Raw genomic sequence first — 503,841 nt, 5'->3', positions numbered from 1 at the left:
ACATGTGAGATTGCAGAGAAGCTTCATGTATCACATACATGCATTGGAAATCACTTAAAACAACTTGGCTATGTTCAAAAACTCGATACATGGGTTCCTCACGAACTGAAAGAATCACAGTTAACACAACGCATTAGCAGCTGCGATTTGCTAAAGAAACGTAATGAAAATGATCCATTTTTAAAACGACTGATAACTGGCGATGAAAAATGGGTTGTTTACAACAATATCAAGCGGAAAAGATCGTGGAGCAGGCCAGGTGAACCAACTCAAACAACATCAAAAGCTGATATTCATCAAAAGAAGGTTTTGTTATCAGTTTGGTGGGATTACAAAGGAATTGTCTACTTTGAACTCTTACCACCCAACCGAACGATCAATTCTGATGTCTACATTGAACAACTAACGAAATTAAACAATGCAGTTGAAGAAAAGCGGCCCGAATTGACAAATCGAAAAGGTGTTGTATTCCATCATGACAATGCAAGGCCACACACATCTTTGGTCACTCGGCAAAAATTAATGGAGCTTGGTTGGGATGTTTTGCCACATCCACCATATAGTCCTGACCTTGCACCATCTGATTACTTTTTGTTTCGATCTTTACAAAACTCCTTGAATGGTAAAAATTTCAATAATGATGATGATGTCAAATCGTACCTGATTCAGTTTTTTGCTAATAAAAACCAGAAGTTTTTTGAACGTGGGATTATGATGCTGCCTGAAAGATGGCAGAAGGTCATTGATCAAAATGGGCAATACATTACAGAATAAAGTTATTTAGTTCCATGAAAAAATTGTCTTTGATTTTCTTTTAAAAATCCGCAATTACTTAGTTGTGCTATTTCATGTGTTCATGTCTTTGTTCACAACTCCCTGAAGTGTACCTCTTCCCGCTCCTGGTTAATACAACTTGAGCCTTTGCCTTTGAAACTTCCAAATATCTATTCCCAAGTAAAACGAACCATTCTTTACATTGGTGACTCAGCCCAATTTGTACATGCTTTTTTAAAGGTTGATAACACTTTTTTATTAGACAATACAGTATAAAATACTTTCATTTAAAAAAAACACACACATTTTGACCGCTAAAATTTGGAGAAGAGATGAAAGGTTAGGATTGCTTTGAAGCAAGATTTTATCCTCTTATAAAATGGGTGGGGAAACGGGTCCAGCTGATGGGACAGACGGTTCTGTGCCACCCCTCCTCCCCCCAAAAAAATGGAAAGAAAAAAACTGGCCTTCCCCTGACCAGTTTGGCTCAGTGGATAGAGCATCAGCCTGCGGCTTCGATTCCAGTCAAGGGCAGGTACATTGGTTGCGGGCACATCCCCGGTGGCGGGTGTGCAGGAGGCAGCTGATGGATGTTTCTCTCTCATCAATGTTTCTAACTCTCTATCCCTGTTCCTTCCTCTCTGTATAAAAATCAATAAAATATATTTTTAAAAAACAACAAAAACTGGCCTTGAGCTTCTTGGCCTTTTGATTGAGATCGCGTAGTATCTGTTCTTATCTGTTTAATATCTGATATGTCCTCTGAGGACAATATATTAAATGTATTTTTGGAGCAGGGATATGGAATGAGTTTGCTTCATCCACTCGATGCATTGACCTGGTATTGCAGTACTTCTGGGTGCACTCAAAAACCCCCACAAAACTGGCATTAGTTTTAGTCAGTATCCTTATTTCTCAAATCAAGAGGATATTTTAACCTATAAACTTCCAACAGTATATAAAACCAGTGATCATTTGAGTTTATAATTATTTGATGTGTTCAGGGTTTATCAAGCTTGCTCTGATACTGGAGGACCCAATTTGTTGTGCCCTTGAGTTTAATTATTTTTGTCCCTTGCTGTCAATTTTAAGTGCCATGTGCCAGCCTTTAGTAGCTATATGTATTTTATATGTCATGAGATTGGCATTCCAATAACAAGGCTTATAAAAATTGTTATGTGAAATGAAATTTTGCAAATATGAGCTTTATAGCATAAACATTGATGATCCTTTTGTCTGTTCTTAACGCTTTGGGGGTTATTTTTCAGTAGTCATCGTCTATTTTCACATTTGTTGAAACTCAAGTTTAAAGTAAGAAAATATTCTGAATTACCTGTGACTTTAACTGGATTTTGTTTTTATACGAAACTAGAGTCCTTGTGCACAAAATTCGTGCAAGGCCCTCACAGCCCCAGCTTTGACCAGAAGGTCTTCTGAAAGGTCTTCCGGCTGTCTGGTCCAATTAGCATATTTCACTTTTATTATTACATATTTTCTTCTGTCCCACCCTACCCCTGACTTTAGTGTCCTCTAAGTGCTAAATGAAAATATTTATATCTGAAAATTGTTTGAACTTTATACCTTAAAATACTAGGGTAAAACAACATACAAGCCTGATAAATTTAACTTTCTGAAAAATGAGTGCAATGCTATCGCTACAGCAGAAAGGGGTTACTCATGTTAACACTAAATCTGCAATTCATATTTACAAATAGTAGTAAAAAAAAAACTGTTAAAGGCTGTGGATACCTTGAATCAACTTGAATTATTATTAAGAAAAAGCCCTCGCCCAAGCATGTCAAGCTCATGGACTGCATGCCTCAATAGGCCTGGGTTAACCTTTGAGTTTGACATGCTTGCCCTAGCCGATTTGGCTCTGTATTGAGTGTTGGCCCACAGATTGAAGGGTTCCAAGTTCAATTTTGGTCAAGGCCATGTATTTCTAGGTTCAATCCCCAGCCCTGATCGGTTGGGGTGGAAAGAAAAAGGAAGAAATTCCCTTGGGTGAGGATTAACAACAACAACAAAAAACACACACAAAGAAAATGGACGTGCACATTTTAGACCTAGGAAAAGGACTGGTTTGTTCCCTTTATTGTTGTTTGTTTTGTTTTGTTTTTTCAGATAGCTAAATTATATGCTGGTACATACTTAACTGAGTCTGATTAGCCATAGTAAGATGAGTAATATTGTTTTGTTTTTTTAGTAATATTTTATTCATAACTATTCTAAGGAATACTTTGTACTAGATTATTCTCTAGTGCACAAAAATGAAAGGTAGCATCAGTCCTTTTTTAAAATTATTAAATGATTCTCTTCTTAGAAAGTAAATCAGTGTAATCAATTCCAAAAATTATGGAAACCATGCACTTGTTTAACTCTCTCAAACCAGATTGCTTCTATCACCAATAACTTGATTTCCTAAAGGGGCAAAGTAACACAAATGCTTTGTGAGTACTTGAGGTGGTTTAACTCTGAATTCGGGAAAATTTCTACTAATATGTTAAATACTTGAATAATTATAGCATGGTTAGATCTTAGCAACTAAACACCTAGTAGGAATTTATAAACCTCTCCATTACATATTTTGCACACATTATGCCCAATGCCTGGCTCCTAATGTCTTTCTGATAAACTTTAATGTTGTTAGGTAAAGAGAGAGAGAACCTGTTCCTTCAGTTTAGTCTAATCTTCTTAAGTTTTTAATGAAAAAAGGCTATGCTAAGGTAACAGCTCATTCTAGAAGAAAACTTATTTTGGATAAGCAAGAAATGCCAAATTATTTTTTCTCATTCTGTTAATATACAATAGTAGAAACCTGAAAAGTTAGCAAAAAATATTCACTCTTAGGTTTGTGTGATAACAATGGTATAGTATTATCTAGGCATCTCTCCTTGTGTCCTAAACACAACTTATCTAACCACATCTCTGCAAGACTTTCTGTAGCTACTTTCTATTTTTATTCCCATGCTCTCTTTATGGCCAGTTAAAGGGCAAATGGGAGTAAAAGGATAAGAGGATATATCAAATGATTGATTGAAAAAATACTTTAGATAATGAAATGGCTGTGAGAAAAGATATTCTACCAATAACATCTGAGGTCAAGGGAAGTTAACTAGCTCCCCTTTTCCACAAACTCAGTGTTTTGTGTCAATGTTGGTATTCCTGGAAAATAAGACTATATGCAATTATTTCCCTTTATAACATTTTATCAAAGTTGTGTATTTTTATGTGTTCCAGATGGGATGGTCTTATATAACCTATAACATTTGATTATTTAGAATATTCCTTCTTAAAACTCCTTGGTTTATATGCTAAATACCTTTTGCTGATTTCCTCCTGTTTTCATTAATTGCTTTCTTATGCTTTTAGTTTGGTAGTTCTCAGTGTTATGTCCCCAGCCACTTTTTCACCAATTGTATTAATCATTCCCACCCCTTTACCTATTGATGAATTTATAACCTCTGAACTCAAATAGAACTATTAAATATGGATACTTCAAAATAAATTGAAAACAATTTTTCTCTAAACTTTTCTCCTTGTATTTCCTTTTTTGGTTAATGGTTTTAACCTTCTAGCTTATTCATGTGATCAAACATCTTTTCAAACAATCTTTTATGCTTAAAAGACTTAATTCACCAGAGATTTGAAGGTAAAGTCCAAACACTATAACATGCTAGGTTTTTCTTCTAGCTCCTCCTTATGAACCTCATGGAAACCACTGAAATTAAAATGACCTGAGTTTGAATATTTGCTCTTTCATTTCAAGTAAGACCTTAAGAAGCTTGCTTTCTGGGCCTTAGTTTCATAACTCATAGAACAGATAAAATATTGACTGTTTCATCATTGTGATTAGGGATTAAATGAGAAATAAAAGCTAAAAAAAGTTGGTATGGCTTTAGAGCTAATCAAATCCATTGGTTCCCAGACTTTGGGAGGTCTTGTATGAATTAAATTATAAGAAATAGGGAAACCAATATAGTTGGTAGTTTTAGTTCTCTAAATAGCAACATTATACTAACACTTGGTTTTTTAAATGGTTAACAGCAAATAAGGACATAGTCAAGTCTATAAATACAGTACTTAAATTATTTTCAAATAATTATTTCAAAATATATTACAAAGAAATGGTAAAAATATGAAAGTATTTTTGAAAATATTACAATTTTGTGGGACTTTTGTACAGTGTATTTCTATAGAAATTGATCAAAGAAATAAAATAGAATGCTTTCCCTGGTTCTCTCTGGGTTTGCATATAGGTTTACAAAAAGATTTTTGTATGTATTTCCAGAGATCAGTCCCCACCCAAGATGTTCTAGTTTGCAGTGATATGGGGAAAATGCTTGTAAATTAACTAAAAGTGGAATACAAACTATCTTTTAACACCAAGGACAATTATGTTCCTAAGTAATGTTTATTCTAACTTTGTTTCGTGGTCTACTTCCCCTCCTGTTCATCACTACTGCCTCTACTTTAGTTCAGGCAGTTGCCTGAAAAATTTTATATATATATATATAGTGATATCCTGGCTTATTCTAGCTTTAATTTTACTCCTAGTCCATCGGTCTTCCTTAAATGTGATGTATGTTTATTGACAATGTGAATCTTACCTTGAAATTCTTTAATGGAGTGCATGCTCCTTAAGATGGCATACAAGGCCTTCTGTAATCTGGTTCCTGTCTTTTTCCAATGAAAGATTCAGATAGTCCTCCTTGCTTCTACCCATAATACTATTACTGCTTTCAGTTCCTTCAACTCACAATGTGATCTCTGACCTTTCTTTTGTAAAATTGTCTCTACATGGAATACCTCCCCTTCTCCCCCTTGAGAAGGCATATCCTTCAGTTCAAGTGTTTTCCTCTGAAGTTTTCCCTGATGCTCTTCTAAGAAGTCCATTGTTCTTTATAGTTCCATAAACCTTTTCCTGAGCTCTATTATAGCACTTAACTGCAGTTTGTTTATAACTATATAGAATCTCACCCTGCTGGACTTTGAGCTCCTAAAGGCCAGTGTTTAACTTGCATTGTCTCCCTCAGATGAATGCATAGGTCTTACATTAACACTTAGAACAGCTTGGCCAGTGTGTGTCATCCATGTACCTAAAGCAGTGTTTTTCAACCTTTTTTGGGCAAAGGCACACTTGTTTCATGAAAAAAATCACGAGGCACACCACCACTAGAAAATGTTAAAAAATTTAACTCTGTGCCTATATTGACTATATATAAAGTAATTCTCTTGAATAGGAATCAAACACAAAGAAAGTATTTTATAATTACTTTATTATGAAATATTAAGTAAACAAAATAGTGAAAAATTATAAAATTCTTGTCTGCACCTACGGCACACCAGGCAACATCTCGTGTGCCACGGAACAGCGGTTGAAAAACGCTGACCTAAAGGATGCTAGTTCGATTCCTGGACAGAGTATGTGCCCGGGTTTTGGGCTTGATCTCCGGTAGGGTGTGTGCAGGAGGCAGTTGATCACATTGATGTTTCTCTCCCTCTTAAAGTCAATTTTAAATTAAAAAAAAACAAACACACCTACAACATAATGCTCAAGTAAATGTTTAAGTAGGTCTCTTCACTCTTTGGTGTAAGTATAAATCTGCAAAATAGCTACTAAAATTGTGAACAGGGTTAGAGATGTATTTTTGTAGTTAAAAGTTAGGAAACCTAAAGTTACTAATGAGGTGTGCAGAAGAGCAAAACCATCCTTATTCTAGAAAAAAATAATACGAAGAAAATACTTGGACATCTGTTCTCAGGTTTCATCCCTCACAATTGTCTTGAAAGACTTAAAATGCCCAGTGAAACATATCCTGGTACTTTGTCCATTGCAAATGAAAGCTTCCCTTCAAAAGGTGTTAAATTGTTTTGAACAAAGTGAAAAGTCCTATCCATCTTCTGATGTTTGTTTATCGATTCTTATTTTTCAGGTTTAACCTGCCTTTTCAATGTATAATAGTAATTTTTATTACTATTATTATGTATTTTATTTCAATGTATAATAGTAAAAGCATAACTATAAACATAATGACCAGAGAGGACTTTCCCATAGCTAATTTTTCTAAACAGTTGAACAACCCTATTAATAGAAGTTCAGGGCTAGGTACTTATATCTGTACAGAAAATTATTTAGCTTCAATTTTGAATTGTTTATTATCAACAGATTATTTTAATATCCATTTTTATAAAATTGAATCCATTAATGTGCTAACTAATTCACATGGACAAGACAAGCAATTACATATTCTTTGGGAAGGTTTGTCACACTAAGTTAAAAGTCACTTAAGATTTGCAACATTAAATGAGTTGATATATTTTATTATACAGATACTAACAAATGTCTTTTTCTAAGTATTAGTTGAAGGTACTTATATAAAAAATAGAAATATAATGTTTGTTTATCAAGCCAGAACTTGGTTGGTCATTCATTTCTAACAACTTAAATTTTAATTTTTTATTTTTTTACAACTTAAATTTTAATTGAAGGCAAATTTCTTAGGCCTAGAGTCATAGCTACCAAGTTGGGTTTTTTTGTTTTTGTTTTTATCCACTTTAAAAAAATTAGTTTCTCTGTTATAGGCATGTGGTTCAAAGTCAGTGGTTCCCAAGCCAGTTTGATCACCATAATTATCTGGGAAGCTCATTAAACTAGACATTCCTAGCCTCCACACCCAGAGTTCCCCAAAACAAGATGTAGCTATCATCATTATTTTCTAAGAATGTAGCAATTCCTGAAGACCCATATGCTGAACTACTTAGTGTGGCCCAGGAATCTGCATTTTGACAAGCCTCTCATACTCGGGTACTTTTCATGAATACTACTTTAAAAACATGGTATCAGGCATTTCACTAAAATGTAATAGAGCCACAGTGCAAAGACAGTACTTTTTCATTTCTTTTTTTGGGCAATGTTACTGTAATAATCATCTCTTCAACCTTAGAGGCTTGGAGGTACTATTGCCATGAAGCATTTCTTCTTGAAGATTTCATCAGAACAGTAAAATGGTTTTCTAGAAATTTGGGATATTCTGGAGTTGTCTAAATTTGTTGTGAAAAAAGAAGCCTTATTTCTAAACTCATTCCCACTCAATATTAAACAACAGTGACATTTCAGCCTAATTTTTAAAATATATTTTTATTTCAGAGAGGAAGGAAAAGGGAGAGAGGGATAGAAATATCAATGAAGAGAAAATCATTGATCAGCTGCCTCTTTCACAGTCCCCACCTCCCACCCTCAGGGATTGAGCCCACAACCCGGGTATGTGCCCTGACCAGGAATTGAACCATGGCCAGGCCATCCTACTGATTTTACAACTGATTATTCTAAGATGTTTAGACAATGTGGTCTTCTATAAGGTTACTATTTTCTCTTAAAGGTGAAACCAGTAACTTGAAACCCTAGAAGTGCAACTCAGGAGTAGAAAGAAGCATCACTTCATTAAGAATTAGTAATTTAAGAGTAGATCTTAAGAAATTTAGATGTCATGAGCTAGGACTTGAAAGATACACTTCAATATAAAATATTCTAATCCTAATGCCAGAAAATATAGTATTCTATGGATTCCACATACATATTTTGGTTTCATGTTCACCAGGCAATTTTATTAATGTAATTAAACTTACTATAGTCAACCTCCTTGGAGGTAATGTACTACTGGCCAAAGAGAAATGTCTTTTCATAATGGGATGATTTTTTTTTTTAACACACCTGTGTCTCAACTTGGTTACTGTGCCTTTAACTTGAGAGACATCTACTTGCTTATTTTTGCCTTTAACCTTGAGAGACATCTACTTGCTTATTTTTTTTAAATATATTTTTTTGATTTTTGTACAGAGAGGAAAGGAGAGAGAGAGTTAGAAACATCTATGAGAGAGAGTCATCGATCAGCTGCCTCTTGCACACCCCCTACTGGGGATATGCGCGCAACCAAGGTACATGCCCTTGACCGGAATCAAACCCAGGGCCCTTCAGTCCCCAAGCCAACCCTCTATCCATTGAGCCAAACTGGTCCCGGCTCTATTTGCTTATTAATAACAAAGTTAGGTGTCTTATTGGGAGATCACCTCATAAGTTGTATTAATTGTCTAGCCACAATGCTATACAACTGAAACTAATATAATATTGAATGGCAACAGTAATTTTAAAAATTTCTAAAAACAAAAATACATCATTCAGCAAAACATTTTTTTAAAAGTCAGGTGTCGATCCTTATGTTTGAAATCCCCACCTTTGATTTGTAAGTATGCATTCTTTAGATTTTTTAAAATTATTTATGAAAGCTAAACATAAAGAACAAATTAGTTCAGCAAGTCAATAATAACCAAAGTATGTGGATATACATGGGAAATTCAGTACAAAAGACTCACTTTCATCAAGCTGGTAATAAACTGATTTTGTGGGTGAGCATGATTGTTTCTGAGAATACTGACACATCTTTTAGTCTTGAATAACTCCCACAATGGTCACTATATTATCTAGAAGATATTAACTAGGAATAGAAAATATACAATTTAATTTCCCCTAGATCAAGGTTACATCCCTCCGGGTCTTTCCCTGCTGGTACTGCTTAACTAGTGGCCTTGGCTGTGTTTTACTCGTTACTAGGTACAGACAGTGGGAATCTCCTTCACTCATAGGAAACCAAAGTAGTGCATTAGCATAGCCATTAGCTATGGTGTTTTATAACCTGAAAGGCACAAATACAACACAATTGCATTTAAGATCATACAGGAGTTGGCAAAAGTAAGTTTATAGTTGTGAGCACATAAAACAGTTTATCCTTGTATTTACTTGTTTTATTATTGTTATTTTGTATCCTTACTTAAGATTTCTCTTTTTAGGTAAGTAATGATGGCTGGTAATTTAACCAATGACCAACGAAAATGGATACTTAAACAGTACTGGAAGACGGAGAATGCCGAAAAGGTTCGACAGAAATGGGCTGAAGAATTTGATACACCTTCTCCAAGTAGACAGACAATTTATAGAATACGTGATAAATTTGATGAAACTGGGTCCATCTGTAATGCTCCAAAAAGTGGTCGACCAGTCAGTATTACCACCCAAGAAAATGAAATATTAGTAAGTCAGGCATTTACAGAGAGCCCAAAAAAATCAAAACAACGTGCTTCTGTTGAATTGGGCATTTCTTGTAGATCTTTGAGTCGTATTATGCAACGTTTAGGTTTGAAAACATATCGGCCAAGATTGCTTCATGGGTTACTAGAGGATGATCCAGATCGTCGTTTACAATTCTGTGAAGTGGTTCTGAATGAAGAAAGACAAGGCAATGGCATCATTGATAAAATTACGTGGTCCGATGAAGCTCATTTCAAACTTTCAGGTGCTGTAAATCGGCACAACTGTGTCTACTATTCAAGAGAAAATCCCCATGTAATGATAGAAGGACAGTTGAATCAGCCAGGGATTACAGTTTGGGCAGGTCTTTCCTGTAAAGGGGTACTTGGACCTATTTTTTTCCATACAACTGTTACACACGACCTGTATCTCAACATGCTAAGGGGCACTGTTTTGCCACAATTACAGAGACAGCATGATAATGATGATTTCTTCTTTCAGCAAGACGAAGCTCTTCCACACTGTGCTGTAACAGTACGTGAATTTCTTGATGAACAATTACCCAACAGGTGGATAGGTCGACGAGGGCCAGTGGAATGGCCACCACGATCACCAGACCTCAGTCCAATGGACTTCTTCTTTTGGGGTGTTGTCAAAGATAAAGTCTTTTCACGAAAACCACGTACTGTGGATGATATGATACGTTGCATAAGAGAAGCATGTCAAGAAATTGATGACAATAAAGAACTCTGTGTCAAAGTGTGCTCAAATATAGCAAGTCGACTACAAGAATGTGTAAATAATGAAGGCCGGCAATTTGAGCACTTACGAGATTATACCTAAGTGCATTGTGACATTCTTTTGAGTTAATAAAGCTATTGTAATAACCCTTCATGTCCTACATATGAACAACTGTAAACCTACTTTTGCCTACCCTGTATGGATAAGAATTGTGAGATGGGAAGAAATTTTATTCATGGTGGTAGGAAAAAATGAGGTGTGGCATTTAGTCCCACATTCCATTGTGTTAATCATTCTTACTACTCAAAGAGGCACTGGGGAGTAATTTACAAGTGACTGCAGTTATAAATAAGACGGTATATAAGCATCCAACAGCAGAGAGAAGGATGGAATTACAGCCTTCATTTTTATTTGTCAATCATTTTGTTTCTGTTACCCCTGGAGACTCAATAATCACTATTCCTAGGACCAGAGTTTACCCAAAGGTAAATCTTGAAACTATAATAGATGTTATCTGTAGGCTATCACAGAGGTCAGTCTTGCTCCATTCAGCATAAGTTTAACAAACAGTGAGGACTGACAATTTAGGATCAGCCAAAAAGCCAAGGTTTTTCCCTCTAAATGCACACATTAGTTTGCCCAACAAGTAACTGGCCTCTGTTTAAATATTATAGCCAACATTATTGAGGTAGTTGGTTTGCATTTTTAGACAGCCTTTTTTTTTCCTCCTCAGTCTCTAGAACAGAATACAATATCCTAAACTTATTCTGTCCCACAAAACATGAAGGATTGGGTGGATAGGTGACAAATAGCATTTGGAATTGCTCATTCCATAAGCAAACTAAACAAAAAGCTGTTTAAGAAACAAATGGCAACTAGTAAGAGTGATCCATTAGTATATAGAAAAGCCAGTTTAACCAGGGGGTCAAAAATACAAATATTACAAACTGGCTAATGAACAGGCAGATAATTAAATACAATTAGTATAGGTCTTTATAACCTATATCTTCATAACATATATATAGGAAGAAAATGTAATTAAAGAAGATACATGATAAGAACTAAGTTTTATTTAGTACATCTCTAGTATGTGTTTTAATATCACTCTTACCTACTGAGTACTAGGGAAGTTGGTTGTACAACATTCTCTGAAATATGTCGGCAATATTTTTATTGAATAGTAGCTTCAATTGTGAGCTAAAGCCTCTGTCATACTCAGTATTCAAAAGGAATAAAATAATAGGATAAATGACATTAATAAAATGTCATTTTATTAATAATAAAAAAAAGATTATTTGCCTCCTCACTGGGAAACAACCCTCAAAGATGGCCCTAAGTCAAAGGTTTTAATAACAATAGGATCACAAATTATGAATACTTTTTATTACTTGACTAATAAAGTTGATCACACAAATAAGATTTTCAAGATGATGGACTCTTCAATAAGGTGTTAGTTAGCATTTTACAAATGATCAAACCTTGTAAAAATGGGTCATTGACGCATGTACATCCCATGAGCAAAACTCGGGAAAATTTAAAACAAGGCTGTATACTTAGGTTCCCCCAAAATAATTTATTTTGTGGGACAGTAAGTAAATGTATTTTACTGACAGCTTCACAGGAGAGAAGGCATAGGGAGTTTACATTGCAAAAATACCTTTTGTTTACAAATCCCATGCATTTATCTTTAAAGATTTTTTTTTTAAAGAAACACATGAGATCAATCCTCTCAAGTTTTAAAGTTTACAGTATATACTGTTCCTCCTAAAGTTATGTTTTTCACTTTCAGCTGGTGAGTCTAAAACTTCCTCCTTTAAATTTTTTTTTTTCTTATACAGAATCATTTGTGGGCAATGTACAAATACAACATGCATATAGATTTTAGGGAGTGAGAAACGATCTATTTGTTGTGCCACTTATACATTCATTGGTTGCTTCCTGGTGCCCTGATCAGGGACCAAACCCGAAACCGTGGTGTATTAGGATGACTAACCAACTGAGCTATCCAGCCAGGACCTAGACAAGTATATTTTCATACTTGTTAGGGAGTGGCAAATAATCGGATTCTATGTTCTACCATATGGCACTGGTTTTTGGTGCATAGTCCCACTAAGTCTTATATAACACTAAGTCTTATATAAGAACTCTATATTTGTCACAGAGGCACATAGCCTCTGTCTAACATCTTTAGGAAACATCTATTTAGCCAACAAATTTGCCAAAGTGACTGCAGTACAGTTTGTTGTTGTTTTTTTAATAACTTGATTCAGGTTCTGACTCTGCAAAGGTTCTATTTGCTAACTACCAACACTTTTACCTCTGCCTAGGCCTTTAGGCAACATTAACCAAGACAACAGAATTTTAAGTTTTAATCATAAAAAAGCATTTGCGAAACATTTTTCTCCATCCTACACATTTCATTTGGTTGTGATGCTTTTTTATAACACAACAGGACTTAAAGAATTTCAAAGCAAATGTATGATTTTGCACAAATTATTCAATTTGGTCTCTTGTTATATCTCCATAGTTATTTTCCCATCTGATTCTACAAAATCTTTTAAGTTGCAAAGGATAACCTAGGACCAACCAAAGAAAGCTTCATGTATTTGTCTCTAAGCCAATGGTTCTTAAAATGTGGGTCTTGGGTCAAACTACAAAGTCAAAATCAACTCAATCCTATCTGTGTTTTTGAAAAAGATAACTATTATCAAATAATGTTCCTTTTTTGAAATACTGAAACAGCAATGAAGAGACTGTCTCTGCTTTTAAAATATAAGAAATTATACCATAACATTAGATTCCTCATTTATGGGATATTTTATGAAAACCAATATTTTAACAAGCCTTTAGGAATGCAAATTTTGTAGGGCATAGTATGAACAACTGTGAGGAGGAGATAATTTGAACAATCACGGATTTTTTTTTATTTATTTTTTTTAAGGAGCTATGACTTTTACAGGTCAGTCCTACAGAGAAAGGAAGGGGAGAGAACTATTTTGAGCTGCACACAATAACTGCATCACACCTGAGATTTGTTAGTCCCTTTATTCCTATTGACTAGGAAAACTAACTGCATGCTTAAAGGCAACCATATAAGATATATCCATTGCAGGATATCAGAGAATAGCACTTTCAAAGATTCGTTTTGAGGGGAGGGGACTTATCTGGTCAAATGAATTAAAGGGGATTAACAAACTTTTTTTTTAATCTAAAAAGGAAGTTACCTATCTGTATAATGGGTTTAACAAAAAAACTAATACTGTTAGCCCTGGATGGTGTGGCTCTATTTAGCATTGTCCCAAGCACCAAATAATCACCAGATTCCCATTCAGCACATAAAGAGATTTCCACTTAAATTCTTGGTTAGGGCGCACGTGTGGGAGGTAACCAATCAGTCTCTCTCCCTCTCTCTAAAAATCAAAATATATTTTTTAAAAACTAACACTGCTATTCAAATAACAATTTGTTGATAGCCTTTAACAATTTCTTTTAGCAAGTTACATTAGTATCCTGTGAACCCTGTCACAACTGGAAACTAGTTAAGGGGGTTCTTTGTACATAAGGAACACAGCTTTAAAAAACACCAAGTGTGGACTAAGATAGTGATTTACAGAATCCCTCCTATTCTGATGGTTAATGGAACAAAATTATTTGAAATAAAGAGCCAACATCTGATTCCAAAAAAGAAGATGGAAAATAATGGACAGGCAACATGACAGCTTAATTTCTGGAGTAGACCTTTGAAGTAGGACTTCGAATGAGTTGTACTTTTTCCTAGGACACACTTGACTAGCCAAAACAAATTTTGGTTGTTTCAAGCTCCCAGAAAATAAGCATAAATGACCAACCAAAGAAAGCTTTATATATTTGTCTCTAAGCAAGTGGTTTGCTTCCAGAGATGCTTTCCTCACCCCCAAATAACGCAGGGATTCTAAACTACTTTCTGTGCCACGGGCCTTTGGACAGCCCCATAAACCTATTTGTCAAGGTTTGGACGTGTATTTTATAGTTGCATACACAAGTCAATTCTACCTATGGACTCCTTGTTAGGAATCACTAGACAAGTGTTCAAGTTTCTAGTATAGAAGATTCAGTAATAAGGCCTGTGACGAATGCGTATGTTGTGTTGTTCTGGCTTCCAGCTACCACCCCTACTCTCAGCTGACCTTGAAGAAACCTGCTCACTTCCAAGGGCGGCGAGAAGCCAGCACCGAGGCATCTCCAGCAAGAAGCACTGAGAGAACAGAAGCCCTCTTCCAACCGTCTGACCAACGAAGGAGGGCGTTTTACACTTTTACATAGGCCCTTTTATTGTCTACGATAAGTCAAAACTATGGACACAACCAGGATCCCACTGAGGGCCCACCGGCCACTTGATACTTAGAGAAAGCTCCTCGTCGCGACCTCCCTCGCGCCCTCGGGGCGGTGGCATTTTGCCCCCGTGGACTCGGCCCAGCGGGCTCGGAAGAAACGCCGCAGGGGCTGCGCGGCTGGGCCGCCAAGGGCGTCACCCGGGCCGCTTCCTGCGTCACAAGGGGAGACGCCCGCCCTCCCGCGGGGTGGGGCCGGCGCGCCCGTTCCGCCGCGGCCCACGCCTGAGAGCGGCCCCCGCGCCGGCGGCCCGGAGAGCCGCGGGTTAGCGGAGGGCAAAGACGGCCCCGGGAGGGATGCGCCGCGGGAGCTGCCGACCTGGCTGCTTAGGCTCCGGAGGAACCCCGAAAGAAACGCACTTCCTCCGCGGCGGGGCGCTGGGGCGGCCAGGGGACGCTCGGCCCGCCCACTTCCGCCCCGGGCTTCTCGAGGGGCCCAGGGCCCAGGGCGTTAGCTTTTCGTTGTTTATGTTTAGGGCCTGACTCATTCACCTCACCCGCTCCTCGTTTTCTCCCCAAATAGCAGAATGCCACTCCCAACTGCCTCCGGCCGCGAGGCGCTCGGCTCGTACTCGGAGCCTGGCGTGGCCGCCATCTTCCGGAAACGCCGGCAACGCCCGGAAGTCCATTGTCCCGCACGGCGGGAGGAGGAAATGACTGCGCAGGGCTGGGGTTACTCTGCTAGGGGCCTACCTTGGCACCGGCCTGTATTTGAATTATAACTCCCCAGCCTCTCAGCAGCTGTGTCCAAATTGAAAACGTTAATCTCTCTTGAGCCTCTTTGTTAATGGATCAAATGAGGTAAGCCTTGCAAAGCCCTTAAAAAATGCCTGGCACAGCATAGTATCTAGCATAAAGGTTAATCAAGAATAAACAAAAAGCTATGTGGACTTATTGAGCACCTGTCTGCTCACTGCCATGTTGTGTTGGGTTAGAAAAGTGTTTTTGAGTCTCCAGTCCCATGGGACTGGCCTTCCCCCACCTAAATGAGCTGGTGTTTGTCTGATGTCTCTTGGGCATGTTTTCCATCTCCCAGGCTCCCAGTTTCTAGGAATGTTATGCTTTTATTGAACTTTACACCCCCCCCCCTTTTTTTTTTTTTGCAGAACTTTGTACAGGATGAGTATTCTGTTGGGGTGATGGGCAAGCCCAAGTTATGTGCTGTTTTATTTCACAGGGAATGAAGAGGTAGACTAGCCTCTTCCCAGGTTCATTTTAGGTTGCCATAATGACAGGAGGCCATAATGCTTCCCCAAAACTTGCCCCCTACAGTTTGGAATCAGGCAAAGGAGCAGAGACAGGTCTTATAATTTTGATTTTTTAGTCTGTACTTCTTGTGATAATGTATAAGGGAATGAAAAAGAAACATACCACTAAAGAGATTATCTTCCACTGAAAAATGGACAAGCTCATCACTTATAAATCTTATAAACTCATGACTGACTCATTCATGCTCCACTGAGTCTTGAGATGTTGAGGAATAATTAGAACTTTTTCTTTCCAGACTGAGTACTTAACCTATGTTTCAGTTGATCGCTACAATCCCTGCAGGACTCTTAAGTTTTTGCCCCTTCAGACACAGTTTAACTGATATTGGATGATACCAGCAAACACAATCCCCACCTTGCAGTGAAATTACTGGATTCCCAATCCAGTTGAAGATCTGGAGTCCCTTATACTTTACAACAGTTACCTTTTATGTAAGTACTAGATGTCCAATGCACAAAATTCCTGTATGGATAGGGTTCCTAGGCGTGGCTGGCCAGGGCTGTTCTTCATTCCACGCTGCCTCCTGGTGGTCAGTGAATGTCATAGTGAATGATCAAACTCCTGATAAAACTCCCGAGGGGACAATTTGCATAGTAGTCTTTTATATATATAGAAGATACTACAATAAAAAAAAGGGGGGGGGGGAATGGGAGGATATTTAAAGACATAAAAGGATGAGCATTTAATATATAATGTAAGAAATGTGTAAGGATATGAATCAAAGTGTTAATTTCCTCTTTATTTTTAAAATGTTCTACAATAATGAAATAGTAGTAGGAAAAATAAAAACTATTTTGTAAACTGTCATTGTGACTGATTTCCACAAAATATCAAAGAGATGGATATTCTGTTTGCTAAGTCCTCAGTTTTCATAAAGGAAAAAAAAAGTAATGTCAGTTTGATAAATCAAGAAATAGAATCAAACATTGTTTAGAAATCTAGAGTTACCTATAAAAGTGTTTTCTCTTGAATTTAAGGTGGAGGATAAGGTCTTGTTTCTATTCATTTTAAACTCTTGGGTATGAGTTTTTCCTTTTAAAAATTTATGCATAGCCCTAGCTGGTTTGGTTCAGTGCATAGGGCGTTGGCCTGCGGACTAAAAGGTCTTGGGTTTTGATACCTGTCGGGGCACATGCCTGGGTTGTGGGCTCAGTCCCCAGTAGGGGGCGTGCAGGAAGCAGCCAATTAATGATTCCCTGTCATCATTGATGTTTCTATCTCTTCCTTTCTAAAATCAATAAAAATATATGTATATGTTTTATTTTACTAAACAAATTTTAAAGAATAAAATAAACCTCAGAGCAATTTTTAAAAATGTATTTTATCCAGGTTACCCTACTCTGACCAGATTACCCTCCCTTTCCCTTTGCCACTCAGCAGGAAGAGCAAAGAGAAATTAAACACCTATCTGAAAGGCTCTTTGAATAACACTAAGTATAAAGTAGAGACTAATTAGGAATTACTCAGTATAAAGCATGATTTTCTTTTTTTTTTAATTGAGAGAATAGAAATGTAGCCTTTTAATTATAAACTGCGTCATACACTTTTTGGGAGGGCCTTTTGGCTTGAATCCATTACTAATTATATGTCTTGTATCACTGGGAACTGCATTATTGTTTTTTTCTTTTTAAGTCACAGGTTGTGTATTTGGCACCCTCTAGTGTATCATTTTTTAAATGACAAAAGCATAATTTCACAGAGCTGTCACTAGAAGAGGAGAAAATGTAAAATTCAATCCACCTTCCCAGTGCTTCTTTACTTGACATCCAAAGAGTCTCCTCTCTGCACTGCCCATGCCACTAGGCTGTGACCTTGCACTAGTTCCTTAATCTCTAAGCTTCTATTTCCTCATCTGTAAAATGAGGATGATGAATATGTGAACTGTAGTGTGTTCCTCTTAGGATTAAGTGAGCTAATTAATACATACAATGTAGATACCCTGCACACACTAGGAGCTCAATAATTGATAGCTGTTTTCTGTTTGTGTGTGTGTGTGTGTGTGTGTGTGTGTGTGTATATATATATATATATATATATATATATATATATATATATATATAAAATCTCCTGTCAATTACCATTTATCAAGCTTCTAGTATATGCTTGGACAGTGCTAGGTATTTTACAAGCATTATCTGTCACAATCCAGTAAGGCAGAGGGTTATTATCCCCATGTTCCAGAGGAGAAAATTGCACTAGGTAACCCAGATTAAGTGTCAGAGCCAGACCTCCAACCTGAGTTAGCCTCAGCACTGTGTCAAAAACATTTGCCAAAGAGAATTTTAAATTATGCAGCCTTCAGAAGTGCAAAGAGAATCTTGCAATTCCCTTCAGGAGCTAAGCCAGCAGTTCTGAGGTTTCCTCCTTTGCAAGAAAGCCCACCTATCTAGCCCTCTTCCCATTAGCCTGGCACCTTGCAGTTTTTAAAGGTTGGCCTGCAGAGCATCTCATTTTCTCTTCCAGAAAAACTTGCACTCATCATCTACTGAACCTCCAAGCTGGGGCATGGAGTTCTTTTCTGGCAGCCGATATTTACTCCTCAGGGGATATACTGTAAAGCCCAAGCCTTATATCTGGGAACACTGAGATCTGGCAGTGCAAGCACATAAAAGAAATCTTGATGGGGAGGGTGTTCACAGCTGGCTACCCTAGTCACAGTGCACTGGGCAGTGAGCTCTCCCACTGGAAGCTGTACCACAAAACCAAAGGCACTGTCTTGGCCTCCAAAACCACACTCAGCAGGCCTTCCATCTGGTGGGCCTTTCCAACACATGCTCCTTCACTATGCCAACCATGGGGTCTCCTAATTACTTTTCCTTTCTTTCAATCTTTCTCCCCTATCCGCAACTCAACTCTGTCCTTAAAAGCTTCCTTCAGGTTCACACCTTAACCTCATTGTAGAATCCCAGAGCATGAGCATGACAAGGCTTGGGTGGGTAGAAGATTATAAATCGAAGCTGAAGACACAGGCAATAGGGCAGGGCCACCTAGAGGATGGAAGGGCCACAACTCGAAAACAAATGAATCTCTTTCATCACAGTGGGATTTTTCTTGTTTTTCTAAAGCCTGCTGCTCCAGAAGCTCTGATTTCTGGGATTTTTTTTTTTTTTTTTTTTTTTTTTAGAAAGATTAAGCACTAACAACAGAGTTGCCCATATGTGTGTCCTCTTCAAGAATTTCAACAAAACTTGGGGACCTGGAGAAGTTCTGTTATTTCAGTGAGCCTCAGTTTCTCCCCTTAGCAAAATAGGTTTCACTTTTTTCTTAGGAGAAATTAACTTTTATTTTATACTAGAGGCTCAGTGCATGAAATTTGTACACTGGGGGAGGGAGGGGGTGGTGTTCCTTCAGCCCGGCCATTGATTTTTTTTATTTTTTATTTTTTTTTTCTTAAAGAGAGTGGAAGGGATGGAGTCAGGGGAGAAACATCGATGTGATTGGTTGCCTCCCACATGCACCATGACTGGGGCTGGGGGTCGAACCTGCAACCCAGATATGTGCCTTTGACCAGGAATAGAACATGTAACTCTTCAGTGCTCAGGCCAATGTACCATTCACTGAGCCATCCAGCCAGGGGAAATGATGGTAGGATTTTGATGTCTTTCCTGATAGACTTGTCTGATACAAATGTAGACATGAATAACACAGAATTACAGGGTGGTAATTTATATTACAGCATGGTGGTGATAATAAATGATCTATATTATTGGGTGGGGTGAGGTGGGGAGAGGACTTGAAGTCTAACCTGTCCTACAGTTGAAAGAAAATAGAAATTGGTAGATTTGGATTTTATTTATTTATTTATTTTTTTAATATATTTTATTGATTTTATACAGAGAGGAAGGGAGAGAGATAGAGAGTTAGAAACATCGATGAGAGAGAGACATCGATCAGCTGCCTCTTGCACACCCCCTACTGGGGATATGCCCGCAACCAAGGTACGTGCCCTTGACCGGAATCGAACCCGGGTCCCTTCAGTCCCCAAGCCAACGCTCTATCCATTGAGCCAAACCGGTTTCGGCTATTTTTTATTTTATTTTTTAAAAAAATTCTTTATTGATTAAGGTATTACATATTTGTCCTCAACCCCCTATTCCAATCCCCCACTCCTCCCCACTCCTGCCCCCACCCCCCTATTGTCCTTGACCACTGGTTAGGCTCATGTATGCACATAAGGGAGATTTGAATTTTAGTTCCACTTCTTAATTGACCCTTGTGTGACCCCAGTAAATAACAAATACTTTAGTGTTTCCATTTGTCCACCACAAAATGGAAATTAATTACATTTCATTTTTTCAATCCTCATCAAATAGTTTTAAAAATCAAGAATTCCTTCCAGTATCCCTTCAAATACTCTTGGGTGCCCTTTATGTCGCAAGCATGAAGAACACAGACACGTTCCCTGCTCCCATGGGGTAGAATCTAATGGGGGATTCATATCAACATGTTTTGAGGCATACTAGCTGGGATACATGTGTCAAGGATTACTATCACAATGTTCTTTGGCCCTTCATACCTCTTGCCAAGGCCAGAGTGGGAGAGGAGATAGGGGATAAAATGACCAGATGGGAGGGTGTGGTCTGCCATTTTACTCTCCCCTCTTCCCTCTAAACTGAATCAGCCCTAACTCTACTACTGTGCTAATCAGCAGTTTCTGGTTTTATCTAGTCTCTTCTACTTGCCCCACCCTGTGACAGGGAAGTGGGAAAATAGAGGTTTGCAGAAGTTGGTAAAAACTAATGTCAGAAGGCAGAGTTCCATTTCTAGATCCAAGAAAAACTTCCTGTTTTGTTAAGAACCTTCTTAGGAGCCGAAACTAGTTTATTCAAATGAAAACCACAGTGAATAATTTCACTAATTTGAACCATATGTTTAGCAAGCTTAAAACCCCAAGAGAAGGTTGGTGAATAAGAAGAGAAACCATCGGAAGGGAACTGTCACATATCAAACCCCAACTGTCCTGGGCTCTTTGTCACTCCCTCAATTGCCACACCCTGCAGGAACTGTGGCAACTGATGAAGTGAATGGAATAATTTTGGGGGCACACGAGGCAAAGGCAACCTGGCAAAGCCTCTGTGGCTTGTTCAAGGACTGCATAACTCAGATTGCTCATCCTTTTTCCAGATGGGCTTTCCTTTTGTACAAAAACATCTCGAAAAGCAGTTGTATTCGCCTAGGCTATTCTGCAGTAACAAATTAAACCCAGAATCTTGGCTTAACAGAATAAAAGTTTATTCTTGCTTTCATTTTGTGACTGATGCAGGTTGATGGTGGAGTGGGAGGTGGAGATGAGGGAATCCTTCTTAAGAACCCTGGTTGTTAGGTTGTTTGGCTCTGACATCCTGACATCTTAGGGCTCCACCATCCTGGCAGTAAAGGAAGAGAATGCATGGAGAATCCACACCTGCACATCTATGCTTCAGCTTGGAAGTGACACATGTTCACTTCTGCTCATTGGTCAGACAGAACAAACTACAGAGGACTGGGATTGATGGGGAAATAAATAGGTATTTGGTGAGCAATAAATGCCTCTGCCAAACAACACTTTAATGTTAAGTGCATGCTACAACTTGTAAGAGCAGCTCAGAATCCCAGACCATGAAAAGATAATTTGAATTCAGATCTGCTGGGCTGTCCCCTCTAAGGGTCTTTATTTATTTATTTATTTATTATTATTATTTTTAAATCAATTTCCTGAGTGTCTTAACAGGCAGCTCTCAAGTCAAAAATGACCCACCCACTTAAGGTGGTTTCTACATAAGTGTTTTACCAACCTCATTATTTATTTATGTACCTAATTAGCTAGTTCACAGAAACTAGCCTCTCCACATGCCCTCACAATATTTTGCTGGGGAACTGACATTACTGGGTGTTCCGGACAGACTTGCCTCATACAAATGTAGACATAAATAACACAGACGTTCAGGGAGGTAACTTACGTTACATCATGGTAAATCAGTCGTTAAACCAAAGCTCAGTTTTTTAAAAACCATGGAATTTTTAAGCAGTTCACGTTTAATTCTACATAAATGACAGCATAAAACTGGAGGATTGTTCTCTGAAGGATTGTTGACCAAAAGTGTTCAAAATGGGATTCCCACCTCCTCCTGCAGATGACTCATTGTCTGACTCCTGTCCGGTGTTTCATGCTAAGGGAGCACGGTGAATGGTCTGTACTCACCATCACTAATAAACACACATACAAGGAAGATGGAGTTCTCTGACGTGAACTTGTAAACCCTTGCCAGGAGGTGAGAGAGGGGTCACTCTCAAAGCGATAGTTTTTTAGGACTTGAGATTCACTGCCTTTCCTCTTGCTCCTTCCTCAGGGACATTCTGCCATCCCCAAAAAGGCAGGAGAGGAGCAAGGGAACTACAGCTCCGTTCAGGCAGACTGACTTCACAGGGCGGTTCTCGGTCATTTTGTTTTGCTTGGCCTGCTTTGGAGCCGTTGGGGGACATATGAAGTTCTCCAACTACTAGTCCCTTTCCAGACCTGATTTCCCCTTGGAATGACACATTATCCTCCCTTCTCTTGTGGTCATTGTAAATTCCTGCCTGGGGAGCAGCAATTGCTTTGAATTGCACACTATTTGAATAAACCAGTATGAGATTAACAAGGCCTTATTGTTCTGCAATCCTTTCCTGAAACTGGCTATAGTGATTCTTGTTGACATTATATTTCCCTGCCTAGCATTTGACTATGCAAAATAATACTTTTTCCATGCTTTAATTGGTCATTGTTAGTTGTATGTAATAAAACTTTTTTTTTTTTTTTTTTTTTTTTTTTTTTTTTTTACCATTTTACCAACACTGACTAGAAAGAAATACTATCAGGTTTGAAAAAACTGAAAAGCTTACTTTTTTCCCCTTTCCCTCTTTTTGATATCTCTACAATAATTCTACATCTTAAAAATGTGCCCCAAATATTAGTTCATGATTGCTGGATACACATGCAAGTATACACACAATTTAGGATTTTCTCTTTTATAATATTTATATATTCTGTTTTAAAAATATTTAGAACTCAGGAGCCCTGGCTGGCTTAGCTTGGTGATTGGAGCATTAACCTGAGGACCAAAGGGTTACAGGTTTGATTCCTAGTCAAGGGCATGTACCTTCGTTGCAGGTTCCCCAGCCTTGTTAAGGATATAAGCAAGAGGCAACCAATCAATGTGTCTCTCACATAAATGTTTCTCTCTCTCTCTCTCTCTCTCTCTCTCTCTCTCTCTCTCTCTCTCTCTTCCACTCTCTATGGAAATCAATAGAAAAAATATACTCGGGTGAGGATTAAAAAAATAAAATAGACGTCAGGAACACAGAATAAAATCAGTTATCATCTTTGGGTGTGCCACTACTCTCATCATTGGTCTGGAAATGCTATGTTCTCTGACCGAGGATTAAATCCAAAACCTTGGTTTATCCAGATGATGTTCCAACTGAATTACCCATCCAGAGCTCCCATTCACTTTTTAATCATCTGCAAGTAAAACTCCATAACCAAGAATATATCTACCAATATTTATTTCCTAACCAAAATTATATCTAGTCAAATCAAGAGGGAATTTTTTTTTATTTTATTTATTTATTTTTTTTTTAGAGGAATGGAAAGGGAGAGAAAGATAGAAACATCAATGATGAGCAAGAGTCATTGATCAGCGGTCTCCTGCACACTCCATACTGGGGACTGAGCCTGCAACCTAGGCATGTGCCCTTGACCATGTACAAGAAAACTCAATAAGCTCAACAAAGTTAAGGCCAAAAACATGTGACTTGTAGAGGAGCAGTAGATATTTTAAAACTGTACCATAGGAGATGTTAAAGTAAATTAAGACATCAAAATTACAACAAAACTACAAAATAACCATCACTCAGAACCACCTGAAATCTGGCTGAATGGAGGTCCTACAACTAGGAAGTTAAAGAAGCCACATTGAGACTGGTAGGAGAAGTGGGAGATTCAGAACAGGCTGGTTCCATACCCATGTGTGGCAGATAAAGACTGGGAGGAATATCTTGGTTGAAGAGATGCCCCTTTGAAGAGCAAGGAGTCCCAACCCCACACCAGGTTCTCCATCCCTCGGTTCCAGTGCCAGAAAGAGGGAGACAGAGGCTGCTGGAGTCCCAGGCAGTTCCTCTTAAAGGACCTGCATATGAACTAACTCTGACTCCCCTCCCCCTCTGAGCTCCAGTACTGGGAAGCAGTTAAAAAGGCATCAGAGTCATATGAGGAGGAATTGAATTATCTGGCTTCAGGGCAGGGGCTGAAGGAGCAGCTTTCTCCCTGACAGAAGTGTTGGCAGAGGCCATTGTTCCTTTGATGAACCCTCCCACCAAAGAGCCACCAGGTGGCTGTATCTAAGACTCCATCAACCTGGCTCACACCCTTCACCTGGTGATTTCTTGAGGCCCCACCCCACCCAACTTTCAGGCCCATCCAAACTGTTTCCATATCAATGGCCTGTCAGGGCTCATGCTTCAGACTTTCCTAAAATATTTTAAACAAGCCACATCTGGCCTTAGCATGTACTTCTCACTAAGTGGCCCCAGTCCCAGCAATAGCAACAGCTGGCCTTGTATCACAGCTTAGTCTGGCCTAGGCACCTCCAAGCCCAACATAATTAGCAGCCATCTGCAGTTGCTTTTAGGGCAGGACAGAGGCAGCAGCTGACCTTGGCCTGCACCTCCCAGGAGGCCCCAGAGCCAGCATTCCAGTAGATAGCTTCAGATCATTTTGCAGTATCACCACCAAACCACCTACACAAGCAGCAGACTCAGCAAGCACCAAAACCTTGCTCAAGTAAATCCTGCTCTTTAAAAAGTGAAGTAAAACGATGGTTATATTTTTAGGTTAGTGGTAATTTTGGGATAGGGCCTGTACCAATAGCAATTGACACAACTATAAACCCTGGCTGGTGCTTCTCAGTGGTTACAGCATTAGCTTCCATATCAAAGGGTCATTGGTTCGATGTACCTTGGTTGTAGGCTTGATCGTCAGCCCCTGTCAGGGATATGTGGGAGACAACCAATTGATGCGTCATTTTCACAATATTTCTCTCTCTCTCTCTCTCTCTCTCTCTCTCTCTCTCTCTCTCTCTCTCTCCCTCCCTCCCTCCCTCCCTCCCTCCCTCTCTCTCTCCCCCTTTCTCTCTCTCTCTCTCAACTCTCCCTCCTTCCCTTCCACTCTCTCTAAAAATCAATGTAAAAAATATCCTTGGGTGAGGATTAACAACTACAAAAGACTCATCTACAAGAGGTGAATATACATAGCCCACACTGGGAGGAAGGGTATACCTTGCTTGAGTTAGGGTGATTGGGGAGGCTGTGGCACTGGACCCTATAAAACACCTACTATATTAGACAACTCTACCAAGCCTGAGAGATGTAGCAGCCCTACCTAATACATAGAAACAAACATAGGGAGGTTGCCAAAATGAGACAAAGAAACAAGACCCAAATGAAAGAATAGAACAAAACTCCAGAACAAAATGGAAACAAGCAATCTACTAAATGCAGAGTTTAAAACACTCAGTGAACTTAGTAGAACCTCAATAGCATTAAAAAATGAAGTCAGAAATGAAGGATACACTAACTGAAATGAAGAATAATTTATAGGAAATCAACAGTAGAGTAGATGAAGCAAAGAATGAAATCAGCAATTTGGAATATAAGGAAGCAAAAAACAGTCAAGACAGTAAAAAGAAAAACAGAATTCAGCCAAAACTGGTTTGGCTCAGCAGATAAAGCGTCAGCCTGCAGATGGGAAAATCGAATCGCAGGTTTGATTCCAGTCAAGGGCAAGTACCTTGGTTGCCGGCACATCCCCAGTAGGGGGTGTGCAAGAGGCAGCTGATCGATGTTTCTAACTCTCTTTTCCTCTTTGTAAAAAATCAATAAAATACAAATTTTTTTAAATAAAAAAGAAAAACAGAATTCAAATAAATGAGGATAGAGAAAGGAACCTCAGGAACTACTTTAAGTGAAACAATATTCACATCATGGGGTTGCTGGAAGGAGAAGAAAGACATCAAGAAATTGAAAACCTATTTGAAAAAAAAAAATTAAGAAAACTTTCCTCCCTTCGTGAAGGAAATAGACATACTAGTCCAGGAAGCTCAGAGTCCCAAAGCAAGATGAACCCAAAGAGGCCCACACCAAGACATATCATAATTAAAATGCAAAAGCTTAAAGAGAGAATCTTCAAAGCAGCAAGAGAAAAGCAGTTATCTACAAGGGAGCTCCCAAAAGACTCTCAGCTGGTGACTCAATAAAAACATTTTAGGCCAGCAGGGATAGGCAAGAAATATTCAATAAAGAAAAGCAAGGCTCTATAACCAAGATTACTCTACCAGCAAAGCTACCAATTAGAACTGAAGGACAGAAAAGAGTTTCTTAGCCAACAAAAAGCTAAAGGAGTTCATCACCACTAAACCAGTATTACATGAAAAGCTAAAGGGTCTTCTTGAAAAAGAAGGGGGGAAAAAAGATAAAAAATATGAACAACAAAATAGCAATAAACACATATCTATCAACAATTGAATCTTAAAAAAAACAAAAAAACAAACAAAAAAAACAAGCATATAGAACAGATACAGACCCATAGATACAGATAACATTGTGATGGTTGACAGATGGGAGATGGGTAAAAAAGGTGAAGAGATTAAAATGTACAAATTGGTTGTTACAGAATAGTCATGGGGATGTAAAGTACAGCATAGGTAATATAGTCAAAAATAGTTTAATAACTAGGTATGATGTCAGATGGGTGCAAGATTCATGGGATGGTCACTTAATAAGTTATGCAATGTCTAATCACTGGGGTGTACACCTGAAACTAATATAATAATGTATGTCAACTGTAATTGGAAAATATAAATGATTTTAAAATGGGAAAATATAAATAACAAAGTAAATTAAAATATTATGAGCAGGTAAAAGCATTAAGAAATTTAGAAAAACTTCCATTTGTCCCAGATGTTTAACCGCCTCCCACCCTGTTATGTTAGTAGTGCATGACTACAAACAAATGAGCAAGAAAAAAAAAAATGACAGGAAATTTGAAGTATAAACTTCCAGACTTCTGGTAACACAGTTCATAACGGTTTAAGTGTATTCAGGGTTGCTTCTAAATTAAAAAGGGGGGGGAGGGGAAACTTCCCAACTTGAGCCTAAAATATTTCATATTTGGTAAACTATTTGGGGAAATTCCACTGAGTCTGCAGGCCAAGTAATTTTATTTATTCTTATTCTCCAACCTTTCCATTTTGTTTTGCTTCAGCAGTTGTTAAAAAACTGTTTAGAGCAGAGAACTGGGATAGACCCAAGAACTCGAGTTCCCAAGCACAAACTACATGTAAATACTAGGCAGGTAAGAAGAGTCTTTCTCCTCCAAGGTCAGACCTTTATCATGAGCAATGTTCTCCTTACTCCTGTCTCCCTCAAATTGCCATGTAGTAACCACTCGCCTTCCTGGACACCAGATAATTATATTGCTGGGAGCTCGGTTCTGAGTTCTGGAGTCACTGGTGGCTATGATTGGTGGGGTCCATAGGACTCTCTTTCACGGCCTGCGTAGAAAGAGTTCCAATTCAGGGTTCAGCTTCTGGAGAAGGGCCGCACACAAATGAAAAGAGACTTGAAGAAATTCAATTTGGCGATTTGGGGAGCCAGGCGGTAGTCCAACTCTAGTGGGAGAACTACTCCTGCTCTGGCCCTGCCATCCCCTTTTATTAAGACATCTTAAGCAACATAAACAGAAATTTACATGTAGCCCTTAGTCAGGAAATAACAGAAACTTGTAGATTCTGCTTCAGCTAACAAAATCTCAACTAAAGGTTAGGGCAATTAAGGTTTTTGACCAGCCTTCCTGGCTTCCTGTCAATATCTCTTTTTCAGTGAAACTGATTTGGTTTCCAGCAGGGTCAGTAATAATATACTGGTTTACAATAGAGCTCTGAGAGCCCTTGAGGTCTCCTACTTCACAGTTTTCCTCTCCTTCCTTTCTCTGTTTCATATCCAATCTGCAGTGACCTAGATCATTATACTGCCCTTGTGCCTCAGCTTCCCTCATTAGAACTGAAGAGCAGTCCCTTAGTTATCTGAGGTTCAGTTACCCTGTCTTGCTCTTTGCTAGCTATTTGCCTTCCTATTCACTCTTCCAAAGCCCATACTGGCTGAGACTCTACTAGGAATACGTCAATTGTTTAAGAGTAATGACTCCTTCATGACTTAATTCCACTATCTAGACACAATCATTCCCCAGCTTACTTTGCTCCCTGAAGATATGAATAATTGCCTGAATCAAATCCAAGCTTGCCTTATGTACTGAGCCCCCACCTCCACTGATTACCTTTTCTAGAGCCAGCCTAGTTGGCCAAGTTAGTCCCCTTGTCTCCATCTTCCTATCAGCTGACACTGCTAAAATGTTGATGATGGTAAGAGTAAGTTAACAGCTTAGTCTAGTTTCAACTAGTCTATCTTTTTTAAAAATATATATATATTTTATTGATTTTTTTTTTTTTTTACAGAGAGGAAGGTAGAGGGATAGAGAGCTAGAAACATCGATGAGAGAAAAGCATCGACCATCTGCCTCCTGCAAACCCCCCACCAGGGATGTGCCCGCAACCAGTGTACATGCCCTTGACTGGAATCGAACCCGGGACCCTTCAGTCCTTAGGCCGACGCTCTATCCTCTGAGCCAAACCAGTTTTGGCAACAACAAGTCTATCTTCAACATCGTTCTGAGTGTGTTTGTTGTCCTACAACTCAATTCAATTTTGATACTATCTACCTGCACGTAGCATGAGATCCCATAGGTTAAGGCTTCAGTCCTATAAGAATGCCCTCCCTCACCTTCCACAAACATACAACTTCAGGTGCCATCTTAGGTACAGGTTGTTACCTGTGATTCTGAGCACCTGGCTACAGATTGGAGGTTTCAACAACTATACTCCTTGGGTTCCATTCATTTGCTAGAGTGGCTCACAGAATTCAGAGAAACACTTTACTTACTAGATTATGTAACTCAGAAACAGCCAGATGCATAGGGCAAGGTAACAGAAAAGGTGTGAAGCTTTCACACCCTCTCTGAGGATACCACTCTCCACTAATCTCCACCTGTTTACCAATCTGGAAGCTCTATAAAACATGCCCTTTTTTTTCTTTCTTTCTTTCTTTTTTTAAAAATATATTTTATTGATTTTTTACAGAGAGGAAAGGAGAGGGATAGAGAGTTAGAAACATCGATGAGAGAGAATCATCTATCAGTTGCCTCTTGCACACCTCCTACTGGGGATGTGCCCGCAACCCAGGTACATGCCCTTGACCGGAATCGAACCTGGGACTTTTCAGTCCACAGGCCGACGCTCTATCCACTGAGCCAAACCGGTTTTGGCAAACATGTCCTTTTGATACAGGCTTCAGTACTTAAGCAAGATTGACTAAATCATTGGCCATTGGTGATGGAACTCAATCTCCAGTGGCTTTTCCATTCCCTTGAGTCAAGGGGTTGAGACTGAAATTGGATCCCTTTAACTACAGGGTTGGTTCTCCTGGCAATCAGCCCCCATCCTTCAGATAGGGTTCAAAAGTCACGTCACTAACTTAACAAAAATCACCTGTATCAATCTCATAATTCATCGCTTAGGGGGTACCAAGGTTTTGGGAACTCTGTGTAAGGATCAGGGACAAAGACAGAATATATATTTCTTATTATAAATCATAATATCACACCAGGTAAAATACTCTTAACCACAGGCCTAGGGTTCTCAAAATTCACTTTGCCTCTACATTGTTCTGAGCGTGTTTGTTGTGCGGAGTACCTTCTGGATGTACAGAATCTTAACTATGCTGTTTCCCAGTAGCCGTTGGACACCATCCTTTGAAAATGACCTCTGGTTTTTCAAATGCACTAATTCAGTTTGGAAGGCAAAAAAAATGTTCATAGGTGTAGTCTCTTATCATAATCTAATTTATACCACAAGGCAAGAGCAACTTCATGTTAAGAATAGCAACCTTAGCTCTGGCCGGTTTTGCTCAGTGGATGGAGTGTCGGCCTGCGGACTGAAGGGTCCAAGGTTTGATTCCGGTCAAGGGCATGTACCTTGGTTGCGGGCACATCTCCAGTTGGGGGATGTGCAGGAGGCAGCTGATTGATGTTTCTAACTATCTCTCTCCCTTTCTCTCTGTAAAAAAATCAATAAAATATATATTTTTAAAAAAAGAATAGCAACTTTAATTGAATATTTACTACACACCAAAGCCTACTCTAAGTAAGCACTTCAAATGTATTAACTTAATCCACACAATAACCCTCTGCAGTAGGTGCTTTATCGTCCTCATTTTATAAATTAGGAAACTGTAATTTGCCCAACATGCCACAGTTAGGAGGCAGAACCAGGATCTGGATGAGGCTATCTACTTCTAGCATCCATACTCCTAACCCCTGCACCAGACTGGCTTTCATGGGAAATGGGGAACGGACATTTATGAGGACACCTAGAAAGACACAAGAATATAAAATGTTTGTTTCATAAGGAGAGCAAGGTTCGGTTATCATAGATATCGGTACTGCCAGGTTCAAGGCTTACCTACCCACTGACCTTCATAGCCTGCAATTAGCTTTTCAGAGCTGTTCACTTTGCCCGGAGACTGTTATCCAGCAATTCTGGGCTATTCTCAGAGAGCTTTATTGTCCCTGAGTTTAAAGTTCAAAGCAGATAAAGGTGCGCAGAAACATAGAAAAAGAACCAAATAAAACTACCAATAAAATAAAAGATTGGTAACTTCCAAATCTTGTTGTGTAACTCCTTGCTTGAGAATAAATGCTTAAAAGTCAACGAAAGGAGGAAAAAAACAGGATGTTTAAAAGCACTGTTATTATGTTTTTAGACGTTTACTGCCAGAATAAGATTATTTCTGCCAAAAGCAACATACCTCATCCATATAATCTACATGATTTTGGGTTTGCTGGAAATTTTGTGGGATTTTTGGGGGTGAAACTGTAATTCCCACCAAGTTCATTTTCAGAAAGAATGTCCCAGAAATGAACACATACACATAGAGAGAGCCTCCCGGGGGGCAACAATGGCCCTGCAAACCCTACAGGGGTGAGGCATCCCGTAAAAATTTGGCCCACAGACTGGCATCTACCCTGGGTCTCTTTAGTGTACTCAGTGTTGTGGGTTGGAGAGGGCCCCCTGGGAATGCACATGGATGACCTTTATTTATTTTTATTTTTTAATATATTTTATTGATTTTTTTACAGAGAGGAAGAGAGAGGGATAGAGAGTTAGAAACATTGATGAGAGAGACTCATCGATCAGCTGCCTCTTGCACCCCGCCCCCACTGGAGATGTGCCCGCAAAACCAAGGTACATGCCCTTGACCAGAATCAAACCTGGGACCTTTCAGTCCGCAGGCCGACGCTCTATCCACTGAGCCAAACTGGTTCCGGCATGGATGACCTTTAATTAGCATCAGCTGAACTCAAAGGGGTAGGCAGAGCCATGCCCTGGGAACGTGTTTTCATAAAATGTGGAAGACTGTATAAGTTCTGATTTCTTATCTTTATCCATGTGTTCGGAATGAGGAATGAATAGGACCTTGACTTACCCAGGTCTTGATATGCTAAATCCCAGAAATGAGGAATGAATAGGACCTGGACACACCAAAAATTCCTTTGACCGTAACCCCCCCTTTTGGAAATAAATGTGCTGTGTAGTCTGTGGTGAGTGTTGACTGTCTCTCCATCAGAGTGACAGCCCCCGACCCAGATCCCAGCTTGAATCTATTTCTGCCTCTTGGTCTCTTTTTTTCTCCTTTAATTTCTTAATCCCCAGCTCCTCTACTCAGGAACCTGTCATTTTCCAATCTGGTCACGGAAAACAGAGAAACAGCCTCTTACAGTGGGTCTCCTTCTGAAGGTCTCTGTCCCATGGGCTTGGGATGCAAAATGACACAAGATCATGAAGTTGTGGAAGGACTTGTTCTCTTCTATACTCCAAGATATATTTGGTAGGAGCAGATAGAAGATTCAAGAAGAAAGGGAAACATCATTTTGCACTATCCAATAGAAAGCTTTTTCAAGTACTTAAGCACCACTCTTCCGAATTAAAAGCATTACAAAGAGGTTGCATTATTACTGAAAAACTTCCATTTATTGAGTGGTGGGCTTTTTTTTTTTTTTTTTTAATGTTTTGAAAGCATTGATTTATTTTTGTAAATAATTTGATTTCTTTTAAATTTGTAAAAATAATAAAAAAAAATTCTTTTTTCCCCCTTTGCCGAATCTCCCCATTTGAACAGATAAGTCATTCTTTGCTCATACCTAAGGATGGGACTTGAGAGCAAAAAGCACAGAATTTTGGAGTTTCAAAAGCCTGGCCAGTGGTTCTCAAAGTGCACCCCTCAGATTAGCAACATCAGCATCACCTGGGCATCACCTGGGTGCTTGTTAGAAAGACAAATTCTTGGGTCCCACCCCAAATCTACTACATCAGTAATTCTGAGGAGGAAGCCCAGCAGTCTGGGTCTTAACAAGCTCTGCAGGTGATTGAAATACAGGCAACACTTGAAAACCATTGGTGTAGGGCAGTGGTTGGCAAACTCATTAGTCAACAGAGCCAAATATTAACAGTATGATTGAAATTTCTTTTGAGAGCTGAAAACCGACTTTTGTGAAGTTTCAATTGCACCTGCACATGGTATTTTGTGAAAGAGCCACACTCCAGGGGTCAAAGAGCCACATGTGGCTTGCGAGCCCAAGTTTGTTGACCACTGGCCTGGGAAATAATCTGAGATTTACATAAATGTGCAGGAAGGGAAGGGAGACGCATGGTGTCTGTCACTGAAACTGTTGCTCAAAGCTCAAGCATCACCGGAGCACTTATGGAGGACCTGGGCGTTATCCTTTCCCTGTCTCAGGGGTAATCCCGTTCAGCCCCACCCAAGAGCAAGTCCTTTCCCTTCCCTATTCCCCATACCACCCCCAGGGCCCCACCTACCTTAAAGGCTGAGGAGCATTTCAGGATGTTGCAAGAAAGGACTGTCCATATGAATAGAGAGTACAGAGAATAAACAATTTCTCCTGCCTGTCAAGTGTAAGTCCTCACGAGAGACCTGCCAAAAGGGAACTAGCATAGTCCTTGGCAAAGGCAAAATGTAGGGCTCACTTCGATGCAAGCTGGCACTCAAACCCCATTTTCCCTTCTGGCCCCACCATCTCTCTCTCTCATCACTTCCCTTCTATTGCCCTGACCCCTCAGACTGGGAAATACTTTCTCAGTCTGGAAAGCTTTGCTGTTACCGTTAATGTTTCCTCTGAAAACTGTTGCCTATCTTCTCCAGTCCACTAAAGGCCCTACACCTGTGGTCGGCAAACTGCGGGGCTCTTTGGCCCCTTGAGTGTGGCTCTTCCACAAAATACCATGGCCTAGGCGAGTCTATTTTGAAGAAGTGGTATTAGAAGAAGTTTAAGTTTAAAAAACTTGGCTCTCAAAAGAAATTTTAATTGTTGTACTGTTGGTATTTGGCTCTGTTGACGAATGAGTTTGCCGACCACTGTCCTAGGCCCCTGAGAATACGCCAGCTTGCCTTCTCTGATAGCCCACACCTGGCCAAAGAGGAATGAAGAAAACAAATCACTCAGTTTAATCAATTAACCTGTCAGAACAAAAGTTCAAATAAAGGAAAAACTTGGGACATGGTCATTACTGTATATACAAAAACTTGGAATATGCTAAAAACTTACAATGTTTTATAATCTTGTGTTTCCCCATCTGCATTTTAATTCTGGATGTAGAGGATGTGTATTTTCCTTTTGTGCTGTCATTCACTGTGCCTGGGGACAGGCACTTAGTCATTGAGGCTGGTGGTTTGAAGTAAGAAAGGCACGCAGTGATATAAGGGGCAAGAGGCAAAATTTCAGCAAATTAAAAAATCAGCTTGCAAGAAATCAATAGTTAATTATAGCACCTTTGAAATCTACTCCAAGACTCAGAAGTGTTTTATAAATTAATCCCATGAAATGCACATTTTAGCGAATTAAAGCAAAGCCACAATTTATGAGGAATTTATATTCTAATAAACATTTCTCTTGGATGGGTGCAAAGCTGTTAAATAAAGTTAAAAGACCAGGGAAGAAAATCCAAAAGTCCTGTGTTGAAGAAGAGTTTTCTCATTCTGGGAAGAAAAAAAAAAAAAAGTTAAAACACCAAAAATTCATGCTGCTTTCTAAGATACTTCAGCCAAAGAAAATAATTCAGGTCTGGGCTGGGTTAACTCAGATGTCTACAAAATAATGAATGTGTTCAGATGTGGGAGATTATGAGAAGTGGAAGAACGAGTATCTGCTGAAGGAGAGAAGGTTTGGTGCCATGATCCAGAATGAAGAGGTTTGTCACCAATCAGTCTTTGAATTAAAAGAAAAATGCAAGATAAATTCAAAACCGAAAGAAGAAATTGGGGATTGGAAATACTGACCTTATAAATGTAATGTTTAAGTTGACCCTCCCACTAGGCGTGGCCACCTCTAATGGACTGGCCATTTCTCAGTCAGTGATTCTCATCTGGAATGCTTCAGAGAATGACCAGGAGCATTTTAAAAGTCAGAAGCTCGGGGGCTGAAGTGGGTCAATGGGGGAGAAAAGGGGACAATCCACATTAAAGATATTTTTTAAAAAGTCAGAAGCTAGGGCAAGGTTTTTGATTTGGAATTATTGTTTTAAAGTTCAACCTTTGATTCTGATGCACTTGGGTCTGTGGCCCATACCTTGAAGATTCACTGAAGTAGACCATTGCTTTGGATTGTGCCCTCCTGAAATGCATATGTTAAAGCCCTAATCCATAATGTGATGATATTTGGAGATAGGCCCCTTAAGAGATGATTGGGTTTAGGTGATATCATGAGGATGGGGCCCTCAAATGGGGATTAGAAAAAGACACCAAGGTACTCTCTCCCCATGTGAGGACACAGCCAGAAGTTTGCTATCTAGGAGCAAGGAAGAGAGCTGTCATCAGCAATTGAATCAGCTGATACCTTGATCTTGGACTTCCCAGACCAGTAGTGGGAGGCCTGCCCTAGCTTTCGTAGTTACCCAATTTAATTCTGGAGTTCACTTACCCACAAATATAAACCACTGACTCCAATAAAAAAATTATTTAATGATAAAGTTGATATTCTGATCCCATTTGTTGTCCATCCCTTAATCACTCAGAACTCTATGAGGGCAAGTGGATCCAACTTTCCTGCTGGCATGAGAGGCTTGGAGTGTCACGATGTCTGAGAAAAAGCAGCCGGTAGACTTGGGTCTCCTGGAGGAGGAGTTCGAGGAGTTCCCTGTGAAGACGGGACTGCTTTAGATGAAGATTAAGATGCATATGTCTGGGAGGATAATTGGGATGATGACAATGTAGAGGATGACTTCTCCAATCAGTTAACAGCTGAACTAGAGAAACATGGTTATGAGATGGAGACTTCAGAGTATGCAGAGGAAGTGTTGAAGCAACGTAAAGTTGAACTATTTACTAAATTGTAGGGCACAGAATCCAGGATGGATAAACATAAAATGTTTATTAGAAAAAAAATCATAAAACTTGCCCTAGATGGTTTGGCTCTGTGGATAGAGCTGAAAGGTCACAGGTTTAATTCTGGTCAAGGGCACATGCTCGGGTTGCTGGCCAGGTCCCCAGTAGGGGGCATACAGGAGGCAGCCAATTAATGGTTCTCTCTCATCGATGTTTCTATCTCTATCTCCCTCTCCCCTCCTCTCTGAAATAAAAATACATATATTAAAAATACAATAAAAACCTCTATGAGGGTTGAGGGGTACCTTTTATTATATCCACTTGAATCCCAAAACTATTAACTCATTGAAGCCTAATACGAATTACATTAGAAAAGTATTCTCCTCCTCCCAGATGAGAAAACTGGTAGTTCTCACGTGGCCATGTTGAAGGATAAATATTTGCTCCGGGTTCAGGGTCAGATGAAATTAAAGCACTAAGGGTGTTTGCAAACTTAAAGCCGTACAAACAAAAGGCCATAGGGTGGTGGTTCCGGCTTTGACATTCACTGGCAGCAGAGCCTCGATCAAGTACCTTCTGACTTCTGGTTCCTTTCTCAGTAAAGTGAGAATTGGCTGTTTATTCCTGTTCTAAGATCCTGAACTGTCAATCCATGATGACTAGCCATTGACTGTTTCCCCTGGCTTCCCTTTCCTCATTGAGGGCTTTTGATGCTGACTTTTCCTCTGATTGACCAAGGCCCAGTCCCTGGGGTACCCTGGGTGTTTGAAACTCCTTGTTGTTTGATGGGCTCTGCCTTCTGAAGTTTGCCGCTCTGTTGCCTTTGGTTGCCACAGCAACATAACATGCCCACACTTCCCTTTCTGAGAGTGATAACTGCTGATCGGCTGTCAGACTGTTATCCACTGGGTTCCACCCAGGCCCAGCTTCTCTGCAGCTTTTCCTTGCTTCCCCACAAGGGCCAGCTGACAGGGGAAGAAGCCCCCAGTTATTCCTAGGGAGCTGCGGGGGCTCAAGTAAAATCATGCAGATACTTTCCTGGGAAAAGTGCACAGGTCAGCATTAGGAAGAAAAATCTCAAGAGATCCAGGCTCAGTAGTGAGAGCCTGATACAGAACAGTGAGTACAGCCATTGCAAAGCCTGTCCTTTGACTGATACCATGGAATTGAGTTTAGTCACCAGGTTATGGGGTTGATGGAGACCTTGTGGCAGGCCTTCATTAGAAGTTTCATCTGATTCTGAAACCAGAACAAAGCAAAATAGCAAAGAACAGGAAATGGAAAAAAACAGTTTGTATAGTGGAAACTCCCTTTTGTTCACCTGCATTCTTCCAAAATAGCAGTCAAAGGAGCCCAGATACCTACCCTTCTGGGGGGTATCCCCAGATGGTGCACCTCCTAGAAGGAGATTGTCAATACACTTGATACCCCAGTTTTTTTTGTTTGTTTGTTTGTTTTAATTCTTTATTGTTGAAAGGATTACATATGTCTCCTTTTTCCCCCTATTGACCTCTACCCACCAGCTCCCGCCCCCAGCACAGGTCCTCACCCCCCTACGGTCTGGGTCCATTGGTTATGTTTATATGCATTCATACAAGTCTTTTGGTTGATCTCTTTACCCACCATCCTCCCACCCTTCTCTGGATACCCCAGTTCTTTTGAAGAATTTTCTCAAGGTATCATTTAGGGAAGGAAGTTGAGGTTGTGTTTTCCCCCCTCCAAGACAAGACAGCTCACTCTCTTTTGCATTTTCTGAAAAAGGAAACTGCAGTGGAACCAGGAAGTAAGGACAGAGCAGGACCGGGATCTGAACCCATGCCAGAGACCTCTGCGCATACTAGTGGTGGGACAGCTCCTCCGTAAGGAGGAACAGAGATGGGTGTTGGCTTTGCCCGAGGAGGACAAGGGGGCTAAAACAAGTACAGGTTTTGAAAGTGATGAAGGATGGGCATGTCGGTGTGTACCAGAGAGAAAAGGGCCCACAGCCAGGATAAGAAAGACTCCTGTCCTTCTGACCCTTGCCCTCACAAGACTGGCTATCACTCCCACCCAGCAGACATTTCCTCGCTTAGGTGGGGGAGGGTGCTTGCGGCCCTTGGTGGCATTGTTCCCAGAATGAGAAATGTGGGTGTTGGCAACCATTTCAAAGACCTTGAATTGTTCAGAAACCTTTTCCCTCTGATCAGCAGACCAGAGTCCAAAGGCCTTTCAAGGCCCCTGGAAACTTTGGAACAATAGACTTGGCCCCCGGCCTATCTGTTCGCATGGCTTTCTGAAAAATGTAAGTGGGCCCCCAGTTAGCTGTGCTCCAAACCAACCACCATCCTACCAACTTCCTTCAAGGTTAAAGTTGGTGCTAAAGTGAGCACCAGTTAGGGCATTCCAGCACAAAATGAAAGGGGTTGCCAAAAAAACTCAGTAAACACAATAAATAATGTTTTAATGCAATCTTCAACTTTTTTTTTGATATTTTGTTTACCGTGGATTATTTTGCATTAATTTTCATTTATGAAACAATGATATGAAAATATTGTTTATCTTGACTACTGAATTTCTGGTGCCTCCTTAAAGTCTGCGTCCGACATGAGTGCCTCACTTGAGAAATGGTGTTGTTCACAAACATTCCGAAATAGGAGACATGGAAAAGGCCCCTGAGGTTTAACCAGGAGGCGAGGGTCCTCCAGAAGGTGGGGAAAGGACAGCCCAGATAACTCAGGCCATGTTTCGTCTACATATTGAAATTTTGGGTGGAGATGTGAGAAAAGTCAGGTTTGCCACAGGCTCCAGATACCCAACAATCCCACCAGGCAATACAGCTGAAAAGCTACCTCCAACAGCCCCAGTCTGCCCACCTGAAATCTTGCACAGGGAGGCTGGGGAGTGCGCTAGCAGTAAGCTATTGCCCACTTGGTGTTCTCTTAAAAGGATTAGAAAGGCTCCTTTCCCCCAAGGGTCACATCAACAGAGTGGTCAATCCTTTGGCTCATCATTCTGTTTCTAAAGAATCGTTCATTAAAATACAACCATATGCCAAAACCGGTTTGGCTCAGTGGTAGAGCGTCAGTCTGCGGACTGAAAGGTCCCGGGTTTGATTCCGGTCAAGGGCATGTACCTGAGTTGCAGGCACATCCCCAGTAGGGGGTGTGCAAGAGGCAGCTGGTCTATGTTTCTCTCTCATCAACGTTTTTAGTTCTCTATATCTCTCCCTTCCTCTCTGTAAAAAATCAATAAAATATATATATATATATATATATATATATATATATATATATATAAAATAAAATAAAATAAAATAAAATAAAATACGACCATCTCTGTGGGAAACCATTATCAGCAGAGATCTTACATAGCAGAGGCCTACTCATTAATTAATTAGTTAGTTAGCTAATTAATTCAGCAAACATTTAGTGAGTACCCCACACTAGATAAGAGTAGGAGCAACCCTGCCTAGTTTAATGGGAATGAAAGATAGAATCGTCAGCTTGGTGGACCAAGATCCGGATAAAGAACGAGGCAGAATGTTGGAAGGGCCCCTCGTTCAATTTAGATTTCCTTCCAAGTAGATTTGCAACTGAGGAAGAGCAAGACTCGGGGTAGACTCCTGCTTGGGATTACTAGAAAGAGAGGAAGAAAGAGAACTCTCAAAACACTCCTCACCCGTGTCTCAGATTTGCCGGGGCCAATGCAGGACTGGAGAAGGAAGCCAGCTATCTGCTTTATTCAAGGACGTCCTGTTGCACAACCCCAGGGGTGCCGTTCTCAAGGAATACAATGCAGGCCCAGTGCCACCGGACAGGATTTGGACGGCTCTGTCCTGGCACCGTGAAGACCATCTCTAAGATGTCTGTGGCTATATGCATCTTGGGGGTCGGTGCACACGGAATCCTAACCATAGTGGAGTAGGGTGGGAAGAGGAGCCCAGGTGGGGGCCACACCTCTGGGATTTCTGCTCAGGGCTGGCCTTACACTGTGGAGTCTGTCTGGCTTGGTGGCTCTGCCCAGCTCCTCCTGTGAGAAAGGGGAAGTGACCCCAAGGGGTAGCCTCCCTGGGAGAGCAAAACCACGTGGGCTGTCTTTGATGGGCTTCCCAGGTGGTTCAAGGGCAACCTGGGAAATGAAAAAAAAGGGGGAGGAGAGAAATGTTCCCGGATCCTGAACCCTCTCACTCTCTTTATAAATGATTAACATAGAGACATTTATTCGGTGCTTTTAAACACATCATTCTATTTGTTTTTCATGACAACTCTGTTATTACCATTTTCCAGCTGAGGACATTGAATCCTGAGAGGTGACATAACTTCCGTACAACAGTGAGTAAAATGGAAAAGTTAGGGCCTTGTCCATGACATCGGTTCCTCTTTCCCTGTGCTGAAATGAGAATAGCAGCACCCAAAGGGTTGTGCTAAGGATGAGGTCTGATGCTGTGTTCAGAGCAGTTCTGAGAGCAGTGCTAGCCAAGAGAAATACAAATGGGAGACTCATGTGTAATTGAAACTAGTCACCCCATTAAGAACAATAAAAGAAAGTGAAATTGACCTTAGTAGTATAATCTATTCCACACGATGTATACAAAGAATATCCATTTATTATATAATCAATATTTTAAAATAGTTTTTAAAAATATATATTTTGTTGACTTTTTTACAGAGAGGAAGGGAGAGGGATAGAGAGTTAGAAACATCAATCAGCTGCCTCCTGCACACCTCCTGCCAGGGATGTGCCTGCAACCAAGGTACATGCCCTTGACCAGAATCGAACCTGGGACCCTTCAGTCCGCAGGCCAACGCTCCATCCACTGAGCCAAACCGGTTTTGGCTTAAAATAGTTTTCGTATTTTTAAAATATTAATGAGATATTTTATATTCTTTTTTTTATACTAAGTCTTCAAAGTCCTATTTTGTACTTACTTCATAGCTCAGTTTGGATTAGTACCTTCCAGGTGTCCAGTAACCCCAGTGGCTGGCCAGTGGCTGCTGTACGGGCTGTGTAGGTTTAGAGTGCTTAGGCACAGGCCCCGGCAGGAGGGATCACTATTACAGTGGTGGTGGTTCTGTGGTCCTGGGTCCCAGGCAGGTGGCTCCTCCTGATCTCATTGCTCCTTCACACTCTCATGCTTTCCCTTATTTCCCCCTGCCTACCGCCTTCACCACGGGAGGTTATGGGGCTGACTGCAAGGAGGCAGAGCTCTGGCTTGCTTCCACAGCCTTAATGTGATGCTCCTTAGTTTTTCTGTCTGCTAATGGTGAGCGCTTATACCTCGCCAACCTAATTATATGGACTCAATCTTAATGTAATTAGCATGTCTGTTGGGGCTCCCCAGAGGTGGGAGGATGTACTTTGGGTAAGGAAGGTTCAGAAAACACCCCTCTGAGTCAGGGGGAAAGGCATTGCCACATCCTGGCTCCCCTCCTGAAGAGGAGAGAGGCGCCTGGAGCCACAATGGAAGGTGGTAATTAGGGAGGAGTCTCCAGGACCCCAGCAAGGAGTCTCTGACAAGCTCATGAGGTTTCCCCCCCACAATTTTTTTTTTTTCTCAATTTCAAGAGTTTAGTTGGGAGCACCTGGAGCCTAGAAGGAGGGTCTGCCCTTCAATGGGAATTGCCTGTGCCTTCCCATCTCCCTACCCCCAACCCAAACTCCACTCCCACCCCTACTGTCACCCTCCCCTGCCCAAATGCAGAAGCAAAACACTCTCTTCAAAGAGCTCTGTCAGAAGGGCTAACCAGTCATTTCTGCTCAGCTGCTGGCTCAGGCTCATTGCTGCCAGGCAATGCTACTTCCCCGCCCAGAGCTTCTCTCACCCTCCACATGTTTCTCAGGAACCTGGCTGTATTGCTGGAGCTGCCCAACAAAGCACCACGACTGCATGGCCTAGAACAACAGAAATGTATTGTCTCCCAGTCTGGGGGCTGGAAGTCAGAAATCCAGGTGTGAGCAGGATTGATTTCTTCTAAGATCTGCGAGGGAAAGATCTATTCCAGGCCTTTCTCCTAGCTTCTGGTAGCATCTGGAGTTCCTTGGCTTGTAAATCACGTACTTTCTGTGCCTGTGCATCATTTTCACTTTGTATAATATTTCTGTCTCTGGGTCCACAAGTCCCTTTTTAATAAGGACTTCAGGCAAGTTGGATTATTTAACTTGATTACCTTGCTAAAGACCCTATCCTATCTAATAAAAGAGTAATAATATGCAAATTGTCTAAATAGCAGAATGACTGGTCTCTATGATGCGCACTAACCACCAGGATGCAGATGCTCAACACAGAAGCTGCCCCTGGTGGTCAGTGCACTCCCACAAGCCAGGCTGATAGCTGAGGAGTGCAGTGGCATTAAGGATGTCTGACTGGGCCTAAGCCATCAGTCGGACATCCCTCAAGGGCTACCAGACTGTGAAAGGGGGCAGGCTGGGCTGAGAGACCCCTCCCCCACAGTGCACGAATGTCATGCACCTGACCTCGAGTGTTCAAGTAAGGTCATATGCTGAGGAACAGGGTGTTAGGATTCAAGTGTGGGAACTTTGGTGAGACACAATTCAACCCATCACAGCCTAAGCTCCCTTGACAGGTTTTAGGTATTTGCTCTCCTGCCTGATAATAATCCAGGAGGTGGTTAAGACTCAGCCTTCCAGGGCCAGTGACCACGTCTTCAAGTGTACAGTGTATCCGATGGAGCTGCCAGCGTAATTACCGGTGATTACCAAGCCGGCTCACATAAACTCAGAATTTCCTGGGGCTGAAGGCAATACAATCACCAGCAAAAGTCAGCCCCCACCGTTCAGGAAATGTAGCCCAACAGGAGAGATAAAACATTAACCAGATAATAAAATACTGGGCCTGAAAGGTACAAATAATAAAGCTGTAGAAGAGGGAATGCTTTCTTGTGGTTGAGAGACTAAGTGAAAGATTCATGCAGATTTGCTTTGAATGGTCCTTCCGATCCCAGAGGTAAAGATGAGAGAGGCTAGGCATTTCCAGGGGTTAGGGTCAGGGTTAGGGTAAGGGAAAGGTGAGCATTCCAGGGAAGACTAGGTCGCTTGGCTAGTTCAGGAGATGGCAGGAGGCAGTATAATGAGAAAAAAGTGGGCAAGCAGGAAAAAGCCTAATTGTGATGGGCTTCCCCCACCATGCCATGGGACACATGGAGAATTTTCTAGCAGGAGAACAACATAAGCAAATCATTAGGAGTACTAATTTGTTGGTGAGAATGAGCTGAGCAGCGTTAAGGTGGTGAGTGGGGAAGATGATGACAAATGAGAGGCTTTGGTGGTTGCTCAAAGGTGAGGGAAAGACCTGAGGTAGGGCAGCTGCTACTAAAATGGAAAGGAAGGGGGAGTGGGAAAGTATCTGGGAAGCAAGAGCCCACAGAAGTGATAACAGCCTAAAGAGAAGACAAACATGGTGTCTGTTTTTCAAGTCTGGGCAGTTGGGAGGGTGGGTGTTATTAAAAGCAGGGAACAGGGAAGTGTAGGGTGTGGCTGTGCAGTCCTGGCACTCCCAGCCGAGAGGAGAGGCTGGGCCCTCCCCTTCCTCCCACCTCCCTTTGCCGGCCAAGAGAGGTGTGGCCTCCCTGACTCCTACCTCGTTTCTCTTCCCTCAGAAGCTGTATCTTGATCATTTAAGTCACCTACCTTTCAAGGTTATTCTTTATATATATATATGTATATATATATTATATATATATATATATATATATATATTTATTTATTTTTTTAATTGATTTTTTACAGAGAGGAAGAGAGAGGGATAGAGAGTTAGAAACATCGATGAGAGAGAAACATCAATCAGCTGCCTCCATCACACCCCCTACTGTGGATATGCCTGCAACCAAGGTACATGCCCTTGAACCTGGGACCTTGCAGTCTGCAGTCCGAAGCTCTATCCACTGAGCCAAGCCGTTTTGGCTCAAGGGTATTCTTGATATTACAATGAAGAAATAAGAAAAGCGAGAGGCCTGAAAGCAGTGTCACGGAGACCAGCAAAAATGAAGCAATTGTAATGGTATAAAATATATTTCTGAAAACGTAATCTCAGACAAAGCTGAGATTTATATCCCAGACACCTCTGACCATAGCATCCCTCCTTTTGGGGCAAAAGAGATACCTATATTTAGTCCTTCGTTCCCTCACTCTGACATGCATAAGACACAACTTCTGTCTCCTGTGAAAGCCTCTCCGCTCCTGCGTGTGAAGGCTCGGCATGTGAGCGTTGTGTTGTCTGATTGGCAACTCTTCCTCCCTATCCTGTCCCAGGCCTCTCTCACGGCAGGAGCTTTGTAACCCTCTGAGAGCCAGTTCCAGGGCCTGTTGTCTAATCAGGCAGAAACTCTGATGTGGGCGAGGTGATTTCACCAATATATTAACCCTTTGCACTCCGAACCATTCTGGACATTGGCTACCAGCTACTCGACACTACTTTGCGGCGGAAACGTGCGTTGAATTAACTCAATTCCCCGTAATCACTAATAAACTGCAATGTCCCCCGAGAGGGGACATCCGAGTGATATGTTAGAATTCCGATGTCCCCTGAGAGGGGACAGCGGAGTGCAAAGGGCTGATATTTAGGAAGTGACCATCACTAGTAAAGCACAAGATGCCAGAAACAAAATTTAGCTGAAGCTATCTTCTTTGTGATCTGTTATCTCCGAGGGCTAAGAGGAGGCAATCCGAGTAAGAGAGAATGCTTTGATCCCTCCAACACATGTTTCTAGACAAGGCTCACACAGGCAAACCTCTGGAAATGGCCTGAGGTCTAGTGTGAGGGAACACAATGCAGAAATGCAGAGAGTCAGGTTGGAGTGGGATGGTGAGTCATGGGAGGCTGTGATATCGCCTCCTCTAGTCTCGTCATCTGCCACTTTATGAAATAATTTAAATTCCACCAGAAACAACCCAAATGCACAACACTGGGTCATTGGCTTAAACCCTTATCTTTTATTCATACACTGAAACACATTGCAACTATCAAAAGGCAGTGGTAGCCGGGAACGGTTTGGCTCAGTGGATAGAGCGTCAGCTTGGGGACTGAAGGGCCCCGGGTTCGATTCCGGTCAAGGGCATGTACCTTGGTTGCAGGCATATCCCCAGTAGGGGGTGTGCAAAAGGCAGCTGATCGATGACTCTCTCTCATTGATGTTTCTAGCTCTCTATCTCTCTCCCTTCCTCTCTGTACAAAAATCAATAAAATATATTAAAAAAAAAAAAAAGGCAGTGGTAGAAGTGGCTCTTGATGTGGACAGATGTTTGTGATCTATTGTTGATATCTAGGTTTTTTGTGTGTGTTTGAAAAGCACACACATTAAAGATTGAAAATGTTATGTCCTAGTTGTATTATAGATAACTTTTCTCTCTTCTTTTTATTTTCTTCAATAAAAATATATGACTTGTGAATATTTAAATTTAATAATTTCCCCCCCTAATAATTTTTTTTTAAATTGAGGTGACATTGGTGAATAACGTTATATAAGTTCCAGCTATACAGCATTGTAATTTGATGTCTATACACACTATATAGCATGCTCAGCACTAAAAGTCTAGTTTCTACCCATGACCATATACTATTTAGGGAAATGCACATCAAAACCACAATGAGATATCACCTTAAGCCTGTTACAATGGCTATTATAAAAAAAATACACCAAACTAATAGAATATTGAATGTCAACTGTTAATTGAAAAAAAATTTTGAAGATAAAAAATAACAAGTGAGTAAAATTATTTAACAATAACATAGGCCCTCAGAAATATTTCCTTGGTGTTTGGTTGGAGAGTGGTGTGAGATGACTGCCAAAGTCTGCTGCGGTCCTCCCCCCGCATACCCCCCCTTCACTGATTTCCACCACAAAGCTGCTGTCAGCTCTCCTGAGCCCTGCTGGGGAGGATGGGGCTGTGATGAGCATCACTGCCTTCATTAGGGGCGGGCAGGGACCTTAGGCAGGTCTGAAATCCCCAGTTAATGGAATCCTGTAGGAGGTAGAAATTGGCCTTCCTTTTTCTCTCCTCCTGTTTCCAGCTGCCAGCTGCTTCCTCTCATGAATAGGTTTTCTTCTGGTTCCAGTCCCATGACTTTGCTTTCCAACTGCTATTGTACCCAGGCCAGCTGGTTGGCAGGGCTGGTTTTTAGGGGTATAGAGTCTTTCGGGCACACAGGGGTTAAGCATCAAAAACAAAGTAGAAGGTCGCCAGGAAATCAGGGGGCAGGGGCAAGGGTGATGGAGGTTGGCCTCCTTGTATTGCTGGTCAGTCTGCTGGTCAGTCGCACCACACTGGGGTCCTGTAAGTGGGCAGTGCGTTGTTCAGAACTTGAGTGCAATATTCCTGCAGCAAAGCTCTCAGGGCCAAAAGAATGTCCATCCATCCCACTGCTCAGGATTAAAATGGGTCATATGCACTTGCTCAGCCCTGCATTGCCCCCTGAGGGGTGTCACGGATGCAGGGGAGCGGCCTCCTGAGGCAGTTTCCACAGTGAGGAGAGCCCAGAACTACTGTGCAGCCTTAGAAAGCTGTCTGGCGGCAGGACTGCTTTGTGAGCGGTGCTTTCACAAGGGGAGATGGGAAAGGGGAGCCTGGAGAACACCCAGGCTCCCCAGAACCAGGGCTGCCACCTCTGACTTATTCTTGGCTCCTCTGCTTTCACCTCTGCTAGGGATAAGAGCATACTGACATGCCTAATCCAGGGGTACAGCCAGGAAATAGGGAGCAGTGGTTACAAACTCTGCCCAGGACCTTGAGCTAATTGCTTACTAGTAATTTCTCTGAGCTTCAGTTTCTTCCGACGTAGCAGGAAATACTCACTGTATATGCTTTGAAGTTGTGAAATAACAGAAAGAATGTAGAGGATGGTGCTGGGAACATACTTAGCAAGCATGCAACAACTCGTATGGGCAGGACAGCATCCTTCAGGCAGCCTGTGCTGGAGCTTGTTCTGGAGGCCCTTTGGGTGCCAGGCATTCCCTTGTTAGCTTCTGGATGAGGGAGAGTTTCCAGAGAGGGCTGGGTGGTAACGAGGGTAATGCTATGTACCAACAAGGATGAAGTTACTTGAATATTTAACAATCAAGTATGGCAGCATACCAGCTGAATATAAATTGCAATGTTAAATGTTAAATATGAATTCTCATTGGTATAAAGGAGTGTTCGCTACAGGGCTTTTGTGGCTAGATTTTATCTTCCCTGACACATACACATGTATACACGAGTGTGCACATGCACACACCCCTTCTTATTTTTTTTTTAAGAGGAAAACCAGAAAGCACTCAGGACAGGGAAAGCACCAGCAGGTGTCAGACTGGATTGCAGCTGTGTGGATGCGCATTCCCTTGGACCTGGCGGTGTGTGTGCCCACAGCCTGCTCAGGACAGTGGCTTTCTGACGAGTCACAGCTCTGTTTGCTGGGTTGACGGGGCCTCACTGTTGAGCTCTGCCCAGTATGGATCCTGCAGTTCCCAGATTGCAGTGGCAGGGGCACAGGGCTGGGGTGGGGATATGGGAAAAGACCTCTGGGCTTGGTGGCAAATCAATGAGTTCCGTATTGGTTTGTGAAGGCTGCCTTAACAATGTACTGCAGACCGGGTGGTCTAAGCCACAGACATTAATTTCCTCAGTTTACTCTGGAGACCAGAAGTTCGAGATCAAGGCATTAGCAACGTTAGTTCCTTCTGAGGGCCTCTCTTTTTAATGGCTGTCCTATCCCTGTGTCTTCATAACTTCCCTGTTATGAAGACTTCCCAAATTCCTCTTCTTATAAGGACACCAGTCAGATTGGATTAGGGCCCATCCTAGTGACCTCATTTTAGACCTCATCTCCAAATACGGTTAAATTGTGAGGAACAGGGGGGAGGGAGTGTTAAGGACTTCATCATATGAATTTTGGGGCACACATAAATTCAGTCCATATCCATAACAAGCTCGTTCCTCCCAGCCTGGTGTGCTCCGTGTTGTCTGCAGGCTTTTCTCTCTGGCATATGTAGGGTACATGCTCCTCGAGATTTCCCGGTGTCTTCCTTTTTTTCACTTCTTATTGTGAAAATATTCAAACACATGGTAGGATATATACCAACCCGTCTATCCCTCACCTAAGTCCAATACCGGTTAGCACTTTGTCAAATGTCATTTATTTACGTGTGTGTGTGTGTGTGTGTGTGTGTGTGTGGTGTGTGTGTGTGTGTGTGTGTGTGTGTTTGGCACCATTTCAAAGTTACCTCTAAATATTTCAGGAAACATCTTCAAATATAAATGAATAAACAAAAGGACCCTTTTAAAAAACCTAGCCATAATACCATTATCATACCTAACAATAATCGCTCCATGTTCAAATTTCTTAGTCTATAACCACAATGGTTTCTTTCACTAAGATCCACGCATTGAAAATGGCTATGTCACCAAAACCGGTTTGGCTCAGTGGTAGAGCGTCGGTCTGCGGACTGAAAGGTCTCAGGTTCAATTCCGGTCAGGGGGATGTACATTGGTTGCAGGCACATCCCCAGTAGGGGGTGTGCAAGAGGCAGCTGGTCGATGTTTCTCTCATCGATGTTTCTAGCTCTCTAACCTTCTCTCCTCCTCTCTGTAAAAAAATCAATAAAATAAAAAAGAAAAGAAAAAGGCTATGTCGCTTCAGCATCTTGTATTTTTAATTTTAAAAACTCCCTCGACTTTAATTTTTCATGATATTGACTAAAAACAAAACAAAACATTTTTATTGATTTCAAAGGGGTAGGGAGAGGGAGAGAGAGAGAGAGAGAAACATCAACGAGGAGAGAGAATCATTGATTGGCTGCCTCCTGCACGGCCCCTATTGGGGATTGAGCCCGCAACTGGAATTGAACCAGCAACTTTTTGGTGTGGGATGATGCCCAACCAACTGAGCCACACTGGCCAGAGCAGGAAAGGGACTTTTTGATTTTGTTTTTCTCCCCCTCCTTTTACAGGTAAGATGATTTATTCTGAGTATAAAGTGTAGACACTGTAGAAGAACAGGTTTTTAGTTCTCAATTTGCTGAGTGTCTTATGGATTTCCAATCCTTGCTGGGGGTTAGAGCCACAGCTGTTTCCGGATCTGGCTTTTCATTTGCCTCACTGGTTCATTTCACCTGTATCTCAGTGTTAATCAAGAGGCATCGAAGTTGTTCTACCCACAAATGAAAATTTTGAATCATGTGCTCTTTTCTGATATTTCCCTTCTTTGAAAACATAACCTTGGCTTACCAGGCCTAGATGGCCACAGAAGAAAAGAAGGGCCTAGGTTGGAGTTAAAGAGCCATTGTCATGCAAGCCCTGGTATCTTTCCAGGATTGTCTCTTTGTCCTTCCTCCAAGTGTCAGAAGGTAACAAAAAGATGCCTGTGTGTGTGTTTATAGGGGTGGAAGACTCAGAGGCTGTGAGGACTCTTTTATTTTAATTAATTAATTAATTAATCTATTTATTTATTTTTGTGGGGCCTCTTTTAAGTCCTTGTGCAACCTGCATAGGATTCTGTCCCTGCGATGCCCAGGGCTGCTCAGTCAGCATTTGTGAATCATGGGGAGGGGGAGCGTGTGGCCAGGGCTCAGGCCCTACCTGCCATCGTCTTCTTCTTCTTCTTCTTCTTCTTCTTCTTCTTCTTCTTCTTCTTCTTCTTTTAAATATATTTTATTGACTTTTTATAGAGATGAATGGAGAGGGATAGAGAGCTAGAAACATCGACCAGCTACACACCCTCTACTGGGGATGCGCCCACAACTAAGGTACATGCCCTTGACCGGAATCGAACCTGGGACTTTTCAGTCCGCAGGCTGACGCTCTATCCACTGAGCCAAACCGGTTTCGGCCCTACCTGTCTTCTTTTATTGTGGTAAAGTACACATAACAAACACTTTACCATTTTAAGTGTATGATTCAGAGGCATTAAGTATTTCACATTGTTGCATAATCATCAGCACTATTTCATATCCAGCACTTTTTCATCATCCCTAACTGAAGGAGACCCTAGGCTGGGCTGCTTTGGCTCACTGGGAAGTCAGAGAAAATGGAACCTTGGGGACAAGTTCAGGGGGTTAGCCCAGGTCAGTCTGCCACTGCCCAGTTCTCCCCTGGTTGCATGTCTCATGGGGTCCCTTAAAGGTTAGGGAATATGTACCTGAAGGGGGAGGAAAGGGAGAAGAGAACGGTACAGGACATGCTCCCTGGAGGGAGAGCACCATATTCTACAATTTTTAAAAAAATGTTTTTATTGATTTTAGAGAGAGAGGAAAAGAGAGGGGGAGAGAGAGAGAAAAAACATCGCTCGGCTACCTCCTGCATGCCCCCTACTGGGGACCAAACCCAAAACCTGGGCATGTGCCCTGGCTGGGAATCGAACTGGTGACCTTTTGGTGCATGGGACAACGCTCAACCAACTGAACCACACTGGCCAGGGCTACAACGTTTTTAAGGATAACCCCGTGGACCTACAGAAATTGTAGATTGCTGAAACTTGCAATAAAATGTACCACTAGATGGCAGTATAAATAACGTTTTAAAAATCTAACAGCTTTCTAAATTTGTATGGAGGCATCTCCTGCTTTAACAAAGTTCGCATTAGGGCACCTTGGTTTTACAGAAGACCTACCTTAGTACCTGTTTTCGCTAACTGAAAGAAAGAAATCCGAAGAGGATCTTTGCTTTAACGTAAAAGGTGAAAAGGGAAAATTGGGTCCAGCATTTGTTTTGCAGCGAGTCCTGCACATCCCGAGCAGCAGGAGTAGCCCAGCCATGCTCCTCCCCAGGGACTACACTCAGCATTTCAGCACCAAGCCCCATAGCTTTGAATTGTGTCTGTGAGCATCTGTACTTAAACATATATATATATATATATATATATATATATATATATATATATATATATATATATATACACACACACACACACACACACACACACCAAAAAACACACACATTTTTATTGATTTTTTACAGAGAGGAAGGGAGAAGAATAGAAAGTTAGAAACATACACCAGCTGCCTCCTGCACACCTCCTACTGGGGATGTGTCTGAAACCAGGGTACATGCCCTTGACTGGAATTGAACCTGGGATCTTTCAGTCCATATACCGACATTCTATCCACTGAGCCAAACCAGTTAGGGCTTAACTTTTCTTTTTAAAATGTATTTATTGATGAGAGAGAGAGAGAGAGAGAGAGAGAGAGAGAGAGATCAATTTGTTGTTCCACTTATTTATGCATTCATTGGTTGATTCATGTATGTGCCCTGGCCAAGGATCCAACCCAAAACCTTGGCATATCAGGAGGGCTTTCTAACCAACTGAGCCACCTGGCCAGTGCCAACATGCGCACTTTATCTTGACTTATTTTGTGCGTTGTTGGCAAGACGTGTCCTAAGGTAACTGCTTTGTTTTATGCCATTTCAAAGGTTTTATAGGAAGGATCTACTTTTGTATAGCGGGAGCAAATTTGTAGTAAATTAAGCTCTAGGAAAGCACCTTTGCCATTTTTTCATCACTTCTTCATATGATCAGGGCCACTGTTACTTAACTCAAAATGGGTTTCAATCACCTAGAAGAGACCTGAAAAGTATAAAGATTTTTTTTTTTTAAAGGAAAAGCTGCTTCAAACATTTTAGAAATTCCACCTTAGGAGGAAACCAAAGATTTAAGTAAATGTTGAAACTTGGGAAGCTGCAGCAGCAAGATAACATCACACCCTCTTACTTCCAGGATTCTTTCAATTCATGATCTTGGTTTGGCTAAGAAACAGCTTTTAGTCCACAAGTGCAAATATAGCTGCCAATTTAGTCCTTGGGGAAGTTTCTTTCAGTTAATGTCAGAGAAAAAGCCAGTAGTTAAGTGAATTGGGAAGCTGGGATTAGCCCACAGGTTGGTTTGACAGCTGAGACCTATGAACTTGTGGTTGAGATAATAAAAATAGCTTTCCCCCATTGGAAGGGAATTCCCAGCTTTTTCTTTGAGAGAGTGAGTGGCAGGCAGTCAGAGGTGAGGGTAATGCATGTCCTCATCTTAGTTCACCAAGATTTGGCTCTCACAGGATGAATTTTAATGATCAAACTGGTATCCTGCCCAGGAGAGAGAATTAATGTTTTATTTTGGAGAAGGCTGTGCATGTGTACCTGGATGCTAAATGTTCTCAAAATAGAAAACTGACTTAGAAATAGATTCTTTCTTTTACTTTAGTTATCATATGCAAATTATTAGTCTCTTCTAGAAGGATCACTGGAAACCAGCCAGCATCAATATAGATATTTATCACTAAACACTAGTTTAGTTTTGCTTGCTTTTTAGATTTACAAATGAATCAACAGTGAATCTGCTGCAACACCCCCCCCCCCCGCCCCAACATTATATCTATAACATAATCATTTTATGTTGGTGTTTGTAACTTAGGTTTATTCATTTTCATGCTTATAGTACTATTAAATTAACTAAAAATAAATTGTGTATAATCTATTATCTATTAGTGAAGTTGAGTTTCTTTTCATGTTTGTCATTTGTGTTTCCTTTTCTGTTAAATTCTGTACATAACTTTTGCCAGTTTTTCCCTTTTTGGCTCTAAAGAAATTGTTTTTTTAAGAGTTTATTATATTACTTTGTATTGTTATCTTTTATCAGTAATATATTTAGCATATACCTTTCTCCCAATTTGTGGCTTTTAGGTTTTTTTTTTAATAGAATATTTTGATGAACAGAATTTTTTTTTATTTGAGTCTAGCTGAATTGATCAATTATTTCCTTTATTGTTTTGCTCAATAAGTCCTTTCCTTTTCTGAGATTATCTATATTTTCTTCTAAAATTAAAAATTCTGCCTTTCACAGTTAAGTCTTTAATTCATTTGGAGTAGGTTTTTGTGTACAATGTGAGTTAGATATTTAATTTCCCTTTTTTCCCCCCAAGTAGATAACCAAGAAGAACTGTGAAGAGTCTGAGAATTTATGTTACTTGGATGCTGGCAGAATAAGAGACTCCCAGGTCAGCACAGCGAGCAGCCAGCTGCTGTAGGTTCCCTTGCCAAATTCTCAGAGACCTATGAGAAGAGGGCTGCCAGGAGAGGAGCACCGAGCTAAGGGATCCTAAGGCTTTTATAGTGAGCAATGAGGCAGTCTGATCTTTGCCCCAGGGGGACACATTATCTTTATTACAGAACAATGAACAAACCTACTCTTGGCTCTGGAGGGAGAGCTTGTCTCTCTTTTCCCAGACTGCTTGCTACCTAAAGAGTCTTGAAAACAGCCTGGAGTAGAGGCAGTCAGTGTTTCTGCTTGTAAGATGTTCAGAAACAGAAGAGGCTTAGACTTTGTTGACCTTATTTGGCGAGATCTATGTTAGAGATGCTTCCTCCTGACAAGATGTGTGGTTGTGCTGCCAGCAACCGGGCTCTAGCAAGCTCTTTAAATTTTTTTAAAAAAATATGTAAATTTGTTTGACCATATGGAACATATAAGATTGAATTCCAGACTTTAGGAGACCAGATCCATGGGTTAAAAATTTCAGGGGTGACTATTCCTCTTTTTTTTTATCCCCCCCCAACTAGAGCCAGCATGGAGGTAAGAGTTCTTGATACACTTCTTTTAAAAATATATATATATTTTATTGATTTTTTACAGAGAGGAAGGGAGAGAGATAGAGAGCTAGAAATGTCGATGAGAGAGAAACACCGACCAGCTGCCTCCTGCACACCCCCCACTGGGGATGTGCCCGCAACCAATGTACACGCCCTTGACCGGAATCGAACCCGGGACCTCTCAGTCTGCAGACCGACGCTCTACCGCTGAGCCAAACCGGTTTCGGCATTGATACACTTCTTTTGTTGCTAGCATGAATATTTTTCCTGGTTCACTGTCTGAGGTTATGGCTCTCTTCGAGCGTCCAGGTTGAGGGTGGGATTCTCAAATGTAGCTCATCCAGTTCCAATGGCCCAAGGCTTAGTCTCCCATTCCCTACTCTATATGGATACACCTTCAGGCACTCCCAGTTTTTGTATTTGCTTACACTTCACACTCAGTTTTCAGTTTACTCTTCTTTTTCTTTATGCCTTTGGGGTTTCTCTGATTTTGCTGCAAGCTAAGTTGTGAATTAAAAAAACAAGCTCACTGTAATTATCCAAGACCTAGTATAGTATTGTATAAAAGAAGGCTTTTTAGAATATCTAGTTCATACTGCTACAGGCAGAAGCCAAGAGTAATCTTTTAAAAATGTAAAATAATTTACATGGCTCTTCTCTTACGACTCTCAAATGGCTTCTTCTCACACTTAAAAAATGTACCAACCGTCTTGGCCTCCAAAGCACAGAGCTTGTTCACATCCCCTGCCTCTGTGCCGGGCTGCTCCTCAAGTATGGTGACCTTATTCCTGCGTTGGAGCCTTTACACTGGTGCTCTGTGTGTGGCATGCTCGTCCCCGCTTCTTCACCTGGCTGGCTCATTCTTCTCACTCTCATTTATGCCACCTTTGCATAGCAGCCTTCCTTGATTAGCTTTCTCTCTCTCTCTTTTTTTTTTTTCCTCCATTATCACCATTTTAATTCTGTCCAAGGTACTTAGTGTATTAGCTGACACCTGTTCATTGTCTCTTTTCCTACTAGAATCCAAGACCTTTTTTAGGTTCAAGGGACCTTGCTTATGTGGTTTACCACTATCTTCTCAGGGTTTGGGACAGTACCTGGCACACAGTAGGGACTCAATACTTGTTTGCTGAGTGACCAGAACTGAACATTGATTCCTTAGCCTCTTTAGACAGGGCCTAGGTTCTCCAGTGTCCACTACTTCCTATTATGTCCTCAACCCAGTTATTTACCAATCTGGCCCCATAGGCATTTAAAATTTTAATCCCTGATCATAAATGTCACTCTAATTATCTTCAGCATTTTGGTAGCAGATGTCGTGTTTTATGTCTTTTTTTTTTTTCTTTTTTTCTGACTTCAATGCTTTGCATAAGGTAGGAGGGGAAGGAATTAACAGTCATTGAATATCTCCTACCTGTCAAGCACACCACCACTATAATTTATATCCTTAAAATACCACTATGGGGCCAGGTATTATTATTTTTGTTGTTGTTAAATTTAATAAATCTTTATTGCTCCGATTATTACAATTGTTTCTCCTTTTTCCTCCCATAACTCCCTTCCACTCGGTTTCAGTCAACTCATCACTTGTGGGTGATCACTTTGTAAATTATATAAATGTCTAATCAGAGGATTGTACACCTGTAATTGTATATCAACTGTAATTGAAAAAAAAATGACAAATTCAGTAAAAAAAATCATCACCTCCCCCTGGATTACAGGACAAAGACAGACACTGAATGCACTGAATGTGTGCCATGCAGCCAAACAATCTTTAAAATAACAAAATCGTATTTTTATTTTTATTTTATTTTTTTTACAGAAATTCAGGTATTCCAACAAATTTCTTTACATTTCCTGGACCTTAAAAAATTACACACAACTTTTGGACGCAATATAACAGAACAGAATGAGAAAGGGAGTCACTTTATTATTTTTTTTAAAAGATAAAAACATACTTCTTATACGTAACATTTAGTGACTTACACAGTATTACCTATGTACAAATGGTACATCATCAATGACTGATCTTCAGAGCACTGTGGTATGTATGCTAAATTACACTTAGGTTTTATGGAAGAAAAAAACTTTAAAAAATTTCATATGGATAGAAAACACTTTTTCAATTTTGTAAACACCACTATTGGTGATGTGAAACTCCCAACGGAATCTGTAATTTACATGGGTTAGAGAGAACCAATACCTTTATTTTATTGCAGATAATGTAGAGAGGTACTTCCCTTTAAATAAAAGATGAATTCTTGAAAAGTTGTGTGTAATTAAGTTTATTAAGTAGGGTGTTTTGAATGCACCGGGGGAGCTAATAGTTAAAAGTAACTCCAAGAATGGCTACTTTACAGATTAAAAAGTATTCCCTAAATTTAGTTCTTTAGAAAATCCATATCTTTGTGAATTGGGTTTCACTGATTTGAGCATACTTGTAACATACTCTTAGCCATTTGAAACCTAATATTGTTTATGGTGAAAAGATGTCTACTGCCAGAAATATTTGTCAGAAATACGGGTGTGGCCCTAATAGAGAGTAGAGAAATCAATTGTGATTTGTATCACTTCTTGTATTATCTTCTGTCGCTACTTCAGTGACATATGGCAATTTTATCTTAATTTTGAGTCTAAAAATGAGGGCCTGTTTTCTGCTCAGGTACAGAACATGGTTTGGTTTACCCTGATTGCCCCTGGATGTACATTTTAGCTTGTGATCATTCTCAAGCAATTGACTACTTCATTATTAACTAGTTTTCTGTTGTTGCATATTGGCAGGCTACATGGTGAGGGTGCTGGTGGGGGAAAACCCGGGAGCAAGAGATGGTTGAAGACAACTGGTCAGTTGTAACTACCTTCCGATGCCAACCAATTAAGTGAAAAACTTGAGATTTTTGAAACCAACGTTAGTAAACAAAAAGGCAATTTACTCCTACCAACTTTCTTTGATCTGTATAAGTATATACTCACTTATTTCTAAGGCTATTACATTATTATTTATTTATTTAGTACCACTTACTATCATTTAGACATAGGTTTAATGGAATGATCTGTTTGTTTTTAAAACAAAAAATGAGTGTGCCAGTAAGGGAAAGAAAGGAGATGGGGTTCTCATGATATGTGTGGTAAAGAAATAGAAGAAGAAAAAAAAAGAGGAGATATTTCATATGTCTATTTAGAAAGTATGTTAAATTCCTATGGCTATACTAGGGAGAATTAGAAAAAGTCTTTATCTGATAGCAGCCTCTATAAGTATATGTGAGCATTGAAGGTGAACATGAGCTTTCTACATTTTTTTTTTCAGAGTTCCTTGATGCTGTTTCCTGAAAGGTGGGAAATTTATTTGTCTTGGGAACTTGTGATGTGGATGTACTTCCTATAATATACAGCTTGATGGAGTCAGAGTATCATCAGAAACACTTCCTCAGTAATAACTCGTACAGACGTTGAACTGAACAGACTCAGTAAAAACTCTGAAGCATTACACCTCTGAACAGAGTGACTGGACCTAATTACACAGTGGAATAAATGAACAGCGGAGAAGGGGGAGGCAAAGGTCATGGCCTCTGTGACGATATCAGAGGCATTTTCTAAGACACTTCCTCAATAAATGATTAGTCTCTAGTCTACTGAGATAGAAATACTTTAGGATTGACTGCCTTTTTAAGTATAATGTTAAAAGAGTAAAGCTTTTTTGTTTTCAGTTGGATTAAAAAAGGACAGTTTACAAACCTCAGTACATATATATTTTACATGTTAATTCTAGCACGTTTATATTCCTCTTTCTTGAAATATTTCCTGAATATGATTTTTATGAATGTAATTTCTTGTGAATGTTATCTGATCTTATACGATGATAGTTTCCTATGAGCTGGTGTTTAATCCATAATCACTCCCATCTCTGATCTGATTTGACAAAGTGGGTGTTTCACTCTTGTTCATATCCATCTCCATATCCACTCTCTCCCAAGTGTCTTCTTTCTTGATGTTGATGTACAAAAGCTGTTATTCGATTTGTTTAGCTTGTGCTCATTCTAGAGAATATTGGCTTAGCAGAACTGCAGGTGGGAGGTGGGGAAGAGAAAGAGAAAAGAGAAAAAGAGCATCATTTTTTTTTTTTTAAGCAAGATCTTTGTGCATATTTATCACAGAAAAAGCACGCTAACAAATGGTTCAAATGCATTTGTCATCAAAGAAGACTGAAGAAGTTTCTGTTCATTAAACAAACAGTATCGTCTTCTAGCAAGCACCTCCCTCTTCCTTCTATAGCTCAGACACGTGCATTCCCTACATTTGGGTGAACATTACAGGCTGCTTTGAAGGAGCAAGGAAAAACAGGAAATGATCTCAAGCATCACCAATTTTTTTTTTTGACTGACATAAAAAAATGTCTCAATTGAGTGTTTTCCTTTTTCCTCCAGGTTTCACTTATTTATCACACAATCAACATGATAACATTGAGAAAAGAAATTATTATAAAGATAAATCATTTACAATCCAATCACACTGAGATACTAATGATTTTATTTCCATTCCTTATTTATATATAGCTGGAATCGTAGTATAGATGACACTGTTAACATTATATTTAAATCAATTTTCTACATTTCCACTCTCTGCATCATCAGCATCAATTTTTAATGGCTGCATAATATTCTATTCCATTCTCATTTCTTTTCATTGCATGATCAATCTTCCATCCTCACTATTTCACCATTGTCAGATACGTAGGTAGTTTCATTTTTCAAAAAATTATTGTCAACAACGAATATCTTTGCATATAAAGTTCTATTTTTTGTTCTTTTCATTCTTTCAATTTTTAAAATGTTTAATCCTCATGTGAGGGTATATTTTTTATTTTATTTTAGAGAGGGAGGAATAGGTAGCTAGCTAGCTAGCGAGTTAGAAACATTGATCAGTTGCTTTCCATAAGTGGCCTGACTAGGGTATGCGCCCTGGGTATGCGCCCTGACCAGAATTGAACCTACCACCTTTTGGCATTGGGATAACACTCCAACCAAGTGGGACAAAGGGAAATGGGACCTTGGAAGCTCGGGGTTTGATTCCAAAGAAATAAAGCTTTCTATAATACCTCATTCTCCCATGTGATTCTCAGAAAATTCTTTTTCTTGTGACATTGCAAGAAGACCACTCCCACCAGCAACTGGTGAGGACAAAGAGGGCTCCCAACCGATAACACTACCAGTCTCAATGCGGTTTCTTCTTTAAATCCCTAGTTGTAGGGCTTCTATTCAGCTAGATTTCAGGCGGTTCTCAGTGATGGTTGTTCTGTAGTTTAGTTGTAATTTTGATATGTTTGTGGCAGGATGCAAGTACTGAGTTTACCTACACTACCATCTTGACTGGAAGTCCTTAACCTTTCCTTCTTCTTCTTTTCTTTTTAATATTTTCATTGATTTCAGAGAGGAAGGGAGAGGGAGAGCAAGAAACATCAATGACGAGAGAGAATTATTGATAGGCTGCCTCCTGCACACACCTGGGGATTAAGTCCGAAACCCCGGCATGTACCCTTGACCAGAATCAAACCCGGGACCCTTTAGTCTGCAGGCTAATGTTCTATCCACTGAACCAGACCAGCAAGGGCAACTCTTCCTTCTTAAAGCTCTCTTCATTGTTCGATTGCTAACATTGGAACTATACTGCCCACACATCATGCAGGGAGCTGAGGAGTGAATGGAAAAATAAGAGTGAAGTCAGTGAACCAGGCCTGGATTGGGGGAGGTCAGTGAGGCTCCAGGATACAAGATTTAAGAGGGAGTTCACTCCCAGGGTTGTGCAAATGTAGGGTGAGTGCCTTCTTAGGAATATCAGGGGAAACACTTTGTCTAGGTACCTCATTGGCCTTATCCTAGTCCCAGTCCTGCTGGTGCACACAGGCTGCTCATCACAAAGCCTCCTAGGATTGTCTGATTGAGCTTGAGTTACTTAGACACTGCTACCACTGGGGCGTTTTTGTTTCCTAGTGCATAACATCACTATGCAATAGGAGCGCCAAGGTATGCGAGAATCCTGCACACCAAGCCGGCCTAAAAATAACCAGCATATTTGTTCCAGCAGTGATCAGAACACAAACACTCCCCACACAATCTCAGGAAAACACTTTGCCGTGGACAGTAAAATTAGAATGCTACTGCAATTACTTAAATCACATGCACAATGAAGAATTCTCCACCCGAAGGCTTAGAAAAGACTAGCCCTTTAAGTGAAACCAAGAGGACAAAAGACAGGGTTTTCCTCTGCAGATGTTACCATTACTCCTCTGGTCTAATGACTATGAGACACAAAGGCAGTTTGAGAATCAAGTGGGAGCATTAGTGTGGTTACACTGCGATATTCACTTTGTAAAGCATTCTGCTTTTCCTCCCTCTGCCCGCCCCCCGCCCCCCGCCCCCATCCCAATTTTTAGCTTAACATTTCCCATGCACCATGGATATTGCATAGCTCAGGGGAGGCAATTTAAAAGATGTCATATTCTTCCATGTTTGTACAGAGCAGGATGGAATAAAAAGTCATTTGGTGATGCTTTAGACCTTTGTTCAATCAAGTTTGTCCTTGTAACACGTCATGGGCTCCGACTTGCTTATGTTCCAATTCCATGGGGATCTTTGCAAATCCTTTTGAAGCTGTCATTTGAACCACTGTGCATGAGAGCAGCATTTACAATGGCCACATTGTCTTGACTATGCAAATGGTTTGTTGTTGAACTTTCTATGTGTTTGTAGACTTTGAAAGGTCTCCTGGGTCAGCTTCTGCTGGTTGTTTCTATCTGGCCTATTCAGTTAGGGCCTGGAGAGCCCAGTGTCATGATAGCTGGAGGCAGGTACGGTCTCAGTGAAAAAAAATATTTAGTGGGAATATCAGGCTTTTAGCAGAATGGCTTACAAGATCTTTGTTATGGAAGTAAAATAAATAAGTCAGAGAAAGACAAATACCACATGATTTCACTTATTTGTGTGATTTAGAGAATAATATAAATGAACAAATAAAACAGAAACAGACCCATAGATACAGAGAATAGACTGATAGTTGTCATTGGGGAGAGGGCTGGAGAGACTGGGTGAAAAATGTGAAGAAATTGAGAAGTACATATTAGCATACACAAAATAGCCAATATGGTCAATGATAGAAAATATGGTCAATAATATTATATTAACTATGTATAGTGTCAGGTGGGTACTGGCAATTTTGAGGGCCACCCTTCCACTCAGTCGTGACAGCACACTCTCGGCCCGACTACGTGCTGCACGAGGACAGCTGGCTAGGAAGCTACTCCTGTCCCCAGCCCATCTATAGTCCCTCATGCCTTCTTACCCTAACCAGAGTGGCAACACCAGCACTTCCTTATGGGTATTATAAATTAGTTTGTATCCAAATTCTTATCTGGATGTAATGGGTGTGACTGTGTCTACTGGTGGCATCTATAATTTCAGTGCTGGCTGCTGAGGCAGAGGGATGAGGAGTAAAGAGAAAGAAGGACCAACTGTTATAATAAAAGGCTCTTTTCAGGTAAAACCAGTGACCGGGATTACATTTTTAGAACCGAAAGCAAGATACAAAATAGAAATAAATTACTTCCAAAGACTTCCACCACCCTGTCACAGTTCATTTTGGCTTCTTCCTATCACGTTGCGGTTTATCTGCCTCTTAACACTACTTACGATCTGTAATTACAATATCTCATGTGTTTTCTTGTTTTCTGTTCCTCTCCCCCATCAGAATGTGAGCTCCAGGCCGCTAGGATGTCCTCTGCTTCACTCACAGAGCACCCTCCAGCTCGTAGATCTATGACAGGCGATCGGAAAGAGAAGCTCTCCTTTTCCCAGTACTCCACTAGACCCGTGGTCGGCAAACTGCGGCTCGAGAGCCACATGCGGCTCTTTGGCCCCTTGAGTGTGGCTTTCCCACAAAATACCACGTGCGGACGCAAACGTACAATGTGACTGAAACTTCGTGGCCCATGCGCAGAAGCCGGTTTTCAGCTCTCAAAAGAAATGTCAATCGTTGTACTGTTGATATTTGGCTCTGTTGACTAATGAGTTTGCCGGGCACTGTCCTAAACAAAGGCATTTGCTCTCTTGGCCTGGTTGGTTGCTCTTGGTTTGCCCTTGCTCTCTTGAGGCTCTTGTTGCAGGGGGCTCAATCTCTTGGCTCCCCGTATTCTCCCACATGGCCCACAGCCATGTGGACCACACACACAATGGACTAATGGATTGCAACTAGCTTAGTACTGTGCTGGAGCCAGCTCCACCATGGAGTGGAAACTTTGGACACTAGCTGTGCTAGCTCGGCTGAATCCCCAGCTATACCTCTCCCAGGACTGGATTAAAGGAAAAGAGAATTTGGTAAATGCAGAGATGCAATTCCACACAAATAAAAATCACTCATCCTCCTGTGTGAGTCTCAGAAAATTCTTTTTTTCTAGATATCATAAGGATCCTAGTATGTGCCGCACCAGCACGGCCAAAGGGTGAACCTGAGTGGGGACGGCTGAAAGGCTTAGAAAAGACAGACGGAGAATGAAAGCGGGGTCTCGGAGGGATGGTGCTTCTCTGAGAGACAGTGACCACGCCCACAAGCCGCGTCTTTATTTTATAGCAGATGCCATGAGGCAAAGTAAGGGCATGGTCAAGATGTTTACAACATTCTCCTGTGTTTCGATCCTACTCAGTTACATGCACCTGATCAAGCTTTGTTTACTACGGTAGCAGCCTATATCACTTAGGCACGTGGGGCCACCTGTCCGGACCATAAGTTCAAGCTTATAACTACAGCTGTTGGCTATAATTGTGCTGGGAGGGCTCGGCCCTCCAAGCTGGGACTTGCGTGTGGTCATGAAAGGACTGTGCCCTCTCATCAGTACAAGGACTGAACCTGTCTAAACACTGTAGCTGCTCTCCACACCAGTACATATTATTAGGATTAATACATCAACGCTAACATTCTGTTTATCGGAGAAATGTGTGGATGGTCTGTCTTCGTTGCTAGAGCGAGTGGTCCATGTGACTACCCACTATGTGGTTTACTATGAAACCCCTATAAAAGAAGACCCTACCCTGGGAAGTGGGGTAGATCTCTTCTCAGCCAGTCACTTTTGGGAGTAAGCAGTTGCTTTGCCCGTTCATGTAAGTTTCATTAAAGCTCTTAGGAATTTGGATAGAGATGTGTCAATTCTTCAGAATCAATCCTGAATTTAGATTTTTTGGGGCTTTCCCCAAACAGCATTTAAGACTCATTCTCCCTGAGGAGAGACACAGAGGAGATGAAATAGAGTAGATTCAAGAAAAGCAGTTTCTGAAATCTCCTTGTTAAATTTTTCCTATTTTGACAAAATAAGAAATCCATATTGTGCCCTAGCTGGTTTGGCTCAATGGATAGAGCACTGGCCTGTGGACTAAAAGGTCCCAGGTTTGATTACAGTAAGGGGCAAATGCCCGGACTGTGGGCTCCATCCCCAATAGGAGGCGTGCAGGAGGCAGCCAATCAATGATTTCCTTTCATTGTTGATGTTTCTCTCTCTCTCTCTCTCTCTCTCTCTCTCTCTCTCTCTCTCTCTCTCTCTCTCTCCCTCCCTCCCTCCCTCCCTCCCTCCCTCTCCCTTCCTCTCTGAAATCAATAAAAATATATTTAAAAAAAGAGAAATCCAAATCGTTTCTTATTGCAATACACATTTCAAATAACTCTCCAGGGTTTTATAGGCACCAATGATGATATCCAAGTGCTGGAAATACAATTTCGTTTGAGAAAAGCCTTTGGCTGGAAGGAGAAGGTAAGGTGCCAACAAACTTAACCCTGGGGGAAGATTGTTGTTTTATGGATGTGGTCATACATCAGTCAAATCAGGTCCCCAGTAAGGACATTTCCGGAAAGCTTAGAAATCAGCTGTGGTCCTAGTTCCCTGTAAACCTATTGGCTGGGATTTTAAGGTTTTTCTGTGATGTTAATAGCAACCTTTCCTGAGCACTAACTGTGAGCCAGACATTGTGCTAAGTACTTTATATACATCATGCTGTGCAACCCCCACAATGGATCCTAAAATCAAAGCAGAGCAGGGAAGGGGCTAAGTCACTGTGAGCAAAGTCCCCCAAAGGTGTTTCCCGTCAGCTTGTCTACATCAAAGCTCTCTTCTTCACCATCATTGCCTTTGGTGGCTGTCACAGATAGGAGAGCTGAATGATGCTTGCCCAGAACACACACCATTGCTTTTTTTTGTCCATTGTTTGTTCTCTGTAATAGGACATTCTTCCACAGATACAGAACAGATTCCTGGTCCTTAGGTTTCCCAGCTCCAACCTGCCTTTGATGACTTTAACCATGATTTAGGGGAATTGCTCTTGTTAAGGTGACCAGACATACTTAAAAAAAAAAAAAAAAAAAAAAATATATATATATATATATATATATATATATATTATTGATTTTTTACAGAGAGGAATAAAGAGGGATAGAGAGTTAGAAACATCGATGAGAGAGAATCATTGATCAGCTGCCTCTTGCACACTCCATCATGGAGATGTGCCCGCAACCAAGGTACATGCCCTTGACTGGAATCGAACCTGGGACCTTTCAGTCTGCAGGCCAATGCTCTATCCACTGAGCCAAACTGGTTTCGGCCAGACGTACTTTTTTAAAATGCTGCGGGAAGCGGGACAAATTGTTAAAAATTGGGATTGTTCTGCCAAAGCGGGACGTCTGGTCACCTTACTCTTGGTCAATACAAGACAACCAATTCAGGGACCATTTAAAACAGACCGTTAACTTAGCAATTGGATGTCTCTGATACGAGAGGAAAGTTGGGATGCAAGTAGGCAAGGCACCCAGATTAGCAGGAAGGCTGAACAGATTTGTCCTGACAGCTGTAATATGCGCCTCAATAGCCATGTGACAAATAGAAATGATCTAGCATTGGACATTAAAAGAAAATTAAACATTCAGTGACCACCTACTCTGGTCCTCAGCAGGCAGGGTGTGAGGCAAACAGGGGCACCACAGCCTATCTGTTCTCATCCCCCTGAGAGGCAGAGAAGCACCAGCAGCACCCCCATAGGCCTTCTTGGGAGCCACATTCAACTTCGGTGTCTGGTAAACAAACAAAGAACGAAACACAAAGGCGGCTCTCAACCTAAATCTGGTTGGCTGCTGAAGGTGTTTTGGCAGAGCCTGGCTTCCCTGTTATTCCTTCTGTAACCCCTGGTCTGAATTCCTTTCCTTCCTGCTAGTCACTTACTCCAGCTCTGGCACAAAGGCTTTACCGGGCAAATGTTTAGATCCCATGGAGGGGGAGGGACTGACTGTCCATTCTAAAGGGACAAACACAGTCAATTTAGGGGCTTAATTTCAGCCCCTACATGTGAACATCAAGCCAGGAGCTTTGGAACAAGGCTTTCTTTTGGACAATACCCCCCCCCCCCCCCCAAATCCATAGGAAGCTGAAATGGGGGGAAGAGAGGGATGGAGAACAAATGGCCTGGTGACTACTTAGCCTGTTCCTTAGAGTTTTGGTCTGCTCTTAGATGTTTCCCTATCCCAAAGACTGAGAGAAGAGAGAAGGAAAGAACCCCTCTAGGATATATAATTAGAATTGCTCCTTAGTAGAAAAACTGATTAAACTCAAAACAAAATTTTGAGATGGGTACAATATACCATGTAGAGTGCAGCAACTTGAGTTTTAATTTTTTATTTTACCAAGGCAACATGTACATATTGTTAAAAAAAAATTAAACTATAGTCTTGGCCAGGTAGCTCTAAAGTTTGTTAGAGTGTCATCCTAACATGCCATACCTGGTCAGAATCAACTGATGAATGCATGACTAGGTGGAACAACAAATTGATGTCCTTCTACAGACAGCTTATACAACTAAATAAAAGGAAGATGAATGATCCAATTAAAAAATGGGCAATGGACCTAAATAGAATATTTTCAAAAGAAGACAGAAGGAAGGCCAAAAGGCACATGAAAACATGCTCTAAGTCACTAATTATCCGAGAGATGCAAATCAGAACAACAATGCGGTACCATCTCACACCTGTCAGAATGGCCAACATCAACAAATCAACAAACGACAAGTGTTAGCGAGGTTGCAGAGAAAAAGGAACCTTCGTGCACTGCTGGTGGGAATGCAGACTGGTGCAACCACTGTGGAAAACAGTGTGGAGTTTCCTCAAAAAACTGAAAATGGAACTCCCATTTGACCCAGTAATCCCACTCCTAGGAATATATCCCAAGAAACCAGAAACACCAATCAGAAAGGATATATGCACCCCTATGTTCACAGCAGCACAATCTACAATAGCTAGAATTTGGAAACAGCCTAGGTGCCCGTCAGCAGATGATTGGATCCAAAAACTATGGTACATCTACACAATGGAATACTATGCTGCCATAAAAAAGAAGGAATTCTCATCATTTGCAGCAACCTGGATGAGTGAAATAAGCCAATCAATGAAAGAGAAACACCACATGACCTCACTCATTTATGGATAATAAAGAACATTATAAACTGATGAACCAAAAGATAGATATGGAGACAGTAAAGCAACTAGCAGACTGTCAAATTACAGCAGGTAGGGTAGGGAGATCTGGGGGAGATAATATTGTAGATCAACTGAAGGACTTGTATACATGCATGTAAGTACAACCAATGGACATAAAACTCTGAGGAGGGAGGGTATGTATGGGAGGGGGGAGCAATGTTAAAATATGTACACAGATAATAATTTAATAAATAAATAAATAAATAAATAAACCCAAAAAGCCAAATTGATGTCTTTCTCTTTCTCTCTCTTCCTCTTCCCTCTCTAAAACAAATAAACAAACAAAACTCCAAACCATATAAGTGATCTTGTGATGAAAAGAGCTGCCTCACTTCATTTCTTCTCATACCCACCCAGTCTTACTCCCTGGAGACAATTTTTTAATAGTGTCCCGTTTTATTACAGTAGCTACTTCAATAGTCAAAGTAATATGTTATATTCTCTTATTTAATAATTCATAGGTTTTAGACATTATCTCTTGCATCTCCTCTAGAAAAGTAAGGATTTGCCTCTTTTACTTATCTTTCTTTTCCAGCTTTATGGATGCCATTTATGGAGAAATGGCTGTCAGCACAACAAGCTTTGTCATGGAAACAGAAAATACTATGGGTTTCTCTCATTTAAAACGCAGAAAGTGACAAACAGATTTTCCCATTCATAGGTACTTGTTGAGAGCAGCAAGCTGACTTTGTTTGTTTGATTTGTTATCCTCACCTGAGGATATTTTTTTCTGTTGTTTTTCAGAGGGTGGAAGGGAGAAAGGGGAAGAAAAAAAGAGAGAGAGAGAGACAAATCATCAACTGGTTGCCTCTCCCCAGTCAGGGGCATGGAGGGAACCTGCAACCCGGGTGCATGCCCTCGACCGGAAATGGAACCGGAACCTCTGAGCAACACCAGGCAGGGTGTAAGCTGCTTTGTGAAGCTACACACCAGGCTTTCCTTCCCTGGACCTCTGAGTCCCAGGGAGGCCGGACAGGGTTTTAATGTGATTTTTGGAATGTGTTTAACTTTCAGAGAGAAACCAGCTTAGCCCCTGGGAGAGTGCCATGAATATAATTTCACAATAGAAAGCTTCCTATTGCCTAATCTCATTTGCTCTGTTTTATGTACAGTAAGTGGGCAAAAGCAGAGTTTGTGATTTGGTAATTGTGAATATGTAATTTTTGAGGGCTTAGACTGTGGAATAAAGAAAATATTTTCTATGTGTGCAAAGAGGAGGTACAGAACTCCAGAAATGACTTCTTATTGAAATAGGGAATGAAATGGGAACATGCCTTATCTTGGAATAGCCACCATGAAATACCACACGGGAGGGGGGAAAAAAGAGGAACCAGTGATTCCATTCTATGTTATAATTCTCCAAGTAAATAAGAGTTACTTATTTAATTTTTATATATGTTTTTATTGATTTCAGAGAGGAAGGTAAAGGGAGAGAGAGAGAAATAGAAACATCAGTGATGAGAGAGAATCATTGATTGGCTGCCTCCTGCACATCCCACACTGGGGATTGAGCCTGCAACCATGGTACATGTCCTTGACCAGAATCAAACCTGGGACCTTTCAGTCTGAAGGCCAATGCTCTATCCACTGAGCCAAACCAGTTAGGGCTCATTGATGTTTCTATCTCTCCCTACCTCTCCCTTCCTCTGTGAAATAAAAAAAAAATATTAAAAACAAACAAACAACTAAAACTGTGCAACCAGAGGAATTCACTAAGGGCTGTAAAAGGGAAGGGGAAGGCCAAGAGCTGGGCCTGCGCCATACTTAGTCTCAGTAGAGGAAGAAGTGGACTGTCTGGCAGCAACAAAGAGAGTTAAGGGGCTATTCTCCCTTGCACCCGCATATTAAAAAATGAAACTGCCTAACAAATAAAATAGAAGTCGCCATTGTGACGGTCTTTGGGATAGGGTGGAAGGAGAGCAGTTGGGCCGTTTTCCCATCAGTCCATTCTGCACTTGGACAAGCTAGGAGCACGGAACGTTATGGGGGTGGGGATATTTGAGAGGCTTTTCCTTCCTTCCCATCCTCCTTTGTTAACCTTTCCTAAACTTCCCCTTCTTCCTCCTCTGCCTTCTACTTCTCTCCTCTTCCCCAGGCAGCAGGCTTGGGCTGAATTTCAGGTGGTGGGGGCAGGAGGAATGATCTGCTAAGTCACAGGCTCTTCCTCTGATGGGTATATAAAGGCTTCCCCTGAGGCACTGGTCACAGGGAAGGTCTCTTTCTTTAAACGTCTACCCCACACATTTCACTAATTGGAAATTCATCAAGCTTTGCAAAGTGTCAGAATGTAAATTCTCCTAAAAGGGGAGTTTATTTGTTCTTCACAGTTCAGTATGAATTACTTTAACCAGATAATCAGCTAATTTCCCTCCTTTCAGCTGGTTGAATCAATTTCTCTCTCCACTAAAAACAAGACAAAACAAAACAAAAAACCAACTCACTAAAACTCAAGCTTTATCATGCATAAACTCACATGGGAAACTCATCAAAATGCAGATCCCCAGGTTCCCTTTCCAGAACTTCCAACTTCGTAAGTCCGGATGGTTCTGAGGCAGGTGCTTGTGAACCACACTGGGAAAATACTGGGATAGAGAGGACTGGCCAGAACTTGGGGAGTCACAGGGTATTTCTGTGGAGAACATGAGAACATGCATGGTACACGACCAGAAGAAAGGCCTTTGGCTGACAGTGAATGAAGGAGACCTCACAGAGCTTCTGAGAAAGGAGAGAGGGAGCGGGAAGAGATTGCAGAGCAGAAGGGAACGGAAGGAAGCTAATGCCTTCTCTGTTATTCTCTGTACTGTTGTTAGCAACTGAACCCACACAACCGCTTCCAGGGTGTGCTGAGAAACCGAGCACCAGACATTGTCTCATTTAATTCTTAAAAACACATTTTTATTGATTTCAGAGAGAGGAAAGGGGAGGGAAAGAGATTAGAGAGAAGCATTGATCGGCTGCCTACTGCACCCCCACCCCCCACCCCCACTGCGGGCGGATCTAGCCGGCAACCTGGCATGTGCACTGACCAGGTGACCTCCTGGTTCATAGGTTGATGCTCACCCACTGAGCCAGGCTGGCCGGGCTCATTTAATTCTTACCACCTGCCTCTGATAGAAGCAATTTATTATAATCCCTGTTTTCAGGTTAAAGTGGGAGCTCCAGATCCGGAACCCTTGTCTGGGTGACTCCAAATCCACGTGCTCAACCACTGGGTTGCATTGTTGAATAGAAGCTCAGAGGTGGGACAGGCGGATTCAGTGCCCCCTGGTGGCTGCTAGCCTGATGCGCTTGAGAAACCACAGGCAGAACAATCTGTAAAAGGTCAGCTTCTGATGACAGATACTACCTACTCAAAGGATTCTTAAAACACCTCGCCTCTGACCTGATAAAACACACAAGTCCTTTACTCCCAGGATCTATCTCCAGGGGACGCGCGTTTGAGCTATGCCCCTCATCTTCTGCCTCAGCGACACATGACACACCAATTTCCAAAGTACAAACCACAGCTTTCAAACCTGCTAGATCGCAGCTGCACCCACCTTCCCTCCAATCCTTTAGGCTCGGAGAACCGGCTTCATTGTCAGTAATCAGCAAGGAAAAGCTCTCGGATTCTTTACTCTACAGTACTAGGTCGGTTTCTATTTTTAACAGCCTGTCTGCAAAAGCTCTAGTGGGCTAAAAATAGACTTACTTGTAATACAATTCATCATGCACTCAGCTACCAGGGGGAAGCTTAATCTAAGCTTCATCCAAGATGAAATGTCTTTGAGAAAACACACTATCTAGTGTCGCCATGTATTGATATCATTTTTTAAGAGTCCCGGAAATGAATCATTTGCTATAGACCAGGGGAATGAGAGAACTTGAGTCAGAAGGTTGCAAAAAGAGGTTTCCGGAAAACCATCCATCAGCTGCCTCTTGCACACCCCCTACTGGGGATGTGCCCACAACCCAGGTACATGCCCTTGACTGGAATCTAACCCGGGACCTTTCAATCCGCAGGCCTATGCTCTATCCACTAAGCCAAACCGGTTTCGGCTGCTTTTCAATCTTAATTCTCTGCTTCAACTTGATTTAGGTGAACTGGGTCATCTTGTACAATTGGAGTTGCCATATTCAGCAAGTAGAAATATAGGATGCCTCGTTAAAGTTGAGATAAACATTGAATGGTTTATTCGTATAAGTATGTTCCCAATATTGCATGGATTGCCTAGGATTTTCCTGGTTTTACCCCTGAGAGTTGTGTGTTTAGGAATGCCTCCAGTCCCAGGAAATGAAATCAGCTAGTTACTTTAAATACAACATAAACCATACCCCCCATCTTGAAGATTTACGACGCAATAACCTATGGGAGAGAAATGTTTAAATAAAACAATAGTATTATTGAGATGTAATGTGCACACTATAAAATAGTGTAAAATTCGTGGATTTTTAGCATATTACTAGAGTTGTGCTACCGGAATATTTTCATCACCACAAAAACCCAAACTTTTCTATTCTCCCCCCTGGAAATAATTAATTTACATTCTGTCTCTCTGGATTTGCCTATTCACAACATTTCATATACACTGAGTGGCCAGATTATTATGATCTCTGAACGCATAATATAATATTATATAATATATAGGCTAATATGCAAATTGTTCCCTTGACCAGCAGGCAAGCAGGCCAACTGCCCATGTCCCCTCCCCCTGGCCAGGCTGGCCGGACCCCACCCATGCATGAATTCATGCACCAGGCCACTACTATATATATACTGAGTGGCCAGATCATTATATGTTCAGAGATAATAATAACCTGGCCACTCAGTATAAATGAAGCCTTGCAAGATGTGGCCCTTTGTGACTAGCATCTTTTAGTTGGCACAATGTTTTCAAGGTTCTTCCATGTTGTAACATGAATCAGCGCTTCATTCCTTTTTTATTGCCTTTGTACTATGGGTATACCACATTTTAAGAATTTATTCTCTAGCTGATAGTTATTTGAGTTGTTTCCATCCTTTGGCTATTATGAATAACGCTGCTCTAAACATTGCTGTGTAAGTTTTTGCGTGAAGATATATTTTCATTTCTCTTGAGAATATACCTAGGGGTAGAATTGCGGGGTTATATGGTAACTCTATCTTTTTGAGAGAGAAATATTGATGTGAGAGAGACACATCAATTGGTTGCCTCCCACATGCGCCCCGACAGGGACTCAGGGGTCTCACCTGCAACCCAGGTAGGTGCCATTGTCCTGGACCATGACCCTTTGATGCTCCAACTCGTGCCTTAACCACTGAGCAACAGCAGCAAGGGCAAAAATGATTATTATTAACAACCCTCTTTACATTTTTTTTGGAGATGACATTTCTGACTTTCAGAAATTAATGTAAAATCAAGAAACAAATTCCTATATGAACTCTGAACAGCTGATCAGCTCTGCCTATGGTGCTTTGTCTTTAAAAAGTGTGTCAGTACAGTATTTCAGACACATATGTAAGACTGTTTCCTAAACATTAAGATGTATGAAAGAAACATAAATAATTTTTCTAATTAAAAAACAACTTTTTTTTTGCCTATTTTTAAATTGGGTCACTTGTCTTTTTATTGTTGAATTTTAAGAGTTCTTTATATATTTTGGAAATAACTCCCTTATCAGGTATATAATTTGCAAATATTTTTCCCATTCTGTGGATTGTCTAAGAAAGCTCTTTTGAATCCAGTGTTCCCCAAATGTTAAAACAAACAATTCTAGGGAGAATGGGAAGGGAAAAGTTTTGTAAATACAGAGGGTGTTCCTCTGTCTCTAGCCTTTGGTGCCTGTGGGACACACAGTGATGACTAGTAAATATTTGAAATAAAGATTGGCCGAAACATCAATCAGAAAGAATGTATTCACCCCTATGTTTATAGTAACACAGTTTACAATAGCTAAGATCTGGAAACAGCCCAAGTGCCCACCAGTAGATGAGTGGATAGAAAAGCTGTGGTACATTTATACCATGGAATACTATGCACAATAAAAAAGAAGACTATCTTACCCTTTGAGACTGCATGGAGGGACCAGGAGATTATCAAGTTAAGTGAAATAAGTCAGTCAGAGAAAGACAAGTATCACATAATTTCAATCATATGTGGAATCTAATTAACAAAATAAACTAATGAATAGAGTGGATCCAGAGACATGGAACCATGGAACAGAGTGCAACATCTCAGAGGGAAGGTGAGGGAGGGAGGGTGAGTGGGTGTGAAGTAATCAACCATAGACCTTGTATGCATATAGGCATAACCCATGGATGCAGACAGAGGGAGGTGAGGGCCTGGGGCAGGGACTGGGGGTGGGCTGGAGGGGATCAATGGAGGAAAAGAGGGGACACATTAATACTTTAAAAAAATATATATATTTTATTGAGTTTTTACAGAGAGGTAGGGAGAGGGATAGAGAGTTAGAAACATCAATGCCCTTGACAGGAATCGAAACTGGGACCCTTCAGTCCACAGGCCGACACTCTATCACTGAGCCAAACCAGCTAGGGTCACATTTATACTTTCAATAATAAAAATTAAAAGAAAAAAGATTGAATCAGTAGCTGACTAAACTGGGGATCCTTCCTGCCTCTCTTTATTGTGAGTATGGAGTTGTGATGTTTTTATTTAACATGTAATTTAAAGAACTCTTTTTAAAAAATATATTTTATTGATTTTTTTACAGAGAGGAAAGGAAAGAGATAGAGACCTAGGAACTTCGATGAGAGAGAGACATCGACCAGCTGCCTCTCGCACACCCCCTACTGGGGATGTGCCTGCAACCGATGTACATGCCCTTGACCGGAATCGAACCTGGGACCTTTCAGTCCGCAGACCAATGCTCTACCACTGAGCCAAACCGGTTTCGGCTAATATAAAGAATTCTTAAAGGTTTTTTGAGGTCTGCAAAAAATCTCCATCTGCTACCTACAGGCAACATTTCCATCACCATTAAACATGCATAAGGCTTGGAAGGTCTAGGTTAAAATGAGCTATGATATCTGGGATAATCTAAGGGTTATTATCAGTCAGGTGATATTTTACCATGAGTCAATTCCCCCAGATGGGTTCTCATGACTTGCCAGGACTCAGGATTAGTCAGATTTGAAGGACTCAGGCCAGGGAATGCAGAGCTGGCTTAGGTCTGGTGGGCTGGAGGGAGGGTGACCAATGGTATGATGACCTGGGTGTGCATTTGCAGGAGGCACTGACAAGGGAGTCAAAGAAAGGACCATGGAAGAGCATCAGAGACAAATTTTGATTGCACAATTGTGCCTGGGCCTGCCCTGCATATGGGTGATGAGCATATCACCTTATAAACAGAGGTGAGCATTCATGTAAAATTATTCTCTGCAAGAACCATTAAACTACAGGGTTTTAATGTGGGATTAGGGGAAACGAATGGCCCCAAATTAACATGTTTGTATCATGACCCTGAGAACCTCTTGAAACCCAACTCATTTGAACTTAAGAATTACCTTAGCGTAAAAAGGCTTCCTCTTAGGCACTAAAATGTTGTCAGCAGAAAGACATTCTTAAGTTATTGTTTTTAACTATATTTTCATTGATTTTAGAGAGGAAGGGAGAGGGAGAGAGAGAGAGAAACACCAATGAGAGAGAATCATTGATGGGCTGCCTCCTGCACACCCTCTACTGGGGATGGAGCCCACAACCTGGGCATGTGCCTTGACTGGGAATCAACCGTGACCTCCTGGTTCATAGGCTGATACTCAACCACTGAGTCATACAGGCTGGGCAGCAGGAAGACACCCTTGAAAAATTTCTCCCATCTCTTTTTATATAAGGCAAATGTTAATTAAAGCAAACAAATTAGATTGAATTATGCGCAATTGTGAATTGTGGTATTAAGAGGAAATGCTCTTCAGAACAGTTAATTGGCATCAATTGTGATTTGTCCAAAATAATTTAATATCCAGAGTGAGGTTAATATTTTGAATATTCTAATAATAAAGAGAATTAGAGCAATGAGATTAGAGCAGCTGCCAGCTACATCTGGATGGCATTTCTATGGGGTCCTATCACATTTTCTGGCTCACTTCCTGCTTCTCAACATCAGTGTTCATTTCATGTTAGTGAGGGAACAACCTAGGCCAGTTTCCATTAGAATTCTCCAAATGCTGGCTTAACTGCTCACCCATCCTCCTCCCCTCCCATTGTCCCCCCAAAAGCACTTAGATTTACATTCTGAGGACAATCAGGACTAGGTTTGTAAAAACCGGTGTAACTAAGCGTCTTGCCAGGGGCCTTGTATCCCATTCTGAGATCCTGCTCTGTGAAGGCAAGGAGTGTGCAAAGGCAGTTTGCTGTTAGTATCTGAAAACCCTTTGGAAACACAGAGAAAAGTAAGTAAAATGTATGTGTGAGAGTGTATGAGCACATTCATATATTGTTAAAAATCAGGATTTGAAAAGTTGACATATGGTTTCATTTTTTTCCTTATTAGGATTATCTGCCACTGTTTTTCTTTTAAAGTAATCTTAATAACAACATATTTGACACATTCCCTTGAGGAAGATAAGTTGAAAACAAAACAAAACAAAACAAGTGACAATTACACAAACACACACACACACACACACACACTTTTTTTGTCTTCTTTTGAAAAGGTTAAGCAGTCCACTGCTGCAACCTGCGCTGGCTAATAAAGGGATCAAAACCTTCTTGTCAAGTATTTGGGGCTGATTAGGCCGACACTCAGTCAAGTGCTGTCATCTGCTCCGGTTCCACATTGAACTGGAGATCTGGGACCTTTCAGGACTGATACATCCACTTTGTGTGTAGAGTGCCTGCCTCTTCCTCACTGAGGTGAGGAAAAGAATCACAGTTGAGATCCTATCTTCTCTTTGGAACGTGTTTGAGGATGCTATACCTTATTCGCACAGGTAGACTTTGGGTTCTCCAGACACGCAGGTCCTAAACGGCAGTTTGTTTGGATCTGCCTCGGCTGGGCATCTGGAGGAGTCAGATTCCACGAGAAAACTGCCCAGAGCATCTTTCCTCAATACATAAACTGAAAACTGAAAGCTCCACTGAGTGTTTCTTGGACTTGTGACAGTAGCGGCAATAACATCAGCTTTACAACATATCTGCCCTTGCCACACATGAGACAGGCTCTGTGCCAAGAGCCTTCTATTATTTCCATTATGAGACAGGTATCACTATTCTCATTTTACAAGGGCAAGTGGGCTTGGAGAGCACAGGTAACTTGCTTGTGGTCACAAGGTTGGCAAGTGTCAGAGGTGGGATTTGCACTGGACACCAAACTCCATGCTCTTAGCTACTGGACTATGTTGCTTCTTGGTATTCAATGCCGTCTCCTGCATGGATCTTTTACACAGAAGGGGCTCCACAAAAGTTTGTTACTAAGAGAAGAAGAATGAGGAGGAGGAGGAGCAGGAGGAGGAGGAGCAGGAGGAGGAGGAGCAGGAGGAGGAGGAGGAGGAGAAGAGCTAACAGTTATATGCTGCTAACTTTGTGCCAGGCAATGATCTAGGTACTTTATGAACATATACAACATATACATCCAAGAGGTAGGCACTATTATCATCCCCATTTCATGGAGGGAGAAGGGGCAGTGTGGTGAGGATACATAACCTGTCCAAGGCCCTCTAGTTAGCAGGTGGTGGACCTGGGATTTTACCATAAGCAGTTTGGCAGCTCCAGAGTCTGTGATCTTGAACACTGCCCACACTACCTCTCTTGAATAAACATAAGCACATTCGAAGAGTGATGGTGAGACTTGTTTTTTAAAACTGATTTGAGAGAGAGAGAGAGAGAGAGAGAGAGAGAGAGAGAGAGAGAGAGAGAGAGAGAGAGAGGAAGGGAGAGAAATGCCGATATGAGTGACACATTGATTGAGGACTACAATGGATCCTGCAACCCAGGCAGTGTGCTGAGGAATCAGTGCACACCCAACCAACTGAACCACACTGGCCAGTTGTTTTGTTTGTAAAGGATTCTGTTGGTGTCAGGGTGGTTATCCTGGGTGAGGAAATAATTCTTGGAATCTTTCCTGACCCCTGGGAGCCTGCTCAACTTCTTCTTCCTCTGTGTTCCAGGAGCAACCAGCACTTCATCATTGCTTTTCTTATTTATCTCTCTTTGGCATGTAGTAGGTGATTCAATACATGTCAGGTGAATAATTAGCTAAACGACACCCTACCCACCACTTCTTGACTGGGCAAGAAATCAGCTGAGAGGGAAAAGAGGAAGTTGAGAAATGGAGGTGAGAAGGAGAATGATAAAGGCTGGGAAGAATGATGAAGATGGAACTGTGGGAAAAAGAATCAGGCTAAAACTAAGCATAACCCTAAGTTAAAAAAGGAGATATTTTTCCCTTCCAAGAAATTCTTATGTCTGCATCAGGATGATACCCGCTCAGCAAAATACGAGAGTCTTCCTCTGTAGGCTTCTTGCCTATCATGAATGACTGATCCCAATGTTATGGAGTTCAGTGCCTGATTCTCCCAGGGATGAAATGGAGTGAGGAACGTGGCAGAAAGAGGAGAAAATGGGCTTTGTAATCAGAGAGAAATGGGTTTAAATCCTGACCCCGCCAGTGGCTTGCTCCGTGAGTAGTCTGTGCTGTCACCTCTCCAATGAGGACAATGAATCCTACCCTCAGTGTTGTGGTAGAGCTAAATGATGGTAATCAAAGGAAAGTGCCAGGCATGCAGAGAGCATTCAGTAAATGTCAGTTGCCTTGCTGGCTGTACCCTGCCACAAGCTACCCTCAGGCAACTCAGGACTTTTGCCAAGCAGATCCCAACAGAAGAGGGGCTAATATAAGACCCTAACAACCAGCATTTGCATTACAGATAGTCTTAGATTTCACTGAAACAAACAGAGGTTTTTAACTATGCTGCTTTAACTGCTCTTTACAAATGGAGGCAGGAGAGTCCATTCTGTTTGGCCAGAATGAAATTCAATACACCCATAAGAAGAAATCGAAATGTTTCCAACCAGAAGATCAACCTCTACCCATCATTTCTGCATTGTTCACTTTATAGGATTTTGAGATGAAAGAGAGATAAGTCAAATGGAGGTCAAGGAAAACAACACAAAATATAACCTGGAATCAATAACACAGGATCATTTCTATCACTAATTTCTTTTTGGGGTTGGGATGATGGGGGTGGGAGGGATTGGTCAGGGGCTCTAATTAGAAAAAACCCCACTAAGCCAGATATGCAGGACACTTAACAAAGCATCACTTCAGCTCTGTGTAATTGGGCTACACTGTCTACATCTGAGAGAGCATATGGTTGACAGACACCCAATTTCTCAGCTACATAGCATCTTCCCACACATGTTCTCCTGGGACTGGGCACTCTATGCAGCTGGGCTCTTGTCCCAGCTCTGATCCAGGCCAGAGGTGTGTGTGTGTGTGTGTGTGTGTGTGTGTGTGTGTGTGTGTGAGTGACAGGTTTACTGCTTTGACTCTCCTCTAGTGAGTTTTAGCTATCAGGTTGTTGTGAGGGCCAATGAGAGGTGTGGATAAAACTCCTTGAAAAGCTGGCCCCAGGGTGTGGCAGGTCCACATCTGTTCCGTTTTGGGCTCTGCAGTGGCTCTGGGCAATTGCATCTGGTACCCAGTTAGGGCCATGGGACTCAGGCAAGACCAGCAGTTCCTACATAGGCAGCCAGGGAGCCATGACCTGCCCTTCTCCAAATCACAGAGGCCAAAGCATCAAGCCTTCTGCTGCCCTGAGCACCCCGTGAGCCCTGCAGGAGTCAGAGAAAGCCAGGATCAAATGCAGCTCTATCAATGTGTGACCGTAGCTAATTGCTTATCATCTCAGAACCTCATTTTCTAATCTGAGCAATAAAATGGAGATTATCACCTGCCTGAATGGCAAACAGGGAAGACAGAGGTCGTGTTTTAACGTGCCTGGCACCTGGAGGTGGCAATAGGTGGTAGTTCCTGCATTAGTTCAAGTTCACCCCTGAAGTCCATTTTCAGCTCATTTCACCTGCATTAAGGTTCAAGGATAGGGGATTCCAAACGGTCCTGGTCTGCAACTCTCAGAAAAGGTGAGGGCAGGTTCTTCTGGCTGGCAGACTGTATGGGATTTTGGAGAAGTTGTATTTGAGGTTTAAGCTCAAAGGAGTGAAACTGGGAGAGTATTTTCTATCCCAGTTCACGTGCTTTTACTCCTTGATAGTTGAAAACAAATCGCTGGAAGACGGCAGGAGAGGCAGCGCTTAGTCATGTGCCTGAATGAGTTCTATCCAGCTGCCTGTCAGGAACTGGCGGCACCAAGAATGTAAGTCACAGTGCTGTCAAGACCGACTGTCAGCCCTGCCCTACTGCCTGCTGATCTAGTCCTCCAAGTCCAAGAATTCCCTTTCCTCAGTCAGCAGCGTCCAGCCCTAGCACTCACTGCGGGCCTTGATGGAGAGAACCACCTCCAGATACCTGCCAATCAGAAGCCTGCCTGACAGAAATGCTACTCAGGGAGGTGGTCTCAAAGGGAAGGACTCTCTTCTTCCCTCAGGTTCTCTCAGGTCCACCTGTGACACTGTTAGAACACCAGGGACTTTATGCCTGGACCTTTATCTTAGCTCTTCCTAGAATGACCTTCATGGAGATGTATTCCAATGTTATGCCCACATTTCAAGAAACAACCATGGAGGACTCTCATTTTTATTAGTTATAAAACTGTTGTCATAATAGAATCAGAGGTATGGAAGGGGAGTGGACTGATGATTCTCAGGGAAAAGAGGAGTGGGGGGTGCAAGAAGAGAATGAACATAAACTGTGCACCTATGGATGAGGACAAGCGGGGTTGGGGAAAGGGCAGAGGGTGGGGTAGGAACCTGGTGGAGGGGGAAAAAATGAGGAACTTTTGTAATAATATGAATAAAGGTTTATTAAAAAAAACAAAAAACTGTTGTCAAGGACACTGTCCATTATGTCACTCAGTGTCTTACCTACAAGGAAGCTTCCTCCACAAGAAACCTATCATAGAGTGTTTGTTTCTCCCCTAGGAACATTTCCCTTTTTTCCTCTGAGAAAATAGTATGTTGCTTCTTTCCCAATAATGAGAAATGTGTAACTTCTGCCAAGAAGCTCAGAATCCAATTCAATGCTCAGCCACGGCCACTTGAGTACCTTTTCTAATTAGCATATTTGAATTGAGCTCCATTCACTGCTTCTGATTTTCTCTTTCTTTTTTACTAAGAATACAGGTATTTTTGAATATATGTCCTTTTTTATTTTTTTTATATGTCCTTTTTATAAATTACATATGTGCATATATACTATACATACTTTATATATTCTTTATTACAAGTGGAATCAAATCATTTTTTTGGAGATGCAACTTTCTGCCTGGATGATGACAATGCTTGCAATCCATTAGTTTATTCAAAAGGCTCATCTTCAAATAACCTTTTTTTCATTGCTGTATCTGGGATATCTCACAAATCTAGTGAGTCAGGGTAATAGCCTTGGACCCTCTGTGATCTTCGAAGTCATTTAATCTCTTAAGCCGCAGTATAATGCTACTAGCCCAGTTTACCTAATACAGTGCTATGGGGATGAAATAAAACAATGAATGCCCTATGAATTGAAGCTCTTTGAAAAGGTAAAAGAATGGCTAAAAAATTTCCAATTTACAGCTCAGCATTGCTTCTTGAGAAAAACGCAACTGGGAGGGCTGAGGAAAAAGACTAAAGTTTATGAAGCACTTTGGCTGATGTATTCCGATTGTCCTTCCAGATCCAGTCTTCAACCTTCTCCACTCACTTCTATGCCCCAAGGAGCTGACCTTCAGACTGCATCAATGGGGCTATTTGCCCTATGGTTTCAGCTGATCACAGATAGGCAGGAGACGAGACTGATGGGGAATTTTCTCTCTCAGCAGGCTACAGGTCCAATGGCAGTAGTCTACCGAAGGCCACAGGCCCTGTGATGTGGCCAGTTACAGAGACAGCTACACCTACACCTACATTTCTCGCCAGCTTTTGGTAATCACTCCCTTATGTTGCTAACCTGGGCGGTTTCATCATCCCTACTGGTTCTCCTTAGTCCTGCCCACACCTTTGTCAACAGTTGCTTCATTAAACTCTCTTAAATTACCCTAGTTGAGGGCACAACCTGTTTGCTCTTGGGGTTTGGTTGTGCCCCCAAAGGCACAACCCTCACAAAAACTCCTTGAGGTAGATGAGATTGCTCATTTTGTAGATGAGTGTAGGTCACCCGTATGAGAAAAAAGAAATGGTTAAATAATTTCCCAAGGTCATATACATTGTAAGTTATACAGCTAGGTAACAAACCCAGATCAGTCTCATGCCCTTTCTATCTGTCTTACCTTCTCTTAGACAGGTGAAGTATTTAAAATATATACATATATTTTATTGATTTTTTACAGAGAGGAAGGGAGAGGGACAGAGAGCCAGAAACATCGATGAGAGAGAAACATTTATCAGCCGCCCCCTGCACACACACACACACACACACACCCCTCCCCACTGGGGACGTGCCCGCAACCAAGGCACATGCCCCGACTGGAATTGAACCCAGGACCCCTCAGTCCGCAGACCGACCCTCTATCCACTGAGCCAAACCGGTTTCGGCCAGGTGAAGTATTTTTGATAATACATTAGGACCTCCAGCAAAATGCTGATAGGTCCTTCTTCTGTTCCCGACTGTAAAGGGAGGACTTTCCATGTTTCATAGTCTCCCCCCACTCCCCGCCCCGCCCCATGGCTATACTAGTAAGAATGAACATTAGCTTTTTAACTTTAATATGTTATGTAGTGAGTTCTAGGCACATAATTAAGGACCTGGTGGTGACAGAGATTTGAAGAGAGGAAGCTGGAATTTCCATCTCCATCTCCACTGAATTTGGAAATCTCCCCTCGTTATACTATTTCCCCAAAAGTCCTTTCCCTGATCTGCAGCTCAGAGTTGGATAGTTATTCATTGGTCTGGATTAAACATTGTCTTCTAGTGCCTCCTACTGGTGCTGTATTATATGGAGCTACAAAGAGCCTGTCTAGTTTCTCTTCTTCTGGATAGACCTAGGACATGACCATATGACCCATTTTAGCTACATTCATGGTCCCAATTGCTCTTTTTTCAATGCCCACCAAGTTTCCTATAGCTTTGCTTTGAATGTGGTTCCAAGAGCTAAAATCAGCACCGTACACCTCAATCAAACACCGGTAAATTGAGTAACTCCTTCTTTTTACTCTAGATATTTTATCTTTGACAGCCTAAGATTCCATTAGCTTTTTTCACAATATTTCTGACCAATAACCTTGCCACTTAATTAAATTCCTTGTGTTTTTCCTCTCAACATCTCCCTATTTACGAATTCTCTGATTGTGTGGTTGAGTGTTTAGAACCATGGTCAGTTTTTTGCATTGACCTTTGTTAAATTTCATTCTGCTATAGTTAACCTGCAAAAGTCTTTGGGATTCATTTGTTTTCCAACTATACATGCATCACAAATTTGATAAAGTTTAATTCCCCCATATGAGTCATTGTCGAGAATGTCAAACAGGACAGGGTTGAGGATAAAGCCCTGAGGTCTGCCAATTTGAGGTGCTAATAAGGCAGTCACATCTATCATGCAAACAGAAATTTGGAAATGGAGCTTGGGTGAAAAATATAGACTGAAGACTTAGATTTGAAAATTATGGACATCTGAAAGAGGTGAGAGGTAAAATAATTGAAATGGATAATGTAGGGAAAAGAGGTATTAGCGAGAGGAGAGATGACAAAGGTCAGAAATTTGGAAGGGGAAGAGCAGCTACAGAACGCAGTGAAGGGGGATCAAAGATATAGGATGGGAACCAAGAAAGTCTGGGGTCATGGTAGCCAAGGGAGATAGTGCCAAGGAGAAAGGTTGAGTATGGTGGCAGAGAAGGAGTAAGAAAAAGGTCATTGTGTGTGTGTGTGTGTGTGTGTGTGTGTGTGTCTAGGGGATGGTGGTGGAAGGATTAGAAACAAGATTAAGTCCCAATCTAGCTCTGAATGGTGATACTGATAACTTATTTTACTTAACCCATGTGGTGAGTAAACATCATTATTTATATGTTTTTGAATGCAGGAAATACTCACTCCCCCCACCCCCCCCACCCCAAAGTGAATAGATAGTGTGGAAGTAGAAGTATGGGGAATAGATTATTTTAAAAAGTGAAATTATAGTAGTAAAAAGGCAAGGGTAAGAGTAAAGCTTAAGATGTAAAGGATGGAGTTCATGATCCTTAATATGTGTATAGGATAAGGGGAAAACATTAATGGAGAGGACGCTCTTCAATATTGGAAAAAGAAAGTAATTGATAGACTATAGATTCTGGAGAGGGTATTAAGAACTCAGGAGGCACAATAGCAACTCAAGTGCCCACTGATGGAAAAATGGATAAACAAAATGTATATACCAACAATGGATTATTACTGAGCCTTAAAAAAGGACATTCTGACACATGCTCCAACATGGATGAATTTTGAGGGGAATATGGTAAGTGAAATAAATCAGTTATAAAAAGACAAATACTGTATGATTCCACTTATATGAGGTATATAGAGTAGTCAAACTCATAGAGACAGAAAGTACAATGGCAGTTTCCAGGGTTTGGGGGACAGGAGGCTGGGGAGTTATTAAAAAAAAAATTCAGGAGGAAAAGTAGGTTCCCGGACAGAAGCAGAAATGAGGTGAAGGAATAAAAATAAGTGAAAATAAAGGAAAGACTTGAGGTGGACAAAAAGGAACCTGAATTTGTCATTGGATGAGCTTTATCTCAGCAGAGGGTCTGGTGGGGTCCGCTGCGGTTAGAGGGTTGTTGCAGGCTTGAGCAAAGAGAACAAGGTTTGGAGCCATTTCTGGAAGGAATATGTGTGGGACCAACAAGAAATGAATAAAGAAGGTGCCGCATGGCAAGGTATGCTCAGGGCAGGTTACCCGTATCAGGGTGTAGTAGATGCATCTCCATGTTTGAGTCTTTCTCCAGCTATGTACAAATAGAAATGGAGAAAGCATAATAAGGGTGTTGGTGGTGATCCTGGACTCAGGGTTCTCAAGGTGGGTTGGGGAGAAGCAGCTTGAGGTGTTGACAAAGTCTGGGCAGGGCAGGATATACTACTCTCTGTCTATATGTTTGGGAGGGGTGTCTCTGGAGATAGCTCTGCTTTTGAGGACCAAATTGTGAGGGGACAAGGAGGCCAGTGGTTGTCATTTGCTGTAATATCCGAGCCTGCCCCAGGTCCCACAGCTTGAAACTGAGCCCTTAGGGCTGGCTTGTCCCTAGGAACACCTGTCTAGTAAGAAAGGCTGAAGAAAATTCTTACAGATTGATTGGTTGGGGTGAAGGAAATCTGCAATGCTAGCTTTCAGGGCAAGTCTAAAGGGTCTTCAAGACATGTTTACACAATTTTTGTATTGACAGTGAGATATTCTAGTTTGTATTCAGCCTTCATAGCAGGAAGTAGCCTAGGCAACTTATTTTTAACGAGACTTTAACCACCACAGAAACTTCTATGTAGTAATGATTGCAAACCACATGTCCCATTTCTCTCCTGTAGAACCTTCAGCTACAACCCCCCTGGTAGCTCTTATGCATAGCTTTGTTCTTTACTGTTAGGGATTACATTGAGGAGGCCAGTTTTGAGATCTCAGGACGTTTTACCAGCATTTGGGAAAAAGGAAAAAGGCTGACGTTAACACACTGAAAGGTGTTACAAATTATAATTCTCCAGACTGTATGACAAAGAGGGCTCAGTTCCAAACTTACTGCCCCCTGGAATGGCTGTGCTTGAAAAGAACAAATAAACTGGAGTTGTTTGGACATCCACATAATGCAAGGCAGTTGGAAACTATTTCTCCAGGGGGAATTTCAGAAAGGCAGGCCAGGCAGTCTAAAGGCTTCAAGATTACTCAAGGAAGTTGGGGGTTCTCTGTTTAATTCTGACTTTCTATATATAAAAATCCTCACTCAAGAATATTTTTTCCCCATTGATTTATTTATTTATTTATTTATTTATTTTTTAGAGAGAGAGAGTGGAGGGAAGGAAGGACAGGAGAATGTGAGAGAGACACATTGATCCACATGTGTCCCAACCAGAGCCAGGGATCGAGCCTGTAACCTACGTATGTGCCCCTGACCGGGAATCAAACCTGCAACCCTTCGGTCTGTGGGCTGACACTCCAACCACTGAGCCAAACTGACCAAGGCTAATTGTGGACATTCTATATGACTGAATGTCTTAGTAATTGGGAGCTTCTTTTTTTTTTTTTTTTTTTTTTTTAAATGAAATTTATTGACTTGAGAAAGAGAGAGGGAGAAGCATTGATTTATTGTTCCACTTATTTGTGCATTTACTGGTTGCTTCTTGTATGTGCCCTGACTGGGGATGAACCAGAAAACTTGGCATACTGGGAGGACGGATGCTCGAACCAACTGAGCTACCAGGCCAGGGTAGTAATTGGGAGCTTCTTAAGGCAGACATTTACTGTGTATCCCCACAGACTGGCATATATGTGTGTTTCATGGATTTATAGAAAACAAATCATCATTGGAATAGAAATTAGGTGGTGACAAGAGAGTACAATTATTCACAGTTAATAGCCTCACCTTCTGGTAAAGGAATCGACTGTGCTGGTTGGAATAGTGTTGAATAAGAGCCTGCAGAGAGTGGGAGTGAATCCCTACACTACTGCTCACAAGCCAAATAGCTCTCTGAGCTAGAGTCCTCAGCTGTAAAATGGTGACAATATACTAGTATTGTATGGATGAAATAAGATAACACAGGCAAAGTCCCAGCATATAGAAAAATTACAATAATGCAAGGAAGTGGGGAGTCTTTTAGCTATTATTACCTTTCTGCTAATTCTTTCAAAGATTCACTTCTCAGCCTTCTCTTGCAGGCCCAGTCTTTCCTAAGTATAGCAAACCTGCAGGTGTTTACTGTGCATAGAGAAGCTGTGAAGATCTGCTAACTTACAAAAGCGAGCACAGCGCCCTGGACACACTTACTGAAAGAATGAATGCTGAAAGAAATTTGCTCTCAACCTCTGGGAATTACAAAACATACCAATGTCTTACCAAGCAAGTGACCTAAAGATTCTCACATGTGCAATAAAATTGTTGGATTTTGAAAACATGAGTCACCAACATTAATGAAAGTGTCTAGAAGTTAGTAGTTCCCAACTTTTACTAGGTAAGAGCCTCCTAATTAACTAAAAAATCCCCAAAGACTCAGAATTGGTAGATATGAAAAGAGTACAGGTGACAGAATTTTAAGCTCATCTCCCAGAGAGTTCTCATGCAACACTTCAGAGTAGCCTGAAGGCCTCTGTTGAGAAAACTCAGGGGTTACTTAAAAATGTGATGGGTGCCCATCTAAACCCAAGAATCTTTTCGTTCTTTTACTCTTAGGTTTCCTTCTTTTCCCTCCAGTGGGTAAAATAATAGGATTGATATTACTGTCAGTCACAGACTGAGCTGGGAGAATCTGGGCTCAAGTAAGTTCTGGTGTCGTACCACATGGACATGCTTAAAGGATTTGCCATAAAGCTCTAGTTATTTGGGCACACTATATGCCTGCAAATCATCCATTGTTAATCTAGTAAGTAGTTTATTTCTCAGTCTGATATTTCAGGAGGATTGTATTTTCTCCTTTAGCATTAAAGGAAGGAATATTCCTTCAGCAGTGCCACTAGAAATAATTCAAAATCTAAAAAGCTTTAATGCAAACTACAAGAATATGATTTGCAGTCACACTCCACGTACAAGAGGAACGCATTTAGACCAGCACCTAAAGTATGTGAATGGGAAATAAATGGTAGGTCTTTGTGTCTGCAGGGGAGAAGTTTCTGTGTAGTTCTATGATTTTTCTCAGAAATTAAACTCCCCCAGAATCTGGCCTCTGCACTTAACCTCCAGTTGAGGTCATCAGTCTGTTCCACCACCACATGGTGCTTCGTAGCATCACGCTCCCTTCCCCACTAATCTGTTGTTGTAAATGTTGCCTTGAAAGGGTCTTAAGATCCAATTATTAATCAGAACCAATTTAACAGGCTGTTGATGCCAGGAATGAATTTTTCTCAATTTGCAAAGCTGGGATAAGCTGATCAAGAGAATAGTATAATTTCATAGGAAGTAGATTAAGCTTTAAGCCACGCCTGCCTAAAGAGCTTACTGAGGCTCACAAAGGTGAAGGAAAAGGTGTGTTTGGTTGGCTACATCATGAGCCCAAGAAGATTAATTTTGAGGAATTTATGAACAATAGCAATCTCAGTTTACATAAAGTTTCCTTAACCTGGAAGGGTCAAATTGCTATCTTTTTTAAAAATCTCATTTAAAGTGTAGTCCAGACACACTTTATGTAGAAAAATGATGCTACAGAAATGATAATTTTTGCACTCACCCCCTACCCCCCCTGTTTTTAAACTAGAGCTATGAGGAACTACAAGCTTATTTTCTTTCAAGGTACAAGACTTCAAACAGGAGGGTGATAAATGACCTAAGTTATTTGTAATATTTGGGAAATATAGACAATCTATGTTGAGTGTAAGAAGCTGTGCCCTTTTAAAAAGAATTTATGGGGGTGACATTGGTTAATAAAATTATATAGGTTTTAGGTGTACAAGTCTATAATACTTCATATAAATATTATATTGTGTGTTTACCACCTCAAATCAAGTCTCCTTCCATCACCATTTATTTTTACCTTTCCCTTCTACTACCTCCCCAACCCCCTTTCCCTCTAGTAATAACCATAATGTTGTCTGTGTCTAGTAGTTTTTCCCTCTTTGATTAATCCCTTCAACTTTTTCAGCCAGCCTCCAACACACCTCTCCTCTGCCAGCTGTTAGTCTGTTGTCTGTATCTATGAGCATGGTTTCTATTTAGTTTGTAAGTTTATTTTATTCATTAGATTCCACATATAAGTGAAATCATGTGGTACCTTTCTTTCTCTAACTGGCTTATTTCACTGAGCATAATACTCTCCAGGTTCATCCATTCTGTTGCAAAATGTAAGGCTTCCTTAAATATATATATTTTAAAGCTGAGTAGTATTCCACTGTGTAAATGTACCCCCCCCCCCTTTTTTTTTAAATTCATTCATCCAATAGTCAAAATTTGGAAGCAGCACTTGGGGATGCTTCCAAATCTTAGCTATTAGAAATAACATTGTAATGAACATATATTCCTTCAAATTAATGTTTTGGGTTTCTTTGGATATATTCCTAGAAATGGAATTTCTGGGTCATAAGGGAATTCTATTTAAAAGTTTTAAAAAAATCCTCACCCAAGGACATGTTGTTATTGATTTTTAGAGAGAGATGAAGGGAGGAGGAGGAGAGAGAAAAAAATTGATGTGAAAGAGAAACATCAATTGATTGTCTCCTATGACCAGGAATCAAACCTGCAATCTGGGTATGTGCTCTGGGAATAAAACCCGTGACTTTTTGGTGCATGAATGATATGCCAATCAACTGAGCCACACTGGCCAGGGTTACCCTATGTCTTTTGATTGAAGCATATAAGCCATTTACATTTAAAATGATTTTTGATAGGTACATATTTATTGCAATTTTACTCTTTTAATCATGTTTTTCTTCTTTTTTCTTAAAGAAGTCACTTTAACATTTCTTGTAACACTGGTTTGATGATAACAAACTCCTTTAGCTTTTTCTTTTCTGGGAAACTCTTTATTTCTACTTCAAGTTTAAATGCTAGCTTTTCTGGTCATAGGTTCTTGCTTTTCATCACTTTGAATATTTCATGCCAATTCCTTCTGACTTGAAATGTTTCTATTGAGAAATCAGCTGACAGCATTATGTCCCTTTTAATTCTCTCCTCAAAGCCACAGACCTCAGTCTCTCCTCACACAGCCCCACCCTCCCTCTGCTGGAGCCCAAGGTGAGTGGCTGTGGCTGAGATTTTGTGCACTGGCCATTTAAGAGGCCAATGTATCTCTAGCAGTCTGCTGTCCCTCTCTGGTGGACAGAATTCCTGCTGATTTTCATAGTCAGATGTTAGATGGGCACCTCTCCCCAGCTCTTGTGCTATGGGCTGGGGATCTCAGCGTGGTATTGAGACCCCACACTTCTCAGGGGGAACCCCACACACAGCTGAGATATCCCTCTGGAATCTTAGCCACCACCTGTGGGAGTGGAGCCAGCCCTTTTCATGTCTCCATCCTTTCTACTAATCTCCATGTGGCTTCTTCTGTAAATCCTTGGTTATAAGACTTCTCTGCAGCTAGTCTTCAGTTGATCATTCAGGTTGACTGTTCTATAATTTAGTTGTGATTTCACTTTGGTCCCGGGAGGAGGTGAGTGTACCTTCAACCTACTCCACTGCCATCTTGTCTCTCTCTGAGAAGCTGTGATCTTGAAGAGAGAGAGTCTCATAATCAATGAACTGACCATATCACAGAACTCTCACTCTACCCTGTGCATATTCGAGGTCACCTAGCAATGAGATGGGTGCTCATATAAATGCATGAATCTCCTTGCCTTTTCATTCCTTAGGTGTTTTTCCCTCCCCTCCTGTGGATGAATAGGTACTAAGATTGAAAGTAGCCTCAGCCATACCCTAGCCAGTTTGGCTCAGTGGATAGAGCACCAGCCAGTGAACTGAAGGGTCCTGGGTTTGATTACTGGTCACATGCCTAGGTTGTGGGTTCGATCCTTAGTGGGGGATTTGCAGGAGGCAGCTGACCAATGATTCTCTTATCATTGATGTTTCTATCTCTCTCTCCCTTCCTCTCTGAAATCAATTAAAACATTTTTTTTTTTTTTTTTTTTTTTACAACCAATGGATACAAAACTCTGGGGAGGGAGGGAAAGTATGGGAGGGGGTGGGCAATGGTATATGTACAAAGATAATAATTTAATAAAAAAATAAAAAATAAAACAAAAAAACATTTAAAAAAAAAGTAGCCTCAGCCATCGATTGGGAATATCCCATCACAAGATTAGACTTTCACCCCCACCATCAGGGGAGACTGTGTGGTGCGGGCAGAATCAGCTGCATAATATGCAGGCCCAGTACTAGCTGAAAATTATCCAAAAAGCAGGAAAAAGTGCCGTTAAAGCTACTAAAATACAAAGCTTTCCTCTTTTTCCTGGTGATCTCTCTCTTGCTTTGCATTGGCATTTGTTTTTATTCTTTTTTTGTTATTGTGGTAAAATACACATAACATAAAATTGCCATCTTAACCATTTTACATTACACATTACAAGTGCATCTTGCACATTTTTAAGTGTGCAGTTCAGCTATATTAAATATATTCATATTTAAAGATACCAGTCAGTGTGTCTTTTATTGGATATTTAATGCCATTTAAGTAAAGTAAATTAAAAATGTAAATTATTAGCACAAATTTTACCGTTCATTTGTGCCATGCTAGTTTTAAAATGCAAAGGTCAGAGCATTTAACTCATTTGTGCAATCATCGAAATCATGATTCATATTTTGTCCCTAGAGGATGCCTCAAGCTGGCTAGAAAAGGCAAACACGGGCAGCCTCAGAAAGGTTAAAAGAAGGACAAGGAAGTTCCGCAGGCACAGACTGGGCTCCAGGGAGTTGGTTGGAGCATTCCATCTGGCACAGGTATAATCAGGACCGTCACAGGTGCTAAGGAGACCCACCTTGTGTGCCTACGCAGGCCTGCTGGCTGCTGGGATCTCCTCACCTCCAGGCCCTGGACTGACATGTTGTTCCCTGGCCTGGGATAGGCCCTGGGGAATCTCCCTTCCCCTGGGGTTTCCCCAAATGCAAGGAGGACAGATGACACTCCCCACTGAGTACTGCAACATCTGTATCTGGATCCAGAATGAGTGGTCAGTTCGTCCCTCATTGAAGCTTCCTGACATCCACCAGGCTCCCTGCCAGTCCTGGGTGGGATAGCAACTGCTATGCTGCATCCCAAGAGGCAGCAGGATAGGTGCAGCTAACGGTGACCTTTCCCACCTACACCCAGGCCTCTGAGGGCAGTAGTCACTGGATGGGCACAGGGAGGGGAGGCCAGGCAGGGCTCAGGGGACGTGGGATGGGGTTGGGAGAGGGAGGATGGAAGTGGAGGCAGCAGGAAGCAGGACATCCTGTGCTGTCTCCAAGCTTCCCCAGCACACTGCACGCTGCACTGCTCCACCGGTCTTCCTGCGTAAGACACAGTGTTGAGTCTGGGGCTGCAGAACATTAAGCTCCAACCATAAGGGCTCTGCTGAGCTCAGATCCCCTATGGGAATACATGGGCCTTGGTGCTGGAGCCAAGAACAAGTAGGGGAGGGGAGAGGAGAGCCCGTGCGCTTCCGGGAAGCAAGGCCAGCCCTGCCTTGGCTCCTCAATAGGGTTTTTGACGTTTTGATGCGAGAGGCAATTGTTCTCCTTTCAGGATTGCCCTCCTCTCTCTCCTGTCCACTCAGGGTTTTCAGCAATGTGGAGCTTCCTCTGATGTTCTCCCCTTTCTCGTTTCCCTCTGTCTGAGTGCGAGGAGATGGGAGCTCTGTCTTTTCGTTGTGCTTCACGGTAAATTAAGGTGGTGTCCCCTGCCTAGCTGGATGCATGTGGCTGCAGCTGTGAATGCTTGTGGGTCTCTTTGTGCTCCTGGGTGGGGGTGCCTGCTTTTCAGGATCGTGTGAGGCCCAAAAGGAAGAAAGGACAGGGAGGGAGGAAAGCTGGAGAAAAGTCACAGAAGCTTAGGGACCGTCGGAAAAAAAGCATGGGAAAATGGGTAAGGGAAAGAAGGTGGAAGGCAGGGGGGTAAACAAGGGAGAAGGGAAGGAAGGGAGGAAGCCAGTTTTTTGCTTGCTCTATCCACATGATTTGAAAGAATAGAGGCTTCACCTGATAAAACTGTTGTCCCAAGCAGATAGTGTCTGTGCAAGCTGGTGCCTGAACAATGACTGAGGATCCCAGGTAACAATAAGAAGTGTCAGTGCCAAGTTTCTTGCTCTGTTTCGGTCCAATCTTTGGAAACGTGACAGCCTTTTAGTCTTCTCAGAGCACACCCCAATGAACCCGAGCCCAACAGAGGCGTGGGTGCTCTGAAGAGAACTGGAGGGGTGGGGTGTGTGTGTGTGTGGGGGGGTAGGCGGGGAAGTTAAATGGGCCGGAAGAGCAATGGAAAATCCCTTCTGGAGCTCCCAGGAGGACCCAGAGTTGCACTGAGGAGAGTTAGGACTTTTCATTCACAAAAATGAACTCTGTTGTTTCAGGGGTAAAAGCAGAGGGTATATGAATCAAGTGTATGTGCCATCTGCTGGACTCGCACACAGCTGCGCGCCCGGGCCTGGCTCAGCACCCCAGACACCAGCCTCACAAGAAGCTCCAGCTTCCCTGCACTCTGTCCTCTCAGACATTATCTTTCAGAAGAGAATTTCAGTTTGGATTATGACGCAGACTCCACTGTGATTTTCCTCACCGTGGCAGCAAGCACCCCTTAAAGACCCGGAGTGTCCTGACACACGTCCTGAAACCTCTTTCATGACTGGAGAGAAATGAGAACAATACTTACATCTAATTCAAGAGAGGAAACTGAACTGTGCTTGCAAAGATGGCCCTGCTCTTTCTAGAGCCAGATTTCTCAAAGTGGTGATGGGTGGGACTCCCCCATCAAAATAACATGGAACGATGGGTTAAAAGTCAGATTTCTGCACCCCCCCTGCAGAACTACTAAATCTCTGTGGGTGAGGGGTCAGTACCTACATTTTAAAGAAGCTGAGAGTCCGTGCCTCTGTGCACACTGACAGTTGTGAATCCACACCCAGGGCGGTGGTTTTTAAGCTTGACTGAGCCTTGAAAGCACCGGTAGGGGTTGTAGAAGGCTGGGCCCCACTTTGAGAGCTTCTGATTCAGTGGGTCTGTGGCAGGGCCTAAGGATCTGCATTTCTAATAGGTTCCTGGGCGATGATCATGCTGCTGGTCTGGGGACCACACTTTGAGAACCACTGGGTTAAAGCAATGACAACAATCCAGCCTTGTGTCCATCAGATGTAAGCTGTTTACTGAGGGTCAGAGTGTGGGAGACGATGTTGGAGGGCTTATTTCCTCCCTCGCCAGGAGGCAAATGTCTGAAAGAGCAGTGCAGGCCACTGGGCCCCAGAGCCAGGCCCCTAGGCAGGGCCCTAAGAGAGCAAATGGTGTGTGCGTGTTTGCCAAGTAACCAGGTTTCTGCTGGCTGGAGCTTTGGACTCCCAGGAGCTCAGTTTGGTTTCAGATAAAAATGGGGTTATAGGTCTATTCTATAACCTAGACAAGGATTGGCTAAATCTAGAACTTCCAGTAGATCCCTGAACTAAGCAGGGATAACTGAAAGCACAAAAGAAGGCAGAGTTCTCATTACCATGAATAACCATGGATAACCCAGCAGAAATCTACCTAATAAAAGAGTAACATGCTAATTAACCTTACCTTTGCAATGCCCATCAGCCAATCAGGAGTGATTATGCAAATTAACCAATCAAAGAGAGATATCCACTGGCCAATCAGGAGTATGCAAATGAACCCAACAAAGATGGTGGGTTAATTTGCATACAAAGGTGCTGACCAGCTGGGGGCAGGTGTTCCACACCACCCCAGCTGCTCCGGGCCTCTAGGCAGCATGGGAAGGTGGAAAGGCAGCTCTGGGCCTGAGCAGAAAGGCCAGAGTGAAGGCAGTGCTGGCAGCCAAGGGAATCTTCGTGCATCGGGCCTCTAGTAATCTATGATAAGCCAGGCATTTTTTTGGGATGTGGCACTATATTCACATACTTCAGGCCACCAATCCTCTGGGGGATATTTCAGGGGTCTCAGGACACAGATACTTCCTTTCTTCTATCTAGAAAGTATTTCAGGCTGAGGCCTCCATAGACCTGTGGCGAGCTTGGCTGTGTGGTTTGAAGGCTGCCCACAACAGGTATCTTTGGTTCCTCCCCCATCCTCAGATGCCTGCAGTTTCCAATATGGCCACTAGAGGTCTCAAGAGGACAATGATTATCCTAGGAAAGGGACGGGAAGGACTTGGAAGAAGCTGAAAAAGCACCCCCCCTCTCTTTTAAAATTATTATTATTATTATTATTATTATTATTATTATTATTTGTGATTTCAGAGAGGAAGGGTGACGGAGAAATAGAAACATCAATGATGAGAGAGAATCATTGATGGGCTGCCTCCTGCATGACCCCTACTGGGGATCTAGCCAGCAACCTGGGCAAGAGCCCTGACCAGGAATCCAACCAAGACCTCCTGGTTCATAGGTCGCTGCTCAACCACTGAGACACACCAACCCCGGGCGAGAAGTCCTCTTTCTGTTTGATTTGTTGTTAGGGTCATCCCTATTTGCACAGCCTGACTATAACTTTTTTCATAATCCTATAATGGGGAATGAATGCTGCTGGGAGGAAATGGTGTGAAAAACAGACCGAGGTTGGAAGCAAACTGAGCATTGTGTACTTTTTGAAATCAGCTGTTCTCAAATACATATCACACACGAAGAGCCTGGGGTCCAGAGAGGCACAGTAACTTTCCCAAGATCACCAAGATACTTTGTGACAGAGCCAGGAATGGGACCCGGGTCCTTTCTTGAATGTAGGCTCCTTAACTTAAACAAACAAACAAACAAACAAACAAACCTCTCCTGGTTGTGTATGTGGGTTTTCAACCAGAGATAAAGGAGCTGGGTTAACACACTGATAAGATGCTGTGATGGGAAGAGGAGGACTGAGTTTTAATCCACTTTCTGCCCCATTTTGGACAGGTTAATTTCCCTCTCGTGACCGCAGTGATTCTGCATGAACCAAGGGGTTTGGAGTGAAGGATCCATCTCTCCAGCTCCGGAATTCTGTGCTTGTTCAGGGTTGGGGGCTCCACACCACAGGGGGCTGAGCAGTGCTCCATTACATCTTGTGAGAGCCCCTTCAATTTTAAATTCTTATAATTTCTGACAATTTCGTCGCAACAAATTCCCATTCAACACACACCTGAAACCTTGAGATTGAAAATAAGAAGCAGTTACCACCCTGAAATCACAGTCAGGTGGGGGAGGCATAGTAAAGCAGGATCTTATTTTAAAGGTTACAGGTTTACTCTTTTTCAGGCTCAGATTTCTCCTCCTCAAGTTATTTATCTATAAATCTAGTTTTCACAGATTGATTCACTCAAAGTAGAAATAGAGTTCATATAGATTTAAGGAATACCAAAAAAGAATGTGGCTGTGTGTGTGTGTGTATGTGTGTGTACAATGAAGGGCCACTAGGACCCATATCTGATTTAATAATACTTCATAATCTTAGGTTTGTTCAATATATGTGTGTTTACCATATGTATACTTACAGAGAAAAATAATAAATGTAAGCCCTGTTTCTTGGCACCATGGTTTTCACATGACATCCACTCCTACTGAGACTCACAGAGCAGTGACCTGTGGAGGCTGGTGGCCCAGGAGAGCACCGCATGGCTGAGGCTCCCTATGGGTGACTGTGGCCTAGACAGAGAGGCCTCCTCAGGCTTCTGCACGGTGGAGTAGTATGTTGCAGCGAGAACATAGGCACGTGACCAGAATCCTAAAAGCTGGCAATCTGAGGGCTCATTGTCAGAGAACAATACCCAAATGCATCCCCAGGGTCCCCCAGCTCCTTCCTGGGGAGGTGCCAGGCTGACAGCTGCAGGTGCTCTGGCTCCTGCCCATGTGCGGGGCAGTGTAGGGAGAGAAGCACAAATATAAACTCAGGGACAAAGATATCAGATCTAGGGCTTAAAAGCGGCGGTTCATGCGGCCCAAGCACCAAGCGGCGGAAGCAGGAATCCAAGCACACGGAGCGGACATGCGGGAACGTAGGCAGAAGCACACAGAACACAGGTGGGCCCACGGGAGCCATGCTCACACTTACATGGTGTGGTCTCACACTACCTTAGTTTGCTTTAAGCATTTCCATCATCTGAGAGTTTGGGAGGGAAAAACAGAACAGTTAAAGGTAAAACACATTAGGAGCTCGCACTTTACTCTTAAAAGTTAAAAATAATGTCATTCCTGGCCATGCCGTTTACAGCGAGATAATTCACAGTGATGAAGAAAAAGCACAGTTTCGACAGTCAGACTATGGTGTCACATCTTTGCTCTGCCACTTGCTAGTTGTGGGACTCCAGGCAAGTATCTTTCTGTGCTTCAGTTTCCTCATCTGTTAAATGTGTCTGATAGTATTGCTCCACTCACAAGTTGCAATGAGGATGGAATGAATTAATACCACATGAACTACTTGGAATAGTCCTATTCAATACCAAACATTATCTTATCTCGTTGTTATTGCTACTTTATCCTTGGCTTCCTCAGGCAATACCATCCACAATAAAAACATTTTCTATAGAAAGCCAAGGCTCAGAGAGAATTGTAGATGCTCAATAAGAAAAATAACAGAAGAAATCAAAAGGTTCAGGAGAAAAGTACAAAGTTAAAACTGCATGGGGCGAGCAATAATTCCATGTGTTGTTTGAGCCAAACCGGTTTCGGCTGTTGTTATAATTCTTGAGGGGATCATTTCAAATACCAAAGCAATTCAAAGTAGCTTTAAAATAAATCTTCACCTGAGGGTATGTTTATTGATTTGAGAGAGAGAGAGAGAGAGAGAGAGAGAGAGAGAGACTAATGAAGGAGAGAAACATTGACTTGTTGCTGCCTGTATGTGCCCTGACCAGGGATCAAACCTGCAACCTTGGCATATTAGGATGACATTTCAACCAGTTGAGCTGGGCTGAAGTAGCTTTTTAAGAAAAAATGAATACAGATTGCTCTCCATATCCTCAGTTTTGCATCTATAGATTCAACCAATTGTGGATCAAAAATATTTTTTTGGAGAAAAAAAATTAATTCCATAAAGTTCAAATAAAATAAAATAAAATAAAATAAAATAAAATAAAATCAATAGCTTAAATACAGATCAATGAGACCCCAAGGCCTGGTTCACGTTAGATAGGTCAAGGCTGTGTACACATCATCAACCCTTCGGATTGATAGCATCTTCATTTGCTAACTGGCTTCCATCCAGTGCCTCAGACAGATAACTGCTAACAGGTTCCTGTGCAAGGTTGGGGTGGGTCTTGATTACCAAGTGGTTGACGAAGTCATGCAGGAGGATGGACTTCTCTCCCCCATTCTTTCTTTGAGCCATTCTGTCAGCTTTGACCTCATGTGGTAGGATATTGCAGAGCCTGGAGATCTAAGCCTAAAAGAACCTGCAAGTAAAGATGACCAGGGCTGAGCCTGCCTTTCCTAATCGCTCCATGTCCCTGGCTGGCCAGCGCCCAGACAATTTTCCTTCCCTTTCCCTTTCCCTTTCCCTTTCCCTTTCCCTTCCTTTCCTTTCCCTTCCTTTCCTTTCCTTTCCTTTCCTTTCCTTTCCTTTCCTTTCCTTTCCTTTCCTTTCCTTTCCTTCCCCTTCCCCTTCCCCTTCCCCTTCCCCTTCCCCTTCCCCTTCCCCTTCCCCTTCCCTTTCCTTTCCTTTCCTTTCCTTTCCTTTCCACCAGCTGCCTCCTGCACATCAATGTACAAGGGACCAGAATAGAACTTGGGACCTTTCAGTCTGCAGACCGACGCTCTATCCACTGAGCCAAACCGGTTTCGGCCAATTCTTCACTTTCTCTCAGAGTGAATCTGCCCCTCACCTTGTAGTAGTGCATTTACACATGTAGATGGGCCAGTGGAGACAGGCCTTGTTGAAACACATGTGGCTTTCCAGAAAACTCAGGTTAATGGGCTGTCCTCTCTTCTGACCAGGGACACCCAGTTCCTTCCCTCAGATCTGATTTTATGGCCTCTTACTTCTCTCCCTTGGTTGTTACCTGACTGTGGCATTTCTTATTCATTGCTGGCCCCAGAAAGTTCCAGGATAGAAGCTCAAGACCTCTCCTCTGTCACTCTGTCTCCTTATGCCCTTTCTCAGTTTCTCAAGGGCATGGGGGATAGTGTTGGCCCTCTTTGAGATGTGAACGTTTGGATGAAGCAATTTGCTTATTCAAGTTGGAAAGTCAGGTACTAAAAGCATCATTTCACATGAAAAATATAAGCAATATTGAAATATAGAAGGAAGGATGACAAGGAACATCAGCATTGGTTTAGTAGCCTAGCCTAACTGACCTTTGCCAGAAAATGTGCGTCGGCTGCCTCCCAAGGTAGGCACTCATCCCTGCAGTGGCCCTTAACTTCCTGCTCTTTGCATCCTCCCACTAGGCAGGGCATGTGTTTGTACATCTGTGGTGCCCAAGCCCCGGTTGCTGTGCTCTGAGAAGGCCTCTGCTTTAGAGCAGAGCTTAGATCTGGGTATTATTCTCAGGTGTAAATGTACCCTACAGTTGAATTCTTTTGCTGCCAGCTGGGCTGCAGAGTCCTAAAGGCTGGGCGTGGGTTTTTCTTTCTTGGGCAGCCTCTTACTATGTCACATACAGCAGGAGGGGGTCAGGGCTGCCAGTGGTTGCAGATTCATTTGTCTGGCAGGAAAGCTGGCTTTTTAAAGACACAGGCTTGTATCTTAGATCCCAATCACAGGAGCTATTTCAAGGACATAGATCATGGTGCTTGGGCTCTGGAACACAGAGACACCTTGATCTGTTCAACATTTTTTTTTTTTTTAAAGGGATGCTATTTATGGCATCAGAATGTTGCTCCAGCAAGAGTGCAAATGGGAGAGGATAGCTGGAGAAGCAAAGGGATTTCCAACCAGAAAAAGTACTGTAATGAAGTGATGTTTGCAGAAGAGAAGACATTTAAACAGAATTATTAAGCAATTAGCCAAATTAGAACTAGGATGGGAAACACAAGGTGATTTCAAAGGGCATCATTTTAAATAAGTAATTCTCTTGCTTTGGAGGGCTTTCATTCTACAATTGTGAAGAAGGTGATTAGTTTCACAGAAGTGATGAAGGCAGTCACACTTTTCTTGCTGATGGGACAAGCAATGCCATGTCTCCTGGAGGGTCAATGAGTCCTTCAGGCCAGAGGACCACATTTGGAGGGCTGAGCCCTTGACGCAGTGAAGGCAGCCATGGCATTCTCACCCTGTACAGTGTGAGTTTTATTAAAGAGTTCAATGGCAGTAGCTTCTAAGTTCTGTTCTGGGTCCCAGGGCCCAATTCTCTCACAAGCTGCACAGATATCCCTAGGTTTAAGTTGTCAGTGGGTAGCCCATGTAGGAAAAAGGGCAATCCACAGCAACCATTTGAGTATTTTGGTGTTCTGTGCTCTGTTTTAGTGACATAGTCAGGTTTTAAGGCAAACCTCTCCTGGATTCCTCTGACCACAGGTATCACATTTTAATCAAGCCTGAGGCAATGCTTTATGTGCAACTTTCCATAGATTGGGAGAGGACTCAGATAAAAGGAATAGCTTATCCCACTTGCTGGTTCTATACACATGTGTGTGTAGAATGTTTTTCTCTTTGTTATAGATGCAGACAGGTCTTGTACCATTGCTGTGCATGCTGGCCGCTTTGTTCAGAGGGTTCACTAAGTATGAGTCACTTTTAGTGGTAGATCAACTAACAGGCTGAGAGTTTACTCATTAAACCATTTCATCAATACTGAAAGCATAAAAACAGACCTAGCCTTTATGTTTCCGTTGAACAGCTGTCTTATTTACTCAAAACTTTATAAAAGCACCCAAATGTCCCATGGAGGAAGTATTTCTTTTACTGAGTGATCTTCACTAAGCCATGGGAGTTTGGGTTCTATGGCTTAATTTCCCACTTCCTTGTGGTAGTAGGATAATAGGTAGAATGCTAAGTGTTGACTGATTTTTCCTTCAAAATGCATCACCTCCTGGGCCTTCAGAGTTCCATGGCAAAGATTAAGCAATGAAAGAACATAAGTGAAAGTTATTATTAGTTGAGAGGCTTTTCAAAGAAGAAATATAGGTTGGTACTGTAATTTATTGTTAGAGTCAAATAAATCTAGACTGAAGGTGATCTTGGCAATTAATTACCCAGCCCACTGCTTCATTTTATGGATCAGGACACAAGGATCTGAGAAGACAAGAGACACAGCCTGATGGAAGCAGTCAGGGTTAGTGGTAGGTCTCCTGACTCCTGATCCAGTACTACCCCACCACACTGTTTCCATTTTAAATACAGGAATGAGGAGTTCTAAGCAATGACTCCCAATAGGAATATGAGTAACGTGCTCAGCCTGTCACCTGAGTGAGAAAGGTTTAATATCCTTATAAGCAAGCAGAGGGCAATGTTAGCAATCGGCTTGAACTTCTTCAATAAGATAAAGATCAAAGGATGTGTGTTGTCTACCTTTAGGCCACTGATTCCAAAATTTGAATAAATTACAGAACTCTTTATAAATAAAATGGTCATCTCAGACCTATGATAAATTTTATTAACCAGCATTTGAGAAACATTTACTTCAAAAAGCTAAAATCTCATCAATTGAACATGATTTTCAATTGAGAAATCTCACTGAAAACAAAAACAAGTTTTATCTTTAGAATTGGCAAAATGAAAGCACAAATCTTAAATGTTCTTATTAAACCCAAGACCCCCATTACCCCACAAGAATATGCCCTTAAAATCCAATTTGAAAAACACTGTCCTAGCTCAGATGGAGTCTCTGCCCTCGTCTCTGGGCCCATCAAAGAACTTCTTCAGTTTATATATCCCCTCCTGCCTTTGCTCTTTCAGTAGCTATGTCTTTTGTGTTGAATGGATGGTTGTTGTTTTTTTTTTAGTTCATTCACATTTTTATAGTGAAGACTGTGTGTCCTATATTCCCATTACCTTATCACTCTAGTTGTTTCTGAATCCTGAGTCACTGTGATTTCCCCAATATTTGCTTCAGATGAGAAATTTCAGCACAATCCTGCCCTAGTGGTATGATACTTTTAATAAAAACACTAGTTTTCTAGAACAGAAGAAATAGAGGTTTCCAATCTGTCATCTTGGTAGCCTCAGCTGCTGTCTAGACTTCAGGAATGAAGTTCCATCAGTTCAAATGCACTTTGTACACCTCAGCTGGCCTTGTACGGTAGTTAAGTTCCCTGTTTTACAATCTTACGAATTTAACATTGCCATCCTGTCCTTCTGGGTGGCAGGTAGCTAAAACCACATTTAGATTCTCCTCTGAGGGGGAGTCCTCTCTCCCTGACAGGCTCACAGACCGTGAAAAATTGGCCAGGGCGCTCCCTTGGGAATGTCTCTTTCCTGCCTACCTGCTCTCTACTACTCTTGGGTCAGAGTTCTCTTTTTTGTGAAGAATTCTTTCCCCAGTGGAAATATAAGTGGGCTAGAATTTCTTCTTGGCTCTTACAGTGTTATCTTTGTTTTGGATTTTATGGAAAGTGTTTTTTTTTTTTTTTTTTGTTTTGTTTTTAAGATTGCAATGGGTCCTACTTCTACATTATTTTGGTTAAAAAAAAAAAGAAGAAGAAAGGATGCTTCTCTATACTTGCACGTTGCAATATGGTAGGTACTTGCTACACATGACTTTAAATTTAAATCAATTAAAATGAAATACAATAAAATTTTTAGTTCTCTAGTCTCATTAGCCACATTGTGCTCAAAAGCCACGTGTGTCTGGGACACTGTATTGGGCAGAGCAGATGTAGAATATTTCTGTCATCATTCTGTGGGCAGTGTTGCTCTAGGACATTTATTCTGCTTTAATAAAATTCTAAAGCATGCTGTGCATTATGCTTTAGAAGTTAGATTTGGATAAAAGATACAATGAAACATAAATATGCAAGTCATCTTCAGTTAAAAGCCATCTGGAAAGTGCTGAGAACAATTATTTGATAAATAATACTGTTGGAAGTTGGGTGTCTTTATGTTAAAGCCAGAAACACATCAACACCTCATCAAATAATTTAGATTATAAGAAGATCAGCCTTTATTTAACGGCAAGATAGAATGGGCTTTCATTAAAGCGGCGATTCTTCTCAATGGAGCTGTGTATGTGGGGTTGGGAGTGGTTGAAATGCCTGGGGAACCATATCAGAAACACCTGGGAACTTGCATCCATTTCCTCCCCTACCCAGGGAGGATTAGAATGCACTGGGGGAGGGGAAGTGCTGCAGGTGGAACTCCTGTGATTTGAAAAAGCTCCTCATGAGATTCTCGTGTGTCTTCTCCACCTCCATCCCTCTCACATGTGTCAAACACAAGGTCCACGGGCCAAATCCGTCCCGCCAGGCCTTGCAATGTGGCCCGCACCGCGCTGTCATCACTGCACTCCACTGCGTTTCCATCACAATGACAGTTTATGACTGTTCAGTAAACCATTCGGCCCGCGATTTAGGCTGGATTTTAGATTTTGGCCCCTTCTCTGATTGAGTTCGACACCCCTACGTGGAAACCATTGCTCAAAAACAAACAAACAAACAAACAAACAAACACGGCTGAACTAATTGGGAGACATGCCTAGTTTCAGAATGTCAAGGACCATTTATGTAAGTTAAGTGCTTAATAGTTTATATAGGTTGTATTAGTCAGGGGTCTCTAGAAAGGCAGAGTCAATAGGATATATAGATATAAAATGTACTAACTACTACATACATATGATTTATTATAAGAATTGGCCCATGTAATTATGGAGGCTGAGAAGTCTCATGATCTGCTACCTGTAAGCTAGAGAACCAGGAAAGTCAGTAGTGTAATTCAGTCCAAGGCCAAAAGCCTGAGAACCAGGGGAGCTGATGCCATTAAGTTCCAGTCTAAGTCCAAATACCCTAGAATCTGGGGACTGATGGTGTAAGTCCCAGTCTGGGTCCTAAGGCCTGAGAGCCAGGAACTCTGATGGCCAAAGGAAGGAGGAAATGGATGTCTCAACTCAAGCAAGATAGCTAATTGATCCTTTCTCCAACTTTGTATTCTATTCAAACCCTCACAGATTGGATGACATCCACCTGCATTAGTAAGGGTGATTTATTTTTACCGATTCAAATGCTAATCTCTTCCATAAATGCCCTCAAGACACACTCAGAAATGATGTTTTACCAGCTATCTGGGCATCTCTGAGCCCAGTCAAGTTGATTCATAAAGTTAACCATCTCAAAGGTTAAGTTCTGCTTACTGGGGCTGGTCTCATTCCACACAAAGTCTAAGTAGAATGAGCACGCCTTCTGGTTAACAAGGTTATATTGCTTCTCATAAACAGCATGACTAAGTATTGAAGGCAAGTTAGCAGAGCATAAAACATTGATTCATTCAAGAATCACTTATGGAGCATCTAATGTCTATCTGTCAAATACCTGATATATATATTGTAGAATATGGTGAAATAAGTAAGTGATGGCATTGGAGTGTGGCAGCTGAATTTCTGCATGGTCCCTGCAGTCAACCTGGGTTTAAATCTTGTATGCTCTCGCTGTTCTCAAATTACTTAACTTCTCGAAGCTTCAGTTTCTTATATTAATTTTTTAAAACTATAACATAATAATTATTATTAGTTGGTAATCCTTACCTGAGGATATTTTTCCATTAATTTTTTAGAGAGAATGGGAGAGGGGAGAGAAATATAGATGTATTCTCATATCATTTGGTTGCCTCTCATACGTGCCCCAAGGAAGGTGGGGAATTGAGCCTGAAAGGTATGTGCTCTTGACTGGGATCAAACCTGGGACTCTTCATTCTCCAGGCCAACGCTCTATCTACTAAGCCAAACCAGCTAGGGCTAACCACAGCATTATTAAAGATTATATAGTTTAGTGAGGAAGAAAACTCACTTCATCTCTAAGCCTCCTCACTGTAGAGATGGCTGGTTCAACTGATAATGACATGATGGTAAAGAAGTCAAAAGCATAGGTTTAACCCCTCTATGGTTCAATCAACTGTTGGGTCGACCAGATGCCCCTGCATTAGCCCTGCTGTCTCACAACTGTGGGCTACTAAGAAATCCGGATGATGGTATCTGTACAATCAAATGTGAGAGTTGAGAATGATCCAAGATGGAATCAGTCCAATTTCCTTTCTTCAGAGATGGGCAGACTTTAGAGTCAAAACAGTTTGCCAAACTTTAAACAACAACACATTGGTGGCAGAGGTGAGGTCAGAACCTGGGGTTCCGGATTCCAGGCCCAGTGTTTGTTGCATACACATTGATAGTTTCTTAATGGAATAAAAATCTTCATCAGCATGAAATATTAGGAAAGATGTTTATGCCAAAACCGGTTTGGCTCAGTGGATAGAGCGTCGGCCTGCGGACAGAAAGGTCCCAGGTTTGATTCTGGTCAAGGGCATGTACCTTGGTTGTGGGCACATCCCCAGTAGGGGGTGTGCAAGAGGCAGCTGATCAATAATTCTCTCTCATTGATGTTTCTAACTCTCTATCCCTCTCTCTTCCTCTTTGTAAAAAAATCAATAAAAAAATATATTTTTGTTTTACAAAAAAGGAAAGATGTTTATTTTACTCTCATTGGGATTACTTCCAAATATATTTGCATGAGTTCCAGAACCCAGGCACCACACTGGGTGCGATTTCCATTTGTTCTCAGAGGTAAATTGACATTCTATGAGACATTAGCTCCTAGAAGAGACTCTATGTGGACTCACAATCTGTAACAGTCACGTGTTCTTGGGATCTAGTTTATGGTACATCTCAAAAATTAACCTGACTCATCTCTGCTCAGCAGGGGCAGGTCACACATTATCTGGCATCTGGGCTTGCATCTTGCTCATTCTTGCCCAGAACACTGATGTCTAATTGGTATAAACAGGTGATTTCTGGAAACAAATGATGCTACAAAATATTTAAGGTCAAGAGGCAAAAGCACTGGTGATAGCCAAGGGCATTCAGGACACACACACACACACACACACACACACACACTCACTCACTCACACTCAGATGGAGTTTCAGAAGGAGCTTGAGACTGGACCCTGATGAAATCCAGAGATAAGAAAGTCCTCCTGAGGATTTAGTTATTCAAGTCTGACCTTTGCATCAAGCAGAAATACTGAACAGAAAGATCCTAAGACAAGGTGATGATCCATGACAGGGAAAGAGCTTTCTGAGACAGATGAAAGATACTCTAAATGAGAAATAACAGAGTAAAAGAAATTTTTTAGGACTCAATTTGCTAGGTTAAATATGTCTTACAGGAATATTACTCCGTGACACATTGTACAGAGTGAACACTGGTTATGAAGACAATCCTCTTTTCAGATGTATGAAGTCAAGCCCTATGATGAGTCACTGAATGTGTAGCTGGGAGAAAACTTTGGTCCTTTATAGTTACCCATTTTCTTTGTCTTCTATGAGGGAATGTAATGCCATGTGTATTGATATTGCCAATACAATGATGGCCAACACAATCAACTTTAGATTTTCCACCAGAAAGGACCAATGACAACGGTCTGCATGAAAAGCACAAGATATTCAAGTCTATCTTCTGTGCCAAGCTCTTTTACTGGAGCGGAAAATAACAAAGAACAATGCTGATTTCTGTAAGTTTCATTCCATTTCCAAGTTTTCTCACTGTTCCAACTTGACCTTCATCCGTACCCATGGAAATGCCAAAGACAGAACAACAGAAGAGGAAGGGGGCTGAAAATTTTTATACAGTACACATGTAATTAGTTCCCAAATAATTGAAGGGCTAATCAGGGAGAGGGATGAGAGTGTCTACTGTATTGACATGCATTTCCTATGCCTCTTAGTCCACTTCCATGTCATCCTTTAAGGCAGGTACTCCTAATCCTCCTTTTACAGAGCAGAGCAGTGAGTACAAGCGAGTCTCTTCCCCAAAGTCACCTCATTGGACAGCATTAGTGCGGATTCATCTGGAACTCAAATTCAGGTCTAGCTGCTCTGAGCACTACACTCTCCCTAGCATCCCACTAACTACTAGCTACAATATTATTTATCGAGTCCCTTCCATCTGCCAGATGCTTTACACAATATGAGAGAGACTACTAATTAATCACCAACCATCCACCCTCCCCCTTTGCTTTAATCCTCTATATACACAATATAGGAAGGAAAAACCAAGCATGCATTATTTCACTTAATAGGCCTTATCACACCCAGTTTTTGGTAGAAAAATGGAGTCTAACTTGTCTAAAGACACACGGGTACAAAGTGGTAGAGCTAAGATGTAATCCTGGGTCAATCTGACCCCAAGTCCATCATATTTGCATGTTGCTGCTCTTCTCACAGAGCAGCTAATGTGTGACAGCAAATTCTATACCCATCGGCTGCATGGACATCTCTAAATACGCGCCAGCTCATTAGGTTAACTGATTCTATGCTTGATTCAGGCTGACTCATGAATGGGGAAGTGAAGCGATCATTTGTATCCTTCTAGTTCCTTCTAAAACCCTTGCATGTTAACCCATTTCCCACTTCTCTCTCCCTCTCCCCCAGTCACACATACCAGCTTGAATGGATAATCAAGGTTAAGTGCTGTTCTGTCTTGAGTTATTGGACCCACTCTTTCCACTGGCCACTCTGTGTGTCTACACAACCTGAACCACATGAGCATGAGTAATTCAAAGAAGGCAAGTCACAAGCTGGAGCCCTGTGTGTTTCAAGCCTTTAAATCTTGTTTGAATAGTTTATTAGCCATATTTCTTTTTCTTTCTCTCCCAGCTTAGTGGCCACATCAGCAAATGTGGAGGATGATTTACAGCTTGTACTTTGTACACTCCCTGAAGTGAAGCGAAAAATTGAAAGGCTTATGCAAGCTCATTCCTTCACAGACACATGTGAGATCAAATTAATTTTGAAGCACTTATGGGCTATTTAATGTTTCCGAATTTTGCTTTACAAATCTATAGTGATCTTTATGGCGTAATATATATATATTTCAAGCTAAAGCAGGCTTGAAAAGACAATTTTTCATCTAAAACATTCTGGGATGAAATATGTCACAGGATGAGAAATTAATCTCAGAAACCCAAAACTGCTCAATAAATATAATGACCTGGGCATAATCAATAAACAGGGCTCAGAGTCAAAGAATGTTGTAGCTGGAATGGCTGAGAGATCATCCAGTCCAGTCATCTCATTTCAGAGACGGAAAAACTGAGAATTAGAGCAGTTAAGTGGTTGTCATGGGCCAAACAGCTGGTTAGAGTAGGACGAGGCCTAGAACTTCCAAACTTTTAATTAAGATGAAGGATGCTTACACAATTAAAATGTTTTGCAATAGAAACTTCTTGAATGAACTCATCTTCTTTCTCTGAATTTACTTATTAGTCTGGGGAACTGTTGATAACAGTCTCCACATCCTGGAGAACTCTCCCATGTCCTATAGCCTCATTATTTTTATTATTTATTTATTTATGCCTCATTATTTTTGTGCATTGCATATTGTTATGGACTGCAATCTTACTGTTGGATTTCTTTCTGATCATTTCCTCATGTAGATTGTGAAGTTCTGGAGGCCTGGGATTCCGTGTTCCTTTGGTTTTGTGTCCCTTGCAGGATGTATGCCCAAACAAGTCATATAGTAGACACTCAACAAGCACTTTTTGGTAGAATGAACAATGAAAACAGCAATCTATGGGTATCAGTCCATCATCCTTTAAAATTCTATCTTTACTTTTATCCTCCCATCCATGTCCTTTCTCTCTGAAGGTCACAGCTATTTTGAACTTCTATTCCATCTGGGATTCCCTGATACTGATATAGCTTACCTGGTCTTAGGGGTGGACACAGAGGCTAATGGTCATTGCCAGCCCATATCGTGCCTTTATGTGAATTAGAAATACTCTTTCTACTCTAGGCAAATGGTTATCAACTAGGAGAAATTTTGAATCCTGGGGAATATTTGGCAATAACTGGAGACCTAGGACCCTTCAGTTTACAATCCAATGCTTTATCCACTGAGCCAAACCAAGTAAGGCTGTTGCTTTTTTTGAAGGTTTCTTTTGCTATATAGAAGCTTTTTATTTCGATGTAATGAATTTAGTATTTCTTGCATCAAATATTATATCTACTTGGACTGACTAACTCCTTTTACACATTTGTATTTAGAAACATCGCTATACTAGAGCTGTGTTTAGGCTCCATGTTTTCCTCCACTGAGATAGACCCTTCGGATAAAGATCACTTCCGGAACACAATGTGAACCTTGGGCTACTGCAGCCCTTCAGTCTCATGGACACCTCCTTAAAGGGATAAGGCCCCATTTATGGTCCTGGGATGTGAATCATTGAAAGATTCTCCCCCCTTTCTCCTCTTGGTGATATTGTCACCAGACTCTAAGTTACAGCCCCCCCCCCCCCCCCCCCCCCCCCCCCCCCCCCCCCCCTGTGCTTCACCAAAGAGGCCCTTTCTCCTCCTGGTGAGGATGTCTTCTTTATGTATGCAGGCTGCTATCATCTCCACCCTGTAATTCAGGGGAGCTAAGTAGTTCTCTAAAACCCTTGGCAAATTTACCAACCTTTGATTACAGTACTTAATCTGTGTTTGCAAAGTGCTTCACCTATATTCTTATTTGTGCAGTTTATTGTATCTAAAATGAGATTTCACTTGGAGCTGGGAGACTTGATTATTTGACTCATTTTTCTGTGAACTCTTGCTTTTTCAACCCTAGAAGCTCTGTTACATTAGGCCTTGGAAGATGGCAGAAACAAGGCTATACAGCAGCATAGGGAGGTGGTCACACTGTAGGGCAAATCAGATTTCCTGATTTCAGTGCCCCACCCCATTCACATCACATGGCTTTAAATGGGTCCAGTCTTTGTCTTCCAGAACCTTTGACTGTCATGATTATATTTCCTGGAACACAAAGGTTTGGCTCTATTTGAGGAGCAGGGACAGGTAAATGTACTTAGGGGACAATTCAGGGTTTCATTTAATTTCTTCACACCCCTGCCTCTTCTCATACAGTGGCAGCCCTGCCACACTACAAGGCTAATGCTCTTAGCAGAGAGCCCATGCTGCTCAGGAGTGGTCCATGAGCTTTGGAGAAGGAGACACGGGGAAGTCTGCCCAACTTCCCTTTCCCTGTGTCCTCATTACTATGGACACTTGTTAAACCCACGAAATGGGAAATTTTCTCTGACAGGCACATTTATAAAACATTCAACACACATAATGGTAAGTTTTCAAAGGTAGGAAACATGCAATAAGGATTACTCAGCATATGCAGGAAGAGAGATATTGTCAAGATGGCTGAATAAGATGTCCAGTGTTAGTGCCTCCCCCTCAACAATAACTTGGCATCCACCTACAAACAAAAGTGCTCTTGTGGGAGCTATGGGACCCAGGAAGGGGGCTGTGAAGCCCTGGTGCAGCTTAAGAATGAGGAAAGCGGTTTCAGAAGACAGATCTGCACCCAGGCAGCTGACTGGCTGACTATGGTCCTGACTATAGACTCAGAAACAACTCTGTACCCTTGAGAACTAGGCTTGATATCCATTTGGTGTTGGTTCTGTAATCAGCACCATGGACCAAGGGCTCAGGGCGGGGAATTGCTACCCATGTATTGAGTAGACCTTGGTACTGGTTGTGGACCCTGAAGTGCCCAAGAACCTGCTCTAGCCACTCCTAGTGTGGTCCAGGAGTGGCTAGACAATCACCCCTGGATGAGAAAGCCTTTGTGGAAGTCCAGGAATGCAGCACAAAAGTTCCAGCACACCAATGGAGCAAACGATTTGATATTGGACATACTGGAGAGGGTAAGAAAAACAGTGACATTACCCATATCACCCTTTCTCTAAGATGGCACAGCTCAGTGAAAAGAGAGTCATTATTAGCCTAGGATTTCTTCATGGAGGGAAGTGAGAGTGTGTGAATTAAGTGCCCAGCTTCCCCAGCGGTGTGGGATGCTTCTCTCTCGTCAGTCATGAACTGCATGAAGGGAGGGCTGGAATGTATGAAGGGGGCGCAGGTCCTACTAACTCCATGGGGAGGCTTGCCCATGCACCACTGGGGACGCCTCATCCGCAGATCTCTCCAGCGGCCCACAGGCACCTCTAATACCTCATGTGCCTCACTCACACACCCCTGCCTGACTCAGCGTCTGTGTTTGTGATGACAGCAAGAGCGAGCTTTTGCAGGTAGCTAATGAGACTGAATCTGTGGACCTGGGAGAGACCACAGCTTAGCACCACTCTCAAGGATGCAGAGGGGAAGTTGTCAGCGCATGGCCTAGCTCTGCAGGATCCAGAGAAGGCAGACAAGCTTAAGAATTCTGTCACAAGAGGGAGCAAGAAGCATGGAGCATGTATAATCATAATGGGTCTGAGAAGGCCTCAGATCCCTAGCAAGACTGACAGAAGATGATTCTCTCCTGAAGTCAGTTAGCAAAGATGGGGGAGCTACTTCAAATGCTAAGACTTCAAGGGACATTACAAATCAAGGACACCTGATACCACCAGAGGAACACGAGTCATTTTCCAGTTACTAATCCCAGAGAAACGAAGATCTGTGATTACTTGACAAAGAAGTCAACATAACCGTTTTAAGGAAGCTTGATGAGCTCTAAAGAAAACATGAGAAGTTAATTTAGTAAAATCAGGAAAATTATACAAGAAAAATGGAGTTTAATAAAGTCCCCAGGGGAAGGGGAAATGCAATCTGAGTTTAAGTGGGGCGCCTCTGAGGGTATTTCGCTAGAGCAGTGGTCGGCAAACTCATTAGTCAACAGAGCACATTATCAACAGTACAACGATTAAAATTTCTTTTGAGAGCCGAAAACAGATTTCTGCGCATGGGCCATGAAGTTTCAATCCCACTGTACGTGCATGCCACACGTGGTATTTTGTGGAAGAGTCACACTCAAGGGGCCAAAGAGCCTCATGTGGCTCGTGAGGCGCAGTTTGCAGCTCTAGACTCTTGTCTGGGATCATGTCATAAAAATGCAGGAAACCAAGGTCAGGATAAACTGATTGAGAAACTAATGGTTTTCCTTTCCTTGGTAATGGGCTCATTGCAGAGGAAGGAGAGGCATTTCCCTCTTCCTCAGGCCCTCGTAGCATCGGGGTGTCTCCCACGTTGGTGCTCACTGAGGCAGAGAAGGTCAGACTGATGAGAGTGAGGAGAGCTGCTGACTGAGGGAGAAATGGGTTCTGTGTGATGCCGGGAGGACACTGGTGTTACAAGTTCTACACCTGCCCTGCTAGTAAACTGAAGAGAGCTGGGCACAAGGTGGGCTGCTTGGGCACCTTGGCAGAGACCCCTGGAAGCAACAATTCATCTGCCTCCTGACTTTGCCAATGGCTCAGCCTGGCCAGCAACCCCTGCCAGCATCCTCTCTGTTGCTGGTTTGGCAAGGTGTGGTTGGCTTCTGAAACTGTCTTCTGGGCATGTAGCTCACATCTCTTTAAGTATCTTCCCTTTCTTAATAAAAAACCAGAGGAGCATTTCGGCTGCTCAGATGCTGAGCAGAAGCCCTGACACTTTAATCTGGATCCGCGGCACATTATTAGCACTCCGCTCACCCTTTCATTCATTTGCTTCTCTGGCGGGAGAAGCCGCCTCCGCAATTTCACTGAGAATTGATAAACGAGCTTGGCGTTTCCCACTCTCATTTTTGGCATGGTCTGTGGAGGCACTTGCATTTTCCAATTTGCAGACATAACATGTCCAGGCATGTGTGAGAGAGAAGGCGCGAACGTCCCAATGAGCCCAATTTTCCTGGAGAGAATTCTGCAATCATACAAATATGAAGCCCGAGTTGTTAAACACACAAGGAAGTAGCATAGAGAGAGCGAGCTTTCTCTCTCATTAAAAAAAAAAAAAAAAAAAAAAAGTCCCAAGCCTCATTCTGTGCATTGCTTCGATCCTCATTCCCCTTCCACCAGAGGCCTGGTGACACTGGGGACTGCCGTGGAGCTGACACTTCTCTGTAGCCATGTTTATCTCTTTGCAATTTTTTAAAACTCGTTGTTCCTTGCCAAGCTACCCACCTGCTTTCGAAAAAACAGTCTGCAGTGGTGGATTTGTTAAAGATGGCGTGGAATCCTTAATAAGGTATGCAAATATCAATGAGCTTTAATATTAAGCAGCTGAATTCCTGAATGGCCATGGTGACTTCTGAGCAAAGGGCTTCCCTGCCAACAGCATTTAAAGTGATTTGCATGGCTGCTAGGAAATGGGGTATTAGTACTGAAGGACATATACTTTATATTACAGGAATAATACAACGGCTGCTTTTTATGAAAGGAGGGGGGAAAAAAAGCACAGGTTCACTATGGCAAGAAATGTTCTGCTGGGATATTGAGAAATCATTCAGGAGCAAGGGTCAGAGTTTTTGTGTGTGTATAATCAACATGGAGGCTCCATGCAAGTCTAAATGTAAGCAGCCGAGAGAGCAGCCCCTATGCCCCCCATCCCAACAGACAAGATAAATATATTCTTTTGGAGACAGATGAAAGGCGGCAGAAGATGTTTGCATAAAACTGAGTTGTGGTGAGCCATGTTGTGATATGTTGAGTCTTAGTGGTGATATGTTCATTGTAATGGTTGTAAACAGACCAGCTGTTTTGGAATTATTATTAGAAAGGCAAGCACATTCCCCATCATTCAAGTGATTTACCACTTTCTTAGCAGGGTCAAGATGAAACATTTTCAGTTGCTATTACAGGGATCAAATTAAGCTGATATTAAATTCATTTAGTAATGCTTGGAATGGTTTGGGTCTTTGTCTCATGCTTAAAGGCATGTAAAACAAACACTGCAAATACAAACAGGGGCCACAATATAGCTTCTCATAAAGTTTTATGTAACTATGAATTGTATAGGCAGTTTCTTCTATGTAGTAGACACATGATGAGACAGGAGAATCTCAATGTCAGTGATGGTATTATCAGAGATTAAAAAAAAAGAGTAAGCAGCATAAAAATGAGCACTGAAGGATGAAATCTCAAAGATTCTAAGTTTGTACAGGAATTGCTACTGCTTCTTTCCTTTTTATTTATTTTTAAAATGCATTTGAGTGAGTGTGAGAAAAAGAGAAAGCGAGGTGGAGAGAGATATAGAGATATACAGATAGAGATATAGAGATAGAGATAGAGAGAGAGAGAGAGAGAGAGAGAGAGAGAGAGAGAGAGAGAGAGAGAGAGAGAAAGAAACTAGAATAAGCCAACAAATTCCCAAACCCAACCCATATAAATAACCACAGTATAAGGAAAGGTGAAATCTCTTGTCTGTGTTTCTGGCTCTCCTTCAGTTTCCCCTCCTCAAGTCCTTTTGAAATGTAGTTTATTTAGTTATTTTACGTATAAAGTCGAGTCCATAATGATATGCTCACCCCAGGGTCAAGTAAAAAAAAGAATCTCAGTGGAGTGAAGCATAACATTGAAAATGCAATGCCTGGCATTAACAAAAATCAAGACAATAGATACTGAAAGATGCACATACTGTCTTTTGGGCTGCCCAAGTCAGCTGCTTTACGCAGGCAAGGGATACCTTGAATAAGATTAGACTTCTGGGAGAACTTCCTGCCTGTTGATTGTGACTAGCTTAATAGATTACCCAGAGGGTTGCGAAAAGACTCTCCTCAGAACTGGTAGAAAATAAAACAGAATGGGAAAATAAACTACCATATTTCTCAGACACACTGGTCCCCAAGAGCTCTCAAATGAACTAGATGACCCCTGCTGGGGTCATTCCTTTTCTTCCTGCTCTCTCATTACTTCTCTTGCTTGCTCTAAGTGCACTGTCCAACAGAACTTTCTGGGATGTTGGAAACATTCTGTATCTGTGCTGTCCAATATAGGAGCCACTACCCACGTGTGGCTATTGAGTAATGTAGCTTGTGTGATTGAAGGAATACGTTGTTTTTAGTTGCCATGAAGTTGAAATAGCCAGGATAGATGTAAGTGCTTGGTATTAGAATAATGTTTTGACTAAAGACTTTCTGATGAGTCAGCAATGGGAGGATTTCATAGGACCATTGATGATGTGGTGTGAAGGAGGACTGTATGCAGCAGGAGGGTGTAATGGTGTGACTAAGGGGTGTCCGAGGGAGAAGGCTTCTGTGAATCTAAACCTAAATCTGTCCATCAACAAAACAGGAAAGACCTATGAGATCCTCTGGATGTGCAGCCCTTGGGACTATATATTCAAGCACTGGCATAGTTTTTGTCCTCAGGATTCTCCTAGGCTAATGGAGAGAGATGAAAAAAGAGTAAAAATTATGCTATTGACCCAACCACAAACAAATATGTATAGCAAGAGATTAGGAAAGGGATGGATTCCAGAGCTTGTGTGGGAAAGGAAAGTTGTTTAAAAAGGTGGCATTTACATGAGAAAACTTCTAGGGAACAAGAAAACCATGCTCTTTTCTGATCTGGACTTGGGGCAGATCAAGGCAGTGGTTAGAGAAGATGAATCGTGTGGGCTGAATGAAGATTAAGGGGTGAAGTTAAAAAAAAAAATCCGAGACTTGAGTGAACTCTCAGCATGGTATAGATATCATTTGTGCACACAAAGGGTTCTCTACTCTCAGAGAAATGATAACAGGGACTGGCAAACCAGCTCCGTTTAAACACAGATCAACAGCAACAGAAAGCAACACTTCAATGAAGTTGTCAGAGAAGCAGAGACAGGGAACTCCCAGCTTCAGGGCAGGGAGAGACCCCTGTGGATTGAGATGGTCAGGGGTTTGGGTTGGGCCCTGAAGGGAATGACTCAGGAAAGACAGAAGACAGAGTTCAAAAGGCTTGGAAAGTGAATTTTCTTGACCAGTGTTTGTTAAAAACAGTGGTGTTAAAAACAGCCTGAGGCTGGGAGACCCAGGGGAGGCAGTAACTGGAGCAAGATGAGATGTTTTCAGACCAGGATGAAAGTTGTTTAGGCCTGAGCCCACTACCACATAGAGTGGACCCAAAAGGAAACTGCTCAGCCACTGCCTGCCTTGGAAAGCAGGGTCTGAAGTTCATTTTATAAGCGAATTGCCACTCAGACCAGTGCAGAAATTTCAGATGGGGCTTAAGAGATTAAACCCAGTATCTCCTTTATGCAACTGCTCACAGTAATTGAAAGGAGGATTCTGAAACCATGGTTACCATAGAAAACTAAAATTAAGATCAAAGGTGATGATTTCAAAGCCAAGAAAGCAGAATACGATCGAGCTAGAGCTCACATTTATGCTTTATACAGACTATCTGATTATCTTTGGCAAATGCATCCTTTTATGAAGCAACTTTAGGGGACAGTGTAGTGGTTCATGCAGCCCTGAAGCTTAGTGCAGACCCCCAAGTCCTGGGTAGCAAGATGGAATCCTGTTGGGCTAAAAGGAAACTAGGTTTGTAACAGGCATGAGCTTTCTAGTCACGATTCTCACCACACTGCTGATTCTTGTCGACTCAGGTGGGTCGAGTTGGAAAAAAGCTCTAAGAATAAAGATTGTCCTGTAGGGCTCTGCTTTTCAAACTGTTCTTTCAGGCAGGAGTCTTTGTCTCATAATCATAATGAGGGTCAAGGCTGTTGGAGAATGTCCTTGAGCAGGTGACAGGAAGAACACTGTGGTGCTAATTCTCCTCATGGTTAAAGGGAGTGCTGGCCTACATGGAAAGTTGGGGTCAGCTGGGAGGAGGAGTTTGGCCTCTTCATTCTGAATGAGCAAAGCAGTTCCATGCTTAAATCCCTCATTTTTCAAAGGGGGCTGGTGGAATACCGTTAATTCTGTAAGTAGGGCCGGAGGCCATTCTCACTGCTGAGCCTCTTCCCAGGGACTGCTGTGAGCACGGAGGCAGCTTTCCTGTGTTCCCCGATAGCCACACCCAGTGGTGACCTCTTGTTGTGTCAGAAACCAAGAGAGGTCCAGGATGTGAGACTCTATTGTGGGTGGGGCTAGAGGTAGGGGAGACTGGGATTAAAATAAAGGGAGGTGGCACTGGGAAAGAGCTCTGAGTGGAAGGAAGAAAAGACGAAACTGGAAGAATTCATGTTCCCTTTGAATAATTCATTGTAATTAGAATTTTAAAACATACAGATTTAGGTCCCTCCATATTACTGCTCTAGTAGTCTCATCTTACATGTTTTTCTCTTTGTGAAGTAGAGCACATATTCAGGCAAATGCAGAAAATACAAACGCTCAGTTTAACAAACAACTGTAAAGTGAACACCCATGCAACCAGCAGCCAGATCACCTTTCAGATCAAGAAAATACAATAGGATACTGCCAGCGTCCTGGCAACCCCATGCATCCCTCCCCCGCCAGCTGCCCTTCTCTTTTCCTGGGGTAAACACTGCCTTGACTTTCATAACAATCACTTCCTTGCTTTTCTTTATGGAGTTATCAGCTATGTACATATCTCATATTTTAGGTCCAATTTTTGATCCTAGGATAATACTATAGGTATTCTTTTGTGTTTTCGTCTTTCACTCAACATTGTACATTTTAAGGTTCATCCATGTTGATGTGGTAGCTGTGGTTCTTTCATTCCCATTGCTGTATAGTATTCCATTGCAAGAATATGCCAATTTATTCACACATTCTACTAAATGGCCACTTGGGCCATTTCCCTTGTCTTTTTTGAGATAATTTTCTCAGCAGCTGTTGGCTCTCTGTCAGCAGTGGCTGTGCCAAAGAAATAATGAGTTGGAGTTCTGATGGAGACTTGTCTAGATTGCCCTGCAGATCAGTCAGTGAGAAGATGTTATCGATCACTTTGCAAGTAAGACAGAACATGCAACAAACAGAGGTCATGGTGGCGTGGACACTGACAGAAGACCGTGCAACTCACCGCCATTTTGTCAGCATTGGAGAAGTAATTCTCCACCTGGCAACTCACCGCCATTTTGTCAGCATTGGAGAAGTAATTCTCCATGTTATTAAATAATTATCAAATGATAATTTAAACCTTCGATGTTTGTGGGATATTAATTCTGCAGATGTGCTTTACAAATCCTTCATTGTTGAGCGCACTCTCTAAAATAGCTTTCTCTTATGATGATATAATCAGCTAGTAGGTGACAGCAATAAATGTCTTCATGTCATTTCAGGTTTAGCCTTCAAAAGGAGAAAGAACTAAAAGTGGAAAGAACTTTAATATATGTATTCATTTATGCTGGCATTGACAAAGACTGATGGTTAGCATTAGCATGGCATCTGTCATAATAATAATGATAATTGCTAATGATTATAACAACCACAGCAACAACATGCTGTCATCCAGATATAAAATGGTGCCACTAATCCAGAGTTAGTAGATAAGCTTTCTTTCCCCCACCAGGATTGGGGGTGTAATGTGTGTTCATACATCCTTGTTGTCTTTGATCACCTTTCATCCTGACTCTAACTTCAAGCTGGAGACAGTTCTCCTGGGCACGTCCAGGGACATTCCTGGACCACCTGGTATACCGTATACTATAAGGAAAGGACAACAATCCTTAGCTGCCAGTTTATTTTGGCAGCTACCGTGACAACAGTCATAAAATGTGTCTTAATTAAATATCATAAAGCAATTGGAAAGAAACAGCTTCTTTAATTGTTTTCTTGGTAGAAAACTCTTTAGCCAAGAATTTCACCTCAAGCTCAGACACTTATACCTGCCACCTACTTGACATCTTCACTTGATATCTTATTGGCACCTCCAATCTCAGTATGTTCCCAAACTAGTGTGATCATATGTCTGGTTTGCCAGATGCAGACTCAGTTTATGTTGTTGTTGCAATAGCACCAATAGAGCCTCCTTTTATTTTCAAATGTGTGCCAGTTTAGACAATAAATGACACAGTCATTCTACCCAAAAAGAACTCATGCCCTTCCTTCTCCAACCTCCTTCTGTATCTCCAGCTCACTACTCCGCTGATGCCCTCTTCCTCTGCTGCTGGCAGCAGAAGAATGGCCCTGTTCACAGAGGATTCTACCTCTGAAATCTGTCTCCAACAAAGCACTTCTCTTTCCCTGCCTCTGTACTTCTGCACATACCACCGTCTTTTGCTTGGGGTTTACTGTGAAAACTCACTGATCCCCTGTCCCTAGACTTGCTCCCTTGCAACTTGATTTCCACCCTTCAAATAAGCAATCAGATCATGTAACCCCTGTTTAAATCCCTGCAATGGCTTCTCCTTGCCCTTGGATGAAGTCCATGGTTACAGGGCCCATCACAGCTAGGCCTCTGGTTGTTCCACTGGGAATTCCTCATGTTATCTTTTACCTTCCAGGCATCCAAGGCTTCAGGTGCTAGCAAGCAGTGTGCCCACTTTCTCTGTGAGTTTCTGCACACACACACACCATTCTACAGTTGGGCATACTCCTCCCCTTGGCCTTGTTTGCTTCTTGAGATTTCAGTTTAGCTCTTAGTTGTTGCTTCCTCCAGTTGTTGATCTTCAAACCCTTCTAGACTAGATTTGGCACTTTTGCCAGATGCACCCTGCACTTTATTCTAATTGCCTAACCTTATCTAATAGACCACATGCTCTGAGTGGCCAGGAACTATGTTCATTTTGCTCATCATTGCATCCCTAGGACCTGGCTCCATGCACAGCACATCACTGGTGGTCAGAAAAGATTCATCAATGAAACGACAACATTCAAATCCAGGGTATCTGAACTGCAGTAGAATGAGCTTCCTCTGTGCTAGCTGGGTCAGACTCTTCTCTTGCCTTTCATAATAATCCTTTAAAGCTATTCATTTGGCACTACGTACATAATGGAATTTATATATTACATCATATAAGGTTTTATATATAAGAAATACTATTTGTCAGTAGTTCAAAAGTATTGTTTTTGTGAGAGCACTGGTAATGAAGAAAGAAAAGGTGCCAAGAACTAGTAAACACAGTTGACTTTGGATCAAGGGCTTTGGGATTTTTCCCAATAGAAAACCTATCCTGTGCCCAGGCCGAGCTCCTGAAAGGCAGGTGTGTACAGCCTGTACCATTCACTAATCTGCTCTCCTAAGTAGAAATTGGAAAGAGCTCATCACATTTTGTTCAGTCTCTTCGACACATGTACTAGGAAAGGAATCTGAAGGAACCTCATCTACCTATCTCGGGAAGCTGACATTTAGGAAAAAGATGTTAAATGATTTATAAACTTCTGGAAAGATATAGGCTGAAAGTCCAGCACCTAATTAAAAAGTGTCATCAGCTTTATTGAGATATAATTGACATATGACACATATAACACTGTGTAAGTTTAAGGTGTGCAACATGTTTATTTGGCACTCTTATATATTATAAAATGATTGCCACCATAGTGATAGGTCATGCCTTCGTCAACCTCACATAATGATCATTTATTTTTTTTGTGGTTAGAACTTTTAAGGTCTACTCTCATAGCAACTTCCAAGTATATGATGCAGCATTATTAACTATAGTCACCTTGGTGCACATTAGATCCCCACATGTACTTATAACTGGAAGTCTGTACCCTTTACCACCATCTCCCCAACCCTTTACCCTCCGACAACCACCACTGTACACTTTCTATGATTAGATTTTTTTTTTTAAAGATCCCACACATAAGTGATAGAATGCAATCTCTGACTTTCTCTGAGTTGCATTTTAAGATGTTTTCCTCAAGTCCTGGCCAGATGATTCGAGGTATGTGGGGTTTGTGTGAGAGGACAGCAAACAGTAATTGTTTAAATAAGTGTTTTGTGAGGGATTATCTTAAAGTCCAGAGATATTCTAAATGATAAGTAATCTTTTGTTGTTATTTACTTGTGTTTAAGAATCACTGGCCTTATGTATCTAATAAATATTGCCTTGTAGTGTGTATAATTACTACAAGTTGGTGGAAAGTAATTACTTATCTTCCAATATCCAGACCTCAGAGCTTTGGTCTAGAGTTTCTATCTTCTTCATCCCCTTCTCTTCCTATTCTAGAGGATTTCTACCATGTTGTGAAAAGAGTGCAGGTTTTGAAGTCCTTCAGGCCACAAAACATTTGAGCATCTGCAATGCACCAGACACCATTCCAGGGACTGGATCCTAAGCAGGCCAGTCACAGAGGAATAGGTTCAAATCCCAGTTCTGCCACTTTCTAAGCCACCTGTGAAATGGGTAGTTCTTTTTGAAATGAGAATAGTAACTCCTCCATTGTGGAAGTGGAATACTGGAATACTGAACGTGAAGTAAGTCTGACAGTGTTTTGAATGTCTCAGCAGATGGTTGAGAAATGGTACCATTTGAAATAACATGGGCACTCTGGTTCCTGCAGGAGGTGGGCGTAGTTTACTGTTTTATGCCTCTTCATCCTATCAGAGGAAGAGTCTAGTTGAAGGTGAGAAGAACAGGTTGAGAGTCAGATTGCTACTAAGTCACAGGCACAGCCTTCATTTGAAACATATCACATTACCTTTTCCTCTTTACTTGGATGAAGTATAGTGCTGGCTACGGGGGCAGAGCTCCAGACCATGTGACCATAAAGAAATACTTTTGTTGATTGCACAAAGGAGCCAGGAACTATGATTTCCTCTCAAGGTTGCCTACTCATGATTAAATACAAGTGTTCAGCCGTGCATTCAGTAAAGACAAACATTCAGAAGATTCAACAATGAGTCTGTTTTATACCCTTTGGTTGGGTGGGAAAAGTACAAAGATAGAAAAAAATGTTCTCATGCTGAGACTGTTTACATCTTTTGTATTTCACAGAGAGCAGCTAGATTCCATGAATTCGCTCTCTTCTTTCTCCTGATGCTGCTTCTCCTTTTCCTTCTGACACTTCCTCAGCATCATCATAAAATCATCATCCATTATGGTCCAGTAATTGGGCTAAATAAGCCCTTTACATAACTTTGAGAAACCTGTGTATCCCTTGTCTAACAGGCAATTTAGAAGAAGGGTTTAAGCTGCAGATATTACAAGGCTCTGTATTAGTTTTTTGGCCTACCATATCAAAGTATCAAAGTGGCAGAAATTTATTGTCTAACAGTTCTGGCGGCCAGATATCTAGAATCAAGGTGTTAGCAGGTTGGTTCCTACTGAGGGGTGTGCAGAAGAATCTGTTTCAGGTCTCTCTCCCTGGCTTCTGGTGGCTTGCTGGCAATCTTTGGCGTTCCTTGGCATCAGCAAGGAACCATCATCACATCTCTGCCTTCATGCTCACATAGCATTCTCCCTGTGTGTGTTTGTTGGTGTTTCCAAACTTCCCTTTCATAACAACACCAATCATATTGGATCTGGGCCCACTCTATGGCTGCACTTTAAATTTCTGCCTCTGTAAAGACCCTATTTCCAAATAAGGTCACAGGCTAAGGTCCTGGGAGCTAGGATTCAACACATCTTTTTTGAGGAGGACACTGCTCAACCCATAACAGAGACATAGGAATAAATGAAATAATTAGGAAGAACATTTGGAAGGAAGAGAGGATTGGGAAAAAAAAAAGGGAGAATTTACAAAAGTTGTATTTAATGCTTGAGAGGTATTGGGGGTAAAATGAGGCTCTGCTAATTGAGAGAGTGAAGGCAGGTGCCCGATATCAGGCATGGCCCACAGCAGGACTGCTGGGTGCCCTTTGCTGACTCCAGGGCCCAGCCCTACTATGCTTGAAAAATATTCTGTTTGCACTTTAATGAAAGCAAAAGGAGCTCTTTGTATTAACAAGTAATCTTCATTCTAGGAGTGCTAATGGAACTGAATCAATTTGATATTTTTCATGTTGAAATATTCTGATGTTCAGTTCGAAGAACATAATGGACAAACATCCTAAAAGGACTCTTAAGTGCTCTTCATTTTAGTTCACAGTCGCCAAGAGCGCAGGCATCATTCCTGGAGAAGAATTTGACACTTCGGTTCCCAGAATCTACAACGTGTATTTGTATCAAAAACAACGTTGAGGTCATTGTAACCTCTTGATTAGTTTGGGTCTCTGCAGAGATCAAGGGTGTTTGAGGATTCTTGGAATAAGCTATCAAAGAAAAACTTCCCTTAACAGAATGCATTTTATCTTGAATTAATAATTCAAAAGATGAGATGCATTTGTAAACAGTCTATCAATAGCTCCACCCTGAACTAATTGAAATTTAAGTATTAGGGAATCATTGTTTTGTAGCATACAGCATCAGAACTCTGAAAAAACACCTCCCTAAAACACCCAAAGCAAAACACTCAGAACACCCAATTGGTTATGACCCAAACGACCTAAATGTCAATTAGAAAAAAAAAAAAAATTAGTGAGCTTTTTCTTCCTAATCCTGTTGTCTGAAAGCTTGCATGAAGCAACAGCCACGTGACTGACAGAGCTGTTTCTTCACCAAGGATTGCGGAAATTTCTGCACTGTCAGCCTCATGCGTTGTAGCACAGCCTGCGGCAGGCTTTAATTACCCATAAATGTACCACCTGTCGCCTTTCCAGTGCTTAATCACGAAACACATCATGGTTTACTGTGAAATGTGACTGAAATGCTGCGTTGACTTGCAGCATCACAGAATCACAGAATCCACAGAAGGTATACCCGATAAGTGCTATTCCCAGAGGGGTGAGGGGATTGTCTAACAACCATGGATCAGATTGGGTGGAATGGCAGGGTCAGCATAAAGGAAATGTAGGGTCAGCCTAGAAATTCCCACAGGAAAGAGGGAATCTGACTCTCCATGCAGAATTATGGTTCTCCTAAGAGCTGGGAGACCCTGGAACCTGACTGAAGGAAAGGCTTTGTGTGCTGGTGGCTGGCAGCTTTTGTGCAGCCCTGTGAATCCTCCTTCAGTGCAACTGCAGTCTGGGCTCTATGGCGTTGCAGCTGTGCATCCCAGGAAAGGGAGAAAGAGGCAGGGGCAGAGGAAGGAACTGAAGACAGAAAGAAGGCTGGTGTGGGACGATAGAGGTCAGCTCTGGCTATTCATGGTGACTCCAGACGGGAGAGGACTCAAACAGTAGCCAGTGACAACTGTGCACATCACCTCTCTCTCAAAGAACAGGTTTTTTTTTTTTTTTTTTTTTTTTTTTTTTTTTTGTGTGTGTGTGTGTGTGTGTGTGTGTGTGTGTGTGTGTGTGTGTGTTGTGTGTGGTCTGAAGTGCTTCCATACCCTTGGGGCACTGGGTGAAAGAGATGAAGGGATTAAGAAGCACAAACTAGTAGTCATGAGGAAGTAAGTGCAGTAATGGGAATATAGTCAATAACATTGTGATAACCATGTATGGTGCCAGGTGGGGTACTGATCTATCAAGGGAACACTATGTCTAGGCTGTATACCTGAAACCAATACATAATCAAATTAGAAAAAAAAGTACAAACTGGTAGTTACAAAATAGTCATCGAGATGTAAAGTATAGCTTAGGGAAGGAACAAAGTCAACAATCTATACATATAAAAGCCAAGTGACCAGAATGCCGGAACAACTGGAATCACCAGTTGCTTTGATGTGCACTTCAGCCCCAATCAGCATCCCCACCCTTGCCCTGCCCAGGGGCAGGCCGGCTGGCCAATTTCCCATGGTCCCTCTCACCAGATGGCCTGGCCCCAATGGGCCCCAATCAGGGTGTGCTGGCCGGACCCCACTTGTGCATGAATTCATGCACTGGGCCTCTAGTATTGTAATAAGTGAATACTGGAGTTATTGGGGTAATCACTTCATAAATTCTACAAATGTCTAAACACTATACTGTATACTTAAAACTAATATAAATCGAATGTAATTGTAATTGAAAAATAAAAATAATTTTTAAAGAAGAGAAAACAAAGAAAAACCCAAAAGTATTTGAACTTAAGGGATGCCAGAGAGGGCTTAGTATCATCAACAAAAAATGTCACTAAATGTCCTTTCCTTTGGGTTAAGACCTGAGGAATCTGTCATAACTGGCCCAATCAGATGCTTTCTCTATAGAGTAAACTGAGGTCAGCACATAGATTAGTGAGGGAAAGGCATGGGGTTGCTCAAGCCTGGCACTGGTTTCTGGGTGGGGAGGCCGCAGAAGATCAGGGAGAGATTCTGAAGGGATGTAGGAGGGAAAAGAGAGTGCATTAGCAATTGTTATCAATTGCTGCATAACAATATTGCCTCAAACCTTGTGGCTTAAAAAAACCACTCATTTGTTGTCTAGCTTTTCTGTGTCTTCTGTCTCAGTATCTCTCACAAAACTGCAGTCAAGGTGTTGGCCCTCGATGGAATAGCATCAGAATGCTCAGCTAGGGAAGGATGCACTTCCAAGCTCATCTGGTTATAAGTGACAACCACAGCAAAATTCGGCACTTTGAGAACTGTTGGACCGAGGGCCAAATGTTTCTATCTAGATGCTATCTTCAGTTCGTTGCTACATGGGCTTCTCAGCACGGCAGCTTGCTTCATCAAAGAATGCAAGCCAAGAAGGCTATAGAAAGAATCTGCTAGCAAGATGAAAGTCACAATTTTATATATTTTATTTTATTTTTATTTTTTTAAAATATATTTTATTGATTTTTTACAGAGAGGAAGGGAAAGAGATAGAGAGCTAGAAATGTCGATGAGAGAGAAACATTGACCAGCTGCCTCTTGCACACCCCCTACCGGGGATGTGCCCGCAACCAAGGTACATGCCCTTGACCAGAATCGAACCTGGGACCTTTCGATCCGCAGACCGACGCTCTACCACTGAGCCAAACCGGTTTCGGCGCAATTTTATGTATTTTAATCATGGAAGTGACATTCCATCACTATTGCCATATTCTATTGATTAGAAACAGGTCAAAGGTCCCATCCACATTCAAGGAGAGGGTATTACAAAAGGGAAGAATACCAGGAGTTGGGGATCACTGGGGGCCATGTGGGGCTGCTTACCACAGGGAACAAAAAGGGAGAGTAGACATCTATTTTTTTTAATTCTGCTTTATGCCCGTTCATTTTTCTTCTAGTAATTATACCAAGAATTTCCTTTGGGGAAATTCCCAAAGGAATTCTGGCAGTCCCAGCTTCAGAGGTAGACATGTGACTCAAGTCTGGCCAATCGGAATTATCACACGTCTGGTTGATAGTGACTGGCTTAGAGTTAGACACATGACTCAAGAAGAGCTCATGGAAGACATCGAAACTTCCTTGGGAATCCTGCAAAGATATGCTCCATTTTTCAGACTGACTTAAAACTAGAAAGGACCTATGGCCTGAAGCTGCTGCCTCCACCTACTGTGATATAAAACCCAAGACTGAAGGTAACATAGCAGAAGGAGAACCAGGAAGAGATAATGAGCCCTGATGCTATTTCTGAACAAGACTTTAATACGGCTGTGCCTTAAGTGAATTATTCCTAATACGCTCAATCCAGTTTGTCTGTAATCTGCAACTGAAAGGGTCCTAACTAACTTAGAAGAAGAAATTAACATTTATTTGACACATTTTAGGGTCGTGAAGATACCATATCTCATCTGAAGGCAACTTTTGAATCCTCCACAGTTTTACTTAAAGTTGAAAAATTATTTTACCCATAATAATAAATATTTTACCTACAATATTTAGCCCATAGTGAATTATCCTACTTTGGGACCAAGGTTTGGGATAAAAGGTTCCATAATTGTAATTCTCTTTCATCTTTGATTTTGTTGTATCTGTAGGAGCCCAGAGAACAACAAGGGTCCCTCTTAGAAATTTATAGCTTCTTCTAGAGCAGATTTATGGCTAATATACTTTATTAAAAAAAAAATCAAGGTGTGCTATATAGCACAATGCCTTTATTGTCATACATGTGTCTTTTGTAGATTCTAAAATTCTATAGTCCCTTTCTTACTCTTATCCAGAAATGAAGGGGCATATGCTAACATTTCAATTTACCTCAATTTGCACCAGAGTCTTTTGTTGGCTTTTTTTCTGGGCTCTAAGCTTGAAGGCTGATTGTGTGAATAGGCTGTGTGGGATGTGTGGGGCACACATTAACTGACTGGGTGTTAGAGATGTTAGCAAGAAACAAACATATCCATCTTTTAATAAGCCACCAATATTTTACTAATGTTCAGGTTGCTGTTATATTTATGATATATGTAGTTAATTGGCACATAAAATATATTCTCAGAATACAGTTTGCTTACTTTAAGACACAAGGGGGATAATAGTTATACTGCAACTATTAAAGGAATTGCAACACAATTCCCAAATGTTAATGTCAGTTTTATTTAATAGTATATATTGAGTACCTATGCTGAGTACTTTACAAAGTGCTGATAATTTTTCAATGATGTTGCAAAAATCATAGGATAAGATTCTGTGGCTAAACCTGACATTGGTTTATCAATGGCACACTGAGAAATATTTGATTAGTTGATATAATGTGATAACAAAACTATGTAAATGACAGGCACACAGTTAATATAATACAAGAGGGACAAAGGTAGGGGATATTTTTTTTAGATAAGCTCATTCATCAACAGAGATTTATTTTGTGTATATTATATCTTAGGCCAAGGGGCTGTGGCATGTAGCTAGGCATTTTGTGCATTGTACAAAAGCACCTAATCAAAGGGGTGAGTGAGAAGTGAAACAGAATCTTCTTTATATATATAAAATAAAAGATGGTGAAAAGCCAGGAATACCTGGTGAACATATTAATGATCTCGTCACCCATGGAGTGTACATCTCTTTTTCCTTCCTAGAAGAATGCTGACTCTGATTAGCTGTTTGTCTCCTATGCTGCCCATTAAGTTAGGTAAATCTGACCTTACTTATTGTTCCAAGGATAAGCCTTGATGCATTTAAGTCAACCAAAATAATCTAAACTTGGGAATTGATTCAGGAAGAAAAATGAGATATAATTCAGGCCAGTGAGATGCTAGGAGAGGTTTGTGGAGGTTTCAGTGAAAGTTTTTTTTCTCATTCTTCTAGGACAGCTTTTAGGAGTAACTCCCCTGCTTTCCCTGGGTGTGAGGAGAAAGCATGGACGCCCAAATGCTGGTCACAGCCATTCTGTAATCAGGAGGAAGAGTGTTCAGGATGGAGCTGATAACATGGATGTTAGACCAGAGATAGAAAAAATTAGGGTCTCTGATGAAATGATTGGCTGTTAGATCAGCCAAACCTATAGCCTATTCAACCTTTGGGCTTCTGGTTCTCCTTGCCAAAAATGTCCTTGTTGTTTAAGCTGGATTAAAACAAACTTGTGTGTTTGAGTTGGATTTAGTAGCCAAACTACCGGTAATATATCTGAAAAAACAACAACAACAACAAAAAAAACCCCCACACAAATCAACAAAAATAAAAAACACACACACAAAACTAATATATCTGCTCACTTAGGTTTCCTGTTATATCCTTTTTGCTTTATTGTAGCCCCTGACTCACACCCTATTGGCTGCCTCTCCCTCTTGTCATATTTCCCTTAGGTGTAGGCTCTAGATTTGCTTCAAATTTGCAGTATCATATGAATGCTTCCCTTTGCTTACTGACTTCATGGCCTTCAAATATGGCCTGCGGATCTGCCTCTGACTCCTTGGTTCATTTTTGGCCTATCTTAAAAAAATATATATAATTTTATTGATTTTTTACAGAGAGGAAGAGAGAGGGATAGAGAGTTAGAAACATTGAAGAGAGAGAATCATCGATCAGCTGCCTCTTGCACAACTCCCACTGGGGATGTGCCTGCAACCATGGTACGTGCCCGCAACCATGGTACATGCCTTTGACCGGAATCAAACCTGGGACCTTTCAGTCTGCAGGCCGATGCTCTATCCACTGAGCCAAACCAGTTTCAGCGGCCTATCTTGATTGGCAGTCCCCACACCAATGCTAAGAAAGAGACGGACTTCTCAAGGACATTTTTGCTTCCTGAAAACACTTCCTTTGTATCAGTAAATTGTATCTTGCCTACACACTGGTTGAAACTGAAGCAGCCCACGTGGTCAAATGTTATAAAATACAAAAGGTCAATGGAGTGGTCTCTCCATCCACTCTGTCAGCTGCACATACTATCAGAGCGATGTGAACTCTGATATTTACTGACTTGCTTACTTGAGTCCTAAATTGGGCTGCACTCCTGAAGCCTCAGCAAGCTGGTTTAAAGCCGCCCCTGAAACATCCCCTCACATCCAATACGTGAGGGTGACAGTACAGCCCGTTCCTATGGCACTTGTCATAACAGAAGGCAGAAGCCCCAGCACTAATGTGGGCAGAGGTGTGCTATTTAGGTCCAGATTTTAATGGGCATATTTTAGGTGAATTTTAATAGGCAGGAAGTTAACACATTTCGTATGTCTCCCATCCTGCCTCATTTGCCATCATAAATATAAAAAGCTATGTCAAGTTAACTTACCTCAAATAGTTTGGGAGGAGTCAGGGAGAAGGAAAAACTGTGAGTAATCTAAGAAATAGAATTATCCTAGGAGCTGTGTGTGAGTGGAGGGCACTGCGTTACTGATGTGACCGACAGGTGGAGTCTGAATTGGCCCTTTTCTGAATTATTCCTATTTTCTAAAAATTTTCCCATGGAAGATCTGGACATTTAGATGTGCTGCCCTTGTATTGAACAAGGATGATAACAGAGAGATTTCTGGCAGGTTCTAGGAAAATATTCTGAGACTGACAGTTGCTTTGGGGAATAAAGAGACAGCATGTGTCTGCTTTCCTCCCTCCTCTTTCTTTCCTTAGCTCATTCTATCAAGTCATGCAAAGCTTTCACTAATACAATTGAGGCTTATAAACTGTTAGAAGAATCGCTGTCTGAATGAACATCATTTAAGGAAGAGAGGAAGAATGAAAGGAGGCAAGGGATGGGGAGAGAGAACAGAAGGCTCTTATCTAACTGGTTTGGCTCCCTGTCACCCAGAAGGTTGACTTTCCGGCAGTGAGAATGAGGACGAGTCAAATTATGGTAATTAGGATCTTATGTGGCAGCATTTCTTTCATTTCCTTGTCTCCCTCCATGTTTGCTGGAAGACTAAATAATACACTTCTATGCCTGCACCAAAGAGTTATTCTTGGGATTCAGAAGGGGAATGGCCATCAGAGAGCATGTCTGGCCTGGTTTTCCAGAATGGTTGTTAGGAGGACAAAGGCAGGTGACTTAATATTATCAGGTGACCCATCTCTAGGTAACTTCAGAGACTTGGAAAAGGCTTATAAGATTTTAAGACATTTCCCTGTGGTGAAATTATCCAGGTGCTGATTACCTAGTCTGATTGTGCAGTGATTATCAAAATCATTTATTTTTTCCCCTTCTGCATTCTACTAAACATATTAAGAGACTCAAGTGGTAGAAAAAGACCACAGGGAGTGAGGCATAGCTCATTTTCTCAGCAAATGGAGGTCACAGTAATTTCTCCTATCTATCCAGCGTGTACCCTGTTGCCAAGGTCCAGGACTTTGCCCAGCCATCATGAGATATGATTGGTAAATTCTCACTGATGGTAGAGATGCTGATTCTCCTTAGCTGCCAACCAGTTACTGTACAGGTCACTTTTCAATTCACTTTATACTAAACAAGAAAGGAACTATTTGAAACTCCCCAACTGCAGGATTGGTGAGAAGTTCCTGTAGTGTGTTTTAACAGACTCATAATTTCCAGCAGCTACTTTTGAGAAGAAACTATTAGTGAAACATTGGCTCTCGAATTTAATGTGATCATGCATATCACTAGGTATGTGATTAACATCTGCTTTTAAAGTAAGGGCCCACACTGACAGCCACCCTAATTCTACTTCTTTGCTATCAACATATGCCCTGTAGTTCCAATTATTCTACATCATTCCCTGCGTGACACATTTACACAGCCTCTTATTCTTTGCCTTTTCTGGGAAGGCCTGTGGCAACTTTGCCCAGGTTCTGATTATTATTCAAGTCACTGAGAGCAAGAATATCAATGCTACGCATTCACTATGTGCCAATAATGACAGCACTGGGAATCTTCAGGGTTGGTTTCATCTGGTCTACCTTCTCATTTTGTTGAAGAAACGAGGGCTCAAGGGGACCTACTCCAAATCTGCTATTTAGAGCAGATCTGGAAAGAGAGTACAAAGACTTTTTATTTATTTTAATTTTAATTTTAAAATATATTTTATTGATTTTTTACAGAGAGGAAGAGAGAGGGATGATAGGAACATTGATGAGAGAGAATCATTGATCAGCTGCCTCCTGCACACCCTCTACTGGGGATGTGCCCGCAACCAAGGTACATGCCCTTGACCGGAATCGAACCTTGGACCTTTCAGTCCACAGGCGCTCTACCACTGAGCCAAATCGGTTTTGGCTATAAAAATGTTTTAATGTTATATTGAAATATAATGTGTACAACACTTCCGTTGTATATAGAGAAAAATAAACATATCATATGTCTAAGTTCAGTGAATTCACAAAGTGGGAACATTTATTTAGATAGTACCCTATGCAAGAAATAATCAATACCTTTACACTTCCTTCCCAACTGTACCATGCCCCTCTCAGAATGACCCCATCTTGACTCTGGATAACTTTATCTAATTTTGCCTGCATCCAGACTTTATATTAATGGACCCAAAATCCTTTACTTAAATCAGCCACCTTTCAACCACAGTTTCTTTCCATGCACATTTTTCTAAGGGAGATAACATAAGAGAGTTCAGCCATTTCAAAAATGAGGCTGGAAGGAGAATCAAATTCTATTTCAATGTCATAGTTCCATCATATTCAAATTGGCAGCTCTATAATCTTTCATAGATAGGGACAAGGGCACTTCATTGGAGCCAAGTTGCTAAAAAACCAAAGCAAAACAAACCCATTTCCTATCTGGTCAGCTATAAGTATGGGCCACCTCGTTTTGATACTGTTGTAATTAGCTAGTTATTAATAACAGGAAAGGAGCAAAGGGAAGGCCAGACATTATAGGCATTATATTTGGGCAGCTTCACCAGGAAGATGCAGCTTTTCACTCCCCAGGAAACCACTGGCCCATTATCTGCAAAACACTGGTGGGAAGGGGTCCAAACCAAGGGGAGACAGATGCATGCGTAGTGAAGTTGGGGTGACGAAGGAAGTGTTTGTCAGTCATACCTGGGAACAAAGATCGTTGGCCAGAGTGGTCATGGCCACTGGAAGTTCACAAAATTTGGGGAATACATAATTCCCTAAACAAAGCAGTTTGCACTTTTGCGGCTCTCAGTGCTCTTGGTCTTTGTGGTCTTGTCTCTCTTGCATTCTCCCTTATGGCCCATGGCTGTATGGATACCATAGAACACAAGCTAAGCTAGCCTGATGCTGGACTGGACACTGCTCCAATATGGAAAAGAAGCTCTGGACACTGTCTTTGATTCTAACCCTACTGAAGCCACAGCTACATTTTTTTTCTTGACAGGACAAAGGAAAACGAGACTTGGAAATTCAGGGATTTAATAATAAAATGATACACAAATAAAAATCACTCATTCTCCCATGGGAGCCTCAGAAAATTCTTTTCTCAGGATACTACAAGAAATTCACTCCCATGAGCAACAAGTGGGGACAAGGACCTCTTCCCACTGGTAACAGCTTCTTCTTGGCCACTTTGATGACAGTTACAATCCGATAAGTGTGAGTCCCAATCATTCCTTAGAAAAATGTATTACCTTTCTGTGACCACTATTGATTTCCAGCCTGATATATTACTATCCTTGACAATGTTGCTTTTTCATCATTGATATTCTAAATTCAGAGACAAAAATAACACTGGAGTACTTCCTAAATTTCTTCACAATGAACAATCAACTTTCTACCTGTCATTTCCTAGAATTATAATGCTAATCTTTCTGTTTGTGTGTTTTCATTTTGATTTACACACTTAGTTTTCTATGACAGACATTTTCCATCTCTCCTCTGTTTTCTCTCCTTTCTACAGGAGGAAATCTACATGCTTCATTTACTATCCAGTCGTGCAGCTGACTGCATCTTATAAATGGTAGCAAATAGAAGGACTTGATACAGACTAATGGTGAGCTCACGGAAGATCTGTGAAATATGCATCTTTTGGTCACACATATCTCTTTGCAGAGTCAGATACTTTCCAAAGCAGTTTTTTATGCACTGAAATATGTGACTGCCAAATTGGGTGTACTAGCTGTCCAAACTCTTTCAGCATCTTATTTTTCTGCTCTATAAGTTACTGAATATGGAAAAAACAGAGTAGATCTTCGTTGACTAGTAAATGAAGTTACAGAGGTTTTTACCAGGTACAGGAACAAAGCACTTGGGTTTGCTCTCAAAGGGGCATTTTATCCAGCCAAATGCCTTCTTCCCAAGAGGCAGCAGAATTCTTTTGACATTTGAATATTGAAGAATGGTGAGAGCCAATAGTAAAAAAGCTATTCATGGTTAGGAATAGCACCATGTCAAAGTGAACTGAAATAAGTAGCCTCGGCAGAGGTGATAAATTCATCTGTAATAGTTTGGATTCACATGAATTCTAGCAGTTTTTGGATTCAAATAAGAAAGAAACATGTTGTGACCTTCAGGGAAGAAGTTTGCCATAAAGAAATGATCTCTCAGATAAAAAAGTTATGCTGGTGGGAATGCAGACTGGAGCAGCCACTGTGGAGAACAGTATGATGTTTCCTAAAAAAATTAAAAATGGAACTCCCATTTGACCCAGTCATACCACTTTTAGGAATATATCCCAAGAAAACAGAAACATCAATCAGAAAGGATATATACTCCTCTATGTTCATAGCAGCACAATTTAAATAGCTAAGATTTGGAAACAGCCTAAGTGCCCTTCAGCTGATGGGTGGATAAGAAAACTGTAGTACATCTATACAATGGAATACTACACTGCTGTAAAAAAGAAGAGATTCTTACCAGTTGCAACAGCATGGATGGAACTGGAGAGCATTATGCTAAGCAAAATAAATCAGTCAGAGAAAGATAAGTATTACATGATCTCACTCATTTGTGGAATATAATGAACAACATAAACTGATGAGCAAAATAGAACCAGAGTCATAGAAACATCGAACAAATTGTCCAACCTATGAGGGAAGGCAGGGGTTGAGAGGGTAAGAGATCAACCAAAGGACTTGTATGTATGCATATGAGCATAACCAATGGATACAGTTGCGGGGGGGGGGGGGCATATGCAGGGGGGGGGGGGCGGCTGGGGAGTGGTCAATGTGGGAAAAAGGAGACTATGTAATACTTTAAACAATAAAGAATTTAAATAAAAAAAATAAAAAAAATGTTATGTGAAGAGAATGAGATAAGTTAATGGAAGAGTCAGTCTGAGAAGTTGTAGCCAGGATTTGGGATGGAGCACCATGGATGCCTTCTGGAAAACACAGTCTTGAATAGCCCAGTGGTATCCCCAATAGCTAGGATGATGTCTGTACTGTTTATTAAATTATAAATTAGTTGACCTACATCATATGTCAAAGATTATAAAAGCAGTACTAGGAAATCTACTGAGAACACCCTTCATAAAGGAATTAACATTTTTCTCCCAGGTGTGAACAGAAAGAAATGGTTTCTACTCCTCCTATGGTGCTACACACAATTTGTAAAAGGACCCCAAGGTATAGTCTGCATTGCACAGGGATTAAAACTTCAGTGAGAAAGAATGAAGAAAGATTGTTCTTTTGTTCTCATGTGTTATATTGTTTTAGAACATGTGACTACATTGGGAATAAGTTAACATTAAATTTTGGCCTCACAGCTGCTGTGTTACAACAAGTCACTCAAATGATACTTAAAGCAATTGTAAGACTTCCCTATACGTGAGAGGCAGAGAATTAAATAACATGAGGTGATGTTAAAAGTGTTTCTGGGTGGTACCCCATGCAACTGTGAGAATAAATTCATTTTGGAAGATGAAGAATATCTGCCACCATGTCCAATGATGAGAACATTTAAAAGAAAACAAAACAAAGCATAAAGGTAAATGGCTTGCAATACCCAAAGATCTACCTCAATAATTACAAATTGTAAGCCTAGTCATACACAGGGCACAATAAGAGAATTTTTTTTTAGAACTATCTTGTTGGTTGTGAACAATCCTGAGCCTTTAGTAAATACATCATATTGTTTCTTTAAAAGTTATTTTCTAGTAATACAAATACATTCATGTGAATGATCTGGGCAATTAAACGTAATTGTGTAATTAGAACAAATGAACCAAATTAAATTACACTAATCATATGTAATACATTATTAGGTATACAAATCTTTTAAGTTTTATATAGAAAACACACACACACAGTACAGTCTTACCCAACAGGACCACATGGAATTAGAGTGATGCTAGAGATGTTAATGAGGTCTGTTGGTGAGAATGCATGCGTAAGTAGCAAATTGAGAAAGTTTATTCTATGATGATAATAATAGCTACAATTTATTAAGCATTACATTACACCAGGTATTGAGTTAATCACTTTATATATAATCTCATCCAAAATTTGAGAACTATGTGAGGTCAGTGTTATTCTTATCCTTATTTGACAGATGAGGAGGCTGAGCAAATTGCAAGCCAGCTACAAATAATTCCACAGCTTGGCTCTTAACCATGATGCTACTCTGACTTTAATAAAATTGACTATTTTAATTCTAAATACGCCAGTCAAAGCCTCCACTCTCTGCCCTTACATTTTCCCTGTGGATAGCTGAATGTTGTCTAAGCATTTCAGTCTGCAACCAATAGCTAAACTGGTTGAAGCAGTGAGCTGAGGTAAGAAATTTTTCAAGGTGAAATGATTTCCATCATAGCTATATTTCTCCTTGCTGAGCGTACACTTAATACCCAAGAAGAGCGAGTTGTTTCCAGGAGAAGTTGGAGGTGGTAAAGAGTCTGTCTACCCAGGTCTGCTGTGGAGCTATCGAAGAGTCTGGTGCATCAAGGAAAGTGTCTCTGCAAATTGGTGGATTTGGGGTCAGGGAGCAAGGACTGGCAGGACAGGTGGGGGCCAGAATACAGGGGCATTGTTGGTTCGACCTGTGCTAATGAAATTAACTCTATAGAGAGGGGAGCCCATGGAAGAGCTAGTGGGGTTAAAGCTTGAGCAGTGCGACAACATAATGAGAGCTGCCCTTTAGAAAGAAAATCTAGCATTAGTGTAGAGAATGAACTTCTTGGAGGAGCAAATGGAGAGAGAAAGAAAGCGACTGCAGTAGTCCGGCTGTAAGAAGCTGAGACCCTGGGGAAGGAGAGAAGTGGCCAAGTTCTTAAGATATTTCTAGTCGAAGGCCAATAGGGTTTGTATATTCAGTGAATTCAGGCTGAAAGAATAAAAAACAATATTAACTAAGATCATGAGGATGAAATTTTTTTTTTTTTTTTTTTTTTTATCTCCCCTAGTAGGGGTTAAATAAATTAACTTTTGGATATGCTGAATTGATGAGTCCTATGGGGACAGTCAACTAACTATTCAGAGAGTAGGTGGAAAATACAGTTTTGGAGCTTTGATTTGGGTAGGGGCTAGAGATGTAGATATTTATTCGCTTAAAATATTTATTGAGTACCTCCTAAGTTCCAAGTCCTATTAAGTTCCAAGTCCTAGTTAAGTGACTTGGGCTAGAGCAGGGAACAGTCATCAACACATAAGTGGTTGGTTGGCAGAGCTGGAGGAGTGGGTGGCAGAAATCCTTGGGAGAGTGAGAGCAAGAAGAGTACCAAGGACAGAACCCTGAGGAACCTTGTCCACTGAAGGGAAGAAGGAGAGGAGGGGGAGGGAGCAAAGGGGGCTTAGAATGAGTGGTGAGAAGGGCAGCAGCACGTAGTATTAGAGGGAACAAGGGGATAGAAACGGATCCACTATTTCTTTAAATTAAAAAACTATTTGAATGTGGTAAAAAAATAATTGCCTAAGCCTAAAATTTGCCCTTGTACCCATATTTCAAAAAAATATATTTTATTGATTTTGTACAGAGAGGAAGGAAGAGGGATGGAGTTAGAAACATTGATGTGAGAGAAAATTGATCAGCTGCCTCCTGCACACCCCCTACTGGGGATGTGCCCAAAACCAACGTACATGCCCTTGACTGGAATTGAACCTGGGACCCTTCAGTCTGCAGGCCGATGCTCTATCCATTGAGCCAAACCTGTTAGGGCAATCTTACCCATGTTTAAATGTGCAGTTTAATAGTATAAGGTATATTTATATTGTTATGCAACAAATTTCCGTAACTCTTCCATCAAAACTGAAACTCTATACTCTTTAAACAACAACTCCCAATTTCTCCCTCCCCAAACCCTGGTAACCAACATTTGCTTTCTGCTTCTATGAGTTTCACTACTTTATATACTTCCTGTAAGTAGGATTACACATCATTTTTCTTTTTATGTGACTGGCTTATGTTCATAACATAATGTTCTCAAGGTATATATCCATGTTGTAGCATATGACAGGAGTTCCTTCCTTTTTTAAGACTGAATAATACCTCATTGCATGGATATACTGCATTTTGTTTACCATCAATAGACATTTGTGTTAATTCCACATTTTGGCTATCGCGAATAATGCTGCTTTGACACCGGTGTCCAAAAAGCTTTGAGACATTTTTAATTCTTTTGGATATGTTCCCAGAAGTAGAGTTTTTGGACCACAGGTTTTTTCTTTTCAGTTTTTGAGGAACTATTTAATACAATACTGTTTTCTATATTCTACTTGTTTTTTAATATCACTGTCTAATTCTGACTAGGAAGAATAGAAATAATAGCTATTTTGCATATTAGCTTTGTGTTCAGCAGAATATTTGCATTATCTTATTTATTCCTCAAAACAACATTTTGAAGAGGTATTATTACCTCATTTTACTGGTGAGGCACAGAAATGTTAAGTGGGCCTCAGGGCTAATTAGGACTTGGAACTTGAATTCAGGTCTCTCCTGATTTTCAGATGTAGCCATTTTGTTGTTTTATTTCTCATGAGAAGGGCTCACTTTCCCACGTTCCCTAGTGATTCATGAAGTGTTTTTCATAATTTGCAGAGCATTTTGCTAGTCATAAGGTTACATTTAAAACGATTGAGTCAGTAATTATCCTGCCACGCTTTGATAATTCAGTCCCAAATCTTAAATAGTCATAACTTTCCATGCAGAAAATAGAAGTAGTTCATTCCTACACATCACCAACAACTCTGGTGAGCACTACACTGAACCCTCTGCTTAAGCTTGGTGTCTGCATTGTACCCAGTTGCTGTTATTGTATAGAATTAATGAGTAGTTTGCAAACTAGTGTCATTTCTGTGAAAGTTGATGGACATATTAATTATACCTTATTTAGATTTCACAGTTGCATGACCCAGATTCTTCTTTTCTGCCAAATTTCCGAAGATTCAATGGCATTTTAAAAAATCTAGCAAACACAGTTAGGCAGTGCATAATAAAATGCAAGCAATGACGGAAGTGGCCATGTGGAAATGGCAAGATGATGTACTTGGTTCATCTGACTTCAGGGCTGAAGTAAAGTGGTCCATTTTCAGGGTTTTAGGTTGATTCAACAGTGCATATCTTTCCTCTCTGGGGTTTAATTAAAATCTTTCATAGGCACTATATCTACTCAACGTCTCCTTACTATTATGCAAGAATAGAAACATTATTTGAAGCTTGATCCCAGCTGATTACCAATATTCTCAGTGCATTAAATCCCTTGTTTTTGGAGTTTGTAATCTACCTTTCTAGAAAACTGGGATATGAAGACAGTGAGATGGCCTCCCTGGTTTTCTGCGGAGTAATGACTGTAAATAAGACAAGCTGTGTTCTGTGAAGTGCTGGGTTGGCAGATTCACATCACCTGGGAGCTTGTGAGAAATACACTCTTGTTTGGGCCCCAACCCAGACCTCTTTGATCAGAAACACTGAGGGGTGGGGCCCAGTGGGGTAGAGGCTTGGATGTGGTTCGGAGGCACCTCCAAGGTGCGAACACTGGCTTAGATTCGGAGAAAAAGGAACAGTCAGGGGGCTCTTGAACCTGGATTTGAACTTTGGGTGTTTCAGATGCAGGATGTCTTGGCCAGAGTTTGGGAGGAAGGCCTGAGGAAGGGCAGGGGGGATGGAGAAACTCACAGTCACTTTGGTCACATCTAGATTTTAGGTCTGATTAAAAAAAAACAAAAAACAAAAACAATAACCAAAAACTTGTATTTGGCATTGTAATCATGGCAATAGGCCAACATGTCATATTTCTGAATGCATCTTCTCATCAGTGTGGGCATATAGTTTCTGTCACAGCCTGAGTGACTTTGGACACTAGTCCTTTATATCTATGATGTCTGCCACATGAAGCTTCACTGTTGTTAGGAATACACTTAGTTTGGACTCACTGGATCTATACTCTTCGTTGGCTTTGGTCTGGTACCATCCACTTTATTCCTTAAACCCCAACTAGAACTTATGGGCAGAGTAGATTTTTGGAATCACACTCTCCTTTTCTTCTAAACAATGTGATCCAAGATTCTGATGCAAATTGAATGTATTTTAGAGTACACGTGCAAATCCAAGATGTAAGAAGAAAGTGAGCACACATTTTTTATATTCTGATAAGCTAAGAAAAAGAGATGGAAAAGAAAGTTGGAGCATCTAGAAGAAAAATAAGCCTTGTAGAGAGGAAGGAGGATTGTTAGTTTTGGGCTATATTGAGAAGATGTGCATTTTTAAAGTTAATGAGTAATGTAATAAAAGGTTCCAGTTACATTATTACAGCGGCTGTTTGCTTCAGGGCAAGCAAAAAGTCTTTGAGGTTTTAAATCACATTTTTCAGTCTGGTAGAAGATGGTATTTTAAATTCTTGCAAACTATTTCTTTAATCTCTTAACTTTTTTTCTTTTTTTTTTTTTTCTAGCTGGCAACCATTTCTCACATTCCTGGCAGGAAAATGAAAAAAAAAATTTGTTTTTGTATGTGTTCAAAGAAGGGCTGGTATTTGGGCACAAATGGGCCATATTAAGAGAGTTGAGGTTTGCTGGGAAATATTGTTTGGTTAGTAACCTATGAAAATTAGTATCTCTACTTAATTGCCTGAAATGCATCATATTATGGTTATCCTATTTTGAGCCTTGGTGTAATTCAACCTTTGATCTGTGTGTTGACAATGGGGCAGGACCTTGAAATCGAACCTGCCCCAGAAAAGCCAGCAATTTGCTGTGACTGTAACACCAGAGCTGATGGCTCAGCATTCCCCTTGCATCAGAGAGAACAGGCGAGGGGGAATTTCACAGTGTGGTTTTGCTCTATTGTAGAAAGATGCTAAGACTCATATATTCTGCCCCCTGAATGAGGTCTTTAATCCAGCATGCTCCTTGTACTGCAAACAGAGATCCTCAGCGCAACGCTCGGTACAAGGAACACGATCAGGAAGAACTGACTATACAAAAGTACTTGAATAAAATGAACCATATCTTGATGCTCAGAATATAAATAGTCAAAGCTCTCTTTTCTTGCAAAGCCCAAGTTCTGGAAAAACACTGGGATGCAGTGACAAGCATTTAGAGGCTTCACTGGGGTTTAAGCACTGGAAAAACGAAAGGCTTTGTTGACCTTTGGTTGTAAAGACCCACCTTGTCTGAGGGAAGGCACAGAAGTGTACAGCACAGAGGTAAGAATTGGGTCCTGGACACATGCTGCCTGGTACCAAATCCTGGTCCTGTTTCCCATTAGCAGAATGACATTGGACAAGTATTATATCTAAAAATCTTTTGGTTTAGGTTTTTTTTTTTTTTTACCTCTACCATGGGAAAATAGACAATCTAACTCATTGTTAGGGTTCGGCAATCCTTTCTAATAAAAGGCTAATATGCAAATCGACCCAACAGCAGAATGATCAGTTGCTGTGATTATTATGATTATGATATTACTTAGAACCATGCCTGGCACATTACAAGAGCTCAAGAAATTTAGCTATTTCTGCCAATATCATTTTAATTTTATTAATGAGCACCCTGTATAAAGAGGAAGAGAAGTAGAAGCAACACTTTCTTCCTGTCTTTTCTCCTTTCCCTTTCCTTCTTTCCCTTCCTATTTCCATTTCTTTGCCTCATTCCAAAAGGAATCTGAAGCTGAGGAATAAATGTTGAGCATGTTTAGTGTTATGTGGTGGACAGAAAAGGGCTGGATAAGGGGCCCACCCTATTCCAGTGACTTCACCTAACTAATATCTGCAGTGACTATTTCCAGATAAGGTATTGGGGGTTAGGACTTCAATATATACATTGGAGGTAGGGCATGATACAACCCACAACACCGGGGACATTTCTCAACATCTTCTCAATGTTGCTGTCTTCTACGATTTTCCAAGAGGGGCATAAAGTCTGCATGGAATTTCTGTAACTTCTCTAATGTAAGAGCACATTTGTTCTGCTGTGGAGCATCATGATGGCTCTGTGCTATGACTGTGGTCTTTTGGGCAACATGAATGAAGACAATCAAGGTTGATTATAGTGAGGCACAGGAATTCCCCCCTCCATTTCAGCTAAACACCATTCTGGCTCTCCCCAAGGGGCACCCTGCCTGTCCTTGATTACCTCACTGGGATGACGGGTGAAGCCAGCGCCCCTCTTTGCCCTGTCAGTTCCCAGGTGGGCAAGAAACCCCCAGGGGGACTTGTCTGGCTCAGAGGCAGCTGGTGTGGATGCCAAGAAGGCTGGGCAGCTGCATGTACATCCAAGCAGCTGTGGTCCCATGCAAACTAGAAAGAAAAGCCCACAAAAGAGAAAATGACTTACTGTATTTTCCGGCGTATAAGACGACCCCCCTAATTTTACAGTTAAAACAGGTTTAGACCTATATTCGCTGTATAAGACTACCCCCCACTTCAAAGAAAAGACTTACTTTGCTGTCAAGATCTGCAGGAAATTTTTGTGCAATTTTGATCTGCAGGAAATTTTTGTGCAATTTTGGTCTTTTGCCCCCGATTTTCGGTTGACTTTTTTTCGTTTCAAAAGTTGTCTTATATGCCGGAAAATACGGTAAGATTTTAATAAACAGGTTACAAGAAAATTCTGCTTTAGCTTCTCTTTGTGTTGCTGTCACAAGCACCCCTCCCTTTGAAAGCTGACATTCATTTTTTAAAATTTTATATTTTATAGATTTTTTTTTTTTTTTATAGAGAGGAAGGGAGAGGGATAGAGAGTTAGAAACATCGATGAGAGAGAATCATCGATCAGGTGCCTCTTGCACACCCCCTACCGGGAATGTGCCCACAACTAAGGTACATGCCCTTGACCAGAATTGAACCTAGGACCTTTCAGTCTGCAGGCTGATGCTCTATCTACCAAGCCAAACGGGTTTCGGCGAAAGCTGACATTCTTGTTGACATTGTTAACAGTACTCTCAAAAAGTAATTACCCAATAAAGTTAATGTTAGCCAGATTGCACAGAACTGGAATTAAGACTGTATCTGATTGCAGGATTGAAGCCCGAGTCATGTGTCTTGCCCGTTGAACCTGTGGCTTGTCTGCCTTGAGAGCAGGAAATATCCTGGGAAGGAGGCTGCTATTTATATTCTGAAGGTGAACCCTCACTCTCGAAGGAGGAGCCCCGAGGACGCTTTCTTCTCTACCCGAGGCAGCAAGGGAATGAGATTTCTGCTTTCTGCTGTATCTCTGCAAAGTGATGTTGCTGTTCACTTTGCAGGGCAGCAGTTGAGTGCAGCTGCCCTTTCCAGGTGAAGATTGTGAGCTGAGGTGACATCAGAACAGAAGAGGGCGCTGCTGTGCGAGTTCCAGTGTTCTTGAGGGGCTGGTTGAAAAGGCAGTTTGAGTTCCTTGTCTCAGCTCTCCCCTCTGCATGCCCTGGGAGCATGTGGCTGTGAGACAGCTCACCAAAGGCCATTAGATTTGAGCAGAAAGAGTGTAGGCCCTGGGGTTAAAAGAATTGGGTTCCAATAGTCACTATGTCATTAGCTGATTGAATGATTTTGGGCAAGTCACTTCCGTCCTTTACACCTCATTTTTTAATCTGTCAAGTTTGGGTCAAAAATTCACACTATTCCTCTAGAGTGAGTGAATAAAAGGAATAATAGACATGGAAGTATCATGAATGGGAGCAGTTATTATTAGCCTTAAATGATTGGCCAGCAGGGAAGTTGTCATTTTAGGATATTAAAAATAATAAAAACAAAACTAAGGAGATTAAATAATAAAAACAAAACTAAGGGAAAAAAAATCCAAAGTGTCTTATTTTCTTCAGAGAGGGCTGTAGGGTAAGCAAATCACTCAGGGATGAGGGTTCTGAATAGTATGAGCAGTACTAATTAGTAACTACAAAATAGAGCCAAAATATCAATATTCATTGGGCTTAAAAAACTATTTTCTTTTAAAAACATTTACTGAAATACTCAAACCATAACTACAATATATAACTAGTTTATATTTCCAAAACATATAGAATTGGAGAATATGAATATATTCTCAACTGAAACAAATGATCTAGAAGCAAGAGCACTGAGTAGACAGATGCTACCTCCAACAGGAACAAATCATGGGAATCCCACTTCTGTGCCTTTGTTCTCGCTGGTAAAATGAAGACAATTTCTGTTCTATTCAGTGTATAGAAATGACATGAAGTAAAATATATATCCAAAGAAGTGAAAGCGCCACACACCTGGGAGGTGTATTATTTTTATCACTTAGTCAAGTCTCTTCTTATTCTAACTTAATTCAACAAACATTGATTGAGGGTCTATAGGAGATATAAGTTTGGTATATAAAGAGTTTTCATACTGTGTGGCTATATGAAGTGAGAGGAGAAATTGGGGGCTTCAGGCTGGAAGGACTGGGGAGGGTTCAATACTATTCTAGAATTTTGGGAGCTTAACAGTGAAGAGAAGAAAGATATTGTACCTGCATTTAAGGAATTCACATTCCATGTGAGATGGCAGATGATGTTGGGTGGGAGGGGAGTAAGGGCTGGGCGAGGCTGAAAAAGTTGCGAGGGGAGGAGAAATCATCTAGGAGGAGAGAGCAGAGTTAACAAAGGCAGAGAAGGGGGACCCACAGTGGCTATGGAAAATAGGCTTCATTTTTTGAGGCAGGATTTTCTTGTAACCTGTTTCTTATTATTTGGTAGAAGCTTCCTGAAATCTATTTTGAGGAAGATATTGAGATTTCCTTCAGGGTCATGTGGAAGAGCGCCAGGATCAATTAATGAGGTCTGCAATGGCTGTGGGAGGGGAGAATTGGATTGTGTGTGCCAGACGATTGCCATTCCTAGAGAGGTCCCATCTGAATAGATTATACCTGTGTCATTATGGTCTGTGCTCTTCCAGTTTCCTGAGAATGTTATGAAGCTCAATAAGCAAGTATTATTAAGTCCAGCATTTATGTGCACATGAACAGTTACTTGGATATTCTCAGAGAAAGACTGTTCTACATAAATGCAAGGATTACTGGTTACTTCTCCAATCTCTAACCTCCTCTACATTGAGTCCTCAAGTAGCTGCACAACTCAGCTGTGTTTCATAGACTCTCTTTTTGTTCATAGCTCCACTTTTTTCAATCTCTGGATCCCAATTCAAAGTTAACATCAGCCTCTTAGATTCTTAGAACTTTTTGTTGCTTATTTGCTATTCTTGTCTTCTGTTTGGAGACATCTAATTTATCTCTCTCACAACATTTTAGAAAACAGTGATCTACCTCTTTCCTTTAAGTCTCCTGAGAAAACTATATAGCTCTTCTTGCTGACTCACCTTCTTTGCCTCATATCTCTTACAGTGTATTGAGATTCTAGAATTCCCCATAGTAGACTGACTCCAGGTTTTTGTAGATCAGGGTTTGAGAGAAAATCCTATTTCTTAACCTTTGATATGTCAAATAGATACATTTAAAAATTCCTTTCTCTGCTGAGACTGTATTATTTCCAAGCCATTGTCTTGGTGCAAACGTCTACTTTGTATGTAAAAAGCAAATTGTTAATTTTTTGGTATTAGAGTAACTGTAAGAAATTGCTATTTTTTTTATAGGTAAAAAGGTCAACTGTTGGCAATTTCCTAGGGCTCAACCTAATATTTGTATACCTTCTTTAACAATCCCAGTCTTGAGAATTTGAACTTTAAGCTGTTCAGGGAGAATGTTTTGTACTTAGAAAGGCAAAAGAAAAGTGAACATTAATATTGTTTAGACATGTCTCTCTGTCCTCAAAGCCCATTCTTTCTGTTTCCTCTTTAGTGACAGAAAGAAAAGCTGCTCACAGGCCTCTCTCCCCATACCTGAAGACTTGGACATCCCTCAACTCAGCTTTGATAGATTACATAAAACCAGAAGGCAGCTTGTCCCTTCTAAAATTGGATGGAAATACTGGTTGGATGGAAAAAGAATGTATTTAATGAAGAATGCCTGGGATATCTGAAATGATATCCACACCTCTATTTGTTTCCCAAGTGACTGAGGGCAATCTGGTTATTTCATTAACTACTGAATAGCATCTGCACTTAATAGCTGATGGAACTTGTAGGAAGACCAGGCTGGTATTCAGACTCGTTTTATCCAGGCATCCCATTTCATTTCACTCGTAGAATCCAACGGTTGTGTGTGCATGTGGTTATGGAACCTGAGTGTTCTGACTGACATTTGTATGAAGTATTGCAGTGCAACAGAATAGGCCAACTGGAGAGAAGGCTGTTTTCGTTTGATAAAAGGTGGTAACAAACTTGTCTTCTTAAAAGGAGATGCCGAAAGTAGTGTCTTGCACTGGGAAATAAGTCAAACAAGCCTCTTAGTGATGGGGACCTTGACTGCTGGTCCTGTTTCTCATCATCTGAAAATTGTCAGTCATAGAAATGATGTAACCAGCTGGCTAATTGGCAAGGATTCTGTTGCCAGGAAGGGGATCATCTGTAAAGACAAAGGGATACTAAGAGACTCTAGGAGTTCCCTGCATGGTCATTTCATACAGTTTAGTCACATAGTACCTCTAGCTGTGTGGGCAAAGGAACAGGCTCAAGCCCAACTTCACTAATAATATGGCAACACAGAGAGTGTTTTCGCTCCCCAGGGACAGGCGTGTGAAGTCAGTTCACAGAAGGCCTATGAAATGTTACCCTCTGGTGTTAACTTCTTTTTGCTGAGCAAAGAAAAGTGTTTTCAGTAAATTCTCAGACTTCCTCTACCAACTGACCAGGTCACTGCACTTAAAAACAATACTACAGAACATGAAGATTGTGAGGAGGGAGAGTCAGAAGCCACTGAACTCTGGGTTTTATTCCCAAGCTAACCTGTGGATTTGGTGATATGCTTTGGCCAATCCATTTAACTTTTATGGTTTCTTTTCCCCCACCAACAATATCATTTCCACCTCATGTGCAAGTTGTAAGGTTGGTTTAAAAGGCTTTGTACTTTGAGACACTCAATGAAAGAGGCTTAAAAGCACAAGGTAGTATAACAAAGAAAGCTGAGGATACTTTTTTTTTTTTTTTTAATAAAAAACATACACAGCATACTAAAACTCATTTTGGAAAAGCCTAAATGCAATTTTTTCCCCCAGAAACCACAAGAATACCAGCTGGAGAGAATCAAACCAGATTCCTGGGCCTCATAATATCAGAGATGAGGTGATTCTGGTGATCCTGTCACTCTGTGTGTTACCTGAATTTTCAGATGATCTTTCTGGGTCCTCTCCATCTGCCAGAATCACCTCTGGATTTACAGATCCTCCAGCAATCACACTTCATCCTCTAGAGCTCATTCCCTGATTGCAGGGTCAAATGACCTCTCTCAGCTCAATCTGACAGCCAGCTGCTCTGGACCTGACAGTTTCTACTTGATCACTACTCGTCTCCTCACTGACAGCATTAATCATTAATGAGAAGACTGCAGAGCATTTTCATGATGGTCACTCTAACAAATGCCATTTTCAGAAAGCCCAAGCTTGTTGTGTTTGATCATAACTTTAACCTTTACTTATTGGTTTGGATTATGGCCGCATCATTTAAAATTTAGAGATGGTCAGTGACTTTTTTTTTTTTTTAGCTTTATGGAAAGAAAATCCAAGTTTCTTAGGATAAAGACAGGCAATTACAATGCTTCTCATTGTAAGCACTGCTAAATGCAAATAATAATGGAAATATAATGTATATGATTGGTATGAAAACCAAGATTGAGCTACTTTAGATTTGGTGCCATTCAGAGGTATTGACTAAAAACACCTGAATCATCTTTCCCAAAACATCATTTTTTTTTTTTTTTGGTGTGTGTTTTGAGTATGACTTAAAAAAAAAAATGTTTTATTGATTTTTTGCAGAGAGGAAGGGAGAGAGATAGAGAGCTAAAAACGTCCATGAGAGAGAAACATCGACCAGCTGCCTCTTACACACCCCCCACCGGGGATGGGCCCGCAACCAACGTACATGCCCCTGACCGGAATCGAACCTGGGACCTTTCAGTCCGCAGACCGACGTTCTACCACTGAGCCAAACCGGTTTCGGCTTGAGTATGACTTTTATGGGACACCTGGTATAGTTCACCAAACTCATAGTTTGAACTTTTTCATACCTTGATAAAGTGATAGAGGAGAAAAATTGAGGAAATAAGAAAATTAGAACAGGGACAAAATGGGGAATGATAGGTGGTGAGAGGAGAATAAAAGAAGAAAGTCATTTTTCTCTCTTTCTCACCCTCTGCTATCAAACTTCGGTTACTCATCCACAGGCCACAGAATCACAGAATCATGCACAAAGCTACAAGAATGACAGTGGTTTTCCAACTGTGTGCCAAGGAACACCAGAGGTTCTTTTTAGGGGCTGCCTCATAGATGTAGAGGAAAAGACCTGTTGTAATGGACTTGGCAGTAAAATGGAATCCTAAAAAGAGAGCCAATTATAGTTTTCCAGGTGAAATGAACCCATTTAGTGTTTTAGCTTTGAAATTATGATCATAAAATGAACAAGATGAAGAAAATCAGCAAAGATCGTAAAAGATCCAAGTGAAAGATTGTTATTGATTCATGCCTCCCACTGCTGCACTTTCTAAGCTCAGGGCCTTAACAGAGAGGATGCTTCTCCCATTGGCCTCTGCCAAAGCCTTGGTCTTTGGCACTAGGACTCTAAGAAAATACAGTTTTGCTTTTGATCAACCCACTTCTTGCTTTCCAGAATGTCTCCTAAGTTTCTTTTGTTTCCTTTAAAAAGCCAAGATGACAACAAATCTCAGCTTCACCTTTCACAGAAATTATTGTAGGGTCATTCCAGGCAATCATTATGGACTTCTGTGTCAACTTAGGAACAAAGATTTTATTATATGATGATGACATAGCAGAAAAAATATTGAAACAAGCCATACAGTGAGGTCTAGAGAGTGAAAAGAACTAGCTATAAAATAGCAAAGAACATACTGGAGTTTTAAAAACAGTTCTTAAGTAGTGGTCAGAAGTGCGGTGGGCTGGACTGAGCCTAACGCTGACAAGGGAGGAGCTGCCGGAACTTTTCCAGGAGGGCAAGGTTTCTGCATGAGTGCAGCCTGGACTTCCATCACTCCCACAAGAAATCAGAGATCTGCATTGCACACAGACCTTGGGGAATGGAAATGCCTGATGGAAGCTCTGCGGAGAGAGAATTACAATAATTGAGCCTTCTATCATGGGGTTCTGCCCCACCGCCACAAGGTCAGCATGGGAGAAATAATGGAGCTGCTCACAAAAACCCAGAAACACTTGGTCCATTGCCTGCCCTGCATTGTGCTTTGTACATGACAGCAGCTCAATAACTATTAGTTCAAGACAGTGAAGAAAATGCCTTTGTAATTTCTCTTGGGAAATGCCTTTCTTTGCAAAAGTTAGATGGAAAGGAAAACATAACTACTTCTAAAAGTGATGACGAGAAGCAAGGATGTGTCTTTCATGCTAATGCTGTCCCTCCCCAATAGAAATAATTTCCAAAATGTATTAACGTTGGAAGGTCATCTAGATTTATCTTCAAAGTACAGATTAGCAAGACACTTTAGCAAGGTATTTGGCCAAATACTGAGCTCAACAGCATTCTGCAGTCCTTGATGATCTTTAAATTCCTATTTCAGGTGTGTTTTATTAGTTTCTTAGTAACCTGCTAGTGTTATAACCTTTCCTATTTTCTTTAGAAGGGAGTGGAGAGAATCTTCCTTGTAGCCAGGCTGTGGTCCTTTCCTTAAAACTGTCATTTATTTAGATTTGTTTTAGGGCCCAACAGATTTCTCTCCATCACTTCATCAAAAACAAAACAACAAAACAAACAGCATCATAATTTTGCTGCTTCTCTTAGAATCCATTATAAGAAATGGTTTTGAGATATCAGATTTGACATCATATTAAATTTAGTTACATACACATTTTAGCTTCTCCCATCCCACCCCAACATAAATTCCTATAACAACCAGAAGATGGAGGTTTGAACATTGGTATCATCTATTATGAAATGTCTGACCTTGAACAAATCACATTAACTTCTGTGAGCATCGATTATCTTGTCTGTAAAATAGGAATAGCAATGATAATGGGACTATTGGAATGATTAAATGAGAGGATATAAAAACACACTGCAAGTTGTAAAACATTGCACAGATATAATTATATATGCTGAAGAGGCAGGGATGGTATAGTGGAATGAACATTAAAATTGAGGTCAGGAGACATAGTGTAAATCCTGAATCTTCTACTTAACAATAGTGTGATTTGGGGCAAGTCTTGTAAACTGCCCAAGACTCAGCTTCTTTAATTGTAAATGTGGATTATTAAACAATTAAAAACTTAAGAGGGTTTTGTAACTGAAATAATAACCAACTGAACTGGGGGTAGGCATCTAGCCTAAACTATGCCAAGAAGATTCTGTCCCTTAGGAATTTTGGATTAGGATTCAAGGACTGTCCATCATTTCTGAGCAAGTATATCAGGGAGAGAATTCACAGCATTGAGTAAAGAAAGGAGATTTACTGAGAAGGAAGAATAAAGTAGGTGAGAGAGATAGAGATATACACATCCACAGAAAGTAAGGGAAAAAAGTACTCTGATTTCTTAATACTCTATTTCTAGATGACATCCTCAGTATCCTCAGTATAAATTCCCTTCTGGATTAGTCAAGGTTCAGTTGCCAAGAAGAGAATCCATTCTAACTAGTTTAAGCAGAAAGGGATTTAATTCAGGAATTTGGTACTTACAAAGTAGTTGGTAGAGAGACGAGTAGGCTCTAGAGCAGTGGTCGGCAAACTCATTAGTCAACAGAGCCAAATATCAACAGTTCAACGACTGAAATTTCTTTTGAGAGCCGAATTTTTTAAAACTTAAACTTCTTTTAACGTTACTTGTTCAAAATAGACTCGCCCAGGCTGTGGTATTTTGTGGGAGAGCCACACTCAAGGGGCCAAAGAGCCGCATGTGGCTCGAGAGCCGCAGTTTGCCGACCACGGCTCTAAGGCAAGCTTTCGGGACTACTCCCCGAACGAGCCCACAGAATAGCCCACTGAGGGAGGTACTGCCCCTCCCAGAAAGCTGAGAAGCACAGAGCTGCTCCCACAGCCACTGGCTTTAGAACTGCACTGTTTTTGCTAGAATCTACAGCAGGGAGATTCTCTATTCCGTAAAGCCAAGAACTGACCATGGTGATATCTGCTAGCACTAGCAGCCACCACCCCATGAATATCCCCTCATCAACTGTGGGATGTGGCCTCCAGTTTTTGAGGTGACTTCTGCTCATTGCTGCAGCGTGCAGCAAACTGTGCATGGGATATAGTGGGGTTCAGTGAGGTAACCTGCATATGCCCACTATATCCACCTTGACTTCTTTCCCCTCAAACTAGGTCCAGTCAGCTTATGCTCATTTCAATCAAAGAGTACTCATCAACACCCCCACGTGACTGACGAGCTCTTGCACATGCTGCAGTGGAGCCGTTAGGCTTTTTTCAATGAGAGGTCCAGAGACAGCCACTTCAGAGACAGATAGAAAAACAAGGACAAGGTTTGGCTAAAGCTGGGACAGTGTGGTATTTACAATGTCTCTCCTGTCCTTTTTCAAACAATTACTTTCTGACCTGCCCAGAACTTAAGAGATGGATGCTTCCTATATGAATGGAGATAACTGCGGAAGAGTTAACAAAGAGATTGGATTATTTCTTGTGTCATCATAATTCCAAATTGTAGTATTGAGCAACAGCAGGTCTTTACTATGTCATGAAATACCTGGCACCCTACCCTTTCCTCCCTCTTTCATCTTCAGTTCGGGCCACCTGCCCCACTGAAGGCCCGCCTCCTCCTTGGATCTGGGGGAAGATGTCAGTATCCCTGAATTAGCATTAGGTTACCTCATCAGTGTGTTGACAGGCTGTGTGGGCTCATGGAAAGAGGAGCACTGAATGTGAATCCTTTGCCACTTATTAGTGAGGGAACTCAAGCAAAAGTGGGATCCCTCTGAACTTCGGATGCTTGTCCAAAATGGAATAATAATGCCTGTATAGATATTGGTGAGAATTATTGTGACATAGTAAATACAAAGCCCTTTGCAACAGTGCCTGGGACATGGACCATACCTATTAAATATTAGCTTCTTTAGGCCCGAGTTTTCATATCTGCGGGCTCAATCATGTTTCTGAAGCTCTGTTTTGGGTAAATCGATCCTTATCTTATTGTCCATGGTATAGCTCTGTGTCTCAGTTTCCCACCATCTTCCTGTTCTCGCCAGGGCCCAAATCTCCCTTTCCCCCCTCTCCCTCTCCCCTTCATCTCCAATTCTGTATTTGATTCTATGACTATATATCTGCTACTCAGCTGCCTGCCTGCAGAGATATGTGACGTTTTTGAGATTCCCCCATTGCACACATCACTATGACATCAGAGTTTGCTACTGCTTGCCTGAGCTACCACATGCTATTTGTCATATTACTCTCTGGATACCAAGTTCCACCTGCCTTTTTCCTGTCACTTATAGTTGGGCTTCATTTTTCCCTCTTGCTACTTTCCATCTCCCCAGTGTACCCCTCACCCCTTGCTCTGGTGAATAGAGCTACTCTCACATCCTGGATATTATCCCTCTCATATGTTTTCAGATATGAAACAGATACTTATAGGTCCTTGTTGCTCAAAGTGTGATGCACTGACACCACCTGAAACTTACTCACAATAAGAATCTGCATTTTTACGCAATGGAGATTCCTTGGTGATTCATGGGAACATGAAAGTTTGAGAAGCACTGTGTGCAAGGCAATATGGCTAGGTTAGAAAATCTGTTGGTATGTCAGGCAAAGTCTATTAACCTTCCTCCTTGTGATATTCTAGAGACAAATGGCTGTTTCCTAATATGGCTTGCTGACAGTTCTATCAGAAGGACTGCATAATAGCATTCTGTGTCTTTTCATCCAGGGCATGGGCTTTGTGTTTTAAGGAGGGAACCTAGGCTTGTCTCAAGATGCAATCAAATAAAAATTCTGGTAGGCTATGTTTTGAAGAAATTCACTGCAAGACAGTTCTACTTGCTTCTGAGTCAAATAAAATGAAAGGGTTCTGCATTTAGGCACTGCCCTATAACAAGAACTCTTCAAGTCTGACTTTTAATCTTATGGCTTTTCCCTCTTTCCACTCCAGACTTCCCCAAGCCTTCTTTTCACCAGTTCTCTGAAACTAGTTCCTAGGTACGGAGCAGGTCACAGTGATCCTGGAAGAAACGCATGGTGGGGGAAAGCTTTGAGAAATGGCAGGTATTTTTGGCAACGTGATGGAACTGGTGGTCTTTTCTCCTAATGTTTTTGTTCAAAACATGTCTTTGTGTTATTGGGGTATTACAATTCTTATTCGTTTTCATTTATACAGATACACCAGACTCCACCAGTTAGCATTAGGTTACCTCATCAATGTAACCTAATGCTCACCAGTTTAAGAACCATCCTTTCCCTTAAGTGCTACAAGGATGAATTATTCTAAAATTAAAAACAAACACTCACATCAATGAATCCATATTTAGATAAGGAAACAGGTTTAATGCATTTGTTATGAAAGGTGGGAGTGAAATTGAGAGACCCAGTGGTCTCTCTAGCCGATTGGCCCCACCCCACCTTACTTCCACTTATACTGTCATTAGACTGAAAACACCCGCAAGCCTGCCTCTCTTGTCTGTTTCAAACACCCAGATGTTACCCACATTCCTGATGAAGCCTCTAATGAAGATGACTTCCATTCTCGGCACCAGTATCAGTTTGACCTGTTCCTACCCAATCAGCACAGCTGGGTCTGCTGTCATCTCATGAAAATGATGGGCTCTGTGATGTACATCAGGTAATCTATTGTTTTTCTTCAGATGTGACAGGGTTTGGGAGAAGGGAGGGCTTAAAAGTCATTAAATATAAATAAGAGGAATGAAAAGAACCCCCTCTCGCAAGAATGAAAAGCGCTACAGGTCAATGGCGAGAAAATTGAAAGTGCCCTCACGTCACTTAATAAAACTTACAATTAGGTAAATCATTTCTTGCTTCTTGAGCACAGCAGTGATGGTTAAGATATAGTAAGTTAAAATTCAGACTCGGATCAGAGTTTTCTAAGCTGTGATGAATACACAGTGACTGTCACTTGCCTTTAAAAAATGCCACCAAGAAAACATTTGATAATGTAGCTGCATCTTAAATAAAAGATACTGCATACATTTTTCAAAAGCAAGTAGTGATGACTTAGAAGTGTGTGTGTTTTAGAAAGGACTACTGAATGTTTTCATGATATAAGACATTCACTGCAGGAACTGAGTGAAGAGGTGTATACCTCCCTACTTATAAAAAAAAGTACTTACGTTCAATGATTTATTATAAATGACTAAAAAGGTTCATAATAAGTGGACCTATCCCTGTCCATATATGTGGTAGCCAACTTTAGCTAAGAGAACAACAATGGGAAAATTTATAAGTCAAAGTTTGGTGTTTGGCCCAACAGGTGTGGCTTAGTGGTTAAGGGTTGACATATAAGCCAGGAGGTCACGGTTCAATTCCCGGTCAGGGCTCATGCCAGGGCTGTGGGGATGAGGAGGCAGCCGATCAATAATTCATTCTCATCATTGATGTCTCTCTCTCTCTTCCTCTCTGAAATAAATACAAAAGATATTAAAAAATCATTTGGTTTCTGGCAGCCCAGGGAATCATCACTATTAGCTTAAGACAAATAGATCCTTATTAAAGGAATTAAATCTAGTATATACAGCAGAGGTTCTGAAAGTGTGGTCTCTGGACTAGCAACATCAGTATGTCCTGGGAATTTGTTAAAATGTAAATTCCCAGGCCCTACCTTAATTTGCTGAATCAAAAACTCTGTGGGAAGGCCCATCAACCAGTGTGTTAACAAGACCTCCAGGGGATTTGGATGCTCACCAGTTTGAGAACTGTTGCTACCCAGAGATGCCTAAGTGTAAAACACGACACACTGGAAAGCGCCAGGACTCTGGAGCCAAGCTCGAGTTCTTTCCCCACTTTGCCAAGACCAGCTGTGTGACCTTGGCAAGTCTTTGGTCTTCCTAAATATTCCCCTGCAAAATGAGAACCATGTCCTCTCCTGCGGTACGGCACATGAGAGGACCCAAGTCTTTGCTCATATAGTAGCTCAGAAAGCTTTCCCTCTTCCCTTCCCTAGAGCTGGGTGGTCCAGCAAGTGAGATTCATCAGTATTCGTGCAAAATGAAGAGCATGTTCCCATATTCATGGACACCACTCAGTGAAAGTTCGACATCTTGTATTAGGTGGGCCGCCCACTGTGTAGGCCTGTGCTGCCCTAGCCAGGAGCCACTGGCCATGTGTGGTGGCCAATGAGCACCTGAAACATGCATCTGAATTTGAGGCGAACTACATGCATAAAATACACACTGGATTTTTAAGGCTTCGTATGAAAAAAGTAAAGTGTTTAATTTACATTTTAATATTGAATACATGTTGAATTGGAAGTTTGGATATATTGGGTTAAATAAATATATTCTTAAAATTAATTCTATCTTTTTAAAAGCTTTAAAAGAAGTGTGGCTCTAAGGAGACATGAAAGTATATATGTGGCTCATAGGATATCTCTGGTGGACAGTGCTGGTCTAAACCAGTGTTTCCCAACCTTCTCTCATGATGAGAATCACCTGGTGGAGTTAAACACAGATTCCTGAATCCCAACTAAGAAGTGCTAAACTAGAATTTTTGAGAACATATAGGTAAAATTGCATACCTAACTTAGTGCTCTGTATATAAAATCTGTCTTAGAGCACTAGTTAAGTATACAATTTTACCTATATGTTCCCAAAAATTCTAGTTTAGCACTTCTTAGTTGGGATTCAGGAATCTGTGTTTTAACAACTCCACCAGGTGATTCTCATCATGAGAGAAGGTTGGGAAACACTGGTCTAAACACCGTATTGTCCTCATTCCCAGGGGACAAGCGAAGAGTCTTTTGCTAAAAATTGCTTATTACCTTCTTTGCTACAAAATTTACAATTTCTGTGGGATGAATTATTCTGCATGATCATTTCTGCATCATTCTGTAGCTGCAAAGAAGTCCACCATCTTTTCATCGGTTATTCCTCACAAAATAGTCTGGGAGGCAGGATCCTGATAAACCGAGACACATTAACATGATCACCGTTCAAAGGCCAGTGGAAGTCTTCACAGACACACAGCCACGCATGGCGGTGAAGTGAGACTGCAAAGGGATGATAACAAGAACAACACACCAGAAGGTGGGGTGGGGAGCCGAGGCAAGCGCGGGGCTAACGTGGAATCACTTGGGCTTGTTAATAATGTTCACACCTAAGCACAGTTCATGGAGGGGCCCCGGCCCATCCAACATCACCCTCTCCTCCTTCCCACCATGCTTTCTTTCAGGCAGAATCTGAGACGTGATGAACCCTTCAGACATTTTTAAAAGTCGGTTTCCATAAATGAGAGCTCCTTAAGCATCAGCTCACTCTATCTTCTCCTGCTGCCAAAAGACAGCAAAAAGCAGCTTCCTCAGATGTGTATTTGTCTCCAGTTCCACTTAAAACAGCTCAGGAAATCATCTTTCCATTATCTATATTAGAGAGGAACATTCATAGAATTACTCAAGTTGAGATGTTTTAAATGACCATTTTTGTATTTGCATCTCTTAAATTATTCAACACAAGCCTGCTGTAATTGCTAAAAAGATTTTAGGGTTAAGGAAACTTGGCACTCTGTACTTTAAATATTTAGTCTCATTTAAAAAAACCCAACTCTTCCAGGAGACACAGAGCACATTCTAAGAACAGAAAGAAACCCTCAATGTGAGCATCCAGGAAGATTATGTACACGTCTGATGCCTTTTTTGGGGTGATGTTTCCCCATTAAAAGCAACCAGTGACCCAAGGAAGGGATCAGGGGGTAAAAATAGATGAATCAATGCCTGTCAAATTGCTCTTGTAATATGTGTAATACCTGATCGTACTTTCTTTGCAGGTTTTTTTTTTTTTTTTTTTTTTTTTTTTTTGTGTGTGTGTGTGTGTGTGTGTGTGTGTGTGTGTGTGTTTTGTTTTGTTTTATTTTGTTTCAGTGGGGTGCAGAAAGTTCCAGTTAGTTAAGTTCCAGTAAATATTAAGCACCTGCCGATGCCAGGCACTATGCCAGGCACTGAGGGTGCAGAACTGAAAGAGACACAGTCCTAGTTCTAGCATGGACTGAAACAGAAATAAATGACAACCTCCTCAATTTTGTATTTAAATTTTATAGATGCCAGGCTGTAGCTGTTGATATTAGTATGGACATCAACATTAGGCTAGTAAGTCTATCAAAGGTTCAGGGTAAGGTATGGTTACTTAAAGGTTAGGGACAAATTTTGTAAAAACTTGTGATTTCATTTCAGTCCTTAGTTAACTTCTCCACATTTGCTCTGGATTCAATGAAGTTTATTATTATTATTATTATTATTATTATTATTATATCCCAAAACAGCACTATCTTGACCAGAATCGAACCTGGGACCCTTCAGTCCGCAGGCCGATGCTGTATCCACTGAGCCAAGCCGGTTTCGGCTAAAGTTTTCTACTTTAAGGACAGATAGATACCCGCCACCCATACCTCCCATGCCCAGAGTCCACAGTAGAAGATCTGTCTATCCTTTGTTATCAACTGTATTATAAAGCTCATGCTCATCGAGGCTTCTGCCATGGTGTGTGTGGGTATTTCTCTCTGAGAGAGTGGGGGTTTCCTGGGTGGGCCCGCTGGTGCATCCTCTGGCATTCAAGAAGTTTTCCTGCTTTTCCAGGTAGGCTGTGTTCCCTCTTTCCTGTCATCCACAAGTACGTGGCCCACGTTGACTATATGAATGGTCCTAATTCTTCGTCTTTCCTTTCCTTTGGCATGTAATTTTGCAGTGCCTTCTTCCCGTGGGTGGGGTATGATTTCTCAAGGCCACAGGACTCACTTTGACTAATGAGACTTCAGCAGATGTGACACCGTGGAGGCTTGTGTTACTGAGGTTGAATTTTCTGTGCCATCATCACCACAGGAAGGACATTCTAGCCTAGTCACTCCAGGAAGAAGAGGAAAGACACCTGGAGCAGAAACACCCCAGACAGATCTGACCCAGATGCTCTAGACTTGTAGGAATGATCAATAATTGTCTCCTTAAGCCACTGAGTGTTGGGATGGTTTGTACACAGCAATAACTGGCTGAGATACCCCCTATTCCCTCATCACCACAGGTCCAAGATTCTTCCTTTTCTATTCCATAGGCTTCTTTCTTACAGAACATCAACATTACTCTGTCCTAGCACCTGATGGCAAAAGTGGGACCTTGTGTGGTACTGAGAAAATGGAGGAGAATGTAAGGGGAAGAAACAAGGGCCGAGAGAAGACTGGAACCAACTGTGAGATTTTCATGGGAAAGATGGAAAACTTAATTGTCATGATGCTCAGCCTGCTCCTATATCAACTCCCTCATCTCCTTTTTCTCCCCTAGGCCTTATTTCCTACCCTTAATTCTTTTAAAAATATATTTTATTGATTTTTACAGAGAAGAAGGGAGAGGGATAGAGTTAGAAACATCGATGAGAGAGAAATGTCAATCAGCTGCTTCCTGCACGCCTCCCATTAAGGATGTGCCCGCAACCAAGGTATATGCCCTTGACCAGAATTGAACCTGGGACCCTAGAGTCCACAGGCTGACACTATCTACTGAGCCAAACCAGTTAGGGCCCAACCCTTAATTCTTTATGTCCTACAATCAATCTTCACGAAGAGGCCAGAGATTTATTATAATTATTGCTAACATTTATTGAATGCTAAGCTAGACACTGAGCTAATTGTTTTACTTTGATTCTATCCTTTAAACCTCACTTTGGTGCTATAAGATACATAACATGATCTACCTTTCACACTTGTGGAAGTTTAAGAGACATCATGTGATTTGCCACAAATCCATAGCTAGTAAGTGGGGCAGGCTGAGGTGCAAATCTGGGCAACCAGATGTCAGAGGCATGCTCTCACCCCTATACCACACCTCCTCTTCTTGTTGAATCCCCTTTATCTCCATTTCTCAGTGTTATCCTTCCCTAGCTAGAAGCATACCATTCAGATATGTTTTTATTTGACTATATTTTTGCACAATGTGGATGGTTGTTGGGGGTGCATTATATTTAATTTACATATGATATTTTATTATCTATCTTATTATTTCCTTTTCCTCCCCTAAGTATCCATTTTTAAGATCTATCTACGTTGCTATGTGCTCATTTAATTTGTCATTCTTGACCTGGTACATAATAGTCTATGATTTCTACTCACCTGGAATGGTTGCTCCCATCCACACCACACTCGCACAAACTGAGCATGGAGGCAAATCCCTGCCTGCCACACTATCTGAAATCTGCCGGCCTGGAAGGCGTATATTATGCTGTTTTGCTTTATGTTTCTCTCATTAGCAATGATTTGGGGCATTTCTTCCTACACTGTTGCAGTTTTTTAGTTTCCTTTGCCACAAGCTGTCTGTTCATAATCTTAGCTCATTTTGTAACTGGGTCATTTTCTCTTATTAATCCAGAGGAATTCCTTGATTATTCTAGATACTTGTTGGTTTATAACATTCCAAATAACCTCTCCTAATCTTTCACTTTGGGTTTGCCCTAATTATTCTTTATAAACAGAAGCTCTATTTTTTTTAAATCACTTTATCTAACTGCATATATATGATTCAGCCACCTTTTGGGTAAAGGACTGAGGAAGTGAGCAAAGCAGTGGGAGAGTCAATAATACAATAGGTACCTGAGAATATAGGCTGCCTGAGGATCAGGACACATTATCCCTGTGAAAAGCAACTGCTAAAATCTACCATTAAGCTCTAATGTCAAGCAACTGATTATCCTCACCCCAAACTGAACTTTCCTCCATTATCACCCCTCTCCCAATGACAAAGCCAGCTGGAATATAACCAAGCAAACAGATGGTGGCTTTTTTAAACATCAAGGACCTCTCAGAGGCAGAAATAAGCAACCTAAAGGCATCTGAAACACCCCACAAAATATATAAAAAGTGACTCCCTCACTCACTCAATTGTTGGCAACATGGCATGGAAACCACTTCCCTTTTGTTCACCACCCTGTGCCCTGTGCCCCCAACAGGTACTCCATAAATATTTGTTGGATAAAATGCCTTTGTTAATAGTTTTTGTAATGCCTTGAATCAGTCAGCTGCCCAGACAAAAGCTCATAATATCAAAATAGGAACACCAGAATTCAGGGCCTGTCACTAGCTCAATGCACAGAGCAGGCTAGTGATAGGAACTTGCCAACTAAAACTCACATTCCAGTAGGGATGAGAAGCAGGTGTCTCTGTATAGAGTATCTCCACCGCCCCAAAGTGTAAATATCTCCCTCCCCCCATTGTCTTTCAAAATGCTTTCTTGAAAAAAGTGCTTCCTTTCCATTACCAAAATTTGTTTAAAAAAAAAAAAAAAGTGAATTGGACATAAATCAAAAACATAATTGAGAATAGTCTGCCTTGCTCAATCCTTGAAGATTCTCATTTATTTAGTAGGTCGCTTAGATAAGTAAAAGGATGATTATCTATGATTTTTGTGCAAATACATTTCCTTCTTGAAGGGTAGAGATTTTGAATTCCTGTGAAGACCCTGCACACCCACACACTCATTAATAAGCCCATGGTTCTCCTCTCTTCCGTCAATAAGTGAGTTGTTTTTTGTTTGTTTGTGTGGTTTTTTCTGCCCAAAAACTCTGCAGTCAGGAATCCATCAGGGTAAAATGAAACAAAAAGGATTTGGGAAGATTTTGTTTTCATTTATATGGTTGAACACATTGGCTTTAACGGAGTTGGCCAAGTTCATTGAGCAGTACCCCACTCTGGTCTCAACTCTCCCCTAAGAGAAGGGTTGAGAGATGTGGCCCCAGGACTATCTGGCCCGGAGTCCAAAGCCCTGGAGGTTCTGGTGATGGTGGTGATGGTGGTAACCAAAGTCTCCAGAGAACAGAAGTCCTAGTTTGATGTAATTCAATTTAGATATATAATTTCCTTTTGCCTTCTGGTTTATGTCTTTAAAGTTTTGTTTAAAAATTCTACCATACTTCAGTTGTCAACGTTTTAAAAAAACATTTTTTTGGGTCTTATTGACTCCATCGGTTTACATTACCATTGCTTCCTTAAAAAAAAAATCTTTTTTTTCCCTCCAATGATTTATAATATTACCATAAATAGACGAAACAAGAGATTTCTTGAACATTTTCAGTGTTACAAAACCCTTGAAGTGAAATTCTCCATTACTGCTATAGTTGTAAAGTCAGTATTTTAAAATTCACTGGACATTCAGTTCTTAGAATTTCTGCTTAAAACCGGAACACAGTACAGTTTCAAAACAGGTAAAATAGATGTTGTCAAATATCCCCAGGCAAATCTCTGAATTTAGTTGGAATGTTAAAGTCAAAATTGTATACCAATATAAAAGTACCTAAAACAGAGGTCCCGAGGTGGAGCACATGCCCCATAGGGGGGCAATTTTATTTTTAAGGGGGGCAATTCAGGAATGAGTTATTTACAGTGGAATTTTTTGCATTTCTTATGGTTCTAGGAACCTCATATACAGTATATAAATATATATTGTGACATATATTGTGCATTTCAGTTCCTATTATGTTTTGAAACTTTAGTTGCTATTTTTTATTTTTTAAAATTTCGTTTTATTGTTTAAAGTATTACAAATAGTAGTACATATGTCTCCTTTTTTTTCTCCATTGACCTTCCCTCGCCTATCCTCCCCCCTCTCCCCACATGTCCTCACCACCCCCTCCTGTGTCTTGCGTCCATTGGTTATGCTTATATGCATGCATACAAGTCCTTTCATTGCCTTTTAAAATTTTTATTGATTTCGGAGAGGAAGGAATGAAGGGAGGGAGAGGGAGAGGGAGGGGAGGGAGAGGGAGAGGGAGAGGGAGAGGGAGAGGGAGAGAGAGAGGGAGAGGGAGAGGGAGAGGGAGAGGGAAGGGATGGAGAGGAAACGGAGAGGGCGAGGGGAAGCAGAGGGAAGCAAAAGACCAAAGCACCAGAAGCCTACGATCCGACCCGCCGTCCTAAGAAGAAGAAGAAGCCTCTCCTCTCCAGCGAGAGAGAGAGAGATCAGGACCTCTAGAGCAGCATCCTTAATGATGACATAGAATCATTGATCAGCTGCCTCCTGCATGCCACTTACTGGGGATTGAATTTGCAACCCTTCAGTCTGCAGGTTGACACTCTATCCATGGAGCCAAACCAGTTAGGGCTCTATTGCTTCCTTTTAAAATGCATTGCTGAAACAACATTGTTTCTATAACATTGAGAGTGAAATGTGCTTTGATGGACAGATCCAAGAATTTTGTTGTATACATCAACTGTTTCTATGAAAAATATGTGATGTGAGTTCTGAAAGGATAACCTACAAGTGAACTTTTGGAATAGAGTCTATTTATGCACTGAAGATTGCCAGGTTATTTAGATACAAAAAGAAATTCTGAAGTAATAGTTCTGGTCTGTCTATGACCATTGGCCTCAGTCTCATTACACCAGAATCATAGTGTAACTCTGATTATAAATGACCTAGAGAAGTGTTGCTTCAAGTATGATCCTCAAATTAATTGCATCACATTTTCCTGAATGTGCTTATTAAAGCTCATAGAATGTACAGCACCAAGAGCGAACCTTAATGTATACTATGGACTTCAGCTGATAATAATGGATCAGTGTTGGTTCATTGATTGTAACATATGAGCCACATTGATGTGGTATGTTGATAGTGGGGAACACTATGTACTGTATATGGGGGAGGGGACCTGTGGGAACTCTGTACTTTCTGCTTAATTTTGCTGTTAACCTGAAACTTCTCTAAAAAAAAAAAATGAAGTTTATTAATTAAATAAACACCAGAGCTATTCCTTCGAACTTCATTTCATTTAAAATAAGCATCCAAGGTAAGTACTATGCTCACAGAAATTTGATAGCTATCACCTGACAATTATTATTTAAATAAAAAAAATAAGATGCTGTAGGTGTTACCTAGTGGGTATGGATAAGTTAATAGAGAAGGTATCAGTTCAGAGTGCATCAGGAGAGAAAAGGGTTTTGAACTATGGGAAGAGTTCTCTGTGATTTAACTTTTAATAATTGCATTACTAATGTTTGTTTGACATCTGAATTTTATTTGTCATGTTTATGGTGAGAAAAATAGAGATGTGTTCTAACCAAAACTCGACAACCTAGCGGCACTAAATTTTTATCTCCGTACAGAATTAAAGTGACCATATTTATTGCCTCCTCTGCCTGGGTGGAGCCCCTTCCCTCCGTCCCTTTTGAAGGACACCTCTCAGAGACATGTTTTAAGGCTCAGGCTTGTCCCTCATTTGTCCAGCGGTGCAGTGACAGAATTCTTAGCTGGACTGAAAATAGCAACTTTGTAAGGAGCAAGTCACATGCCCATCAAAGGATCATGGGCTCTCCTTGGTGTCTCACTGAATTTATAGAGCCAGCTACACAGTTTGAGCTCTCTGAATGGAATTCTACCCCCCGACCCTGCTCCTAATCCCAAGATATATGCATTCGTAGGAATATTGCTAACAACAAAAACAAACCCTCAACCAATAAACAAAACCTTATCAGTCTTATTAAAAATAATTGTAAAGGTGCCAGAAGAAAAAAATCATATTTAATCATGTAGAGGGAGCAATCTCTAGATCTCCATGAGGCCTCCATTGTGATGCAGAGTTGCAGGAACAAAGGGAGACTACAGGGCCACGTTGTTGGGGCATGGGCTCTGTGTCTTCTAAAGCATGACATGTAAACAACACTATACGTGTCTGCCAAGTAAAATTAAAGCTCTAAAAACAGCAACAGCTGCCCTAGCCAGATTAGATCAGTGGATAGAGCATCAGCCTGTGGACTGGAGTCCTAGGTTCAATTCTGGCCAAGGGCACATGCCTGGGTTGCTGGCTCAATCCCCAGGGGGCGTGCAGGAGACAGCGGATCAATGATTCTCATTGTTAATGTTTCTATCTCTCTCTCTCCCTCTTCCTTCCTCTCTGAAATCAGTACAAATATATTTAAAAAAAACAAAATAGCGACAGCTGATACGTGCCAGAAATCGTGACAGACAGTTTACATGTGTTGTTTTCACAAAATCTCTATGAGGCAGGTTCTATTAATGTGCATACAGACAAGAATGCTGTGGCTTAGAGAGGTTTGCCCAAGTTCACAGAGCTAGCAGGTGGCAACAATCAATTTCCAGGGCTGGCAGCAAGCACTGCTTCTGTAAAGGGCAGCAATGGAACTATTTCAGAAAGATGACTATTTAGTCTATTATTGAGTGAAACTTGACTGTGTGTCAAGTTTCTCATTATAAAAATTCAGACTGAGGTGTTCTTTACTTCTCTCTGTGCCTCAGCTTCCTCATTGGCGCTGGGTGAACCCACACGAATGAGTCCTCAACCCTGGCTGCACATTAGAACCTCCTGGGGAGTTTTCCTACCTGGATCCACCTCACGCTGACTGAACTAGACTCTCTGGGTGGTGATCAAGCACTGGAATCCTTTCTTTAAAAGCTCCCTAGGCAACTGTGAAGAACAAAATGATTTCTGGCTCTAAATGTCATCCCTCTGTGATTGTACTTCAACTTTCCTTTCGCCTGAATCTCAGTGGAGATGAGAGGAGGGAGTTGGTCATTACCACCCCAACATCTGAAGAGTAATTAAGCTCACCACTAAAATTTTTCTCTAGGCTGACCCTTCCCTAAAAACAACAACAACAACACAGTTGTTCATGCTTTTAGAAGATTTTCCTGAAAAAGGAACTTCAAGAAGCTTCATCGGCTACCATGTACTGACCTATACAGCATCTTTGGGCCCCACATACCAAGGTCAGGACAGACTTTTTTCTTTTGAGATGGATGAACTTGAAACAGACCAACTGCATTTCTCTCACCTGGACAGTCACAGGCTGTCTGGCTCGGTTTGCACTTTGGCACAAAAGGCCAGGCTCTGGTGGAGAACTATCAGGCCAGCAGATGGAGTCTGCGCTGTGACTACTGGGCTTCCCGTCTTCTCTGGGACAAGGAACAGCTGTTTCCAATTTTCTTTGGAAGCCGCCCCCTAAAGAGGGCCCTGCGTCAGTTCCTGCTTCAGGGAGTGCTGCTGCCTCCCCTGCCGCATGATGGGCTCTATCCACCTCCTGCCTGGGCTTCTCTCCGGTGACCTGTCTGTATATGGCTTTCTCAGAACATATGTTGGGGTGACAGACATTCATACCACCACTGCTTTTCTCCCTGGTTGAATTCTGCCCTCCAGATCTCTTGACAACATCGTCACTCTCACTTTTGTGGGTTTTGACAGCACATCGACTTGCAGACAGCATCGAGTGGTAGCTGCCAGGATTCACATTTAAATTCCTGGTTATTCCAGGCACATCATCAAAGATGACATGCTGAAGTTGAGTTACAGAGATGGTATCTACTCAGGCCAAACGGACTGTTCTCCCCAGATTCAAGGCCCAGATAATCCTGGGCAGTAAAGCAGGAAGAAAAAATAATCTTGGAAATGAATAAATACAGTGCTTGCTGCATATGACCTGGCCAACTGACTGTGAAGACATGGTTCAAGGGTGATAATGCCGGAATGACAGCGACTTTTCCCCCAGTTTCTCGAGTTTAAATTTTAAATAGGCTACTTTAAAATGAATGCCTTAGCAATAAGAGAATCTCCTCTCTCCTATCAGTTTTCCTTGTCCCTATGCCACACATACTTACTGTGTATTTCATTTCTTCATAGTTTTGTTCTCCTTTGTTTAATATTAATACTGTTTTCCCCCACAAGCTGACTTTTTAAGACCTTCCTGCAGATGAAACCTTCTATGTCAAATTGTCCTTGGGATGCAGTCTTTGCTTATTACAGCATCATCTTTCACTGGTGCTGGAATAGGTCAGCTGCCAGGGAATGGCATTCACTCATTTTACACAGAGGTGACACCAACAAGTGCCCTCATGAAGCCACAGATGTCAGAACAGGATTGGATCTCAGAAATATGACCTAGTACCTATAACACTAAATATCTTTCCCAAAGGGACTTGGGGCAAACCCTGGGTCACTCATTTTTGAATCCCCGCTGCCTACCACTAGGCTTGGCATACTTGAAGCACACAAAAAATGTTTTGTGAGTTGGATGCCATCGTTTTACCCATTATCACACAGTAAAGTGCACAGAACTTTTTTGTGGCTGTTGAAATAAGGCCTATAGAGGTGCAGTAGATATGATTTGCCTAAAATGTCAGTGATAGTATATTGTTCTAATATACCTCTTCTTGATTCTTTAAAAATATGGGTATCTATGTGTAATGTGCAGGCAAATTTATTTCCTTAGCCATCAATGAAGGGACAAATTGCTTCATGTGCAGAAGACACTGAGTGGGGACATGAATTAGATATTCACATATTTTTTCATGAAACAGATTCAATAAAAACAGTAACAAGTGCTCAACTATATTAAGCGCTTACTAGTATATCCTAGGAACTACCACACTAGAGATAACAGGTAAGATGTACTCCTTAGAGAAAAAAAAAACTTGTAGGATTTTAGGGGGTCATATTTTTTGAAGCTCTCGTAGAGACAACACATATTTCTGCAAACTTAACCTCCACACATTCATCTCAGCTGTATTTTGCTGGGCACTGTGTTCTTACCAGCCTACCAGGAGTTTAGAGCATGTTTTTACATTGCGAGAGGTAAGTGAAGTGACAGGTGACATTTTCATTGTGTTCTTTGACATCACAATGGCATCAGTGAACATGTAGCAAGAATGTAAAGACCCACTCTGCCAAAAAAGTTTTATGTAGATAAAAAACAAATCTAGAGGGAAGCTGACGCCTAAGAAGATTTAACTAGAATTAAAATAAAGAAGACTAAGATTTCACATAGAAGGTGTTCTCTTAATAGGGCACATGGGCCGAGACCGGTTTGGCTCAATGGATAGAGCGTTGGCTTGGGGACTGAAGGGCCTGGGTTCGATTCCGGTCAAGGGCATGTGCCTTGGTTGCGGGCATATCCCCGGTGGGGGGTGTGCAAGAGGAAGCTGATCGATGACTTTCTCTCATCGATGTTTCTAACTCTCTATCTCTCTCCCTTCCTCTCTGTACAAAATCAATAAAAAAATATATTAAAAAAAAATAGGGCACATGGACAAAACTAGAGACTCTATGATAAGTAGGAAAGAAGCTAGAGGGGTTCATTGTTGGGACACTAACCAGATGCATGAAAAAAAATAAACTACTTTGGAGTACTGATGGGGGAGAACATTTTTTTTAATAGGTTTATGTGGTGACTAGAAGCTTAAATGTGTAGATGAAAAAACAAAAACAAAAACTAGAAATGACAGATTTGCCCTGAAATCAAAAGCAATTTACTTTAACAAGCAAGTCTGTATTGCCTATTAAAATAAAAACTATAATTTTCAAAGGCATAACTGATCAGTAACTAACTTCAAATACTGAGGTGTGTACCAATGCTATCCAGAATGTGGAGATATGAAATTAGACTCAATCTTACAAGAAAAAAGAATTGGCCATAGAGTAACTTAGTAAGAAATATATAAACCCGCCGAAACCGGTTTGGCTCAGTGGATAGAGCGTCAGCCTGAGGACTGAAGGGTCCCAGGTTCGATTCCGGTTAAGGGCATGTACCTTGGTTGCAGGCACATCCCCAGTAGGGGCCGTGCAAGAGGCAGCTGATTGATGACTCTCTCTCATCAATGTTTTTAACTCTCTATCTCTCTCCCTTCCTCTCTGTAAAAAATCAATAAAAACTATATTAAAAAAAAAAAAAGAAAGAAATATGTAAACCCCGGCTGTGTCTTATGAAGGTCATGATACTCCCTGCTTTCAGTTCTCATGATGATTCTGTTAAAAGGGAGAAGGCAAGAGATGGAAGAGGTGAGAGATGAACCTGATAGGTTTTAACCAAATCACAAGGCTTCATAAAGCTATGCTGAAAGGCTGACTGAAAATTTACTGGTAGGGCTAAATCTTGAACATCATGACTTGGTTGTATAAGGTTTTTAATTTTTTAAATTTTATTTGATTCCTTCCTCCTTGCTTTCTTCTAGCTGGTTTGATATTTACCCAGAGATCCCTTTTCAGGGACTGAAAAGATCAATCCTCATCTCAAGGACTGAAAAGATCATTGAAATGTCAAAACGACTTTGGCCATTGAAGTAGAGTGGATAATAGAGCATGTGACAGCCATTCAAATCAGCATTGACTTTGGCCTCAGATTCCTAAACCACATTTGACTTTAACTCCACTAATTGGGGAAAGCTGAGAGGAAGGAACTGACTTTGAGGATATCATTTGAGGTTGGGTACAGGTTAAAGAGAGAGCTCCTCTTTGAGTGCACCTGGTGCATTCATGATCTCAGTGTGTATTTGTTGAATGGACCATAGTCAGTCTCAGAAGTCCAGATGTTCTCCAAGTTACTTCTAGGCCTGGGTAAATTGAAGAAAACAATCTCCAGTAACACATCCATGAGTGACTCTTGTAAAGTTCTCTTCTTTCCACCACTCCTTTGTCCTCTCTCTCTGCCTCTTCACCACCAGGGATGACTCTACCCTGGTTCTTTGAGTGAGTAGTACACAATACTGAAAACATGGGGGACCTCAGATGACCAGCAAGACATGGAAACGACGCCATTTGATAAATGTGTAACTAACCATGATAGATACAATATCTGTTTCTAAAGAAGCCAATAGCTTAAGGTAGAAGAGGGAGTAGCAATGAGTAGACATTAAAAGCAGGCATATCTCAACTTAAAGGAAACAAGAACTTTCTAAGATCTGTGCAACAATTAAATGACCACATGAGAAAAACATTAGAATAGACTCATTCATTCATTCATTCATTCAATAATTCACTCATTCAGCACATCATTATTGAGCTCCCATACATGCTAGACATTATTCTAGGCCAGTGGTTTTCAGCTGGTGTGCTGCAAAAAAAATTTTAAACATGCAATACCTGACTATTTAGTTAGGGCACTAAGGATCTTTCCCCTTAGAAAGTCAAATAAAAAAATGACAACATTCAGCACAACAATAGCCATCAGCTGTGAATGAATCAAACTCATACCTTTTTGGGTCAGATTGCCAAAAATATATTATACTTTCCACAGGATTTTAGTAATTAGTTTATGTGTGCCATGAGATGAAAGAGGTTGAAAATCACTGTTCTAGCAGTAGTGAACAAAAGAGGCAAACATTCCTGCCCTTATGAAACTTTGCTGGGGTAAGATAGACAACAAGAAAAAGGAGCAAAATATATCGTGGGTTAGATGAAATAAATGGAAAGCCTATATATGGTACATATTGACTATATTGCTCCCACACACATGCTTTTGTTGGATTCTTCCAACCCTATGGATGAGGCAAGACTAGGTATTATTATTATTATTCTCATTTTAAAGATGGTGAAGAGGCTCTGAGATATTAAGGCACTTGCTCAAAGTCATGTGACTCATGTGCTAGAGTTGAGATCAGAAACAAAGTTTTTATTTCTAATCTGGGGCTCCATTCATTGTCAAGGTGTCTGCATGGACACCACCTGGTATGGGAATCTAGTGAGGCAAGGAGGCTCCTCTGCTGTGGGCCAGGGTTTCTAAATTTGACTAATTTTACTCTCCCCCCATATATATTTTTTTAAAAATATATTTTTTATTGATTTTAGAGAGGAAGAGAGAGGGAGAGAGAGAGAAAAATATCAGCGATGAGAGAGAATCACTGGTTGGCTGCCTCCTGCATGCCCCCTACTTGGGATGAAGCCTGCAACCCAGACATCGAACCCATGGCCTTTCAGTCTACAGGCTGATGCTCTTATCCACTGAGACAAACCAGCCAGGGCCCAATATATATTTTTATTGATTTCAGAGAGGGAGAGGGAATGGGAGAGATAGTAACATCAATGATGAGAGAGAATCATTGACAGGCTGCCTCCTGCATGGTCCCCATTGGGGATCAAGCCCATTATCGAGGCATGTACCCTGACCGGAAATCTAACTGTGACCTTCTGGTTCATAGGTTAATGCTCAACCACTGAGCCACTGCAGCGGGCTCATTTTACTCTTGGTGATGTGAATGAATGGGGCTGTGACAGCATGGTTCTGTGGGTAGGTATATGGTGGAGGGAGAAACCCTAGACAGACTTCTGCATGAACTTTATCCTTCCCTTCCCTAGTTACCCATGCATTGCTAACAAGTCCCTAAAAAAGCCTTTATTGTGTTCACTGCTCTGAGGGCAGAGCTTTTCCCACCCTCAGAGTGTACTCAAAGGACACCTTTGAAGGTATTCCCCGAATCGAAATATTTTACTGCTGGGAGAAACCTCAGATGCCATTTAGACAGTCTGCATTGAGGGAGCTTAATTCTGGGCTATTAAGATGTGGGTGAAAGGTTCCTCAAGTCTGTCAAAGAGAGCACTAGCTTCTGGGTGGTGCAAGCTCTTTCCACTACACCATGCTGCCGCTCACCGGGGGCCCTGGCCTGGCCTGGCACACATTCCAAAGCCTTTCTCAATTAGTTAAGTAAAATAAATTTATTCTCACTCCCTTTATTAGACCATTAAAAAGAGCTTAAGCCACTTACTAAATAAACGGTAGCTGGAGTCACCTCTTGATGGATAATCATGTTTTCTCATTTGCAGTGTGAGTACAAGAAGACAAAGTGACTTTAAAATGGCTGGGAGAGACCCAATTATCTGATAACAATTCCAGAGACCACACACACAAGTGAAGAACAGACCTCTTTAAAAGCGGTGTCTGACAAGGTAAAGAGATACTTGTGGCACAAAAGCCATGGAGAATGTAATTATTTATAACTAATGCAAGAAGTTGAAAATAAAGCTTTCATTTCAGATCCTTTGTATCTGGATGAAACTTTAATTTTACATAATTAAATTGACTTCACAGTTCAGTGTGTTAAAATGTGCAATTAAGCAGCATTCCAAGGTGAAATGCCTACTACTGTTGGCTCATTTAGGAATCACGCTGCCGAACTCCCAAACAAGAATGAACAGCCTGCCTGTCCGCTGTCCAGAGCCAGGGACAGCCCCCAGCCCCAGGGGGACTCCCCAAAATCAGAGTTGGCAGTTGAGTTTGCATGCATCAGCTCCTACATAAAGTTAGTTGAATATTTATAGAGTTTTCATTTCTCTTTGTTTTTCAGTGTTTTTTTTTTAATTTTTTTTTATGCGAAAATATTCTGGGACTTTAGGAGCATCATAGATTATTAGCTTTATCTTTTACAGAAGTTCCTTCTAAAACAACACTGCATCATCAGAATTGTTGCTTTCTATTGTTGTGTCTTCAAACTCATTCCAATTTTGCCATTTCACATGTTAGCTAAAGACCTCTTTTAATTTAACTTTGCACTCCTGGAAAAGGAGGGCTTAGAGAATGTTGTGGGAGGTGTTGAAGGGAGACACTGAAATGGTATTGGGGTGAGTTCACTGGGAATTGATCTGAAGGAGCAGTGGTCTATACAGACGGAGTCATTCACCGTGTATCTCCCCTTCATTTTCCCTTTGAATAGCATCTCTGTGACAGTTAATTTATGGCTCAGCAGTATCCTATATACCCTCTCATTTTAAGACTCTGAGTGGAAAATTGCTCAATTAGAACTCAGTTCTCTTCCCTTCTTTAGTATATTCTAGAATTGCTCAATTAGAAAATTGCTCAATTAGAACTGAGTTCTCTTCCCTTCTTTAGTATATTCTAGAATTCATGTAGTGGTAATTCTTGTTTTGTCCATTGGGTGGTTGTCAGGTAGGACTCATCAACTTAAGCAATATCCTTGTAATGACACATGGAAAACCTGAACCCATTTGGTGGCTTCATCAGATAAATGGGGAAGAGTGTTGTTGCTACATTAATTTCAAAAACCACAAAAAGAATATATATATGATCATGACATGAAACCACTTAGGACATGAGACCACTTAAGACAAACTTCTTTGAATCAGGGGCCAGCCACTCACCAGGCAGCACCATCCCCTGATTGGCCCGCCCAGTAGCCCATCAGCCCAGTAGCCCAGTAGCCCAGTGGCCCAGTGGCCCAGTAGCCCAGTAGCCCAGTGGCCCACCCAATCACCCATCCACCTTCACTGGTTGCCACTGTCCCCCACCCCCATTGCCATCTCCTCTCTCTGCCCTCTGGCACACGCCTTGGCTGGCCTGGTGCTGCCTGATCGCTGGCCCCACCCCCCATGGGCTGGTCATTTGGCTGTTCGGTCTATTTGCATATTACACTTCTATTATATAGGATAAGTTAGGATGATCAATAGACCATAAAACTGGAAGACTATAAAAGATATAGTGTATATGGTGATATCCTATGTAATAAAAGAGAAACATGTAAATTGACCATACCTCTGATACGCTCACCAGCCAATCAGGAGTATGCAAATTAACCAGACAAAGATGGTGGGTTAATTTGCATACACAGGAACTGGGCAGAGAGCAGAGCGGGAGAGCCAGCGGAGAGTGAAGCATCTTGGGGAACTTGGCTCCCCAAGCTGCCAGATGGAGAGCAGAGAGGGAGAGCTGGCATCTTGGAGGACTTGGCAGAGCAGGAGGCTGTGGGTGGAGACAGAGAAGGAAGGGAGCACCAAGAGCATGGGGAGCACTAGGAATTCTGGGAGTAGTAGTTCTGGTTGAAGCCCCAGGACTGGAAGCAGGAGCCCAGAGCCACCGGAGCACCAGGAATGCTGGGAATCGTAGTTCTGGTGGCAGATGGATCTCCTAGACACTAGAGCAAAGTGAGCCTGGTGCAAGTTACTGTTGTGCTGGGGGATGGAGGGAAAGCAAAGGTGAGAGACATAAGTAAAGTCAGAGTGCCTAGGAAAAATTAAAGGGAAGATATCCTAAACTTCCAGGAAATCTCTACCAAAGAAGCAAAGAAAAACAAAAGCCTCTATTATTCTGTGAGCAACAAACAAAACAGGGTTGGGGTCTCAGACAATTCGCTCATATGATTGCAAAGACAGTCAGAAACTCCCGGATTGAAGAGGGCTCTTGTGAGGGCTTCCAAATTGGAGAGGGTGCAGGTAGGGCTGAGGGACCCCCTGCCCCCGTGTATGAATTTTCATGCACCGGGTCCCTAGTAATGTATATAAGAATGCATGATGTATTACTCTTCTGCATCAAGGCTTGAGATATGGTGTTATTTGCTTCCATGATACCAGAAGGCATGATGGAGTTACAAAACTCTTCTAAAATTTTGTGAGTTTGTTTTACCTCTGTCTCATTGAATTGCCTTAGAACACAAAAGAGGCCTTGATGACCAAGAGATATCTTTATAGTTTTATCAGAAAAAATTAATAGTGAAAAATAATGTCTTAATAAGTTACAAGTTATATTACTATATCCATGCAAATCGTAAACACACCCATTTATAATCAATTTCATAATTACAAATTAATCTTATCTTACAGCTATTTCTTCCCTTATAATCTATAGAATATTAATGATATTTAGTTTGGGTTATTGCATGCACTTGAAAGCCATAAAATTACTGTTTAGTGAAACTATGTTCATGCACAAACATACAAGCAATTGGTCTTCCCTCAAGCAATCTAACTTTGGAAGCTTTACATAGAACAAATGTTTAAATAATACCAAATAATAAATGCTACTTTGAACAGCAACTATAAACCTTTCATCATTTTTCAGAATCATGCACGTTTGATTTTCTATAAGGCTTACGATTCCGATCTCACTGTATACAGAGCCTATTGTACAAGGATCTGAGCTGCCTGCAGAGTAGAGCAGCTGTTATCTTCACAGAGTTCCAGGTAAAGGAATTCTAGTTGTGAAATAAAAGTGTGGTACAATTGAATGCTTCACCAGTGTGGCCGGATACTCTTTGCTAGTTTATTAAATCTGTCTTGATACCATTACTGATTTCAGTCCTTCAGAACCAAATGGAATAAACTACGGATACATGCAAATGTAATACACACAATGGAGAAGATCATGAATACAGAAAAATGATACACTGTCCCTAAACCTTATATTGGCCTCTTAACTTTCTTTTCCATCAACCCTTTTACTAAAGTGTTTCCAATATATCATTGAATGAGACAAGATGCTTTCTTTGACCAAAACCGGAACAGAAAGGATTAGTAATCAACATTTAACTGAGTCAATCGGAAGAAAAGACCCTTTTTGAAAACTGCAGAGTGTTATCCTATCAAGCTAGATGTTCCTTTCTAAAGCATGAATTCAGAATTATTGTTACTTGTACATGTGGACAGGAGTTAGAATTTCCATTCACCAAGTAAAAATCTTCCTGTTTCTCTCTCTCTCTCCCTCTCTCTCCCTCTCTCTCCTCTCTCTTTCTCTCTCTCTCTCTCTCTCTCTTTTAATTTTCTTCTAATTTGTGGTCAAAGGATGTCTGGAAAGTTAAAGGTTCTCAGTATAACTTTGAGTTGTGCAGTGAATAAAGAACATTCTGGTACATTACTGGATCGTGGAGGTCAAGAGTTTGTGGAACAAAGTGGTGTTTTCTTGAACTCATTTTCTAGGGCAAGGTAACTTATTTGGATATTGAGCTGTCCTTATGAACTTTGAAGTGACATTACTGGACAGAGACTCGTGTACATCCAACAAGTCCAGAGGTAACAGAGAAAGTCCCCAAATTAATGAGCACACATGAGAGCACTTTAAATTTATTACATGCTTTATAAAGTATAATAACTAACTTCACATTATCATTTTTTATTTTGAAAGTAGTTGCATTTTTAAGAAGTAGCTTGCCTGTGTAAAGGTTATTTTTTGTGTTTAGGATGTTTTTGACAGAGTCAAGTAAACTAATATGTGTTCTGTCTATAAATCATGGAGAGAAAGCATTTGTGGATGAACCTTGCTGCTTTCCCAGACTTCTCAATTTTCTCTCCTCATAGTTCATAGTTTATAAGCATAAACAGTGATGGCCTACGTGCTACACTATCACTATTTGAGATATTCATATAGACACTAATCTATGCTTGAGGCTTGTTGAAGCAGTGAAGAGTCTCTGATGTTAGCAACTACTTGAAATAAGCTAAATTTCATAATTCAAGGATGGATTTAGTTCCCAATGAGAAATAAAAGCCAGAAGAAGGAAGCACTCAATTGAAGGTAATATAAGTTTAAAGTGTTAAAGTTAAAGATAATATAAATAGAAAACAGTTAAATGAATCTAAGTCTGTACCGAGACAGTAAATTCTATCCCAAGAAATTGGTTTAGAAATCTAAGAAAGAAAGTTAAAAGATTCATCTTGAATAATGACTTGATACCTTATTAGCCTACTATAATATTTCTGTACCATCCACTAGTCAATGTCCTGTTTTGTAACCTAGTTTCTTTGTGTTTCAGAAGGTATTTTATTTTTGAGAAAAGTCTGAGGACTTTTGATTATCCAGATAACACATTGAAAATTCAGCTAATTGGGTAACGACTTAAATACCTAACTGTAACTTTGGGGCCAGTATTATTACTTTTCTCTGAGAGAATGAGTCTGAATTCAAATAAAGTGATTGTGAACAGTTTAGTCAAATAGACAAAACAAAGTTCTATTCATAGCCATTAACTCAAGGAAGAGAAGAAACTGGAAAAATGTATTTAAATAATAATAGTGGACTCAGAGAGCTTCAGAAAGGTAAATGTAAAAATGAAATATTTTAATTGTGGAAACTTCTGTAGTTGAGTCTGGGGGAAACTAGATAGCATTTAAAAGATGTAGCAAATTTGACCCACAGGGGAAGCACTGATACTTGATCGGAAATAATAGAAAGTATTGTTTTTGTGTTTAGACGTCCAGGTAAGAGTTCTCCAAAGAAATCTTACCTTTGTTTTCAGCCTTCAGTTCCTCAGCCATCAAGCTGTCTTGTCGGTTACCAAGCACAAATGCCAGAAACGAGAGGATCAGGGCATCCAGAATCCCAATAATAGCCAGGATGTACGCCCAGCGGACGGAGCAAGCCCCGAGGGTGTACTTGTCTGTCTTTTCTCCACACATCCGTTTTACTTCTTCTGAATCCCAGCCATCAGGAAAGATCATACAGCCAAGCACAAGGCAGGCCGCTGAGAGAGAGGGCAAAAACAAAAAGAAAACAAAAGGAGTTAACATAAATTAAAAAACACACACACATTTTAAATGTGCCCTGACCAAAATCGAACTCCTTGACCAAAATGGAAAATATGAATGCTTATATAATAGGGTACTGAAAAATAAAATAATTGCATTAAAAAGTGTTCAAAACGTAAGTGAAATCTCTGATTAAAATCCAATTTTAAAATAAGTCCTATCCTTTTTAAAACTGTCTCTAGGTAACTGTTGTGTAACACATTTTATTTTCTGACAATGTATTATCAAAATATACACTTTCTTCTTTGCCATATCCAAACTTCTACTTAGCAGTTTTATTTTTGAAAGGCTGGGGCCCCCGAAAGTTATAGTGTGTTTAAGATTAATTTAAGCCATTAAAATAGCTTAGGCTCTGTTGGTTTCTTTGGAAAGGTATTATTATGCTCTGCCTTAATGCTTGAATGCTATAATAAATTCTGTTTTCTGGCATTTCGATTAGCCAGAACCTTATTAACCTGCACGATTTGCACAGCCACTGAAAACAAACAGCTGTTCCTAATCCTGACTAAGAAGTACCTGCAAGATCCTAGGCTAATGTCTCTGTCAATAAAAAATTAAATACTATTCCTCTTGGCTTTATAATTAATTGCTTCTAATTCTTTACAAATTATTCATCCTATGAGATGTAACACCATAGTTACACTAAATAGTAGACTATACAAAGCCCTGGAACTTTTGATGAATTTGGACATGCTATTTTCTGACCATGAGGGATAATGGAGAATTAGTTCCAATTCCGCTATTACCCAAAAATGGGTTTCTTATTAGAATGTCACCTAGGAAATGACTACCTTACATGCAGCTATATATATTCCTTCATTTTGGCAGCAGGTTTTCTGCAAGTATATCAGAGGGACATTCTTGAATCTTAAAGAGAAACGAGAGCCAAGTTGGAAGTGAGCAGAGAAGGATGAAAAACAAATAGTGTCCTTACTGTATGATTTCATGATGTCTTCTAATCTAAAATACATAATAAAGGAATCCTTGTGAGGGCATGATTGTGATTGAAATTTTAAGCATATTCCAAATGATTAGGAAGCATCTGCATGCTGAAGGGAACCTCTGTGTAGAGATGGATGTCCACAATGGGCTCTTACCAAATAGGACACAAACAGCTAGTGGTTCCCCAGAGCCACTAATTGCTCAGGGATTTGTTTTTTAATTCCCCACCCCCACCCCCCGCCCCCCAAAGAGCTGAATATAAGCTCTGTGAAGAAAACATCCTTAGAAGAACCCACAAATGTTTTTAATTGGGTCTTTTTCAAAAGGAAAATGAAGTGAGATGAAAAAAGCAACAGGAGGCCGGCCTATGATTTGGGTCACTTGGGTCTCCTGATTTTGCTGGTCCAACTGTCCTCAACAAGACTGTTAACATCAGGAGCCTGAGAACTGCTTATTTTTTGGACAGGAAGAGGAATTCTAAATTCATTCTTTAAAAAGTCTATGCCCTGTTGCACAAAAAGCATGATAAACTGCCTCATGCTGTTGAAACACTCAAAGGGAACTTGGTGAACAATGCCCTAACCGGTTTGGCTCAGTGGATAGAGCATCGGCCTGTGGACTGAAGGGTCCGGGGTTTGATTTCAGTCAAGGGCATGTACCTTGGTTGCTGGCACATCCCCAGGGGGTGTGTGCAGGAGACAGTTAATCGATGTTTCTCTCTCATTGATGTTTCTAACTCTCTATCCCTCTCCTTTCCTCTCTGTAAAACACACACACACACACACACACACACACACACACACACACACACACACACACACATATACCATCTCATTTTATTCTCAAACAAAGCAAAGGGCAGCACGAGAACACTTCTTCCTGGCTCCTCTAGTTTTTACAAAGAGGGTTTTCCCTGAAATACCATTGACCCTTTATCTCATTCCTTGTTCATCTCTGTGGAGATGGGGTGAGTTCCCCAAGGAATATCTTGTGGAGAGGAAGTGGAGTACCAGCTGAGCCCCTTCCTCCCTTTAGCTCAGGAGCTGTTTGTTTGTGGGAACCTATGTTCCCCTCCCCCGGGAGGCAGATTTGATACAGCCTGGGCTTAGCTTTCCAGTGCTGCCAGCAAGTAGGAAGATAAGTATGCCAACCTTTGGGGGTGCAGATTAGAAAGCGCTTTTGGCTAAGAAACCCAGGTCCATATTCTTCAGCCTTTCTCCTAATAAAGGCGATATTTTGGTCTGCATCTTCCAGCTCTTCTCTCTCTCATCTGGTTGAGAGCTCGGGAGGGAGCTCGGGAGGGTTCCACAGTTCTGGAGGCTGGAAGTCTGAGATCAGAGTATCAGCATTGTCCATTCCGATGGGGCAACTCTTCTAGGATGTATATAGAAGATTGATTCTTGTCCTAACTTCACGTGGTGGAAAGAAGTTAGCTGGCTCTCTGCCTCTTTGTATAAAGACACCAATCTCGTTCATGAGGGCTCCACACTCATTATCTAATTACCACCCAAAGGCTCTAGCTCCTACTACTGGGATTAGTGTTTCAACCTACTAATTTTGGGGGAACATAAATATTTGGGCCATTGCATAGGGGGAACAGAGGGCTGTCATTCATTGCTTTCCACCAACCGCAACATTATTATTATTATTTTTTTGTACAGATGAGGAGCCCCAAAACAATATAACTAGGATTTGAATTCAGCCAGTATAGCTTTGGAACCTATGGTTTTAACACCATCGATGCTATCATCCTTTACTTATCAATAGTAATGATGCTTGCTATAATCACTTTAGAGTATTAGTTTTAGTTCTACAGACATGTTCAGTCTTGGCAGTGCTTAACATATTGTTTATAAGTTAGACATTTATTTTTTTGAGTATAAGAGCTACTAGTTAGATAACACTTAGAAGCTGTTAGCTTTTGTATGTATAAATATTTCTTTTGTTTATACTAGTATTTCACCAACACATAATTTCATCTTATATGTAGCGCCAAGAACATTAGAGTACTTATAAATTCTAAGTGTGTGGGAATTAATTAAGTTTACTGCATAAATATATGTAACTTAGTTTTAAACATGTCACAAGAAAATTATCCCTATCTTTTTTTTTCTTTTTCTTTTTAAAAAAATATTTATTTATTCATCCCTATCTTTTGGATTGACATTTTAAGTTGGCTACAAAGGTCCCTTCCCCTGACTGGCCCTGCCCCTGATTGGCCCCCCTACCCCGACATGGGTGGGGCCAGCCAGCCAACCACCTGTGGCCCCTCCCCCTGGCCAGCCAGGCCTGATTGGCCCAATCAGGGAGGGCCAGCCAGACCCTACTTGTGCATGAATTCGTGTACTGGTCCTCTAGTATGTAGAATAATTCCTGCTTAAGGTAAACATTCATGTTATTCATGAATTACTTAGGTTCAATTTAACTTTTGTGAAGATTTCTTTCTTTCAAAAGATAGTGTTTTAATGAACATCTCAATAAACATACAACTGAAAGTCCTGGCAGGTCACAAACATGTCTGAAATTTTCAGGTGAGCCCTGACTTCGGCAGCATTTTCACTTGCTCTCCACTCTGACTCACCAAGGGACTCTAGCACAGTTGGCTAGAGTTAGATAAGGTCGGAACCTCAAGCCAATTTATCAGCATTTAATTTCTCAGTTGAAGGGGCCTTAGGAGCCACTGAATTCCTTCTCAGATGATTGAGTCATCTGACTATGGGACTGAGTCACCAGGAATAGAGTGCCCATTGCAGACTCTTTCCTGAAACAGAATTTGGCACCAATCATGGCAGCACAGTTTTCTTTTACACAAGTTGATCACTTTTAATTTTATGCCTTTGAAATAACATTTATTGCTTTAGAAACTTCAAATGGCAAAAACTGTCCAAAGAAAACATATGGAAAAAGAAATATAGTACACTAAAAATATTAGAGTGGAACTAAGTTCAAGAAAAGAGTGCTTCTCCAATCACCCTTACTTTCAAGGGGGCATCAGATACCATATTTGCACATGTTTAATAGACTCTCAGGTTACATTTTCTCACAATTAGTCTGATTATCTATAATCTATCTATCTATCTATCTATCTATCTATCTATCTATCATCTTTCATCATCTATCTATCTGACATCCATCCATCCATCCATCCATCCATCCATCCATCCATCCATCCATTTATCCATCCCTCTACCCAGACCTGGTCCTTATTTAGTTTAGAGAAAAGTTACATAAGGGATGGAGTGCTGTCAATCTCTTGCAGGGAAAGCATATGATATCATTCAGGACAGACATGATCTGGATGAGACACTGAATTATTTTTCACTGCAATGAAAAGAGCAGCACACACTGTGGGGCTCTGGATAACAAATCTTTGGGGTTGACTGCTCCTTATGCCTAATGTGCTCCTCTTCAGAGTTATTTTCTCCATCTGAACACCTCGTCCGTTGGATACATAAGATCAAGGTTACATGAACTCCAGGGAACTGATTTATTACATTTAAAACAAAAACTACTAAAGTAAAAGACCATTATTTGAGTTTTTAAATTTTTTTATCCCTGCCCTCATCGGATTTCCCTTAAATGTTAGTTTTTTGTTTTTTTTCCCCCCAGACTTCTATTCTCTTTGCTGCTCCTTTGAAAAAAATTATTTATTCAGACTTGGGAAAATAATTTGAGATATATTAGGCTATGACTACTCTATCGTAAAATTTTCCAGTAATTTATATTTTTTATTGAGAATGCTGCTGCTTTAGAACAAGAATGTGTTCTCAGAGAAACCAAATTGGAACTGTCAGTAGTTATCAAAAAAAGGTATAGGACAAAATCCAGTTCAAAAGATGGTGAGAGAAGTCAGCGTGTTAAACATTCTATCAAAAGATTTTCACACATCTTTCAACTTCAAATTCTAAAAGCAGTAGCCAAAATGTTATAGATAAAACCTTGATCGATATGACATTTGAAGAAAAATGCCTGAAGAACAATGCCTTCTCTTGGCTAACATAAAACTTAACCCAGTCTTAACTTGCCAGTGAAATTCCCACAAGGTATCTTAGCTTTAACATGGGCACTAGAGTAGCTGTGAGGAAGGTTCTAGAAACTGAGCAGGGAGCTTGGGCTTTTGCTCTTTGCCTTAGGGATCTTTCCTCCCCTCAAGGCCCTGTACTTTCATCCTTTAACCATGGCCCCAGGTTCCTCCTTGGTATTAAAAAAATCTATTGTAATTTATTTACCACTCTTATATCTGAGGCTGAGGTATTCTGATGGAAATATAGTATTTTGCTGATTTAAAGCATTTTAAATTCTGGGGTGATGCTCATATAAATTACTGATAAACTGCTTAGTTAGAAACATTTGATACAGTGATAGGACAGTACACTTGTTCAAACATTTCACTAAAGAATTCCTTTGCTTCTTTCAGGTTTGTCTGTTTGTTTTGTTTTATCGCTATTTGAATCCAGAATACCAGTTGCATGTTCACCCAGAGTAGGGGATATTAATTCTTATTGGAGACCAATATATGACCATGAGTACTTAAAAATTCTGAATGGAAATTAAGAACAGTCTAGATTCTGGTGGTCCATGAGATCCACAATTTGAGGTCTGGAGCAGCTATGCTCTGGGTCTTGGTCCTGGTCCCTATTTTTATATGAGCCCAGCTTGAAGGGGATAAAAAGATGAACACACATTACCCAGCCTACAATACTGTGTGTTCTCTCTTGTCAAGTTATTGTTTGTAGTTTTCAAAGAGAAGCTGATTTTTATATATAAAAGAAATACCATTTGGGACAAATTGTAATTTTGTTGATTCGAGAGTCAAACACAATCTAGATTAGACATTTCCTTATTTGTATTGTGTATTCATTTTCTATTGGTACTCTAATGAATCACTACAAACTTAGTGGCTTAAAACAACACAAACTTATTATCTTATTGTTCTAAGATCAGAATGCTGAAATGGGGCTTACTGGGCTAAAATCAAGGTGTTGGTAGGATTGCTGCATTCCTTCATGGAAGCACTAGGGTTAATTCATTTCTTTGCCTTTTCCAGTTTCTAGAGCAGTGATTCTCAACCTTTCTAATGCCTCAACCCTTTAATACAGTTCCTCATGTTGTGGTGACCCCAACCATAAAATTATTTTCATTGCTACTTCATAACTGTATTGCTATTATTAGAATTTTAATGTAAATATCTGTGTTTTCCCATGGTCTTAGGCTCTTCTCAACCTGTGTGTGGGGGGTGGGGTGGGGAGGAGAGAGAGACACTGGGGTTTGAACCAGTGACCCTTAGGTGCACAGCATAGAATAGTGCTCAACCAACTGAGCCACACTGGCCAGAATTGGACCAACATTTGATATTATTTTTAACCTGTTTGTCTGGAGCCTGCTATCTTTCCTGGCCTTGACTGTGTAACATTTTTTTTCCTTAAACCCTTAAAGGCAAGCTTGAATCATATGCTCAGGTTAGATCACCTTGACCAAAGCAAGCAATGTTCATAAAGGCCATGACTTGGGGGCCTTCTTCCTGCAGGACCCAATTCACTGCTTGCTCACCTCTCTGACCTGAATAATGCCTCCAGCTTGTTTCTAGCCTAACTTTGGAATCCTTTGGGACTGAATACTGGCTATTCCCATTAGTGACTCTGTGTAAGATCAATCTTGCTAGTCCAAACTTTCTCCCTTTCAGCATTGCTACCAAACAGCATGCTATTTGCCTGAACCCATCTAAACCATTGCAAACAAGGCCATCTCAACAACCCCAGTCCTATAGAGGCTGTTACCAAAGACTATACTGTTTTCATTCCTCAAAATGTGGGTGACCAATGTGAATCTCTCTGCTATCTGCAGAATGATGGTGTTAGTAAAGTTTCCTAGTACTTTTGCCATTTGTTACACTTGGAAATTTGAATAAGATTGCATTTGGGTTGTGCCCCTTACATCTAGGTACTGATGCACTCAATCTGTGGGCTCAACCTTCAGATCTAACTTCACAAAGATAGGCAACACACTCAAAGGTCCAGGTGTAGTTGCATGTAGGTGGAGTTTGTTATGGGCTTAATGTGTAGGAGGAGTTCAATACCTCAATTCTTTTTTTAAAAAAATATATATTTTATTGATTTTTTTTACAGAGAGGAAGAGAGAGGGATAGAGAGCCAGAAACATTGATGAGAGAGAAACATCGACCAGCTGCCTCCTGCACACCCCCTACCGGGGATGTGCCCGCAAACAAAGTATATGCCCTTGACTGGAATTGAACCTGGGACCCTTCAGTCCGCAGACCGACGATCCATCCACTGAGCCAAACCGGTTTCAGCACAATACCTCAATTCTTATCCATTATTCCCATGTTATCAGTGCTGATCCATGAACACTAATGGTATTATTTTTATATAAAGCCAGAGTCATCAATTAGGTGTCTGAGAGCCCAGAATCCCCAATGAGATTTGTACAATAGTTTGAGCAAATGTTAAAGGAAATAAGAATTTATCAGGGAGCCAAAACCGGTTTGGCTCAGTGGTAGAGCGTCGGTCTGCGGACTGAAAGGTCCTGGGTTCGATTCCGGTCAAGGGCATGTATAATACCTTGGTTACGGGCACATCCCCAGTGGGGGGTGTGTAAGAGGCAGATGGTCGATGTTTCTCTCTCATTGACGTTTCTAGCTCTCTATCTCTCTCCCTTCCTCTCTGTAAAAAAATCAATAAAATATACTTAAAAAAAAAGAATTTGTCAGGAAAATTGTAGTAATAACTAGCAGTGCCTTTATTTTTAAAAATATTTTGATTATATAAAAATAATAACTAACATTATTGAGCACTCGTACCAGGCACTCTCTTATAGGAATCAACTCCTTTAAACCTCATTCCAACTCTATGAAGTAGGGGCTAATATTACTCCTATTTTTATACAAGTTGAAATAACAATAGAGAACTTAAGAAACTTGAAGAATGTCACTGGTAGTAAATTAGGTACCAGGATTGACAGCTTGGATTGTATGACTGTAGTTATATCCCTTAGCCATTTTAAAATGATTGAGTTTAACTTTTACTATTTCAGGAAAATAGATACCTTTCCTCTCATAGTAAAATTAAAACGCCAATAAAGACACACTCACCTAACAACTGGCAAGACTGAGGTAGATAATCTGATAAAAGACCAGTCTTAACCTAATTAAATAGAGTCAATAATTAAGGTTAAAGCAGATTGGAAAAAATATAAAAATACTTGTGTTGCAGTAAATGGCTAGAAGGCCATTATTGAGAAATGTTCTTGTGGTGGAACAATATAAGGGCTCCCGTGAACTTTAAGATATGGGCCAACTTATCTCAAAGTATTGGCATTCTGAGATGTCAAACTGGCATCTCTAGAAATAACTGGTAACAAAATCTCAGTAAGCTAAAATGCAAAAACTTAATTGATTTTGGTTGTTTAACTTTAGAGTACTATATTCCTAGTTAAGGGAGTTGCTGTCAGCATCTGATGAGTCTTAAGAGAAGCCATTTTCTGGATGGCCAGAAATAAAGCCATTTTACATATCCAATAGCCTTTTCAGTCAGGCAACTCTTATTCATGCCCCAGGTCTGGAGATAGTGGTAATCAAGTCAAGTCTAATTCCTTCTCCCAATGGACTTATAACCTAAAAAGTACCCAGCTTACCTGATGTAATGAGTAACCAAGTGAGAAACAAAACAAAAACGCAAACATAGACTACTGAGTGTGATGCTTTGGAATTGCAAAAAAATTTACTGAAAGGGAACACTGAAGATTTTTAGTCCTGAACCATTATTCTTTCAACCAGATCCAAGAGTTGCAAGAGGACTGGGGCACAGAGGACTGAGAATTGGAGGAGAGAGGTAAAACAGTATGTGTAGGCATGATTTTTAAATTATATCATATAAATATTAAAATCTAGATATACATATAACTATTAAGAATAGGAAGGTAATCAGTATCAAAATACTTAAAATTACCAGGAGGGCAAGAGGATTTTTCAAAAGGTAATAATTCCAGCAAAAGGATGGTAAAGTTGGCCTATAGTCTCTAGCTGAGGGGATTGGGAATGTCTCTTTTATATTCCAATAAGATTAAAACTTATGCTCCTTCTATTGTCAATGCTGTAGTATATTATTCATCTCTTTTACTGGAAGCATAGTAAATATCAGCACTTGATATTTCCAGAATGAAAGTTATGTTTCCTTGAAAAAGTCCAAATAACAAGAAAAATGATTTATCATTACCGTATTTGGCATAAGAATACTTCATATCTTTTTTCAGTATCAGATTTTAGAATGGCGCCTAGAAACCTCAGTAATCTATGGACTGTAAAAGCTGACAAGAACCTCGCTCTTGGGTCTTTCTACATGATGATGGGTGTTTGATTGTTTCTACCTGCCCTCCATGCTGGCCCTTGGAAGTGAGGGGAAGAGGTCTAGGCACTTAGACTCCTTTTATTTATTTCTGAACTACAGGTTTTTGATGTGTTCTCTGATGTACCTCTGGACTTCCCTATCATTATTTTGGGAATTAAGTAACATTTAATGATTTTAGATTACTCTTGCTTGGTTTGGCTAGTAGTATCTTGACTGAATATGCCCTCTCAAATCTCATCTTTTCTTCTTTTATGCATCTTCCTTCCTGCCTTGGGTAGGTAGCGGGGGTGGGGGCACATTGGCTCTTTAAATCCTGCAGGAAGTGTTTTCAGTCATACTGATGCAACCAGTGGAGAACTCACCATAATGAAACCAGTATTCAGAAAGATATTTAAAAACCCCACACTAGAGCCCTAACCTGTTTGGCTCAGTGGATAGAGCATCAATCTGGGGATTGAAGAGTCCTGGGTTCTATTCCAGTCAAGGGCACATGACTGGGTTGCGGGCTCGATCCCCAATTGGGGTTATAGAGAAGGCAGCTGATCAATGATTCTCTCTTATCATTGATGTTTCTGTCTCTTCCTCTCTGAAATCAGTAAAAAGATATTTAAAAAAAACTACTAGAGAAAATAGAAAAGACACAGCTCTGTATCTCAAATTCCTCATGGGTCAGAGGAGGAGAAGAAACATCCTCCTTGTGGAGCCTGGAGGACCTCTTTCAGGGATGGTTAAATCCTTAAGTTAACTGGGGTTCCCTGAGGTTCCAGTTACATGTGACTCTTGCAGACTGGTATTCCCATATATCAATTACTGCAATATTATAGATTATTCTCATTTTATTTTTGGCCAGTGTATCCTACAAGGTCCAAATTGTATAGGTCAACTTAATCATGAAGTTTCCTCACCTGGGGGACAGGGGCTGGGGATATTTATTTTATTTATCTCAGGCTGACACAATTCTAAATTTGACAGAATATATTTTTCAGTGAACTGGTTAGAAACTCTAAGCTTCTCGTGCTTCCTTGACTGAGCACTATGTCTCCTGGGAAAATGGTGAGCTCTGGAGTGGATTAAGTCTAATGGAGCATGAACTTGGGTCTCCATTCATCTGTTATTCAAGCACATTCATATACTGGGTTTGACTGAAGTGGTGCTTTAGATGTGGTTGAGTGATAATGGAACTTCTCCTCTGGTGCACCTGAGATGTTGAATGTTGGGTGTTAAATTTAGAATAAAGATATAAGGCTTCTTTTTGTTTTCCCATCAGCATGCACTGAGGGGTCAGTATATTGGTCAGCATCGTATATTAGTCTACATGGGCATCAGATCTTGTAGTTATCACCCCCTTTATCCTCTGGAGCACATGTGTCAAACACAAGGCCCGCAGGCCAAATCCGTCCCACCAGGCCTTGCAATGTGGCCCGCACTGCGCTGTCATCACTGCACTCTGCTGCGTTTCCATCACAATGACAGTTTATGACTGTTCAGTAAACCATTCGGCCCGCGATTTAGGCTGGATTTTAGATTTTGGCCCCTTCTCTGATTGAGTTCGACACCCCTACCTGGAGTCTCACAATTGAAGCTACTCAAGTTAGCCAATTGTTTTCTAAAGATGTTGCTAAGAATGAGAATTGTGGTTTGGCCATATAACCTAAAACAATATTAAAATCAGTGATGACCATTGATATTTCATCACTGAGACAAACACCATCCATATAATTGAAGGTTAATAAATGAGGAGGCCGTCATAGAGTGTTTTGCAAGATATGCTCTACCAACCTGAATACTGACTTCCATTGAATGGTTAATCCTTATAACTTTTGCTACCCTAATGCACATACCCTAAGTTCATACTGCCTCCAACAATGGGGTTCTGGGATGCACTCTTTACTTACCCTACATTTAGACTCTACCTCAACCTGGAGCAAGAGCTAACTAGTGGATGCCAACTGTCTTACATGTGAGACCTTGACAGTCAGGAAATTGAGAACACTGTTCCTCTGGCCCAACTGGTCTAGCTCTGACAATGTTCGGAGGTGCTGTGCTGGTGATCCTCTTACCAGTGGTCTTTGGGATGCTGAGTCACCTTGGCACTATGTAGCAGTGCCCTTGTTGATGTCTGTCTATGACTGACAACCTGGTCTGGTTCATCTACCAGTGGTTCTTACTGGCTGGTAGCAGTTGATATCCTGGATTTTCTGAGGTAATGACCAGTATCTTTGGTCTGATAATATTCAGTTACTAGGACCATGAAACATATAGTTAGATTGTAGGTTTGTACCAGTGGTTCTCAACCTTTCTAATGCCACGACCCTTTAATACAGTTCCTCATGCTGTGGTGACCCCCAACCATAAAATACTTTCGTTGCTACTTCATAACTGTAATTTTGCTACTGTTAATGAATCGAAATGTAAATACTTGTGTTTTCCCATGGTCTTAGGCTCTACAGCAGCGGTTCTCAGCCGTTGTCCCACAGGTTGAGAACTGCTAGCAGTGTCACCTAAGACCACTTAAGGTGGGGGAAAACTGAGAGGCACTTAGGAAAAAAAAATAAGAAGAGGGGAAAAAAAACCATGAAGTATGTTAAATATTGAACAAAATAAATTGAAGGAATAACAAAGAATATCAGTCATCATAATAAATGTGAAAAGTCTGCATCTCTCTATCAAATTCAATTAAAAAAATTCAACAATATACTAACAACAATCACAGCTAAAATAAAGTGACAAATCAAGATTAAAATAAAGGTATGTGCAAAGATAAACCTAGTTAATGTGAACAAAGAAAACAGGAGTAGTAGAATTCAAAGTCAAAAGCATTTAATGAGACAAAGAGGATAATATAGTGCTGAAGACAATACCCAGAGAAACATAGCCACAGACCTTTGCATACAAGGTTATGTACAAACATAACAGACACACACATAAGGCAAAAGTTGCTAAAAATTTGAGGAGAAAATGATAAACCACAGTGGAAGATTTTAAGCTTCTTTTGGAGCTTGAGAGATAAAAGTCTAAAAATAAAACAAACTAAAGAGTTTGAATAACATAATCAACAAGGTCACGTTAATTGACATTTGTACAATTTTTACTCTGCAAACCGAACAGATAATTTGGAACCTATAGAACATTTACAAACATCAATTTGGTGATGAAGAGCCTAAATAAATTCATCCAAGTTGGGATTTAGAAGCTACATCTTGATTTGAAAAGACTACAAACCAACCGTAAAAAGATGACCAGAAAAACTGCTTGGAAATTAAATAAATATTACAAGTTAAATAAAAAGATCTGAAAAGGAGGGTTCTTTATATCAAAATCTTTAGAACAAAATCTTTCAAGATAGCAGATTGATCACGATTGTTTCACTGTTCTGAGATTCTAATTAAATTGACTATATAGGAATAAGATGGATTCCTACAATAAACAGGAGAGTAAATGGGAGAGGAGGGTTGATGTTGGTAGCTGAAACCTACCAGAATTATATTGAAGCATGAAAGCAGACGAAGGAGTAGTAAATGATCAAACAAGTTGGAAGAGGCCAAGCTTAGAATATGAGATGAAGAAGCAGGGCAGAGAGACCATACCTCTGGACACTAGATAAGCCAGGTAGAATTGAGGATGAAACATGAAGTAGAAAACAGCGTTTAATTGAAGGTGTCTCTATGGAATAGTGCCCTATTCTATTCCCAGGTGCATAATGCTCAACAGTTAGGAGTTTAAGTCAAAGGCAAAATGGAGAATTTCCTCTAAAAAAATTAACTGTTTGGGAAGAATGAGTCAGCCAATTTTCAAACTAGTTTTCAAGAGAAGAAAGCTTCCTGTTTAGATATTTTTGTTACTTAGTTTGAAGGCAACTTACTATCTGCTCATCCTAAAGTGAAGTCTAGCAGTTAGTAAGCCTTAGATATGCAATTTCATAATGAGCTTGTTTTGACCTCATTCTGAATTGTGAATGGAAAATCAAGGATTAGTAGATATTTCAGGAAAGCCTATGGCATGAGAAAAGACTAAAAAAATGACACTGAAGGTATAAGAAATAATGTAAGGGGAAAAAAAACAGATTTAGAAAAGAAACAAAACACAGTCCTATAACACCCCTTTGATATATACAGAATTTTTTTTATTAATATCCTCTAAAGAGTAAGAACAGAATGCCACAAAGAGTCAGAACAAAAGGAAAATATCAGAAATAGAGAATTTTCCAAAGCTGAAAGATGTGATTTGTGGATTGAGAAAACTCACTAAATGCTGAGCAGGATGAGTAAAACTAGACAGCACATCACTGTAAAATTGTAGAATGTCAAAGATAAGAAAGTAATGCTAACAGCTTCTAGAGAAAAAAAGTCATGTAAAAAAGTCATGTAAAAAAGACAAGCACAAGACTGACACCAGGATTATCAGCAACACTGGATGCTTGAAAACAATATAGCAGTTCCTTAAAAATTCTAAGGCAAAAGAATTTGCAGTCCATAATACTATATATATTTTTCATCAAGTGGGAGAACAGAGTAAAGACACAGACCATATGACTCAAATTTTACCACCCACACATCTATTCTTAGGAGATACTTGAGGACATACTCCAGCAAAGTGAGAGTGTAAACAAAGAAAGAAGAAGGCATGGGATACTGAAACAGAAGATCCAAACCAGGAGAGCAGTAACGGGAGATTCCCAATTACTGAATGTTCAGCAGATCTGGAGAGAAATTAGTACAGACTGTATAATGGGAGGGAGGGTTCCAGAAAAGAAGAATTGGACAGAATAGAAAATATTATATATGGGGGAAAATAGAGGAGAAAGTTAAATAATACAAGGCAAGAAGTCAGTTAAAACTAGGAAATTCACAACTGTAAACTAAAATATGGTATGAATTTAAACAACTGATAAAATATAATACAAGTGAATCCATGAACCTCAATGCTAAAAATACTCTTTAAGTCACTCTTAGAGGAAGGTAATATAATCAAACACACTTCGTCACACAAGACAAACACACATTTGCGGGTCATATTCATGTAAAGGATGTTCAGATATTTTCAACTTTTACAGTCAACCAATGGACAAACAAGTGCTGGTGAGGATGTGGAGAAAAGGGAACCCTCATGCACTGCTGGTGGGAACGCAGACTGGTGCAGCCACTGTGGAAAAAAGTATGGAGTTTCCTCAAAAAGTTAAAAATGGAACTCCCATTTGACCCAGTAACCCCACTGCTAAGAATATATCCCAAGAAATCAGAAACACCAATCGGAAAGGACATATGCACCTCTATGTTCGTAGAAGCACAATTTACAATAGCTAAGATTTGGAAACAGCCTAAGTGCTCATCAACAGATGAGTGGATTAAAAACCTGTAGTACAGCCGAAACCGGTTTGGCTCAATGGATAGAGCGTCGGCTTGGGGACTGAAAGGTCCCGGGTTCGATTCCGGTCAAGGGCATGTACCTTGGTTGCGGGCATATCCCCAGTAGGGGGTGTGCAAGAGGCAGCTGATCGATGACTCTCTCTCATCGATGTTTCTAACTCTGTATCTCTCTCCCTTCCTCTCTGTACAAAATCAATAAAATATATTTAAAAAACAAACAAACAAAAAACAAAAAAAACAAAAACAACCTGTAGTACATCTACACAATGGAATACTACTCTGCTGCAACAGAGAAGTAACTCTTACTGTTTGCAACAGCATGGATGGAACTGGAGAGCATGATGCTAAGCAAAACAAGCCAGTCAGAGTAAGATAAATTCCATGATCTTATTCATTTGTGGAATATAAAGAACAACATAAACTGATGAACAGAAATAGATTCAGAGACAGAGAAGCATTGAACAGACCGTCAAACTTCAGAGAAAAGGCTTGTGTATAAGCATAACCAATGGACACAGACATTAGGGGGGTGAGGGTGGAACGGAGAGAGGTCAACGGGTGAAAAAGGAGACACATGTAATACTATATGTAATACTTTAACCAATAAAGAATTAAAAAAACATACAGGTTTCAAGTGCATAACTCAATAAAACTTTATCTGCACACTATATCCTGCACTCATCTCCCCAAGCAAAATCTCTTTGTGTCCCCATTTCACATCCTCCCTTTACCCTCCTCCATTTACTCTCAACCCTCTTTCTCTCTGGTCATCACCACATTGTTGTCTGTGTCTATAAGTTATGTAGATATATTTTTTGGTTAACCCTTCACTTTCTTTTATCCAGTTCCCCTAATCCTCTTCCTCTCTGATAGCTGTCAGTCTGTTCCATGTCTCCACCTTCAATCATTTTTAAATTGGTTTTCATTTTTTAATTTGTAGGAGTTTTTTTTTTTTATATTTGGGGTACTGATTCCTTTTGATATCTGATATGCAGATATTTTCTCCCATTTATTGGATTGCTTTTTCACTTTGTTGATAGTGTCCTTTGATGCATAAAAATTTTGAATTTTGATGAAGCTCAACTTACCTATTTTTTTCCTTTGGTTGCTTGTGCTTTTAGGTCTTTTGGTTTTACATTCTAAATTACTAAGACCCAAAAGAGTCTAAATCAAAGCTTAATGGACATAGAGAGAAATTGTTAACTTTAATTGATAAGTTTATGACTTATTGTTTTTATTTTTTTCTATGAAGAGCTCTAAAGCAAGATAAAACTTCATGAACTCACAGAAAGAGAAACAATATTTGCATATCAGATCATTTATAGAATACAAACCTTAATTTTTTATTTTTCTTGTATATCTGAATTTTAGTGCACTTTGCTCGGTACTGGAGTTATACACCAAGGCCCTGTGATTTGGATGAAGAGTTGGAACTTATTTAGGTTAGTTTGTTTTTCCTTCTGAAGAACATGAAAACCATCAAACAAGGAAAAAAGAAACCTGTACAAACCACGGTAAAGACGGGAATTTAAGTAGAAAGCCATTAAAAGCAAACCAGAGTTTCAGAAGGAATCAATGTGCTATCACACTCATTGCCTTTTGCCAGGTTCCAAGGACACAAATTCATTAACTGGGTGTTCCCCCTGTTGATGATACTCCATGGGCCCAAGTTTAAAGAACAAGCTTACTTTTGTCCCTTTATATGTAAGAACATAAATATTATATCAGCACCAGGACAAAACTCAATTATAAAGACAAGTTAGAGAAAAGCTCGAAATAAAAGTTGTGCTCTGTAGTTTTGTTGTACTTCTGAAATCAGATATGGAGAAACTGTTCCAGTTTTCAGAGTACATTACTTATTACTTTTGAAAAGGCAAATGAATTACTATACTTGGACTGTATTCTTTGACCTAATATGCAGTGAATCTAATTTCTGTTCTATTAGTGTTTCAAAGAAGGCTATAAACCTCCTTTTGGCAGGAAACATCACTCTATAGTTTATAGATTTTTTTTATTCATGTGCTATTAATTCTTGTAGGCAGTATATTTCCTCAATCCTTGTTTATGGATTCTTATGGATCAACATATAAATTATGTGACCCTCCTCATATATCTGCCAATTTAAAACAAATTGCAGGTTCTCAAAGAACTTGAACTGTTTGCTAAGCCCTTTCTCTGAGCATCTCTTACTAGTAGTTAATGCTTGCCTTTAATTTTGAAGATGGTGCTTTCTTATTGTATCAAAGGTCTCTCTGACATGGAACAGAGAAATCCTACCCAGAGTGACTAATTTGTTTTCTTCCATGACCTGTTGATGGAAATAGTTTCTAACAAACAGATGAAATGATGAGCAATTTTATTTTATTGTCAATAGCTGATATGGCTTAGACCACATTGATCTTCATTTTCTGACTAGAGGCCTGAAATGCATGCACTGGAGGGGGGCCCTCAGCTCAGCCTGCCCCCTCTCATAGTCCAGGAGCCCTCATGGGGAAGGTGATGCCCTATAACACCTCTGCTACTGCCACTGCCGGCAGTGCAAGCCTCAGCCTGGCCCTGGATTCCTGTGCCTCGGGCTGGCCCTAGGCGGCCTGGCAGCCGCCATTCAAGGCTTGCTTGTGCCTTGTGCCAGCCCTGGGCGGCTGAGGGGCTGATGGGACTGGAGGACTCCAGAGGCAAGTGTGCAGAGCGGCCGGACCCCGTCAGAGGGCAGATCTGGCCATGCTGTGTGCCTGCCGCCCTGGCAGGGTTGAGGGGACTGGGCTGCCATCTTGTGGCTGTGGGCACTGCCATCTTTGAGGGTGTGACAGTCAATTAGCATATTTCCTCTTTATTAGATAGGATGGTTCATATTCACCCTTTCCTAAGAATTTTGCAAGTTCATTTTTTGTGCAATGAACCACCTTTCCAATGTTTCTGTAAGCTGCTATACATTTTTTTTTTTTTATAAAGCAGCTCAAATGCCAACTCCCAAGCAAATTCCTGGTGTAGAACTGCAGGGAGTTATAAAAAATCCTCAGAGCTATCATCTTCTTATCTTTTGTGGCATGACCTTGAATTTTTCAGTTTTGCTGCGAGCAGTCCTCTTCTCTCGTGATGACAAGGCAGGGACTTACACTTGTTTATATCTTCCCTTCTATTTAAGACATTTCCTTCCCACTCCTTCAGCTAAGATAACCCACATTCTCAGTACCCTTTATGAGGTGAACTTTGATACATTTTACAAACGGAACACACACACAGCTTAGTGACATTTTATCTTTTTTTCCTTTCACCCTTTTATACTTTCACTCACCTCTTTATTTAAACTCCCATTGGCTGAGCACTCTTATCAGACACTGGTGCTGTGCAGTTCATGCATTCTCAGTTAATCCTCAAAACATTCTTGCAAGTAGGAATTAATCTTGGTTTACAAATGAGAGGTTTGAAGCTCAGAATTGAAACCACCTGACAAAGGTCATTCACATTTAGAAAGGATGTGAGCCAAATCTGTTTTCTCTTTCTGCTAGAGCCTACTGCTTTGTCCCTGGTTTTCTGCACAATTCCCAGGCCTTTTACTTATTGCTTATTGCAGTTGTCCATCTAAGTTAGGTGCATGCTAGACATATGTATTGCTACTGCTTCTAGCCCCTTGGGGAGGTGGTAAGCTTCCTCTGGACACCTTCCATTCCTCCTGTCACTTAACATCATCCACATGGACTTTACCCAGCACAAACAATGTGTAAATCTTCTAGATCTGAAATACCCAGATGCAAAGTTCTTGATTTTCCTAGTCTTAGTAGCTTCTTTGGCATTATTTACAAATTAGGATATTTGCTCCTGTTCATATGGCACTTCTTGCCAGCTAATGGTTTTTACTATAACACCGAGGATTCAAAAAGCTCAGAGACCCAACCTATAAGGTTGTGCCCCTTTGATAAGGGTCTCATCTGTCTTCTTGCTTCCTTGTTGCTTTTATTATAGCTTTTATTATAGCACTTTTAGATCTGGTTAAATAGAGATGGCTCATCTATGGCCATTATATTGAATCAATATAGTGAATTCATTTACATTCAGTTGGAAACCTGACAAAATAGTCCCTTTTTCCTTTTTTGGGTGGAATGGTAGTGTAAGCATCATAGAATTCTGAGTTTTTCACTCTAAATTGATGTAATGTGCACAAAGCTTTAGATAGATTTCTATCACCAACACTTCCACTTCTGTCTGAAGGACTAGTTCTTAACTTTTCTGCCTATATGATTTCCATGCTTAACATGTTTTTATCAGTAAACCCTATTTGAACAGGGCAAGACATGCCCCACCCATTTGAGAGTTAAGTATTCAATGAGTGTAGTTAATGTATGCCTATTTATATCTTAAATGCATAAGCCACCTAAGAATCCTTCCCTTTCCTCCTTCCCTTCCTCCCCTTTCCCTCCCTTCTCCTTCCCTCCTCTCCTTCCCCCTTCCTTCCCCCTCTCTGCCATTCCTTCTTTCCTTCCTTCCTTCCTTCCTTCCTTCCTTCCTTCCTTCCTTCCTCCCTTCCTTCCTTCCTTCCTTCCTTCCTTCTTTTCTTCTTTCCTTCCTTCCATCCTAGAACCTGTGGTGCTACTATTTGGACTTTTAACTTATACTTAGAATCTAGGCCTTGGAAGCACAGGCCCCTCAGACCGGGGCCTAAGATGATGGTGAAGGACCGACTTGATTCCATTTGCACCTGGTCATTCTTAGAAATTTGGAGGGCAACCCAGGAAGAAACAGACCTTCTGTGGGTCAAGCAATTGGGGAGCTTGGAATATCAAAATTGAGGCTAAGAGCATAATTATGACCATTCCCATTCAGAACCTGGTTTAAGTCTTCAGAGACGATTAAATGACTAGTCTCAAAGAGCAGCTGATCTTCATGTGGGAACATGCCTACACCCTCCCTAGACAGGTCTGAGAAGTGACCATCCTATATAATAAAAGCCCAGTGATCGAAAGGTGGAATGACCAGAATGACTGCTTGACCAGTAGCTATGACTTGCACTGACCACCAGGGTGCAGATGCTCAATGCAGGAGCTGCCCCTTAGTGGTCAGTGGGAGCAGCCGCAAGGAGGGCAGGTCCACAGCCACTCGGCTGACCAGGATGAGCAGTGGTCCCACAGCAGGCTGATCCACACAGGCCACACCCTTCACCAGTGCACAAATCCCATGCACTGGACCTCAAGTTATTAATAAGTGTATCATGGACTCTGTGACACAATACTATGTAGAGTCTCTGGTTGAAAACACAGACTCTCAAAGGTGAGAGTCCTGCAGTTTTGATGCTTGGCCTCTTCTGACTACAGGTTCCTGGTTACACTTTCTGAAGGCTTCCCATGATGAGCACCTGTAGGAATATCTCAAGCATCCCATGAAGGCAGGATATTGTGAGATGATTAATTCATATTTTGATTTTACTGATGTCAAAGAAATAGAGTGAGTCTAATTTCCCCCTCTTACCCAAAAGAGGGAAATGGGGCCTTGAGTACTGGTGACCAAAAGTATCCTAAATTCGGACTTTTCAAAAAAGGATAAAAATTATCTAAGAAGTAGGAGCCTGACAGATCTGGGCTGGATGTACTCCCCCTCTGTAGAGTGGAGTGTCTGGCAGTGGGTGCTGGGCAGTGGGTGCCTGGGATCCAGACTCACCAGCTGCCTTTTTTTCTGTTCACCAGGTGGGTTTTGCCCTGAGCCTATCAGAGGCATCCAGTGTGAAAAGAAGATCAGAGTGGGAGTCAGAACACCATATAGCCTGATGCCTAGTTCTCATTCGTTTATGTATGTATACTCTATAGTTGGTTTATACAATGTTAGAATCGAATAGTTGCAATAGTGACCAGTTTGGCCAGCAAAACCTAAGATATAGAATTTACTATCTGGCCTGTTGCAAAATATGCTGACCCCTTGACTAGATAGCCCTTGGAGAAACTTCTGGGCCTTGTAAGAATCTCTGGGACATCCCTCTCATAATCCAGGACTGCTGGCTCCCAACTGTTTGCCTGTCTGACTTCCTGATTACTCCTAACTACTTCTGCCTGCCAGCCTGATTACCCCCTAATCACTCCCCTGCCAGCCTGTTTGCCACTAAATGCCCTCCCCTGCAGGCCTGGTCACCCCTAACTGACCTTCCCTGCAGGCCTGGTCATCCCTTTCTCCCTCCTTCCCTTTATTCCTTCATCTTTTTTCTAGTTTATTAATATATAATTGATATATTATATAAGCTTCAAGTGATGATGATTTGATACACATATAAAAGGAGAAATGATTACGATAGTAAGCTTAGTTAACATATTCTTCACCTCACATTTTACCATCTTTTTGTTGTTTTGCTGCCAGAGAACTGGGACACAATTCCTCCCATCCTCAGCATAAGGAACAGCACCAGCTATGGGGGAGGCAGGGCATTGAGGCTTAGAGAGATTAAGTATCTTGCCTAAACCACACAGTTAACAATGCATATCACAATCACAACCTCATGGACAGAAACAGCCAATTTTCAGGGGAAGCAACTAGAGCTTAGTGTTCTGCATGCTTATCTCGCTGGTTTTTCCTTTCCTGTGACTCTAAAGGAACTTTTCTGCGTTGGACATGGTAGGTTTGAGGACCCAATTAATCATTCCAGCAGAGATGTTGTGTAGGTAGCTGGGTATACAAGTCTGAGGATCAGGGAGAGGTCTGGGCTGGCGATAAAAATTTGAGCCTCATTGAATTGCATGAAGTCACCCAGGGGAAGAAAGCAGATGGGGAAAAGCAAGGAGTTATTTCAAACGGAATGTCTCCCATCTGTGGGAGCAAAGCTGCATTGCACCTACTATTATACTTTCCACCTTCCTCCTTCAGAGTTGAGAGACCACCCGAGTTTTCTCTGAGCTCTTCGTTCATAACAAGCCTAGCAGAAATCTAGGAAAGAAGGGTAGTATGCATTTTATGACTTTTGATCTCCCAAGGAGAGATCAAAAGTCTTAGTGGGGAAAATGGATCAGCCATCAAATAACAATCACTGCACAACAGAACTCCAAGAAACACAGGGAGAAAACGTGTATTGTAAATCTGACATTTGACTATGAACTTCTGCATCTAAGTTCTACTCAGGCTCTAACTATGGCTTTGCTTTCTCCAATTTGACTCTAGTAAAATAAAATAAACATACACCAATCAAGAAATTCACAGTCTAAAGCATTCCATGTATTTGAGCTTAAAGGAAGCACACACACACACATGCCTTGATACTGTCCTACAGTTTTCAAGAGCGGAGTCTCATTGCCTACCTCTCCAACAAGGGTTGGACTTAGTGACCTTCTTCTAATGAACAGAATAAGCAGAAGGATTGCTCTGTGAGTTCCAGGTGGGCCACCAAAGACACGGAGGCTTCAGCCTTTCTTTTTCAGATTACTAATTCTGGAAGAAGTCAACTGGTTTGTAGTGAGGACACTCAAGCAGCTCTATGAGAGGGCCATGTGCTGAGGCCTCTGTTTCTGTCAACACTCAGGAAGGACAGAGACTTCTTTCCAACAGCCACAGTGAAGGTGGACCCTCCACCCGGAGCTCAGGTTAAAGCCTCAGACAACTGCAGCCCTGGCAGACAGCTTGACTGCAATCTCATGAGAGACCCTGAGCCAGAACCACCTGGCTAAGCTGCTGTAGAATTCCTCACCCGCAGAAACTGTGACTAACACACCTTTTAAGCTGCAACGTTTTTATTTAATTTATCACACAGAAATAAATAATGAATGCATCTGAATGTACGATTATGAATAATAACTTGAAGTATATTTTATTTTACTTTTAGAAAATTCATTTAAATTTTGATTACATTTTCCAGGAGTCTTCTCATGTGAAAAAATGAAAAAAAATTTTGATGGTATTTTTAAAAAGCAAGAAACAAGTGAAATGGATGGCCACACTAATGTGAGTGTTCAAATGCAGAGTTAATTGCAATGTAATGAAAGCCTAATTGAAATTTTTATTATGGCTATATAATTACATCTAAATGCTTCTGCCATAATTTCATTATTTTTAAAACATCATTCCTCCATCAGAGTCCAGCACTTACATTACCTTAAGTGCTATTAATTTAGTAATCCTGGTTAAGAAAAATTAAAAATTATGCCTTTATCTTCTAGTTAAAAACAGTTGATTTTTTTGAGGAAACTTTTATACACATAAAGCAGAAAGAAAGAAAAAAAAAGCTCTTAAAGCATCAACCACAAAACAAAATATCAGGAAGGATAGGGTTTTATGTAATTCTAACATGCAGACAAAAAAAAAAGCCCATTTACTTATTAAATATGTGTTTATTTTTATTTTTATTTGTTTTGAGAGAGAGAGAGGGAGAGAGAGAGAAATATCAATGTAAGAAACATCAATTGCATGGTAGCAGAGAAAGGGCTCAGTGATAATGTTGCTGTTTGGTGTTACGTGATGGGGCTTTTCTTCTTGGTTGGGGTAATTTGTAAGCCCTTTTGTGCATGATCTGCCCCTCCCTGTTCACATCCTACATTCTCAGAGGCAAACAGCCATCCTCTGCCTCAGTTCTGAAGGGTTCCGTCTGTCACATCTTGGCCCTGGCCGACTCTCTTATTCAATTTTTATTTTTTATTTTTTTATTAAAAAGATACCAATACGAGATGAAATCTTAAAAAAGAAAGAAAGAAAGAAAGAAAGAAAGAAAGAAAGAAAGAAAGAAAGAAAGAAACATCAATTGACTGCTTCCTGCATGCAACTTGAGTATGTGCACTGACTGGGATTCCACCAGTAACCTTTTAGTGCACCAGACATTGCTCAACCAATTGAGCCACACCAGCCAGAGCAAAAGGCATTTGCTCAGTTAGTTGAGCAATGTCCTGTGCACTGAAAGGTGCCAGCAGCTGGTAGAAGGAAGGACTGCTCTTGCATGAATTTTATGCATTGGGCCTATAATAATATAATATAATATAATATAATATAATATAATATAATATAATATAATATAATATAATAAATATATATAAATAATATGTTAACTGTAATTGAAAAATTTAAAAAATTACAGAAAACTGCCCAAGCATCCCTATACTGAGGACTCCCAATGTCTTTCTCTAGTCCCATTCTTTCCTCTGAACTCCAGACTCACATATCCACCAGCTCTGGAGGGACACCTCCAAAATAACATGTCTAAAAGGGATCCTCTGAGTTCTCCTAAACCAGTTGTCCCCACTGTCTCCCCATGCTGCAAATCACTGACCCATTCTTCTAGCTGCTCAGGTAAAAAAACCAGTTGTCATTTGAGACCCCTCTCTTACATCTCACATTGGATCGTGCAGCAACACCAGCTGACTGCCTTCAAAATATGCCCAAACTTCGTTATCACCTAGTCCAAACTACCTTCATTTCCTACCTGGATTGTTGCAATTGCCTCTTAACTGCTTTCTCTGCTTTACCATTTGTTCTCTCCACCCTTTTCCCACACAGCAACCAAGCTTAAGCCACATTCGTCACTGTTCTGATAGAAACTTCTAAGGACTTTGCATTTCACTCAGAGCAAAGGCAGGGAGTAGCAGGGAAGAGTCTGCACAACCTGCTCCAAATTGCTGGGTTTCTGACCTCCTTGTGTATTGCTTCCTTTCTGCTCACTTTGGTCAGCCATACTGGTGGCTCCTATTTTGAAGAGACTAAGGATTCTCTACCTCAGGGCATTTGCATCTGCTATTCCCTCTACCCGGAAAGCTCTTCTCTTATTTTTTTTTTTTAAGTTTTTGAATAAGTCTTTATTGTTCAGATTATTACAGTTATTCCTCATTCCCCCACCCTTTGCTCCCCTGCAACCCATTCTCTTAACCCGCCCCCCCACCTGTCCTCAAAGCTCTTCTCTTAGATAGCTAATTGGTAAGTGCCCTCATTTCCTTCTGCTCAAATGTCACCTTCTTAGGTACACAGCTTTCCAACCTCTGAAGTTTTTTTATTGCTCTATTTTACTTTATTTTTCTGCAAAGTATTTATCACTCAGACATAGTATATATTTACTTAATTTCAAAATTTGCCTATTGCCTGTCTTTTCACATAAAAAACTTTTTCCCCCCATGAAGGTGGAAACTCAGTCTTTTCTACATATTTTATTACCTAGAAGAGTATCTTGCCAACACAGTTGGTGTTTTTTTAATGAATACATTTGTATTTCTTCCCCTGTGAATCGTTCAGATCTTTGATTCCTTTTTCTTCAAGTTTTTAGTGTTTCTCTTATTGGTTTACAAGGCTGATTTATACTTGAGATTATTTACCCTTTGCTGTTAAACATTTTCTCCTAGTTTTGATTTTCATTAAAATTTTATTGAAATTTTAATATACTCTGAAGTATAGATATATTAAAATTTTATATTGTCCTGTGTGTCAGTCTTTTCCCCCATAGTTTATCCCATTGCTTTAATGCCTTATAAAGTCCTTTTCCTATTTCAAATTTAATAAAGTAACCACACATACTTATTGTAGAATGTCTTTAAATTTTTAAAATTTTCAGTCTCTCTGGGATCTTTTTGCTATATGATGTGATTGACAGTAACAATTGAAGTGTGTGAGAACTGAGTTGGATAAAGAAATCAGAGATTCTAGAACACAAGGTTTTGAAATAGTCATGCACCACATAATGATGTTTTGGTCAAGGATACACCTTGTATACCAAGGTGATACCCTAGATTAGAACTGAACTGAAAAATTCTCATTGCCTAGTGATGTACCCATCGTCACATCGTAGTGCAACATGTTACTCACATGTGTGTGGTGATGCTGGTGTAAAGAAACCTGTGCTGCCAGTCGTAGAAAAGCACAGCTCATACAACTATGTACAATACATAATACTTGGTAACAAATGACCACATTACTGGCTTATGTCTTTACTATGCTATATTTTTTATGTTTTATAGTGTACTCTTTTTACTGATAAAATCTTGTGTTTACCGTGTCTCTTGATTGCATCATTTTCTCTTGTGCTTGATTTAATATCATGTTATTTTGTCCAGTAACTTGCTATACAGGTTTTTGGTAAAGGCACAAGAGGCTATACCATAAACCATACTTGTGTAGTAGGCTATACCACCCAGGTTTGTATAAGTGTCCTCTATGCTGTCCATAAAATGATGAAGTCACCTAATGACATTTCTCAGAATGTGTCTCTATTGTTAAGTGGTGCATGACTATATTTCAAAAAGCATGTATTCTGAGTTTTTTCTAATCATGGACAAAGCAGAACATTCCAGAATCCCTGTTACGGGGACTCTCCTCTCTTGAAGTTGATTCTAAATTTTATTGAAATTTTAATATACTCTGAAGTAGAGATATATTACAATTTTATATTGTCCTGTGTGTCAGTCTTTTCCCCCATAGTTTATCCCATTGCTTTATTGCCTTATAAAGTCCTTTTTCTATTTCAAATTTAGGAAATTTAGATTTAAAAGCCTCCATGTGGTCAGACAGGGCTTGATGAAGAGCTGAGCATGTCTAGCTAGTCTCTTCTCACCAGGGATCTGCATAGTCCTGCAGAAGTCCTCTTCGGAAACCCAGTTTCTTTCTTCTTAAACAGGCTGAGCAATACTGTTTGATGAAATATGCAGATGGGCAAACAAGTATCACATAGATAAAGCTCCAACATAGAGCCGTTAAAAGGGCTGTGCTTTCATTGCACTCCCAGGTGTAATTGAAGCTCCACCTTCCACACAAATAAACATCTGTCTTGATTGTTCTCATTCAGTTCTGAGCTCTTGCCACTAAATGAGGATGGTTTGACTTCAAGCCATGAGATGCACAGCTTATTATGAGCAATGCCTATAAACCCACATGGTACTCGTGGTCTCTAGCAGGCAATGTTGCCTTCCATCATATTCTCTCTTCTATACTGTCTTCTTATGTTCTATCCCTGTCATGTCTTATTTCCCCAAAGTATAATTTTTCAACCTAATGCACATTGCTTTTGAAAGACATCAGAAGGCATTGCATCTGGCTGAGATTTTACAAAGTACACGTGGCAAAGGTGCAAAGATGAGGATTAGGGTCCCTGTATGTCGCCTTTGATTACCAAGATCTCTGATTATGCATCAGTCATTTTAATCATAAGATTACATAAAATCAGTGGCCAAAAAGTGTTAGATGAGAAGACATAACACAGATAATGGCAAATAATTTTATATTTAATATTCTATTTTGAAAATTATTAAGGCAAATCAACAAAATAATCCTAATTTACTATTTCCTAAGAACTTCATACTATGTGTGGCCAAGTCACTTTGAACCTGTGTATGAATCATTTTTATATTTTGCTCAAGTGTTTAAAAAATTAAATTCTGATTTAGTTCAGATTTCAAGTCATTCCCAGCCTTTAAAGATATGGAGCCTACATAGAAGCCAGGCTGTGAACTTGCGGGGGCTCTGCAGGATGTCATAATGGATTTGTACATAAATGTAAATTAATCAGTAAGTGAGCTATCACTGCAAAGGATAAACATCCAGGGTTAAGTGAAAGGGGGGAACATTATTGCATCCAGATCAGCAATAAAAATAATCTTAAGACAGTCACGCAGGGAAATGACCATATTTTTTCCTTTACTGATAGGGTAGAGAAAAAAGATGCAGGAACCCTGAGGGCTCAGTTGCTGTAAAGAGGAGAGCAATATGAAGCCATTCCCAGGATCAACTAAAATGATGGGAGAGGAAGACAGGTAAAGGAACTCCACAGGAACTCCACAAGGATTCAGGGTGAACTAAAAGGTATGCTTCCTTGACTAGCTCAGACTAGATTAAGTTGTGATTTGAAAATGAACATTTAAGACTGTGATACCTAACAATAGTTAAGTAGAGAAGGGGATGATTATTCATTTCTATGTGCCTTGGTTTCATGTCTCTCATTCTTTAGTCACTTATTCATTCATCCAAACATGTATTGCCACTATGCCAACTGCTGTGTTTGGGACCAGGAACACATAGATGAGTTAGGGTATGGACTTTGGCCCCAAGAACTGTTTGTCTAAAAGTGGGACACATGTTTGTCAGATAGATTACAAAACAAGATGGTTAGTTCAACTAGAAGAGAGGGGGTGTTATCTAAAATAACAGCTTTGAGCAGAGATCATTTATCATGGGTTAAAATTCAGAATACTTAACATTTCAGCTAACATGGTCCTGGTCAGAAAGGATGTAACCATAATAAACCACCAAATTGATCTACTAGTTCAACCCTGCCTGTGCCAATTGGTTAAAAGTTAGGAAGTTTGCATGAGTAATTATTGCAGCAGCAGCAGCAACAACAAAAAGTACACTAAGAAATAAAAGTGAATTTTCTAAGAAGGGAAATGATGCTGGGGTTCTTTACCCAGCCTTACAAAGGGTTCAGCATTCTGGAGAAAGGGGCTGATGCGTAGATTAAGAAGGAGTCCAAAGATGAGAGATAATTTTGAAAGGCATTGGGGGTCAGAGGATCTTCAGCTAAAGGAACTAAAGACTCACCTCATCTAAGAACCCCATGCTATTTATTCAACACAATTTGTCCTAAGGCAAGGTGGAGATAATACACTTCAAAGGGTAGGGTTTCAAAGGGTAAGAAGCATTGTCAGTTTGGGGAATAGCTTACAGCTGTTCAGATGTTTGGCCAACAGGAGGTAATAAAATGCCCTGATCAGTCTGGCAGTTTATCCTATTCAGGTTTGGGGGAAGTGCATTTAGCTGTTCCCAAAAGGTAAATTACATATGTGGTTCACCCTTGTTGAACCGCCCAAGCTTCACCAATCTTTTGGTGAAACTCTTGTAACTATTACATGCAGGAATTGGTTCCTGGCAAAACAATATTAGAGAAAAATTAAACACTACCCCTCTTGCTTGTATCAATAGCTCTTTAGTACTAGCATAATAATCTACATAAGTAATAAAAGGAAATAATAATTCTTTCAAAAGAAATAGGGATGTTGAAAGTAGTAGAGAAAAAAACCCTCTAGAACACCATTTTTTTTCAACTAAATTATAAAATGGGAATGATAACATTCCTTGCTGGCTTGTTATTAGGAATTAATTGAATAACAGATGTAGAGCAGCTATTTTTGTGCTTAAGCGCCTAGAGTAGGGGTGTAGAACTCAATCAGAGAAGGGGCCAAAATCTAAAATCCAGCCTAAATCGCGGGCCGAATGGTTTACTGAACAGTCATAAACTGTCATTGTGATGAAAACGCAGCGGAGTGCAGTGATGACAGCACGGTGCGGGCCACATTGCAAGGCCTGGCGGGACGGATTTGGCCCGAGGGCCTTGTGTTTGACACATGTGGCCTAGAGAGTCTTGAATAAATGGGGACTGTTAATGTCTTTGCCACAATGTGGAAATGGAGACTGAAAGAGGTTAAGTAATTTGCTAGTTAATTATTACTTTACATAACTAGTTAACGTTGAAGCCAGAAGTTGATATCCCTGTATGACCATATAGTGAAAAGTCTATAATTTTTCCTTGTGTTTCTTTAATTACTCCTCTAAGTTGTAAGTTGCAAATATAATAGAATGTTAGCCTTAGTTATTATTTTTCTTTAGCTGTTTTGACAAGTTCAACGTTGTATACTAAATGAATAACTAATACTAGTTATGCTAACATGTGATCCAATTACAAGGCTTTATGGGAAGACTGGCTAAGCGGACCACAAGTTTATCACCCAGATGACACTGATCCTGCTAGGGCAGCTAATTTAAATTACAGGCAGAGGCACCCAGTGGGACGGAAGCAGGGCTGTGAGCCTTGAAAAGTCAAATCTATAAAGTGACAGCAATGAACACAGGCTGGGAGCATGAAAGTGAGCTGTGATTATAAGAATGTGAGCATAGCCACCATAAAACACCTTTATGCTTTCATTTGTACCAGGTGCTATACAAGTCAATTAAGAATTTTTCCCCCCACAAAAAATGGATAGTATATTATAGGAGGGGGTGTTTGCATTAGGAATTTGCACTTTTTAAAGATTTCGCAAAAAAAAACCACAACAACTCCACACCATTTAAGAGCTGTAATGGAATATCTTAAATAGGATTTGTAAAGGCAAAGCAAGATTATGCCGAGAGAGAGAGAGAGGGGGGGGGGGAGAGGGAGAGAGAGAGAACACTGAGTAGGAGGTGGGTTAGGAAGTCCTCTCTAATAGTTCAGAGATTTTTGAAGACACCTGTAAGTTAAAGACAAAGCAGAAGATCAATTCTCTCCTCATCCACAAGTCCATTAGAGATAGGTTATTCTTTCCTCATGCATCTAAAATAACAGCTTTGAGCAGAGATAAAACATGTAAAGCTTCATGAAAAAAAGTGGTATTTTCTTTCAGACAAGTTATAAACAGGGGATATATGTGCATTAGGGTGTACATAATCATAGCTCTTGCTACCTTAAACACAACTGACTCTTGTTATAATCGCTATGTACAAAGAAGGGTTTATAAACACAGAAGAATCAAAGTTACTGTGGAAACTACAGCTCAGAAATTCCTATAATCTTTTTTTTTACAATTAAAAAATTCAATATGGTTTTCTTTTTTAATTGAATGAATTATTATAATTAGAACTTGGCTTTTAAATCTGAACAATGTTTTCCCCATCTTCTAAAGAAAGCACTTCAACTATAGAAACAATTCAAATCTGGTCTTCATGGATGGTCGCATCTGCTGAGTGTTCTTATGAAAAGCCACCACTTCCCAGCAGATGTTATACTTGCAGATAACAATGTTCCAATAAAAACATGACATATGATTTCTAACATAGAATGAATGATCTCTTTCAAAAGCTAGTTTAATAATAGCAGTCTGGATCAAGAAATTCATAACCAGTATGTTAGTGAGTAAGTACTAAAATTCATTTCCACGAATAGTACTGCTATTAAGAAATGTGAAATTCAACACACGTGCCTCCATTTAGCGGAATTGTTGCTAAATGTCTACCAAGGGCTCATGTTTCTGTTCCATAATGTAGAGATGTTACTGGGAAGTGGCTTCCAAGCCAAGGACGACATTTCTCAGGCACCTCTGCATCTAGGTGAAGCCGCCGCAAGTCTAGTTTTCACCAATGGAAGTGACGTGAGACACTTTTAGTGCGAGGTGACTTAGTAAAGAGTTTTGTATCCTCAACCTCTTCTGAGAAGACTGTGAGACCCAAGGTCAGAGGTCAGTAAAAGATAGCCTGTGGGCCAAATCTAGCCTGCCACCTGTTCGTGTGAATAAAATCTCATGGAAGACAGCCATGCTTAGTTGTCTTTGGCTGCTTTCTGCATTGCAGCTATGGGATTGAGAAAGTGCCAGGACTATGTAGCCTGAAAAGCTTTACATATTGACTTTCTGGCCCTTTAAAGACAATGTCTTCCAGCTCTTGCCATGGGGGATATTGGAGATAGGGCATTTAATGGGTTCTTAAATCATTATGATGTGGCAAAGTGCCTGATTAGGAGCACCCTGTTGGGATCTGAAGGAATGGGAAAGAAATAAACTGCATTTGAGGCATCTTAATTGCCTTTTTTTTTTTTTGTTTAAAAAGGTTGTATTGCTTTAGTGTATATTCAAAGAGAATCAGAGAGCCAAAGTTTTATATGGCTGAAAGAATGCTTGAATAAAATTTAATTTGCTACAAAACTGGCTAATGTCCCAGGGCAATAAAAATGTAGCCTTTGATTTATCTTTTCTATGGGGCAGAAATTATTTCTATCACCACTGGACAAAATTCACTGGACTACTATCAGACAAGAATAATTTCCATCACTACCAGTTGTTTTTGGAAGTCATTATCTAGCTATTAAGCAACAGTAAATACCTCAGCAATTCAAACAAAAGAACACACCCCTAATGCATCCCAGCTAGCATGTCATCCAACACTAAAATACATGCAGCAATATCTTCTAGCTATTCCAAAGTTTTAATGGTCTCTTAGGCAAGGTGAAGAAATATGGCCTGAGTGACTGCATTTACATGGATTCAATTTTAGAATCATGGGATTCTGTGGCAGTAAGTACACATTTATCTTTGTAATACACAATAAAGTCCTGGTTCTTTTAGCTTTTCCGTATTTATCTTTCAGCATAAAATACATAGTTTCCCAAACTTGCTCTCCCACACAGTAACCTGAAAAATTTTGTCAAGTACCCTAACTCTTCTTGGTTTACCCACGACGGTAAGGCTGCTAGCAGTGGGGAGTGGAGTCTTCACAGCTCTGCACTGTGTGTGTGAATTTTGTAACCAGATGGAAAATGTTCTGTTTGTAATCAGCAGCTCGGTGAAGGAGGAGTGAACCTTGGCTCCTCCTGCAGACTGAGTTCCAGCCAGAACCAATGCATAACTTTCTTTAGCTGATTCCCTTCAGATAAAAGGTCAACTCTTTGATTGAAATGCTCCACAGGCTGCCCAAAGATGAGGAAAAGGGAGAAACCCACAATATTCTTTTTATGTGCCCCTATGTGTTACTGCTAGTGTGTTTCTCCCTCAGTGTATGAGTTGGTTTTCTAGCATGTAGTTGAAAAATCCATAAAGCATTTCATATTAATATTCATATGCACTGTAAACAAGTTAGACAATAAATTCAAGAGGCTGAACTAGAAAACCTTCAAGTTCTTGAGTTTGTAATCAAAGTTATTATTTTATATATGAAAGTTAACACTGGCAGAATAGGCATTCAAATAAATATATATCTATATAAAAAAAAAGCCAAGTCTGGTCAGATTTGAGAGGAAAGGCTACATGAGAATTTGGGATGTAAATAAATTGTGGCGAAGAGGAAAGTATTTTTTAAACTCAGATAAGCATGGCATGAGATAAGTATGAGAGAATCAGTTTAAAATGTCTAAATTAAAAAACAAAAACAAATAAAAAACACAACAAAATGCCTAAATAGTGTTTCTGGAAAATCATACATTTTGACTTAAAACGGTAAAAACTGACAATCCAATGTAATCTAAAGAGCTATTGTTTTTATTAAATTATCTTAATCAAATATTTGGGAGTACATTTCCATCAACAGTACTAGTAATTACCCATAATTCTCTGTTTACTTTTTGGAAAGCTTGCTAAATATTCATTTGTTTGTTCACTCATTCGTCCAACAAATGTATTAAGTGCCAAAAAGCATCCTCATTACTGTGGGATGAGGTATTGCCTTGGTATTGCCTCTCACACCCCATAGGGCACATCACTATTAGGGAGAGTTGGCTCTGAGGCCAAGGTGCCTGACTCGGACTCTAGGCGCCTCCACATGTTAGCTGTGTAATGTAATCTTGAGCAAGTTATTAAAGGTGGTCATGCTCAGCGTCTTCGTCTGCAAAATGGAAATTAGTAAAAATTCCTACATCACTGGGTCTTTGGGAGTATTAAATGAAATTCTCTATGAAAAATCCTGAAACAGTGAAGGCAAATAGTGAGTAATAATATACTGCTATAATAAGTATCTGTATAATGGTTCTGCTCAAACATAACATATCACAAGCTGTGTATTATAAAGGAAACACATTTTGCATTTACCAAATATTTCTCCTTGTAACCATCTCTAAATAACATAAAAAATATCTTTTTTTTCCCTCCTCTCAACCAAGTAAACTAAGACAAAAGAGTCTAGACAAAGGCATTCTTGCTTCCTGATTTAATTGCCTGTTCAGAGAAGGGCAGTGCAGGTGGCTGGCTTTCTCAAATGGTAGTCTACATGAGTCAGCTCAGTTAGTTAGTGATATTGCCACAGGCATTGTAACTGTTTGGGGAAATGACTCCAGGAAGAGGATGCATGGGTAGAATGGACAGGACAGCCACTTTCCCACTCCTCAGCCAGCAGAGCAATGCTTCCAGAGGCCAAGGAGAGTCTATGCATAGGTTGCATCTTTATATCCAGCTGTCATTACTGCCTCATGAGAACTTGCATTTCTTTCCATGCCATCTTACTTAAGCTCACTGTGCTCTGACACCAGAAACCTCATGGACAATTGCTGCACCACCCCTAAGCCTGTTATAGTGCTCACATGATCTCAATACAGAGGCAACCATCTCATCAAGAAAGTTGTACCACTAGCAATAATGTGGCGTCTCCATACCACCTTGCCAGCCAGCAGCACCCAGTTTTAAGATTCAAGTGCATTCAAACTTATATTTTATGTTTAATACGAGGATGTGTGGCATCTATTTTTAGGGGATATGCTTTATTGTAATGAGCAGAAGACCAGACACAATAGTATACAACAGAGCATGTAACCTTGGGAAAACAATTTGATATCTGTATGTTATTCAAGATGAGATGAATATTGATGCCTGAAAGGCGGTTGTTAAGCCAAATGTGGAAATGTTTGAAAAAGCAAAGAGCTATGCAAATGTGGCTAATAATATAACCTTCAAAACAAAGATGAAAGTCTTCAAGGGTGATTTAGTTGACAATGACTAGAGAGTCATCTGTTTCCTTATGCCTCCTCATACAACAGAAGGTGACTAGGAAGTTCACAATGGGTTGTTTATTACAGCAACTTTCTAACCTACTGTGACATGCAAATTATGTACCTTCTGCTAAGTTTGTATCCAATTGACAGAAATAGACAACTTGGCAGAATCCAAAGGGTAGCGCTATTGACTAACATTCTTGCCCACAATGACTGAGAGACACCCCCGCACTCCCCCCTTTTTTTGTTTTGTCCAAGCCACAATTGATTGGAAAGAGATCTCAGCCTGGAATTGGAGATGAGCAGATTTGAGCTGGTTGTGCTAACAAGGCAAATGATAAACTGATCACTTGCTTTACATCAGGTTGCTGTGGGAAACTTGAGGGCCACAAAGAAATAATTTGGAACACCTCATTCATGATAGGAAAGAAGTGACAATGAGCCCTTCTCCGGGGGCAGAGGGCCAGCAGGGCATACCAGAGGCCACTTCTAATGGATGTTTTTAATATTAGTGCTAGTTGCCTCAGAAAGAGGGTCTGTGCCTAAACCCTACCAAAGCAAGACAGCTTATGTGGTAGCAGCCCAGCTTCTTCCTGGATTTCACTGGTTGTGCAGTTTGGGGAAGCAGAAAATGATGCAAAGGCCTTCCACCATTCGGTTCAGTTTCTTATTTAGAACACTGCACTAAGATACCAAATTAATCATTTTAATTTTTATATAGAAAAACAGTCTCTTTAGTCTATTTCAGGTTCTCAAATCATTCCCCTAATCCTGCTAAGATTTCACCTTAAGAATTAGGTTCCTGAGCATCTGGAGAAGCATGTGGCTATGCTGTGTATGATAGACACTTCTGGAAGGCAGGTAAGAGTGCATGAACTGCTGGGGCAGCTGGACTTCCCTGTGAGGAGGTCCAAGCCTGGCTCTGCAATCTGGGTGCCATGTTTAGGAGGCATCTCCAAAGTTCCAGGCGCCAGGGGAAGCATTGGGTACCTGAGATGAAGCACGTGATGGAGGAGGTGACAGTCTGGCGGGACACAGACAGGTGTAGAATCAGCCATCTTCAACGTCGTAACTATCAAAAGGTCAGAGCAAATCGGAGGCTCTGTGAACAAGGTCGGGATGATGTGCTCTGTCCACCAGACCTGAGCTCTGAGGACCAGTGAGGTTTCATCGGCCAGTGAGAAAAGGAAGAGGGCTCAAGAAACGGGAAAGTCATGTGCAAAGGTACATGGGGTAGTTAGGGAACCAGATGGTGGAGGTGGTAGGACCTCACTGAACCTCAGATTTTCCACTGTAAATTTATGCCACACAGGTCTGTCCTAAGAATTCAATAAGGTGACACTATGCTAGTTCCTTTATCTCAAAGTAGGGTTTGGGAATCACCTGTGTCAGAGTCATCTGAGGAGCTTGTCAAAAATCCATATTACTGCACCCCAACTCTGACATCCCGAATTTATTCTGGGGTGCAGCCCAAGGAGGCGACTTTTAAATAAGTACTTAGGTACTAAAGATGGAGAACCACTGGTGACGTTTATAGAGATTCTGAGCAATTCAGAGGTGAACTGAACTGATTTCACAGTCCTGCTGTGTAGTAAAAGGACTAGGTCAGCATGTTTTCAAAGTTGGACTGAAGTGGAAAAAAAGAAAAAAAGAACGATGTATGTGTACACATACTGGGAAGAGATATTTCCCCTGAGTCTTTTGTCTTGATCTATATAGAAATGCATTTAAAGAAGTCTGAACTGAGAACTTGAAGAATATATATATATATATATATATATATATATATATATATACAGAATCTGCATTTAATGGTGCATATAGTACTATATACATATTATTTCACCAAGTCAGCATTAAATATGAAGCAATTCTAACTGTAGTGCAGCAAGAAACTTGAAATCTCTCCATAATTTTACTTGAAATCATATATTATTTTCCTTCAATGAGTACTTTATGATTTAACATTATGACCCAATTTTTTTCTGCCAAAGCCTTTTTTCAAAGGCTTAGCACTGAAAACAACTGTGCTAGTATCTATGAAAAAATACTTGGTTAAGTGGGCCTACATATCACTGTAATTGCTTTCTACTAGCAAGTTAGTAGCCAAATAAAATGGCATATTATTCAATTATTGACTCTGTATTTACTATCATTTAGTATAGTTCAAAGTTGAATGTGATTGTGGAAATGTCCAATATAGTGCAAAATAAGGGAGTTTAAAGCTGTGACTTCTGAGCTGGGAAGAAGCAGTCTGAAGTAGGCCAGGAAGGAAGTTCCAGGGAAGGGAGATGGCAGGAAAGGGGGAGAGTGGGAATGAAATATACGTTGAGAGAGCCAGTGCTACTGAAAAGGGAGTAAGATTTGGAAACAGACTTGTATTCACATCCAGGCATCTTCATGTACTTCACAAATTAATTAGTAATATAATTCTCGATTTCTTTAGTAAAGTGGGAATTTTATTGTCTATCTCATAGGGCTGCTATGAGGATTCAATCTCAGTAGATACTGGACATTAAGCAAGAGATAACTATTAAAACTAAACACAGGTGCATCATAGCAACTTTAAAACACACACAGGCATGCACGTGCACACACACACACGCAGATTTTCTTTTTAATCCTCAGAATGAATTTCAGCCACTTATTTCGTGTCTGAAGAATTGAACATAAACTCTGCCTTTCCAATGTCATTAGCCACACAGGCTGAGAAAGTTGAACCTTTGATGGGCAGGCTTATCAGATAGTGCCTTTGGGAAGCAGGGTTTCTTTCCACAGCAGCTCATTTGCTCTGAATTAGTCAAAGATGAGATTGTATAAACAGCTGCTGATTTTATAAACACAGTCGGAATGCATGTTGGCTCTAGAATACTTTGATGCTTATAAACCAGTTGGAGAGGGATTCATAACATCAACTGGTACGTACACAGAGTGCTCAGGTTACACATGGTTAAAAAAATAAAAAAGGGAAGGTGGAGAAATTGAGTCAGGCCAAGCTCCTAGTCATCGTGCCTTTTAAACAAAAGAAAATGAGAGTCCATGGCTTTATCTCCAGCAACAGGTTCAGAAAATGTAAATAACAAGGGCTCCAAAGAAAAATGGTAGACACCCATGACCTTTCTTTAAAAGGGCAGTAGAATGTGAAGATGCTCACCTGGGGAATTAGAATTTCTATGTGATGTCTTAAAAGGAAAATAAAGTATGATTGCAAATGGTCTTTGAAACAGCAGGTTTCCAGCCAGCCAGGGCCCACGGCCCCTCAGCCCATGGAGTCCTGGAAAGGTGTGGGGAGAAGACTGTGAGGATGGTGATCTGAGTCATTTTGTGGTGCATGGGCTATGGATTTCCTCTGGGCAGGGCCTTCTCTGGGTAAGCAATGTCCTTAAAATCCACCCTCTTCAGAAAGCCAGAAAGGGGAGGCTGCCTAAGTATGTTGTCTCCTCAACTCAGATCGTATAAATATCAGCCTGTGCCAGGAGATCTGGGCACTAGGTTCTAGGCATCGTGGAGGGAAACTGAGAAGCAGGGGTGTGAGCAACAAGTCAGCAGGGTCAGATCCTTGAAAGCAGCACCCAAGTTGCACAGGCACTTATTTCCTAGCAAAACCCACCACAGCTCATGTTTGCCTCCTCCATGGCCTGCATCAGATGAGCATACCTCCTCCATGGCCTGAATCAAATGAACTTAACCTAAGTGAATGCACTAGACTACATGAGAATGTCAAATATTGATCTGTCTTAAATATTTGATCATGTTTCCAGGACCAGAGGATTGAGGTAGGCTACCTGTAGACTACATGTCTAATCTCCAATTAGACATGTTGTCTAGTGGATTTACTTAAGTTAAGCTCATTAATTCACTGTTACTGAGAATCATACTTAGTAATCATGCAAAAAATACTTTTTTTTTAAAAAAACAGGCTTTTCACCTGCACCCCCTAATTTCCATCTCACCTACTTATCCCTAGAATAGTCTAAAACACATATAGCCAATTCAGGGATGTTGGAGGGAAATGAAAAAAAAAAAAATTGGCAGCAGTAATTTTGTTTAATTTATTTAAGTGGAAAGCTCAAAAGTATTTTTTTTTCCTATAACCAGAATGATTATATAGAGTTTTAAATCAAATGTCAAAATTCTGAAATCTGTGACAACAGAAATAAATCCCCCAGTGAAGAAAACCTCCATGAGTTATTTTCAATTCTTTTGTTGTTGTAGTCATTTTATTGGGAAAACAAAATACAATGCTTTCTCTGGAGACAAAAGCACAATCCCTAGTTCTAAACCTCTGTCAATGCAGCACAAAAGCACAGAGATGTTTTGTTTAACACCAGAAACCTGCAAATGAAAAACTGAAAGTCATTGGTAACCAAGGAAACTAACAATGAACAGTTGGGTGTCACTGGGACTCTTTCAAAGGAAGATAAGAAGGGGCAGGGGAAAGATAATGCGACATAGGTTAAATCCCAGTGTGAGGAAAGATGCACTATGCCAAAGCATCCTGTAAATACCATCTCTATTTGCACTTTGCTGATTTTTTTTTTGTAACAAAATTTCCTGCTACCAACAATTCAGCACAAATAGCACATGTTTTTGGTCTTAGTCCATAGAGTTGTGTTAAAAGACAGTTAATAAACATTATTAACCTCTACCTGTGACCCCTTTGGATTTCCCCAATTTTGCCTTCAAGGGTTGTCACCCCAAAGTACATACCAGACATTTCCTGACAAAATATTTATTTGCTGTTGTGATTGCCAAGCTATCCTTCCTGAGATACAACATTGTCAACTCTACCTATCATGATGTGTACCCAAATATCTGCCTACACAATCATCTCTCTCCATTTTAAGTCTCCAGACAAACCCATAGGATGGCAGCCCTGGACCCAGAGGAAAGATAGAGGAAACAAGATGCAGAACCCTGGGGTGAGAAATAGACAACCAAGGAGACAGAACAAATATACAGAATGAAAAAACGAAAGACACCCAACTGGAAAAATAGCAAGAGAAAACACAGGAATAGTACTTTGCCAAAGTTAGCTGCACAGCGCTATATGTGGGAAAGAGGGAGTGAGTGGAATGTAAGTTGTCATCACTCAGGGCTGGCTTTCTAGACCAGCTGGACCAAGAGGCAGAGAAGGAAGGAGCCAGAGGACGCTCCTGAGATAGGGAATGTGGCAGGCGTGACTGTTTGAAGGTAGGAGAGAACGGTTCCTTCTTGGTGTAAGCAAGTGACTGTGTGAGTGCCTGTGTGTAACAGGGCTTGCTTAGTTAGAACACGGAGTATAACCTGCAATGTAAGAAGGGGCTGGTGGGGTAAAGATGCACATGACCAGGAATCTGGAGCTTATAGAATTAGAACTGAAAGAGACTTTGAAAGAAAAAGTTACACTGCTCAGCCATTCATCTTCAGGCAGATGAATACCCACACCATTGGTATATAATATGGTACCTTTATTTTTATATTTTCTCAAAGGAGACTCTATGACCTTACAAATATTATTATAACCATTTCCTAAGTGCTTTCTGGGCACCAGATGGCTCAGTTGGAAGTTTATAAGTATTATGTCCAATCCTCATGATAATCCTGTAAGGTATGCATGATTATCCTCATTTAACTGGTGAGAAATCAGTGGTTAGAGAAGTTAGGTAACCTGCTCAAGATCACACAGTTATTTGAATCTGGGATTCAGATCTAAGTCTGATTCCCAAATCAGAACATTCCCACTATCACTGTTGCTTTTCTCAGAGGTGCACTTCCGAGGGCACACAAGTCAGGGAATCATTTCTGCATGTAGCCCACCTCAATCTCAGGTCCTGGAAACGTGATCAAATATTTAAGACAGATAAATATTTGACATTATCATGAACTGAAAGGAGCAAATTCCTTTGGCCATCTTTTGGATTTTCTACCAGTGATATGGGAAAGAAGCATGATACCATGGACAGTTTTCACATCTGCTTTCTTATTTCTGTTCTTGGGTAATGCAACTACTAAGAAACCTATAAATTAAACTGCTTGTAGACTGTAGTCCAAGGGGACCTAAAGCTGTCTACTTATGGTTTCTCCTTGGAAGCAAGCCAGGAATTTCTTGGCAGGGAGTGAATGGTCAGACCTTGGGTACCATCCTACGATATTTTTACTGTGAGCTTTGTCATGCAGGAAGTTGCTCCCAATTAGGTTTAAGTAGTGAGCAAAAAAGTGCTATCTCCAGGGAGGCACCATCACCTGGCTCTGAATGGAGGCTGCTTGATGGAATGAATCAGGCTTCAGGACTTGGGGGAAATGCCAAGCAATAATTAGTTCTGCATCTAGTAGATGGGGTTGTAATTTCTTTTTTGTTGGCTGGGAGGAGGGGCTGAAATTTTGCACGTGAATGTTCTGAGGAAGTCCCCAGAGGCAGGTGGAATGCCAACGTACTCTATATTAAATTTGAGGGGTGAAAAGGATGACCTCAACACATACAGGGGGTCAAACCAGAGCTTGAAAAGGAGTTGGAAAGTGTGGCTGGTTAAATCAGGCTTACGGTCTGTTTTGTTATGAACAGAATGATTTTTTGCATTTTAAAGGGTTAAAAAGGAAAAAATATTTAACAGAGACCATATCTGGCCTGCTAAGCCTAAAATATTTACTATCTAGCTTTTTTTCCCCCTTCTCTCTTTTTCCCCCCTGACCTTGGTTTGAACATTGCCACATGGGATTTTAGGGCCCCTCCATGCTGCATGGTTCCACTCTGGGTGCTTGACCACTTGTGCTTTTTACCTTGTACTCAATTTCTGGTTCAAGCTTTCCTCTCTTGATCCTTCCACTCAGCTTAAAAATATCTTTGTGTTTCCTCAGATAAGGACTTTCTCCTTGACCAAATGCAGGCTCATCTGCGCCCTCTTCTAGCCTCAACCTTGGCCTACAAGGACTGTGCCTCTGCCACTCTACTAAAAGCCTTAACAAACTCTAGCACAGTCTTTAACAGCTCAGAGCTATGTGTCTGCATTGACCTCCCTGCCCCCTCTTAAGTTCATGCCTGAGAAAGCTCAAGGCCGCTAAAAGAATTTACTTTGTTCCAGCTAACACCTGAAGATAGGACCCCTATCTCTCAGTCTCTGTGGGACCATAGGAGCCTAATTTTGATAAGGGTCAAATTTAAAAATCCCAGAGGGCCTAATCCACTTCCCTAATGCTACCTGAACCTTCCTCCTCCAACATCCCTCCTGTATCATTATCTCTTTTAAAGTACCCAGTCACCTCTGCACAGATCCAAATTGAGTTGTTTGTATGGACTCTTCCATAGAGATTACTCAATAAAATCAGCCTTTAACTAGTGCCACTTTCTTCTGTTTCTGACACCTCCCACATCTCCCACATTTGGAGTGGCCTTCATTCACCACTTCTGAACTCTTCTCTCCCCTCCCACCCACTCCTCAATCCCAGCCATCAGGGTGCTGCCTCCACCCAATCCCCACTGACCTCCTAGGGGCCTCCTTCCATCTCATCATCCATGGCCTTGGCAGCTCTTCTTTCTGAAACTGCCCAAGAGACCAGAGCACTGCCATCAGCTGGTTCTACTCCTTTTCTGATAAACCTGGCTTTCCTCCAATCCACCTTCAATGTTGGTGCTCCCTCAGGTTTTTCCTGGCCGTGTCCACACTCTACGCACCACACCCTTGTTAATGGCTTCAACCAGCACAATCTACTGTCCCAAGGTGAGTATCTTTTGAGTCTCTGGATATCTCCTCTCAAACTCTGAATGTGCCAAAGCAAACATCTCACACCCATACTTCCTCCTCCTCCTCTTGTATTTCTTTTCTCAGTTAAAGCAACTCTATTTGACTAGCTGCGGAGCTTAGAAACACAGAGACACCTCTCTCCTGCTGCTTCTCACTTTTTATCTCAAAAACTACTACCTCCTATGGAGAACATGGAGAAGATAACTAACATTTACTGAGTATCTATTATCAGAAAACCATGCTAGACAACGCACATAGGTGACACGAAGTCCTCACAGCCACCTGTGAGACTGGAATTATCATAACCACTGACAAATCAGGAAATGGAAAGCCAGAGAGTTGGGACCTTCCCTCAGGCCTCACTGCTAGTGAGAGGCAGGCGATTCCAGAGCGCATGCTCCAATGTGCTACTTGGGCAAATTAAAGTGGTGATATACACTGGAGGCAAAGAAGGTGACACCAGACATGTATCTTTGGATCCGGGCTTGGAAGCAGAAGGAAGAGTACATGGCTCAAGTCGCTTTTATTTCTTGTAGACATCTATGAAAAAGTCATGACGCTGGACCTCCTGTATCCAAACTAGCCATGCCTGTGTGAGAAACAGACACCCCGCCTCCCCTCTCTTCACGAACTGCCCTGTTGAGGGCCTGTGCCAAGGTGGGCATTTGAACTGGAGCAGGTGCCAAGGCCCCGAGGCCCAGGGCTGCACACAGGCATGTTTCCCCAGAAATCCTTATTGCACCTCGGGCTCACACAGCTCGGTGCATTCTGGCCAGCTAGCCTATGATTTGGAACCTTTATTTCAGAAGAATGGCAATAAGGAGCCCAGAGGATCTCCCGGGCCCCCCTATCCCCCCCACCCCATGTTTGTATTGAAATGAGAAAAAGGGTAATCAGCAGCTTGTAGCATCAAGTGCGCTTTTACTTTGGGCTGTAAAAGCTTTCTGCAGGTTACAAACTCTTGGAGCACTCAGGTGCGAAGAAAACAGTGCTTTCAGCAAGGAATTCACTAATCTGAATGGAATAATTTATTTTTTGATTATGTATAGGTATGCATTGTCATTACCAGTCTTGTATGAGAAATGTTTGTCTAATATTCCAGGTTCATTAAATCTTATGAACATTTAACTAGCTAACTCTTGCTAGAAGGAGCTGTTTGCTAAAGAGGAAGAAGCAGTGGGATTTTATCCTTATCATCTGGGAGACGTGTGACAAAGTGCCTCTCCTTGCTGCCCCTTGTGGGCTCTCCATTCTCTTCTGAAGCTGCTGGGGATGTGTGCAGCCCCTGCCCACGCAGAGGATGGTGCAGTCAGTCCCTGGAGAAGCCAGAGCTCCACAGGATGGCAGCCTGTAACTACTGGTATAAACAACTTCCCCAGTTCACTGAGCCCAAGCACGCTTTGGGCTCCTCGTTCACTCTCACTTGGACAATAACTATCTTCCCTCATGTAAAGACCTTCTATTGGGACCCACTGTTGGATGGGATTTAAAACAGGCCCTTTGATAAAGATCTCTTTTTCCCTTTGTACCAGAGCCTAGAGCCTTGCTTCTCCAACTTCAATGGGCACGAGTCCCCTGAGGATCTTATAAAAAATGCCGATCAAGTCAGCAGATCTCAGGTGAGGCCTGAGATTCTGCATTTCTAACAAGCTCCCAGGCACTGTCAGTGTGACCCACTGACCACACTTCTGAGGATAAGGTACTAGATAGATTTAGTGATGCTGTGATAGCATTGCCCTCCCGAAAGATCTTCCTCTAATACAAAGTCAAGCTTCTTTAATACAGTCAATCTATCTACATACACAGAGGTGAGAAAACCACCCAGCTGCTTCTGTTGGAATAAATAGTGTTGAGAGCAATGGCAGATCTGCTCTGGTATAAAGAGAAAAAAATCACTTGCCCGGGGGATGGAGGAGACTGTCCTTTCTGCTTTTGCCCCCAAACTGCCCCATAGTCCCAGAGGGAAAGGCTCCCTGAATCTGGGCACACACTGTCTCCAAAGAGATGGAATCTCCTATTTTGTTCGTTCTTCCTCCTTGGGGGTGAGTGATAGGAGCTCAGGTGGCAGGAGAGGATGGTTGCTGCCATCTTGGGTGGCAGTGCCCTCCCTTTTACTGCCCCACCTCAGAGCTGCCCTTGATATGCCTGAGAATTTAATCTTAAAAAGAAAGAAGAAAAAAAAAAAAGGAAAAAAGAAACCAAGAGCAAAAGGATGTTCTACTCTCTTTTTGCTGTTGTTGCTGATTCTTACCCGAGGATATTTTTTCCAATGAGTTTTAGAGAAAGTGGAAAGGGGGCCGGGCGGGGGGAGAGAAACATCCATGTGAGAGAGATTGGTTGCCTCTGCACACACCCTGATCAGCGTTGGGAATTGGACCTGCAACCCAGGTACAACCCTTGACCAGAATGGAACCCGAGACTCACTGGTGCTTGGGCCAGTGGTCTAACCACTGAGAACACTGGCTAGGGAGGATGTCTTATTGAGTGAGGCGTGGTTTCTGGTGGTACAAAAAAGAAAAAAGCCAGCCACGGGGACAGCTGTCTGAGTGCACGCTTGTGGACAGAGCAATCACACATGCATGTGTGATACCATCTTAGGGAGATCCCTCCCCAAAGCCCGTGTTCTAATTAGGGATGAGCAGGCACTTTTCCTGCCCCTGCTGCCCCATCAGTTCACACATCTGTACTAACACTAGTTGCATAAAAACCCATCCTTCTGCCTGGACTTCAATGCCTTTGGGGGTCTTGTGTCCTCTCAACAGGAGCTTGCATTTAGTTTGTTAAAATCCAAAATCTAGCAAACATCATGGTTTAACCCCTGTCTATCTTCCTGGGCTGGTCTCCTGCCCCTTCCCTCACCGTAATCACCTTCCAAATTACCAATATGGCTGAGAGGTTGCTGTAGGCCAGACTCTGTCCCGTGGACCCTACAAACTCTCCATGTCCTTTCATTCTTTAGGGCTCTTAATATCACTGCTCCATTACCAACAGCTGCCCAATGACTATTGGGACTAGTGAGTACTAGTCCTATCAAGAAGCCAGGTCCTGAAAGCCAAGTTGGTTGCTCAGAGTACACCCAGGTGGTCTGATAACAGACAACATGCTCTTCATCACATGAGAAACTGCCTCTCAGAGTAACCCGTGGAAATGATTAATTTTGTTGTATTTGATGTGATGTGTCTACTCTCCAACCCAAACCACAGGGAGCTCTATGGACACATTCTGGCCTTCAGACTTTGTAAATACTGCCCTCCTCCCTATTTCTTCACTCCTTGTGTTCCAGGATAGTGATCCATGGACAGCATCACTTTGATCTAGGGGCTGAGAGAGGGTTTGACTGTTCTGAAGAGCAAATATGTTAGCTAGCAGAATTTGCTTTATTGCACTAACTTGAAAGGCAATGAAAGGCACTGGGGTTGATGGTTGGAATGACAAGACACTTTTCAGGGCCCTAAAGAACTCATTGTCTGGTGGGTGTGTCTGGGGGGATAGTGACTGGGAAATGAGTAAAACAGATCTGTCTGGAAGCTGTGGGAGCACAGAGAAGGGTGTAAGCAACCTTGCCTGGGGAAATCCCAGAGGAGGTGGCACGGCCTTGTACTTGTTTTCTTGGAGGCTGAATGAATACTTTCCTCGGGCAAGAATCACTTGCACTAGCCAAATTAAGCTTCCAGAGTTACCCTGGCTTGAAAACACACCAATCTGACTTAGTTCAGATCATTTTACTTGGGGTGCTGGGTGACATGAGACTTTATGAACCCAAGAAGAAAGGTTTTCAGAGTTGGTTCAAAGAGAGAAGTCCTCTCTTTCTGAAACATTCATATACTTTAGCAACCATGTCACAAATAGTAAAACGCAGGGAGACATCCCCTGAGACTTCCCTGTTTCTTAAAGGCATTTCTGATATCTTTCACTGGGCATAGGATGTGACTGAGATAATCAATGCCTGTTTCTAATGGGTGCCATGGTACTGAACAGACTGAATGGAGATGCCAGCTCCATAGAGGCTCCTGGGGGTGGGGGGTGGGGGGTGGGGCAGACACTGTGCTTATTTATCTTGGTATTCCAGCACTTGGCACAGAATATAATATTCAATAGAAATTTTGGTAAATACTGAATAAACAATTTCTATTAGCAGTGAGTTGGTAATTCAGATCTCATTGCTGTATTCTAAGTGTATTGCACTTGTAGAAATCAACTTAGTGACTAATGATTTAGGTTATATAAGCAGTATCCTATAATTATGTTTATGCTTGTTAGGACAAGTACAATTTGTATCTGCCCATTTAATCTGCTTTAGTACAAACACACATTAGAAATAAACTTGGAGAGACTTTCTAGTTAAAACAATTTTCTTACTGAGTTTTAGAATCTATTTTCCCAATGGAAACCAGATAATGCAGCCAAAAAGGTTTCAGATCTCTTGTATCTCTGTTTGCCAATTTTTATATTCTATTTGACAGAATTAAACTCTGAATCATGACTCCTCATTGCACACACATCTAGGACGATTTTTCTTTGCTTACAGTGTTGATAATCATTTAAAGAATGTAATGGCACACAGCATGTGTTACAGAAAATAAAATTTAGTTCCTAATGAACAACCAGCAACCCACATAGAAGTGAACCAATATTTTAAAATACACATTTGCAAATTGAACAACAAATTTATTGACCGCTTACAATGCACCTAGCATTGGAGTCGTTGCTATACATAATTTACTTAAGCCTCCTATTGGCATTGAAGATCAGGATATGCCACCCCAAAATAGGCCTTTTGACATAAGGATCATTTTGAACTAAAGGCAATGAAGAATCAGCAGAGTCACAGAAGCATGGAACAGACCCTCAAACCTCGGAGGGAAGGCAAGAGAGGGTGTGGGAGGAGGGGTAAGAAGAGTTCAACCAAAGGACTTGTATGCATGCATATAAGCATAACCAATGGACACAGGCTATAGTGGGGGGTGAGGGCAGGTGCTGGAGGGTGGGAGTGGCCAGGGAGAGGTCAGTGGGGGAAAAAGGAGACCTATGTAATACTTAAAACCATAAAGAATTTAAATTAAAAAAAAAAAAAAGAATCAGCAGATACAGGAAGAGTTCTCTGCCTTCCCCTTCACTGCCTAAAAGCAGGGCACAAATCCTCCCCCAACCCCGGTTCCGTACTGGCATGAGGAAAGTGAGCCTTATCACCAGAAACAGAGATGAGTCTGCATAAACAAATCTTACCAAGGCGACCCTTACCTTCCACGATTTCCCCCTTTTACAGGGATGGGCAAAAGTAGGTTGACAGCTGTGAGTAGGCAAAACAGTTTCTTCAATTACTATTTATTAATTATTGTATTATTAACTTATTTACCTACTTTTGTACACCGCAGTGTTTTCTAGTCACTTCTCTACATCTTATCTCTTAAAGCTCAAATCTTTCCTTTGTTAAGTGCAGAGGGTCACCTGGGAGGGCACATGGGCAATTTTCCTTAATTATCGTCAGCTGAACTCAGGGTGTAGGCAGAGCCATGCCTTGGGAACATGTTTCCTCAAGATGGTAGACATGTTGTCAGCTTAGCCTTCATATTAGTCCAGGTGTCAGCAGGGGGTGGGACTAGATATATACATCCAGGCATGCTAGGGCCTACTTAGGAATGCAAATAAGTTGGTGTTACTTCCTGGTATTGGGGGTATACAATAAATGCACTGGGAGGGGCCATAGTCATCTTCTTCCTGCCCCTCGAGCAGACAGGATGGCGGCCCTCCCAGCTCCCAGCTTAAAGTCTATCTCTGTGTCTTCTCTCTTTATTTCTATTTCTTCTCAATCCCTGGCCACCTCCACTTGGAACCGGTTCGTTCATCTCTCTTTTCGTGCGGGAAGCAGAAAAGGGAGATCCCTGGTGCGTCAGGCCCCCACAGATAAGAAGGGTTTATATAAGCTCCCGAGTCTGTTTTCTTTGAATTTCACTTCTTTTCTGTGAACTCCCGTGTACATAAAAATATCAACACATTTTATTCTTTTTCTCCTGTTAATATGTCTGTTGCAGGTTACATTCATGATCCCTATTCACTGAACCCAAGAGGATATAGGAAAAGTGTTTATTCCCCAAGCGGCAGTATTAGCCCTCTGTTCTGTAACCGGGAAAATGAGGCTCAGGCCAAACCCAGGCCTGTCTGGGGTAAAGCCTCGTGTCCTCCTAGGCCACAGTGCCCAGAGGGGGCACAGGAAACACTCCCTGAGTCACAGCTCTGCTTTCTGACCACGCAATCTGCCCCGAAGAGCAGCGGTGTGGAAAACCTCCCCCACAGGGCAGCAGTGTCAGGAGAGTGTCTCAGCAGTCAGACATGATTCCTCTAGAAACATTTTGCTATACTTATGCATGATTTCTCTCACAGAATTACCTCACATTCTCTTTTTGTCAGGAACAAAATGAAATATCTTGAAGAAACACAGCATTTCACCAAGGATTTTTATTTTTTATTTTTGAATCCTCACCCAAGGATATGTTTTACTGAATTTAGAGAGAGTGGAAGAGCAAGAGCGAGAGAGAGAAACATTAGTGTAGGAGAGACTCATTGATCAGTTGCATTTTCCTTCCTCCTCCAAGTATTGAACCCACAACCAAGGTATGTGCCTTGATCAGAAATCAGGGAATCAAACCAGTAACACATTGGTGCACAAGACAATGCTGCAACCTACTGAGCCACAATGGCCAGGGCTCACCAAGGAATTATTTTTAAATTCTTTTCACTGGGCAATTGTATTTCATGTGGCTAGATGTTATTCAGTCTAGTTTCTTATTTCTAAACTAGAGGCCCAGTGCGTGAAATTCATGCATAGGGAAGGTAGGGGGGATAGGTGGTGGTCTTCTCAGCCCAGCCTGCAACCTCTCCAATCTGGGACCCCTCGGGGGATATCCGACTGTTGGTTTAGGTCATATCTCAGGGATCGGGCCTAAACCAGCAGTCGAACATCCCTCTCACAATCCAGGACTGCTGGCTCCTAATCCCTCACCTGTTCCCCTCACCCCCAGTCACCCCTAACTGTTTCCCACTGCTGTCCAGGTTATCCAACTGCCCCCTCCCTGCCAACCAGGTCAATCCTAACTTCCCCCTCCACTGGCCTGATCACCCCTAACTGTCCTCCCTGCTGGCCTGGTTGCCTCCACTGCACCCCCTCCTGGCCTGGTTGCCCCTCACAACCCTCTTCCCCCTCCCCCGCTGGCCTGTGCTCCCCACACAGCCTGCTCTTCAGTCATTTGGTCATCCCTCACTAACCTCCACCCCCTCTCCCCTGTAGCCTGATCTCCTGATGCAGCCTGTTGTTCAGTCATTTGGTTATCCCTCACTAACCCCCCTGCCGCCGTGTTCATAGGCAGCCATCTTGTGAGGGCGTGAGGGTTAATTTTCACATTACCTCTTTATTATAGATTATTATAGAGGATATGACCAAATGAAGGATGTACTGATTTGTAAGGATTCCAAGATTGAGAACTGAGGTTGAGAGGTTTTAGGCTATACAAAGGGATTGAGGCAACTATTAAATAATAAAAAAGAATTCCTGTTTTATATTTAAATTTTAGGCAAATTTTGTATTTTAGCCTAACATGTTTATTTAAAAAAATATATATTGAAAGTTTTGACCAGATTATAATACATTCATGTGGGTCATAAATAAAAAATAAAAATAAAAAAGTCTAAACAGGTTAACATGAAATCTCTATGCCTCACCACTTTCCTCATCTCTCCACTTGCTAGCCTCCTGCTAAATAGGTCACAGAAAGTGGTAGTTACTGACTATCCTTTCAGGAACGTTTAGAACGAGTAAATACAGTGCACATGCACGCGCGTATGCACACACACACACCCCTCACACATTCTTTAACCCCCTTCACAATATGTTTTATATTTTATTCTGCATCTTGCATTGCCCCTCCATAGTTGTTTTGTATTCTGTTGTATATATACATACCCAAATTTATTGAACTGTTCCTCACTGACGGACATTTAGTTCCTAATTTTTTTTGTTGGAAAGAATAACCTTGTACATACATTTTGTACACTTCCAAGCATTTTGTAAGATAAATTCCCAGAACTTCAACTGCTAGGTCAAAGTGATATGTATGCATTTACAATCTGACAGATATTGCCATCTTTCATTCATTGGAAATGAGCCAATTTTCTCCTTATAAGCTACATATGAAATTCTATTTCTCCATGGCCTCACCAACACAATGGGTTACCCACATTTTGAACTTGTGTTAATTTGATGGGTGAAAAATGATATTTAAGTGCAATCTGAATTCTCATTTCTCTTATTCTGAATAAGACTGAACATCTTTTCATTTAAGTCTTTTATAATTCCTTTTGTGTGACCTATTTTTTTAAATATCCTTTGCCTATTTTCATTCTGTTTCTATTTTTTCTTTATTGATTTCTAGAAGCTTTTTACATAATTATGTTTAGCTCTTTGTCTGTGAGGAAGAAATATTTTCCTAGTTTGCTTGATTTTTCATTTTGCTTAAAGTGGGGCTTTTTTTTTTTTTGCCCCTTAGAAACTTTTTGACCTCTATATGTTTGAAGATATCAATTTTTAATTATATTGCTCTTTGATTTTACGTTATCATTGGAAAGGCTTTTTTCACTCTGATATTATATAACATTTCTTTCCATATTTTCTTATATATTCATAGTTTCATTCCTCAATTTGTAATCATGCAGGGTGTAACATATGAGTCAAATTTTGTTTTCCCCCCAATTGCATTCAGTGATTCCATTACCATTTATTGACTAGTTCCGTGGTTGGCAAACTGTGTAACATATGAGTCAAATTTTGTTTTCCCCTCAATTGCATTCAGTGATTCCATTACCATTTATTGACTAGTTCCGTGGTTGGCAAACTGTGGCCCACAAGCCACATGTGACACTTTGGCCCCTTGAGTGTGACTCTTCCACAAAATACCATGGACTGGGCAAGTCTATTTTGAAGAAGTGGTGTTAGAAGAAGTTTTTTTTTTTGTTGTTGTTGTTTTTTTAAATTGGCTTTCAAAAGAAATTTCAATTGTTGTACTGTTGATATTTGGCTCTGTTGACTAATGAGTTTGCCGACCACTGGACTAGTCCTTCCATTCTGATATGCAATAGTACCTTGGTCATATATAAAATTGTATCTATATCAAGGTCTATATCTGAACTTTCTACTCAGTTCAGGGACCTGAGTAGTTGATCTGATAGTTTATTCAGGGACAAGTGCCACACCATTCTACTTAAGGCTTTATAATGTTATAAAATCTAGTGGGGGCTAGTACCCCATTATTGTTCATTCTCAGAGTTTCCCAGACTATTCTTGCTTGTCTATTTCTCTATGTCAACCTAATTACTTGTCTAGTTAAAAAATGGAGAGAGGGAAAGAGAGAGTGAGAGGGACTGCTCTCAAAACCTTTATTGATAGGGCTATATTTGAAAACAGACTTAACGTTGACATCTTTATGATGTTTGAGTATTCCCATCTACATACAACATGGTGTGCTTGGTCATCCGTATAAATAACTATGTCTATTCTAATATTACATAAAATTATTTCCCACCTCCAATCATTTAGCAAAATTGTGCTTCTAGGGGAGACACATTTCTGAATCATTCCTGAGGGTATGCAAACCTTCATCAGAAAAGTTCAAGTTCTAAGGGGTTGCATTTGATTAAAATGGGAAATATTTTCTCCTTACCATATAGTTCGTTCATAACATGAACCATCATCATTGAAACTACATTATCTTCCAAGTTGCTTAATGACCCTCCTCAACTATTCCTTTGTGGCTCTTCACATGGCCTCACCCATACACAGTGGTAGGTGCTCAATTATCATTTTATAAAACATTGCTTCACCCTGGCCTCAGTGACTGGACTTTAGAAAATCTGACACATATACCTAGAAGTTTAGAGTTGGGATTGAGAGAACAAATTTGTTTCTTTTGGTGGCTGTACCTGTTGGCAGCTAAGTTCGGCTCTATGATTGAGGAGGAGACAAAGCTGGCTTAGAAAGAGAAGATGGAAGCAGGTGCACAGAGAATGAAATGAGAGCATAGACAGGGATCGATCGCAGAGAGGTCCCTGGCTTTAGCCCTTTCCAGGCTGTGTTCCTACCTGTGGATTCTATTAAACATACTTGTATCTTGTAATAATTCAAATTGCTTAAGAGAGCCGGAGTTGATTTTTGTTCATAGCAACCAAAAGTAAATTAATACAGCCAGTCAATGCCTCCATATAAAGTGATCCATCTTAATTCTATAATAATATGAAAAAAAACTTTAAAACCTTCCAAACTGATAAATGCTCTTAAATACCTAACAATAGCTATAACGAACATTTTTTACATGCTAACCAAGTATTGAATTTAAGCACTTAAAACTCTGTCAATCCCCACAACTAGCCCATCCTATTTTATAATGTGGATGCTGAGGCACAAGTATGCCAAGAAAACTGCCTGCTCACAGTTTTGAGAAAGTCAAGATTTAAACCCAGAAGCTGAGGCATCTCCTGTGAGCCACCCTGCCTCAAACACTGATGCTGCCTCACAAGAAACAGTGGGAAAGTTTAAGCAACTCAGTCAAAACCGGCCCAAACTTTCCCAGCCGGGCCTGCCATGCTTACCTGGGCAGTTCTCTGATGGGAGAGTTGAGGGCAGAAGAGTAGGCCCGAGAATGAGAATTACCATATACTTCCTGCAGAGTCAGTGCCCCGCCGACCCTTGGCTAGGTGAGAAGGCCCACATTACAATCTGGACACCAGATACTGTGCTCTGCTGGAGAACTGCTTGTAAGGAATTGGTTTATGCCTTGAGAAATAGGGACAAATGAAATAGAAAGCGATTTCAAATGCCTGAACTTTAAATACAGAAATTATGCCATGGGCGTAACTGTTTACTATTAGTAAAAGAGCTTTTCGGTTCTATTTTTTCTTTCAAACAAATACGTGATTCTGTTTCTCAGGGTGCACACCGAATTTACCTTGAAATATAATGGAGTTCATTGACCAAATATGTTAGAAAGAAATTTTGAAAAACAAGCCTTTGGTGTACCTTTGGGACTTCTCATCCTCCGAGCACCGCGGGCCGAGGGGTGTTTCTGCGCTGCAGCTCTTGTTTCAAACACGAATTCCGTTCACTAAGGTCTGGATTATATGCACTCCATGCACCATGTCCCAGTTTTGCTCATAATTCATTTTTTGGGCCCTGCTTTCCTTTGCGAAAAGAAGAGTAACTGGGGTTGCTCTTGCAGGTATGGAAGCAGCAAAGCACAGGCTGTGTCCTCATGGGCAAGGCAATAGGGGGAATCTAGATCCAATGGAAAAAACCTGGTGACTGCCTCATTGTTATGGTGCAAACCTTACAGAGATCAGAGCTGAGACAAGGTCTTGTGAAGGGAAGGTGGGTAGGCAGCGAGATGGAGAAGAGTGGGTAATGGACAAGAGACCCAGCTCAGTGGTTCCCAACACTCACTACATATCAAAACCTTGTGGGAGCTTTTAAAAAACATCAGTACCTTTGTTTCATGTTATTGATCTGCCATGAAGCGTGGGCCTCTATAATTTAAAAGCTCCTCCAGGTGATTCTTATGCAGCCAGGGCTGGGAAACCACTGTGATAGATGACAGACATGAGGGAGGTAGGGAAGGGGGAGAGGGAATGCCCAAGAGGGAGCAGCAGGCACTGATAGGAGTGGGGAGGCTTCCCCCAGGCCTCTCTCACAGCTCTGACCTGGACTGAAACAGCGAAGGATAAAGCCATTACTTCTGCTGGAAGTCACACACTATCAGATATCGAGGACCCTTTCTACCGAAATAATTCAGTCTTGGTCACCATAAAGTGCCCAGGGTGGCAAAAGAAGAAAATGCTACTAATCCAGTTTTATCACAACTGATTCTAGATGTGGCTTTCCCAAGAGTGGGCATAAGCGCTGGGAATTAATCCATGCTTTTTCTTGTGTGTCAGCTTTCTTATAACCACCCGATACTATTTTATGCAGTTGTTACAGGCAGTGTGTAAAAAAAAAAAAGAGGTCCCTTGGAAAATGATGGGTGAAGGGAAGTCAGTAAAGAACTCTCTGAGTGCTGGCAAGTTGAGCTTGGGTTGGTGTTTCAACAAGAGTTCTTCTGGAGGAGAGGATGTGGAAAGTGTCTGAAGTTTGCACCCACCATCACAGAACTGACCGTTCTATAGACAGGGCTCCGAGTCTCTCAGAACAGCTGAGAAACTGCAATTGTGCTTTATGACTGCAGCAGTGAAACATTTCTCTGGTGAGAAAGGAGGACCGTGGTAATTAGTGTTTTTGATTATTCTGTAAAATCAATATGTTATTTTGACTACTACTAATTAAAAACTGGGAAATGTTTTAGCAGTGGCTACAGTCTCCAAGTAGAGAACCAGTAGCTGACACCCACTCATGACCTTGGGATTTGAACTATGTTCACGTATAGGAGCTCATTAATAGACTTCTCAGAATTTCTCAAGGATAAGATGATAGTTCCATTGCCAGGTCCTCTCACCCCCCCCCCAAAAAAAAAAAAATCCTGCAATTGTTTCCACAAAAGGAAGCTGTACACTGAAGATAAAACCCCGAGTCCCAGCCCCTGTCCAATAGATTTTGCTCAGGTAGTTTAAATTTAAACAAAAACAGTAGTGTTTTAGCCTTGGTTGCCCATGAGAATCATCTGGGGAGCTTTTCAAAGGCCCAGGCTGTGTCCCAGACCCAATAATTTAATAGCTCTGGAGATGGGGTCCCGCAACCAATAGTTTGTAAAGCTCTCCAGGTGATTCCAATGTGCAACCAAGATTAAGCACTATTTACCTACAGCTCTCCACGGGGCACTTAATTTCGCCTCCTGCTCTAGCTTTACCCTGGAGACTGCAAAATGCTACACGTAAACTTACCTAGGAACATTTCAAGAAAATCTATACAAAAGAATCTTAATTCCTAGGATAATAATGTATACAGAATGTACATGATCCTACATATAACAGACCCTGTAGTAGTGGTAGAAGTAGTTAAGCGTATAACAACAATCACTAATATTATGGATTGTCTCAATCAGAAGAGAAACTATACGAAGTAAAATGTTACAAATAAGAAAACGGAGGCCATGGAGGCTGCAGGAGTCTACAGAGAGGCTAAGAGAAGTTATCCTGTATGTTCCTTTTTTATTTCCTCCACAGGAACAGAGAAGAGTGTCAGAAAGAAATGAGGCCAGGGGCGCTGCCCACTGGCTGAGAGAGCCAGATGAAGTCAAGGCTCTACCACAGAAGAGATTTGTGGGTAAATGCTTCCCTGATGAGCCAATATTATCTGAAGTTCAGACTTCAGATCCTGCGACATTCGTGGCCCTTCTGCAAGCTGAATTTTTTGGGGAACATATCCGAGACAAAAGAGCTAATAAGTCATGAGCTAAACACTCTCTTAGCTAAATATCACTGAAGTTAGGTTAAAAAGGGGGTAAGCTTTTAACTTCATAAAATTGGAGAAAAATAAGGAGGAAAATCACTGTGTGTTATAAGATTTTAAAAACAAAAAGAGCTCAAGAGGCAGGTGCCAGGTTATAATTGGGCAATCCTTAGTCATTCAGAATGCCAGCTGGTAAAGGGGAAACCATCAGCCCACCAGATGTCACAATCAGGACTGGCAGCAGATGGGAACATGCTGCTCTCCAATCCTCTCCTGCCACGCCCCACATGGGAGCGCTGGGGGCTCAGGTTACGGGAAAGACAGTGAGAGGGGGTTAAAAATTGTCTTTTCTTTCCCCATGGAGGGAAACAAACCCTCTACCTATGACTAACAAGGAGAAAGAAGAGAGAAATTTCATAAGTGAGAGGCTTTCTTTTGTGAAGATGAGATGTCTAGGCTCTGGAAATTAAAGGGGGAAGTAAAACAAAACTTTGCAGTTGGAAACATCCTTACTCATGTTTGTTCTATGGCATATTTTGTCTACCGTATGTTCTATACCATATTTTATACTATGGTCTCTATCCTAGATTACGCTAGGGGAGGAATAGAAAATCAATTTGTAAAATTAAAGTTATGGGCCATAAGAAAATCTCCGTGTGAAGTAATTTAAATATTGCTTCCAAGGAACCTTTAAGAGCAATAACCAAAAGATTTACTATTCTTAGAGTCTATGTTGTTATGTCTGGTTATAAAATTTTGATTGTTTCTCATTATTTATGTATTACTTTAAAAACACTGGTTAATGTAATAAGGCACAAATAAACTGATACCTAGCATGTTCATGAGGAAGCCTTTATAAAAATTTTATTAATTTTTAAAGAGAGAAACATCGATGTGAGAGGAAGCATCAATTGGCTGCCTCCTGCATGCTCCCCCCTCTTCCCTCCCTCCCCCCCACCTCAGGGAACTAGCCCAAAACCTGTGCCCTGACTGGAATTGAACCAATAACCTTTAGGTGCACTGGATGATACCCAACTAACTGAGCCACACCCATCAGGACCCAGGAAAGTCTTTTTTTTTTTTTTATGTAAATAATAGAAAAGCTCTGATAATCACAGTATTGCATGTTAGTTATATCTCAATAATAAAAAAAGAAGTGCATCATTAAAAATAAGAGAAAGTTCTGTTAGAACCTAATCTTCTGAAGATATGAATGAATAGTTGTAAATATTTTAACATTGGAATTTTATAATTCCTCCCATTTATTTCTCCTTTACTATAAAGCTTTCCCCACACAATTTAAGGTATTTGTTACTAAAACCATAGGCACATCAGCAAAAAGGAGTGATTTAGCCACCAGAGAAACCATCTCATACTTGGATCCTACCTGCTTTCCAGAATAAACCAACTCTGACTCCTAAGTTTACCCTGTGAAAGAAATAGAGCAAAATAAAGTTGGTATTATCAAGAGAGAAATCTAAAGTGGAAGTAGGAGGCCTCTGAGAAGTTGAGCCAATGCCCTCCCTTCATGAAAAACTAAAATTTTGAAATGGGCTACACCAAATGACTACATCCTAATACAGATCCTGGAACTGGCTCTGCATCACTGAACACAGTATTAAAAAAATAATAACATCTTCACCTAGCAATAGAAATAAGCAATTAATCATGTCTAGCATAGTTAAGTCTGCTCACCAGTACTAATCACAGTTCTCTGAAAGCAACTTGTGTTATCTCCTTGGAAGCTCCCCTTTTTCTTTTTCTTCTTCAAAATTTTATTTTTATTGTTTCAACTATTGATATTACAAATAGTAGTACATATGTCTCTTTTTCCCCTCAATGACCTCCCCCAGGCCTCCCCAACTCCCTGACACATGCCTTCCTCCTCTTACCCCATGTCTGTGTCCATTCATTATGCTTATACACATACATACAAGTCCTTTGGCTGATATCCTTAGCTCCCCTTTTCCTGTCTTTATAAACTCTGTCTCTTTTCCCCCCAGAGTCGGAATTTCTACTCAAATCTGTGCCTCCAAAATTGCAATTCCTAAAAGACCCTCAAATAAAGCTTTTGTTTGCCTTGCAGTTCTCAGTCAAAATTGATTGACAACCCCTAATGAAAATGGAACTCATGAATGCTACTTACTGAGAGATAATTATTCCATGAGCGATCAGCCAGATCCTCTTTAATAACAAAATTATCCTCTCTATATAATTTATTTAGCATGTTATATTTTCCACGGTGCTTTAACCGAAGGAGTAGCATGGTCCCATTCAGGTGAAGCTAATTTAACTCATTGGTTGATGATGTAAAGTCTGATAGTGCCACCTTTCAGTTATCATGTGCATTCAGGGTGACCAAAAGTAACACGTGGTTTATTCTGACATTCAAACTTTTACTACTTTCGATTCTGCTCAAGTTACTTGGCATCCTACTTGGGAATAAGATAGACTGATTCGGACATAATGTGGTACCAAAACACAGTTGACATACTCTTACTGATTTCCTGTCCTACTTTCAACCTAGCCTGCCTTACTTATTCTTGCTTCCCCACCCACAGGATATGTTCTCTTGGGAAAAGTAATCAGGTCTTTTATATGAGTCTACATTAGAAAGCATCATATAAGGGGTAAATAAATATGCATATAAAATCATATACTATGGTCCAAAACCAAACGTACATATTTTTTCATTCAATGTTTTAGATTACTTGGGCAACTGCTTCCCCCATTTGCAGGATTAATCAAGAGTTAACTATCAAGGGCCTAAGGTAATTGTTCAAATTTTCATTATTTAGGATACACTTTCCTTTGGAATTCATATGTACATTGCTCCTAAATATGTACAATTCTCAAGAACTCTGGTTCTACACAAGGCCCCATGTCATTTATAAATGGCTGGTTCTCCAAGTATGTTGGAGAGGAGAGACGAGAGACTATAATCTAAAATATTTCCCCCAACACCTTAAAACTGCAAAAAGATCATAGAATAAGGATTTCTGACATATGGAAAATTCAAGTACATTTCCAAATGTACAGTTTTGAGTAATTATTTTATGTCAGTAGTTTTATATATGTTAATTCAAATGACAACCCACATGAACTTGAAATATAGATAAATATAAGTAAATTTTAATCACTGATGTGTGTGGTTCTTGGTCTCCTTCCAAGAGCCATATGATAGTTTCCATCACACTGCTTAAAAAACATTCTATTCCACCCCTCAATAATGCCCTGTATATGAAATGAGAATTTTATACAATTTTCAAAAAATAAAATATTACTTTAATAAATATATTACATGTTCAAATACTTAAAAAAGTCAAACAGAACTACAAGTCTTATAATAAAAAATAGCAGTCTTTTGTATCCTGCCTTATCTTTTCCCTACACCTCAGAGGTTGGAGCTGGGTTTTTTGGCATTAACTTCTATATTTCTAAGTAATATACATCTTCTGCTACTTCAATGCATTTGCTTCAGACACTCATCAGTAAAAAGGTTTAATTTTCTTTATGACAAGTGAATATTCTTCCCTTCCTCCTAATATAATTATACTTCCAATTTAGTTAGGCCCATACATATTCAGTGTTTTCATTACAATGAATATATAAGGATAATTCATTGCTGAGTTAGAAAGTTGATATGATGCCATTTCCCTTCTTGAACTACATTTTATTGTTCCTAGAGTTAATAATTGACTTTTTAATGCACTACTTTTTTTTTTTTGAACATCTGATTCTTTCCCACAACCTCCAACAGCTCTATGCAATGCCTCTCATATAAATGACAAATATATGGTGAAGGAAGATAATTTGATGTAGGCTGATGGGCACACAATGCAACGTATAGATGCTGTATCATAGAAATGTACACATGAAACCTATGTGGCCCTATTCATCAATGTCACCCTAATAAATTTGATAAAATAGATAAATTAAATAAAATGTCTCTCAGTATGATTTTCTACAGGGTCACATTTGTCCTTTAATGTATTGGTTTGTTTGTCTCCTGGAGGCATACATCCTAGGTCCCCTAGTTTTCTGCTCCAGTCTTGACTGGCTGTGCTGGCCTGGAGCAGAGCTGCCAGGCGGAGACTTCTTTTCACTCTCATATTGGAGGCTCCCTTCATCTCTTTTCTGTATTAGACCTCCATTTGTCTCCCCCTCTTGGTTCACTCCTTTGGTTTTGTGACTTCCTGAGTAATGGTGAACAGGAGTCAATTTTTTTCTGTGCTTGCATGATTGAAAAGGCACTTTTCTACCTTCTTCTTCATGTTAGTCTGACTGGATATAGAATTATCACTTAAAGACAATGTATTTTATTTTAGTATTTTGAAGTCATTGCTTTATTGTCTTCCAGGTTCCAACGTTTCTATTGAGAACTCCAATACTCTTTAAGGAAAACAATTTCCCCCCCTCATTTCAGAGAGGAAGGAAGAGGGAGATAGAAACATAAATGAGAGAGAATCATTAATCAGCTGTCTCCTGCATGCACCACATGGGGGATTGAGCCTGCAACCCAATTGGAAAGGGAGCAGGCTGGGCTGAGGGACACCTTGGAACTAAATTATGGTTCCAAAAAACTAGAATTTCGTGCACCAGGCCTCTAGTTTTTTATATATTGTTATATAAGTTTAGGACGATCATGGTGCTTAACCAGTGCAGTATTAGACTCACTGAACTATGTTAGTAGCATGGGTGGTGGACACTACCAAAGTAGTCTTTATATCCAACACCAGCTGTTGGGTGTCGCAAGTGGGCTGGACCTACAAGGTTGATGCCAGAGAAATTGGTGGAGAGTAGGTAGAGAGATAGATACCCCATATTGAAATAAGTTAGCTTAATGTTGACAACTTTAGCAATAACTTTAATAAAGATGAATATGTACAGATGGCAAATTCTTCCCAAGTGAGAAGTTTTACATTTAGGCAAAATTAAAAAGATAAATAGCCTCCACTAATGCAATTATGTAACATAATAACAAATTATTCATATTTAAAAATGATCCCTCATTACTGTATTATAATGAACATGTGGTTACTCATAATATCAAGCTTTATGAAGAAAGCTCTAAAAGATAGTAATCTTAGACACATTGATTGGTTGCCTCCCACCTCCCTCCTGACCAGGGCTGGTGATGGAGCCCACAACTGAGGTACATGCCCTTGACCAGAATTGAACCCAGAACCCTTCAGTCAATGGGTTGACACGCTATCTACTGAGCCAAACCAGGTATGGCTGTTTCCCATCTCTTCATTGAAGTTCTCACTAAAATCATTGACTATAACCTGTGTTTTGAGCTCTGCATTAGGTAGATTGCTTGTTTCCATGTTGTTTAGTTATTTTCCTGGAGTTTTCTTCTGTTCTTTGATTTGGGACACATTTCTTTGTCTCCTCATTTTGGCTGCCTCCTTATGTTTGTGTATTAGGTAGATTGCATTATGTAGGAGGTGTCCTTTAGGGCCTAGTGATACAGCTGAGTGCTCCAAGTGGACCCTACCCCTTTGTGTGGACTGTGTGCACTCTCCTATTGTAGCTTAGCATTAGTTGCTTTCATATGTCAACTGGAGGGATTTCATCCCAGGACAATAATCCACTGTGGAGGATCTGCTGTGCCAGGGCCAACCACATGCAGCAGGACTCTTTTCAGTGGGGATCTGGTGCCCACTGAGTCCACCCCTTGAGTATGTCATGCATGGAGATGGTTGCGTGGTTCTCTAGTATGGTATGAAACTGTTCACCAGATGTGCTGTCTCTGATGCCTCTCAGGATGTGCAGGCCAAGGTCAGCCTCCACCTGGGCCCTGCCCAGGGTCACCCAGAATGAGCTACAAAGAGATCTTCATGTGGCTGCTACTTGTGCTGTGCTTAGATGTGCCAGGGAGAGTCCAACCTGTGAACCAAGGCTGGATGCTGCTAGTGCTGAGCCTGGGGCCACTTAGCAGGAGGCATGGGGTATGCAGAGGCCTGATGCTGCTTGTTAGATTTTAGGAAAGTCTGCAGGATGAACCAAGACAGCCATTTGTATAGAAAGTCATTGGAACAGTTTGGGTAGGTCTAAACTTGGGGTGAGGTGGGGTCTCAGGCAATCACAAGATTGGGGCTAACAGTGTTAGGTTGATGGAGACTCAGGTCTGGTGACAATCTATAGGCTCTGTGATGGGAGGGCTCAGCAAAGATACAATGGCCTCTGCCAGCAGTTCTGTTGGAGAAGAAACTACTTCTTCAGCCCTCACCACAATGCCAGACAATTCAGTTGCTCCCTGTATGTCTCTGACACCTTGTGTGGTGCTGCCCCAGTGCTACAACTCAGAATGACTGAGGCCTAGTAAATCAGCATGTTGGTTCTTTAAAAGGACGCCCTGGGACCCCAGAAGCCCTCAGTGTTACTCAGCCACAATGCCCACCGGTTTTTACAACCAGAGGTATGGGGGCTTCTTTTTTTTTTTTGATACTGGATCCGTTGGCTTGGGGCCCTAGTGTGGGAATGAGCCAACTCTTTCCTCAGGGGGACCTCCGTAGCTGAGATATCCCTTCCAATTTTTAGCCAGCAGTTATGGGTGTGGGGCCAACTTGTTTTGTTTCTCTATACCTCTTACCTGTCTCAGTGTGGCTTCTGCTTTATATCCTTAGTTGTAAGATTGCAGGTGGTTCTGAATGATGGTTGGTCCCTAGTTTAGTTGCAATGTGAATGTTGTTGTTGGAGTATGCAAGTACAGCATTTACCTATGTAGCCATCTTGACCAGACACCACAAGTGGACTCATTTATTTCCAAATTATGGTTGGTTTTAGAAACAAGAAATATGCCTGTCATAAGATAGGTGCTCATTTATCATTTGTAGACCGGAATGAGAAACTGAATAATGTTCAAGAGACCAAAATAGAAGCACTAGCATGGGTTAGGAAGGTTTCAAAAGCCTCTCACAGCACTAAGTATTGGCTATAGACATCATCATCATCATAATCATCATCATCCTTTGTACTTACTGAGAAACACTTATCAGAGATGCTCAAAGCATTATTGAGACTATCCAATTAGTTGTATAATATTCATAGTTTCCATATCTATATCCCTATCATTTAACATCTTTGTTGGTGTCCTGCATTGTACATAACACTAACTTACTTTAAGAAGTTTATCTGTATGGAAAACTAGAAGGATCGAATCGAATTTCTGAGATAACATTGATAAAATAGTCATTGTTCACCTTGTAAAATGCAATTAAGTTATTTCATAATAGTTACATATTAGAAATTACTTCACATTATAGGACTGTAATAATCTTTATGCTAAGAATTCATATAACAGTTTAAAATGAATCATCAAGTCCTTTCCTTTTGTTATAATAATACTGTCTATCCCTTGAAAAGCATATTAAAGCAGTGGTATTAGGAATGGTACAATGCAAGTTAATTATGTTCAGGAATTTAATTACTATTTGGGTCTCTAGTACTGGGATGTTATTGTTTTCTTCCTAAAGAGATGTTGGTCATCAGGCACAAATAACTTAGAGGATGAGTTAAATATGAAGTTTGAGCCTGTCTCTTTGAAGGAATATTAGGATAAGCAGGAGTACTGTGACCTGTTCATAGAAGTTTATAAAGAACCAGAAAAAGGAGGAAAGTCCTTCTTAGTTTGGATCTCAGGTTCTGTCCCATCACTTAGTACTCATGGTCCCTCTTCTGCCTTCTGGGATGGTCATGACTAAGTTTAAATTATCTTCCAATATGAAAGCACTTATAAAGGTTGTAACCAGGTCTTGCCTATGCCTTCCTTTTTTAGGCTAACATCCTCAAGTCCTTCCATCATTCTGTCTCTTCATCACACTATTTTGGAAGTGTGGGAGTACCTCACTGTCTTTCTTTAAAAGGAGGTACCTGGAACTGAAAACAATATTTAGCCATAACAAAAACTGAGCAGATAAAAACTAGGTCAATATATTTCTTGTTCTTAACTAATGCATTCTAAGATTGCATTTATGCTTTTTTAGGGGATCACATGAAATTATGGTCATTGTGTATTTACAGCAAACGAACCCTTTCTTTCCCACAACTTTTTCACAAAAAATGACAAATTCGCCGGAACCGGTTTGGCTCAGTGGATAGAGCATTGGTCTGCGGACTGAAAGGTCCCAGGTTCGATTCCGGTCAAGGGCATGTACCTTGGTTGCGGGCACACCCCCAGTAGGGGGTGTGCAAGAGGCAGCTGATTGATGTTTTTCTCTCTCATCGATGTTTCTAGCTCTCTATCCCTCTCCTTTCCTCTCTGTAAAAAAAAAAAATCAAAAAAAAAAATAAAAAAAAATCAATAAAACATGTTTAAAAAATGACAAAATCATTCTTTCTCCATTCTTTGTACATAAAGATAATCGATAGTCTTAAGCATGTTAGTTTAGACCACTGATTCTCAATGATGGGTCAAGCTACTTCTAAGGATCAATCAAGATCTCTGGAAAAGTGAAGTTAGGTGGGTGGGTAGGACATTGGCGACTAGTTTAAAAAACATGTTCAATATGATTTAAAAGAGCACATTGGTAAACTCAAGAAACGAGAAGTCAAGGTGTCCCAGTCGTTCATTAATTTATTACCTCAGTTACAAATCATACTTCATGACCTGCTCTGCAAAAATTGAGACAGATCCTTTGTCAGCTGGTATGCTGTTAAGCTTTGTCAGCTAAGGGTGCTGCAGAGATGTTGTAGGAGATGAGATGCCTCCTGTAAACAGCTTTTTCTGGCACCAAAGGCAGATTTCTACCAAGTTCAGCCACTGCGGCACCACAATGACTTTCTGCCATTCAGTGAGTCATTGTTCTTCCTACTCAGTCCCCAGGTTGGGATCAGGAGCCTCTTCCCTTGGACATCCCAAGCTCTAAAGATGTAGCTATTCCTTATATATGATTTTCTTTTCTTCTCTCCAGCTCTTTACTTTTTTCATTAGCCAGTCTCTTATTGTTTTAATCCCCCTGTTATAATTAGTAATTCTTTATATTTAACTCTCTCTGTTCAAGTTACTATGTGGTTTTTCTCTCCTAGCTATACCTTGACTGTCCACAAGGGCCATGAGAAAGAACTGGCTCCAACTGTTAAAAACCAGGTAAGCAACTAACTCCACAGGCAAATGTAAAGCAAAACAGTGGAGCAACTCTTGCATCATCTGGTGCTACATTACTAGAGTCAGCTCTTGTGCAAGTGTTCCTGGCCTCCCATTGATGCTCTCCATCTTGCTCTACCATCTTAGAAATCGTAGTTTCTAGCTTCCTCCTGCCAGCATGCGTTACCCAGACAAATCTGCATGCTGCCTTCCACAAGGGGACCTATATTCTCACAATCACCCATGCTTGTTCTACAATGTGATTACCTCTTTCTTGAATGCTTGTTTTCCTCTTCTGAACGAGTCCTACCCTCTGGCTTAATATTCCTTTAAAAAAATCTTTCTAGATGAGCCGTATCACATACTATTTGCTCATTTGTCTTGTATCTGCCCTTGGCACTTCTGTGGCCTTGGTGTACGCATGCAATATTAAAACATGCATTTTGAATGTTAGAAAATCCTTTGATAAGTCTGTTGTGACTCTGAGAGTAAATCACTAACTCCTCAAAAGCAGGAACCCTGTCTTTCATTTCTCGCGTATGTCGTCCTTGAGGGATCCAGTACTATGTCCATAGGAGGCTTCTTCCTCAGAGGGAGCTAGCTGAATCACTGGGGACAGCTAAGCTTCAGTTCTCTGCCAGTCATCTGACAAATGATGTGCTGACAACTGCTGCAGGAGAATACAAATTCACGAAGACATATCAATACCCTTGAGGCATAAGTGACATTAAAAAATGCCCATGGTATGGTTTATACATTTTCTACTTAACAGTAGTGGACAGAGTGAACCCTGCCAAGGTGGTATCAACACTGTGTCAAGGTGAAGAATTAGCTAAAGGTTGCAGAGTAGTGACCATGTTTAAGTATCAATATGGCTGGGACACAGGCTGGCTGTAGTTACTATAGGTAACTTCTTTTAAAATTTATTATTATTTTTAATCCGCACTTGAGGACATTTTTTAATGATATTTTAGAAGGGAGGGAGGAAGAGGGAAATAGAGAGAGAGAGAGAAAAAAAAGATAGATAGAAATATTGATGTGAGAGCTGGAGATTAAACTTGCAACCCAGATACATGCTCTTGACCAGGAATCAAACCTGTGACCCTTTGGCCCACGGACTGATGCTCTGACCACTGAGCAATGCTGGCCAGGGCAAGTAGCTTCTTAATCAGTTTTCTCAACACCTCTCATGCATCATCTGGCAAGGCTGGGTCATGAGCAGTGAGCTGGAACATAGCCACTGCATCAGCACTGAAGCCATGCTTCGAGCAGCATTAGCTCTGCAGGGTTGGAAATAGACAATGACAGATAACAGAAGGCCTGCTAACCAGCTTCCAGGTGGCGATGGAAAAGGCAGGCAAAGAAATGTGGTGAAGACTTCTTAGGGAAGACCCAAGGTGTTGCTACCTACACTATAAATACTGCAGAAGGAGCAAGCTAACCAACCTGGCTTGTGGCCTTGAGAGGCAAAAATGAATCATTTTGATCTGCGGGACCACAAAATTCTGGAGAGTAAAGAAGCAAAAGTGTGAACAGTGACCAGGAGCAGCTAACTTTCCAGAAGATTCATAGTGAGAGGGGAGCTTCTGACCCCTCATCACTCTTTATCACCATAGGAAAGCACATGAGCATCAGTGATATCAACAGCATCTTTCTAGGAATACAGAGGGCAGCAAGTGAGACAGGCCTATACTTCAGAAGAAATAAGGGAGAACAATGAGACTGTAAAGGAGAGAAGGACTTTTCTGGTCATCAGCTGGTACCACATGTAAAACATATTTGGTGTAGTATTACAATTAAAGGAAAAGAATAAAACCCAAACAAAATTTGACAGAAGAAAAGATGGTATTTCAAATAGCGGACACTATCCTCAGACACTTTTGCAAAGAACATTTCCAAGCTATCTTAAAGTTAATGGTTGACATGACTTCTGCCGAGGACAGTCCTTGATCCCCTAGATTTGAGACATTTGCTTCATACCCGACACCAAAAAACTTCCCCACTTGAGGTGTAGCCTCCCAAAATTATGGCCCAAATGTCCAAAGGCATCATTATTAATCAATAAGGTGGGAATTGGGGAAAGTATTTAAAAATAACTTTTAATTAAAATTACATAGGAAAATCCTATGGAAGTAGTACACTTAATTTTAACTGAAAAATCCCCCCACTAAATTTAGCTCTAAGGAATCTTAGTAATATCTGTCAATAAATCTTGTTTTCTCTCCCTACACACACGCACGCACACACACACACACACACACACCACACTGCCACTTATTTCCAGTGGTCAAAAAATTCCGTTACTGGTTGTAATAATTTATCAATTCTGCACATGCAGTAAGATCCTTGACAGTTTTCACCTGATAGGACAACTAGGGAAATTTTATTACCAAATTTAGTATTCCCACAACACAAGCAGGTTCAAAGTAAATATTATTAATGTCATAACTGATACCTCCCCAAGATATATTTTGTAAATATAAAAGAATCATTGGTAAATCATCAGATTAAAAAAATCACTGAGCATTTTATTTTTGTTGCTTGTCAAATTCTACAGCTTTATTTGCCAGTATCTGAGGATTATGTATGCCAGGCAAGTGCTGTGTTTTGATTTCTGGTGCTTTATCTTAGCTGAATATGGCAGTGGTTCAGGGAAGGCTTAGTGTAGGGTAATAGCTGCAGCAATAAAGTACTGTTCCATTTAAGGCTTGCTTGGTAATATACCTAATACATTACCTCCGATGATATTCCATATCCATGCACAATTATCAGGATTGATGTAAAACAGGAGTGGGCCACATGTATCTGATTGTCAGTGGACAAAGGACAGCTGTTATTGTCATACACCTTAGACTTGTGCTTCCCTCTGTCTGTTCTCCAAGCCTTTCCATCAAAGGCTCTCAAGAGTTGTCTGTGGGCATAGCTTCCCTGACCCCAGAGGAATGTTAGAGACCCTGCTCACCTTGACGATTCAGGATGAAAAGGGTCATAATTTACTACTTTTAATGGAAGACAGACATCTGGTTTGATTAATTCAGGGTTACGGTTATTTCCTGATACCCTTTATCGCAAGAGCAGCAGTCAATGGCAGAGGAGAATGTTATAATTTTCAATAACTCTCTCCCTATAATACCACATAATAAGTCAAAAGTGCTTTATTTGGATTCTGCCTTAGGGGCAGAATAGTTGGGCAGCTTGATCATGGATCAAAATTTAGAAATTCAGAGTTCTAGTCTCATATTCTCAGCACAGAGCAGCTATACTTTGCAGAGAACTGTCTTAGGTGCTGAACTCTTCCTCCTTCGTTATTCAGGTCATTCAGTACAAATAATGAAAGGGATCTTAACTTCATAAGTACCTAACAAAAGTAGGAGGGTTTTTGCATTGGAAGAATGATCAGGAGGAGACCTAATTTTGTGGATAAGCCTAATCACCCCAAATCTGACTGCTATTGCAGAATCTTCTAGTTCCTCCTGAAAATGTTGCATCACCAGAACAGCCTACACTACATACTTTGGTTACAAAAGCAATGGGAGCCATGTTCCATCCTATCTAATAAAATAGTAATATGCAAATTAACCATCACTCCACTGCACCCACAAACCATGCTCACTAGCCAGTCAGAGCAAGTTTGCAAACTAACCATAACCAAGATGGCTACAGAAAGAAGGAGGGAGGCTTGGGTTTCCCTAGCAATGGAGGAAGCCAAGCTTTCCACACACCCTGGCAGGCCAATGCCTCCACTCATGGGCACAAAGTTTCAATTATAGAAGAAAAATAAATTCTAACAGAAATGGCTGCTGCCATGGAGCGAGCAGGAGACTTGGCTCCACTCCAGGCTACAAAGTTTCAATTGTAGAAGATAAATAAATTCCAGATATCAGGCCTTCTGCTTGGGTCACCAGGGGGCGTGGCTGGCCTGCAAACCACCACAGGCCCCTCACCAAGGCTGCCCCATGCCCCAAGGAAACCCCCACCTTGATCCAGGACACCCTTCAGGGCAAATCAGCTGGCCCCTACCCATGCACCAGGCCTCTATCCTATCTAATAAATGAGTACTATGCGGACTGACCATCACTCCAACACACGATATGGCTACTCTCATGTGGTCAAAGATCCTGCCCCCATGTGGACACAAGATGGCCACCACAAAATGGCCACCTGGGGAGGACATTTGGGAGGGACCAGGCCTGCAAGGGAGGGCAGTTGGGGGTTCAGGGCTGGCAAAGGAGGGAAGTTGGGGGGCAAACAGGTTGGCAGCGGAGCAGTTAGAAATCAATCAGGCTGGCATGGGAGTGGTTAGGGGGTGATCAGGCTGGCAGGCAGAAGTGGTTAGAAGTAATCAGGAGGCAGGCAGGCAAGCAGTTGGGAGCCAGTAGTCCTAGATTGTGAGAGGGATTGTCCACCAGGATTGGGCCTAAATGGGTAGTTGGACATCCCTCAAGGGGTCCCAGATTGGAGATGATGTAGGATGGGCTGAGGGACACACACACACCTGCCGTGCATGAATTTCATGGCCTCTAGTCAATTAAATAACTTAGTTTCTATGTATTCTCAACCAAGACTTCATAATAATTAAAATTCTTTTGTATCCTCACAATGTCCAGTATCCATATGTCAAAATTCCTAAATTACATAGATCTGTATATTAGATTCAGGACATGAGGTCACTACAAAGGGGGCCATAAAAGTGTTTAGTATTAATGTAAGTATTAAAGTTTTTAAATAAAAGGACAAAGGAAGGACATTATGCAAATCAGAGCAATTCAGCTTATTGTAGATTCCTATTTGGGAAACTAAAAGAATAAAAAGGAAAAGAAAAGAAGCAAGTTGAAAACCTTCTGCCTCTTATATTAACACCTGTAACTGTGAAGAGCTGGATTTTTGAGACAAGAAGTCTGATGTTCAAAAACTACCGTAAATGTCTTTGGAGTTGATAATAAGTCATACACACCAACTTCTCTAGAAAACAATCTTGGAAAGAATAGGCACTCATGTCCAAAATGTTAGGCCCTGAAGCTGTGTGTATTTTGATTAAAGTGAAAAAATTACATGGGTTTGGAGAGGTCCTCCCCATAATGTTAATCTTATTTATAGAAAATAAATGACTACAGTGCATTGTGTTATTTATTCTTTTTTTTTTTTTAAATGTGTGTGTGTTTTGTTGATTTCAGAGAGAAAGGGAGAAGGAGAGAGAGTGATAGAAACATCAATGATGAGAGAGAATCATTGATTGGCTGCTTCCTGCATGCCCCCTACTGGGGATCAAGCCTACAACCCAGGCATGTGCCCTTGGCCAGAATCGAACCTGGGACCCTTCAGTCCACAGGCCGATGCTCTATCTACTGAGCCAAACTAGCTAGGGCAAGTGTATGTTGTTTATTCTTATTGAGTATATGTCAAGTGTGAGGCTGGAGATTATTAAGGCCTGCCAGGCAAATAGGCTCTGACATAGAAATGGGAGGAAAGATGACAGCTGGCTAGATGGGTTTTATTTTAGAAACTTTGATGAGTTTCATAATGTGAGTACCACATAAACATTTTAAACATTGCCATCTTTTCGAGGTTAACCATGATTATATTTGGTAGGTAAACTCACATTTAGTATTTGAAAGCCTCCAGGGTGGAGTTCACAAATCAGTAAAATTTTCTCTTGAAGTTTAGGTGGGCCATTGACCACTTAGGGACTGAAAGTTGTTTGTATTTTGGAAGTGAAGGACAGCCAATGAGCAAAGGATTGGTGGTATTAGTCTCAACAGAAAGACCAATGATTAAAAGGATGCTATGGCCTTAATCTTTCCTTTACAGATAAGATATAGATGTAAGGAATTAAGGGGGATGTGGTAGACACCTTGAAGACAGACAATGCCATGTGTTACTTCTCTCTGCTGGAATGCCATGTTTATTACTGCAGCCTGGTTTTTGCTCATTAATGGGAGAATTTGGGTCTCACATACTGTGGAAATGAGATGAGCCACATTTTGCTTGCAGAACAAAAAGGCTAATTTGTAAGTTTGTTGTTTAAGCTGTCTGTGTTTTGTGATAGGTTCCAAAATGCCAAATGCAATTACAGTAATTGTTTTCAAATAAATGTCATAATTAATACAAAATGGCCACCTTCTTTTCACACTTTTTGTTTGGTGCAGGACAACAACGTTATCCAATTTAATTGGTATCTTTTAAATAATTGCAAAATACTTTAAACTATTCAGGTGCAGACTTAGTGCAAAAACTTTCTCAGTGAAGAGTTCATTTGACTATATGATTTGCAGAGATGTTTTTAAAAATTAGCAGTACAGCCAAAACCTTTCTGGCTCAGTGGATAGAGCATTGGTCTGCACACTGAGGGGTCCCAGGTTCAATTCCAGTCAAGGGCATGTACATTGGTTGCGGGCACATCCCCAGCAGGGGGTGTGCGGGAGGCAGCTAGTCGATGTTTCTCTCTCATTGACGTTTCTAGCTCTCTATCCCTCTTCTTTCCTCTCTGTGGAAAATCAATAAATATATATATATATATATTAAAAAATTAGCAGTACAAAGGACTCTCTACAAATCACAGGCAGGTGTCACTTAAATAATTGTGAGAAGAATATAGCTGAATGTTTAATTCTTCATAGTCTTTAAGGAGATAAAAGCATGATGCTTATAATCTATAAACCATCTCAATGCTTAACATCCCAGATTTAAACATGATCAGAAAGTACTTTTTATACCTAAACCCAGATTTATTCTTCTTTGCTTTATAATGAATTCTCTGAAAATAAGGTCTCTCCAATTCAATAAACCAAAGACAAATCAGCTTATACCACAAGGGAAAGAAGAAAAGCATGCCCTTAGCAAAACCCAATCTGTTATTTTTTATAATGCTTCAGGGTTGTTTTTTTGTTTTGTTTTTTTTGTTTGTTTTTTTTTGAGTTGGAGGGACACCACCACTAAATCATCTCTCAAAGAAAATTATCATCCATCCATCCATCCATCCATCCATCCATCCATCCTTTTCTCTCTGGGAGCTCAGGTAGAACTGTTGGCCAGGGGCCTCAGTCTCCTTCCTGTGGATTTCTCACATGGCTGTATGGGCTTCCTCACATCATGGCAGTTAGATTCCAAGAAAATTCAATTTTCTAAATTTGAAGGCATAATCTGAAGACCTCTTAAGATACAGATTCAGAAGTTACTCAGAGTCACTTTGGCAACATAGTCTTGATCAAATAGACCAAAAGGTCAGCCCAGATTGAAAGGGAAATGCCAAAATCACATTGCAAAAGAGCAAGATGGAGGAGAAAATATTTGCTAGGCATATATTTGATTCATATCTAGAAAATATAAAGTACTCTTACAACTTAATAATAAAAAAAACTATTAAAATCGGCAAATAATTTAAATAGGCATGTCTCTAAAGAAGGTATAGAAATGGTCAATAAATGCATGGAAAGAAGCTCAGCATTATTAGTCATCAAGGAAATGCAAATAAAAGCCGTAGTGAGAGAACACCTCATGCCAACTAAGATGGCTGTAATAATAAAAAGACAGATCATAATAAGTGTTGGTGAGTATGTGGAAAAATCGGAACCCTCATTCACTGCTGGTGGGAAGGTAAAATGATACAGCCACTCCTAAGCAATTCCACTCCTAAGTACCTACCAAAGAGAAATGGAAACATATTTGCATAAAACCTTGTGAATGAAAGTTCAGAGTAGCATTATTTATAATAGCAAAAAAATGAAAGCAACCCCAAATATCCATTAATTGATGAATGGATAAATAAAATGTGATATATCCATACAATTGTTTGGCATTAAAAAGGAATAAAGTACTGATGCATGCAATACCATGGATGAACCATTGTGTTACATTGAAAGGAATCACTCATTAAAGAACATATATTATACAATTCCATTAATATGAAATGGCCAGATTAGGGAAATGTAGAGAGACAAAAAGTAGGTTAGTGGTTGCCTAGGGTTATGGGGCAGAGAGAGTAGATGGAATAGGGAAAGTGATGCTTTGATGTTTTGGGAAAAAGTAATGAAAATTTTATAAAATCATTTGTGGTTGATTTGTGAATCAACTTGTGAATATACTAAAAACCATTGGATTGTATTCTTAGGTGAATTTTGTATTTTGTGGATTATATCTCAATAAAGCTGTTGGGAAAATTTGGGATATTATTGTAGTCATCTTTGGAAACACAACCTACCACACTCAGAGGATTCATTGTTTATGCCACAATAAACATAAATCAAGGACTTTTAATTGATCGTAAATACATATGTTTTATCTTCTAAGATGAGAAGAATATTTTTTTTGATGGGTGGACCATTATTGTGTTTTTTCTTTTCTTTCTTCTGCATCAATATGCATTAATAAAAGTCTAGTCACGGAGAGGCCTATTTGTTTGTTGAATTCTTTGGAGACCTAAAAGTTTATGGATCAAAGTTGCCAACAAGTTAAAGTTTTGTAACCTCTATTTATCAGTGGAGAAGTCCTCCCTTCCTGCCCTCCTTCCTTCCAATAATTCTATGATACAAGGAGAGAACTCAAGTCCAAGAGCACATGCTGCAGCTCCCTGGTTACAGGTGCAATTAAAAAGCCAATTACAATCCCCTTTCGAAAGAGATAGCAATTCCCTGGTTTGTCATTATCTTCACAGATGGTAAGAAGATTAAGTGATCTGCCAGTAGCAAGGTGTCAATGTCAGCACCTCTGTTTGGAAGTTCTGGGCCCCCCCTCTTGCTCACTCCTTAGAGGTTTTTGTCATTCATTCCAGTTGCAGCTGCTTTTTTTAAATTTTTTTTTTCAGTATGAGTCTGCTGGAGTGGGCAGTAATTCAGTTTGCAAATGCGTGCAGTCTGGGAAATCACATATTAGCATTCTTCTTTTAGGAAAGACCATACACAAAAATATATGTATACTTATTTCTAGAGTGGAAAGCTATCTCAGTGAAACCTCTCATAGAACATGGAGTTTTCTACTAATCCATCAAGCGGGAAAGCCCAACTGAAGTAAACCTCAAAAGCCAACAAAAATTTCAGGTCCAAATCTCCTTCAAAGTTTGAATGGGTAGCAGAGGTGTCATGGGCTTATGGGTAGGTTTGGAGACTGAAAATGGGGAGGTCTGGGGATGGGTCCACAGATTTGGGAGGTAAAGAAATGTGAAAATCTGAGTCTTTGTTTTGCCCCATGGATTGCATAAGACAAATGCCTGAACAGAGCCAACTCCTAGGAACAGGGGATGGAGGTTTTCCTAAGGGGGCCGAGATTTACACTGTAAAAGGTTGAGGAAAAGGCCTTCTCTGCAAGGAAGGAAATGAGACAGTTCCCTAGCCTCAAGTCATTGAAGGCCAGCCTCAGCATGGCCTCAGGACATCTTTATCGGCAGTGGTACTGTGGTTATAAAAAAGGTAGTTGGGTAGTTCATTGAACCTTCTTATTCATCATAACCACCCTAACTAGGCTCCTAGTCACAGGAATTATTGCCATTTCAAAATCTTCAACGCTGAGTTAGAGAGCTCTGGGCCATTTATGTGCCTAGAGTGAAAAATCACTGGAGGGAAAAAAGTGCTGCACTAAAGATAGAAAGTATTTCCATTTGGCTAGAGTTGTTGTGTGGAACAAAGGACCACCCTAGAAGCTTAGACAGGATTAACACTGATAAAGAGTGCTTGTAGGAATGAAATGGATGTTGATTTATGAAAGTATTCAAAGAATTACAGCTTTTGAGGAAGAAAGCAGAGACTGTCATGCAGTGATAAATGAAAAGCAAAAGCTGTACAATTTGACAATGAGGCAAAGGTGAGGTAGAAGCAACAAAATATGAAGCCCAGATGCTGTGACTTGGTGGTTGAGCACAGACCTATGAACCTGGAGGTCATGGTTTGATTCCTGGTTGGGTAACAAGCAGGGTTGCTGGCTTGGTCACCAATGTCTGGCATAGGGGAGGCAGCTAATCAATGAATCTTTCTCATCACCGATGTTTCTATCTTTCCTTCTCCCTGCCTGTCTGAAATCAGTAAAAATATACATTTTAAAATATTCTATATAATAAAGAGGTAATATGAAAATTGACCTTCATGCCCTTGCACAAGATGGCCACTCCATGTGGTCAAAGATGGCCACCACAAGGTGACTGGCAAGGGAGAGTAGTTGTGGGAAATCAGGCCAGCAGGGGAGGGCAGTTGGGATTAACCAGGCCTGCAGGGAAGGGCTGTTGGGGGGGGACCAAGTCTGTAGAGGAGGGCAGTTTGGGGTTACTGGGCCAGCAGGGGAGGGCAGTTGGGTGTTATCAGGCTGGCAGGGAAGGGAAGTGAGGGCAATCAGGCCAGCAGGGAAGGAGTTAGGTGTTGATCAGGCTGGCAGGGGAGTGGTTAGGGGGTGATCAGGGAGGTAGGCAGGTGAGCAGTTGGAAGCCAGCAGTCCTGGACTGTGAGAGGGATGTCCCAGATTGTACAGGGTTCAAATTGGGCTGAGGGACATCCCTATACACACAGTGCACACATTTTGTGCACCTAGCCTTTTGTGTAATGTAATCTCTATAGGTAAAAGGATTTGTTCATCATCATTCCACCTAAAATTCTTGACGAATACCTTTATAAATCTATAGTAGAGTAATAATTGTTTCCAATAACAAATCTAAAGCACCCCAAAGTGTTCTCTGAATTGTTCAAAATCAAATTAAGGTGAATAAGATTCACTGCTTCTCTGATTTCCCAAGGCTGGTGCCAGGTTTGTGTAAATGTCCCCTACATGCTGTGTTTTTTCCTCATCATGAGACTTGAGTGATACTTGTCTTGCTCTCCAAGTGCACCACAAACTCCTTGGGAGTTTGACATTGTTATTTTCCCAGTATTAAAATTATGACATCGTTATTTTCCCAGCATCTAGAATATTGCTTGATCCAAAGAGTAAATGTTTTCTGATTTAAAGAATAAATTAATGAGCATTAACTGGTTAAGTATATTTAATTTGAGTGATGTGAAAATTTGTATGTCAGACATTGATTGAATAACTACGTAATATTCTACTAATTATAACAATATATATTATTCTATTATCCAAATATATCTCACCCAAATAATTCTAAATTAATAAAAAATTTAATTGAATTATATAAAAGAGATATGATGAACACTGGCAAGAAAATTCTGAAACGAGAAAAAGGGACTATGCCCAGCCAATGTAGCTCAGTAGTTAAGCACCAGTCAGGGTACATCACCCGTTTACAGGCTAAATCCCCAGTGGGCACATGGAAGAGGCAGGCAATCAATAACTTTCTCTCATTATTGAAGTATCTATCTCTCTCCTTCTGAAATCAGTAAAATATATATTTAAAAAAAAGAAAAAGGGACTATAACTATAAGCTTGTATATAACCTTAAAATGCCAGTGTCATTATATTAGATATTTAAGAATAAATCACAAAAAAAGTCACAGTAAAAGGAAAATGTGAAAAATAATGGAAATACGGTCAAAACTGGTTTGGCTCAGTGGATAGAGCGTCAGCCTGAGGACTGAAAGGTCCCAGGTTCGATTCTGGTCAAGGGCATGTACCTTGGTTGCGGGCACATTCCCATTACGGGGTGTGCACGAGGCAGCTGATGGATGATTCTCTCTCATTGATGTTTCTAACTATCCCTCTCTCTTCCTCTCTGTAAAAAAAAAAATCAATAAAGTATATTAAAAAAGAAAAGAAAAATAATGGAAATACGGAGAAGGGATAAAGAAAAGCAATGGAATTAATGACATTTTCCACACCGTTGTCTAAAAATAGTATCAGAAATAAGCATTATGAGAAAATATATGAGAAATTGTATATCATTCTTACTGAAGTCATTTATATCTAAAGAAATCAATTTGTACAGTTTTAAAAAGGTTTCCCAGTTTCCCACTTGTCACAGTGAACAAGGCATGCTGTCTCATTTCTCATGGAGTCCAAAGAGACGGTGTCAAGCCTGAGCAATGTTCCTGATACAATCACAACTAATGGTTCTGTTTGATCACTGAGTGAAAAATTACTAGGTGGGAGATGAATTGAGAAGCTATAAAGGGGCCTGCCCTGCATTCCAGTGAGCAACTCCGTTAGTGCAAAGGGCATTACATGTCATCTTGAACTTAAAGTATCATCTCCAAACTCAGCTAAGCAGCTGGCAAGACGTAGTTCCAGCTCTATCATTAAGTGATAGAGCTGTAACTAATATACATGACTTTGGCTAAGTCATGTGACCTTTCTGGATCTTCTAGTTTCCAATTTCAACCAAATAATCTGAATCTAGTGATTTTTACACTATTCTTCCCTTTCAAAACATTACATATACTGTTTTTTTCATATACATAACTAGAGGCCCAGGGCACAGATTCATGCACCAGTAGGGTCCCATGGCCTGGCATGTGCCCTCTCACAATCCAGGACCTCTTAGAGGGATGTCGGAGAGTCAGTTTTGGCCCAATCCCTGCAGGCCAGGCTGATGGACCAGGCCTCTAGTATGCATATAAGGCCTTTGGTTAATCTTTCCCCACCCACCTCCTCCTTCCTTCCCTCTGAGATTCATCAGTCCATTCCATGTTTCCATGCCTGTGGTTTCTGCTCCTGCATTGAGCATTTGCCTCCTGGTGATCAGTGCACATCATAGCTACCAAACAGTTGGCCTGGTCAGCCGGTGGGCTGGTCGCTTAGGCTTTTGTATGTAGAGATAGCTATTCATTTAAAGGAGGTACTTTATGGCATATCCAAAGTCTCTACTCTTATATTTAGGGGCTATCATTAAGTAAAATAAAGGTTACTTGAATACAAGCACTGTGATACCATGACATGTGATCTGATTACTCAGATACCTAAGTGAGTAACGTGTGGGGATTGAATACAGTATGCATATACTGGCAGGACAGAGCAAGATGGCATGAGATTTCATCATGCTCAGCAGAATGGCACACAATTTAAAATTCATGCATTGTTTATTTCTGAACTTTTCCATTTAATATTTTTAGACCACAGTTGGCCATGGAAGAGGTAGGGCCTTTAAAATTGGGTGAATTGAGGCAGCAGAGATTGGCCACTAAGAACATCAATTTCAGCCTGGCCAGCATGGCTCAGTGAATGAGTACAGACCTATGAAACAGGAGGTCACAGTTCTATTCTAGGTCGGGGCACATGCTCAGGTTGTGGGCTCGATCCCCAGTGTGGAATGTGCAAAAGGCGGCTGATCAATGATTCTCTCTCATCATTGATGATTCTATCTTTTGCTCTCCCCTTTCCTCTGATATCAATAAAAATGTATTTTTAAAAAAGAGAAAAGAACGTGAACTCCAGAGCCAGACTACCTGGGTTTGAATCTTGGTTGTGGCATTTACCAGCCATGAAACTTGAGGCAAGACACCTACCCTTTTATGCCTTAATCTTCTCATTTGTAAAACAGGGGCAAAAATAATAGTACCTTCCAACAAGGCTCTGGTAAGGACTATATGAATAGGTGCTATGAAGTCTGTAGTAAGCACCATGTAAGTTTGTGGTGGTTGTTAATCAAGCACCAGTTTACAGAAGCCCTGATGATAATATTTTCTTCGTAAGAAAATTTCTCTATCTTTACTTTTTTTTTTATGGTTATAAAACACACAATCAAAGCAGAGTAATAAGTATTATATATTGCAATAAGCAGCCAGAGTGAAAAAGTCTCTGGCTATATTAAAAAAAGGAGCAGCTGTTTTAGGGAGTGAGTGTGGAAAGAGATTATAAGAAAAACATTAAAAACCAAGGGCTGAACATAATCCTTTTTATAGTCATACCTGGGAATCCTGTTGTGAAATACCCATGTATTCAATCAGTAAATATCTATTGAAGTCCTACTTTGTGCTAGACACTCTTCTAGGTACTAGGATACAATGGTGAATTAAATGGGTAGCTATAAGAAAATAATGAATTTTGGAATTTTTCATGATGTTGGGGAAAATGGAATACCTGTCAAAACAACAACTACCAACATTACCAAATTAGATGTCCATTTCCATCATTCTACAAAAAAACAAAACAAAAAAAAAACCCCCACCTCTTCTCATTGTCAAGGTCACCAATGACCTACGTGTTGCTAAATCCAGTGGTCAGTACAAACCTGTTTCTACTCTTGAGACTGATCCCCAGTCCATCTTCCTCATCTCAGTTAATGGTGAATCTGCCCTTCTGGTTGCATAGCCCAAAGCCTCTGGAGTCATCTTGCATTTTATTTCTCTCACACCATGTCCAATCCTCCATCGGCAGATCCAGTTTGCTCTATATAAAAAAATATACCACCATTTCTCACCCCCTCCACTAATATGTGGGCCAGGCCTCCGTCATCTCACACCTGGAATATGACAATGGCATTTCTGTGTACCTAGAGTCCCTTTGGTTCTTACCCACATTTTCTAAAAATGTAAGTCAGATCACATCACTCCTCTGTTCAAATTATCCAATGTCTTCTCATTTTACTCAGAATTACATACCAAGACTCTATTCAAATAATACCTTATCAGTGATATCTTCCCCAATTGCCCCATGTAATATAGTAATATCCTCTACCCCTTATACTCGATACAGGCATATATACACTCTGCCCTCCGAACCACCTTCCATGGTACTTATCTCTTTGTTTGCTTTTTGTTTCTGGTTTTATTTTTAAATATTTTCGGTCTCTAGACTGTAGCTTAATGTGGGTAGGGCTTAGATGGTTGTGCTCACTGCTCTATCATTAGGGTCTAAAGTAGGAACTCAGAACATAGTTGCATATGAGTAAATGATTGGATGAGCTGTAGGGACGTCAGAATATACTAGTGGTTACCTTCCCAAAGGCATTCCCTCCTTCCTTGGCTTGTAGAACCTGGCTTCAGTTGGGCATCTGACTAGGGAAATCCTGATTATTCCGTCTTTCATGATAGTCTCATTCTTGTTGCAAATGACTGGTTTAGGCCATATGAGTAAATAGTATGGTTCAATAGAAAGATTGCTGGGAAAGGTTCCTTGGCTGATAAAAACAAACCTGTAGTAAGGTGTCCCTTCTCTTCAACACACAATACCTGGAACTGAGGCAGTTACCTTTTGGTTTTGAGGAAAAGAAGACACCTGGAAGACTTCAGAGCAGAAACAGTGAACAGTGATGATACTGTCAAGCTGCCGATTCCACTAGTCTGGAGGTGCCCCACCAGGGAGTTCTCAGGGAGATAAATCGATTTCTTATTGTTGAAGCTAAACGCCCGTTTTCTGTTACTTGTCAGCTGCAAGCACTGTAACCGATACAGCATGCACAGATTGCCAATTTCCTCTAGATACCAGACACGGACTCCGATTTTGTCCTCAACAAACTATGGAATTACTATTGTCACGAATATGTTAAAGAAAACCCCATAAATCCAAAGTCTCATCTTGAAGTCATTATTGAGCTATTGAGCAGTGAGCTTTGGGTCTACTTTTACATGAGGACATTTGGATGACGTTTGAACATTCATTTAAAACTATTTGTTCACAACTATGAGTCTTTATGATCAGGGCATCTGGAAATAGCTGGACATTACATATCATCTAGAAAAAAAACAAAAGTCCATTAATTAGAATTTCTTTTTGTATCTGGATGATTTATATAATGTGAACATGAATTCTATCTAGGAAAAATAAAAGAAATGTAAGATGCCATTATTAAAATTCTCCCAACTCTGAAACTTTGGAAGGGACCAATGAAATACATAAAGGAATAAAGTAGCTCTTGTTGTCTTTGTCCTAACAGTGCCACCACAGGGTGGTCCTGTCGGAAATGAAAGCCTTTAGTTTGTGTTATGACTTAAGGGTGCTCCTGTTCCAGGTCATGCATGAAAAGCCAAGGGGTTCTTGGTAGCTGAAAAAAATTTGAAATTCTAGATTCATTGTTAATAAAGTCTGTTTTTATGGAGCTTAACATTCAGTGAATAATCATTGTCATTTTATTTAAAAGGCAGCTCCTGCATTGAGTGTCTGCCTGGTGGTGAGTGTGCATCATAGTTGTAATGGTCACTTAGACTTTTATATATATTAGTCACCATGTTGTACATTGTCTCCAGAACTTATTCATCTTATAACTAAAAGTCTGTATCCTTTGACCAACATCTCCATTTACCCATTCCCCAAGCCCTTGGCAACTACCATTCTACTTTGTTATAAGTCTGACAATTGTAGATTCTACATATAAGTGAGAAACCTTCATTACAAGGGCTGTGATTATTAAATACACTTCTTTGCATATTTGTTTCCAAGTGAATTACTTCAATTCCACCTCTCAGTCATAAGCACTGAGTGTAGCATGGAGAAACACTGATATGAAAAATTCAGGAACAAGGAAGCTATGATTAATGCCATAGCTTAATTCATAACATTTGGATTTTCAGATAGTCTGTGGAGTAGAAGGAAGAGAATCATTTGGAAAGGCAGTTAGGAAAATGAAATGTCAATCTCTCCAAGCAAAGCAGTGCCATCATCTTTCAGAGCACTCCACCTCCCTGTATCTGCTCACAATTGCAGTTAATCAGTTGAGAGGTGTGAAGGTTAAAGCTCAGCACAGGACCTTGTGGAGCTTTCCTGAAGAGCTCTTTGTAAGACTTTTAATTCATAGTCAAATTTTAGAAGCACAAAGAATTCATGTGGGCATTCAAATACTTCTAAAACTACTAGCAGCTATTCCAGAGGTGGTGGTACCCTCTTAAAATCAATAGGGCTTTTCTATTCCAAATCTTCGGTATTCATAAGTGCACTCATTCCTTTTTGAAGCATTCACTGTTTTGTTTTGTTTTGTTTCTTGGCCATCCATCTATATCACTATTTATTGAGGTATTAGGATAATACTGGACACATTGTATTAAATCTTCCACAACCTGAAAGATGGCTTTAATCAGCATGAGTTTATAAATGTGGAAACAGAAACTCAGGTGGATTAGATAACATGTTTAAACTTCTAGATCTAGTAGGTGGAGGACCTGGGATTGAAAACTGGGTATTCACAAAGTCTCTATTCTTAATCTCTGGTCTTGAAATTCTAAAAGGAATTGATGTTTCCTACCCACATAACTCCAAAAGAAAATACACACAAAATGGAACCATTTCCTAATAATAGAAAAGTAGTTTTTGTGATATTCATCCAAGTCAATGTGGGAGAGCTTACTGCATGCAAATTGCTGTGTCAGAAATGGATGACATGTTACCTAAGAGCCTACACACCAGCCTGAAGTGTACAAGGCAGGCCAGGATCGTATTACCTATTATACAAAGCACAACACCTGTATAGTATCTTCTTTCTTTCAATGACCTAACTTGGGATGTAACTTGTTACTACTCTTATTCAATTGTTATTCCTATGTAGAAACACATCTGAATTTCTTTTATGCTACTATTTTCTGACTTTTAATCAACTGTCTTATTTTTGACCCAATGTTTCTTATTCTCCTCTATAATTAATTTTAACCTGGGAATGGGAAGTTTGAGCAAAGATGATTCTATTGCTTTCCCCCCCTCCCTTTTCTTCATTTGCTGCATCAACTATCCTTATTGCCATCTTCTCTGATTTGAGCTAAGCATCCAACTCATCTCCCTTGTTTGCCCTTTGATTCAGACACTTTCAAATGTTCTAACAAGCACATCCTTCCTCTAATTACCAAGGAAAAACTAAGTATACTAAGTGCATGATATACTTAGCACCTAGCAGAAAGCCCACATTGACTTCCTAACTTGTAAAATGAGGACTGTGATGGTGGAAAAGACCAAGTGAAAGGCAAGAGTAGTGCTACTACTTAGGAAAATCTATAATAATAAAAGGGTAATATGCAAATCAACTGAACAGCAAAACAATCATCCAGACGACCACGCTTATGACACCCACTGGCAACAGGCCAGCCAAGGCAGATGTGATGCAATTGGTCAGGGGGCCCACCATCGTCCATGATTGCCCCGTAGAGGGAGGCCAGGCCACCGGCCAGTGGGCTGCAATGGGTGGGTGGGACCTCCCTCTGCTGGCGATGGATCGCAGGGCTCTAGGACTGCAAGAGGTCTCAGACCGGGCTGAGAGACCCCCCCTCCTCCCCCCAAAAATCCTACAAAAACAAACAAACATACAAACAAGCAAAAAAAACAAAACAAACCACAACAACAATATGCATTCTTGGAGGCACTGGAGGATTAGTGCCATCAACAAAAATTTGAAAGATGCAAGTGGTGGTGATTCCCATCACATCTGCCTGTGCAGAAGACAGATGGGTCTTGGAGAATGACACTGGGTATTGTAAGCTCAACTAGGTGGTGGCTCCAGCTGCAGGGACAATACTTCATTGCTTGAGAAATTAATGCATTCCTTGAGAACTGGTATGCAGCTATTGATTTGGTAATGCTTTTCCCCCTCCCTCCTTGATATCTATTAGTAGAGACCACCAAAAGCAGTTTGCTTTCAACTGGACAAGCCAACAATATACTTTCACTGTCCATTTCAGATGTATATCAATTCTGCAGCCTTAGGTTAGCTTGCACGGATCTAATTGCCTTTTTCTCCCATAAGGTATTACATTGGTCCATTACACTGATGAAATATGTTGCACAGATGTAGTGAGCAAGAAGTACAAACCATTGTAGACTTATTACCAAGACCTTTGTGTAACAGAAGGTGAGAAACAAATCTGGAAAAATGTAGAGGCCTCCCACCTTAATGAAAAATGCAGGGGTCCAGTAGTGAGAGGCATGTTGGGGTACCCCTTCACCTTCTCAGGTGCAGAATAAGTTGTTGCATCTGGCCTCTTCTACAACCAATGCAACCTATTCCTCATTTGGGTGTATTACTCTGGCCCATTCACTGAGTGACCTCAAAAGCTGCTGTTTTGAATGGGGCAGAGAACAAGAGAAGGCTCTGCAATAGGTTAAGGCTGCTATGCAAGCTGCTCTCCTGCTTGGGCTGTGTGATCCAGCAGGTCCAATGGTGCCTGAAGAGTCTGTGGCAGAAAGAGAAGCTGTTTGGAGCTGTTGGCAGGCCTCTATAGGTGAATTACAGCACAGGCCTTTAGGATTTTGACATAAAGCTCTATCATTCTCTGCAGGTAACTGTTTTCCTTTTGAGGGCAGTTCTAGCCTGGATATGCAGGCCAGACCTTACAGTGGGGACTTGTAATAGGGGCTGAACCATGCGCCACCTGGTTAGCACATGGTTTGAGCTTCTATCATGACTGGGTGTTATGTGCACTGTCAGGCGATACAATTGGGCAGCACAACATCACTCCACCATCAAATGGAAGTGGCACATGTGTGATTGGGCTTGAGCAGGCTCTGAAAGTACGAGTTACATGAAAAAGTGGTCCAAATGTCTATGGCCCCCACACCCACTACACTGCCTCCTCTCTCCCAGCCTGCCCCTCTGGTGTCATGAGGGGTGCCACAGGAGCAGCAGCGTTAAACTGGGTTTGGAGACGGCTCTTCACTGATACGAAGGCATCATCTGGAAGTTAATAACCACAGCACTATAGCTCCTTTCTGGGACATCCCTGAAGGGCAGTCATGAATTCCTTACAGTAAATATCTTAACTCTATCTCTTTCTCTACATCCATATCTATATCTATATCTATATCTATATCTAATCTCTCCCTACTATTGGTTCTTCTTTTTGGAGAACTCAAACTAATACAGACCCCATAGAATTGAGTTGTGAGTAGAATCCATTGATCAATAGGGGAATTGGCAAGTTGATGAGGAAAATATTAAGTGGAATCTCTAACAAGCTTTAAATTATACCACCTAATGTTGAGGATTGACCTTGTTTTAATTTATTAAAAAAACACACACAAAAACCTGACTAATTCAATCAGAGATGCCCAGATATTTAGTTAATCTCTTAGAAGATTGAGGGTATAGAGAGGATTTTTAATTTATGATTCAGAATCCAATGTTTACTCCCAAGTTTTAGTTTACTGTGTTGCATCTATACTCACAGGAAATAGTAACATAGCCTACAGGAATCAAAACTAGAATGGGGACCAGCTAATACAATAATTGGATATAATTTTGGTTTTAGCAATAACTAGGTGATGGAACCAAGGCAATATATTGATGTCTAGCTAAAGTTAGTGGTAAAAAAAAAAGGTGTCTTCTATTATTTTTTGGTACTTGTATTAGTTTGAGTAGTTTCATAATGAAAAATTAAAGGAGAAATAATTATGCTCCCTTCATAAGCCCCAAGTGTCTCTCTACTTGCAATGTCTGAAAATGCAATACTGTGCCTTCCCAGAATAGTCACTTCCTTGTATCCCCTCAGAATTGCATTATTTAATTACTGTACTTTTTAACTAAAAGATTTAAAAACTAATTAGACACTGTTTTGTTTTAACTATTTTTTCCAGATGTCTTCCTTGTTCACCAGCCAAATGTAGGAAATGATGGCAAACAAGCTTGGCAAGAACTGCATGTTTAGCTGTTTTATGGGCACTGTGTAATACAAATATTGTCACTTTAAATGTACTTTACTGTTCTACTGGGGTTTTATAGTCACTGCATCATTTTCATTACCGGTGATTCTGTACCTCTTCCCGCACATTTAAGCTGAGACCCCTTTTTGTGTCCAACTTCTTAAACCAAAAAAAAAAAAAAAAAAAAAAAAAAATATATATATATATATATATATATATATATATATATATTTCTTTTGAAATTTATTTACTTCAAAATAAAAATATCTATGCATATATCTCAAGACTTATCCCAATTATAGAAAAAGATTCTCTACATCTATAGGATGGATCATTGCTTATATTTATACTAGAGGCCTGGCAAATAAATTTGTGCACTGGTGGGGTATGGCTGACATGCCCCCAATGGGACTTATTGTGCCAGGCCGGTGGGGGGAGGGGGCATGGGCAGTTGGCTGGCCAAACCCTGCCCTCAATGGGGGGGGGGGGGGGGAGACAAAATGGGGGTGGGGCCATCCAGGGGGCGTGGTCACAGGCAGTTGGGCAGAACCAATGTGAACCCGCCCACCCCCCAATTGGGCTGGTTGGCCACCACAGTGTGCATCATAGCAATTGATAATTCTGGTCACTTGGCTTTAATATAGAAAGATTATAGATGGACAAATAATAGTTTAAATCTCAATTAAGACAATGAAAAATAAAACTAATTGCATCTAATTTCTATCAACAGATTACTATGTTTCAGGCACTGTTGTGTTTTATTTCCTCATATAATCCTTTAAACAACCCCACTAGATGTGGACTGTTACTATCTCCATTTTACAAATCATAAGACCAAGGCACAGAGAGGGTGTGTAACTTGACCACACGAGTGAATCAAGCAGAATTCACTTTTTAAACTCTGTACTGGACTGACTTAATCACTATGTCAAGATGTGAACCCACTTGTTTAACAGATTTTTGCCAGAGTTATCCTAATAAGGCCTACGGTACTGACACAATGTCTAGAACAGCATCAGTATTTTTTTCTCCTCATTCTCACCTCAAGAAAATGAGGACGTACAAAGGCATAGTGCCCTTGGTATCAGGCATATCACCCTGTGGGTGCTGACTTTCTGCAATGAGCCCGGAATTTTCAGTCTTGCTGGACCTGGACATGGTGATGGTTGACATAGGGAACATCACACAGGGAGTTTTGCAAAGCCTTTGGCAGACTTACCAGCCACTCTGATCTGAACACATTGTTCTACACATGGTTAACCATAAAATGCTGCACATACATTTGTGCAGCACTTTATGGTTTTCAAAGCCCCTTATCGGATAGATCTCCTCCAGCTTCCTCCCAACCCTTTGAGGCAGCAGGAGCGGTATAATCATTATCTCCCCTTTTTACATTTTTTTTACAGAAACCTGAGGTTCAAGGAAGATAAATGATTACCCAGGCTCACAAAAGTTGGAGCATTTCAAATACAGAGTCAAAGCAAATCAGCCCTGGATACCTGTCAAGCTGTTTAAAACAACAAAGCTAGTTGTCTATGGACATGGCCAAATGATGAAATTGAAACACACACACACACACACACACACACAAAACAAAAACCAAAAAACAATAGTTTTTCTGATATCTCTATTTTTTCTGCTTCTAAATCTCACTCACTACTATCTGGCCAAGAGCCCACCATACTGAAGTGATACAATCAATAAGATGGATAAAGATGATAGGAGTGTGGTTGATATTGCAAGTTTCTAGTTTCATCAGCTTTCAAGTTTTACAATTTAAATGTGTCTTCTTGGTTGGCTCTAACCAACACCTCTATATTTAAAAATAAGAGCCTGTCAAAATCTGCAGTAACTTTTCACTATTTTTAAAGTTGGTTCTTTTTTAGAAACTATCATTTTGGTTCTGACCAGCCTCACAAAGGACTTACTATGGGAATAAGTTCGGTGTGTTTATTGTAGTAGTGTCAACAGTGGTAAACAATGCTGTATGCAACAGGGGTGTTCTTGAAAGTTATCTGTAAACTGAGTCACCAAAAAAGTGAAGATTGCTTTTATAAGAAACTAGAGTCCTGGTGTATGAAATTCCTGCATGGGTAGGGACCCTAGGCCTGGCCAGCAATCAGGGCCGATTGGGGCTTTCTGGCTGTCAGCCAGGGCTTCCTTCCCCAGCTACCAGATGGGGCCTTCTTTCATTCTGTGCTGCCCCCTGGTGGTCATTGCATGTCATAGCAAGTGTTAGAACTCCCGGTCTCCCGGTCAAACTTCTGAGGGAACACTTTGCATACTATATATATATATATATATATATATATATATATATATATATATATATATATATATATATGAAACAATGATGTTTGTGAGTTTATAATCTCACTGTTGGCATGTACAAATCAGAGTACTCCTTGGAATTTCTGAGTGTGTATGTGCATGTTTGTGTGTGTAATTTATAATTACATATTGATAAAGTATTTTCATCCATTATTAGTCTTAAGTTATAAATTTGTACTACTGCAGAAGTAATGAGTGAGAATAATTTTGAAAGATTTAATCAAAGACAATAAGATAGTCATTAAGAAAAATTAAAATAAATACCAACTGATGTCACTGAAAATGAGAAGAACTGAACATATTACTCAATGCTTTAATAGGAAAAAACTTCATTTCTTTTATTCCATTAGTAAGAAAGTAATTCTTCAGAAATTCAGATTATTAGAAAAGAGAGGGAGGTTAAGGGATTGTTCTTGTGAAATAAGAAAAACTCATTGTTTTGGTTGAGAATTATCAAAGTCTAAAAAACCTTATTTTAAAGTGAAGAAGTTTAATTATGGATTTAAAAAAACTAGATGTTTTTACACTACCCAAACCGAAGTTAGTTGAATATTTAGTTACAAATATCGTCTATTTACACTGAAAAGGACAGAACTGTATTTATTGAGAGTCATTTCAGAACCTTGAAGGATGAAAAAGATGGTGGTAACTTCTAGTAGGAAAATATCTATTTCCCCAATAAAATACATTAAGTTCTGATGGTCCTTTGTGGCCATTTTGAAACAATTCCCAGGCTCCCCAAAGACTGACAACCCTGATAGCTTCATCTGGCAGTGGAGTGGTTTTAAAACCAGTTCCACATGGCCCAGCAGCTTCGACAGCTGAATAATTGAGTGGAAAAATCCATTATTGCAGGAATTTGATATCCTTGCTATTTGCTTTCTCTAAAAGTAAAAAAAAAAAAAAATTTAAATCATACTACAGTGACAGACATAGTTCATTCTATTATCCTGAAAAGCTTATTTCAGAGTTTCTGCCAACTCAGGTAGATTCAAATTAGATATTTAAGCACTTGAAGTTACAGAGATCTCAAAATTAAATCATCAGGACTTATACAGATTTCAAAAGTGGTAAATGTTATTTTTAAGTATGTATTTGAAAATCTCTGAGAGGTAAGCTGATCAGCGAAGCACATGAGAATGAATGCCTGCTGAAAGAATGAATAAATGGGTTTATAGTCCAAGTCCAACTCTTACTTGAGAAGCTTATTTTAGAAATTCAGAATTTTGACCAAACGCATTAACACAAAAAAAATTAGGAAATGTCTCATTCAGGGTCTGAATATAAATTTTATATTCAACAAATCTTCAGCATCGTTGTACATGGCACTGTGAGCCTATAAAGGTGAAAGACATCTGTCTGTCTTCACACTGAGATGGGAGCGACAGCATGAATTACAGGTAAGTGCAGCATAACACAGAGGTGCCACTGTAAACATACCAAGTGTGTGGGAGTGTGGGAGTGTGTTAATTCTAACTTGGGGTCATCAGCACAGGCTGTGCAAATTCCAAGCCCGAACTGATAGCTTCCACAAGTTAAAATTTATTTAAAGGTTTGCTTTGTAGAAACTCTCTTCTGGTAGGTTCCAGAACTTTCTTCCAACACAGACCATGAGTAGCAGAGTATAACAATTGTCAAAGGATTGATATCTCCAGGGTCTGTACCATCATTTTTGACATGGAGAGAAAGACATGCTAAAAAAAAAAAAAAAAAAATCTCCAGGAGTCCTATGCCTTTTTATCCCTGTCACTGATCTTTAAGGTTAGGGTTTTTTTTTTGTGTGTGTTTTTTTTTAAATATATTTTATTGATTTTGTACAGAGACGAAGGGAGAGAGATAGAGAGTTAGAAACATCGATGAGAGAGAGTCATGGATCGGCTGCCTCTTGCACACCCCCTACTGGGGATATGCCCGCAACCAAGATACATGCCCTTGATTGGAATCGAACCCGGGACCTTTCAGTCCCCAAGCCGAAGCTCTTTCCATTGAGTCAAACTGGTATCGGAGGTTTTTTGTTTGTTTGTTTGTTTTGTTTTTAATATATATATCTTTATTGATCTTTTACAGAGAAGAAGGGAGAGGGATAGATAGTTAGAAACATCAATGAGAGAGAAAAATCAATCAGCGGCCTCCTGCACACCTCCCACTGGTGATGTGCCCGCCACCAAGGTACATGCCCTTGACCGGAATCAAACCTGGGGCTCCTCATTCTCCGGGCCGAAGCTCAATCCACCGAGCCAAAAAACGTTTAGGGCAAGGTTAGATTTTAAAGGCTATTCTTCACTTTTATACAAACATAAACTTGATTCCCATTCAGTGTAAGTCCTAGACCTATCAATTTCAGTGATTGGTTTGTATGAAACACTCCTACTAACATAATACCATTGATTCTGTGTCTTTGAGGTTTAATTATGAGAACTTCACTATAATTACCCACAGCCAGCCTCCCTCTGTAATCAATATTGAATAGAAATCTAGTTGCCAGTCGCTTTTATTTCTAAAATTTACAGAACATGGGATATAGTCATGTAAAGCAAGGAATCGTGAGCTAAATTGCTTTCCAGAATCTTCCAGGACTCATTTCTCTTCTAGTTGCCTTGTCTCTTAATTGTATGGTAAGTTTCTCATATAGAGCAGGGAAAGGAAAGAATGTGGGTCCTTAAAAAAGACACTGTTTATATAAAAAAATAAAATGCTTATATAAATGTTTTTCAGTTTTGAAAGGACTGACATTTTTAAAAATATATATTTTATTGATTTTATACAGAGAGGAAGGGAGAGAAAGGGATAAAGAGTTAGAAACATCAATGAGAGAGTCATCGATCAGCTGCCTCTTGCACACCCCCTACCGGGGATATGCCCGCAACCAAGGCATATGCCCTTAACCGGAATCAAACCCGGGACCCTTCAGTCCCCAAGCCGACGCTCTATCCATTGAGCCAAACCAGTCCCAGCAGGACTGACATTTTGAAAGCCAACTCTCATGTGAGTCAGGGGCTCTCTCTGTGTAGGACCTTACCCTTGCTGAAGATGGAATAAAAACTCCTATGACTTGGGTAACTAGGGGACAAAGCACAGGGCAGGCAATGATTCTAGGTCATGTGGACCAGAGCCAGCTCCAGAATTTGGCATAGAGAGACACTGGTGGGGATCAGGCCCCGATTGGTGCTTTTGGCATTCTGGCTCAAGCTAGGAGTCAGGTAGGCTGAATTTGTGCTTGGTACTTTTGTGTGATAACGGAAAGCAGTGTCTGTGCCCACTGTGGGCAAGAAAAATGTCCAAGGCCTGATTCCAGTTCTTTGCATAGCTGGCTGCTTTTTGATAGTCAGGTCTTGACCGAAATGCTATCTCTCAGGGAGGACTTCCCTGATTATGCTATCCAGCAGCCACTCGCTCATATGTGTGTCTCTTCATCCTTCTTACTTTCATTCAGAAAAATTATTACTGTCTGGAATGTATGCATCATGAGTATGGAAACTTCATTGATTTTGTTCATTGCTATATCTTCAATACCTAGAATACACCTGGCACATGTAGGTACTAAGTAAATTTTTGTTAAAAGGATAAAACAGAGATAAAGTTGGATTTTAAAAAAATACATCTATAAGGGTTAAGAGATATAGTTTAGTTACTAATTGGAGAGAAGAAGAGTTCTCAATTAAATTATCCTCTCTCCTGAATGGCCCTCTTCTCTCCCCCTTCTCCCAGCAGAATATGATATATCTTCTTGAGAAACATAAAAATTTTTAAATGAAAAACCTTTGTTGTTTAAGAATAGATATTATCAAAGAACAAGTGGCTCTGCTTGTAAATGGATTAGAGAGAGGAAAAAGGCTCAGAATCTCTGGCTTAATGGAAAGAACATTAGAAAGAAGTTTAAGAATGGACTCTACTACCAGTAAATGGAGACCTGGGATGATTAATGGTTGACTGTTCCATCAAATATGGGTAATGGTAAGCTACCTCACAGATTGTTAGCAGATAAGACATTGCATATGCATACACTCAACATAGTGCCTGTTCCAAAATAGCCCCTAATACCTCTTAGCTGAATGTGAATATGCATGCCCATGGGTAGCTATATCACCTCTATGTGCCTCAGCTTCCTTATCTGTTAAAGAATGGTGACTCCAACTCTTTGGGACACTGAAGGACAAATGAAATAACATTGTATAGCCACTCATGAATTAATGAGTATCATTCAAGCATGGGGCTTTCTGTTGCTGGTGTTACCCCCCAGCTAAGTGACTAAGTCAGTCTTGGGTGCCTGTAATTCTTTATTGGCAAAAAGAGGATTTTATTATTATTATTTACTTCTTCACTGTGGGGATAGAATGTGTAGTAGTTTGGAAATGTTTTGTGAAAGTGGAAAGCATCACGAATCATAAACTTTTAATCATCACCATCATCAACATCAAAATGATGGCTCCAACAGCTATGGCGACAGCTCCAATAAATAGTAAAGCCTGCATGGCAATTATCTTTCATTCGTAGATCTGCTTGGTGACATGGAAAGTATATGCTAGTTCTTTATACTCCTGAGGGTTTGTTTTCTCCATGGAACAGGGCTTACTAGATCTCAATAAATATTTGTTGAATGAAAAAAAAAAAATGAAAGAAAAGAAAAGAAAAAAAAAAGGATTAATTCTCAAAAAGTAGCCAGCTCAGAAAGTATACAATAGTGAAGTGTGTTATGATGATAAAACCTACTTAAGGATTCTTCTATTCTGAGTTCAGATACTTCCCCTGTCCCCCCATTGCACAATATTTCCTGTGAATCAGTGATCCAGGAGTATCCCAAGTTAAGTTCTAAGGATTAAACACAAAATAAGAGTGGTGAGGATGACCAGGTGCACTACTACCATACACAGACATCTGGTCAAGAGGCCTCGGTCCTTATCTTAGGCTCCTGGCCTAGAACTGGAGTCAACAACCCTGGTTGGGATGGAGCCAAAGAGCCAATGCTGCAGTGCTCCAAGGGCCTGCAGTTGTAGGGCAGGGGACTCTGTAGGTGAGGTTAGGGTTTCAGAGCTTTAGGGCTTTTATAAAGTTATAAGCTAGTACAGCTCAGAACTGCCCGATTAGCCAGACCATGGTTATCAAATGGCCTCACAGTAGCCACTGCTGACATTTGCCTGGTAGAGGCACTTTGGTTGATTGCACGGGAAAACTAGAGACCAGGTCTCTGGCCCCCTCCTCACCGCTGCTGCCATGAAGAGAAGCTGGTTTAGGTCCCTCTGTGAAGTTTCCCTAATGCTGATGGCACATTTGCATCATGGACCTTCCTCACTGTATTTGACTGTTTAATTTTGGATGTTTCCCCCATTAGACAGTGATACATAGTTGGCTCATATCCCCATTGCTGACAGTCCCTGGCATAAATAAAGTACTAAGTGGGTTGAACAAACAAGGGAAGGGATGGATAAAATACATCCACTCCCAAAACCTAATGCAGCTTCTCCTATACAGAGAGGACAGAGGATTCATTGACCAATAAAGGACCACCTAACATCATTACTCTGCCCTATTATTTACTTCTACCTCCATTATAGCCAGTCCCAGAAACTCCATATGCTTACAAGAAAAATTTAGTTCCAAAATGAAACTTGAAGGCCAAGTTTAATTCCAATGAAAAAATGTAAAGACATTAAGATAAAACACTTCTGGAATAGAGACAATTAATGGTGATTATAGTTATTCTACATGAATGGGTTTAAAAATCACATAAACTAGTAGAAATCTATAGGAATAACTTCTTAATTGGGTCACTAATTCTCAACTTATGATCATTCAGATGGGAGTCACAGTAATATTTTATTATCTATAAAAGCAGTAAGTGGACACAGTTGGGAGAATGTTTACTTATTTAAGAGAAGAAACCAATATTGTTGTACAAAGCAATTTTATATATTGATTGAAAGAAAATAATTCTAGTCAAAATTTTGGCAAAGAAAATTCTACTTCCTTAAAATATAGTCTATTTCAGACTTTAATTAAGATTACAGTTTTTTCCTGAATTGATGCAAGTAAGTAACCACATTTTTTTTTAAACCACATATCTCAATAGAGGCAGACATTACTTGTGTATTTATATAGTAGGATAGACTTAAATAATCTAATGAGAATAATAAGCATTTAATTCTTTCTGATATGACTGAACTATCAGAAGCCTACAAACTAGCTTTAATCAAGTGGGATCAATTTAAAGATGCACCTGCAAGTCTTAACTAAAGTGTTTAATGATTCAGTTGTATCGAAGCTTGAAATGTAAGGAGTGGAAACAGAAACCTTATTTTGTAGTTGGCTCTAAAGGCAGCTTTAATGAATATTCACAGGAAGAATAACTGAATCGAATTAAGTAGTATGCCAAAGCCAAAAAGAAAGAACAATTATCCAAAAAGAACTTCAAACGGAAAGAAATGTCTTATATACCAATATATACAACTTAATAAAAGAATGTTATTCCTATTAGGCAAAGTAGTATTGTTGTGAAGTTTTATACATCCATTTATCATTCTACAGCTATGTGACTTAGAAAGAGACATTGCATCGATTTATCTGGGAGGCAGATGACTACAGCTGCTTTCAGCGGGGAGGAAGAGAAGAGAGAGTGTTTGTGAGCTCCTGTTGTTCAACAAGCACATATTCAGCACCCAGGCAGGGGTCAGCCATAGGGATTAGTGCTTGGGGATAAAGCAGATGAATAAGATTGGGTCACTAGCCCTGAACGGTTTGGCTCAATGGATAGAGTGTCAACCTGTGGACTGAAGGGTCCCAGGTTCGATTCTGGTCAAGGGTATGTGCCTTGGTTGTGAGCACATCGCTGGTAGGGGGTGTTCAGGAGGTAGCTGATTGATGTTTCTCTCTCATTGATGTTTCTAACTTTCTATCCCTCTTCCTTCCTTTCTGTAAAAAAATCAATAAAATATATTTTTTAAAAAGATTGGGTCACTAATTCCCTCATGGTCACTTGGGGAAGATGACCATGTAAAAGATAATGATTTAGAGTTCATTAGTCACTCTAATAAGGAGTTCAAAGGTCTAGTCACTCATCTTCTGGCAATGAACATAGGATGCTAATAAGGAGGAAAGCTGGCCAAGTCTACTAGTGCAAATTCTTAGGTGCATTATCAGGTATTTAAATGAAATCTCCACTCTATAGCAGTAGATATACGATTATCAAAGGCAAGTATAAAGCAGACCAATGAGCTTTCTGTCATCAGCTACATGTTGTTATTCATGTGCTATTATTCTATCTTGAAACAAGCAAATATGAACGGAGTGATTTTAATCTCCTAACTTTCAATAAGATCCAAAAAGACGCAGAATTATTATTTGCTATTGCTATTTCATGTTGGACAAAGAGCTGAAAAATGCTCACTTAGACCTATAGCTATCCATCAGTCATACTGTGATTTAAGTCACGAGTGGAGAAAACTACTTCATGAAAATGCTGCTGTTCCTGAGGAAAATCTGGGTGATTTGTCTCAACACATCAGTTTTCCATATTTAAATATGCTGTGGACTCATCGTGGTACTGGAGTTGACAGTGAAGGTCTTCATTGGCACCTCCTGACTACACACACCTCTATGAGTCTTGAGAAGGTCCTAGGCAGGGAGACTGCACCCTCTGTGATAAAACTGCAAGGTATGATTTGATGTATGGACATTGCCTCAGCAACTGGCTAGAGCTCTTGCTGGCAGTAGCTTGCTCCTGATCATTTGCAGAACCTGTTTTGATTCCTTGAGGGACAGAGTAATACATAGAACTTTTTAAAGTTCATATATACCAACCTTGTGCAAAGCAGAGTCAGCTTGTTAAATGTTTAAACAGGTGTACGAGGTTTTGATTCAATAGCTTTCTCAATAACTATCTTAATCAACCTCCTATCCTTCCTTTCATGGCAATTCTCAAAATGGAACAGTTGTTGCTTCTAATGCATCTTCTCACTCTGTATTTTGCATGTGAAGGTCGTGAATGCAACCAATGAGTTTGACGTTGGGAAGGGGCCGGGAAAGGTCAAATGTGGCTACATGAGAAGGAATGAGACTATGATTCTTCAGGAGTCATGTCAGGTTCCAGAGAGACTGATGGCGATGGTCCAGTGAATATGTTGAGGGCAGAGAAGATGAGTTATTTTTATCTCACAATCTCTAGAGCCATCAGAGGATGTGGCACATGAGCACTCACTGATTAACTGAATAAATGAATACATTTGTTGAGCAAGGTGGTGAAGAAGCAACAGAAGTGGAGACAGCCTTTGAGCTAATAGGTGGAGACAATGGGACCAGCTGGAAGAATGGCTTCTGCCCTCTGTGGTGTTGTTATGACCTGCCTTTCATGTCACTCAGATGACTTTCATGATGCAATCGCTGAATGTTTAATTTCTGGTAAAAATAAAATATCTTATATTTAAGTCCTGCTTCCTACCACCAACCTAATCTTTATAATGATCAAATCTGATTATATTACTCCTGCTTAAAACCTTCAGGACTCCCAAATGTTTTGTAGCTAATGTCCACATCCTTTATAGAGTTTGAGAGGGTTTTCTTAATTTGGAACCTACTTATTTCTCCGACTCATCATCTTCTACAGTGATGTGACTCTGCTAAACTTTGTTCCTGTACTTTCTGCAAGTGGCCCAGGCTGCTTCTGCACCTGTCTCCTTCGCCTCCTTTCTTTTGCCAAGCAGTTGGACACTCATTTAGTTGTAAGACTTTATTCTGAAAAAAATATCTCTGACCTCATTTCTTTTTATGCTTTTATACATCCTTCTATCGTGGCACTCAAAACATGTTGTTGCATTTGTTGGTATAGAAATCTCTGCATTCTTTGACAGGTGCCTCCCTGATCACAGGGACCACACATTCATATTCATTTCTGTATTTCAAACACATATCACAGTGTCTATAACATGGAAAATGTTCAGTAAAAGCAGACTAAATAAATGAATGAATGAACAACTCAATGAGCATTTCCCTCATTAATTTTTGACATTATAATAGGGAAAATTTCTGTCTTTCTCTTTTATTCTCCATACTTATACATCCTAAACTCCTAATTTATGTCTCAGAACTGGAGGAGAGCATGGGTACAACCTTTCAACAGACTACATCTGAAAAAAGGGCCCGTTCAACACTTCACATGCTCCTAGAAATGTCTACTGACCTCTCAAGAAGTTCTCAGTCATTTGTTAGGGGCATACAGATTGGGTTCTTGTGCTCTGCTAGGGTCTTATAATCATGCCCACATCTGTTTATTAAGCCAACCACTCTTTTTAAAAGTTACTATACCTTTTATAATAATGCATGGGTAGGTAATGCTAATTATAAATATTTAAGATGTTTTCACCCATTAGAAATCTTAAAATAATATTTAAAGTAAGTCCCATTAATAAAACAATACATTTCCAACTTTTAAAAAAGGGCATCTAGGTAAGATAAGATGAATTAAAAAAATGTATTTTACTTGAGTTCATCTCCATCTTCTCTTTTCTAACACTTTGTACAGTCAATTATGTTTTTGAGCAGGAAGGATAATGTATACACTATGATATCTCTTCCCTTAAAAATACATAGAGAGCCGAAACTGGTTTGGCTCTGTGGATAGAGCGTCGGCCTGCAGACTGAAGGGTCCCAGGTTCGATTCCAGTCAAGGGCATGTACATTGACTGTGGGCACATCCCCAGTAGGGGTGTGCAAGAAGCAGCTGATTGATGATTCTCTCTCATTGATGTTTCTAGCTCTCTATCCCTCTCTCTTCCTCTCTGTAAAAAATCAATAAAATATATTTTTAAAAAATAAAAAGAAAAATACATAGGAGAAATAAAAGGTATGTGTACAGATGCCATCAGGAAGAAGAATCTTATGGGTGGAAGTGGTAAGAGAATTATAATAGCTGTTTTTAGCACACTAAAAATGAAAGAAGCAGGTGTAAGGAAAAATAATGTTCAATTTTTTCTAACTTGCTTTCCAAACAATTCTTAACTTTTCTTTCTTTTTTCCCCATTAACTCTATCCAATCCTTAAAATTTCCCTAGGTTCAATTTCCTAAATACTCTCCTTTATTTCCTCCTTCCAAATGAAGGTAAATGAATTTTATTTGCATGGTTCACCTTTCCCACAATTTATGCACGTTGTGATATCCTAGTTCAGAATTTTATTCTATTCACTTTTTCACATTAATTCTCAACTGACTGACCCTCTTCGTCGGTAATTATTACCATGAAGGTTTTGAATATTATTAAACTCTTCTCGCCAACTGAATTAACTTTAAGGTAATTTGATTAATTTGGCAAGTCACTGGTAGATGCAGACTGAACACTTTGCAGAATTTGTGCATTATCAGTATTTTGCAGCAACTAGATCTAAAAGATGCATGAAATCCTTGGGGGACAAGATTTTTAAAAGGCTGGTTGTTTCCCTGTGAGATTTAAGTAATTTTGTTAAGCTTTAAAAAGTGTGCTCTAAATTGTTTCCCTGGAATTGCAAACAGAGCATCCCTCTGCATTCCCCTCCAGTCTCGTTTTAATAACTTTTCATTTACGTGGAGCATGTATATTTCTAGCACTCAGCCAAAGGTTCTTCACTTGGGAAAACACAATGACTTGGAGGCAGCAAAAATTGCCTACTGATAAATTGTAGAACAATGAAGCTTGCCCAAACCCTCCTCATGCAAAGGCCTCTGCTCTCAACACTTATCAGGGACAAAGTCATGTTAGTGTGTGTGTGTGTGTGTGTGTGTGTGTGTGTGTGTGTGTGTGTGTCTTCCTCAGTGTCTGGTTCCACTGCCACTATTAGTTGCATCATATTCAAATGAGGTGTATATGGATTGACATAATGAGGGGGGATGATGGATAATGCTGAAGAGCTCTATGCAGATCTTGACAAAAGCAAAATTTGTTCATGATATATGTCAATATCTTCCAGAGGAACAAAAGTTAAAAGGTTTTCTTGAGTAGAATCCTGGTAGTCATAGACATCCCCCTACGCAAAGTAGGTCCTGTGAGAGCCACCAGATGCGCAAGAAATCTTGGCATGACCATGGCCCAGGGGAGACAGATGGCAGATAGTAAAAGGAGGAAAGGGAGAACATATGGAAGACTACACAGAAGTCTTGGAAATAGGAAGAAGAGGGGATCCAAGAAAGAAAAAAGTCCCAATCGTGGCAGAAACCTATACACTATACACCTGTCAGAATGGCTAAAACTAGGAAGACTGACAACATAAAATGTTGGTGAAGATGTAGAGCAACTGGAGCTCTCATACTTTGCTGATGGGAGTGTGCAATAGTTCAGCCACTTAGGAAAATGTTCTGGCAGTTTCTTATAAAACTAAATATACACCTACTTAGTGACCCAGCAATTCCCTTCTTAGCTTCTTACCCAAGAGAAATGAAACATATCCACAAAGGACTTATATAAGAATGTTCATCACAGCTTCATTCATAACATTCATTAGTGGGAAATAACCACAATATCTATCAGTAGGAGAGTGAGTAAACAAATGGAGTGCATACATACATCAAAATACTACTTAACGATAAGATCTAAACATACAACATGAATGGACTTCAAAAGTATTGTGCTGAGTGAAAGAAGCCTTACACAGAGAGCTTGTTCAATTTATGTGAAGTTTTAGAAATGGTAAAACTAATCTGTGGTGGGAAAAAAATCACAACAGTTGGTTGCCTCTGAGGGGAGAGGTAGAGATTGACTAGGAAGAGCATGGGTGAATTTGCTGGGGTGAAGGGAATGTTTTATATCTTGACAGGTATTTGAGTTACAGGGGTATAGCATTTGCCAAAAGTCAATAAATGGTAGATTTAATATTTGTACTTCACACTATAATGAAATATTGAACTGTAGTTAATGATATGCACACTGAAGTGCTTAGGTGTTAAGATCACTGATGCCTGCAACTCACTTTAAAATATATTAAAAGTAAGATGGATTGATGGGTAGATAGGTGGAAAGATATATGATAAAGCACAAACTTGTTAACAATTCTAAAATCTAGTGGTAGATACATGGGTGATCACTACATAGCTCTTTCAACTTTTCTTATGTTTGGAAAACTCATAATGAAATGTTTGGGCAAAGGAAAAGATAGCATGTACTGCAGTTGTCATCTCTGACAGACTGTATTCCTGGGCCTTGACAAATAGTCACCAATAATTTGCATACATCAGCACTTCAGAGGGAACATGACTAGCCAGCTGAAAGGAGTTTATTAAACATGAAAATATTCTCAGAACTTATTTTGACTAAAGATGAGTGAGTGTTTTAATTCCTGAAAACCTCCTGAGGGTCTCTGTGAGCACATCATTGGTCATCTCACCTTTCTAATTTAGGATTGAACATTGGAAGATCTAATATTTATAGCACAAAGTCTATTATCAATAATTAACTATTTAAATAAGCACCTCATTACAAAAAGCTGAGGTTTGAGTTGTACATCTTCCTATCCACTAGTAAAGAGACTTAACTCTCAACACCCAAGAGCTATAACATGCCCAGTGAGCAAGCTCTAGCTCTAGATTAACTACATAGTAAGCTCCAGGAGGATGGAAACTGTCCTAACTCACTTCCATGTCCCCCCCAGTGCACATGGTAGACACTCTGTACGTATTTATTATGTTGAATGGCAAGGTATTAATTTTGGATGGATTCCGTTTTCTTACTAGAGTTCTAATTTGGTTTCTGTAGCTTACCTCTGAATGGAGTAAGCTATCTATATGTGTAAAAGCCAAGCAACCAGAACCCTGGAATGAATGGAACTGGAATGACCTGTCACTATGACGCATACTGCAGTTGGTCAACTGGTCCGATGGGGCGATGGGGGAGAACGGCCCCTCCCCCCAGCTGGCCCAGCCCCCGATTGGCACCCCCACACCTCTATAGGGAGTAGGGCTGGCTGGCCAACCTCCTACGCCCCCCCACCCCCTGCTGGCCAGGTCTCATCAGCCCCCATCAGGGCAGGTTGGCCAGAACCCACCTGTGCATGGATTCATGCACCAAGCCTCTAGTGTAACTATAAAATACAAAGTAAGTGCTTCATTCTAATGACAATTAACAACAGCCAATGTTGAGCCACTGGCTGATTTAGCCTTGGAAATGGGGAAGAGATAATCATAAGCAAAGATCAGACAATGCAGGTTAGCCCAGTAGACTTCTTGAATGCTTACAAAATGCATTATTAAACATCCCCAGTTGCTCAAATAATGAAGATGCTCCAGGAAACAGATGGGCATGGTCCTAAATAAAATTAGGATAAGATGTAGAGTGCTCCCTACTGGGAGGTGGGTGCAATCAAGTAGCATCCATCGTGCCTAGGGTAGGGGCACAATACTAAGGATGGGAAACCAGAAAAGCTGAAGCAAGGTTAGTAGTGCAAAATAGAAGATTATAATATAACTACAGGCCTGGTGCATGAAATTTGTGCATGGGGGATATCCCTCAGCCCAGCCTGCACCCTCTTCAATCTGGGATTCCTCTCACAATCCAGGACTGTTGGCTCCCAACTACTTGCCTGCCTGCCTTCCTGATTGTCCCTAACCACTTCTGCCTGCCAGCCTAAACCCCCTCCCCCCAACCACACCCCTGCAGGCCTGGTCCCCCAACTTTCCTCCCCTGCCAGCCTGGTCACCCCTAACTGCCCTCCCCTATAGGCTTGATTGCCCCCAACTACCCTCCCTTGCAGGCCTGGTCCCTCCCAACTGGCTTCTCCTGCTGGCCATCTTGTGTCTACATGGGAGTAGCCATCTTATGTGTCGGAGTGATGGTCAATTTGCATATTACTCTTTTATTAGATAGGATTAGAGGCTTGGTGTACAAAATTTGTGCACGGGAGGAGGGGGTTCCCCTCAACCTGGCCTGCAATGACACCAGTGTCCTGCACTCTGGCTGGTCTCTGGCCAGAGGCCTGCCTCCCTCCTTCCCTCCCGCCATCTTTGTGATGAAGTAATGGATAATTTGCATATTACCCTTTTATTAGATAGGATATGATTTGATATGACATAGTGGGATTTAATACAATATACTATCAAAACTTTTAAGGCTTTTAAGCATTTTCAGTTGTTCTATTTGATTCTCAGAACAATTTTGCTTGGCTGCCTTGAGGCATCAAATACACAGGTGACAGCAGGATCTATCCTGGCGAGAGAGGGGGATTGTGTATGTGGCAGCCAGAGGCAGAATTTGTCTCTCATGGATGCACAATCCCAGTGTTCCAATGTCTCATGAAGTGGGATGGAAAGTGACAAGGACTGTAACTGAAGCAGGCCTATTGCAGGCAACTTAACAGAACCTCCTCAGCAGGGGACTCACTAGGAGTTTCTTATGCCTAGAAGAAACCTTTGCAGAATGAGTCTATAATACTGTAAATCATAAAACATAAATCACAGTGACTTCCAAAAACTCTTTCCTGGAATAGCTAACTGCCTAGAACTTTTTTTTTTTTTTTTAACACGGGATATAAACAACATATATTAAGTGACTTAGAAAAATACATTAATTGCCCTCTATTGCATTTCTTTATCTGAGATACTATTCTACCCATCATTCTATACATGGCACAATAAAAAGATAATAACCTGACAAAATTTCCTTCCATAATTTCTTTTTGTTCTTCCACAGAGAAACAGACCCAAGCGTATTTTTCTCACTTCCCTATGGTTGAGGGGGGAAATGAGTGTGTATCACTGCAGAAATGTTTGAAGCATTTATTAAAGATGCCAGAATGCATTCAGAGACTTGGGACAGAATGGGCACAGTGATGGTTTTCTAGAAAATGCAAGGTGATAATGAGAGTGACCACTCACAGAAATCGCAGCTCAGTATGCTGTACATTTATGGAGAATAAACTCCATCTCCTGCTTAGCCATTAGCATTTACAGAAGGCACAATTTATGAAGCCAGAGGATGTCAGAAAAAGTTATTATCAGAGGGATGCTAGAGGAAACCATTTATAGGTTTAAGAACCTTTATATGAAAAAAGAATTCATTTTGCTCAAGGGGAATACACACACACAGACAAACACATATCTATTTATATAAAAGGCTAATATGCAAAGTGTCCCAGTGGAAATTTGACTGGGAGACCGGGAGTTCGAATGCTATTATGTGCACTGACCACCCCCAACTTCCATCCTCTGCCAGCCTGGTCACCCCTAACTGCTCTCCCCTGCAGGCCTGGTCCTTCCCAACTGGCTTCCTCTGCTGGCCATCTTGTGTCCACATGAGGGCAGCCATTTTTGACTACATGGGGGCAGCCATCTTGTGTGTTGGAGTGATGGTCAGTTTGCATATTACTTTTATTAGATAGGTTGGAAGCCTGGTGCACAGATGGGGGCTGGCTGGTTTGCCCTGAAGGGTGTCCTGGATCACAGTGGGGGTTCCCTTGGGGTGTGGGGTGGCCTAGGTGAGGGGTCTGTGGTGGTTTTCAGGCCGGTCACCCCCCCTGGTGACCCAAGTGGAGGCCCTGTTATCTGGTATTTATTTATCTTCTATAATTGAAATTTTGTAGCCTTGAGTGGAGGCCAGAGCAGGCCAGGAACCTTGGCTTCCTCCATCACTGGGGGCAACGCAAGCCTCCTGCTCGGTACAGCTCCGTAGCTGCTGCCATTTTTGTTGGTTTAATTTGCATACTCACTCCTGATTGGCTGGTGAGTGTGATTTGTGGGTGTAGCAGAGATACAATCAATTTGCTTGTTTTTCTTTTGTTAATAGGATCTGCTGGAACTTAATCCACTTAGCCCATCTCCCCAAGCACGGAACATTATATATTTTAAAACAGAAAGTATAATGGACTAGATTTAAAAACTATCCCAAGTTAAGTAAAACCTAGAATAATTTTTAGAAGCTATATTTAAAGGAACAAGAGCACAAATTAGATTTAGACTTGATTGAAGCCCATTGAGTGTGGACCAGAGAGGAAGCACATAGCTACTTTGCCTATATCCTGCTCATCTGGATAATCTTTCCCAGAGGATGGTTGGAAAGACCATCTAAATCAGTGGTTCTCAACCTTTTTAATGCTGCAACCCTTTAATACAGTTCCTCATGTTGTGGTGACCCCCAACCATAAAATTATTTTCCTTGCTACTTCATAACTGTAATTTTGCTACTGTTATAAATCGTAATGTAAATATCTGTGTTTTCTGTTGGTCTTGGGCTCTACAGCAGCGGTTCCCAACCTGTGGGTCGCAGGTTGAGAACTGCTAGCAGGTTTGCCACACTGCTTTGGTTGGGTGAGCTACTGACAAAAAAGGCAGCTGACAACACCTCTGGTTACACAGGGAGCACACTCACAGACTGGCAATTCCCTGCGATGTGTATAGTAAAAAACTTTCTCTTCTGCTGTCTGTATCTTTTTTAATAACATTTATTATTTTTCCATTACCGTTGACATACATTATTATATTAGTTTCAGGTATACAACATAGTGATTAGACATTAATTTACCTTATGAAGTGATCTTCCCATACAAGTCTAGTACCCATCTGACACCACACATAGTTATTACAATATTATTGCCTATATTCTCTATGCTGTATTTTACATCCCAGTGACTGTTTTATAACCGGCAATTTGCATTCTTAATCCTTTCCCCTCTTTCAGCCATCACCCTAATCCCCTTCCTACCTGCAACCAACGAAATGTTGGCTGTATCTGTGAATTTGTTCATTTTTTTTGTTTGTTAGGTATTTTTTTTTAATATCTTTTATTGATTTTTTACAGAGAGGAAGGGAGAGAAATAGAGAGCTAGAAATGTCGATGAGAGAGAAACATCAACCAGCTGCCTCCTGCACACCCCCCACCAGGGATATGCCCACAATCAATGTACATGCCCCTGACCGGAATCGAACCTGGGACCCCTCAGTCTGCAGACCGATGCCCTACCACTGAGCAAAACCGGTTTCGGCCCTGTTTGTTAGTTTTTATTCCACCCTTTGGGTGTGCTGCTTGTAAACTAATCACATGGTAATCTATCGTGGTCTGAAGCTGAACACTGGGTGTGTCGATTCTGGGGCCTCTTTGAAGGGCCTCCAGGAAGGCCATGGTCAGCTGCTGCCTCCGATTGGACTGATGTTAGAAGCTACAAAGCAATCCCAATTAGTAGCTGCCTGTGCTGGGCCTAGAGACCCGTAGGGGAGGCCAGGCTGCCAACTAAGGCCTGCTGTCACCAGTACGGGGTCTTGGGACACTCTGCAAAAGGCTCAGGGTACTCTGAGGCCTGCTCCGCCTGCTGGCTGCCCCTAAAGCCCAGCCAATGAAAGTGCCTCTTGTAGTATGTCAGATGGGTAAGGCAGGATCTCAGAGAGTCAGAGGGGAAGGTGGAGGAGCAAGTGGTATTTATCAGATTATTTCAGATTCAGATTTAGCTGTATTAGAGTGAGGGCTCAATACCAGAAAGATGGTGGCCACCTGCTCCCTGTGTGGGAGAAGGGCTCAACACAGGGACAATGGCAGCTGTCCCTCCAGCCCTTGCCTTGAAGCCACACAATTCTCCCTGTAAGTCTCTGGAAACCCCTCCCCCCCCAAGCCACTTTCCCTCCACTGAAGCCCAGGGTAAGTGCCTATAACCAGTGAGTCTGTGTGTGAGCCTTTTAAGAGAACACTTGGGTCTCCAGCAGCCTTGTGTGGATAGACCGAATCCGTACTGATTTTTATAGGCAGTTGTTGTGAAGGCTCCTCTTCCTGGCATTAATGCTCTGACGAGATCGGGCGCGTTCAGGGTGGTATGGCCGTAGACGGCATTAATGCTCTGGATTGGGGAGCTTAGTATGGAGCTAGAATCTCCTACTACTGAGGAGGAGTACCTCTGCAGCTGAGATATTTCTGTAGATCCTGAACCACCACACATAGGCAGCAGTCAACTCATTTTGTGTCTTTGCCACTCCTACCAGTTTCTTAAGGCTTCTTCTTGATATACTTAGTTATAGGACTTCAGTCCAGCTCATCTTCAGATAGTTATCCAGGTTGATTGTTTAATTTAGTTTTGATTTGGTCTTATGTAAACTTTAATTAGCTACTTTTTAACAAGATGCAAAGTTAAATGATGGAATAAATTTAAGGTATGTTTTGTTATTATTTGATAAGAATAAATAAGGTACCAAACACAATGCCTGCTCCAGAGTAGGTCTTCAGTGAACATTAGCTAAATAAGTAAACAAATTAACTAGATCTTTCTAAAGTTATCATGACATAGAAATTTGAAATGTCAAATGATATACTTGAAATAGACAAAACACCTCACTTAGTTTGGTATGATGATTCTATGGTCTTATTCGTGTACCTGCATCCTATAACTGTAGTTTCAGAATGCTACATGAATGGGTTTTTTTTTTGTAAGATTAGTCAATTTAGCATAGGATTCAAGATCAGGTTATGGTCTAGACTACTGTGTAATCTGGGCAGAGAGCTACAGCTTGGGCTCCTCATCTATAAAAGGAAGAAGCTAAAGTAAGTGAACTTCTAAGCCCCTTCTAGCTCCTATTGTTGATTCTATAAAGTGAAATCATTTAAATAAATTATTTAAAATTAAATAATGAAGATATCCATTACTGAGTTGCCATGCAATCCTATCCCTTCTTTTTTTTGATAAACCTCCAGGACAGATCTTCCCATCCTCCAAGAATGCCTCTTCTCATTAACATTCATGGGAAAGACTCTTACTAAATACTCTTCCTTTGATTATCATTGTAGTTTCCTTGAAAATGAATCTATCAAATAAATCAACAGTAATGTTTTTAGGTGAGTGAATGCTATTTAGCTAATAATAAGGACTGGGTTTAAATCAGAAAAACAATTTAATTAGTGGTGTTTCATAACAACACCCTTGACCACTGAATATCTCTCTAATGGAATCCTCTGTTGTTTTTCTGATATGACAGCTTATTTTTTTCCTACTCTTCTAAGCACTTCATAGAGATATAGTCACATGGAAAATACCTTAATTGCCTATTACCACTCACAATATAGTTTAGGAAAACAAAAATAAATTTCCCTGACATAGCCAAAAGGGAACAAAGACACTTAAATTAAATATTTGATAGTTTATCATCCAACAGAAGCTAATGACAGTACTAGCTTATAAGGCAGAGAGGCTAGATAATTCAATTTGCAGACACTGGACAGAAAGAAAATCTTTAGGAAAGATTAAAATATTTGACAGCATTGACAGAAAATGTTACATGTGGTCCTATAATGAGATGTAGTGGCTGAAAGTTTAAGACAAAGGTTAAAGTGCACAGTAGAAGGATATGATTGTTTCCCTCACATATGCCAAGATAACTTGAAATAAAATATGGAGTTTTCAATGTCAAAGGAGGCAAAAAACTTGACTTAAATTCAAAGAATGTCAACAACAAGTGATTAACACAAGGCGGTTGAATTATGGGACAAGGTTAAGAGAACTTATTGTATGTAGGCAGGCCACGAGAAACCTAATAACTTGGAAGAGAAAGGCAGGGAGAGGATTTTAATATATTTTATTGATTTTTTTACAGAGAGAAAAAGAGAGGGATAGAGAGTCAGAAACATCGATGAGAGAGAAACATCGATCAGCTGCCTCTTGCACACTCCCTACTGAAGATATGCCCGCAACCAAGGTACATGCCCCTGACTGGAATTGAACCCTGGACTCTTCAGTCCACAGGTCGATACTCCATCCACTGAGCCAAACCGGTTTCAACAGGAAGAGGATTTTATCTAAGATATTAGAGGCCTGGTGCACAAAGTTCGTGCACAGAGGGTGGGGTTGTCCCTCAGCCAAGCCTGCACCCTGTCCAATCTTGGATCCCTCAAGGGATGTCCGGCTGCCCATTTAGGTCATTGGAAGGCAACTGGTTAAACAGAGGACTGTCTTTGCTGCTACTGATGAGAAGTCTGTTATTAAAATAATTGTCATTTTTGTACATAATCTTTCTATATTTTTACTGTGTTAATTTTAAACATTTTTTTTCTTTATCTTTGATATATCTGAACATGAACTTATTTGTCTTTATATTATTAGCATTGAAGCTCATTTTAAATATGAGACTCATATCTTAGTAAAAAAATTATTGTCCAATATATCTTAAATAATCTTTTTGCAGCATTTGTTTCAGGTTATCTTTTGCAACTATCCTAAGACATATATACCTCTATAGGCATGTAGAGGCTATGTTGAAGACTTTCCAATATATCAAACATTTTTCTAAGTTACATATATATAATATAATTTTTCTACACACTCCCATGGCCTCTCCTAGCACACACTGTCTTTGATTATCTATTTAATATATTTAGCCCTCCCATCTGTATACTGTGTCCCTCTCCCGAGGGCAAGAACTGAGTGCTTATATCCTTAGAATTGGAGTTCCTGATTCATGTTTCATGTTTAGTAAATTATTGAATGAATAAATCAATGACATGCTGGATTCTTTTCATGAAATACAGGAAAGCTGAGGGTATATAAATTCATTTGATTTTAAAGTGCTTCATAAGAGTAAGAGTCATTGGAAGGCAACTGGTTAAACAGAGGATTGAGCTAGAGCCCAGAGCCCAAGGAAGGTAAGAAGAAAACATCTGGGGACAGATTCACTGTGAACACTGACCCAATGAGAGACTGTCAGAAACTAAAAACATATAGAGTAAGGATCCTCAGGAAGTGGCAGATAAGATGATGGTGTTGAAAGTTAATTACTTTTCTGTTAGCCTTACCCATGCTGTAGTTATAGCTATAACTTGTTTGTTTCTCAAAGGACCTGGAGGTGAAGGTATAAGATTACTGACTGAAGGGCAGTGGGAAATGAATGGTCCAGGAAACAGAATAAATCATGGCAAAAACGGAGAGCAATCTTTCCAGTAAGACAGAGGATCAGTAGGTCTGCTCTGGGAGGAAGACCTATCTTCACTATGGTTGTGGGGTAGGCAAATCCATCCTTCGTTTAGACAGGAAGGCAGTCCGAAAGCTAAGAACTAATGCCGGGCATTGGGTGGATATTGGAGGCACTTGAACCCACTTATAATCTCTATCTGCTCCCTTCCCCAAACTACTCAAAATGAACAGTCTAAATATAAACAGCTTGTTTGCAATCTTGGCTACAAGATGAATTCCTCAGTGACCCATTCCAAAAAGACTGCCTCTCTCTGTATGGCAATTCTGAGATGCTGGTTTCAGGACACGAATTGGAAGTGGGGAAAGCAGGCTCTCTCTTCCTTTCTAAAGGGTAAAGTGAAGGAGCCGACCATGGGGACTTTCTGGGCAGATTACTTGCTTCTGTGTTTTAAAGCTCTCCTATTTTATCACTTATTTCCCACATGTTAAAAATAGGCTTACTTGTCAATAACATTAAAATGCATGTAACACTTTCAATGAAATTTACAGTTAGAATTGTCTAGCTAGCCATACTCAATTGCTATTATTCCATTCTTTAAACAAACTGATCTCCAAATTTCTTTTCAAGGTTGATTCTTTTCAACATAATTAGGGACATATCATAGACTTTATGCAAATCCTCAAAGAAAATTCTTAAAATGCAATGGAGAAAGATAATGGTGCAGGGGAAAGAGGAATAGTTGGAAAGGCAGGGGTCTTGATATCTAGTTTTGATTAGAGGGTTAAGTGAGTCAGGCACAATTTCTCTGGGTTTCAGGTTTCTGATGTTCCAACCTGGAGACACTGAATTCCCAATAAGGCTACTTCCAACTTCCAAATGTAGAGTTAGTAATATGCAAAATATTAATATTTATTTATTTATTTATTTATTTATTTATTTATTGTTAATCCTCATCTGAGGACCCCTCCCCCAATTGATTTTTTAGAGAGTGGCAGGGAGGAAGAGAAGAGGAGAGAGAAAGAAAAACATGGATTTGTTCCACTTATTTATACACTAGAGGCCCGGTGCATGAAAGTTCCCTCAGGTTGGCCTGCCCCCTCTCACAATCTGGGAGCCCTCAGGGGTGGAAGGTGACCCAGCAATCAGGGGAAGGCGACACTCCCATTATACCTCTGCTGCTGCCACTGCCAGCAGTGCAAGCATTGGCCGGCCCTGGTTACCTGAGCCTTGGGTGGCCCTGGGAGGCTGGGTAGCTGCCATCTGAGGCTTGCCCATGCCTTGGGCTAGCCCTGGGAGACTGAGAGGCTGAAGTGACTGGGAGACTCCAGAGACAGGCATGCAGAGTGGCCGGACCACCTGGGGGTGAGCTCAGCCATGCAGCATGCCTGATGCTCTGGTGGGGCTGAGGGAACTGGGTGCCACCATCTTGTGGCTGTGGGCACACCATCTCTGAGGGCAGTCAACTAGCATATTCCTTTTATTAGATAGGATTCATTGTTTGCTTCTGGTATGTACCTGACCATTCGAACCCAAAACATTGGCATATAGGAGCGACACTCTAAACAATTGAGCTACCTGGACAGGACAATAAGTAAATTATTAAAGTAAGATTTTCAAAGTCAACAAAAGATTCTATATCACATATCACTTCAGAATAGGTAGTTCAGTTTCTATTTATCAAGAAAATGTGTAATATAGATGGACTTTTTTTTTTACACTATCAAATTTTTTACACCTTCAAATTCTTATAGCAGTTTTGCATTTTATTTTTTAGAGGGCATCTTGCCATTTTCTATCCCTTATCTGCTAAAATACTTCAATAGGATTGGGAACTCTAAAAGCTGCTATTATTTGCTTTAAGCAGTTTTCCCTAGATTTAGCATTTGCCAGATACTTACTTTAAAAATGTGAAGTCTAGCAGAAACTGGTTTGGCTCAGTGGATAGAGCATCGGCCTGGGGACTGAAAGGTCCCAGGTCGATTCCAGTCAAAGACATGTACCTTGGTTGCGGGCACATCCTCAGAAGGGGGTGTGAAAGAGGCAGCTGACTGATGTTTCTCTCTCTTCGATGTTTCTAACTCTCTATTTCTCCTCTCTGTAAAAATCAATAAAACATAAAAAAGTGAAGTCTTTTAAGGGATTTTCTGAATAAAAATGAGTTATTTCTAGCATAATTCTATTTAAGTGTATTTTTCTCTCTTCTAATTCCCTAAAATGTGTTAATTAATTAATGATACCATACAGCTTTTATGTTTTTTTAGTGCAGCACAGCTTATTCCTGTCCCTGCCTTTGCCCCCTAATGAAAGGTAGCGTATGAGAACACATGGAAATGAACTGACATTACATGTTTTTGTTCAGCTGAAGCAATGATGTTCTGAGTAGACAATTAAACTCTTTCTTAGTTGGGCTTTCTATGGTTGACAACCTTCAGTGGTAAATATAATTGGAAATCTCACTTGATGTGGTACTTAAAATTAATGGCAACTTCTTAAATTGCTGGGGTTTTTCCATAGTTGGCTATTTTTCAAGTCCACTTGTATTGCTTTGGAGACATCAAGAGATCTGAATTAGCATAAATATTTTCAAGCTGTTATAAAATAACCTTTTATTCCAAATGTCAATCATTTCATTCTCTGCCTCTTCCAATCCATGCTCCTTTGTGGATGGATGTCATTCTCACGGAAACCAAAATTAAAGTAGAATACTAGTATAATATTCCTTTTTTTTAATTTATTTAAACAAAGACAAAGGAGAAGCTTTGATGAGGAGCTCTTAAAGGGAGAGGAATGTACTGTGACCAGAGTAAATAATGGTATTGAGTAAGAAAGGGAATGTTACCCACCAGTCACTTTTTTTTTTTTTCAAAATCAGGAAGAGCTATTGAGAAGAGCTTATTGAAGAAAGAGTAACATTTTGTTTTTATAACAAAATATAAATTTGAATTGGTGAGGAAAATATTAAAAATACCACCATACTTTTTGATCTGGCAAACTCCTCCCCCCCAAACAACAACAACAACAACAACAACAACAACAACAAAAAACAAAACTCAGGTGGTACATCTCTTGAAGGGAACAAAATTACTCAGTTAAATTCTGTAGTTTAAAACAGACTGACAGCCAGAAAAATATCCACCAAATTACTGCATGATTATGTCTTGGGGAAAGAGTGTTAAGATTTTTAAAAGGTTTCTATATTCTACTTTACATATTGCATATTGTTAGATTTTTTTAAAATAAGAAAAGGAACAAAAAATATTTTCACCGAAATAGAGTGTATCCAGAGAATCATCAGGAGACAGATATACCGAACACCATGACTCTGAAGGAGGAATGAGATTAAGAGAATGCTTGGCCTCAAGAAGATGTGGTAGTCTGAAAATATCTACAGGGTTGCCAAAGGGGAAAAGGATGAAATACATGTAGTGTTTCTTCTGAAGGCAGAATTCAGTTAATTGGTGGAAATAGGGAAGCAGATTTTTTATCTCTATTCAATGAGCATTTTTCTTATAACCTGAGTCACCCATCAGTGGATTTGGCTTCCTTTTCATTATATGTGCTAAGAAAAGGCTTTGGAACCATTCCTCAGAGGCTCCAGAGAAGAGACAGCTGCACTGTGAGGAGGCAATGGATGGAGAATGGAGGAGCTTCAAGGCTTTTTCCAAATGGAAGATCCTCTGACTTGTGCGGAAACAGATGACTTCATTCCACACTTCATATTTTGCCCTTAACTGAAGATTGAAAAACAGAGGAAACAGTTTGGTTTAATGGAGAATCATTTATAGTCTCTTGACTGGGTGAAATGACAAATTCTGAACAAATGATAACTTGTGGCCTTTTTATTATACAGTCTAAAGTAGACACTTCAGGGCATCGTGTAAAAACGAGAAGTATAAATTACTGGCATCATAAACCATTTAGAGTGAAGTTGCGGGAAGAGTTTTTAAGAGGTTTTTAATAGTGAGGCAACATGAATTTAAGCAGAGTGTAAAATATACTCAAATTAACATTTTAATTCAGATGCTACTTTTATTCACATTTGCTTGGTTTTCCAAAAGAGCTCTTTTTACCAGGTGAACACTAAAGGCAGGATGTCTGAGTAATGTGAAAATGTTTGATTTTTTTTTTTTTTTACAAGATAAGAACAGCTAGCATTCCAGAATAATTATTAGAAGGAAAAGCAGGATTGTTTAGGTAGAGTGTTATTTAGGTATATGAGCTCATACGAAAGCAGCATAGAGCTGATTAGAAATAATTGTGTTGGTGAAAACTGATGATAATAGAGACAGTGCAGCTGCTAGACATCCACTCTACCACAAACAGGGACTTGCACTGAAAATAAATTCGCTCCTTACTATCAAGGAAATTGAAGTTCAAGGCTATTGTTCCATATTTTTTGGCTTGTGACATAATAAAAAATGCAAATCATACCATCAAGTCCAAGTTCTGATTTGAAACCTGGACTACCTAACATATTGGCTGAGTAGATGGTGTCGCTGAGGACACAGGCAGGTGAGCTCCTGAAATTCTACAGAAGAAAGTCATTCTTTTGGGTGAAGCATTCTCATATATGGAAGTCGCTCAAGGGGGGGCTAATGCACAAGGTGTCTTTAGCCCAAGTGTGGTGCCACCATGAGGAGTGTAGGTGATGCTGATGGCTGCCCAGCACATGGTAGGGCTGACAAGAGCAGGCAAAAGATGGAAATGGGTAGGCTTCAATCAATCAATCAATCAATCAATCAAAATTGACTGGGTATTTACTCTCTAATGATAAATGACACTCAGCCCACAATTTTCCAATGGCTGCTGGCAAGTACAGCTTTCTTAACACAGACACAGTCTAATTTACTTTTAGCCAGCATTTTAAACATTTACGAGCAAACATATTTTGGAGAAATTAGCATTTTCATATAAGACCCGGGTGCTCCGAAACACAATGAGGCATGTGTCTGTTATAGTAAATACTTGTGATTATGAGTTTGTCTTAAGATTGTCCTTGAAGATAATCAGGAAAATTGGGTGGTGGCAGGAGAGGGAGGGCAGTATTAACACAGTGGTTGAGAAGATAGTCTTCAGTGTCAGAGTTGGTTTTGAATTTAATTTTCATTCTTTACAGACCTTGCAACCCGTGGCAAGTTACTCAACTTTACTAAGCCTGTTTTATATCATGTTTATAGGGGGGAAATAGCATCTACCTTATAGGGCTTGCTGCCAGAAATAAATGACATAATACCTCCAAATAAACATATACCTGGAACAAAATAATTGTTACAATCATTATGAATACTATATTCAAACTGTTGCTATTAAGAGGTCATTCAATGAAAAAGGGAGAACAGTCATGTACAATTCTTTCTACTTTTTCATGAGACTAAGATTACTTATGTTTATAGATCAAATGTTATTCAATCATTTAAATGAATTTATTGAATATCAGCAAGGTGCTAGTAATACAAAAATAAATAAGACATTTTTCTGCCCTTATGTTTCTGGAGTCTAGTAGAAAACACACAGTCATAAAAACAAATACTTGTAGCATAATGTCATGGATATTTTACTAGAGATAAATATGAGATACCTTGGCCCTAGGGAGGCAAGTAAGAACACAGAAAGACTTCATTGTTTGATTCTATGTACTTCAAACACTGTTATTGTCTACAGTTGGACATCTACCCAGGGTTACAACACAAAAGATGAGTTGAAAACGTAACTTAATAAAAATATGGTAGTAGAGGCTTTGAACCCACTAATGAAGATTAATCACAAGACCTATTAATTCTTTGAGGATTTTTTTTGATTAAATATATTTGTTAGCCTGTCACTTTAACATATGCTCAATATATGCTTCAATATTCAGTCATTATAAAGCTTCTTTTCCCATTAATTCACATAAATCAAAAAGCGCTCATTAGAATTTTAGTAACTATGTTATTTTACATGCCAAGGAACAGAGTCATGCAAAATTTAACAGCAATTGAGGAACTGATTGAAAAATTTGGTTATTAATTTATAATGCTTTAGGAGATGAATGTTTGTTTCTCTGGCTTCTAGGGGGGGGTACCACTAGTATATTTTTGTGGGGTTATATAAAATAATCCTCACAATGTCATGGGTAGTAAGATGGCAGAGAAACCTGGAAGGGAACAGAAAAGCTGCCATTAGAGAGAGGGTGTGTAGATGTTGTAAGATTAGAGGGTAAACTTTAGAATCAGTCTTGGAATAATAGAACAGTGGACTGAAGTGAGATGATCAGAGCATTACTGGCAACTGTGAAACAAATTTATAATGTGTAATCTTGGCTAATTCATTTAGCATTCACCAGCCTTGGCTTTCTCAGTGGAAGAACTTCCCGTCACTTCTAAAAATACCATAAGGTAGATTCAAAGAAGAATAGAACATGATCCCTGCCTTCAAAGAGTTCGCAGTTTGGTGAGAGAGATGAGTAAGACATAAGTACCTTTGGCACAAGAGAAAGAATGCTACACAGTAGTAGGTGCTTGATCAGGTCTTCACATCAGAATCACCTTAGGAGGTTCACCTTGCAACTGCCAAGTCAGTTGCTTTCTATAGAGCCTGAATTTGAAAACTTCAGGTACACACCTAGTAAAGATCCTATTAGAAGCTCTTTGTTTCCAGGGTTCCTTGGACGGCCATGGGAGGGGTATGGGAACTGAAAAGGAGAGTAATTTAGTAATTTAAACAAGGGTATTAGAATCAGGCCTCTGCCATCTTTAATATATTTGAATCTACAGAACCTATAGTACCTACATAGTTGGTACCTGAGACCTGACTGAGAGGGCATCCGACATACATGTGAGTCCAGGAATCAGAGATATGGGAGGGAAAGTGTCGCAGGGCTGGAAGAGGTGGGAGGGTTGCATACAATGCAGCTGGCATGACCACTGGTTCAACAACAGGGCCTGTCTATCTGTACTGAAGGTATATCCTGTACAGAATGAGGCAGGGACCCACGGGAACACATGGAAGTCTGCACTGAGCCCCTGGAGACATCTTCATGGCACAAACTCAGAAGAAATGAGCCCTTTCCTTTTGCTGCAGCCTCAGTCACTTTCTTCACGGTGGGCAGGTCCAGGGCAAAATGGCTTTTTAATACTGTCTAAAACACATGTGTCAAACACAAGGCCCACGGGCCAAATCCGTCCCGCCAGGCCTTGCAATGTGGCCCGCACCGCGCTATCATCACTGCACTCCGCTGCGTTTCCATCACAATGACAGTTTATGACTGTTCAGTAAACCACTCGGCCCGCGATTTAGGCTGGATTTTAGATTTTGGCCCCTTCTCTGATTGAGTTCGACACCCCTAGTCTAAAACAATTATAGAACAATTAAAAAAAGAGAAAAATCTAGAGGAAGGCTTTTGTCCTAGTTGTTTGTTGGTTTTGACACTAAAGCTTGTCCAGGTCTTCGTTTAATGCCATAGATGGGCTGACACGCCAGTAATGGGGATGTCAATACAGACAAGGAGAAGAATATAAAATGCCCACATCTGACACAATGTGGGTATATATAACCAAGCTAAATGAAAGCTGCACTGGCCCCTCCTGATGAAGGCTAATCAACTCAGTGACATCTCCTGAAAGTGATTTATCTCGAGGGCCTAAAATGTTGCTATGACTAAACACTGCTCTATTGCACATGTGTTCCTTTGGATATAATTATCGAAAAAAGTTTTCGACTCATTGGTAAAGGAAATACAGTGTGCATGGTCTCTCAATCACTTTGGAAACTACTTTCATGAAAGTTAAATGAAAGATTGTGCCACCTAAAAACTTACTTTGATGTAAAACTGACTTTATTTTGACAAAATATCGAAAATGAAGACAGTCCCCAACTTAATGATGATTTGACTTAATGATGATGTGAAAGTAAAATACATTCAATAGAAACTGGCTAGGTTAAGCTATGATATTCAGTAGATTAGCTGTATTACATGCATTTTCAACTTAAGATATTTTCAAATTACAATGGTTTTATTGAGATGTAACCCTCATTAATTTGAGGGGCATCTGTATATAGCTGTTTGGGAAGAAGCAGTATTTTATTTTGCAAATAAAACCAACTTTGCTAAGAAGTACAATAGTCATTGGGGCAGACTGGCACAAAAGAGTGTGAGGGGTGAGCCATAAGCATATTACTTGGGAGTAGAGAAACCTTAACTAAAGGTCAAAAATAATTTTTAGTTTTATTTGAAAGGTTATAACATTTTCTCCTTGTGAAGTACTTTATGCAACACAGTTATTAAACAAAGAATTGCATTTAAGAAAAACATAATGTTTTCCCTTGGTGCCTGAATAAACAAAGACATAAATGGCACAGGGGGAACTTGGCTCAATCACATGTAGTATTTCCTCAAAGCTTTCCTCTTAAAAAATATCAATTAATTCTCATTTAATAGGGTGCGCAACTGCTCCAGTATCTGGAGAAACAGAGACAAGCTTTCTGGAGCCATAGACTGACTAGTGGGACAGAGACTAGAACAAGCCTTTAGGCACATGTGGTGACCCTCTCCACATCTCTCAGATGTAATAATATGAACAATTTTGGATATTACCAGAAAATCCATTATTTTTCCTCCTTAATATGAAAAAGAAACATTGAAAGCCCTTGAATAAATATTTATTATTCACAGCTCACTTTCTGAACATTAATAAAATGACTTGCCGTGACATGTCAGAGTACTTGCATTTCCAGATGTGAAAGCTGAGGGTAGGTGGAAACTATAGGGAGAAAGTGGGTTCTGAGTGACAAAATTGCTTTGAATTTACCTCCCAATTCCTACCTCTGTTTGGCTCTTCAAGTTGAAATGCCTTTCCCTCTGGTGAATGGATGACTGTTGGACTTAACAGTGGCCCATTCTTGTTGGCCCTGTCACTAATGGTCATCAGTCATTAATGGTTGTCTCAGAATGGGAGCCCAGAATATCTATTGACTGGTAATATAAAGCCTACTAAAATGGAATATTAATAAAACAGGCTTCCATACTGTACAGCCCCAGTTTTTGTACTACAGCTAATTTTTATATTTTCTGGTGAATCGAGATGCAACATGAGGCACACCCAGGACTACACTTGCCCCAGAATTGACCCTTTGGAATGACAGGCCACATGGCAAGATTGTTGGCAATTATGTATATTCTGGAACACAGAGTGTGGTGCCACTTATGCAAGCTTGAGGACATTTGAGAAATCAAGAGAGGATAACTATTATTTAACCAGATGAAGTACATGCATTTGCTGAATGGCCTTCATTAAAGTATGAAGCAATAAATAACCTATATTTTATTTTATTTAAAAAAATATATTTTATTGATTTTTTACAGAGAGGAAGGGAGAGAGATAGAGAGCTAGAAACGTCCATGAGAGAGAAACATCGACCAGCTGCCTCTTGCACACCTCCTACCAGGGATGTGCCCGCAACCAACGTACATGCCCCTGACCGGAATCGAACCTGGGACCTTTCAGTCCACAGACTGACACTCTACCACTGAGCCAAACCGGTTTTGGCAAATAATCTATATTTTAAATCAGTATTTTCCCCAGTTTAAACATTCAGAGAGCTTTTATTTCTCCTCTATATCCAGTCAATTTCTTCTCCTCTCCTCTCACCTCACTTAACTTTCTGTCTCAAGTTTATGGAAAAAACCTGTTTTGGACAAGTTCAACCAATTTAGCTAACAGGCCTGTTGAGTCCTGATTCTTAAATACAGCTTTTTAAAGAGTACTCAAGTAAATAACAGCATGTCATCGTATGCATTAGCTTCTTAAATGTATTTTTTAAAACACAGAGCTTTCTGACCAGGAGATAGACTTGAAATTATAATTTTCTGGAGAGTTTAAGTTTCTTTCAAAATATCTATGAAACATGGCACTAAATTAGGTTATCTTCATAGGATTTAATGTGTGGTGTTTTTTTTTTTTTTTAAATAAATCTGTCCCATGTGTTTGAATGCTTAGGTGATTTGAAAGACTTATTTTTTACTTTATTAAAGTCTACTGGTCAACTATAATTTTAAATTGTTAATAGTATTTCCTATTGAGATTGAATCTATTTGAAAAAGGAATCTAGGTCAATGCAGGCCATATATCGTTATTTAATATTCCATCACTGGCTTCCTTTAGCTTATATTTCATTGTCACTAATGGCGAGTAGTCACTACTGGGAGCAATAAGCACGTTTACCCAGCCAACATCAGAGCCTGTGCTCCAGCACTGAAAGGCAGTGGGCACGCTCCTTCCCCCACTTCTCAACCCCCTGACATCTAGGCACACTTCTCTCACACAGGTCTCCCCAGGCTTCAGAAGCAGAGAGCTCAGTATTACTTTGTTATTTCCAGACAACCTTCCAATCCCTAGTTCCTTCCGGCCACCTTCTGAAGTGGAATGGCTACACACTCACATCTGATTGCCTCAGTCGTAAGGTATTACCAACAAGACAGCCTATAGAAAGGCATTCAGGAGAACACGTTACTCTATGTCCAATTTTGTCTGTTTAGTTTCATTCTCATGTAAAACTTAATTTTTATATCGATAATCAGATTCTATGAGGTATCTAAATAAGTTAATTATTACTCAAATATCTTTGTATCCTTTGCAATAAGTGGCTTTATATCTTACACAACACAGGCTCTCAATAAACATTTGTTGAATTTAAACAACAGAATGGAATGCTGTCAGTTTCTACTGCAGGCTGTTCTACCTATCTTAGTGCAAGGAAGGATTATATAATGCAAGGAAAGATTTTCTAAAAATGGTATCACTACTGAATCTTGGCTTTGACAAGCAAAGCTATGACCCTAACCTAAGCCTCTGAACATCAGTAAAAGTAGAGGCAATAAATCCCATAACATAAAGGTAATGGCCACAGGTTTTAAGTGAGAATGTAGGTATAAATCCCGATTCTATCAGGTGTGTGACTTTGGCTGGGTTACTTAATCTCTCTAGCCACACCACAGGATTGTCGAGAGGATCAAATGAGATATTGCATGTAAAATGTTTAGCATCATGCCTGGCATATAAAAGTAATAAATGGTAGCTACTGCTACTGTTATTGGGAATTTTCTATGGCAGAAAGATCAGTCATAGTAACTCCATTTGCATAATACTCAATCATCAAGTCTTTGAATAAATGCCAATTTAAATATTTCTGCTTAGCCAGATGATTTCTTAATTTACATTTATTGAGTTTTGTACATAGGATGCTATATTTGAAGGGGATAAAACACATCCCAAGGATCTACCAATCAGATTGTTGCCTTGAAATCCAGTTAGTTGCCTTTCAAGATAATAAACTTGATAGCAAATGAACTTTTAAAATCATCTAGTCTAGAATGTACGATGAGAAAAATAAATATTAATGAAATTAATTATAATCCCTTTCCTACATGAAGATAAGAATTTCAAATCAACTGAGGCTGGTAAAAGCATTCTAAAAACAAAAACATATTACCACAAAAAATATTGAGATATTTATCAAAATGAGAGAGACAAGGACGACCCATTATAAGATTGATGGATAAAATAAAGTATGGTACTAAAGATCAGAGATTCTTTATTGATAAATTGTCATCAGCCAGCAATATTAACATCATGAGGAATCCTTGGTATTATATGAAAAGAACTTTGGGAAAGAGAAATCATGAGTAAAACAGGGGGACAGAATACACCAGAATGAATCCATAGACCTCAATAATTCACATTCACCTAAACCTCTAGTCTGAACAGACACTAGTTATTGGGAAAGGAAGACTCCTCAGGTCCGGATTAATTAAGTTCCAGTGTTTACTTCTCAGCACGAAATGTCAATAACAGCTGGGATGGCAACAGAGGGGACGTGCTTATTTGTAGGGTGTGAAATGATCTCAATATTCTGCGGTTTTAATTTGTAAGTTGCCTTAAGGCTCTTGAGCAATGTGATGTAAGGTAGAGAAGAAGAAAAGTTAAAACTGAAAAGAGAAATGGGAACAAGGTAATGCTGAACCACTTGCATTCATATTTCCAAATTCACTGGGCATAGAGATAGTTGCATGTCCAACCAAGAGAATAGGGTTACACGTTTCCTGGAAGGTGCTCAGAGATTAGGGCAATAGCAAGGAATCTTAAATCATTCCATCCACATCATTGTAGGGAAAAAGGAAAAGAACCTAACTCTACCTAGGTTGCAATGTTGGGTCCTTTATAACTTACTATCAACATAGATAGAAAGGTGGCAAAAGCAGCAGAGGAGAGCACATTTTTGTGTTTTACCAGCACAGTTTGTGTGGACTGTCTTCTACCCTGAGTTATTCATCTGAAAGCCAAACTCTGGCATCAGTTCAGGAGGTGTAAACTCTAAGAATGTGAAATGTTGCTTCTCTTGGGCAGGGGTATTGCAAAACACGTATAAAACAAGACCTGGGTTCTCATTTTAGATTCAGGAATCAAAATAACATGGGAGAAAGCTGCACACTGGGCTGGAGGTGTGGAGAAATACCTTACAATAAAAACACCTAACATGTAAATAAGCATAACCATAATACAGATGAACACTTAATGAGGCAGCATTCTAAGCGCTTTATGGATATTAATCCACACTATCTTCAAAATAGCACACAAAGCATACACTTCTCATAGACTCATTTAGAGAGGGGAAACCGAAGCTAAATAGCATGGCCAGCCCGCACATCTCACAAAAGGCAGAACCAGGATCTTAGGTTTAATTCCTACTTTCTATTTTCAGGTCATAAAAATCTAGATTAAAAAAAGGAAAATTAGGAGATAGCCATTTTCTTCCCTAGATTAATTAGATCACAATGAGATAGATTAGCCAAAGGTTAGCCAAAGAACACATAGGCATACCTCATGGAGATGGACAATAAATAATGTGGTGAAGGCCAAGGGAGGAGGCAGTGGAGGTGGGTGGAGATGGATAAAGGGGGAAGGAAAAGGGGGACACTTGAAATTATGTCAACATTAAAAATGCTTTTTAAATGTTTTTATTTTATTGCTTTTTAGAGAGAGGAAGGAAGAGGGAGAGAGAGATAGAAACATTGATTCATTAACACTGATAGCCTGCCTCCTGCATGCCTCCTACTGGAGTTCAAGCCTGCAACCCGGGCATATGCCCTGACCAGGAATTGAAGCTGTGACCTCTTGGTGCATGGGTCAGTGCTCAACCACTGAGCCACACCAGCCAGACAACATAAAATTTTCTTAATTAAAAAAAAAGTGATTAGAAAACTGAAGCACAAAGAGGTTAAATCTTTTACCCAAGGCATACAGCTTAGTAAGGAGTGAAGCTGGGTTCAAACTCAGTCAGGCTAGTAACAGGGACCACATCCTTAACCTCCACATGCAACCAGGCTTAGGTAGGTGGTACTTCACTGAAGCGGGCAGGAAGATCAGGCTGTAAAACAGCATTCCGGAGAAGAGAAGGTGGCTGATGAGCAGAGAACACCATGAAATAAGCAAATGGCCAAAAGGAGTCTTTCTTCCCGTTCTCAAACCTTTGCCTGGGAGGCTATCCAGTATTTCCCCTGATTATTATTTTCCTTTATTTTCATTTCTGATAATCAATATTATTTAAAGTAAGACTGCCAAGTTTAGATTAATTTAAAAAATATATTTTATTGATTTTTTACAGAGAGGAAGGGAGAGAAATAGAGATTTAGAAACATTGATGACAGAGAGTCATGGATCAGCTGCCTCTACTGGGGATGTGCCTGCAACCAAGGTACATGCCCTTGACCGGAATCGAACCTGAGACCCTTCAGTCCGCAGGCTGATGCTCTATCCACTGATCCAAACCTGTTTCTGCTAAATTAATTTTTGAGTAGCTGTGTTGCCAGGGGCCTGGAGGACATGCCTGGTGTCTTACTTTGCCATCAGCTCTGTAATTAGTATTACTATTAATACTACAACAATACATAATAGAGTGAGGCATTTGTAAAAAAAACAAAAAAACTTGATTCTGCATTTAAAGGACATTGAAAACATGACAGAGGTCTCCCTGAGCAAAATCAATCCAGAGACCGTGAAGCTGGGGTGTGGGGTGAGTACAAAAAGGAGGGGAGGGTTCATGTGTTCCTAGGAAGAACATTACATGCTTATTGGTCAGTCGTACAGATTCTGCGTGCAAACCAGACCATACCTGAGAAGGAGAACCCGAGGGAGAGCTATGCAAAGTAAGAGTTAGAGCCACTAGAAGCATGCCAACATTATTCAAACAGAATCTTTTTAAGGAAAGGAATGCAAAGCTATGTCTTCCTTAAGCTCAGAAAAATAAAGCCTACTTAAAATTACAAAATGTATGTTGTCCCCTGGACACCAACCTAGTAGCTCTTTTCCGAAAGACTCCAACATATGAATGAGTAGTGTGTGTGTGTGTGTGTGTGTGTGTGTGTGTGTGTGTGTGTATACACACAAAGGTGGGTTGGAGCCACTAACCTGGTTCAAAACTAGTAAGAAATGTTCCGATTAGTGCATCATGTTGTGCGTCTATTGAAAAGGTCAAGGTCTGTGGCTGAGCTAAATATAACCCGGTGAGAGAGAGCTCAGAGAGCTCTGGAAAATTTTGAGAGGCTTTCATACTGTTTGGGAGATAAAAAAACACTTTTTGAAGGGATTTCATTCTTTTTCTACGAAGTGTGTGATTGAAAAAAAGAGATATCAAGGATGGCTATAGCTTCTTATATAAATAGCTTTAAAGAGAAATCTACAATAATTTCTCACTTTAAAAAAAAAATCAAAAAACGTGCCATACATTTCTCTATCTTTTTTTCTATGAAACTTAAGATCATTTTCATAGACTTCAATAGACCTGGTGATCTTGCTGCTTTTGTGAGAGTAGAGGTCAGGGTGACCTTCCTAAGACACACAGCTGACAAAAAAAATAAAATAAAATACTTTGCTATTTAAAACCCCAATTACTCCCCGTGGCCTATAGGAGACAGTCCAAAACTCCATGATCATGCAATCAAGGCTTTTAGTTTTCTGGCAAATGGTTACATCTCCAGCGTCCTCTATTTTCCTCCTGAGTGGTCCTTCAAATGACCCGGAATGTAACTCTGTGCCTTTGCACAGAAGGTCCTTTTCCACGTCGCCTGGGACTCTTTCTCACCCTTGAACTGTTAGTTCCCCAGCCAGACCAGTTGACGGCCTGACATCCCTGCCCCACCTCCACTCTTCTCTCCAGGATAAAAGCATCGCCTCTTCTATACCGTTTACAGCCCTCTGATGTTTATCATATTTGCTGGTTAACCCTCTGTCCCTCCCTCGGCTGTAAGTCCCAGAAGGGCAGTGCCCATCCAGCACACTGCCTAGCCCATTGCAAGTTGAATTCCAAATAATCCGTATCTCCAGATACATACAGAAATACAGAAGTTAGGCAAAAATTCCCTCATTGTGTAAAGACATTCTCAGATTATCCAAAGCTATTGCAATTTTCTTTTCCAATCTCATCTTTTCCTCCCCATTATCTGCCAACTATAAAAGTAAAACCCTGACAGCAATATCCCTTGTGGGTTCCCACCACCTGAACCAAATTTAGGTAGAGAAAGTGCATGCCACATGTGTGTTGTATATGTAAGCATGTATGGGGAGGGGAAGGGGGCTAGTGCTGAAAAGAGTATACTCTAAAGAAGTACTAGGCTAGTGGCTCCTCTAGCCCTATTTTAATTAATTTTTATTATTTGTGCCAAGAACTAATAGTTACTATGTGCCTAACTAACATTGAAGACAGTGTGAGGCGGCGCCCCCCGCCCCCCCTCCCCCCCCCCCGTGGCTAAATTGGTTGGAGCGTTATTCCATGTACAGGAAGGTTGCAGGTTTAATTCTCTCTCTCTCTCTCTCTCTCTCTCTCTCTCTCTCTCTCTCTCTCTCTCTCTCTCTCTCTCTCTCTCTCTCTCTCTCTCCTCAAGGCTGCTGGACCAATTTCCTACTCATTCCCTTGCATTAAACTGAGCTCAATGACAGGAAAATCACATTTAATGTTCCTCTCAGCACTTCCCTTCAGGATCACTATAAGGTTGTGGTTGAAAGTACTCTCTGGAACCAACTGTCTAGGTTGAAATCTGAACTCCATCACAAGTTAGCTATGCAATCTAGGACAGGTTATTTAACCTTTCTGTGCTTCAATATATTTATCAGTAAAGTGGGGATTAACAATATCCACCTCATAGGACTGTAGGGAGGGTTAAATGATTTTATATATATATATATATATATATATATATATATATATATATATATATATATATAGTGTGTACATGTGTGTGCATGTACACATGTAGAAAAGTGTCTGCCACGTAGTAAGGACTAGAAAGTAGTATTCCTGATCCACAATTTTTGTCAGCACACCTTGATGATTGTACCAAGTGTGGATTTACACATTACTTTTTTGTTTTTTTGCTTCCTTGTTTTTGTTAATCTTTACCCAAGGCTATTTTTGCATTAATTGTTTTTATAGAGAGTGGAAGGAAGGGAGGAGGGAGGAGAGAGAGAGTGTGTGTGTGTGTGTGTGTGTGTGTGTGTGAGAGAGAGAGAGAGAGAGAGAGAGAGAGAAAGAGAGAGAGAGAAACAATGTGATGAGAGATACATTGATTATTGCCTCTGCACATGCCCTGACCGGGATCAAACCTGCAACCCAGGCACTTGCGCTTGACCAGAAATGGAATATGCAACCTGGTGGTGCAAAGGTTGACACTGTCACCACTGAGCAACACCAGCCAGGGAACATTACTTTTTAAGTCATATTTACTATTTTACTCATTTTTTCATGGATATACTAGGCTCACCATTATTCCCTGAAGTCTTATGAACTTTTATCTCAACATATGAAGGTTTCTTTTCTCCACAAGTCCGGTTACTGGATTCTTCAAATTTAGTGGTTAGGTAATCATATACTTTACAAAGTGTTCCCCCCAATATTTCCAGTACCTCAACTGGTAACACACATAGCTATCACAATGTTATGGACTATACTTCCTGTGCTGTACTTACTTCCTTGTGGTCATTTTGTAGCTGCCAATTTGTGCACCTGTCCGAGTGGCTATCATCCATCCATTCACTCCTTTTCTTCTCTTTCATTTTACTTAACATAGTCCTTTTACTTCTTTCATCTAGTCCCCCAACCCAAGGAGTGCTGGGAAAATTGGACAGATACATGCAAAAATATGAAATTAGACCACCTTCTTACACTATATACAAGAATAAACTCAAAATGGTTAAAGACTTGAAACTATAAAAATCCTAGAAGAGAACAGGTAGTAAAATATCTGACATTTATCTTAGCAATATTTTTTTCTGATATATCTCCTCAGGAAGGTAAGCAACGGAAAAAGTAAATATGATTACATCAAACGAAAAGGTTTTTGCATAGCAAAGGAAAGCATAAAAAATGAAGAGACAACCTACCAAATGGGAGAACATACTCACAGATGATACATTTGATAAAGGGTTAATATCTAAAATTTATAAAGAACTCATACTACTCAACACTAAAACACACACAAATAATCCAATTAAAAATGGGCAGAGGACCTGAATAGACACTTCAAAGAGGACATACAGATGGCCAATAGACATATGAAAAGATGCTCAAAGTCTCTAATCATCAGAAAAAAAATGCAAATTAAACCCAAACCACAATGAGATATCACCTCACACCTGTCAGAGTGGCTATCATCCATTCGATCGTTTTTTTTCCTTTTACTTTCATTTTATTTAACATAGCACTATTTCTGTGTTCATATACACACAGGCAACTGGAGAACATGTGTTCCAGATGGCCCTTGGGGCTTGGAAGGGTATAAATCTCTATTTCATTCTCCTACTTTTCCTCATGTCCCATGCTATGAGAAAGGCCAATAAACTGGCAGGGTAATGTGCTGTCTGGGAATAGAATGCAGAAATATGGCCTGCTGGACAGCTGGAGGTTCTGTCTACTCTCACCATAATGACTTATTTGTACAGGATGCATACGCAGACAAATGGCTTTTATATTCAAGAGGCAACCTTGAAGAATCACCCCACGACCCTGTCACTATTGATTGTCGAGACTCTTAGTAATTCTCGTGCTCCCAAGTCTAGATTCCAACCCCCAGAATGCACTATTGAAAAAATAACCAATGCAAGCATCTTCACTGGCAGGTGATCAAATTAGTTCCACCTGGAAGCAGGTGAATTAACTGACAGAGATTGTACTTATTTCAAGCCATCATTTGGTGAGTTCTTGTGAACACCTGTGCCACAAACCTTACATTTTCTAATTTAATCCTCTCAACAACCCTGTGAGAGAATCACATAATGGGCTCATCACCTACAATAAATTCTTAGGTCCACCAGAGGCTGCACAGCTGAGTTATGAATGCTCTTGCTTTGGATTTGGAGGTCTGGGCTTGGATCCTGGCTCTACGGCCTACTCTCAAAAAGCTGTATATGTGACCTTGGTCATTACTCTGAGCCTCAGTTTTCTCATCTGTAAAAATGAAGGTAGTTCTGGCCAGTGGCTAGGTTGGTTGGAGTGTCCTCATGTACATCAAAAAGGTTGCAGGTTTGATTCCTGATCAGGGTATATGCCCAGGTTGTGGGTTTTATCCCCAATTAGGATGCACGCAGGAGACAACTGATCCATATTTCTTTCTTACATCTCTCTCTCTCTTCCTCTCTATCTCTCCAACCCCGAAAAAAAAAAAATCAAAGTAAACATATCCTCAGATGAGGATTTTTTAAAAATGAGGGTTATAAAAAGCTAGGGAAAGGTAAGGATGAAGAGGTAGTGACTGTGAAGAAGCATGTGTTTTCACAGATTGATGTTAAGCGGGAATGATTATTTTTTTATTTTTTTATTTTTTTTTGTATTACTGAGTTGGCCCTATTCAAACCAAAGGACTGGACAACTTTCAAAGTTAAAAATGATCTTAGAGCTTATTGGGGGTAGAGGGGAGTACAAAGGCTTGAATTCAAGTGAGATGAGGCAGTAGCCATTTTATTATAAATCCCAGTGGAAAAACTGTCAGGTTTTCTCTAAGGCACCTACCAATCCAGAAACCCTAAATTTCAGGTTGGAATGAGATCGCCCATTTTGAAAGGCTACAAAGACACTTCATTTCCGTCGCGCCTACTTTATGACAACAGCTCCACTTCTGGTGTGGGGCGGGAGGCGGGCCTGTCATTTCAGAGAGCTGCACAATAGCATACTCCTCTACCTCACAGCATTTCTCACTTGCCATATGAAAACACATCTCTGCTCTTCAAAAGTCATCTTTGTAGATAGAGATGCAACGTGATGGAGAGAGGGCGGGAGAACTGACCTACGGCGGGGGTGGGAGGGCCATTTTTGTCTTTGTCAAGAGCCCCCATCACTGACACTGAATTGCTCTCTCCAATCATTTTTCAGCTAAAACTCCTGGTTGTCCTAGAAATAACTGAAAGATAAATGACTCCAGGGCTTGGGGTTAATGGGAAAAGAAAATGTTACATTTCTGAGGGAGAGGACAACAGATGTCCCATCAAAATGCACCTGACCCCATGATGTTCCAAATTTCTGTCTTTGTGAAGGCACATTATAACCTTGTGGTTGCTAGCCTCATCACCACTTGTTACACAAAGTGCCTACATACATGACAAGCTTATATTCTGAGATGACCTTGGAGCCATACAAAATTCCCCCCAAACCTTTACATGCGAATTCACTATTTGAGTTACTTCCATTCTCTAAAAATGAGATCTTAAAATGTACTGGAAAGGGACTGATAATCCAGTTATTTGATTATAGTACCTTGATTTATTTACTTTTGAACTGATGTCACCTAGGTTAGCTAGAATTAAAACCAGATAATTCTGGTTTTCCTCCCCCACCTTTTGCGCATTGAATGAATGGAAAACTCCTAACAGCAGGTATTTCTTAAAGGGCTCTTGCACAGAGAAAAGTAAATAAAAAAGGAAGCAATATCAATTGTCTCCTCATCCCCCCAGGCACTGAGTAGTACCAACAGCCTCCCACCTGGGATGGGTGTGTCTCAGGGCCTGCAAGGGTAATGCCTTATTGAAGACCAGGACTTGTCTGGAAAGGGATTCTCAGCCAAAATTCCATTTGCAGGGAGATGGTACAATAGAACTGGGTATCAGAATATACTCTGCATAGGACTAATTTGGGAAGTCTCGAAGGGCACCCTGGGTCGGCGATCAGGTCCCAGGTTTTTTTTTTTAAGGCAGTCCCCACATCTGCTTGTGTTCATCAGAAGATGGCATGGCTTCTCACTGGCTCACCCATCCAAGTTATTGAATAAGCCATTCGCTGGCTCCTTAAGACCATTCAGACAAGCGGAGGGCTTTCATCTTCGTTAGAAGAATTGCCTTATCTTGTTTAGAGAAACAAAGTCAAGTGATATAATAAATGAAAACTGTTAAGGCCAGGTCTTGGGTGACCAGATGCTGAAACTGGGGCCTCGGAGAACCAAACTGTTACCCCTGCTACTGGGTGTCTGCTGGCACTCCTGGTGCTTCTGCTTACCAGGAAACAAAACTCTGTGAAATGGTCATTTCTCTCCCCATCTTAGTCTCTGAAGCCCTGCACTGAGATGATCACTTCTTCCTTTAAACACTCACCCCTCCCAGCTTTCAGAGCATGCTGTCACTCTTCTACATTTCTCTCACATTTCAGCATCTGCTCTTTTGTCCCCTTACCAGCTTTCACCTTTAATAACCTATAATTGTGAGTACTTTCTGAGCTTGTTCCCAGCCTCCTTTCTCTTCCTTTCTAGGCATTCTCGCTGGGGGATTCCATGTATTCCTATAGTTTTAAATACTAACTACTCTATCTGGATAGTTCTCAATTTTAAAGAGAACCGTTGGAGTTGATTCATTCAACATTTACTGAGAATTTGTAGTATAGAAGTGTGCTTCTCTATTATCATTTATGCTATCTTAGTGAGCATCCTAGTCCTACACTCTTACAAATTCTTTCCAGTAATCTTTCTCCATCGTTCCATATTTCCAATCTGTCAATGAGTCACAGACTTGTTTCTTTTGTGAATTTCACAGCTTCCCCTTCCTTTTCCATCGTCAAAACCTATTGAAGATCCTCACCACTTTGTGCTTAAGGGGAGAAAACAGCCTTTTATCAGGCCCTCCTGTGCCTTAAGAATACTGAACCCAACATGCGTATGGGCTTGAGGGCGGTCATTTACTCAGTATGTATCATTTGAAACCTACTGCATGCCTACTGTTGGGGATACATATTAGAATCACTCAGTCCTTGCTCTCAAGTTGTTTACAATTAGGTGGAAGAGACAGACAGATATGTGAGGTACTAATGCAAAGTGTGGTTAAGGCAATCACCTGAGGGATCTGCACAGGTGCCCCGGGATAGCGTGGGAAGGACACTGACCTCACAGCCTTAGAGATCAGAGAAGCTCTCCCTCTGGAAGTGAGTTCTGAAGGGACTACAGCAAGAGTTAGCCAGGTGTGTGTGTGTGTGTGTGTGTGTGTAAGATGAGGAAAACAAGCAGAGGCAGCGTGAAGTAGAATAACTGCCAGTGCCTCTGCACTCAGGACTTTAAGCAGGAAGGTGATAAGGTCAGAAGCAGTCTTTGAAAGCTCTCTCTGACTACAGACAGGAGAGGAGATGAGAGGAAAGCCGGTAGGAGGATGTTGCATTCAGTAAGTAATACAGGCAACAGATAGCAATGACTTTGAACTAAGATAGTGGCAGTGGGATGGACAGGAGTGGGATGATCAATAACTGACTGATAATTCTTTGTGGTGAGAAGCTGTCCCATGTATTGTGGAATGGCTTTTACCCACTAGATGCCAGTAGTATGCCAACCCCAGTGATGACAATCAAAAGTGTCTCCAGACATTGCCAAACATTCCTGTAATCTGGAGGGGAAAACAACCATGGTTTAGAGTCACTGTTCTCGGCTCTAGAATCTTCTGTCCCTCTGTCAACTACACTTTCAATACCACTTCTGATCCTCAAAAATACAGTTTTTATTACTTTCCTCTGTGAACTACCGCTCTAGCCAAGTGAGGTTTGCTACAATCTCATTCTCACCTCCCACCACATTAATTACAACGTTTCAGTAAAAATGGCAATAGCAGCCACAATCACCCCACCACCATTTTGTTAAAGGGAATTTTAATACAAAAAATTGAAAGGAACATAATCTCAAGATAAAGTAAAGGACTTTAAGTGGAATGAACTTAGCTTTAAGGAAGGGCTCACTACATTGTTCTTGTTTCCCTCAGTTCTGGGAAAACATCGGTGTTTATTCCATCATGGAGCAGCATTTGGGAAGCACTGGTCTCATTTCCAGGCCAACCAGACCTGACCAGGTTATTTTCTTCCTTGACCTGAACCTCTTGGCCCATGGGCTATATGTCCCTACACCCACACACACTTCCCAGACATCTCTGCCTGGAAAACTTCTGCTTCTTCTAAGTCAGCATCTTAGAAGATTGTACCCAAATCGGAGGCCATCTTTCTCCTCAGTTTACTTCTTGGGGTACTCCCATATTCCACCTTCTCTCCACCAGGAATAACTATTCTACAAATTACCACAAATTTATTGGTTTAAAACAATATCAATTTACAATCTTACAGTTGGGTAGGTAGAAGTCTAACATAGGTCTCACTAGGCTCAAATCAAGGTGTTGACAGGGCTGTGCTTGTTTTTTGAGGCTGAAGGGAGATTTTATTTTATTGTGTGTGTTTTTTTCCAGCTTGCAGAGACTACCTGAATTCCTTGGTTCATAGTTTATTTCCTCCATTTTCAAAGCAACATTGCATCTCTCTGACCATTCTTCCATAGTCATGTCTCTCTCTGACTCTGACCTGAGTCAGGATAGATTCTTAGATCTTTAAGGACCTAGGTGATTGCATTGAGATAATCTCCCCATCTCAAGTTCCTTAAATTAAGCACATCAGTAAAGTTACTTTTACCGTGTAAAATAATATATATTAGTTCTCCTTATCCAGTTTTGCTTTTTGCAATTTTAGCTACCCATGGTCAACCTTGGTCTAAAATACAAAGTGAAAAATTCCAGAAATAAACAATTCATAAGTTTTAAATTGTGCACTGTTCTAAGGAGCATGAAGAAGTCTCTCATCCTGCCCAGGATGTTTAGCCTCAATAAATTCAAGAAGACTGAAATGATATCAAGCATATCATTTCTGACCACATGGCATAAAACTGGAAATCAACTACAGGAAAACTTAAAAATCACACAGACACATGGAGATTAAACAACATGCTTCTAAACAACCAATGAATCAAAGAGGAAGTCAGACAGGAAATTAAAAAAACTACCTTGAGACAAATGAAAATGAAAACACAACCCTACATAGCATAGGCACTCTGCATCCATTACCCACCTGTTAGTCACTTAGTACCCATTTCAGTTATTAGGTCAACTGTCATGGTATCAGTGCTTTTGCTCATGTAACCCTTATTTTACTTACTAATTAGCCCCAAAGCATGAGAGTGCTGATGCTGCTAATTCTAATATGTCAAAATGAAGATGTAAAGTGCTTCCTTCAAGTGGAAAAGTATGTATATACGGGGGGTGGGGAGGAGAAGTACATACAGGGTTTAGTACTATTTGAGGTTTCAGACACCCATTGAGGGTCTTGGAACACATCTCTGAGAATAATGGGGGATGACTTTCTTCATAGGATCTGAGGATTAAGCTGTGGACATCTTTTGGGGTCATTATTCTGCCTACTACACCCACCATTGCTGCTCTTTATCAACCCACAGTCCTCTTCTTTATTCATGGTCTGAAAATTTGCCCAAGATCACAAGAAATAATAAATAACAGGATCAAAATTTGAACCCAAGTCTGTGTGGATACAAAGCTCCTTTGTGGTAAGGAAGGCAATGACAAAACATGACCCATGTGTAGTGGACAGCCACTATGTGGTGTGGAACTTGAGGTAGTGAAAATGTTTTATTCTCAGGCACCTTTTAGATACCATTTGAAAATGCCTTCCCCCAACACCCAGGGTGTATATGATTCTGTGTTCAAAAGCGAGTATTCATGACCACACATGACTTCTGAAAGACGATCTTCTAACTTGGACTCCTCCAGCTTTTGTAACTCAGTCCCGTGTGGCCAGGTGACCCTCATCCCTAGGTGTCAGTGTATTTTTAGCATCTTGGAACCTTACACAGTTCAGCATCCTGAGCTTTGATCTAAGAACATATTTCTCACAACCTGCCTACTAACTGTCACAGTGTTCAGATTTGCAAAGCCTGTGTGGAGTAGAAAGGGCTATTTTTGTTTTAAAATTTAGCCATGATTGTGCAGTAGTGATGCAAGGCTTGGGCACTTCAAAGCTTAATTAATACATTAGTGCATGGTAAGTAAGGTCTTAGTGGCAGAATTCATCACACCAACCGAAACCTGGAGCTCAGAGTTTTATTTGCTCTAGCAGGGCTCAGGAGACTGTTTCTTGCAGAAGAAACTTTGCCTTACTTCCATTTACTATGACTTACAACTATGGCTGTTGAAATGGCCCGATGATGCCTAAAACTGCCTCTGGCTTCAGAATAGTTTTATCTACCCAAGGAGAACCTTGATGGCAAGGAATAAAAAAAATCATCTGTTTATAGGCAGGTCTGTACCTAAATTAATTTCTAGACAAATCTCTTCAACTTCCTTCATCCATTTGCATTGGAACCACTAGGGGAAGAATGGTCTCTCAATTTTCTCCCCATCCAGCTTTATTGAGGTATAATTGACAAATGGAAATTGTATATGTTTAAGGTGTACACCTTGATGTTTTCATATATGCACACATTGCAAAAATGATCAGGACAATCAAACTAATGAACATATCCCTTACCTCACAAAGCTGCCATTTTCTTTCCATCTTATTTTGTGTGTGTGTTTGTGTGTGTGTGTTTTTTTTCTGGTGAGAATACTTAAGATATACCTTCTTAGAGAGTTTCAAGTGTATCATACAGAACTGTTAACTATCATCACCCTGTTGTATAATAGATCTCTAGAACTTATTAATCTTACATAAATGAAACTTTGTACCCTATGACCAATACCACTCCATTTCCTCCATCCCTCAGCTCCTGGCAACCACTGTTCAATTCTCTGCTTCCATAAGTCTGACTATTTTAGGTACTACAGATAAGTGTGATATTTGTCTTTCTCTGTCTGGCTTACTTCACTTAACATAATGTCCTCCAGTTCATACATGTCTTTGCAAATGGTAGAATAAAAACCTAGGTATGTGCCCTGAACAGGAATCAAACCTGCAACCTTTTGGTGTATGGGATGACATTCTAATTAACTTGGCCACCTGACCAGGGTGAGAGCATTGTCTTGATTTAGTTTATTGAGAGGAGTGTCATTGACGATAATCCTTCATCTATATGTGGTTATATTCATTTCAAATGTTCACATCCATGAAGTAGGAAATCCAACAATTTTATCCACGTTAATCAAAGCTGACAGATGCATTCTGGATTTACACATACAACCTTTATCAATCATGAACAAAGATAAAACAGCTAGAGAGGTTGGGTGATGGTTCAGATGCAGGCTTAATGAGGACACCCTGTTTCATCACACGTGCCTCAGATGTGGGCAATGTACCTAGGAAAGTCAAACAATGGTTGGAACCCACAGCTGAGGAGGAGGGGAAACAAACCACCAACAAACAAAACCAAGGTTGCCTAACTGAGTGAAGATAATTTAGCACGAGGATATCTTTCTTATAAATCGTCTAAAGAGTCTACGGATCATCTCATTTCCTAAAAGTCCTCCATGGGAAATGGAAGTGTCAGAAGTAGGAGAAAACATGAAGAGACACTGAGAGCTTTTACAAACAATTACTGTTAACTACAAATGTCACTCTCCCCATGTCCCCAAGCCTCTTTTTAGATTAGCCAGCAGCCGTGACCAGATGGAGGCTGTGTTGAAATGCCTTCTGTGAAGCGAGCCAAACAGTTTCAGTAGTCCAGCTCCTCTCGAACAGATGGGCCACCAATTTATTGGGTTAAAGATCAGCCAGGCTCATTAAAGACGCTGCGAGGGTTCAACAGTTAAAATTCCTTTTTAGCCTCACATCCCCAGTAATAGAAGCAACTTTCTGCAATCAAAAAAAAAAAAAAAAAGATTAGTTGCCCAGCTGGTCTGGCTCAGTGGTTGAGCGGCAACCTATGAACCAGGAGATCACACAGTTCGATTCCTGATCAGGGCACATTCTTAGATTGCGTGCACGATCCCCAGTGAGGGGCATGCAGGAGGCAGGTCAATGATTTGATCTCATCCTTGATGTTTCCATCTTTCTCCCTCCACTTCCTCTCTGAAATAAACAAATATATATATACACACACACACACACACACACACACATATATATATATATATATATATATATATATATACACACACACACACACACACACACACACACACACACATATATATTTTAAGTTTAGCCGAAGTTGGGAAGTTACATAGTCCACAACATTGATAGTAAGGATTACCTGAAAGAATATAGGAGAAGGATAAAACTAATGGTCATTTAAGCCTAATGCTATTGCTCATTATTGACATTCTTTGATACTTTTGGTGCATTCTATTATAAATGTATTGACTTGAAAGAAACTAGTGGAAGAGTTTTTGTGTCTATGCAAGCTTAATTTGTCACCATTCTGAAATAAACAGTACAGGCTATAGAGGGGAAATAAGCAACAGAGGACTCTTATCATCAGTGTAAAATTATTAAATTAAATAGAAAACTTGAGGCTGGTACTCGAGAAGAAAGCTGTGAGGAGCCAGAGGTCAAAAAGTTATGTTTTCTGTTTCCTGAGCAAGATCAGATCACAGAAGACTGGATCCATAGCTTCCTCTGACAGAACAACTTTAATTGATATTGAAAAAGAGCCAATTATTTATTCTAGCTTTACTCTTTAGGGGAAGATTTGATGTAATGATCTGGAAACTGTACTTGCGGGGGAAATTCAAATTGGCTTGTAGATAAAATCACAAGTATTCCCAGGCACATGGGCTGGGTTAACCATTAAAAGATACATGGATTTTTATTTTTTTTTAATTTATTTTTATTTATTTTATTTATTATTTTTTTTGCTTTTTTATTTTTTATTTATTTATTTATTTTTTAAATCAATCTTTATTGTTCACATTATCACAAAGGTTCCTCATTTCTTCCCCCCTCCACCAGGTTGCCACCCCACCCTCCACCCCCTCCCCATCCCCCATTGTCCTCATCCATAGGTGCACAGTTTATGTTCAGTCTCTTCCTCCCTCCCTTTCCCCGACAATAAATCCCTTTTCAGATCGCAAATAGTTACTTAGCATTTTCTCATATTAATAATACCTCCACATGCCCAATGATACACTTCACACAAAAGACATCTCCAAATAGGTCAACCAGCCTCATCCAGGCCCCACCCAGGCACTCACAGATCAACACCCCAGCGCTATACTAACTCAACACATCCAGATCTAAGCCTTCATCACTTGATTCAGCAGACCCTCAAGTTCCCACAAAAGTTTCCAGCCATGTCTGAGAGGCAGCCATGGGGCAGGGGCAGGTGAGGAGCCAGCTGTTTCGGGCCTGGCTGCTCCAGGCCTGGGCTCTGTTGCTCTGGTTCGTTCCACAACCAGCTGCTCCAGGTCTGGCCACTGCCGCTCCCGACCTAGCTGCTCCGGACTTGGCTGCTGCTGCTCCGGGCCTGGCCACACCCGACCCGGCTGCTCTGGGCCTGGCTTCTCCGGGCCCGGCCACTTCGGGCCTGGCCGCTCCCAGCCTGGCAGCTGCTGCTCCGGGCCTGGCTGCTCCCAGCCTGGCAGCTGCTGCTCCGGGCCTGGCCATACCAGACTCGGCTGCTCCGGGCCTGGCCGCTCCCAGCCAGATACATGGATTTTTAAAAAAAGATATATTGATTAGTCAAAATTTGACTTTATTGTCCGTTAACATACACTTGCTTTCCATCTTAATTTATTGCAACTTGGGGTTACAGTGTCTGCACTTTCACTGAAGACTGGTGTGTTTCTGTTTTCTTTTTCTTGTTTGAGGATTTATACTAAATATTTTTAAAATTAGAATATATATATATATGTGTATATATATATGGTAGAAAAAAACTAAGTACCATTTTATTTTCATTCTTCGTGATTATGTAATAATTTGCTCTGCTCTGCATGCAGCTATGGCTGCAGATGAGTGTATAGATGGTATAGGCCACAGAAAGATGACGTAGCTTCTTAAGGAGGTCCTTTAGGCACAGTGATGGTCCCTCCCGATGGCAGAGCTGCACTAAGTCTGCTAATGAACATACACAGCTGGCTTCAGGGGCCACTAAGGTGTGTATTGAAGCTACTTGCTTCCAACTTTCTGAGAACATAACTATTCTCTTCTCTTCCCATGGCTTCCATCCCAACATCTAAAACAAAATTATGAATTCTACAGCTTGGTATCCCTATTGCTTTAAACATTCATCACTCTCGCTTCTGTGCATTCCTTCTCTCTTGTCTTTTCAGATATCCATTCTTCTCCCATGTTCCCTAGCTCTCAAAGACTAGCCTGATGCATCTCTCCACTGGCACAGGGCTTTTTTCTTTCTAATATGCTTAACAACAAATCACACTGTTCTCTGCCTGAAATTTAGGTGTTCTGTTGCAGGTCCCAAGTGTTACCATTCTGCTGGTAAAGACCCTTTCCCACTTACACCTGTATTGAGAGCAGAACTGGATGCTTGAGGGAGCTGTTGGCACAGAGGGTGTCTATGAGTTATCAGAAACGTATTGAAGTGGGTCCTGAATTATTTCACTCAGTAATAGAAACTTAATGAATATTTTCCAGCTACTACATGGGCATGCACAGAATCAAATGAAGGGTACAGTTCTGAAAATTGCATTTTGGTACATTTCATTGGATTGTAGCCAAATGCAATTTCTTGTATTACAGATCAAGAATGACAATTTATTCTACTTAATAGAAGCATCATTTGGATTTTTGGCAAATTCTCAAGTTATATGATGCAATCAATCCTTTCCCAAAGATGCAAAAGAATTCAAAGCATTCCATTTTCTCCTAGGTTTTCTATTACCAAAGAATAAGGCACCCTGGATAAGCTTATTTGCAGTTCAATTGGGAATACTGATAACTAAAACAGCTGGTGGTAGGAGGAATGAACATCTATACATGGGTCAACAGCCCCCCCGCCCCCCCCCCCAAAAAAAAAAAAAGATGACAGAAGTGGGAGTATTGGTAAATCTTCTTTTCCTTCCTTTGCTCTCACTTTCCTATATTTTATGCCCTGATCTGGGTCAAGCAGGGGAGAGGTAACAATGAAGCTGAAGTCATAATTGTAAGTTATAATTGCTATACTCAATGGGCCTACACTCTAGCTATCCAAAGCAGAAAACCCACCATTTAGGAATGACATAAAAGAATGGAATAATTCAGGAAAAGTTACCACCTTACAGAGAAATGGCTTTCCGAATTAATAGTGTGGAAGCAAAATGCATACCGCTTAGTTAGGTGATGACTAAGTGAGGACATAAAAGCATTCTATAAATACTTTAAAGGTGTAAATACAAAGTAAGGTGAGGAACTATTTTGTCTAGTACCCTGCAGAAATAGCACTGAACATGGAATTAAGAACAGGAACGCACTGAATTGCAATTTGAACAATGACAAAGGAATTCTTTAAGTTATAGTTCCAGGGTGCTCAATGACCTCAAAAATAGCTCTGGCTCTTTGATAATACTTGCTGCCATCCTGCAGTTGTCCAGTTAATGTCAGTCAACATCAAAGCTGTAATAGACCCCAGGATACAGAAAGGGAAGGGACACCCCAGTTCTCCTGGAGCAGGCGGTGAGATGGGAATGTGGCTAGAGGCAGGCCCACGTGGACCTGGAGGCTGTGTGCATGTCACAGTTCCCGAAGGCCTCTCGGCACACTGACGCAATAGCCCTATCTGAGATCCACAGAATTACCATCTCTGGGGTTGAAGCCAAAATCCATCTATTTGAAATGTTTCATGACTTATTTTCTGAAGATATATCAGGGTTGCAAATATTTGCTGAAGAATGTTAAGCAAAGGAATGATCAGCACTGCATTTTAGAATAATCATTCTGGCTACAATGTGGGGAACAAACTAGGAGCTTGGAGACCGGGTGGAAGTTGTCTGAATAGTCCAGGGAAGAGGGGATGAGAGCTTAAGTGAAGACAGCGTCAGCAGGATTTAAAGGAGAGTCCAGAACAGGTTTGATAATGGCTTGGTGGTTAACACCATGTGAGGAGGTGAAGGGAAAGCAAAGGGTCAAGCAAAGTCTGGAAGTAAGGAGGCTGGCTCTTCGTTCACTAGTAGAGGGCAGACTAGGAAGTTAGCCTGACAAACAGGAAGTTTTCTTCCAAAATTGCAAGGGACAATGCAATCAGAGAAACAGAGTCAAGTATTATAGTTGAAATCCAAGGAGCAAAAAGCAAGACCAAAGATTACCAAATTTTCTGGATCAGAAGTACAACTCCACTCAAACCTGGAGTCCCAGAGCCAGCTGGATGACAGTAATAACAAGGAAATGGGTAGTAAATCTGGAGCAGCCATAGCAACCACTTAGCATTGGTGTTGGTTTTGTGTGCCAGGGTAGGGCTGGTCAAGGTTAAGGAGCAGGGATGTTTCCATGTTAAAAAGGAACATAAAGAGGAACACAGGTCAATGGGAGAGAAGTTGAGGCATTCTGCCTTGGAAATGTTGAGTGTGAGGTGCTATGGAGCATTAAAATGGGGGTGCTCATGCACATGAAAGACTTCAAGGAGGACCATGAGGAGCACTTCTATGGAATCCAAGGAAGAAGGTCATTCCAAAGAAAAGCGGTCACGTAAGTCCAGTGCAGACAGAGGTCAGGAGAAGTTCATAGTTCTTTTGGTTCTATTTATAATTATGGACCTCTATAAAAATTTTTAATGTAGAGAATTTGGCTAATGCTAATAAAAATGGCTATAAAAGTCATTGAATTGTACATAATCATATGGGTAAAACAGTATAATTTGTAAGTGAAAACCTGACAATCACAGGGTCCTTGGGAGAATTCCAGGAAGCTGGTCCTCTCTCCACCCTCTCTCTTCATTGACACATTAAATCCAGTTTCTCTTTCACCTTGGACACTGTGACAAATTCATAAATTACTTAATGTATAATATTTGCATGTCCTATTGCCTAGTTTTCTTTTTCTGCCCAGTGCAAAAATTAATCAGTCAGGCATCTGCCTTTGAGAATGTATGTATATGTCTATGCTAGGATAATTTTCTGTGGGAGTCATTTATCATTTTCACAGTATACTTTCTCTTTCTCTTCAAGGAAAGGAATAAAGAAACTTCCCTTCTTGGCTTTTGTTTCCAGAAGCAAAAGCCCATTGAGATTAATGGAGTATAAGAAGATAAGGATACTTGTGAGAGAAAAATAAAAAAAGAGAGGATTCCCTAAGATAAAAATAGATTCCCCAGGGTAAGAAGAAAAAGAAAGGAATGTCTATGTGCATGCTGCTAATGGAAATAGGGATAAAGGGAAAAATTCTTCAAGGCTAAAATCAGATGATCTGGCTGGCAAGGGGAGAGAGATGCATGGTTCCTTGTGCACTGGAGTCTCGTGAGTTAGTCCCTGGCAGTACCAAGAAGTGGCAGAACCTAGGAGAAATCAAGGCCCAGAAGTCTCAGCCTTGACAGTTTCTTGGGTGCCCGGTGTTAAACCAAAGCCAACCATTGTACTGATCACACACACGGATAATGTAGGGCCAGATGCTTGATAGCTACGGGGGCTATCCTGCCTCCTAACACCTTAGCCAAACCATGGTGGGCAGAGCCCCATGGATAGCTGAGGCTATAGCTCAGCAAAATGTGGTGTATCACCAAGTCAGAATTCAATCATTAACTGAAAAATAAAGAAATATGGTATTTCCTATGCTCCTGAGTGTGTGGCCCTTATTCATACCCGCAAAATAAATGATTTTCTTTTGTTATACATAATGATGGGATCCCTAAAAACTATGCTTGTACATAAAGGGTGGACCAGGCTATCTCTATAGGGGCTTCAGGTTTCAGGAAAAAGTGAAACAATTGCCTTTGAAGCATTTCTTAATGTAAGATTCTCTTTTCAAGGCCAATGACAGAATTATGTAAACACTGCACCACAAAGTTAATCGGGATCCCGATTGTGTTAATCAGCAGAAGTTTAACCTTCCCACTGGGAAAATACTCAGTTCAGACCCAATGGCCCTTGCCTACTCTTATTTTATCTAGTGGTTAATAGATATTCGGGTTGTTAGCTTGTGATAGCTGCTTATATTTTCACTGGAGTCCTACTGCTCACTGAAGTTCTCAGCAGACGAAGTGAGCTGATCTGTCTAGACATCTCTGTAGAGGGGAAAAAAGGAATACTCAATACCAACAAAAATAAGACCAAATGAAAAGAGATGCAATAATTGTCATAAGAACATCCATCAGCGGTATTTAGTGCAAGAAGCCATTGTAAAGTGGGCATCCTTCGGTGCTGACTTAGACATTGTAACTCAGACCCATTCCAGGCCCTGCTCCAAATTTCAGAACTGTTATTTTTTAAGTGCAAGCAATATTTTTGTTTCAGACATCAGATAATTGTAAAGCACTTTCCACTAGAATAACAGAAGAATATTATGCCACTGCCATGGAGAGAAAGTATAAATGTAAATCGATATCATGAACCATAAATTACTTTTTATTACAAGACAAGTAAATGACTGCCTCTGACTCGGACTTGCTTGCACACTGAAGGATTAGAGAAACGATTATTGTTGCAATCTAAACCTTTAAAACAAACCCCTTGGAGGATGAAAGACAGATTTTAGTAAGTCTATTACAACTCCACAATACACTGTTAAATCAGCCCCGTTTCTTAAAGCAGCTAGAAATTTATTGCCCAAAATATGTTGTAGTCGTCATCTGTGAATTCAGAGTCACACAACTGTTAAGTTTAATGAACTATGTTTAAGAAATGAATGAATAGTGATGAGTTCACAAATCAAATTCTCAAATCTACACTTAGCTTTTCTTGAGTTCTAAATGTATTTACAACAGACACAGTTCCACCCCTCACTGGCTTGTTATGCTCAATTTTACAAGGATAAGCAAACAACCAGCCATGTTAGCTGTCTGCCAATTACAGCTGTGGCTGCACTTGGCCCTGGGTGGACTGGAAATATGACTGCTGGGGAGGAAAGCACTCTGTAGGCCATATGCTCGCTGTTGTGGCCATAACGATCCATGTGGCTGCACGTGCAAAGTGCTTTGGGTTATTGGGAAAATATCGGTAGAACCAATATCTCATCTTCTGCAATTCTATGAGAATTGTTTTCACTTCTGTGGGATGTTAATGACGTAAATCTAGAACTAAGAGCCCAAGTGTCAAACTCTGAGTTGCAGTGATAATAACAATTATTTAATATCTTTTCTTTCCAAATGTCAAAAGCCAACCCCTCCCCCCCTTCAGATGTTACACTACTTTTAAGATTCCAACAGAATCTGTACAAACCATTTAAACTAGGAAGATAAAAACAGTACAGGCATATTTTTGGGTGAAAAGCAGTCAAGCAATACCTTCACATAGGCCAGTTTTGTCTCATTCTTCTTGCCATGCTTATCTTCGGAGCGTGACTCATTCTGCCTGAGTCTCAGTCTCAGATTGGCCTTGTTAGTTCACCCCAGTTTGTCTTGACACTAGGCTTCCACCCAAGCTCTCCATCCTCTGTGCTGAGTCAGCTTTTTCTGGGATAACCCCCACACAGATACTGACCACTTTTGTTCTGATTCACCCTGCCACTCTCCAGGCCAGCTGAAGAACCTGCCTGGTCCTCTCCAGCTACCTCCCCAATTACTCTGGCCCTCACACTGTGGGCCAAATCTTTCAGCATGGTTTTCTGCCTTCTCTAGAGAAAGAGTGATGGTTCCAGGAGATGGGAACCACCTGATACTACTTTCCCAATATGTGAGGTATATCTTTAAGAACAAATGTTTTGGTGGATTTTAGAGAGAGAAAAAGGGAGAGGGACAGAGAGAGAGGGAAACATTGATGCCAGAGAGAAACATCCATCAGCTGCCTCCCACATGCACCTTGACCAGAGATGGAGCCTACAACCTGGGCAGGTGCCCTGACCAGGGATCTAACTGGTATTCCTTCAGTGCACAGGATGATGCTCAATCAACCTAGTCACACCTGGCCAGGACTGATATATGTTCTTAAACACACTTCCCGGAGTACCCTTTGCCAGCTCAGGCCAGGCAGGAACTGGATCTTGAACTATGAGACAGAGTTTTTCTGAAGAGAAGAAATGACATCACAGGCCATGGGAACTGCATAGACATGAGCTCTTAATCTTGAAAAGGGCCTGGGTTTCTTAGGGAACAGGAATTAATTCCTTGTGATTGAAACACTGGAGACTGGACAAGGAAGCACAAGAGATGAAGCTGGGAGCACTAGGCCCAAGAGAGGAATCTTGTGTTTAAGTTATGTTGTTTTAAGCATATCCAAGGGGAGCCATGTTAATAAGATCTGGCCAATCATAGCATCACATCCTTTTGACTATAGTCACTGGTTCAGACATGGATGTTCAATCCAATCAGAAACAAGAGATGCAAATGAACCTTCTGCTGGGCCTCTGGGGAAGAAAGCTTTTTGTCCATTGGGACTGTGAGCCTGGAGCCATCAGGAGCTAACACGTGGAGTCTGAGACTGGAGGCAATGCAGGAGAAGGCTTCACTGGGAGCTCGAGGGAAACTGAGCTCCTAGATCCAACCATGCATAAAAATAGAACCACCCTGCTGAAACCGATTTGGCTCAGTGGTAGAGTGTTGGTCTGCGGACTGAAACCAGGTTTGATTCCGGTCAAGGGCATGTATATTGGTTGCGGGCACATCCCCGGAAGGGGAAGTGCAAGAGGCAGCTGGTCGATGTTTCTCTCTCATCGACGTTTCTAGCTCTCTATCTCTCTCCCTTCCTCTCTGTAAAAAATCAATAAAATATATTTGAAAAAATAGAACCACCCCTAGATTAGTTATATGAGTGAATATATTTCCTTTTCTGCCAAAGCCAGTTTCCTATCCTTTACACCACTAAACAGTCTCCAGGCGTACATCTTCGATGCCATACTAAGGTGTTTGGACTTTATGCTCTAGGAAATAAGAAGACAGGGAGGGTGTGAGGGTATGGAATCTACATAACTATGACTCTTAATTAATATGTTAGTTGCAACTGACCTTTCATAATCCTAAAAAGGCCTGGTGTTCTCGGGGAACAATAAATAACCCCATGTGACACTGGAACATTCTTTAACATATTTTGATGCACATGGTTTAGCCCTTCATTGTACATTCCCTTAGATTGTTTATCACTGATTCTTCTGTGCTCAACTTTTCACTCCGTCAGCTCTTCTCTTGTTGATAACAGAGAGAGTGATTCTGCCTGACCACGCAGTAGGTGTTTTCTAAATTGCTTATCTGCCTGGGGGCAAAAGGATGTAAAAAAGAAATCCTTTTACTGATGCCTGTGAATCCTTCTCAGCAAATTTGGTTTCAATCCCCTTATGCTCCCAGAGGAAGCTAAATTACTTTTTTTTTTTTTTTTTTTTTTTTACTAACTGCAAAGTCCTCCTGCTCCTGTATATGTTTCTGCCAATCATAGCAATTCTCCCAATTGCTTTGAAATATGTTAAGAAATCCCCTGATGACTGCTGAACCCAAAAGAAAAAACACCAATCCATTTGAAATGATCAGACCAACAGAATTCCTGATGTGAAAAATGTATCACAAGGTCTAAGGAGCTGTTAATTTAATTATCAGCCTTCTGCATGAACCCTTTGCTCTTGAGAGTTTAATTAATTTGGAACAACCGTTTCCAAAAGATGAAGAAAAAATAGGGATAAATGTCCTTAAAGATAACCATGCATAAACTTTGATTTATGATTTTCATGTAAGTAAATATGGTCACTCTTTTTGGAGATTAAAAGTACAGTTTCTGCCTTGTTGTAGTTTAAGTCCCAGGCTCTTCTGCATTGGGTGGCAAGTCAGAAATAAATTAAAAATCCTTAAAAGAGTTTAGAAGATGTTAAGTGAATTTTCTCCTGCATTCAGACTTATAATTGAGGACAAAGTAAGCTGCATTGTTTTACTGAGGCCAATACTTTATTTCTTGCTTTTTTAAAAAATATATATTTTATTGATTTTTTTTACAAAGAGGACAGGAGGATAGAGAGTTAGAAACATCGATCAGCTGCCTCCTGCACACCTCCTACTGGGGATGTGCCCACAATCAAGGTACAGGTGGGGATGTCCCCACAATCAAGGTACGGAATTAAACCTGGGACTTTTCAGTCCACAGGCTGATGCTCTATCCACTGAGCCAAAACAATTATGGCAGAGGCCAAAACTTTCAAAGGAGTTATCTTGAGTCTGTTGCCTGACCTACCTTATCACCTATCCTTCCCTCACTCTTCTGCTGTCCTGTTCTCTTCCCAACACTTTACAGCCTTTCTCAAAGAACACTACTGATATTCTTACTTATATTTAAAAATAAAAACGGACCAATTGTCCAATTCAAGGCCTTTATTGTCTTCACTTTCCCTATTTTAGCAATTCTTAACATTAATCATTACCCTCTTCTTATTGAAACTCTTTCGCTTAGTCTGCAATCCAGTTTATTACCCTTCAAAATGTATCCCAAACTTGTCCATATCTCACACCACCTCCAATGTATCATCTGAGGATAAACTTTATGAATTCCTACCCAATCATTCAGCTCCTACTCTGGCTATTCATCTGTGACAGAAACTGAAACCAAAGATATCCTAAACAAGTTTGAAACTAGATCTCACCCACCACTGCCAAATCCTAAGTCCTCCAATGGCTCCTGACCACTTCTACTTTATTTTTTTTATCTTCACCGGAGGATGAAAATGGTTTTTTTTAAGTTTTTATTTTAAAGAGAGAGAGAGCCCCAGATGGTTTGGCTCAGTGGATAGAGTGTTGGCCTGAGGACTGAAGGGGTCCTGGGCTCGATTCCTATCAGGGGCACATGCCTGTGTTGTGGACTCGTTCCCTAGTAGGAGGAGTGCAGGAGGCAGCTGATGGATGATCCTCTCTCATCATTGATGTTTCTCTCTCTCTCTCTCTCTCTCTCTCTCTCTCTCTCTCTCTCTCTTTCTCTCCCTTCCTCTCTGAAATCAATAAAAATATAAATAAATAATAAATAAAGAGAGAAAGAGAGAGATGAGAGACATGCTTTGACTATGGATCAAATATGCAACCTAGATATGTGCCCTGAACACACAACCTTTTTTGGTGTAAAGGCTGATACTCCAACCAACTAAGCCACCCAGCCAAGGGCCTACTACATTTAGAATACAACCCTTGCCCTGGACTACATGATCCTACTGTATCTGCCCCTGCCCACCTCCCCAACCTCACTGCCCACCACTTGCTGCTGTAGACACACTGGTGTAAACACACCAAGTTTTTCCTCACCTCAAGGCCTCTGACTTTATGTTCTGCTCCCAGGTCTATGCACGGCTGGTGCTCTCATCTCATCCCAGATTTATCTCCTTGGAAGAGCCTTCCCGACCCTTTAACTAAAGTTCCGGCCCCTGTTTCTCTTTTTACCCAGCCTCTGGACCTGCAGGATAAAGCCAAGGATAAACAAGCAGAGTCAAAGGAAGTTAAAGACAGAGGTCTCCAGGCCGTTCCTCTGAACTAGTCCCTCAACATTTCACACTTAAGTTTTCCTTTCAATCTTGTGAATTACCCTGTAGCAGTCTTCTCTGTTACACGAACCAACACTTTATCCTTTTGCTTAAATTCATTGACTTGGATTTTTGTTACTTCCAAAACTATCCTCATTACCCTAGAGCAGTGGTTGGCAAACTCATTAATCAACAGAGCGGCAAACCACTGCCCTAGAGTAAAATAATGTCCATAAAAATCATAAATTCAGGAGGTCCAGAGGTCTCCTTAAACAGTTTTCATATATAATATGTTTACATTGAGGCTGCTCATCTTCAGATTTCCAATGCCTGGTGGATGTCGGAATGTGCCACCAGGAGTGGAATAAGCGCATATAAAATTGGTGACATGAGCAGTTTGGAAAGGGAAGGAATTGCTCCTCTTGGGATGATTTGAATGTAGTGTGTTTTGGAGCTAAAACAGTGAGCAGCATATTGAGATTTAAGATGTGTGATACACATTAAGGAGCTCAACACTTGAGTGGGAAACAAACACACCCACCACTACTGTAAGGGGAACTGTTACTCCAACACAAGCTGCGGGAGCTGTTAAATCGGCACCACCTTCCTATTTCTACAGCGATGCATATGGCCACAGCACATTCTGCTTCTGTAAGAAGCCAACATTACAGAGGAAAAACTGGGTGTATATAATTTGCAATGGTATGAAGCACTGCAGAAGCCAAACCGGGGGAAATGAATAAAAACCTTTTTTTTTAAGCATACTAAAAAAGAATAATTATATTGAGATGAATAGGACTGCAAGAGTATTTTATGGAAAGCATAAAATTTTGGAAGAAATCTGAAGTAGTGTGGGCCAAATACAACTCAGAATTAAAACATTCCCATTATTCTTGGTCTCTATTCAGAGTAGTGTTGTAAATAATGTTCCAAAATTAAAATGTACTTTTTTTTTTTCTTGTTAGAACTATAACACAGGGAGAGATGGACGTGAGCTTTGCCCTCTGGATGCTCCAAGCTGGGTGGAAGACATAGATCTATAAGCAGATCATTTCATTAATGATAGAACCAGAAGGGCCACTTACTGACTTCCCATAAAGTCCCTAAGTGAATTGGCTTTCTCTGAGATAGAGGCAATTTAGGTAGATTTTAGGTTTCTTGAGGCTAGGAACCACATCTTCCTATATAATAAAAGGATAATATGCAAATAGACTGAACAGAAAAACAACCAATCAAAGTGTAATATGCTAATGACATGCTAAGGTTACTCAACTGCTCACTATGATGTGCACTGACCACCATGGGGCAGTTGACCAGTCTCCAGTTGCTATGATGTGTGCTGGCCACCAGGGGCAAATGCTCCAAATGGTAGGTTAGCTTGCTGCAGGGATCTGTCTGATTGGGACTGAGCAAGACTGGCCAGATATACCCTGAAGCTCTCCTGCAGTCCCTCCCCGGCCCAATCATGCACCAGTGTAGTCCTTCAGTCTGGCCTGCGCCTTCTCGCCATCCAGAACCCTTTGGGGAATGTCAGAGAACCAGTTTCAGCCCCATCCTGCAGGGCACTCCCCTTGGGAGGGTGCCAGATTCAGGGCTCATGTGCAGCACAAGCCTCTCCAGATTAGGACTGATTGGGTGCAAGCCCAAAGCAGGCATAATGGGGCCAGGATGAGTGGGAGTGACTGGTAGGAGCTGTAGGCAGCATTGGACTGTGGGTTTCAGCCCAATCCCAGGCCACCCAGAGGGGCCTCACCTATGCACAAATTTGTGCACCGGGCCTCTAGTATGTTACATAAAATATTTTCTTCTGGCATACACTATCTCCCCCACCCGCCACCCCATAAGCTGATATCTTAACATTCAACAAGACCTTGACAATTGCAGAAGCCCAGACAATCAGGCAGGATGAAATCCACTAGTGCCAAGAACAACCACGTTTATAATTTACAATTGTGCATTTGTAAAAATGACACTCCTGACCATCCCTCAATACATCATCTACAGCTGTTTTCCCAGGAGCACATGGAGACCTCTGTGCACAGCTGGCTTGTCTCCTCTGCACCAATTTAGCTCCCAGACAACATAAAATTAATAGTCAACATAGACATTAAAGCCATGACTTTGTCCTGTTTTTTGTAATGAGGAAAAACACACACACACACACACACACACACACACACATACCAAAAGTATTTTTTTTAATTAATTTCTTTACCACCATTTGCTCACCATCCAGAACTAAAATATCATTGCTGACATGTACACATAAGAAACTATTTGACATTGAAATTGGGTCTCAAAAGAACTGGTGCCCAAAAAGTATTTTCTTTTTTTAAAATATTTTATGGATTTTTTACAGAGGGGAAGGGAGAGCGATAGAGAGTTAGAAACATTGATGAGAGAGAAACATTGATCAGCTGCCTCCTGCACAACCCCTATACAGTGGATGTGCCTGCAACCAAGGTACATGCCCTTGACCGGAATGAAATCCGGGACCTTTCAGTCTGCAGGCTGATGCTCTATTCACTGAGCCAAACTGGTTTCGGCCAAAAGTATTTTCTTGACACAGAGCTCTTTTGGGGGAGGACTCGGTGCAATGTAAAAAATCAAACTTGCTTCCCTCCTCTACTCCTAAGCTAGTTTCAATCATATTCTGGGTGTTTATATACATCTATCACAATTCTGTAGCAGGCTCTGCCAGGAATACCAAGAAAACATAAAAAGCAACACATATCCAGTGAGTTAAATTTTTTCAGTCATGAGTTTAACCCAAATTCTTTCTACAATATCTGATCCACCGAGTTGCCTGTGCCTGCTGCCTCTGGTTGGGCTCTCCTGACAGTCCAGGATTACCTGCAATCACAGAAGCCTAGCAGAGGTCAAAACACCCAGATGACTTCTAAATTTCCCCTCTTACTTCAAATGCCTTTGTTCATGGCTGAAAGGGCTCACGCTAACACCATTCTTGCAGGACGTGTTATTATTTCCAGGAAACCCTTACACAACACAAAGCCTTTTGGGAGGAGCAAGTGATTAACAGTCACCCACACCACAGTGAGCACTGGCATGGCAGGCTGGGGGAGCAGCCAGGGTCCTGAAGGAACAGGAGGAGAGTTTTGTTGGGAGACAAAGGAAAGCTCTAAGACAAGGGTCTCTAAAATATTTGGCTACAGCCCCTCAAATTTTGAAAAATTCTGTACCCCACTGCACAATTTTCAAGTTAACACTTAAAATTTTTTATTATGAAATTTAACAGTTATAAAGGAAGTATATTAGTATTCTAAGATGAAACTCTTATCACGCTTTTAAACATATTCAGGTATCCAATGGAATTTATAGAGTTGGATACTTATTATCATTCATTAAAAAAAGTCCCAAGCTATTCTTAGTTGAAATAATTGTACTATTCATTTGATTCTTTAACTTGTATCTGCTTTCCACTTCCCCCATTAATTGTTATTCAAACATAATATATTTTCATTCTTGAAAACCTTACTGATTATTATAATTATCTGAATCAAACAAAACAGTTTATAAATTAGAATTTTTTTAAAAAAAGATCCTGTTAAAATAAGGCTGTATTAAATTTAAATGTTGTCGTCTGAATAAAAATGTATAATTATTAGTAGTAACATATAAATATTATCAGTAGTTTATAAGTAATCAAAAAAAATATGTAGATTATAAATTTTGATAAATTGTCAAAGTAAATGTTCCTGGAAATTTAGCTGTGAATTGTTTGTTGTTACTCATTGTTAATCTTGCTCATATATTCTTAGGTTAATATTTATTATTAGGATGACATGGCTCATTATCAATTCAATTGCTATTTTTCACTTACATAGACATACACTGAAATGTTGCTCACATAAAAGGGTAGATGGGATTGTGTCATAATAATGCCAAACAATTATTTGATCAGATTTTGAGTTATTTGCCAAAAACCAGAGGGTGACCTATAATTGAAAATTACCTAATAATTTAATTAGTAAAATTTTATTTCATCTAAATTGTGTCAAAGAAATTAATTAAAATAATATTAATAATTATTAAAATTAATTTTAATGTTTAGATCTTTTAATTAATTTTTAAAATGGAAATGTAATTGACATATAACTAATTTCAGATGTCAAACATGATTTGATATTTGTATACACTGTAAAGTGATCGCTATAAGTCTGGTTAAATCCATCACCGTACTAAATACAATTTTTTTTTCTTATGATGAGAACTTTTACAATAGTGCATTTGTAAAAATGACACTCCTGACCATCCCTGGTAACTTTCAAATATTAAATACAGTATAATTAACTACAATCACCATCCTGTACATTACATCCCAGGCCTATTTTATAACTGAAGTTTGTGTTTCTTGATTCCCTTCATTTGTTCAGCCACAACCTCAAACCCCCACCTCTGGCAGCTCATTTTGGAAAACAGAAACCTATCTTGCAAAAGCAACTGATACTCACTCACTAGTAGCATTAACTTTATTGAGTTCTGGGAATTGTACCAAAAAATTTTTACCAAGATTTTGCAAATGACTATTCATTATACCTATTTCTCTTTCACCTAAAGGCATGTTATTTAACTAAATACGTTGTAATGTTGGAAAAATAAAACAAGTATTAATTTCAATACTAATTTTCCAAAAAAGTGTTTTTTTTAATGACAAATTTTTATCAAAACTTTGGAGCTGCAGATATAGCTTATTCAATTTAGGGAAAATGTCTTTCATATCTTTGATAATTGTCTAGGCAGACTTTATTGTCAAACAGTGGACTTGACAATCTCACTTTTTGTTAAAAAACAGTTTGGCCTCATGTTTCAGTTCTAATAAATGTGTTAACATGAATTTTTATGACAGCCCCCTCACTTCAGTTAGAGAGGTAGATAGGGTATGGAGCTCTACCAAGAGTTTATTACAAGGATGAAATAAAGTGCTGTCATCTTCGATATTCCTTTTTATGCTTTGTTTTGCTTTGCTCTTAAAGAACTCTCCCTCAAGAACAACACATTCTTTGAAAATAGTTGGAAATAAGAAAAAGGAGGTCATTAAAGAAAAAGTGCCTTCACTATGGGAATTCAGAACATCTCAACAGGAACTAACATATGCTTTTTTAACATCATGCTTGGGCTATACCAGAAATGTGTCTAAGATAAGCAAGACACTTACCTAAGTGCTTTGATGAAGGGAGGCCTGCCCAATTTTAATATTTCCAGTTGTCCCTTTGTTTAACATTCTGGAGGCTACCATAGTGAGACTTGGGAAGAGTGAAAGCCTTACTTTTGGAAAGCAGGGAAAGGGAAGTGGTAAAGAACCTGTGTAAGACCTTGACTTGTTGATTGCAAGTCCCCTCTCCAGAAATCAAGTTTTAGGAAAGACACAGGATCTGAAAATGGATTGAAAAACAGAAACCTATCTTGTAAAAAAGTCTTATGCTTTCTGTGTGCCTACTATATGGATACTCTCTGCAGGTCCTGGGAACACAAGGACCCCACTGACCAGCCTCACACATTTTCCTAAAGAAGTCATACGTCCTAATTTTTAGGTATATTGCCTGTAGCATGATATATAACCAATGTAGCAGGAAGTAAATTTTTCATGGCCACATAGTTCAATGGTTAATTTTAGGCCAATGAACAAAGTAGATAAACCTTGTTTTAAATGGCCTCTAGTCTGTCCTGTCTATAACACCCCCCACTCCTGGACTACACTCCTATACTCAGGCATTATGAGTTCTCAGACTGCTTCTAACTACTTGAAATTCCTTATCCTGGACCCTACTCAAAGCTTCTTTCTTTATGCTCTGAAATCAACCTCACTCCTCGTCTATCCAGACTCTCAGTTTCTCTTTATGGCTACTTTCCTGAGGAGGATAGTGACCCGATTTTCTAATTTACGTAATTCATAACAAAATGTGAATGGTCAAAATGTTTAATTCTCCCCGAGGTCACCTCCATTCTAAAAGAGAAGTTATTGGTGGATTATGGCCAGAGTTATGTTTTGAAGGATGAAAGTGAAGAGAATTACTCTTCCTTCCCCAATACAGAAGAATAGAAAACCAGTCACTTGCCTGCCCCCTTGCAGACCCCCCAGTGAAAAGCTTTCTCTAAGCCTAACCTACTACAAGTACATTTAAGCCTCTATCGTTCAGTGAGGCACCATGTAAGTAACTGAACCACTAAAAAATGTGCTCAAAGAGGACTCTTCTGGCTGCAAAAGAGTGAATAGACTTCGCAGCTACACACCTGAGTATCGGAGTGACACAGGCAGAGGAGGAGATATATTCGCCTACATTGCTCAAGAATAAACTGGGCAACTCTTCTTGCTCAAAACTTAAAATTGTCCTGGTGCTTTCCACACATGGCTCTCATACATCCTGTGAATGGACCACTACAGAGGTGTGCTCAGTCTCCTGGGCTGCAGAGAGGTAGGTGGAAACAATTCTCCCTCCTCACACTGCTTTTGTTTCTTATGCTAACAAATTTTCTAATAGAATGAAATCATATTCTGTGAAGCATGCTTTCTTTATAATTCCAGTTCTTGTACTTGTCAGCTGAGGTTTATGTCCCAACCCCAGGAAAGAGCAGCAAAAAGTAATATGACGTGGAGGGAGCTGGAGGAGGCCGCTTGGCCTTTAACTTCCGGAGCAGCCTCTCTCTCAGAGGCCTGATAACAAGCTCTCTCCTGGTTTGCATTTTGTGATCCCAGTGCTTTGAACAGGGTTCTGCTCTGTTAAGAATAACTGTCACAGGACCCAACGAATCCTTTCACATCTTAGAGCCAATTACAGCTAAAAAATGACAACAAAGGAAATTTGGCATCAGACCTCATTCTCAGGGCCGAAAATTAAAAACCAAACCAGGAGACTGTTAAAGAGTGAAATATCTCAGGGAATTAATCTTCAGTGCAGATTAATCCCTCTGGGCATTTGCATGTGAAAATGTGTTTTTAAACTGTTATTTTGAAAATCAGAAAGTTAATAATCAAAAGAGCACATTTCTATGTGGCTCTATCTTTAAGTCTATAATTAATTTCCAATTTACTTGTGCCTCACATAGCACCGTCCCACAGTCTCACTCCAAAGGGTGCCCACACGCCAAGTCTGGAGAGAGGGCAGGATGAACACTGCCACTACTGAAAGTGAAAGAGTGGGGAGAGGGAGGGGGGGATTGATGTGTCAGGTTACAAATAGCTTTCACTTTGTGTCTAGCCCTGAGTTATCCTGGGTGTGGTATCCTTCAAGTACAGATTATCCTAACAGAAAAGGAGGGTACATCCAAAAAGAGGTGGGTTCTTTCACATGATCCTAAAATTCTATAATTATGCCAGATTTTAGACTTCACTGAGCCCAGTCTAGTGGTTCTCAACTTTCACTGTCTATTCAACCACATTTAAAAATGTCTGCTATCTGGGTTCCACCTCAAACCAGTTAAATGAGGACATCTGTATTGGGCCCCACACCTTCTTGTGCAGCCAAGTTTAAGGACCTTCCTTTTTTCACAGGTACACACACACAGAGCCCCAGGGAGACTCCATGGTCTGCCCAAGGTCACATTCACCAGCCTTCAGCTGAACCATTCCTAATCAACTGCTTTTATGATATCTTCTATCTGTGGTGAACATTCCCCAAGTTTTCCAACAAAGACTGACTGGTTTATTCAGGCAACAAATTTATAGAGCACCGGTAATACATCAGGCTTCAGGCTGGTGGCTGAAGATGAAATAGTGAGCAAACACAGGTGAGATTTCTGCCCTCATAGAGTTTACACTCTAGTGGGAGAGACAGACAATGAGATAATGATAAAATAATTGTAAGATTATAACTGTGGGTAAGTACTGGGAAAAAGAGGCTCATGGTAGCATAAAAGGACTTCTCTGAGGAGGTGAAGACTGAAAGAGACCTGAAGGAAACTGATGAGGCAAGGAAAGGAAAGAAGACTGGGGTTGTATGGGACACACACAGAGAGAAGGAGGAGCTTGGAGAGCCTTATTGATCTGTGTAGAATGGCATAGGTTAGAAAGCTGTATGACAAAAAAGAAAAATTAAAAACCATGCTATGTTTAGTAGCTGTAAGGTCAGAGAGGCAGGCAGGAAAGTCTGAGGACTTCCCAGTGTTGGAGAGCTAACAACCAGGTTAATTGATTTCATGTAAATTTAACCTCTACCTTAAAACATGCACTTAACCTCATTACCAGAGGCGCAGGGAAACGATTTACACACAGCACACCCTGGTATCTTTATTTTCAATTTGAAACAAACACATGATGTGTGCCCACAAATAAGGTTCCAACAGGCTGTGGACCTCCACTTGGCCACACTGGTTCTCGACCTTGGCTACACTTTGCAATCACTTCTAGTCCTTTAAAAACGCTAAGGCCCAAGAGGTAACCTTAGAACAATTTAATCAGAATTTGTGGGCATTGGTATTTTTTAAAAATGCCCTTGATGATCCCAATGTGCATTCAAGATTGAGAACTGCTGTTCTAGGGTGAGCACTTGATCAGGGAGAATACAGGAGGGAAGACTTAAAATGTGTTTGTATTTGTCACTCTCTGTCTTTAATTATTGCCTCCACTTGATGCATTAGGACTCACCATGTAATGGAGATCTCCTCTGTTATAACGTTATAATAAACAGCTGGATTTGGAATTGAAACTGCAGGAACACCAGGGAGAGCTCCTAAATGACATCTAAAATCCCTGTTCCAATTTCTCCCCCACATTCTTTCTGGTCGTCTTCAATTTCCCCCTTTCTACTGGTTCTGTGTATTTTGCTTTAAAAATGTTTTTAGAGAGTACTGCAGATTCACATGCAGTTGTAAGAAATAATGCAGAAACCCCCTATACCCTGCACTCAATTTCCTCTATAGATAACTTCTTGCTAAACTATAGAACAAATTACAACCAGGACACTGACATTGATACATTCAAGACACAGACCATTCAAGACACTTTTTTTTGTTTGTTTAAAAAACTTTATATAAATAAAATCATTTAGCATCTAACTTTTTGGGATTGGCCTTTTTCATTCAGCATAATACTCTAAAGATGCATCTAAGTATCAATAGTTGCATGTATCAATAGTTTGTTCCTTTTAACTGTTGAGCAGTATTCCCTGATATAAATGTACAACTGATTGTTTTAACTGTTTGTCTACTAAAAAAACATCTGGATTGTTTCTGATTATTGGCTATTATGAATAGAGTTGCTATGAATCCTTGTGTACAGGATTTTGTGTGAGCATATGTCTTGTTTGGAATGAATATCCAGGAGTATAAAAGCTGGATCTTAGTTAAATGTTTAATTTTTAAAGAAATTGCCAGAGTGGTTGTACCAGTTTACATTCCCACCAGCAATGCATTAGTGATCCAGAATTTGGTGGTGTTACTAAATTATTATGTCTCATTATGGTTTTAATTTGTATATTAATAATGGCAAATGATGTGGAATAGCTTCTCATGTGTTTGCTTGCCATCTATTGTATATATCCTCTTCAATGCTTTTCATGTTGTTTGTTTTCTTATTGGGTTATTTGGATTTTCATTGTTGACTTTTTACAAAGATTTTTTTATTGATTTTTAGAGAGAGGAAGGGAAAAGAGAGAGAGAAACATCGATTGAATGCCTCTTGCACATTCCCTACGGAGGCTAAAGCCCACAATTCAGGCATTTGCCTCGACTGGGAATCAAACTGGCAGCCCTTTGGTGCATGGGACAACACCCAACCAACTGAGCTACAGCGGCCAGGGCTATTATTGACTTTTGAGAGTTGTTTATATGTTATAGATACTAGTCCTTTGTCAAATTCAGGTTTTTCAAAATATACTCTCCCATGGCTTGCATTTTCATTCTCTTTACAAGGTCTTTCACAAGATTTTTATATTTTGATGAAATCCAATATGTCAATTTTTCCTTTCATGGATTGGATGTTGATGTCAAGTCTAAGAACTCTTTGCTTAGCTATGGATCACAAAGATTTTACCCTGTAATTTCCCCCCCAAATTTTTACATTTAAATCCATATCTATTTTGAAATAATCCTATATAATAAAGAGGTAATATGTAAATTGACCTTGACATTTCTGAGATATGTTAGTATCAAAAGCAATTTAATGCCATAAAAGTAAGCACACAAAAGATAAAATATTGGAGCCAAAAATCTAACATCAGACATTAAAAGTTGGAATAAAGTGTAACAAGATAAAAATGGAGCAAAAAATGGAAAGCCTTGGGAAATATTTACTGTTTATAAGTGTAAAGTAAATACAAAATTAATTATGACTATTAAAAAGAACTTACCATGCTCTTGCGTAAGTAAGTATTAAGGACAACTCCTTCCATTGCAGTCTATCCTAGCTACATTTTTCTATGATTATCTCCAGTTTGGTCACTACATATTAAATTCCATGTGAAGAAAGTAGAGAATGTTCAGAGGTGAACAACAAATAGAGATGAAAGGAATAGAAAATTGGTTCATGAAGAAAGATGAAAAGAATGAGGTCTTCTTAGGTCTGGAGAGAAAAATGAGTAACAGGTGAGTTGATTGCTATCTTCAGGCAAAGAATGGATGGTTCATGTAAGTATGCTGAACAGTTATTTGCCATTATCAACCAAATAAAAACAAAACAACACACATAAAATAAGAGCCTAAAGAAAAGAAATGGGCTTACATGAAGCTAAAGAACTGTTGGTTAAATTTAAAAAAATGTCTTAAATATGGAAATCAAACTTAATAATATTTTGAAAATTATTGCCTTTAGCACATAAAAATGCTTTTCTATTTTTATAAAATAAACAAACATGATTATAGAAAATCCAGAAGAAATAGGTAAGAAAAAAATGTGACTATAAAAAGGACCTATAATTCTAGAAGCCAGAGAGACCTAAATCTTTTCTAAAATTTTCCTCACATATACGTGAATATATGTGCTTGTATTTACCAAAACAGGATAGTTTTATTCATTCTAGATTTTAACCTGATCTTATCACTTAAATTATATGTGAATACCCTTTCATAGCTTCAAAGTATTCTACTATCCTATAAAATAATTTATTTTAACGAATCCCTTATATGGGGTATTTAAATTGTTTCTAGTTTTTGTTTTTGACAAACATGTCATGCACATTTATATAATTACATATTTGCAAACATACATAATTACACTTTTAGCATACGTTTCTACAAAAATTTCCAGATCAAAGATTTGCAGAATACTAAGGTTATTTGTAACTATTTCTTAATTCTCATCCAGAAATTTTTAAATGATGCACCTTATCACTGATAGTGTAAAAGAATTCCCTTTTCTAAGGATGCAGATAAAACAGTATTATCTTTTTAAAACGTATGCCCTGGGACTTCCAGTCAAGATGGCAGTGTAGCTAAATGCTGTACTTGATCCTCCCACGGCCATGTCAAAGTCACAACTAAACTTTAGAACAGCCATCACTCAAAACTTCCTGAAATCTAGCTGAACAGAAAGAAGTCTTATTACTAAAAACATAAAGAAGCCACCTGGAGACTGGTAAGAGGGCAGAGACATGAAATGGGCTGGTCCCACAGATGATCTCAGTTGTGAAGGTGTCTCCCCCCCCCCACCCCCACCCCCTGAGGAACGAGGTGTTCCAGCTCCACTCATCCAAAATTTCTGGCTGTGAAAACCAGTGTGAATTGTGGCTGAGTGACATGAAGGAATGCTGGAGTCCCAGGAGTTCCTCCTAAATTGGTAAAGAAGTAGTGTTGTATATATACAATGGAATATGACTCAGCCATGCATGAACTTACTCAGACTCAGTTTGAGCCTTGCCCTGGGGCAGCAGCACCAGGGGGAACTGAATCATCTTGCCTCAGGACAGGGGCTGGAGGGGCAGCTTTCTCCCAGACAATGGGCTGGCAGAAGCCATGGTTCCTTGGCTGAGCTCAACTCCCACAAAGGCAGCAGGCTGGCACCCTATTTGTGTCTCCATCCATCTGATTAACACTGTTCTCCCTGCCTTGGTGATTCCCTGAGACTTCACCCTATCCTACTTTGGGCCCACTCAAGCAATTTCCTGTGGCTTTTCCATACAAACAGCCTGTCTTGGTTCATGCCCGTAACTTTCCCAAAAGCTCTCAAACAAGTAGCATCAGGCCTCAGCATCCCCCATACCTCTTTTTATTTTATTTTATATTTTATTGATTTTTTTTTACAGAGAGGAAAAGAGGGGATTGAGAGTTAGAAACATTGGTGAGAGAGAATCATCGATCAGCTGCCTCTTGCACACCACCCACTGGGGATGTGCCCACAATCAAGGTACATGCCCTTGACCGGAATTGAACCTGGGACCCTTCAATCAGCAGGCCAACGCTCTATTCACTGAGCCAAACCAGTTCTGGCCCCCATATCTCTTGCTAAGTGGCTTCAGGCCCAGCACTAATGGTAACTGGCCTCTTTGGGTACCTCCAGGTAGCAGTATCTGCAGATTGCTTTATAGCTTATGCCAGGTAACAGAAGGCAGGGCACAGGTGGCAACTGACCTTAGCCTGCACCTCCTGGGAGGCCCAAGAGTCAGTGCACTTTCTTACACTGTACAGAAGAATAAATACAAAATGGATTAAAGACTTAAACATTAGACTGAAACCTTAAAAATTCTAGGGAAAAAAAGGGCAGTAAAATCATGGCCATTTCTTATAGCAATACTTTTTATTTCTGATTTCTCTTTTCGGGCAAGTGAAACAAAAGAAAAAAAATAAACAAATGGGACAAACAACAATATTGGTGAGGATGTGGAGAAAAGTGAACTCTTATGCAGTGTTGATAGCAATACAGATTGGTGTAGGCCACATGTGTCAAACACAAGGCCCGCGGGCCAAATCTGTCCCGCCAGGCCTTGCAATGTGGCCCGCACCGTGCTGTCATCACTGCACTCCGCTGTGTTTCCATCACAATGACAGTTTATGACTGTTCAGTAAACCATTCGGCCCGCGATTTAGGCTGGATTTTAGATTTTGGTCCCTTCTCTGATTGAGTTCGACACCCCTAGTGTGGGCACTGTGGAAAACCGTATGGAGTTATCTCAAAAAATGGAACTGCCTTATGACCCAGCAATTCTATTTCTGGGAATATATTTGAAGAAACCCAAAACACTAATTCAAAAGAATATATGTACTATATGTTCACTGCATCATTACTTACATTAGCCAAGATTTGGAAGTAGCCCAAGAGTCCATCAGTAGATGTGTAGATAAAAAAGCTGTGGTACATTTACACAATGGGACACTACTTGACAATAAAAAAGAAGGAAATTTTACCTTTTGCGACAGCATGGGTGGACTTGGAGAGTATTATGTTAAGTGAAATAAACCAGTCAGAGAAAGACAAATACCATACGATTTCACTTATATGTGGAATCTAATGAACAAAGTAAACTTACAAACAAAATAAAAACAGAGTCATAGATACAGAGAACAGACTGAGAACTGTCAAAGGGGAGAGGTTTGGGTGGCTAGTGAAAAAGATGAAGGGATTAAGCAAAACAAAACAAAAAATACCCACATCTCATAGACATAGACAACAGTATGGTGATTACTATAGGGAAAGGGGAGCTGGGGGAGGTAAAAGATAGAAGTAACTAAAGGGGGATAAATGCTGATGGACAAAGACTTAACTTGGGGTGGTGAATACAATACAATATACAGATGATGTATTATAGCATTATATATCAGAAACCTATAAATTTTAATTAACCAATGTCACCCCATTAAATTCAATTAAAAAAAGGCACACACCACAACACATCATAATTAAAATGCCAAGGGTTAAAGACAAAGAGAGAATATGAAAAGCAGCACAAAAAGGCAGTTAGCATCTATAAGGGAGCTCCCATAACATTGCCAGCTGATTTATCAACAGAAACATTGCAGGTTAGAAAGGGTTGACATGAAATATTCAAAGTGATGAAAAGCAAGAACCTGCAACCAAGATTATTCTACCCAGCAAAGCTATCATTTAGAATTGAAAGACAGATAAATTCCCAGACAAGAAAAATCTAAAGTAGATAGTCACCATCAAACCAGCCTTACAAGAACTGTTAAAAGGTGTTCTTTAAGATAAAGAAAAAAAAAGAAAAAATATGACTAATAAAATGCCATAATACATATCTATCAAAAAGTACTTTAAATGCAAAGGGATTAAATGTTTCAATCAAAAGATATAACATGGCTAAATGGATAAGAAAACAAGATCCTTATGTACGCTGTCTGCAAGAGACTCAATTAATGTTGAAAGATAGTTACCAATTGAAAGTAATGGGATGGGGAAAAGATTTCATAAAAATGGAAACAAACAAACAATGCTGAAGTAGTAATGTTTATTACACACAAAATACACTTTAAAACAAAACCTATAACAAGAGACAAAGAAGAATACAGCAATTTCACTTCTGGGTATTTATCCAGAGAAAATCAAAACACTGAAAAGACGTAAATTCAGAGAACATTTATATAAGTGCCAGATGAGAAAGGTTTTGGGGGTATGGGTGAAGCAGGAGAAGGGATTAAGAAGTTCAAAATGGCAGTTACAAATAGTCATGTAGATGTAAAGTACAGCATAGGGAATATAGTCAATAATACGGTAATAATTATGTATGATGTCAGATAGGTAATAAAGTTATCAGTTTAGGCACTTTGTAAGCTATATAAATGTCTAATCATGGGGTTGTACCCATGAAGCTAATATAATATTATAATCAACTATAATTAAAAAAATAAGTTATTAATTTTTTTTTAAAATGCCCTGAAAACCTTACCTATCAGAACCATCCTATTACCTAATTTTTAATAGTATGGAATAGAGTTGAAGAAACAGTAAGAAATCTTATTTATACTTTATCAATACTGATATTGTTATTATGAAATATATAATATATATAATAATAACAATACTGATATTATCATGAAAATGTTATTAGAAACACTTTGGGTTGTAAGTTTGGAAAAGCACTTCAGGCAAGTTACACTATGAAAAGCATTTCACTTTCATTGCAAGGAGCATACCAAAATTACTCCAGAGGTGATGTGCATGGTGGTGACAGATTAAGCACAGCATCTTAGGTCCACCCTGGCAGCATGTACAATCTTTTCTATTTTAATGTGGAAGAGTAATAATCCATGCTGTTGAAGTCAAGACTTCTCTCTGCAAAAACCTATTAACCAGATAGCTTAGCCAACATGTGGACTTTTCCTATATATATCTTTTTTACATCAAATAAGATGAGTGTAAAACCGTCTTCCCCCCATTATTTGATGGTAAATATTACATCTTTTAGGAACTGGAGTGCTTTTTGAAGTATTTAATACTGATTTCTTCCCTCTTCATTAGGTAAAACTAGAAGTTATTTCCAAATTCCAAACCATTGGACAAGGAGAACAAATTTTAACTAGTTTAGATGATAGCAAATAAATTGTGTTTTGCTCTACTATCTATCTATATATATATATATATATATATATATAAGCCTAATATGCTAAGTGTCTGACTGATCGACCAGTTGCTATGAATCTCTCTGATCATCAGGGGGCAGATGCTCCAATGGTAGGTTAGCTTGCTGCTGGGGTCCCGATTAGAACTGGGTGAGACACCCTGATCATCCCCAATTGCTGGCCAGGCTGAAGGTCCCCATCTGTGCACAAATTTGTGCACTGGGCCCCTAGTATATAACATAGAAAGTAGTGTGCTATACAAGTAGGATACCACTTTTATGGACATGAACAATTCTGAATTAATTGTTTCAATCTCCATAAAATCTCAATAATGATATGTGAAGGATTGCTGATTCATGTCTATTTTCACGAAATCACTTTCCTTCTAGTTATCTTTAGGAATCTAATTTCTATCCCCTTGACCAAATGCATTTACAATAAGCAGACCACAATTTGATTATTTTGAAATTCCTTTCAGTTAATTTGGTTTCCAATACCATACAATAGATCTAATTTATTGTACAGAAATCCAGTTATTACATCCAGAAAAAAAAAGGAACAACCACCAAATCAACTATGCTATAGCTAATTCAATAGCAGAGTCTAGACATAGCTGCAGAATATATTTAGTTTTCTTTGAGATTTTCCTTGAATTACAATCTTTCTTTTCTCCCTATTTCTAGAATTCTCTTTCATTTCTTATAACATCCCTGAGGCCTAGGCTGTATCAAGGCTCAGAATCCTTGAAATCAGGGTATTTTATGGTAGATGTCAGGGAAGAGCAGGGCCTGAGGAATATAACTCTGAACCTCCTGGGAGAGGAGTAAGTGGCTTGTCAGTATGACTCACTATTATGTTTAGGGGACAAACTGTACCTTTTCAGTTCTACATTCACAACAATAAGACCACATGCAAAAATTTAGATGGAGTTCCAAATTTTATTAACATCCTATTTGCTCTTAACTTCAAATCTGAAAATGTTTGCCTTTATTAATTCATATTACAATTGTACAGAGCACTAACTGCTCCCAAGTAACTGGGGCAGTTTAGTAGAGACTAGATTTGAAGGCTTCATCTTATTTAACAGCTTTTAAATTAATAGGACAAGTGTGGTTGAAAGAAAAGCAGCATGAAAAGTGGTATATGGCACTGGCTTATTATACAACTAGGGGCCCAGTGCATGAAAATTCATGCACTGGAGGGAGGGGGGTCCTACAACCCAGCCTGCCCCTTCTCACAGTCCAGGAGCCCACAGGGGCAGGAGGCAACCCAGCAATCAGGGGAAGTTAATGTCCCATCACAACTCTGCTGCTGCCACTGCTGGCAGCACAAGCCTCAGCCGGCCCTGGTTACCTGAGCTTCAGGCGGCCCTGGGCAACTGGGCAGCTGGCATATGAGGCTTGCCTGTTCCTTGAGCTGGTCCTGGTTGGCTGGGGAGCTGAGGGGACTGAGGGACTCTGAAGGCAGGTGCACATGCCACCCTGGTGGGTCTGAGGGGACTGGGCGCTGACATCTTGTAGCTGTGGGCGATGCCATCTTTGAGGGCATGGCAGTCAATTAGCATATTCCCTCTTTATTAGATAGGATAAAGAGTCTGTGAAAAGATACTTATGATTAACTTAGGAATAATATTTGAGATTCAAAAGGAAATAGCAAGTCGTAATTTGTTCCTTTATTCTTTCCTTCCTTCATTTATGGAGCACTTTTGCTAAACACTGTGATTAAGTTTGGGGATATAGCAATGATAAGGATGAAGAGGCAAGAGGTAAATGCAAAGTTGCAATATAAAATGACAAGGGAAACTACAGTAAAGCTGCTTGGAAGTATAGGGGAGATGGGATAGGTTTGAGAGGTAATCTTAGGGACACATGATCCTTGAAGGACAAGAAATATGAAAGGGAAACAGGGATGACCTTGGGTGAGGAGGCTGGGAGACAGGAAGGATCATGGAGCACTAGAGATCAGCACACTAGGAGAGAGAGTGTATTCTATGGCTGCTGAGTGATACTGCTGTGTTTAGAAAATACACACAGTCTTCGTGGGGAGGGAAAGTTGTGAAACCAAGAAAGATATGAGGCATGGGGACCAAAGGGCCTAATTACAATGGTCCAGGTGAGAGGATGAAAGCCTAGAAGAAATGAGGAAAGAGAGACGATGGATTTAAGAGACTGCACAAAAACCATAGTTGTGGTTTTACATATATAATTATCCTTTGTTACCTTCATAAAGGTGAAATGTTAACAAATTTTCAGCTTCATAGTATAAAATTTAGTAAGCAAGACTTTGTAAAAATAAAAATGAGGCAATAGCAAATTCCATTTTCTTTTCAAAATATCTGGTATTGATCTCCACTTGAGTAGAAGGGATCACAAAGGTATCGATAAAATCAGCAAGCTCCTTAGATTCCTAGAAGTTGCTTTGCCCCCTCAACTGTTTCCGAGAAGAAGAAAACCCAGGAGAAGTATGTCTCCATTAAAACAAAAGTCTCTAGCTACCTGTGAAACCCAAGAGGCACTGATATTTACCCACATTCCCATTTCTTCTGGGACTCAACTGGTTGTGGAAACAACCATCCAATCAGGATGACGTATAGCCATGCAAACATTTACCCATCCAAATGCACTGTCCTCATCTTTATAACTCAATACTCTGCTAAAGGGATTATATTAGCAAACACTTAACATTCTTTAACAGAATAATACATTTCTCGAATTTGGAAAAATAAAAGTTGCAAAACATCTTTCTAACCTGTTGGTTCATTTTGTTATTTTCTTTACTTCTGGGAATATTTTCTTTCTTCTACTATTGAGAAATCGCTACTAAAATATAATGGAATATTTTTCAAGCAATTTATCAAATTCTGTATAGTTTTTGGATTAAATGTGATTATAACTACACGTGTTTTATTATCTTGCTTCAAAATATGGATGAGGAGATCATTAGTTTAATGATTTAAACCTCCCAATAAGAGAAATCAACGTAACAGATTGAGCTAATTCATCTTATTACTAGTCACCAGGCCTCTTTGGGCAGGGAAACACTGTGTAATTAATGATGCAATATTGGTGCAGTGTACAAAGATTTCCCTCATTCTCTTGATAGACTTTCTCCAAAGGCCTGGGAGCCACTGACCCTGGCTTGGTGTAGATTTTCCACCAGAGCCTGCACAGGGCGATACTGTGGTTGTAACTTGAAGGCTAAAAGCTGGTCATGCTCCATTGTAACCATAATGGGTTTCTTCCCTTAAGAGCAAACTAACAAAAATGTGAGCAATTCAGGTTTGGGATAGCATAAAATACACATTTTTCATAGCACCTTGACATCAATCACTTCATTTTATAGCAAGATCTCTGCTAAAATGAGTAGGAAAGGTGTGATTCATTTTGCAAATGAGGAAACAGGTAAGCCAGGGTTCAGTGGTTTCCCTAAGATCACCCATCAAATTGATCACCTATTTCCTGCCCTTTCCTCCTGTATTCTTCTTTTCCTCATAACATCATAAAAAGATATTACTTCTTTCAGGAAAAAGGTTAAAGCAGTAAAAAAAAAATAATAATAATAAAAATCTTACGAGCCATGTTAGGTGCTATCATGTTTGGAGCAAGAAATAGCATTCAGTTATGCTTCACTTGATTTGCGCTTCTACACGTTACTATACCTGCAGATGTCCACACTTAAACCTCATGCCCACTGTCATCTTTGAAGGACGTTCACTGAACATTTTTTGAATTGGCCCTCAAAGGAGAAATAGATGAATACATCTTTCCATTAAAATTTTTCCTAAAGTGTTTTATTTTTAGTTTAGAATTGATCATGGACCCATTTTCACCCTGGCATTTATAATCATTTTTATTGCCAAAAAAAAAGAGAAAATGCTATTAAAAATCTTTTCTACATGCAGGGAGTGAAGCATAAGTGAATGCAACAAATGAAGATTAAAATAGACTTCAGATGAAGAATTCTTGGACCAATTATCTTCTAGGGCAAAGGTGCAATGTCTAGAACAAAGGGCAGAAGCATGTGGCAAGAGAAGCCTCAGGGACTCATGTGTTGATAGACTGCATGGGGATTTTTTCCTAGTCAGGTTAGTCATGGTTGATTTTTAAAAAATATATTTTATTGATTTTACACAGAGAGGAATTGAGAGGGACAAAGAGTTAGAAACGTCGATGAGAGAGAAACATCGACCAGCTACCTCTTGCACACCCCACACTGGGGATGTGCCCACAACCAAGGTACATGCCCTTGACCGGAATCGAACCCGGGACCTTTCATTCCGCAAGCCAACGCTCTATCCACTGAGCCAAACCGGTCCTGGCTCATGATTGATTTTGTTGACCCAGTAATAACCATAACCACAGTGATTAAAAACTGTATTTTTTTAAATCACAAAACACATCCAATGTGATTATCTTATTTAATCTCCACAATAACTCTACGAGGCAAATATCTTTTTGTTGGTGTTCTCATGTTAGAGATTAGGAAACAGAATCAAAGATAAATCTGCCTTAAAAACTTTGCAAAAACCATTCAGGCCTTGAGCACCTATGTCTGTCCCACTCACATGCCTAGGGTTTCTGACTTCCCAGACCTTTGATGGATCCTCGCTTCTATGCCAGGCGATGACAGGTTAGGACATTGACACTCAGGTGTCCAGACTCTGTTATCAAAATGAACCAGGTCTGGCTCTGCCTCTCCACCCCCCAGATGTCTGCTGCCTTCCCTGGTGGCTTTGGAGATGGGATTAATGGGCAACACTGGGACATGAGTGCCAGAGATTTCTGACCACGCTCCAGGCAGGTTCCCAACAGCAGGCCCCTCTGGAGGGAAGAATGGCCGGTGTTGTCCTCACCCCAGCAAATCTTGTATCTGGTTTTGCACTCTTAAGGAAGGATTGAAATTTATGTTTGTGCTCTCCTTTCCTTCTTTTTACTGTAGGATGGTAACCATAGTAACAGCAGAATAAGAGAAATGAGATTTCACCCCAAAATGCAGATCACCGACTGTTTACTAAAAGTGGCAGATCTGCCAGCTCTCACAGATGAAGACAAAGGCCTCCAATGTGGTTTCCAGTTGGCTTTATTGTTCTACCTTTAGTACACACATATGTATGTATATATTATATATATCTTCACTTACATATATGTGTATATTTTTATTAATAATGTTCAAGAGAAAATTTTACTTTTGAGGTGGAAATCTAAGAATCTTCTTTTAAAAAATATATATATTTTATTGATTTTTACAGAGAGGAAGGGAGAGGGATAGAGAGTTAGAAACATTGATGAGAGAGAAACATTGATCAGCTGCCTCCTGAACATCCCCCTACTAGGCATGTGCCCGCAACCAAGATGCATGCCCTTGACCAGAATAGAACCTGGGATCCTTCAAGCCGACGCTCTATCCACTGAGCCAAACTGGCTAGGGCTAAGAATCTTCTTTACTAGCAATGTGAATTAGCAATGTTTTGTTCTGACACATAAGTAAACCTTATAAAGGTATTAAACATGCTCTGGGAAGAATGCTTTTGTTTCTAGTCAATCACATTTGATACCCATATTAATGGTAATCAATTACCTTTTCTATGGTCACACCCCAGCACACAGCAAATCAGGGTTGCTCACCACAAAATAGGCTGTGGAATAGTTTTCCCAATTTCTAGGGAAATTGGGGTCGGTTTAAGGCAGGATTGATAGTGAGCAAAAATGACTTTGTTCTTCATTGGTGCTTTTAATTTTATATCATAAAGATGCAGAAATGACATCTAAAAAATAATCTTGGAATGTTCATAAAAACTAAAAAGTTTATAAAAACTTAGACTAAAAATTGTTTAGGTTTCCTTTCCAAAAATGCTTTGTATTCACATTTCAAATGCACCTCTCTGTGCTGGACACAGACTACAAGCATGGCTACTTCCCTTAGTGGGTTTAACATCTAGTAGTGCTGATAAGATACATATTCAAGGGCATGTATTCAATTCCACTTATGCTTAAGTAATACAGGTTAAAAGCTAAACACAGACTTTGGAATCAGCAAGGCTTTGTTTAAAATCTTGATTCATCTATGTACTAGCTGTGTAATTTCAAACAATTAGCTAATTTTCTCAAAGGGAAGTAATAAGATTAAATGAGATAATGCACACGAGTGTCTGGCATGTACTGAGAACAAAAAAGTGAACTTTATTCACTGCTCAGATAAAGGTTCCATGAAGTGCAAAGAAGGTATTAGCTGTCTGGTAGGGGATGGAGGGGAGGGATTGAGCTTTTCCAGAAGAGGAGATATTTGAACAAAAGAAATGCCTTAGAAGAGATGCAAGTACAGAGAAAACAGGACAACATATTGGGAAACTAACTGTAACCTTTTGCTATGGATTTTGAAAAAGGAAGGGAACAAGCAAGCATGATCTTTCAGAGGATCATGGAGCAATTTGCACCTACTACACAGAAGGAGTTGGGGAGATAGTTTTCTGGCATGGAAGATTCTTTTAAAGACTAGAGGTGCATGAAATTCATGCACTATGGAGAGGGGGTCCCTCAGCCTAGCCTGTGCCCTTTTGTAGTCCAAGAGTCCTCAGGGGATGTGTGACTGATGGCTTCGGCCCGCTCCTTGTGCCTAAGCCGGCAGTCAGATATCCTTAGTGCTATTGTGGAGATGGGAGAGGCTCCTGCCACCACCACTGTGTTCACCAACCATGAGCCTGGCTCTAGCTGAGTGGCACTCCCCCTGTGGGAGCACACTGACCACCAAAGGGCAGCTTCTGCATTGAGCATCTGCCCCCTGGTAGTCAGTGCGTGTCATGGTGACCAGTCATTCCACCGATCAGGTGATTTGCATATTAGCCTTTTATTATATAGGACTAGAGGTCTGGTGCACGAAATTTGTGCTCAGCCTGCTCCCTTTCCAATCTGGGACCCCTCGAGGAATGTCTGATCGCCCAGGACCTGGCCTAAATGGGCAGTCAGACATCCCTCTCACAATCCAGGACTGCTGGCTCCCAACTTCCCTCCCCTGCAGGCCTGGATCCCCTCAACTGTCCTCCCCTGCAAGCCTGGTCCTGCACAACTGCTCTGCTCTGCAATCCTGGCCCCCTCCAACTGCTCTTCCCTGCAGGCCTGGTTACCTCCAACTGCCCTACCCTGCAGGCCTGTCCCCTCCAACTGCCCTCCCCTGCAGGCCTGGGTCCCCCCCAAATGCCCTTTCCTGCTGGCCTGGTTTCACCCAACTGCCCTTCTCTGCCAGCCTGGTCACCCCCACTGCCCTCCTCTGCTGGCCTGGTCACCCCTCTCTTCTACAACTGCCCTCCCCTGCAGGCCATCTTGCGGTGGCCATCTTGTTTCCACATAGAGGCAACCATCGTTGACCACATGGAGTTGGCCATCTTGTGTCTTGCTGTGATGGTCAAGTTGCATATTTCTCTTTTATTAGATAAGGCTAATGAAGGATCGAAGGATATGCACATATAAAAATGAGAAGGAAGTTCTAAGTGGTAATGGGAACAAAGAAGAAAAGTTGATTGCAAGAATTATTGCAGGAGTAAAATCAATACCAACCTGATGATTAATTTGACAATGTTAGGATAGAGGAAGGAGTCAACCCTGATCCTGGTGGCTCAAAGTCTGGGAGGGTGGAGCCATCAGCAGGACCAGGAACAAAGCAGGAGCAGCTGACTTGGGGGATAATTTGATTGGTGGATTCAGTTTTGAAGTTATCTGGAGGACATCCAGGTAAAAAAAAAAGGTCAGCAGGCTCTCTGAGATGCAAAAACTCTAAAGAGAGAGGATGGGAACTAAAAGTTGGGTTAGAGGTTATTACACAGAGGAGACACTGAAACTGATACATGGTGACATTTTGGAGGCAGAAAGCTTTAGGTGAAGAGAAAGGAGCAAAAGATTAAAAAAAAATCTTACCTACACTAGGACAGGGGTTGGGAGAGGAGGAGGAGATGCAAAAGGAGCAATCAAAGAAATCAAATGGAAACTGGGAAAGCCCTGTGTCCAAGAAAGGAGGGGGTAAGAGTCTGCAGAGAATGGGGGTGATGAACACCAAGACCTGGGAAGGCTTTTAACAAGGTCAAGGTAACCTTGGAGATTCCAGGGCAGATTGGGAACAGCTAATTACAAAGGGGTAAAGAGCATGTGAAAAAATTAAGTGGCACTATGCATATAGATTACTCTTTTAATAAATTTAAATAATAAATAAATGTAAAAAGGAGAAGTGCTTGATGGAGAAAGTAAGGTTTTGATACTGTCTTTTAGGATCAGTAAGGCTTGTCCCTACTTACTGACTTAGGAGAAGGATCTGGTGGAAAAGGAGGGATGAATGTAGGAACTGACAATGGGTAGATGAAGGCCCTCAAAGAGGCAGGAGGGAATGGGATCAAAGATGCAATGGAGGGAACAAGTTTAGCATCTTTATCCTCCTCTAAGACAGAAAGGAAAGGAGAGCCCTAACCGGTTTGGCTCAGTGGATAGAATGTTGGCCAGTGGACTCAAGGGTCCCAGGTTTGATTCCAGTCAAGGGCGTGTACCTTGGTTGTGGGCACATACCTAGCAGGGAGTATGCAGGAGGCAGCTGATCAATGTTACTCTCTAATTGATGTTTCTAATTCTCTATCCCTCTCCCTTCCTCTCTGTAAAAAATCAATAATATATATATTTTTTTTTAAAAAGAAAGGAAAGGAGAGAGGATAGGTTAAAATAGAGACATTTTAAATGGAAAAAGCAAGGAGTTTGATAATGTTCACAAGTCAAGTATCTTTTAAATTAGTGGACTGGGTAGCTATAAATAAATGTAAAAGCAGAATATATTTTCATAGAATTAACATACAAACCAGAATCATTTGTCTTGAATATTTATTACATAATATTTAAGTCGGTACTAAGCAATTTGGGGCAAGTTAGTGTCCTCTTTGCCTGGAAGGTTCATTGCTTCATGAGAGTTACTATCCTATTTCCATTATAGAGATTTTGATGTTGTTTCCGGTGAACTACTTGTAAATAAGAATAGAGAGGCCCTGGCTAGGTAGCTCACTTGGTTAGAGTGTCATCCCAATATACCAAGTTTGCATGCCAGACCCCCAATCAGGGCATATACAAGAATCAACCAATGAATGCATAAATAGGTGAAATACAAATCAATGTTTTTCTCTCTCTCTAAAAATCAATAATTTTTTATAAAAAAATTAAAAAAGAGAAGCAATTATTTAATGCAACATCAAATGTAAACTCAACATCTACCTAATAAAAGAGTAGCACGCTTATTGATGGTACCTTCACGACACCCACTAACCAATCAGGTGTGATTATGCAAAATAACCCAACAAAGATGGTGGGTTAATTTGCATACACAGGTATTCTGCACTACCCTGGCCGCTCTGGGCCTCTGGGTAGTGTGAGAAGGCAGAAAGGCAGCTCCGGGATGGAGTGGTAAGGCTGCTCCGGCCAGAGCGAAGGTGGTGCCGGCAACCTGGGGAAGAAAGGCCCATTCTTGCACGAATCTTCATGCATCGAGCCTCTATTTTTAAAATAAAATCCAATTCATAATAGCACTGTTATTTAAATAGTTTTGTAGCTCTCATGTATTAGTTGATAATTTGTGCTAGAACTGAAAAAATTATTTAATGTTTTAATTTTATTTTATTGTTTAAAATACGTTTTTATTGATTTCAGAGAGGAAGGGAGAGGTAGAGAGATAGAAACATTAATGATGAGAAAAAAAATCACTGATTGGCTGCCTCCTGCATGCCCCACAGTGGAAATCAAGTCCACAACCTGGGCATATGCCCTGATGGGGAATCAAACTTTGACCTCCTGGTTCATAGGTTGACATCCAAACACTGAGCCATGCTGGCCAGGTTCTTTAATACTTTTAAAATTAATGCTTGGTGAATCAGCACATGTTAAAGAAAAGAAACATTCAAATCCAATTAACTTTTTCCTATTAATATTCCACACTAGTGTACACACACACACACACACACACACACACACACACACACACTTCCTTAGAACACTGTCGTAATTTTTGTGTGACTTTTAATGAGAATATTTATTCTTAACTATTAAGAATGTATTAAAAAGGTGATGGAATGAAATTGAGGATTATAAATAACAGATTTAAAATTGTTTCTAATTTGTATGTGGTGTTCTGTGTTGGTCATTTTAATTTGGATGGAAAAACTTTTTATTGATTATTCTTGATAGATTGCACTGTTTAATTTAGATCATATAAACAATCTTCAACTTGGAGTTGAGGCACACTAAATGATGAGGATACAAAGGTTAGAGAGAGCATATTTGCAGGTTTGAACTGAAATCTAACTAATAAACAGGAATTCCCTGGGCTCCATCCTGAATTACACATACAACCTGCTATAGAATGTGCAGGGCTTACTGAAAGGGAAATTGAGAGCTCCTTGTTTAGTAAGTATTAAGAATTTCAAGACATGACAGTAGAGCAGTAAATCACAAGGGGGCTCCTTCTGAGCACAGGACACTGTGACTGCACAGATGACATGCCTAAAGCCAGCCCTGGTTACACAGCCTTGTTCTCTTTGCCTAAAGTTCCAGTCTCCCATAAATTTGGGACCTGCCTTTCCCACTGTCTAATCATTTTCAGATGCAGAGTCTGGATCCTACTAAGTGCTGACAGGCTTTGCTGCCTGCCTGAAACTTTGTTGCATGCTCTGAACTCTCCACATGCGGTATCACTGCAGTTGGGGATCCCTGACACCACATTCCTACCTGACCTAGACCTGCAGTTTGCTGTTGTATGTCTGGATGCCCAATGCTGCCTGATCAGCTAATCCTCCTCTCATGGTCAGCTGATTTTCACTCATCCCTTGACCATCTGACACCACCCTCTAAGCCTAAGGGGTGAAACTGTAGGAATAATTCAGGTCCTAGACTTTCCAAATCCTTAGGCTCTGGAGGTAAGAGGGAAAAGAAATGTCCCAGGATCTCAAACTCAAGTGGACCAGATGAAAAGCAGTGTGACTGCCCTCTTGGCCCTTTATATTGAAGATTTTACTCCTCTCCAAGGCAAGTAAACCAATAAAAAGAGCATTGCTCCCTAAAGGATTCAAAATTCAACAACTATGTACATGCTGGTGTCACTCATTTTCTCTTTCTCCTCCTGAAAATTCTCCAAAAGCACATTCAGTTTTTGGCAAAACTAGGGGAAGAAACTCTACAGTATTTGTAGAAGTTGCCAAATGTAATCAAGTTCACCGAGGAACTGCATGGGGGACATTGGAGAGGAGCCAAGCAGAGATTTCTATGGCAAGAATCAGGCTGTGGGAGATCGTAGGGAAAATGACAAAAATATACTTTCTAAAGTTACGAAGCCCATTCCAAGGGGACCTTGCCTGCAATGAGGGGGTTAGGGGGGGGGAAAGGTGGAAATGGAAGTGAGGGGACCCGGTTTAGTTCAGAGAAGCAAAGGAGAATGGACTACATGCTGAATCCTAGAGACAAGCCCTATTTGCAGGAAGCTGGTTATCTTGGTGGCAGCCAAGAGGAAGAGAGCCTCAGGTTTGTGTGAATCACAAACAGCATCATCCTTCCCCTCCCTGCCTTCAATTAAACAAAAAGTGATAGAAAATCCAGTGTCTGATTTCCATAGATAAGCTGATAGATCCCTCTGAAAGGGATCTCCCCATCCCTAAAAAGTGTCAGGCCAAGATGCCTTTACAGGAAAATTTTACTAATACTTTAAAAGGAATATAATTACAATGCTACTTAAGTTGTTCCAAGAAAAAACAATAAGGGAACATTTATACACTCTTTTATGTGGTAAGAATAATATTAATAGCAAAAGAGTAAGAATACACACACAAAAATTTCCAAACTACAGGTCAATATTATTTATGGATATCATTGTAAACATCCTAAATAAAATACTGGTCAATGGAATCCAATAGTACATTAAGGAATAAAGACAAAAGAATGGTCCAATATTTAGAATTATGTTAATATAATTCACTTTATCAGTAGCCAAGAAAAGAAAAACATTTGGCCAACACCATTCTAATTCTTTTTAAAAGTGAACGCTCCATAAAATGAGAATTAAGGGCTACTGCCTTTGCATGATAAAATATCTTTCTTTTAGTGTAAAAGTCAACAATATGCCTAGGAACTGAGAGGATGGGAATAAGATATGGAAGACACAATTGGTGTTGTATATTTTTCTATATAGTTCATAATGTTTAAACCCATGGCTAAATTACCTATTAAAATTTCATGAATAATATCTTAAAAAATAAAAGAAAGACCTCATCAGACCTCATTCATCAGCCTGTCACTTCATTTCGATATGTTTGCGATACCTGGAATCTTTTGCATCACCTTCCTGGGAATAGAAGAGAGACTTCAAGAGCGTAAGTTCAAGAGAAATTGAGGAGCCAAAGAGATGAAAAGGAGCACACTCTCTGTGGGCCCCAGAGCCTTTAACCTTCTCCCTCCTTTCCCCATCATGCTCTGTCCTTGGCACTTTGGCACAGAGATGCCCAAGCACTGAGAGATGGAGTGGAGGAGGGAAGGACATGGAAGGTGTCTCCATGTAAGGGTGGTCTGAGTGAGGTAGGGGGTGGGTCTTGAGACCCCCTATAGGTGAAGGTGTGTTACTTCTACCTGTCTGTTCCTGTTTCCCTTGATTTTTCAGAGCCAGTGACCATTCAAAATCGAATGGAGGAAGAAGTGGGATGCAATCACAGCACAGCTAGACGAGATTTTTTTTTTTTTTAAATAAAGAAAAGGAATAAGAACTTAAAGAACTGCCATAACCGGTTTCGCTCAGTGGATAGAACATTGGCTTGCAGACTCAAAGGTCCCAGGTTCTATTCTGGGCAAGGGCATGTACCTTGGTTGCGGACACATCCTCAGTAGGGGGTGTGCAGGAGACAGCTGATTGATGTTTCTCTCTTATTGATGTTTCTAACTCTCTATCTCTCTCCCTTCCTCTCTGTAAAAAAATCAATAAAATATATTTTTTTAAAAGAAGAATTTAAAGAACTTCAAATCATTGAAGGAGAAGAAGGGGAAAAGAAAATCTCTAAGACTATTATGACAAATAAGACTTGAAAAATCTCAAGGATATTGTTTAAAAACACTTCATTAAAGTTGACATATAAGCCAACTCTGTTTATTTACTTGAATCAATGTCTTACATAAAATGACTACATCTCTAAAACACAAGTTTAAGAATTATTACTAAGTTTCTTGGAAAAACTACAAATATTTCAAAATGTGTCAAGAGTATTTCATATTTACTTTTTACATCTTCTATATATGCTATGTTTTTCCCCCCTTGAGAAAAACATTAAAAATAACTCATTATAAGTCTGTATGTCATTAACTTAAAAGCCTTGCTCTTTGGTTAAGAAGGAAAATCACAGCTAACTCAACATTTATAAAATAGGGAGTTCAAGGGGCAGCCATTATGATTTAAACCTTTCCTATTTAATCTCAGCACTCAGAAACAGTTTATCAACAATTAATTAAGCACCACCACTTGCTGGATATTGCTTTCCAATCTACTTTCAGACAAGAAGGGCACTTGAGGAAACAGAATCAATCTTGCAAAACAAGCCAGGACTAGGAGTGAGACCCACTGAGTGGTCCCCATCCTCTGATCAGTTGATGAAATGGTCCCCAAACTTTTGTTTTTCACTGCACTGAGTATATTTTCACAGAATATAATGACCTCCATCTATTTTGGAATCAATACCTCAATTCTGTTGTCACTTCAAGCTTTGCAAAACCAAGACTGAAAGTATCTCCACATGGTTCTTCATGTGTCCACATCGTCAGGGCACCAAGTATGTCCAACATACTCCCTGTAGTCCTGTGTGCATTTCCATATCGGTAGACAATAAACACGGCCCAACAAACTAAAACCCAGACACAATTTGGCTTTAGGAAGGGATATGCTAAGCATATCTTCCAAGATATTCTCGATTGCTCTGACTGGACCACAGCCAGCCAGCCTGTGAGCTGCCAGTCAAGAGGGAGAACACCCGGAGTGGGAAAAGGTAGCATATGGCACACTGGGCAACTTGCCGAATGCCTTTTCAATTCCAAATTGTTCAATATTCATGAGAAGTAAGCAATTGCTGTTTTAGGGTTCCAGAAGGTGGCAAGGAGAAGGAACAACAAGAAAAGCAAACCCCAGGAAGGCAGTATCTTCTTTTAGCCCGACTTGTGACAAATGACTCACTCTGCTTATTATCCACATTGAAGCAGGGAGAGAGTCACAGGAGTGTAAATACACAGACTTGGCTTAAAGAAGAGCTTTGCCAACTATCTATTGAGGGTAAGAAGAGTGACTTCAAAGAGGCTCCATCTAGGCAAGTATGAGGTTGACAGCAACCCTTGGGAACTCTTTCATGGAAATCTGGCTCCATGAGCGGACTTCCAGACCACCTGTGGGGTTGAGACTGAGTCGCTAGAAGCAGAGCCCCAGCCAAGTCATTTTACAAGTGATTTACGGAGGGAGTGTTCTCAAGACATAAATTTACGAGGAAATGCAGGAAAAGGGAGATGACAGGGAAAGATGATAAAGCAAGGATATGATTCAACTGAAATCTAACCTCCGCATAACCCCCTGGGGAACTCTAGAGGGTGAATACTAGCACAACAGATTTCTTTCACCTTGAAAAAAGGAGCTGGGCTTTTGTACTCCTCTATTAATCAGCCCTCAGATGCAGACCATCTCTGAGGTGAAGGAAGCGTGTAACTACTCAGGCAGAGCAATTACTCTCCACTAAGGGCAATTTTCCAGTGAAAGGTATGAATGTGAGCCCATAGCAGCCAACACTCAGTGGGCGGAAGGAATAGGTGGGTGCAGTTACAGATGTGGGGAGGGCACCAACAGCAGCTACCACTCAGTGACATATCTTAGATTGAAAGGTCAACTGCCCGTATCCTTTCGTGTCCTTTGAAAAGAGCTATCTTCATTAGCCTTGGCTCTTATTAACACTAAAAAATGCTTGGGGTAGGCTACTCTATATATTGTATTTAGGAGATATTTAAAAATTTCAACTTCCGTTTATGCATAACAATACTCTTCCAGAGTACAGGGTGGGGCTAAAGTAGTTTTATAGTTGTGAATATGCAAACAAAAAGCTTATTCTTATATTATTATTTATTAATTATTGTATTGTTTTCTTTTTAAAAAATATATTTTATTGATTTTTTACAGAAAGGAAGGGAGAGGAATAGAGGGTTAGAAACATCAATCAGCTGCCTCTGGCACACCCCCTACTGGGAATGTGCCTGCAACCAAGGTACATGGCCTTGACCAGAATCAAACTTGGGACCCTTCAGTCCACAGGCCAATCAATGCTCTATCCACTGAGCCAAACTGGTTAGGACTGTATTATTTTCCATACAAACAATTGTAAGCCTGCTTTTGCTTCATCCTGTATTTTTATGAACACACTGGATGCCCTCATCCTTTTTTTTGATTCCCAATCTCCAACTATATTTCCTTTTCCTTCTCCTTCTAAACCCATGAAAGTTTCCATGCCCTGTCCTCATTGCTCCTCAATGATGGCATCTGTGTTTTATAGAAGGAAACACAGGTGACCAGAACTCAGAACTGTCCTCCAGAAAACAAGAACTCTACCCAGTGATCTTCAGAAAATTAGCTGAGTTTGGTCTCTGGGTTCTGAATTATCATTTTTTTTTTACTACAGGCAGAATGAGCTTTTTGTATAAGCAGCCTATGTCTATAATTTAAGAAGCACTGAAAATAAAATACCCTTTTGGTTGTCTAGTCTGAAATCTGAACCATCAATATTTCATTCTTTCACTAAATATCCAGTCTCGCTATGTGTCAGACACAGCACTGAGCACTCGATGAATCAGGCAGAGTGCCTATGCGTAGGGATTTAATTTATTACAGGGAGACTACACAATAGGGAGAGAACTCCATGCAGAGAGAGCAGTATAAGAAAAGTTAGAGAGGCAAGAACTATCCAGTGTGTTGGAGACCTACAAATAATGCTGTGTGGCTGGAGCCTAGCGTGAGGGAAAGTGAGGGACGAGGCCAGAATGACAAGTGGAGAGCCTGGTTATGGAGGGCCTTGTATGCCACACAAGTATTCTAGCCTGAGACTAATGAGAAGAAACCGAAGGCTGGAAACGTAGGATGTGACTTGAGTTTGGCATGTCAGAAAGATAATTCTTTCCAAAGCAATATAATTATTAGACTCGAGGCAATGAGACTGGAGACAGGGAACTCAATCAGGTCTATTGTAATCATCTGGGTGAGAAATGAGAGGACCATGAACTAAGGAGGAGCAGTGGAACAGAGTGAAATACACATGGCTTTTTTTGTTATTAAGGAGTGTCCTTATTCATAGAAGTGCAAAATGTCTGGGTTAGAATAGCTCAGTATTTAACAGATGAGAATCATGTTGCCCAGCAAGGCTAAGTGACATGACTGACCAGTGGCAGAAAGGAGACTAGAACTCTGTCTCCTTGTTTCAACCCAGCATTCCCCAACAAGTGGTCCATAAAAAGCCGGACCTAGTGCTTTATTGCGTGAACAAATGAGTCTCATGCTTCTCTAAGTACATCAGAATTCCCACTACCCATTCTCAACTATTCTAGTTTAAATGCTGGCTGTGAATATCTACCGATATAAATTCCTGATTTTGCCCATGGGTTATTCAAAATTTCAGTACTGTTAGCTTATTTGCATACCAAATACCTGTTTTATGCATGGCCCTGTTCTGGCCATATTTTCAGCTCTGGGACAGTCTGTGTGTAGAACAATAGTAGGAAATGTTCCATAATTTATTTTTTTTCAGGCACTTAACTTTCTAATGAAGTGGTTCAAAACACCTTACACCAGAGATCTGTACAAATATGCAACTCTTGACTTGGCAACTGGGCATAAATAAATAATGTTTAAGCATCCCAATTACATATCCTTGAAATATTCTGAGAACATTCTACTTCAATTGTCCAAGTAAAGTTGTTTATTCCTTTTTCTATTCCAAATACATTTTCCATTTCATGGAAGAGCATTTTCTCTGTGATTATTCATCCACATTTGGGTAAAGCTACCTGCAACTGGCTATTCAAAATTAGGTGTTAATTTGAGTATTTATGCCTTTTGGAAGTGGTGGTGGTGGGGGGGGGGGGGGTATCATTTGTTGAGCACTGGCTATTTGCCAGGTACTGAACTAAATGGCTTGTATATGAAATCTCATTTTATCTCCACAACTACTCTGTGAGGTAGAATCATGATTCCTATTTACAGTTAGGAAGAGAGGCTCGGAGGAGCTGGATGATTACTCTCAGGTCCCCCAGCACCAGGATTCATACTGGGATCTGCCTTCCTCCAAGGCCCTGATTTATCTTCTAGGCAATGCTTTCTTCTCTCTATACTTGTATCCATGATAAAATGCTTCAAAATGTTGTTCAGTATAAAAGTATGTGATGTGTTAATACCACTTAAACTTTATAGCCTTCATCTAAAAGTTTCCATTTCCTGTTCTGCATAAGAAGATAATGAAACTAATTTTGCCAACCTAACAGATTAATCATGGGGAACAAATGAGGTGATCAACCAACAAGTTCTAGAAAATAATACAGCACTACACCAATAGGAAGCATTACTCTATGTGTGTTATATAGCCGGCCTACCGGTAGGTGTTGAGAAGAGAAAACAGATGCTGCGAGAATGAGGGCTCAAAAACCTTGCAGACATGGGAAGTCTGAGAACTGAACATATTTCCCCCTTGGGGCTGGGTAATCATCTGTCCCCTCAACATCCTGTGTTGGTCCAGAGGTGGTAATAGTCCCTAAGGGGTCCTTCTGGATGGCCATTAGAGAATTAAGTGCCTGAGGAAAATAATAACTCCTTAATGAAAATTGTTAGTACTTATATGTTAGTGCTAACTGTGAAGGACACATGGTGACAAGATTTACATAAACCTAACCCACTGTTTTCTCTCCTTTCAGATAAGGGTTCGGTGGGCTCTCAAAGATTTCTTTCACCATGAAGTCCTTTCTCATCATGTGAGCCAAAGGCAACATCAGCCTCAGCCAGCCCCAGCCTCAGCCAATACCAGTCTCAGCTAACCCCAGTCTCAGCCAACCCCTGCCTCCATACTGCAAACTGGAGTCTACTCAAGTTTTCTTGGAAATGGTTTTCCTTAACAGTGGAGGGAGATCTCCCACTATAGCAGACTGTATAGTTTCACCAATCACTTTGCATAGCTCTCAAAAAACTATTTTAACCAGACTACTGTCCCCTAATTTGGGTCTGGGGCACTGCCCTGTTACCAACTCACCCTCAGTCAATACTAACTATCTCCACAGGGCATTCTTGGTATACTCAGGGAGGGTTTTATTTGTGTGCAAGAGTTAAGACTAATATTTGAAAGCTCACTGTGCAGCAGCATACCAAGAAGTGCCTGAAACTTGGTAACGCTCCTTTATTAGTAGCCTTTCCATATTTGTCTGAGTTTCCCTGAGAGAGACATTTAAGATGCAGGGACAGAATGCACAGAACACACTTGTAAGTAGTACTCTGAGGACACTAAATTCCTGCTCCTTGGGATTCTTACATCAGGGACATGGGTGATACAAGAACAAGTAAAAGCTACCACTTGATAAATACATACTGACTGACTGAATAAACCGTTAACCAGTGGCAGATCAACAAGAGAAGAAGTACCTTGGTGGTTTCCACCCCCACCACTCTGCCATTTTCCAACTGGAAAACTCCATGCCTCACTAAGACTCTGTGTCCAGTTGAGTGGAGCAGTGGAAAGAAGAGAAAGGACTAAAGATGCAAACACCAAAACTGTCCCAAGAGCCCCCAAGATCCATGATCTTTGCAAGGGATCATTCAGAAGCTATGACTTACAGGAATCCCTGGTGACCGAAGTCCCAGAAATCAGCAGATGACACATCTTCCTATTAACATGACAGTTAATGCTGTGAAAGTTGAAATAATTTCTCAACCAATAAGGAGTTTCATTAAGATAACAGATTCTCATAATAAAAGGTTTCTGTGAAACTATCAATCAAATAAAAGCCCTTTTTTGATTTGTGGGTATTTCTATAACTTTTAACTTTAAAAATATTATATCTTCATTATTAAAAAGGGGGTTAAAAACAAAAAGGTAAAAATATATACAAACAAGCACTCACATTTAACATTGTAATGCTTATTCTTCCCATTTTTTCTTCATTCAAAACTAGAGACAGCTTTGAAGACTTCAGTGGTTACTTACCACCAAATGGGGTTCAACATGGATCAGTTCTTAGTCCTTTTAAAAAATATATATATATATATTTTTAAAATTGATTTTTTTTACAGAGAGGAAGGGAGAGTGATAGAGAGTTAGAAACATTGATCAGCTGCCTCCTGCACACCTCCTACTGGGGATGTGCCTACAATCAAGGTATATGCTCTTGACCAGAATCGAACCTGGGACCCTTCAGTCTGCAGGCCGACACTATCCACTGAGCCAAACTGATAAGGGCTTAGTCCTTTTCATAAGCTATCCATAGGCCTGGAAAGCGCCCCCTTCCTTCAGTTGGCTAATTTCTGATCATCCTTCCAATCTCAGCTAAGCGCCACTTCCTCAGTGAAACCCTCTTGGATATATTAGGTTCCTTTGTTAAACATTGTGTTAGGATAGCATTTCTTTCTTTAAAAAAATCACAGTGTTCATAATCATCCATTCATTTGTGTGATTATTTGATGAATGTTTATCTTCTCTTAATAGCAGGATGCATGACAGCCAAGACCACACTGGGATTGTTCACCACTTTATTCCTATTGTTTAGCACAGTGCTTGGCAGGTAGCTAACACTTGATAAATATATACTGACTGACTGAATAAGTGAATAAAACTACCTATAAGGAATTATGTTCAGTAGATACCAGGATCACAATGAAATGTCCAACACAGATCAATAGTAATTTATCAAACAGTTCCTTTTCTGCTTTAAAGTAGTTGATATTGCCCAAGATGTGTTCTGCTCTGGAGTATATTTATTTCTAACTCATCTAATATGAAAATTTTAATGAAAATAATTCCTCCAAAACACCTCTTTTCTTTTCTTTTTTTTCTCTTTCATTTAGCAATAAAAAAAGAGGGAGCTCCTTAGTCATTCAGGCTTTCAGTATATGTCATTTATATATTCCCATTTCCTCCAACATTTGGCTCTTAAAGTACTTAAGGAGTGGCAAAATGAACATCATCTGAAATCTAGTTTCCCTAAACTAGAAAAAAAAGGACAGTTTTTTCCACATGATTTTGCTATTTTTTCAGTGTGTGTGTGTGTGTGTGTGTGTGTGTGTGTGAACTCCAAATAAGAAATTTTCTGATGGGATTTTGTGTTTGTTTTATTTTTCTATAATAATTATTGATAAAGAGGCTCCTTCAGATATGCCCACTTTAGATGGAAGTATATAGATGTCTGTCAATCAAAAATGCTTGAGAGAACAACTAAAAAGTGTTTTCAAAAATAAACAAGTGTCACCATTCCAATTTCTCTAAGCTTAATAAGCACAAATTCAAGACTTGCTACACTCAGGCAAGAGGAAATAGTTACTTCTAAAATACATTAGTGTTACTGACAATATCTGTTAAAAGTTTTTCTCAAAATTAAGAGACTAAAAACTGATAGTCAAAGCCATTGTTTGATGAATGTCATGTTCGTCCAGTCAAGAAAGAACAGAAAACAATTTATTTACCATTTTCCAGTTTATCGAGTTTAACAGATGTTTCCTACATTGTTTTGAGAAAAACTAGTGTGGAAATTTAGCTCAAAACAAAGTTAAGTGGGGTGGTTTTTGTTTTTTGTTTTTTTAAATTGTAGTACTTCTAAGAAGCTTGTGAGCCCTTAAATCACCAAAATGGAATTATAAGCATTCATGTTTTACAAACATATGTGACCACAAAACATATAAGATGATTTTTTTTACTTAAAAAATGTAATTGTGATAAAAATATGTAAATAAAATGTAACAGTTTACAACATTTATAGTTCAATAGTGTTTAGTATAGTCCTATTATTATGCATCAGATCTCCAGAACACTCATGTTTTGCAAAATGAAAATTTTAGTATATCACTGAACAACTCCCCATCTCCCCCCTTCCCCAGCCCTGGCAGCCACCACTCCACTTTTCGTAAGATGTGCTTTTTAATGTACCAAAGAACAAGAGTTTTCAAGTAACATGTCAAAGAACTCTGGTTTTGTTAAAAGATTAAAACCACCGAGACAAAGATGTTCTCTCAAATGTTCTAATTGTTCAGGGGTGACTCATATCAGCACTTCTCAGAAGGCACGGGCTGAGCTAGACGGGGCTGTGATGATGTTACTGTACTATGGTGAACTGGGGCAGAAGCAAGAGATTTTAGGATTTATCCTACATGACTACTCTGCTGAGTAGATCATGCATGCCTTTTGGCTTAGGACGTTTTCCAGCTCAATGGGATGGTTTGAGGGCTGAGTGGTGAGTTTGTGGGAAATAGTGTACACTGAGTGCCTGTGTGTGTGAGTCAAGGTGGGAGAAGACTACATGTGTCATGCAGCTCATAAGTACTTACCCCCAAATGTATGTTTTACATTTTGCTTTTCTTGCTTATTTCAGCGAAGGGTGAACACCAAAACATTTTTTCAGAGCAGTGCATTCAGATACCATTAGTCAAATTCAATTTTTAACAAACTTCCTGTAAGATTTATGTAGTACCAGGCACTATTTTAAATGGGTATCTCATCTAATCCCCACAAAAATCCCATGAGATAGAGACTGTCTTATTCTAATTTTACAACCAGGGAAAATAAGGCACAGGGTGGTTATGCAATTTTTCTAAGTCCACACAGTACAGAAAGGATTTAAAAATAGACGGACTATTCTGACTCTAGGGTCCTTTTTCCACCAACATACACAGAAAGATAGGCACAAAATTAGCAATACCTGTTTTCTTGGCAAATAGTAGAAGCAATCGATGAGATAGGAAGAAGATTATAATAATTAAGCCTTTTGTATTAAAGCTTTTATGTTGTCAGTTGACTTGCCTGCCATTTGCTATTTACTCTGTAGTAGACACAAGTGAAAAATTGTAGAAAATGTAAGTGTTCCTCTGAGAAGTCCAACTGGGAAGAATCTGCATAAAGAAAATCTTTATTGTCATTAAGAGAAAACTTCAGAAAAGGCCAACCATAAATTGTACAGGAAAACCTTTTAATAGGTTATAAACTTATATTGGAAAGAAGCGTTATTCCCTACAGTGTTCTGGTAGTTGTTCTCACCATTGACAATAGGTTGGATTTATATTTTAAAAATGTCAGTATAATTCTGAGCCATTGGTTTGAAAACAGTTTCTATTTCACTGCCTATATTCCACAAAGAATAAAACCTCAATTTCGTTAAAATTATAGCTGTTTGAAATTAGGAATCTTTTTTATTAGTATTGTTAATATTTGTTACCTGTCTCCTAGAGGGTCTTAATGAAGGAGATTTCTTTAATTAATTTAGATTCCTAAAATTTTATTTTGATCTAGTTTGAAACCCTCAATCAAGGATTGGATTTTTACACTTTACAATGAATTTGTATTTTTAACAGTGTCATAAAAAAAAAGAACTATGTTAAATTAAAAGAGACTTGAGAGATAATAACCAAATATAATGATACTGGTTTGAACAAACCAAATATACTGAAAAACACTACATCTATTAGGGAAATATGAATTTGGATTTGATTTAGAAAAAAGTCACCTAAATGAAAAGAAAATCATTGGTTAAAAAACCCCCACATATTATAATAGTGGATATAATAGGAAAATATTTCGATTAATTAAAAATGAATATTTGCAAATAGTCACACACACACTAGTATGCACATACAAAGGGATTTTGAAAGATATGCCAGAGAATGCTATAGTGATGATCTCTGAGTGGCAGAAATATGTTTTATTTTATTTTTTTAAATCTTTGCTTGCCCATATTTTCTAATACTCTACAAAGTAAATGTATTTAAAAATATAATAAAAAAAAAGAATGAAGTAGCTTTTGAGGACAGTACTTCATATTCTCCATTTGATGAAAAGTGAGGCTAGATTTCTAAAAAATGTAGCTTTTGTCTACCTCTCATATTTCCTTCTTAAAAGCACATAAAATTAACTAATAGTATGAAACTAATATATCTTGTTTTTCTCAATCACAGTCACTAAAATAGTATATACTTACTAACATTGAGTAATGAAAATTTTACACTAAGTAAAATATTTGATCAAAGCATTAATTATCCAGCTTTAGTGTAAGATTTCTCATAGTATCTATAAGCATTTATAAATGTAATCCAATTTCAAGGTATGACTCCAAACGGAAAGTACTAAATGTGAAACTGTATTATGCAGCCTTCTGATTCTACTAATTACAATAAAATATAGCCAGGGAAAATGAAAGCAGTTATGTAACTTGCCCAAGGTCACACAATAGAGAACCTTTTATCTAAGTTTCACAGAGGGTTTTATAAGCCATAAATAGTAATTTTCAGGACCATCAGTTCTAAAGTAATTGTCAGTTTTAAATCCTGGCATTGCCATATATGAACGAGGGCAGGTTACCTAAACATGCTAGCTCATGTGTAACATACAAGTGTTGATACCCAACTTATATTGGTGATGAGGATTGAATGAAATAATGTATTATCAGAACTGTGCACTACAAGCATAAGGTCACAATGATGGAGGAGAAAGAGGAAGAGAAGAGAACAACAAGGGAGCCATCTCGCTTGGTTTCAACAGCAACAGCAAAATATCACGTTCTCATCCTGCAAATGAGTATTATCACCGTCTATCAAAATTATTACTGCCATCAAAGATATTTACTAAAAATATTCCATGAGATGCTCTGAACTGAATTACAAGTACTGTTCCTCACTTCTAGGGGCTAGAGAAATATTTTTCTCATTGTGTATAGTGTAATGAACATGCATCAGGAATATGATGAATGAGAAAACCATAGGAACTGTCTTCAATGTTTGTAACATATTGTGTGTAAGACAGGATGTTAAAGCATTTGTAATATCTCAACTCATGCTAACCTTGGCTAAGACAGAGAAGATCATCTCTGTGACCATCTCTATGTCTGGCCCAGGAACAGTACAGGCCTGTTCCCTTTATCCAACACTTTAGTGCTCACTCTGTGCAACCACAACTATTAACTCCCTGAACTCAATAACAACCCTATCGCTCCATTGTACAGATGCAGAAACTGAGGGACAAGAAGGATAGGGAACTTGGCCAAGCTCCATAAGTAGTGAGTCCATCTGAGCCCAGGAACACTGGCCCTGGAGTCCATGTCCTTAACCACCCTGCCTCTCCAACAGAACTGCAGGCACAATCCCTTGTGACAGTCTTTTTTTTTCCACAGCAATTTCTCAGGCTTTTCCATCTCTTCCCTTTCATTCAACTCTCAATCCCATAATCTAGATCTAATGGGAGCTTTTCTATGAAGCTTACATGGCACATTCAGAACACTGCCTTCCCTCCTGTTCCCAGCCCAGCTGATACCTTTCCACCCTTTGCTTGACATTTTCTCAGTTTCTTTTGAGTCTAAGAAATCTAGCTTTTCCATAAAACATTCCTGACCAATAAAAAGACAATTTCTCTTTATAAACATTGAAGACAATTCCCTTGATTTTCTCATTCATCGTATGCCTGATGCATGTTCATTGGACTATACACAATAAAGACAATCTCTCCATAGGGTACGCTCATTTACTTTTGGTATATTTTCCGTGTTTGTGATGATGTTCTTTTAGAACCCAGAAGTCAGGAACAGTACTTGTACGTAATTCAGTTCAGAGCATACCATGGAATATTCTTCGTATATATCTTTGATGGCAATAATAATTGTTATGGGTTTAATCTCCAAAATTTACAGAGAACTCACACAACTTATCAAAAGGAAGATAAATGATCCAATAAAAAAAATGGGCAAAGGACCTAAATAGACACTTTTTGAAAGAGGATATACAGAAGGCCGAGAGACATGCTCAAAGTCACTAATCATCCAAGAGATGCAAATCAAAACAACAATGAGATACAATCTCACACCTGTCAGAATGGCTCCATTGACAAATCAAAAAATGACAAGTGCAGGCTAGGATGTGGAGAAAAAGGAACCCTTGTGCACTGCTGGTGGGAATGCAGACTGGTGCAGCCACTGTGGAAGACAGTATGGAGTTTCCTCAAAAAGTTAAAAATGGAATCCCATTTGACCCAGTAATCCCACTTCTAGGAATATATTCCAAGAAACCAGAAATACCAATTAGAAAGAACACCCCTATGTTCATAGCAGCACAATTTACAATAGCTAAGATTTGGAAACAGCCTAAGTGCCCATCATCAGATGAGTAGATTAGAAAACTGTGGTACATCTACACAATGGAATACTATGCTGCTATAAAAAAAGAAAGAACTTTTGCCATTTGTAACAGCATGGATGCAACTGGAGAGCATTATGCTAAGCGAAATAAGCCAGAGAAAGAAAAATATCACATGATCTCACTCATAAGTGGGATATAATGATCAACATAATTTGATGAACAAGAATAGGTCCAGAGACAAATGACAGGGGAGGAGGGTAGAGAGCAACCAAAGGACTTGTATGCATGCATATTAGCATAACCAATGGACACAGACACTGGGGTGACAGAGGCTTTGCCCAGGGTGGGAATGGCTGAGGGAAGAGCAAGCGGGAGAAAAGGAGACATAAGTAAAACTTTAGACAATAAATAAATAAATAAATAAATAATTAATTAATTAATTAATTAATTGTTATAGACAGTGACTATTCATTTGCAGGATGAGAATGTGATATATTGCTGCTGCTGCTGCTGTTGCTGCTGCTGAAACCAAGTTAGATGGCTTCCTTATTGTTTCCACAAGTCCTTCTTAGTTTTGGGAATTATTATTTTCCACAGAAAATGCTTCATGCTGAAACATGCCTATACAACTCTAAGTCTGACATCAGATATTCTCGTCTTTGTGTCACTTGCAAGGGTGCAAATGATACATACAATTTATTGGTTGTTTATAACTCAAAGTCATTATTCTCTTCCTTTGTTTCTGGAAACTTCCAGATGATCTGGCACTATAAATTGGCCAGCCTCTCAAGTCTTGTAATTAAAAACTGCAGTTTTACATTTCCTAGCAGCTAGAGTTCTGGATGCAATTCTTCCAATGAGATGTTCCCATGTGAGTTTTTGCTGGCAAGATAGGTAGTTACGACCTCAGTAATTGGGTTCCATATATCAGTGTCAGTCACCAGCTTTAATGGTGCAAGGCAATTGAGGAAGGGTAGTAAGGGGAGCAGTAGAAGCTTCTTCTATTTTTAAAAATATATATTTTACTGATTTTTTACAGAGAGGAAGAGAAAGAGATAGAGAGTTAGAAACATTGATGAGAGTCATCAATCAGCTGCCTCTTGCACACCCCCTATTGGGGATGTGCCTGCAACCAAGGTACATGCCCTTGACCAGAATCGAACCTGGGAACCTGATGCTCTATCCACTGAGCCAAACCGGTTTCGGCAGTAGAAACTTCTTGACCTCTAGGTTGCAGCCATGCTAGCTCAAGCTTGAAATCAATAGTCCAGATGATTTCTGCTCCTCTAGACCTTTTAATGATTTTGGAAACACTTAATTTACTCTATTAAATCTTTCTGTTTGCAATATCTCAAGTGCACTGAATACTGACAGATCCATCTCTTGAGTGAGAGCTAGATAAAGACTTATCCATTACTACTAATGTGAAAAGGCAAAAACACAGAACAGTAAGGAAAGGCATGGGTTAGCCTTCCGTTTCTTCATAATGGAAGAAATGACATTCAAGGAGACCTCATGTTACTGAGTTGTAGAGATGTGAGTTAAGCTGAAATTTCCTGTCCCTCCCAGAAACTTAGGTTCTTTTCATTATCCATTACTGCCTCCAATATACTATTGCTTTATTGTCACATTAACCATGTAAGGCAGGTAGTAGAAGGAATGCCTCCCCTTCTAACTTTTCAACAAATCCTATTGACACCACCAAATAACAAAAAACTCAAAGTCACTACCCTTGCCATGTCTTACAACTAACTTAAACCATTGGACTTCATAGACAAAAATTTTTAAAAAATAATTTTGTTCTACAGAATATTGGCGAAGAGGGATGCCAGCATGAAACTGATGTTAATAATGGAGTTGACCAGTGCAGAATCATTGTGATGAGTTAATTCCTAGCAGTGATAAGCATTTTGGAGGGAAGTCAATAGAATTAAAGGGAAGGGTCGGAAATATGTTTCTCCAGAAAGAAAAATAAAATGGAAATAGGAACTAGAACTTAAATGGTGATTCTGGGCAAACGGTATGCTGTTGGAACATATGGAGTCCTACAACTTGGTTCCATTTGATTCTCAACAGAAGGTTTCCATTCCAACTAAATTTTAATCCATAGGCAGGAATTATAGCTGGGTTCCATTTATCTATAAAGTCTTGGCCCAACTAAAATAAACAACATGAAAGCCAATTTGCTTCAATTGGGTAGGACTGATGGAAATGCTGGCAGAAATGTGGCTGAACAAGGGCTAACAACAGCATGTGGACTTAACTAGACACTGTAGATTTTGAGCAAGGAAAAAACACTGGTCTCTTTTTAGCAGCAGAAAAGCAACTTGTCCCAAATTACCTGGATACTTTTAGTAGTAGCATGATCATGCTATAAAATGAATGTTTGTGTTCCCCCAAAATGTTGAAATTCTAACCCCTTAGCATATGGGGCCTTCGGGAGGTGACTGGGCTCTGCCCGCATGAATGGAATTGGTGCTCTTATGAAAGAAATACCTGAGAGGATCCTCACCATCTGCCATGTAAGACACTATGAGAAAATGACAGCTATGGATCAGAAAGTTGGTCCTCACCAGAGATGGGATCTGCCCAGGCCTAGATCTTGGACTTTCCAGTCTCCAGAATTGTGAGAAATAAATTTCTGTTATTTATATGCCATCCAGGCTATGGTATTTTGTTATAGTGGCCTGAATGGACTAGGATATACACACCGTTGTCTGAAACATGTTAACACAGTGTACTTATTTTTCCGGTTTCCAATGTTGATATTTTCCACTCTTTTGGGATGGGACAAAGATGTAAGTATTGTCTAAAACCACATTTATGCGAAGACTTCTGCAGTTCAATTCAAACTCAATTCAATTCCCATTCATTCAAATGTATCCCTAGCCTCTAAGAGGTCTCCCAAAACCATGGTTTTAGAACAGTGAAATCAGAAACATACACATAGCTCCAATAATATTGAGGTTTTTGTTGTTTTTTTGCACACTCTCAATAACGATATATTAAGAGATGTAAATTTTCAGATATGTAAATTATTGCTGGGTAAAGGTGTGATGGATTTAATTTTTTGTAAATCTTTTAAGCAATAAAGATGGATTCTTTTTTGTTGTTGCTAACATTTCCATGGAAAATCATATGCAAAAAGGAAAATACTATGTTCAAATTTTAGATCCATTATTAATCCTGGAATAAAAAGACAAATAAACAAGCCTCTAACTAGACATTTCCTCTTTAATACCAGTCACTAATGAGACATTTCTGCCAGTTTTCAGGACTAGAGCTTAAGGGAATGGACGATGCAGTTAGCAACAAGATGGGTAGAGCTAGTTGTAAAAGTACTTGGATCTCTATAAATTCTTGCCTTCTTCAGACTCCATAGAAAAACATTAAAATAAGTATTCTTTGGATGGTCAATGATGGCAGCTTATATCATGAATTTTTATCTCAGATCAATATTTCTGCCCACTTCATCTTCAAAGAAGACTCAGAATAAAACTGAATGCCCAAGGCTAAAATTTTACTTAGGGTTTAAAGATGCTATTTCAGATAAAATTTACAGAGTACATTAACATTCTAGAATTTAGACACCTGAACAGATAACGAATGGTATTTAAATGTGGTGTTGAATACTTTTCATTAGGAACTGATCAGAAAACAGGGACCAATTTAGATATTAAAAAAATTTTTTTTTAAAATAAATGAGGTGGTTACAGAGGTCTTGGAAGCACTTACAAAGCCAATGTGGAGAAGGTGAAATTACTCAAAGATCAGTATCTATAGGAACCACTGCTGCCCTGGGCAGGAGGAGCCAAAGCACTCTCAGAGCTGTGGCTCTGTGCTGCCAGGTTCTGGCTGTTCAAGTCTGGCTGTGGGTACAGGAGCCCAGGAGCCTGCTGCTGAGAGCTTTGTTGCCCAGACACCCTCCTGCCCTCCACCCCCATCGCACCCCGTGGCTGTTGTTACCTCTAGTGCACTGTTGTATATCCTCCAGAAACCAGACATCTGCCATCGCCATACCTCCTAAACCCTGAACAGTGCCTTTCATTAGCAGAACCTAATGGAGAGCCCACAGACACCGGGATGTGAGAGATATAGTAAGTGCTGGGACCTAGCCAGCAGGGCAGCTGAGAGCAAACAGGCCAATGATAGCACACAAGTTTAAAAAAAGAGATAACCTTTAAAAATGAGTTGAGGATAAAGCTGAAAATGATCTTAAAGATAAAAAGGGAAGCCACTGTATAATTATTACCATCTTTGGCAATATCTCCTAACATGGTTTTTACATATTAGGATTTTTTTAAAATACATTTTTATTGATTTCAGAGAGGAAGAGAGAGGGAGAGAAAGATAGAAACATTAATGATGAGAGAATCATTGGTTGGCTGCCTCCTGCATGCCGCACACTGGGAATCGGGCCTACAACCCACCCTGAGGAGGAATTAAATTGTGACCTCCTGGTTCATAGATCGATACTCAACCACTGAGCCACGCCAATCAGGCTATATTGGGACTTTTTTTAAACTACAGACTGAACACACTTTTGTTATGCATCTATTCTTTCAATTTCTGAAGTATATTTTTATTTATAAAGATGTATATCATAGTTCTCATCTATGCATTTCCCCCTTCCATCCTTCAATCTTATAGGTAAACTTAAAGTTCTCAGAGCTACTTATTAGCTCTCTCTTAAGTCAGCTATTTTGTCATGATTTTTGAGTTTACAAAACTTAAAGCATTACATTGTATAAATATAACTTCATAAGTTAAATGTATGTGCAAGTTTAGATTTTTTTATTCGGAGTTTATTAAATTGCAAAAGATACTCTCTCCCCCCCGCAAAAAAAAGATACTCTTCACTTATATATGTAGAACTATAATAATCATTCTGACCATTTGTACATGCATGACCTAAAACATGGGTCACTTTTATCTAAACAATAAAGATATTTTAAACAGAATATATATTCTTCAGCCAATTTCTGAATATATATATGTTCTCATCTATGCATTTCCCCCTTCTACCCTTCAATCTTATAGGTAAACTTAAAGTTCTCAGAGCTACTTATTAGCTCTCTCTCAAGTCAGCTATTTTATATATATATATATATATATATATATATATATATATATATATAGAGAGAGAGAGAGAGAGAGAGAGAGAGAGAGAGAGAGAGAAAGAGAGAGAGGGGGGGCATGGGGGGGAAGGATGTTTTAATCAAAATGTTTAGTTATCAACTGTGTGTACTAGATGACTACCAATTTTTACTTTCTTCATACTTTTTCTGTATTGTTTGATTATTTTTGTATATATTACGTTTAAAATCAGAAAAAAGCTATTTCACTAGAAACAAACAGAATAAAACAAAACTCTTCATCACCACCATGGAGGCATACCTCCTTCCCTAATACCCTAGTACTTTATAAATAGATATGCTCAATCAACTTGTAATTGGTTGGCTTGCTTCACTGATTCCAATTCCTTCACTTGTCTTAACTTTGAATGAGGCAGCCAAGTTCATTTTCCAGCCTTGCCAGCTTATCACCAGGAAAACATTTTAAAGACTATAATTTTACCGGTTTTACAAATTTTAAAATCTGTGATCTGCATGAGTACTGTCCTCTCTTCTCCAACATTCTCTATGAAAAAGCTAATTAGCCACTATATGCATATGATATCCAGAAAAGCAAAACCTAGATCTACAGTTCTAATTCTATTTTGACTCTCTCTGGTCCTAGTTCCACTGAATTCCCATAGCTCACTTTGCTCACTGGTCCACCAATGAGTCTCCCACATCTGAGGACCTTCCTACATTGGAAGGTAAGGGGAAGAAATAAAGGTAGGTTTATAAGAGCCTGTCCATTCATTTCCACTCCGTTTTGTCTCTTTAGTGAAGGCTTTTCGGAAAAAGAGTGATAAAGAGCTCACTGCAGAAAGAGGAAAGGGCATACACAGAGAAGTCATGAGGGCAAACACAGAGCACAGACCACCATCCCATTTCTCTTTGTCCTTATCTAGAAGGGTAACTTCATTTCTTGCAACTACTTCTTAAAAGGCACCCTTTAAAATTCAGGTATTTTATTGCTAAACATGGCACTTTTGATGCAAGCTCCATAAGTAAAACAATTGGTTTCCTTTTTTTTTTTTTTTTTTTCTTTTGTATGTGCATCCTCCTATTCTCGATTTTCGCTGATCAGTTTGGGAGGTTCTTTGTCCTCAGAGTCCTCAGGAAAACTCAGAAGACAACATGTTTTGAGGGGTAAAGAAAAAAAAATCACAGAAAACTGCCATATCATATCATTCATAAATTTTTCATTTGGTTTTTCTCCTTGAATATTTCCACTCAAATGAGAGATGAAAATGTAGGAACAAAGCCAGAAAGTTATGAGCTAAGGGAAGCAGCTGAAGTGTGAAGGAATTGTCCTTCTCTTCTGCCACCAGCCAGGAGAATCCAGGCAGGGACACCTCTGATTATCAAACAAATGGTCAATGAAGACAGAAAATGTTAATAACATTTCACCATTCTTAGGGAAGACAGCCTAGAGTCACTAGCTGGAGAGAGAAGGCAAAGCATGAGGTTATTGTCAGCACCAGGGATGATGGGAAAGCACCATGGAGAAAAAACAGCTGTCCTCAAACTCAGTTCTGCTGTGATTAAATCACATAGATCAGCAAGGTGAACTGAAGAAATTTTCTCAAGAATAGAAATGAATTAAGGCAAGACACATTGAGATATGAAACACTGTTCATTCATATGTGAGGAGCAACCGAGATTTTATTCTTTGCCCTGTTTTCCTTGAGGTATTGACTACAGCAAGGCCTAATGTGGCTTGTGGAACTCCATTTCAAAGTCCTCATGTGCACGATTCCATTCTAAATCCTTATGCCCTGCAGAAATTTGTTAAATATATTTAAGCTGTCACGACTGTGCTCAGTATAAGCATCATGCTATCAGGGGAAGAAACATGAAACAGTATGATTTTTTCACCAAGGACCACCACCACAGTGTTTTTGTTTCTCAGGGACTGGGGGAGGGAGGGCAGTCATTACAGTGGGTAGAAACTCTGTTTACATCCTAATGCATTGCTTGGTTAGAAATATTTGCATGAAGCACCGCCACAAAAACAAAAGAGTAAAGATTCCTTACCGCTGTCTCCACGAATTCTCTTTGACTTCTAAGTCTTTCTAAGCTCTTGTCCCTCAGGAGAAAATACCCAAAGCCCACAAAGAAATTTTATCCTGAAGGAAAGAAATCATTTTCAAAAATAAGTATAGACATCATCTTAATTTTAATCAGAAAGGCATCTTGGCTTTTGAAACAAACTCTGTATTAAAGCTGAGATTCACTGTGCACACCTGGTTTCAGACAGCAGCCACAGACACTTCAGCATATCCTCTTAAATGGGTTTTATAATTCTGCCGTTAAGTTATTCCAGGCTTAAATAATCAAGTAAAACTTTCGAAAAGGTCTAAACTTTTTGTGGTTTGCCATAATGGAAATAATTTCTTTCCATTCTTTAAAGGCAATCAAGCCATTTTTTTTCTATCAAACCAATTCATATTAATAGCCTGAGTGCTGTGTCAGTATCTCGTAACACTGAGATACCTTTCATAATAGAAATAGCTATAAAAACAATCACCATGTGACTTTTACATTGAAATAGACACTGTACAGTTTTCATACAGTAGAGTAATGCTTTCAAAAAGAGGTTCCAACATAATCATAAAGGGTGATAGGGAATTAGCTGAATGCTGTGGATTGACAAGACTATCAACAAAATAGCACACTTTTTCCCCCTCATATAAATAGCTAAATCACTATTTACTTGATGAACTGCAATGTAATGGTCTGAGGGAACCATTTGCTGTATTGGCTAAATAATGCGTGTTTACCAAAACTGGGTAATTATAGAGTCATCATATAAAGTACCGTCAGTGCCTGCCAAGGAAGGAGATGAACCTGCTACAGGGTGAGACCTTGAAAGTTGGCTATAATTATTTCTAATTCTGGCACTGCAGACAGAAATGAATAAACTATATACTGGGGGGGAAAAACCCAGAAGGAAAAGAGTTTCTTTTTTTCACTCCTCAATATTCCTCAGAAAACAAACAAAACAAATCTGCTAATTAAATATGATTCTAATAAATTATTTTACTGAAAAATAACTCAAGGATATCCTATTCATTTGCAATATTTGTACCATATTAATTATAATAAAAGTTACCCACATGACTTGAGGAGGAATACAATATCATAATAAATCAGCTTAGTTGAAAATGAGATTTTTTTCTTATTAAAATGTGTTAGCATAAAGGTACATGATATCTCAACTCATACAGCAGAAGATGGATGTGCTACAAAGTGGTAGAGAAAGCAAATAAAAATACAAAAGAAAAAGAAGAAATCGTCAATATTTGACCACTTTTCCCCTACAGAAGGAGTAATTTCACATTGTCCAACATAAAATCGTACATATTTGGAACACCTACTTTCAGCTAAGTAAATATTTGCATTTCTTTAAATTGACTGATAGAAAGATGTAAGGCAATATTTAGAGATTTTTTTCAAAAATAATTTTTTAGAATATTGATTTTTAGAGAAAGCACAACATGGATTGGATGCCTCCTGCTCACGTGGGAAATGATTCCAGCTGTCTCAAGTGCCAGATTTGGGGATGCTTAGCAAGAGGTATGGGGCACGCCAAAGCCAGATGCTCCTTGCTTTGGGTTTATGAATCTTTGGGAGACTAAGAAAGTCCACAGCATGAGCCAAAACAGGCCATTTACATGAAAAAGCCATTGGACATGGCCTGGACCCTTCAATTTGGGTTGAGCAAGATCTCAAGCAATCACAGTTGCTTGCTAGGTTGATGGAGGTTCAGCTACGGTGCCAGCAGACTCAGACATGGTGCCAGAGGGCTCAACAAAGGAACAATTGCTTCTGGCAGTAATGACTTCTGTTTGGAAGACATGTATCCCTCCATCCTTACCCTGAAGCCAGACAATTCAGTTCCTCCCCATATGTTCTTGGTGCCTTTTGGCCTGTTGCCCCAGCACTGGAGCTCAGAACCAGTGAGTTTGTCAGTGAGTAAGTCCAAGTGAAGGCACTTTAAAGGGAACACCTGTGACTCCAGCAGCTCTCCATCTCACCCAACCACAATCTCCACAGGTTTTTTTTTTAATTTTTTTTATTTATTAAATTATTATCTGTGTACATATTTTAACATTGCCCCCCCCACATACCCTCCCTCCCCAGAGTTTTGTGTCCATTAGTTGTACTTATATGCATGTATACAAGTCCTTCGGTTGATCTCTTATCTCCCCCAGATCTCCCTACTCTCCCTGGTGTAATTTTACAGTCTGCTTGTTGCTTTACTGTCTTTATATCTATCTTTAGTTTTGTCAGTTTATAATGTTTTTTAATGTCCATAAATGAGTGAGGTCATGTGGTATTTCTCTTTTATTGACTGGCTTATTTCACTCAGCATAATGTTCTCTAGTTCTATCCAGGTTGCTGCAAGTGATGAGAATTCCTTCTTTTTATGGCAGCATAGTATTCCATTGTGTAGATGTCCCATAGTTTTTTGATCCAATCATCTGCTGACAGGCACCTAAAAACTCTCAACAAGGTGGGAGTACAAGGATCATACCTCAACATAATAAAAGCTATATATGATAAACCCACAGCCAACATCATACTCAATGGGCAAAAACTAAAACCATTCCCTCTAAGAACAGGAACAAGACAGGGATGCCCACTCTCGCCACTACTGTTTGACATAGTACTGGAAGTACTAGCCATTGCAATCAGACAAGAGGAGGAAATAAAAGGCATCCAAATTGGAAAAGAAGAAGTAAAGTTATCCTTATTTGCAGACGACATGATATTGTATATAAAAAACCCAAAAGACTCCATTAAAAACTAATTGACTTAATAAATGAATTTGGCAATGTAGCAGGATACAAAATTAACGCCAAGAAATCTATGGCATTTCTATACACCAACAGCGAATTTATAGAAACAGAGACTAAAAAAGCAATTCCATTTACCATCGCACCAAAAAAATTAAGATACCTAGGAATAAACTTAACTAAGGAAGTCAAGGACCTATACGCGGAAAACTACACGACACTGAAAAAAGAGATAGAGGAAGATGTAAACAGATGGAAGAACATACCATGTTCATGGATTGGTAGAATCAACATCATCAAAATGTCCATTCTTCCTAAAGCAATCTATAGGTTTAATGCACTCCCTATTAAAATACCAACGGCATATTTCACTGACCTAGAAAGAACTCTCCAAAAGTTCATTTGGAACAATAAAAGACCCCGAATAGCCACAGCAATCCTGAGAAAGAAGAGTAAAGTAGGAGGGATCTCAATACCAGACTTCAAACTGTATTACAAAGCCACTGTTCTCAAAACAGCCTGGTACTGGCACAAAAACAGACATATAGATCAATGGAATCGAATCGAGAACCCAGATATCAATCCAAATCACTATGCTCAATTAATATTTGACAAAGGAGGCAGGAATATACAATGGACAGTCTCTTCAATAAATGGTGTTGGGAAAATTGGTCAGATACATGCAAAAGAATGAAACTAGATCACCAACTTACATCTCCACAGGTTTTTACAGCCAGCAGTTATGGGGACTTCTCTTCCCAGCACTGGAACCTGCGTTTGGAGCCTGGTGTGAGCCTGGGACTTTTCACTCCTCATGGAGGACCTCTGCAGCTGAGATATCCCTCCAAATTCTGAGATGGTTGTGGGATCAGTCCATTCCACATCTCTGCCCTTCCTACCAGTCTCAACATGGTTTCTTCTTTATATTTGTACTTATAATACTTCTATTCAGCTAGACTTAGATGGTTCTCAATGATAGTTGTTCTGTAATTTCACTGTAATTTTAATGTGAGGAAGGGAGCACAGCATTTATTAACTCTTGACTGAAAGCAAAATTAATATTTTAAAAACATTTATATAAAAATAAATGTTTCAGAGAAAATTAAATATGCCTAAGATATGAATCTTGAAATGTCTATTTAGAGGATACAGAAGTCAAAAAGGTAAGAAAAGTACCATCCTGGGGTTCCCAAGATAAGGAGTAGTCACTGGTGCTAAACACTACTGAGCACTAAAGAAAACAATAACAAAAGAATGCCATTGTACCTTGGGATGTAATGAAGTGTGGAGATCATAGTTAATAATACCGTATTATATATTTGAGATTTGTTAAGAGAGCAGATCTCAAAAGTCCTCATCATTAGAATAAAGAAAAAAAATCATAATGCTATACAGAGATGAATGTTTTATTGTGGCTATTATTTTTTCAATATATACATGTAACAGGTCATTATGCAGTATGCCTAAAACTATTCTGATGTTATGTATCAAATACATCTCAATTTAAAAAGAAAAGAAAATACATTGGGTTTGAAGATTTAGAGAACAATGGTGCCTTGCTTTATAAAGAACATCACTGACTTTTTGCCTCATAAGACCAATTAGATGAAAATTTTCTTGAAGTTAAGAAACTTGTAATTCTGTAAATCACTAAGGTAGTTTAATAGTTTTCATCCATAACTGTTTTTGATTGACCAATTCGCAAAAGTATTGTCTTTGTAAGTTCAGTATTAAGAAAATGAATCCTAAAGATCACTGGGGAGGAAAGTTTATATACTTTATTTTGCTCAGATTACCATAAGGTATCGGAGTTTACAGAGAAAGAACCCAGCTTCCTTCTACTGTCTACCCCAACAGTACGAGAAGTCCCCACACTGCAGTTTCAGACCAAAGCTCATGCAATTTGGTATTCAATCACTAAAAAAAATAGTTGTAGAAAAAGGATAAAATGTATTAGGAAGGTTGCAATCAAGACCCAAATGCAAAATAACTACACATTTCAATACTGTCCCTAATGTGACAGTTCTGTGTTTCTATAAACTAAAAATCTCCTAAGGTTAAGAATTTACTTATCTATTAGCAGGAGTTAATCAGAGCAAGCATGTTATTTTGAATTGATAGTCTAGACTCTAGAAAAATATTATAAAGTCTGAAAATTGTTTTCATACTCTAATGGTGCTTAGACCTAGATGTAAAATGATTGCCAAATAAAACTGCGATCTACAAAGAGTTCTGTGGAAGAATCTTTCTACTCAAAGGATGTATGGATAGAGAAAACGGATATAGCCTCTGCATGATCACATCTTCAGTGATTATGTTTTTATCTTTGTTTTTCCACCTGGACCCTTCCTCCCTGCATTGCAGGGAGAACGGGCCAAATGATCAGAGAGCAGAAACCACAACCACAAATGATTTCCCTTAAGTCAATTTCTACTGAAAATTACTTCTCAAGTCCAAAGAATTTTTTTTCCATTTTTGTAGTAATTCTCAGGCCGCTTGAGGAAAAACTCATAGAAACTGACCTACAAGGCGTGTTATCAAATAAATATCCAGCTTTGTCCAATTATCCTGTGTCCCCCTGCGCAGGCACTGACTAATAAACCTTCCTGGTGATAAGAACAATGTCTTACAACAATTGGCTTTCATTAGCACCTCCTGTGGAAGATGAACCACCCTGCTTTATGGAGCAGGGTCAAGAGGCTCAGATTAAATCAAAGGGCAGATAAATGGTCTTCGTTTTCTTCTCGCTTTGCTGCTATTAACCTGCAGAGAGATATTAGGAGGGGTGAGAGTGAAAAAGTTCGTGTAGTTTTATAATGTGCAGAATCCCTTTTTAAAAGACTTATAAAATAAGGAAATGAACTGTTTCTAAATTTTATATCTTCAACTTTGCCTGGATATAAATTTAATTGTTAAAAATGAAAAAAGTATCTGTATATAAAAGAGGAAACACTAGGCTAGAAGTCTGGCCATTTCACCACTTCCTTAAAATAAATATAGTAACCAGACAAGGAGAATTAACTCTAGGTGCCATTTCTCAAGCCTGTGCGAATATTAAGTTATGAAATAATAAAAGTTTATTGAAAATTTACTGTGTGCCAGGCCCTATGTTAAGTGGATTATTTCATTTACTCTTCACCACAACCCTATAAAATAGATACCCTTAATATTCCCATTTAACAAAGAGGAAACCAAAGATTAGGAAGATTAAACAGCTTGCCCGAGGACACACTTAATAAGGAAGGAAGCTGGAGTTGGACTCAAGAACTCTGATTCCTAAACCAATTCTCTTATCCATTGTGTCATACCATGTCCCTATCCATGAAGTTTGGGGAATTGATGTTTGAATTCTATAAAACTCCAACCGGTGTTTTAATAACACAAGTGTTATTAAGTGTTGCTGAGAACAAATACATACACAAGACCACCATATCTTGGCCAGATGACTAATATGGTATTAAAATTAAAAAAACAAACAAAACTATCACCAATAAATTAACCAAAAGCTGCCTAAGCAGCAGAAAACTTCAGATCAACCATAGAGTACATTCAAATTAACAAATATTAGAAAGGTTCCCACATGATGACATTCTTTAAAAAAATTACCAGGTCTCTCGCAATTACATCCTGCCAGTCCATATTTATGATACAATAAACACGGTGATTGTAACTTAGAAATCATGGTTAAAAATTATTTTAAAAGAACAAGGTTGACAGAAGGTATTCTATAACCAACCCAGAACAGGTACCCAGATAAAATGAAAATTTAAAATGCCTTTAAACATAATCTAAATGTTTACAAACACCAAGGAGTGGCTTCTCCCACATGCAAAAAGTAGTTGTCAAACTAACAGGCAGTTCAAGAGATTTCAGAGGATTCACAACCTAGCACTCGCTTAACTAACACACATATTATTGACCTTGACAACACACACAAAAACAATGCTACTATTTGCTTTCCACAGGGATGTGCACCTGGCCAGAGTCACCATGCTTAGATTTCCTTAATGATTGAAGTCACTCTGCAGGCACGTTACAGTGGCTCTGCTGGTTAGAAATGTCCCCTGGCTGGTATCTGTCTCTCCACTATACAGAACACACCTGAGAAGAGAAACTCACCAAAGAAATCAAGGTTTAGAGTGAGTGTTTAACTGTATGAGAAATGATAGTTTTTCTATCCTCTATGAAATGTCAAAGATTGTGTTAATTTGCAAACAACCCACATTATCGTGGTGATAATACTCCATTAATCTACATTTCAGTTCAGTAAGTCCATCCAGATGCTAAATTGTGATAAATCACCTTTTTATCACTATAATTTTGCTGGTACTCCCTGTATGCTTCTCTATTACTCTTCCAGTTCCCAAAAGAAATGCATTCATTCTTTTTCCTCTGATCACGACAGAATAGCTCTGTAATTACTTTCATGAACAATCTGCAGAATATTGTTAGGACAGCCTTAGTTGGAAACAGAGGTAACCCCTCAGCTAGACCACGTACCAGGGGTCAAGAGTTAGAGCTGCTCTGGGATTAAGGAATTTTATAGTTGTACTAGTGGCTCAGTGCACAAAATTCACGCATGGAAGGGGGGTTCCCTCAGCCCAACCTGTACCCTCTCCAATCGGGGACCCCTTGGGTGATGTCCAACTGCTGGATTAGGCCCAATCCCACCGGCAGTCGTATATCCCTCTCACAATCTGGAACCACTTGCTCCTAACTGCTCACCTGCCTGCCTGCCTGATCGCCCCTAACTGCCTCTGTTTGATTGCCCCTAACCCTTCTACCTGCCTGCCCAATTGCCCCTAACCTTTCTGTCTGCCTGCCTGATGTCGCCCCCAACTGCCCTCCTCTGCCGGCCAATTTGGTTCCGATTGGTTAGTTTCTATGCCAGTCAGCATCAAAAGCTCCACCTCCTAGATAGCCATTGGCTCCTCACACTTCAACCATATTTGGTTCTAATTTGATTCTATGCCAGTCAGCATCTGTAGAGGCCTGTAGAGGCCTAGAGAGAAATGGAGGCATGGCTGCTGGCCAGACTGGAAGAAAAAGAGAGGCAAATGCTGATCAAAAACTGCCACAGAGGCAACAGATCAATCCCTGCTTCTCTCTTCAGGCCTCTCTGTGGGCCTGATTCACAGCCCCATCAGCAGTCAGTGCTGGGGCACCACGCCTATTGCAGAAGCAGTCAGCGCTGGGTTGCAATGCAGGACTGACTTTTGGTTGGTTGTACTTCGATTATTACCAGTTGTTATGATGTAGGGTTTTTATCTATTAGGATGTCCTTGTTGTTAAAGAGAAACACTTAGGGCCAGCCTCCATTCCTTTTGTCTTGTATGCTTCTGAATTTTTTCTTGGATGACATGGTAGGTATTTTTAAATTCTAGGCATTTATGAGCCATTTGCCTGATGTCTGAGTGGTAAATCTGGTGGGTAGAGGAAGTCATGCCAAGGTATTTAATGGTGCTTAAATGCTTCAGTGCTGATGGGTAGTCCCAACATGATCAGAGCTTTTAGGAGAAAAATAGACCCTGGAGGCCAAACATTCCTGCACTGAAAATAATGGTCATGGACTCTTCCTGGCTCTTTTGACAATTCATTTACCCTCATCTGTGCTGTCCAGTGTGGATGTGATCCTGGTATGTTGAGTAGTTTTGGATGGCGTTAGTATTCTGTTCATTTTTGGGATAGGGTTAGGGCTATGTCTTACCTGTTTTCCATCCCCTTCAGTAAATACACAGGACCACAAAATTCACCCACGGTTCTGCCAGCCACATTGATCTTTGACTTCTCAAGTTACCTAACCACACTCTGAAAATGGGGTACTGAGATTGTTACCATTTTCAGGTATAAACTATTGGTACTCTCCAAGATAACCCAACTCAATGAGGGGATTCAGAGTTCAATCGCCAATTACTAGATCACCTCTGACAATCCTCCAAAGGACAACTCCAAATATTGCAAACATAAAGAATCAGGCTTACTAAAAATTAAAAGCAGTTATGGTAGGAGTGCAGTGAGGTCCAAAGGTAAGGAAGCCCTATTTTTTGACATGCTATATATTGTAGTTACCTCTGGCAGCTCCAGTGATATACTTGAAAAAATAATCAGCACTACAACTCAGTAGTTTGCCAAGGAGACACTTTAAAAAGGTACAATATGTTGCCAGAGAGAGCAAGCTTTAATAAACACACAATTAAATAATCTAACTAAACATTGCCTGGTCAAATGGCACCCTGCCTACAGAACCATCTGGCTGAAAAAAAAAGACTCAGAGATTCAATAAAAATGGGGGTGGGAGGGAGGAAATATTCAGAATCATCAACCTAAAAACCCAGATTCTATGCAGATAGCCACAAATCTAGGTTCCTAGATATAAATTGCTTCATAAAAAGATAATTCACAAAACCTCTTCTCCTTTTAGATATTGTTACTGTTTCCTTCAATCTCCATAAATTTCTTATTCAGTTCAATTCAACAACAACAAAAAAAACCAACACTATTATTTTTATCTTTTAAAAAGCAAGATTCCCTATATCAAATCTTCACATAGAAAAAAAATATATATATATATGAGAGAGAGAGGGGCAGGCTGGCATGGAGAAGAATTACAATAAGCTAAAATTTCCTTAAAAGAATTGAAACAGATAAGGGGTTAATATCTAACATATATAAGGAACCCCTATAACTCCATAGCAAAAATGCAAATAACCTGACTTGAATAGATATTTCTGCAAAGATGGCATATATATATATATATATATATATATATATATATATATATATATATATATGGAAGTGTGTTCAATATCATTAATCATTAGGAAAATGCAAATGAAAACCACAATAACATATTCTTATACCTCTTGGAATAGCTATTATCCAAAAAAACAAAAAGATAACAAGCTTTGATGAGGCTGCAGAGAAACTGGAACCCTTACACTATTGGTAAGAATGATGTAAAATGGTGCAGCCACTATGGAAAATAGTACAGAGGCTCCTCAAGAAAATAAAAATAGAAATACCATATGATCCAGTAATCCCACTTCTGGGTATATAGCCAAAAGAGCTGAAATTGGAATATTAAAAAGAGATATCTTCACTCCGATGTTCAGTGCAACATTATTCATATTAGCCAAGATATGGGGGTAACCTAAATGTCCACTGACAAATGAATGGATAAAGCAAATTGGAGATTATATATATATGACACAGTCCTAACCCTATCCCATAATAGTCAGCCTTAATAAAAGAATATAATCAAAATCAATCAGTTGCTTCAAGGGTATCATATTTAACAATGGAAGCATCAAGATTTAAAAGATAAACATATGGAAATGTTTAAACATATGAGATTTTAAGAATAAACATGAAAATGTTTTCATTTTTTCTGTATAAGAATTGTGTCACCTCTAAAAAAAAATCTCAAATCATTTTAAAACTATTTAAAAATCTTTGGAACAAAGAATTTTAGTAGGAACCACTTGATAAAAATGCAACATCATCCAATTAGTTTGCAAGAACAATTTAATGACATGAGGAGAGAGAGATATGCACCAGCTGAATTTCAATAATAACCTTTGCATAATTAATGAGTGAATTAAAAAAAACACCTGAGAATCCTGATTTAGAAAGTGCAGTCAATGATACCTTTCCTCATATGATACATATTTTTGTATATAGTTCAGCCATCAGATCAATTAAACACATAAATTTAACAAAAAATGACACCTTCAAATTGCTTTTTCACAAAATAAGAAATGAATATTTTTTTTAAATAAAGAAGCATATTTGATCATATTGCTGTCACTGTTGGCAAAAAAAAGGACTAATGGTGGTATACTATCAAAAACATAACTACTACTAGTTAAGAGTACCAATTGGGTTTGAGTACTGAATGAGCCTTGGGATAAATAATTAATCTCTCTGATTATCAATTTCCTTCTCTGAAAATTTTGAATATTAAAAATACATGCCACATAAGATTATTGAAAAGGTTAAATAAGATTAAAATGAGTGTTCATTTAAATAACTATATAATAAAGAATATCCTTTTTAATAAAAGGGTAATGTGCAAATTGACCATCACTCCAACACAAGATGGCCACCTCCATGTGGACACAAGATGACCACCACGAGATGGCTGGGAGGGGAGGGCAGTTGTGGGCAATAAGGCAAGCAGTGGAGGGCAATTGTGGGTAATCAGGCTGGCAAGGGAGGGCATTTGGGAGGGACCAGGCCTGCAAGGGAGGGCAGTTAGGGGTGACCAGGCCAGCAGAGGAAGGCAGTTGGGGGCAATCAGGCCTGCAGGGAAGGAAGGAAAATTAGGGGTGAGCGGGCTAGCAGAGGAGGGCAATTGGGAGTGAGCAGGTCTTCAGGGGAGGACAGTTGGGGTGGACCATGCTTGCAGGGGAGGGTAGTTATGAGAGGACCAGGCCTGCAGGGAAGGAGAATTTGAAGAGACAAGGCCAGCAGGGGAGATAAGTTGTGGGGGGAGGCAGGCCAGCAGAGAAGGACAGTTAGGGGCAACTGGGCCAGTAGGGGAGCAGTAAGGTGTCGATCAGGCTGGCAGGGGAGTGGTTAGGGGGTAATCAGGCTAGAAGGCAGAAGCAGTTAGGAGTAATCAGGCAGGCAGGCAATGGTCCTGGATTGTGAGAGGGATGCCCAACTGCCAGTTTAGGTCTGGTCTCACCAGGATCAGGAAAGGGACGGTCGGGCATACCTCGAGCGTGCCCAGATTGGAGAAGGTGCAGGCTGGGCTGAGTGATATCCTGCTCCCATGCATGAATTTCATGCACCAGGCCTCTAGCTATGTAATAAACTGTATTTTGTTACTATTATATTAACAATTATTATAATCACTATGCTACATTAATAGTTGTTATAACAATATCATATAACTTTATTTAATCATAATATAATGCAAGTCATTTATATAACTTTAAAATATTCCAGCAGTCTCATTAAAAAAATAGGTTGAACTAATTTTAATAACATATTTTGTTTACCCTTATATCTCCAAAATATTATTCTTTCAATATGTGGTACAAGTCACACTTCAAGTGATCAGTAATTACATGCAACTAGGGGCTACCATATTGGCTGGTACATGTCTAGAATGGAATGAACATGTACAATGGCCAATATTTGAAATATTTTTTTAGTAATATAATTCTCAAGACAACAGACATCCCCATATTCAATGAAATTCCCAAACATATTACTAAACCAAATATAATAGCATTATCATTGCCATGTCTCTTCTAGAATCTTGGAAATGGTCTTATTTTTGTTGTTTGAAAATCACAAAGAATCCAGTTGACCTTAAGAGATTGAATCATAGGCCATGTGGTCAGTTGATAAAAACTTCACTTACTGTATAGTTACCCAAAACATGAAGTCAATGCAGGAGAAAATGTATATTTAAACTTAGAAATTTAATAAGAAAAACAGACTTTGCAAATGGAGAAAAGAATAAACACACATATTGAACAATTCATTCAGAGCCATTGACTGACATTTACTATGCTCTAGTAAATCCAGAATATGCCCTACCATAAAGAGTACAAGTGTGTACTATATCTTGGGTGGAGAAAGGTAATAAAAATAAGTAAATAAAAATCTGAAAGTAAAATTATCCAACTCTAATGCCCTTTAGTAATGAACATTAAGAAATATTATGGAAAACATTTAGTCCCATTTTTTCCAGTCATTTTCACTTCAAAATGTTTACTTTTCCTTTATTTTAATGCTGTTGTAAATAAGGGAGTCACATCTTAACAAAAAAGACATTTCCCAAATACAGACAAAGCACTTAATTAAGTACTTAACATAGTTAATAAGTCGTTGATAGTAAGTTAATTGATAAGTTAATTAATAACTTATCAATTAACTGAGTAAAAACCTAATAAATCATATTAGTGAGAATGTGAAAAATATTGATGGTTTTAAAAAATTATTTGTCTACATAACTGATCAGCAATTGAAATCTAATCTTACAAAATAGCTTTCTGAGCTTAAGGCTATCTCAAATGTGATTTATTAGCATTAGACTGAATTTTAGGACTGACTTTACCTCTAATTACCTTTAAAGTCTATTTGCAAAGCAGTTTGATTTACAAAGATTCACATGCTCAATTTGTATTACATACAAAACAGAACTACACATTCAATCAAGAATTCCCATGGAGTCATAGTAGGTATATATATGCCATCATAAAATGGAACCTGGGGCACTGATTGATCTTGTACTTCAGTTCACTCCTTTTCATATAAAATAAAATAGCCCATTACACACTGAAACCAATTCATTAATCGTAAAGTGGTTCTTATCCTTTTTTGACTCCTCGACCCTTTCAAAGATGAAAGCTATGCGCCTCAACCCCAGAAGAATTCACATATGCAAAAGCTTTTGTATGCAATTTCCATAGTGTTTCTCTGGTCCTCTGAGCCTACGTTCATTTACTGCTGGCCTAGAAAGATGGATCCCAGGCAAATAGTCCATAGTTCTAGGTGGCCAAAACAGCAGTCACACACACATGAAACTGCTTTCCCTTTTTTATGCCCTAGCCCCACTATACCCATTTCCTGTTTGGTAGGGTGAAGATGGGCCAATCACAAGCAGCTCCCATGAAGACCCAAAGGTCTCATAGTCCAGTGAGGGAGACAGTAGTAAATAGCAGTCACAAAAGAAAGGATATATGCTAAAATAGGGCTAAGTTCAAGGATATTAGAGAGAAGAGACCCAGTTTTCAGGAAAGGCTTTAAGCCATGTTGTAGATAACGCTGCATCTAGGATGAGGACAGGCATTCCAGGCACAGAGAGAAGCAGGAGCAAAGGCCTGGAGAAGAAAGAGGAAAAGCCAGGCACTGAGGCCTACGGGCCTTTCAGCATGGCTGAAGCAGAGTTCAGAGTGGGAAATCACAGGAGGTGAGCCTGGAGAGATGGACAGAAGCTAGATCATGAAGGGTCTTGCATATCTTGCTGGCGTTTTTGAACTTCATCCTGAGAAACCATTGCAAGGCATTCAAGTGATTTAAACTGGAAGGCAAAGAAATCGGATGGATGAACTCGGCATTGGTTCCCAAAGTGTGGTCCATAAAGCTTGAGGGGGGGGGGTGTTCCTCAGGATCTTGTGGGGGGTCAAAATTATTTTCATAATAATAGTGAGACATTTATTACCTTTCGCTCTCATTCTTTTAAGAGTGTACAGTGGAGTTTCCCAGAGGCTTCTTGATGAGTGATGATATCACTGGTCTAATGGTTCTTAGAATGTGCCTGTTTTTCTTGTGTTTTAAATTTTTCTCAACAAATTGGGGCCATCAACAAATGTTAAGAATTGCAAAAGCTGCATGAGACAAAAATGTTTGAGAACATTTGAATTAAAGGTTTAACTCCAACTGTACTGAATGAAACAGGGAGAGGGGGGTTGTTGAAACAGAAGGCTCATTTGCATCCCAGGTGAGTGATGACAGTGGCATGGAACAAGGCTTAACATAGGAATAGAGAAAAGGGGATTAGAATCAGATATGTTGAGGAGGTAGAATCAAAATGATTTGGTGATTAATTAAATGCAGGACATGAAGAAAAGGTCAAGAAGCACACTCAGACTCTGGCTTTGAATGTCGAGCCTCACAGACAGAGGCAACCCAGAGGAGTTGTCAGGAATAGGATGAGTTTATCTGTGGGTGTGTTTTGTATCTATTTGCTCATGTCCAAAGATGTGTCTATGTGAGACTAGAGGGCAGGAGAGTTTAGAGCTAGAAATGGACAGTCAGCTCTCTCAGAATGTAGGTGGTACTTGAGGCCTTTAAAGGAGATGAGGTCATTGCCAGAGAATGTGGAGCGAGAAAGAGAACAGGATCTGGAAGAGAACAGGAGTAGGCAAAAGAGGAGGAACCTTCGAAGGAGGAGAAAAAAGCAGCACCTCATAAATACACTACCATGAATATAAGGAAGAGTGTTTTAGGCCTGGCTGACGGGATTCTGTGGTTGAGCATGGACCTATGAACCAGGAAGTCATGGTTCCATACCCAGTAAGGAGTGTGCAGGAAGCAGCTGATCAAAGATTCTCTCTCATCATTGATGCTTCTATCTCTCCCTCTCTTTCCCCTCTTCTCTGACATCAATGTACTTATACATATTTTAAAAAGAGTGTTTTTGGAAGAAGGCATGACTCAATTTTGTAAAACGTTGCTGAGGGAGCCTTTCAGTTCCTGACAAAATGGTAAACCAAACCTGGTTGCTGCCTTCCTTCCCCCAAATCAACATTGGACAAACTACACACACTAGAGGATGCACAGACAGTAACATAAAAATTGAGGAACACCTGGGAAGGCCAAGACTGCCATGAATCAGCAAGGTCAAGTTCAGTCTGGTGTAATGGAATAACAAGCTGAGGCAGGGCTTTTAAATTCCACCCTAGTGTCCACCTAGCATTGCCACAGAAGATCACAAAACAGTAGCAGTAGCCTGTTCTCATGGTACAATGATCAGACAGCCCAAAGCCCAGTGGGGCAGGGAACTGGATCATAGCAGTGAGGCTGACTGATCCCTAGGACATTTATTCCTCCACCTCTTCTCCTCTCCAAATCTCAGGGTCCAGAAGACCACAATCCAAGCAACTAACATGATAATGAAATGTAAGACACGAAAAATCTCTAAAAGCCTTGCAGAAAGAAAGAGCTTATCATCTATCTCCAAAGGGATAATAATCTGAATGAAATCATACCTCTCAATAGAAAAATTTGCCCGAGTTACATTGCTTAATCCCAAGCAGCACTGCTGAGAGTCTAACCATTTTTGTAAGAAATAATGAAGTACTGACAGATCCCTAAGTGAGTATCCCTAGATCTTTGTCTGGAGCTTTACTTTTTTAAAAAAATTTTTATTTTAGAGACCAAAGGAGAGGGAGAGAGAGAAACATCAACAAGAGAGAAACATGATTGCCCCTACTATAGATTGAGCCTGCAACCTGGGCATGTGCCCTAAATGGGAATTGAGCCAGCAACTTCTTAGTATATGGGACGATGCTCAACCAACTGAGCCACGCCAGACGGGTGCTCTGGACTTTTAAATGGCTGTTGCTCTGCTCTGGTATTTTCTATGCTATTTTGTTAGTGTTGGATTTTTGTGTGTGTATGTGTGTGTGTTTGTGTATTTTGTTATTGTTGTTGTTGTTTTGTTTAAATCACATCAGGGACGGTTAACTCCTAGCTGGGAGAGCAAATCTATTTCAGAATGCCTAGTAGGACTGAAAACTTCGATCCCCTGGCTGTTTCAGAGGCACTTCTTGTTTGCTTCAGAAAGCTGAGGGAAGACGACCCTGGAAGCACATTAATAGTGGCTGACAATTATTTCTACAGGAAAGAGTGAAACCTTGTACCACTCTTATGTACGATAGAAGATGAAGTATTTTAATATGTACTCCCATATAAAAATAACCTAGGCTGCTATTTTTAAATATGGCAGATTACCTTTCAGAGGTTAATTTTTAAATGTTATCCACCAGCAATTTCATCAACAAAAGCATATATCTCTAAATAAAATGAGAAATACTTGGGCTTCACAGAGGTAGAAGCTCTGTGAATATTTGATTAAATGCAAATTTTAGATTCAGCATTAATCAGGTAATATAATCAGGACAGTAATTGTTACTATGTCAACTACATTGTCAAACCTGAACAGCAAGTGCCCACATTTATTACCTCCCAAGTCAAGATTCAATTGTTCTCAACCTGGCTAGTGTGGCTCAGTTGGTTGGAGTATTGTCCCATACATCAAAAGGTAGTGGGCTCACTCTTCAGTCCAGGTATGTGCAGGAGGCAACTGATCACTCTTGCTCTCACTCTCTTCCCCCTCCTCTCTCTAAAATCAAGTTTAAAATTTCTTTAACTAATCAAAAAGAAGATTCAATTGTTCTCATCTCTGAAAAACAGGATATTAACTAACAGAAAGTTTACTTAGATGATAGCTTGAGTTCTCAGATATGGTGAAACAATTAAATTAATGATTATTGTCTGACCATGTTCACATACATGAATAATTGGTCTGCAGTCTTTTTTAAATGAGGAAAACTTGGCAGTATGGGATCACACTACCAGATTATATATGTAGTCTATATATATAAAAACCTAGCAACTGTTATGACAGAATGACCATAACAACTGGTTGCTAGGATGTACACTGACCACCAGGGGGCAAACACTCAACACAGGAGCTGCCCCCATAATGGAGCCTGCTGGCCAACCTCCCAATCCCTCCCCCTCGCCAGGCTCCGGACTGGGATGGGGAATCTGGGGGGTGTGGTAGTGGACATAGGTGGTGAGGGAAGGAGGAAAGTGAGAGGTGGGGAACCTGATCATCCCTGATGGCCTGCCAGGCCTAGGGAGCCCACCCTTGCACGAATTTCGTGCACTGGGCCTCTAGTTTTAACATAATTTTGGACAGACATCTAAAAAATCATTTAGGATGCCATTAGGAAAAGACAGTATGATCTGAGTGCAGTTCTAAGTGGCTAAATGACCATTTAAATACAAAGTGAGAAAAGTGAAATGTTACCATTGTGACACTGAGGTATTACCTACTTTATTGGGATAGCAATTTCCATCCATTTTAATTAGACAACTTCTATCCTGGCATATGTTATATAATCTCAGATTTCATATTTTCCAGAAGCAAGTGGGACTGCTGGGGATAGTTCTCATTTCTGATGTCCATCACAGGAAAAATGGATACATGACGTGTTTCAAATTGCAATTTCTTGAACTGAACAATCCAAGCTACTTTGTGCATGACCCTGAGTATAAAAATGTCAAGTACCTGAAGAACTAGACAATTTGAATTTGAAATAGGGTTTAGAACTTTAGATTTCACGTAAGCCACTGGTCTGCTCATAACTCCGGATGAAGTAACAGCAAAACTATTTTAACTTCCAGTAAAGGAAAGCACTTATGTGGGCCAAATCAGCCAGGGAACAAGCCAGGCTTCACCAGCACAAAGCCTAATCATAGAATTTTTCTTTTAGATATGTGGCCTGCTTCCTTCAAATTTACACAGTAATTTAAAATACATGTTGACAAAACATTTTCAAGCAAAGACCCTGCCAGGTGTTCTTTAAAAAATGATCTGACACTAGCACCATCCACTGTTACGTAAACAATTAAGAGGGTTTTTTTTTTTTAATTGCTTCCTTTAGGAAGCAGGAGGGAAGCTTTATGATTGCTTCACCTGTTAATTTTGATACAGCCCTTTCTACCTAGATCATTTAGCATAGGCTGGAATAGATTTTGGAATGATAAGATTTTACTCATCTACAAAGTCAGCTTTTCAAGTTTGCAGAGGTTTCATTTGAGAACTGGACTGATCTCCTCGAAGATATTTTTCTCCCTTCCTCCCTTATTCCACTTTGCCTTCCTTCACTCCATAAACATCACTGAGGGTTGACAATGGACAAGTCTCTGCTGGATGTAACTAGACTCTTAACACCTTGAGATACAATGTCTTTGAATCCCTAGAACTTAGCACAGTATGCAGAACACCTTAGGTACTCTATAAACGTTTACTAATTATTCACCAATTCAACAAACATTTTTAATGGTAATTATGGGTCCTACATTGGGCTGGGGGTGGCTGGGCTGGCAGTGAGTGTAATGAATAATACACAATTCCTCTTCTCTCAAGAAACCATACCTAGTAAAGGAGAAAGACTACACAGATAATTATGAAGCAGTGTGGAAGGTCAATGCTAAGACATTCATCAAAGAGCATTTTTTTTGACCCAGGAATGTAAATGAAAGCATGAGGTTGATCCAATCAATAAAGTATATCTTAATGAAATAAAATTATTAATAAAACATATATAAGGTAGAGAACTATTAGAACAAAGTTACACCTGGCACACACATTTTTAAAACCTCTGATGTGCTCTTAATGTGGTAAAAATTGACTTCATTTTTAAAAAAAATTTTCCCTATGTTTTGGAACACAATGTAGAACACTAGAATAAAACTTGCACATATAAATCAACCTAAGATATATCAATCCTTAACAAGAGAGAGAAGTTAAAAATCCCACCATATACTAAAAGAAAATGTTTTAATGGTCTCTGTAGGAAGCACCATGCCAATAAACCAGAAGATATCCTCATGCCACACGGCATTAGCAGTGTAACGGTAACATCTGACACCACTCCACGGGTGTTAAGCTCTAGCTCTGCCATTGTGAAAAGAAGTAATAGGTAGAGTCGACAGAAAAACAATTCAAATGACACAGGAGCCTCCTTGCAATTTATCTTCTATGTATAACAGTATATTTTAAGCGTATTCAGCCCAATACAAGGGAGAGCTGAGAAAGAATAAGAACCTATCTATTTTGTAAGTAAAAGGTAAAATGTGAAGATGAAAGAAACACTTCATTTAGCCCTCTCTCTCAAAAAGCTTCAGAAACACTGTCCAGGAAATGATTTCACCAAATCATCTCCACATGGAGTTAAGAGAATGCCTCAGGTATTCCCACCTGAAAAAATATAAATACAATTTCTTCACTAAAAATAAAAAATAGCCATCTAGTGAATCACATACAGATGTGATATTAGAACCAAGAGGAAGTTGGATCTTCAAGGAAAGTATTTCAGCTGAAACTGTTTGTTTCTCCTTTTTCTTTCATTTCTTGTCCCTCCTTTCCTTAGGGTAACAACAGCAAAGAACCACAGTTGTCTGTCTAATCATCATCATAACTGTGTTAATAAGATCTAACATTTATTGAGCGCCTAGAATGTGCCAGGCAAGTACTTTATTAAGAGCTTGCTAAGAAAAACTAAAGATCACAAAGCTACTATAATACATGCTGACCTGTTAGGTTAAGCAATATTTGAATTTTTTGTGGAGCGGGGAAGGGGCCTGCAATGTATTTATTTAGTTAGTCTTTACTTTTATCATCTGTCTTTGGTCTTACATAGCCTCCTCAGTGAGCATTTCTGAAATGAATTGAAAGGCTGTTTTAGTTCTGGTGTGGATCCTATAAGAGCTCCTCTGTGCCTCAGTAGAAGGCCTTTCTTCTTTCTGCACCTTCATTCAGCAGCTCTTCTGTGAATTACAAAAGACAGTTTTCTCATTTCCAGCAAAAGTACCCTGAGCCAAGTGGGCTCTGCTGTCTCCCACACAGCAAGTGCCTATCAAGAGACAGCTAAGTCGGAAAACCAATTTCACTGTAATAATAGCAGTAAATCACATACTTGGTAAAGCAGTTACAGTTTAAGGAAACTTAATATGAAAAACCATAGTCTGCCTCCCCCCACTTTTTTTTTCTTAAGGAGTGAAGCATTTATAAGATAATTTCTTGTCTAAAGCACTAATTGGGTGATTTTTTTTTTTAACTATGTTTTAGGAGAAGACATGAGGTCATTAGGGTGTATCATATTGCCTCTTCTAATAACAAAGCTAGAGCCCTGCCCTGCCATTCCCTTTCCACAGACCAATCCTCTGCAGGTTATTTTTCTTTCTCCCCTCTCCCAGCTTCATTGAAATACAGCTGACACATAATATACAGTTATTCACTGAAATACAATTGATATATAATACAATTATGTTATATGTAATATAAATTGTGACAGTTTCATATATGCAATGTAGTGACTTTATATGTGTACTGAAAAATGGCTATCACAATAAAATTAGTTAACATATGCCCTGGCTGATGTAGCTCAGTTGGTTGGAGCATAATCCCATGCACTGAAGAGTGGCAGGTTCAATTCCCCATGAGGGTACATGCCCAGGGTTCTGGGTTCCATCCCCAGTGGGGGTGCAGGCAGGAGGCAACTGAACAATGTTTCTCTTTCACATCAATGATCTCTCTCTTCCTCTCTTTCGCTCTCCCTTCCTTTATCTCTAAAATCAATGAAAGGCCTGCCCTTGAATGAGTGGAGGAAGGCAATGGGGGGAACACAGGGACATCTGTAATACTTTCAACAATAAAGGTAAGTTTTGTAAAAAAATGAAAAATTTTGTATGTGTGTGATCAGAACTTTTAAAAATCTACTCTCTTGGCAACTTCCAATCATAACATACGTATGATTAACTTCAGTCACCATGCTGTACATTATATCCCTGGAACTTATTCATCTTATAACTGAAAGTCTGTATCCTTTGACCAGCCTCTCCCAATCTACCACACCCCTCCATCTTTGGCAAATACCAGTTTATTCTGTTTCTATGTGTTTGGTCTTTTAGATTGCACACACAAAAGAGAGATCATCATTCACAGAATCATTTAGAGTAATAGTTGCTCAAGCAAGCTTTTAGTCAGAAATTGTATCTTAACTATGTTGGTGTTAGTACATATAGCACAGATATCACAAACAAAACATGCTTAGCAAATATTTGTTGTTAAATGGCTAAATTATTGATAATTGCGTAAGCAAAAGTCCTTGATGTAGGATTAAGAATTTATCTTCCCGCCTTTCTGTTTTTATCTCAATTTTCTAGGCTCTGCTCAAACCGACACCAGTTGATAATAATAATTAAAAAAAAAGTTACGCTCTTAAATCAATTTCTGTACTCATTGTTTTTCAGCATGATCTCAATTATATGCTAATCAGAGTTCATGTTTACTGGTAGCCTAACTATATGGGGCAATTTGTTTTCTTCTCCAGCTGACATGTGAATGAATGCTAGCTACCATTGAATCCAAACACACCCTGAGCAATGCCATTATTAAACATTGAAAACACACTCATTTGGAATGATGGGTAAAATTTTTAGATGGCAACATTCTCTGAATTTGTCAAAGTTCTTTTGAAATCACTAGGAGAATCAACCCTTAAAACTGAACTGATAAGATGACTGGGTTGACAGCATGAAATTGAGTGCAATGAGCCTGCTTTGGATCACTGCTTGGCTGCTAAGGTCAATAAGACCTTGTTTGTGCCATCTACAGTTTGTGCATAAATCTAACAGCATAAACAGATACTCCAGCCAATTTACATTCTCCACAGCAACTCTACATTTACAAGTTGTTTCTGTCTTCTGAAAGGGGAAAAAAGAACAATTTAATTGATTGCACAGAGTGTCTCCCTTACATTTTTCTTTAAAATATCAGGACAGCTGTGTTTTGTTTCAGAATTCCCTGCCCTCAGATCTGGGCACAGTTTCATGCTGCTCAGAATATAGCAGCTCCTAAGAAACTCTATAAATGCCTAAAAATGTTCTGCTTTTGCAGGATCCCATTAATACTCCACAAAGAACTTCTTCTGCTAAGGATCCTGAAAAACTCATCAGCTGCAATTTCCTCCTATTCCTGAAGCTCTGTATGTTTCTTAAAAAGCAAAAGGGAAATTCTAATTAAGAGCATATTTTTACATGGATAAAATATGAAAGCCGGTGTGACTGCTGGTTAATCATTTTCAGTATAACTTTGATTCTCCTTCTGCTATTCATACTAAATGCCAACCAACAGGTTTCAAAGAAAAATTAAACTTGATGTAACACAGTTCTCTTTCACTGAAATCATAAAGAAATATAGGGCCATATCAAGAAGAGACGAAGGCATTCATTTAAATATTCCATCTCTACTGCAATATTATACTTTTTAAAAGTCTGTCTTTCCTAATGAACAGAAGTTTTTATATTTTTAAGTCACTTTTTCTACAGCAAATAAATTATTCTGGCCAGTGGGTCCAAAAGAAAGTAAAAACAGGTTTCCTGGTAAACACAGACACACACACACACAGACACACACACACACACACACACACACACATCACAAAAACAAAACACAGGTGATCCCATATATTGGAAGCTTTGCCTGGTGTTTGTGATGGGAATAGAAAGGAGCCATAAACAATGACCTTAGAATACAATAAACCATATGAGATGGTGTTTCTATGAGACTACACTATCCAGCGAAGTTCCCTTAGAACAGGAGAACTGGGGTTCTGCAGCCAAACCACCTGGGTTCCAATTTCCCTCTACCTCTGAGGGTCCTTGTGACTTTGGGCAAGTTATCCTATTGCTCTGTGTCTTAGTTTCTTCATCCTCTCACTGGTGAGGATTTAGAGAAGCAGAACCACAGGCACACCCTAGGCAAAACACAAACAAGGTGGAAATATGATTTCTGTCAATGTTGGTTTAACTATACCAAATTCATTTGAGAGAAGAAGCACCTGGGGGGTCTCATTCTGCAATAAGCCAGAATCTATCTTTCCCCCTCCCTTTGCCTAACATATTTCTAAGCCAGTAGATTGAAAAGAGACTAACAGCTATCATTTCTTCCTCTACGTTTGCAGGAAGTAAAATAAGTCAAGAGCAGGTTTACAACCCATTCTCTTCCTTTACTGTGTATGACATGCATGTCAAATTCGAGAGGCATGTGGCCCATAGGCCGCAAGTTTAACATGCTGGGAGGGGATGGAGAACTTGAGAAAAAAAGAAGGCAAGTGACTCATTCAAATCTCTTTGTTAAAATTCTAATAACATACTTCTGGCAACAACTAGTGATATGCACTAGTGAAAGAGTCCTTGACTATAGAATGCTTTAGTAGGACATATCTGTTCTAGTTAGGATTGCTTATGGTCAACATATCTAGTATCTAGAAATGTATGGGACATAAAATAGAAAATGTCACATAAGCTATGGAGCTCTCTAGCTTGAAATGGAGATTGCCCTGTGTTAATCTTTCCCCAAAGTGTACCCTGTCAGAGCCCAAAAAGAAACAGTGCTGTGGTGCCAGTCCTAGACTGCTCTCTGGTTTACTGTCCCTTGCAGTTCCTGTACCCTTAAAATTGTTAGTGAAGCTGACATTGGACCGGATCTTGACAATGTCTGAGTATTTCTTTATCTGGTGTTTTGTGTTATCCAGGCTTATTTTGAGCAATTCTAGTTTCATTTGCTCCCTCTGTGTGATTATCTTCTGAAAGCAGCTCTACCCAGGGAAGCAGGGGGGTGGAGTGGATTGGTAAAGACCAGGGGCTTTGGGTGTGACTCTCCCACTTACTGTTTGCAAAGCTGCGGGCAAAGTTGTATAATGTCTTCACGTTATACAACTCATTTGTCAACTGGAGAGAGCCATGTCCCCCCAGGGATTGCTGAGAGGGTTAAATGAATAGTATAGTGTATATAAAGGGCTTATCACTGTTTAAAACTACCGTAAACACTCACTAAATTATAGCTCCTGTTAAAATTAAGAAGAGATCTTACTGAATGTTAGACTAGTGCCTTTTGCTGGTAGACAAAAGAGGGGGGAGAGTAAAACGAGAAAGATCTTATTCTTTCACCTTAATTTTATGCCAATGTTCTCTTTATTCTAATGTGAAGAATCATAACATCTTCTGAAATAGATTTTTTAAAACCATTTAAAATATTGGCTCTTGCTCTGTATGTGTTTTCTGAAGTTAGCAAGTCAAGTTCTACAAATTGCTACCAATTTAAATAAATGGTGTTGTTTTTGTATTATTTTTTAACAGGCAAATTGCAATATTGCAATATTATTTCTAAAGGGAAAATATCTCTCTAGTTTATCTTCAGTATTGCCCTTGTCTGAACTTTTTTCATGTGTGTGTTATTTGTCCTGCTGATATTCTGATAGCCTGAAATTAGAGCAAGCCTACAACCATTAAGACTTGGAAAGAGCAAATTTTGTTTTTTTGAGGACATCTTCTGGGCACTCTATTTCCAGTGTTCTAAAATTGTTGTTCTAAGCCTCAATTAGATCTATGATGGGAGATTTGGGAGGAAAGTTGGGAGCATCCTTATAGGGCATACACGCTACCTATATTTTTCAAAAATTGAAACTATTAAATTCCTAAAATAATAAAAACTACATAAAGTATATTTACCCTCCTACTATCTTTGGGCAAAAAAAAATTATACCAATAAGCCTTTCTAGTTTTTCTTCTGCAAAAAAAATATATATATTATATTATATATATGCAAAATAACCTGCCATTCTGAGGAATGACTTCAAGATATTCATAATACAATGGCACTGTAGCTATTTATCATCTTGTTAACCCTTTCACATATAAAGCTAAGTAACCAACATTATTACCAGTTAAAAACATAATAACAGGGATCTAGAACTGAGCTTGTAAGTAAAAAATCAAGAGGTTAACACATTCCAAACCCAGTGATTGCCAGCAAGCATGAGAACAGTTAATAACACGTTCCATACAACTAAGCCCATACTGCCTTTTAATTAAAATATCCTCACTAAAGTGCATCCAGTTAGAAAAACATATACTTTAATGAGGGCATTGTCAATATGCTTTCTCTATTCTGCAGTGTTTATGGAGTTTTTCATTAAAATATTGGGTCGGCAAGTAAGTAATTGCGGGTTTCACACATATATGGCTTCAGTTGAATTTTTAGGTTTGCAGACGTAGTAAAAATGTAAAACACATTTTGTTATTTGATAGCTGGCTATTCAGCTGTTAATCAGTAAAAAAAGTTTTTTGATCTGTTTTGTAGTTTTCGTTTGGCGTTCGTTGAAAAATGGAAAATCAAAAGGAACATTTTCGTCATATTTTGATTTTTTATTTCCACAAAGGGAAAAACGCATCGCAAGCTCATAAAAAGTTATGTGCTGTTTATGATGACGAAGCCTTAAAAGAACGGCAGTGTCAAAATTGGTTTGCCAAATTTCGTTCTGGTGATTTTTCACTCAAAGATGAAAAACGCTCTGGTCGTCCAGTTGAAGTTGATGACGCCCTAATCAAAGCAATAATCAATTCGGACTGTCACAGTACAACACGTGAGATTGCAGAGAAGCTTCATGTATCACATACATGCATTGAAAATCACTTAAAATAACTTGGCTATGTTCAAAAACTCGATACATGGGTTCCTCACGAACTGAAAGAATCACAGTTAACGCAACGCATTAGCAGCTGCGATTTGCTAAAGAAACGTAATGAAAATGATCCATTTTTAAAACGACTGATAACTGGCGATGAAAAATGGGTTGTTTACAATAATATCAAGCCGAAAAGATCGTGGAGCAGGCCACGTGAACCAACTCAAACAACATCAAAAGCTGATATTCATCAAAAGAAGGTTTTGTTATCAGTTTGGTGGGATTACAAAGGAATTGTCTACTTTGAACTCTTACCACCCAACCGAACGATCAATTCTGATGTCTACATTGAACAACTAATGAAATTAAACAATGCAGTTGAAGAAAAGCGGCCCGAATTGACAAATCGAAAAGGTGTTGTATTCCATCATGACAATGCAAGGCCACACACATCTTTGGTCACTCGGCAAAAATTAATGGAGCTTGGTTGGGATGTTTTGCCACATCCACCATATAGTCCTGACCTTGCACCATCTGATTACTTTTTGTTTCGATCTTTACAAAACTCCTTGAATGGTAAAAATTTCAATAATGATGATGATGTCAAATCGTACCTGATTCAGTTTTTTGCTAATAAAAACCAGAAGTTTTTTGAACGTGGGATTATGATGCTGCCTGAAAGATGGCAAAAGGTCATTGATCAAAATGGGCAATACATTACAGAATAAAGTTATTTAGTTCCATGAAAAAATTGTCTTTGATTTTCTTTAAAAACCCGCAATTACTTACTTGCCGACCCAATAATATCCGATTGGGTCCTGGTTTTTCCTGCATGATTGAGGAAATGAACCACATTTCTGAAAATCATGCAGAACCACATGGAAATCTTCAAGATATATCAGCATGAGACATTTTGCTTTGCCAATCCATCCTTCAAATGCTTACTAATGTTCTTCTTAGCTGTTTCCTTGTTGGGTTATAAGGATTGTTTGGTGATTATCTTTATATGATCCATGTTAATCAACACAATATTAAGTACATTATAACACATTTTCCTCATGGCAGCAAAGAAATGCATTATTTATATCCTTTGCATGACCTTACTTTAATTTTTAATAAGATGTGTTATAACTCACGAATGATTTAGTGGATCAGTTTACCGGTAAAATATTTTAATTTGTAGATTATTAATGCCTCTAGTTACTAACACGTATTTTATGTTAACTTGTTTTCACATTCACATTATTTTAACTTGTTTTCACATTAATTATTTTATGTTACTCAGTCTATTCTTAAAGCAACCCTATAAACAGATAATATGGATTCTTCAAATGATAATATAAGACACACAGATAATTTGTTCAAAACATAGAGCTTATTAATGAAGGACACTGGGCCAAGTCTCCCAAGTGCTCTTCCCCCAAATCAGGAGATATCACTTCACACCTGGTAGAATGCTATTATAAAAAAGAAAAGAGATAACAAGCACTGGTGAGGATGTGTAGAAAAGGGAAACCTGGTACACCGTTGGCAGGAATATAAACTGGTATGGCCACTATGGGAAATAGTATGAAGGTTCCTCAAAAAATTAAAAAGAGAACTCACATAAACCCCAGGAATTCTACTTTTGGGTATATATTTGAAAGAAATGAAATCACTATCTTGAAGAGATATCTGCACCCCTATGTTCATTCCAGCCTTATTGACAATAGTCAAGACATGGGAACAACTTAAGTGCCCATCAACAGATTAATGGAGTGTGTGTGTGTGTGTGTGTGTGTGTGTATGTATGTGTATGTGAGAGAGATATGATATTATTCAGCCAGAAAAAGAAGTAAACCCTGACTTTTGTGACAACGTGAAGAGACCTGAGGGCATTATACTGAGTGAAATAAGTCAGGCAGAGAAAGACAAATATTACATTAGTTCTCTTATATATGAAATCTAAAAGAGCAAACTCATAGAAACAAAGAGTGTAATGGTGGTTGCCAGGGGCTTTGGGAATGGGGAAAATGGAAAGTGACTGCCCAAAAGATACAAACTCCCAGTTATAAGATGAATAAGTTCTGGTATCTAATATATAGCATGGAGACTATAGTTAACAATACTTTATTATATATTTGGAATTTGCTAAAAGAATAGATCTTAAATATTGTCAAACCCCTCCCCACATACACATACAAAGCTGATTATGTGACATGATGGATGAATTAACTAAACTTAGTGTGGTAATCAGCTCACAGTAAAAAGCCCAAGGTCTTTTTAACTAGCATATACATGATCAAGCACAGGTTTCCAGAAAAATAGAATATGTAGGTTCCCCGGAATGTCCCCTAAATTACAAATTCCCTGAAAGTAGGGTGTATATCATATGTTTTTTTGAATCCCACTAGTTTTGGCCACAGGAAGAGATCAGAGAGTATCTACATTGTCTCCATGGCATTTGCAGGTCAGTCATTGGGGTCACTGACATGAGTTGACCACTGTTCAGCAGCAATGACACATTTTCTCCCTGAGCCATACAAAACCAGTTGGTAGACCAGTTTGACTGACCTTTGCTCTAGCCAATGCTCAGAACCTCCATCCTAGGCTTTCTGTCCCATGAAAGAATGAGAACACCTTTGCTCACAAAGGACAACTTTTGATTCCCAGTGCTACCAAAACCACAACCCATCCTAGCAGGATCCTGAAGGTCCACTTTATAGTCTTCCTACACTTTTTCTCCTCCAAAGATACCTTAAAACACACTTTTAGAAATGGTGTAAAGAATGTGAGAATTAAAAACTTATCCAAAGACCAAAATAATGCATTCAAAAGGAAAGAACTGAATCGCTCCATCATTAATTGCATCTTTTTCTTGGTCAGTCACTCATGAACAGAATTTTTAAAGTGCCTACTCTGCACAGTGTCTTGAGATACTGGGGATGCAGAGATGAATAAGACATGGTCCTTGACTGGAAGGAGCCCAGGGAGGACCTTGGAAGACAAACAAGTAAATTTGGATTCCATCACGCTGTACTGTGCCAGCATCCTCACCCCCACCTCAGGAGTACCCACGGCAAATGTCCAATCCTTGCTTCTGAGGCAAAAGTTTCTCTAGGATAATATTGTATTTGAGTCTCCAAGAAAGAGTAGTTTTCCAGATAAGGTGAACTGAACAACATAAGCACAATCTATTGGCAAAGCCCTCGACTCTAAGTAAGCCAGAAACAAGGACCTAATTTAAACTTTTATATACATTTACATTATTTAGGTTGTGGGATCTCCCCACCTCCCTGGAATTTGGATCTGAGGATGTTAATGGATTAACTGAGTAGACAACTAACAAAGTAATAACAAAAAGGGCCTTTTAAAACCTGCAGTGGGAGTAAATATTCAGCTAACAAAAGTAGTCATTGGTTGGGACCCCCTTTTTTTTTAATCATCTTTTTGGATTCATTCTGTTATCTCTGATTATACCCACATGGCATCAGGCTAAATAATTCCTCTTGCTTCTCAGTGTTTTACAATTTTTCAATGTTTGAAGACTGTTATCATCATTCTGCCCAAGTCACTTCAAAGCCAAGCGAGGCATTCTTTGCTACTTTAATCTTTCCTGGTAAATTAACTCCATTATTTCCTTAATGATTTGTATTATTTGTTTTCTTATCACCGAATTCTTTCTTTAATTTTCTGAATCTTTCTCTTGATGAAAGGTCCACAGCAAGCCACTCAAATACCACTAGCAAAAAATAGAGAACATGTCATTTTATTTATGGCTATTTCAGTATAAATCTAGTTTGTCTTGACTTATTCTTTCTAAATATTCTCTTTCCCAATTTGAATTTCTGAAAAAAATCTCTAACACCAAATTCCTTGTATCTCCTTTTCCCTTAAATAAAATTTATTTGAGTTTGAAATTTCTGCTTTTGTTTTCAAATATCAAATCATCCAAAAGGTTACACTGATTTGGTTTTCTTCTCCATTGATCTCTGTCCTTTTCTATTTGGGAAATACAAATTATTTTCTGATCTTCTGAACCTGGCTGGAATTGATTTGGCTGTTTTTATGTAATAAAAATGTTAGCTTAAATATTATGCCCAAGTATATTTTTAAATCCCATCCTACAGCCTTTGAAAAATGCACAAAAATATTTTTCTCAGATTTTCTTTTCCTCCAAGAATCTCAAGGGTCTTTATAACTAATTTGAGATAAATGCTAGAAATGGACCTAGAATAGCCATGTTCTACTGTGCTTAGAGTTTTCAGCTGAGAATCTTGATTTTTGTCCTCACATAATTCATTACTTGTGCTGTCAGATGACTAGACTGGGAGTGAAGCCCTTGCAATTGGCAGGGGAGAGATGGGGTGACCCAATAGGGCCCAGCCTGAGCTGGAAGTGGCCCTAGGCCTCCTCTCTAACAATCAGGAAAATTATATGCATGTTGTTACTGCTGTAGGACTCTAGTACAAATGCCAATATACTCCAATGTAAATGCAATCGCTCTAAATTACTTACAGCAATGTGATCGGGCACACTGAGGGTTCACTAAGCCTTTGCAGATGGTGGCTGTCCTCACTAATGGGGAGCATTTAAAAAATAATTCCAAATGATTATAATGCAAACATAATAAGAAAGTCCTAGAGAGGGAGGAAATTAAAACATGTGAGGTGAAGATATTGAGAACAATTTTGAAATGTCTGATTTTCACAGAAATTATGGAGACTGGGTCAATTGAGATAGTGACAAAGGCTATTAGAGTTTGTTAGTTTGGCTGAGTAAAAAAGAATATTGTCTCTGGGGTCAAATTTCTAGATTTTTTTCCTTTACCTCTTATGAAATTTAATAAAAATCAGATGATAAGTAATAAAACACTGGAACTGTTAGGCAAGCATTACTCATAAACGAAAGAACCACAGTATGATCTGTATAGAATATTTTTTTTCTTTAGCAAAATGGCAACCAGATGGTTTCTCATTAGAAGCAAACTTAAAAATATGCTCCTGGGTAGCTGAAAGAAATGACCTACTAGATAGGGTTAATTATGTCCTCCCATTAATTAAAATCTGCCAGATACAACTTTAGTTGCAAATACGTTAAGCCAAACTATAGTAACAATAGTTAATTGGCAGGTTCAAACACTTCTGTATCCATCATCACAGCTCAGAATCCATGCCTTCTTTGAACTTCAGTAAGTAACTCGACCCTGGATGATTGCTCAGAGATACTGACCATGAAAATACATGGCAGATTAGTTCCAATTTTCTCATAGAGTCTTTAGATAGCCTTTTATACCCTTGCCTATCTTGGGTAGCCACTCCAAGGTAACATAATTGCCTTAAGAACAGAAGAGCATAATGGAATTCTCAGGCAATTTACTCTGCTCTCATCAGTTATAAAGTAGATATGGAAAAATCATCAGAGCAAAAAATAAGTGATAAATAAAAATCTTAAATTGCCCAGCAAATTTAAAATTGCACAAGACACCAACACTCTCTAATTTCAAACACCTGAGTACCGACATGCTTACTCTAGCACCCCAGAACTGCCCCAGGTTCTTGCCTGCCTGAGAACCCCTATGTCCTCTGACTTTCCTAGACATCAGGACCCAATCACAAAAACTCTCTATCCCTCAGAAAACTCCACAGTAAATGACATCTTCCCCCCAATTCCGTGCCATCTTTCAGCAGCACACAGAAACATTCATGTTTTCATTCCAACCATGACTATAACCCCAGTCTTTAGAAATGGAGCAGACTATTTAAAGCACTCATTGTAGAAACTGGGGATATCAAACAAATACTACTTCACCCATGCTCTCAAGATGCAAAGGCCAGCAAGGGAGAAAACCAGGCAGACCAGTCAGTGTGCTAGGACCTGTGATACATGAACATGGAACTTCTGTGAAGAGTACCAGGGGACACTTTTGTCAGAGAAAGTTTCCTGAAGGAAGGAAAACAGAAAATTTCCATCAAAGAACAGAAACCTAAGAGTGAGGAACAGCATAGGGCAGTTGTCCAGACAGCTTAGCATTGTGAGGCTGTAATAAAGTGTGAAAGGCAGGAAGACTTCGTTTTGATCTCATTGCTAATGGCTGCAAGATACTGAGAAGTCAGTTACCTTATTTCTCTGTGTCTCACTTTTCTCATCTGTGTAATGAAATAATAAACACATGGTGGATGTGAGAATTAAATGAGGCAAAACAGGGAAATGCTTTGTAAACTGTAAAGCATTAAACATGTTAGTTATGCTTTCACTGGGACAATATTTCGCCTACCTCCTCACTTAGTCCTAGTTCCGCCTAAGTGGGGGGGAAAAATCCACAAATCACATGAGTAAAATGATCCAGAATAGAACAGCAATAGATTACTAACTCTGACCAGGAGTAGTTTGCATATATGATATCTGTTCAGGAAACGATATCTGAGAATAGGGAATGACCCTTGGAGTTCTTTCTCATGCTTTTCACATGGAACATAATACAGAATTGCTTCCAAGGGAAGGGATCTAACTCAAAACAAGTGGAAAGAGTACTGTGAGCTTTTTAAAATGCTCTAACTGGTTTGGCTCAGTGGATAGATTCAATTCTGGTCAAGGGCATGTATCTTGGTTGTGGACACATCCCGAGTAGGAGGTGTGCAGGAGGCAACTGATTGGTGTTTCTCTCTCATCGATGTTTCTGACTCTCTATTCCTCTCCCTTCCTTTCTGTAAAAAAAAAAAATATCAATAAAATATTTTTTTAAATAACTGACAACGACTCATTTCTTCTGCAGTTCACTCTAAACATCATGACTGGTAGAAACCTTCACAGGAAGGTTTTATAGAGCTGTGATACGTGTGTTTTTAAAAAGTTGAGAAGAAGCTTATGAAAACAAAACAAAATAGTTAAATAAACAGAAAATACTACCAAATGCTAAAAATTAAAAGGATTTAGTTTCACATCTTGAGATAAATTTAAAATAAAGTCTCACCCTATCTGACAGAAATTGCAAGTTTAAGTAGTTTTGCTTTGCTGTCTCCATGGAGCTCAAGATAAACTTTTTACCTACAGAAGCCTTTACTGGTGCTATTAACATGGTCTGTCTTTTCCTTGTTCACTCTCAAATTCTCACTTTCCCTTCAAGCCTATTATCCCCTCCTTTTTGCTTGAGACACTCCTTGGTTTACTCCCTTTGTACACTGCTTCTTTTCTGGTTGTTCACACCTGTCCTTCTGCCTGTCAAGTGGTAGAAACTCAGTCAGTGTTTGCCGAATAAGTGGGTTAGTTCTGATACCACGGTGTGTGTGCAATGGGAGGAGAGACTGCTCATAGAAAAAGGGAACAGGAAAGTGTTGTCTCTTGGGAAAAACTAGGGGGTAATGTGAGGAAGTGGCTGAAGACTTCTTTTTTTAAATATGTTTCATTGATTTTTTACAGAGAGGAAGAGAGAGAGATAGTTAGAAACATCAATGAGAGAATCATCGATCAGCTGCCTCTTGCACACCCCCTACTGGGGATGTGCCCACACCAGGGTACATGCCCTTGGCCGGAATCGAACCTGGGACCTTTCAGTCATCAGGCCAACGCTCTATCCACTGAGCTAAACTGGTTTCGGCGTGAAGACTTCTTGACCAACAGTTACCTTTGTCTTCCTGTGCTGCCACTGTGAGCATGGCCATGAATTCCCAGGTTCCCAGGAATGTTTCAAGGGTCTCAGGTTTTCTTAGGTGATATGATAGGAAAGTCAAAATGAAGTACAACTCAGTCTCAATTCATAAAATTTTTAAGTGAAATAACTATGGAAATTAAAAAGCGCCTGGTGAAAGGATTTGTTGGGTAATGAAACTCAAAAACAGTAAGATTCTCTACTCTTGGTGCTGCAGTTGTAGAGTATTTAAGATGAGATGTTACATGATATAAAGTTATAGTCTATAAATTTTACTTTATTGAAATTTGCATAATTTTTTAAAAATTCACTTGGCACTAATTACTTTAATTAAATGCATCCCAAGGACTATTAGAATGTTCTTTATGCTCTAACATATTTTTTTCACATTTTACTTTATTTACAGTCTTCCTGATTTCCAGATTTTATTGGGATTCTTTGAGTACATTAATCTGATGTTGTTTAACCCAACCAAGTGAAACACAATAATTAAAGTCAGAAGAAAATCTCTGCACATTTTTCAACTTTTTTTCCCTCGTGACTCCTTATTATTGTGCTTTTGTGCAATATTTCACAGTAAAAACATAGGGAATCTAATGAGGACGATGGGTTGGAGCAAAGAGATGCCTCTGGTTTCCCTGTGTTGCGCTTTGATGAACCTTTAGTGTTAGTGTCATCATCCCTCCTCTTAGAGTTATAGCAGCATAACTCCACCCTGATGGCTGCGCCTTCTGCTTTCGGTCAGTCGACCTCTTACCAACTTTCTCTGGTACCTTACCATAACCACTGCTCTGGAGACCTTCATTTCTTCTGGCTATTACTTCTCTTGTGTCAATGCTTTTTTATGACATTTTGTGCCATCTTCATTTTCCTCCATTTGATCTAATTCCTGTCCACCTGTAATAGTAGGTTTTTGGAAGCCATTTTGCACAATGTGGGCATAATATAAGGTAGGCAACTAAAACAAAAAAACAAAAACAAAACAAAACAAAAAAACCCCAAGCCAATTCCCTTTCCTGGGAATGTGGAATAGTTCTGAGCAAGAGTTGTTTTCTCTCAGTGTGGACAAACGGATGAACCTACAGGCTCATGAACACAGACATTCAGAAGCAATGGAATGGCCATGTTTCCCATCATGTGGGCCTAAGGGCAGGGGAAGGTGCTCTGCAGAGAGAAGAGTGAAGAACAGCAGTCCTGATGGTCTTCCATTGTGTCCCTCCTTCAGATCCACCTGCCTTCTCCTTTTGAGGCCAGTGAGACAACCCTGAATTTCTCCTTTGGTGTTTAGGTTTACTTGCCTATTTCTATCACTTTTAGCCAGCAAGGGCCTTGACTAATGAATGCACATTCATAAAAAGCTAAGTTTTCTTTGTAAAATCTAAAGCTAACTAAACACCATACACATTGGGAAATAAAGAATAAATATCATTATGACTTAATGGAGTAAGTCCAGTATGTGAAGTCACCTGCTACCCCAGAAAAGTCCAGGTTGAGATTATTTATTCTCATAAAGTATGTTTGGGACTGAGTAGAAATTGAGACAAAAATTTGCAAAAGAAAGCATCTCAGTGGCAGGCAATTTATTAATTCCACCTGTAGCACAATTACTCCCACCCCTCGTTAATGCTGTTTCTCCTGTCAGTCAATGAGTCCTTCTGATAACTAAGTAGATAAAAACTATAGACAGTGTCTTTGGGGTAGGAGTTGAAGAGAAAGACTGAGAGTTGGTGGCAAAGAAACTAGATGCCAGTTTCAGAGAAAAAAAATTATCACCTGTAGCAGAAACTGATTTGGCTCAGTGGATAGAGAGTCGGTCTGTGGACTGAAAGGTCCCAGGTTCAATTCCGGTCAAGGGCATATACCTTGGTTTGCGGGCACATCCCCAGTAGGGGGTGTGCAGGAGGCAGCTGATCGATGTTTCTCTCTCATCCATATTTCTAACTATCTCTCTCTCCCTTCCTCTCTATAAAAAAATCAATAAAATATATTAACAAAATTAACACCTGTAATGAGATACAAATGACACTAAATGACACTGGTTTATGCTCGCTCCAGTGACTGCACAACTGCCATGGTTGTCAGGTGCTAGTACTTAAGTCTGCTGCAGAGCTAGGAGAGGGGGGTGGGTATAGAAAAAATAAAAATGCCGCAAATATCATTGTTCTTATTGAGATTCAGCTTTTTTCTTGAATAGCTGCTCCTCAGATTTTTGCAAGGCTTTGGTTGATTTCAGAGCTTAAAAATTTGGTTTGGATCACCTTTGCCACTGTTCTTATTGCTTTTATGGAGGTTCAATTTTTGGAGATCCGTTCCAGAAGTGCTCCCTCCTTTTAAATTTTTTAAATAAGTATTTTAAAACTTCTGTACTAACAGAACAGGAGAACAGAATGTGACAGTAGATGCATTAATCTTCCATTGAGAACCACTTATATAGTGCATAGCATTATAATGTCATTTTAAAAATGCAGTTACCTTAGCTTACTCCAGCATTAAAGTAAAATTCTATTTCTTGAAAGAATGAATGAGTGGATTGTTCATGAGAGGGTGAATGAATGAATGAATGAATGCATAAATGATGAAAATCCATCCTCACAGGGAGCTCAGGTGTCACCAAGAGAGGCAGGCTGGCAGCCTACCAAGATGCCTTCCAAAGAGGTGATCATTATCTTGGTGATTTCACCCTGGTGCCAAGTCTGGCCTTCAGCTTTGCAGACTCAGCTTAAAGCCAGTCTTGTCAGCACATAAGTGGGGCCAGATCTCTCGAACAGCTTCTCATTAACCCAGCTCATAGAGATCAGAATGCCAACTTATTAATTCACAATAAGAATTATAAATGCCATGAGGACCACAGTAATTATATTAACAGGTCTAATACATTTTCTCCCTGTAGGTAGATCTACATGGGCAGGCAAGTTCTTTTGAGAAATTTGCCAGATGTGGGGGGAAAAAAAAAAGACAATGAGAACTGTTATAAAATTCAAATGTTTAAAGATATTGATTGGTCTACTAAAGCTTGAGAATCTATTAAATCTTAAATTAAATCTTAACTTCTGCCTTATTCCCATTGCTTTTGGAATAATGTGAAGATAATAGTTTAGAAATAATGTGAAGATAATCTTACCACTAAAGGAGTGTGTTGGGTTGTGGGAGGTTAGAGGGAATAAGTACCTTCTTTGTGCTTCCTGGGGGCCATCCCAGCCCTTGTTTTGGAATGTTGAGCCCAGTAAGGGGATGGAGAGGGAGGCCGATGTCGGAACAAGAAGAAGTGGCCTGACGTGTGGAGGGTGAGGAGGCGGGTGGGGGGTTTGGAAAAGTGGCAGAGGTATACAGTCCCTCATTCAGAAAGCTGGGCATTCAGTACCCGTCTGCTCACAAGCCGTAGGTTTTCACATGGACCATTCCAGCTAGACTAAGATAACCTGTAGAACTCTTCACAGCAAAACACAACTTAATTTCCCAACTGCTGCTTACCCTCCTGTGAAAGATTTCCCTTTCCTGGGCAAATTTGAATGGTTCTCACCAAGATCCTCTTTGTTGTTTGATTCCCCTTTTAATCTGGGCCATTTCTGAACAAACCTTCTATTGATATGTTCATTCTTAGTCTTACTTTGGCTTCATTCAAGTCCCTGGAATCGGCTTCACAGATAACTGCTCTGACTCAAGTTCTAGGAGGCATCTCAGTTTTGCTGCTACCTCGTGACTCTGCCACCCAGTGTTGTATTTATTGTATCTGCATCAAACAAGTTACTATGCCATTTGGCCTACATATAAGACTCCTGATCCTTCTCCTTTCCCCTTTATCCCCTGTCTAGTATTCTATGTCCATTTTATTCTTAAACCTTTTATTTAATCTCCCTCCATTTCTGCAGTTAAAACCATCGTGGACATGCTTATTCACTAGGTCTCTAACTTCTCCATCCTCAACACCCTCAGTGGTTAGTTTCATTTAGTTTCCTTTGTCATCATTATTGTCTACTATTTAACCTATTTTCCCCATATACTCTCCTCTAAGTATTCCAAATTTCTCTCTTTTTTATTTCTTCTTCCTGTATAGGTTGCAGATGGAAAAGAAAAAGCCAGGTGAGTAATATTCATGTCAGCCACATTTCCAGGATTCACAAACCCTTCTAATGCTGAATGAAGGCAATGCTAAGGTCAGATAACTAATGGCATGCTTTAAAAAAATTCCACCGCACACAGACATGAGCTCCACTGACATTCAAGATCCAAAACAACATTTGATGAGGTCCACTTCGCCTAACAACAGACAAAGAAAGAAAAAAGGACCACTGCTTTCTTGCCTTAAGACTTTAATATATATATATATATATATATATATGTATATTATTGATTTCTGAGAGGAAGGAAGAGGGAAAGAGAGACAGAAACATAAATTATGAGAGAGAATCAATGATCAGCTGCTTCCTGCATGCCCCTACTTGGGATCGAGCCTGCAACCGAAGCATGTGTGTTGACAGGAAATCGAACTGTGACCGCCTGGCTCATAGGTCAATGCTCAACCACTGAGCCACACTGGCCAGGCTTGCCTTAAGACTTTAAATACTATCAAAAAGAGAAGCAAACTAGCAGCAAGGTCCAGATTTACAGACGGCAACATATTTCCATCCAGAAATCACTTAAATTTACAACTTTGCTTCTTAGGAGAAAGATCATTTCCTTTGTAGAAACACTTGAAAGAGAAGCCAGGTGCTATGGATTCAATCAGCAGATGCTAATGAAAGCCTAACATCTTAAGGCAAAAACAGTTAAAGTGAAGTTCTTGAAATGCTGCCTCATCTGAATATCTGGTTTAAAGTACACACACAGGGACCAATTAGCAGGTACATTATTAAAAATTAACTTTAATGATGATTGACAAGGCCAGCTATGTCTAAGCAGATTAGGGAGCCACTAATTTGTAAGGGGCACTGGCAGTCACGTGATCCAGGACCCCTCTCATCATTTGTCTTAGCCCCTGAAACTTCCACATCAGAGTTACTGTATTAGACAGAAGCCTCTGTAAGAACTGACACTAAAAGATGCACAGTTCAGGGGAGGAAAGGCACAGCACTACCAGGGGATTTATGTTTGCTACAAGAGATGATCCTCACAAAAATCTCTCATTATGATGAGGCATGTGGCATGGTGGTCAGGAGCATGGGCTGTAGAAGTAGGCAGCCTGGACTTGGAAGCCTGGCTCTGTGAGGTACTGTGCCTCAGTTTTCCCATCTGTGGAAGGGAGCAAAGAATGTATTGGGTCGGCAACTAAGTAATTGCGGGTTTCACACATATATGGCTTCAGTTGAATTTTTAGGTTTGCAGACGTAGTACAAATGTAAAACACATTTTGTTATTTGATAGTTGGCTATTCAGCTGTTAATAAGTAAAAAAAGTTTTTTGATCTGTTTTGTAGTTTTCATTTGGCATTCGTTGAAAAATGGAAAATCAAAAGGAACATTTTCGTCATATTTTGCTTTTTTATTTCCACAAAGGGAAAAACGCATCGCAAGCTCATAAAAAGTTATGTGCTGTTTAAGGTGACGAAGCCTTAAAAGAACGGCAGTGTCAAAATTGGTTTGCCAAATTTCGTTCTGGTGATTTTTCACTCAAAGATGAAAAACGCTCTGGTCGTCCAGTTGAAGTTGATGACGCCCTAATCAAAGCAATAATCAATTCGGACTGTCACAGTACAACACGTGAGATTGCAGAGAAGCTTCATGTATCACATACATGCATTGAAAATCACTTAAAACAACTTAGCTATGTTCAAAAACTCGATACATGGGTTCCTCACGAACTGAAAGAATCAGAGTTAACGCAACGCATTAGCAGCTGCGATTTGCTAGAGAAACGTAATGAAAATGATCCATTTTTAAAACGACTGATAACTGGCAATGAAAAATGGGTTGTTTACAACTATATCAAGCGGAAAAGATCGTGGAGCAGGCCAGGTGAACCAACTCAAACAACATCAAAAGCTGATATTCATCAAAAGAAGGTTTTGTTATCAGTTTGGTGGGATTACAAAGGAATTGTCTACTTTGAACTCTTACCACCCAACCGAACGATCAATTCTGATGTCTACATTGAACAACTAATGAAATTAACCAATGCAGTTGAAGAAAAGCGGCCCGAATTGACAAATCGAAAAGGTGTTGTATTCCATCATGACAATGCAAGGCCACACACATCTTTGGTCACTCGGCAAAAATTAATGGAGCTTGGTTGGGATGTTTTGCCACATCCACCATATAGTCCTGACCTTGCACCATCTGATTACTTTTTGTTTCGATCTTTACAAAACTCCTTGAATGGTAAAAATTTCAATAATGATGATGATGTCAAATCGTACCTGATTCAGTTTTTTGCTAATAAAAACCAGAAGTTTTTTGAAAGTGGGATTATGATGCTGCCTGAAAGATGGCAAAAGGTCATTGATAAAAATGGGCAATACATTACAGAATAAAGTTATTTAGTTCCATGAAAAAATTGTCTTTGATTTTCTTTTAAAAATCCGCAATTACTTAGCTGCCGACCCAATATATACTTAGCTCATAGAACTACTATGAACAGTGCATTAATTATCTCTCTATATAAAAGGCTAATATGCAAAGTGTCCCCTTAGGAGTTCAACTGGGAGACAGGGAATTTGATTACTTGCTATGACATGTGCTGACCACCAGGGGGTGGCACGGAATGAAGGAAGGCCCCAATCTGCCCTGATTGCCGGCCAGGCCTAGGCCTCTAGTTGCATATAAACTGCCTTTAAGAGTGGCTGGCACATGGTAAGAAGGTAACGGGCATTTTGAAGAATACTTTTCAGATGAGAAAACTGAGCCATAAGGAAGTGAGATAACCTGCTGACAACCACACTGGAGTCCTGAACAGTAATCAGAGCCATCTGTCTCCAAACCCTGGCAAGCACTTTGCATGCCATCTCCCCACAATATGATAGCTAATGAAGCTGGTTGGTTTTGTTTTTCAGATTTCTTTGTGGAAAGAGGATGTAGGGTATGTCAAATGGGGTCAGAAATGGGTGATAGAGAGAATGGCAGTCTGTACAGAGGGCCAGTGGAACTCAAAGTTCACTGCACAAGTTCAGAGCTCTTGATTGCTCAGGCCACATCCAAGAACAATTAAGTCCAGCATCGTGGGAGGTGGGGCCCTGGCATCAGTAGTGAGAATCCCCAGGTGATTCCAGTCTGCAGCAAGCTTGAGGACAGACAGATCAGAATCAGCTGAAGAACGTGTCAAATGCAAACTGTTAAGCCTCACCCCCATCGTCTCAGATTCAGTAGATATGGGATAAGGGCCCAAGAATTTACATTTCCAACAAAATTCATAGGTGATGCCGACTCTGCTGGTCCAGGCAAAACACTGAGAACTATTGCCCTCTACAATCAAGATTTCTCTCTGCATCCATGTGCCTCAATGAGTCTGAGGAGCCAAAATCTAGTGAGAAGATGAATGTATGGTAAGGTAAAGGGGATCCAAGTATCCCAGAATGGGGCGTAGGAACTCACAGTGGGAGTAGAAAACAAAACACTTTATACACCTGACAACTTATTTCCTAAGGCTAATTCAAATAATGAATGAGGGTGTACTCTTTAATACTCATCTTTGGCAGTTTTAATCAAATTAGTGTCTCATCATTCCAATGCATCTATTCCAGTAGAAACAATAATATTTTACCAGAGCTTTTAATGAAGGAAACTGGATTTCTTTTTTCCATGTCAAAATCCATTATTCATTTAAAAATGTTTTCTAGTAAATGGATGAGCACATATTTATCAGGCAAACAATGAAAATGGGAATTACAATCTTAATTTGTCATTAGATTTTAGGTTCCATGAGAGCAGGGACCATGTGTGTTTAACTTACAACTTTATATCCAGAGCAAGTGCAGTGCCTGTTACACATTAAACATTCAGTACCTGCAAGGAAAGGAGGGAGGAGCATTCAGAATAGAATGCAAGGAAGGCAAAAAAAACACACACACACAAAAAAAAAAAACAGTCAGTGGGGAAAGGGGTTAAATAAACGAGGCATGTGGCCCGCTGGCCAAGTGTTTGACATGCTTGAGGGTATAGTCCATAATAAAAAGATAATAGTCATGGATCTTTACATATTGAACAGAGTAACATGGAAATATTAAAAAGAACTCTTAGTCATATATGAGGAAAATGCTAGAAGCTCAATAGTAGCAGAGTCACTGTATTTAACATCTGCTCTTACATACAGCGTTCAGTTAAACTCTCTTGTTAGTTAACTGACTTGATCTGTAATTCTTGGTCAGTACATAGAGGAGTAGGACTCATTTTAACTCATAGTCATAACCTGAATATAGTTGTAAGTGAATGCTGGGTTTTAATCTCATCCGCATGCTTTATGATTTTTTATTTTGTGTAGTACCTTACTCTTTCCTTTGTAGTTTAGCTTTTGCAACATGAATTATATTTTTCCCTGTACTTTTAATTCATTTGTCATACATGCCAATTTGTAGTTTCTATGCTTTTTGGAAGGCATAGTTCTATTTCTAATTCCACTTATAAATACCTCTCAGCTTTAAAGTACACTTTGAGCCCATGGTGAATTATCAGTAGGAGAGTGAAACAGAACTTATTAACCCCTTCTCTTGAGGTTAAAAAATTAATATATTTACTATTTTTCTCCTTACTACTCCTAATAATTACTATAAGAAAATTATTTAGGATTTTCTACCATGTTTATAAATACTAAACTGGTGTTCATCCTCTCAAAATTTTTTTATTACAACTACATTCTACTCAGTAAAAAATTTTTCAACAGTTAAGAATTAAATCTACACAACTGATTTCAATGTTCACAATGATTCCTTTGGAATTCTCCTTTCTTGCTGTTTTAATTAACTTCTTTCTTGGCTAGATAATACTTGTAAGTCAACTTTTCACGATTGCAAATAAATGACATATTTTCTAAGCCCTTCTAAATTTGAGAATGTCTTTCTGATTTCTTCAGGCGTATATAGCTAAGAATTTCTCAGTCACCAACATTTCTCCTAAAAATCTGTTGGCACATGGTCTTCATCTTATGGAGCTGTCTATGCCTGACTTGACATTTTATTTCTTTGTAGAAAACTATTTCCCCTTATTAAAATGCTCACCAGACCTTTTCTTTACTCTTGAAATTCAAAAATATCACACAAATAAAAGGGATAGCAAGATCAGAGCCTAGCGGCAGTCCTCCAACTAGACGTGGGCTCCCACCTGCCCCCCCACCCACAAAAAAATAAATAAATAAATAAATAAATAAATACCACACAAATATGTTTAGATTACAACTATTTTTTCCTGAAACATGGTAAACCCTTTTAATCTGCTATTTATACCTATGAATATTGTTTGCATTCCATTTGTTTTTAAGCCCTTTGCACAAATGCCAACTACCATGCTCTGGTAATTATTTCCCATTTTCATATATAACATCTCTTAGTTTTGATCTCTCAATATAGCTACATATATATTCTTTTAAATAAAACAATAGTTCATATTTATTAAGTACTCACCATATGCCAGGCACATGGCTTATTTAAATGAGTCTTCATAAGAAAAGTTTTTAAGATGGATTCTGTTGTATCCCCATTTCTAAGTTGAGAAACTTGAAGCTCAAAAAGATACAATAACATGTTCAAAGTCATATAGTTGGTAAGTGATGGAGTTATGAGGAGAAAAGGATCCATCTGATCTTAGATCTTTTGCTCTTAACCACTATGCTTACTAAAAAGACATTATATATATCATGAAACAGAGAAGATTTTATGATACCAACAAATACAAAGCAATATTTTCTCATTAAATCTATGCCAGCAACAGAATTCAATGTTTCTATTCTAATCAGAGGATTTTCATATAATCTTCCCCCAAAATACTCAACTATGGCAATTCCCATCATGATAGACAAGCGATTTGGTAAAACCTGGGATAACAGGTTTTGAGTGATTGAGGGTTCCTGACTGTGGCTCCACCCATATCTGTTGTTTCTGCTACATGGCAGAGCAGTCATGCTCAGAAGCCCCTTTCCTACTATATTTTCCCTAAGTTCAAGTTGGATCTGCACATTTACATGAAACTTTCATGACTTCCTCCAAGATAGTTTGGTGGCTTTCTGCTTTATTAGATCTTGTCCTAAAAGCATTAACTAGGATACCTACAAGAAAGTTCATTAGTCAATGTGTCTATTATACCACTCTCCTCTTTGGATGTCCTGCTTCCTTACTGTCAGTTTAGTCAATTTAAATAGTTGACTTATCCAAATTTAAAAGAAAAGAAGCACTTTGTGATTTCAGAGATGGTACTAGCCTCTTAGAATAAGGGAGTGACACTCTTTTCATGTTCAAGAAAACATAAAAAAAATGGACAGGCATACTTTAAACTCACAAGTAAATTCCCTCGTGTCAGCAGTTTGCTCTGGTTCAAAGGGGTCTGCCCTAAGGAAGGCCCAGGAAGTGTGGACTAGTCACCAAGACGACACTGAATTCCCTGAGAGACCAATTTGGAGACCTGGCTCCAAAGTGTAATGGTACCCTGGATCTGCCAATCAATCTAGATTTTCAAGCTTGCCCTAAAAATGAACCTGGATGGACTGAAGTTAGCAGAAAACAGCAAGGTCTGTATCTCCAGGCCATTCAGCACTATTTTTTTTCAAAATTTCTGGACTAAGTTTATAAAATTAAAGTCAGCAATCTCACCTGATCTGACTGGTTCCTGGTTTCAGAATTTAGGAGTAATACATTGAAATATGTGTTGGAAGATTTAAGAATTGAACTACAAGCATAAGAGAAAAACATTAACTGGAGTCTCAGAAAAACTCCATTAAGAAAAAATGAAAAGGCAAATCACAGAATGAGAGAAAATACTCAAGGACTACATACACATCAACGGACTGTTATGAAGGACAATATGAAGAACTCTCCTATGGTAATTGCAGGGTGGGAATGTGGAGGTGAAAGAGGGCATAGAGGGAATACATAGTGATGAAAAAAAAGTAAAATAAAATAATAAATAGAAAAAAGAACTCTCACACCAAACTCTTAGACAAGATTTGAAAAGATGTTTCACTGGAGAAGATATACTGGTGGCCAATAAGCATATTAAAATATGCAAATTTTTCCAATCGGCATGGTTCAGTAGTTAAGTGTTGACCTATGAACCAGGAGGTCCCAGATTCAATTCCAGTCAAGGGCACATGTCCAGGTTGTTGGCTCAATCCCCAGTAGGGGGCATGCAGGAGGCAGCTGATCAATGATTCTCATTATTGATGTTTCTCTCCCTCTCCCTCTCTGAAATCAATAAAAAAAGATGCAAATTTATGGCAGTTACAAACAAAATAGTGATGGGGATGTAAAGAACAGCATAAGGAATATAGTTAATAATATTGTGATAACTGTATGGTGCCAGGTGGGTACAGGCAAGTAAACTCTAGGTTTCTCAGTGAAAGGCAAATAAAATCTTAGCTATTTTTATTGCAAAGACAGGAAAATTTAGGAAGCATTATTAGCTTTTTTTAATATTCAGACTTGTCCTTCCCAGGGGTTATGTAACACTAAGAAGACACTGCCGACAATTTGGAGTGGGAGTGAAATGTGGAGCAGTCACTGTTTTGCCAACTGTCATAGAAAATGGGGAGGGTCAACTTATGTTAATTGACCCAGTTCTTCAAAGGTGCAAGTTGATTCTTCAGAAAAGCCAATGGATGGTGTTAAGTATTCCAAGCAATGAGGTTTCTGTCATTACTTTAAAAATTGATTCCAAAGAATAAAAAAAAAAAAATACCCCGATGAAAAGATGCTTTCCCAAACATTGAATTTGAAATGCTCCTTTCCTTAAACTCTTCCTTTTCTGCCTACCTATGGGTCCCTTCGTAAGACATCAAGATGTGATATCATTCCTTTTCCTATAAAGAATGAGGCGATATGTCTCCCTCCAAAGATAAGCAGGGAAATAATACATTTTAATAATTAAGTGTGTTTTGCAAGAGATAATAAGCGTCTTACAGCACCCCATGCTCCCTCTCAGTCATCTTCCTAGGGATGGTTTAAACCAGGCACCTGGGAGGATGCTAATGAGTCAGCAAATTTTTGCCTTTTGCCCTGATTAAACAAGAAGTCACGATTAATTCGGTATTCTGCCACTCAAAACAGTTTGGAATATTTTCAACCTTCCTGCAGTCCCAACGAAGTTAGTTGGGAACTGAAAACCATCCAGATAGTTGGGGAAATGTAGCCAATTTGTGATTTTTGTGTTTTTGACCTCAACAACAAAACATCCAACAAGAAAAGTACCAGTAAGCTTTATATTATAATATATCATATACAAACATTTTAAAGTCATAACATGGGTATACTGCATCCAACAATGCTTTTGCAAGACTCCTAGAACTTTCAATAAAAAAATCTATATATTCTGCACTAACCAGTTTGGCTCAGTGGATAGAGCATCGACCTGCAGACTGAAAGGTCCTGGGTTCGATTCCAGTCAAGGGCATGACCCTTGGTTGTGGGCACATCCCCAGTAGGGGATGTGAGGAGGCAGCTGATTGATGTTTCTCTCTCATTGATGTTTCTAACTCTCTAACTCTTGCCCTTCCTCTCTGTGAAAAAATCAATAAAATATATATTTAAAAATCTATATATTCTGAACTGAAGATGTATAAATATTATTGGTAAAATGACTAAAATAACATAATTCACCATATATTCTAGCAATGAGGAGGATTGTAGCCACGGCTCCCCTGTCAGTCCAGAGTAATAGAGATTGGCCTGCAGACATGTGGCCAACTTTACTCCCTCATGATGTCCACCCAAGGAGTTTGTTTTGACAAAAGCTTTCATAGATCAAAACTTCATTCTCACAAAGCAACTTTCACAACCCCCAGCCAGTTCAGCATCAGCTCATCATCATGAAAACCTACTTCCAAGATAAGTATAATAGCAGGGATATTACCAAGGGAATCAAAAGAAGAAAACTTCCAGTGTTATCCTTGCCCCTACTGGAAAGATGGCTGACTTCAGAGACCTCATCTAGCATCTCCCTTCCTGTGGGCTCTGGGCATTTGATGATAGACTAAAAAATTCTACATGAAAACTTCCTTATACTTTATTCATTGAAATTATTTACCTGGAAATATTTACTTTTACTTGTGTATAGTCACACTGAAATGTAAACTTAATGAGAATAGGGTTTTGATCTTGTTGAACACCTCCCATACCACACACCCCCTCCCCAGAACCTAAGACAGAGGGTGACACATACATATGTCAATAAACTATGTATCGAATGACTGAACTAATCAATGAATACTTGATATTGTGCTGTTCTGACATCCTGCCACCAATAGTATTGTTTGTGTCCTTTCCCACATCCAAAATCATGAATCCTACATATTAACCAGTAGTTCCCAAACTTTAATCTGCATAAGGATCATCCAATGTGCTGTAAAGATGCAGATTCATAGGCCAAGCCCTATAGATTCAGATTCAGCAGTGTAGGGATAGCACCCAAGAATCCACATTTAGATAGTATTCCACAGCCCTTTGAGGAACAGTAAGCTAGGGGGTAAATGATGGAAATAGTTTAATATGGAAAACGAGTGCAGAAAGCTATGATAATGGTAATGCTAGAGAACTGTAATATTACAGTCCCTGGAAAATAAAGTGGCATAAAGAATGGCCCTCAGAGACCCATTATTGGAGTGGATGATCCAGGATAGTGTCTATGAGGTTTCCCTTGCACCCACTGTATCTACCAAATTTATTTTTCTGGGATCAAATCTTGCAAATCTAAATGTTGTCAAAATATCATTATTCTGTGAACTCTTGGCCAATAAGAAATTTAACCATGTGTAATTTTGAGTCTTATTAGTTTTATGTTGCTTTGGTTACTTTTCATTAAGTCCAATTTTTCCCAGGCTAAATTTTACAAATTTCAATTTCACCAAACAGATTTGGTTTTACAACTGGTTTGCCAAACATATCAAATTTTACCTGTGCATGTTTATCATCTTCATTTTTACATTGCATTATTATTTGTATAGGTGAAATTCATTATGAACTGAATTTAAAATAAACTAATAATCTCTATTTATTGTTTGCAGCAAATAGCATTAGTAAGGCAAAGAAATATTATCTGAATGATAGGTGGAGTCAAAACATTCTGCTCTCAATTCTACTAGTTTGTTGAAGATACAAAAAAAAAAACAATTTTCTGATTACCATGTGCTGTTTGTGTCATTAACATAAAGTTTGTACTATGCAGCTCACAGTCGGGTGAAAGAACCCATACTTCCAGTGGGCTCCAAAATTATTTGCAATAACAGTAGTCCCTTTGACACCCTTCACATGTTACCAAAACCATCCAACAGTAGTCCCTTTGACACCCTTCACATGTTACAAAACCATCCAATGTGTATGTAAGAAAGAGAGCAGGGCTCTCTCTTTGTGTCTTTCTAACATCCCAGGAATACCCACATAGTACTTCCTGTGCTGCATCTTAATTTCCATTTCTTCATCCGTGTCTTCTACCCTCCATCCCTAGTCTGCAAAGAAACTTTAACATCCATTCATAGATAACAGAGTTATCCTCCAAATGAACAAATATTCAAGACATGTTTATTTCCAGGTTGGCAGTTGAAAGGTAGGCAGGATATAATACAACCTCAATAAATAGAAAGCAAAAAAAAAATTTCAGGAATATTAAAAACATATATAATACTTTTGAATCAAGTGTTTCCTGGTTTCATCCAACTAAAAATTCATTTATTTCACAATTTTTCCTGAAATATGACAGCTGCTGTGTAAATAAGTAAAGAATGACTTTTTTCCTGTTATTTCCAAATAAAATTCAATCACCCGTTGTCTTGAAAAATTTGGTTAAATAAAAATATACCAAATGGATACACTCTTCCATTAGATATTTGGGGGAAAGGGCCAGTAGTCAAGTAAGTAGAACATGTTGGGTTAACAAAGTTCACCAGCATTATTTATTGTGAGACTTCTTAGATTATGTTCATTTGCTTTATGAATCTTTAGTAGAGATTTAGAATATGCAGCATTTCAAAACCTTATTTGCTTATGGAATTGCTTTTTTTTTTAAGTATCTCTGGGAAAACTTTGGTAAATTCATGTATAAGTCATAGACATTTTCCTTTACTTAAAGTATGGTCAATGACAGGCACCAAGTTTTTATTTTGATTAATTTATTATTCCACCATTCACTGGATGATGTATAATAAAATCACAACCAGCTGATCCTAAATATAAAATTGAAACAGAATCCTGAGAGCATTAAAGTCACAGATGAAGATGCAAGTACCAGATTTACTGCCCCTGTTGGTCCACATCAACATCATAGATTCAGAACTGCAACCCTGAATTTTAGTCTCACAGGCTCCCTGGCCAGAAATAACAGTCAATGTATATGTAAGAAAGGAGCTTCCTCGCCAGGACCGGTTTGGCTCAGTGGATAGAGCGTCGGCCTTCGGACTGAAAGGTCGAGGGATCGATTCCGGGCAAGGGCATGTACCTTGGTTGCGGGCACATCTCCAGTAGAGGGTGTGCAGGAGGCAGCTGATCGACGATTCTCTCTCATCGATGTTTCTAACTCTCTATCCCTCTCTCTTCCTCTCTGTAAAAAATCAATAAAATATATTTAAAAAGAAAGGAGCTTCCTCACCAGCACACAGGCTGGCTTAGGTATGTTGTGGGTGGACATGTACCTCCGGCTACAAGACTGAAGTCATGTTTAGATCATGACAACTGTAGCTGAATTCAGACTGTTTTTTAATGGCTGCTTGAAATAGCAGCAAATTATCAACAAAGAGGCAACAGTTGCTAAAGGGCTAGATTATTCTTAAATGGACTGTAACTTTCACTGAAAAGAAAAACAAATTAGCCAGCCATTAATAATACACCCACCTAAAAATGTTATCCTCTCTGAAGTTCTCAATGTGAAGTGAGATCATTTGGGTCCAGACTTTTGGTCTGCATAAATCTGTCATGGAAAATATATACCTCCTACATGCATATTTATACAATGGGGAAACACTCATATGTTATGTATGCTATGTGCATATCCCAGACAATTCACATTTGTTGTTGGTGTTATTGTTGTTACAACACTTTATGTACTTATATATTCTTTTATTGTTGTTTTTGCCTCAACAAGGTTTATTTTATTTTTTTTTAACATAAAATATTGCTGAATCCATGTATCCCAGAGCTAGTATGTTAGCAAAGACCCAGGAAATTCCTGCTAGGTTTTTGCTCCCTGTCCTTAGGGGATGAGCTCTAGCCATCACATTCAAGTTTTAGACAGTTAGAAGGGAAAATATGAGAAAGACTCCATCTGTCACGTGAATCCCTTTTAACGTATCTTTCCTGAAAGTCTCTCTTAACATCATTCACTTACACACCATAAAAACTACCTACCATTGTGTGCTGTGAAAGATAGGATATATCTTTTGTCTAGCCAATTGTCCTCAGTAACACTGGGGAAGTGAGTAAGGAAGAAAGGAAGAATGGGTACTGGATTGGCAATTTACAATCCCTACCAGAGCCACTACTCAGGCAGGAAAGATCACTATCAAAACCTCAACCATGGCCCTAACTGGCTTGGCTCAGTGGATAGAGCATTGGCCTGTGGACTGAAAGGTCCCAGGTTCAATTCTGGTCAAGGGCATGTACCTTGGTTGCAGGCACATCCCCAGCAGGAGGCAGCTGATGGATGTTTCTCTCTCATTGATGTGTCTAACTCTCCATTCTTCTCCCTTCCTCTCTGTAAAAAAATCAATAAAATACATTTTTTTAAAAACAACTTCAACAATGGACTGCAGGGAAGAAATCCTGTGAGAGGGGGCCAACAGTCCACTGACATTGCAACCAACACTTGCTTGGTACTTCTCAGCCCTACTCTAGGTTTCCACTTCCACCTGCGGTGAAGCAGGGGAGGGGGACTGGGACATGTTTTTAATACACATTCCTAGCTGTGGTTGTTTTTATTTCTGTAATTAAAAAAAGCAATCCTGTGTTTGTTAGAAGGGAAGGAAATCCAAAAGGGTGCAGAGAAAAGTTCATCTCCCAGGTCCACCCTAGGCTCAGCAATGTTACAGCCCATTCTCCCAGGAATCTGAGCCACCTCCCTCCTAGTCAGAGACCCTTTCCCCAGTGACTGAGGGTAGGAGGGAGGAACTCAATGATGTGGCCTGTGAGCATTGGGCTGAAACCTGCAGTCCAATGTTACCTGCCGCTCCTGCCTGCCGCTCTGGCTCATTCCGCTCATTCCTTGCCTGCCATGGGCTTGTGCCCACTCAGTCCTGATCTGGAGAGGCTTATGCCTCCACAGTGGGACTCACCAGCTGTGAGCCCTGCATCAGGCACCCATCCTGAGGGGGTGGGAGGATGGCCAGGACACAATCGGCCCTCCAGGCAGGTGGTGGGATACTCTTGCTGGCCTGGGATCCATCCTGCTGACATTTGCGCCAGTTGTCAGAAGCCACCTGGCAGCTGCTTTTCTATCATTTCTTCCTTGCAGAGCATCTAAGGGTGGAAATGGCCAGTGCCCCGAGGCCAACTTCCATGAGGCCAGCGCTCTGTCTGGATCATGCCAGTAATGCCGGTCCATTAGTGCCTGGCCCGTTCTCTGGAGATTGGACCTGCAAAACTACTGAGGGAGTGAGTGGCTGCTATTAGGCTGGTGGGCCACCAGGAAGGATGGGTCAGCTGGGCAGCAATCTTGCTTTGGGAGTGCACTGACCACCAGAGGGAAGCTCCTGCGTTGAGCATCTGCCCTCTGGCGGTCAGTGTGCCTCATAGCAACCACTTGACTGGTTGACTGTTCATTTGGTCGGTTGGTCACTTAGGATTTTATATATATAGATTGTCTATCAACCTCAAACGCACACTTCTGTACTTTATTCTTTGATGTTGAGGCTGGGACTCAGATTTTAGCTTAGCCAGAAGTTGCTGAACCTTGCCCAAGGCAAGAGGCTTATAGACACCCTGCTTGTAGTCTGTTCTTTCCGTTCGCCAGCATGTCCTGGCTCTCATTTTATTTCTTTGTTGCTGCTTCTATCGAGGCCCCATCCCCCGCCTCCTCTCCCCACTCCCAGCCTCAGCATCCCTGTCCACTTCCCAGACATGGTGTGAGTGTGCACATGTGTGTGTGTGTGTGTGCACATGTGTGTATTATTTTGTTTTGCTTTTCTTTTCATAGCATTTCCACAGACCAACAGTTCTATGGTTCCCAGGACAATAACTCACACCTTTGAAAGGAGCCGGACCTAGGTTATAACCAAAGGGAAATGTTATTCAAATCCAAATTGCTCTGCTGAGGAAAATAAAGTGCAGAATTTACAGCAAAGATTGCCTGGTGAAACCTCCTCATTCAGCCTTCGGAATTCCAGGTTGCACCCAAATCACCACACACCCCATTAATGAACTGACAGCTTCATTCCACACTGCTCTCTACTGATAAACAACCTCACAAGAGTACTAACTGCCCAATGAAAGGAAAGCTGGGTTCATAGGCAAGAAACAATAGCCAAAGAAAAACAATGACAGATTCTCAGTGCTTCCGGGCAAAAGCTTAAAGTTCAGAAGTATAAGGAGAAATTAAGCCTGGGGTGCATAGCTACTTCTAGTTAAAGGACCATTACATACATGCAATCTTTATCCTGTGTCTTTAGATAAAATAATAATAAAATTACTGTGAGATACTCCCCGCTCCTTAAATTCCTGTAATCCTTCAGCAACAGCCCCTTTTATCTGCAAATCACACATATTTTTGTTTACAGGGTAACCCAAAACAATACAAATAAATCAAAATGCACACTTTTCTTTTTTAATACTGCACGAATAGATCTAGAATTTCCAAGTTGTAAAAATATCCATCCATTATACTGAAGTTTCCAAATCCACTCATTTTAGCTGTGGTCATCAATAAGACTGTAGTCTCCCTCCTCTGCCTGCTTAAAATCTGATCATTTGTGTCCCAAAGCCATCAACAGCCCATTTTATCTGACCCAATATTAGTACCAGATAGGAGTCATAACTGAATCCCACCTTAAGATACAGAAGCTTAAGTGTAACAATATATTCTCTAATTTAAAAATAGGAGAAAAAGAAAGCTGTGCACTTAGGGTATAAGTTCAGCACAAAGCATCTAATCCCTAAGCTGTAAATAAAAGGATTGCTCTGACATTTATAGCCCATAAGTAAACACCTCAGAATTCAACAAAATAGTTCTAATTATCAAATGCATTATTTGTATGCAGTAAAAGTAGAAACTTTATAAAATCTCTCAAAAATAAGAACATCTCTCTGGTATTTTAGTTTGATCATGAGAACCCAGCTAAATCACCCCAATATATTTAATCCACAAACTTAATTGCAAAATTAAACCACTTTGCAGATAAACTTTAATAGCAGAATAATGGAGCAAGAGGGCCCCTTGCAGTCAAAACTTCATTTCATTCAGAAAACATGTCCAGGACAATCATAATTAAGCTATAAAGTACTGTCATAAATACATAATTACCAACCATCCACACTTAGCAAAATAAATGGAAAGAAAACCCCTATATTCGGCAGTGCTGGCTGTTTGATTTATTTGTTTTCTCTTTGCTGGCTATTTTACAAAATTCAGTAATCTGCAAATGGGCTCACCCATCTCTAATACAAATTAGCTGGGTTCTCATTTCTGTTTCATTTTCTCTGCATTACATTTACTGAATTTCTAGGAATGACTTTCTATCAAGAATGTGGCCAAAACCATGACCATAAAATGTATTCATATAGGCTAGCAAAAGAAGATAATTTTATATTAAAAAAGATGATAGTAGAAACCCTTCCTATGGAAGTAGGAGGCACAGCTGGTACAGTTAGGGAAATTACCCCTTATTTGTGAAGCCAGTTGTGAAGAGAGCAAAGGGTGCTTGGCAAGATAAACTAGGTCACCGCCTCTGAATGTGACGAGAGCTGCACATGCCAATCTGGTCTACGGCCCAGTCACTGTAGAACTTCTTCCCGACTGCATCTTTTGCCGTCATCCTGGATAACATTCAGCTGAATTTACTTCTATAAAAACTGATTGAGCATCTCTATGTGCCCGACAGCATACTAAGCACTAGGATATCAAAATAAAGAAGACCTTTAGCCCTGGCTCATTGGACTCAAGTCTTGCACTCTGTCCCCCTCTTCTACAACTTCCTAAAAAAGATAATGCAATTCGTACTCCATTTCAACCACTCACAGGTGTTAGTACATTTTTTTTCTGGGTATTGTTTTACCTCCTGCATGTCCAAAACTTCCTTTCTTCCCATGCTAGTCTGCTTTGCCCTGCACTGCTCTACTCCAGTCTGTAGTGGAAAGGGAAAGTATGGCCCAGCCAGCATGGCTCAGTGGTTGAGTATCAACCTATGAACCATGGGTCATGGTTCAATTCCCTGTCAGGACCCATGACAGGGTTGTGGGCTCAATTCCCAGTGGTGGGCATGCAGGAGGTAGCCAATGATTCTTTTTCATCATTGATATTTCTCTCTCTCTCTCTCTCTCTCTCTCTCTCTCTCTCTCTCTCTCTCTCCCTCTCCCTCTTTGAAATAAAATATATATTTTTAAAAAGGGAGAAAGTGTGCTCTCAAAACCAGAGGGAAGCTGACCCCTGGTCCCTGATTGGTTCATCCTCATGCAAATAAGGACTCCAAATCCTCACATTTTGATTGGTTCAAAAGTCACTGTTCTGATTGGTCAGAATGGAGCTGCTTTGATTGATTCAGCTAATGGAATATATGCACACAGCTCTGATTGAATGTGGAAAGTTCAGTCCTATTGATTGAAATAAGATTCCAGGAACTTCTTTATAAGAGCTGGTTCACATGGCAGAAACAGTGCAGGCAAGTAGTTCAGGGCAGAAGCAAGTATTTCACTTCAGGCTTCTCCCTGAAGTGCAGTTTTCCTGTGAGTTCCCTGTGTAGAAATGACTGTTAGGATTTGTTTTTGTTGTTGTTTTTATTAGTTTATATTTCTGTGTTGTTGTTAACCCTTATCAGAGTGGGGTGTGTGTGTGTGGAAATATTGATGTGATAGAGACACATCAATGGTTGCCCCCCGCACCTGTGCCCTAACCAAGAATCAAACCCAGGACCCTTTAGTGTGCAGCTGCTATTCTTACCACTGAGGAACATTGGCCAGGACTATTTCAGCCCAGTTAGCCACTGGGAGCCCTTTTGAGTGTGTGTCTTCTTTCTCAGGGTTCACACTATAGTAGCCAACTTAGGAGGAACTCACTCCCATCGTAAATGCCAGGGTGGCACTTCCATGACCCTGACAGTGCCAGTTAGGTGCCTCAATTACCTCATCCTAGAGCAGCACTGCCAAATAGCATTGCCCCATCAGCCTGGATTCCCAAGTGCAGATGGTATCAATGTGAAGCCACCCTGCCAGCCGCATGAGCATGTAATGAAAGAACTAAGTTGTGCTTAAATCACAGAGGTTCTAGGGGTTATTTGTTACTGCAGCAATAACCTCCTGACATACAGCCATCTTCCTAACATTACAAATTAGAAACAACTTGAATTTTAATCCTCCCATTTTGATTGGTCCAAAAGTCACCGTCCTGACCGGTCAGAGTGGAGCTGCTTTGGTCGGTGAAAAAGCTAATGGGGATATAGCAAGCAGCTCCAATTGAATGGGGAAAGCTTCAGTCATATTAGGAGGCAATTACATTCTTTAACAGTACAGAGGCAAGAGCATGAGCTTTCTTACTGCTAGACTGTCCTGGATCTGTATTCTAGACCTAACACTTACTAAGTGACCTGATGTAATCTATACTAACTCCTCAGTTATCATTGTTAAATATTATTAAATACTAGCTGAAACCAGTTTGGCTCAGTGGTAGAGCGTCGGTCTGGGGACTGAAAGGTCCCGGGTTCGATTCTGGTCAAGGGCATGTACGTTGGTTGCGGGCACATCGCCGGTGGGAGATGTGCAGGAGGCGGCTGGTCGATGTTTCTCTCTCATCGACGTTTCTGGCTCTCTATCTCTCTCCCTTCCTCTCTATAAAAAAATCAATAAAATATATTTAAAAATATTATTAAATACTAGAAGACCAGTACAAGAAATCACACAGCCTTGCCCACCCCTGCAGCCTGCGGTGCCTGCAAGCCCGCTCACCAGTGCTGGTCTTTGGTTGTTGTGGCCTTTTGTCATTATGGCATTAGGGCCATGGGCTTTATCAATATATATATATATATATATATATATATATATATATATATATATATAGAGAGAGAGAGAGAGAGAGAGAGAGAGAGAGAGAGAGAGAGAGAGAGAGAGAGATATCCTTCCACACTTTTTTCAGAATTAAAAAAAACTACTTAGGCAAAGCTCCTGGCTCAATATTTGACCACAAAGCCTGGCAATGGGTCATTTTTATCACTTAATGAGCTAATTCCAATCTCCTTCGGAAAGACAATCTGAGGCTTAATTTTTCTCAGAGGGTCTCCAGCAGATGGAGCTCAGTTGTCCACAGGTTACCCATCCCAGAAATACATCCTCCATTTGCTTTTCTTCTTCATTTTCCTACTCTCCCTGCTTCCTCACTTTTATTTTTCAGAAGTATCTGCCTGTGGCGAGCCGGCACAGCCATGGCATTCTTAGCCCCAGGGCACCTTATGTGCCATGCCTGCTCAGCCAGGTTCAGCGACTCTGAGTGGGGGCGGTGAAGGATTGAGAAAAAACAGACAAGAGAATGAAAGCTGGGACGCTGTCCTCTCTGATGGAGAGCCTCTCTGATGGAGACCTAGCGACAGTGCGGACTACACGCCGTGTCTTTATTTTACAGCCAGATGCCACGAGGCAAAGTAAGGGGCGTTTTCTCCTGAGTTTCGATCCTACTCAATTACATGCACCTGAACTCTATCAAGCCCACATCACTCAGACACGTGGGGCCATGTGTTCTGACCATAGGTTCAAGCTTACAACCATAGCTGTTGGCTATAATTGTGGGCTCTACCCTCCAAGCTGGGACTTGCGCGTGGCCATGAGAAGACTGTGCCCTCTCATTAGGTGAGGCTTGAACCTGTCCAAACACTGTGGCTGCTCTCCACATCTGCCCAAAGTCATCTATTTTAAAAATCAAGACATTTATATATCTTGAAATCACAATGATCTCTCTCATTACTCCAAGATTTTCTTGCAACTTTGGCCCCATTACAAGCATGCATTTAATCATCAGATCTAAATTGTGTTAGTAGAAACCTATTTTGTAAGTCAGAAATGAAGATCAGTACCTACAGGCCCTCTGTGTGTTATTAATAATGTCTTACACTTTTGTGGCATCTCTCCTTGAGAAGCGCAAAACGCTGCCTGCCTATACATTATCTCATTAATTCTCATGGCAGCCCATGAGGTAGCATAAGGCCACGGGCTGTTATTACCCATCTCACCCTTTCCCCTTAGTGCTCACTCTCAAATGGAAAAGTTCAAAAGCAATTTAAAAATTAAAGCCGCTTTACCAAAATCAATCATGAGAGATCTTCCAGATGCTATTTAGAATGTACCTTAAGAATGTACAACAGTTATTCCAGGCCCTTCATGACAACACAGATTAAAGTAACAACAAAAATCAATAGAAATCTATAAATGAAATCAATATATTCTGCAAGAAGGCTCCTGAAACAATGGAAACAAAGCTACTCTGTTTTCTTAGCAGCCTTAAAAGAGAATGACACCATCATGGCTTAGAGCAGAGGCTGACAATCATTTTCTGCAAAGAATCAGAGAGAAAATATTTGAGGTATTGCGGGCCTTATGGTGACTGTTACAACTACACAACACTGCTCTTGTAACAAAAAGCAGCCACAAATAATACATAAATGAGCCAGTGTGGGTGGGTTCCAATAAAACTTCATTTATGGGCATTGCCTTTGAATTTCATATTATTTTCAGATGTCATGAAATATTCTTTTGTTTTTATCACCACTAAAAAAAAAATGTGAAAATCATTCTTAGCTCAGTTTTTGTGCAAAAGGCAAGAGGCATTTGGCCAGCAGGCTATACTCGATCATTAGCTTAGAGGCCAACATGGGGATTTTTGAATCCTCAAAGCATACGGACTTCCACATTTTCACACTCTGAAGTCTTTCTGCAAATTATTTCTTTGTGTACATCTCAGGCAAAAATGCATGTACATGTATAAACATATACACAAATGAAAGCACTTAATTAAAAATATATATATCCGCTGTGGAAATCAACCTTCCCTACAGCTGAAAACACAATGAATAGAAAGCCTGGATTTTATCAGCGAGATTGTCACTGCATTTACATTTCAGGGCCAGCTGATCCATCCTAAGCAAACACGGAAATAGGGGGCTCATCTTCAAGTCCAGTTAGCTCATCCCTGGTCTCCCTCTGCCACTCCCATTCTCCGAGATGTTCCTGGATACCTTCACCCGATTAATTCAATAAACACTGATTAAGATCTTAATCTACGCCAGGCCCTGTGCCAGGTATCATAAAGTATGACAAGTGTGACTACAGACATATGGGCTGTGTACATGAGCACAGAGAAGGCCTGGTGAACTGTCGAACAGGAAACTCGAAGGCAGGCTCCAAAGCAGGGGCTGTGCTTAAACTGTGTTTTCTAAGAGAACAAAAATGCTGTAAGTGAATTTCTTGCCATTATCCAGGTTTTTCTTGTCTGGAAACTTCTCTGGATCATCCAGTGGTCTTTATAACTGTAGGTGTCCTAGGCCGGCCCCATTTTCTGGTGAACAGCTGCTATGCTCTAAATCAGTGGTTCTCAACCTTTCTAATGCTGTGACCCTTTAATACAATTCCTCATGTTGTGGTGACCCCCAACCATAAAGTTATTTTCGTTGCTACTTTATAACTGTAATTGTGCTACTGTTAATGAATCACAATGTAAATATCTGTGTTTTCCGATGGTCTTAGGCGACCCTGCTGTTGTAGAGACTGAAGATTGAGAACCACTGGTCTAAATGTTAATGTTCCCTCGAACTTCATATATTGAAATTCTAAACCGAAGGTGATGGTAATTGAAGGTGAGACACAAGGAAAAATCTGTGACTTCAAAGAGAGCCCTCACCCAACCATGCTGGCACCCTGATCTCAGTTTTCTAGCCTCCAGAATTGTGAGCAATAAACGTCTGTTGTTTATAAGCCACCCAGTCTGTGTTTATAAATACCCAGTCTATGGCATTTTGTTATAGCAGCTCAAACAGACTCAGACATTACTAGTAGCTCTGTGGCTAAACATCCTAAAACCCTTGCTAGCAATGAGCAATGGAAAATGGCAAGATTTGAGGATCAGATTGTCCTGGTTTGAAGTAAACCCTGTCACTTACTCTCTTTGTGACCTTGGGCAAGTTGGTTACCTTTCTGAAGGTCAGTTTTATGATATAACACATACCTCACAAAATTGTTTTAAAAAAATGAACTCATACCCTAATCAGTTTGGCTCAGTGGACAGAGTGTCAGCCTACAGACTGAAGGATCCCTGGTTCAAATCCGACCAAAGGCATATGCCCAGGTTGCAGGCTCAATCCCCAGGAGGGGACATGCAGGAGGCAGCGGATGGATCATTCTCTCATCATTGATGTTTCTCTCTCTCCTTCTCCTTTCCTCTCTAAAATCGATAAAGAAATATATTTTTTTTAAATGAAATCACATGTAAGGAGTGCCTTTCAATAGGTGTCCCACCAGCGAGCCTGAAAACTCAGGTCCTAACAGTGGCCATTTGAAAATTGTGTGAGGCCATTGGAAGATACATCTGGGCAGGAATATTCCTCCATGAACATAAAGCTGCTCTTATGTTCCCATGTGCAGGACACGGGGACCCAAATAAGTCAAAGAATGCCTTAGATGTGTAAGTTGAATGATTCAATTTTGTGGAAAGAACCACATCAAATTATACTTAGCCTTTGTAATATATATTTACTGAGTCATTAAGGATGGGAGTATTCACATCTCAAATTAATTTTGGGAGAAAAATTAATTTAGTCTAATATATGTTTTTAAAGGTTAAAATCATCTATATATGAAATCAGCACACATAATGGCTAATAGTCATTTTTAAATTTTACCTTTAATTTGTAAAAGTGACATAAATGAAGTTCACAGGACCTCCCAAAATGCTTTCACTTACCTGAAGTCCCACTTACGCCAAAATATAGGTCCTTTCTTAGTGACTTCAAATACTTAATGTTGCTGAAATTATTTCCCAGAAGAATTCTTGTCACATGCTGTTTCCAGGTGAGACGGAAGAAGCATGAACATAAACAGGACCCTGCACCCTGGCCCTCCCTGGGCAGCAGCTCTGAGCGTCTGCCCCGAGTAGCCACTCCTAGGGAAGGTCCGTTTCCCTCCCTGGCTCCAGGGCACTGTCAGAGCCCATTTTCCTGGTGATCCATAACTCTAGTTGGGAATTCATCTATGTCTGTCAGTGGCCACAAATTTGAAAAACATTTCTCTGAACTGTCACTGCTGTAAAAAGATCATTATGCTGACATCCACCGTAAGCCGAGCGGGAGCTCACGCGATACACAGAGGAAAGGCCCCACATATCACAGTTCCCAATAAAGAGCAAGTCTGAGCAGCATTTATGGAGAAGAAAAGAGCCACGGCAATAAAATATTCCCAGGAACCCGAGCACAACAGCCAAGCTAAATCTCAGTTTTCTCTCTGACAGGCCAGAGATTCATGACCGTCTTCCCAGCAGGCACCCGGGAAACAAAAGCTCCCTGCCTTTGAAGATCTCCATCCAGGGCTCTGGGAAAGCCACCAATCCTGTGTTATCTTTACTACTCAATATACTTCCAAACTGTCTAAGCACAGCCTGCCTGTGCCCTCACATTATAAGCTGGGGATTCAGAACAATAGGGTTGAACAATGTCCATCTCAAGCGTATAAGGTCTGAGGCTGTCACTTGTCAAGGACCTGAATCCCCAAAGATAAACACACTAAACTGGCCTTTTATACCCTACCGACCCATAATGAGAGGTGGGTTCCAATCTTGAGCTTATAGCAGTCAGCTATGAGGAGGGCTGTTTAATAATAGTTACATGATTATTTTTATTAGAAAACACATACATAACATAAAATTTACTATTTTAAAGTGTACAATTCAATGGCAGTAGTATATTCACAATGTTGTGCAGCCATCACTACTATCCAGCCCCAGGATATATACATCATCCCCAAACAGAAACCTATACTCAGGAGGCAATCACTCCCCAGCCCTTGGAAACCACAAATCTGCTTTCTGTGAATTTGTCTATTCCACATATTTATATATGTAAATAGATTCATATAACACGCAACAGCTGTATCTTTGATTGAGTCCCCTCTGCCATTGCCTTAAGTTACCTGATCCCATTATTAACATAACCGGCCCTCACCCTAATGTTAGGTCTGGTCTATGAGAAGTGTGATGATATATTTTTACATGCCACTTGGCTAGGCTATGGGCCCGTTATCCAGTCAATCATTAATCTAGGTGCCATGCAATGCAAATAAAGACCACAATTTGAAGGGTGGCATTAAGAGCCTCCCTGATGATCAAGAAGATGAAATTTCAACCTACGGTGAGCAGCTTCGGCTCATGCCCAAGCGATCCAGCTTGCCCTTCTTCATTGCCTGCCCCCACAGATTTCAGACTTGCCCAGCCAATCCCCACAATTATGTAAGGCAATTTCTTGGAATAAATCTCTTAATATGTACCTCCTATTGGTTTTGTTTCCCCAGTTGAACCCTGAGTGATACGGGAAGGAAGAAAAGGCTTGAATACATAGGATCCTGCTTGGTTCTAGTCCACTGAAGTTGGCTACCTTGATTTAGTTCTTACAGAGCTTTAAAGATGTCCTATCTTCAATGGTAGTTTTAGATAGTCATTGGCACAGATGCCCTAGTCCAGTGGTCGGCAAACTCATTAGTCAAGAGAGCCAAATTTCAGCTGTACAACGACTGAAATTTCTTTTGAGAGCCAAACTTTTTAAACATAAACTATATAGGTAGGTGCATTGTTATTAACTTAATTAGGGTACTTCAATCGCACTGTACATACACGCCCGCAGGTGGTGTTTTGTGGAAGAGCCACACTCAAGGGGCCAAAGAGCCGCCTGTGGCTCATGAGCCACGGTTTGCCGACCACTGCCCTAGTCAATAAACATTACTTGCCATTAAGTGGAGGTAAAAGGCCTGACTCCAAATGTATCCTGGGTTCAGACTCACACTTGCTGACCAGGTATCTGGCCAATACAACACAGGACTTGTCAAGAAAGCACTCGTCCCACAGCTCGGAGACTAGTCTGGGTGATGTTCACAGTGCTGAGACCTGAAGAGCGTGGGCATCGAAGCCTTTACTGCTTAGCGCTTAGGGACTGCCTGCATCATTCCACTTGGGACTTCCTTCTGAGGGAACTTCTACCCATCCTTTTAAAGTTCACCTCGAAGACTATCGACTTGAGAGTTAAGTCTGAAGTCCTGAAACTAAATTAAATGTGAAGGCTGCCTTTAGAACTCCTACAACACTCAGTGCTTCTCTTAGACCCCTTAGCACGCTCTGCCCTTGATTTTTGTTGTCTGTGTGCTTGTCACAGCATCTCTCCATCAGACTGTGCAAGGGATGCATCACTCATCTTTGGGATCCTGCAAAGACGTGCAGTGTCTCTTAGGAGACTATTGCTAAAGTGAATTAAGTCCTAGGATTCTGGAGAGCAATTGGAGCCAGAGAGTCCACCTTTAATCCTCTTGAGTCAGAACTGGGTTTTTCTTTTCTTCATTCTTTGTCTGTTCCCCTGCCACGCTGTTCTACCAAAACTTAAGAAAGATCATTGAAACCCATAGCTGCCATGGTCCAATGAAACTCTTTAGGGAAAGGATAAACTCTGGGAGGGTTCGGAAGGATCAGGCAAGGGTGATTCCAGGCCCAAGTATCTTCCCATCCCCTAGATTATTTCTTCCCATGGTGTGTTTCTCAAGCTGGTCCTCACCTAATTTAATTGTTAAAGGTTGCACCTTTCTCTAGATATATGGTCAGGGGAAATCCTTGGTCAACACTAAGGAATAGGAAAAACAAGGAAGATTCTTTTTTGTTTTTAATATATTCTATTGATTTTTTTACAGAGAGGAATAGAAAGTTAGAAGCATCGATGACAGAGAAACATCGATCAGTTGCCTCCTGCACACCCCCTACTGGTACATGCCCTTGACTGGAATCGAACCTGGGACCCTTGGGGCCACAGACCGACGCTCTATCCACTGAGTCTGGATTGTGTCCCTTTCTCTCCACCAGCCTTCGGCTGAGCAGTGACCAAATCTGAATATGAAACTGTAAATTGCAAGCAACCACATTTTTCATTCTTTTGTAATAGCATGTTTCCTTCTGTTATAATAGAAGCTATATCCTAATATGATCATTTTACTGAAATTAAATTTGTCCTATAGTCTTTCCCACTCTATTATTAATGCCTACTATACTGCATATCATTATCTCTTAATTTGGTATATCTATATAATGAACTACATCAATAATATCAAGATAAAACTTTACCTTACTTTATCATATTATTCTTATTAAAATTAGATTGTGTGCTGGCTTTGCCTTTGTAGTAAATACACTAACTAATCCATATGTCAGATTAACAACATATTCAGATTGCTCTACTAATTCATTTTGAATGAATGCTAGTGGAGGAAGAGGCTTTCCACTAATTTCAGGTCCAAGAAACTTCTCTAGTCACTTCAGACATGCTACAGCTATTTCTGAGGATGGATTTACAAGGCTTGGAGGGAGGGAGCTTCAGTGGAAGAGAATTTACTATTTTATTTATACAAATTTTATGAGCTTGATTCCCTTTGTTTAGAAATGTCTGTGAGTAGAAAGTCACATTTAATTTATCCTTTTATAGATAAATTAGAGGCCTAGTGCACAAAATTCATGCATGGAGTATGGGGTGGTGTCCCTCAGCCCAGTCTGCACCCTCTCCAATCTGGGAGAGGGTGCAGGACCCCTTAAAGGATGTTGGACATCCCTTTCACAATCCAGGACTGCTGACTCCCAACTACTTGCCTGCCTACCTTCTGATTGCCCCTAACCATTCCTATGCCAGCCTGATTGATGTCTAACTGCTCCCTTGCCAGCCTGTTTGCCCCCAACTTCCCTCCTCTGCCAGCCTAGTAACCCCTAACTGCCCTCCCCTGCAGTGTTGATCGCCTCCAACTGCCCTCCCTTATAGACCTGGTCCCTCTCAACTGCCCTCCCTTGCAGGCCTGGTGCCTCCCAAGTGCCCTCTCCTGCTGGCTATCTTGTGGTGGCAATCTTGTGTCTACCTAAGGGCAGGATCTTTGGCCATCACTCAAACACACAAGATGGGAACAGCCATCTTGTGTGTTTGCGTGATGGTCAATTTTCATATTACTTTTTTATTATTATACATAGGATAGAGGCCTGGTGCATGGGTGGGGGCCAGCTGTTTTTCCCGGAAGGATGTCCCAGATCAGGGTGGGGGTTCCCTTGGGACATGGGGCGGCCTGGGCGAGGGGCCTGTGGTGGTTTGCAGGTCAGCCATGACCCCCTACAACCCAAGCGGAGGCCCTGGTATCTGGAATTTATTTACCTTCTACAATTGAAACTTCATAGCCTGGAGCAGAGCCAAGCCTCCTGCTCACTCCATGGTGAGCAGCCATTTCTGTTTGGATTTGTTTACCTTTTATAATTGAAACTTTGTATCCTTGAGTGGAGGCCTAGGCTGGGCAGGGTGTGTGGAAAGCTTGGCTTCCTCTATTGTCAGGGAAACCCAAGCCTCTCGTCTGCTCTCTGTGGCTGCAGCCATCTTGGTTAGGGTTAATTTGCATACTTGCTCTGTTTGGCTGGTGGGTGTGGCTTGAGGATGTAGGGGAGTGATGGTTAATTTGCATATTACTCTTTTATTAGGTAGGATTAATGTACAGTGGGAACCTGATAAACATCCACACATAAAGTGATTTCTAATTTAGTTTCAAGTTACTCTGGTGATGGCAGAGTGTCTGGGTCAGAGAAAGCTAGAATTCATCTGGACACTGCCCCATACATAGACTGCATCTAAAGAACCATGCTGCCTCTAGAGCCCCATCTTAGAAAAGATTTGGACAACTGGGAATGCAACCAACCAAACAGCCCAGTGTGTTTGGATGAAGGAACTGTGTCATGTGAGGTACAACTCGGAAATGGAGATGTTGAGGACCAAGAAGGAAAAACACTGTGAGGAAAGAGAAACTCAAGAGCTATAATCCAACGTTTATCAGAGTGTATTCTCAAAGATAGGTTACATGTTGTCTGTTTGGCCATGGAAAGCAGTATTACGATTAATGACTAGAAATGAAAGAGTAGAAGATTTTAGTTCAATATAAGAAGGACTTTTTTTTTTGAGAGAATCTTTTTTTTATATCTATATATATTTTTATTATTTTTTAAATATATTTTATTGATTTTGTACAGAGAGGAAGGGAGAGAGACAGAGAGACAGAAACATCGATGTAAGAAGGACTTTCTAATAAACACGCATATCTAAAATTTTATAAACAACGTAAAGTCTTTTTCTGTTAAACAAAATTTTACTTGTGTAAATGACATTTCGCTTCAATCATTGAAAATTTAGAACCCAATATTGAGATGTATTTTCATTGTTAAATAGATGTGGGATTTTGAAAACTTGGTATAGGAAAAAAAAAAGAAAAAAATATATATATATCACATCTTATTAATAATTGCTTTATCAATTTATATTTATTGAGTTAATAAGATGTGTTATGAAAATTAATTTCACCTCTTTTTACCTTTTACCATAATGTGACTACTAGAAAATTTGAAATTACATATGTGGCTTGCATTATATTTCAAATGGACAGTGCTGGCCCAGAGAAATGGGCAACATTCTGATCATGACCTTCAACTTCTGAATTCAAACAAGAATAGCAGTAGAAAAAGTTCAACTAACAAGCATATGAAAAGATGATTTTTTAAACATTAAAAATTTAGAGAAATGCAAACTAAAACATCTACACACACACACTTTACACATGTAGTCTGACCAAAATTAGAAAATTAGAAAAAGGAGAAAACTAGAAGTTTTCTCACAGGGATGCAGAGGGTACAGGAGTGCTCCTGCACAGCTGGCAGACATGCGGATGGGAGCCGCCAGCCTGAACAGCAAGCTCACCCGATGCAAAGTCAGCATGTGTGTGCCCTGTGGCTCCGCAAGTCCCAAACAGTCCTACAGAGGTTCATCAGGAGAGATGAACAAGATGTTCACTGCAGGGTTATTCAGCATGGTAGAGATCTAAAAACAATCTGGGTGCCTGTCACCAGATGAATGTGGTGGCTACTATTCAGAGTACTGTGCAGCCACCAGCAACAATGGACCAGAAGTACATACAGCCATATGAATCAGTCCTCAAAACCTAGCACTGCATGAAAATAATGTGTTAAATAAATAAGCAGATAACTAAAAGAGAAATAAATCTATAGCAGAATGCCATTTACTAAAAGTTAAAAATATAGGAACACAAACAAGAAAGATATTTTTATAAGAATTCATACATACAAAAAAAAAAGGATCACATCAGACTTGTCAAAGGGAGTGGGAATGAGGACAAGGGGGCTAACTAGAAAAAAATAAATAAAGAAGAGAGAGACAGAATCAAGCCCTGCTTTTCCACTTAACGGAGGCTCTGGACATGTCACATAACCTCTTTGAGTTTTAGTGACGTCATCCGCAAATAACAAAATCCTCCTTGAAGGAGCATGAAGAAAATAAAGGTGCTATGTATGAAGTACCCAGCACGGCCCTATCAATCCCAGGGTGCCTTCAATAGAAACAACCATTACCAGCTGAACGTTATGCAGGTTCACCCTTTGAAGCACATCCTTCCTGCTCGGTTGGGTGTGGGTGCCCACAGATTATTTATCACCAGACTAAGTGGATCCAATGAAAAAAATAAGGCACCATGATGCAAATTTTAGGTAGCTATGAAGGGTTATCCTTTACTTATAGGAATTCCTTTCACTCCGCAAATACTTCTTCCATCCAACATCTGCTGTTTATTTGCACACAAATGAATAATGTATCACTGTATCTATCAGGAACACGGACCCACACGAAGGCCTGAGGAAACATAAATAAAAAGGACTGATTCAATGACAGAATATTAAGAAGTTCTGAGCAAAGGGTGATCCCCCACACACATTACCTTCCTTGCTTTGTCTCATCTAATATGCAACGTGCCACACACCTTATTTTACTCCTCTTCAGCATAGTTGCCTAAAAGCTCAGGGAGTTCTAATATGGAATTCTCCCAACACTGGTTGCTGCCAAATATCTTGCACTTCCTCCCAGAGTGGACTAGAGTGTTATAGATATACACATTATAGATATAGAGAGATAGAGACAGATGTAAAATGAACAAAATGCCCAGTTTCCTGAACATGTCAGAGCTTTTAATGCATCCTTATAAATACACTGTAAACAGAAACCAGTCCATTTCAATCCAGTCAGAGCACCTGAGGCGTCCAGAGCTGCGGAGGGAAAACAGCCTTTCTGCTTGGCCCTCACAGGCTCCCCGCTGGAAGCTGGCCGCTCCCAGCACAGAGGAGAGTCACCCTGTCAGCCTACCACTCGGTGCTTTTCCAAACTGTTTAAACTGTTTTTAAATGGGGGGGGGGGGGCTATTATTACTGCAAGATCAGCCAGGAGCAAGCAGCTGGTTCTACCATGATCCCACCTACACCCACTGGACCCAGACTCTTGGCGGAAAACTTGGAGGGGGCCCCCCATGAGTCATCCCTACACTGAGGGAATAGGGGAGAACACTGCACCCCTAGAAACCAGGCTTAACATTTCCTGCCTTAAGGCCCTACCTCTTTTGAGATTATAAAATGCTGTGGTAAATAGGCAAAATCGCAGCAATGTCTAGTATAGACCATAAGTTTTCAGGGTATCAGAACTCCAATTTTAAGGGGAAATTAAAAGGATTAGGTGGGGAAGTTGTGCTCACCAAAGGAGACACGCACTGTGTCTCAACTGTCTGGGAGACAGGTGGACTACAAGGAAGGGAGGGCTGCCTTGAGGCAAGACCTGCTTAAATCAAGCAGGGAAAGGGATTAGAGTGCTGGGAACAATAATGATAACAGGTCCCATTTATGCAATTTTTATCACGGTCTTGGAACTACACTAAGAACCTTACCTATAAAAGCATTTTATGTGCAAAATGATTAGAATATAAACATAAAAGGAATAATTTACAGCTAGTAATTCATTTGTCTTCACAAGTACAAGCAGAGGGAGTAGTGATCTAGTTGTACTAGATTTTTAACAGAGAAAAGGAAAGCACAGGCTTTCGGGATGTGGAGACCTAGGGAGGAACAGTGCCGCAGTCATGAAGGGAGGTTGCATGGAAATTCGTAGGTATTGCCTTATAAATCAAATCTTTCCTAATGTTAATGGCAAACAAGAGGCTGAATGTATCCTTATGGGAAGACAATGTAGTTGCTATCTTAAAATTTTTAAATTTCACATATCCAGAATAAATATTCTAAAAATTTATATGAAACCACAAAAGATTCCAAATACCAACAGAGATCTTGAGAAAGAAGAACAAAATTAGGGGAATCATGCTACCTAATATCAACTATATTACAAAGTCACTATAATGAAAACAGCCTGGTACTGGCACAAGACCAGGCATATAGATTAACGGAATAAAACTGAGAGCCCAGAAATCAACCCATGCCTTTATGGTCTATTAATATTTCACAAAGGAGTCAAGAGCATACAATGGAGTAAAAATGGACTCTTCAATAAATGGTATTGGGAAAATTAGATAAACACAGGCAAAAAATAAAAATAGACCACATTCTTATACCACACACACAAATATACTCAAAATGGGGCAAAGATGTAAATGTTAGACTTGAAACAACAGAAATCCTAGAAGAAAATATAGGCAGGTAAATCTCAAACATTTCTCATAGCAATTTTTTTTTTCTGATCTATCTCCTTGGGCAAGGGAAACAAAAGAAAAAATGAATGAATGGAACTACATCAAACTAAAAAGTGTTTGCACAGCAAAGAAAAACATCAACAAAATGAAAAGACAACTCAACGAATGGGAGAACATATTTGCTAATACATCTGATAAGGGGTTAATGTACAAAATTTGTAAAGAACTTGTAAAACTGAACACCCAAAAAGCAAATAATCCAAGTTTAAAATGGGCAAAGATCCTGAATAGACACTTCTCCAAAGAGGATATACAGATGGTCAACAGATATATTAAAAGATGCTCCATGTCACTAATCATCAGAGAAATGCAAATTAAAACCACAATGATATATCATACCTATCAGAATGGCTATCATCAATAAATCAACAAACAACAACTGTTGGAGAAAAAGGAACTCTTGTCCACTGTTGGTGGGAATACAGATTGGTACAGTCACTGTGGAAAGTAGCATGGTGTTACCTCAAAAATTAAAAATGGAACTGCTTGATGATCCAGCAATTCCACTTGTGGGAATTTATCTGAAGAAACCCGTAACTCTAATTCAAAAAAATATATGCACCTCCAATGTTCCTTGTGGCATTATTTGTAACAGCCAAGATTTGTAAGCAGCCCAGGTATCCATCAGTAGATGAGCGGATAAAACAAGCATGGTATATTTATACAATAGAATACTACTCAGGCATAAAAAGGAAGAAAATTTTACCTTTTGCAACAACATGGATGGACCTGGAGAACATTATACTAAGTGAAATAAGCCAGGCATAAAAATACAGACAGCGTATGATTTCACTCATAAATAGAATTTCATTAGCAAACTGAACTAATAAGCAAAATAGAAACAGACTCATAGATAGAGAGCAGGCAGATAGCTTGGGAGAAGGATTAAGCAAACAAGAAAAAAAAGAAAGACAACAGTGTAGTGACTGGGGGAAGTGGAAGAGTGTACAAGGAACCATAAAAGACCCCAAATAATAAAATAAAGCAATAAATAAAATTTTTAATTTACTCAGAAACAGGATTTGTTGTCTATGTTCAAACTATTAACGATTAAAAATTAAATGCATAAGACTATTTTTTATCTAGAAGTAAAATTTAGACCATGATTTAGTTTCTTTTCATCTTAATTTTTTTCTAAAAATAATTTTATCAGCATGGCTTTACATATAGTAACTTCAGATCTACACAGAACTTACCTGACATATTATGTATTTAATTATCTGTGTCTGTAAGTCCCGTGAGGTCAGAGAATCTGTGTTTGGTTCCATGCTGTATCAAAAGCACCTAGAACAGTTCCTTCTCTGCAGGTGCTCAGTAAAGATTTGTGGAATGAATGAATGCATGAATATCCCACTCAGGCTTTAGTCTTTCGTCTTGCCCTTTATCCTTCAGGTTAACATCAACTCATAGACTATCAATGCTACTCCCTGTATAGAAAATGGAGGAAAGGGAATAAGGCAGTTCCATGTAGTATGGGTCCTGGAACCACACCACCTCCGTTTAAGCTTGGCTGTGCTGCTTTCTCAACAGCATTGTCCAATTGAACTTGCCTCAATGATAGAGATGTCCTGTTCTGCACTGTCCAGTTCAGTAGCCACCAGCCACATGGACCTATTGAGCACTTGAAGTGTGGCTAGTGGGACTGAACAACTAAATTTTTAATACCGGCCGAAACCGGTTTGGCTCAATGGATAGAGCGTCGGCTTGGGGACTGAAGGGTCCCGGGTTCGATTCTGGTCAAGGACATGTACCTTGGTTGCGGGCATATCCCCAGTAAAGGGTGTGCAGGAGGCAGCTGATCGATGACTCTCTCTCATCAATGTTTCTAACTCTCTCTCTCCCTTCCTCTCTGTACAAAATCAATAAAAAATATATATATAAATTTTTAATACCGTTTAACTTTTTAAATAGTCGCATGTAATCGGAGTTTACTGCAGATCGGACAGCACAGTTCTAGCTGTATATTCCTGGCAACATTTCTTAATCAATCTGTGCCTCCATTCCCTCATCAGTGAAATGGTAAACACTAACAACAAAAAGAATAAACAGCACCCCATAGATTTTATGAGGATTGCATGAAGTCATATGTAGCGCTCCAAAACAGTACCTGGTCCATAGTGAATTCTTAGTAAATGCTGCTATTGTGGGCAAAAGCAGCTGGCTTTGCAATAACAATGACTCCTTAGATACAACAACAATATTAATTTAATATGTAAATAAACATAAGGAAATATAGGCATTTCCAAACGTAAGATTATATCAAATAAGTAAATCAGAAAATAGAGTAAATATAAAGGAAATCTAAAGTGGCAAGCCAATGAGTTGACAATTTTAGTTGATTATAATGTTACCCTAATAAAATAGCAGTTGCTATAGTAGCCAGACATCAAAAAGTCATTTCAAAATCAAAGACAAAGAGCATCTTCCTAAAGAAACCTTGTGAACAATGTAACTGAACAAATGACTCCATTATGTCTGGATTTTACCATAGAGAATAATTCCTTTCCCAACACTGTTATCCAGCTTTCAATATCTACTTTACAACTGCACTCAAGATTCTACATATTTTTCTTATATCTGAGGTTTAATTTATGATTTCTAAAAACTCACAACAGTGTGGGAGTGAACAGGGTAAATGGAGGGGAAAGGGAAACATATATAATACTTCCTACAATCAACATTATTTTTTTTAAAAAAAAACAACAACCTCACAACAGTGAAAAAGATAAAAGAGTTTTTATAAGAAAAATGATTAAGAAATATATCTTGTGACACCACTTTATTATTGTCCTCGGAATCAGCAAACTGATGTTATTGTATATTGAAGGAGGCTTGAATTAAATGTTTTTGTATCGTCTTTTAGTTAGTCTCCAAATAAAATGTTCTTCCCTACCTATATAGGGTTTTGTGTGTGTTTTTTGTGGGGGTTTTTTCCCCCCATTTATAAACTCATGCTTTTTCTTCTTCCCAAAGAATTTGAATGTCAAGCCAAATTTGCAAAAAGTAGAAGAAGGCAGGGAAGGAGGAGGAACAAAGAGGTTTTTGGGCTCCCTCATTAGATGGTACCTGATAGGTTTTCCTCTTGCAACCATTATATAAATGTACATAAATGGAGCAGGAACAGTGGAAACTGCGCAAGATTACTGCTGCTCTGTCACATGCCAGTCCCATCTGCTCAGCTCCTTGAATTATGCTGCTCTCTGTCTTTTTGTCTTTTCCTTTGTCCTCTAGAACCTTGCACTACTCTGATTGTATGGTTGTTACTTTGAAGGCTGAGAACTAAAAGAATTTCTTTTGGAGAATAATCTATTTGAAAACAAGTTTATACTCAAATATGTTAGTGTTTACTTGGTTCTCTAACATTTTTGTTCTTTGTGGTAAGGTCAAAATTATCAAGCCATAAAAATAAAACCTGTTTTCTTCGGTAGAGTTTAAATCACACAGAAATAATAAGATATTTGATTGCACTGACTCTGCAGGAAAATCACCTATGTTGACCCCTTCTCTAAAAAGAGCAGAGAATTTATCTGTTCCTAGAACAGAGCTTTGAGTTGTGGCATCAGTTGGTGCATTGGAAGATAAGGCAAATTTACAAGCATCCTAGGCACTAGATGCACAATGGTGGTGAAAACAGCCATGATCTCTACCCTCCAAAAGCTTCCAGTAAGATCAAAAGGAGCTGCAATTGCTGACCACACTTCCTGTGTGGGCCCTATTGATATCATTCTACAGATGCCAATCTCCAACCCAAAAAGAAGGCCCGCAGGGCACCCACTCTGCAAAGTTCCACAACTCCTTCTCTCCTCTCACTATTACCAATCCCCACATGAACCTACAATGGGAAGGGCTTCGCCCAACAAAAATGGAATAGCAATGAACTGACAGCTCCAAAATGTACAGGATTTCTTTTCCAGATTAAAAGAGAAATAAAATAATGAGGTCATAGGGGGTTTATATAGAACAGTAACCTACTAGGTCCTTTACTTTTTGTTGTTATTTTTTCTGGGGCTGCCTTTCTACTATGATAAAGATGATGATAATGATGATGCCAACAGTAATGATTTGATGATAATACGTACCGAATTTTTATGAGTGTTTTCTGTGTTCCAGAGATGGCATAGGTACCATATTTATTCTTGTTTTACAGATGAGGAACCAGAGGCACAGATAGGCTAAAAAACTGTCCCCAGGTCACACAATGAACTTGTAAATGAAGCAACCACCACACAAATCTAGATGTTTCAGAGCTTATGCTCTTATTTAGTATGGTATAGCTGCCTCCACGCTTTTCTTATTAGTGATACAAAATTCTTTCCAAACCTAAGAAGACCAATCGTGAAGCCATCCTAAATATTAGAAAGTACTATTTCAGTCTCCCAATCTTCACATCAAAAGCACACAATAAGTAATGATAAATTAATGATTGAAAGAATTAAAAAGACTGACAACTCAAATTACAATATTTCTGTAATTTTGTTTGGTATTTTTATATTAAAACTAAAAGAAATTAATTGCCTTATATGCATATGCCATTGAAAGTGGAGTCCTTCATCCCTTTGCTCCTAGTATGTAGTACAGCTTAGAAAAATATGACACTAACTCACTGTGGGAGATTCATGAGTTTTGAATAGTAGGTTCAGAAATTATAATTAGTTTGCATACATCAATCCACATTTTCTGATCCTTCTCTTTTTTAGCAATGACATAAATTGGTGAGTTGGCACTTTGAAGTTTAGAGTTTATGTGGCCACAGAACAAAGCAAAGTCAACTGAATATCATCCATGAATTTACATTTTAGGCAATATGGCAGATCAGATGACCCAACAAACAAACAAAAAAACACTCACAAATCCTCTCAAATAGAACACTTCGAAATTCTGCATTAATATCCAGAACATTTTTAATACACATGGCTGAGCTCATTGTAAGAGAAATCCTTAGAGGTAAGAAAAAAGGCAAAGCAAGACTCCAAAGTAACAGCTGAACAATAAAGCTGACACTGACCTTGGTGGCATCAACTGAATGTTAGTGTTTAGAGTTTCCACCCATCTTTTTCATTATACACATTTAAAAATTATATTATTACAATAGCAACTACTAGAATAAATGGGAGAGTATTTGGGAATCATCTATATGTAAACTTTGCAAAAACATTTATTATATTTACTTTATATCAGAAAAATAGAATATTAAATATTTTGATTATACATTCAAGATTAAATATTCTGACTTTGTATAAACCATGCCACCATAATATTTGTAAATATTTTAACAAGTAACTTGAACTTTCTTTCATGAACATCTATTTTCTTTCCTTTTAGGTTATGCTTAAGATGATTACATGCAGTCCTAATCAAAAATTTTAATGATGATGTCTTTGCTCTGTTTAAGCAGTTTTCTGTAAGTTTATAGCAGCTAATAATTAATGAGTAGAAAAGAATTAAGACATTAGAAAAAAATAAGAGAATAAACCTAAAGCAAATAGAAAAAAAAAGGAAATAAAAATAAAAAGCAAAAATTAATGCTATAAAATAGGTAATGGAGATGAACAATAAAGATAAAATTGGCTCTTATAAAGTCTTATAAATCTGACAAACTTTTATTGTAGTAAATTGATATAAAGAAAACAAAGAAGACATACAACTTACATGCTTGTAAGAATATAAACAGTTATATGCCAATAAATTAAAAAAAATGTAGATGAAATGGAAAAATTATTAGAAAAATATATCTTTACAAAACTGACTAAAGATAAAATTAAAATCTGAATGACTTTATAACCATCAAACAAATATAATAGGTAGTTTCAAAAATTCCTACAATGAAATATGAGGCCCAGTTTTATAAAATAATTCTATAAAACACACAAGGAGTAGATTATTCCAATAGCACATAAATGCTTTCAAAAACCCAAAAAGAGACTTCTCAGCGACAAGTTTTATATAGTCCTGATACCTAAACCAGATACAGACATTATGACAAAGGAAAAAGAAAAAGACCAGCTTTACTCATGAAAATACTTTTTAAAATATTAGAGACTGAGACTCAGTGTATATTAAAGTGGTATTGTTTTTTAAATGCATGATTATTTCAACATTAGAAAATCTGGCATGATTCATATCATCAATATATATTAATTCAGAAAAGTCATTTGATCATCACAAGAGATACAGAAAATGCATTCAATAAAAGTCAACATATATTCACAATCTAAAAACTCCCTACCAATCTAGAAATATAAGAGAACTCCCTTGACCTATTAAATAGTATTTGAAAAAAATCTGCTCCATATGTCATACTAAATGGTGAAATATTAAAAGCATTTCCTTTAAAAATAGAAAGACCAAAAGAACAGAATCTGTTACTCAGGAATGTGTACACTAGTGTACATGTTATATGTATATATACATTGCATGTATATGTGCATTAGTATTATAAGGAATGTACACTAATAACACAAAACTCAGTAAAGTGGCTACCTCTGACTGGATATAATCAGGAAAGTGGGTGGCAAATACACAAATGGTCATTTTATTCTTCTTCTTTAAACCATACACACACACACACACACACACACACACACACACACAGGCACATACACACAAATGTAAACTATATTATTCATAAAATGTAAAATACGTGATTCATAACATGTTTGCAGATGATTGAAAATAATTCATTTTGCAAATATTAAACAACACCAGAATGATGGCTAGGCTAAATAACATAACTACAATAGAAATTTAAATCACCTCTTTCATTGTTCAAGTTCAAGCTTGCCTTCATGTAAGTGATATTTCTATACTAAACAGACACTAAACAGACAAGACTTTACACATTTGAAAATAAATTCTCATGTCATCATAAAACTTGGAGAAGGAAAAACTATAGATGAGACTCATTCTATTACTTGAATAAATCCATCACCATTGAAACTTTAGCTTTAGGGACCACCTCTCCGTCATTAGGTTGGTTTTCTAGAGAGCTTTTGTGTAAAAAAAGAAATCAATTCTTCAACAATGCACAAAAGAGAACAGCCCTTGTCAAATGAACTCATATTGACTGCAGACCTTTTCTCCTTTGTTCTATGCACATTAAATCAGTCCTCATCTTCTAAGAGGTCCCACAGCAATGCTAGGGTGCTGGAATGAATTTCAGGACCAGTCCACTTTTTGGTTTTTCAGCCTATTCAGGCACAAACACATCAGTAGACACTGGAGCCAGAGTCAGGCATTGGGGCTAATGAGGGGGACATTGTGTGAGGGTTAAAAATAATGTTTCTGAGTGTGAGATGGAAATAAAGGCTTAATATTAAGCAGGAAAGTGAGCTTTGGGAAGTTTTTCTCTAATGAACTTTATGCACTTCAGAGTCCCAAAAAAATAAAATAGAAACTATACTGAGCTCAGGTCCCATGTTGTGAAAGAAAAACAAAACAAAACAGAATTCGTGTGTTTTTCAAGTGGGTCCTAGTGACAAAAATCTATGTGACAGTGTACAGCTGTGTCCAATTGCAATGGCTGGGAAGAAAGCAGTCACTCATTCCTTCTTTTTGTTGTTGTTGGGTGTTTGGTTTGTGTTTTTTTGTTTTTAAGGAAATAAGATAGGTAGGAGCTATTAATGAAATTTTTTATTCTGATCGTATGATACATTATTTGCCTATGGCTGGGGTCCATGTTCTGAGTTATTATAAATATTGTTTTTAAATTCTGAAGTCCTTAAAGTTTCCTAAGAAATGGAATTTCAAGCTCTATTTTTATTTATTTATTATTTGCAAACATGCTTGGGCTGCTGCAGAGTTGCAATTATAATGCATAGTTCATGGCCACCAAGATCAAATGGCAGCTTAGAATCCTGTAGTTCTGAATTCCTCAATTTCTTTTGAATTCTACAAGTTATTTGAAAGTGTCCATCTTTAGGCTAAGAAACAAGTCAAAATGTTCCACTGGAAGACCATACCAAATGAGCCCTCTAACAATGCAGGCCACTCAAGTCCCAAAACCTTCTTAGAAGGTTAGGTAAGTAACAGAGACTAATTAAAAAAGCATTTACATCCAAGGCAATGCGTTATAGGAAAGTCCAGGAGAAAGTTGGCTTTTCCTTGTGGGTAAAAGGAGCTTTCCTCCTACTGCATGCGTTCTGGATGATTCCCTTTTCTCATTCTTTTTCAAGATTCATATTTTATCCTCTTCCCTCCAACCTCTAAAAAGTTATCTTACAAGTACTGTCAGGGTGAAAATGGCTCTGGACCTGATCCTATAAAAGGCGACGTTCTGAGCAGCACAGGATGACAGGAGCTCCCTCTAGAGCCCATCCTGCAGTGAATGGAGGGGCCCTCAGCAAAGTGAACTAAGATTTTGGGTGGATCTGCCCATTTCCCCATCCTCGCTCTTCTTGCTGGAGAGCCCTTTCCAGGAGACCGAAAAGTCTCGAAGAGCAGAGCTGTTTCACAAGGACCTACAGGACGCATGGGGAGACCATCTCGCTGTGCTCATCAGCATCTCTGCACCAGCACCTCTCAAGATACTTAGTAAGTTCTCTTGTCAACATCAACTCTGGCTATTCACCATAAAAGCAATATTGATAATATGTAAAGCAGAGACTGTTCATTTGTTCAGTTTTCAATCCAGTGGTTTGGGTCATAGTCATAGACGTAGTAATAACTGATTCTCTCATTTTATAATAAGCTGATGTCTTTGAACCTGAAAAGAAAATATTAATAACAAGAAACAATGGTTTTTTTAAGCTTCTTTAGAAAAGCTAAAGAAATTGGCATGTTAATAAAAAACAAACAAACAAACAAACAAAAAAACCCAGCAATATAATTGTCATTTGACCATAAACTGGAGAATCTTAAATCACTGCTTTCTTTGCTTTGGGAGAAGAATAAAGATTCGCAGATGTAATATTGAGAAACAATTTTCAAAACATTATAGCTACATTTAACACAGAAAAAAAATGCTGCATTGGATTTATTCCTGTTGTTATGTGATGTTATTACATATTGAGAATATTCCATTTTGCTTTTGGTAACAGTGAAGGAAAAATAATTTAGGCATTTCCCCATCACTTGGGGGAACTTAAGAATGCCTAAGTACTGAGGTCTGAACATAATCGAAAGATTGGCTCACAATGCCTTTAAAACATGGCTCACCCCCACTCCAATGAGTTTGTTCAGTTGAAATTATTAAGCAGTTTAAAATGATCTCCAAAATACATTCTTATTACTTTGAGTCATTACTCTAGACAAATAAAATATTAATACAAAATTAAACCCTGAACTGAATCTGGTGTTTGTTAGTAATGTACAATGTCCATATAGAGATGACATTGGCATTTATTCAACACTGTGCAGTTTCTAAAATGATTTTATAGCCATTATCTTTCTTGATCCTCACAACAAGGTAGGTCTGGCATATACAAGTAGTAAAGGAAAACTGTCCTTTAACTTGTACATTGTGAATTTAATCTGTCTACTAAGTTTTTTGAATACTAATCACTCCTCCAGTCCTAGTCTCTTTAATGGTGGCAGCAATAATAATAACCGTAATAATTGCTAACATTTATTGAGTGCTAGCTCCACTATTAAGTGTTTTACATGAATTAATTTAATAATCCTAGAACATAGAAGATATGTATTTTATTTAAGGTCTTTATATCGAGAAACTCTAAATCTGGATATCTATGTGTTTGTCTAGGATCATACCATATTTGCCTTCTACTTTAAGTTCACCCTACTTTTTGTTTTTCCAACATTTACTTTGTTGGCAAATGCTCAGAAATACTTGGTTAACAGATGATATGTTTTTAATATCCATAACTTATAATCTCTTTGTATGTATCTTTAATACAATTACATAAGACTTAGAAAAAAAAAAAAACATGAAAAGTCAAAAGCAGTTAGATAACTTACCCAAAGTCATCCAACCAACAAATGGCCAAGTCAAGATGCAAATCTTACAACCACTTCCCAATTCTGATGCCTCCATAAGCTGCCAGGTCTATCATTATCTTCTGTGTGACTTGGTGATTCCATCCACAATCACCACTTTCACCACCACCATCAATAAGCAAGTCTCTTAAGAGCATTTCTGCATTTGATTCAGGACACAACAGATGATACAGAGCCACTAATGCTGACATGTGCCCTTGTCCTATAGGATTCCCAGTCATAGATTGAAAGCAATGAGATCAGAGATATAACCAGGGGACAGTGTGGGCAAAGAACCACACAGGCTTTAGGTTCAGGAACTGAAAAGGATGGGATGAGGAGTACCTTGTCACACCTAAGCATGTTTGAAGAGGGAAATCTGGTAAACATGTAGGCAGTTATTTTCCCTGTAAATAGCAGTCCCTTTCTTCTATATCATGTTGATGCAGAATGGTAAAAGTGCATATTGAAGACTTATCTTACGATATATTCCTATATACAATAATAAAGAGGTAATATGCAAATAAACCCTCACACTCTATGACCAGGCTGGTAGGAGGGTTATGAAAGACAACCAAATGACCGAACAGCAGGCTGCGTGGGGTGACAGGCTGGCAGAGGAGGGAAGGGGGGCATGAGGGGTGACCAGGTCGGCAGGGGAGGGGATAGTTGGGGGTGACCAAGCTGGTGGGGGAGCAGTTAGGAGCAACCAGGACAGCAGGGAGGGGCAGTTGGGGATGACATGGCCAGCAGCAGTGGACATTTAGGGGCAACCAGGCCAGCACACAGAGGCAGTAAGGGGTGGTCAGGCCACCTGGGGCTGTTAGGGGCAACGAGGCAGGCAGGCAGGTGAGCAATTAGGAGCCAGCAATCCAGGATTAGAGGGATGACTGACTGTCAGGTTTAGGCCTGATCCCTGGGCCTAAGCCAGCAGTTGGACATCCCCCCCCACCCCTGGACTGGAGAGGGTGCAGGCTGGGCTGAAGTAATCCTCCCACCCTCTGTGCATGAATTTCATGCACAAGGCCTTTAGTACTAAATAAATGTACATTAAGTTGGGAGGCAAAAGAAAGTGGCAGAAATAGTGCTGCACTAGGAATCAGATGTGTGTTAGTCTCAATTTTTCCAAGGTGTAATTTTGGCAAGACTTAATTTCTTTCAGACTCCAAAGCAGGAGTCTGAGTACAATTTTTAAGCTTCAATTTCTTCATCTGCAAAAAATGGGTATTATAATAATAAACCTGTAGTGTTGTTGTAAAGGGTAAACATAATAGACTAAAGCTTTTGCAAATAGTGTTGATCAATAGTATTTACCATTATTATTTATAATTAAGTTTTAATATCCATTCAACTAATAAAAGTGTATGAGTCAATACCCATTTGGCACTTGTTTAATGTTTGCTTGGTAGACTGTTGCTCAGAGATGGACCATGCCATTTTCTATAGCATGAATGCCCAATAAAATCACATCTGAAAAAATAATTCTTCTTTTCAATAAATCCATAATCTAACTGGGGTATACTAGCAATAAAAGTCATTAATGGAGGTGAAAAAAGCAAAGCAAAAAAGTCTCAAATTGTTTTGGTTACATATATTTTGCCTACTCTACCCTTTAACATAAAATTACCTATATAGTGGCGCAAAACTTTCATAATTTTTTGAAAAAGAAAAAATTATTTTTCCAAATTCATACTATATCATTTTTCTGGAAAAGTGTCTTTCAAATATTACTGCAGCCCACAGTAAGTACTACATTATACATCACAATCCAGTGCGCACACACACACACATACGTAAATATTTTAGAAAATAAAGGTTTCATAAAACCTTTATTATCTCTATTCATATGTTCTATCTTGTTTTAATCCAATTCTTAATGCTGATCATTTACATACTAAATTGATATCAGGACCCATCAAAGTGTCGCCAACTAAATTTGTAAAACACTGCAGTATAGGATTCCTTTCTCTATAAAGGTTTTCAAAAAATGCCAACTAGGCAGTACTACACTTTGTCCAGTTAACTGGTTAAAATGTAAATATTCAGTTAACTAATATTTGGTATTCCATAGATCCACAATATTGCTGATTATTATTTGAATTTTAAATAAATTCAATTAATCTAGCTTATACTAAACATGTTCTTAAAGTGTTCTGTAAATATATTTACCTACGTGTTCTTTGTCAGTTCCCTTCCCCGTTAAAGGCTCTCTAGCAATCAATTTAGCTTCACAATCTGTAACTAGATTTTCAAAGAGAAAGTATAGGATGCTTTTTATCGAATTTTACAATGACCTTTTCTTTCTTAGGTTTGCTTATTTTAATCCTCCATATTCCCATCTACCATACAAGAAGTTCAATCATCTCTCCCTTGAATACCTCGATCTTAGAATCCATTATAACTCCCAGTATGGTGGAGGGGGTGGAACCATAATTTTTCTTTCTTGGTAATTGAGATCTGCACACAGCTTTGTGCTGTAATGTGCATTCCAGCTTTCTGCTTGTCCTGTGTAAATACATTTTTAAGCACTGGTTATATCAAATTCAACAGGCTTTTGATGTTATCAAATTCCACAGGCTTTCCCACCTTGAATTTTTCCCTCAATCTTTTTTATTCATACTTCATTTATTTTTGGTGTCACTCTTCTAATCCCTGTCATTCTTCACAGCTGGATATATTTGCCTGGTTTTCAAATACTGTTCCTTCTGACAATGATAATAGGCTTTTCCGATTTTGATTTTACAGTCTCACTCTTAATCTTCATTAAAACCAAGAGCACTCCCCTCAGAGACTATTTGCACAAATAGTCTCCAGACACTTAAGTAAATGGCCCTATGATGCATTCAGTACTAAAGGGAAGTTTAGTACCTTTAGGCGAGTTTTCTTCAAACTCCTCTTTGCCACTGTTTTCTAACAGGGAAAAATATGGAGAATACTCTTGATCGATTAAGTTATGCAAGAACTCTGTTTTGATCAACAATTATTTATCATTGATTTTACTACCTTTCACTATTCTTCCACCAGCTCTTTCATTGAGAAGCCATAATCTCAAGATGTCAAATTAGACTAGCTTCACTCAGCCTATCATTTGTAATCTCTTCTCCTATGAAATACATTTATATATAGAATCCCTACCCTACCAAAGACTTGGTTTTATTAAGCTGGAGATGTCAGAATCCAGGTTTGTGAGACTGATTCAACAGTCCCATGCCAACAACTCTATTTCAGAAAGGTTTGCTTCCTTCTTTCATTCTGTCCAAAGTAAGTTCAATAAGACTGATGTCTAGTCTGATCAAAAAATTATTTATCTTCTTTTTGCAAGCAACTCATTTTTCTGTTCTACTTTAGGAAAAGAGATGAGAAATGTGCTCAACGTTATAGTTAGGACAATTAACTATGAATGGTACAATGATCCTGTGTAGTAGGAGTGTCATAGAATCGAGGCTATAATTTGAGAGCTGCATATCAATCATTTGAGCATTTAGCATTCTGGAAAGATTTTTTTTGTTTATTTCTCTTTTCAAATTCCTCAGTGACTTTTCATAACAGCTTTATGTCTAAATCATCAAATATTTTATCTACTATTTGCTAAATGTACCAGCCTCTTGTTTTCCACTGTTGTTATTTCCTTATTATTGTTAAAAATAAAGGTCAGTTCCTTGGTCTTTCCTCGTATCTAATAAAAATTCCAGATTACTCATTATAAAGAAAAATCATATTAATTAAAGCTGGTAGTGACCCCAAAAGTTCAAATCTATTATGCAAATTACACTTTAAAATTCTCCTAATGCCCAGCCAGTGTGGCTCAGTTGGTAGTGTCATCCCATGCACCAAGAGGTCGCTGGTTCAATTCCCAGTGACCTGAAGTTCTTTCTACTCCGCTTTGCTCAGTTTATCTCATTACACCACACACAAAAAAAGTGCATTGAGCCACATACTGCAACTACAGCTATATGCTCTGTTGTTTCTTTTTCTTTATTAATATTTTTTTAATTTTATTCACTTTGAAAGATTTCTAAGGTATGCACATAAAATGTAACATACTGACCTGGCTATCTGGATTTTCTTTACTGGGTTAGAGACTCACACCATACATAAGCAAAATCACTGAATAATTATTTCATGTTAAGCATCTGATACCACATTCTGTTTAGGTGTATATACCAATATATATATATATATATATATATATATATATATATATATATATATATATATATATATATATATGTGTGTGTGTGTGTGTGTGTGTGTGTGTGTGTGTGTGTGTATGTATTTATGGCTTATAGAAGTATATAAGTATCTTGTTAACATGTTATAATGAATAAAAGCTGTTAAATGTGCAGCCTTGCAATAAGAAGAAAAAAAAGTGCAGCCTTGTACCTGACTATATATTATGGATAATATTGATCCTGTCATTTTTCACACATATTCACTCAAAATCTCACTGTTATAAAAATCACTTGTTTTGCCTAGTCAGTGTGGCTCAGTGGTTGAGCATCAGCCTTTGAACCAGGAGGTCACAGTTCAATTCCCTGTCATGGCACACGCAAAGGGTGTGGGTTTGATCCCCATTAGGGGGCGTGCAGGGGGTGGCCAATCAATGATTCTCTCTCATCACTGATGTTTCTGACTCTCTCTCGCTCTCCCTTCCTCTTCTTTGAAATCAGTAAAAATATTTTTAAATCATGTTTTGACATTCACATTCATATATTTTCCCTTTACTCTTTGTCACATGCCTGTTACATTACATAAAAGTAAACAAAACAAAACAAACAAAAAAAAAAACAACCAGTTTCTAAATTCTCATTTTCAAGTAATTTCCCTATAAGTTTGGCTTAGTAAATAAAAAAAATTCTTAAAAGTAGCCGAAGCTGGTTTGGCTCAGTGGTAGAGCGTCGGTCTGCAGACTGAAAGGTCCCAGGTTCGATTCCGGTCAAGGGCATGTACATTGGTTGCTGGCACATCCCCGGTAGGGGGTGTGCAAGAGGCAGCTGGTCGATGTTTCTCTCTCATTGATGTTTCTAGCTCTCTATCTCTCTCTCCCTTCCTCTCTGTAAAAAATCAATAAAATATATATTTTTTTAAATTATTAAAAGTAGAATGTGTTGTTAGGAAATGAAACTACCCTCAGTGGTAGATTACATTTTTTGCTCTGCATCTGGGGAAGTGTTTAAAGTACTCTGGGGGGCCAAAACCATTTTTGGCTCGGTGGATAGAGCATCAGCCTGCAGACTCAAGGGTCCCAGGTCCGATTCCAGTCAAGGGCATGTACCTCGGTTGCTGGCACATCCCTAGTAGGGGGTGTGCAGGAGGCAGCTGATCAATGTTTCTAACTCTGTATCCCTCTCTCTTCCTCTCTGTAAAAAAAAAAATCAATAAAAATATATTTTTTACAAAAGTACTCTGGCAGGGGAACCTCCCCCCATTTCCAAATGGTCATTCTGTAACTGAATTTAGGATGGATTAGCAGCTCTTTGAGGCAAGATCTTGCTTCCTCATACTTCTCAGCATCAGCCACTGCTAAGAACTGGCGATGGTCCTGAATGCTGAGTTTGCAACTTGAGTAACTCCCAACCTTGTTCCCTTTTCAGAGCACCAGCATCATAGCTCTGCACACACAGGGCCACCCATCTGAGCAGGCTTGGTGGGCTCCCAGACACGTCAAAGAGCATATCTGCACAGTGCCCAGAAAGGAGAAACGGGGAAACCTGGAAGACACGTACTTCTCTGTCTGGATTGTTCCTGAAAGCAATGTAATATTCTTATGTCGTCAGTCTTTACCTCAGGCATGGCCCATAAGTACAGGACCATGTCCAACAGTGGTGTGACTATTAGCTCCTAGTTCTGAAGTTTCCACTCCACTGAGGTTAATAATGAGCTAGAGGGGAGAGCAAGAGGAAGAGGGCAGGTGTTCGTAATAGCGCCATTAATTGTATAGAAGAGCAACATCATTGTCAGGCCCAATAAACTAAGTACTTTTTCTAGTTTATTGTTCAGAATCAGGAAAAGAATCATTCTTGATGTTGTATTGCCACAAGAAAATCTCCTGCCTCATCACCTTAGTGTATCATTTCATATGGGATTTTATATTCTGCCTGCCTTTAATTAATGATGTTACATATTAAAATGCCTAGATAACTAAATACACAAGTTAATCATTTGCCTTTCAATGAGGGCTAAACAGTCTCTAAAAAGTAAATGGTACATTAAGTCTCATCTTTCATAGCTAGCACATTACACTTGAGATTAGCCTTGGAACAGTTAAAAGTATGAAAAGTCTCCTTAACATTAAAAAGGATGCTGGAAACTAAACTTTGAAAGTAACTTCTAATATATTATGTTAAATTTCTTGTTAGTGTCACGAGACGTAAAAACAAAACCACATTAGCCCTATCTGATTTCACTCAATGGATAGAGCACTAGCCTGCAGACTGAAGGGTCCCGGGTTTGATTCTGGTCAAGGGCATATGCCCAGATTGCAGGCTCCATCCCCAGAAGGAGGCATGCAGGAGACAACTGATAAATGATTCTCTCTCATCATTGATGTTTCAATCTCTCCTTCTCCCTTCCTCTCTCTGAAATCAATAAAAAATAATAAAATAAGATACATTATCTAATATAGATATTTAAAAAAACAAAACCACATTAAATGACATTCCTCATAAATATCCTCTGTAAACCATCCCCCCCCAAAAAAATTAATATAATTGACATTCTTAACTGCCCTATTGTCATTATCCATTCTTTTTAATTAATATACTTCATTAATAAAGTTATGACTTTTTGTAGTTTATCTAGAAATAAAATTCAAATAAATTTCAAATTAAGGATTTAAAAATAAGCCTATAACTTAAGGATCTGTACCACTCCAGAAATGAAGTAAATGTCCTTGTATCATCTTTAGTACAAAGGCTATCATCACATTTTGCATTGACATATAGAAAACAAGGAAGTATATTTATATAAAGTTTCTGGGGGGGTGAGGGGGAAAGACATTATACTTCACTACCCCAGAACAAATTATTTTTATGTACTCTATTCCAGGGAGAGAAATGAAAAAATATTGTAATAGTTGCAGTTTGCATTAACTCTAAAGCTGGTAATTCTTTTCCAAAGATAGCTTGCTTTCTTTTTAAAAGAAATTTTTAGAAAACCTTAGAGTAAAAAAAAAAAAAAAAAAAAAAATCTTATAAAAATAAAATATTTAGAAATATGTTGTTGAGAAATCTCTTGCAAATGATCGTCAGACCTTTGAAAAACTATCTAATTTGAATCACCAGTCTAAATAGGTCATTTAACTTAGAAAAAATTAAAATGAGTTGCACAGGGTCACCTCTTTTCCTAAAACACCTGCATCCTCAATGTCCTATTGTCTTCAAAGTCGAACAAGAATTAAGTGTCAAGAACAACTATAATACCTTAACGTATTCCAAATCCCAACATTAGTCTGCATGTGAAATGGCCATAAAAGTTTACATTATATATGAAAACAGTGGGTGTATGGGGGTGGGGGGGGTGCTTCAAGAAGTTTGGAATGGAGGGACAGAAGGCAAAGCAGAGAGCTCTCACAGTTCAGGAGGATAATGGTATGTGTGTGGGGGCCTCTACTGGCGCTCTTCTCTTGCCTTTCACATGGGCACATTCCCAGTTCATGCAGCTCACACAAACTTAACACAAAGCAAGCACTTCCATACTGGTTTAGTCTCCCACAAGCGTCTCTTATATCCAACTATCAATATAAGATCACGAACCTTCTCTCTCCTGTCCAGCACCTGTAAAGACTTAATCATCCTAGGACATTCTGATAAACTCAGGGGTCACATCCCTACTCCCCAGAAAACCATCCAGAGCATAGACATAACTGCAAAATCTTGAAGGTAGTAGTATCTTTGAAGTGAGAATGCCATCAGATAAAACAAAATACACATGAGAGAGAAAAATTGGCTCCCTAAGATATCCTTTGTTCCTCCATGCCAGACCATCCATAAAACCAAAAGGACCCCCCCCCCCCCAATGCTGGGGAAATAGGGTGTCAGGTGTCTGAGGATGGAGTCTGCCTACAGAAGGTAGGGCACCCCAGGGGGCTGGCAGAGAGGGAATCAGCTCCATGGCAGGTGGAGAAAGCAGTCAGTTTTGTTTCATGCCTCTCCAGAGCCACCAGGAAATACACCGCATCCTTTCTGGGTTAAAAGTAACTTTGATGCTCAGAGAGGAAAAAAAAAATACTTTCATATGCTCCAGCTAACCACAATCTATCACCAAGAGGCAAAGAAACAGGTTTTCCTCTCTGCCCATCTTCCTAAAGCCACGTCCCCAAAAAATGAGACCTTGATTCTCTCAAGACCTCACTCCGTTTATTTATTTATTTTTTAAGTGTGTGTTTTTTTTTTATTTTCTGTGTACATATCTTACCATTGCCCCCCCTCTCCCATACCTGCCCCCCCTCCCCAGAGTTTTGTGTCCATTGGTTGTACTTATATGCATGTATACAAGTCCTTCGGTTGATCTATTAAAGATGGAATGGAAGCACCTGTGCCCTGGCAAGGACGCACACCGAAGGCTTGACCTCCTCGGGGAATTAATTGCTAAGGAACAGTGCTAAGCTACCTTTTTCTTAAAAGGGTCAAACCCCAAAACAATGAGGATGTCTTCATTTCCAGATGCATGATAAAATTTTTTTTTTTTTTAACAACTGTCTGAACCAGAGAGAGAAACAATTCCACTCCAGCCACTACCCTAACACACACATGGAAACAACGACAGAAACCGTCCCGGAGAGGGACAGAGCAGGCTGCCTCCTTCCAGGACAACCTCTCCAGAATCCGCTCATTGCCCCGCCTTGCCAGCCCCTCGGGGTGCTTCGGTTCGCGCCCTGAACTCAGCTTCTCCCCATCCTTAGTTCTGAGCGGGCTCGGCCCTCCCGGGGGGGTCCTCCTGGGCGGCGTCCCCGCACTCAGGAGGTTCTCAAACGCCCCAAGACCAGACTGCTCTTGCCGGGTCCCGGGAAACCCCGGGGTTCCCGGCCTCCCAAGGGTTCCAGCGACCCCATAACCCCCCAAGCCTGAGCGGATGAAGTTGCTCAGCACCCGCGCAGCCCGGATCCCTCCCACTCCAGCCCCTCGGGCTCCGGCTCTGGCTCCGGCTCCGGCGCCCGCCCGGGGGTCCCCCGCCCTCCGCCTCCCTCCGCGGAGGTGAGCGCGCACTCACCGGAGGTGAGCTGCATCCAGGCGCAGATCTTGTACACGGTGGCCGTGTTGCAGAAGAAGAAGAGGGTGAAGCACAGGATGCAGGCGATGATGAGCATCATGGAGAGGCCGATGAAGAAGGAGGCGGCTTTGAAGGCGCCGGAGGGCAGCGTGGAGAAGTCCGTGAAGCTGCCCCTGCAGGTCAGCTCCCGGGAGAAGCCGTTGCCGACGCAGTAGTGGAAGAGCCCGAAATAGCCGGCTTGCGGGGTGTCCACGCCGTCGCCGATCCAGTAGGGCTGGATGAAGCACACCACGTTGACGATGGCAAAGCAGATGGTGAAGATGGCCCACAGCACGCCGATGGCCCGCGAGTTCCGCACATAGTTGGTGTGGTACAGCTTCGCAGCCTCCTGGGCCGGCAGCATCGCGGCGGCGGCGGCGGCGGCGGCGCCGGGCATCCTCCCCTCCGCCGCCTCCTCCTCCGGCTCCTCCGGCTCCGGTCCTCCCTCCGCCTCCCCCGCCTCCCCGCGCGCAGGAGGCACCCTCAGCGAGCAACTCCCGTGCCTCCTCCTCCGCCTCAGCCCAGCAGCGCCAGTTTCAGAGTCCGCATCCCAGCTCCCGGAAGGAGGGCGGGGGAGCGCCGAGCACCCCTCCGGCTCCCCTGGCACTGCCCCTCAGCCCCCCCCTCCACCTTCCTCCCTCCCGGCCGGGGCGCCAGCCCTTCGCGCCACCCTCCGCCCCTCTTCCCTCCGCGGCTGCAGCTGCTGCAGCTGACGGCGAGGAGCCCCGCGCGGGGCGGTGTGGAGCGCCCGCCAGCCCCTCCCCTGCGCCCCGGTGCGCGCCGCCCGCCCGGGCCCCGGGGCGTGGAGGGAGGGCTTCGGTGACCCTGGGACGCCCCTCAAAGTGGCGGGCGGGACTGGCGCTGGCGAAGGGGCAATCGGAGGAGGGGACGGACGGGAACACCCACGGGGATCCTGGAGGCAATCCCCCCCGGGGTCCCTGTGGGTGTTAGGGGACAGGGCTCCGCGAAGCAGAATCGGAGCTGTTCAGCCCCGCACAGCAACGTGCTTCGACCTCGGCGTTTTTGCAAAGGCGTTTGGGGCAGCGCGGCAGGTGCAGGCGAGACACTCCAAGGGAGAGCAGATGTACTGCACCCCTCACCCTCACCCCCTCCCCATCCTTCCCACCCCACCCCTAGGTACTGACTCCAAGACACTTCCCAGTTAAGGACCACAGAACTGCCCCTGGCTAACTCCAAGGCTGCCTCCAGTCGGCCAGGTGGAGACCAGAAGTTGGGCAGGAACTGGCAGACAATCATGTAAAAGACACCTCCAGGGTGGTCTCAGATCTGTTCAACGGGGGCTGGATTCCTCTTCGGTTGGTTTTCCCACCTCTGCAGCCAAGTGAACTGTAGCCAATACATGCCCTAGACATTCTTTTCAGTCAGGTCACTTTCCCCACAAATTCTCCCGCAGGCCTGCCATGGACATGGATTGGGCTTCTAAGGCGTGGAAGTGGCTGCCAAAGAAATAGTTTGCCTGAAAACATTGGGTAGTTTGGCCAGTGTTAAATTACTTAATTATGTGTTGTGCTGAGTGTTAAAGATACAATAAGGAAGATAGGTGACTTTTTAATTTTCCAGGTATTTCTCCCTGCCCCACCACCCAAAGCTCCAGTAATCTCAATTGTTTTTAGAGTAAGTTCCCCTGAATTATCCATACACAGCTCCTTACATTTGCATGAGGCATTGTTGTTTTATGCCTGCACTTTGTGCTGTTTTCTTAGCTTAATGTTTTCTCTTTCCAGTCTTTCTATTGCTCTGTTAATAGCCTCTGCCTTTCAAATTCCAATTTTTTTTTTTATTACCATGAGTTACTTATTGGTTCCTTCTGATTCTAGTTTAAAAACCAACAACAACATATAATCCCTACTCAAAACAATGGAACCAGAAGACTGGATAGCAGCAGCAGCAGATTTTGGTAACAAACCCATTTTGAACCATATGACCACTAAATTCTCTGAGCATAAAGGAGAGAATTCTGTTAGAGAATTCTGTCAAATGTAAAATTTGACCCCAAAGTTTACACTTAATTGCACACTTTATTATAATGCAAAAACAGGTGTAAACAGTATCTTGCCTTGGTGACCAATTTGCCTTACTAGAGCCGAGAGAGACATGAGATACTAGGTGGAATATGAAACTAACAAAAATTGGTAAGAAAGCTTTGAATGGTTCAGTTTTGCAGGGGGGGGGGGAGGTAAGCTCCAAAAGGTATTTAGCTATATAAATTATTATTATATGGAAGAGGGGTCATACTCTAAGGGTGAAGACCATCTAGGCCCCGCATCTGATAACCTAAAGATTTGAGATTGTATGGGGAGAGAAAGGGAGAAAGTAGAAAAAGAAAAATGGGGCACACAAGATAATGCAGGGCCAAAACTTGGAAAAAAATTTTAAATAGAATCTTACATTCAGTTTTTCCTATAGGTATAAAATGTGGATATTATAGTTCAAGGCAGGACTTTGGAAATCAAGAGGAACTAATGAAACAGTAGCATGAGACATGGAAGTTTAGGTCAGAATTTCTTACAAGTATGGTTGTAGAGACTCTGAGGTCTTTTAAAAATCAAGGCATTTGGGGGAGGTGGGAAGGATGACCTAAATATGAGCTGGCCCAATATAACACCAGCAAGTCTCTAAAAATATAATTTGTGATGATGCATCATTAGTGCATTGGTGGCAACAGAAGGTCAGAACTTCCGTTAAGTTTCATTAGCCTTAACTCCCCTGAAGTTACCGGTAAATCTGAAAATCAGAAGAGTTTTAACATGGAGGGAGAAAGAGGGAAGGTGGGAGAAATCGGATATATGGGGCCATCTGGGAGGTCATGTGTCCCAGGCTCAGAGATAGCTTAACAGCATGAAGGGACAGTAATTTCCAATAACTCTCCCAAGCCCTCACATCTCCAACCCTGCTTATAGGAAGTGGTTTTTCTTTAAAATCAATACTTAAAAGAGACCTTACTATTCCCATTGGGTGGTAGAGATGGGAGTTTGCTAAGAGGGGAATGGCTGAGAATCAGAAAGCCTACTTTAGACCTCCTTGCTTAAATTGCCTTTATAAGACAAAGAAAAGACTGGCGAGTGACTCAGATTCAAATGCTGTGATTCAAAGAGCTTTTCTACTTGAGTCATGCCCAAGGAGAGCCTTATTCTTGTACCAGGTTTGGAATTGCCTCTGGGCTCGTGCTTAGAATCACTATGCCAAGTAGCAAACTCAAAATGTCTCCTCTTTTCAAGAGCAACTGGGAACGGGTCAATGTTGGTGTGTTCCCAATCTAAAGTGACCCCTCCTGAGGTGAGGAATCAGTCAGGGATAAACTAAACCCTCCGGACCAAAGGCCCTACTTCACACCTTTATCCTGCCCTGCACCACAGCAAATTTCCAAAATGAAGCAGCATTTCCCAAGACTTGAAATCAGAGATAAGCAGAACACCTGTAAATGTTTCAGTTGTCACCAATGAAGGCAGATTGTTCTACATCTCCCAAATTCCTCTGTCGCCCATCTCCAACTTTGTCCTTGGCAACCGGAAACCGCAGAAGTAAAACTGCCCCTACCTTTACTCTAGAACTTTCTCTGGCGTCAGGCAGACTTGAGGAGTTCAGACAGCTATGCATCTGGACAACTAATGACATTCATCAAATATGATGTGACCAGGAAAATTGGGGAGGAAGAAATAATCAAACTAGCCTGATTCATGCTAAGAAGTTACTATTGATAGAAAACTATTTTGAAACTATAACATGATTCATATGTGCTACATAACTGGTAGTAGAAGTTGGTGTCATTGACAGCATCAAATTAGAAATACTGAACACTCAACTCTCAAACTTCACTCTTAACGTTTTTCTCTCACTGCCACAAAGAGTCAGTAGTGAGACTCACTCTTTCCCCTTACTGTGTCTTAGTGGATGTTAGTATAATAAAAGAGAAAACAATGGAAACTTGGACTGCGTGACACTACTAAAAAGGTTCTGGATGAATTAAAGGACTAAATGTTTTTATCCCAAACTTATCTGGGAAGTGTGAAAGCAATGGAGGGCAAGAGACTGCAGATCCAGACCTAGCGGCACCTCTGGGTTACTGTGAGAGCATAGGACTCTCAGGGTTCCATTTTCTCCTCTAGAATCATTGCAAGGGAGAGGGCACATCAGATGAATTGTAAGGTCTTTTTCTATAGTAAAATTCTATTCTCTTCAATAAAGACTATTCCAGAGTGACTTTGCAAAAAATGACAAAAACCAGTACTTGAAAAAAAAATGAGGCAAAACGTAACAAGAAATATCAGACTCCAGTGGTGCAGAATTTTTATTTAAAATTGAAAATCCCTTCTACCCTAACCAATATGCTCAGTGGTTAGAGTGTGGGCTGACAGACTGATGGGTCATGGATTCCATTCCCAGTCAAGGGCACAAGTGTCCAACCAACTCTTCAGTGCCCCCCTCCCTCTCTCTCTCTTTTTCTCTCTCTCTCTCCCTCCTTCCACTCTCTCTAAAAATCAATGAAAAAAATATTCTCAAGTGAGGATTAACAACAACAAAAACAAAAAAGAAAATCCCTTTTGAAATCCAATTGTTATATTTTTTCAGGCAATGGGTACTTAATTCTCAGGTGAGTCCTTGCTATGACCTTGGGAAATGGAGAAAGAGATGATTTCTAAAATCTTTTCATTGATTTCTGGTGCTATCACCAAGGACAATATCAGATCCCATTCCAGAATACAAAGATTCCAATAATGAAGCTCTTTTCACTTGCCAAGTGTTTCCTTCTGCCCCTCTCCCACTTTAGTTTTTACAGCTTTTCAGAAACACCTCTTAGTTAATCAGTCACTAGGTTAGCAGCGGCAATCAGACTCAGCGTGAGTGTTCAAGATCCCTGCAAAGCAAGATCCGATATCCGATACAAGGCTCTGATTTCATTGCACCTCAGTCTATACCCCTTTGCAAAGAGATGTTAGCTCCACACATGAAAAGAAATAGGAAATAGGAGTATCAGTCATTCTCCTTCTTTCCCTTTTTCCTCTGCTTTGAATGGATTCTGTGTAAGAGGAACCCTTTTTATAAATTCTTTTCACTTTTCCAGAACCCAGCTAAGAGCATAAGTTGTTTTCTCATAAGGCTGATCACCTCCACAGCCTATGCTAGGAAAGCCATCTCTCTGTTAACCTTGTAAGACCTTGATTATTTCAGAACAATGCCGTCTGAAGGCAAGTAGTGACCTCTGGTGAATAAAATATGAGGAAAACAGGGTCATCACTTCAGTATCATTTTTAAGTCTATAATGGAACAATATTATATTAAAGTTTTAAGCTTAATGTGTAGGTTTGTTCTCTTTCAATCTAGCACTAGATAATTGTTCTGATCTTTAAAAAATACACACACACACACACACACACACACACACACACACACACTAGAGGCCGGGTGCACTAAATTTGTGTACGAGGGGAGTGGGAGGAGGAGGGAGTGTCCTCAGCCCAGCCTGCACCCTCTCCAATCAGGGATCCCTCTCACAATTCAGAAATGCTGGCTCCCAACCACTCGCCTGCCTGATTTCCGCTGACCACTTTTGCCTGCCAGCCTGATCACTCCTAACCATTCCCCTGCCAACCTGATTGACAGTTAAGTGCTCCCCTGCAGGCCCAATTGCCCCTAACTGCCCTCTCCTGCTGACCTGGTCACCCTTAACTGCCCTCCCCTGACATCCTGGTTGCCCCTAACTGTCCTGCCTACAGGCCTGGCAACCTCCAACTGCCCTCCCCTGCAGGCTCAGTCCCCCTCCAACTGCCCTCCCCTGCCAGCCTGGTCACCCCTAACTGATCTTCCCTGCAGGCCTGGTCCCTCCCAGCTACCCTCACCTGCAGGCCTGGTTGCTCCCAACTGCCCTCCTCTGCTGGCCCAGGGTCCCCCCAACTGTCCTCCCCTGCAGGCCTGGTCCCCCCAATTGCCCTCCTCTGCAGGCCTAGGATCCCCCTAACTGCCCTCCTCTGTGGGCCATCTTGTGATGGCCATCTTGTGTCCACATGGTTGTGGCCATCTTTGACATGAGGTGGCCATCTTGTGTGTGGAGTGACTGTCAATTTGCATATTACTGTTTTATTAGAGAGGATATCTGTTGTTGATCTGAACCTGCTTCATGAAATTTCCCACTCAAGGTGCACTTTCATTGAAAATCAAAGCCTTCATTTGGAATATCTACCCTAGTATCTTCAAATTGAGACTAATATTTGAAAACACTGCCTGGATTGTCAACTGAAGACAACTTTATCCACAAAGCTTGTCTTTCCTACAATCACTTGAGTCTCCCAAATCTCAGTTTCAGCTTTTCTCAGAATCTCCCCAAGCCACAGAGCATATATTTTAAGTCTTATGACCTCAAACACCCATCTATATGTGAAGCAAACCAATCTAGATACTTTCCTTTACTGCTGTAGTGACACAAAAATTTTGATTTTGATATAGTACAGTGCTTTTGTAGAAGAGGCACAAATTTATGCCCATTTTAATCAGTGTTTGCTGCAGAAGCAACTCAAACTCTCAGTGGCTTATAACCACAAACATTTACTTCTAACCTACACACATGATGGTGCTGTTTGGCTAAGGTCCTACTCCAGTCAGTGGATCTGACTGCAGGCTTGCTGATATTGTCATTCTGAGGTACAAATTGAAGGAGCAGGCTCAATCTGGGACATGCTGTTGGCCCAAGGACAGGTGTATAAGAGGCTGAGGCAAATTATAAAACTTTATCTGAAACTTCTGCTGGAATATAGCATGCAGCATGTCATCTCATATTCCATGGGGCAAAGCATATAATATGAAGAAGCTAAAAGTACTAAGGATATAAAATCCCTTTTTGGGAAACAAATAAGTGAAGAATCAAGAACTTTAATCAAATTTATGACATGCATTCTCTGGCAAAACTTTAACATCAACTTACTTTTCAAATGTTTTCTGAAAAGAACAGTTGATTTTTGCTTAAAGACGATAGAATTTTGAATCCTACTCACTCTTTTATTGAAGACTCTGCCTTTACTTGGTATGGTTGGTGTGTTTTTTTTTCCCATGGAAAAATTAATAAGCTGGAAAAAATGTCCCCTGAGAAGCTAAATTCAAAATGAATTTAACTTTACACTAATTCAGATATGATATATGATTCTGCCTAGTGAAGTGTACTTATCAGAAATGGCATTTAGTTTCAAAATGGAATAAATTTATGTTACCTTCTCACAAGTCTCACAGTATTTTCCAAACTTGAGTGTACATCCTTCTGAAAAACAAAAACACCCTAGTGTACATGTAGTAATGACTTATACAAGTATTATTGTGATGTTACTTGAATGTACAGAGTAAATATTATAAGCATAAAACTTTATTATCTACACTTTCACTCATGGCAGCATGAAGAAGTCAGTGCATTCTCTCCCCCCAAACAACTATAAAACTGAATAAAATTGTCAAAACAGCCATTTTAAGGCCCTGAAGACTAACCAAAAGCAAATAACAAATTGAGAGGTATTTCTTCATGAAGAACTCCTGGACTTTGCATAAGAAAAGTGAGAATCAATGGTTTTCTTGCCTGGAGTAGATCCCTCCCTACTTAACCCCAGCTCAATCAGCCTATTGTTTAGTGGAACAGACCAGCAGTGAACATCATCAGCTTCTGCCAGAAGGAAAATGACTTCATTCAGAGTAGAGGACAAAGTCCATGCCAAGCAACATTATCACTGAAATTAACAAGCAGAATAGGGGACGAGTGTGGAAAACCTATTACTCTCCCAGCCTGAGGTCCCACTTGGGACAAGCAGTGGAGTAGTCAGAAATGTAATGGAAATGAGAAAGCCATAGAAAAGCTAGATAAGCCCTCCAATGAAGAATGACATGCACACTGATGGGAGCCAAAGAAAGGACTTGGTGAAAGAAAACCCCGAGGAAGGCTTGAGAAATACCTGAATCCACTGTCAGAGGAAGGAAACTTTACAGGCTTGACGTATTTGAGCATAACCATTGCCCCAATCATTGTCTGAGTGCTAAGTGATGCAGACTCAGAGGAAACCTTTAGGAAACCAGGATAAAAAAACAAACAAACAAAAAAAAAACAAAACTAGATGAGAATAATAATTTAAAAACACTCCATGAGGGAGACAGACTCTGTAAGTTAGTTCAGGCAAACTACTGACCTGGGGGGAGGTGGGGACGGAACTTCTCAGGAGAGACAAATCAGGATCTGGAATTGCTATAATTTATCATCTTTAAAATGTTCACTATCAATGAAAATCATTACAAATCCAAGTAGGTCAACAAATCTCAAGTAGGATAACCACAAAGTGATCCCTATCTAGATATAGCATAGTTAAACTACTAAAATACTGAAAACAGCAAGAAAAAAAAATCATAGAACACTAGAATGACAGTACAATTTATGGCAAATTTTGCATTAAAAGCAATAGAGGCCAGTGGCATTGGGATGGCATATTCAAAATGTTAAAAGGAAAAATAACTAAACCAAGAATTCTATATTCAGGAAAACTGACCTTCAAAACTAAGTATCACTCAGCAGTTTTTTAAAAAGAGCAAATTATTGATATACTAGAGGCCCAGGGTATGCGGGGTCTCTCGGCCTGGCCTGCGAGGGTCAGGCCAAAACTGGCTATCTGACATCCCCAAGGGGTTCCCGGTTGCGAGAGGGCACAGGCCAGGCAGAGGGACCATACTGGTGCATGATTGGGCTGGGGAGGGACTGAGCAAGGAAGGGCTCTACAGCTCTGTCAGTCCCGACTGGCCAGACCCCAGCAGCAAGCTAACCTACCCCCTGGTGGTTAGTGTGCATCATAGCAAATGGTCAAATCGTCAGAAGAATGGTTGGACACTTAATCATATTAGATTTTATTATATAAGATCCAATAACCTGGATGAATCTCCAGGGAATTATGCTGAGTGGGGGAAAAAAGTCTATCCCAGAGTATATAGAGTATGATCCTATTTATATAACATTGTTAAAATAACCAAACTATAGAACTGGAGAACAGTTAACAGCTGCTGAGGGTTAAGGAGAGAATGGCTATGGAAGGAAAGTGGGTATGGACATAAAAAGGCAACTGTGGGAAGGAAAGGATCCTTCTGCTAACAGAAATAACCTGTGTCTCTACTGTATCAATGATCAATGTCAATATCTTAGTTTTGCAAAATGTTACCAACTGGAAGAGACTGGGTAAAGGGTATACAAGAATACCTATGTATTATTTCTTATAACTATGTGAATCTATATGTCAAAATAAAAAGTTTAATTTTAAAAGTTATATGTAAAAATAAACATATACTTATTTTAAACTTAAACAAAATTAAAGAATGTGCCAAACACTCCAATGAAAATATGGTGATTGTCAGACTGGCTGGAAAACAATCCATGAGCTGGGAATGGATAAATAAAATGTATTTTAGCTATACAACAGAATGTCTTCAACCACAGGAAAAAAAAATACAAGCTACAAGTTGGATAAATCTCAAAAGCATTATACTGAGTGAAAGAAGTTAGACACAAAATATTCTATTTATAAGAAATTTCCAGAAAAGAAGAATATTGAGAGACAGATTAGTGATTGCCTGGAGCTGGAGGTGGGAGCAGGGACTGACTTCAAATGAGCACAAGAGAACATTGAGGGGAAATTTTTTAAAAATGTTGACATGATTGCAGGTGTCCCTCCTCCCCGACCTTTGCCCACCTCCACACACACCTGCCTTCCCCTCCCTTGGCCTTCTCCAAACTATTGTCCATGTCCATGGGGTATGCACATATGTTCTTTAGCTAACCCCTTCACTTTCTTTTGGGGGACATTTAACAGTTCTCAAACTAGGTTAGGGTGATTGTTGTACAACTGTAGAAATTTACTAAAAAATTATTGAACTCAGTGCTTACAATGGTTATATTTTATGGCATGTAAATTATAATTCAGTAAGACTGTTCGCAAAATTGAATTTAAACTCCTAATCCTTATATGTCTTTAAAAACCTGCTCATGCAATGATCAACCCAAAAGAAATTGACAATTAAATATGTCAAACCACCAAGCTAATAAAATTCAAATTAACATTTTCTTTTAAAAAAAAATATTTTATTGATTTTTTACAGAGAGGAAGGGAGAGGGACAGAGAGAGAGAGCTAGAAATATTAAGAGAGAAACACCAATCAGCTGCCTCCTGCACACCCCCTACTGGGGATGTGCCTGCAACTAAGATATTTGCCCTTTACCTGAATTGAACCTGGGACCTTTCAGTCCAATGCTCTATCCACTGAGCTGAACAGGTTTAGGCCAAATTAACATATTCATAATATAACTGTAAAAATTTAAAGATACTACCTAATAAACATATTTTTAAAAATATTATTTATTCGCCGAAACTGGTTTGGCTCAGTGGTCTCATCAGCCTGCAGACTGAAGGGTCCCGGGTTCAGTTCCAGTCAAGGCCATGTGCCTTGGTTGCGGGCACATCCCCAGTAACTAGCCTGAGATTCAAGAAAGCTCCCTGGGTGAGGGTTGGATGAATGAGGGGATGGAGAGAAGTAAGAACAAGCAGAGAGTATATTGTAAGAAGAGAGAGCAATAAGCATAAGGGCACTGAGGTAGGAGAACTTAGAATCAAAGAGGAGAGGTGTGTTTGTTTTCTTATTCATCTTTCTGTTCATTCATCCATTCATCCATCCAATAAACATTCCTTAATTATCTCTAAAATTCTAGATGCTGGGCTAAGTGGTTATTAGGATTTAGCCCTAACCGCTTTGGCTCAGTGGCTAGAGCCACAGAAGGGTCCGGGTTCGATTCCAGTCAAGGGCATATACCTTGACTGGGGGCATATTCCCAATGCGGGGTGTGCAGAAGGCAGCTGATGGATGTTCCTCTCTCATTGATGTTTCTAGCTCTCTATCCTTCTCCCTTCCTCTCTGTAGGAAATCAATAATATTGATTAAAAAAAAGTTATTAGGATTTAACCCCTTTTATTCTAGAGGGACTGGTATCCAGTAATTTGGGAGAGACCCAAGTAAAGGACCTCCTATCTGTTTCTTGCATCTGTTCCATTCTCTCCATCTCTACTACTGGGCTGGTCTAAGTTATTCATTGCTTTTTGCTTGGACATCATTTTCCTCCTTTTTTTCACCCTCTCCTATTTATCCTTCACACCGAGGACACCATAGTTTTTGAAATGCAAATCTGATTATACCATTGCCTCTGCGTAAAGCACTTCAATGGCTTCTCATTGTTCTGAGACTAAAAGCAAAATGCGCTCCTGCCTGGACACTGCTATTATCCTCAACTTATTCTAGTGTCTTTGTCACTCGCTTCTCCAGCTACACGAGCCTTCTTGGTGCCCTTGTTCTCACCATGTTCTGTCCTTCTGCTATAGGACCTTTTCACATCCTGTTCCCTGGGTGTGGAATGCTCTTTGAGAAATTTATATTTCCTTAAAACCTAAGGTTAACTCATGTATTTTTCCAGAAAGAAGCCTTTGCTGACCTCTTAGACCTCCCTCATGATCTCTGATTTGCACAATTTATCACCGTTATAATTATACTAGGGGCCAGGTGCATGAATTCATGCAGAAGGGGAGGGGGGTTTGAGGGAGGAGGGACCGCAGGAAGTTGGCCGGCCAGCTCCAATCTAGTTGTGTAGATGTGCTAAGGTAGCAGCGAGGAAAGACCACAGACAGAGCATGCCCAAACAGCCTGAACACCAGCTGTGCTCTGAGGTGGAAATACAGCTCTACTTTGCTGCCCGCACTCAGGCTGCCTCACTCTCCCCGGGGCAGAGTTGCTGACAGACAGACAGGTTGTTTCTCCTACCTCAGCCGCACATTAGCTTGGGGCTTCACCCCAAAGCATGATAGCAGCTGACTTCGGCCAATGGTGGCACACCGCTGCAGGAGCGCTAGCCGGTCTGCGATTAGGAGCCTGGAAAGGTGTGGGGCCACGCTGCAGAGGGCGAGTGGAGCAGTGGTAGAGGTAAGATGGTGGTGGTGCTTACTTTACATCTTTGCAATTAGGCTGCGCCTTGTCCCTTCTGCCCCCTCCAAACTGCTACTCTACCTCGATCAGCATCTGGGTCACTCTCCTCCTATAGGTTTCCTGAACCCAGATTCTCTAATGCTTGGAGCCTTAGCTGGGGGAGGGAGCACCTGAGGAGAGGGGCTACAGGAGGTTGGCTATCGGAGCACAATGACCACCAGGGGGCAGCTCCTGTAGGATCAGGCCTAAACAGGCAGTTGGACATCCCTCTCACAATCCAGGACTGCTGGCTCCCAACTGCTCGCCTGCCTGCCTTCCTGATTGCCCCTAACCGCTTCTACCTGCCAGTTTAATCACCCCCTAACCACTCCCTTGCCAGCCTGTTTGTCCCTAACTGCTCTCCCCTGCATGCCTGGGTCCCCTCCCAACTGCCCTTCCTTGCAGGCCTGGTCCCTTTCAACTGGCCATCTTGTGGCAGCCATCTTGTGTCCACATGGGGGAAGCCATCTTTGACCACAAAGGGGCAGCCATCTTGTATTGGAGTGATGGTCAATTTGCACATTACTCTTTTATTAGATAGGATAGATATCTATGTATGTAACTATTTGAATAATGTATACTTCCCTCACAAGACAGTAAGTGTATATTTTTCTTCATCATTGAAAATATAACTCCTAATTTAGTGCTCAGTAAATATTTATTGACTGAATGAATGAACACATATGGTGTGACAGGTTGCACTTTCCAGAAATGGTCATAGCAATGTCTCTCATCCCACATGCTCTTCTTAATGTGTGGTTTTAATGTTTCTTTTCTCCTGTTGAGAAGTGGGAACTAGCCTGACTTGTGATTGTAGTAGAAATGATGTATTGTGACTTCTGAGGCCAGGCCATTAAAAGGCGATAGCTTGTATCTGGCTCTTCTAAGACCTTTGTTCTTAGAAGTCAGACAACAGCCATGAGGAAGTCCAAACAGCCTGTGGAGAAGCTCATAAGCTGAGGAACTGAGACCCTCTATTCCATAGTCCTGGCTGAACAGCAAGCAAGGCCCTACAGCCCTGGCTGTGAACCATCCTGAAAATGGATCTTCAAGCCCTAGTTGAGCTTCCCTCGTGATTGCTGTGGGAAGCAGTGAAGCCACCTCTGCAAAGCCCTGCACACAAATAAATGATTGCTATTATTTTAAGCCATGAAGCTGTTGTTGCTATTGTTTGGGGTGTCGGAGGGGGGCATTGTTCCACAGCAAGAGATAACTGGAATATATTGGGTCGGCAGCTAAGTAATTGCGGATTTTTTTAAGAAAATCAAAGACAATTTTTTCATGGAACTAAATAACTTTATTCTGTAATGTATTGCCCATTTTGATCAATGACCTCTTGCCATCTTTCAGGCAGCATCATAATCCCACGTTCAAAAAACTTCTGGTTTTTATTAGCAAAAAACTGAATCAGGTACGATTTGACATCATCATCATTATTGAAATTTTTACCATTCAAGGAGTTTTGTAAAGATCAAAACAAAAAGTAATCAGATGGTGCAAGGTCAGGACTATATGGTGGATGTGGCAAAACATCCCAACCAAGCTCCATTAATTTTTGCCGAGTGACCAAAGATGTGTGTGGCCTTGCATTGTCATGATGGAATACAACACCTTTTCAATTTGTCAATTCGGGCCGCTTTTCTTCAACTGCATTGTTTAATTTCATTAGTTGTTCAATGTAGACATCAGAATTGATCGTTCGGTTGGGTGGTAAGAGTTCAAAGTAGACAATTCCTTTGTAATCCCACCAAACTGATAACAAAACCTTCTTTTGATGAATATCAGCTTTTGATGTTGTTTGAGTTGGTTCACCTGGCCTGCTCCACGATCGTTTCTGCTTGATATTGTTGTAAACAACCCATTTTTCATCGCCAGTTATCAGTCGTTTTAAAAATGGACCATTTTCATTACGTTTCTTTAGCAAATCGCAGCTGCTAATGCGTTGCGTTAACTCTGATTCTTTCAGTTCGCGAGGAACCCATGTATTGAGTTTTTGAACATAGCCAAGTTGTTTTAAGTGATTTTCAATGCATGTATGTGATACATGAAGCTTCTCTGCAATCTCACGTGTTGTACTGTGACAGTCCTAATTGATTATTGCTTTGATTAGGGCTTCATCAACTTCAACTGGACGACCAGAGCGTTTTTCATCTTTGAGTGAAAAATCACCAGAACGAAATTTGGCAAACCAATTTTGACACTGCCGTTCTTTTAAGGCTTCGTCACCATAAACAGCACATAACTTTTTATGAGCTTGCGATGCGTTTTTCCCTTTGCGGAAATAAAAAAGCAAAATATGACGAAAATGTTCCTTTTGATTTTCCATTTTTCAACGAACGCCAAACGAAAACTACAAAACAGATCAAAAAACTTTTTTTACTGATTAACAGCTGAATAGCCAACTATCAAATAACAAAATGTGTTTTACATTTGTACTACGTCTGCAAACCTAAAAATTCAACTGAAACCATATATGTGTGAAACCAGCAATTACTTACTTGCCGACCCAATATATAGTAAATGAGATTTGTACTTCACTGAAAAATATCCAGATTAGGTTGTCAAGATCACTAAATCAGATTGAATATTTGGTCACTCACAAAGTATTTTTCAATCAACCATTTAAATAATTGAATACAGCAGAACAAACCATCAAAACAGCACATCAAAGAGTCACAAAGAAAGGGATTTATGCCTTTGCACCTAGTCTACATCCCAACTATGCTTTATTTCTGTCCACTCTCTTATTCTTATTTAGACTATTCTTCCTATTTTTTATTTCCAATTTTTGTGCTTTTGAAATCTACTGCATTGTCCCATTCTAATCTTTGTGATGATACTGGGTTCAGGCCGATGATAATTATGTGATTATTAGAGAAGCAGCTTAGAAGACTATTACAAAGATAATAGAAATACCTGATCAAAGCATTTTCAGTGATATTTCTTCTGAACAAACACACCTGGAATGGTTTAGGGTCTTGGTTGTACTTTTGCATGCTTTGTGGTGTGTCTTACTGGATATGTAGAAAGAAAGGGACTTTATGGATTCACTGTGACATGGCTGATGTTTAAGCTGGTGAGGTTATAATGGTTGTGGCAGGGGTACATAACTATAATTAAACTGAGCATACCTTGAGAAGTGCTGTTCAAGTCTTCCCCAAAAGTGAACTGTCTACTGACAGAATGGAAAAGAGCAGAGTAAAGAGTGCCAGACCTTGAGTCTAGCTAATGGGGTTTGAATTGTGGCTTATTATTTATTGATTATGTGACTGTGGTCAAATTATTTATTCTTTCTAAGGCTTAGTTTCTTTAATTGTGCTATGGGCACAAAATGGTACTCCTGGAGTATTGTTGGGAAGGTTAAAAGAGATAATCCGCGTGAAGCACAGAAAAAATATTTGGCTATAGGACATGCTCAGTAAATACCAAGCCATGCATTGTATCCATTGTGGCTCATTGCTTCCAATTTTATTCTGGATGGCCAGTCTCTGAATGACCTTTGTAGAAAGATGGTGTGTGTGAAACAATATTGAAAGCATTGAATCAGTTTATAAATTTTAAGCCCACCCTCACAATATTAAATCATTCCCCTTCCCACTTTGGTTGTCTTCATGTTTGTTTTGGATGTATTATAAGTTCATTAGGTGAACAACCTAATTCTCAGTTTGCCCTAGTATCCTGTGGAACAAGAGTATATTTTAAAAATCAAGACAACAGCACAGTGACTGATACCATAGTGTTTTCAACAAATTCCCCAAAATGCATATTTTACTTCTAGGTGAATTTAGATGAACAAGTGTTTAAATATGATGATGAGAATGTTTTCCCTGTGATGTTAAAGGGAGAATAATAATGTGGCGTGTGTGTGTGTTTTTTTTCCCAATGAAATATCTACATAGCGTGGTGGAATGTCATTGTATTAAGCATAACTAACATGATTAAATATGAAATTAGGATGAGATAACTGAAGAGTTAACATCAGCTGTGCTGGCAAATCAAGTGCTTTCTAGTCTTGCAGATTCTAGACAGTGAGAAAATTCTTTTCTTCTCCACTCCTGATCCAGACCTGCAGTATAATACCAAACAGCACCAGGAAATTATGTTTCTATATTGAAGTTAATATGAACAAATTAATTATGTTTACCCCATGATGTGAACCTTTTAAAAACTGTAGTTTTATTACATGGATAGTTTAACAAGAAATAATGAGCATTATATTGATAATGATGTGGAGAATAATAACAATAGTTTGCCCACCTAATAGTGTTCTAAGGGCTTCACACAAATTATCCTATTTAATCTTCACAGCAGTGCCTTGTGGGAGATGAGATCACTATTCCCATTTTATCGATAAGGAAATTTGAGCTTAGAGAGGTAAAACTATCTGCCCAGGTCGCACAGGTTAATAAGAACCAGAACTGGGGCCCTTGTCGGTTTATCTCAGTGGATAGAGAGTAGTCCTGTAGACAGAAGGGTCCCAGGTTCGATTCCAGTCAAAGGCACATACCTGGGTTATGGGCTCAATCCCCAATAGAGGGTGTGCCAGAGGCAGCCAATCAATGATTCTCTCTCATCATTGATGTTTCTATTTCTCTCTCCCTGTCCTTTCCTATCTGAAATCAATAAAAAAAAGTTTTTTTTAAGAGTCAGAATTGGGGTTTTAACATTTATCTGTCCAAATTCAACAGGCGTCTTCAAACTACGGCCCGCGGGCCACATGCGGCCAGCAGAGGAGTCTGATCCGGCCTGCCAGGTTTTTTGGGCAGTGAGCGCAGCCGAGGTGTTACAGTAGGAATTAGTAGTTCATATAGTCCGGCCCTCCAGCTCTCTGGGGGATCGTGATCTGGCCCCCACTTTAAAAAGTTTGAGGACCCCTGCTACCATTGATAGGTTGGACTGCATTAGAATTAGGACTTCTATGGTTCAAAAGGCCCTGTTATGGGAGTAAAAATAGTACATAAAAACAATGTTTGAGAGAAGATATTTGCATTATCTATATCTGACAAAGGAATGATATCCAGAATAATTTTTAGATATTGTTAAGATCAAAAGCAAATAGAGACCAGCCTTGATGGTTCCCTTAGCAGATGGCCAATTTACTCCCACAAGCAAAGCTTAATCTAGCTTATATTGCAAGACTAATGATGGCATTCAGGGCAGGCAGCCCCAAAATATGCCACTTTGGCATATTGATTATTTTGAATTACATTTATTTAAGAAACAGCTGGTGCAAGAAGGATACTCTGACCCTTCTTTGCACACCCCATGTGAAAGCTACCCTCCCGGTAGCAACAGAAAGAGAGGTGTTCTTATCACCAGAGACGGGGAATTCAGAGTGGTGAGGTTGTACAAATTTTGTTACTTCAGTGATCTGCTACCCCAAGACCAAACCTTATTGTCAATTCTTCACAAACAATTGTCTCTTTGTTTAAAAAGTATAAAACCCGTCTGCTTTGGTCACTTCTTTGAACCTCATTCCATGTTTTGCTTTGTGTGATCCTAGTTTAAACTGTCTTTTTGGTGTGAGCACAGAACAATGTTTACTAAGTAGTACTTCAGTAATTCATTGGCTTTATTTTGGCTATATACAAACCTTTGAATATATATATATATATATATATATATATATATATATTATATATATAGTATTAATAATTTTTTACCAATCAATAAGACAAACAATACAATAGAAAAATGTGCAAATGGTTTGGACAAGCACTTCACAATAGAGGATAACCAAATGATCAGTAAACATGAAAATACACTCAACCTTATTATTCACCAAGAAAATGAAAATCAAAACCATAGTGAGCTAATACTGCACATCCACCAGTAAGACTAAAATAAAAAAGACTACTCTCCCAGCACCTCTACATGTTCACCAGCTCAAAAACCCTCCTTCGAGGCTTCTACGGAGGCTTCATTTCAAAGTCATGACTGATTAAATCATTGGTCATTGGTGATTTATTCAATCTCCAGTCCCTCTCTTCTCCTTCCACCCCATCAAGTTGGGGGTTTGGGACTGAGAGTTCCAACTCTCTAATCACTAAAGTTGGGTCCCCTGGCAACCAGCCACATCCTTAAATTACCTCAGGGCTTTCCAAAAATCCATTAACAGAAGACACCTTTATTGATCTCACCACTTAGGAAATCCCAAGGGTTTTAGGAGCCAGGAACAAGGTCAAAGACCAAATATATATTTCTTATAAAGTACTGTCTCGCATCACAAGAAAATTGTTGATGAAAAGAAATCAAACACAGGATTATATATTATATCTTTGTCTAGGGACATGTAAACTATTTACCAAGTTAAAAGACAGATGAAACTAATTGACAATAATAGGAAAGTAATGACTGGGAAGGGGCCTAAGGAAGTTTCTGCCATGCTGATAATGTTCAATTTTTTTTTCCACCTGACTGAGTAGTGGGTCCATGAATGTGTTCACTTCGTGAAGGCACATCAAGCTGTACACAAAACTTCTGTGCTTCTATATGTATGTCATCCTTCAATAAAAAAATAAAAATAAAGGCAAGCAGCCTGGTTCAAGTTTGTATTCCTAACCCATAGCTGTTAGCTGATAGTAAAAGTTTTATTTTGGGGTCAAGAAATTCACTCTTCTCCAAATCCTTCTCTGTGTACTACCAGAACTCCTTGGACCAAATGAATGGGACCTCAGCTGGCTGATTATGACCTTTCTTTGCCTATAGAACAAGTGAACACAATAAGCCTTATCATAATCCTCTCCTATTTATTAGACCTTACCAGCCTTTTCTGCATGTTTTTTTTTACTAAAATTTCTAAAAATTCATTTTTTTATTTATTTTAAAATTACAGTTGGCATACAATATTGTATTAGGTATACAACATAGTGATTAGACATTTAAATACTTTACAAAGTGATCATTCCAGTAAGTCTAATACCCGCATGATAGCATACATAGTTATTACATTATTAACTATATTCCCTATGCTGTACTTTATATCCCAGTGACTATTTTTATAACTGGAAATTTGTACTTCTTAATCCCTTTCACCTTATTCACACACACACCCCCCCCCCCCCCCCACCCAATACTCCTCCCAGCTAGCAACTATCAATATTCTCTGTATCAATAAGTTTTTTCTGTTTGTTCATTTATCTTATTTTTTGGATTCCACATATAAGTGAAATTACATATTTGTCTGACATTTCCCTTAGTATAATACCCTCTAGGTCAATGCATGCTTTCACAAAGGACAAGATTTCATTCCTTTTATGGCTGAAGAATATTCCCTCATATGTATTTAACACATTTTCTTTATCCATTCAGACACTTAGGTTATTTCCTTGACTATTGTAAATAATGCAGCAATATACATAGGGGTGCATATATTTTTTTGAATTAGTATTTTAATTTTTGCCATGGGGTTGTCATCTCACATTATTCTTGAGTTCATTATTCTTATTGATTTTAACATTTGGCCAGTGGTTGCCCAATCTTCTATTTTCTTTATTTTTACAGATGTGACATATGTATATCCTTTATTTTTCTCACTTACCAAACTATAGACAAATTGGGATTAAGATGAGCCTTGTCTCTCAGAACTTGCCTCTCTTAATTATGATTGAGATTGGGACCCAAGCAGAAGCATAATAAAGCAGGAAGAGCTCCAGAGGAAAACTGGCTGAGTTGTCTTGAAGAAGTGCTTCCAAATATTGAGAAAACAAATAAACCAAATTAGGAATAGAAGTGGAAGTAAAATTAAGTGGCTGAGAATTGCAATTCTAAGAACTTTAATTTTTTTGCAATTTAAAAAATTGCTTAAAATATCCATGCCTATAGATTATGAGCAGTATTTCATGTATAATAACATGTAATATTTAGAGTGTTTAATATGTGCTAAGTGCTTTCATACACATTATCTCACTTAACCCTCACAACAATCTTATGAGGGATTATAATTATAGTTATCTCCATTTGACAAATGAGGAATTTGAAATTTGGAAATATATTAAATAAGTCACCAAAGATTGCCCAGCAAATGAGTGGCAGTGTTGGAATTTGAACTTAGGTCTATGTGGTCCCAAACTTCACTATCTTAACCAGTGTATTATACTAGATTATGTGTATGTCGATTGGCAACCAGGAATATGAAGGCTGAAATAAGATGTATTACAGTAATATGTCATAAAGATTGTGCAAAATTGAGGACTTGAAACTAACATGATGTTAATCAGGTTTGAAATGGAGTGATCAGCAGTAAACCCAACCATATACCATATTATTTTGTTTTATTGGAACCGGATGCATTGAAAACTCATCAGATATGTCTCTACTCTCTTTAACATCCGTTTGGGACCATTACACATCATTTGAGACCATTCTTTGCTATTTAGTGTCAGCACTAGCAAAGTGAAAAAGGAAACTTAGAGGCTAGAGACTCACTTTCCTGTATTACTGCTGCCATGACAACTCCTGGGCTCTTTTCTGATGAACTTCTGAGAAAGAAGCACCAGACTACTAAAAGAAGTTCTAATATGATTGCTGGCTCTACCATAAATGTGCTAGGTGACCTTGTTTTTCAAGTTTTTTCCTTCTTATCTCTTTAGATATCTGAGTTATTGTAAGGATTTGGGATGTCATTGTGTTCATTTTTATGTATTTCCTAGCACTCAGCACAGTTATGTGCACACAGTGGATGTGTAATAAACATGTTGGGCCCTAACTGGTTTGGCTCAGCTACTAGAGTGTCGGCCTGCAGACTGAAGGGTCCCGGGTTCTATTCCAGTCAAAAGCATGTACCCTGGTTGCAGGCACATCTCTAGTAGGGGGTGTGCAGGAGGCAGCTGGTGGATGTTTCTCTCGTCAATGTTTCTGGCTCTCTATCCCTCTACCTTCCTCTCTGTAAAAAGTCAATATATTAAAAACAAAACAAAACAAAACACAGCAACAACATGTTGGTTTGTATCTGCTTGGTCTTGACAAAATCAGGTCCATAGAAACCTCCTAATGAAGATTTGTATTTTTCTTACATAGGAGGAGAACACCTCAGTATTTAATCTCTATAATCCGCAGGCAAGAGGTGAGGTCCTATAATAATATCTAAGCAGCCTTTGTTACCTTTCTTACTGGGGAAATTGTGATACGGACATCTAAATAGACTGTGATTTAGAGGTAAACAGTGCCTTTGCCAGAAACTACTGGCTCCCCTCTCCTTCAAAGTGTGGAGATGCCCACTCCTCCGCATGCAGGACAGAATAATTGTTCCTTCTGTATGTGTCAGTAGGTAGTTTGCAGGTGGATTACAAAAACAAATGAATTATATAATAAATTACAGTGGCTATTTGATGTAGAAATTTGTCCCAGAGACAAACCCTTTCACATGTTTCTGCTTGTTTCTAATTTTAGAATTCTATCAGGTTAAGGCAAAATTGAGTCAAATTACCATTAGGTTCAACCTAAACTGAACTCAAGAGGCTGTTCTTTTTCATTTCTCTCTGGAAACCAATTCTATCAAACATTTAAATTAAATGCAATATAATAAGCATGTGGTTAGTACATACAGGATGATTGAGCTGTCGTCTTGTAGATGCAGAACAAGTTCACATCTGGGAGAAAGAAAGACATATTCTGATCTCTATCCAGACATTTTTTTTCTGTATAGTGGTTGACCTTGTTACTCTTTGTAAGGCTGTTGTGATACTGTGTAGTTACTCTCTTCAAATCATATCTCTATATATAGATGAAACCCCAACCCACCTCAGTATTTCTTGGTCTTCAGCAGCAATGAATGTGAAAATCACAGAACAAAGTGGTCAAACTGTTTTCCACTCCCTCCAGACTCAGGATCAAGTTGAATGCAAGTAATGTCCCCAAGCACCGGGCAAAAAGAGACACTAGAGCTGTGTCATTTACATCAGATTCTACTTCTGTAGACAGTCTGGTGGTCAAGCCCTGTTCTGAGCCCTAGGGTAGGAGAATAAGGAGTCAGGGGTTGCCTTTTTGAAATTCATACGAGCATTCCCAGCTTTGCTGTGAATTCTCACCATGGGAGCATGGGGAGGCCATGTGCCTGAGGGGACTGTCCATCAGAGAGACATAAAGCAGTGTTCTTGGCTGCATGTGATCAATAAAATATCCCCTGGCCCTTCTGTGACTAGCAGAGATGGTGGCCTCGGTGTCACAGAAAATTTCTAATTTGGATAATTACATTCTGCTTCTCTCTGTTGCTCCTGTAGCTTAAATAGAATATAGAATTCTTCATGTTCGTTTGTCAACTATTACTTAAGTTGCACTGCTGTGAGGTGTCACTGTGAGCTGTTAAACATCTGCTGAGCCCTACTTCGGAGGTGGTTGCATTTTAATTGGATTTTACTTTAATTGACTGGATCACACTATATAGGTAATAAATCTGTTTGCAAAATGCTGTTGAGTCTATTTATATAGAAAGGTTCACATAAATATTTAAACAATAATTAGCTTTATAAAGGGTAGTTTAGGGTCACATTTTAAAAAAGATTTTTGTGAGTCTGGCCAGCGTGGCTCAGTAGTTGAGTGTCAACCTATGAAGCAAGGGTCACAGTTCGATTCCAGGTCAGGGCACATGCCCAGAGTGTGGGTTTGAACCCCAGTGGGAGACGTTCAGGAGGCAGCAAATCAACGACACTCTCTCATCATTGATGTTTCTATCTCTCTGCCCCTCCCTCTCTCTTCCTCTCTGAAATCAATAAAAGTATTTTTAAAAAATATTTTTGTGAAACAAAGTTTATTCCTGAGTATTTTTGATGAATGTACATAAAATGCACATGATTTTTGTTTTATAAAAGCTAAGAATTTTCAATTAGCCAATCAGTCCATCAGTGAATATGTTCTCAACATCTGCTTAGCACAGGGCTGGGCTCTGTCTCTGTAACAGAGCTAAGAATAAATTGTTTCCACTAGGGGTCAGGTCTGTCTCACTGGGGAGGATACCAAACACTGGGGAGGATACCAAAATAGGGGGGCAGAAACTGACCCTCTATCTGACCTTTCTCCCCAGTCTCTCACAAATACCAAAAATCCCACTAATTTAAGTTCTGTGGGAAAATCCAGAACTTTAAATTCTGTGAATTTATGGCCTGAAAAGACTAACACACTCTCAAATATTCTTACAAGTTTTCTTTCAACATCTACCGAGAGCCTGCGGAGCACAAGAAACCTTGCCTACAGTATTATCATCACTATTGGGCAGGTGAAGACATTCTGTTGAGAAGGAATATAGGGGGGCAACTTTGGGGCTTTTAGCCTAGTTCAGTGTCTAGTTAAACAGTAATCTTACTTCTCCATTCTAACTGACTTGGACAGAGCTATAAAGCCCATCCTGAGAGGCACACCACAAGAATATATATATATATATATATATATATATATATATATATATACACACACACAATATATATATCCCACATTGACAGTTCAGGCTTTGGAGCAAAGTCCCATGGACTAGCAGCGCTGTGTTATAAAGGTTTTACTTCCCTGATTCCTCTGGGTGCTGGCCGTCACTTCTTCTGGGTCATTTGCCACAACACTGTGAGGGGTAGTAAATTAGTCAAGGTTGCATGGTTAATAAGGAGTATAAATGGAATTCAACTTTTGGCAAGTTGTTGCTATTTCTGTCTCTGTGGCTGGCCTCCTTGTGCTGATGAGTTAGATGTGGCCCCTGTCCCACAGGCTGAGAAGGCGGACATGTACCTATCTACAATAGACAACAGTGTGAGGAGCACTACCATGGAGAGGTGTACACTGTAATACTAGAGCTCAGAAGAGGGAATGACTAACTCTACTGTGGGGATCAGAAAAAGGTCCACAGAGGAAGTGGCATTTTAGATTGGGTCTTGAAGAACACAGTGAGGATGATCTCGAGAGCACAGATATTTAGTGAAAAAATGTTTGGGCTTCAGAATCAAAGAGACTAGAATTTGTCTCAACCATTCTATTAATTTGAGCAAGGTTTTAAAATTTTTCTGTAAGGAGGCTGTTGCAAGGGGACAGTTGACAAGTTTTGAGACCCAAAACCTAGGAAGTGAAAGTAGAAAAATGGAAAGGGATACTCAGTAAATAGGATTGATGGAAATATTTGACTGAAATAAATTAAAGGTGACTTAAGATTTTTTAACTCATGTGTCTATGTAAATGGTGTTGATGCAAACCAGTTTAGGAGAGTAAAAATACTTTGGGAGGTAAGTGTACTAATCTTATTTTATGTAATAAACAGAATTTCAGGAGATGTTGGATATAACAATAAACATTTTTTGTAAGTAGTCAGAAGTTTTGCCTGATGCTCAGGATAGAGATCTTAACATAAATGTTAATGTTATCTAGGTGAAAGTTAAGGTCATGAGACTAAGCAAAGCTCCTCTATGAGAGCAGGTAAAGAATTAAGAGAGGAGGCATAAACATTTTAAGTGGGAGGAGACACTATGAAGCTGAAAAAAAAAAAAGAAAAAAAAAAAGCCTGAAGAACTATCAGAGAATTTGGAGATTTTCACAAGCCAGGAAGCCAAGGAACCACAAAAATGTCCTCTATTACAGAGAAGCAAGTTCCCCTAAGGACAAGAATGTTTATTGTTTCTGTGTTTCACTGATATTTATCCAAGCTTCTGGAATATTGTAAGTGGTCAAAAAATTATTAAATGAATAAGTGGCAATTAACAAGACAGGGAAGAAGGGAATTTTAAGAAAGAGTGGCCAGTAGCATCAAATGTTGTGAAGAGAGCAAGTAGAATGTGAACTGAAAAGATCAGTAATTAAAAAGTCATTTGAAACCTTTCAGAATAATGTTCATATTTCAGTGGGTTATATTTTAAAGGAAAAACAGTATTGAAGTTCCTCAAAAAAACTAAAAATACGACCCAAGCCATTATGTTCAATTAATATTTGACAAAGGAGGCAAGAGCATACAGTAGAGTCAAGACAGTATCTTCAATAAATGGTGTTGGAAAAATTGGACAGATACATGCAAAGAAAAAGAAAGAAAGAAAGAAAGAGAGAGAGAGAGAGAGAGAGAGTGAGAGAGAGAGAGAGAGAGAGAGAGAGAGAGAGAGAGAAAGAAAGAAAGAAAGAAAGAAAGAAAGAAAGAAAGAAAGAAAGAAAGAAACTAGACCATCAACTTACACCATACACAAAAATAAACTCAAAATGGATAAAGGACTTAAACATAAGATGGGAAACCATAAAAATCTTAAAGAATCCACAGGCAGCAAAATATCAAACATATGTCATAGCAATATTTTTACCGATACAGCTCCTAGGGCAATGGAAACTAAGGAGAAAATAAACAAGTGGGACTACATCAAAATAAAAAGCTTCTGTACAGCAAAAGAAACCATCAACAAACAACAAGAAAGCCCACTGCACAGAACATATTTGCCAATGTCATCTCCAATAAGAGTTTAATCTCTAAAATTTACTGGGAAATCATACAACTGAACAAAAAGAAGATAAACAATCCAATCAAAAAATGGGCAAAGACCTAAATAGACACTTTTTGAAAGAGGACATACAGAAGGCCAAGAGACATATGAAAACATGATCAAAATTACTAATCATCCGAGAGATGCAAATCAAAACGACAATGAGGTACCATCTCATACTTGTCAGAATGTAATAAACAAAAATCAACAAACTACAAGCGCTGGCAAGGATGTGGAGAAAAAGGAACCCTCATGCACTGCTGATGGGAATGCAGGCTGGTGCAGCCACAGTGTAATTTCCTCAAAAAATGAAAAATGGAACTCCCATTTGACCCAGTAATCTCACTTTTAGGACTATATCCCAAGAAATCAGAAACACCAATCAGAAAGGACATATGCACCTCTATGTTGATAGCAGCACAATTTACAATAGCTAAGATTTGGAAACAGCCTAAGTGCCCATCAGCAGATGAGTGGATTAAAAACTAGTGGTACATTTACTCAAAAGAATACTATGCTGCTAAAAAAAAAAAAAAAGAAAGAAAAAAGAAACTCTTAGCATCCTCAACAGCATGGATGGACATGGAGAGCATTATGCTAAGTGAAATAAGCCAGTGGAGAAATATAAATATCACATAATCTCACTCATTTATGGAATATAATGAACAACATAAACTGATGAACAAAAGTAATCCAGAGACAGAGAAGCATGGAACAGACTGTCATACCTCAGAGGGAAGGCAGGGGAAAGTGGGGGTGAGGGTAAGAAATCAACCAAAGGACTTGTATCCATGAATATAAGCATAACCAATGGACACGGACACAGGCATGGGGGGAAAATGAGACATATGTAATATTTTAAATAAAAAAACAAAAACAAAAAAACCCCCCACAAAACTAAAAACAGAATAACCAAATGATCCAGCAACTGTTCTTTAGGTATACACCCAAAAGAAATTAAATCATTACCTCAAGGAGATATCTGCACTACCATGCTTGTTAAAGCATTATTCAAGGTAGCCAAGACATGAAAACAACCTTAGTGTCCATTGACAGATAAATAGATAAGAGAAATTGTGGTTTGTGCATACAATAGAGTATTATTCAGCCATTCTGCCCTTTGCAGCAACATGGATGAATCTAGAGGACAAAAGGGTAAAACACCAAACGGGTTGAGAGAGGGTGAGAGGTTAGAAGTTCAAAAAGGAAACGGTACAAATGTTCTTAGAATTAATATAACTTTGAATTGAATAGGAATTTTGAAGCCATCAAGTCAAAACTCTTATTTATAGAAGCATGGTAACTCTTACTATGAGCTTGGTACTATGTGAACCATTTATATGTGCTACCTAATTATATCTTAAATAAATGTATTTTTCTCTTTTGCCTTTCCAGGGACTTAGCCTTCACTCCATTGGGCCTGAATATCTAGATGGGAGAGAGCATATGTCTGAGAGATTAGGAACTTTAAAGAAGGAATACAGAGTAAAAGCATGGGAACTTTGTGAGATTCAGCTTCTGATATGTAAAATAGGATTTAGCAACAAAATAATAGCTGTGCTCACCAGGTTTTTTTTCTTGAAAGAGGATTTCCTAAATTTCCTTACCCCTCACATTGACAAATTTACTACTGAGCTTGGAGGACAAAGTTCCATAATGTTATACTATCTTAAAAGTGACACCATGCACCATCCAATGGGCCAGAAGGCAAGGTGGAGGATGTGACAGAGATGCTGTTCTTCTCAAGGAATGGAAGAGGAGGAGGAGGAGATCACATCCATCAGGCAGCCCAATTGGGTGCTGGCCTCATTCAAAGAACATTGCTTTAGGATTTGTAATGAGGACTTACACATTCTTTATTTTCAGGATGGAGAAGTTTTACTATGTTCCAACACCATTAGAAAACATAATGGGATATCAAAGAGGCTAGTGAGGAAGACAGAGAAGAGAAAGTGAATTTAGAAATTAATGAAAAACAATTATCTCTGGATTAAGGGTCTCATACCAGCCCTCTGTATCCCAAGCCAGAAGTCTAGATGTGAAAGAAAGTAAATATGGAATAGAGCTGGAAAACTATGAAGAACATTGAAAATATAGGAGAAAAGGTGGGTAAAGAGAAAGCTTTGATGGGAATGCATTTGGCACTCACCTACGTGGATTCCAGGAAATTGCTGAAGGGAAATCTCTCACCCAAGCCTGCCTGGTACACAGCTTGCTAGAGAGAAAGAAACAGGAACCATCCCTGAGAACAGTAGATGTGCAGACTTTTCTGTCAATCTGCCAGGTGCTTTATTTGAATTGCTGATGGTCCATGATCAACATCTTTATTTGAAATGCCAATGAAGTAGGATCCAATTTTGGAATTATCAGGGATTCAAATGTGTAAGGAGTACCTCCAATCTTAAGGAAAAGGAAATTTGACATCTAAAATACCAAATGTTTGTTATTAAAATCCTTACTTGTCTCTTTTCCTGTTCTTACTATATTCTCCCAAAGAACCTGCACTTACAAGTCCTCATGTCACTCACTAAGTGTCAGTTAGAGATTGTGAGGGAAGTCGAGTACATGGAGAAGATTGGTCTTGGGGACAGGTATTCCAGAGAGAAAGATTTTACAGGTGGAGAAGCTATTAGGGTTCTTCATTTGTAAGCAAGAGGGGGAAAAATAGCTAATTTAAGCAAAAGGGAGAGGAAGAATGTTGGGGTGACTTGCAAATTTAAATTAGCAAGTATACAGTAAGGACAGGCCCAGAGCCGTCTGGAGACCTCAATAACAAGTACCAAGTACTATCTCTTCTAAGTGCCGTCATTGGAAATGGGCCAGCCCCTTGTATCAGTCTCAGGTCAAGAGTCAGCTTCCCAGAAGAAAGCCTCTAATGGCCTAGCTTGGGTCATCTTGGGTCATCAGAAGATCACATGTCATCTTGATTTTTCTGCTGTCAAATTTGTATCTAGTGAAGGAGAGAAAGATAATTTTCCAGAGCAAAACTGGGACAAAAAAATGACAGATGAGAGGCTGGATGGTAGGCAGGGGAAGATCACAGCGTCCACCACTCCTGACTCTATGACACAATGCTGATAAAGAAGGAAGCTTCAGGAGACCTTACCAGGTCCAGAGAGAACAGAGCCAGCAGCATGGATTCTGCGAGGCCTGGGGTCCTCACATTGCTCATGTCCAGAGCAAATGCACTTGACTACATCCACTCCCCTCTACAACTCAGTTTGGAATTCAGATCAAATGCTATTTGGTTGGAAAAAATATGACTTCACTAGACTGTTTCAAAGAGCACATCAAAGAAGCTGTTTGTAAATAAATTGTTCTACTCTGTTAAATAAATTATAAAGGACTGCAACTGCTCTTCAGTATGCAACTGGGTTAAGTTACAATTAATGGCAAATGCCAGTCTATTGCTAACTATATATGTATTTTTTACCTTTCCTTTAATCCTTTCAAGAGGTAGAAATGTTGATTTCCAAATGTTTGGAATTATGGATCAACCCAGTCTATTTTCCACATCATGATAGTCTGCCATGATAGTCTATATTTTAGTTCTCTCCAAATGCAAATGTGGCTTTTTCCCCATGCAAAAAACAGGTCTTTATTGAGACCACTAGATTATTTTCAAATCAATGGCGAACACATATTTTTGAAAGGTAAAGTGCTGCCGTAATGACACTTTCTTAAATGAAGAAGCTTCACACACATGTTGAGATGTATTTCTCCAAAGGTTTAAATAACATAGCACTCCGGCACCAGCATGCAAATCCACATTTGTATTACTGCTGCTGCTACAGCTTCTACCGTTTCTACTTCCTGAGTGCATGAACCCAGCTGAGGCCAAAAATATCCATTTGTGATCAGCTCTTCTTTCCCCACAGAGCAGAGATATACCCTAGGAAAGACTGCTGGTTACAGAGCTTAAATCAAATAAAATACTTATTCTTTGCCTCATGGTCTGCTTTTACTAAAAACTTTCAGCAATCTTCTGATTGCCATTCAATTTGTGGTCCCTACTGCTGCTCTTTCCCAAAAAGTAATAGCTTTGGTGTGAAGACAATTTAAATTATAAGCAAGATAAGCAGGATCTGATTTTAATGCAATATTATAGAAGACTAGTAGCCCTATGCACAAATCTGTGTGCCAGTAGCTCTCTGTGGGGCCTGACTACTTTGTGCCCACTGCCTAGAGGCTCTCCCACTACCCAGAGGCCCTTCATGGCCACTGCTCAGAGGACCACAGGGGTGGAATGCTGCCTGCTCTAAGTGGCTGCCCTCCCAAGACTGGGGGACTCCGGCAGGGCTGAGGAGACTGGGTGCCACCATCTTGTGGCTATGGGTGCTGCCATCTTTGTGATGGAGTGATGGTTAATTTGCATATTACCATTTTATTAGATAGGATGCCAAACATGAAACTACTTACCCAGAAGTTTCCATAAGATTTAGGAACAAAGAACCTCCAGATTCCAACTCCTGAGCCAGTTGCTTTTTCCTGGTGCAGAGTTATCTAATGTGCATAAGATACTTGTGAAACTTATTTGACCTTATAGAAATAACCCAAAGACTGATATCTGACCAGTTTCTATAAGTCACATTAAAAAAGAAAGGGAAAAAAGTGTAAAAGCTAATATCATATCAACAGAAACAGTTTAAGAAGGCCACCATATTTTTTTTAAAAGTTTTTATTGATTTTGGAGAGCCAGGAAAGAAAAGGGAGAAAGAGAAACCTCGGTTGCATGCCTCCTACTAAAGATCCAGCCTGCAACCTGAGTGTGAATTAAACTGGCAATCTCTGGGTGCATCGGGGCGATGCTCAACCAACTGAGCCACACTGGCCATATTTTTCAATCTATCAATACTAATCCTAGTTGGGGAAAAGAAAGATGACTAAGAGATAATGAGGAATCTGAGAGGGGAAACTGTTTTTATGTAAGTGAAATTAGATATGTCAACAAGTCATTCATTTATTCGCATTTGGTCACTAGACAATTTGCTACCTTCTGGCAGAGTACCAATTCCACTGAAAACTGTACTTGCATATGTATATACTTTTCTCTGGTTCAATTTCCTTGAAATTATGCTAATATAAATGAATGAAGATAAATAAATCTGTGTATGCAGCTCCTGCCTATCATTCTAGGGAAGGCCATTTTGAAAGAATTTGTTCAAAATGTCTAGGCAGAAAAAATTTGTAAGATCCTTAGAAATTTCAGCATCATCTGAGCAACCAAATGATTCTGCTTCCATTAATGTCATCCTTGATAACATACCACCTCTTCATGTGAAATGTCGAAAGTTCAAATTTAATTTTACCCGATGAAATACTGCATTTTTCATGACTTGAATCAATTTTTGAAATAGCCTAATTTTTATAAAAGAAAGATTGCATTTATACTTCCTTAACTTTCTCTTTCCCGAATAAAATTGGTCTTGTATGAGGAATCACCAATAACTTATCATTATATAAAGTGCTACTGCACTATAGTAAAAATATTTAGTTGAAAGTATCATTTTTAAATCTCCAACATGGCTACATGTCAGATGAACCAATATTTTTCTATCTAAGCCTATCTCATGAAGAGCCATGACTTAATCATTTTGATAAAAAATTATAATTGAACTCATGTAGACTTGTTTTTTCATTAGGCATTTACAGGGATGGGGAAAAGTAGGTTTATAGTTTCCATATGGAAAACAACACAATGATTAATAAATAATAATACAGGAAAAAATTTCCCATACTCACAACTGTAAACCTACTTTGCCCACCTCTGTAGAATCAACTTTAGTCAACTGCTGCTGGACATGTTATTCAATAATTAATTGGCTTGTGAAGCAAAAATACAATTTCAATATGGTTACTGAGTTCTTAAGGGATTAAATTACAGTCCTGAAAGTTACAAAAGAGGTTATTTGTTGTTTCGTTTCCTTTTGGCTATTTCAGAGTTTAACTAGTAATTTCTCTTTTCAATCTACCCTAGTGATCTTTTTTTAAATAATTTTTTTATTGATATTTTACAGTGAGTAGGAAGGGAGAGAGATAGAGAGCTAGAAACATCAATGAGAGAGAAATATCGACCAGCTGCCTCTTGCACACCCCCTAAGGGAGATGTGCCTGCAACCAATGTACATGCTCCTGACAGGAATCGAACCCAGGACCCCTCAGTCCGCAGACCGATGCTCTACCACTGAGCCAAACCGGCTTCAGCCCTAGTGACCTTTTACTATTTCTTATATTGGACCTCTCTGAAAATTAAGATAACTGTCAACTTAGGAATTACATAATTAATCAAATTTATTGCTACATATAACCAAATTGGGGGAGAAAGGCTGTTTTTTCCTCAAAAAAAAATTTGCCCTGTAGTTTTTTTGAAATAGTTCTCTTAAGGGATTGGCCCAGACTCTGACCAAGATCCCCTTTATGTCAGGCACCGGAAATAAAGGGCAAATTGGGCTTTACTGTCATAGTTAGCCATAGACATAATCTGATTCAGGGGCAAGAAGAAAATAACTCTCTCCATCAGAAGCAAAACTTTCTTTTATCTGCTGACAATGGCCTGAAATTATTTTCACAGGAATCAAAGCGTCTCATTTCACAGCTAGAAGTCAAGGGCAAATAGTTAGAACATTTAAACTTAATTGTAAATGAGATTTAATATAACTGCAAATGCTGCTCATAGGGGTCAATTATGTAGGCTTGGGAAGACAAAAGATGGGCCAGCAATAATGGAGATGAGAGACTGATGGTGATAAGCAAGGGATAGTAAAAGAGAAGTTCAGAGAAAATGCATTATGTGGTAGGAAGGCTAAGAGAGCAGCTACAGCTCTTTTGCTCTACTGGGTAAAGCCCTAATAACAACTAGATGAGGGGAAGTTAAGAAGAGGCAAAACTGAAAGGTAACGCTATTTACACATGTGTATTTGCTTGACTAAAACACTTCTGGAAAGCTGTGAAAATTGGGAGGAACAGATTCTCAACCATCAATTTTAAAGCAATATTTTAGAATGTGGAAGGATCTTGAGGCTGAGCATTTATACTGCAATCAAAGTGTTTGGAATGTCTGTATGAGTGTGAAACAAACCCATGATGCAGCTAATCAGAATTTCCTAAAATATGTTTATATTCATGTGTCTGGGATTAAATTATTGAATGGAAAATCACACTCTGACTCTTATATACTTAGGAGACATTGATATGCAAAGGACAATGAAGTATCAGAGAAGTATCCATATAGAGAGGTTATGGAGAATTTCTCATCACTGTGACAAACCAAGCTGCAGAAATATATCAGCAAAATACTCTAGATAAACAATGAAGCATTTCTTACCAAATAAATTCTCTTTGGCCAGTGACCTAGCCTAACTACTCAAGGCAAGTATACAAATGAGAAAGGAATAGACAAGGCTAATTAAAATTAGTCTGAAAAAAATATAAAAATCAAGATAAAAGAGAAAAAAATATAGACATATGATAAAATAGAGAATTTAATGACAAGTGTAGTGGTCATTGGTTACAAAAGCAAGTTCAGCAAGAACAATCATATTAAAGGAAACTTTTTCCATTTGGATAAGACTTATGGTCTAGTGGAACATAGAAACATCACAGACATTTAATGTATCTTGATTTAAAAATATACATATATTTTATTGATTTTTCACAGAGAGGAAGGGAGAGATACAGAGAGCCAGAAACGTCAATGAGAGAGAAACATCGACCAGCTGCCTCTTGCACACCCCCTACTGGGGGTGTGCCCGCAACTCAGGTACATGCCCTTGACCGGAATCGAACCTGGGACCTTTCAGTCCGCAGACAGATGCTCTACCACTGAGCCAAACCGGTTTTGGCTGTATCTTGATTTTTAATAAATATTTGATGAAGGTTTTCACAAGAGCCTCGTGGATGGGTTGTTGATATGAAAGCATCGTTGCTGAGTTTTGGAAGCTTGCATAAAACACAGTTGGTGTTTATGAATGACACTGTGTGGGTCAGCCCATTTTCAGAGCAAACCCCGAGTAAAGCACACAGCAATGCAGTGCCTTCAATAAAGTATAAAAGGTTCTTCCTGATTTCGTTCTGTACAACAATAACAGTGACTTGGAGAAAGTCCCAGAAAGCAATATTATTTAAATTTCAAAGGTAAAATTAGAAATCATGATTTATTCAATAAGAAGAAACTACACACTAGATTACCTAATTACAATTTGTTGTTTCATAAAAAGTCTGTAGAGTGAAACCTAATGGAAATAAATGGTAATTTGTATGTTTTTTTCATTAAAGAGAGAAAAACCCAAGTGTGCTTTGGAAACAAGTTGTTTTTCATGAAAATACTTTGTAAAAGATCACTCGATCTTAAAAAACACAAATAGTGTTCACATGAGACAAATACTTCCTTTACTTCTAGGGTATTTAGTGGCACGTTCTATCATAAGAAAGAAATTGAAGTGAAGTATCCAAAAGCCATTGGAGCATCCTGGAAACTATACTTACTAAGGAGCAGTAGAAAGAGAAAATTAAGAAAATCCATTTTTCAGATTTAAGATATATATTTTTTAAGAGTTTTTCTTTGGTCAGTGTGGCTCAGTTAATTGGAACATCATCCTGTACACTAAAAAGTGAGAGTTTGATTCCTAGTTGAGGCTCATAGTCAGGTTTCTGGTGTGATTCCTGGTCAGGGGACATTCGGGAGGCAACTGATGGATGTTTCTCTCATATCAATCTCTCTCTCTCTCTTCCTTTCTCTCTCTAAAAATCAATTAAAATATTTTTTAAAAGAGTTTTCCTAGATCCCAATACAAAGCAAACTTCTAAATGTTTTCTTCCATTGCCTCTACTTTTTATTGGCATGACTGTCCTAATATAGGGCAGGAAATAGTTTGACTAAACATCACTGCATAACAAGGGTCACCAGCTCTCCAGTCTGCAGTGGCTAGAGCCTCATTACTACCATTTTGCCTCTTCTAGTCCATTGATTCCACAATTTAGAGTAAAAAAAAAAAAAAAGAGTTTTCCTAAAGAGGTGAGAGAATAAATTTGTTTTATATTCCCACAAAGGAAGACCAGATTAGTAAAGAGACAAATTTTAATTCCATCTGAAAACATACTTGTTTAATTAACTAAGACAGTCATACAGGTTGCGAGGCCAGGCAGGCAGCTCCTTTTACATTGTGGACAGAGAGGTACAGGAGGGAGTTATAACAGCACAGAGGCAGTGATTACAGCATGAAGAAAGTAGAAGGAGAGGATACAGATTGCAAACAGAAGAGCCAGGGATGGAACCCTGACTTTGGAGTCCCTGAGGAAGACCATCCAAAGGAGACTAAGAAGGAGAAACTCTGAAACAAGGAGTCAGAAAACAGCATCATGTCTAGAAAGCCAGGGGGAGAAGCCAAGAAGAAATAAAATGGTCAACAGCACTGGACATTCAAGAGACATAAAATAAGAACTAAAAAGCAGTATTTGAATTTAAATATTAAGGTCACTGATGATTTTAATTATTTCAGTCACATTTTAGGAAAGAAGCCAAACTGTGGAGAGTTTAATATTATGCATTCAGAAAGTGTTCGAAGAGAATAAAGTGCCAGGTTGGAGAAGAGTGAATTCCACAAAATGCTTAGTTGATCAGGAGCTGTGTTGGTTTTCTACTGGTCTTCTCCAATTATAGGAACCTTCACCTATTTTTAGGGATAATTATTAATATTTTCATTGTAGTTTTATGGTAAAAAGACATGGTAACAAAACAAACAAACAAGAAAGCTTAAATAACTGCTTCTAGGTGTAGTCAGTAAAAACTAGGGACATACAAATCTATAATTGTCATGAAAAGAACACATTATTGATGCTCAACAATACACAGCCAAAGCATTTTGTAAAGCTTTCCAATGAAAATCTGAGAGAACTATTTTTCAATGGAGAATAATTTCATCTCCTGGGGTTACTAAATGCTTACGATTATGTAAGATTTAAGCCCCTATTTCAATACTGGGTTATTTAAAAAACAAAACAAAAAACAACAACAACAAAAACAAAAACCCTAACCAAACACATTTAATGTTACCTGGGCTCTATTGGTATCCGCAGATAAACATTGTTAGCACAGTTTAACCTGGCTTTTCCTGCTTCCAGGGCTCAGGGAATTTCATGTATTCCCCCAAGTAACACCTGGCACCTTTCAAGTACACAAATAATGTTTGTTAATTCAAGTTGTATTGCTTTTTAGCATTTTCCCGAGAAGTAACAAAGGTGAAAACCAAAGCATGACTGTTTTGTATAGACATACATATACAATATATATATAATATAAATAATAAAGATGTAATATGCAAATGGCCATCACATAAGAATCGACCGCTTAATGAATGGATCATGGATCAGCAGGAGGGTGGGGCAGTGAGCTACAAGTGGGTGGTGGAGAGCTACAGGAGGGGACAGGGCAGCAAGCTATGGAGGGCAGGAAGGGGAAGGAGCTACAGGAGGCAGACAGTGCGGGGAGAGCTACTGGAGGGTGGCAGCATGCTACTGGTGACTACTAGTATAATATAAATAGCCTGATTAAAGATAATTACTTTTTAAAATATATAATTATCCAATCGTCCTGAATTGCAAGTGGAGGGTTTTAAAACACTGCCATCTATTGCAATAGTCACACATTGCATAGGTATTTTATGAACTGAAAGTAGATTCAAGAGAAACTGTTTTAGCATGCCATATCATTAAACTATTGAAGATTTTTTTAAAAAAATAATAACTAAGTTTTTGTTCTTAAGTATTATACTATGAAAGGTAAATTTATATGTTCACGTCTATGATACGTTCTGGAATAGTCGGGCTTTTATTCAAACAAAGCAGGATTGGGGAGCACTTGTGGGTTCTGAGATGAGAAACCTGGTGTGAAATAGTGTGTTTAGTATACTACTTCAGTAAGTGGCCAAGAACCTCCTAATGTGAGTCACTAAATAATAATTTCCTTGAACATTGAATACTGGCTTGGTTTAAAGGGGAGACGAATAATCCCTTCAGCGAAACGAAATAGCTTTTTGTCTGATTCTCAGAGTCCTTGAAATTCTCAGTTCAAGGGAGGTCAAATAATTATATCATAATGCATAAAGTTAATCCATCTTTTTTCTACAGGTTTATATTATAAAAAACTTGCTTTTAACATAACAATCCACTGGTTCTTTTTATATCTCATTCGAGTGTGTATATTTGGCAGAAAATTTTTTATGAGAATATTATCTGCAGGGCCTCTATCGTCCTAACATCATGAAAAAATAACCTTGACCAAATTAAATAAAAAGAATATACTATTATTGTTAAGTCTCCATTTGTCTAGGGGGGGATCTCAATCATCTTTATCTGTTTGCCTTTCACTGAAGTGTATGATCTATTCTGTGATTTTGTAGTTATTTTCTAGTAATACACATTAAGGTGACATATCTTAGGATTTCCATTGGTAAGGCAAACATAAACAAGCAAGATCAATAGTCTGATGACCCCATGGATCAGAACTTTGGAGTCTAATGTTTACCCATTATCTTTCACAAGCTTCTATTTGGTTATGTGCCATGAATACCAAATTGACCTGCTTGAAATCTCTGAATAAAGCATATTGACTGAGAAAAAAGAATTGAGAGTAAGCATGATTTATGCCCTCTTATTCTAACCATTAACCATTAGACAAGCAATTTTAAAAGTGTATAGAAGGGAATTCCGTAGTATTTAAATTCAACATTTTAGACTGGACTCAAGTTACATTGTCCTAGGCATTTACTTTTCAAGTTACTTACAAAAAGGCCAAATATAATCATCTAGTGATCATTCTTCATTTATAATGCAGATTCTCAGTATTCCAATACAAAGCTTTATTTACCTGCTGTGATGGTTAATTTTATGTGTCAATTTGGCTGTCACAGTGCCCAGATATGTGGCTAAACATTACTCTGGATGTTTCTGTGAGAATGTGTTAGATGAGATAAACATTTAAATAGATGGACTTTGAGTTAGCAGAGTGGCTTCTATTGGGTGGGTCTCATCCAATCAGTTTAAGGCCAGAATAGAACAAATGATTGGCCTTCCCTGAGCACAAGGGAATTTCCTCAGCATGAGGGAATTTTTTCAACATATAACTTTCAGACTTGAATTGTGACATCAGCTTTTTTTTTTGGGTCTCCAGCTTCTTGACCCACTCTGCAGATTTTGGAGTTGCCATCATTCATAATAGCATGAGTCAATTACTTAAAAAATTTTAAAAATGTTATACACACACACACACACACACACACACACACACATATATATATACACTATATATATATACTATATAGTATATTTAGTATATATAGTATATAGTATATAGTATATAGCATATATAGTATATAATATATAGTATATAATATATAGTATATATACTATATATATTATATACTATATATATAGTATATAATTTGAATGTATATGCTAGGATTTGGATTAATATACCTTGTGTTTAAATTTTTTAAATTAAAGGTATATGTTGTATTACCGTCTTTAGTTTCAAGCAACAGATTTTGACTCTGGCTAAGTTAGTTATGTTTTCCATGAGCCCATTGAGTAAATAAGACTTGGACTGTCAGAGGAGTCCAAGTCTTATTTACTCAATCTACTACTGATCCAGGGAATCACTAGAGGGGCATTTGATAAGCTCTCACAGCAGGCACTACTGTGTCTAGGTTTCAGGCAATCTATCATGTAAACAGTGTTTTATGTAACCCAGTAATTTAAACATAATCCAGTAACTCTGCTAAGTGCACTCATCTTGATATATTTAACCTTGATAAACTCCAAAATTATTTATTCCCCCATTCTTGTTCTATCTCTTTTAGAACAACATATTCTTTCTTCTTCCTCCTCTCCCTCCTTTCTTTCCTTCTTTCCTTCTACTCTTCAACACAAATTAACAATATCTTGCAATTCCTTTGGAGTGTGGGTCTTTGTTTCTTGGGTTTGATTTTATATTTGCCAACTTTGGGCTTAATGGGGGGAACTGACTCCAGGTAAAGATGTGGAGACAATGGGAGATGGCACCAGTGGCAGGAGAATTGCCTCCCCCTTGCAGGAAAACAGGTGAGGTAATCACTGCATCTTTAAACAAGTCAGGAGGACTTTCCTCAGACAGAGCAGCAGGTGGTACTTCTGAAGAGGGAGTGCAGGAGAATTTGTGAATTTGAAATACTCTGAGTCACTTAAATCTTCCCATAAATCCTCATTCAAATTTTGGGGGTCCCATTCTTTCCTTTAAATTTTTTTTTTTAATAGAGAACAGGCACAAACAGCTGTGAATTCAACTGATACAATGAAGCAATCCAGAGAATCACATTTTGAGTTTGGTTTGCTGATATGTTATCCTACAAATACTTTTGATAAGAAATTCTATACCAGGGGTCCTCAAACTTTTTAAAGTGGGGGCCAGATCACGGTCCCTCAGAGAGCTGGAGGGCCGGACTATATGAACTATTGGGTTGGCAACTAAGTAATTGCGGGTATCACACATATGGCTTCAGTTGAATTTTTAGGTTTGCAGACGTAGTACAAATGTAAAACATATTTTGTTATTTGATAGTTGGCTATTCAGCTGTTAATCAGTAAAAAAAAGTTTTTTGATCTGTTTTGTAGTTTTCGTTTGGCGTTCGTTGAAAAATGGAAAATCAAAAGGAACATTTTCGTCATATTTTGCTTTTTTATTTCCGCAAAGGGAAAAACGCATCGCAAGCTCATAAAAAGTTATGTGCTGTTTATGGTGACGAAGCCTTAAATTAACAGGGGTCTTCAAACTACGGCCCGCGGGCCACATGTGGCCCGCAGAGGAGTCTGATCCGGTCCGCCAGGTTTTTTGGGCAGTGAGCGCAGCCGAGGTGTTACAGTAGGAATTAGTATTGGGTCGGCAACTAAGTAATTGCGGATTTTTTAAAGACAATCAAAGACAATTTTTTCATGGAACTAAATAACTTTATTCTGTAATGATTACAGAATAAAGAAAGAATTAATATAAGACACTGTCTTATTTTCGGGGAAATAGGGTGGCTATTTAGTATAATTAAAAGCCGTGCTGGCCGGATCAGACTCCGAAAATAAGACCTAGCACATGAAAAGATAAGTCATCCCCTGAAAATAAGACCTAGCGCAACTTTTGGAGAAAAAATTAATATAAGACACTGTCTTATTTTCGGGGAAATAGGGTAGCTATTTAGCATAATTAAAAACCTGGCTGGCCGGATCAGACTCCTCTGCGGGCCGCATGTGGCCCGCGGGCCGTAGTTTGAAGACCCCTGTTCTATACCATAATCATAGCTATTCTTTGTTTTCTGTGAACTGAAATTTTAATAAATTGAGGATTTAATTCCTTTTCTTTAAGCTACCCATGTTTCCCCGAAAATAAGAAATCCTCCGAAAATAAGACCTAGCACATGAAAAGATAAGTCATCCCCTGAAAATAAGACCTAGCGCAACTTTTGGAGAAAAAATTAATATAAGACACTGTCTTATATTCGGGGAAATAGGGTAGCTATTTACAATAGTATAATTAAAAGCAACCAACTTGTCCTACAGCCCTTAAATTCTACACAACCTTCATGTTTTTTTCTGTGGTAGCAGGCACTTGGTCATACAAAGTCTTGCCTTTAATAGGCCCTTTACTCCATGTGGCTGTAGGTGTTAATTGTATTACTTAATTAGCTCTTTTGGCACTGTGGGTGTGCCATGTGATGCCAGAATCTATCTCTTAGTAGTAGGTAGAGTTTAGGCCCCAACGGCCTCAACCAGTTCAGATAACCCATTCCAGATTTACTCTACTTCCCCGAGGGTTATATGTCACTGACCTACTTCTATAATAAATTTCTGTATCTAGAGTTCTTACTTAGAAGAAGAAAAGCTTTCCTTGGTTGATTAAGCATAAATTATACTTTACATTAGGATATTTAGAAGCTCATGGAATTGTAGAGATAATGAGGCTAAGCTTCAAAAGAAAATGTCCCCAAGCACACGTTGAAACTGATCTGATAAAGAAACATTCACAATAGCCCTCATCAAGTACTGATGCCACGATCTTGGCTTTCCTACAACCTTTGCTACTTCCAGGGATTCAACCGTATAGCCACTGACTTCTCTCAGAGCTGAGTGCCTCTTGTGTTACTCTGGTTTCTCCTATAAGAAAACACCGAGACACAGTTACACACGCAAGGGTTTTAGTAGGGGAAAATACCCAGGCGAGATAAAACAGAGGGTACTGGAATTGGAAAGGAGAGCCATCAAACCTCCAAACAAGTGTGACCCTACATGAAGGGAAAGGAGAGAAAAGGTGAGTAGAGGTGTGCTAGACTGCTACAGTCTAAGGAAGTTTCTGGGAGGTCCTTCAGGAAGTTTTCCAGCTGAAGTTGGTCATCAGAAAATAAAAATATGCCTGCCTATGTATTCCCACCTTGTTCGTTGAGCAGCTGTGTAGAAAGTGTGGCCTCAGTTCAAATGCTTTGATGACTCTGAGGGGGCAGCAGCTGGTAAAGCATGCTCCCCATTGTTGGGTGCACTGTCATGGCTGCCACACCTTTGGCACCTTGCCTTGCCAGGCTGCAGACTCTCCCGCTCCAAGCTACCTGCTTCCAAATCTTAAGTGTCATCTGGTGGAATCTAATGAAGTCATATGCCTGTCCTTTGTGTGCAAAGAAGGCTGGGAAGGAGGCATTGAATGAAAAGTTGCAAATTCCTCAAATATAGCAAGGGTATTAAAAAATAAGTCAGGCAACAAAAGAACATGACAAATGAAAATGACATTAATGAAAGACCTGAAACTGGGTATACTTAGCTATTTATTAACATTTAGTAAATTATGGTCTTTAAAAAGCAAGCTTTGTGAATATCTTTCAGAAATAGAAGTAGGAAGACTAAGGACAACAATGTCTAGGAGAAAGAAAAAGAGAAAAAAACAGAGGGCAGAGATGAAAGGGGGAGAAAAGCAGAAAGGAGAGGGAAGAAGTCAAAGGACATTTTGGCAGAAAAGAAGCTGTGCAAAGGGGAAGGAGAACTGGGAAAGGAAAAAAATGGAGAATATTCAAATCCAGGAGCTGACCTCCAGAGGCCATACTTTTAAACATTATAATCCATGATTACACTAGAAAATGGCAGCTGGACTTGAACCCAGATCTCTTAACTCCTCATTAGAATGCCCTGTGGACATTCAAACATACTGAAAGAAATTTTTGCAAATGAGTTTTTCATTTGGTTTGGTGCACAGAAAATTATAAAAATCATGTACAAATGAGGAAGGTAATCCATTACTTGAACCATGCAGTTTACTCCAGCCAGTCAACTCAAAAATACTGATTAAATTGCTACTTTGATTCTGTATTTTGCTTTGCTTTTTGAGACCTTGCTCCTCTCTGTCCTTCTTCCCAGAAAGGTTTGTTTCTTGTTAACCAGATATTGCCACAGTAGAGTACTTTTGATTTTTTACATAATTTTTCCAACTTTAATTGTAGGTAAGGGAATGATGGCACCTTATTGCTTCCATTTTCTTCTGTAAGTACAATTCTGATAGAACTATGTGATGTATAATTTAGATAGGAGGTATTTGAAATACATCGAATACAAAATGTGAGTAAATGAATCAATTTTTTTCTGGTACAAATTCTTATTTTATTTAGCAGGTATAATGATTTTATATTATAATGACACTAGAAGCCCAGTGCACAAAATTCATGCATGGGGATCCCTCAGCCCAACCTGTATCCTCTACAATCCAGTTCTCTGGGGATGTCCTACTGATGGCTTAGGCCCACTCCCCATGGTTCTCTGCTCTCTGTGTGCCTGGAAGTTTTGCTGTAGCCTTGGAGATGAAGCGCCCATGCCCTGCTCTCTGCTCTCTGCCTGCCTTGCCATGTGCCATGCGAAGGAAACCCCAATGCCCTGCAGTGTGCTCTATCTGCCAGGCCTGGGGGCTTTGGCAACACCTGACACACTAAAACTTATGTTCACACAACAACCTGCTGTCCTGGCTCTGTCTGTGGGGACTGGGGTGTTCCCACGACTACCTTGCTAAGGAAGCCCCAAGTCCTGCTGTCTGGGCTCTGAATGCTGGGCCTGCGGATGTTCCCATCACCTCTTTGCTAAGGAAGCCTACACGCCCAGCTGGCTGGGCTCTGTCTGCCATGTCTATTCCTTTGACTTTAAAATAAAGGCTCTATAGCAAAATCTACTTGTTGCTTCCTGTGGAAAGCAATGTTTTAAAATGCCTTAAAAATCTTTTGAATTTCTCTAATTCTACCTTCCTATTTTTAGTAAATGAATATTGTAAAAGAAGAATATTTTGGAGGGAATTCTGATTTTACCTTTCTATTACTCATACAATTTCAGCCAGTCTTTATCCATACACATAGAATATATTATTTTCAAGCTGTTCTAAATGAAGATTTCTTTTAATTTAGTGGATACAAGAGTTTACACATAAAAGAAAAAATCAGTAAAGTCTGAATAATTAGGTAAATTTTAGAGTAAAATAATGATGTATAAAATTAATAGCTATGTCTAAGATCTACTTCAGGAAGACCTGATCAATAATACTTTGTGAGAACTCTTTGCTGTATATTCCAAGTATGAGCATACTCTTTTGGTTAAAAACTTTTGTCAAAAATATACTAAGAATTCCTAAAACTCAAACATAAGAAAACCAATAATCCAATAAAAAAATGTTTGAGCAAAAGATGTGGACATTTCCCCTGAGGATATATACAGATGGCACAGAAGCATATGGAAAGATCTCAGTATCATTTGTCATTAGGGAAATGCAAAACAAAACAGCAATGAGATACCACTACACATATTAGAAGGTTAAAATCCAAAACACTGGCATTAGTAAACAGTACTACAGTGGCAAAGATGTGAAGCAAAACACTACTTCATTGGTAGTAGTGCTAAGTTGTGTAACAACTTTGAAAGACAGTTTGGCACTTACAAAGCTGAACATAGTCTTAACAAGCATTTAAGCAATTGTGCTCTATTTATGTACCAAATTGAGTTAAAAACTTATGTTCACACAACAACCTGCACAGGAATATTTACAGCAATTTTATTCATAATTGCCAAAAACTGAAAGCATTCAAGATGTCCTTTAGCCCTAGCCCAGTGGTCGGCAAACTCATTAGTCAATGGAGCCAAATATCAACAGTACAACTATTGAAATTTATTTTGAGAGCCAAATTTTTTAAACTTAAACTTCTTCTAACGCCACTTCTTCAAAATAGACTCGCCCAGGCAATGGTATTTTGTGGAAGAGCCGCATGTGGCTCTCAAGCCGCAGTTTGCTGACCACGGCCCTAGCCGGTTTTGCCCAGTGGGTAGAGCATCTGCCTGCAGACTGAGGACGCTAAATAGGAGTCTGGGGTTTGATTCTGGTTAAGAGCACATGCCTGGGTTGTGAGCTCAATCAATCCCCAGTAGGGGTTGTGCAGGAGGCAGCCGATCAATGATTCTCTCTCATAATTGATGTTTCTCTCTCTCACTTCCTCTCTGAAATCAATAAAAATATGTTTTAAAAAAAGATGTCCTTTAATATATAATTAATGAATAAACACATTGTGGTACATCTATAGAATGAAATGTTATTCAGCAGTAAAAATAAAGGAGCTATCAAGCCATAGAAAATATGGAGAAAGCCTTAAATGCATAATGCTAAGTGAATGAAGCCAGCCTGAAAAGATGGATTCCAATTACACGATATTTTGGGAAAGGCAGTAGAGAAACAATAACAAAAATCAGCAGCTATCAGAGATTCAGGAGGAAGCAGAAAGAATGAATACGTGAAGGACAGGGGATAGGGAATTTTTAGGGTGCTGAAACTATTCTCAAACTTACAGTTCTATGGTACGGGAACACAAGCTCCCCTGGACTCGAGCCAGACGCTCAAGAGTAAAGTGACCAGATTTTAACATTGGTAAAGCGGGACACCATTGACCGGGTGGTGGTGGGGGTTCTTGATTAAAAATTTGGTCTATATGGAGCAACACAAATTTTCATAGAACGCAAAAATAGTATTGTAATATATTTTTTTAAATTCCAACATAAGTACAATTTACAAATAAAATAAGTTTTAAAAAATTATGTATAGTCGTGTCACTTTCAAGGCTGGCGCTAGACTTTTTGCCGCCACTATAAAATATAAATAATAGGAGTACTGTCTGCAAAATTCAAGAAAATTTGTGTATTTATGAATAATTACTTACCTAAATTATCTGAATAGCTGATTTGTAATGACATCACTTGTTTAACTGGCTTACTAGCACGCAGTATGATATGTATCGTCTGAGACAGTTACAAAATGTTTTCGTTGTTGCCAATCCCAAAAAATGTTATTGTTCATTAAGTCCAAACAATGGTGGTCGAATTCTAACAACTGATCAACAATAAGAACTTTGATAAGCAGTTCTCGATAATCAGTTCTCAACAATTATATGTTATTATTAAAGTTTAACATTATAAAATTAACAAAAATAACATAAAACTCATATCCTGGCTAAATAGCCACATGGCCGCTGAAAACTGTATATTCCCTTCCCGTTCTCCCGCCGTTCCCTAGCTTGTCGTGCATTCTTTCCAGAAATCGGGACTCTTTTAAAACACCGCGGGACCCGGGACACAAGGACAAATTGTTAGAAATCGGGACTGTCCCGCCAAAAGCGGGAAGTCTGATCACCTTACTCAAGAGGCATTTCCTAGGCTGTGGCAGCAAAATACCTCAGAGCTCCAGGTGTATCTAACCTCTACTTTCTGGGAGCAACTGCAAAGGCAGTGTGCGAAGATGTTGTTTGCCAGTCTTAGTCCTCAGAGAGAGTAGGAGCAGGCTTCTACAGTAGATATGTGTGTTAAATAGGAGCCTGCCCCTACATCTGAGGCTTTAATATAAAGCAGGTGAGTGTGGATGTGATCCGCTACCTCCGAGCTGGACCCTGGGGCAGGTGAATCCAATTGCAAGACCACTTTAAGAGCCATTTTTCAGGTTGTTTTAGTCTCGTGGGTTTTTTTCTTTCAGAACTAGGTGATTTGGGAGTTCATCTTCCAAGTGTATGCTTAAAAGTTTGGGTACCCTATGTGAGGTTCAAATTCTTTGCTCCAGAAGGAAAAGTTCTGGGTTTTGAATTTCCTCCTGGTCATGGGTCTCCACGCTGGGGAGGGTGGAGGTGGGGGGGGGGGCACCAAAAGGTTATAAGGGGGGCAGTTAATGGCAAAATTGTGTCGGGGCCTCTCCTGCTTGGATGTTATTTTCTTCTTGTTTGTCCACTCTGCGGTTGTTCCTCAACCTTTATGTTTTCTTCAGAGGCAATTGTTCCAAATGGAGCGGTAGATCAGTGTGTCCATGTTTCCAAGTGCGGGAATCTTGCAATTACATTGAGCTATGCATAGTGATATTGTCATAGCTTCTGGATTGAGACATCAATTCAACAGAAATGAAACTACTTGAAAGTTCTTTGTGTCATGAGCCTCCCCAATATGACTGGAATTATAAAGAGCATCATTTTTCACTTCTTCATAAATAATTAACATTTCCATTTGAACTGGAAATGTTAGGTTTTTAATCAACTCATTAGGCTGCAGCAGTTTAAACTCTAGCTACTTCTCTTTTTTAAACCACAACTATCATTTTACCATCAGTAATGTTCAACTAGCTCCTCCTGAATGTACCAACAAGTAACAATTATCCTTGAATACAACTGAGTACTGGTTTTGATATTGCAGGGTGGGGCAAAAGTAGGTTTACAATTGTTCACATGGAAAATAACACAATAATTAATAAATAATACAAGAATAAATTCTGGGTTTCACATATAACTGTAAGCCTACTTTTGCCTCACCCTTATTGGCTCAAGCCCAGGGTAAAAACTGGATTCCATTATATTGAATATTAAATGAAAAAGGGAAAAGCTACATATGTTAAAAAAAAAAAATACCTTTACTCTAGCCTAGTAGATTGAAAACGTAATGCTTTTCTTTTCCTTTTTCAACCTGATTGTTAAAATAATTCTTACATCAAGACTAAAATATGATGTTAGCGTAGTATTTAAAGATCATATCTATTTGTGGTTGATGAATAAAGCTTTCCTAAACAAAAGTCCATTTTAGCGTAATTTTCACACCATTCTCACATTTTCCTCAGAGAGAGTTCAGATCCTAAATATAAAATGCAAAGGAAAGGAGAAAAGGGAAAAAAAAGGCAAAGGAGGAAGGGAGACTATTAGCAGGCTTTGTAGAAAGTGTAAAGTTCCTTGGACTTCTTTATATTCTGAAAATCATTTTAAAGATATGATTGCACAAAAAGCTGAAGATGTGTTTTTCCCCCTCCTCAAGTTCCTTTTATTGGTGTGGTAAGAATAGAGAGATATTTAAAAACAAAACAAAAACCACATAAGGTGGTCTGCTAGTCTTGTTAGTGCTCCTGTGAAAAACAATGAACACACTAATGGATTATCTTGAAGCATAGTAAAGAGGAAAATAGACACAAATCTGCAGTGGTAATAAGACTTATCTCTGTGTGTGTTGTTTTTTTAATTAATAAAAGAAGTATGCCTTTTTTATACAGAATGAAACAGTTATTCTTATCATGTGCCTTTATTACAATCTGAGATGTCTATTTGGGCACTCATAAATCTGAACCAGACTCCTGAAGGCAGCTTCATCCAACGGTTTCTTCTGTTTATGACTGGTGAAGATTATATCTCTCCAACTAGTACCTTAATTCATACTGATTTGTTTTCTACACTCTTTCATGGGCAAAGTTTTCTCATTTTTCTAAATTGTGAGGTAGTTAAGATTTTAGCTCAATGCTTCTAAAAACATTGACTACTTAGATGGTGAGTTACCTCACTTAAACATTTCATTAGATTTACACATGACCAAAAATGAATTTCAACTGTATTATGAGTCTAAAGAGTCTTATTTCCCCACTCAAAGAATTCTTTCTTCCATTAACTTAGGAAAAAAAAAATAGGAGTGTAAAAATCTGACTAGCTGATGCCTAGGAATTTAGTAGGCTTTCCCTTTGTGCTCTCCCTTCACTTCTGCTGCAGATTCCACGACCCAGACTGCTCTGTCCAGATTTGCTTTAATGCAGGTCCATGCTTTCAGGATGACAGAATGTCTTCTCCTGTCATGGATGTGGCTATAGTCTTTGGCTTCGGCACCATGGTCTGACTATTCTGACTTTATTAACCTTTTCTATCTGATGGCTGCTCTCACGGCTCTATTTGAGATGACTCTAAAAGAGACATATTTTGTGTTTCTCTAATAACAGAACTATCTTGACAATGACAGTTACTGCCTGTAATTACTCATCCCAGTTTCCTCCGAATGTGGAAAAAAAAATTGTCAAGGCTGACAGACTACTTTAACATTTCAAAAATAGTTATTTCCGTAGGTGCAAAATTGTCTCCTATCTTGCCTCCCCTACTCTCCTATTTGGTTGTCCCTATGCATCTTCCTCCTTCCTCCCAAAGGTCATCATCAATCATCCAAGAACAGACCTACACACACATATTTCTCCTCTCTGTGCCCACAGCCCCAGAGACCCACAAAACACTGAATTAAATATGTGCATTTGAAAACATGTGTACATTTCTGCAGTTATCCCATAATTCACTGCATTTTCCACCAAAGGATGAAAGTGAGAAGAGCATAATGAAAATTTACCAAAACATCAGTCTCCTAGACAAAGGATTTCAAGTCTGCTAGTCTTGTTAGTGCTCCTGTGAAAAACAATGAACATACTAATGAATATCTTGAAGCATACTAAAGAGGAAAATAGACACAAATCTGTAGTGGTAATGAGACTTATCTCTGTGTATGTGGGGTTTTTTAATTAATGAAAGAAGTATGCCTATTTTATACAGAATGAAATCATTAGGCAAGAATAAAATGACTTAAGAATGATCACTGAAGCCATGGTATCATCACTTAACACACATCTCTAATTTACATTTGTGCTCTGACACAGGAAAAAACTGAAATGTGACACTTCTGGATACTAGAAATATCTTTAATGACACTTAGAAAAATTAATCATCTGACTTTCTTGAACTTATTATCATTTTATTTCCCTGAGCCTCAACTTTCTCAGGGAAAGAAAAAAAAAGTTCATTATGATGGCAAACCATACTGTGAGTGCATGCACTAAGAAAAAGTGATTGATGCATTGATGTTTCTTCTCTATAAGGCCAATTAAGAATAGTGATACCACATCTTAATTAGTAATTGTTACCATTTACATTGCATTATTCATCTCATGCCAGTCCACAAAAGTAGTATGAATCCAGATTCCGCATTTGTCATTATCTCAACTGCTGAAAATTTAATCAGACAGTGTGATCTGAGTGGAATCACAGAACATTGAGTATTAAGGATAGAAAACATCTTAGAGATTACCTACCCCAGCACTTACCCATGGTGGCTATGTGGCTATGCATCAGAATTACCTAAGGTCATTTAAAAATTATAAATGCCTGCTTGGGCCACATTCTTACAGATTTTGATCAGAAAACCTATTGGGGAGCTTAGGCATCTGTATGTTTTAAAGCCCCACAGGGAACTCTTCTGACAAATAAAGATTGTGAGTTACCATCTGATCCACGTCTCTTATTCCAGAGGAAGAGAAAACTGAGACATATACAGCTTTTGATATTTTCCAAGAGCCATACACATATGTGACACTAAATCCAGTTTTCCCCACTCTTCATTCCATGCTCTTCTATATTGGCCAGGATTTTTTTTTTTTGGTTGCAAAGGGCAAAAATCTAATTTAACTACCTTAAGCCAAAAAGAAAGTCTATTGGCTCATGTAATGAAAAAGTTCAGAGGTAACATTGGGATGAGGGGCAATGTCTCTCCAATATGTCCACTGGTTTCCTTAAAAATGTTTTCTATCAATTTGGCAACTCCAGTAGAAAGAACAGGTTTTTCCTGGGAGCTCTAGAAAAACAAATAGACAAAAAAACAAAACAAAACAAAACAAAAACAAAAACCCCCCACAAAACACACACAAATAAACAAACAAAAAACCAGAAAGCACTGATTAGACTGAATTGTGCCTCTTGCTTCTTCCTCCTCAGCCAAACACATTGCCAGGGGATGGACAAGGCTACTGGGTGGTGTAAACTCTATCCAAGAAGCATAGAATGGAAGTGGTTCTGTTGCTAGAAATATGGCTAGAGAAGATATTAGACAAAAACAATGTCTAGTCATCTGTCTAGCCCACTCTGAAA

At 39.8% G+C, this 503,841-nt stretch overlaps 1 protein-coding gene, 1 non-coding gene and 1 pseudogene across 5 annotated transcripts; 2 read left to right on the top strand and 1 right to left on the bottom strand.

Moving 5' to 3' along the window:
• The first annotated feature begins 1,466 nt into the window (after window positions 1-1,466).
• LOC118714643 lies at window positions 1,467-1,649 on the top strand. Its single transcript, XR_004986646.1, has one exon. It is a non-coding gene; the product is annotated as a U2 spliceosomal RNA (small nuclear RNA).
• A 33,817-nt stretch (window positions 1,650-35,466) lies between these two features.
• LOC118714396 lies at window positions 35,467-35,807 on the top strand (annotated as a pseudogene).
• A 19,270-nt stretch (window positions 35,808-55,077) lies between these two features.
• On the bottom strand, window positions 55,078-455,403 carry LHFPL3 (LHFPL tetraspan subfamily member 3). Of its 4 annotated transcripts, none has more exons than XM_036429683.2 (4): window positions 454,074-455,403; window positions 172,784-173,020; window positions 94,742-94,769; window positions 55,078-57,365 (listed from the first exon to the last, which is right to left on the bottom strand). In XM_036429683.2, exons 1-3 carry the CDS (start codon window positions 454,507-454,509, stop codon window positions 94,753-94,755), a joined length of 690 nt encoding a protein of 229 aa, XP_036285576.1. In that variant the 5' UTR covers window positions 454,510-455,403; the 3' UTR covers window positions 55,078-57,365; window positions 94,742-94,752. The 4 variants fall into 4 exon arrangements, with proteins under 4 accessions (XP_036285576.1, XP_045434488.1, XP_036285575.1 ...); XM_045578532.1 differs by lacking the exon at window positions 94,742-94,769 and having other exon boundaries at window positions 454,074-455,207; window positions 455,239-455,402; XM_036429682.2 differs by having other exon boundaries at window positions 94,722-94,769; window positions 454,074-455,399.
• Between the last annotated feature and the right edge of the window lie 48,438 nt (window positions 455,404-503,841).

This window comes from Pipistrellus kuhlii, unplaced genomic scaffold (assembly GCF_014108245.1).
Source record: "Pipistrellus kuhlii isolate mPipKuh1 unplaced genomic scaffold, mPipKuh1.p scaffold_m20_p_10, whole genome shotgun sequence".
Classification (NCBI taxonomy): Eukaryota; Metazoa; Chordata; class Mammalia; order Chiroptera; family Vespertilionidae; genus Pipistrellus; species Pipistrellus kuhlii.
The sequence above is the reverse complement of the archived record's forward strand: the minus strand, read 5'-3'. Positions and strand labels throughout refer to the sequence as shown.

What these genes read in the sequence shown, in the direction of transcription:
- LHFPL3 (XM_036429681.2), bottom strand. Translation starts at nt 454,509, where the DNA reads ATGCCCGGCGCCGCCGCCGCCGCCGCCGCCGCGATGCTGCCGGCCCAG. An exon ending in CTGGATGCAGCTCACCTCCG is followed by an intron (nt 173,021 to 454,073) that starts GTGAGTGCGCGC and finishes CCTCTCTCTCAG; the next exon opens with CGGCCTGCCTTGTGCTTGGC. An exon ending in ACTGAAGGCTGAAAACAAAG is followed by an intron (nt 57,366 to 172,783) that starts GTAAGATTTCTT and finishes TCCCACCTGCAG; the next exon opens with TTCTGCTAAGCCAATATTCT.